This window comes from Schistocerca americana, chromosome 3, assembly GCF_021461395.2.
Source record: "Schistocerca americana isolate TAMUIC-IGC-003095 chromosome 3, iqSchAmer2.1, whole genome shotgun sequence".
NCBI classification, from domain to species: domain Eukaryota; kingdom Metazoa; phylum Arthropoda; class Insecta; order Orthoptera; family Acrididae; genus Schistocerca; species Schistocerca americana.
In genome coordinates, this window is record NC_060121.1 from 532,246,070 (window position 1) to 532,822,785 (window position 576,716).

Below are 576,716 nucleotides of genomic sequence, written 5' to 3' on the forward strand. Positions count from 1 at the left end.
TGCTAACGTAGTGCGCTGGTCAGCGAAGCCAATTGAAATGGCTGGTAGACAAATATTTTTTCCGATGAAGAGGCGTGCGTAACAAAGCGGAAGTGATACAAAGCTGTATCTATACACGGTTGCACATCTTTTAGTTTTTGAACGGTTCAATACATCGAAACTAGTTTTTCGGTAAATTATAGTAGGCAGAGCGGCCCGTGATTTTGTCCTGTCGGTTCTGCGATTAATTCTTGCATCAAGTGAGATATTGATGCAAATACTTTTTTTCTGTTAGGCGGAACGGTTTACTCGTACTTCTTTTACGACTTGAAGCTCAGTGAGCAAGGTTATGTAAAGTGTGCGCCACGAAAGGTTATGTATAGTGAAACGCGTAAATGCGACGTGCTATCAGCTGGAAGCCTTTAATGTATGGACGTAGTGCCTACCGAAGAACGGATGGGAATACTAAAAGAGCAGAAAAACGAAAACAACTGGTAATGCTTAGTATGAATGGGTGGCACATGTTTAAAAGCAGAACACACATTCAGTTGCAAAGACGGGTAACATTTTTTCTTAGCTGCATGACACATTTAATTGAAGTGGCAGCTGAGGAATAATGACTGGAAATATGAACAATATAAAAAGGCATCGGAATTTAATCGGGAAACCGAGTCAGCATGCGTCTTCTTTTTCTTTCTCCCTTCAAGGATCAGAATACGTCAAAATTTTGTTCCGGTGCTCATTTCATCCTAAGTCTACCCAAATCTCATTTTCCTCTCTGGAGCATCGTTTATTGCTAACTCCGAAGCTGGTTTCAGAAGTGGGAGTAGCACAAAGGACCATATGCATGCCACGGACGTATTTATAGGAAGGAACAATGAGTATACTCTTAAATTTGTCGGGGATTCTTATGTTTTAAAAAGCTTTTGACCCAGTTACAACATACACTGTATAAACATCCCTCTGGAATCAAAGTTTTGATTCAGTGTTAGAATAAGGAATACTGTGTACGTCAGTGCTACATTTACCAGTAGACTTTGTCAAGAGAGAGCGATATTCAGACTAGGAAAAGCTATCAGGCCTGGAAATACTGTTCTCAGAGGTTTTCTGATCATTAAACGAGGAAAAAGTTATATATTTTACTAGAGCATAGCCGGCCGTTGTGGCTGAGCGGTTCTAGGCGCTTCAGTCTGGAACCGCGCGACCGCTACGGTCGCAGGTTCGAATCCTGCCTCGGGCATGGATGTGTGTGTTGTCCTTAGGTTAGTTAGGTTTAAGTAGTTCTAAGTTCTAGGGGACTGATGACCTCAGATGTTAAGTCCCATAGCGCTCAGAGCCATTTGGTTCAAATGGCTCTGAGCACTATGGGACTCAACTGCTGAGGTCATTAGTCCCCTAGAACTTAGTACTAGTTAAACCTAACTAACCTAAGGACATCACACACATCCATGCCCGAGGCAGGATTCGAACCTGTGACCGTAGCGCAGAGCCATTTGAACCATTTTTTGAACTAGAGCATATCTGAACAACTTTTCGTTTTGATTCCTGATGGCATCTTACCGTTTGCCTCGGCTGTAGATCAAATTTAACAACAAATGGAAGAACTTAATGGAAAAATTGAAAGTAACACCTGAAAAACAACTGCAGTAACTCTAAAATAATGTACACTGCCTGACAAAAAAGTGAAGCACCCAAATGACTTGGTTGGATGTCAATGCAACTTCGTACTTATACACATCATTTGTAGATATTTAAATAATTAGGCTTGATATTCTCTGTGACAAGTAGAAACAACCACCAAAGTGCATTTGTGTTGTTCGTGTTTAGTGTTGTTCCTAGGGCTGGCTAGGTATATAATGACCATGAACAGCGTCATATTTAGCGTGATTTCCGTGAAAGGCACGGAGATGCTGCGTACTCTTAGGAGACAGCTTTATCAGCACCTGACAGATTTTTAAAGTGGCCTTACTGCGGGTCTACACTTGCCCCTGGTCGAATCATGCAATATCATGATTTGTGGGGCATTCCGACGTGACATTGGTTCGATGGACTGGTAGGAATGTGGGAGCAGGAATACTCGTAGACAAACTTCCGGTCGGCCACGTCTGACCTCCACTAGGAAGGAACGCCGAATTGAACACCAAGCAGAATGAAACGCCTTTATATCTGTGACTATCGACCGACGACAAGTAATGGACCACTTGCAACATCCTGTGTCATTCCGCACACTGGTTGGACTCAACCTGCAGCACCAGCAGCAGCAGTGGCATCACGCGTAGGTTGCAGTGAACGGCCCAGTACAAACGGCTGCTTGAATGGTGCATGACTGCGAAGCATGGACTGCGGATGAATGGCGCCGCATTGTGTATAGTGCTGAGTCGCGGTTCTTCACTACCCCGCATGGTCATATTCGGCGAGTACGTCGGCGAGCTGGCGTGAGATCCCATTCTCACAGTTATTTAGATAGGGTTGGCGGTGTTACTCCCGGCGTCAAGGTGTTTACTTATATATTTCAAAAAAAGGCTCTGAGCACTATGGGACTTAACATCGGAGGTCATCAGTCCCCTAGAACTTAGAACTACTTAACCCTAACCAACTTAAGGACATCACACACATCTATGCCCGAGGCAGGATTCGAACCTGCGACCGTAACAGTCACGCGGTTCCGGACTGAAACGCCTAGAACCGCTCGGTCACAGCGGCCGGCCATTTATTTATTTATTGCCAAATTATAGACCTGTTACCTAAAAAAACAGATCGTACAGCTTACAATTTTCGTTTTTCGTCTTTTTGCAGTTTTCTTTTCTTTTGTTTATTCTACAACATTAACAAAGAATAAAGTTTTGTTGCTTTTTAAGAAGAATATAAAAAGGTGATTGGATAGAGGAGAGATTTGTTAGTACCATCGCCGAATGTGACTGACGGTGAATACCTCGGAATGATTTCTTCGAGCCGTTGTCACACACACACGCACGCACACACAATTGGTTGTTAGTTTTTTTTAAATTTCCCTCACATATACCTACTTATGTGAAACAAAAGAAGATCTAGTAGTGTTTCACATTGCTGTACTCTTTACTTCCTCATAGCACGTCGTGTTTGTATACGTGATGAATAAGTGAACTTCGTTTCGTTCCGTAACAATGATTTAAACTTGAGAAAGCTAAGTAACATACGGAGTGCAAATGTACACACCAGATCAGTGATAAAAAGAATAAATTTCTTTTATTTTCGTCAATGATCACAAAACATTTGGTCCATCGTCACAATATATACACAAAATCAGCTTAGTATCGTCGCACGTATTTAAAACATGGCGTAAACCGGCGGAGTCATACTAACAATAGCGCTACTGTTGCTGCTATTATGGACGATAGGGCTGTTGTCAATATGACTCCGACGCCACTCTGGCCTAGTTTACACCATATTTTAAATATGTGCGACGATACTTAGCTGATGTGTATATTTTGTGATGATGTCATTATGGCTTTATTATATTACTAGGACGTGTTATAAAACAGAGCTGAAGGTTGTCATTACTGACCGAATTCGATAGTCTAAGGACCAAACATTTGTGGTCATTGACTAAAATAAAAGATATTTGTTTTGCACTTCCTGGATCACTCTTTTAATCAGCGTTCGTGTTACAACTTACTAAATCAGTGACATATATTTCGGCAAAACGCTATGGGACTTCTTCACGCAAAGTATGCTCTTACCAACGTTTCACAAATTACTGATGCTGTTTCCGTAAACCGAAACTTAAATTTTCGAAGTTATTACGTAGCTGAGTAGCCGCTGGAACTATCTTTATGAGCTATTTAAATTTGAGCTTGAACTCTTTTTCCTACTGCAAGGAACTTAGGTTTTAATTTGTATTGCTAGAAACTTTCTATTTTTCTCGAAAGATTTTCCTTCCCGGCGATAGTATACTATGCTTCTAATTCAGTCATACGACAGCTCGCTGTATATGAGACAGTAATAACGTAAGTATGGAATTAGTAACAAAACGTTCTTCTGAGAAGAGGAAAAATTGCTGTGGAGAAGTAATACCGATTTTTTTAAGGAAGTTAAATATTACTTTGGCGGGTTGCTTGGAGGAAACCGTTTCAAATTATTAACAGCTAGTGAGGAGCAGAGATGATCACCGACTCCATTGTTTTCATCTACATCTACATCTACGTCATTACTCTGCTAGTCCCAATAAAGTGCCTGGCAGACGGTTCAAGCTGTCTCTCTACCGTTCCACTGTCGAACGGCAGTCGGGAAAAACGAGCACTTAAATTTTTCTGTGCGAGCTCTGATTTCTCTTATTTTATTGTGATGATCAGTTCTCCCTATTTGGGTGGGTGCCAACAGAATGTTTTCGCAATCGGAGGAGAAAACTGGTGATTGAAATTTCATGAGAAGATCTCGTCGCACCGAAAAACGCCTTTGTTTTAATGATTGCCACTTAAATTCACGTATCATGTCTGTGGCACTATCTTCTCTATTTCGCGATTGTACAAAACGAGCCGCCCTTCTTTGAACTTTTCGATGTCATCCGTCAGCTCCACCTGATGCGGATGCCATACCGCACAGTAATGCTCCAGAATAAGGGCGGACAAATGTGGTGCAAGCAGTCTCTTTAGTAGGCCTGTTGCACCTTCTAAGTGTTCTGTCGATGAATCGCAGTCTTTGGTTTGCCCTACCCACAACATAATCTATATAATCGTTCCAATTTAGGTTATTTGTAATTGTAATCCCTAAGTATTTAGTTGAATTTACAGATTTGTGTGATTTATCGCGTAATAGAAATTTAGCGGATTTCTTTCAGTGCGTACTCATGTGAATAACTTCACACTTTTCTTTATTCATGGTCAATTGCCACTTTTCGCACCATATAGATATCTTATCTAAATTGTCTCCTATGTCGTTAATATACACTCCTGGAAATGGAAAAAAGAACACATTGACACCGGTGTGTCAGACCCACCATACTTGCTCCGGACACTGCGAGAGGGCTGTACAAGCAATGATCACACGCACGGCACAGCGGACACACCAGGAACCGTGGTGTTGGCCGTCGAATGGCGCTAGCTGCGCAGCATTTGTGCACCGCCGCCGTCAGTGTCAGCCAGTTTGCCGTGGCATACGGAGCTCCATCGCAGTCTTTAACACTGGTAGCATGCCGCGACAGCGTGGACGTGAACCGTATGTGCAGTTGACGGACTTTGAGCGAGGGCGTATAGTGGGCATGCGGGAGGCCGGGTGGACTTACCGCCGAATTGCTCAACACGTGGGGCATGAGGTCTCCACAGTACATCGATGTTGTCGCCAGTGGTCGGCGGAAGGTGCACGTGCCCGTCGACCTGGGACCGGACCGCAGCGACGCACGGATGCACGCCAAGACCGTAGGATCCTACGCAGTGCCGTAGGGGACCGCACCGCCACTTCCCAGCAAATTAGGGACACTGTTGCTCCTGGGGTATCGGCGAGGACCATTCGCAACCGTCTCCATGAAGCTGGGCTACGGTCCCGCACACCGTTAGGCCGTCTTCCGCTCACGTCCCAACATCGTGCAGCCCGCCTCCAGTGGTGTCGCGACAGGCGTGAATGGAGGGACGAATGGAGACGTGTCGTCTTCAGCGATGAGAGTCGCTTCTGCTTTGGTGCCAATGATGGTCGTATGCGTGTTTGGCGCCGTGCAGGTGAGCGCCACAATCAGGACTGCATACGACCGAGGCACACAGGGCCAACACCCGACATCATGGTGTGGGGAGCGATCTCCTACACTGGCCGTACATCACTGGTGATCGTCGAGCGGACACTGAATAGTGCACGGTACATCCAAACCGTCATCGAACCCATCGTTCTACCATTCCTAGACCGGCAAGGGAACTTGCTGTTCCAACAGGGCAATGCACGTCCGCATGTATCCCGTGCCACCCAACGTGCTCTAGAAGGTGTAAGTCAACTACCCTGGCCAGCAAGATCTCCGGATCTGTCCCCCATTGAGCATGTTTGGGACTGGATGAAGCGTCGTATCACGCGGTCTGCACGTCCAGCACGAACGCTGGTCCAACTGAGGCGCCAGATGGAAATGGCATGGCAAGCCGTTCCACAGGACTACATCCAGCATCTCTACGATCGTCTCCATGGGAGAATAGCAGCCTACATTGCTGCGAAAGGTGGATATACACTGTACTAGTGCCGACATTGTGCATGCTCTGTTGCCTGTGTCTATGTGCCTGTGGTTCTGTCAGTGTGATCATGTGATGTATCTGACCCCAGGAATGTGTCAATAAAGTTTCCTCTTCCTGGGACAATGAATTCACGGTGTTCTTATTTCAATTTCCAGGAGTGTAGATCAGGAACAATAGAAGGCCTATAACACTTCCTTGGGGAACGCCCGATATTACTTCTGTTTTACTCGGTGACTTTCCGTCTATTACTACGAACTGTGACCCTTCTGACAAGAAGACGCTTGTGAAGAACGATGGCAAAAGCCTTCTGGAAATCTAAAAATATGGAATCAATTAGATATCACCTGTCGATAGCATTCATTACTTCATGAGTATAAAGAGCTAGTTGTGTCTCACAAGAACGATGTTTTCTGAATCCGTGCTGACTATGTGTCAATAAATCGTTTTCCCCGAGGTAATCCATAACGATCGAACACAGTATATGTTCCAAAACCCTTCTGCAAATGGACGTTAGTGATATGGGCTTGTAATTCAGTGGATTTGGATATTGGTGTGAGAGCAATTTTACAGTCTTTAGTTACGGTTCTTTCTATGAGCAAGCGGTTGTATATAACTGCTAAATATGGAGCTATTGTATCAGCATTCTCCGAAAGGAACCTGACTGGTGTACAATCTGGACCGGAGGCCTTGCTTTTATTAAGTGATTTAAGATGCTTTGCTACACCGAGGATATCTACTTCTATGTCGCTCATTTTGGCAGCTGTTCTTGTTTGGAATTCAGGAATATTTACTTCGTGTTCTTTGGTGAAAGAGTTTCGGAAAACCGCGTTTCATAACTTTGCTTTGGTGGCACTGTCATCAGTGACTTCGAGCAGTGAAGGTATTGATTGCGTCTTGCCACCGAATACCGACACAGAGTTTCGTTGTGAAAATTATTAAAAGCATCTCGCATTGAGATACGTGCTATATTTCGAACTTCGGAAAAACTTTGCCAATCTTAGGGATTTTGTGTTCTTTTAAATTTGGCATGTTTTTTCGTTGCTTCTGCAACAGCGATCTGACCCGTTTTGTGTACCATGGGCATCAGTACCATCACTTATTAATTTTATGTGATATACATCTCTCAAGTGACGTCGATACTATATCTTTGAAATCATTCCACGTCTTTTCTACGCTTACGTGATCAGATCGGAAGGAGTGGAGTCTGTCTCTTAAAAAGTCGTTAAGAGCATTTTTATCAGCTTTTTTTAAATAGATGTACTTTGTGTTTCTTTTTGATGGTTTTGGGTGTTACGGTATTCAGCCTAACAGCAACTGCCATGTGGTCGCTAATCCCTGTATTCGTCATGATACTCGCTATTTGTCCAGGATTACTTGTCGCTAAGAGGTCAAGTATGCTTTCGCAACCATTTTAGCTTCGGGTGGGCTCATGAACTAGTTGTTCAAAATAATTTTCTGAGAACGCATTCAGTACAATTTCGGATGACGTTTTATGCCTGCCGCCGGCTTTAAATGAATAATTTTTCCAGCATATCGAGGGTAGATTGAAGTCACCACCGACTATAACTGTATGAGTGGGGTACCTATTTTAAATGAGACTCAAGTTTTCTTTGAACTGTTCGGCAACTATATCTACTGTGTCGGGGGGAGCGAGGGGGGGGGGGGGGGGGTCGGTAAAACGATCCAATTAATAGTTTAGTCCGATTGTCAAGTATAGCCTCTACCCATACGATTTCGCAGGTACTATCTACTCCAATTTCACTACAAGATAAAGTGCTTCTGACAGCAATAAATACTCCGCCACCAAGTGCATTTCATCTATCCTTTCTGAACACTGTTAGATCGTTTGGCTGGGGCTATTTCGCTGGAACTAATATCACTAGCTCTAGGCGTCAACTTCTGGTAACAGTTTTGTTCATAGTGCTCACATTTTCTCTGTCATTCGACGCTGCAGTCCTTTAATAATTTATCTTTTCACTGTATTTTTCTTAAATTTTAAGTTAATGTAATTTAGTTTTTCATGTGTCCACTTGTCACGTGTGCTGTGGACTGTGGAACATCTTTGTCAACAGTCAGCCTATTGTGACTCGTACTTTCTTCTCCTGCTTGTGGATAGACAAGTCATATTTTTTATATACCGTGTTAAGATCTCACTCCACATAATTTTTGCTTCATAACAACTAAAATTCCATCAACTGTCCTTTGTTTGTTACTGTAGTTTCGAGCCCATCATGTTGCGGTCATAAATGTATGCATCAACTACGATTTTACGAAGTAATTGTTTTCGTTTACCTTGCTACTTGTTGTTTGTGTAGCACCAGGCTAGGAGTTAGGTTTTATATTCAGAAAAAGGAGGCAAAATAGTTTACATCAAATAGATAAAGACGGCGCGGAAAAAGGAAGAATCGAATTACCACACAACGATTACTGTAAGCCGAGGTCAGTACGAGAAGCTCGAATCCTGAGGAGTTTTCATTACCTCTGTTTGACAGGTAGGGAGCCCCTTGCCATGGCGCGAAGTTGCTGATCAACAGACTCAGTGCAGGTTTCCTAGCCTAAACTGCTAACCTTTCCGCAGAGTCTCCTTAGATGGGGGCAGGACGTGTGACACAGCTGACGATCATCCGTCCGTCAGTTAGGAGCAATCAGCTAGATATCAAAAGCACTTATCACATTCATTTACTGTGAACAGTTACGCAGGTTTCACGGACGCAGGGTGCCAATGCGCGAAGAATGATGTCCATCCCAATTTACTCAGCGTTTTCCAGACCATAATTCCATTTGACTTTTGTAAGCTTCAGTCCGCTCTCGCTATGTTCTGACGGTTTTTATATCTGTCGCAAATTTCGTTGCAGGTAATCGGATATTGTTTGTTGGGGAAGGGGGTAAGATAAACAAGGGAACGTTAAGAGCCGTGACCGTTTGGATTGTACCGGTCAGACGTCCCTCTTTTGATTGCAGCCTAAGCTGATTATATCTCAGTTTGACAATTAGTAGGATGCACTCAGCTTATATTTAATTATTTTGACGAACTCTACATGTAGTTATAGTCGCTGTTTGCTGGACAACAATTAGACTATAACAATAGTGCAGTCTGCAGTCGCATCCATCATTACCTCTACAATGATATCCCTCTCAAGTTGGTGCCATTCTGATGATATCCCCACGAAATTTACTAAAGTTCACATCGGTCCTTGTACAGGAGAATTACTGGTTCTCATTATCCACAAGCGATTGTTAATCTTAAATTAGAACGCAACATCGTTAATGACATCGTTATCTTCCCGCTGATTTCTTTAATTAATATTCTTCCCCTCATAAAATTGACTGCTGTCGACGTTTATCTCATTTTTAATATCCGCTGGTATCCAACATCACGTTTCTCCCCTTACGACTCTGCCTACCTCATACCTCCCCTTGAGACATGACCCACAAGCTCACTCTCAAATACCCGACTACAAACTCACAACGTTCGAATCGAAAAACTCGCATTATGAGTGCGACAATGCATAACGAAAGTCCACCTCCAAAGATCTTGGGTTGCGGTGGATACGGTAGTAGTTCTCCTATTTCTTGCTTTAAAGTTTCCAATTGTGTGGATGATTAAGCAGTAAACGATCTAGCAAGCGTGTTTTACTACTGCCAACGTCCACTTTTCACCTCACAGCTAGTCACATTCTAAACACTTTGGTCAAGACAAAATAAAAAGGTCCGTTGCTCTCAATCTAGCAGGGTTCAGAAATAATGGCTGCTGGAGTTCTGTCAAAGTCTTCTAAGTATTCAGAGCGAATGTATCACGTTCTCTAGCACCAAATACACTACTGGCCACTAAAATTGCTACACCACGTAGATGACGTGCTACAGACGCGAAATTTAAGCAACAGGAAGAAGATGCTGTGATACGCAAATGATTAGCTTTTGAGAGCATTCACACAAGGTTGGCGCCGGTGGCGACACCTACAACGTTGTTTTCATACATAGGCAGCAGTTGACCGGCGTTGCCTGGTGAAACGTTGTAGTGATGCCTTGTGTAAGGAGGAGAAATGCGTACCATCACGTTTCCTATTTTGATAAATGTCGGATTGTAGCCTATCGCGATTGCGGGTTATCGTATCAGGACATTGCTGCTCGCGTTGGTCGAGATCCAATGACTGTTAGGAGAATATGGAATCGGTGGTTTCAGGAGGGTAATACGGAACACCGTGCTGGATCCCAACGGCCTCGTATCATTAGCAGTCGAGATGACAGGCATCTTATCCGCATGGCTGTAACGGATCCTGCAGCCACATTTCGATCCCTGAGTCAACAGATGGGGACGTTTGCAGGACAACAACCATCTGCACGAACAGTTCGAAGACGTTTGCAGCAGCATAGACTATCAGCTCGGAGATCATGGCTGCGGTTACCCTTGACGCTGCATCACAGACAGGAGCGCCTGCGATGGTGTACTCAACGACGAACCCGGGTGCACGAATGGCAAAACGTCATTTTTTCGGATGAATCCAGGTTCTGTTTACAGCATCATGATGGTCGCATCCGTGTTTGGCGACATCGTGGTGAACACGCATTGGAAGCGTGTATTCGCCATCGCCATACTGGCGTTATCACTTGGCGTGATGGTATGGGGTGCCATTGGTTACTCGTCTCTGTCACCACTTATTCACATTGACTGCACTTTGAACAGTGGACTTCACATTTCAGATGTGTTACAACCCGTGGCTCTACCCTTCATTCGATCCCAGCGAAATCTTACATTTCAGCAGGATGATTCCCGACCGCATGTTGCAGGTCCTATACGGGCCTTTCCGAATACAGAAAATGTTCGACTGCTGCCCTGGCCAGCACCTTCTCCAGATCTCTCACCAACTGAAAACGTCTGGTCAATGGTGGCCGAGCAACTGGCTCATCACAATACGCCAGTCACTACTCTTGATGAACTGTGGTATCGTGTTGAACCTGTGTGGGCAGGTGTACTTGTACACGCCATCCAAGCTCTGACTCAATGCCCAGGCGTATCAAGGCCGTTATTATGGCCAGGAGTGGTTATTCTGGGTACTGATTTCTCAGGATCTATGCACCCAAATTGCGTGAAAATGTAATCACATGTCAGTTGTAGCATAATATATTTGTCCAATGAATACCCGTTTATCATCTGCATTTCTACTTGGTGCAGCAATTTTAATGGCCAGTAGCGTAAAAGGAGTATAGAAGAGTGACGTACATTGGTAGATGTGTCATCGTCACGCTACGGGGACAATGGACTGCATATGTAAATGCAGGAGCAGGTACGGGAACAGGGAAGCAGCGGCGCCGGTGGCGGCGGCGTGTGGCCAGGGCGCTGGCGTGTCAGCTGCCGGCGGTCAGCGGCACACATCTGTCAGAGCTCCGCCGGCGCTGACTCCCTGCTGACCGCAGCCTGCGTCAGCGTTAGGTTACTGCCAGACCAGCGCCGCTGTTGCTGCCCGACGGACATAGCTCTTTACACCGTGTAAAAGACGGCAGACGCGTCTCTCGGTTTCCGTCTTAAGTGGAAAAAGATAAAAAGTCGCAGTACCTCAATTTGTAAGGAACTGAGCGTCTATTAGACGTAGGTATCGCACCACATCTCATTAATCTTCCTTCGTCCCATATAAGACATGCTTCTACGTAAATACGCGTGAGACTGGAATGTGCGAGAATGACTGTGCACAGACGTCCTCTTAACGGCGGTATCTAACTTCCGCATACACTGTGAAAAAAACTGAATAAAAGAATAACAAAAAGAAAAAATTCAAGTCATTCAGAAGCGGGCATTAACAACTGAAATTGTCAACAAACTATTGCGGTACATAAGTGCAACACAATTAAAGGAACACATCCTCGAAACGCCGTAATTGTCTCCCATTACGAGGCATACGTTTGAAATTTGGCTCAAAGTTGTCCACAGCATTCATCTGAAATTGTACCAAAACGTTGCGCCCTGCAACGTCACTCTCGGTCTCAGCGACGCTTCAAACAGCTACGAGTCGGCACTTTCCAAAATAGGAACAGAACATAAAATTCATGTGATCTGTAAGGTGGGTTAATGATGTCTGATTGTCATCAAATTTCACCACAACTGTGCTCAGTGCCATCTTGGACGTGACACACGATAGGTAGGTCGTCACACTGCCCACCTCTTACCCACACTTCACCCGCTGTTTTGACGCCTCTGTGAGGGTCAGAATCGCAACGCCCGGCACTGAAACAACCTGATTTTCTTATGGATGGCCAAGGAGAACACCGCCGCTCAGAAACGACGCCATAAAGGGCTCAGGGGATGGCATAAAAGGGCGTAAATGGAACCACATCTTTCCTAGGGGCGTTGATTCCCACACATTTCGCTGTCGGAAGCGACATTTCGCAGTCCAATGAGCAACAGGACGACATTCTTGACAACCTTTGATACTGCTGACGTCCCTTAAAGGTTTTGCCCTTCTCTAAGTACATTGTGAGAGTACATCCCCGTTGAGCGTGGTCGCACCACTCTGACGTGCAGCGCGTCTGTAATTTTTGCTCTCGTTTACAGCTCGGAACCAGTAGGGACCGTTCACAGCCATTCGATGAAACTGAAAAGAAAAAAAATGGTTCAAATGGCTCTGAGCACTATGGGACTCAACTTCTGAGGTCATTAGTCCTCTAGAACTTAGAACTAGTTAAACCTAACTAACCTAAGGACATCACAAACATCCATGCCCGAGGCAGGATTCGAACCTGCGACCGTAGCGGTCTTGCGGTTCCAGACTGCAGCGCCTTTAACCGCACGGCCACTTCGGCCGGCTGATGATGAAACTGAACGTGATTCGAAGCAGGAAGGATGCTTATGCATTTTCAGCGTTGGCATATTGTTGTAAAAAGTGAGGGAGAACATATTATTGATGCTTAAAGTCTCTGTTATGTGTATCTGTTATGATTATTAAACTTTCGGAGAAACGCTACGAACTTATGCGCCAATCCAGTATGTACGTTACACATCTCCTCCTAAACCACTGCATCGATTCCAGCCGGAAACAAGCACTGTGACAGTAAGAACTACCGGGTGCCAGGTTGAGATTCATTGGGAGAGTCCTTAGAAAATGTAGTCCATCAACAAAGGAGGTGGCTTACAAAACACTCGTTCGACTTATACTTGAGTATTGCTCATCAGTGTGGGATCCGTACCAGGTCGGGTTGACATAGGAGATAGGGAAGATCCAAAGAAGAGCGCCGCGTTTCGTCACAGGATTATTTGGTAAGCGTGATAGCGTTACGGAGATGTTTAGCAAACTCAAGTGGCAGACTCTGCAAGAGAGGCGCTCTGCATCGCGGTTTAGCTTTCTGTCCAGGTTTCGAGAGGGTGCGTTTCTGGATGAGGTATAGAATGTATTGCTTCCCCCTACTTATACCTCCCGAGGAGATCATGAATATTAAAATTAGAGGGATTCGAGCGCGCACGGAGGCTTTCCGGCAGTCGTTCTTCCCGCGAAGCATACGCGACTGGAACAGGAAAGGGAGGTAATGGCAGTGGCACGCAAAGTGCCCTCCACCACACACCGTTGGGTGGCTTGCGGAGTATAAATGTAAATGTATATGTAAATGTAGAAGGGATGACATAAAAGCATACTCTGGAACGTATGGATCAATTTCAACCAAATTTTATACACTAACGCGAAAAAATGCAACATTCTCAAGGACAAACCTGTTTTATTTTGACAAGTGAGGTGGCAGATAGTTCATATTGTTGTAGGAGATGATAACATAGCCAGACCAAATGAAGCACACACGTCACGGTAATGGGTGCTCAAACTGTCGTATCAATAATACAGTATAGCCCCCTTTGGCGGCGAATCAAACGATTACAAAGGTATTCAACTGCATCCTGCAATAGATTGTCCCTAGCATCCACCACCTTTTGTTTCAGTTAGTAAAAGCGTCTTACAAGTCCTGGAGAACTAGTTAATTCCCCCTTCATCGTGTCCAACATGTCGATTGGCGAGAGACCTAGTGATTTTGCTGGACAGGGCAGTTGCTGTACGTTACGAAGAACACATTGGGTCACAGAAGAAATGGAAATAGCTCAGGCTGGTAACAGCCTGTGCAAAGTAGCGTGCAGACGTTAATTCACCACGAGTTGTAACTGATGCCGCCCCACATTTTAAAGCCAGCGTTGGAACCTGTCTTGGGTGAGTGCACTGTAGAATACGCCGCTTACCAGGTCCCCACCATACACGTGTACGTCCACCACCTGCGTACAGACAGAACCTACTCTCGTCGCTGAAGACACCAAAGCGCCGTTTCACTCTCCAGTCGACACTTTCACGACACCAATCTAGCCATGCTTGGTGGTGTCATGGTGTCAATGATAGCCTGACCAGAGGCACACATAATCTTAATCCTGCTGCAAGCAGACAGTTCCCAGCGATCCCTGATGACTCAGTAGGTTCAACATGTAACGGATTTCGTCCCTGGATGCTGTTCGGTCTGCCACCGCTGCTCGCACAGTGGGTCGATCTTAAACTGCGTCTGTACGAGTACTATGCGGATGTCAAGAACCTGGTCTATTAGTGTGGGAATGTTCCACAGACCACTGCTGAGAGCTTCGTCACGCCACCGATACACTGCGCCTAACACGTATAGCAGTACGTCGAAACGTCCACTCAACTTCCTGCAGACCCACAACGCGACCCCGTTAAAATGGCTAAACCTGTCCAACAGGTGTACATGTTGGGATATGCTTGTGCACTAGCACATTTACTGCCTGCAGAGCGTCACAGACATCTACATCTACATCTACATTTATACTCCGCAAGCCACCCAACGGTGTGTGCCGGAGGGCACTTTACGTGCCACTGTCATTACCTCCCTTTCCTGTTCCAGTCGCGTATGGTTCGCGGGAAGAACGACTGTCTGAAAGCCTCCGTGCGCGCTCTAATCTCTCTAATTTTACATTCGTGATCTCCTCGGGAGGTATAAGTAGGGGTAAGCAATATATTCGATACCTCATCCAGAAACGCACCCTCTCGAAACCTGGCGAGCAAGCTACACCGCGATGCAGAGCGCCTCTCTTGCAGAGTATGCCACTTGAGTTTATTAAACATCTCCGTAACGCTATCACGGTTACCAAATAACCTTGTGACGAAACGCGGCGCTCTTCTTTGGATCTTCTCTATCTCCTCCGTCAAACCGATCTGGTACGGATCCCACACTGATGAGCAATACTCAAGTATAGGTCGAACGAGTGTTTTGTAAGCCACCTCCTTAGTTAGGTTTAAGTAGTTCTATGTTCTAGGGGACTGATGACCTCAGAAGTTAAGTCCCATAGTGCTCAGAGCCATTTGAATCATTTGTTGGATTTTTCGGACAGTATGTACAGATGACTTATTATTTGTGTAATTATTTGGATCAAAATATTGTAGGGGTAGTATACTCCTACCACCCCCAGGAGTGAGGATTGGTATGGGAAGCCATGAAATGTAAAAATATTCGATGACGCCAGACATTAGTATCGAATCCATAATTTACGGTATCGGTTGGATCGTTGGTGACAATCCCGAAGATGTTTCATAAACAGGGATGGGAGCAGGGAAGGGGAAAGAGAGGAAGATCTCTGTAACGATTCAAGTAATTTCTACCAGAGTTAGCAAATATTGTGGCAGGAAAACACCCACTGCACTTCTACGGAAGGGAGGGGTAGCGAAATTATAAGATCGTGTCGAATCTCCTTTTCCCCGGCGTAGTGCAGCAACTCGTCTTGGCGTGGAGTCAACAAGTCGTTGGAAGTCCCCTGCAGAAATTTTGAGCCACGCTGTTGTCAGTGCAGGATTTTGTGCACGAACTGACTTCCCGATTATGTCCCATACATGTTGAACGGGATTCAAGTCGGACGATCTGGGTGCCCAAATCATTCGCTCGAACTGTCCAGAATGTTCTTCAAACCGATCCCGAACACTGTGATCCGGTGAAATGGCGCATTGTCATCCATAAAATGTCCATCTTTTTTTGGAAACGTGAAGTCCATGAATGGCTGCAAATGGTCTCCAAGTAGCCGAACATAACCATTTCCAGTCAATGATCTGCTCATTTGGACCAAGGGACCCAATCCATTCCATTGTCGTTTTGTCATTTGGAGACAGTGAGTGGAGCTATGGACGTCAGAGAATCGAGTGCCAAGTGAAGAAATCGGAATACTTCCCACAAATTCTTCTGTTATGGGGCCACCACCAGCATACAGTCCCTTGTAGACAGCTTGAGTCCATGGGTTGGGGGGATGTGCATGCCACTCGAACCCTACCATGACCTCTTACCAACTGAAATCGGATCTCGTCTGCCAGCCCACGGCTTTCCAGTCGTCTATGGTCCAGCCGAGATGGTCACGAGAGGTGCTGTAATGATGTCGTGCTGTTAGCAAAGGCACTCGCATCGGTCGTCTGCTGTATTAGCCTATTAACGCCAATTTCACCACACTGTCCCAACGGATACGTACGTCGTTCTTCGCATATTGATTTATGCCGTTATTTCAGGCTTGTCTGTTAGCGCTAACAATTCTAAGCATACGCCACTGCTCTCGGTCGTCAAGTGAAGGCTGTCGGCTACTGCGCTGTCCGTGCTGAGAGATAACGCCTGAAATTTGATATTTTCGAAACATTCTTGACACTGTGGGTCTCTAAATATTGAATTCCCTAACGACTTCCCAAATGGAATGTCCCATGCGTCTAGCTCCAACTACCATTTCGCGTTCAGAGTCTGTTAATTCCCGTCGAGCGGCCATAATCACGTAGAAATCCTTCTTACATGGATCACCTGTGTGCAAATGACAGCTCCGCCAATGCACTGCCTTTTTTACCTTGTGTACGCGATACTACCGCCATCTGTATATGTGCATATTATGTAACCTCATCTACTCCACTGTGTTTCCATGACATTCATTAACGTACAGACGACATTATGTTAAGGTTCAAAACGAACGTATCTCGAAAAAGTAGTTAATATCTTTGTCGGATAAAAAAGTAAAAGAAAAAGCGTAATGCGTTTTAATTGGTCCGTAGTGCTTATTGCTGTAATGCTAGCCACAGCTTTTGCGTTTCAGTTTCAACCGGCTACGATGAGTTCTCCGAGCAGTAATCTCATAGTGAATAAAAAATTTTAATTATCGCAGGAGGCTTTTTTTTCAGCTGGTCCGGACGGCGGCAGAATTACGAATATATCAGTCAATCGGTGAAACAACAACAGGATGCAATAAGCGTGAGTACACAAAATCTGTCTCTCTGTCTGTCTGTCTCTCTCTCTCTCTCTCTCTCTCTCTCTCTCTCTCTTTATGTGAGTTTTAATGGTGCATTGGGGTGCGCTTCAGTTCTTGCAGGCAGGAAATTAAAAAACACCGCCAGACCTCGTCCGCTTCCTATGGGGGAGATACTGGTGGCAGCGGTTTATTTTCCGGCAGCATGGACTGTAAACTTTAAATCAGGGATGGCCTGGCTTCATAAGATAGACGGCCTTTCTCTCTCGACTGACCATGGACACCATGACTCGGTGATTACTACAGGTGCGCACAGAGTTTATTCCTATCCTGGCATACTGCTATATGTCACAGTACAATTCTACGATATTTCCGTTGGCAGGTGTAATCACAGTTTACACAGAAAAAAGCATGCTAATATCCACAGTACATTTGTTCTCAAGTGTAGAGCGTAATTTCTGACAAGAAAGAGTTTGGTTTTCATGACTCCGAGTGTGGCGCCATTAACAAAAATGCGGGAACATAGAGGAAAGTCACTTACGACTGATGTCTACCCATTAAAATACTCATCTCTCTTTGCTACACAAATATTAACTTGAACCCGCCATCTCTCAGATTACTTACAACACACGTTGTAATTACGAGAGGTAGCGTTTTTCTCATTTCTTCCATACAGTTGGAAAATTCACTTGTTCGTGTTAAGAAAAAATAGGTTTTTCTTTTAGCTGAAGGAAAAATCATCTTCACGTTTTCATTAAGTCGCTTTCTTTTCTGTTCGGTGCAAATTTTGCAACTGATTTTAAACTAACTGTTCGATAACATAGAGACTTCAACCTTTCAACATACCTCAGAACTGGATGACGAAGCGATATTAACTCGTTTTTCTTGTCTGGTGATTGGCGGAGAGCACTTTATATACCACTGCCAATTTTCCTTTTCCCTGTTTCCATCGCGACTGGTTCGCGGGAAGAACGGCTGTGATGCCTCCGTGTAAGGTCGAATCTCGCTAATTTTTCCCTTCACGGTGTTCTCGCGAGATTTACGTAGAATAAAGCAATTAAGCAATATATTGTGTGACTCAACTCTGTCGGAACAGGCCTCGGAAGACCCAACGGTACGGACCGGCCGCCGTGTCATCTTCAGCCCACAAGCGTCACTGATGCGGATATGGAGGGGCATGTGATCAGCACACCGCTCTCCCGGCCTTATGTCAGTGTACGAGACCGGAGCAGCCACTTCTGAATCAAGTAGATCCTTAGTTTGCCTCACGAGGGCTGAGTGCATCCCGCTTGCCAACAGCGCTCGGCAGACGGGATGGTCACCCATCCATGTGCTAGCCCAGCCCGACAGCGCATAACTCTGGTGATCTGACGGGAACCGTTGTTACCACTGCGGCAAGGCCGTTGGCTATTGTGTGACTCAGGTGAAGAGAAACTGAAATAAACGTATAATTTATCTCATGTCCGACTGGTCCCTACGGAGGTTCGAGTCCTCCCTCGGGCATGGGTGTCCGTGTGTTTGTCCTTAGGATAATTTAGGTTAAGTAGTGTGCAAACTTAGGGACTGATGACCTTAGCAGTTAAGTCCCGTAAGATTTTACACACATTTGAACATTTTTTATCTCATGTGTCTGTTGAAATCTCACCAAAATATTTGGAATCGACTGAAAATTTCACGCACACAAGACTAAAAAGCAGAAAATAATAGTAAAAATTAAAATCAGTTTTAATATACCGCTTTTTTAAACCGAATAAAAAGTATAAAACAGTTTCTCCTAGTCCACTGCACATTCCTAATTCTGAAAACTTATGACTGAATTTTTAATATCTATGACGATACATGTAAGATTAAAATGGAAAAACGTGGTGTCAAATGGTTCAAATGGCTCTGAGCACTATGGGACTTAACATCTGAGGGCATCAGTCCCCTAGAACTTAGAACTAATGAAACCTAACTAACTTAAGGACATCACACACATCCATGCCCGAGGCAGGATTCGAACCTGCGACCGTAGCGGTCGCCCGGCTCCAGACTGAAGCGCCTAGAACCGCTCGGCCACACCGGCCGGCTAAACGTGGTGTCTATGCAGTACATAATTGATGCACGGATTTTTCACCTCCTTACTATTATTTACTGCACGCACCCTACGTTTCTCGTTTTAGGTATTACAAGTATTTTCATAGCTTTTAAAAATTCGCAATCACACATTTTCGGGACTATATGTATGGGGTTCGGTGTCTTATGGGACTAGGAGAAATTACTTAATACTTTTTTGTCCAATTTAGAAACGAAACATATTAAATATTCGTTTTTATTTCAATATTTTCTTAAAATCCAAAGTTAGTTTGGAATTAATTCACAACAATAAAAGCGCGTTGAGCTGGTTACCGTATCACAATCCGTAAGGCTTCTAGCTTATATTTGTTATTCGAGAAAAGTGATGTAAGCTGCATTTTCATTCTATTTCCCATACTTCACGTGTGTATTCTGAATATTTTTCAAAGAGTAGTTTTCGGTGGTTAGTACGTTATGCCACAAAGGTTTCGAGTGCAAGCACTGTGATCTTTGTTTGCTAGTAGCATTGTCGTTACGTTAAGCATCCGAAACTAAGCTGGTGAGAGAGTCGGCTCTTGGCAGTGCTACTGAGCGGACTGAAATAGCCTGCAGAGCACGGAGATAGCGATACAGAGAAGGATGAATTGTTAACTATGATTTGGTAAAGGTTAATTGGACAAGTGAAAATTATGAGGTAAAGCTATTGCTGCATTGCTTGCTTGCGCGTAATTGTGATGTGTTTGAGAAACGGAAAGTTTCAGTTGAGTCTTTATATTTTTGGTTTGAGTTGCTTAGTTCACTATTCAGACGAGAGTAAGAAAAGTTGTCAGTTCACATGGCTTGCATTTTGAGGTTACTGATTTTACCACTCCATTACCGTTTTCAGAAATTAATCACGTCAGAGAAATATTTATTACAAAACAAATGGTTCAAATGGCTCTGAGCACTATGGGACTTAACATCTGTGGTCATCAGTCCCCTAGAACTTAGAACTACTTAAACCTAACTAACCTAAGGACATCACACACATCCATGTCCGAGGCAGGATTCGAACCTGTGACCGTAGCAGTCGCGTATTTATTACAGAAGATAAATTTTAGTAATTATGGTTGTAATACTCAGACAATGAGTTTCAGTTTCTGATATACAGATTTTTAAAGGTCAGTTACTTTCAATCATTTAGCAAATTCAAATTCCACCGCCGTCTTCTCAGGAAGGAATCTCATACTTTATGATTATTTGTGTCGCCGCACTGCACCTTGCAGAATACGGTAAGATCGAAGCATACGGTTCTTTGAATCGTTGCATGTCCTTGCTTTTCACTGCGCAACGCTTTTTCTTTCCTTTTGGCTCGCTTGCTGCTGCGCTGCATACAGTATTCATCACTTTCAGCAGTACCGAGTTTTCATTACCACAGGTATCCCATAAAAATTTGTTAAGGCGGTGTTAAAGCACTGTCAGGTTACAGTTAGATTATTTACAGCCAGCTTTGTTCTTCAATATTCATCTCAGGTTCATTATAGGTAAAGATTATTTCAAATTTCATTTCACATGCAGGGAGACTTATTATCACAGTGCAGTGTTACATTCACGTGTTTTGAAAATTTGCTTAGTAGAATTCAATACTTAAGATCACAGGAGATCTTAGCAGAAATGTTTCACTTATTTATTCTATCAAAATTCGGCTGGTACTTTATGTAACATTTTATTCTGTTAGCCTGTTTGTTGAAATTGTAAGTCACGTTTTGTGACGTGAGACTTGTAGTGCTACTCACTGTACTGCACAATACAGTTTCACACGACACCTTAATCAGTTCACAGTTTTTTTTCTAATTAGTATGACTGAAGTTTATCAAAATTCAGTTGCATGGTTTTGAGTTTTGGCGACTCATATATCAGACAGCGTTTCAGTGATTACATCACTTGCATTGTTTAGGATTACAAGACACATACACGACTTATAAAGAATAACAGTTCAGTTTACTCTAGTTTCAGTTCACAGGATTAAACGGAGAAAAGTTACAAATCACGATCGTCTTCGTTTTGTTCCAGATACACCAGAAAATCTTCACAAGTCATATAAAACATTGACGAAACAGCAGTTTCCTACAGTAAAGGGATCAAAAAAATGGCTCTGAGCACTATGGGACTCAACACCTTAGGTCATAAGTCCCCTAGAACTTAGAACTACTTAAACCTAACTAACCTAAGAACATCACACACACCCATGCCCGAGGCAGGATGCGAACCTGCGACCGTAGCAGTCCCGCGGTTCCGGACTGCAGCGCCAGAACCGCTAGACCACCGCGGCCGGCGTAAAGGGATCAGCACTGCGTGTGACCATGTACGGTTACCCAGTACTTAGCTAAAAGGCGTACGTAGTAGAATTACATTGATGTCACATAATATGTGCGACCCAGCGCTACACCTGTAGAACAACAAAGAGAACTGGTCTCATCGCAATAAGTTATATCAGAAGAAACGCTTATGCAGAAAAATATATAGTAATGTCGTCTATTCATGAAACATCCACCTATTGGACACGGGGATTTGTGTCGGACCTCCTCTACATCTACATCTACATACATACTCCGCAATCCACCATACGGTGCGTGGCGGAGGGTACCTCGTACCACAACTAGCAACTTCTCTCCCTGTTCCACTCCCAAACAGAACGAGGGAAAAATGACTGCCTATATGCCTCTGTACGAGCCCTAATCTCTTTTATCTTATCTTTGTGGTCTTTCCGCGAAATGTAAGTTGGCGGCTGTAAAATTGTACTGAAGTCAGCCTCCTATGCTGGTTCTCTAAATTTCCTCAGTAGGGATTCACGAAAAGAACGCCTCCTTTCCTCTAGAGACTCCCGCCCGAGTTCCTGAAGCATTTCCATAACACTCGCGTGATGATCAAACCTAGCACTAACAAATCTAGCAGCTCGCCTCTGAATTGCTTCTATGTCCTCCCTAATCCGACCTGATAGGGATCCCAAACGCTCGAGCAGTACTCAAGAATAGGTCGTATTAGAGTTTTATAAGCGGTCTCCTTTACAGATGAACCACATCTTCCCAGAATTCTACCAATGAAGCGAAGACGATTATCCACCTTCCCCACAACTGCCGTTATATGCTTGTCCCATTTCATATCGCTCTGCAATGTTACGTCTAAATATTTAATCGACGCTACTGCGTCAAGCGCTACACTACTAATGGAGTATTCAAACATTACTGGATTCTTTTTCCTATTAATCTGAATTAATTTACATTTATCTATATTTAGAGTTAGCTGCAATTCTTTACAGCAATCACAAATCCTGTCCAAGCCATCTTGTATCCTCCTACAGTCACTCAATGACGACACCTTCCCGTACACCACAGCATCATCAGCAAACAGCCGCACATTGCTACCCACCCCATTCAAAAGATCATTTATGTAGATAGAAAACAACAGCGGACCTACCACACTTCCCTGGGACACTCCAGATGATACCCTCACCTCCGATGAACACTCACCATCGAGGACAACGTACTGGGTTCTATTACTTAAGATGTCTTCGAGCCACTCCCATACTTGGGAACCAATCCCATATGCTCGTATCTTAGTTAGGAGTCTGCAGTGGGGCACCGAGTCAAACGCTTTCCGGAAGTCAAGGAATATGGCATCCGTCTGATACCCTTCATCCATGGTTCGCAAGATATCATGTGAAAAAAGGGCGAGTTGCGCTTCACAGGAGCGATGCTTTCTAAAGCCGTGCTGATGCATGGACAGCAACTTCTCTGTCTCAAAGAATTTCATTATATTCGAAGTGAGAATATATTCGATAATCCTGCGACAAACCGATGTTCAGGATTTTGGTCTGTAATTTTGAGGATCCATCCTTCTACCCTTCTACCCTTCTTATATACAGGCGTCACCTGCGCTTTTTTGCAGTCGCTCGGGACTTTACGTTGGGCAAGAGATTTGCGATAAATGCAAGCTAAGTAAGGAGCCAATGCAGTAGAGTACTCTCTGTAAAACCGTATTGGAATCCCATCAGAACCTGGCGATTTATTTATTTTCAACCCATTTAGCTGCTTCACAAACCCAGGGATGTCTATCACTATGTCCTCCATACGGGAATCTGTACGAGACTCAAACGGCGGTATGTTTGTACGATCCTCCTGCGTGAAAGATTTCTCAAATGCTAAATTTAAAATTTCAGCTTTCGTTTCCTTTAGGTGTGACTAATATAAGGGGCGATCAGAAAGTTTCCGTTAGAAGACTGTACAGTCCAGAATCGGTACGCCTATCAGGGAAAATTGCCGTGAGCATTGGATCAATCATCCTACGGACACAACTGGTTGAATGTACCCGTTTGGCCAAACACCGTGTCCTGCTGCGTGAAGAAGTCCGTAACTGCCTGTTGCACATCCTCTTCCGACAGGAAACGTCGCCCCTTCAAGCCCCTTTTTAAGGGACCGAAGGCGTGATTATAGTATGGGACGAGCTCAGGGCTGTAGGGTGGGTGCTCGAGTGTCTTCCGCCGGCTTTCGTTGCCTGTAACAATGCGCTCAAGGAACGTGTTGCCTCTTGGGCCGAATCGCGACCAGCACGGGACTTGGTGCACCGTTCTACAACGGCGGTTTTAGACAGACATGCTACCAATACGTTAGTTTTAAACTGCACCACTGCCTTAGAGACCTTAGTACTATTCTCTATTGATTTTCTTCTTTAATTATAGACAACTGCTTTTTGTAGATATACTATCTGATCAAAAGAATCCTATGCAGACGTCACAACAGGTGGACCGTTCAGTATAAAAGGAGATGGGAAGTACTGCTTACTGCTTTGCCAGCAGAGAAGCAGTAACAGCCGAACGAGTCGATCAGAAGAGCTCTGTGACTTCGAACGTGGACTAATCACTGGATTTCACCCGAGCAGCGAATCTACAAAGGGGGTTCAATACGTTTTGTACAGTCGTCTCTATTTTTTTTATTTTTTGCGGGAGGAGGATGAAATTTTTTGTAAACTTACTTCGAAAATTTAGCTATACATTGAGCCTACTCAATGTAGCCTTAATCGGCCTTGACGCATCTGGCCCAGCGTTCTTTCCACGATGTAAATGCACTTTGGTAAAATTCTGGGGATTGACTTTTGCATCATCGCTTGACACAGGAAGTAAGGTCTCTCTCACTATCAAATGTTTTACCGTGCAGGTGGTCCTTCAGACGGCCAAAGAGGTAAAAATCAGACGGAGCCAGGTCTGGACTGTAGGAAGAATGAGGAACGATTTTCCAACCCATTTTCCTGATTTTCTCCTGCGTCATAAGGGCTGTATGGGGTTTGGCATTGTCATGGTGTAGTCTAATGAGCTGACCCTGAAGCTGTGGTCAGTAGGTCTTGATGGCACATCGCAGCTTGTCCAGTGACAAACAGTAACAGTCTCGGTTAATTGTGGACCCAGATTCCAAAAAGTCAATGAAAATGACACCACACTGATCCCAGAAGAGGGAGGCCATCACCTTTCAGCCTGTTGTTCGTGAAAGTCTTGGTTTCTTCTTCCGAGGGGAACCCGGATGACGCCATTCCATGGATTGGGTTTTACTCTCAGGTTTGGACAAAAACTACCACGTTTCATCCTGGGTAATGACGCCGTCAAAACACTGTTTCCACTCCTCAGTAAAGCCTTCATGAGACCCTTGCATACATTCTTCCTCATCGTTTTCATTTCTCTTGTCAATCATCTAGGCACTCAACGTTCACAGATTTTTCTGTACCCTAGTGACTGTACCAGCGATACCACACTACCCAGTGACAAACGAGTCATTTCAGCAAGCTGTCGTGTCTTCACACATCTGTAATTTTCGATGATTTGATAAATTGTCTCCTGATTCATATCACTCACTGCTGTCGATGGTCTACCGCATCGTGGATTGTCCAGTAGAGAGAAATCACCTTCTTTAAACCTCTGCAACCACCGCTGGATACTGCTGCGATCCACTATGTCCTGCCCATAAACAGGCAGCATTTGCATCCCCTATCCCTTGCACTTTGGGCGGTTCACAGGGACCGCTATCTGCGAAAAATACAGCATGTTCACCGAATTCCTTCAAAAGGTAAACATCTAACCACGTTCGCTTTTCAGAGGCCACTGCGAGGGAAGTTGTTGTCTAAGCAGCCATAAAACTGAAGACCATTACGTTTAAACTGTTAGAAACAAGCACTTCTATTGGTGCACACTGTCATTTCCTGTCGAATTCCCGCATTCTCTGTTGGAACTCGCAGTTTCAGCCATCGTTGCCAGGTGAGAGTCCTTCTCTGAGAGAAATAGCCTAGTTTCAGTTCTTGTTGCTAGACTACGGAAGAGTAAGGACTTGGCGCTGTGAGATCATGGAGTAACGACTTGTTACCCGACAACTGATGAGATGAGCCTTACTGTCATATAGAGGGGTGTCTCCATTTTTGCTCTGAATACAGAGGGCGAATTGCATTCAGAATCTCCATCCGCAACCGCCGCTGCATTCACGCTACACAAGATAGGTAACATGGCTCATTGTTGGAAACACCAGTGCAGCAGGGATGCGATGATATTTAAACCCCTTCAGAGCCAAGTCCATTATTTTAACGCTTCGCAGTCAGCAAGTTGCTTTCAACATACATTTTGGTGATCTCAGTGGTATTCGTATCTATTTCTCTCTGTTCTTTGCGTAATCAACTAACCACTCCCGCAGTCACTGGTCGTATAGCGAAATACTCTCACAACTACGCTTTTATCGTGCCTATCCACCTGTGCCGAAGTCAGTTCGTTCAGTTATAATCCCTTGCCCAATTATTAAATGTTTATTCAGTATATTAGTGAAGAATTCATGTGTTGAAGTTTTACATTAATAAAATAATGCGAGCGGTTCTAGGCGCTTCAGTCTGGAACCGCGCGACCGCTACAGTCGCATGTTCGAATCCTGCCTCCGGCATGGATGTGTGTGATTCCGTTAGGTTAGTTAGGTTTAAGTAGTTCTGCGTTCTAGGGGACTGAAGACCTCGGATGTTAAGTCCCATAGTGCTCAGAGCCATTTCAGCCAATAATGTGACTGTTATGGTGATTGCTTCTTTCTGTTATAGTCAGATGATCTTTCGACTCATTAACATATCTATATGTACGATGTGGTACCCATATTTTTATGCTTGATTGGACAGCCACTATTTTGTCGTTTCTGTAAGAAGTTTCGGTTTGAGCAACACTGTCATTGCATGTCTATATATTTATTTCTCAACATAGACACCCTGGCGACGAATACGTTTCCCCCAACGACAGAACGGTTTGTTGATACCTTCGCTATAGAATGTTTGACTTTGTTGATGGAGCCACTACCTCACATCTGCTTGCACCGCTTCACGTTGTCAAACTGAAGTCGTCGAATCAGTTCAAGTTTTGGAAACAGTAAAAAATCAGATGGGGTCCAGTCGGGATTGGCTGGATCAAATGGCTCTGAGCACTACGGGACTTAACATCTTAGGTCATCAGTCCCCTAGAACTTAGAACTACCTAAACCTAACTAACCTAAGGACATCACACACATCAATGCCCGAGGCAGGATTCGAACCTGCGACCGTAGCAGTCCCGCGGTTCCGGACTGCAGCGCCTAGAACCGCACGGCCACCGCGCCAGTCAGGATTGTATGGAACATGGAGATGTTGAGGTGCTCGTGTGGGTCTAGCGTTGTCATGCTGAAGTAGACGGTGCTCCACGTGTGGACGAACTCTTCGAATTCGAAACTTGATTACATCACATTGTTTCTCACGGACCGGCTTAGTTATGTTACACACCGACATGTTGCAAACTTCAGTTCGGAGCTCTCCAGTGGCTGAAGGCAGCACATATGTAGACAAGAATAATAAAAACGTTGAATGGTAAGAACGTTTGTTTAACTTAAAAAGGTCTTACAGCATTGTGTACTGCGTAAAGTGAGGAAAAGTTCAGTGACAATAATTGTTTGTATGGGCATGGCAACACATCCTGTCAAAAAGCGGCATCTATGGAGACAGTGATTTGTGGGAAGTAAAATTCCCGAAAGGGACTTACCCACCCGGAGTCCCGGAACGCCCTTAATAGAACGTCAGCTTTTCCCCACATCCCGGATTCCATCGTCACTATCTTTTCTGGTTTCGACTCTTGAGGAAGAATGCGCTTTCATTCTCGCACAGATATTCAGACATCCCATTGAAAGTGACTCCAGCAGAGGCCAAGTTAGCATAAAGGTTAAAGGAGGACACACCACATATTAATGTGGATACTTTCGGTCAGACAGCGTTGCATTTCCCGTCTCCTACGTACTTTAGCCTTTAAGCGTCTCAGGCTTCCATACATCTCTTTTGATATTATATTTTTAAAAACATACTAGCTACCCTGGTTGCTATCCTAGTTGTCAGTCGCAAAGTCGATGTCAAGAAATTAATAATTTTTATTTTCTTTCTATGTCGCTGAGGTTTTACATTCAGAACCTAGTCGTTCAAACCAGCTACGCGTGGCGCTACGTAAATGCTGAATCGAGGGAACCAAGTCTGAGGGCAGTACAAAGCTCGTACCGAGGCACGAAATAGCCCAGCATCCCTTGAATAGCCAATCAGGAGGCGAGGGAGAGGCCATGTGGATGACTGTATCCTTTGTCTGCGGAGACGCTTCTGACTGACACCCTCTTGTGCATGGCTCAGGCAGTTTATCACTTTTTCTCTTGTATTCCAACTTTTCGTTTGCCTCTTTATCTCTTATAAAGTACGCTTGCACCTTTCTCTGCTACTCAGCTCGTGCTAAAATCTTTTAGCTTTCAGGCACCCTCCCCTATCGCCCATGTGACTAGCGTATGGTATTACCACATCCTTCCTCGTGGATCCCTTGGTAAACCTAAACAGCAATAAGCGCAGTCACTATTATCTGAGTATTTATGACATTTAATAGCTTCTGACAGCCTTCTGGCCCATTCCTCCCATATCTCACATGGGCGTCCTGTACATTACTAAATATTGAGGAAGTGTTCAGATTTTTCTTTAGTCCTCTTGCTATTACCAAACACAACATTAGAGTTTCTTGGCTTGGTTCAAATGGCTCGGAGCACTATGGGACTCAACATCTATGGCCGTCAGTCCCCTAGAACTTTAAACTACTTAAACCTAACTAACCTAAGGACATCACATAACACCCAGTCATCACGAGGCAGAGAAAATCCCTGACTCCGCCGGGAATCGAACCCTGGAACCCGGGCGTGGGAAGCGAGGACGCTACCGCACGACCACGAGCTGCGGACTAGAGTTTCTTCTTGAGTACCTTTTTCATAAGGTTGTGAGACTATAATACAGAAGTGCCACCCAAAATTATTTTTCAGTTTTGTATACAGCAAATATTATGTGATTATCTTTCCTAGAAACCTAAAATATCATTTTTAAATTGAAAATGAAATGTGTTTTTGTAACATATGTGAATTATTTCTGTAACATGATGTACTTTTATTGGGTTAACGCCGTTAGGGACGTTTGGGGAACTATAGTATTGTTTGTCAGTGAGTGATGTGAGGAAGGTAGCCACGGTGCGAGACACTGCAGACCTTACGAATGCCATCAGCTGTCTGCGGCGGGGGGCGAGTAACTATTTCAGGCGAGATTGACATATCTTAACTGTGCAGATAAAGGCGCGCGAGGTCTCGGAAGCACAGAACAAAGTTAAGACTTTTAGCGGCTACCTTTTCATTGACATATTAATTTTCCATGCCCCCTCCACGGAGCCGAGCTTTCGCGAAGTATGGCGGACAAGGCGACTAGTGTGACGTCATAAGTTCGTTGTGGGGCCCGGATTTCTCGTGCGCCCCAATTCAAGTAATATGACGGCATAGCGAGCGCTCAGTAGAAGGACTGCAGTATCAGACACGAGAGTGAGTGGACGAGCGAGTTGCGTGTACAGTGGTAAATCAACCCTATGTAATGTGAATTTGTGAACTGTGTGGCAGAAGGGGATGACAAATGTGGGCAGATGCACAAGTCTTCAGGAACATCAAAGTCCTGCCTCTATAAGTGGTCATTACAAACTGAAGTGTGCACACTACACAGGAGCAACAGGGGCATTGTCGAGGGTAGCATCTCAACACCAACGACGAACTGTAAGATTTATTTCCGTTCACGTTAGTGATTTCAAGTGAACTTTATTTCAATAGTAAGTGTTGTACATACGACTTCAGTTTTCCAGTCTGTGTCATTGTCACACACATAAGTTCCATATCCATTCCTGTCATTAAATATCCGAGTGTCGTTGCTTATAACCAAATCAACATTACTAAGAAAGAGTAATAATGCCAGTTTGTCTCCTTGTTGATCTGAAAGCATAAATGAAAGTGATTATTCAAGATGCCTCGGTAAATTAACTGTTCTGCTCTACAGTAATAATAATAATCAGAGGCAAAATTCATTCTTTTAAACTAAAATGAAGAAAAAGTAATATCTATTTAAATACCATATTACTGGCAAATCAACATTTACCTGAAACCACTAATTTTTACGCATTTCATTTTATGTCAATTGTCAAAGTACGTTATCTGTAGCACTGCGAATGTGGAAGGTCAAAAATTGTTTAGTTCAAAAATGTTCAAATGTGTGTGAAATCTTATGGGACTTAACTGCTAAGGTCATCGGTGTCTAAGCTTAGACACTACTTAAGCTAAGGGCAAACACACACACACACACACACACACACACACACACACACACACACACACGCACACACACACACACACACACACGTCCGAGGGAGGACTCGAACCTCCGCCGGGATCAGCCGCACGGTCCATGACTGCAGCGCCTCAGGCCGGTCGGCTAATCCAGCGCGGCAATTGTTTAGTCATCTGAGTAGTTTTCAGTTAGTTACAATATTACAATGTGTTTCGCTTGCAAATTCCAGAAACTTTGTGCATGTAAGTAAACGTTACTGTGAGGTTACGCAGAGATTATGTATTGATTTTATCAACGACTCAAAGTGATTGCTAATACTTTTTCATTTTTATTTTTTTCTGTGTTGTGTTGTCAAAAACATATATACGAACCTACTGTTGTCACAAGTGCACTTAAACAGATGCATGATCATTGCTGTTCTCATTATCGTTCAGTTACTGAACGGATATTGCCCAACTGTGCTGGTGACTGTGTTAATTACCTCTAAATTATTTCATTTGAGTTTGTTGTGGATTAATCGAGTTACGTGGTAGCCCTATTTGCTTTGTACATTAGTGTGTGATTGGATTGTTTTACACTCACTATTCGAAATTCGAATGAGCAGAGAATAGAAGTGGAATAAGTTGTTCGTTGGGAGGATTTGTTACACAGTTCTCCCCTCTAAAAGCTATGTTTTCTTCCGGAACGATTTCCTTGTCGAAATTTATTGTTTCTATCAGTAGAACATGATCACGGTCAAACTTTCACGTTAATCGATAGTTCAAAGTATCTCCTCAGTTATTCACTGGATTCTTATGTGTATTAATCCGGTCAGAGACTTAGAAGAATGATCTGTCAGATTTCATTCTCTCCTGTCTTCTGATGATAACACTTTCGTGTAAACACAGCTGAAATTACCTTCCAGTTACTGGACTGCTCACACTTTACAGTAACTCATGCAAAGCAAATCCGCCATAGTTAAGACACTGGAAGGACGTTTCTTGGGTGCAAATTCAGATCCCCAATCAGCCTTCTACGTGGTAGTGGTACGCAATACACCCTGTGCTACGTCTGGCGAAGTAGTGGTGTCAAGGATGGCGAAAAGACTAAAGTTTACGCTACGGTATTTTAATTTATGAAATAAATAATATATTTAACATGTGAGCGAATCCAGCAGCAGTGGTATTTTCATATTTCAAGGTAATATGTAGGCTCTTCAACAATACAGTGCGAATAAAAATGGTTCAAATGGCTCTGAGCACTATGGGACTTAACATCTGAGGTCATCAGTCCCGTAGGACTTAGAACTACTTAAACCTAACTAACCTAAGGACATCACACACACCCATGCCCGAGGCAGGATTTGAACCTGCGACCGTAGCAGTCGCGCGGTTCCGCACTACAGCGCCTAGAACCGCATGGCCACCGCGGCCGGCACAGTGCGAATAATTAGGTAATAAGTTTGTTAGTTATTATGAATATAAAAGTGAGGTCTGTGCCTAGGGATTTATGTTCGGGTTTTAAAGCCTGAGACGTCGCAGAGAAGGTTTGCTGTGAGTGCTGTGTCGCTGACGTTATCTGTGATCGAGGAGGAACTGGAAGCATCGTCCTCTGGAGCGGAGTCTCGGGAGAGTCTGCTGGAGTGAGTCGGCGAGCAGTCTGTGTACTGCGCCCGTGGAGGTGCAGCCGCTGACCGAAGAGGGCACCATCACGCTACACGTGAGTGCAGGCTGTCCATCTGCTCCTTTTTCCGCTGTTGTGTACGGATTACGGCGCCTTTGTGGATGCTACACCTATCACTTCATCTACATCTATATACGAGGGTTATTCGGACAGTAAGGAACAATCGGTCACGAAATGAAAACCACAGAGAAAATGCGATGAAGTTTTGCCCAAAGGTGTTGGGCAGTGTCTCTAGTATGCCCGAGGATCGCGTTACGTCGTTCTTTTTAGTTCTGAGCACACAGGGAGTACATAAGGATACCTAGAACAATAGTGTCTCCCGCCAAGTACGAGGGCCTGGTGAGAAATTTCGCCTGAAGCTATGCAGCCAACATTACATAACTGTCTTGCGTTTTCTTCTTCAATACAGTTCTCAGTCGCATTCTGCAGGGGTAATGAAGATGCTCCTCCATCGTTTTCAATCGGAAATGTGTGATTAGCCACAATATAGCCCGTAATTGTCTCCCTCTGAGTTTCATCTCTGCTCATATGAACCGCTGGCTACGAAGACAACATTTTGGCACAAACAACGAGCTGTAGGCCAGCGTAGAGAATTGGCGGAAAGCACTGGCGGCTGCCTTCTATAAAGAGGGTGTTGGAAAGTTGGTGCAACGCTACGACAAACGTCTAAGTCGGATCGACGACTGTGGAGATAAGTAGCTGGAAGTTGTAATTAACTGTTGCGAATAAAACAATTTTGATTTTCACTGTGGTTTCCATTTCGCGACCTATCGTTCCTTGCTTTCCTTATAGCCCTCGTACATACTCCACAGGGCACCTGCGGAATGTGGTGGAGGGTACCCCGCAGCACTACTAGTCATTTCCGTTCCTGTTCCACTCGCAAATAGAACGAGGGAAAACCAATTGCCTGTAAGCCTCCTAATGAGCCCAAATTTCACGTATCTTAATTTCGTGGTCCTTACGCGAAATTGGCAGAAGTAGAATCGTATTGCAGTCAGAATCAAACTCCGGTTCACTAAATTTTCTCATTTGTCTTCCTCGAAATGAACATGCCTTTCCCTCCAAGGATTTCCATATGAGTTCCCGAAGCATCTCTGCAGCACTTGCGTGTTGTTCGAACCTACCGGTAACAAATCTAGCAGCCCACCTTTGAATTGCCTCGTTGTTTTCCTTTAATATGGATCCCAAACACCCGAGAAGTGCTTGTCAATAGGTCTCACTAACGTCCCATGTGCGGCCTCCCTTTACAGGTGACCCACGCTGTCCCAAAATTCTCCCAGTAAGCCAAAGTCGACAATTCTCCTCCCTCCCATACCACAAATCTCACATGTTCGTTGCATTTCATATCGCTTTACAACGTTTCCAAAGATTACGTTTTTTTTAACTCATCCGCATAAACGTACATTTTTTACATTTACCTCTGGCTGAGATTCATCACACCGACCAGAAATTTTGTCTGAGTTATCTCGTATCCTTCTACTTCGACACATTACCGTGCACCAAAGCATCATCAGCAAACAACTGCAGACTGCTGCCCACCCTGTCCGCCAGATTATTTCTGTATACAGAAGGTAACAAAGGTCCTATCATACTTCCCTGGGCACTCCTGACGATACGCCTCACTTTCCGATATGAAGGGACGCGGAAGTGACGGGATTATGCTAGCGTGGTTCTCAGCCGTGTTGCAAGAGGGTAAACAGCTATCACGCCTGAATAGAAGGTGTTGTCTGTTTGCTGTGCTTCATCATTGTTCTGTTTTGGTAGAGCAATTTCGTCTGTTTCCTCTTTACTGCTGTGGTATAGTATAGCAGTGTGATGGGTATGTGAACTGTAGTTCATCAGTGTTTGAGTGCCGTTGTTTGGCAGACACTGCCGTTGATCAGTATGAGTGACGTTGTGTGGGATACCTTGTATTGGTGGTGTATGAGCAACGTTGATTTAACCTGTCATTGTGGTTTACTATGGCGTTGTCCTTTTCAGTAGTCTTTTCCGTCACGTTTGTGTCATGAATTGGACCGGTTTGACGTGGCCTGGTTCCATGATCTCTTGTTTCGTTGAACTGGTTATATTAGTCTATTGACTATAAGATAAGATAGAGGCTTGTTTTGAATGGCAAGATTCTTCCTAGTTTGTCCCCTGCTTAAAATTATGGTTCGCTTTTCTTATTGAGTACATATCTTTCACATCTGTTTCTTTTAAGTGATGTAGAGGAATGTGATATATGATTGAAAGTTTAATTTATGAAGGATGTCACCATTTCATTCCTTTTAAATACTTATTGCGCTAGTGGCACCGAGATTGTACAACAGATGGTGGAATATGCAGGGTGACAATTATTGAACTACATGAAAAACGTAAATTAAAAATTACTTACAAACTACGATGTGCACACACTTTATTCAACATGGAAACGTCACTACAGATATTGGGATTTCAGTTATGATATGTTCGATATGCGTGCATCATTAGCGATGATGTGGTGGAAACGAATAGCGAAATTCTGCATGACTCGCTGAAGTGTCGGACCATCGACGCTGTCGATGACCTCCTGAAAGTCTGTTTTCAGCTCGGAAATGCTTTTTTGGCTATTACTGTACACCTTGTCTTTAATATAGTCCTACAAAGAGGAGTCGCATGTGTTCACATCCGCAGAATATGGCGGCCAATCGAGGCCTGTGCCAGTGGCCTCTGGGTACCCCAGAGCCAGAATGCAGCCCGCAAAGTGCTTCTCCAGGGAATCAGACACTCTAATGCTTCGATGGGGTCGAATTCCGTCTTGCATGAACCACATCTTGTCGAAATCAGGGTCACTTTGGATAATGGAGATGAAATGATCTTCCAAAACCTTCATATACCGTTCACCAGTCACTGTGCCATCAAGGAATATGGCACCGATTATTCTGTGAATGGACACTGCATACCACACAGTCACCAATTGAAGATGAAGAGACTCCTCTATCGCGAAATGCGGATTCTCAGTCTCCCAGATACGCCAATTTTGGTTATTGAAAGTGGGTCTCGTCGCTAAACCAAACCATATTCATATCAAAGTCCTGTTCGTCAATCCTGTGGACAATAGTGTTGGCGAAACACAACCGGCGTTCCATGGCCCTGGGGCTTAATAGCTTGTGGGTTTCAATTTTGTATGGGAAGAGATGCAGGCCTTCAAGAGCAATGTATCGCAGTGTTTCCCGATTGATTCCCACCTGTTGTGCGGCTCGTCTGATCGATTTCCTGGGGCTGGTTTGAAACACAGCGCGTGTCTGCTCGATGTTTTCAGGCGTTTTCACCCTTTTCGGACGACCGACATTGCCAACAGTGTCACGACGAACATTACCCGTTCACTCAAACTTGCGAATCAAATTCTTGATTGTTAGCACAGTTGGGCTGGCTGTCTTCAGCATGAACTCGGTCACATACTTCCTTTGAACCGCAGCTGGGCTGTTATTGCTCGCATCGTAGGCCTTCATAAGCGCTATACGCTCAGGCACGCTGAACCGTGACATTTTCACATGCAAATGGCCTACAACAACAAGACACGTGTGCATCGGCATACTAATTCCCATCATGCGCCGCGGCCAACCGTGCTATTTGAACATCCTAACGCAAACCGTTCAGAAGCTATGACAATTTTATTTCATATAATTCAATAACTATCACCCTGTATGTGAGAGCTGTGGTTGCCACCATTTAACTCTGTTGAAGTTTAGTGCGATAATTGCGCTACTGTTTCGACAACGGTTCAATGTATGTGAAGCCTACTGATGTATGTTAGCTGTGTATGTTTTTATGGTTGCATGTAGAAGAATGTTTTTAAAACAAATGGAGGAAGAACTTGTAAATGTCAAGGAGAAAGATTTACTTTCCTTATTGGTAAATAAGATGAAATGCAAGTAGCTATTAAACTGTGCTATGATCGTTGCCCTTACCATTAAGTGCAATATTGGATTGCGTATTTATCAATAAAAGATGAATTATGTCCCGTAAAATCACCAGCACGTTCCACTTCCCATGCGCACATCCCTACCGCCACTTGCTACTAAAATACAGTCTTCAGCCTCGTAATCAGGAGAACAGGAATCTGAACTCGGTACCAAATGCGTTTCGAAATTCGTGTAGCCCTTCTCGAAACATCTTTTTTCCCCAACACTTTTCAAACACTGACTGATATGTGGTATTGTGGATCATAAAGAGCAGTGGCGAAAAGAAGACTCAAGGGCTGGGAGAAATGTGTTCGGTAAGAGCAAAGCTTCAGGATACTTCTTAGGTGTAATTTGTCTTGAAGATATATTGATCCTGTTCACACAAATTCCTACACAGATCTCATTAATTTTAATTGTTTTGCCTACTGTATCGTTTCCTTGGTGAGTTAATTCCTCTCTTTTTGTTAGTTTCTTTGTCTCCCTTTAACTCTATAACCATGTACACTGATATGCCATTTGTTGAAGGAGATGGAAATGTCATAGGGATAGTGCTTTGTTGACACACCAGCAGCTTGAACCAAGAGTCAGCTGCTCATACACTAATCGTACGAGATACCTGTCTATCTTTTCTAGCGTTATACGTTTTTCGGTAGCGACAAAGCCCGAATAATGTAGTTGTCGGAAAGGTTTTGAGAAGTGGATGTTTCTGTTAAAGAATATTATTTTCCTATAAAATCTGAAGAATTCTGAATAATTATTTCCTTATTATCTCTGTGTTATATGAGTAAAGCGAACTCTTGTTATTACTTCGCCGAAGTTGTTTACCTCCAAATTCTGTACCGCCCGCTTAGATATTCTGACACTGCGAAGTTCCTCCCAGAAACAGCTAGAGTAGCTGTGAGTGTTTACAATAAAAACAAGTGTAACATGAGGAAATTCTTACTACTATTTCAGCCGTAATAAGATACCTCTGCCATGTGCTGCATGTGAGATAGACATCTGACATAACTGTGTGAAACACAACAAGATTTATTTCGTTTGAGGCTTGTTTCCTTAAACGTTTCGGTAGCGTTATAGCATAAACAACATCTGCACTCTGTTAATTATCAGTCAAGAAGTTATAGCAGGAAAAATATTGGAGATGTTCACTGAAACTGCGACTTACTAAAATTTTGTTGCACAAGTTACACATGAATGCAGCTTACGCATATTCAGTGAGGCTACTACATTGCCACGGTACGGTAGGCTGAAAGAACCGTTGCTGCAGAGATGAAACTGGTTTGAGCAACTCCAACAGGAACGGGTAAACGGTCAAGGCTGTATTTGATCAAGGACTGTGATAAAAAATGCACACAAGTTTTTCATGCATTCGAACCTGCTAACACTCTGACGACGAAGCATTCCCACGAAACAGTCACCTACTTCTACACATTCTACGCGAGGGCGTGTGTTAATTTTTTTTTTGCGTGTGTGTGTGTGTATGTGTGTGTGTGTGTGGGGGGGGGGGGAGAGAGAGAGAGAGAGAGAGAGAGAGAGAACAACAGAAAGAAGAGCTAGATGGAGAGCGAGGAAGAACGTCAGACGAAACAAACAAAATTGATGGGCTCGCGGAGGAAGTATGTGTGAACATTGTATGCATTATTGCGACACAAAAAACTTGAATCGTAGTCACATAGTATGCAGTATCTTTAGCTATTTACATAATAAACTTAGTCTGACATTCCATAGGCATTAACTTGGTGAACGAGTAATTGATGGTACGAAATTACTAGAAAAAATATTGAAATTCACGTAAGGGGTCACGAGAGTACTTGCTTGGAGCGGTTCCGACAACCACAAATCCGAAACTACAGTGTTTTATGGAAATTTAAAGATTTATGTTCCCCTTCAGGAGTTTAACTTTTCGTTCTAATATAATTTCAATATAACAATTTCAAAATTGAACGGCCCATAATCTACTATTTCATACTCCTAACCCTTAACTAATAATGTCCAAGTGACGTGTGGTTTGTGTTCTACCATCACGTGTCAGATCGTAAGTAAATACGCACTTGCTCACGAATGGATTTCTGATATCTGAACCTAATTCCAAATGACAGTTCAAAACTGCTTCTAACTGACGAAAACTAATTTTACCAACAAGGTAGGAAACTTTTTCATCGAAGTGCAGTTTTGGGGATATTTCCGAAACCAACGACTAGCATACTTTTCTCGACCTTGGCTTATATGTCACCACAAATGTGACGAGACTTCTTTTTCACAAAAAGAAACATCAGTTTAGCGGTGTTTGCTCCCCCTTCCTCCCCCCCCCCCCCCCCCCCTGCAACTGAGATGATAAACGGGTATTCATTGGACAGATATATTGTACTAGAACTGACATGTGATTACATTTTCACGCAATTTGGGTGCATAGATCCTGAGAAATCAGTACCCAGAACAACCATCTCTGGCCGTAATAACGGCCTTGATACGCCTGGGCATTGAGTCAGAGCTTGGATGGCGTGTACAAGTACACCTGCCCACACAGGTTCAACACGATACCACAGTTCATCAAGAGTAGTGACTGGCGTATTGTGACGAGCCAGTTGCTCGGCCACCTTTGACCAGAAGTTTTCTATCTGGAGAATGTGCTGGCCAGTGCAGCAGTCGAACATTTTCTATATCCAGAAAGGCCCGTACAGGACCTGCAACATGCGGTCGTGCATTACCCTGCTGAAATGTAAGATTTCGCTGGGATCGAATGAAGGGTAGAGCCACGGGTTGTAACACATCTGAAATGTGAAGTCCACTGTTCAAGGTGCCGTCAATGTGAATAAGTGGTGACAGAGACGAGTAACCAATGGCACCCCATACCATCACGCCAGGTGATAACGCCAGTATGGCGATGACGAATACACGCTTCCAATGTGCATTCACCGCGATGTAGCCAAAGACGGATGCGACCATCACGATGCTGTAAACAGAACCAGGATTCATCTGAAAAAATGACGTTTTGCCATTCGTGCACCCAGGTTCGTCGTTGAGTACATCATCGCAGGCGCTCCTGTCTGTGATGCGCCGTCAAGGATAACCGCAGCCATGGTCTCCGAGCTGATACTCCATGCTGCTGCAAACGTCGTCGAACTGTTCGTGCAGATGGTTGTTGTCTTGCAATCGTCCCCATCTGTTGTCTCAGGGATCGAGACGCGGCTGCACGATCCGTTACAGCCATGCGGATAAGATGCCTGTCATCTCGACTGCTAGTGATACGAGGCCGTTGTTGTATTGCAAACGTCCCCATCTGTTGTCTCAGGGATCGAGACGTGGCTGCACGATCCGTTTCTGCCATGCGGATAAGATGCCTGTCATCTCGACTGCTAGTGATACGAGGCCGTTGGGATCCAGCACGGCGTTCCGTATTACCCTCCTGAACGCACCGATTCCATATTCTGCTAACAGTCGTTGGATCTCGACCAACGCGAGCAGCAATGTCGCTATACGATAAGCCGCAATCGCGATAGGCTACAATCCGACCTTTATCAAAGTCTGAAACGTGATGGTACGCATTTCTCCTCGTTACACGAGGCATCACAACAACGTTTCACTAGCCAGCACCGGTCAACTGATGTTTGTGTATGAGAAATCGGTTGGAAACTTTCCTCATGTCAGCACGCTGTAGGTGACGCCACCGGCGCCAACCTTGTGTGAATGCTCTGAAAAGCTAGTCATTTGCATATCACAGCATCTTCTTCCTGTCGGTTAAATTTCGCGTCTGTAGCACGTCATCTTCGTGGTGTAGCAATTTTAATTTCCAGTAGTGTATATATCGTTCGGGTAGATTTAACACATTATAAAGTTGTTACAGAGAAATTATATTCACGAGTATTTGTTTTTTATAACGTCTTTAAGTTACTGAAACGCTATCGTTTCAGCTACTGGTTCAAACAAGCACTGCATAAAGATATTAAATAACACATGACCAAGAAACAGGACGGCTAATGAATATAGTTCACAAATGTGAACTCGAGAAAAAAATATGCGGAGTTCACTGTCAAGGCAGATTGACAATATAAAATCACTGGAGAAAGTTCTGGGGCGGATATGGAACATTTGTAATGTGTCTCACATAATTAGACTATGACGGCAGTAATATTTCATAAGTAATTCAAGATATCGGTTGGATGTTATCGCGAAATGATAGTGTATTGATGCATGGAAATCGTATCCTCCTTTTATACGACAATACGTCCTTTAAAGGTTAAATGTTTAAAAGTTTAATTTCTGACAAAAGAGGGGCAGATATATAGCTTACAAGAAAAGGAAAATGTTAAATGTTTAAATTATAAGTTACAGCCTCTAATAATTTTACTGTAATTTGGAAACGATACCGTACTTATGGGCGCGATCGTTGTGTCACCAAACCCACCAGTCCCAACTAATTTAACAAGTTGAAATATACGTGACAGATTTTTGATTAGCGGAAAATTGTACGAAATGTACCTCCACTAAACAAAACGTAACGTGTTTTAAGCATCTCATTATTTCATCATAAAGTTACGCCAACAAAATATTACAGGACTTTCTCGTGTAGATGCTCGAATATGGAGAAGAACAAGACTAAGTCGTACATCGTTTTCTCATTTTTTAAAACATTAGTAACACGAAATTGCTGTAGATGGTAGGATTTGCACAAGAGGTAAACTTTCTGCAGCACAGTAAAGCCTTTGACGTTGAATCACAATGAATTGCTATAACATGTCGCAGGCCCAACTGATGTTATGGGCAAAATTATCCAAGAAGGTGCTAACTGCGAGGTCGAGTGTTGCCATCCCACCGTTCGATAAAGGTCTACAGCATAGAAGTCTCGTAGCAGCTTCGCGGCTAACGAGTGACCCCTCGGTACATAACGAGTTTATCTGGTTCCTTACCGTACTGCAACCCACAAGACCGATGTGACCTGGGGGTAGCGAAATAGCCCGAGCCGGGAAAACAATGTGCTATCACTAAATAACCAGAGCGGCCAGGACGCTCCTTGTTTGTGATTTTTCTTGTCTTTTGGTGAACTCTTGTATCCACTTCAACAAAAATTTCCGGGAAGTACAGTTCTAACCATATGGACGTCGTCTGCGAACGGGTCCTCGGCTCACAAAAAACACATTCTCCTAGTGGGTACACAGTCATAGCACGTCTGCCATCTTGGTGTGGCTGCAGATCATTAACCATTGGCCGCGGAATGCTATTGTATCGCCTACTTTCCACACGATATGTGCTGTCACCTCCTAGATAAGTACAGACACGGAATTTGAAACTATATGCAGTATTCGGGCTTTGCGAGATTTTCATATTTTCTCGCTTGCTACGCGCAAACTATTAATCCAAAAAACCAGAGAAAAGAGCCTTTTTGTAGGAAATTAAATGTAATTAAACTTTGCACTACGTTACGTTTTCAAAGGAGGACACGGCTTTCGAGTTTCTCAGGAAAAACGTACAAAAGTGACTTTCAAACGCACATCCACCATACACTCATCCCTTACCAGTCAGGATTTCTAGTATGTTGTTCGTGGCACTCCCTCCTACCGCTGTACAAATATTTCCTACTACACAAGCTGTTCCCGATGTTCGACCTTTTGTGCCTCTATTGACTGGGCTATTACGCCACTAGCGTAGTCAGCTATTTCGTTAACATTATTAATTTAAACGTCCCTTTAGGGTAATGAAAGCAAAACGTTTACGCTACAACTAACTGCGTTGAAAATTTGACCCAAACTTAACCCTACAGTTACAGCTACAGTTAGTAGCCAGAGGGAGTGACAAATAAAACCATATATTGTTCATTTTATGCTTTTAAAATTCACAAAACTCTTAGTTAAAAACATAAAACTCTTAGGTAAAATGTACACAAATGTGAGTTATGTTATATCCTAGCCAGTAATGCCACCCGAGCCCGCTGCCAAAAGGTTGGCAGCATCAAAGTCCGGACGCCGTCCGCATAAGCAGCGCCAGCGAGACAGGAAATCGCCGCAAGTCTGCGCGCGCCACCGCTGGCTTCTGGCTTCTTAAGCGCTGGAGTCGCGAGCGCTAGGACAGTTCTGTATTCGCCGCTCAGTTGTATACTCGCCACCTAATTGTGTACTTGCTAGTCAGTTGTGTGTTCATCGCAGCAGAGTTGTTGTTTGTCGTCAGCCGACGCTGACCTAGCCGCTCCGACTCGAACTAGACAGATCTCTGTAGACACGGTGTTCACTACTGTGTTTCTGTATCTCCGTTAATAAAGATAAGTACCGACTTTTATTTAATCAGAGTGTTTGGGTTTTCATCTTTCTGTTCACTGTTCCAGCGGACCGGTCGGCCCGCTATTAAAAGTGTGGCGGTGACTTCGTAAGCCGTTTCTACAGCGAATTGCTTGTCGCTACGAACGCCGCCACAAAAAGTTATACAATTTGTAAGTGCTCGAGTAAGCCGGTAACGTAATAGGCCGACCGGCGGAAAAAAAAGTGGGAAACAACTCGTGCAGCCGCAAATTTTTGTACAGTGGTAGGAGGCAGTGCCATGAAAAACATACTAAAAATTTCAACCAGTGGGGGCTGAGCGCGGGAGTGTGGGTGCGTTTAAAGGCACTTTTGTACGTTCTCCTTGAATAACTCGAAAACTACGACCTCTAGCGAAAATATATCCCTGTATAAAATTTAACAACATTATATTTCCTAACAAAAAGATCCCATTCATTTTTTTGTGTGTGACTGATAGTTTGCGCGTGGCTAGCGAGAGAATATGAAAATGTCGCGCGTGGTTTATATAACCAGCTATAACATTGACGGTTGCATAAAACGATATCGGTAGGTTCAGCTGAGTCACCCTGTATACAAAAGAGATTCCAAAGACAAATAACGCTAGGGTCAATATATTCACACTGAAAACGCAAAAATATTCCATAGTAAATGATAAATTCAGAGCCAACAGCGGTTCTGCCACTTCACTTTATCAGCAGTATTTAGCGTTGGTAATTATTACTATTAATTACCTGATTCTAAATGCAATAAATGATGTAATCACAGCTAGTTAATTTATTTTCCCGAAGAGGTCCTGGAAATAAGAAAAGTGATTTTACATTACGTTAGTGTAGCTCAAAAACAGTATTTTTTCAGACACGAATTCATTTTCAAAATTATACCTAACCTAGATGACATGAAAATATATAACGATGTGTGTGGGATGATCAGAATCTATCGAAGCGTTACTGCTTTATGGCAGTAGAGAAAAGACAAGTCCTGGAGTACAGTGGCCTTGTAGAGATCAGCTCAAGTTAGCGGCCCTGGCGGAAAAGTTTCTCGTGCCATTCGCGAGGTGCAACCGCTTGCTAGTAAAGAGTAATCTTTTTCTAGAAGTAATGAGGCCTCGGTGACGCAGAATGGCACTGAGTTAGTCGACAACCTCGAGCCGGAGGCTGAAATTCTGCCATCGTTAGGCAGCCCTTTGCGCTACCTTACTGTAAGTAATTAGAAGAAAGGACACATAATTTTGTTCTTCGAGATGCGGCTTCATTTTTTGGCTGCTGTGTCTCGATCAAGGAGCGTCTCTTTTTTATATGTAGTGCTACTTATCTACTAGGTGAATACAAATATTTCTAAAACCGTTGGAGACGTTAAAAGAATGGAAGACTTGATGGCAACAGTTTGGCTTAGATACTTCTACATTTGTTATGCCTATATGTGCTGCCAGTTCAAGTTTGCAGTTGTACGTGACCATTTTTCACTCAGAACGTCCACTAACATATTTCAGAGAATGATATCCAAATTCTCTTGATCCTGTAGTCATTCATTTCCCTTCTTTGTAATTTCTGATCTGGATTAGCATCGCCATTGGGTGTTTTCACTTCACTGTTTTTCTGCTTTTGGTAGGCGTTACGTAGGCCTGAAAGCTCACAGGTTGGATGGGCGAAGAAAATTAGCTGTTACAAAACTTTAATACTATCGTCCGCAGATATCAAGGCTGGCTTTAGCGTTTCCCCATCCCGGACTGCTGGAGGGAGCGGTACACATATTCCTTTTTTCAAGAAAACATGAAATTTCTCGCAGAAGCCCTTGAAGGGAAATAAAAGATCTCTAGACGTTTAACGGGATAGAAAAGAGTGGGAGATTGTTTACCGCTGTTTTTAATTGGTTGTAACTGGGAATCTCCACCCTCACTGGCGGCAGGTCCAGTTCCGGCAACAAGACTGCTGAGTTTAAGACGGCTCTTGAAGAAGATACTCCTTGGCAGATCGTTGGAGAGTCAGAAATTTGCTTTAGGTTTCTGTAAACTATACTTATTCTCAAGCTCCTGTAGAGTGTAAACACGTTCAGGTTAGGACAGGAAAGATAACGGATGAAACGAGCCTTGTTATAGTTGGAAAGATGTCTATACTTAAGCACTAAGTACAGAAGGAAGGCTGAAGTCACATCTTCCAGCCGCTGCCGTTGCCACACTATTTATTTACGCACTGCCCGATTGGTGAGATTGTGCATCGTTGAGGCCGCCGAAATAGTTTAGAAACATCTAACTCGCTCGCTTCAGGACACGAGTACGTCGTCTTAACGTCACGTATCCAGCTTGTTGCTTTCAATGTGCATTTTTGGGAGTCTAATGGTTTTCGCTCCTGTCCTGTCTACCCGTATACTTTATACATCTAATTGACAACCTACGCAGTCTCTAGCGATGTCCATGAAGTACTAACGTAAATGTATTTATCCTTCCTTCCTATCTCTGCCAAGGTTTGTATTCCCTTGTCGGATTATTAATGATTCTTTTTAAGAAGCCATTGGGTAACGTTCATGTTCAAAGTCAATTAATCTGTTTGTTATTGTGTACATTTGTTTCCATTCATAGCTAGAAGATTCCTACGAGATCACCGAGCGAGGAGGCGCAGTGGCTAGCACACTGGACTCGCATTCGGGAGGACATCGATTCAATCCCATTTCCGGCCATCCTGATTTAAGTTTTCCATGATTTCCCTAAATCGCTCCAGGGAAATGCGAGGATGGTTCCTTTGAGAGGGCACGACCGACTTCCTTCCCCATCCTTTCCTAATCCGATGAGACCGATGACCCCGCTGTCTGATCTCCCCAAGACAACCCAACCCACCCTACGAGACGATTTCAATAAGTAAAGCAAGACGTTTTTTTTCTCAAAGCAGATTCGTTTTTCGAGATTTCGACATCTCTTTTGGTTACAATACCCTAATTTTCAACATAATCTCCGTTCAATGCGAGGGCCATGTGCCACCTTACTGGGTAGCCTGTGTGCCCACATGCTACTCCTCTACTGATCGACGTCGTAGCCTAGGCCTTGCTACATCAATAACCTGCTCGTCATCCATGTTCTGCTCTCCACGAAGTACATCTTTCACTTGGCCAAACGGATGGAAGTCGGAAGTTACGAAATCCGGACCGTAGGGTGGATGAAGAAGAACACAATTCTGAGTAATCCAACTAGTGTGCGAGCTCTACCAACAGAGACGTCTGTTTGAGCAACGAGGTATTTTATTGTGATCCGTTGATAACCTCGCATGAGAGTGTCTCCACGTTCCAACACTTCAGGAGTCACAGCTGTGTGGGCTAGGCCGGTACGCGGGAGATCGGACAGCTTCGCGTGACTTTCTTGCGATGATGACAGACGGTTCATCCAATAACTCACCGTGCCTTTATTCACTGTAGAGGTACTGCAGGCGCTTATGATATCTGCGATGGCTTGGTTCATCGCAAGAAGAAACTCAGTGACAGCTCTCTGCTTGGAACGCACCACTGTAACAGACGCCATTTTGAAAGCTACGTATAGCGCCGCCACCAATCGGGACGTCATGGAACTATAGGGGCTGAAGCGGGAATATTCCACCACATCCCACAACAAATTCCGCATTTTTCAACCGAAATTTGCAGTGGAAAAAAAGTGCTGCATTTCTTACTAAATGCCCCTCGTTTGTGAGTAATTTTGTACCCACTTGTTTCATGCTTAAATTGTCCACCCCTAATGTTCATTGAAATAATACGTTTTCCGTTGTGTGATAATATCCTTCTTTTCAATTAATTTTCGTGATTACTTTGGGTGGGTCCTCATTCTGCTGGGCGCCAGAATTTGGCTTTATGCATCCTAGGGCAATGCTTCGACCACAACCAACACCCAGCACAGGATAAAAGCCAAGAGTCGCTTGACACCAACATACTGGCCACACACCCTAATGTGTGTGTCTTCCTGCCAATTTTCCATTTATGTCAAATCAATGACCTAAGCACATTATTGTTTTTAAGTCAGGTTTATGACGGGACGTTTTCTTTTTTTATTATTTTATCACTTCAGAGAACTGTAGTTTTGGCGTCGCGTATCAACTGGTAAGTGTCATCCTGTGGTAGCACCCATAGGTTGGTGGAGATTTGGTATAATTAATTATTCACAAGATCATTGATCATTTCAACCGATTGTGTTTGTATGGTTAGTTGAAATACATTAACAAAGAACGATCACGAGATTAACGTTACCGACGATTCCTCTGAAAGAGCAACCATTCAGATTAATCGAAAGGTAGTCACAAAAAATTAATCACATAGAAAATTTTGTGGGGAAGTTGAACGAAACACTGCATTCTTAAATGGCGGAACACTTAGAAGATTTAACAGATCTACTAAGGAGACTGCCTACGCTATGCATGTCTGTGCTCTTATAGTGCAGTACTGCGCCGTATGGGATCCTTATTAGATCAGAATAACAAAGGACACAGACTGTATTATTGCGAAGAAGGAAAGAGAGTGTCACGGATGTGGTGTTTGGGGTGGCAGTCATCACAACAAAGGCTTTTTCCGTAGGGGCGAGATCTTTTCATAAAATGTAAATGACCAACTTTGTTCTTCGAATGCCAAAATATTTTGTTGACTCCTATACAGGATGTCCTTGGAATGTTGAGACAAAATTCGAGGGTTTATAGAGGGTGTCTTGCGGAAAAAATTGAGGATACGAAGTGTCCGGAAACAATATCGAGCGACTCAACAGAGCGTCGAAATTGTAGGCGCTTAAGCGTACCACTGGGCCACATACCCATCCGGCAACAAACGTGCCTTTGTACACATTAGGAAAACTAACGGCAAATGGAAACCCGTGTGCGAAACTCCCTCTATAGCCTCTTGAAGTTTGTCGCAACATTTCTGGGACGCCTTGTGTACGTAGGGAGAAAGCTTCTTCTTTTTTCTTTCCCCTTCATCCCATACCTACAAGTGGTCGGCGTGATTAGTTATGGGATTTGGCAATGTTAGAGGACCGTCGGATGCCTTACCTGTGGCTACTGCTTTACCCTCCGAGACGGAATTTGCGTACCGCAGCTGCCTCCGTGTAGTGTTCTGCGTGTAGTGTTATCCATGTCAAAGTGTGCGAACGCTCCCGAAATGTTTGCGAGCTGTGTAACTGACGCGGACACCGGCCCAGTACTCAACTAGCGGGATGTGGAAAACGACTTAGAAACCACATCCACACTGCTCGCCACAGCGGCCCTCGTCGTTAATCCGCGGGGCGGATCGATTTGCGGCGGTGCGCCGACGTGAAAACAAGAGATAACACGCCAAAATGTAAGTGTTCATTTTTCCCACGTACTATTCGAAAGGGAAACAATGGAGTAATTGTGTGAAAGTGGTTCTATGAGGCCCCTGCCCAACAATACATTGTGAACTACGAAATAATCATGTAACCGTAGATGAACGTGCATCTGTTCGAGCCTACTTTCGGGATAAACAGCAATATCGTTACCTCGGAACCATAGGTGCAAGATGGGTGAGGATAGAAACACACTGTTTTGGCTGATAAATGCCAAGTAACTGGTGGATAAGGGAACTCTAGTAAAAATTGGATTTATTCTTAATGAATCTCAGTGTACATTCAGTGATATAAAACAAGTATGCAGACTTCTATTGAGTGTGGGAGAAACCACTGCACTTTATTGAATTATCATGGGAACATCGGTACTCTCAAGTGACTACGAAAACTGTTGACCTGTCTTCAACGGCTAGCTTCAGAAAATCACCTGCGAAGGCTCTTCCATTACTGCCAGTCCAATTAGTTCCGCAGGCACGCATTACTTTCAGGAGCGACAATAGAATTTGTCTCTGTTAACTTTCCTGGAAAGGTCAACTTTTTCCTAAGCCTGTGATTCACATTATCTTCGTCTTTTCCACGAACTTTGAACGATGTCGCTGAACTTCCTGTCCCACGAGGCAGAATCGCCCTTTCACGCAAGTGAGGGCCACGTGCCATCAAACGTCTGCCATACTGTTCCGTTATTTTCTTCATCCACACCAATGACTGTTTTAAATCTATATCTATGAATGTAGCTACAACATTAGCTTCTTAGTAAACACCCTGCTGTGTAGAATCCCAATGTCCATATCACTAGGAAATTAATTTTTTAATTGTTTTAATTGAGGTTAATTTCCGGGAACATTACTATACATTACCGGTCACTTATTTCGCATTCACTTGTATCACTCAGTTATGTTAACTACTTGCTGTTTCTTTGTAGTATTACATATGTAATAACACCGAGTCGGTAACTTAGTCCGCAAGTATCAATATCAATCGTTAAAATGTTCAAGCAGACTGTCCCAATGGATGGTGGTGTTCTCCGCTACACAACGAAGGCATCACTGACGAAAACGAAATGAGCCTACAAAACTCGCTGCAGAGCAGATATCAATCAGCAGTGTAAGATTTACTCTTCAATTCTTCTTTTATTTACGCAGTAGACGGTGCCAGCCGTAACGTGGGAGCAGCTAATGTCCTAGTTGGAGGGGCAAGTAAATTTATATATCCTCCACATTGCTTGCTTCCTCCTCCGTCGCTTCTCACTCACTTCCTCAAGCGGAAGTAATTGACAAAAACTGATAGCCGTCGGTCAAATAGCGTATATTTTGTTTCATCACCTGCTCGCCAACAGCACCCCTAGCGAAATAGCAACAAGAACTCCATGTTGGACATTAGCGAGCTGTGTAAGCGGTGGATAGCGACCGACGTCTGTTCGTAGGGCAGGGGTTTCTCTGTGATGCTACTTAGGCCAACTAACACTGTAAAAATGACGCAGTGTTTTGTAACGAAGGTGCCAGATTAAACAGACAAAATTACCGAACATTGCCTGTCCAAAGAGTTTGCTGAGCTGAGGGTGAATACAATGAAACACATTGTAACCATTAAAGATTATATTTATTATAGCTAATTACAGCTTTCAACAATTTTTTCTGCCATTAATGTTTTGGTAAAAGTCGCTGCATGTCGCAAACTTCAAGTTAGAACGAATGCACAGTTCTGCTTTCATAATATCGACACTCAATTAGTTTCTAGCGTCAGACCGTAAATGATTCATGTGGCTGAAGACCCTGTCCACATAGGAACAGCCGCATGGAACCGCCACAACACTTAATGATTTTTTTTGTTAGACATTTCTTTTCTATTTAAAAACCTTCTCCACGAAAACGAGATCGTGCGCGTAGAAGCTTGACTTCGCAGTTGCTTAAGATTTCTCATTAGTATATGGATCTCTCGGTATAAAATGTCTAAATTCGTGATGTGAATGGAGTTCTTATATTATTGAAATACTAAACATTTCAGTAAAAAACCGATCACCGGCAACCAAGTTTGTAACATTTCTGTCCCTGGAACAATAAGCTTCAGTTCTAGGCTTCACTCCCTAGCAGAGACACAATGCATTACTTGATGCGTAATGAGAGAAAGTTAGGTGAGGTGCGGGCAACCGATGTTACAATGAGCACAGCTTTCGTCAGAAATTGCACCAACGTAGTAGGCGTGTTCCTGATGTGTTCAGCTGCTCCAGCAGAATATGTAGGGACTGCCCTCGGACGAGCGCGCCAAATCTAAAATTTTCATTTATAAATCTTCATTTAAATACGATACAGATTTCGTTTGTAGTCGTGTGGAAAAATCTCTCAGTAATAAACTATCGTCCACTAAGTCCAGATTCCATTTTAATATCTTTTTTAATAACAGTTGGATAATGAGATGAGGACTAATCAGTTCAAGGATGTTTGGCTTCCCGCCGGATGGACGCCCAGCAGAATTGTCGGGCTGCCCACTTAAGTCTTGTTGTTAGGGAGAGGTCGCGCATATAGTTCTAGACAAGTGGTCGTACACGAGATGGGTTTCGGAGTGCTGAGAAGTCGCGACTCTGGGAGCAAAGCATAGAGGAACACAAGTTAGGCTGTTTAATGTGATTTGTGATCAATTTTACGATGTTTATAACGTGCAAGAATTATTATTATTATTATTATTATTTTGGAAATTTGTGGTAAGTTCCTGTGGGACCAAACTGGTAAGGTCATCGGTCCCTAGACTTACACACTACTTAATCTAACTTAAACTGACTTAGGCTAGGGACAACACACACACCCATGCCCGAGGAAGGACCCCAACCTCCAACGGGGGTAGCAGCACGAACTGTTGCAAGGCGTCCTAGACCGCACGGCTACCCCGCGCGGCGAAACAGTTATATTAGTGAAGTGCATGTATGGTTAGTTACGTCACGTGGGTACTTTGTAGACTTACGCATGTTACAAATTTTGTGGTAAGTTTATGGCTCTCCTGATGAAAGTACCTGCAAAAAAGCCGTTGGCCATGGTTTGGATTTTCATTTAACAGCAAAGTGAGCCTTAGTCAGTTGAGTAGCAAGCTATTTACAGCCTCACTACAGGATCAGAGGACTGAAGACGTAAGTGCTTGCTACTGTGCAGGACGCGGACGACACTTGAAGACGCCAGGTGGGTGAACCTTTCAAGAATATCAGTGTTTTGCTTTGATTCGACAAGACACAAGTAGAAACCTCACACGTCGTGCTAATCCAGAACGAATGGAAACAGCTGTGTGTGATGAGTGGTGGCGTACAGGAAGTGTACAAAATTATGGAAAAACAAAAACACAACGCATTACTACGACTAATACGGTGCAGGAAAACTGTGGGCATTCAAAGCAGCATTCAACCGTCTCGGAATGGGTGAATACAGGTTCTGTTTGGTTTTAAAGAGAATCTTATACAATTTTCCCATCAAAATAGTGGCAAGTTTACCTAACGATGGTGGACGTGGACAGCAATCACGCACCCTTCTCTCCAAAGTAGACCGCAAAAGGCTCAAGAATACTGAGATATAGTGACTACTGTGGCAGGAGATGTGCAAAAATTCAACCTCGTGCTCACAAACCCAGCCCTGGACCATGCGAGCTGTGTGAACAAGGGTCCTGTCTTCTTGGAACACAACATTACATTTGGGAACAAGCATAGGATGGAACTCATCAGCCAAAGTGGTCACATAATGCTTGGCAGTAATACGACCTTGCAGAGTAGCCTTGGAGTCCACGGAGTAACATAATATGCGTGCGCATGTTTCATTCATCGGATGTAAACTCGGCCAGAAGTTGGTTACAGCCTAAAACAAGACTCATCCGACCAAATTATCTCCTTCCATTGCTCCATTGCCTAGGTTTTATGGCTTCGGCAAGACGTTTCCCTGTTACAGGCATTTGAGTCACTGTCATTTGATTTTGGAATTCCAGATCGCAGTAAAATTGTATGCTTATGGAGGCTCCCTTATTGTTGTTTCAGTACCGACAGGGTTCGCGAGTGTGACATTCGGTCCTGCAGGGACTTTTGCAGCTGTCATTCTCTCCTTTTCCGTCACAATCCTCTTCAACGACTGTCCATCACTATCACTCAACACACAATTTCTGCACGTTGTGACTTAGCGGATGATGTTTTCCTGCTTTATCTATCTGCGGTACAGATCTTCGATACGGTGCCTCTTGACACGTCAAATATTTCGTCTACCTGGTTTGTGAACCACCACGTGCGAATTCACTTACCTCCGACGTAATGCGCTCAAAACTACGGAGAGCACTGTTCCAACCACGACTGAAACTAACAACGTATTAAGAACATTACACAGGTGCTGTGCGTGGCCAAATACACTGTGACGAACGTCATGGGATACGAGTATGCACATACACAGATGGCGGTAGTATCGAGTACAGAAGGTCTAAGAGTGCAGTGCATTAGCGGAGGCGACATTTGCATTCAGGTGATTCATCTGAAAAGGTTTCCGGCGTGATTATGGCCGCACGACAGGAATTAACAGGCTCTGAGCGCGGCATGGTAGTTCGAGCAATACGTATGTGGTATTACATTTCGAAAATCGTTAGGAAATTCAGTATTTCGAGATCCATAGAGTCAAGAGTGTGCTGAAAATACTACATTCCAGGAATTCACTTAACGACTGAGAGCAGCGACTTATGGTAGGTTGTCAGTGCTAACAGAGAAGCAACACTGCGTGAAATAGCCGCAGAAAGCAATGTGGGATGTACGACGAACGTATCCTTTAGGACAGTGCTGCGAAATTTGGCTTTAATGGGCTAAGGCAGCAGACGACTGACGCGGTTCCTTTATTAACAGCACGACGTTGCCTGCAACGTCTCCCCTGGACTCATGACCATATGGGTTCGACGCTAGGCGGTTGAAAAATCGTGGCCTGGTCAGATGATTCCAAATTTCAGTTGGTAAGAGCTGATGGTAGGGTTCAAGTGTGGCCCAGACCACAGGAAACTATGGCCCCAAGTTGTCAACAAGGCAATGTGCAAGCTAGTGGTGACTCCATAGTGGTGTTGGCTGTGTTTACATGGAATGGATTGGGTCCTTTGGTCCAATTGAATCGATCATTGACTGGAAATGGTTATGTTCGCTACTTGAGACCATTTGAAGAATTCATATTTCCAAAGAACGATGCAATTTTTGGTGGATGACAGTGCACCATGTCACCGGGCCACGGGAGACCGCGCTCGGTTTGAAGACCATTCTGGACTGCTGGAGTGGGTGATTTAGCTAACCAGATCGCCCGACATAAATTCCATCAAAAATTGTGGGACATAAACGACAGGTCAACTCTTGCACAAATCCTGCGCCAGCAACACTTTCGCCATTAGGGACGGCTGTAGAAGCAGTCTGGCACAATACTTCTGCACGGGACCTCCAATGATTTGTTGAGTCCATGCCGCGTGGAACTGCTGTATTACGCCGGGCAATATCATGAGGTATCTCATGACGTTTGTTACCTCAATGTGTAACAGCGCGATCTGCAGGCTTCGGTATCATCTGCATTTATGTTGAAGCAAGCACTTTTTCGTGGTGTTTCCACACTTTTGTCAAAGCCCTGTACTTCACTTTCATTTGCAGGAGTTTATTTTCAATGTTCGTCTGTGTTTTTGTTGTAAATGGATCTCTAGGCGCTATAGTCTGGAACCGTGCTACGGTCGTAAGTTCGAATCTTGCCTCGGGGATGGATGTGTGTGATGTCCTTAGGTTAGTTATGTTTAAGTAGTTCTAAGTTCTAGGGGACTGATGACCTTAGAAGTTAAAGTCCCATAGTGCTCAGAGCCATTTGAACCATTTTTTTTGAGGAACGAGATTTCTTCCTGCTGCGTACCAGGACACATGGGTGTTGCGGCGAACGAAAGAGCGGATGTAGCAACCAAGGAGGCGTGTAGCGATCCTCAGTTGTTTCAGCGCACTATCACCTCGCTGTTGAGGAACAGAGTTGTATGTCGATGGGAAGACGAGTGGCTAGAAGTCACTGCTAATACGCTGCGTGTAGTAAAGCCCACCTCCTTGCGGTCACCAAGACGGGATGAGTTCCTGCTCACTCGGCTTCGGATAGGGCACATTTCTCTGACGGATAGTTCCTTTTTCCGGAAAGAGGATCCTCCAATGTGTGTTTTGCTTGTGATGTACAGTTAAGTGTGCGCCACAGTTTACTTGAGTGTGTTTTATTTTCGGACTAGAAGGTGGCGGTAGATTTGCCGGCAGATCTGCTTTCTGTTTTATGTGACGTTGAAACGAGTGTGGCTAGGGTTTTAAAACTTCGTGTTGTGTCTGACCTGTTTGCAAAAATGTTAGGGAGATGTTCTTCATGTGTTATCAGGGTGACTGGCTCAGGCACATTTTTTGTAAGTGGTCAGCCAGTCACAATTCCCTGTGTTTTTTTTTTTTTTAGCTCTTGTGTGGTTTTGCTTCCCTTTTAATCCCACCAATAGCAACTTACACCCTTCTGCGTTGTATTAAGGCCTGCAAGATTGAGTGATTGTATGGGTCTACGCAAGTGAGCAGGGAGTGAGTGTTTGAGTGCCATTTTATAGGTTTTCTCCTCACTAAGCGATAGCAATTTTAGTCTTTTTATCCACATTTGTTTCTTTTATTTATAATTTTAATTAATATTGTTTTTATACTGGTTGCTGGTGACGAGGAAAGTTAGTTATTAGTATTTTATTTATGATCTCATTCATAAGCAGCCATATCACAGTCATCAGAGTCGCTCAAGAAAGTTATAATTAAGCTTTACTTGTTTAATCAGAATCGGACGATGACTCTCCTTGTCCGCAGTCTCGATGATTGGAAGCGATCTGCAATCCTGTGTAAATAAAATGTCTTGGTTTTCTTGCGTTGCGTAGTCAGTCGGGAAACCTCAGATCAAGCGGAAAGTCTGCTTTGATAGAGTTTAATTATCCGATGAAATAATGGAGCTCTTGGATCTAATAATTGCAGGTTCGTTTCCAATTCATCGGAAGTTCCGTTCTGATTACCAAAGAAACGACACCTCTGTGCAAATTTCCAATTAGAGAATACATATATAATGAAATTCCTTATACACCTTTGATGTAAATGCTCAGTATATATTTTCTTGAGTACCATACAACATATTTTCAATCTCTTTCTTCCGGTAATCTCGATAGCAAAATTACAATTATTCAATGCGGCTATTCGGCACGGAGAAGATCCTAGAAGTCCCCTCAATACACCAGAGAGAATATTACAAAGAGTAATTATGCGCTCATAGCATAGTAATAGTACTGTACTGCTTTGCGCATCGATTCTGCGAGTATATAGACGGTGAAGTAGGAGACGTAATTCACTCATAGAATTGTGCAGTGATAATTAGTAGAACATAAAGAGATATTACATAATATGTGTAGGGGCCTAACACACACACACACACACACACACACACACACACACACACACACACGTAAATTACAGTCACGTGTCGAGGACAATGTTTTTCTCGTAGGCAGAAGATACGTACATAAGTAGTGAGGAACTCGGGTAGATTTCCTGGTTGTTTCGTACTCCGTCTTTCTGTGTAGTCTTTTTTTTCGATAAGTTTTTGTTCTCCCTCTGTGCTTGGGCTCTTGCTACAGCCCTCGGCACTATCCTAGAGACAGGTAGCGCTAAAGTTTATATCTCTGGGCGGTAAAGAGGTAACAGCTGGGACAGAAGTTGGTCGGGTAGGTCGGGCGCGATTCATTCATGCCAGGCAGGTGGCAGGCTGGCTGCGTCAGAGCCGGGCGGGCGACGTCACGAGCGGCGATTGCTGCTGCGGCTGGTGTGGCTGGCAGCGTGGTGGGAGCGCCGCGGCGGCGGTGCCGGTGCCCTCAGCCGCTGGCTGGCAGTCTGCAGTCTGCAGATGGCGCGCGCCGGCAGCCCGTGGGAGCACGACGCACAGCTGTGGAGGAGCGCCCCGGCCGCCGGCATGTCGCCGCTGCTCCGCGCCCTGGCCGCCACCGTCGCCTTCGCAGCACTCGCAGCCCAGCTGGCCGGTGAGTCCCCTGCTGCGGCACAAGGCCTTCGGCCACTGGGGCGCTAACGACCGGGTGGTAATTGTCAGAGGCGCGGGAGAGCCGGAGGCGGCCAGGGAAAGACAAACAGAGGGCAGTAGACACTGGTGTGTGACTCGATCTCCATCAGGAAAATAAAACTGAAGATAATTTAAGGGGGTAGACCAGGGTGTTTCGTTTTGGGAACCAATATTCTTGTTTTTTTTTTAAACAAAATAACAAAGAAATTGCAAATTTAACTTCAGATCTTCATTGTACACCCTTAACATAGTATTCTGTATTTTGAAGTAAAAAACTTGCACCCAGAAGGCACTGCACAACATCAACGAAAGCCCTTCGTGGGAGCTCTGGAGACCATAATTTTCAAAGTAGAATAACATTTCAAATACTGCATTGGAACTGATGGTGTTGTTTAAAGTATAGGGATAACCAGAAAGTAACAACATATAGAAATATCAACATTTTTTCCTAACGACATCGATATTTATCGGCAGTATCTACGTTATCGATGTTACGATTAATCGCCATTAAACACTGATTATCGAAACCAATACTTTTCTTGCCTGTCTTTTCTTAACTCACAGGCGCTCTAGTTCTCATCGGGGGATTTCTTACCCATTCCAGCTACTACCAGTCCTTGCAGTCCAACAGTAAATGTCTTACAAAGGGCTTAATTTAATTTTACATTTAGTACTACAAAAGAGCTCCAGATTTGAACATGATCGTATTTATACTGCACATTCATGGAAGTATGTTACGTCATTACAGCCACTGCATATGACAGGTACGAGGAGCAAAACGAACACGTTCGGTGACAGTGCTGTGTGAAAATGGTGGAAATCACCACTCCCTTCTCCCAACTATAAGGCAGAATGTGCGCTCGCCTTATCCCCTGAGTGCTTTTAACAAGAAAATATAGATCATTGTAAAAGTAACGTGGACTCGGCATAAAAATCACACTGCTGTTTAATGGAAAATTGGCTGTTGTTGTCTGAAATGTTTATGATAAGTACAATATTTCACGCACAGAAAACGTACCAGAAGTGTTTCACTCCCCAGACTTCTCTCGTGTAGGTATGAACAAATAATATCTAAAAAAATCATGTTTCTATTCCGATAACGCCTATATCTACTATAAATATCGACACGATATACATCGACATTTGTAAAAATTTGCTCGCCCCTACTAAAGTAGCACTTAGGGATATGCAAAAAAATGGTTTTTAACAAAATGGCGGCACCCTGATATAAAAGTCAAGTTTCTCGACAAAAAATCGGTGTAAAAAGGTGCACCAAAAATCGAAATTAAAATAAATCGCAAAAATCCTACGTACTACAATACAAAAAACACCAACTCATATGTTTCCGAAAGGTATAATGTAATTGCAAGTATATTTCTTGAGTTATAGCTCCCGCCAACTAGAAAAATGTTTTGAAAAAAAAGCGTAGCAGCTTCTGTTTTTTAACAGTGAAACTGCTCAAAACTTAAATCGGCACCAACAGTTGGCCTTTTTTCGCTGATATAGAAACACTCTCATTTTGTCGAAATTATATCGATTAACATTCTTCCTCTTACCAATGGAAGCGTTTTTTGCACGACTGGTATTGCTTTTCGAACCTTTTCTATCCGTATAAATACGTTTCTTCGTCACTTTCAACCCCTCACGTTTTGCTTCGTATTAAAAAGAAGCGAAATGACATATCAAGCACGTGCTTGCAGATTGTTTACCAGAAACAAATCTTGTTACCAAGAGAAATCTCGTTGACAATAGTATTTTACTTGATGATAATGCCCTCTGTGAAGCTGGCCGAAACAAACAGGGCTCTTATTCCATCGGGAACTATTAAAGTGTTACATTGGTTGCATTCGAGCGCTCGGATGCGCCAGACGTCATGAATCGTGGTTTTAACATACTGAAACATTTATGGCACACTTTGTTCGAATGAATCTTAGAAAGAGACTCTCTGAGGAACACTTTAAGGTAATAAAAAATTAGGCTAAAAAATTCGATCCTATCGACCGCCTAAATTGCTGTGCGAGACCATTTCAGCCTTTCTATCAGTTTATCATACGACTGCATTCCCACGGTTCCGTCAGCGATGCAAAGATTAGACCGTAATATGCAGGAAACTAGAAACTAGTCCCCTTTTTCAAAGCAACCGTTCCTGGAAGGGGCTGCTACGAAAATCAGCGAGAACTTGCGCACAAGGGGAAATTACGGATTACTCTGCCCTCTTCGATTTGTTTCGTGGTTATACCATTGAAGATCAGTGCCTAGCATCAACATCTTTAAAGAGCATCGATAGTCAACATCCTTCCAAGAACGGTTGACAATATTGACTTGGAAGACATCTGGGCGCTGTTAAGTACAAAACATTTCGAAACTTCTCTAAGAATCGTCCTAGCATAATTATTAGCGTCACCAGAAAATTTTAGTTGACCAAACATTTCTTCTTAAATTCTGTATCTCTGTAATGTGAATAAACTGAAGGACGTCTTGATAATGACTACGTCTTGTCTCAAAATTTGTACAAGAGTACCACGTCGTACTACTATATATTTCAGCACAATAAAACACTTTTCTTAAGAAGCTTGCTTGCTTAGTGTTCCCAACTTGCAATTATGATATTGCTGGTTCGATTCCCGCAAGAAGCAATTTATTCTTTGCTTTTATTTGTATCCTGTATTTCTTATCAAAGTGAAATTTTAATTAAAAATTCTAAATTATAATTTTTAAGACAATAACAATTTATTCTTAATTACCAATCATACGAAAATGTGGGTATGCATAAAAGTTTAAATTCACGATAAAAATGCTGAATGTGTTGTTATTAAACAAAAGAAATTATATATATAATGAGACCATGTTTAATATTGTTTTTATATTTATTCGCAATCCCTAGTAATAACAAAGCATTTTATTCTCTATTTGAAGTTTCGCACCTTCGCACCAAATTTGAATTTATTGAGCATACTCGTATTTTCATGCGATTAGTAATTAAATCCTATGTAATTTCCATTGAATTTAATTTCAGTTTGATAATGAATGTAGATTACAAACCCAGGTGAAACAGAAGGCTGCGTCTACCGAGAACTGAACCAGTGACCTCGGGATTTCGTGAACTGACAGATTGTCGCAGATATAGAAGACTGCTTAAAGCTTAGATTTTTTTGAAGTCTTAACAGCGTTCGCAAATCTTCAAAGTCGGTTCTTCTTGGCGCTTTTGAGCAGTGCTTTGGAACATTGACGTCTGGATACTGAACATTTACTGCTGTAACTAGGAAGGAAGTCAAAGAGGTTAGAGAAATACACGAGGTCCTTTTACTAAACAAAGATGAAAATGACAGCCACGCTTCTACAACTCTTGTTTATTAGGAACTGCACCATCTTTAGAAGGGCTGAACTGAAGCCGTCTTTCTTGAGTCTTGAAGGGAAAATACACGAGTAACAAGTCGAAAGTCAACTATCAGGGTCCTGGAAAACACAAGCTTTTCTTGACTGGAAGTCTTTGAAGTCTTGTTCATCCGCCTTCCTTTGTATGCATTTCCTCCTTTCCTTTACATCGTGCGAGTGTTTCATCAAATGTGTTTAACGCATACGACTGTCACAATTGTGCCGTGCTATGTCGTGTTTCTGTTGACGATTAAGGCGGAGAAAAGGAAAAAAGGAAGATCAGAGTTTAACGTCCCGTCGAAAGCGAGGCAATTAAAGACAAAGTAAAAGCTCGGATTATAAAAGGATGGGGAAGAAAATAGGCCGTGTATTTTTCAAAGGAATCAACCCGGCATTTGCCAGGAACGTTTTAGGATAGTAACGGAAAACCTAAATCAGGGTGGCCGGGCGCTGATTTGAACAGTATGAAGAACGAATGGAGTGTAAACATTTACCAACGTGCAAGCCACACCTGGTGACCTCGACGTCTTACTTCTAACAGTGACATGAGACCCCAGAGTTCGAACCGAGTTCTTCGGGGTGAGCTCACCGCACTAGCCTGTGTACTTGACGGGAAAATCTGTAAGAGGGCAAGTAAATACTCAGTATACTTAAATGGCTCAATCGATAATCGACGTCTCTCAAAGACTAGAGAGCAATGTTTGAAATAAGTGCAACTATTAGATTTATGTAGTCCGTGACTTCTCTGAATAGTTTCAGGTCTGTGCCGGGATGATTTTGTGAACATACTTGTGTTGTTTCCTCCCCAATGTTTGCCCAATCCGGCAGGTTTTCTTTCTGTAAAGATCTCGTCATCAGTGAAACGTTAAATGCTAAGTTTTCAGTTGTTTTTCTTTTGCAGGCTGAGAGTGAACCTCATTTACCGCTTATTGCGAAAGAGGTGATACATAAATGACTATATTTTGGTATAATCCAATTTATATCTTAGAATCGATGCGTGTCGCTCTTACGTTAAACCGTGAACCCAAACGAAGCAAATTAGGACAGTTAAACATGAGTAATCAGCCTTATCCTTAATACTGAGTGGAGCGTACATACACAGAACTTGTTTAAAAATTGAGAGTAAGTCGGAAATCGATGCGTCCGGGACGAATCCTTACTCTGTATCCAATGTTCCACACACTTCGTTTTCCTTTCAGCGAACATACGTGGCAAACTAAACATCTTCTTTCGAGCCTGGACACAAAGGGGGAATGTTTGTGTTTCGCTATACCAGTTAGCCATGTAGAACTCAGTGGCCAAAGAAACGCCTTAGTCCAATGTAATGTACTTTTCACCATTACCAGAATACAAATGTCAGCTTCTACATAACTTCAAGGTTGACTATTTCTACCTGCGAAACCACAAACTACTATACGGTGACAATATCACTCTGAATCTGTCCAACAGTCTTCAGTGCAGACAACTTGTTTGTGAGGCAATGTCGTTCAAAGGCAGGAGACCCTTACAGTGCGACGGCACTAAGGCATATCACATCTCATGTTGATAACCGATTGTCATTTTTTTCTCGTGTATCAGGGCGGACAACAGTGTATGTGTGTGTACATGTGAGCACTGCATATGTTGTACTGCGATTTTGTAGTTATAGATGAATATCAGAGAAAAATAGAAAACTGAACGACAGGTGATGCCGGCGCTCAGCTTGTTTCAGTTCGAAAAAATCAAACCAGTTGGTAAGATGTGTTTACACATCTCCCGAAGAAATCATCGCCAGTGTTTACAGTCGTCACCTTAGGACGCACCGCGAGCGAACACAGCTGACTAAATAAGTCGGTATACAAAACAGCTTTTAAAGAACTACGTCTCCAATGCTGTTGCAAAATACGGATTGCGAATGCTGTCTGCAGTGCCGACGCGTAACTCCCCGACTTCTCAAACAAGAGCGACCCAACTTTATCGCCATAACTCAAGCTGATGAAGGAAAATACAGCGGGCAAACAGCTCGTTGACACTGGTTTTGAAATGTACTGCATGACACAGAGAAGTTCAGCGCAAACAGCCGGTACACTTTGCAGTCTTTAGGACACGATTAGAACTGTGACAGTTCGCTAATCCCATAGCAAATCAGAAGATTCACCGTGAAACACATTCTCGAGTTCGACGAAGTAAGTGTCTACTTAAGTTTCTATAGTAGGTATCTTTCCGCTATTGATGAACAAAATGGTTCAAATGGCTCTGAGCACTATGGGACTTAACATCTGTGGTCATCAGTCCCCTAGAACTTAGAACTACTTAAACCTAACTAACCTAAGGACATCACAAACATCGATGCCCGAGACAGGATTCGAACCTGCGACCGTAGCAGTCGTGCGGTTCCGGACTGAGCGCCTAGAACCGCTAGACCACCGCGGCCGGCTATTGATGAACACATCTGTTTCTTGTAACTAATCTACATTCTCATCTCTATTTACGTTTTCCGTTATTTACTTTCTTTAGTAACTAAGTGGAACTAATACACAACAGAGTTCATATGCACGCGAAGAGGAAATCAAATACCTTAGAAAAATTATACATCATTTACAAGAAATAGCGAAGAATCAGTCGTAATTGCAGATGAGTGTTTCGGAAGATGTGCCGACTGGAGACAAATTTGTATACGAATGCATAGTGTAATGTGGATTTTAAACCATTGGACGCGGCTGGAACCCCAAGAAAATTTTATCACGAGAAATTTGTGGTTAAATCGTGTCTTTCGTCATAGCCACCACAAAATGGATTAATATTAACCTGGTGTGATGTTCAGAATTTCGTCAGAAGGACTGAATGTTAGTCGTTTGGTAGTTGCATGTTATTTTGGGGAGACGATGTGAGGATTAATTGCTGTAAGTCATAAGACTAGGGTAGTATTCTGTGGATTACTGAATTAAGCGAGCAGACAATGACAGAAGTTGTAGAACATTTAGTACGCAAAAACAGTTACAAACAGTCGGGGTAAAGAAATTTACCACACTTTCTTTCATTAACTGGAGAATATTCTGATTGGGCATTTGATTATCTGATTATTCTTATCGTTCTTGGAGAGCGATTAGAGCAAATTCGTGCGGAAGGGGATTTGGACTAGTAGTAAGACTATGGTAAATTGAAGTCGCTAACATTTCACTGAAATGTACTATACTTTCCAATAGACTGAATAACAGCTTTAATTATGCTTTCGTTATGGCAATACTGAACCTTTGAGGAACTTATTGCTAGTCTACGTATAATCTTCTTACTATGTCAATATGACTGTTGCAACACATTTCAGCAGTGTTCGTTAGAGTGACTCTCTCGTGTATAGTGTCTATTGACACCAGTTTACGAAAAAGCCCCGAGTCGCAGACTTCTCATTCTAGTGGATGCCATCAAAACTATCTTCCACTTAGTAGTACGTCATGTAGACATGACTCAGCCTATACGGGACAAATTTTATGTGGTATGAGTATTCGCTTCATCTCCATTACGATGTATGGAGTCTCCTTTCTTAATTAGTGCGTAAACGTGATTCGAATTAAAACGTTTTGGTTACGAAGCAAGTCTGACGCAAACTCTAACTGGAAAAGAAGTTGAAACGAGTAAATAGAAATTCCATAAATTATCATCACGTATCCTCACTTCAAAAGTATTTTCATGAGCAATTAAACGATATAATTGGAATTTTCTTTTCTTATTAAGAAGCGTCTTTTTTCAACAAAGCAGTGCCGTTATTACAGCTAAAATTCTCACCTTTAGAAACATTGTAAATCGAAAATATCAAAATTTGCACATCAGGCTTTCGTACTAGCTGTCCCACACAGTGGAATAATATATATCTTATTTTTCTATCAGCGAATACTACATATTAAATCCAGACATTTCAGAGTTTACGGAAATATTTTCGCTAGCACAGGTACTGACGATTTTAACGGCACATCCTGGCTCGTAAACAAGTGTCCAGAAGCGTAGTCGCTATCGACACATTTCGTTGCGATTCATTTAACGTGTTTTTTATCGGGCTTGATACACACAGTAAAGTGAACGAAGACATCGGTTACCTCCTGATATCGTTTCGGACCTCCTCTGGCTGGCATAAAGCAGTAACTCGACGTGGCATGGACTCAACAAATCGTTGGAAGTCCCCTGCAGAAATACTGAGCCGTAACTGCGGAATTATTGTCGGTGCAGCATTTTGTGCACGAGTGACCTCCCCATTATGTCCCATAAATGTTTGACGGGATTTAAGTCGGGCGATCTGGGTGACCACGCCATCTGCATGGCCACATCATTCACTCGAATTGTCCAGAATGTTCTTCAAACCGGCGACATGGCGCCTTGTTGACAACTTAGGTCCGTGGCTTCGTGGGGTCTGTGCCAATGTCGAATCATATCAGCAGCTCTTACCAACTGAAATAGGGACTCGTCTGAACACGCCGCGGTTCCCCTGTCGTCTAGGGTCCAGCCGATATGGTCACGAGCTCAGGAGATGCGCTACAGGCGATAAGTGCTGTTAGCAAAGGTTGGTTGGGTGGTTGGTTTGGGGAAGGAGACCAGACAGCGTGGTCATCGGTCTCATCGGATTAGGGAAGGATTGGGAAGGAAGTCGGCCGTGCCCTGTCAGAGGAACCATCCCGGCATTTGCCTGGAGTGATTTAGGGAAATCACGGAAAACCTAAATCAGGATGGCCGGACGCGGGATTGAACCGTCGTCCTCCCGAATGCGAGTCCAGTGTCTAACCACTGCGCCATCCCGCTCGGTGTGTTAGCAAAGGCACTCGCGTCGGTCGTCTGCTACCATAGCCCATTAACGTCAAGTTTCGCCGCACAGTCGTGACGGATACGTTAGTCGTGCGGGCCACATTGATTTCTGTGGTTATCTCACGCAGTGATGGTTGTCTGTTAGTACTGACAACTCTACGCGAACGCTGCTGCTCTCAGTCGTTAAGTGAAGGCTGTCGGCCACTGCTTTGTCCGACCTGAGAGATACTGCCTAAAATTTGGTATTCTCGACATACTCCTGACTGTGGATCTCGGATACTGAATCCCCTTACGATTCCCGAAGTGGAATGTCCCATGCATCTAGCTCCAACTAACGTTCTGCGTTCAGAGTCTGTCAATTCCCATAGTGCGGCCGTAATCACGTCGGAAACCTTTTCACATGAACCACCTGAGTAAAGATGACAGCTCTGCCAACGCACTGCCCTTTTATACCTTGTGTACGCAATACTACGGCCATCTGTATACGTGCACATTGCCATCCCATGACAGAACACGTTTGGCGGACACAATGAAACTATAGCAAAGTGAAGAATCGTTTCCCAGCTTTGCTTCTAGCCGTTAGGTAATTATGCTGAAGATGTATTCTCGTGCAATATTTTCCAGTGATTCCCCCAGAGCCGTTTTCATTGTGCTTGTCAGACACGGTGATGTATATTCCTGGTAACCTGGTACATCGAAGAACAGCTCCGTCTGGTGCTAACACAAAGAGGCGCGTATTTTACAATGGAGCTGACGTTGCGTTGCACAATGGCATGTTGCGTTGTTACAACTTGCACGTGGCACACACTACTGTTGACGGACTCTGAGAACATTTATCGCAATGTCAGGGAAAAATGCGAGCTTCGGTAGCTAAGTATCCTACTAGTGCTTTATTTGCGTGTTTTGAGATTCTTGAATATACATCGTGCAGTAACATTAATGTGAACACGTTTCAAAAGCCTGCCGGCCGGTGTGGCCGTGCGGTTCTAAGCGCTTCAGTGTGGAACCGCGTGACCGCTACGGTCGCAGGTTCGAATCCTGCCTCGGGCATGGATGTGTGTGATGTCCTTAGGTTAGTTAGGTTTAAGCAGTTCTAAGTTCTAGGGGACTGATGACCTCAGTAGTTAAGTCCCATAGTGCTCAGAGCCATTTGAACCATTTGAACCATCAAAAGCCTGAATAACCAGCATTTTCAGCTGGACTGGTGGGAGACGTGCGAGAAGAGACTCCGTGAGGTTCTGGAAGGTACTGACAGAGGTGTGGAACCATTCTGACTCCAGTGCCGCTGCCAGCCGCGTTACATTTCTCCGCTGAGGATCCGCTGTGCGAACCGCCCGATCTAAGTTGTCCCAGAGATTCTCGATGGGATTTCAATCCTGAGAGTTCACTAGGCAGGGGAGTACGCTAAACTTATCCAGGTACTCTCCGAACCACGCACGTACATTGGGACCTGTATAACACCTTGCATTGTCCTGCTGGTAGATGCTATCGTGCTGAGGAAAACGAACTGCACGTGGGTATTGACATGGTCCCCAAGAATAGATGCATACTTATTGTGTTCATCCATTGTGCCTTCTAGAATTATGAGACCACTCAGGGAATGTTACGAACACATTCCTGAGACCATAACTCTGCCTTCTCCGGCCTGGAACCTTCCGACGACCATTGCAGGGTATTTGGTTTTTGTTCGATGGAGCATAAAACGAGGTTCATCTGTAAAGGCCACCTGTTCCCACACAGTGGATGTCCAGTTATGGTACTGGCGTGCAAATTCCAGCCTTATTCGCCAGTGAACAGCTGTCAGCGTGGATGCAAAAACAAGGTGCCTGCCGCGGAGCCCCCTAAATAGCAACGTTCGCTGAGCAGTCATTGAGTGGAGATCACTGGTAGTCCCTTGATTCATCTGGGCGGTCAGTTGCTCAACAGTTGCGCGTCTATACGCCCGTGCACATTTCCGTTGTTCATCTCTGTCATCTATGGCCCGTGGTGCACCACAGTTACCTTGGCGCAGGTTGTGGATAGCGCCATTTTGCCATTCACAATATATTTTAACCACGTGAATAGTTTACAAACTTAGCCTTTACAGAATGCTTTCGTACGAAGCCTGAAAGCCAATTATCATGCCCTTTTCCCCGCCATATAAGTCGTTACGTTTCTGTATTACGACAACGATTGCATTGTTGTCCGCGTCCCCGACGCGCTTTGCATACCCTCCACAGCTAGTGCATCCAGCTGCCGTCTGAGTGTGGTTAAATCACGTGATGTCGAACGTACGCCGTAGTCACATGAATATGACTGAACGGTGTACTATGTCTATACTAAAAACAGAGTGTACCATAATATGGAAAATTGACACAGGCGAGAGTACGCGATAGTAGAAATGAAAAGGTTCTAGTAAGCGTAGCTGAGCAGTCGAGCAGTTTGCGAGATGACTGCGAGTGTGTGGTTACTGGCCCCCGAATACTTCAATATGATACAAGGGACAATCATATGAAAACGAGACACTGGCAGAAAAGTAAGTAAACTGAAACTTCCTGGCAGATTAAAACTGTGTGCCGGACCGAGACTCGAACTCGGGACCTTTGCCTTTCGCGGGAAAGTGCTCTACTTGCCCGCGAAAGGGAAAGCTCCTGAGTTCGAGTCTCGGTCCAGCACACAGTTTTAATCTGCCAGGAAGTTTCTTATCAGCGCACACTCCGCTGCAGAGTGAAAATCTCATTCATTAAGTAAACTATTTATTATTTCAAAAGTAATCGTCATAACTGACAATACATCAGCGTCACTGTGAGACAAGACTGTCAGTGGCTCCATGGAAAAGCATTTGCGATTGCCTGCGGAAGCCTGATTTTACCCAGGCGTGCACCTCTTCGCCCGAAGCAAATCGACATCCACGAATGTGTTTTTCTCAGGGCTCCAAAAATACGGAAATCGCATGGGGAAAAGTATCTGGAACGTATGGAGGATGTGTAAGGGTTCCCCAGCGAAACTTCCGCAGCGTTGTCGAAACAGTTTTGAAAATATGTGGATCTGCTCACGTCCTCCATCCGTACACTCCCGATTTCTTGCTGTGTGATGTCCATATTGTCGGAGGAGGGGGGTATGGGGACTTGACAGGCTGCGTTACTCGGAAGTTACACAACTGAATACTGAAAACATACGTGAAACAACGACATTCTATACGACTTCCTATGTGAAAAATGTCTCTCCGTATGTCCTATTTATGCAAGTATAAATGCCTTTATCTTCTGTTATCTGCTTTTCCCAATAGCCTGTGAACATTTAGGAATTGTGGCAAAGATAGTGATTTACAATTACGTAGTGTCAGCAGAAATAAATCTCGGAGTAACTGCATCAGCGGTAACTTACCTTCTTGCTGAAATTTTTACACGAAACAGAAAGTTCTACTAGGGAACGCATGTGCAACGTAACACAAATGGAAGAACCACACCACCCCGTCAAGGTGCATAAGAATTCTAAAAAGGACGCAAATACAGGTGACGGAAATTGGTGATTCCAGTAGATTACACACAGAACTTCGCCGTAAAGAGTAGGAGTATCTGTGTTCCTTCCGACCAGTATTACAGTATCACGAAAGAGTTAATGTTACATAGCCCCTGGAAACTTCGAAATGACTGGTAAAAGCTACTTGTAAGCACAGAGAAAAATTCAGATTGCTACGAGTTCTCAATCAATCGTCGAATGTGAGAAAAAGATCTGATGTCCTGCATCGGAAGTCTACACGTGAAAGGCAATGGAAACTGTACACATTTACCTAACCTCATTATCAACACCGTTCGCTATCATACGAAATCTATTGCAATGCTTTCACCCTGTTGCGGTCGAACAGTTATAGCTAAGTTCGCCGGCCGAGTGTATCTACATTCATAGTCGACAAATGTTTGCAAAACCGTTTGCCACAGCTTGCTGTTCCAGGCGACGAACAAGGAAGAGCTGTCTTTGTCGAACAAAAATGAATTCTGCCGCCTAGCGATCTCATTCGCCAAAGCTGTTGAGAGCTGTTAGCCTGTGGTAAGACAGGGTCGCACTTACTCCTTTTGGCAAAGATGTACCACTTTTTCAGCAAGATCCGACGCGTGACGGAATATCTGTGATGAAACAAGTGACCTACGCCGAGCGTGGTGGAATTACGCGATGCATGAAGGACACTCGTTCCAGAAAGGCCGCCTTTCGATTTTCCAAGATAGCAGAGAACGGGTACATTAGAAAGCAAACCAGGCAATTCATCGCGCTAGCCAAAAATGCTCAAGTTAACCCAGACGGTGGGTGGGCGTCTAAATGCAATTGAAATGAAGTCCCTGATACGCCCTCCGTCGTCCCTCGAATTGTCTCAGAATGGTTTGAGAAACATTCCAAGGATGCTGATTTTTACTGAGTGTCATAGTGCAGTAGTAAGTTACTGGACTCGTAGTCTTTAAATCCCTTAAGGTTAATTCCGGCAGGATTTTTTTTGAAACGGCATGGCCGAATTCCCTATCTATTCCAAGACCGTGCTGTCACGTTATTAACGGGACGTCGAAACGTAAACCTCTGGCTTTATCTTCTTCACTTTTAGTTTATATGACTTTCCAGATCATAAGACCTCAATCCTGTTGGCTTAAGCTGCAACAAGAGGCCTGCGACTTTCATCTGAATAATACATACATTTTTTTTCAACATCTTTTTTCATCGCTTTATTTTGCCCCTAATTAAACAGTTGTTACGATGTTTATTTGTTTGGGTGTTTCGGGCCTAACCCATCATTAGAAGAACATATAAAAGGACTTAATACCTGGTATTTTGTCACATGAATACAAACTTAACAGTGAATGTTAACGTTGTTAACGATTATGTTAATTTTAAGTTTGTATTCATGTGACAAAATACCGTATATTAAGTCTCTCTATATGATTTGACGATAGGCTGTAGCCGAAACGCGTATACAAATAAACGTTTTCAGTAAGAAATTAAGTGTTGCTATTAGTGATCAAATGAAGCGATGAAAATAAAAGTGTGCGTCTTATTCAGTCCTATGGAGCACATCGCAACGGGCCTGAGGCCTAATCCGTGAGTGGTGTTAAAGTTTGAGCAAATTTGAAACGCCAGCGAGTCGTGTGGGCCCGGTCGCAGATCCGGTCTCCGTCAGTCGGACACGGCCGTGGATCAGGACGGCTCCACAGCGCTTGTGGTGTTTCGTGGAGACCATATCATCATGTGTCAACTCTTCCAGAGTGAAAACAGGCTCTATACTTGACTGGTTTAAGTCGTCAGTCCTTCGGCTGATACGATTCTGTCTTCCATATCCATCATTCTCTATAATCAAGTGTTGCACATTGTAGTCATTTTGATTTATGTTCCCCACGCGCTGTTCCCTCCAGCGCCAAACTCATTATTCGTGGATGCAGCAGCAGATGACCCGCCGAAGTGTCTCTTCTTCTGGTAAAGATCTTTCCTTATTTCGCACTTTTCTTCATTTCGTACTTTACATGTCCACTTAATTTGTAATACATTCTTCGTAGAATTCCCACATTTCACTTCCATACAATGGTGTGTTGCGGACGTACATTTTTAGGTAGTTTCTCCTCTACTTATAGTTTACGTAAGTGCTTTTACGTAGCAATCAGTTTTCGTTTGGTAGCTGTGATTGATTGTTTGCACTGCTTCCAAAATACTATAGAAACTGAATAAAAACGGACAGATTAAAACATGAGGAAATTATAATTTCTGTATCAGTGACCAATGGTATCAATTCGAAAGACATGAAAAGAAAATGACGCCATGGCTAGGATTACCTACTGTAGGCGGCTGACGTCCTCTAAACAGTTTCTAAATGGTGACAGCTCACGGGACGTGGACGTCGCACTCGACTTGGATGTGACACACGTGAGCAACAGCCCTCACGGCGAGTCCATTAGTAGTTAGTCCACAGCATTAGGAGGAACCTTCCGGGTGACGCACAGACGGACAGGAGAATTACTACACATCTTGCTTCGTCCATCGTTTACTGAGTCATCAGGACCTAATATTCCACCATCACACCATCGAAAATAGCTTTCCTTCGTCAGTTACAGCCATGAGCTCAAAAATTCCTGTCATTTATTTAACTTTACTCTTACAATGCAAATCTTCACTACATATGTGATGTTCTTTTAACTAAAGAGTTGTAATACCTCGAAACTACACATCGGATCAAAAAAGTTATAATTCCAATTTGTTTGTCTCGGAAAGGACATCCGATGATGCCACATTCGATCCCCAACCCCACCCCGTGCGTGGATGGTGGTGGGGGGAGGGGGGTGCGGGGCCAATTATGCAATCTTCAATGGAAATCACTGTTTTTTTATTGCAGATTACGATTACACGGCAAGATCTCACGTTTTGTCTGAAGCATTTTCTCGTTTCACTATAGATGGCGCTGTAGTCGGAAGAATAGAAATGGGCACACAATCGTAATTTACGAGATGATATTCAATGGCCCTTGAATATCCAACGGCAGTGGGACCCAACCTTCATGCGTCGTGGGTAGGACAGGCTAATATTTCATAACCTCTAATTGGAAACCCCACTCAAAACGTTGTATTCTTCCGATATATCGAACAGGGGACTAATCGACGCGCCACCGTGTCCGTGTAACGGACTACGACGTCTCATAACAGGCGACCAGACCTCACGTATCGCGCAGACGTACAAAACTGATGGGATCGTGTATACGACTGGAGATCACCTCTTCAGCGTCAGTTAACGCCTGAAGATGGTGTACTGAATCAGCGAAACTGGTAGGCAGGTGTTCAGTTTTATTACATATATTTTTAATTGCAGAGCTTTATGTTGCTGCTTCCTGTCGAACGCAGTGATTAGCACATAGGACTCGCATTTGGGGGGACGGCGGTTCAACTCTGTGTCTGGCCATCCAAATTTAGATTCTCCTCGATTTCCCTAAACGCTCCAAGCAACATGGTTCCTTCGAAAGGGTACGACCGATTTCCTTTCCCATCCTTGAAAACAATCCGAGTATGTGCTCCGTCTCAAATCACCTTGATAATGGCGGGACGTTGAATCCTACTTTTCCTTCCTTTCTTCTTCTCCTTTCTGTCTTCTGTCATCAGCTTCAGGACCACGAGACACTAAATGAGAGAATTGTATCCATTAATTTAAATATATTCAGAATATAGGTGGATTATCTTGTAGAACTCCCTCCGGAACCTGACTGTGGAAATTATTGTATACTTCAAGCATGGCCTTTTTCATGTATGCACGAACAGTACTAAGTTTTCTCCATCCGATTTCCTGTAGCCTCATTTGTACAGGTAATGTAATAGTCTCTGTCTTCGTGGCAATCTCCGAATGATTATTGATCATATGAAACCATTGTTAGCCTTTGCACTCTTTTATTCTTCAACATCAAAAATGTTTTGTTGATTCATTCACCCTTCATGTCGTTTATCTATTTTCGCATATCGCTCGCTGTTCAATTTCGATATCTCTCTGCAACAAGGGAAGTGTTTAGTTTCCACTGCGATCTTTGGAGTGATTATTGCAGCCAATGAAAGCCTAGGGCGCAGTGTTGTCACGCGATCGCGTTGTATTTAGAGGAGGGAAGGGGTAATTTCCAGTCAATTTGGCAGTTGTACGGAAGCAGTTATACTGAGGAATTCAGCCTCTTGTGAGATGAGCGCAGTCCTCTGTGGGCTTGCCATGTAGCGCAGGGCATGTTGTTATGAAGTAGCAGGAGTTGAGGAGTTGGCGCGTGTGAACAGCATGTTCTTGTGAGTTGGTGCGATCAGGCAGTGCTGAGCCGGAAGAGGCTGTTGCCACTCAGTTGCAGAGAAGGAATGCATGGCATTGGTATTGGTGTTGCGATATTAGTTTCTAGGTAGCAATCTATATCTTTGAACTGATTTTGACAAACACATGTTGCTTCTCTTTATGTATTACGCTCAGCGTTTCGAGGTAAGGTGTTGCTGCTTCCCTCTCCTTGCGGACTGGCGTGTATCTAGTGGCAGCGTGACTGATTAGATTTTCTAATGAACCACGTAACAGAGTGACAATTAAGCTGATCTCAGTATTCAGTACTGATTACGTTTGCGTTCAATATTTAACCATTGATCGGAAGTTTTTAAATAATTATTTTCATCCACCAAACAGATGGGAACAAGTTCTTTATTTTCTTAATATTGGCGATTCTGGAATCGAGCCAAATGTAATTGTATTAAGTTTAGCACATGCTACGTGCTGTATTAATTTATGCGAGGGTCTGATGTAGTAATTATTATATTAAACCGACCGTTTATTTGAATTTTCCAGTTTCTTCACCTTGATCGGACTAATACTCTCAGCTCACACTTTTTCTAAAGTAACAATAAAAATAAAAAAATATTTTACGTTTCATGTCGGTGTGGATTATAGCCTTTACTGCCTCAGTATGATGTTTATGAGGAGTCGTACGTTAGGGTCAGTTTTATAAAAGTAAGGTAAATCACACAAACGGACGATGAAGCCGTACAAGTTCTTATTCTTTTCAGGTGGTGTGGCGTTCTCAGTCCATGTATGAGTAACTGTATCTGTGAAATGTTATACATTTTAACTAACTCCTTAGAGTATCTTAGATAATCACCCAATAAATAAATTTACTGAAGTTCTTTCAATTACAATTGGTATAAATCTGTGGTTTGCTCCGCAGATTTCTGAGCATTGGCTGAAAAATAGTCCAGGTCGGTTTATTGTAAATGTTCCTTGATTTAGTCGCCCTGGTGTGGCATCAGTTAGGTTTTTTAGTCTCATTCACTACCTCACAAAAACAGTAAATCTGAAAAGACTATGTCGATCTGTATCCGTTGACGCCATATGCCATCTGGCAGATTTGCTGATAATCGTTTCAGAGTAGTAAGCCAACAGACACCGTAGTGGCGTAGCTACCAGAGCGCCACCTATGTATTCCCTGTAATAGGAAATGCTCACAGCCGGAAACCTCAGTATGATGCAAGCAGGTAACCCTGGCACGAAGACGTACTCATGCTTCCTACAAGTAACTCACCGAGTTGGAAAGGGGACAAAGTGTGGCCTTGGGAGTGGCGTGGTGGTCCTTTCGGAGAATTGGCACACAAGACGGGCGCGATGCATCAGTTCTGCAGTTATGCCTGTATCAGTGGTCAGGTTAACATTCTCACACCCGTAGATGAGTTTCTGGATGTCCACGCAGCACAGGTGCCTGCCAGCGTAGTCGTATTGTAAGGGCAGCAGAGGCAGATCGTAACACAGCACAGATAAGTGGGCTTGTGAGCCCAGACGTGTCAGCATGAACTGTTGCGAACCGATTATTGACAATGGGACTGGCGGCACACACACCTGTAGCCCGTGTTCCACTCCCACCACAGTATCGACGTGCACGGCTCGATTGGTGCCGTCAGAGGATCACTTGGACAATGAAATGGCGCGCCTTGGTCTTTAGTGACGAAAGCAGGTCGTGCCTGCATGGAAGTGATGTTAATTTGCGTGTACGATGTGGACCTGACGAGCACTGTCTTGTAGACTGTATTAATCCGAGATACAATGGCCTCACCTCAGGCCTTGGGGTCTAGGGTGCGATAAGCTACAACTCTCGTTCACCTTTGATGTTTCTATAGGGGACGCTAACCAGATCTCTTCTTCTGGCATTATTACAAGAGGAAGGTGACGTGTTGTTCCAACAGGACGATGCTCACTCACACACTATCCGTGAAACTCAGCGTGCTCTGCAAGACGTGCAGCAACTCTAGCCAGCACCATCTCCGGACTTGTCTCCTCGAGCACGTGTGGTATGAGTAGGAACTAGAAGTGACTCGTTCGACTCGTCAACCAGCGACTCTTGCAGAACAGTCAGCCTGCTTAACTGAAGGGTAAGATGCTTGCCTATCATGCAGCGGTCCCGGGTTTGATTTCCGGCCGGATTGGAGATTTTCTCCGCTCTTGGCCTGCGTACTGTGTTGTCCTAATCATCACTTCATCCTCATCAACGGCGTGCAAGTCACCCAATGCGGAGTCTACTGAGATGCATTCGGCGGCCGAATTTCTCCTTATGGGGCCTCCCTGCGAACAATGCCATCAACTGCATTGTCGCCAGTGGATGCTACACTACGTACTAATATGGGTGTTTCAAAATGGCTCGATACCCGGTATATAAGAACCGCTGGTGCTACTGATCTGTAAATTGATTGACGACTCCATAGAGTGCTGTGTGCACAACGACCATACACGTGAAATTAGAAGGAAGGTCAGCGTTGGCCATAATACTGATGGTTTATTGACAGCAAAATCGATTTTCAATAACATCGTGATCATCTTCAGTGCTGTAGTGTACAAATTAAACTCCTAGGCACTGGTGTTAAGTTATTATCAGTAACCAAAGCTATGAAACGATCACAATAACTCTGTAAATGTAACCATTTCATGTACCCCATATGCACTGTTGCAACAATACATCTTGAGTGAACTGGAAACCTCAAAAAGGGTGTAATATTTATTTATTTATTTTTTTGGCCGGATGTGTAGATAGGTCTATTTCCTTTTAAAGGACGCCATACAAACATTATACCAACGGTACAAACAACCCTTTTTCTTCCTCCGAGTGGATATATGGCGTAGTTACTTGTTCGTACACCAGTTTTGTTATTATTTCGTTCACGGTTTGCGTTTCTCAGCACACTACGAGCCACTAAGCGGAAGAGTGAGGCTGGACTGGCAGAGTAGCTTGGTAAGAGGAAACGTAACAGAGTACAGAATAACAAATGAGAAGTGAAGTACGCCCTGGCCAGAGGAGAGGTAACGGCAGACACTTGAGACGGCCGAGTAGAGCGCCGCGGCTGAGCTGTGCAGCAGAGATAAGCCAAAGCAAGGCCGGGCACGGAGAGCGGCGGCGGCAGGTCGGTCAGGAGTGGCGGGGCACTACTACTGGAGCAGCTGGCGCGTCGCAGAGGCGGAGACTTCTCACCTGGGAAGCAAGGGCTGCCTTACCCGATCTAACAACCATTTAGTTTTAATATTTTCTTTTTTTTTTAAGTCAACGCACTTACTCACTAGTTACCGTAAAGGGGTCTTACGGAAAGCCTGCAGAGTACTCGTCGAACTCTGACATAACTTCATTGCACTCTGGATGTCTGCAGTTCACAAATTTATATGCGGTATTAGAAGGAAGTTAGAAGATGGTAAACCTGGTGCATAAAGTGGTTGCAACAACTGTCCGTACCTTAAATCCACCAGCTTCTCTGACTGCTGTGCCTTCGTGCGAATTCCCGTTGTCCTGAAGAGAACAATTTATTTTGTTGCAAAACAGACCTGTTGTCGCGGTTGATCTAAACGTTTTCTGGAGAATTCGTCAGTTATTTTTTCCTTTTGCAAAGTAATCATTTACGGACCCTTTTATACCCCGGCAAACACTGACAACGTCCTGTTCATTAAATGAAATCGGCATCAACTTTTTTCTTGTAACTATACTATTCCACCTACTACTTAGCTGTTTACCTAGCACGTGGTAAGACAATGAACTCATCTTCGCTTGATACAAGTTTAGGTTTCTCGTAGTTTCCATAAATCGATAAAGGAAATTTCTGGGATGGTTGCTTCGAAAGGACATGGCCTATTTCCTTCGTCATCATTTCTTAATCCGAGCTTGTGTTGTGGTTCCGTCTCTAATGACCTCGTCGCCGACGAGAACAATGCGTTTCCTTCTTCATTTGTTGTTTCGTTTCTGCCTTAACGTTGATAAAATGATAATCACCATTACAAGTAAAACTACAATATCCGATGAGAAACAGCCGCACATCTGCGCGGCCCAGTCACTTCAATGTGACCACCGTCTACGTTTGGCGTCAACGTGCAGTAACCACTCACAGACGGCAGGAGGCAGCACTAGCAGTGGAGGGTATATAAAGCCGAAAACAGTGCAGTCGTAGTCATATTGCGGAAACAGAGCGATTTATCTGACAGCGGAAAGGGCGCGAGCATTCGATTTCGGGCCAAGAGTGGAAGCATATTCGAAACGACTAAATCTGTAAAGTGTTCCAACTTTGGCACGGACAGCAGCGGCAACGTATTGTGGCATGGAAGCAATGAGGCCTTGGTAGACCGCCGCATGAAATTGGCACCACATCTGAACGCACACGTCACCTAATTCCAGTAAATTCGGAGGATGAGCACTGGCGACATGTTCAATCGCATCCCAGATGTGTTCGATCGCATTCAGATCTGGCGAGTTGAGTTGCCAACACATCAACTGGAATTTGTCACTGTGTTTCTCAAACCACTCCAACACACTCGTGACATGGTGACATGGCGCATTATCTTGTTGAAAAATGCCACGGTGGTCGGGAAACACGATCGTCATGAACGGGTGTAGGTGATCTGCAACCAGTGTAGGATGCCTTGCACGAGCTCTGCTGGACCCATCGATGCCCTCGTGAATGTTCCACAGAGCATAATGAAGCTGCCATCAGCTTGTCTCCGCCTCGCAGTACACGTGTCAAGGTGCTGTTACCAAGGAAGATGACGGATTCCCGCTCTCCATCGGCGTGACGGGGAAGGTATCGAGATTCATCAGACTATGCACCTCTCTGCCACTGTGCCAGCGTCCAGTACCGATGGTCGCGTGCCCATTTCAATGGTAGTTGCCGAAGTTGTGGTGTTAACATTGGCACCAGAAGCAATTTATCGTACTTCCTGGCACCAGAATCAATTTATCGTACTTCCTGGCCTCCAAACTCCCCGAATTAAAACCCAGTCGAGATTCTGTGGGACAACTTCGATTGGACTGTTCGCACCGTGATCCTCAACCGGGGAGTCCAGCGCAGCTGGCCACGGCACTAGAGTCGGCATGGCTCCACATACCCGTCGGTATCTTCCAGGACCTCACTGACTCTCTTCTTGCGCATTTGGAAGTGGTCAGCGCTACAAAAGGTGGCTATTCAGGCTTTTGACAGTTGGTCACATTAATGTGACTGGACAGTGTATTAGTGGATATCAAATGGGATTTACCCACCCTTCTCCTTTATCATGGCTTGAACTACGTTGGGGACACTTTCAGTGAAGCTTTTCAGTGCATGTGGAGAAACGGTAGCCCATTCTTCGTCAACAGCCAAAACCAGAAAATACAGTAACGTTGGACGCTGAGGTCTGGAATCTCATCCAACAGGTGTTCAGATTGGTTCAAGTCGGGACTCTGGGCAGGCCAGTTCATCTCAGAAATGATAATCAATGATACGTGTGCGTTCAGCTGCCCCCGTGTAAACTGTTGTAGTTAAATGGAATAGATTCCTTACTAACCTTCAAGAACTTGAACCAATTTCCGTTGGTGATTTTCCAAAATAAATAATTTTATGGAGGTGAGGCATTCCAGTTTATCCGTTGTACGTAGCACACACGACTGCTTTAAAATGCGGCATAACATAAGTTTTTTTTCCAGTATAAATTTGCACTATTTTTGCAAATACTACTCGTTTGCGCAGCTACTACAAAATATTTTCTTTATTTTATCATTTTCCTGTTCAAACGTTTGTAACATTCTGTCGTGAGTAAAATTAGGAAATGCGATAGCTAACTTATTCTAAGTATTGAAGTTCCATGTGCATTGCTAGTTCAGCTAGAGACTATGCGTCCTCTGTGCCGCTGCCTGTTTATCCATGTCTTATTCTTGTTAATCCTATTCCAAAAATCAAACTCTTTCAACATAGCACTCAGATTGCGGCAAGGCGACTCGGCAAGTTGACGAACTTGCCCTCTATATAGGTCTGTGCATTTCAAAACAGCTGTAGTTGGTAATACAGATAATGGGTTCCAAGTTTGTGAGATCGAAGCGTATGCTCCCCTTCGGCTTTTCCTGCTCGTGAATCGTGTTTTCTGGTTACGGACCACGCCGGAACTGAAACGGCTCGTGCTCAGGGTGCAGCACTTGAAGGTTGACCTTCAGAAATTAAACTCAGACCCGCCCGCGCTAACTCACCGCTCCCTCGGTTCGGGGAGAATCGCTGGCCACGGTCGAATCCACCCGGCTGATTTTTAATAACCATGGCCGGTGGGAAGGTCAACCTCGATGTGGTTTTCAGGTGATTTCATACGTCGACTAGATGAATACCGGACCTCAGTTACACGATCTGAACACATTTTGAAAACGTTTTCACACTTTTGAGGTTCTTGAAAAGAGGTAGGACGGCCACATTCCTGGTGGTGTTTTGCTATTGCTGACTTAGTCTTCTGTCCCACTCGTATGTAACATTTATGCTCCGAAACGCGAATGCTAATGGGTCTCCCAGTTTCAGCAACATAGACTTCGCTGCATTCACACGGATGTTCGTAGACACTTGCAGTGTCGAGGAGCATTATCGGGATCTTTAGTGGTCCTCAACAAATCTCGGATCTTGCAACCACTCTGAAATGTAGGTCTCGTTCCTGCACGACGCAGAAACTTGCCTACACGGTCGCTGACACCTCTCATATAAGGTATGCGAACAACTGGAAGTGTATATTCTGCACCTTTATCTGTTTTGTCACGCTGTTCCACATAACCCATTGTAAGTCTCTATTTTTGTATAGATTTTCACGGAATATTGTCTTGAGCTCGTTCAGTTCCTACTGTATGTGGTTCGCGTCACTAATCCGGAAAGCTCCGGCTGTCAGCGTTCTTTTGCGCTGGATGGTGGTGCGAATCCGTGTGTAGGTATCTGTTGGTGGGCTTCGGCTTCGTGTAGACTTTATGGCATAGTTTGCCTTAGATGTTCAGTACACCTCCACATCTAACGCGTTGTTACCTCCCGATCAGCACCCGAGTAGCACAGGCAATAGCGTACCGTACAGCCACCCCTCCATAACAACCTGTTCAAGCTGTCCAATGACATCTCAGATATGTGACGTCGGTAGCCACCAGATAACAAAGTGACAGTTTATAAAGGAAGACATTCACCAGTATACAGTCGTGAAACACCCTGAAGACGACCGCAACAAGTCGTTCTAAACGTCAGCAATTTTGTTATTTTAGTAGTATACAAAGACGCGGCCCAATATCCAAAATTGTGATATCCAAAAATGATACCGGCCGTGGAAGCCAACGAGTTTATAAAAGGCCATTTTATTATTACAAAAAATGGTTCAAATGGCTCTGAGCACTATGGGACTCAACTTCTGAGGTCATCAGTCCCCTAGAACTTAGAACTACTTAAATCTAACTAACCTAAGGACATCACACACATCCATGCCCGAGGCAGGATTCGAACCTGCGACCGTAGCGGCCGCGCGGTTCCAGACTGTAGCGCCTAGAACCGCTCGGCCACCCCGGCCGGCTATTATTACATACCGAACGAGGTGGCGCAGTGGTTAGCACACTAGACTCGCATTCGGGAGCAAGACGGTTCAAACTGCGTCCGCCCATCCTGATTTAGGTTTTCCATGATTTCCCTAAAGCGCTTCAGGCAAATGCCGGGATGGTTCCTTTGAAAGGACACGGCCGACTTCCTTCCCTGTCCTCCCCTAACCCGGTGGTACCGATGACCTCGCTGTATGGTCCACTCCTCCCAAATTAACCAGTCTAACCAACTTATTATTAAATTTGAACAAAAGTAAACTACCTCAAAGTGAGCAACCACTATAATGGTTAACCGCGAATATCTCTAACTAGCCCCAGTCACTCCTGCTGATTATTACCTGAACACAGAGGTTTCGCAATTAAGCCAGTGGTACCTGTTGTTCAACTATACGAATGTTTCACGACCAACAAAACAATCCAGAAGCGTCCAGACCATCCCGTGGGTGGAAGTGGAATGTACATAACGGGAGTGAGAGGTGAAGTCAAGCCAAACGTTCTGACGACTTGGTAATGCAGCGCAACTAATGAGAAGTGAGAAGACAGAGGGGCTCATGCCTGACAAAGACTGGTTATGTAACTTGCAAATGAGACTTGCTCGTGACGCAGCACAAAAACAAGGAAAAGTTCCTTACGTATTATTTGCATTACATGCCACCGCAGCATTATGCTGCAGTTTGTTTCTCTTACTGAAAGCTGGAAGTGAACTTTTATGTAGCAGAGCTCACCACGTTCACGGTAACATGCAGACCAGGTGTTTCATACGTATATAGCTCCGCGGTGGTGATCTCAATCACTTGTTCTGCATTCCCACATACCTCGAGCAAGTAGAATTCGTTTAATTGAGTTTGCAGCTTTTCCTTCGGCTTCAAGTGATGCTAGTAACAGGTACATGTATTACAATATCTGTTTCATCTATTTGTCTGATCAGTCAACGTTACGTGCAGAGCTTTTCTCGTGATTTCACAATATAAAATATGACGATATTCGGTGATGATATAAGCAACAAAAGACTAGTTGGTCACAAAAAAACCAAGCGCAATATAAATAAAAATAAGGACATGGCAACTTATCACCGTAATTATAACGGCTCAAATATTTCCGAAAAATAAACCACTATGGTTCATACAAAAGTATCACTCGATTATAGGGTGCGAAATTTACTGCAATCGTATTATTTTATAAAATATTGTTTGTCTTCTTACGTAATTATATTGGTATTAACGCTCAAGCTTTCAGTGATTCCAAGCCTTGGTCGCTGCCAGATACTGACTGCCATAACTTCCACTGTGGTATTCTTTTAAAACTATTAATCGACCTGTAAATGGCACTCGTACATTACAGAGACGCTGCAGCACAACCAACGAATATGCCAGTGCAGTAGCCAGAGATTATACCTGTATCTCTCATAGACAGATGCTGACTGGGCTACTCCTTCCGTCAGAATGTAAAGAACTCGAAGTAGTTGTCGGTAGGTTTTTATGCTGAATTTTTAATAGTAAAAATGGCCTTAAAATACATAAATATATGTACTAGCGAATGCTAGGCATTTGCTAAGTATGTGTGGGAATTGGATGTATATCCTAATCTTCTTTTCCACCGTTTTCTGTCCATGTCCTTCTACTCCCTCTCTCTTTATCTCCTCCTCCCCCACTCTCTGGCCATCTTCGCCACCACACTTCTCTGTCTTTCTACTTCTCCTCATTTGTTTTGGTCTTGAACTTCATTTATTGTTATTGCAAAACTAGATTCCCTAGGAGAACTCTAGTCAGAATCTGATAAATACAAGTTATTTTCTGTGGAAACCGACTGCGAGGAAGAAAACAAAACAATACATTTCGGTGTATACAATTTATGTTAAAAAATATTATAATGAGAAAGAATATGTACGACAGAAACAATGTTTCTAATGATTTAAATGCCCTACTATCGTAGTTAAAACTGATTGCGGGAAAGAAAACAAAACCGTGTATAATCACAGTAGACCAAATCACACCATTAAATCTTTAACATTATATATATATATATATATATATATATATATATATATCTCAGATATCCATATATGTATTCAAGAAAAATATCAATAATGATATTATTATACAGAAAACTAGAAGACAAAATTAGTCATTTTACATATAATGGGAAAATAATGTTAACCATAAATCGATTGAAGGGAGTACAAGGCTTTCCACAGGTAGGAGAAAGTAACGCAAAGTTAACGTAGTCCGCCGTACAGTCTTATACATATCGTACACACTTTTGGGCCTTGGTGCACTCGATAAATGAGCTGTTTGTTGTTGGTGCTCGTGAATATACTGCTACGTATCCTCGCCGACGTCTTCAGACAAAAACATGTATCATTCTCTGGAGCTTCGCCTACGAGGGATAGGTTTCCTTTTTCCAGCATTACTGGAGGGAAGCCATCCACGGACTCGACCTATTCCAGCTAACGAGGAAGCCATTCGAGAATCTATACAGCAAGAAACTTAGTGAATTACAACTGATGCAGCAAGGAACATGTACGTCTGACAACCTGACAACATGTGGTCGCTCCCCTTGACACGTTGCACGATGAACGACTTCATGTCTATCATTATTTCTGAAAGTACCACCAGCTTCCCGAAGTCCGCTTTTTGCGTATGTAGATTTGTGAATATTTCGAACAATAGCATGAAGCCAATGATGACTTCATTATAAAAGTTTTTGGTACAACGGACCTGCTTTCATACGTGACGATATCTTCAATATGCACAACGCTCACTAATTGTACTTATGAAATTAAGCTATACGTCAGCCGAGACTGTGGATATCAGATCTGCTTTAGCATGAGCTCATGGACAGGAATATTGGGAGACAATGTTCTGAGTCCCTAGATGTTACCGAACTAGTTTACTGAACAAAAGTGACATGCATTCCCACGAACAGTTTGCCTGTATCACTATAAGATATTCCACTTCTTGTTCGGCTGAAGATGTGGTTTCAACGTGATGGGAGAAATATGCAGCGTTATTGAAGCAGAGTCTTTGCTGGAAAACAGATCGATTGTGGACGTTCTGTTTTGTAGTGTCCGCATTCACCTGAACTCATTCCATTGCATACCTTAATGTAAACGTGGAGGAGCACGTTTGTTGTGCTATGCCGATGAATGTGAAAGAACTGATAGAGCGCTTCTGTACTGCTACTGTAACTGTCAGTGGAACTGTGCTGCGAAAAGTTCAGGGAATATTGATACAGCGAGTCTCTAAATCTTTGGCGATGCATAGGGGTCGCTTTGAGGATTTGCTTTGGAGACTAAGGATGCTTTATCAAAGACATGCAATCACTGACTGCATATTTAAAACATTACGACTGGCTGCTCTGACTGAAAGCAATATGTATGTTTAATATTTCCATATATATATGTTATATAGGTTACATGTAATTTATTTTTTACTGATTATTACTCTTCATGAAGTATTCTGGCATTTTTGAACAATAATTGTCATGTTCGACGTTTAAAAGAAACAATAGCTGTAGATTTGCATAATTAAATAAAGTTATTATTAAGTCTAACTAAAGAATTATCCATAATGAAAACGTTGGTCTTCTGGCTGAGGAAACATGAAACCGCGTTCTTTCGTGAATTTGAAAAGTAATCCTCTGAAATATATTTCATGGTCGGTACATCCCACTGTTGTATACAGAAATTTAGATTCACCAAGGAAGTGTTACTGTATTATATGGTTGGACTACTGTCAAGGTAAAATTTCTAGCGAGTCAGACAACTGGAGATGTTGCCGGCCGGAGTGGCCGTGCGGTTCTAGGCACTACAGTCTGAAACCGCGTGACCGCTACGGTCGCAGGTTCGAATCCTGCCTTGGGCATGGGTGTGTGTGATGTCCTTAGGTTAGTTAGGTTTAAGTAGTTGTAAGTTCTAGGGGACTGATGACCGCAGCAGTTAAGTCCCCTAGTGCTCAGAGCCATTTGAACCATTTGAACTGGAGATGTTCCTACTATCACAGTATCATGATTATTGAAAGCGATTTTTTGGTGTTACATAAAGCAATCAAAACTATTAAAGTATTGTTGTTCCCTATTGTGTTTGCGGATGTTGTTCTCACTTACGTCATCTTAAATTTTACAAAACCTACTTTGTTTCATTTCGAAGATCCAAGATGACTACATAGTGTAAACTTTTCTGTTATCGCTTACCACACACGTACCTTACTTTCACGCTGTCCATCAACACAGATGCTTGACACCAATTACAAAGCATATGCAACACCCAAATATGTGTCAACGTGTGTGCCTTTCGATAAATGAAAGGCTCTGTGTTAATTAATTTACCTTTTTCTTAATGTGCCAAGCAATTCATCTACGTTTTAGCTGACTAATATAAGTACACTATGTGATCAAAAGTATCCGGACACCCCAAAATCATGCGTTTTTCATATTAGGTGCATTTTGCTGCCACCTACTGCCAGGTACTCCATATCAGCGATCTCAGTAGCCATTAGACATCGTGAGAGAGCAGAATGGGGCGCTCCGCGGAACTCCCGGACTTCGAACGTGGTCAGGTGACTGGGTGTCACTTGTGTAATATGTCTGTATGCGAGATTTCCACACTCCTAAACATCCCACTGTTTCCGCTGTGTTAGTGAAGTGGAAAAGTGAAGGGACGCGTACAAAACAAAAGAGTACCGGCCGACCTTGTCTGTTGACTGACAGAGACCGCCGACAGTTGAAGAGGGTCGTAATGTGTAATAGGCAGACGTCTATGCAGACCATCACACAGGAATTCCAAACTGCATCAGGATCCACTGCAATTACTATGACAGTTAGGCGGGAGGTGAGAAAACTTGGATTTCATGGTCGAGTGGCTGCTCATTAGCCACACATCACGCCGGTAGATGCCGAACGACACCTCGCTTGGTGTAAGGAGCGTAAACATTGGACGATTGAACAGTGTAAAAACTGTGTGGTGAGTGTTGAATCACGATACACAACGTGGCGATCCGATGGCAGGGTGTGTGTCAGTAAAATTCGGAGGCGTTTGTGTTATGGTGCTGTCGTGTTTTTCGTGGAAGGGGCTTGCACCCCTTGTTGCTTTGCGTCGCACTGTCACAGCACAGGCCTACATTGATGTTTGAAACACCCTCTTGCTTCCCACTGTTAAAGAGCAATTCGTGGATGGCAGTTGTATCCTTCAACACGACCCAGAACCTGTTAACAATGAGTGATGACTGGGTGTTGTCCTTAGGTTAGTCAGGTTTAAGCAGTTCTAAGTTCTAGGGGACTGATGACCATAGATGTTAAGTCCCATAGTGCTCAGAGCCATTTGAGCCATTTGAACCTGTTCACAATGCACGGCCTGTGTCTGAGTGGTTACACGACAATAACATCTCTGTAATGGACAGGCCTGAACAGAGTCCTGACGTGAATCCTGTAGAACATCTTTGGTATGTTTTGAAACGCCGATTTCGTGCCAGGCCTCACCGACCGACATCGATACATCTCTTTAGGGCAGCACTCCGTGAAGAATGGGTTGCCGTTCCCCAAGAAACCTTCCAGCACCTGACTGAACGTATGCCTGCGACAGTGGAAGCTGTCAGCAAGGCTAAGCGTGGGCCAACACCATACTGAATTTCAGCATTACCGAAGGAGGGCGCCACAAACCTTTAAATTTTCAGCCAGGTGTCCGGAGACTTTTGATCACATAGTGTAACTCCACTCTCCATCGATCGCGGGAAAACCTTTTCACCTTGCGAATATTTAGTCTGACAAAAATGTTGTTATTCGTTAAAGAAAAGTGAAAGAATAGTCGGTCGGTGGTGATTAGAGGGATGCTGAGATGTGAATGCTGTGTAGTACAGCCGTTGGTGTTCGCGTCGTACCAGGCCTTGAGTAACCGTACAACCAATTTCTGTTGCCAAATGTGTGTTATTAAACCAGCATTTCTTAAAAACATTTCACCGAGTACTATGTAGTACTCTTCAACACTCAGTCTTTTTTTTTTTCGAGTTTTAATTGCGAATAATACCAACAGCGCATTACGAAACAATTGTCATCATTACTTTCTACCGATGAAAGGTGCATTTCAGCTTATAGAATACTGACCTTGTTTTGTAAGATCCGTATCTCAAACCTCTGTTTGGTGAATAACAGAATAAACTGAACCGTTTAGTCGTTTCCGGAAGTGCAGAGGAAAACAGGCACATGGGCGACGCCTAGATATTGTTACCTTATTGAAATACAGAGGACAGTCAACAAAACCGTGTTATAATGTTCCACCTTTGTCACTGCCATCTCTCTTGCAAGATAAAGTTGGTCAGGTCCTCATGGGTTCTTATTCTCAAGAGTAGATAATACAATAAACATTGGTTTGTGGCGAGGGTCAAATTAATTGATCGGAATGTTTTGAGCTTCTGCAGTTCAATTCATTCATTTATCGTCTCAGGATTGAAAGTTCTGGTGTAGGTTCTTCCTTTATTGGTACACTGTCAGCATGCTGAAGTTTTTAAAGATCGAGTATTTGAGTTAAGTCCACATGATTAGACGTTGCGTGAATTGTCTTAAGTATTCCATAATAATCCATAGAAATGAATAATAGTTTTTTTTTTTTATAAGAAGAGAATGCCCCATTCGTTTATGTTTACAAATCATAAGCGTGCGTAGTACCAGATTTGTCATTTTCTGCGCTTTGAACTGATAAATAAGTTATCGTGTTATACTGCTGTATACCGTCTGTCTAGTCGTTTTGAATTGAGCTGCACAAGTGTCCGCTGGATTTGCTCTTTACCACCTCGGTTACTCCCCTTTAGAAGTCGTTAATTTGCCCAGTAGCCTTCGCACAACAGACAGCAGAAAATAGCGGTTTCATGTTCATCGCCGTAATAAAGATAAGAGACATGGGTTGGAGTTGTGTTACGGTAAAGTAAGAGTGATAACGAGTGTTCTGATCATACTTGTGATAATATTCTGAATTTGAACTAACAAGGTAACAAAGCAGTAATGAAAGATTTGTGACGGCGTGTAACAAGAAGTGAAATGGTGTTTTTAACGGCGTTTCCTGTGCGATATTGCGCGCGCTATTACATTCAGACTCGTTACAATCTGGAAAGAGTATAAATCTTTTATGTGAGAAACATCTGCTCTAACTTTGCACAGAACGTAACTGCTTTTCTCGAGCAATATCCCCTTCAAAGTACGCCACTACTGACGAGTGCCAGATAAGCACTGCAGAAGTGCCTCATGAGTTACGAGTCGATAAGAGCTCAGTCCAAACACGCGCACGTTAAATATTATGTTTTTAAATTGTGCAACTTTACAGCTGCCAGACTTCCGTCTTTTTCTGATTCATTCGGTATATTTCTTCACGAACCGCTCAGAATCGCTGTTCCACCCAGGCATCTGTGTTTCTTTCTGGTGGCTTGTGGTTTATAAGCGAAGGATAACAATACTTTTTCAGTTTTTTCGTTATGTTAGGCAGCCTACGCCCATAAAAACTTACTGAGAGTCTAGCGAGGAAATACTTGATTTCAAAATTAGTCTAAGTTTCTCGAAAATTAAGACTGGTAGACGACGGAAGAAAACGGTATCATTTTTGTGAAAGTTGTAAGAATTTTGTACAGAAGTTTCGAAATAGTTCGAAAAGCTACTAACAGATGGTGCTCTAATCAAATCAAAAGTGCCTGTAAATAGTGCGCTGCAAGTCACAGCGATCACTTCCACGACTGAAAAGTTAGAGGAGGCTAGCGTACCGAAGGAAGAGTTTTAAATCATATATTCCAGAGAACAACAACTTTTTTCTGGTACTGGGCTACCACAGGCTAGAAACAGTCGCACATCAACAAGGAATTGTTTTGAAAGATGTTTTAATGTTCCAAAAACACCCGAATCGAAAACCATTCGGTAGCTCTTGGCCAAATTCCAACGAACAGGCAGTGTGGCTGGTAATCAAGCGGGGAATGTTGTTCCCAGGCACACTGTAGTTACTCTTGAAAATGTCGCCATGGTTTCTGGAATTATTCAGCGAAATACAAGGATGTATTGCAGCAGAGACTAGTTTGAAGTGTTCCAGCAGGCAGAAAATACTAAGAGCCTACAAATCCAAAGTCAGCAGGCCATGTCTCTACGAGCGATACGACGGAGGGTTTACTTTGCGAACCAGATTCTGATAATTCTTGATAATGAAGGAATTTATGTTCGATGCATGTCATTCATAGATGAAGCAAACTACTACCTGAGCGCAGTCTTGAATTAATAAAACCGACGATTTTCGGGTACCGAAAATTCACATTCGTGTGAAGCGGAACCACTGTATTCTCCCCATGTTACTATTATGGCCCTTTTTTCATGTGAGAAACTGTCTCTAGTGAACGTTACGTTGCAATTTTGGAACAGTTAGTCGCCACACAGGCAGCTTTGGAGGATCTACTAGGTTGGTTGGTTTATGAAAGGAGACCAGACAGCGTGGTCATCGGTCTCATCAGATTAGGGGTGGGTGGGGAAGGAAGTCGGCCGTGCCCTTTGAGAGGAACCATCCCGGCATTTGCCTGGAGTGATTTAGGGAAATCACGGAAAACCTAAATCAGGGTGGCCGGACGCGGGATTGAACCGTCGTCCTCCCGAATGTGAGTCCAGTGTCTAACCACTGCGCCACCCCGCTCGGTTCTATTAGGTACCGAGTGGTTCATGCAAGACATGGCCACACCGCATCACATCGGTGTTTCGTTTTCTTCATGAATAGAGTCACTGCGTTAGGACTGCTTCAAATTTACTGCCGCGAGGATGAACTGGCCTCAATATTCGCTCGATCTGGCTCCTTGTGACTACTTTTTGTGGGGCACATTGAAAGACATTGTCTGCCGGAACCATCCCACCACGCTGGACGAGCTGTCTGGCGTCTGAATCCATTTCCGTTAAGACCCTACAGGACGTGACGGCAAATTTCACTGTTCATTTGCACCATCTCCGTACATGGAGTGGTGGACATTTCGAAAAGAATGTGATATGATTGCAGAGACTGCTTGTAGCAGACGGGTTTAGTTATGTACGCTCTTTTCGTGCTATTTCTATACTTCCATAAAACTTCCGTATAGTATTCTTACAGCTTTCACAATAAACATTTCTTTTGTTGCACTCGTCTATCGATCTTTTTTCGATGTATTTAATTTTGAAATCAGGGACTCCTTCGCAGGACACTCTGTATGTCCGTTTAGGTCTTGCTTTGTTTACTGGAAGCGTAGTTCTTGTAGAAAGATTACTGAGATATGGAGCAGTTCATCTCAGATGCAGGAATGGTTTTTGGCATGAATCCGAAATGATTCAGCTGGTCTCGTCTACGAGCTTATGTTACGTCAGGACGGAAACGGAGAACGATGTTACTACATTGCTTAGACAATGTAAATGTATGAACGGAAACACACCTATTAGTGTTGGTCAGCACGTTGCATTGCCCAGTCGTTTGCTATTCCGGAAACGAAGCCGTAACTGTTTTCTTCCTTCAGTTTACTTTTGTTGAGTAAGATATGTCTTTAGGTAGCAGGCACGCACCAGCTCTCTAATGACAATGGTGCGGCACAATGGACTAGTTTACACGTTTCAAGGGATAACTTTTGATGCCAAATTAGTAGCCGAATTCTCTCGTACATTTGACGCTGAGAAAGCACTCAGTTAGCCGAAATGAAGACCTTTAGGTCTGTGAACCCCCGCAGCTAGCGTGTAGTGCCGATCTCCTTTGTCTCCTTGGCTCAACCATCCGACATTTTGTCAGTAAAAAGTTATCACTAATGAGGGGTAGCGTCAGTTTAACTCAAATTTTCCTTGTTCGTGACTCACAAGTAATGACCTCATAGTCTAGAAATTAATGTTGGGAGACTGAACCAAATAATGAGAAGATTCAGAAGGAAGATTAGGATTTAGTATCTGGTCAACGAGGTCTTTTGAACAGATATGTTTTTCTTTACAGAAATACTGAATGTGCCAGGGATGAAATACATGGAGCGAAAGATTATTTGCATACAACTTGTACACAAATCAGACCGCACTTGTAAGAATCAAGAGACATGAAAGTGAAGCAATGGTCACGAAGGCAGTGAGACAGTGGTGTTGCCGGGCCCCAGTGTTACGTAATCTGTGTGTTGACCAATACATAAAGGAAACCTATCAGAAATCTAGAAGAAAAATTAAAGCTGATGGAGAAGAAATTAAAAATTTGAAGTCTGCCAATGACACTGTAATTCTGTAAGAGACGGTAAGGGCTTGGAAGGGCAAATGAGTGGATTGGATAGTGTCTCGAAAAGAGATTATGAGATGAAAAACAACAACAATAAATAAATGAATTAATTGATAAATTAAGAAAGGGTAATGGAATGTAGTCGAACTAAGGATACGGAGGTAGTTACATTAGGAAATAAGATACTAAAAGTAATGGGTGAGTTTTGATTTTTGGGCAACAGAGTAACTAACGATGGCCGAAAAAGCAGTGTGGCAGTAGCAAGAAAAGCATTTATGAAACAGAAATGTTTGTGTACACAGAATATAAAATTAGGAAAATGGTGGTGGTAAGGTGTGTCTTAGCTTGTAATGTGCCGCACAGTACGCAGCCAAGCGTAAAAGTTTTCCTTCATTTCACTGGTTTTTCTTTTTCTTTTTCTTCCCACCCTTTCAAGTTATATTGGACTAACACATTTTACGATTTAATTTAGTTAAACTAGTACTATGCTACAACACTTCCAGTAGTCACTGGACGAAACTGGAACTCTTGAGGCTGCTGTTTTAATGGAGCGTTCGACCTTGTGGGGAGCGAGGTCAGCGAGTGGCAAACTGGGCAAAATGAAATACGCGGCCGTTTGGTCACTGTGTTGCCGACTGTAAAAGCCCGAACCAGGCAAAATAGGAAACTGCTTATTCCAAAATGGAACGCACTACAAGCGTATGCAGAATGGACTTTCTGAAACACATTTCTCGTGCTCTTCATTCTTCAAAAAATAGAAGGAACGGACTGTGATATTCTGCCACAAACTTTGTGACAAGGTATCCTTTTATAAGAAAATCTAACAAGTTTTCCGTCAAGTTAGGGCTCAAGCTATGACTACTGCCGTCTCCTATTGCCTCCCTGCATCCCCATCCACTATCCCTTCCCTGCCATATTCCTATATTTTGTTCATCAGATATATTTCCCTTGGACATTTTTCCCTTGTACATTTTTTTCACTCCTTCACACGGAACCCACTTAACAAGGAGTCATAATAATAAGTAGTATATGCAACAGCTAATGTGGGAAAGGATGTAGAACAAAATAACGGTGGACAAGTAGTGCTCTCTACCCCGTCACTCTACGCTAATAGCCGTTGTACTGTGGAAGTGATGAGCACACACAGGGAAATACATTGGAAAAACTGTTACCAAGTAGTAAAAAGAAATTTACTTCCAGAGAACTTCTTTTTTAAATGTCTTGGTTCTTTCAGATTGTGAATCATATGTATTTTATGCCAGTTCTTCGAAATTCACTTAAGCGCTTGAGCTAATAGCTCTTCCTCCTAGAATCGGACGCCAAAGATTGAGCGACTCTGGAGTAACGCATCCAAACTGATTACAACAAAAGTCGAAGCAGAAGGCTATCTTATAATGCAAGATCAGACCCACTGGGAAAACGAAGGCTTGACCAACAGCAAACTGTTAGTCCGTCTTAGAATATGCACCGTAATACTTTTCTTTTAAAACCATTTTATTCGATGAGGGGACTCAGCAAAAACTATGACCGCCCTGAATACTTGCTTTGGTCGTCAGTTGAAGCTTTATGCTCTCCCTGTTTAACAAAATGTTCGAGTTTTTTATCGTCCGATTCAAATAATCACACTTCACTTCAGTTTTATAGTTTTTTCATGATATTTTTTCGCCAGTATATCATTTCAAACAACTTTTTTCTTGCGGCTAATTGCAGAGAACAATATACGATTTTCCGGCATTAAAATGTGTTGGTTTTTATGGTACGAAAATATTTCTAAAATACTGTTTTTAGAGGCATTTATTGGCTGATACCAATTAATGTTTAATTGAAACGACAAAGTTATCGTCACTGTCCATGCATGTGAACGTTTTTCAAAGTTCTCGGCAGTTCACACATGTTCAATCAAATCTTCTGATATTTCTTTGGTATTGACCGTCTTTAACTTTGTTTACTGTGTGAATACCGCGAATGTAGATTTTGCAGTTGACGTAAATCAATGCAAGGAAGTAACAGCAAATAAATATCATGAGAGATAAGATCAAGGAATACCTTCAAAGCATGAGAGTGGGGTGCTTGCCAATATCCTAGATCCCTGGCGGTAGTGACAATATGTAAGGGCTAAATTAATTGAAGTTTGTGTTGGGGAGGGCACTCAGTAGTTAGTGCAGCAATGTTGACCATCGTACTGCGGTGGTGTAATGGCTAGCATTTCTGCCGAGCAAGCAAGAAGACTCGGGTTCGAGTTCCGGCCGCAACACAAATTTTAATTCATTTCGTCTGCTTCGATCATTATGAGACAATGTGTTGGGGAAATATTTGTTTTCACTGCAGCCACCGCCACTTGGTCTGTAGTTCCATCTTGATGGAACCATAATTCGTTGGTTTTGAATCTTATCCTCCTTTATGATGGGCCCTCAAAATTCAGCAATATTGACCACGTACCACACTATTGATACATTTTACACGTCAGGCGATCACACGTTAGAAACGAAGAACACTATCCAGAGGCCTGATATTTCGTTGCGCGAAACGTAAAGTTTAGTTATTAGTAAACTGTTAATATAAATGTATTTGCACAGTAACAGTGAATAAATTACTTCTGCGTTATTGTATTTTTTCTACCAAACCGCTCATCCTATGTGACCACAAACACCGCTAACTCATGCATCTTGTATTCCCAATGAAGCTGTATCTCAATGCGCTGTCTTTCGTCCACTCTTGTACATCATTTTCATTGCCTATACGCCTAAGCCAGTTCCTCATACCGACAATGCCTCTTTCCTTATCCTTCCTACCCCCGGAAATGACAACGAAACCTTCAAATACATCTCAACGATTACCTACTGGTGCAACCAGTAGCTTTTGAATATCAGGTCTTCCAAGACGCAGGCAATAATTTCACCACGAACCACCTGATTACGATCTACAATCATCGTATCCGATTGAATAACACACGAAAATACCTCGCGCTAATCCTCGACCATAAACTAACAAGGAAACTGCACTTAATAATCATCCAACAAAAAGCCCACAACAGACTAGAAAAACTAAAAATCCTCTCCTACGCTAATGTGACGTGAAGTGCGGCTCCACCAAACTTACATAGTTTCTTCCAGATTATGGAACACCATGCAGACCGCTTCGTGTTTTATATCCGTCTGTCACCACATACTAGGGTCCAGTGTGAATTTATTAATTTCCCCACTCAACTATACAACATTGAACACAACTTCGGACTTCCTAAACTTCCTCGAACTTTACGCCAGTCACCCTATCGTTTCATTCCTATTAACCCTCGCTCTCTTCCACGCTTGTACCAACAGATCCACCAAATCTTACACCCCTATACTCCCCACATCCTGTCCAAACGGAACTCTAACCGCCTTCCCCACTTGATCGTGGAATCTCCCAATCCTTCCAGCTTTAGCAAAATACTCCTCTTCCCATCCACGTCAGTGTTCGGTCTCGCTCCTTTCGCCACTTTCTTCTCTCCGTTTCCAATGCTTCCTTTGGAATCTCCTTCGGCAAGTCTCTCACCCCGCGTCGTTTCCAAGACTAATTCCAACAACGCTGTTCATCTACTGCTGACTTCCAGAAACTCAGTCCAGTAAAGTGAAGTGCTCCCTTTTTTAAAGAATGGCCATCAGTTGTCTGTTTTAAAAAAAGATGACAATATTTTACTTTAATGCTTCAGTATTTATATCCTATTTTAATAGCTTTAAAAATATGTATGTATTTCACACTTAAAATTTTTTTAGTGACTGTATTTATACTTTTTATAAATACTTACAGCTATAGAGCGGTAATGTACCGCTGCCAGACCATCGTCGTTCTGACGGCTATAGAATGAAATAACAATGAAGGAAAAATAAGTATAAAGGATGCTTTCGCTTTAAGAAAGGCTTGACAGCAAAAAATGCAGTATTACACATTCCAATGCGTCTTGAATGTTAAACTGCATATTTAACAAACAGAATGCAAAGAGTTGTTCAGAAAAATTCAAACAACAATGGAGAAAGAAAAAAATTTAGTGACCTGAGAGAAACCATTGAGTCCACCAGGTTCAATTTTGGGGCCACTCCTATTCCTTATACGTCGGGATTTCAGAGTGTAAGTTATACATGCGTGGCTACGGAGTATCGCGTCTGTTGCGCGACTGGATTTGCGATTTCCTGTCAGAAGGCTTACGGTTCGCAGTAACTGACGGAAAGCCAACGAGTAAGAATAGTAATAACTGGTATTCCCCAAGGAAGTGTTATAGGCGCTCTGCTGTGCATGATCCATATAAACGATATTGTCCTACAATGAGGACGTTCACACCGTGGTTCTCGAATGGCTCCGTGATGAAAGATCAGATTACAATCGTGGAGAAATTGAACGAATGGTAGAACGTTCCGACTATTGTTTACAAAGCCTTGAAGTGCAGTGCTGAATTAAAAAAAAAAAAAAAAGACAACGTTACTTTGACCGTCGTAAAAATGTGTAACTTACTTTTTGAAGTCCCTGGCATATGTGGACTACCTTCTGCTTAACATTCTTCGAGCAGAATCATTGCTTTTATCAGACGTTACTAGTGTTGCAATACATACAATTACAGAGTAAACGACAAAAGAAATTGTTAACGATGTTTTACAGAAACTTATTAATTGATTCTCAGAAAATGGACTCCCGCTAAATTATAGGAACACGTTATATTCAGTTCTGTGCAACGGAAGGTGTACGTTGCAAGTGATTCTCTGACGTGGAGAGGTAGGCACATCAGCGTAATTCGTGGCCGATCCCATGAAAACAGTCAGAAGACTGATGACTGAAAGAAAACCGCTACGGTCGCAGGTTCGAATCCTGCCTCCGGCATGGATGTGTGTGATGTCCTTAGGTTAGTTAGGTTTATGTAGTTCTAAGTTCTAGGGGACTGATTACCTCAGCAGTTAAGTCCCATAGTGCTCGGAGCCATTTAAACCATTTGAACTGAAAGGAAACGACGTACCACAAATTTCTATGAAAACTTGAACAGGGAGAAGTATTTTACTGAGCTACTCATATAGTTAAGTTTAGCTACTATTGCGATTTGTATAATTAGTCTTGCAAACAAACGAATCAGCGACCTAAGATATTTTTCACTGTTCCACTCAACGTTATCTTATGCTATAATTTTCTGAGGTAGCTCATCACTTCGAAAGAAAGTACTGACTGCACAATTGCGAATAGTAAGAATATTGTGTGGTGTTCACTAGTAGTCATCTCGTAGTTCCTCTTCAAGGAGTCAGGCGGTATAACCGTATCTTCTCAGTATATATGCATTACTTACTAGTAAAATTCATCATAAAAAATCTACGACAGTTTGAAATGAACAGGGATGCTCATACCTACAACACCAGGAGATAAAAATGTCCCTTATTACCTATTATTAAAGTTGTCATTGGCTCAGAAAAGAGTTCAATAAACAACGACAAATAAATTTCACAACTATATAAAGTACCTGATATGCACAAAGGAAGTTTCAAATTTAACCTAAAATCATTTCTTCTGGGCAACTCGTTCTGTTCCAACGACGAATTTTCATTTGAAAACTAATAGCCTATAAAGAAATAATAACAAAAACCACACTTTTTACGCGTAGTTACATGAAGTAAGAAATCTATGTGAAATATATGAAATGTACCCACATTTGCGAATATGGACAACGATCAGGTGTATAATGGAATGGCGGCAATGAAAATTTGTGCAAGCCCGAGGCTCGAATACGGAATTTCCGCGTATCGCGAGCGGTGGCCTTGTCATTAGGCTGTGCGAGCATGATTCGCGGCTATACCCAAAGTTCCAAATTACGTCAACCATATGTCTACAACGTGCCCTCGTATAATCATTATGTATATTTCTGTACAGGAGAAACTTTAATTGAAAGTTGCTGGCTCGGTGTCGACGGTTAAATAAATTATTGGAATTCCTGTGTTGTTCAGGAGTAAATTGAAAACTTTCTTCGGACATGCATGCATGCATGCATGCGGCGACTACAGTCTTTATGAAATTCATAAACCATTGCATCGTACTTCTAAGTAACAAAGGAACTGCAGTATCGTATTTATCTGCCACCACCCAGGCAAGCGATTTTCAGTTAAAATGTCTCCACTGTGTGGTAAAATACTTAACGGAAGTACGAGTGCTGGTCGTAGATGCGTGGTTGACGACGTATGGAAGTCTGGGTCGGGTCGTGAGTTGTGCTCGGATACCCATTAGAATTTTTCATTGTCTTTGTTCCATTATACTGCTGGTGGTTGTCCACATCCGCAAATACGAATACATTTCATGTGTTTCATAACGGTTGTAGTCGCTGCAGTGCCTGTTCCTTCGGACACGCATACTTCTGAACAAACAGGCATTGCAATACTTTATCGTGTGAAATATATGCGTTCATTATGGTCAAAACTGTTCATGTATACGTATACTGTAATCTGAATCGTTCTACATCATTTGGATAAAAAATCGTTCAAACGATCTGCGGAGCACGAAACTAATTAACTATCTAGACGATATCATCGACCTCCCAATTCCTGAGTACTTACCATTTACAAACATGCACTCTGCTTTCGCTACACTGTATCGCGAGTACTGTATATGTAAGGCTGCAGTAGAAAGCGGTGATTAGCTAGCTGTAACGAGACACACTGACTGTTGCTATAATATAGCAGATACACTGAACAGCTAAAGAAACTGGTACACCTGTCTAATATCGTGTAGGCCCCCGCGAACACGCAGAACCGCCGAAGTACGACGTGGCATGGACTCGACTAATGTCTGAAGGAGTACTGGAGAGAATTGACACCGTGAATCCTGCATGGCTGTCCATAAATCCGTAAGAGTACGAGGGGGTTGAGATATCTTCTGAACACCACGTTGCTAGACATCCCAGATATGCTCAATAATGTTCATGCCTGGGGAGTTTGGTGGCCAGCGGAAATGATTAAACTCAGAGGAATGTTCCAGCAACCACTCTGTAGCAATTCTGGAGGTGTGGTGTGTCGCACTGTCCATTGCCCATGTCCATCGGAATCACAATTGACATGAATGAATGCCGGTAATCAGACAGGATGCTTACGTAGATGTCACCTGTCAGAGACGTATCTAGACGTATCAGGGGTCCTATATCACTCCAAATGACATGCTCCACACCATTACAGTGCCTCCACCAGATTGAACAGTCCCCTGCTGATATGCAGGGTCCATGGATTTTTAAGGTTGTCTCCATACCCGTACACGTCCATCCGCTCGATACAATTTGAAACGAGACTCGTCTGACCAGGCAACATGTTTCCAGTCATCAACAGTCCAATGTCGGTGTTCACGGGCCCAGGCGAGGCGTAAAGCTTTGTGTCATGGAATCATCAAGGGTACTCGAGCGTGCCTTCGGCTCCGAAAGCCCATATCGATGTTGTTTCGTTGTTGCATGATTCGCACGATGACACTTGTTGATGGCCCAGCATTGGAAACTGCAGCAATCTGCGGAAGGGTAGCAATTCTGTCACGTTGAACGATTCTCTTCGGTCGTCGTTGGTCTCGTTCTTGCAGGATCTTTTTCCGGCCCCAGCGATGTTGGAGATTTGATGTTTTACCGGATTTCTGATATTCACGGTACACTCGTGAAATAGTCGCGTGGGAAAATCCCCACTTCATCGCTATCTCGGAGATGCTGAATCCCATTGCTTAAATCTTCATAATCTGCCATTTTAGCAACAGTAACCGATCTAACATCTGCGCTAGACACTTGATGTGTTATACAGGCATTGCCGATCGCAACGCCGCGTTGCACCTGTTTACATATCTCTGGATTTGAATACGCATGCCTGTCCAGCGTCTCTGGCGCTTCAGTGTACTTGGGAAGGAGCTGGCTGTTGCCGCGACTCGCGAGAGCCTGCTCGGCGGCAAGTTTGGCCTCGCTCCGTCTCCAGCAGGTGTCTGGCGGAAATTCCCCGGCGGGCGATTGGCGCGCAGCCGGCTCCTGGCTCCTGGGAGACGGTATTACGATGACGACAACACTGCGATTATACCTCCTCCCCTGCCACCGGTAAAAACAGTGCACGCCCGTTCGAGTCGCCTCCTCTTTTAAGCGGCTTTAATCTCAGCCTTCCGTTAACGATAAATTCCATCCCGCGCCGTGGCGCGGCAATTTATAACGTGCACAATACAGACGGATCAGACCCACGCCGCCGTACCCAGCCCATCCGCAAACATCTCCGGCGATAAATTGCCACTCGCAAACAATTAATAACAGTCGCGGAGCTGCCGAGTGTTTGCACTCTCGCAGGATGCCCCGCTCGCCGCAAGCGATCATAATATTCCCGCTGTTTACCCGTGATCACTTTTCTCTGTAGTTAACAGTGCTAGAAACAGATTTACACGCGCAGTATTTCATGTCGGTCATCCCGTTTGCTGTTGCGAAGAATCAAGTAGTTCCACCCCAACTCTGACGTACCATGTTGTATCAGTAGGTGTCTGCACTTGTTCTAATGCTCTTTAGGTTAATGAACCTTGAATTCACTTTCCAAACTTTTTCTTAAGAATTTACTTTATTTACTAGCGATTCATCAAGAACATTAACACATTTAATCACACTATGTGAACGTGGAAGTAGTTGCCACTGGGTAACTGATGAAAACAAATCAAATTTCTTTCAACAAATGGAAATTTTATTCCTAAAAGCCTTTTTTTTTAGAAACAGATTTAAAATTATAATCAAAAATCACCCTTTAAATATCAAGTTACAATTTATTCAGAGGCAGAAAGAACAAAGTGTTGACTGTATGAGCTTTCTGGCTGAGAACCTTGCCGCTCCCTTTTGACACAGCCGTAGTCACGACCGCTCACAACAACCTCTGAAAGACTACACTGGTGCAAATCTGCAACACACCAAATTACTTTAAACTAAAAATTTTAACAACTCACACGAGCACATAAACTATGCACCCTCTAGGAGGGATGTAAATGGTACAAAACACTAACATTAAAAAATTAACTTGCCACCGAAGGTGCAACTTAATTAAAAAAAACAAACTCTTACGGTGGAAGGGTGGCAAATGACCATTTAAATAAAAACCCATGAAATGCAGTCTTACATAAAACATACAAGGTTGGCCAAACATGCTCTACATTACACATACACCGCCTCTCAAGATGATAGGCAAGATAAAAACATATTTAAGGATGTCGGCTGTTACACTTCAAGCAATAAATTCGTTAACACCGAATCCGACAAACATGACAGAGGCAGCTATTAACGTATGGCAGACCGACAGACAGACAGACAGACACTAACTGCCTAACAAATGCGAACGAGAGACAGACGAGCAAGCTGGGGACGACAGACTGACCAAGAAAACAAGTAGAATTTAACAAGTAAATGAAACAACATAGCACGAATCACTTAACTTCTAATAAACTGCGATGTCTGGCGAAGACCTGGCGCAGCACCCCCAAAACGCTCTCCCGAACCGCCCGCAGCCAGCCGCTTCAACGAACGCAAGAAGGCGCGCCTATCTCCCGTCTAACGGCGTCGCAACTCGCACCAGCCAGACCGATGTCGTGGGTTGACTCCTGTTGCTCTCGTGTCGGCCGCGAAGCCACTACCCCTCGATATACGTCGCGGCCCACTAGACTAACGTGGCGACCTCACATGTCGTCATCTTGTGTCTCAGTGCGCGACCGACCAACCGATCGATCCAACCGCCAATGAGCATTGCCTCAACAAACTCAAGCAAACTGGCGGCCAACACATACTAGCACTCCGGACAACAGACAGACATTGACTGCCTCATACTGACCCGGCTGACCAACTGATCCCATGGCGAGCTCAAAGCGCCCCTTAAATGCACGTAAACAGGCAACCTTTCCCCTCTCCCACCAGAGGGAGACACCAAAGCTGCGATTCCCACAGCGGCGCCACCGCCAGAAACGGAGGGCGACTGCTTCACAGTACATGCTGCGGCGCGCTCTTCAAAACAGCAATTTTTACGACGGCTCAGTTAACATTATGACTTCGTGCGATCGCCAACAATAGTCTCTTAGCTTAGTCGCAGGTTTCAGTTCGCTTTCCACTCTTGTGAAGTAAACTTGGCTAACAAGGGGACCTCGCCTACTCGTCACTAGTGACTTCGTCCAAACTTTTGAGACATGAAACGAAAGTGACAGAAGGTGGAGCTACAGATGGCCAATCATTTAGAAAACATAACACACTGGCGGAAAAAAAACCGCAGCTCCAAAAAGAGTTGTGCAACATAATCGAAAGTTGGTAGGCGTGTTTCTACATCTAAAAGATGATGTCTGTTCAGACTTCGCACCTGTCACTTAAGAGTGGCCCTAGTGTCGCCATTATGAGGATGCATTTCAGATTTGCTTTAAATACAAGTTGTAACGGTCGTGGGCGCCCACCGGAGTGGCTGAGCGGTTCTAGGCGCTACAGTCTGGAACCGCGCTACCGCTACGGTCGCAGGTTCGAATCCTGCCTCGGGCATGGGTGTGTGTGATGTCCTTGGGTTAGTTAGGTTTAAGTAGTTCTAAGTTCTAGGGGACTGATGACCTCAGAAGTTAAGTCCCATAGTGCTCAGAGCCATTTGAACCATTTGGTCGTGGGCGTTAGTTACCTTTGAGATTGGACGTGGTGAGTTGATGTTACTCAAGAATGCCTTTAAAACGACAAAGATTCCTTAATGAACACCTCACTGAACTTGAACGAGGTCATGTAATAGGGCTACGAAAAAATTTGTGTTCCTTCTGCGATACTTCAGAAAAACATGGCAGGAATATAGCCCTTGCACGTGATTGGTGGCAGAGGTGGTCACGAGAATGTACGGTCGCAACAAGACCGGGCTGCAGACAGCCACGTGGCACTACCGAGAGGGAAGGCCACCGTGTTCGGCATATGGCTCCGACGCAGCAGTTGGTACCACAGTAACACAACGAATTGTTACAAATCGGTCACTTTAAGGACATCTTTGAGCCAGACGCACTGTAGCGTGCATTCCACTGGCCCCAGACCACGGCTATTTGCGACTTCAGTGATATCAAGCGAGAGCTCATTTGGTTGGTTGGTTGGTTGGTTGGTTTGTGGGATTAAAGGGACCAGACTGCTATGGTCATCGGTCTCAGCTCATTTGGGAGCAGTGTGGAAGTCTGATGCGTTTTCTGATGGAAGCTGGTTCTGCCTTGGCGCCAGTGATGACCGTGTGTTGGAGGAGGCCTATTGAGGGACTGCAATCAACCTGTCTGCGTGCTAGACACATTGGACATACACCTGGAGTTACAGTCTGGGGTGCTATTTTGTACGACAGCAGGAGCGCTCTCGTAGTTATCCCGCGCACCCTGACTGTGAATTTGTACATTAGTTTGGTGATTCGACATGCTGTGCTGCCATTCATGAACAGCATTCCAGGGGGTGTTTCCCAACAGGATAACACTCGCCCACATACCATTGTTTTCACTCACCATATCTGTCTCCAATCAAGCACATACGGTACATCATTGGACGACAACTCCAGGTTCATCCATAAGCAGCATTAACTGTTCCTGTATTGACGGACCAAGTGAAATAGGCATGGACAGCCATCCCACAAACTGACATCCGGCACCCTTACAACAAATATATGCCCGTTTGCATGTTTGCATTAGAAATTCTGGTTGTTACACCGGCTATTAATGTACCAGCATTAGCCTGTGATCTTGCAATGTTAATCATTTAAATATGGTACCTAGACAAGTGTAATCCCGAAATTTCATTACTCTACGTTAGTTATTTTTTGCGGTTACGGTTTTTTTTCCGTCGGTGTATTTTTTGGCGCCGGTCGGGCGAGGCATGAATCATTTACGTTAGCATAGTTTCCAGCCAGCGTTTGACCCAGTGGATGGAGTACAGAACGGTAATCCAAGGGTCGTGGGGTCGAGTTTCCAAGAGGAAACTTATTTATTAATTATTTATTTTCAGATTTTACGTTACGCGGAAAGTCACCCTCCATTTGTTCATACTCCTCTCGATCATTGACTTCTTCTGACTCAATCAGCTTACCGTTGCACACAAACTTATACTCCCATAAAATTACCACTACTTCCTCTTGTATGTTACTCTCTATTTGAATGTAAAAAAGGAAGTTTAGAGTTTAGACCCCGTCGACACTGGGGTCATTAGCGACGACAGTGTGTGTTCTACGGCTATTACGGCGAATCTCTCTCATGTGAGCAGATCATTATCAGCGAAAAGATGTAAACTATAACTCAGCGCCGTTTTCAGTCGTTGCTTCGAAGTGTCGTTGTGAATATTATCATCGTTTTGCTCCTTATTATTCTCCTACCGATGTTGCAGGCGCATCAATATTTTTTCCTTACACTATCAGACATTTAAGTAGACGTGATACTATCCACAATTGTATCTCTGTGTACTTACAGTGTTGTCGACAATTCACGTTACCCCGTCGAGAGCTTGCAAGCGAACGACCTCCGCAGTCCTAACTACTGTATCATTGTCCCGAACGGCCGATGTGCAGTGTGCGCCTGGCTGAGTCTGCTCTAAATCGAAATGAAAGTAACGGAATGCGATGTCCTGTACGCTTTAATTAAACCCCTTCTTGGAAATTTATTTTTTGTATAGTCCTTCTGGACGGTGTCACTTCAGGCCAAGTTCCGACAATATCGGTGATGAGTGGTTCCCGTCCGCTTGTGAAACGTTATCCGATTGCACCACAGAAGAAGAGTGTTGTGTAATCGATTTTTGTTATGCAGACATACGTCAGAAGCTTATATACATAGGGAACTTTCAGCACAATACGGGGCAAATATTTTAGATCGACGAAATATTCAGAAGCAGCCAAGCGAGCGTGAAGGACGGGGATAGAGCAGGACGTAGAGCTACATCCACTACTGAAGCCGAAGCTGAGCAAGTCCGTTATGTTTTTGAAAAATCGACGAGTAACTGTTGGTGAAATGGCAAATCGAATCCACATTAGTCATGGCTCCGCCAAGATAACATAGTATCGTTTATTTTATTCAGGTGACTCAGGTAGTCTTATTTCCTTCCTCTGGTGCCTAGATTCCTTTAACTGTTAGATGTACTGAACTAATTTTCAGTCTAACTGTATGAGCCTTTCATTTATTAATGCATGCTGCCGTATGTTAGATTCCCATTTTCTATCAATACTTTCACTCCACTAGATGCTCTTTGCTCAGGCGCAGCTCCGTTGTATAATATAAGGTAATTTTCTAAATATTTAGTACCTTTCAACTTCTTTGTAGGGTTGCGTAGCTCTGTCGGCGAAAGCTGAACCCTTCTACCCAATCACAAGTTTTCTTTGATACCCCATATTATTATTCTTTCGTCAATAACCATTGGTGTGGTAGAAAGTAAAATGCTTCTCGGATGTCAAGAAATGTTCCATTCACTTTATTGGCTTGAGGATTTATAGCTTTCAATATGTCATATGAGAGAAGTGCAAGTTGGGTTTCACAAGCCGCGCGGGATTAGCCGAGCGGCCTAAGGCGCTGCAGTCACGGACTGTGCGGCTGGTCCCGGCGGAGGTTCGAGTCCTCCCTCGGGCATGGGTCTGTGAATTTGTCCTTAGGATACTTTAGGTTAAATAGTGTGTAAGCTTAGGGACTGATGACCTTAGCAGATAAGTCCCACACACGATTTCACACAAATTTTTTTTGTTTCACACGTTGACGTTTTCGCAAAATACGATGATTATTATGGAGGAAGTCATTCTATTTAACACATCTCATTAGGGTTGATCACGGAAAATGTTCCAGGATTCTACAAGAGATAGACGTCAATCAGACTGGACCGTAGTTTCGTGGAACACTTCAACTATCTTTCTTGTAGACGAGTGTGACTTGCGCTTTCTTCTAATCGCTGGGTATGTCTTGGTTAATATGGGGCCCTATTCATCTACAAATTCTGTGTAGAAATGGAGCCTTCAAGACTTGCTTAGTTTTAGCGATGTTAGCTGCTTCTCAACATCACTGATAGTAATACTAAGGGACTTGTAAAAGTAAGTTACACATTATTATCTCACGCCAAGTAACGTCTATTGAATGCTACACTACACCTCAGAGTGACGCAGATAGATGAATATTTTTCCAAAATAGTCACTAAGTCTTTGTCCACAACAGTAGGAAAATTCTACCAATCTAAAATGTCGAACCAAAACTCCCTCAACCCTCTAAACTGCCAGTTGTTATTTTATTTGAGCAACAAGTTTCTGTGTTACATCATCCAAGTGATTATCAAACGGATGGCGGTGTTAAGAAGAAATTAGCGGGTAACAGTCACCGAATGCTGGCCCCTATTTTGACTGGACCAGAGATGGGATTCTTCGTACACGTCGGTCAGGCGACCTGAAGATGGCGTAATGTAGCGCCGAAACTGGTTGCTCAAATAAAATAACAACTGGAAGGTTAGGAGGCTGAAGGTGTTTTGATTCGACACTTCATACTGAACAGACGAGATCCCGCAACTACTTGTATACAGATGTACTTAAAGAGACTCTACCAACCGCTCAGATCCTCGATGATCGAAATTCGCTCCTTGTGACGGAGTCACTAGAGAACCGCTGTGTGAACTTCCTAATCGTTGGAAAATTCTCTCCCCGCTAGACGCTCTTTGAGATTGCCGGTACATTATCGTCTGCTGTCGGTCTCGATGGCCTTTCTTGCCGCTCAGCATCATCGGTGTCTGTACATTGATTAAATTGCTGGCACAATTCCACAACCGCTGGAGATTGCGTATGGCCCATATACCGCCAGAATGTCACTGTGATTTGTATGCAATTTACATGTTCTGCAACACAGGAATTGCACTCAACGGTCTCAGCATAGGGCGAGATGTGTTACTTACTTTTTGAACTCCCTAGACACCTGTGTAACATGTCTTTCAAGGTACCCTCCTTAGTAAAGCTACATCCGAAATGGGAGTTCAGCTCTTCTGATTGTACTTCACTATCCTTTGTTTTAGCTCCTGTGTCATCGATGAGTGTCTCGACACTTTGGTGCCATTGATAACCTTGATACGTGACCAGAATTTGTTTGGGGTGTGTGGGAGGCCATTTGATGACACACTGCTACGGTAGTCATATTGTACAAACTCATAATTGAGTGCGATTTTTCATTTTTATTGTCTTACATCAGTAAGGATTACTTTTAAACGGAACGTTGAACGTATGCTGGCATTCCTACAATACAGATTATATAGTTTACATTTTTATAGTCGTATTAAACGAATGAAGGGCAGTGAAGTAGTACACTTTTGACATTCTCATGTCCGTCCAGCATAAAACGTCTAGTTGAAATTCCTCGCTACTGTAACAGTTTCACTGCGATTGCAAAGTTGTGGCACAGTGTTCAGTGATGGGCTACCACGGCGTAGAACTGTGGCTGGGTAGCGTCCGGGAACTATGCGTCATTGCAGGCGGAGGTCAACGCTCTCTGCGATTCGTGGGACAATGGGCTGCCCGTTGGTTTGCTCCGCACGCGGACTCCGCGTACCGCGTAGCTTCGCACGCCGCTCCACGCAGCGCGCGCTGCGTCAGGCCGGGTTTCGGCCGCCGCGCCACCGAGTCCCGGGCAGCGGAAATAATAACTGCGCTGTGGGCTCCTGTCGGAAGCCACTTACCGAACTGCCAGCGCAAATACACCCGTACAGGGCATGGCAATCTGTCGGGAGAGGCAACCGCGACCGACACACTGGCCGACCACGGGCACATAATCGAATTACGTAACTCGCCGCGAAGCAGTTGTGTTCAAGGTCACGTGTAGTGTCGGAAGTCCCCTGCGTACCAGTGCAAAGTACTTGCGGTCAATTAGCCCATCGCATTCAAGGCCAGTTTCATTGCACAGAATTCACTTGAAGTTACTCAGGAAAACGTTGCAACACGTAAGAAATGCAGTTCACGTCACTTTTGTTTAGTTTTTTCATTACTTATACATCTGTGTGTGTTTATGATTATGTACAAGGACACTACAGCAAAATAGTTTCCAATTTATCTCGGATGTATAATATACTCGCATTTGCCATCTTCACTGACTGGTTGGCGCATTCTCGTCTACACAACTCAAATCCACAACACGGCTATGAATTTTCGTTTGAACTGTTGGCTGTTGACTGCGTTACGGAATAAACTAGTATTACACCTCGCCGTTTTATAAATCTGCTTTTTACAGAACAGATTCATTCCTAAATTAAAAAAAAAACTTTTGAATCACCCCTTTGTTTGGAAACTAGTTGAGTACCGACGTTTTCCTTCGAACTGTTGACTTCGATACTGACTAAACTACTAACAAACTTAGGCGTTTTATAAATCGACTTTCTACAAAATCAATCACACATACATCAACAAAAATTTTCCGTCACCCATTTATTTCAAAACTAGGTGAGTACGATTCTGGGTACGCATTTACTAAAACCTATTTTAGTCGTTCCCCTCCTCCTCCCATCCCACTCTGTTCATCTTGTCCCCTCCCTGTCTCTGTCCTCCATCTCCAACCATGTCCCACACTCTGCGTACGTACTCCCGCCCCTGTCCATGTCCGCCTCCCTCTCACTCTCCATCTGTTCCTCCACCTCGCACTGCTCATCTGCTCCTCCCCCCTGTGTCCAGGTACTCCTTCCCAATCTTCCCATCTCCTGCTCCCTCCTCTCAATCCACCTCCTCCTCCTCTTTCCATTCTCTGTCCATCTTCTCCTCCCCTCTCTGCTTCTTTGCTCTCTGCCTGTCTCTTCCTTCCACCTCTGTACCCTCCTCCCCCCTCTCCATCTCCTTCTTACCCCTCATTATGTCCATTTACCCCCTCCTCATTCTCTCCATTTCCTCATCTCCCTCTCTCTGTCCATTTTCTTCTTTCCAATTTCTGTGTTCATCTCCTATACCTCTACATTCATTTCTCAGTCCATCTCCTCCCTCACCTCTTTCTGCCCATCTCCTCCTCTTCCCTTTCTCTGTCTGTCTCTTCTTTCCCCCTTGTTTCCCGACGTTATCACCCCCCAACCCAAAAGAAGGTTTCTTTCCAGGTAGTAAGTAATATGTGTACATAGTTTGGTTCAAATGGTTCTGACCACTATGGGACTTAACTTCTGAGGTCATCAGTCCCCTAGAACTTAGAACTACTTAAACCTAACCAACCTGAGGACATCACACACATCCATTCCCGAGGCAAGATTCGAACCTGCGACCGTAGCGGTCGCGCGGTTCCAGACTGTAGCGCCTAGAACCGCTCAGCCACCACGGCCGGCACATATTTTGGTTGAAATAGATCTTGTCCTTCAGGAGAAGATGTGAAACATACATACACATATACAGACATACATATACTTTTGTAATATGAATGGATTCATAATACAGAAAACAAAAACTGGCTGTGTGGCAAGCGTATTCATTCTTCTTAAAATGTGTCCACATCAGCAAGTCAAAAAAACAGAATTTGTGTAAGCCAAAATCCTGTTTTGCCTCTAGGGCTTTTCTCACAGCGTTTCCGAGCAACGTCAGTACACTGAGGTGACAAAACTCATGGGACACCTATTATCATGTCGGATCTCCTTTTTCCCGGCGCAGTGCAGCGGCTCGACGCGGCATGGATTCAGAAAGTCGTAGGAAGTCCATTGGAAAAATATTGAGCCATGCTGCCTCTATAGCCGTTCATAGCTGTGAAAGTGTTGCTGTTGCAAGATTTTGTGCACGAACTGACCTCTCAGCTCTGTCACATAAATGTGTGACGAGATTCACGTCGGGCGACGTGGATGACCAAATTATTCGCTCGAATTATCAAGAATGTTGTTCAAACCAATTGCAACCAATAGCGGCCCGGCGACATGCAACACTGTCATCCATAAAAATTCCATCGCTTTTTGCAGAAAATGGTCTGTAATTAGCCGAATATAGCCATTTCCAGTCAATGATCGGTTCAGTTGGACCAGAGGACCCAGCCCATTCCATGTAAAGACAGTTACACCATTATGGAGCCACCACCAGTTTGCAAATTGCCTTGGTAGCAACTTGGGCCCATTGCTTCGTGTGGTCTGCGCCATACTCGTTCCCTACCATCAGCTATTACCAACTAAAATTCCTGCTCATCTGACCAGGCCATGGTTTGCCAGTCGCCTAGGGTACAACTGACCCGTTCACGAGCCCAGGAGAGGCGCTGCTCGCCATGTCGTGCTGCTAGGAAAGGCAGTGGCGTCGCTCGTCTGCTTCCATAGCCCATTAACGTTAAATTTCGCCGCACTGTCCTAAAAGGTAAGTTCGTCGTCCGTCCCACATTGATTTGAGCGGTTATTTCACGCAGTGTTGCTTGTCTGTTAGCACTAACAACTCTACGCAAACGTCGCTGCTCTAGGTCGTTAAGCGAAGGCCGTCAGCCACTGCGTTGTCCGTGGTGAGAGGTAATTCCTGAGATTTGGTATTCTCGGCACACTATTGTCACTGTGGATCTCGGAATATTGTATTCCCTAATGCTTGCCGAAATGGAATGTCCCATACGCCTAGCTTCAACTACCATTCCGACTTCAAAGTCTAATAATTTCCGTCCTATTGCCGTAACCACGACGGAAACCTTTCCATATAAATCATTTGAGTACTAATGACAGCTTCGCCAATGCACTGCCCTTTTGTACCTTGTGTACGCGCGCCATCTTTGTATACGCATTTTGCTCTGCCATGACTTTTGTCACCTCACCGTATTAGCTGGAACGTCACCTTACTCGGAAGCAGGCTTGAATACGCAGAGGCATACCATCAATGACATAACAATACAAATTGTCCCACCCTTAAATGGCCATTATGAATAAGTCACGTCGACGTCCAAAAATAACTCGTTTCAATCTATCCCATACGTGTTCCATTGGGTTCACGTCCAGGGAACAGGCAACCATTCCATTCTGGTGACTATAGTATGGTGGAGGAGCGTGTTCGCGAGAACAGCACGTTGAGCACGTGAGGTATCATCCAGCGAGATTCAATTGTCACAAAAATGTTAAAGATACGGGCACACTATTGGTTGCAGTATCTCGTCCTGCAGAGTAGAGCAGTGAGATTGCCCTCAACAACAACGACAGGTGTTTGGTCGTTTTATGTAACCTCCCCCCCCCCCCCCCCCAGAACATCATTCCACCAGCCCCCACACTACCACATTATTGCACATATGGGACACACTGTTCGTGGATTTCGATATCACTGGGTTGTCTCCAAACACATAATCTGGGATTATCAGGGTACAAACACATCCGAGTTTTGTACGTAAACAACGTCCGACGTCAACCCTAGCTCTTCCATTCTCCATGATTTCGTGCCAATCAGTAACGAAGCCCACGGTGTTGTGGTGCACGATTTGGTGCTCGCCATGGTCATCGGAAATGGAGAATTGCATCGTACAGTCGTCTCCAAACGGTTTTATGCGATATATGACGTCCTGTAGCCTCTTCGAGCGTCAAATTCCGTTCTGGAGCACTCAGTCCTCTTTTCCTTTGACTTAAAAGTAGTAGATATCGATCATCCTGTGCACAAGGCGAACGTGGATGGCCTGTGCGGTCTAAGTGCTCAACACTAAATGTCAATCGGTGCCGATTCCACGTCCGCACAACATAACTTTGACTCCGATGTACACGTCGAGCAACTTCCCTGGGTGACAACCCTTCTGCACGAAACGTAATGATGGGGACCCAATCATAGTGCTTCTCTAATGGGTCCCTACTGCTACTTTTCTTTCAACTGATATTCTGAAATCCATTTGAGTGGCGCGCTCTACGTATTGGTTGCCCTCAGTACGAATATTTACAAACAATGTCAGGAGGTGACCTTCTGATCGGTAGAGGAACAGTCACAATAACGATACACCTTACAGGAACCCCCCCACCCTCCCCCCCTCCCACCCCCCCCCCACCCCCCACCACTCGTACTAAACTACCAGAAATGTCTCAGTTTAGTTTGTGATTCCGTAGATTGTGGTATAAGGGGGCGTACAGCATAACTGGCTACGCTTTCCCACCCGAGTTTCGCGTTAATTAACTAAGTCCGTCCTTGAACTGACTTGTGAGCCGCCACGTAGGAATTCTTCCTACCTGTTATGTGGAGGTGCTCTCATAGTTTCATGCACCCTTTGTAGAGCCGTAGCAGCGCCGTCGGTTTCTGAAGAGTGCAGTACTACATTCTATGTTTTACGTAATGAAGCGGGAAGAAGTTTCTTTTGTGCAAACAATTTTTACACGAGGTGTAAGTACGGTGAGATTATTTAAGTACCACCGTAAAATGAATGTAAGCTAACTATTAACGGCACGGGAGCGTGATCTACCGCATAGCTAGATGAAAAGGCATCCTACCGACGACTGCCGACTATCGTGCACAGTCTGTACTTTGAGCGTACTTCGGTATGGTTCGTATAAGATCGTACATCTTCGGTTACGCCACACTTATTCATTTATTTATTAACATCAACATTCGAGGCGTTGTAAAATTTCTGAAAGATAGTATTTATGACCCGTAGGCTCTTCCGACGTCTGAGTCACGAAAGTCAACTTTTGGTAGAAAATATTTATTAATAACAATTACTTGATTCGCGCCAGAATAAATTTACTTTTCCTGCGTACCTCTTTGCTGACGTCACGAGCGATTTATGCATCGGCACCTCGTCGCACTGGCTCTAAAAGCACTAAATATCCAACTGGCTGCGTGGAAACCTACCGTACGGTCCTTACTCCATAGGTACTGCAGCGTCTATGCGTTCACATATGTGAAATAGCAAAACTGGAAATAAAGTAAAAATCCACTATTATCAGCAAATAAGGGGTACCTTACAACCTTCTCGACATGTCAGGGTCATGTAAGATTTTTATTGATGTGTGTATATTCTTTCCGTCATGCCAGCGGGTGTGGATAAAGTAACATTTTCCGACGTGGAATACATGCTCCCATCGCTGCCATATGACTTTTATGTTTAATCAGTCACCGAACGTGCTTAAATACGTAGGAGTACAATCGAGACTGCCTTCTTCCGACAACACGGCATGGACACGTCATAATTTTTAGTGAGCTTTTGACCATACTGGCCAGAATTTTTGTTGAAACGAGATTATAAGTTTAATACTGACAAAAGTAAAACAAGTGTGAAGTAATGTAGTCGAATTAAATCACGCGATGTTGGCGGAACCATATTGCGAAAAGTGACACTAATAATAGTAGGTGAATATTGCTATTTAAGAAGCAAAATAATTGCTGATGGCCGAAGCAGAGAGGGTACAAAATGTAGACTTGCAGTACCAAGAAAAAATTTATGAAGAAGAGAATGTATTAAACTGAGTATAAATTTAAGCTTAGGAAGTATTTTCTGAACATATGTGTGGCATATAGCCTTGTACAATTGTAAAATGTGGACGATAAACATGTCAGATGAGATTAGAAACTTTTAAAAAGTGCTGCTACAGTTGAATGCCGAAGATCGTATAAGAAATGAAGGAGTGATGAATGGAATTGGGGAGGAAAGAAGGTAATGGTACAACTTGACTGAGAGAAGGGATCGATTTATACGACACATCCTGAGGAGTCAAGGAACAGTTAGTTTGGTAATGGGTATGTGGGATAAAAATTGAGGAGGGAGACCAAAGATTCATTACAGTAAGCTGCTTCAAATTGATGGAAGTTGCAGCAATTATGCAGAGACGAAAATGCTTCCGCAGGATACAGTAGCATCAAGAGCTGCACAAAACCAGTCTTCGGACTGAGAACACAACAACAACGGCCGGATGTATGAATAAATCGTATACTGCCATCACTATTCAAATGCGCAGGCATTAGTCCTGACTACTTATTGCAAGATACTAATGTCATCTCTAACCTGAATAATACTGTGAATTTATGAACACGAGGATGAAATAATGTCTTCCTAATTTCTTCAATCGTAAGAATTAAATGTTACAAGGAATGGTACGTAATTACACTGAACAAACATTCAGGTTTGATATGAATCCATCTCAAAGGCAATTCAGGCTATTTTCGATATCGGTGGTGAGTCTACACTACATGACACAATTTTCATTTTACACTTTCCAGTCACATTAATGTAACCACCTGCCAAAAGCCTGAATAACCTTTTGCAGGGCGTATTGCTGCGAGACGTACAGGAAGAGAGTCAGTGATGTTCTAGAAGTCACCGGTGGGGATACGGAGCCAGCCGACCCTAGTGCTGTGGCCAGCTACGCTGAGTTTCTCGGTTGAACACCACGAGCGAGCCAGTCCCACAGAAACTCGATTGGGTCGTCACGGGAGTACGATAAACTGCTCCTGATGTTCTTCGAACCACGCACGTGCACCACTAGCTGTGTGGAACATTGCATTGTGGTGCTGTAGGATGCCATCGTGCCGAGGAAAAACAAACTGCATGTAGTGGTGGACATGGTCCCCAAAGGTAGAAGCATGTTTCTGTTGATCAATTGTGTCCTCCAGAATGACGAGATCAGAAAGAAAATGTCACGAAAACAGTCGGCAAACCATAACGCTCTCTTCTCTGACCTGGACCCTTTACCGTCAGAGGCTTCACGGCACTCAAGACAACGGCCATCTGCCCGGACCGGAAAACATGATTCATGTGAAAAGACCACCTGTTGCCACTCTATGGTCGTCCAGTTGCGGTACTGGCATACGAATTCCAGCCTTCGTCGCCGATGAACAGCAGTCAGGTGCGTGAACCCGGCGCCTGCTGTGGAGGCCCATATACAGCAAAGTTCGCTGAACGGTCGTTGAGGAGATGCTGTTGGTGGCACTTTGTTCATCTGGTCGGTCAGTTGCTCAATAGTCTATTCGCCTGTACACATCTCACAGCCGTCCTTCATCCTTGTCGTCTGCAGTCCGTGGTACACCTCAACTGCCTCCGCATCAGTTTTGGATAGCGCCACTAAGTCATGCACGGTGTACTTTAAGTATAGCGGCACGTGAACACTTTTCAATCTTAGCCGTTTCGGAAATGCTTTCACCCTTGTCTCGAAAGCCAATGATCATGCCCTTTTGGTCGCAGGATGAATCACTGCGTACGCGCATTACGAAAATGACTGCATTACTTCAACCCCCTTGCACATGGGGCTTAGGGAAAGGCAGGATTCGGTGTGGACGGGGCCTTACTCAGTTACTGTTGGTTGCTCAGTTTTTTTTAAAATCACGTACACTTTATTTAGAACCATATGGCAAATGAGGCTGACAATAAGGAACAATTATCAAATTTGACACAATGTCTAATAAAAATTCTAAAGCAAATTGCACTCACGGCTGAAGGCCTTACTGACCAGAAATTCAAATTATTTGTCGGCTGATGGCCCCAATAGTAATAACTCAAAAACAATTTGGCAGCTGATGGCCTGGATAGCAAATTCTTAAAAACAGTTAAACTTCAACGAGAGATACTAAAATATTAAAAAAAAAACAATCATCAAAATTTTACTATTAAGAGACAATATCTAATTAAAAATTCTTATGACAACTTGCATTCACGGCTGAAGGCCTTATTGATCAGAAATTCTAATTACTTGTCGGCTGAAGGCCACAATAGTAATAACTCAAAATTAAATTAAAAAAAAAAAAAACCATCATCGCAATCTGATCAAACCAAGAGAGAAGTGGGCCTCAGACAGTGCTCCAAGGATCGACCTGGGGAAGGTCGCTCAACTTCGTAACCGATGAGACAGGGAGCCAAGAGTTGTATTCACTTAACCGATTGGCAACTCACATTAGTGACAGTTTAAACGCAGACCAATACTCTTGCAAAATCTACCTAACGTCTGATAACAAACAAACCGATGGAATAACCCAGGCAAGGCGGAACCGGCGGACAGCACTGCGTCTTCAGAATCCAGTGTTTAGAACACCCAGAAGCAGAAGGAACCACTACGAGCAAGGTAGTATAAAAGAACAAAATATCCGAACCACAATCAAGGAGGCTGCCGAACTACACGCCTTATCGGACAGCAGCGACAAGGCAAGGAAAGGTACACTGCTGTTAAAATACGCTAACCTCCAAGGCAGGTGACTGGGGCGTTAGCGGCCACTAGGCAGAAAAGTACCGCTGGTTGGACTTCCTCAATAAACACAAGAAATTCAATGATTAATAATAAGAAGTGGAGGACAGCTAATTAATATCGCCAACTCCAAACATTCCACTCGTTGCTCTTCGTCTCGCGACCCTGCGAGCAGCAACGAGCGAACAAACAGCGTGATCTCAAAATAGTGGAGGTTTCACTACTGGGTTGATTTTCACTCAAGTCAGGTGTTCTGGGTCCGGTGGACAATGAGGCTGTGGCCCTCGCAACTATGCTCCCTCGACCCAGCAGTGCCTGGGTGCTGCCAGCGGTCCCAGCACGTCCGCGCGCTGCCGGACCTCACTGCTCCTCCGTCCCAACCGAACTACCCAGCACACCCCGTCCCTCCAAACATAGTACCACCGTACTAAATATCGATAACTGCTGCTGCTGCTGCCACTCGCGGACAGACAACGCTAGCAAACGTAGTGGCGTCAGTAAACACAAGAAGAAAACCAGACGCCACTATCCCTATTACACGATGCCAACCTACCAACTGCATCAACGCGAGCCGCAACACGGCTCACCCCTCCTCCCCCTGACACGCCTTATACAACCACCACCGGTAGTGGTGTCGGCTGCCGTCTGTGAGTAGCTATTGCATGTTGACGTAGAATACAGGCAGTGTTCGCATTAATGTCACTAGTCCGCATATTTAGAGTAACTCCTGCATCTCCATGGGAAGGTCGATGTATTTTCTGCTTTATCAGTGGGATCTAAATCGTGCGGGCTAATGTTTAGCCGCGGAGGACGACGCGATAAAACAGAATCGTCGGTGCAGGATTAATTGTCCGGAGATAGCGGTGTTTTGTTTCCTGGTGTGGATGCTGCGGCTGGCACTGCGAGGGAGGGAGGACACCGGGCGAGATAAAGCGGCGCCAGATGCGGCCGATAGGGAATTACTCACGCGGCGCGCGGCGTTGGGGTACCTGTTGCTCCAGGTCCAGGGCCAGTCCACTCTGCAGTGTCCACTGCCGCCGCTCGCCTGCGCCCGGCGACATCACAGGTTTTGTGAGGCTGCCGCTTTTTGATGCGGTCTCTCTCTCTCTCTCTCTCTCTCTCTCTCTCTCTCTCTCTCTCTTTCTTAGCTGACAATCATTCCCAGTAGCGCAAGTAGAAACCGACCTGAAGGAAGTTCGAAATAGGTGCAGAAAATGAAGCACACAAAAAACTGTTTTTTAATCACCTAATATACTTATGTAGTCGAATTAAGTCGGGAGATGCTGAGGGAATTAGGTTGGGAACAAAATAACTGATGATGGTCGACGTAGAGAGGATATAAAATGTAGACTGGCGATGGCAAGGAAAGTGTTTCTGAAGAAGAGAAATTTGTTAACATCGAGTATAGATTTAAGTGTCAGAAAGTCGTTTCTGAAAGTATTTGTATGGAGTGTAGCCATGTATGGAAGTGAAGCATGGACGGTAAATAGTTTAGACAAGAAGAGAATGGAAGCTTTCGAAATGTGGTGTAAACAGAAGAATGCTGAAGATTAGATGGGTAGATCACATAACTAATGAGGAGGTGTTGAATACGATTGGGGATAAGAGAAGTTTATGGCACAACTTGACTAGAAGAAGGGATCGGTTGGTAGGACATGTTCTGAGGCATCAAGGGATCACCAATTTAGTATTGGAGGGCAGCGTGGAGGGTAGAAATCATAGAGGGAGACCAAGAGATAAATACACTAAGCAGATTCAGAAGGATGTCGGTTGCAGTAAGTACTGGGAGATGAAGGAGCTTGCACAGGATAGAGTAGCATGGAGAGCTGCATCAAACCAGTCTCAGGACTGAATACCACAACAACAACAACAACAACAATATACTATGCAATCTGCTACTCTACTCATTGGGAAAATTGCAACAACCAGAAGGAATGATCGGAGGATGTGTTGAGCAGTGGAACCGTAACAAGTAATTAATACTGAAGAGAGATGGCGTGCATGGAAGCCCAGCAGAGTCCTCAGTCGTGTGACCGGCCCGGCCAGTGTTACGCCACAATTAGCTGCTGCAGAGCCGTCAAAACGAAGTGGAGACGTGCAAGCAAGTGCCAGTATATGCATGGGTGGTGTCTGCTGATTCGCCTAGATGGGCGATGGATCCACCTTCTTCAATGCGGATGCACAAATACGTCCGACTTTTGCGGGCATGGAGCAAATGTACTGCGGATAGGGGGGCGCTCGGTGGGAATGTGGGTCGGCAGTGAGGCGTACCGAGATAGTCCGCGCAGTTGCGATAACACTGTGTCCCTGATGGCGCAGTGGTTAGCGGACCTACCTAGTAAGCAGCCCGGTTTCGAATCCCAGTTGGTACACATTTTCACTCGTCGCCGCTGATTCTGTGTAATGTCCCGATGCAGTTGATATCAGTAATCCTTTTCCTTTCCTTTCCCCCCTCTCCTATCTTCAATTTACTTGCAAAGAGTCATTATGTCTCTTTGATGCCATAGAGTGCGAACTCGCCGGCCGGAGTGGCCGAGCGGTTCTAGGCGCTCCAGTCTGCCACCGTGCGACCGCTACGGTCGCAGGTTCGAATCCTGCCTGGGGCATGTATATGTGTGATGTCCTTAGGTTAGTTAGGTCTAAGTAGTTCTAAGTTCTAGGGGACTGATGACCTCAGAAGTTAAGTCCCGTAGTGCTCAGAGCGATTTGAACCAAGTGAGAACTCAGCATGTGGGCTAGTTCGAACGGGGCAGAATGATGGGTCTTCAGGAAAAGGGTTTATTGTAACCTGACACTGAGGCTCGCACGGGGCACGCTGCTACGACAGTGATGCACGTTTGCTGCCTGTGGAAAGAGCGGGCACTGGAGCACACAATGTTGCCACAGGACGGGGCTACTGCCATCTCGTCCGCGTAGCCGTAACCGACAGAACAGCTTCATCCACAGTGTTGGCTCCACGTTGGAGCACTGCTCCGGGTGTCGACATGCACGCGCAGATGTTTCGACGCCGTCTACTGAGGCCCATTGGTAACGTAAGGACTGTTGTTACGTATGCCATTGCGTTGGCTTCGATTGGCCACAAACCAGGAACGCCTCAGACTGCACTACACACGTCGACGCCCTTACTCCGGCGCTGAGAGCAAAGTGTAGTTTCCGGACGAGTCCCATTTCAGCTGGCCCTACAGCGATGGCCGCGTACATGTAAGACCCCCACCGTCGCAGATGCAATCGGTTGGACTGCATTGTTGAGCAGAATGGCGGACAAAGGACAAATCTAATTGTTTGTGGCGCGTTGGGTTATAACATGCGAACTCACGTCCTTCCTATGGAGAGCAACGTGAACAGAAAACGCTACGTGAGGGATCTCTCTGAGTCCGTGACAGTACCTCTCCTGTAGGTACATCGACATGCCATATTTCAGCACGGCAATTTTAAGCCACATTTTCCGAGGAATATACAAGCCTTCTTCGAGAAACGACGGAGATCTGTGCTTCCCTGGCATGCATGCTTGCGTGATATATAGCCTGTTGAATATGTTTGGGATATGGTCGGTCAGCAACTTGTTCGTTCTGTTCCTCCTACAACCAGTCCTTCGTGGACGCGGTTACGGACCGCTAGGGATGGTGGTTATCGCAAAAACAACCGGTTTTCGTTTCTTCTTGTCTCCAGGTTAACCTGGCTATTAAAACCTCTCTTAATAACCGGTTTCTAAAACAACCATTTTAGTTCTATATCACTGTTACTTCCAGTCATAAACGTAGACTTCGAGAAAAGAGTGAAAAATTTTAATGAAGGGGGAGGAGTAGGACATCACTATCGATACGGGCTCGAGGCAGCAGCAGAAATCGATCTCATTGTGTCCAACACAGGTTGCGAAGGTGAAAGAGACGGGCGCGGCGACAGCGAGAAGTCGCATGTTGATGACTTGCATCGTCACTTTTGTAAGATATCATTTTTCCCTCTGAATCAATCACAAAATTAAAGGTTCAGTTACTATTCCTAGTTTACAGCACATCGATAAAATTATAGATATCTCTATCAAATTTACCTTCTTTCCAAAAAACATTGAGGATATTTACTACTTTGTCAACGGCCTTGCAGCACTGGTAACGTCGGTTCCCGTCAGATCACCGGAGTTAAGCGCTGTCGAGTATTGATAGCACTTGGATAGGTCACTGTCTGGGTCAGCCGAGTGCTCGTAGGCCATGCCACACGTCACGGGTACATTGTCTTTGAAACGCTCTTTCAATTGTCATGTCGTTTGTTTGTTGTAAGTTTCTAACTGTAGGTATTGTTATTAAAATATTGCTGATCGTTATCAGAGTTTCCATAATAGCTCAATATTTCGAAGCAATGGAAATTTTACGAATAAACGTTACTCGCTTATAAAACATATTTCATTTAAAATCTAAAAATTTGAGCACTATTGCTATGACTAATTGATATGTCAGTGTTTTGCGTGGTTATTAGTTAAAAATGAAAAAAAGACACGTCACAATCAAGATCAAACAAAATCCGAGAAATATCGGTTATTCAGAAATAAAATACCGTTATAGGTTTTAACTGGTCTGTTTTTACCACCCCTAGACCAGTTGGTAGTTTGTTCCCCAACAGCATATCCAGGCACTATTTGATTCCATGCCACGACGGCTACAAGCCCTGACTGCAGCTCATGGCAGCTTCACTACGTACTGAATTCTCACGCTCAGTATGCTTGTACAGTTCTCTAATTGTAATCATTTATGTATTATCTTCTCCCTAATTTGTGGAATAAATCTCTTCGTAATCTCATGCGTGTTTCTTGGTGTGTATTTTCACTAACAATAGTCTATTTCTTGCCGTAGAGACTAGCCAGGGTATTTCCAAAAGCGTCATCCAATTTCGCAAGTCCATATCTTCTAGATCATGGCTGTCCAACATACGGCCCGTGGGACACGAATAATCGGGCCCGCCATAGCCCGACGAAATTGTTTATGACCGACAAAGAACAAAAAGTCAGATTTTTGGAGAACGAAAAATGGTTGAATGATTTTGGTTTCTTGGTTGACATAACTAAATATCTTGCCGACCGAAATCTAAAATTCCAAGGTGAAAATTAGCTGTGTGTAGAAACGTATCGATATATTTAAGTATTTAGAAACACGCTTATCTTATTCGAAAAACACATAGGGGAAAGACAGTTGTGCATTTGGAGATCATGTCTTCGTGAAATCAAGAGAAACTGGATTTCGAAAAGTCGTATCTTTGCTGCCAAAAATAAGGAATAACTTTGAGGAAATATTCACACATTTTAAAAATCAAGAGCCCTACGTGAAAATGTTCCAAAATTCTTTTGAGGTTTAGACTGAAAACGCCATGTTACATCTACAAATGGAGTTGACTGAACTTTGAAAGTAATGAAAGCCTTAAAATAACCTACCATACTTTTCTCCAAAATGGACAGGTACAATTTTATAAAATTATATGTGACCCGATCAGTATCCTAACATATCCAAGTTACCACTTCAGCAGGCGTCCTTATTCGGAAGCACATACGTCTGCGAGCAGTTCTTTCTACGAATGAGAAATGTAAAATCTACAACGGGATCTTCGCCAGCAGGCGGCCAGGTGATCGAAATTCTCAGAATATCGACACCGAATATATCTCGAAATATCAAGGAACTCTGCAGAAAAAAGACTTGTTGTTTATATCATTAAGTTTTTGTACCGACCGTACTGAAACAATTTCGAAAGACGAAATTAGGAATTTTGGCTTTTGATGTGTCACCTTTCGTTTTGGTGCCAATAAGGTCACTAAATGATCGAATAGACAACTCTGATCCGTTTAATGACTTTAAGTGACCGTAAATTCTTTGATCTGACCTTTATTTCAACCTGGATCTTTCTCCTTGAGGCAATGTTCGTTGCACTGAAAGAATTAAATGAGTGTCAATGGGTAAGTGCAGATTGGGTGCCTACAATGAATAAGAATATCATTCGTAAGATCAAGGAATTAAAACATAAGTCAAACATTAAAACAAATGTTCACTGTGTCAGTGACGTTGCAAAATATTGTGAAATTCGTGCATCATATAGTATTTAGTGCTCTGAATATCATAAGTTGTGTTAGTGTGTTAATCAACTGTACCTCACTCATTGCATCGCTGAGGCACTGGTTAATCAGGTAACTGCATCTCGGCCCAGAGGACACGTGAGTTGCCCACGCACACATGTAGATTCCGTATGCTCTGGGAGTATCAGCATAATGTATTTCCCTGGAGGACACTCGGTAACTGGAGATGTGCGCTGCGGTGTTGTGTTACTGGCACGGCCTTAACCCCGAACGGGATTTGCTATTGATTTTTAGTCAGGCTCTTAATTTACTCCTACTCTTTAGTCTATTTCGCTAATGTTAAAAACTCTCCCTTAGTTCATGGACAGGAGTTCTTTCACATGCACTATTTAGACATCTTGAACCACACACCATGTATCAGTGGCGAAAGCAGATTATTGTTCGACTGCTACGGTGCTTCTCGCGCCAATAAAGTGACACGATACAGTTAGAACAGTATTTGATCATGTCTCTTATGAGATGACTTTAACGGTTTTTAAATTCATCCGTTATGGGTACGTCGTGTCCTGGAGGGTGCTGCAACGTTCTACTGTTTGCGACAGCACGACCGTGGTGCAGGAGCGTAAGAGATCATTTGACTATCAGGTAACTAAGAGGAAAGCTGATGAACATGCTTAACGTTCAAAATGGAACTAGTAAATAAATTTAAATTGTCTGATGCTCTGTTTCTTTGTTGTTGTGACATCTAATTATTATTTATTGTAAATAATGTACCCAGTTATTGATACATGATGGTATTAAGGTTCTCATTATTGTATGTGGTACACTTTATTATTGAACTTAAGTGGAAATTACGAGCCGTTATATTTTAGTACAAGTGAAATAAAGGCTACGGATATATATGTTATCTACAGTTAACACTAGTCTATCTTCTACTTTTCTTCGCTTTACGTTGTTCTCGCTTATCATCTTACGCAAGTATAATTCTTTACTATGTCTTCCAATAGCGCGGATGTCGACAAAGAAAAATCGCTTTGTAGGAAAATCAAACAGTGATGAAAGGAATTTAAAATTACGAGACCACGGTACAGACACATCATTTTTAAGTGACATACACCTAGTCTGAAACTAAAATACCTTAATACTACCGTTCAGTACATCTAGGCTATTTATTAACACTCGTACAGGAAAAAGTAAAGTAATGAAATGTGACATAACAAAGTGACGAAAAAATTGCAATCAAAGGTTGTTTTAAATTTTACAAAAAATGGAAAACAGAGAAACATATTTGGAAAGAGAAAGTGCCAACTCTTGCTTGCTCCTCTTCTCTAACAGCAAGCCCACTGCGGCGAACCGTTTGAGTTTGTAGTCTCGGGACGGAGACTGCGTGTCCTCTGCTGTAATCGAATATCAGCCAGATGTGACGGGATTTTGAAATCTGACATTGTATCGGATCATTAAGTAACTGAGAAGAAACGATTTTATGCTTTCAGTTTCTTTGATCCTTTATTTGGGCCTTTAATGATAAAGTTTGTAGAAGTAAGCCAGACATCAATCTGAAGGTCGATTAGAACGCCGCAGTATTTACTAGTCGTCGTCTCGTTGGAGATGATATGTCGTTGCATTCCTCCAACTTGGGAACTTAATGACCCAATCGGAAACTCAATGAGGATTTTTCACATGAAGAAAGACTCGAAGAACACAGGCCATGCAAAATTAAGAAAAAGCAGGATCAAAAGCGGAACGAATATCGAACTTTTACTTTTTCCTGTTACCAGGGTAGTTTTACTACCATCGATGGTATTTAGCAATATTTCTGTAGCAGATGTAATAATCATACTTCTGAGCGTCCACTAACTGCTTTGCTTCTGTTATAATAGATACAGCTGCCTGTGTTCTGGGCCTTGGACGAAATACATATGGGCAAAATAAAAACGAAACAACGGCAGCACATGAAAGCAGTTGTATTCCCGTAGTTCGCAAGCTGTACATTATATTTGCTCTTAGTCACAATATCGTTCACCAATGAACAGAATATGTTAAACAGTCCGTATATTTCATAGCTAGCCACAATTCAGTGCTAGATTCATGCGCAAAAATTGTCACAGAGGTGTAGCTTGTCTTCATTGCAGATAATACCGCTCGCTGCACCCAACGGTTGTCGCACCTCGGAAACGTTGTTGCCAGCAATGAAACCCGTGCCAGAAAACGTGACACACAGTGATGAGTGATCAGATTGGCTAGGAATGTTGGAGAGCGACTTGGAGGGTGTGCTGGATAGTATGAGAATCGTGTGCACGTGTCTCTCTAACGATGTAGTAACGTTGTAGGAATGGGTAATGAAGCAGTTCCGGACGTAGTCTGTCACTTTATTCTGTGACTTCACGCACTATAATGCGTGGAAAACCAAGAGATAACTGTTGTGATTAAAACGAGCGTAAGGCAGTAGAGAAGTCTTCCTCCTCTATTGTTGAACCGATATATCATAAAAAACGAATTAAACTTCAGGGTTGGAAGACATGAGTGACGAGATTCGCTGATGGCACTGCAATCCTCTGTGGAAGAGAGGATGACTTACAGGACCTGTTCAGCGAGCAGTCTAGTTAGAACAGAATATGGTATGAGAGTAAACCAAAGAAAGAAGGAAATGTTCGGTAGTAGCAGACATGAGAGCAGCAAAATACTTATCATAAAATTGGTGACGATGCAGTAGACGAAGTTAAAGGAAACTCCCATCATGAAGCAGAACACCGCATAAAGGGCGAAGCGTGGAGGGTGTAGAAACTGATTACAACAGGTAAAGAAACCGTTCTTCGTCAAAAGTAGTGTACTAGCTACAAAAGTATGTCTTAATTGGAGAAAGAAATTTTTACAAATGCTCGTCTGGACCACGGCACTATATGGAAATTAACACTGTGCAGCGGGAAAATCACAAAACAAAAGAATCGAGCATTTGAGATGTAGCTTCACAAAGGGATTCTTTAAACTAAGTGGATTGGTAGGGTTAGAAATGAAGTTCTCCACATAATTAACGAGAAAGGGAATAAGTGGAAAACACTGAATAGAAGATGGCGTATGATGGTAGGAAGGGCGTTAAGGTAACTGGGAAAGATATATGTTATTTTTCTTCGTGAAGTTTAGGCTCTTCCGTGCGTGTTTGTTAACAAACAAATATTGTTTTCGGAAGGGGTCCGCCTTGAGGCAAAACATATTTTTTTTTTCTTTTCTTCTGTTACCCAAACATGTTTCGCTGAAGTTTCAGCACCATCAGTGAGCTTCTATTTTTTTCTGTTAAAAGGAAAAACGATCTTTAGCATTTGTACACGTACAAATTCAAGTTACGTACAAATGTGAAAGGTCTACAAACTTTTGCATGTATACCTTGTTCTCACACGTCGCGGTTTTCCTGTTTCTTATTTTTTGCAGTACAGTTGTTTTCCTGTCACATTCTGTCTTCTGCAACCATATAGAACAGAATGTAGAAAGTTACTTTATATCGAAATTTTACGACTGGGACTGTTGTGGTTAGGCCTAACATCAATTACACCTATGTGGAAGAATTTGCGCGAGCGCGCATTCAGTTGTTGTCTTTTCATATTCTGTCATTTTCGGCCATATAGAACTTAATGTAGAGAAGTTATTTACCCCGAAATTTTACGGATGTGTTTTTGTGTGTGTGTGTGTGTGTGTGTGTGTGTGTGTGTGTGTGTGTCTCCCAATATGTTTCACTTACTTTCTCTGGTTAGCCGATTATCTTCACTACGAAATACTATTTAACATTCACCATCACTGTTTAACAAACTACGAAAACAAGATGCCGGAGAGTTAAACAATTGAATGTGTCGAATTAAGAACTCCCGTTCAGAACACATTCAGCTATTCAAGTGTCCGTCATCTTGTTTCCCTAGTTTGTGAAACAGTAACAGTGAAAATTAAATAGTGCATTTTTTTCACAGTGATGCTAATGGGGAAACGCACAGAGACACACAAGCGCTCACGTACGCGCACACACACGCACATGCGCACACACACACACACACACACACACACACACACACACACACACACACACACACACACACAAACACATCCGTAAAATTTCGGGGTAAATAACTTCTCTACATTAAGTTCTATATGGCCGAAAATGACAGAATATGAAAAGACAACAACTGAATGCAAACATAAAAAAAGACAAGAAAATCATAGCAGGTGATAAAGTCCGTACAGAAAAATCTTGACCGGTTTTCATATTTGTAAATTCTTTCTTAAAATCTCGAATTCATTTGTGTACGAACAGTAAAGAGCGTTGTTCCTGTTTAATAGAAAGAGAATAAAAGCCCACTGACGAATCCGGAACTTCAACGAAACATGTCTGGGTAAACGAAGAAAAGCTGGCCTCCCTCCAAAAACAAATTTATGTTATTTTGTTTAAACATATCAGAGTAATGTATTAAGAATTTTGTAAAGGTTAACAACCACCATTTCAGCCATTCTCGAAAATGTATTATTCATACCAAAGCAGTAGCAACCGCAGTGTACTTCGATTACGTTCTCACTACTGCTCCACCAAATCCTTTTAATTCTCTTATTGATTGAAAATGCTACACTGAACTGTATTACTTTAAGTAATCTGTGTAAGTGCGATTTGCTACACAAAAGCGTGATATTCATGTAGCTCTACGAGACGAACTGTTTAATAAATCCTTCGCCACATAAACTGATTGTCGCAGTGCACATTTTGTACATCACCTAAAACAGACTCGTAAATTGTGACTGTCAATTTGTGAAACACAAAGTCAGTTTTGTAGTCAAAATAAGACATGACATCAAACATTTTTCCGCATATCTAATTACTTTGAAATTGTCCTGTACTTTAGTAACTAATTTACGAACACCTTGAGAGAATTTCGGGCACGAGAACGCAGCTATCTTCTTAATCTTCTGTTGTAAGCTAACTATTTAGACTCCAATCTGTTAGTTAAGGTGCTCCATATTAATCACCGTAAAAAGTGCCAGCCGCGGTGGTCGAGCGGTACTAGGCGCTTCAGTTCGGAGCCGCGCGACTGATACGGTCGCAGGTTCGAATACTGCCTCGGGCGTGGATGTGTGTGATGTCCTTAGGTTAGTTAGGTTTAAGTAGCCCTAAGTTCTATGGGACTGATGACCTCAGATGATAAGTCCTATAGTGCTCAGAGCCATTTGAACCATCTGAACTGTAAAAAGTGTTCATGAATATTTACTCTTAACACAAACAGAGAAAATGTGCGAATACAAGAGTGTTGACTATGTACTCTTGTCTACATAGACGGATAGGCGTACACATTCAGTCGAGCGAGAGTCTCCAAGAGAAATTCTGCAGCAGTGGTCAAGGTGATACGTTTGTACACCTTCGTAATATGTATAGTCGTCATGCACTCATTCTTTACATTTATCGCTCTGTGTCCAGTCACCATCGAAATCAAATACACCCTTAGCAAACGTATTTTCTTCTGGAATCAGTTTTCCAATGAGTTATGATCAATTTCCTTTTTTAAGAACGAGGTTTTTTTTTCTATTCCGGAAGATCCGTCGGTTTTCCTTCTCTGTCTGGTCGTTTCGCTGGTGGATAGTAAGGAGTTGGTGGATTCTGTGACAGAGAGCAAAACATTGAGATGCACATGCAATGTTCGATAAACTTCTTTTACTTAACTTGAGCAACAACAAGTCTAGAGCAAAATCCAAATAAAGCCTGTGAGGTAGGCGGAGTCCAATAGCCACAATAGTAACAGTGGCTGAGTGACAACGCCTAGACTAGATAGACAGGGTGCATTAGCAGACTAGAAAAGAGATCGGCGCGGCGTCCTTTTAAGTCAGCTCTGTGGCGGCGATCGCAGCGTGGTGTCTCGGAGCCGGTTGCAGAATGGCGGCGAAGTCACGTGGATTACTGCCAACGTCTAGACGTGGAATGGCGCAACGTGGTATCGATGGCGCACAATACCACTTTCTCATCCTAATCCTTCTCTTCGGCTCCAGAGCATTCTTCAGTGATGAGTAGGAGAGGAATTCCACTCTTTAGGTCTTCTGCTTCCTTTCATCAACTAATCATCATCGTAGAGCGGATGCCAGAAATGAGCGTGTCCGCTTGCGGCAATGAGTCTTAGCAGTCCCGTAGAAACTGCTGGTTGGGTTTCCTTCGCTGGACCAGTCGCGTCAGTGGCTAGCCAATGGCAAATTTCCTCCAAGTTATGCCAACACAGAAAAACACAAAGTGTGCACCCTTAGACAGGGGTGACAGTGGCAGCACCATCGGAGGATCCTACCGACGACAGAGGAGCTTTCCGAATGAGCACGCTAGTACGCGGCAGATCCCAGCCCAGCCGATTTAAATGCTCCGACGTACAAACTTCGGATGACTGTCGGTGGAATTCAGATTATCTTGTTTTCTTCAGTCAGATCGGCCGACGTTCTCGCAAACAAAACATGATGTGTGAGAAAGAGTTTTTGGCATCCTGAACGTTCAAAAAATTGTTCAAATGTGTGTGAAATCTTATGGGACTTAACTGCTAAGGTCATCAGTCCCTAAGCTTACACACAACTTAACCTAAATTATCCTAAGGACAAACACACACACTCATGCCCGAGGGAGGTCTCGAACCTCCTCCGGGACCAGCCGCACAATGCATGACTGCAGCGCCTCAGACCGCACGGCTAATCCCGCGCAGCCATCCTGAACGTGATAAAGATAATAAATAACAATTATATGTCACGGAATCTGTGATCTGTAATCGCTACGTTATTAGAAAGCACAAATTTCGAACGACTTCCATGTTTTATAATAATTTGGTCAATACGTCTTCCATGGCCGTATTACTTGGTTTAGAAAGTACATAATGTTCTGCGTTGACTGTATAAATTATTTGCAATTCAAGCCAACGGCCTTGTTGTGGTATCTTCGATTCCCGTTAGATCGCCGAAGTTAAGCGCTGTCGGGCTGGGCTAGTACTTGGATGCGTGACCATCCGGTCTGCTGGGCGCTGTTGGCAAGCGGGGTGCACTCAGCTCTTGAGAGGCAAACTGAGGAGCTACTTGATTGAGCAGTAGCGGCTCCGTTCTCATAAATTTATGTACGGCCGGGAGAGCGGTGTGGTGACCACATGGCCCTCCGTATCCGCATCCATTGACGCGTGTAGTCCGAGGATGACACGGCGGCCGGTCGGTGCCGTTGATCCTTCATGGCCTGGACGGGCGAAGTCTTTTTTTATTGCAGTTCGGCCATTGGACCATTTCAAGTGACACTGCTAAAGTAATTACTTCAGCATACGCCAGACTATAAAAATCCTCATATACAGGGTGAGTCGCGTAAGACGTAACACCCCCCCCCCCCCCCACCCCTGCCATTATTCCGGGGGCGATTGCACGTATCGACAAGCGGTGTTCGGCGAATCATAGCGGATTATGGGGCACATACGTTGGTACATGCACAATAATCACAACGTTTATATTGACCGAGATAATGAGGCAAGTACACGATTTTTTAAATGAGGCGCTATACTTTTTTTACCATCATTCGAACGCTCTGATGTAACGCATCTTGCTATTGTGATTCAAACTTCGCTTAAAAGACGCTGGGAAATATTGTACAATTGAAGGTCGAGGCGGCCGGAAGCGGCTGCAGACTGTAAACACGCCTCGCGCGACCCGCAGGCCGAGTTGCCGTGCTCTATGCAGCATGCACGGCCTATGCTACGTAGGTACATCCTCATCCGCCCTCTTTTAAGCAAAGTTTGAATCACAATAGCAACATGCGTTACATCACTATACGCGTCTTTTCCAGAGCGTTCGAATGATGGTAAAAAAGGTATAGCGTTCCGTTTAAAAAAACATGTACTTGCCTCATTATCTAGGTCAATATAAACGTTGTGATTATTCTGCATGTACCAACGTATGTGCCCCATAGTCCGCTATGATTCGCCAGAAACCGCATGCCGATACGTGCAATCGCCCCCGGAATAATGAGGGTGTTACGTCTTACGCGACTCACCCTCTATATACCTGTTATCGCCAGAATTAATCCTTTCCATTTTAGGGTTACAGCAATTATTATGACTGTTTGCTGGCGTTTTAACTCCAGAAGGATTGTGGTGGTTTGCAAATTTGGTGTATGCGTTTCCACTTTTCAGTGCCTTAAGTGTTCAGAGCATCTTACTCTAAAATTTATGTATGCCTTTCACAAGTATGCTGAGTGACTGTCACTGAACGTTAAGCGAAATATGTCTGTTTTGCTGAGTGTCTGTAATCTTGTTTTTTACTGGTCGCCACCAGTCATGTTATATATCTGTAAAACTTGTCTCGTTATTTCAATAAGTGAGGAAAGAGAATCTAACCTTCTTGAGAGAACAGACTGTATCTAACCCACTTGATCCCCACCAAAAACCGACGGAGGAGATCGGACCCACTGCGACCGAACAGTCGGCCGATTTTATTAGGCGACCTCTGGCGACGGAGTCTGCTGACCGTTTTCGGTGCCACTGTGAAAGCAGCCGTGGGCAACGCATACTCGCGATCGAAGTTCCTTTATACACCTTTCCAGTAGGCAAGGGAATGTGAGCGCATGGCGAGATGATCGTATGTTCATTCCTCTTCTGAAAGTGTAATTCGGCGTGAGCACATTTATCGCGCATCTGTCTCACGACCAGCGTTTTCCACGGCGCCGCACACACGCCCCGCGGGTCCTGCTACTCTTTATCTGCCATCTCGCACAGAGAGCTGTGCCGTTTGCGATGGGATAGCACTTAATCACTCAGCGCGGGACCTGCTCGCGGCCCTTTGTGCCGGGTCGCGGATTTCAGCGCAGCTTGCGAAACTCGCCGTCGCACCTCTGAGAATCAGCCGCGGCCCGTCCTCCATTATGCACGCGTACGTAACGCGAGCGCCTGCCCGTACGGCAATGCGATTACCGAGCCTGCAATATTAAACACGCTTTGCTCCAACTCTGCGGCAAACAGCTCTGCAGTACTTGCAGATTTGCTCATCAGACATTCCCTATTGGAGGGCGGTCAGCACTCGCCGCAGGATCTGGCCGGTAAAGAGAAGTGCTCCAGATTGCTTCTCCGCTATTAAATGCGCCTGGGTACCTTAAACAGCCTAGGCGGGCACTGGATGTTACGCACAGGCGTTAACATTTCGTTCCATCGTGGCTCACATGATGGAATGAAATATTAAGGGCTGCGTATAAAATCCAGTTTCGTTTCGTAGTATTTGTCCATCTTCGGTTTTGTGGAACAAATCTCTTCTACTCCAAGCTCTCTGCTTTCAACATTTTGAGAAAAAGGAAAGTCAAGTAAATATTGTCTCTAAGGTACATACCTTAAAAACTATGAACACATCGTCCTCTTGGATACTATAAAACACATCTGTTCTACTGATAAAAATACCAACTTTTTCAACATATTCTCCGTTCTTTGCGACGGCTGTACACCACGTTACTGGAACGGCATATATGCCCACATGGAAGCACTGTGCTGGTTGAACTCAGAGAAAACGTTTCGCTGCATCAATAACCTCCTCATCATCCACGTACAGCTTCCCGCGGAATGTATCCTTCATTGACCAAACAGATAGAAGTCTGAAGGTGCGAAATCCAGGCTGTTGGGTGGATGAGTAAGAACAGTCCAATGAAGTTTTGTGAGCTCCTCTCGGGTGCAAAGGCTTATGAGAGACCGTGAAATTGTCATGGAGAAGAAGAAATTCGTCCGCATTTTTGTTGCTATGAACACGATGAACTCGTTTATTGAATTTCCTGAGGTAGCACAGTACACTTCAGAGTTAATCGTTGTGCCATGAGGGAGCACATAAAACAATAAACCCTTCACAATCCCAGAAGACCATCGCCATTACTTTACCGGCTTAGAGTGGGGCTTTGATCTTTTTCTTCGAAGGAGAGACGGTGTGTTACCACATCATGGATTGCCATTTTATTTCCGGTTCGATGTCATAATCTCATATTGCGTCGCCTGTGGTGATGTTTGACAAAAAATGGTCAGGCTGGTAATGGGCAAGTAAGTCCTCGCGGATGGCTCTTTATGGTCTTCCGTTAAACGGCGAGGAGCCCAGGTTCCAAAATGGTTCAGATGGCTCTGAGCACTATGGGACATAACATCTGATCGTCAGTCCCCCAGAAATTAAAACTACACTACTGGCCATTAAAATTGCTACACCAAGAAGAAATGCAGATCATAAACGGGTATTCATTGGACAAATATATTATACTACAACTGACATGTGATTACATTTACACGCAGTTTGGGAGCATAGATCCTGAGAAATCTGTACCAAGAACAACCACCTCTGGCCGTAATAACGGCCTAGATACGCCTGGGCATTGAGTCAAACAGAGCTTGGATGGAGTGTACAGGTACAGCTGCCCATGCAGCTTCAACACGATACCACAGTTCATCAAGAGTAGTGACTGGCGTATTGTAACGAGCCAGTTGCTCGGCCACCATTGACAAGACGTTTTCAGTTGGTGAGAGATCTGGAGAATGTGCTGGCCAGGCCAGCAGTCGAACATTTTCTGTATCCATAAAGGCCCCTACAGGACCTGCAACATGCGGTCGTGCATTAACCTGCTGAAATGTAGGGTTTCGCAGGGATCGAATGAAGGGTAGAGCCACGGGTCGTAACACATTTGATATGTAACGTCCACTGTTCAAAGTGCCGTCAATGGGAACAAGAGGTGACCGAGACGTGTAACCAATGGCACCCCATACCATCACGCCGGGTGATACGCCAATATGGCAATGACGAATAGACGCTTCCAATGTGCGTTCACCGCGATGTCACCAAACACGGATGCGACCATCATGATGCTGTAAACAGAGCTTGGAGTCTTCCGAAAAAATGGTTTTGCCATTCGTGCACCCAGGTTCGTCGTTGAGTACACCATCGCAGACGCTCCTGACTGTGATGCAGCGTCGAGGGTAACCGCAGCCATGGTCTCCGAGCTGATAGTCTATGTTGCTGCAAACGTCGTCGAACTGTTCGTGCAGATGGTTGTTGTCTTGCAAACGTCCCCATCTGTTGACTCAGGGATCGAGACGTGGCTGCACTATCCGTTACAGTCATGCGGATAAGATGCCTGTCATCTCGCCTGCTAGTGATACGAGGCCGTTAGGATCCAGCAAGGCGTTCCGTATTACCCCCCCGAACCCACCAATTCCATATTCTGCTAACAGTCATTGGATCTCGATCAACGCGAGCAGCAATGTCGCGATACGATAAACCGCGATCGCGATAGGCTACAAACCGACCTTTATCACAGTAGAAAACGTGATGGTACGCATTTCTCCTCCTTACACGAGGCATCACAACAAAGTTTCACCAGGCATCGCCGGTCAACTGCTGTATGTGTATGAGAAATCGGTTGGAAACTTTCCTCATGTGAGCACGTTGTAGGTGTCGCCACCGGCGCCAACCTTGTGTGAATGCTTTGAAAAGCTAATCATTTGCGTATCACAGCATCTTCTTCCTGTCGGTTAAATGTCGCGTCTGTAGCACGTCATCTTCGTGGTGTAGCAATTTTAATGGCCAGTAACCGAAAGGCATCACACACATCCATGCCCGAGGCAGGATTCGAACCTGCGACCGTAGTAGCAGCGCGGTTCCGGACTGAAGCCCCTAGAACTGCTCGGCCAGATCGGCCAGCGAAGAACCCAGGGGACACACACCTTTGAGTACCGCAACTGGTTAACGATTGCATCAGTACGACCAACAGAGACGTCCAGTCGAGCAGCGAGATATTTAACTGCAATCCGTCGATGACCCCGAACGAGAGTTTCTGCACATTTCAACATTGCAGGAGTTACGGCTGTGTGTGGCCGACCGGCACGGGTGAGATCGGACAGGTTTGCGTGACCTTGCGCTGATGACAGTCGCCTCGCCAACGACTCACAATGTTCTTGTTCACTGGCAGGTGTCCGTAGACATCCTGCAAGCGCCTATGAATATCTGAGATGCTCTGGTTTTGCTCCAAAATAAAATTAATGACAGCTCTCTGCTTGGAAGTTGGATCGCATCTCGATTACAGACGCCATTTTGAACGCTACATATAGGGCTTGAACAATATCGCTCAGAAACATTTGTCAGTAATGCCACAAAGTTACTCAAAAATTGCTCTCGCCATTTTCAGGAACAAATATACAAGAGAAATTGTCGAGTCTTTAGTTTATGTGAAGGAATTATTCGGGTTATCTGGGGTGGTAGGACCACGGTCATCTAATAAATTATTGGAGTCTTGTGGTGATCTTGTATTTCTTTCTCTCGCTTTCAGTTTCAGTGAGTAACATAAGATTTGTGACTTGAAACAGGTACATAATTCTAATTACAAAATGTTAATTAACATATATTATTGCAAAAGGCAAACAAATAAATTTGACTTGTTAAAACAACGGTCTATTCTTTTGAGCATTTTAGCGGGTTAGTTAAAATCGAAGACTCACAGGGTGGCGTAGAGGAACAAAATACGTATGACTGACCGGGTATCAGCGAGGTTGTTTTAGGGGACTGTGGCAGCCTGCATATAATTCCAGATATTTGTTAAATAATTTGAATAAAATTCTTTTCGGGGCGAGGCTGCGTCAATTTGAAACCAAAACCGCCGTTGAAATTGACGTTTGGAACTTCTTTCCAGCCGTCTTCTACGGGAGGCCATGAGGATCACTGCTGGTGTGACAGGCGAATCGTTCGTTTTAATAGTGGTTTTATTTTCAAAACGACCCGACCTAATGTCCAAAATACATTAAACGAATTCGCAGTTGCTAATAATTACAACCATCAGCTGAGAATGGAATGACAACAATGAAAATTTGTGCCGGACCGGGACTCGAACCCGGATTTCCCGCTTATTGCGAGCGATTGCCTTACCATTTATTTCTGTTCGTTACTTTGTTCGGTATTGTTCGTTTCGTTTGGTCTGGGCGGACGTCAAAAGACATCCGTTGAATGTAATCGTTGATTCCTTTACTCAGTTTTCATTTATTACAGAGGACAACCACTCCTCTGACCGAACACACTGAGATACGGTGCCGGCACCATTTGGCTATCCGTGTACGGCTCACGGCCAGACCCAAACATCCACATGTTATCAACCATGCGTCTGCGATCTGCACTCGTACATCCATTATGCATATTCCCTCACAGGACAGACATTGTACTTGAAAGTCGCTTGCCCGGTAACGGCAGATAAATACGATATTACAGTGCCTGTGTTATTCTGATTACGATGCAAAGTTCCTTTGGACATGCATGCATGAATTTTGTAATACCCGAAAGGGTGTTGTTTAAACTGACCCTGGGCGTGGAACCCTTCGTACCTAAATCATTTAACACGTTCGGCGTGGAGTGTCGGCTGTGCACATGATTGGTACTAGCGCTTCAAGGGCACAAGCGCGTTGTTTTGATTCAGGGCGACAGCACTTAACTACGTACTGATTCACGCGTGGACCGCCGGGACAGACGATCAGCCGTGACACACAGCAGCACACATTAGGAGCAACGTCACACGCAGAATGAGTTAGCCAGAACCTGGTGTCGTTCGCCAAGCTTCCTGTCCTGTCTCATCACTGTGCAGCTCGCACCAACAATATGATGAAAGAGTTGACTGAGGAACGGCGCACAGTGCAGTGAGTGTCAGTGGAACTAGAAAACTTCGCATGATGTTGAAAATTTTACATTTGCTACAAACTCTGACCTATGTTAATGTTCAGGAATTTCATTCGATGCTCTGCTTGCTTTGCTCTGCACTATACAGTGATTCATTTATCTGCTGCAGGTTTTCTTAGAAACGTATGACATCCTTTCCTTACTGTCGGATTTATGTGTTGACATCGACTGTATGTGGTGGTCCCATGAAATACATATGTATCGGTCCGCTGGAGCAGGCGACCAGAAATCAAAGTCACTTCCACGGACATGTGTAAAGTTTTGTCGCCTGTACTGGAGGAAGACCATATCGAATATCAGTCACAAGGAGTGGGTTCTTGTGTTGTTGTTTCATAAGCAGTTGGAGGCATCGTTTTTTGCTGTAACACATCGAAGCAGTATATGACTGCAGCTGTGTACACAGCCGTACATTTTCTTTTTCTACCATTACTTCGAATTCTGTGTCAGGTGCTAAACTGACATTAACATATTTCGATCCATTGGCTCTCACAGAAAGCTGGAGAGGCACTATTCCACCAGGCTGTGTTTAAAATATTGTATTGTCACTACTTTCGAGCATTGTCCACTCTGAAGTGCATTTTATATAGTAACCGATGTGGATACGAGTTGTCGATTCGTTAAGAAATCACGTGCCGTACATATTTGTGGACAGCACAGACGTCAACGGTCGTTTTCTTGTAATATTTACTACAAATCACACTATTCACACTTGTTCATGTGACTGTTACATGTGCATGACTGCGTGAGAAAACCTTTACCGCAAATTATTTTTTGAGGGAAACAGAACATCGCCATGCAGATCGTTGGTGTGGCGGTGAAGTGGATATCATTATCGGGAGGAGAACCTTTGGTAGCGCCAACCATCGCATAATGTCGTCGCTACGTCCCGGTAAAGGCAGCACCAGAAGTTGCCCGTGGAGACAACGATCAGGCCCAGCTATATCAGACGTCTGGCAGCAATGATTGACCTTCATCGCTTAAACTCAAGATCAAAGTCCTTAGCGACCTTCCAGCAGGCGTTGAAAACTCTCACGACATGTGTAGCAACAAACCCACGACAGCAGTATCTAATATACAGTATCTTGTATCACCAGGCATTCTTCAAAATTCGCCATAGTCTGTCCTTTCTTCCGATTGATGTGATCAGATCGTTTGTTAATAACTGCTATTGATATTCCGCTGTGCTAGTTTTTCTCAAACTTCACAAAAGAACCCCATAATTGCTAGTAACTCCACTCTGTATCGCTGCAAATAGTCATTGTTTTCAGAAAATGATTGCAATTGCATAATCAGAGAATTACGTATCTTTCCACCGAATCATGCACAACAAGTTGAATTTGTGTTGAGGATCAACTGCCAGTCGATACACCTAGTGTCGATTTTCTACACCTTTTCCCGCATTTCTCCACAGTTGTCTCGCACTGAGTCTTTGATATATGTAACAGCTCATCCGCTAATGGCTCCAGGAAGCTTACGAAATTTTCCAACATATCATGTGCACAGGGGGAAAACGATAACGGTTTACATCGTACCACGGTATATATAGAAAGTGGAGACGAACCATTTTGATACTTGCGGTCTATCAAGAAACACCTACAGCGCTTGCGCGTCACGCTTTGTGTTCAGTATTCTCTCACTCTCTTCCAGTAAACTATTACTTCTAGAGAAAATATTATTGGATTTTTTGCAGGAAATTTAATGGAGTATAATTCTGTACCGAGATACATTGCCGCTAGAGGGCGCGGTTTTCGAGACGCATCTTGTTACAAAACTAAACTACTTTGCGTTTTCTACACAAATCTCATATTCATTATTTCTCTAGGGATAATAGTTTGCACAAACAGAGCGAGAGAATACTGAAAATCTCTCACGGCTTACGTGAGCTGTTGCTTAGGTGGTTTTCGTGGGCCAGTTTCAGGTAATTTTCCCCCTTGACAGACCACAAGTAATATACATCAAATTGATCGTCTCGAATCCTTCACACCACTGTGATACGTTGTAAACAGTTATCATTTACACCCTGTATACAGAGTTTACACTACCAAAAATAACAGTAACATCTAAATAGCCCTAACAGCAGTGTGGTGTGATACAAGCTCAGTAGACCTGACGAGAAATTACAGAACAAAAATTTATTGAACGTGAGGATTTTTGTTCTGATACTGCGACAGTTTGAATGGCATTCCGGCCAGAATTTTTCACTACTTCAATGCTCCCTATATTTACTTCTACTTTAGTTGGTGTCTTTGGAGCGAACAGCACTAGGGGTTCGCGAACGTTTGGTGACATGTCGTACACTCTAGATCGCATTTAAGTGTGTGTTTCGGAGTGCATTTGACAACTTCTACTCTGCTTTATGTGATTAACGTTGGTCAAGGCTCGGCACAAGGGATTTCTGTCATAGAGAAATGGACGGAGAAACTGCACAAAACGGAACCCAGTTACTGCTTCTCGCAGTAATCTGTTGCTGGAGATAGTCTCTCAAGTTGTAACCGCCTCGTTACTCCATTTGTTGTTCGGCAAACACATTAAGGCCACATTACGTGCATTCACTGTGCTCATTCCGCTTTAATACGACAATTTAGGGCATCCGTTTGTCCTGTACCACCCCCTCTGGCCGTAATATGTTTACTTACCAAACGTTCTATGAACACATGTTGCTGTGAACAAAACTTTCGCAGTTTTCTCTCTTAACTATAGCGCTCGTACTCACTGAGTCTAAACATACGGTACGCTAACTTTTCTTCATGCATTACTTCGTCGATAAGTAGAGAAGTAGTTTTCCGGTTTCCTCGCTTTTAATAACTTTCCATCCTATATAATTGTCACTTTGTGGCGCTTTTAAAACTGTATAGCTTCAGTTTCAGTGACTCCGAGGAAAGGAATTCCGTTTATCTGAAGAGGTATCATTCGGAACGGGACAATTTTTCTAACAAGTTAACGGTGCCTTAAGGGCAGTTTAGCTTCTACTCTGAGGAAGCTCTCAGATAAATTGACGTTCGCTACGATACTGCTGACCTGTTTTCAACTAGAAATCATCCATAAGTTGATGCACTCGATTCACTTAAGGAGTTCCGAGCGAACTGAAATGGTCATAGCACCAGAGCGCAGTCAGTGCAGTTTTTACGACCTATGTTCCGTTGGTGGATTATCGACTTACAACTACAATGTTTTTGCTAACTATTCGAAACGGAACTACCGCAATCTTTTCTGTATTTAATTCAATAATATAACATTTTTTCATCATTTTTGTATGCCTCTGTCAAGTTCTAATACTAACGAATACCTAAGGCACTCACGTAAACGTCCACAGTTACCATTCTGGGTTAGATGGCCAGATACTTCTTAGAGTGATAAAGCAGAGCACGACGATAGTCATAATCAGACGCCTCCTGCTGTAGACACGCAGCTAGCTGACGAAATCCGGAATATTTTCTTCCTGATAGTGTACAGAGAGCGACAGTTAAAAGTACCACGTTTTTTATCTGGTGATGGTTATAATTAATTTGTTCATTTTTTAGGGTTTCATACCTCATTCGGTATAAACAGAAACTTTGTTGCCCGTCCTTGTGTCTGCCTGTCCGACTGTTCAGACCCCTTTTTCTCAGTAACGGGTCGACATCTCAAGTTTTCCGCTGAGGTAATAAAAGTAATGGGATACTTCCTGATATCGTGTCGAACCTCCTTCTGCGCGCCATACTGCAGAAATTTAACGTGCCATAGACACAACAAGTAAATTGAAGTCCCCTGCAGAAAAATTGAGGCATGCTGCCTCTATAGTCGTTCATAATTGCGAAAGCGTTGCCGGTGTAAGAGTTTGGCCTCTCGATTATGTCCGATACATGTTCGCTGGGATCCGTGTCGGGAGACCTGGGTTGCCATCTCATTCGCTCGAACTGTGCAGAGTGTTCTTCAAACTAGTCGCGAACTACAGTGACCCAAAGACTTGGCGCATTGTCAACCATAAAAATTCAATCGTTGTTTGGGATCAAGAAGCCCATGCATAGTTGCAAATAGATTCAAGAAAGCCAAACATAACCATTTCCACTCAATGATCGGCTCAGTAGGGCGAAAGGACCCAGTTTATGCCACGTAAACACAGAGCACACTAATATGGAGCCACTATCAGCTGGCACGCTGCCTTGTTAACGACTTAGATCTATGGCTTCGTGGGGGTTTGCGCCACACTCGAATCCTACTATCAGCTCCTACCAACTGAAATCGAGGCTCATCTGACCAGGCCACAGCTTACCAGTCTTGTAGGACCCAACAGATATGGTCACGAGCCCAGGAGACGCAGGTTTCCATAGCCCATTGACCGCAGATTTCGTCAAACGGATACGTTCTTCGTAGGTCCCACATCGATTTCTTCGGTTATTTCATGCAGTGTCACTTGTTTGTTAGCACTGATAACTCTTCGCAAACACCGCTGCCCTCGGTCGTTGAGCGAAGGTCGTCAGCCACTGCGTTGGCCGTGGTGAGAGGTAATGCTTGATATTTGGTATTCTGTGGAGACTTTTGACACTTTTGATTGTGGAATACCATATTCCCTAACGATTTCCGAAATTGAATGTTCCAGTCGTCTAGCTCCAGCTACCATTCCGCCTTGAGAGTGTGTTAATTCCCGCAGTGTGCAATAATCATGTCGGAAACATTTTCACATGAATCGCCTGAGAGCAAATGACAGCTCCGCCAATGCACTGCCTTTTATACACCGTGTACGCAATACTCCCACCATCTGTGTATGTGCATATCGCTATCCCGTGACTTAACCTCACTTAAGTGTATGTCACATACTAAACTCTACGGTCCCTTGAAGGTGTGAATAAGTCAAGATTCTAAGTCAATGCAATCAAAAGATACTACCATTTATGTCACATATTTTGAGACTCACTAGCGAATTCATCAAAACTTATACGATATTTCTCGTTGATCTAGAAACATAAAACCAGGGGCGAAGTAAGTTTTCACAGTCCAAGTAAACGAAAAAAGTGCTAAAATTGTTCATTCATAAATTGTTAATTTATAATCTATAAATTTATAAAGAAATATTTTCTTGCTATTTATATCCGTCTGTTGTCCGGCTAGAGTAATGAAGCTAAAATTTATGTCATATACTAAGTCTAACGTCCCCTGGCGGTTAAAGCATCTAAGATTGCAAGTTAATGCGATCAAAAGACACGGCCATGTATGGTACATATTTTGTTACCCGCAAATTCACACATCACAACTTGCACATAAAGTATTTATAAGCATGTCGGGCTTGGTTATCTGTCTGCAAAGCGCGTGCGTGGAAACGGAGATTTAGCGAGATCGAATCTCGGCCGGAAAACGGGATTTTCAGACTAGACTTCATGTCTCATCGATGTGGTTCGTTAAACTATAGGTCCCCTTTTCTGATTGGGTAACTGAGGTAGGTTAGGACACATACGTCGTCGAAACGGCGGCTGATGGAAAGACTTGCACCAGCCCGCTGAGCCACAAGAAATCATTATCATCTATACACATAACTTAAGTTTGTACGGAACCCTCACATCGCGAGTGCTACTCGGACTTGTCCGGTTTTGCTCACTTATGAGCACTGTTATGAACGCATCTTCTATGAAAGAAACGAATGGCACCCGCACCGTCGCCTTAAAAAATTATCTTCAAATTAAAAGTGAATTAATAAAGATTCTGTCTATTGCGCATGTCAAATCAAACTCCTTTCATCCGTCTAGTTTTCAAACTTATTTTATTTGGCAACCAGTTTCGGCGATTTACTATGCTATCTTCAGGCCCGTGACCGACGTGTACGAAGATTCCACCTCGGTTCTGGTTAAAACAGAGGCCAGCATTCGAATACTGGTATTAGTAGGTTTCTGGTTGCTAAAGCGATCACTTCATCGTGTCGGACCTCTTTTCGCCCGCCATAGTGCAGCAACCCAACGTGGTATAGACTCTACAAGTCACTGGAAGTCCCGTGCAGAAATATTGAGCCGTGCTTCCTCTATCGTCGTTCATAATTGCGGAACTGTTGTCGGTGCAAGTGTTTGTGCACGAACTGGCCTCTTTATTACGTCCCAGACATGTTTGCTGGGATCCGTGTCGGGCGACCTGGTCAGGAGCCCGAAGATGGCGTAATAAATAGCCGAAACTGGTAGCCAAATCAAATAAGTCTCGAAACTAGACGGCTGAAAGGTGTTTGATTTGACATCCTGTATCCGACACCCGAGTCCCGCAACCATCTCTGAAAAGATCGACGTACAGAGAACTGTCTATTAATTTCGCCCATTGCTGACGGAGAGAGACGTCTAAAATATAATAAAAAGAAATGCACACTAAAGACGGAAGAGCAATGGCGAAATATGTTTGAGCATTGAAAGAGAAGACAAAACTGCGCCTTGCAAGATAATAGTTCTTCACCAGTTATTACAATTTTTTAATTCTCCTTTGTAGTCTGATAAAGGCTGCCTGCAAAGTTGGTCGAAACGTCTGTATCTTTATCACACCTTTGCTTCACCTTTATTTTAATTTGTTTTCTGAGAACATTCCACATAACTCGACAAGTTCGAGAACATCGCAAAAATGAACTTTCAAACAAAACGGTAAAAAGTTAGTACTTCAAACTCACAAATATTCTAAAATGCTCAAAAATACTCTTACCTAGTCTTAAATCCAGTTTAGTATTCAGCAACGTCCTAATTTGACATCAAGTATTTTCAGTTATTACTGAGATCGTTTCAAAAATTGGAAGCCATTCGAAAACATACATAAATATTCGGTAACTTTAAAGAGAACTTCGAAATTTTCTAGAACATTTCAGAACATTCTAGAACATTGGCGAATTTTCGAAAACTTTAAAGAACAATTCAGGATAATCTACAACACTCTACACTATCCCAGAACATTCGAGAATATTTTAGGACACTCTAAAACATTCGTTGATATTCAAGAATATCTCGAATTTATAACCTTGAAACATACATTGATGTGAAAGACACGAAATATATTCCGGTGACCACTGCGATGTGATGGCGACCGCTTCAAACATTCATATCTTCCCGACGAGAACAGCTACTAACTTTATGTATGACTAGTATGCCGCCCAGCAGGCGTAACAAGGGTAGCGCCAGTCACAAAAACCAGTGATGGGTGAAGGGTGGGATTGGAGTATCGTGAACTTCTCCCTTACGTATGGTTTCGAAATGGAAAATAGCAAAAGCTTTGCAGGGATGTGTTGGGCAGTCTCTCTAGTAAATCCTTCGATTGGTCACGTCTCTCTTTTCAGTTCTGAACTCTCAGTGAGCTCATTAAGATGCCTAGATAATAATGTCTTCAGCAAAGTGTATACTGAGAGATTTCGCCTGTTTTCATGCACCAAGTAACATAATTGTCATGAATTAACTTCTATTCTCGGCCGGAGCAATGGAAACGCTCCTGCAGCCTTTTAGATGGGAAGTGTTGGATCACCGACCATACAGCCCCAGTTTGACTCCGTCTGATTTTCAACTCTGCTAACACGAACCGCTGACAATAAAGACAACATTTTGGTACAGATAACGAGCAGGAAAGCAGGATAGAGAATCTGTGGAAAGCACAGGCAGCTGCCTTCTATGACCAGGGCACTGGAAGGTTGGTACAACTATATGACAAATTACTAAGTCGGAGCTGCGGTTATACGAGTATAGAGAAGTAGCTGGAAGGTGTAACTAACTCTGTCAAATAAAACATTTATGATTTTCACTGTGGTTTTCTCTTCGCGATATATCGGACCTTAATAAACGAATATTCGTCTTATATCGCTGCACAGTTATATATGAGCATTTTTCCAGGCAAAGCAAGTAAATTTCGAGTTCCCTTTCCACCTAAATCATCAGCAACTTTAAGCATAATTTTATTCCGACTGTGCTGTATACACTATTTGATCAAAAGTATCTGTATACCTGGATGAAAATGACTTACAAGTTCGTAGCACCTACTATCGGTAATGCTGGAATTCAATATGGTTTTGGCCCACCCTTAGCCTTGATGGCAGCTTCCTCTCTAACAGGCATACGTCCAATTAGGTGCCGGAAGGTTTCTTGGGGAATTGCAGCCCATTCCTCACGGAGTGCTGCACTGAGGAGAGGTATCAATGTCGGTCGGTGAGGCCTGGCATGAATTCGGCGTCCCAAAACATGCCAAAGGTGTTCTATAGGATTCAGATCAGGACTCTGTGCAGGTCAGTCCATTACAGGGATGTTACTCCACCACAGGTCGTGCATTATGAACAGGTGCTCTATCGTGATGAGTGGTGCAATCGCGATCCCTGAATTCCTCTTCAACAGTGGGAAACAAGAAGGTGCTTAAAACATCAATGTAGGCCTGGGCTGTGATAGTGCCACCCAAAACAACAAGGGGTGCAAGCTCCCACCATTAACAACACGACCACACCATAACATCACCGCCTCCGAATTTTGCTGTTGGCACTACAAACACTGGAAGATGACGGCCATCGGATCGCCACATTGTGTACCGTGATTCGTCATTCCACACAACGTTTTTCCACTGTTCAGTCGTCCAACGTTTATGCTCCTTACACCAAGCGAGGCGCTCTTTGGCATTTGCCGGCGTGATGTGTGTCTTGTGAGCAGCCGCTCCATCATGAAATCCAAGTTTTCTTGCCTCCTGCCTAAATGTCACTACACTTGCAGTGGATCCTGATGCAGTTCAGAATTGATGTGTGATGGTCGGGATTGATATTTGCCTATTACACGTTAAGACCCTCTTTAATTGTCGGCGGTCTCTGTCAGTCAACAGACGAGGTCGGCCTGTGCGCTTTTGTGCTGTCCGTGTACCTTCACGTTTCCACTTTACTATCACATCAGAAACAGTGGACCTAGGGATGTTTAGGAGTATGCAAATCTCGCGTACAGACGTATGACGCAAGTGACACCCAGTCACCTGACCACTGTCGAAGTCCGTGAGACCCGTGGAGCGCCCCATTCTGCTCTCTCACGATGTCTAATGGCTACTGCGGTCACTGATATGGAGTACCTGGAAGTAGGTGGCAGCACAATGCACCTAATATGAAAAACGTATGTCCTTTGGAGTGTCCGGATACTTTTGATCACGTAGTGTAGATACACAAAGGAAAATTTAAATGGGCAGCAGTTTATACAATTTTGCTATTTAGTACAATTATGTAGGTATTTTTTCCTAGGTGCGCTCCTGGAAATATTTACTGTATAAGTCAGTAAAACGCTGCACTGCACTATCTGTTTTCTACTCGTTACTCCTGCTAGAGAATGGAAGCTCTCCTACTGAATTAAGCAAGAGGCTCTAGTAATGTGGGGCATTCTCCGGATATGTGTGACGGGAAGTGTATGGTCAGAATTCGACTCTTGCGCATGCTACACGAGCTGACGTTATAAGTGAAAGCATACTGCCCGTACTTGCATCACGTAGCCCGAGAACCGCTGTAAGTTATAAGTCACATACGAAATACCAAGAACTGATTTGAGGATACCTGGTACAATAATGGCAGGAACGAGAAGTTAGGAGCAAGGTGTCCTCGCGGCCTAGGGTCTTTCACAGTCACAATGTGCTGCTTCTCTGCTACGTGCTTCGTGGCGGTAATGATGCGGCGGCAGCAACTTACTTACACAGTAGGGAAACGGCAGCTGAACTCCGGAAAAGAAGAGTTTTAGCAGTGGTTTGGACTCGCCAACAGAGACTGCATCAGAAGAAATCTGATTCCAAGTGCGAGTTACAAGATATTCTTCGGTGGAAGAAATGAAAGACGAGATGCTGCAACAGTGGGAAGGATTTTTCGCTTTGGTGTAGAGGTCTCTCCGCCACCGCGGTTCTCAGACTAACGCTCACACCTCATTAAAATAAATCGACAAGCTAAAGGAAGCTAGATGACAAATATTGGTATTGTGAGACCCACCTTTATATCTCCTCTCTCATCTAAAAACAGCTTTTTTTCTGTTGGCTTTAGCGAATAAGTTTTCGAGAAATATTCAATCGCAAGAGACCGAGTACTGCAGTGAGAATAATTTTACGTATGTTTTTTCTTAGGTATAGCCGGAGAGTACAATGTAATGGATAGATAGTTTCACTCCTTTTTCTTGATATATAAAGTGCCTAACAAAAAATGTGAAGCACTCACAACACGTGGCCATATTTAGTGTAACTTCGTACACATACACAGCATCGGCGGATATGTAAGTGATTAGAGTTGCAATTCTCTGTGACAAGTATAACGGCCAACAGAGTGTGTTAGTGTTACTCGTTCTAACAGTCGAGGGGGGTACTGCCGGTCCGTAGTGTCCAACGGGCACAACATTTCGGCGATCAGATATGTCGCCATCGTCAGGTACGCCGACGAACTGAGCTCCTGAGGGCGGGATGCCATCTTAAATACCCCCCCTGTGATGCGCTCTCTCCGCGGTCCGCGCCCGCGGCCGCGCGTCTGTGTCTCTGAGACGCTGATGTCGACGTCTGTGGTGGCGTCGGTGTAATTGTCTCATCCGCCTTCGTCTCCAGTTCGTTTTCTTTGCTGAGCGTCTTTTTAATTAGACTCAATGCTGGCCCCGCGGAGAAGGCGCGAGGTCGAGGGCGTCTTGTCACGGTCCACGCGGCTCCCCCCGTCGGAGGTTCGAGTCCTCCCTCGGGCATAGGTGCGTGTGTGTTGCCCATAGAGTAAGTCAATTTAAGTTAGATTAAGCAGTGTGCAAGCTTAGGGACCGATGACCCCAGCAGTTTGGTCCCATAAGATCTTACCACAAATTTACAAAATTTTACTCAATGGTGGTTCCCGTGCCTTGCTGAGATTACAGCCGCAATCTCCGTTGATGAGTCCGTCCCTGGCACGAATTTCGATAGCCTCTCTAACGACGCTGTCCCAGTATTTAGATGTCTGTGCCAAGACCCTGGTATGCTGGTAGTCCATTTCGTGATTTTCGGACAAACAGTGCTCTGCGACCGCTGACTTGTTGGGGTACCTGAGTCGAGTGTGCCTCTGATGTTCTCGGCAACGAACTTCGATGGTGCGCACTGTCTGTCCAATACAAGTCCTCCCACACTGACACGGGATCTGGTATATGCCAGCCTTTCGCAAACCGAGATCGTCTTTGACACTTCCCCATAATGCTCGTGTTTTATTGGGTGGGCAAAAGAGAGTTTCTACTCGATGTTTCCTCAATATGCGTCCTATTTTCCCCGATAGTGCGCCAGTATACGGTATATAGGCAGTGGCTACCTCTTCCTCTGTGACTTCTTCCATCTCCACATGCTGTAGTATAGAGGTGGGGTGGAGAGCGCGTCTGATCTGCCATTCCGAGTACCCGTTTTTCTGGAATGCAGTTTTGAGGTGTCCCAGCCCATGGGGCAGACTCTCTGTGTCAGAGATGCTGCGCGTCCTGTGCATCAGTGTTTTTAGCCCGCCCTCAGGAACTCAGTTCGTCAGCGCACCTGACGATGGCGACATGTCTGACCGCGGAAATATTGTGCCCGTTGGACACTATGGACCGGCAGTACACCCGTGGACTGTTCGAGCAAGAAATACGCCGGGAAAAACTGAAGAAACACAGTGTTACTCGTGTTTAGTGTTGTTACCAGGCATGGTAGGATACATGATGGGCGTGAATGGATGGATGGGTAGGGTGGTTTTGGCGCACGACAAGAATATCGTTAGCACCAGGACGAAAATGGAGTGGCTGCAAAATAAGCAGGAGTAGAAAACAGCAACGAAAACTAAAAGTAAGAAAATTGCAGCACATCATGTGTCCACCTACCCTGTGGCACGATGACGAGGTATCATGTCAAAATTAAAAGTTAGGCTAAATCAGGAGACAGTGCTAGAAGAAGTTAAAACAACATATCATGAGGCCTGGGTGGCCGATCACAGGAAGAGAAAGGATGAGCCAGTCACTCTGGATCACAATAAAACCTCCAGCCTAAAAGCTGAGACCAGAGCTGGACACACGGACACATCTCAGAACGTTAAAACTTCGACCACAGTCACCTCGTTATCATCTAAAACAGAAGGCAGATAACTTCTCCCCCAAAATTCAATTCCGCTCTCTCATCACGACAGAGAATGCGCTCAGTTAAAACGTGTTGTAGAGTGATTTGCAAGCCACAGGTATCACAGAATAGTGGATCCTCCCACCAGAGTAGAAAGTCTTGTGTAAGGGGACAGTGCCCGATTTGGAGGCTTGAAAGAATCACTTCATCCCTCCTGAGCGACCGGCAAGATGAACGTCATGGCTGTGTACTTGACTTCACCAACCGCAGCTTACTGCTCCTCATGGCCAAACATTCCTCCTCCCACAACTGCAATGGGAATGAACAGTGTCAGATGTTGAGTGCAGTATACATATTTGTGGGGCATTCCTGTCGGACCGTTGTCCGAAGTCAGATTGCATTATAAGGGCAGACATGCTCTTCGTCGTTCTGACTAGCCACGTTTGACGACCACTAGGGTGGAGCACAGGCTGCTGATAAATGGCGTCGCATTATGTTCACGGCTGAAGCGCGGTCCTGACCTACTCCGGATGACCATCGTGCGCGAGTATGGCGGCAACCTGGTCTTTCATTGTTTTGGAGAGGCACAGAGGCGCCAGATTGTGAGGAGCCATCTGGTGTGACTTCAGGTCGCGGCTAGGAGTGATTGAGGGAACTCTGACGGCACAACGTTACGTCACGAACATTCTGCGTCCTCACGTGTCACCTCTCATGCAACGGTATCGTGGTGCCATTTTCGAATACGACAAAGCTGGTCCACACAGAGCACGTGTCTCTATTAGCTGTCTGGGTAATGCTGAGTTACACCTGTGGCCACCACAAAACCCTAGATCCGCACCTAACAAAAACTTGGACGTCACATTCATCCCAGTGCCAGTATGCAGGATGTCAATCAAAACACTTGTAATCGGGACGGAAAACGAAAGAAGACCAGTAAAGGCGTTTAGGAAAGCCACACATTGCTCTAATATTAGATCAATAGAGGGTACAGTGATTTGGCCTTGTCCTTCGATCTGATAGATCCCTTCCATACCGAGTCCTTCATTCTCAACCTATTGGAAGACGCTCAAGAGGACATCTAAGGGCGCGATGAATGGATCGAGCACTGAGAATCCCTACACAAGCGGAGCCGACAGAGCTGGAAAGTTAAGCTAGAGACAGGTAACGATAGACTTAACTGTCCTCATTAGAAATTTCCGTTGTAGTGACTGAATCACCTTTTTTATTGCGCTTTTTGCAATGTGTTCTTTTATAATTTTTTATAGTGTGCTGTTTTTCCCTTTCGAAGTGTGGTTATTTCTTTCGTTTTGTCTGTTGTAGGCGTTACAGGCGGGTTAATGCAATACATGAGGATGATGGTGAAAACGTGGCTACCTGCTAGCCATTTACGTAAATGAATGTTTTTTAAAATCTCAGTCTTCTACAAAATTTGGTAAATATATTACAGCCACAAACAGAACAATCTATTCAGAAAATTATATGTAGAGTCGAGTGTGTCATCAGAAAGAAATGATTTAAATTTTGTTTTTAAAACTCATTGTCTTCCAACAGTTTAGTTCGCAAGAGAGATGTTGAACTATTTTTATGCTTGTGAAATTTTCTCCTTTCAGTACAGGAGTAAAGGTTGATTGTGGCTAGTGGATCATTATGAATCTACTGTTTTGGAGATTGTGCCTGATTCTTCAAAACACCCTTCATAGAAGAGTAAATGTATTGCGGCGCTGTGTTTAACATGTCTAAAGTTTTAAACCATTGCCTGCATGAAGTTCGAAAACGAACATGTGATATTATCCTTACAGCACGCTTCTGTGCAATGAATTCTTTGTCCATATGTGCAATTGCTATAGGAAATTTGTTCCATTTGTTATTGATTGAAAGGATGCACATTAAACAATTTTCTGATGATTTTATCACCAAAATAAGCAATTACATATAGAGCAAATAACCCAGAACTGAAGCCACTGGGCCGGCCGGTGTGGCCGTACGGTTCTAGGCGCTTCAGTCTGGAACCGCGTGACCGCTACGGTCGCAGGTTCGAATCCTGCCTTGGGCATGGATGTGTGTGATGTCCTTAGGTTAGTTAGGTTTAAGTAGTTCTAAGTTCTAGGGGAATGATGACCACAGATGTTAAGTCCCATAGTGCTCAGAGCCATTTGAACCATTTGAAGCCATTGAGAAGATCTGTAATATGTTATTTAGAGCTCAAGTAGTGATCAAGATGCACACAAAACAATGTCCTTTCGTAAAGGAATGCCGTATTCGTGAAGGAGTGTCAGAATAGATACCAGTCACCTCTTGCTAGAAAAAAGAAAAAAAGAAGCAGCGATCGAAGACGTCACAGTACCAGCAGCGTAATTACAGTAAGTTTGTGTACTTGATACACTCTGGAGCAAAATCACTGCGTCACATTCAGCAAAGCAAAGGAAAGCGTTTTAACTCGTCTCGACGTGTGAACAAAGCAAAGGAAAGCGTTTTAACTCGTCTCGACGTGTGAAACATGTCCCGGCTAACAGTAACGTGGTTTCTAGAGGAGCAGTGGTCAGGGAATTCTACAAGTAGTTTACTTTCAGTGCACACATTTGATACGAGACAAGAAAGAGGGATGCAACGCTTCATCAGCATGATTTGCCGGAATTTGTGGACGGAGCCTCTGGAAGGACCGAAAGCGAATGCTGACGTCGTACGAGTACGCAACAACGGCCGTCATGTTTTGAAACTGTGGCTAGGTTTTGGAAGATGACCTGCCACTGTTTGAGTCATAAATCATCGACAGTGATGCACAGCGTGCAACTGGCTCGAGATAGCTTTGCTAACAATGACGGAAGATACAATAACGCCTTAGTTGATCACATGTGCAAATGTGAAGATGGCATGCATTTGTTAGTAGTCTATAGTTTGTCTTTTGTTTGCAGTACGCCTTTGTAGTCCTGCAGAGATTTCAGAAGCCAATTTTTATACTATTATGAATAGCGATTCTTCCAATTGACTGTCTTCCGCCTGCAGGGAGCGCAGAACAAGAAACAAAATTCGCAATTGTGTGTGGATTATGGCATTGCTTAATTTCGGACTAATGATGTGGGTGGCAACCACAGTTGGTCAGTACACGATCCTTTGTATCATTTAACACTGTTCTCCGTATTCTCCGAGGAACAAGAGCGAGTTTGTTCCATCAAATGCCATTTTTGAACAGCCTGTTTTGCAATGGGCAGTCAAATGAAATTGAGACAGATGGGACAAAGTTAGTAAATTATTTATTATTTCAAAAGTAATCGCCATAAGTGTTAATGCATTTATCTCAGTGAAACAAGACGGTCAGTGCCTTCATGAAAATTGTTTGTTGTTGCCTACGAAACCACAATTGTACCGAGGCGCACATCTCTTCGTCCGATGCAAATCGGCGGCCACGAACGTCTTTCTTAAGGCTCCAAAAATATGGAAATCGCATGGGGAGAGATCGGGAATGTATGAAAGATGTGTAAGGGTTAAAGGCTTCCAAGAGAAACTTCTGCAGCTTGTGGACGTGTTGTTTCGACTATGTTGCAGAAGTTTCTGTAGGAAGCCCTTGTACAGATTCCATGCTGTGCTAATTTCTCCCCATGCTATTTCGATCTTTTTGGAGCTCTGGAGACATTAGTGGCTGTCGAGTTACTCTGGAGGAGGGAGTGCACGCCTGAATGCAATCATTGCTCTTAGACAACCGCAAACATTTTCCCGTGAATGAAATGGGTGAATTTATTGACATTTATGGAGATTGCTTTTGAAACAATAAAAATTCACTTACTTATTTCACGTATGTCTCGTTTTCATTATTCTGCTCCTTGTAGTAACGTTTTTGTTCATATGTGTGTGAATTCCTAAGGGCCCCTAGACTTAACACAACTTAAACTAATTTATGCTAAGACCAACACACACACGCTTGCCCGAGGGAGGACTCGAACTTCCAGCGGGTTAATGTTTTTCCCCCCACACTTTGTTACTGGGTGACGTTCTGGGTGGGACATGTCGTAACGACGTGACATAGTGGTTGCCGTGCTCGCTGGACTAGTAACACGAGGGAGTCTGCCTGGAATATGCTTCGTACATGATTTGCAGTGTCACACGCCTCTTTTCTAGGTAAATACCACTCAATTTCTCTTTCGTCTGCTTCACTCTACGAACCAAACATTTACATAAGTTAATAGTCTGGAACGCTATATAGAAATCTGTGTCTGTCGTACTAACACTGTTTCAGAACGTTGACAAACGTCTGAGCTGATATTGTCACCTATTTTATTTTTGAAGGAATCTACAGTGGTATCTATTGGTAGGATTTGGTGTCAGAATTTTTTACGGATGTTTAGTAGATATGGAGAAGATAAACAGTCGTTTCTAGTGACTAATTTTGTAAAATAATGTTTAGTAGACTGAGAAAGGGCTTGCATCATTGTAAGGAAAATGAACGCGTGCCTTTTTCGTGTCAACTGCGTCAAATGCGTTTAATTTGAACGGATTCCATCAATACTTCCAGCTACAACTCGACTGTATTTCTCTTTTCTCTTTTTTCTCAGAAGGGTCCTCACGAGCCACGTATTATTGCCTTGCTCTTTCCCTCTTTCTCCTGCTAATGTCAACAGCTCCCCTCGTCAGATGGTCCACTCACGTCAGTCACCTGTTTCTCAACGACAAAGGCGCTGCCGTTCGTCTTGCCGTCGATTCCTTTTATTCACTCCGGCAAGGCTCGACAAGGGACGACATTGTCAAACAACAGCACAAAAGGAAGAAGGAAATTTCCAGCAAGCAGCTTTCTTTGTGTTGGATCGATCACCTTCTCTTATGCCTTCAGTGGCTCATACGACTTTTCCAAACTCCGGTATTCTCACTGCGTTTCGACAGAACAGGTTACGATATCCCAAGAGTAGCCTCAGATGAAAATAAACGCATCGTTACTTCTAAAATAAATTTCTTTCTAATTTACAACGGAACCGTTCTGATCGCAGGCTTGAGGGTGAAGAGCAAAGTGAGCATTACTGTTTTCAACAAAAAGTAATGTGAGTGAATGGAACAACTTTGGTTTCAAACAAGACGCAGTGCAAGCCGTCGACATTGTCAGTGTTGTGGAGATACTCTCACAAGGGGACCTTGCGGTCTCAGAAAGTTAATTCGGGGCGAGACTTCGCATGTTGGTAGTATAACTCAAGGCAGAGCACTCACAAAATTCTTATGTGGTCACAAGTAGCACTGCATCATACCTGATGTAGCTTTATTTAGGACAATGTTTGCCGATCCCCAAAGGGATAGCGAAGTCGATACCGACAGAAGTATGTGGTTATGTATGGCAAGGGCACGTATTCCGCGTCGCATCGAGAGCCTTAACTCTAAAAATGGGCGAAGGAGGCCTAAGCCTAATAGATATTTACAAAAAAAAACAACAGCTTTGTATTTAAAGAGAAATTTAGAGTGCACTGAAAACCATCCCGGCACCGTCACACTTGCACTGCTGAAAGCCTCGATCCGCCGACGAATGTCGCATCGATCAATCCTAAATTAAAACATGTGCTACAATTTTGCATCGAACTCAGGTAAATGCAGAGTATGAAATGGAACAAAACTGAGCAGAAATATCCGCATAAGAATTGGAAGACAGTCTGGAAAAACCTCGCGACATTGTTTTATCGAGTGTAGTGAAGAATTCCTGGTGCAATGTCGTCAATAATGTTGTAAGTACAAATGAGAGACTTAATGCTACTGGTTTATGCGACACAAATCTATGTTAAAAATGCCTAACTGTGGACACGCTCTCAGAGAGATTCACATGTGGTTGGTATTTAGATATATGGAAGGACATCAATAGAAAAATAGCTTTCTTAAAACGAATTGATAGTAAATATGTAGAAATCTCCGAGTTGTTGGTTCCAGATCAGGTAGCTTATCCCTGCATGGAAAACAACGCCACAATGTGGCTTTTCGGGAATTATGTCAATTACATTATTAACAAGAAAGGAGATAGCCTGCTGAAGTTCCTAACGTATATCGGAAAAGAGTATTTCCGCACACTCTCATTAAAAGATCACAAACTACAATTTGGAAATATGCTAAATATCGATTTCCAAAAGTGGGGTGTAGGATAAGCAACATGTAGCTGCTCAAGTTATTGTTGCGTAGAGTGTAGGGGCGATGGCAACAAGTAGGGGATAGCTGCTGAGGGCGAAGAAGTACGGTGGGGACTTCGTGTGCCCCGAGCCGCTACGGTAGCCGTGAGGGGCTTAGCAGGAATGTCATCCTTCACACGCTGGTCACGTGACACGGCAAGTAATTACAAACGAAAATGACAAAGTACTTTGAAAGAAGAGAAAACTCGAACTAAGACTTGAAGAATTTAGATGAATTGTGGACTATAGAGGCTCTGTAAGCATAAATCCATAGGTCGCTGATTCGAATCCGGCCCGTAAGAAATATTTTTACAGCCTACAACTGATACACAAGCTAACGTTTGTTCTTCGCGTGAGATTCCCCTTCACCGTATTGAATCTTCACCCGGGCGACCGTCAACGCAAGGAGGAGCCCGAAGCATTTACCTACCATGAGACGATTATGATTACTCAAAGAGACAAAATGAGTAATACATGAATGACTGAATATTAATACTGTAATTAGTTATATTTTGGCCACGATACAATTGATATGTCTGTTTTGCACTACTGAAAGTTTTATAATACGTGATATTATACTCTAATCTGCGCTGACAAATAAACCAACTTGACCAAAAAGAAAAATATTCGATTGCGTTCTAGATTGTCATTCGAACCTATCTGCACGCTGGTTTTATTCTGTTTTCTTATTTACTTAATTATTTTAAAAATTACAATAACTTTTAAATAAAGTTAATGACCTAAAGTATTATCAAGTAAATCACAAATAATTATATTTTGTTTATGAAATGGATATCAGAGGCTACTTAAAATGTGAAATACACTCGTCAAAAGTTTCTTTTTAAAACGCTGAATAATTTCAAATGCGTTTTTATGGACTTAGGTTAAAGTGTCAATTACTGTCATTAAAATGTTATTACAAAATTGAGCAATATTATATGTATGTATTATAATATAATTATTTATGATTTAATTAAAAAATGGTTCAAATGGCTCTGAGCACTATGGAACTTAACATCTATGGTCATCAGTCCCCTAGAACTTAGAACTACTTAAACCTAACTAACCTAAGGACAGCACACAACACCCAGCCATCACGAGGCAGAGAAAATCCCTGACCCCGCCGGGAATCGAACCCGGGAACCCGGGCGTGGGAAGCGAGAACGCTACCGCACGACCACGAGATGCGGGCTATGATTTAATTGATAATACTTTAGGTCATTAATTTTATGAAACAGTTATAATTTTTAAAACATAAAGATAATGAAACGGTAACGGCAGGTAGGTAGGATTGAACTCAGATTGGCCGCAATACTGTCTAGCACACTACTGACTGTGTTACTACACTTATCTGGCACTTTGTTATTCACGACCCGTACACGAGGTGTATAATCGTATAAGCTACGTTTAATACTTTAGATCCCTTTTTCTCGGAATTTTCTGGATGGTGCGCTCTAAGACTTCTGTGAATGGACGCCGTTGAGGTATATTACTAACCTGCAAAGTCCCATCGCAAATGAATTTCCGCGACTGGAAGATCCCATTGTCAGTGCAATACATGTAAAAAGAGAAATCAGGTAAGAAATCAAACGAAATGTGATTGCTCTTTGATAAACTACTGGAGACCTCGGTTTCCTTTTAACGAAATATCCCTGAACAAACGTACAAAATTTTGTTAGCTACTTAGCTAGTTACTTCCCCTTTCCGTGTTTTACGATTACATCTCGCTACGACACGGAACGAGTCAGTTTTACAATTACAGCACATCTTTAGTTTGAAAATTATAGCACAACTTCTAAGAGGGGAAATATGGCAACATGCTGACCATTTACATGATTTCTTAAGGATTGTTTTCATGCATTCAGTTATTTATGCTTAACTAAGTCTACTGTCTCTCTCTCCCTCTCTTAAACACGTGAGCGCGCCAACGCACAAGCGCCCCCCCCCCCCTTTCCCCCTCTACGCACACGCACACACACACACACACACACACACACACACACACACACACACCGCTGCACCATACATCCAGAAACTTGTCTGCGGACAAAAAGTAGTTGTCAAGCAGACGTTATTTCAGGCATCAATGATGAAGAGGGTCTGTTGAACATTTCATGTAAGAAAACGTTTTGTAGTAGTGGTGGTGCTTTCTGTTTTTGTGTGTTTTTATGATTAATGTGATTATCAAGAGAAGTCGAAAATAAGCTCTAACCTGGAAATAAAGCTTATATGGACCCCTGTCCAAACAAAACATTTTTTCCTCTACGTGGAAGGAATGTTTCCTGAAAATTTGGTCACACATTTTTGTTACACCCTATACGAAGAAGATTATCTTCCCTCGAATATCCAAGAAGCAGTTGTCTACGGAATTCGGGTTTGCCCTGTGTGTCATGGCTCAGAAAACACTGAAAACATCTCTGTCGTCGTTTGAAGCGTTGCAAGCGACATGTGAGCGTCTTCCGTCTTGCACTGTAGTGAGTGAGGATCCAGGAGCCCAGGACATAGCCAGAGGCGTGTCCACAGACGCGGTGTGGAAGACGTTCGAGTACTGGCACTTGCCGATGTGACGTCATTTAAGGCGAGTGGCCTTCTTCCGAACACCGAGCTGGAGAACATGCGCAGACGGCCGGCAGGGCCCTAAATAATTCATCGGGACGTGAGTTACGGGCGACGCGCCCCGCGCTGACTGGCAATTACGTGGGCCCTCGGCCGCCTCGCTTCTCTTTCCGCCCCGTTCTTGGGGCACTGGCTGGCGGCGCACGTAATTCATTGCCCGCGGCCATACGTCAGCCGGAGTGGCGCCCTGTCATAGCTCCGCGTCACGCGGCAACCGCCAACCACTGTCCTCCACAAATGGAAGGCGCCGCTGCACGTAAAAACGGCGGCAACGTGCCGCGGAAGAATGTTGCTGGAGGCACTCGGGCGAACGGCTAAACTGTGAGACAGATACGACACGATCAACGCCACAGAAGTAGAATTCAGATATGTAAAACAGACATCTGATTTCTACAAACTGTTTATTATGTACTGCAACCAGTCATACATTGGTCTTATTTTATCTTATTCAAAAAACACCGTTACCGGTTTCGAATTAATACGATTCATCGTCACACGGGTTACATTACTTCGTCAACACATATACAGGGTGTTCATTGTAACTGAAGTCATTGAAATATCTCGAAAACTACAAATCGGATCAAAAAAAGTTCGGAGGGAGAATCCAGTGATACCACTCTCGACCCTCCACTCCACCCCGTGCGTGGATGGATGGGGTAAATTTGAAATCTTCAATGGGACCCCCGTTTTTTATTGCAAAGTACGTTTCTACTGCGTAATCTACTTACAATTTGTCTGAAGCATTTTCTTCGTTAAGCCATGCATGGCTCTGTAATCGGAGGAATAGAAACAGCTATACAATCGTAATTTACGACGTGCTACTCAATGGCCCTTGAATATCCAACAGCACGTAGAACCCCACCTCCATGCTGCGATGGCAGGACAGGCCAGCATTTTATAACTTCTAATTGGAAATTTCATTCGCAACGTTGTATTCATCCGGCATATAGAACAGGGAACTAATCGACGCGTCATCGCGACCGTATAGCGAACTACGAGGTATTATAACAGGTAGTACACAGCGACCGGACCTCACGTGTCGGTTAATAGCAAGGTGTGTGATTTGCGAATGGGCGGGTCAAGTCAGCTCGAAACCGGTGACCACTACAGCAGGATTTTACATCAATGCAACTGGGAGGGATGATTATATATATTATGTGATCAGTGCACTATGCTACCATCTACTGCCAAGTACTCCATATTAGCGACCTCAGTAGTGATTAGACATCGAGAGAGAGAGCAGAATGGGGCGGAACTCACGGACTTTGAACGTTCAAATGGCTCTGAGCACTATGGGACTCAACATCTTAGGTCATAAGTCCCCTAGAACTTAGAACTACTTAAACCTAACTAACCTAAGGACATCACACACACCCATGCCCGAGGCAGAATTCGAACCTGCGACCGTAGCAGTCCCGCGGTTCCGGACTGCAGCGCCAGAACCGCTAGACCACCGCGGCCGGCCGACTTTGAACGTGGTCAGGTGATTGGGTCTCACTTGTTTCATAGGTCTGTACGTGACATTTCCACACTCCTAAACATCCCTATTTCCACTGTTTCCGATGTGATAGTGAAGTGGAAACGTGAAGGAACACATACAGCACGAAAGCGTGCAGGCCGACCTCGTCTGTTGACTGACACAGACAGCCAACAGTTGAAAAGGGTCGTAATGTGTAATAGGCAGAAGTGTATCCAGACCATCTCACAGGAATTCCAAACTGCATCAGGATCCACTGCAAGTACCATGACAGTTAGGCGGGAGGTGAGAAAACTTGGGTTTCATGGTCGAGCAGCTGCTCATAAGCCACACATCACGCCGGCAAATGCCAAACGACGCATCGCTTGGTGTAAGGAGCGTTAACATTGGACGATTGAACAGTGGAAAAACGATGTGTGGAGTGACGAATCACTGTACACAATGTTGTGATTCGATAGCACGGTATGGGTATGGTGAATGCCTGGTGAACGTCATCTGCCAGCGTGTGTAGTGTCAACAGTAAAATTCGGAGGCCGTTGTGTTATGATGTGGTCGTGTTTTTCTTGTAGGGGGCTTGCACCCGTTGTTGTTTTGCGTGGCACTATCACAGCACAGGCCTACATTGATGTTTTAAGCACCATTCGGGGATGGCGACTGCATCTTTCAACATGATTGAGCACCTGTTTAAAATGCACGGCCTGCGGCGGAGTGGTTACACGACAGTAACATTCCTGTAATGGACTGACCTGCACAGAGTCCTGATCTGAATCCTATAGAACACCTTTGGGATGTTTTGGAACGCCGAATTCTTGTCAGGCCTCACCGACCGACATCGATACCTCTCCTCAGTGCAGCACTCCGTGAAGAATGGGCTGCCATTCCCCAAGAAACCTTCCAGCAACTGATCGAACGTATAACTGCGAGAGTGGAATATGTCCTCAAGGCTAAGGGTGGGCCAACGTAATACTGAATTGAATTCCAGCATTACCGATGGACCGGCCGGAGTGGCATTGATGTGTGTGATGTCCTAAGGTTAGTCAGGTTTAAGTAGTTCTAAGTTCTAGGGGACTGATGACCTCAGATGTTAAGTCCCATAGTGCTCAGAGACATTTCAACCATTACCGATGGAGGGCGCCACGAACTTGTAAGTCATTTTCAACCAGGTGTCCGGATACTTTATGATATATATGTATATATCCTCATACGCTAACTGAAGTGTCTCAGATCCGCTATCGTTATCCTCCACTGACGGTGATACTAAAGTGCCTTGGAAGGATGTTGAAAATTAGGTGGTCTGTCAAGATAAGAATATTCTCTGAAGATCAGGCGATGGAAGAAATCTGTGGGAAACACTGACAGAAAGGAGCCACAGGTTGATAGGACATGTGCTTAGACATCAAGGCGTGACTGCCGTGATACGAGAGGGTAAAAACTGTTGGGAAAGAAAGGGATTTGAATTTATCCAGCAATTAATTGATGACGCTGGTGAAGAGGTTGGCACAGGAGACAAAGTAATGGTGGGCGGCTCAAACCAGTCAGAGAGGGGTTGATTGAAAAAACAAAAAATCACTAGTACATTTTTGAGTGAAAGCGGGTGCCCCACTTTTATTTTAACTGCTGTGGAGCCAACGTGTGTTGACACTTATTAGTATTTCACAAAAGAGGCCCAGAAAACAATACTTTTTAGGCAATTCCCACAATGTGTTGGTATCATGATCAGCAATTCAATATATTTTTGTAATCTGTTAATTAATGTTTCTATCAAAGTTGCTTCTAATATTTTATTAGTGACTAGTTTTGAACTTTTTCGTTCAGTCTCAAATGTTTGAAAATTTCGACTTTCGTATTTTATTCATAACACTGTATCTTCTAATACGGGTAATGGTTTGAGATTGAACGAAAATGTTTGAACTAGTCAATAATAAAAATATTACATGCAACTTTGACAGAAATAAATTAGAAATAAATTTTGGTCGTATGCTTCCAGGAAATTTAAATTAGGACAGTTCTTTCGGTTAATCGTCTTTCTATGGTTCTTCGTTTTCTTGTATGTGATATACGAGAAAATCACCCGCTGAAATGCCGGAATTAGACAGGAGCGCAGCTTGTGTTTGCTAAGAACGTCTTCAGATCCGTCCACTCGCGTGCTTAGTGCCAGACGTTTCATAAAGATTCTTTTGCACAAGAGTACACGTTGTGATTTCCGCGGTCCGAATTAATCCAACTAGAAGTTTTCATCTCCTGTCCGGAAATGTGTTTTTCCTCCTAGTTCGAGTAGCTAATTTCTTTGCATTGGGTGTTGAGCATCGTTCTTAAAACTGTTTATCCATACGTGAAAGGAACATTAAACTCCAGAAAGGAAAAATACGAATTGGAGGAGATTAATAAAGTGGGCTGTAATGTCAAGTGTTCGATTAACTGTTAAAACTGTTTCTGCTCAGGCATGTTATTTACTATTACTCACAAAGTTCTTCGACGTCTTTGATGCCCAGATACCACTTGCAATGTAAATGATAAGCAAGCAAAAATGTTGAGTTCTGAACACTCAAGGAAACAATTAGCAGATGGAACGTGTCGACTCACCCAAATGTTGCTCTGCTGATCTCTAAACCCCGGTTGATGGATCTGAAATCATGAAACAAAAAGCCATCAGGAACAATTTTTTTTTAATTCTGCGTATTTCTCTCTCAAAAAATAATTCAAATGTGTGCGTGCAGCAGTTTCAGGAAAAGGATGACAACTCCGTTGGCCAGTTTCTAGGGGTCACTAAGATGTGTAACATAGTCTATAGAATATATGCGGAATTGAGATTAGAATAATCAGTAGGGAGCAACAAAGCACAGCATCGGACTAGTCATATACTGTAAAAGAATAAACAAATCCTCACTATATAAAATACAGAATAGACACTACTGCCTGTTTCATGGCGTCAGTCCACATTTTCTTTGTGTGCACCGTGATTCTTGGTCCGTCTGGTTAGTACGTGCAAAGAATAAATAAATAAAAGTATGGAGATTTTACTAATATCCGACTGTCTTTTGGAAGGAGTCGAAAGTATTTCACTTATTATATTTTGGAGTCTGATATATACTCTTGATCGCTGAGGTGAATAAAGGTTATTGGTGATACTTTTGCACTGAACAGCATAGTAAGGAAATAATTCACAGTACCATTTTACGCCTGCCCACAGCCTACGTGTTCAATAAAATTATCTATTTGTTGTCTGCTGATAACGTTTTCATTCATAAATGGAGCATTGTTGTTGTGGTCTTCAGTCCTGAGACTGGTTTGATGCAGCTCTCCATGCTACTCTATCCTGTGCAAGCTTTTTCATCTCCCAGTACGTACTGCAGCCTACATCCTTCTGAATCTGCTTACTGTATTCATCTCTTGGTCTCTCTCTACGATTTTTACCCTCCACGCTGCCCTCCAATACTAAATTGGTGCTCCCTCGATGTCTCAGAACATGTCCTATCAACCGATCCCTTCTTCTAGTCAAGTTGTGCCACAAACTCCTCTTCTCCCAAATTCTATTTAGTACCTCCTCATTAGTTATGTGGTCTACCCATCTAATCTTCAGCATTCTTCTGTAGCTCCACATTTCGAAAGCTTCTATTCTCTTCATGTCCAAATTATTTACCGTCCACGTTTCACTTCCATACATGGCTACACTCCATCTGCATGAAATGAGCATCTGAAGTTACGTCGATGTAACGCGCCAACACTGGAAGGAACAGTAAGAATAAGTTGTGTTGCATGAGAACAAATGTCAACAACGCCTAGTGCCGATGACGACATTGACAGATGGGTTGGAGAGTACTACGTGCCTAACCACTTGGACATGTGTTGTTACTGTTTTTTCGTGGGGATCAATGGATTCAGGTAGATAGGAAGCCAAACAGTAGTGAGAACAGTTACCTGGATGACTGATTAGAAAGCCGACATGCTGGATGAGGTGGAAACAGTACCTGACCAACGATGTTATCAGCATCCCTTTCAGCGCGCGAGGTGGCACAGTGATTAGCACACTGGACTCGCACTGGGGAGAACTGACTTAGGTTAGCCGTGATTTACCTAATTCGCTTCAGGAAAATGGCTCGATGGTTCCTTTGAAAGGGCATGGCCGCTTTCCTTTCCCATCCTTCCCTAATCCGAGGTTGTGCTCTGTCTCTAATGATCTCATTGTGGACAGGACGTTAAACACTAATCTCCTCTTCCTCCTCCTCCCCTGCATTACGCTCTTCGTCGTGGTTCATACGACGATCTTCGTCCATGAGGAACCCATACGACGTAGACTTTATCATGTCTCACGATTTCCTTTAGCGAATCAGCTTAAGTCTAAAAGTGTTCCTTGATGTTACTTTACTTTGCTCGAATTAATTTCACACTTACCATTCATCAGCACGAATTTTATCTTTCTTAACACTTTGCCGTCCGCACGTCTCGTACATAATCGCTTGGCGCCGGCAGCGCTAGTTCGGATTACTTGGTTTTCGTAGGCCGCTTGTCACCTTTCAGTTGATGACAAGCTTCAAACACATTGACTTTGGCGCGCTTTAAATTTTCTGGAAATTCTCTATTTTGCCGTATCGTTCCACAAACACGAATGTTCTTTTCAAGTAACTTCTCTGCAAGTTCTACACATAATAATTATCCATGCAGAGGTGATGCCACTTTCCATCAGAAGGTGTCAGTAGTTCCAGCAATGTTTTTGCTAAAGGCTGTCCAGCGCCGGAATATATCTTGAATGAGGAAATGTATCCCGTACTCGAATCACACAGCATCCGAATGAGTATGCCGTATTTCGTAATTTTCGACGGATTGCAAACTTTAAAATTTAACCGACCATGCTACGGTATCATTCCTTCATAAGTTGAGATGTTTTGGTTTATATTAAACGTTTCTTTAAACTTTTTGGAAAAATAATCAATTACGAATTGCATTTTGACAATCCGGTCGGCATTATCCGGTTTATTGTTGCTGTCGGAAAAATGTAAAAATGATAATATTCGTCTGAATCGGTTGTGGGACATCGTTTTGCGAAATATCGGTGTATCTATCAACGGATTCGTTGACCAATAATCATCGATCCTTGCTTTTTTTTACAATTCCCATAATGATAGAAAGCCCAAACGATTTTCTAAGTTCGGGTCCCGTAACGTCGACAAAAGTGGCATTTTTTAAATCCAGTTTCCTTCTATTGCAATTTTGACTGTAGTACTTGATGGTTCCGTTGCTAATATATTCAACTAGATCGTTCGCAATACATAATTCTACGATATCCTCGACGCTCTGTGTATTTTTGACATATATGTTTGGACCCGAGGATCCTTCAAATTTATTATTGGTCCCCAGTAAGTGAAAATCTGACAACTCTGCACTGTCTTCTACGTCTGATTCCGCCGAATCAGTAGGGAACCGTAGCGTTCGCCGCATTCTTCTTGGACGTATTTCACTATCTTCCTACGATTCTGCTTCACTTTCATTTTATTGATATCCAGTGTCTTCATCCCAATCAGCCAAGTCATCCGGAATGTCAGACAAGACCTCCGCGCATTAATCGTAAACAATCCTATTGTCTCTTTCGTCTGCCATGATGAAAGGGCACAAGTACTTATAAAAACAAAAAACTTGATGACGTGTGTAACTTTTGTTACCTAAACGAAGCACCAACAGATGCAAAAGATACCGAAGTGCTGTCGCTGGCCACTGCGCGACACTATGCTCACGACACCACTGTGGTGTCGCCGGCCGTTGACCGCTATTTCACGCACTACACCACTGTGGTGTCGCCGGACGACACAGTGTTAAACACTGCCAGTTTTAGCGACATACACTCCTGGAAATTGAAATAAGAACACCGTGAATTCATTGTCCCAGGAAGGGGAAACTTTATTGACACATTCCTGGGGTCAAATACATCACATGATCACACTGACAGAACCACAGGCACATAGACACAGGCAACAGAGCATGCACAATGTCGGCACTAGTACAGCGTATATCCACCTTTCGCAGTAATGGAGGCTGCTATTCTCCCGTGGAGACGATCGTAGAGATGCTGGATGTAGTCCTGTGGAACGGCTTGCCATGCCATTTCCACCTGGCGCCTCAGTTGGACCAGCGTTCGTGCTGGAGGTGCAGACCGCGTGAGACGACGCTTCATCCAGTCCCAAACATGCTCAATGGGGGACAGATCCGGAGATCTTGCTGGCCAGGGTAGTTGACTTACACCTTCTAGAGCACATTGGGTGGCACGGGATTCATGCGGACGTGCATTGTCCTGTTGGAACAGCAAGTTCCCTTGCCGGTCTAGGAATGGTAGAACGATGGGTTCGATGACGGTTTGGATGTACCGTGCACTATTCAGTGTCCCCTCGACGATCACCAGTGGTGTCCAGCCAGTGTAGGAGATCGCTCCCCACACCATGATGCCGGGTTTTGGCCCTGTGTGCCTCGGTCGTATGCAGTCCTGATTGTGGCGCTCACCTGCACGGCACCAAACACGTATACGACCATCATTGGCACCAAGGCAGAAGCGACTCTCATCGCTGAAGATGACACGTCTCCATTCGTCCCTCCATTCACGCCTGTCGCGACACCACTGGAGGCGGGCTGCACGATGTTGGGGCGTGAGCGGAAGACGGCCTAACGGTGTGCGGGACCGTAGCCCAGCTTCATGGAGACGGTTGCGAATGGTCCTCGCCGATACCCCAGGAGCAACAGTGTCCCTAATTTGCTGGGAAGTGGCGGTGCGGTCCCCTACGGCACTGCGTAGGATCCTACGGTCTTGGCGTGCATCCGTGCGTCGCTGCGGTCCGGTCCCAGGTCGACGGGCACGTGCACCTTCCGCCGACCACTGGCGACAACATTGATGTACTGTGGAGACCTCACGCCCCACGTGTTGAGCAATTCGGAGGTACGTCCACCCGGCCTCCCGCATTCCCACTATACGCCCTCGCTCAAAGTCCGTCAACTGCACATACGGTTCACGTCCACGCTGTCGCGGCATGCTACCAGTGTTAAAGACTGCGATGGAGCTCCGTATGCCACGGCAAACTGGCTGACACTGACGGCGGCGGTGCACAAATGCTGCGCAGCTAGCGCCATTCGACGGCCAACACCGCGGTTCCTGGTGTGTCCGCTGTGCCGTGCGTGTGATCATTGCTTGTACAGCCCTCTCGCAGTGTCCGGAGCAAGTATGGTGGGTCTGACACACCGGTGTCAATGTGTTCTTTTTTCCATTTCCAGGAGTGTATTTGAGTTGTTGATTTCTTTATCCTGGCAAGATGCCTAACCAGGCATTCTACATATTTTATATTATATACGCTGGTGTGCAAAACTAAGGACGAAAGTAACTTTCGTATGATATCTCACCACCAAGTAACACAGTTCGACAAAACTTGGACAATACATAGACGCACCTGCTACAATATAGTACAGAAGGTAATTGAAAGACATGCGTAGTAAGACGAAGAGAAATCACACTTTTACTTAAAAACGATAATTACACTAAAGTCACTGTGATTTATGATGGTCCGCTGGACATTACAACACGGGGGACATGGTTCTTAATAGGGTGTGTGATCACCATGGACTACAGTGCATGCTCTGCAATGTGCTCCCATGCTGGCCACAAGCTTAGTAAGGAGTTCTTGTGAAAGGGCGTTCCATTCCTTCAGCACCGTGCTTAACAACTGCTGGATTGTCGTTAGTGCACGTGCCGTGCTGTAATACGTCTGCGCAACGTACCCCACTCGTGCTCGAAGGGACTCAAGTCGAGAGAACGGTCAAGCCAGTCCTTTCACTTCACTTTCCAAGAGGTCCTCCACCTGTCTAGTTCGATGCGGTCGCGCGCTGACAGAGACGAATGCACTCCTGAAAAACACACGTGGGGAAGGAGTGCAGTGTCACAGTAACGGTGACCAACGAGTGCACAGTGTAAAAAGATTTGGAGGTCAGTACGCCCATGCAACACTATGTGCAACACTGTGCCTGCCGACACCGTAATACCTGGACTACCAAACCGACCATGACTGAAGACAATTCTATTGGCAACGTTAATGCAGTAAGACAATGTTCCTGGGTGCATAACATGTTTTCTTTCTCCTCGTGTGAGAACAAGGCCAGTATTAGCGTCAATGATCGCTTTGGTTGTCCAGGTGTTTTAGTGTTGGGTGGCATAGTGTTGCATGGGGGCACTAACTTCTAAATATTTGAACACGGTACACTCCGTACTCCTTCTCCATGTTCGTCATTTCTGGGATCCCCTGACTTTATTTTTGTGGATGACAATGCGCTAGGCCGGCCGGAGTGGCCGAGCGGTTATAGGTGCTTCAGTTTGGAACCGCGCGACCGCTACGGTCGCAGGTTCGAATCCTGCCTCGGGCATGGATGTGTGTGATGTCCTTAGGTTAGTTAGGATTAAGTAGTTCTAAGTTCTAGGGGACTGATGACCTTAGAAGTTGAGTCCCATTGTGCTCAGAGCCATTTGAACCATTTTTGAAAAACCAGCGTTTGTGCCACGGTTGCAGCGGCCCTCTTCTGGGTCTAATGGTGCATTCTAGCTATGCAGTCTCCTTTATATTTTGTTGTTACTGTTCACTGCGCATGTCATTACGTCATAATTTTAAAGAGATAGTTAATCTCATCGGTCACTTAAGGAAGAAGGAGAGGGAATTTTATTTTAATAGGTTATTGCGGTGGAGGGAGAACGTACCCTCTGTTTTCTGTTGGCTCTTGTGTTATGTGCCTTGATTGGTAGTCATCGCCGAATGAGAAGTTGGCTGCTGTTTACCAAATGCTGGACGTCGGCCACACGGCGGCAGTTACTCGCCGGTAGTGCTCGTGCCTCGTGTTGACAGTGCAGTCTGTTGGGCTCTGATTGCTGGCAGCCAAGATGGGGCAAGCCTGAGTCCATCCTCCCCGTTAATGTTATAAGGGTGTTTAAGTACTTCAATGGCGTCTCTGATTTTGCGTTTCGTCGTAACCGGCTGCTTGGCCAACACAGGTTTCGCTGAATTTTATTTCTTTTCCGCAGTCCTGCTGATGTTCTGCCACTGCAGATTTGTTGTATTTCCATAGACGAATATAGCGCTCGTGTTCCCGAATACGCGTTGCTATTGGCTTACCAGTCTTGCCGATGTATGCCTCTCCACATTCGCATACCACCTTGTAAACGCCTGCAGTGTATAGTACATCCACCTTGTCCTTAGTGGAGCCTAGCTCGTCCTGGATCCTACGACCACTGTAGAAGACAGGCTGCACCTCAACGCGGCGAATGTGTGCCTATTCGGTCACTAACATTTTTCACATAAGGCAAGCCCACTGTTGGCTGCAATTTGCCTACTTCTTCCTTATCTTTCTTATTTGCGTTCGTCGACAAGGCTCTGTGGATCGACTTATGGCTGTAGCCATTGGCTAGAAACGCTGCGCGTAGCATCTTAAGGTCAGGTGCTATGTTTTGAGCATCACTTAGGCGCTGCGCACGGATTGCCGAAGAACGGATGACAGAGTTCTTCTGCACTGGGTGGTGGTAGCATTGGGCGTGCAGATACCTGTCTGTATGTGTAGGCTTGCGATACACTCTGTGCCCCAGTGTGCCCTCCGTTCTCCTGTATACGTCGACGTCTAGAAATTGAATTGCTCCATTCTTCTCTACTTCGAGCGTGAACTGTATCTTCCCGTGCATGTTGCTAAAATATTCGTGAAACTTGTGTAGCTCCGTTTCACCGTGAGGCCATATAGCGAACGTGTCGTCCACGTATCTGAACAAGCAACGTCCGTCTAAGCAATTATACTCCAAAGTTACTTTCGACGTTAAGTTTTGCACCCAGTGTACATTACCATAAGCATGTTGTGCTACAGAATGAAATTTTCACTCTGCAGCGGAGTGGGCGCTGATATGAAACTTCCTGGCAGGTTAAAACTGTGTACTGGACCGAGACTCGAACTCGGGAACCTTGCCTTTTGTGAGCAAGTGCATAACCAACTGAGCTACCCAAGCGCGACTCACGACCCGTCCCCATAGCTTTACTTCCGGCAGTACCTCGTCTCCTACCTTCGAAACTTCATAGAAGCTCTCCTGCGAACCTTGCAGAACTAACACTCCTGAAAGAAAGGATATTGCGGAGACATGGCTTAGCCACAGCCTGCCGTTTGTTTCCAGAAGGAAATTTTCGCTCTGCAGTGGTGTGTGCGCTGATACGAAACTTTCTGGCAGTTCGTAGAGAACTTAGCAGCGATAGGCAAAGGCCCCGAGTTCGACTCTCGGTCCGGCACACAGCTTTCATCTGCTGGGAAGTTTCATATCAGCGCACAATTCACTGCAGAGTGAAAATTTCACTCTGGAAACATACCTCAGGCTGTGGCTAAGCCAGATCTCTGTAATGTCTTTTCTTCCACGAGTGCTAGTTCTTCAAGGTTTGCAGGAGAGCTTCTGTGAAGTTTTGAAGGTAGGAGACGAGGTACTGTCGGAAGTAAATCTGTGAAGACTCGTGCTTGGGTAACTCAATTGGTAGAAAACTTTCCCGCGAGAGGCAAAGGTCCCGAGTTCGAGTCTCGCTCCGACACACAGTTTTAAACTGACGGGGAGTTTCATATTGTACTACATTTAGGAATTAAAATTTACGATATCACATACAAAATAAATAACACACACTTTATAGTTGTTTATCACAAGTACAACAACAAAAGGAAATTACGGGATGGTAGGTTTTAATTACAAGCACTGGTAGTAATGGGCATGAGAGAAAGAGATGGAAGAGGGAGAGTGAAAGAGATGGAAGGGGGAGAGTGAAAGAGATGGAAGAGGGGGGGGAGAGAGAGAGAGAGAGAGAGAGAGAGAGAGAGAGAGAGAGAGAGAGAGAGAGAGAGAGAGAGAAAGAGAGAGAGAGAGAAACGTGGAAATATAGTGAATATGAGGCAAAAGAAAATGGCTTGACTTATAGAGAAAGAAGCATAATTGGGAGAAGACAGCATCATTGGGTGCACATTTTGAGAAAAGAGAAATTTGGTCATGTACGTTAATCTTTGTGGAACCGTTCTGAGAGTGACCAAAGGAAGTACTTCACCATCTTGTTAAAACATGAACGAACGGGACACAAGGCAAGTAAAGTTGGGTATCTGTGTGCGTGGCACACGCACCTGTTGGAGTAAAACAGTAATATAACAAAAGACCTGGCAACTGTTCGCCAAAGCTAAATCGGATGCATATGCAGATGGAGTTTCGTTGCTATTGCGGTAGTTAATGGAATGCAGATTGATTTCAATCGAGTGCGCCCGTTTTGCCGGCGGCTGAAGTGTGTATTGCGTTCGTCGGATAGGGAGTGTGGGTTTGTATTTCTGGTTTCCCTGTCCGTGAAGTTGTTATCGAGCGGTTGGCGTGTCTGACCGACTTTCCTCTTACGCGAGCTCCTCTGGAAACAAAATCGTCTGCTCTGTAAATTATTGCGAATGAAAGTCGGTTTCTGTCTTCGCAACGTCGGAGAACGAACAGATCGAAATACTGATCCGTCAAACACCAGGCAGTGGTTTTGAGCAGATCGCAGGAGCCGTGATGAAATAAATGACGAGGCCCGCGGGGAAAGACGGCTGTGCCGCAACGCGTTGTGTCAGCGGTATGTACCCGCAGAGTATGTACGCGGAACTGCGGAGTCGCGCTGACGAAGCTGCAGCCAGGAACGGCAAACAGGTCGTCGCCCATAGCTGCGGTACGTTACGCAACGCCGCCGTTGCCCTGGTGGTGTCAGCTGTAATATAGTCAGCACTATATCAACAGCATGCTAAGGCTTCTGGGTCTTCCTGCAATGCACTACACGCCTTCGCAACAGAAACTGATGTCTCCTAGGAAAGAGCACTGTTATCATTGAAATATATATTATAACATTGGAAAGTCTTGGTTTCAGTGTCAGACCCTACAAAGTACGAGAAATTATTGGAATTAATGAAGCAAAATTTAAACGTCCCGTCGACTACGAAATCAATACAGACGGAGCAAAATCTCGAAGTAGCGAAGGATGGGTAAGGAAGTTGGCCATGCCCTTTACAAAGGAATCATCCCGGCATTTGCATGGAGTGATTTAGGGAAATCACAAAAAACACAGATTTTGGTGGCCGGACGGTGTTTGAACCGACGTCCTCTCGAATGCGGGTCCTGCTTGTTAACCACTGCGCCACGTCGTTCAGAAAGGTATTAGGAGGACGTCGACTAATTAGGTGTTTTCTTTCAAGTTTGGACCCCCTCCACCCCTTTGTGAGATGTGGTCGGACCGTAACCCTACTCCACGTGAGGTTTACCCCGTAGTCTGATAAAAGCAAGTAAATATGAATCATTTATATGTTTTTATTAAAATTAATGAAACTATGTTTGTATGTAATGTGTATTAAAAGGTGTTCTTAACATGTGATAAAAATACTATATTTTAAACGAGCCAGCCCTGAGTACTATTCGCGTGGACAGAACAGAGACAGACGGACAAAAAGGCTCCACAGAAATTGTGCTAGCCATTTTGGCGGATCCCCAGAAAATGACCTTTATTATATTATACACACTAAATGTAAAAAAATTTTATTACTTTGTAGGCGAAGCACGACATTGTTTGTACCTTCCTCTGAATCATATTATTACGTAGCTTTTCAATCTATTGATCAGCATGATCACAAAGAGAATTCTTGTCTGTGAACTTCAGCTTAGCATCCCTCCACAAACGTTTAACTTCTTGCTCGCATACTTGCTTTGACGTGTCGGTATGCTACTTATCATACTGTGCGTATTGTAAAAGTTCTGGTACGAATTCGTGTTGGACACAATAACATCAACTTTATATGCGTTGCAGAATACCGCTAATGACTCTCTGACGTGTGATTTCGACCAGCGGGGCAGAGAACCACCCAAATGAAATCCAACACTTGGGAGGCAGTTGTTTGAATTCGGGTAATCTTGGTCATGCACACGTGTGAAGGATCGGTTCAGGTCACAGAAGTCGTAAAGAGTGGGGGGCACTTTAATATTTTCTATGCGCGGAATTAATTGTTTAAAACAAAATGTTACCCGTTATAATAACGTATATTCTGTGAATTAAAAAATTGACGAGAGATCTTCATTTACTTCCTCCTCCCTCGCTAAACAACATTTCGTCAGATTTTTCCGGACACCTCCTACCCCCCCCCCCCCTCCTTCTCCTATTTTGATTTGACATAAGCAATGAACGTCAATTTAACGTCCAATAAAAATTGCAGTAGTACCTACTGATAGTGCGACAGTCTAGCTGAAAGATAAATAACTGATTCTTAATTTACGAAATATAAGGACGTGTGCTTCAAGAAAAAAAGAAGAAGTCGTCAAATTTTATTACGTTATAGACGACTCAAATTAGATTCAGTCTTATTATTGGAGTGTATAAGGATAATAGTGCGTGAGGATATGAAGCGGCACGATCGTATGGGCTCAGTGTTAGGTAAATCAAATGAGGAGCCAAAAAAAAAAAAAAAAAAAAAAAAAAGAAAAGAAAAGGTACACCTGCCTAGTATCGTGTGCGGCCTCCACGAGCACGCAAAACCCCCGCAGCACGACGTGGCATGGACTCAACTAATGTCTGAAGTAGTAGTAGAGGGAACTGACGCCATGAATCTTGCAGAATTGTTCTTCAATTCGTAAGAGTAAGAACGGGTGGAGATCTCTTCTGAACAGCACGTTGCAAGGCATCCCAGATGTGCTCAATAATGTTCATGTCTGGGGAGTTTGGTGGCCAGCGGAGGTGTTTAAACTCAGAGGAGAGTGTTCCCAGAGCCACTCTGTAGCAATTCTGGACGTGTGAGGTATCGCATTGTCCTACTGGAATTTCTCAAGTCCTTTGGAATGCAGAATGGACATGAATGGATGCAGATGATCCGACAGGATGCTTACGTACGTATCACCAGTCAGAGTCGTACCTAGATGTATCAGGGGTCCCGCATCAGTCCAACTGCACTCGCCCCACATCATTACAGAGCCTTCACCAGCTCGAACATCCCCTGCTAAGATGCAAGGTCCGTGGTTTCATTAGGTCGTCTCCATACCCGTACACGTCCGACCAGGGAACATGTTTCCAGTCATCAACAGTCCAACGTCGGTGTTAATGGGCTCAGGAGAGGCGTAAAGGGCATGGATGTGTGTGATGTCCTTAGGCTAGTTAGGATTACGTAGTTCTAAGTTCCAGGGGACTGATGACCAGAGCAGTTAAGTCCCATAGTGCTTAGAGCCATCTGAACCGAGGCGTAAAGCTTTGCGTCGTGCAGTCATCAAGGGAACACGAGTGGGCCTTCGGCTTCGACAGCCCATATCTATGATGTTTCGTTGAATGGTTCGCACGTTGACACTTGTTGATGGGCCAAAGTTTAAATCTGTAGCAATTTGCGGAAGGGTTGCACTTCTGTCACGTAGACAGATTCTCTTCAGACGTCGTTGGTCCAGTTCTTGCGGGATCTTTTTCTGGCCAGAGTGATGTCGGAGATTTGATATTTTATCGGATTCTTGATATTTACGATACATTCGTGATATGGAACAGGGTTGGGGGGATCAGATAGTGGCATCGAAAGTGCCCTCCGCCACACACTATTAGGTGGCTTGCGGAGTATGATGTAGATTTAGATGTAGGTGAAAATCCCCACTTCACCACTACCTCGGAGATGCTGTGGCCCATCGCTTGCTCGCCGACAAAACATCACATTCAAAGACGTTTAAATCTCGATACCCTCCCATTGTAGCAACAGTAATCTGACAACTGCGCCAGACACTTGTCTTATATAGGCATTGCCGACCGCAGCGCCGTATTCTGCCTGTCTACATATATCTGTATTTGAATGCGCATGCCTACACCAGTTTCTTTGGCGCTTCGTTGTAATTTGTTGGTAGGTTACTGGGTAACTGCGGTTTGTTAGAAAATAGATAAGAGAACGCCTTATGAAACTCACGTAGGTCCACACTGTAGTACTGCTGACGTTTCTGGTACGTATATGCTGAAGCACCAACTCTCGGAACTCTGATTTGACGAGTTTCAAATGTCACAACATTGACCTCTCACTTAGTCGATCAGGAAAAGTGTGCGGAGTTCTTGTGGATCGATCGTAATTGGTATTAAGTGACTTGGGATTAGTTCATCGAAAAGACTACAGCCTGATTTTTTTTTTACGAGCCTTTTTCTATTCGAGCTTCTGCTAGGTGCATAATAACCTTGTAGGTTGCGGAAAATTAGACCTTACTGTTTATGTAAAGTTGTGAATGGACGGAGATTAAATTAGCAGTATTTATTTGAGCACGACATTGGGCACTAAAAAAAAAAGGGTCGCGACAGTCAAGATGGCGTAACTCGTTTTGAGCGAACGCTGCCACTGAGCGGAACTCCTTAGCGTCGTTCGCCGTAGAAGGCGTAGCGTCCGCAGCAGGGCGGCAGCGGCGCAAGTTGGTAATTCGATCAAAGGCTCTGCCAAGAATCTGCACGTGCTTCGCTTCGCGCACCGGAGGGTTCCCTTCTCGTACCGGTGGGAAGCAGTCAAGCGCCGGAGCGGACACGCAGTCCACCACTGAAGTGTACGTTCATCGAGTCGTACATTCGCACTTTGTGCCGTGAGCTGTTGTTTAGTCACGATTCACATTTTTTATGATCTGCTGTTTTCGTCTAATGCTTCAAAATAAGTATGCAGCTGACTTCACACAGAACACCAACTACCATCTACAATTTGGATTTCTTTTTATTTCGTGAACGGTTCAAGATATCGAAACGATATTATTGGCAAACGAAAGTAGACTGAGGAGTATGTAATTTTGTTCTGTGGGCAATGCGCTTAACTCTGATATTAACGAGATACTGATGCAAGTACAAGAAGGTGCTGATAAGTGCATGTTTTTTCAATTAAAATTGGTGTAGATTACTTGTGATGCTCTGGCATTAAACCTCGTTCTTTGCATAAGATGTGATACAAATTGCATAGCGGTAATATTGTTTCCTTTTTTATTTTTCTGTGCAGGTTTGAACATGGTGCAAGAAAATAGAGAATCCACAGTGAAAGAGAGTTGTGTTCTGATTAAGTATTTACTAAATGTCATTCGTACTCCGATACCAACAATTGGGTCGGCAGCACGTGGTCTAGTGGCTAGCGCTGCTGCCTCTTGATCGCGGGTCCCGAGCTCGATTCCTGGCCGAGTTGGGGATTTTCTCCGCCCGGGGACCGGGTGTGAAAGGGGCGAGGCTGGACTGCGTAAAGATTGGGAATTAGTACGGGCGCTGATAACCGCGCAGTTGAGCGCACAACAAACCAAACATCATCATCATCATCACCAAGAATTGGGTTTCTGCATTTAAAACAGAGCATTTCAGCACTGAGGATGAAGAGCGCCCTGGAAGCTCAATTAAAGTCACAGTTCTGCATACGGTGGACGTTGTTTATTCCATGATCCTGGATGATCGAAGGATAACCGTTAAAAACATAGCCGAGACCCTGGGCATATCCTAAGAAGGTGTGGGTTTTATTATCCACGAGATCTTGGACATGAGAAAGTTCTCAGCCAACTGGATCGAAAATGTCTCAATGCAGACCAGAAGCGTGTACGAGTGGTTGCTTTACAGTCCACCGTGGTCCAAATTCGCCGAGATCCTGTGGGGTTTTTGGATCGTTTTCCCGAACATGCAGGTCAATCTGCCCATCTATCCATCACTGCTGGTAACCAAGAATGGTTACTTTACATTTTATTACGACGAAGAGATATATTGTGGTAGGTTTTCAATGATATTTTTGTAACGCTTGCGAAGTTTAAAATTTCTTGTTTAAAGGCAATAAAAGCTCAGTTGTACTTAATTTTACCAATCACTAACGAAATTACAAACCAGGAAGGAGTATTTACAACTTAAAAGATTTATTTAGTTGCTCGGATGTGTCACTGCACGATGTGCTTGCTTGGGGCTCCCGTGCACCGAATGATTGTAACGCAGAAACCTTGTCTGTAAGCTCCATGTACCACAGTTTTTCCAGGCAAGTATGTTACGGGCTCCGTTACTGGCTCCGTTACTGGCTATTGGGCTCTCTTTTCATATATTATCAATGTGCAATGTGTTTTTTAGATGGCCTCGGGCAAGTACAGAAAGGGCAGCAGCCTCAAAGGGTGCGGGGCAAAGTCAGGACATTCGGGGACCAAGCAGCAATCGGTATTGTAATTGTAAACTGTCGAAGCTGCATTTGTAAAGTACCGAAACTTCAAGCGCTGATAGAAGGCACCGAAGCTGAAACCGTTATAGGTACAGGAAACTGGCTGAAGCCAGAGATAAATTCTGCCGAAATTTTTACAAAGGCACAGACGGTGTTTAGAAAGGATAGATTGCATGCAACCGGTGGTGGCGTGTTTGTCGCTGTTAGTAGTAGTTTATCCTGTAGTGAAGTAGAAGTGGATAGTTCCTGTGAATTATTATGGGTGGGGGTTACTCTCAACAACCGAGCTAGGTTAATAATTGGCTCCTTTTACCGACCTCCCGACTCAGCAGCATTAGTGGCAGAACAATTGAGAGAAAATTTGGAATACATTTCACATAAATTTTCTCAGCATGTTATAGTCTTAGGTGGAGATTTCAATTTACCCGATATAGACTGGGACACTCAGATGTTTAGGACGGGTGGTAGGGACAGAGCATCGAGTGACATTATACTGAGTGCACTATCCGAAAATTACCTCGAGCAACTAAACAGAGAACCGACTCATGGAGATAACATCTTGGACCTACTGATAACAAACAGACCCGAACTTTTCGACTCTGTAAGTGCAGAACAGGGAATCGGTGATCATAAGGCCGTTGCAGCATCTCTGAATATGGAAGTTAATACGAATATAAAAAAGGGAGGAAGGTTTATCTGTTTAGCAAGAGTAATAGAAGGCAGATTTCAGACTACCTAACAGATCAAAACGAAAATTTCTGTTCCGACACTGACAATGTTGAGTGTTTATGGAAAAAGTTCAAGGCAATCGTAAAATGCTTTTTAGACAGGTACGTGCCGAGTAAAACTGTGAGGGACGGGAAAAACCCACCGTGGTTCAACAACAAAGTTAGGAAACTACTGCGAAAGCAACGAGAGCTTCATTCCAAGTTTAAACGCAGCCAAAACCTCTCAGACAAACAGAAGCTAAACGATGTCAAAGTTAGCGTAAGGAGGGCTAAGCGTGAAGCGTTCAGTGAATCGAAAAGTAAAATTCTATGTACCGACTTGACAGAAAATCCTAGAAAGTTCTGGTCTTACTTTAAATCAGTAAGTGGCTCGAAACAGCATATCCAGACACTCCGGGATGATGATGGCATTGAAACAGAGGATGACACGCGTAAAGCTGAAATACTAAACACCTTTTTCCAAAGCTGTTTCACAGAGGAAGACCGCACTGCAGTTCCTTCTCTAAATCCTCGTACAAACGAAAAAATGGCTGACATCGAAATAAGCGTCCAAGGAATAGAAAAGCAACTGGAATCACTCAACAGAGGAAAGTCCACTGGACCTGACTGGATACCAGTTCGATTCTACACAGAGTACGCGAAAGAACTTGCCCCCCTTCTAACAGCCGTGTACCGCAAGTCTCTAGAGGACCGGAAGGTTCCAAATGATTGGAAAAGAGCACAGGTAGTCCCAGTCTTCAAGAAGGGTCGTCGAGCAGATGCGCAAAACTATAGACATATATCTCTGACGTCGATCTGTTGTAGAATTTAGAACATGTTTTTTGCTCGAGTATCATGTCGTTTTTGGAAAACCAGAATCTACTCTGTAGGAATCAACATGGATTCCGGGAACAGCGATCGTGTGAGACCCAACTCGCTTTATTTGTTCATGAGACCCAGAAAATATTAGATACGGGCTCCCAGGTAGATGCTATTTTCCTTGACTTCCGGAAAGCGTTCAATACAGTTCCGCACTGTCGACTGATAAACAAAGTAAGAGCCTACGGAATATCAGACCAGCTGTGTGGCTGGATTGAAGAGTTTTTTGCAAACAGAACACAGCATGTTGTTATCAATGGAGAGACGTCTACAGACGTTAAAGTAACCTCTTGCGTGCCACAGGGGAGTGTTATGGGACCATTGCTTTTCACAATATATATAAATGACCTAGTAGATAGTGTCGGAAGTTCCATGCGGCTTTTCGCGGAATGATGCTGTGGTATACAGAGAAGTTGCAGCATTAGAAAATTGTAGCGAAATGCAGGAAGATCTGCAGTGGATAGGCACTTGGTGCAAGGAGTGGCAATTGACCCTTAACATAGACAAATGTAATGTATTGCGAATACATAGAAAGAAGGATCCTTTATTGTATGATTATATGATAGCGGAACAAACACTGGTAGCAGTTACTTCTGTAAAATATCTGGTAGTATGCGTGCGGAACGATTTGAAGTGGAATGGTCATATAAAATTAATTGTTGGTAAGGCGGGTACCAGGTTGAGATTCATTGGGAGAGTCCTTAGAAAATATAGTCCATCAACAAAGGAGGTGGCTTACAAAACACTCGTTCGACCTATACTTGAGTGTTGCTCATCAGTGTGGGATCCGTACCAGATCGAGTTGACGGAGGAGATAGAGAAGATCCAAAGAAGAGCGGCGCGTTTCGTCACAGGGTTATTTGGTAACCGCGATAGCGTTACGGAGATGTTTAGCAAACTCAAGTGGCAGAGAGGCGCTCTGCATCGCGGTGTAGCCCGCTCGCCAGGTTTCGAGAGGGTGCGTTTCTGGATGAGGTATCGAATATATTGCTTCCCCCTACTTATACCTCCCGAGGAAATCACGAATGTAAAATTAGAGAGATTCGAGCGCGCACGGAGGCTTTCAGACAGTCGTTCTTCCCGCGAACCATACGCGACTGAAACAGAAAAGGGAGGTAATGACAGTGGCTCGTTAAGTGCCCTCCGCCACACACCGTTGGGTGGTCTGCGGAGTATATATGTAGATGTAGATGTAAATTATTTCAGACTGCAAAAAGGCGACTTTATTGTACAGCTACAGCTCAGCATTGTAGTTTTACGAGGTAATGCAACCGCATTTTTTTTTTCTCTGCCGAAAACAATGCTACGAATGTGAAACGTTAAGTATGTATTATTTTAAGTCTCCTCAATGACCGCGGCAAGTTTCCGTCGTTTACGACAGATAGCGTAGCTGCAGAACAGTTTCAAAATGGCGTCTGTAGGTGATGTGCCTTACAAGCAACGTGGCGTCATTGAACTTCTCACTCCAGAGAAAGAAACTGGGGGGAATATTCACAGACGCTTGTGCAAAGTCTAAGGAGCATCTGCTGTCGACCAGAAGTACAGTTAGTCACTGGACACGGAGGGTGAGGTCATCAGATGGCGGTTCGGCGAAGTTCCACGATATGCAGCAGTCGCGGAGACCATTTACGGCTGTCACACCTGACATGTTGCAGCGAGCTGATGTTGTCATTCGCGAGGACAGATGCAGTACGACTCGGCAGTTGGCGCTGCATCTGTCAATCAGCAAAGGAAGTTCACACAGTGAAGCACAGGCTCCGCCACCAGGACAAGGATTGGTACCGACAGGGCATACACGCCCTTGTTTCGCGCTGGAGGAAGGCCGTAGAATGGGATATAGATTATGTGGAAAAATAGGGCGTGTGTCGATATAACACCATTCTTTCGTGTATGTAATTCTCATTTTGTTCAGTAAACAATTTTTGAAGAAAAAAAATGTGCTGCATTACTTTCTGGACAAGCGCCGTAGATAATGGTGTGTTTTGATAAATAAGGATTAACTAGCAAACTGACGCGGCTTCGCACGCGTAACAGTAAATGTCTAAGCCAGAACTACTTGTTTGACGCAACGGTAAGAAATTCTGCAAATTGACGTTCCTCCTGATTCAGTGTATCTATTAATGAAAGCCGTATCAAAATTAGCCTTCAGACAGAAAAAATGTGGTGGGGGACTTTAAATTACGTAAACACATGGCAGGAGCTGTGAGTTATTCAAAAGAAGGTTTATGTACGTATAATAGGCGTACGGTATGTATCATATCACCCCAAATAGACACTAACACTCGTGTGAATGTCAAATGATATATAGACTAGGTGCACTATACATCGGAAACAGGGAACAGGAAAGACTCAGGGCATTTGTCCATCTCCATAACCAAAAACTGAAATTGCGCCAGTGAGGCTCACTTCATCATTTGGGTCTTTTGGGGCACCTGCTATTTCCTTTGTCGAGAGGAGGAAAAAACAAAGATTTAGGATCTATTAATTGTAGGCCAAATGTATGGTGCCCCCTTATATCATTAAATGATGTCTTTCCTAGTGTGGAGCTAAGATATGTCTGAAACTTTTTCTTCCATTACGAACGGTGAGTTGACTCTAGCGATCCTCCGCACGTCTTTGTCCCATCGATCTGGTGGCATTCCTTGTGGATTTTCTCTGTCTCTTGGGCTGAATTCCAGCATTTCCTTTGTCCATCAGTTATCAAACCTTCTTGCAACGTGGCCGATCCATTGCCATTTGATGGTGGCTGTTCTCTCCAGTTTCTTTTTGGTCTTTCCTTGTAAATCTCATCATAGAGTTTTCCATGCCTCGCATCATACTAGGCTGGCAAGCATTTCGAAGACATTCAGTTAACTTCAGGTCAAACGTGGAAGTAAAACAGAGAAAAATAATTTATGATCTAGTGTGTCCTCCTTTTTACTTACGGCTGTGAGATCTGTCTGTCGGGGAAGATCCTAGACTGAATTTATTCCTGTCGTATTTGCGAGGTCAGTGCAGTAGCTGCGACAGTATCTTGAACTGAGAACTGTGAGCTACAGAAGTGCGTTCGACCAGTCATTTGTGAGCAGGTAGTGCCAACTATTCGACGTGTGGTTGTAATGTACAACGCTGTAGCGTCCCATATGGCAATGGAGCAACAAACTGAACACCCAAAATCAAGTATTCAAGTCATTATCCAGAATATTTTGAAGAAGAAAAAGGTGTAAGCAAATTTTGTCTCGCACACTTTGACTCCCGAACAAAAACAACGAAATATGGGTGCTAGGCGTCGCTTGTTTGAAATGTAAAATGCGGACATTTATTTTCTGAAAAAAAAAAATGGTTACAGGACGTGGTGTTGTCAATGAGAACCGACCACAAAACGTTAGATTGTAGAACGGGTCTCTGACGGTTCGCCAAGACCGACGAAGGTGCGAAAGCGACGCGCGAGTTGAACAACAAGCCAAAGAAAGACTTTTCTGATAATTTCACGTGGTTGTGGGAACGTTCTGTGCGTTGTACTCAAGCGGGGATGAGGTATAGAACGCCCTAAGGATTAAAACCGTCATATTAATTTTTCTCTTTCTTTTACTAGTCCAGTCGTGAAAATGTTTGGATAGGAGTCGCAGACTAAAGGTATACACAAGCAAATTCTTATAACGAAATAACTGGACATTTTATGTTGATGGATAAATACTCAATAGATGGACATTCTCCAAGATGTGATCCTCACAATGCACCTGAGTCGCATGGCGTATGTGCGTCAGTGACAGGGCACAACGTTCTCGAAATGTTCGCGAACTATGCAGTTCCATAGGTGCCACCAGTCGTCAGTTTCCATCAGGACGGTGCCCTACCCCTGTGTCATCGGTAGTTACCCAATTTCTTCATGAGACGTTTCCTGAGCGTTGGATCGGAAAGGGGCATCCCCTTTCCTGGCCCCCAGGATCTCCCGATCTGTCTCTGCTGTATTTCAGTGCATGGGGCTTTATCAAGGATATCGTTTACAGTGCAAGTATTCGAGATCGGGCAGATTTGGGACAACGGATCTACGCCCCAGTAGCGCCCATAACACCTGTCATGCACCGGCCGGTGTGGTCGAGCGGTTCTAGGGGCTACAGTCTGGAACCGCGCGACCGCTACGGTCGCAGGTTCGAATCCTGCCTCGGGCATGGATGTGTGTGATGTCCTTAGGATAGTTAAGTTTAAGTAATTCTAAGTTCTAGGGGTCTGATGACCTCAGAAGATAAGTCCCATAGTGGTCAGAGCCATTTTTTGAACCTGTCATGCTTACGAACGCGTGGCGAGAAGTATTGTGCCGTTGCGACATAGTCGAGCTACAAACGGTGCCCACACTGAACTGTTCCAACACGCATAAAAATGTTTAAGCTCCTGTGTACAACTTTGGTCAAACGAAGTTGTAAACGATAATAGGTACTGAAATTTGAATAAATATTAATGAATACCTCTAGCACGGACACCCTATATATTGTATTAAAACGCGAACTATAACAATAAGTTCCGCAGCAGCGGTTGAGAAGTTCTGGTGCATAGAAGTATCAGTCAGGGCGGGCTAGGGCATAACGCGGGTCGCTGCTGGGATCTTGGTTAGTTCTCGTGTTTTACTATCCCTGTTACTACATATCCATGAGAGGAATACCGCCTGGACTAATCTGGAACCTCTTTGTCGGATGTGCACGTGAAATACCGCTTTAAAAATAATGTTGTTTTTAATTGGAAACAAATCCATCCCAGCCGTCGACGCTGGGCGTCGCTTGAAAGACGTGATGAGCGGTATCTGTTTCGTGTGACTCCAGCTACACACCACAGAAATGAAATTGTGAAGATCTGCCGAAACACCTGAGAAAATGCGCCTGGTGGCTGTTACGATAGACGCCCGGTACGTTACATTTTTTAAATTTATTTTCACCTGTTATATCTCCTTTCCTTCTTATGAATCGAAGATTTATCTTCGTTTGTGTGATTGTGACTGATTTTTATCGTCTTATTTCTCAGAGGCATTGTGCTTCTTTTACAGTGTCTTGATGGATACCTTAAGGAAAGTTTATTTCCGAAAAGCAGCCCTGTATACATGAAAACAAACCGAGCCAAGGGAGCTCGCTGTTTTATATCATTTCCCTCCATACCTGTTATTAAATTTTTATTTACTCAGGCATGAAGCCATTTGTCCACAGTGATCAAAGCGGGTAGAGCTGTATGCGTGTAGTACTACAATGAAGCGCGAGGGGCACCGGTGGTATTAAAAATACATTTTATTTGTCAAAGCACATATTATATATTGTACGCTTCAGCTAGCCGACGCCTGCACAGTAATTACTATGTCGGCACAATGCACCCAACCGGAAAAACCGACATTAAATTCGGATCTGCACGTTAGAAACGCTGCACATGCCGTAAAAGGCGGCCGCCGACAGACATTAGGAAAATTACAGTATCGGAAATTCTGTGACCGGCGCGCAGCAGCCGGTAAATGAATTGAAACCGCCGTGGCGGCAAATTGCGCGCCTGTACAAAGGACAGACCTGCCGGGGCCGACAGGCGCCGCGGAAGCGGGCTACGCAATATGTGCGAGCAGGAGTGCGTGCTTGGGAGTGCGTGTCCTGGTGGGCGAGCCGTAGGGGAGACGAGGTAGGTAGCCGTATTACGCTCTACATAGCTTCATCTCAGAAGGGGCGCTTGTGCAAATAAAATCCGCACAATCTGTTATACGTAGGGACTTCACAAAGTAAGCTACACGTGTCCTCCAACGCTCAAGCCGTCGCTCACTGTCCATTTGGAGCGCTGCTGTCGCAGTGTGCAACTGAAATGAGCTGTGTGTGTGTGTGTGTGTGTTACCTCGCACGGAACGAGACAGCTAACGTTGACGTGGCCTTGGACGGGACATCAGGCCAGGATCTAACACGGAGTAGTGGTTGGGGGGGGGGGGGGGGGGGTGCAAACGGGTGTATCTGTCCCGGGCTACGATTTCAAGGCGCGCTAAATTCATATTCTTGAAGGAAAAACCGATTTTTACAAAGCACCTAGCATCCAGCGCATTTTAGTCTATGATTTTGAATATCATCCCTGTTGGTTTTTGAACACATACTAAGTTCATTTCCGAACGAATCGTAAGTTGACTTTCAATGTGTGTGTAGTGTATGTGATGTGTCTGCCAGGGGAATCCCCATCACATCAAGAAATAAAGAACTTGCCCGCAGAAATAAGGAGACGCGGCTCTACGAGCTGAGCCGAATAAACCCAAACAGATGAATATCAATGGCTGTCTTTTATGTGGTTGATTGGTTGTGCGAATTATAAGCATTTTTATAATTGTTATCAAAATCCGCAGATCCAGACTACCAGAGTGGGAACGAACTACTAACAGGCATATTTCTTTGTGTATCCAAGAAAATAAATTTTGACAGAAAATTTTTGCCTTATCGCAACACTACTAAGGGTCAGTTGTACAGTTCCCGATTAGCAGCTGCTTAAATTCTATTATCGGAATAGTGCGAAAAACGCGTATTACCAACGTGTAATAACACCCAACCGGAGAGTGAGCGCGGGATAACTAAACCGGTTCAAAAATGGTTCAAATGGCTCTGAGCACTACGGGACTTAACATCTATGGTCATCAGTCCCCCAGAACTTAGAACTACTTAAACCTAACTAACCTAAGGACAGCACACAACTAAACCGGTGAGTCTGGCAGGGTTAGTGGAATTAAATGGGGAACAAATTTTGACAATGGCAGGAATAGTTACAGAATTAGTGACGATAGGATTGTTTGTTGGAAGGAGAAAGGAGACGAAACGGGAATATCTCACAAATTACGTGGAAGAATATGACGATTCCAAATTTCTATAAAAATTTCGTGCTACCGTTACTTTTCGATCTCATACTTGAGAAACTGGAGCATATGAATGAAATGTGAAACTGTTTCCTACCGTAAAACTTTTTGCTCGTGATGGGCCTAATAGGCATTTGATATTGGTATTTCCCGAACTATATTCTGTCTTGTTTGTATATAAATGAGGTTGATATAAATAACCATTTGTGTCAAACCATCTGGATTATTTGGCATGTGTTAGAACTGCTGCAATATTAGAAAAGCCTATTTCGTTTTATCTAGCAGACAGCGATGAAATAGACGTACCGGTAATCAAATCGAGAAAACACAGTACTCTTGGGTACTATTTATTTTAATAGCTTTTTTGAGTATTAGACAATGACATTTTGATTTTTCATGTAGCAAAACGTTTGACGAACTTTGTCTTCCGCAGAAAGGAAGGCACGCCGTATGAAGGTGTAGGAAGATTAGAGAGAAAAAATGCTGGGGCCTAAGGATTGAAGAAATATGTACTGCCTTGCTTCTCTCTTGTCTTTACTGGTTCCGTGTTTCCTAGGTTTAATGTAATGTCACACAAAAGAGAAAGTTACTTGCCAATACGCAATAAAGAAACAGATTTTCTGAAGAATTCTTATTCTCTCAGTCACAAATAATCCCACCCAGTAATAAGTGTGATATTTTTTAAGAGGGGGTAGATGTCAGACTGGCCGACTGGGGGTAGGAGACGCAATTCCACAGAGCGAAATATAGTGTCGTGCGATAGAAGAGTGCAGTGTGAAGTAGTGCAGCACTGCACTTTGACACACTTAAGGCCAAATAACATGTCTTAAATTCCCTCAAACATTTATGTCTTATATATCGAACTCTTCATGAAGATGTGCTCTACAAAGGGAACATATTTTTTTAAAAATCGATTTCTTTTAAATTGTTGATGCCCTATCACAACTTCGAGTTTTGGGGGGTGGGAAGGGGGCACCTCCACCAAGCTTCCCCGGTTCAGGGATTTGCGCTCCCGGCGCTCTCCAGCGGCCGTTGTCGGCTTTATTTGGCTCGTAAATCACACAGTTTCTTTACGAAAACTGACGCACGTAAAACAGCTGCGTTAACTCTGTTAGAGATTGTCGAAGAGAGCGGAGAAAATCGCGAAGAAGATTCTGGACTCGTCGAGGCTTCGGACAGCAAATTGCTGGTAGAGGAACATTACGTAATCTTGTACAACGATCTGAGAAACGTAGTAGTAGAAATTATTCATTAACTCAATTGAATTTTCATCTCGTTTTCGGTTTTAAATTGAAAGTAGTTAAGGAATCGTGTATAATGTCAGTTTGCGCATGCTCAGTACCCTTGTTCTCGGTTTTGCAATGGCTACCGACACTCAGAAACAACGTATTTCATAACATAGATTGCAATATCGAGATTCGTTTCGTAGTTCCATTCGAATGAAAGGGAAGATCGGTAAGATACAAAAATGGGGCATTCCAAAACCCAGAGACAGGTATATAAATTTTAGAGAAAGTTTAATAATGGCAAAAACTTCCAGTGTGTAACTTGTGTTCACTTTATAACATAGACTGGCAATCACATTAAGATTTCTGGCGATTGGGCGAATATTTCAGTCATTAGCTTTTGCAACAAGAATTGCGGCAAGTACTTTATTTATAATAAATAACATCGACTTTTGAGATAATACTTCTAGTAAATGAATAAGTAAGACTCAGAATCTCTTAGAAAACAAAACAGGAAAAAAAAAGTTGGAAAGACGTGGATGTGAACTCTTTGTCTTTCCCTTCACAGCCCACAAGACTATCAACTTAGCTACGGTTTCAGTGTGGCTGCCAGACTCACGTATATGTTATACGCTGTCTGAAGAGAGGATCTACAACTGTCATTATTTGATCCTTAACAATGAAAGATCGTGTCAAAACGATTTTTTGATGGATCGTCATTGTACCGTAGCACTGAAACGGTATACTTACATAGCAAGCAAGTTACAACACTAAAAATATCGAATACAGGAAGCCCTTATCTACCGAAGTATAGTGATAGGTCACGTTACCGTAACAAATCGTAGCTAAAATTACGCGTTTCCTACAGATGATCAATTTTTTGATGCTTTGAAATAGCTCATATCCATACCAGGTACTCTGTTATAAAGGAAACCGGCCAAAAACATGGTTTAATTCACTTCAATATCGCGGCTCCTCATCTCTGCTTAGCGAAGAAAGACTTCGCAACTCACTGGCCAGGTTCCTCTTCCCGAGGCAACTGTCCGACATTCCAGATTCCCCATTTCATGCTACACAGTGTAGTGGAACGTGGAATCCCACGATGTGACGTCACCAGCTCGTCGTCCAAGTGCGTTTCCGTGTCCCGTGAGATGACGGCTTCAGAACACCGCGCAACAAGAGTGGCCCAAATGTTGCAGTTTCCTTGCAAACACAGTTCTGTCGTTTGACCGTGAACAGATGTGTCACAGTGTGCAACTGAAATAGCGCGACAACTGTAAAGTCACTCCAGATGTGAAGTACGTGGGACAGTATGATTATCGTGAGCAAAATGTCTAAATTGCACGCAGATAAACAGTAGGGGTATAGCGACCAAATGCAATGTCGCGACCCGCTGTAGTGAAATGCTGCCAGCAGTCAAGCCCTAGCCAGCCGCTGTGGGCGAGCGGTTCTAGGCGCTTCAGTCCGGAACCGCTCTGGTGCTACGGTCGCAGGTTCGAATCCTGCCTCGGGCATGGATGTGTGTGATGTCCTTAGGTTAGTTAGGTTTAAGTAGTTCTAAGTGAAGGGGACTGATGATATCAGATATTAAGACCCATAGTGCTTAGAGCCATTTGAACCATTTTTGAATCAACTCCTCACGGATGTGGGTGACGCTGATCAGGGAGATCAGACCTTGCACCTTCCGATTTCATCTTTTCGGGAAGCTCAAAGGAAATCTTGAGGGGAAAGAGATATTCCAACTATTGCGACGTTTACACGATGTTTTTCGAATGGCTTCGTAACCAAGGAGCGGGTTTCTGTCGTCTAGGAACTGAACTATTCTTAGAACGTTCCGATCATTATTTTACAGGTTGCTGGCGTCTGTGGTGAAAAGCGTGTTTCTGTGCCACTTTGAAGTGTAGTGAAGCTCTGAGTAAAAGTTATTGACCTGCGGTAGTAATGTGTACCTCCAAAAGGTACACCTCCCTCATGTTATTACCTATAGATGCTGTAAGTCATTGACGCTGTTGTGGTCTTCATTCCGAAGACTGGTTTCATGTACATTTCCACGCTAATCCTGGAAAGGTCATCTCTGTGTGATTACTATAGCCTCCATGCTACAGTCGAGCCGGCTTCCTTGCATAACGTCTCTCCCTCACCACCCCACCCCCTTCCCCAATCTAATTTTCAACATTCTTCTGTAGCACCACATCTCAATCTCATTGATTCTGTTCTTTTGCGGTTTTGTCACAGTCGAGTTTCACTGCTGTACAATGCTGCCAACTTAACATATATTCTTAAAAATTCTTTTCTCAAATTAAACCTGATGTCAGCCATGTGTTGCTTTACTTCCAAGGTAAGAATTCCTTCACATAATCTTGGCTTTAGACACCGTTGCTCACAAGCGACTTCTAATCAAATGGCGTACCTATGAGTATCGTTCCAGTTGTGTGATTCTTGAATTCCTGTCAGAAAGTCACGTTCATAACAACTGACGGGAAGTCTTTGAATAAAACAGAAGTAATATCTGGCGTTCCCCAAGGAAGTCTATAAGCCCTCTGCTGTTCCTGATGTTCAAAAACGATTCGGGAGAAAATCTGAGCAGCCCTTTTAGATTGTTTGCAAATAATGCTATGCTGTCATTTACAGTCTTGGAAAGTCATCAGATGATCAAAAAAACTGCAAAATGATTTAGACAAGATACCTGCATGGTTCGAAAAGTGGCAACTGACTCTAAATAATGAAACCTGTGAAGTCATCCACATTAACATTAAAAGGAATCCGCTAAATTTCGGTTATACGATAAATCTCACAAATCCAAAGGCTGTGAATTCAACAAAATACTTTGGGTTTATAATTAAGAATTACTGAAACTGGAACTATCACATACGTAATGTTATGGGGAAAGCGACCCATAGACTGCGATTTACTGGGAAACCAATTAGAAAATGTAACAGGTTCTACTAAAGAGACTGCTTACTCCACGCTTGTTCACCCTCTTCTTGAGTATTGCTGTGCGGTGTAGGATCAACATCATCACCCCCCCCCCCCCCCCCCGCCACCGTTCTTCCTGGCTGCCCTTGCTACCCTGTACAACATCCTCCTCACCACTGGCTTTTACCCTGACCTGTGGAAGACTTCCCATGTCCTGCTGTTCCCTATATCCAACAAACCCCCCTCTGACACCTATTCCTATCGTCCCATCTGCCTCACCTCCGTGTTCAGTAATGTCTTCCGCCGTATTCATCACCACGTCGTTCCCCTTGCCCAGTGTGGCTCCCAGCCCTCCTTCTCAGCCGACGGCCAACTCCTTAACCTTACCAATCTTATTTCCCTCCAACGTATCTCCTGTCGGTCCACTATCTTTGTTTCCCTCGACCTCCAGAACACCTACGACTGTCTCTGACATCCCAGGCTCCTCTTCAGACTCCAGACTTATGCTCTCCCTATCAGTTTCGTATGTCTCACTGCTTCCTTCCTCTCCCGTCATCCCTCATATGTCATTATCCACAATTCCAACTCCTGTACTTTCCATCTCACCACTGGCCCCAAGGCTCTGTCCTTTCCCCTCTCCTCTATCTCCTGTATACTGCTGATATGCCCAAATCTCCCCTGCCAGTTCATCTCTTCCAGTTTTCTGATGACACCACTTTCCTGGCCCTTTATCCTACCCTTCAACAGTCCCAACGTACCCTCCAAACCCAACTTGCCCAGTTCATCACTCAGTGCATCCAGTGGTTCTTTGTATCAACCCCTCCAAGACCCAGGCAAACATCTTGGCTTGCACCACCTACTCCTCCTGTCTCCATGATTTCTACCTAACCATTTATGGCCGTCCTATCCACCTCACTCTTACCCTCAAATACCTTGGCCTCACCCTTGAGTGGTACCTCACTTGGACTCCCCATCTCCTTATGATCCAACACAAAGCCCACAATAGACTCCTCCTCCTGAAACTCTTCTCCAGCTGGACAAGGGGACTGCATCCTTCCACCATCCTTCACACCTACAAGTCCTTGATCTGCCACATCCTTTGCTACACCAATATCACTTGGATATCCACCCCTCCCAGATTCTATAAAGCCCTCCAAATTTTGGAATGCTGTGCACTTACCTTGCCTTCCGTATTTGCCTTTGTCCCCCACACACGTCTTCTATGACCTCATCCCCTTCCTCACCTTCTTCTTTTCCTTGAACACATCTGCAGCCTGTCCATCATCCACTAACTTGATGCCCCCCACCCCAGGTGTCCCCTTTTGTCTCCATCCCCAGCCCATTGCCATGCCATTACCATTCTGTCCCAAACTCTCTCCACAACCTCCACCTCCTTTCCCAACTCAACTTCCAGCACCTACCCCTCCTGGATGATGAGCTTCACTCTGACATCTACTCCTTTTACCAACTCTAACCCCACTTTCCTCCCCCTACTCCTCAGGGCTCCCTCTCTCCTCCTCTTCGCTTCCCCAGAGTGGTTTCCTCCCTCTTATAGTCCCTCCCTTTCCTGTGCTCCTCTTCTGTGTCTCTGCACTGTCTCCTGCCTTGTCTTCCCTCTTCCTCTCCCATCCCGCCCATCTCCTGGCCTCCCTTTTCCTCTTCCTCCTGCCCTCCAGCCCCTCTCCGCACCTTCCTTCCCTCTTTTCCCCTCTTCATGGCCTCCAGTCCCTACCAGCAGTTTTTATTCATGGTGAGTGCTAAATCGTTTCCAGCGATTTCTTAAGTGTCTCGCTCTGTGTGATTTGTATACTGTGGCCGACTTTTAACTTGTGTTTGACTCCAGTGTATTTTAAGTGCCCCACGAATTGCCAGCTGTGTTCTTTTATGTCGACATTTTAACTGCCCTCAGTGCATGTCCCTGTGTTAGTGTATATTTTAACTTCCATTATCTCCATTTCTGTGTTTTTATATCCTCTTTTTTCTCACTTTTATGTATGAGTTCCCCCTTTTTGTATTTTTGTGAAGCCACTTGTCTGAAGAGTGGCGGGCTGCGCTGCTGCCAGTCCTCCCCTGCCCATATGGGGCAGGGGCATGAAATTAGAATAAAGGAAAAAAAACAGCAATTAATAGACTTTGACGGGAAATGGTAGTTGGAGCTAGACACAAGGCAAATTCCATTTAGGAAATCGTTAGGAAATTCAATACTTCAAGATCCACAGTGTTGATAGTACGCCGAGAACACCACATTCCAGGCATTATCTCTCATCACAGCTAATGCAGTGGCCGACAGCCTTCTCTTAAGTCGCGTTTGCGTAGTGTTGTCTGTGCTAACAGACAAGCACCACTGTGTGAAAGAACCACAGAAATATGAATGGGATGTACGACGAATGTATGATGTTAAAGAGCGAGTACCTTTGGTAACAGCACAGCATCACCTGCAACGCCTCTCCTCGTGAGCATACCGGTTGTATCCTAGGCGACTGGAAAACTATATACTGGTCAGATGAGTCGCGATTTTGGTTGATAAGAGATGATGGTAGGTTTCGAGACCCCATGAAGTGGTGGACCCAAGTTGTCAACAAGCCACCGTGCAAGCAGGTGGTTGCTCCATAGTGGTGTGGGATTTGTCTATGTGGAGTGGACTGGAGTCCATTAGCAGTCATTCATGGACTTCATATTCTGAAGCAACATCGGAATTCTTATAGATGTTCGTGACTGGTTTCAAAACATTTTGAACAATTCGAGTGAATGATTTGGCCAACCAAATGGCTCCGCATGAATCCCATCGAACATTTATGGGACATAATCGAGAGGTCAGTTCGTGCACAAAATCATTCACGGGCCACACATTTGCAGTTGTTAATGGCTGTAGAGGCAACATGGGTCTATATTTCTCCAGGGGACTTTCGACTCGTTGTGTCCAGTCCATGTCGAGCTGCTACACTACACTGAGCAAAAGGATATCTGACACGATATTAGGATTTTTGTGATTTCAGTGTACTTTTCGTTAAGACCTCTAAACATGCAGGTATCTGCTACACTGATAGCGGTAGTTCCTGCTATGCACAGCCTTTAATTTCTACCTGCTTCCTCGAAGACGACTGAAAATAACGTATCGTATCTGTTGGAAAGCCACTCTACACAGGTACCGGTGATTTGAAAACTACAGACGAACATTTCGATGTGCAGGGCTACTGTCTGCACGGGAGCACTGTCCCAGAAGAGAATTAAAGAGCATTAGAAACATAACTGGAGTAACTGGGAGGTGGCTGAATTGACGGTGGAGCTAATGTGGCAGGTGACGGCTGTCGCTCAAGACAGGCACGTTTGGCAGTTTAGGGCGCTCTGTCAGGCTCACAGGGAGAATGTAATGAACCGGCGTAACACGGCGCTAACCGCATCAGCGTCAGCGTTTTTAATTAACAGCGCGGCTGCACGCCCCGCGCCACCTGCCTCCCACCAGGGCGCAGTGTGGGGGCGGCGCACAGGAATGCGAAGCCGGCTACAGAGGGCGTCGCCCGGCCGCAGTCGCCCCCGCAGGCCGTGCAATTAATTAGGGGCGGCGGCGACACCTGCTGTGTTCTCACCTGGTAAACAACCTCGTCCCGCGCCGGGCTCCGTAAATCAGGAAAACGTCGCAAGGCGGCAACGGTTCACCAGATCGACGGTGGTGAAATGGCAGGTGCTTCACATCGTAGTCTTCACAGCCACAGTTAAATTTGATAGGTGTATTTTCTGTCATAAGGGATACGCTGAGGTGACAAAAATCGTGGGATGCGTCCTAATACCTTTTCGAACATTTTTTTACCCGGCATAGTGCAGCAGCAACCCGAAGTGGCATGAACTCAAAAAGTCGTCGGACGTCCCCTGCAGAAATATTGAGCTATTCTCCCTCTACAGCCGTCCATAATTGCGAAAGTCTTGCCAGTGCAGGATTTTGTGCACGAACTGACATCTCGATTATGTCCCATAAGTGTTCGATATGATTCATGTCGGCCGATCTGGGTGGCCAAATAATTCGTTCAAATTCTCCAGAATGTACTTCAAACCAATCACGAACAGTTGTGGTCCGGTGACATGGTGCACTATCAGCCATAGAAATTCCGTCGTTGTTTTGGAACATGAAGCCCATGAGTGGCTTCAAATAGTGTCCAAGTAGCCTAACATAACTGTTTAGAGTCAATGATCGGTTCAGTTGGACCAGAACACCCAGTCCATACCATGTAAACTCAGCCCACACCATTATTGAGCCTTATTGACTTCTTGGATCCATGGATTCTTGGGGTATGTCCCTCAGGACCCCAACCACCATCTCTTACCTACTGAAATCGAGATTCATCTGACCGGGCCATTGTTTTCCAGTGGTCTATGGTCCAACCTATGTGTTTAAGCCCATGAGAGGCGCTGCAGGCGATGTCGTGCTGTTAGCAAAGGCACTCACCCTTTATCGCCAAATTTCGCCGCACGTTCATAACGGATACGTTCGTTGTACGTCCCATATTGACTTCGGCAATTATTTCACACAGTATTGCTTGTTTTTTAGCGCTGACAAACCTACACAGCCGATGCTCTCGGTCGTTTGATTACCGTTGGCCACTACGTTGTCGGTGGTTAGAGGTAAGGCCTGACTCTGCGTGTCTCGGGATACTTCCGAAATGAAATGTCCCATGCGTCTAACTCCAACTACCATTTCGCGCTCAAAATCTGTTAATTCCCCGTCGTGCGGCTACAATCAAGTCGAAAATATTTCCACGTGAATCACCAGAGTACAAATGACAGTTTCGCCAATGCACTCTCCTTTGGTTCAAATGCCTCTGAGCACTATGGGACTTAACTTCTGAGGACGTCAGTCACCTAGAACTTAGAACTACTTAAACCTAACAAACCTAACGATATCACACAAATCCATGCCAGAGGCAGGATTCGAACCTGCGATCTTAGCGGTCGCGCGGCTCCAGACTGTAGCGCCTAGAACATCACGGCCACTCCGGCCGGCCCACTCTCCTTTAATAGCTTGCATAAGCGGTAGTACCGTCATCTGTACACTTGCTTATCCCTATCTCATGACTTTAGTTACCTCAGTTTATGAATTATTACGGCCCAATAGCCAAACTGTAAACGCGGTCTACCCATAAATAATGAAAAATTGCCACTGAACGCACAGAGGTACTTAAATATGGTCAACGGTAAAATAATTTGCATAGCTATGTACTGAAGCATAGAGCATTAGGGGATCATTCATCATATCCTATGCAAAAAATTATTCAATATACGAGGACTTACTGAAAACTGATGCCTACGAATTTCTTATGTGAAGAATCTCTTTAAACAAAACAAAAATTGTTAACATTCTACAATTTTATTCTTCATGTCTACATAGTTATTTCATAACATAGTCGTCTAGGCAACGAATACAATTCTCCCAACGAGATACCTGTTTCGTCCGCCACTGTAGTAGATTTGAATTTTTTGACGGAGCCACAATATCATCACCAATTGCTCCACTTCATCAGTAACAAAGTGAAGTCCTCGAAGCTGCTCTTTAAGTTCTGGAAGCAGATAAGATTCACATGGGGCCGATTAGGGACTGTATGGAGGACGATCGATGACAGTGAACCTGGTACGAGGGTTGCTGCAGATGTCGCAGCGCTTGGCGTGATGTGGCATTGTCATGCTGAAGGAGAACTCTTAGGATTCAAAACTCGATTACATCACGTTGTTTCTCGCGGACAGACACAATTACGTTACAGAGTCACACGCTACAAGTCGGAGCCGTCTAGCAGCAGAGGGCTGTAAATATGTAGCCATGAAGAGTAAAGTTGTAGAATCTTGATCTAATAATCTTTAACAATTTTCATACAAAAAACTGGAGAAATTACTTTACAGAACGGCCCCACATATACTTTCAGCTTATAGCCAAAGGCAGTGCCATGAGAACGTTCCCTCGTATCTGTAATTACTGAAACGCTTCATCAAACCAATAAGACCATGACGTAACTCAAGAGCAAAAACTGCACATGCTACTGCAAATGGAGAATGCCTCTATATCACATATTCCACGAAATACGAGGGTTGTCCAGAAAGTAATGCATCGCATTTCTTTACTTCAACAATTCTTTATTGAACGTAATGAGAATTACACACATGAAAGAATGGTGTTTTATTTACACAACCTATTTTTTCACGTCATCTCCATCCCGTTCTATGGCCTTCCTCCAGCGCGAAACAAAGATGCCCTGTTGGTACCAATCCTTGTCCTGGTGAATTCACTGTGTGAATCACCTCCTCATCGTCCTCAAAATGTCTGCCAACTACCGAGTCGTAATGCGTCTGTCCTCGCGATTGAGAACATCAGCTCGCTTCAACATGTCAGGTGTGCCAGCCGTGGATGGTCTCCCCGATCGCTGCAAATAGTGGAGCTCCACAGAACCGCCTTCTGATAACATCACCCTCTGTGCCCAGTGACTATCTGTGCTCCTAGTCGACAGCAGATGCTCCTTAGACGTTGCACAATCGTTTCTGAATATTCCCCACAGTTTCCCTCTTTGTAGTAAGAAATTCAGTAACGGCACGTTGCTTGTAACGTAGATCACCTGCAGACGCCAATTTGTAACTGTCATGCAGCTACGCTAATTGGCGCGCTCACTCAGGAGACTTCAGATAATACATACGCCACGTTTCACATTCGTTGCATTGTTTTTTCGGCTGAAAAAAAAGTGGTGCATTACTTTCTGGGCAACCCTCGTATATCACCATTCTACAAGGAAGTGGAATGTACAGGGTGTTGACAAATTATTTATACAACAGTAACCTGTAATTGTGAAAAAGATAAATAACTTACAGAAATTTCCCATCTGTAATCAGTTTCCTGCCGATTCCTACTAAGCAACTCTTGATGTATGATGGCAACTGCTTGTGTTATCTATTGTTGCAGTTCGTCAATATTTTCCGGAAGCGAGGAACAAACATTTTGGCCGGCCGGTGTGGCCGTGCGGTTAAAGGCGCTACAGTCTGGAACCGCGCGACCGCTACGGTCGCAGGTTCGAATCCTGCCTCGGGCATGGATGTGTGTGATGTCCTTAGGTTAGTTAGGTTTAAGTAGTTCTAAGCTCTAGGGGACTTATGACCACAGATGTTGAGTCCCATAGTGCTCAGAGCCATTTTGAACCATTTTTTGAACAAACATTTTGTCTTTAATGTAATCCCATAGACAAAAGTCCATTGGGGTTAAATCAGATGATCGTGGTGGCCAGGGCATTGTGCCACCACATCTAATCCAAGTCAGCACATTCCTATGGAGATATGCTTCAACTTCACGATGATAATGTTGTGGCGCTCCATTCTGCATACATACTGTAACATTAGGTATATTGAATTTTAAGGTCGCATGTCTCGTTGATTTACCATGACTATGAATGTAAGACCCTGACACGGCGTCCTATGTAATATACAGCCAGTTTCGGTGAAACGATTTTACCAGTTAATAACAGTTTCCCTGTGGTATTTAGTTAGTTCTGAACTCTGCTCTGCAGTAGCGGATTTGAATTCATGAAACCATAAACAACTCAGCTCACGCTCTGGACCGTTATACGACTCCGTGATGGCTGATGGAATAACTCATTTGCCCATGCCATCTTGTGGGAACGTCGGGGACCAGCAGTCTTAGGCTGGATGTTATACTGCATTCAGTGCTGTATCCAACATTTCTGTAAGCTGTTAACCCTTTTCACAATTGAAGATTACTTCTGTATAATGAATTTTTTAAACACACTGCGTGATCATCTGAATTCCAGAACAACGCCCAGTAACCTCCTGTTCTGCACTGTTCTGCATCTTGATCTCTCTCTCTCTCTCTCTCTCTCTCTCTCTCTCTCTCTCTCTCTCTCACACACACACACACACACACAGAGAGAGAGAGAGAGCATTAATGGGCTAAAATAGCACTGTGCGATGAATATTCTGACTGTTCATACACTGAATTATCATTGATGAAACAAAGGCTGTAGCGACAACATTGCTGTCCGTAAGATGGCATCATTCTAGCATGTAGCTATTTTATGTGCAATAATAAATGGATGACTTGGGTTGGGCAAAATAAATAAACAATTATTGGATTTATCTGATGTACTGTCTCAGACAGTTTATAAAAGCTACGTTGACTCTCAATACAGGTAACACAAAGATCTAGCAAAAACCGTGAAATAACATTCTCCAGATACCTCTTCCAGAAAAACAATAAACTATACATAATACTGAAAAAGATTATAAGATTTACTCTATAATGCAACGGATTGAGTAGATATTTCTCGACCGCATAAATCATCTTCTTCTAGTTTGCGAAAGACGAGCGACTTGTGAGCTTTTGTGGCGATAAGAGCGTGGATACTACTTCACATTATAGTTCACAATAAGTTCTGTATGGCGAATAATTGCAAAATAACTGTACGAATATTTAGATCACGCGACTGAAATGATACACACTTCGCCTATTAACCATCACGGCAAAGTAACTGTGAAGATCACACTCAAAATCTCCAACGTTGCAGAGCACCGAATCGCCTCACGCCGACGCTAGAACACAAAACAGACTGAAAAGCAAAGCGCATTCGAGTCTCTACAGACTCAAGCGCATCCCTCATTGGCTAACGATAGGGGTAGCTTGCCAAAGACGCAAACACACATCGTTGGTGTCACAGAGAGACGCCTCAAAGGGCCTGGCTCGCCTAATTGAAGCTGACCATACGATGTCTTTGCCGAATATTGCAAAGATCATCCGCAATTTTAGAAAGTAAAAACTGTGGACAAAATTAAAGTCTTATTTGGAAACTGACTTCAAAATTGTACTAGAGTTTGTCAAAATCGTAAAAACCAGAAAGAATGGTCCCAAATTATGTCTGGGAGCACGTGTAGAACAGTCTGCCAGCTATTCAGATTGGAGAGAAACAGCGCACACAGTCTAATGGTACCAATCTACAACGAAATGTTTACTGCAGTGGAACTTCATATGAGGCTACAAAACGCTTGCCTTTATTGGGAGCTGTGTAATCCAGCTAAATCCACGGCTAGAATTAGATCTCCCAACACCTCTCTCTTGTACTATCCAGATATAATCTGACAGCAAGTTAAATACCACGTAATCTGACGGCAAGTTAAATATCACGTAATCTGACAGCAAGTTAAATACCACGTAATTTGACAGCAAGTTAAATACCACGTTCAGTTCTTACTCGTATATAGATGGCCCTTACTGTTGACTGCCTAAATAGTTGTTCAATTTACTTGTCTGTATCATAAGCTGGCGTTCGTTGCATTAGAAAAAAAAATCTAACACAAAAACTGTGTAACACAGAATTGGATGACGTACACTGAAGGGGACTGATATACTGTACACTGCCACATTCTGTTATCAGATTATCACAAAGATTTCAAAAGTACTGAGTGCTACTTTATTTACTGAATCCACATAGGCACAGAAATCAACGTCATTATCTGAAACGTCCTGGAAGATTAAACCGTAACCTGTCTCACAACTCGAACCTGGAATCTCGTCTCTGGACAGTGTTCTTACTCTTATGATTATACGGCTTTTCAGGAAACTTGACAGAGGGTTTCGCATGGCTCGACCTCAAGCAATGCTATGCTGTGTGACGTATACATTTTCGGTGCCTACAGTGTCACGTCTTTCAGTGTCACACAAATTTTTATTTTTAAAGGGGATCACTTAAGACTATTTCCATGGGTTCGCCCCTCAAATTCCTCCCTCATATCACAAAATTGTCGTCTGATGTAGTACAAACTGAAAAAATAAATTCCCTTGAAAGCACAGTTTCGTATATAATTTCTATTCAAAACCTTACACCTGTGTCACAGAACGAATTCTACATCTAGAATACTTTACACAAGTTTAAGGGAAGAAATGCTTCCGATAATTATTACAGTATTTAAAGAACATCAAAATATGAACAGGCTGAAATGAACAAACAGTACATGAAACTTTGTCAATCAATTTAACTGTAAAAAGCTAAGGAGCATATTATTAACAAAATGAGAAATATGCAAAAGTGAAATGTCAAAATGAGCACTTCTCAATTGGGAGTAAATCAAAACAATCAGAATGGCTGAAAGAGAGCACAATAACGTGAGCCATAGACGAATAAGAGCTAAGCAACTAAGCAACTAAGAGAATAGGCAAGAATGAGATGCCAACAAAATGAGAGCTGGCTGAACTCCGTCGGCACTTATATACGGTTGCGCTTATATACGGCACCTTGCGGCCCGTACGCAGCACGCGCGCCTGCGACCGCAATGCACTCTTAGCGCTCGCGGCGGCGTCTAGCGGCTCGTACGCAAGATGTGCGATTGCTGACGCAGGTCGACCCTTAATCTATGATGTTACAGCTGCTACACTCAGATATCTGCTTTACATAACGCTAAAATAATGTTTCATTTACGATACTGTCGGTTCAACGAGCTAAGAAATCATTACAGAAGTTCTTTTCGAGTCATTCCCACATTCAGCTGAATGTACGAAAGCTCAGAATACAGTACACACTCGTTTGTAACGGCGGTGGTAATGCTCAGGGCGATAAGATTCACTTTGGATTTTCCCCAGCTGCTTCCTGAAGGGGAAAAAAAAAGGTGTGTGAAGCGACGGTGGTAATATGACGTTTTTATCGGTGTCTTACCCCTCCAAATCGACGGGAATTAATTCGCGATTTGACGCGCCCCTCCCCTTCCCAAAGCTATTATTTAAACATCGAATCCGGCGTGCCTCCACCCGCCAAAGGCTGGGGCATGGCCCATACCCCCGCCCCCTCCCCCACCCCCTCTCCACATTCACCTTGCAACCCCTCTCCTCCTATCAGCCCTCATTTGCATTCTAATAGCATTCGGTCTATTCGATTTGAAATTGAAATCAGCGTCTGCCGAACCGCTTTCGGCGCCGACAGGACGCCTTAGCGAATAGTTCCGCATCCGCTGCACGGCTGCACGGGGCTGTATACTATACTAGTAGACTTCGTCGTAGAGAGCCTGTCCGGGAATTTAAATAGCAACATCGTGTTGTTACACACGCGACGCAGTGCTCCGAATACTGAATACGAGAAGCGTATGTGCTGAGAGGTACAAGAGTCCACTACTGTGATCGCACGTGCGCAAGAATTACTCGACACCATTTTTTTTCTTCTTCACTAGAAATTTGTTTTTCCTTTTGTTGAGTGTTACACTACATTTGAAACAACATAACTGTAAATCGAAACAAAATATCTTTATCAGCATTCAGAGTAATCTAAGACACCACAATGCCTCTTTTTATGAATTTATGATAGTTGCCTGTATTCATCACTTCATAAAATTCACTTTCAGACTTCGGCTGATTGAAACAACAAATTACTGAAACCAGTCACATTTATTCTACTTCTCATAACGGATTTCGAAAGATTACACTTGCACCATGTGGTGGATTACGTCAGTTAATAAGGCATGGATGTACTGTATTTAGCAGGCCGGTGTGACCGAGCGGTTCTAGGCGCTTCAGTCTGGAACCGTGCGACCACCATGGTCGCAGGTTCGAATCCTGCCTCGGGTATGGATGCGTGTGATGTCCTTCGGTTAGTTAGGTTTAAGTAGTTCTAAATTCTCGGGGGCTGATGACCTTAGATGTTGAGTCCCATAGTGCTCAGAACCATTTGAACCATGTACTGTATTCAAATGGCTCTGAGCACTATGGAACTTAACTGCTGAGGTCATCAGTCCCCTAGAACTTAGAACTACTTCAACGTAACTAACCTAAGGACATCACACACATCCATGCCCGAGGCAGGATTCGAACCTGCGACCATAGCGGTCGCGCGGTTCCAGACTGTAGCGCATAGAACCGCTCGGCCACTCCGGCCGGTTGTACTGTATTATATTGCTTTGCAACGTGTCTATTTTAATTAACGTTCAAACCACCACTGGCAGATGTGACTGCAGATGCGCGTCAAATTGCGAAATTTCAAAAGGAGACGTGCTTACATTACATAGTTTTTTTTTTTACCTAGAGCTTAGTTGGTTTTATACGTTGTCTTCGTTGTCTACAGAGTATGATTGTTGTCTCCGGCTATTCCTATACGAAGAAATCTGAAACTTTCCAGGACTGTAAAGGGTCGATAGATTAATACTAAGTAATAAATATTCACAATTTTTTCGTATTCTTAAACACTTCAAACAACCGGTTGCCAAAAATAATTTCCATGTGCTGCCATGAGCTACAAACTCCATTTAGATACAAAACATGTCTACCCTTTACAGACGACATCGGAAGGGTCTCACCTACAACTATCCTTCCCGCCAAGTGACAGAAAACAGCAATGACATTTTTTGGTAAAGAATCTAATTATTTACATCGCTGTCAAAGATGTATTTAAATTACCTTATGTGTACGTAAAGATTAACAAAATGTACTGGAAATTCCGTAAACAACTTTATAAAATTTAGAATTACGTTTCTGTTCACAGCGAATGAAAGCAGTTTTGACTGCGTGAGTGAAAAGTAGTAATAACCTGAATACGAGAGGTGTCTTGAAAGTTAAGTTCCGGTCGGTAGCCACTGTGGTCCAACCACAGTGAAAATCCGATGAAGCTCTGCACTGATGTGTTGGGCAGTGTCTTCGGTGTGTCCGTCGACTGCTCCACGTTGTACCTTGCAGTTCTGAGCGTGCAGTGCGGGCTTGAAGATGGCTAGAAAATAGTGTTTCCCACCAAATGTGGTTGCGTGTTGAGATATTTCGCGTGATTTAATGCAACCCCACATAACTTAACTTTCATGCGTTTCCTTCTTCGTGACAATATTCTCGGGTTAAGTAGATACCGGAGTTGTCTATTCTGTGGAACATATCCGACAGTGCAGACACCACTCATACCTATAATAGACTTTTTCATCAGAGAATTGCACGATGGCTGTTTGATGAAAAAGTTTCTGTGTGGATGCACAATCAACGTCCGAACTCCTGTGGGAATCAGAAATCTGTGAGTAGGAGGAAAACGGGGCGGGGTAGTCGCGGTATGCCGAATGGAAAGTTGGGAATCTGGGTCTGACGGAAGGCGTGTCCGGACGGTCGAGGCGGTTAAAGTAAGTGTTTAGAGAAGCGGAGCATCCAGGTTCGACTCCCGGTCCGGCACAAGTTTTCCACTCTCGCCGTTGCACTGCCACAATGCCCTGTGCGGCTGGAAGCCATTATTTCCTCTCTATCTCTTTTCCATCCTGTTTGCTTTCCGTTCCTTTCATCTCAATTGCTCACGAATGTTATCGGCCGCACAGAGCAGGGGCAATGAAGAAAAAAATGGGTCAAATGGCTCTGAGCACTATGGGACTTAACATCTGAGGTCATCAGTCCCCTAGAACTTAGAACTACTTAAACCTAACTAACCTAAGTACATCACACACACATCCAAGCCCGAGGCAGGATTCGAACCTGCGACCGTAGCGGTCGTTCGGCTCCAGACTGTAGCGCCTAGAACCGCACGGCCACTCCGGCCGGCAGTAATGAAGAGTTCCTGCGGCGTTTTCGATGGGAAGTGTTCGATTACCCACCATACATCCCGGACGTGCCTCCCTCTATATTCATGTCTGCTCTCATAAAGTGCTAGCTGTTCCAAGATACATTTTTGGCACAGACAACGAGCTGCAGATCAGCCGACACAACTGGCGGAAAGCACAGACAGTTGCCTTCTATGAGGGTTGTATTGAACAGCTGGTACAACGCATCGACAAAAGTGTAAATCGGATCGGCAACAATGTAGAGAAGTAGCTGGAAGGTGTAGTTAACTGTTGCAGATAATGTATTTCTGATTCTCACCGTAGTTTCTATTTCCCGACCGATCGGAACTTGCTTTCTAGACAACCTTCGCACCATTCAGTGGCCGCAAGTTGATTTCCAGTCATACTTCTATCCACGTGCACTTTCTGTAACTTTAAGCAAGGAGCTACCGAGCTGAAGGGACATATAAATCATGATGTTGCTAATAGCAATGTAATTTTTTGGCTTCTACTGCTAGACAGTGTCACACATTTCCCATCGCCGTACGTATAATGCGTGCTGTCGTACCTCATTAACTAACATAAATCCACCTGTTAATGGAACACTAAAAAAAAAAAGAATGATTGCAGTAATTCATAATTTCAATTTATATTCATAACGGTCACGATCAAGGCTGTCCTAATATGTTCGCATTATAGAAATTTCAAGTTTTGGAATAGAAATTGTGCCACTTGTTACTTAAATGCCAAGGGGCATTAAGATAGCTTAGATAAAAAAAAAAAAAAAGAATTATGCGTCGAAACAATACCTTTAGGCTTGTTGCCTCTTTGCTGCAAGATTTATCACGAAAGTGTAAATATATTTGGACAGTTTGAATCTTTAAGTCCTTGTGCTCTTAACTAACCCCACGTTTCACTGGCATTTACCGTCGTTTAGACATTTGTTGTAGCCTGCAGTCACCTGCAGAGCTGTGCCTTCCCCTCATTAGAGAGGCTTATTACACAGGAAAGCCCATATTGCCTCATGGCGTGGGCACCGACAGTCGTGAACCACGACCGACTCGTGAAGCGGTGGGACTTCCTTTCTCGAGCGTATCTACAGATCGTGAGCGCAGACTTTCGCTCTCGTTCTCGCTGGAGTTACGCAACACGCTTTCCTTATTCAGGAACAATTATGGCACTCCGTGCACGTATTTGAGTTGTCGCTCAATGACATCATCTTCAAAAGTATAATAGAGCAGCATCAGTATTTCATTTATAAACATCTGGACGTATTTCGTGACAAACCTATAATCAACAGTTAGACTTGAAAATGTGCAGTATTTGCATACAGATGACACATTTCAAGTATATAATAACTGCTCGTTCTGCAAATTTTCACGTCTGACTGTTGACCTACATCTGCTGCACCTATACTCTGAAAGCGATCTTATGCTATGTGGCTGAGGATATACTGGTGCGGCACTAACAACCCCCCCCCCCCCCTCCTCCTCGTTCCTCCACGACTCCTGCTGTTTCTTACTTCAGTTATTCTTCAGTTGTGTCTGCGGGAAGAACGGTTGTTTGTATGTTTCAATACGAACTACAGTCTCTCTCATTTTACCTTCATGGTTGCTTCGTGAGAAAACTTTATGTTGTGTGAGTGTCTTAAGCGACGTACGCTCTCAGAATCTTAACTGTAAACCAGACGGTGATGCACTACTATCTCTTCTAGTGTCTACACAGGAACTGGTTAAGCGTTTCCGTGACGCTTCCGGTCTTACTAAACTAACTCACAGCGGCGGTGGTGGTGGTGGTGGTGGTTAGAGTTTAACGTCCCGTCGACAACGAGGTCATTAGAGACGGAGCGCAAGCTCGGGTTAGGGAAGGATTGGGAAGGAAATCGGCCATGCCCTTTCAAAGGAACCATCCCGGCATTTGCCTGAAGCGATTTAGGGAAATCACGGAAAACCTAAATCAGGATGGCTGGAGAAGGGATTGAACCGTCGTCCTCCCGAATGCGAGTCCAGTGTGCTAACCACTGCGCCACCTCGCTCGGTAACTCACAGCGAATTGCACTGCTCTTCTTTGGTTATTATCTACTCCCCCTATCAGTCCTACCTAGAACTAAGACGATCAAACGATAGTTTTTCAAGCTGTTTCATTCGTGGATGGACTTCGCTTCCAGATGAAGTTTCCAGTTAAGCTGTCTGACCACTACCTTTCTACCTTTTATGTGGCTAGTCCACCTTAAATCGTTCAATAATCGGTTGATAATAGGCTGAAGTAAATACGTTACTATCGAGACGATTCACTATGTCCGAACACAGTATATATTCCAAAACCCAACTGCAAATCGATATTGCTGATGTAGTCTGTAATTCAGCGGATCACTAATGTTTCGCATGACTTGTGCAACTTTCCAGTCTTTCGGTACGGATCTTTCGTTAAGCGAGCGGTTGTATACGATTGCTAAATATGGGGCTATTGTATCAGCATACTCAGAAAGGAAACTTACGAGTATGCAATCTGGACCGGAAGACTTGCCTTTGCTAAGAGCTTTAAGCTGATTCGCTCCACCGAGGATATTTACTTCTGATTTACTCATGTTGGCAGCTGTTCAAAATAGCTCTGAGCACTATGGGACTTAAAATCTGTGGTCTTCAGTCCCCTAGAATTTAGAACTACTTAAACCTAACTAACCGAAGTACATCACACACATCCATGCCCGAGGCAGGATTCGAACCTGCGACCGTAGCGGTCACGCGGTTCGAGACTGAAGCGCCTAGAAGCGCCTAGAACCGCACGGCCACAACGGCCGGCTTGGCAGCTGTTCCCGGTTCGAATTCTGGACTATTTATTTCGTCTTCTTCCGTGAAGGAATTTCGGAAATCTGTGTAACTCTGCTTTGGTGGGACTGTCATCATTAACATGACCATTGTTATGGAACAGTGAGGATACTGATTGAGTCTTGCCACTTTTGTACTTTAAATACGACCAGAATCTCTTTGGATTATCTGTCAGATTTCGAGCCAGAGATTCATTGTAAAAGCTATTAAAAACATCTCGCATTAAAGTCCGCTCTGAGTTTCGAGCTTCAGTTGAACATCGGTAGCCTTAGAGATTTTGCGTTGAGTCGGCTGGACATGTGAAACTATTTCATGTGATACCGATGCATACAACTGACTTCTTTGATTTTAAAGATACTGTTGAGACACTGTTCTCAGTGCAGGGGTGTAATATCTGAAAACGAGGTCTCATCAAAGTGTCTCATAGCGGCCTAAAATAGTTACACTAAAGTTTCTCTCTGAAACAGAAAAATGGAGAAATGTCAATGTATTCAAAAGAGGAAAGGCCACTGCTTATGTATTCGATGTAATACTTCATATGAAAAACCAGCCATGTGTATCAGACGGAAAATAAAAAGACTTGTAGACGATGTGATCATTTCTTCCTCAAAAGTATAAGAAGTTTTACAGTAGGCTGTGCAACGTCTGATCCCAAGAACTGAGCTGGGTAAAAGAAGCCAGTATTGAGAGTTTATTATTTTAATTTTACTTTTTGCTTGTACACTATTTCAGATATATGAAAAACGTTCTATGCTAACTAGAATTCTACTAGTTAAACCATTACTGCTCTATTTATGAACTTTTTATCACAAATAAAACATAGTGCTTCAGTATTAGTTACACTTAAAAACTCTGTTGGCAGTCAGAAGCAGTCAGTTCCATGGAATGGCACCTAGAACGTTCTTAATGAATTATTTATTTTTTATTGGCCTCACTGTTTGTTGCAGCAACGAGGTGAGCAGCATAATTCTGTGCTAACATAATAACTTCCCAATTTTTTAGATAAAAATAAGTTATGTACAAAATATGATACATTGTTTTTTGATCTGATAACGAATGTGGGATTTGGCACTTAGAACACTGACATCTCCACTCTTCAGACATCAAAATATAGAGACATGTTATGGATTCTATACTTAGGCAATACGACAATATGCTCCATAAATTAAAGCGAAATTTATGTAGTGGATTCTACACTTAATTTCTATAAGGTTAAGAGGAAAAAAATCAATAATAATTGTGTAATATTTCTTTATGTAACTGATTTTTAGTTGTCTACTTTATGGTATGTAGGGTTCGCCATATAGTGGTGAGTCAAATAGATACAAGACAAATGGAAAAGTAAGTAAACTGTTTATTATTCCATAGCTGTTAACCCTTATGTGGGTGATGGGATATGTATGTCCCTTAAGTAATACACAGTTTTGAGCGTTAAGACGTCTATATCTCATATCTGTTCAGTGCTTGCATGTAGCGTGATGCTTGCGGAACTCGGAGAAAAATACTACCTTAAGGTGGGTATACAGAAAGCTGTGAGCAATAAAACTGGTCGGTGTGTATTTATAGCGTGTCTGTTTCACAAAATCAGAGCAGTCACCATCTACTCCAGTCCAACAACGTCTGAAGTAAGTAATTGTGTTTTCTTATACATCATAGACATTGCTTTGAAACGCTACTGGACACTTGAGTGATTATTCTGGTTGGCACATAATTTGTATGCAGTAGGGCGCTTATGTGCTAGAAAACTTCGTAGAATGTAGAAACCTTTGGTGTGTGTGGAATGTGAAAGTCAAAACTTACGTTAAAAACTTGTGTGCGAGATTTCATGTTTTTCATTGTCAGGAGAATAAATGTGTTTGGTCCTGATTTGTTACACTTTATCCATAATTCCAATCGTAATAAAATCATTCTAAAATTAAAAATTTAACTGTGCAAGTCCTAGTTTCACATGAGACCATGTGCCCACTTAGTTCGTGGCATACACGTGTCTCTCCTCACCGATTTTCAAAATCGGTCAACTTAAAATTCTTTTGGTAGTGAAGGTGTGTTATTTATCACAAAGGAAGAGTTTTTGACCTTTTATTTTTCAAATAAATGCAAAATAAACTTTAAGTATGAAAGATTTAGTACATACTATGATTGTACTTAATGGTTCGTAGAGTTCGTCACGGGCCTACGGAACCATCGTTGTACACAGCCGTGCATCTCTTCACCCGAAGCAAATTTATGGCTACGGATGTCTTTCTTCAGGACTCCATAAACATGGAAATCTCATGGAGAGAGATCGGTACTATATGGAGCATGTGTAAGGGCATCGCAGCGCAATTTTTTCAGGCAAGACAACCTTGGCAATGTGTGGGCACGGATGAAGAGGTGCATGCCTGGATGCAATCGTGGTTCAATAGGCAACCACAATATTTTTCTGTCAAGGCACTGGCGTCTTGTCTCACAGTGGAATAAATGTATTAACAGTTATTCCGATTACCATTGAAATAATAAACAGTTATTTACTGTTTCTCCCAAGGGTTCTGTGTTAATCTGATGGCCTGTTACACACAGTCCAGTCACATTAATCTGACCACCGTCTATGTTCAACGTCAAGGCCTAATAATCCCTCAGAGATGGCAGATGGCAGCACTAGCAGTGGGGGTTACATAAAGCGTGTCGGGGGGATGCAGGAAACAGTACACTCGTTGTCGTGACGCGGAAACGGAGCGATTTTTCTGGCGTGCAAAGGGGCATGATCATTGGCATTAAGGCCGATGGAAGCAATTCCGAAACGGCTAATTCTGTAAACTCTTCTAGTGCCGCCGTGGTTAAGTATACCATGCATGGCAAACTGGCGCTATCAGAAACTGGCGCCGAGGCAACTACTGTACACCGTGCGCCATGGGTGACACTGGTGAACGACGACTGCAGTGATTTCTACAGGCGAATAGACTTGCGACTGTTGAGCAACTGACCGTCCAGATGAAGCAAAGGACTAACAACAGTATCCCCTCAACGACTGTTAAGCGAAAGTTCCTGCGTGTAAGCCTCCGCAGGAGCAGTGTGGTCCATGTACCCATGCTGACTACTGTTCATCAGTACTGTTCATCAGTACTGTTCAACGCTGGAATTTGCATGCCAATAACGCAACTCATGTCCATTTAGTGGCGATAGGTAGCCTTTTCAGATGAATCACGTTCCATGCTCCATCGTACACCGGTGGCATGTAAGGCGCAAAACGTCTGAAAGCGAACCCCTGCAGCCGTTAAGGTCTACGGTATTTTTTCGTGGCGTTCCCTGGGTGATCTCGTGATTTTGGGTGGCAGAATGTATCAACACGAGCATGCACCTATCCTTGGGGACCACGTACACCCTTATATGCAATCCTTTTTCTCCTCGGCACTACTGCATCTACCAGCATTAAGAGCAACGTGTTACACAGCTGACTGTGCGTGTGCATGGTTTGAAGAGAACATGGAGGAGTTTATGGAAATATACTTGCCACCAGACTCCTCGGATTAAAACCCAGTCGAAAATCTGTGGCACCACGTTATTCGGGATGTTGTCCTCGATGGTGAGTGTTCATCGGAGGTGAGGGTATCATCTGGAGTGCCCCAGGGAAGTGTGGTAGGTCCGCTGTTGTTTTCTATCTACATAAATGAACTTTTGCATAGGGTGGATAGCAATGTGCGGCTGTTTGATGATGATGCTGTGGTGTACGGGAAGGTGTCGTCGTTGAGTGACTGTAGGAGGATACAAGATGACTTGGACAGGATTTGTGATTGGTGTAAAGAATGGCAGCTAGCTCTAAATATAGATAAATGTAAATTAATGCAGATGAATAGGAAAAAGAGTCCCGTAATGTTTGAATACTCCTTTAGTAGTGTAGCGCTTGACACAGTCACGTCGATTAAATATTTGGGCGTAACATTGCAGAGCGATGTGAAGTGGGACAAGCATGTAATGGCAGTTGTGAGGAAGGCGGATAGTCGTGTTCGGTTCATTGGTAGAATTTTGGGAAGACGTGGTTCATCTATAAAGGAGACCGCTTATAAAACACTAATACGACCTATTCTTGAGTACTGCTCGAGCGTTTGGGATCCCTATCAGGTCGGATTGAGGGAGGACATAGAAGCAATTCAGAGGCGGGCTGCTAGATTTGTTACTGGTAGGTTTGATCATCACGCGAGTGTTACGGAAATGCTTCAAGAACTCGGGTGGGAGTCTCTGGAGGAAAGGAGGCGTTCTTTTCGTGAATCGCTGCTGAGGAGATTTACAGAACCAGCATAGGAGGCTGACTGCAGTACAATTTTATTGACGCCAACTTACATTTCACAGAAAGACCACAAAGATAAGATACAAGAGATTAGGGCTCGTACAGAGGCATATAGGCAGTCATTTTTCCCTCGTTCTGTTTGGGAGTGGAACAGGGAGAGAAGATGCTAGTTGTGATACGAGGCGCGTATGGTGCATTGCGGAGTATGTATGCAGATGTAGATGTAGATTTTCGCGCCACAGACCCTCAACCGTGAAACCTTGCGCAGCTGGCCCTGGTGCTGAGGTCTGCATGGTTCCACATCCCTGTCGGTACCTTCCAAAACCTCTCAGAGTCTCTTCCTGCTCGTCCGCGCTCCAAAAGGTGGTTATTCAGGCGTTTGACAGGTGGTCACATTAATGTGACACGACCGTGTCTTATGTACAAGGCAGGCCATAAAGTTCACTCAGAAAATAGATGAATGAAAAAGCAAATATTAGATTTTGTATTCGTTTTAGTAATATCGCGAGAAACCGACAAAAAAATGTGGAAGAAATGAAGACCGTACGCCGTACGGTGTCTCTCTTGCTGTGTGGAATGATAAGAAAATATTGGAGAAAGAAACCCAATCGGGACGAGTCAATCTCGGGGAGAAGATTGTGGTTGTAACACTAGCTTCGGAGGAAGGACGCGCTACGCCGGCCATCCGAGAGGCGCTCCGAAAGAGCGCGACCACGGCGACGGCGGCGGCGGCGGCGCATCGACCGCCAGTTTACGAGGCGGCCGCGGCGCGGCGCGGCGATAGCGGCCTCCTCAGCGTGGCGGCGGATACGGCCGAGATTAAAGGCAGGCGCGATGAGGCGTGAGCGGCGCCGGGCGCCGGGCGGCGGGGTGCGTGCCTTGCCGTGCCGCGCGGCGCTAAAGGCGGTCACCCGGGGCTGAGGCAGCCGGCGAGCCGGCCGCGCTCGTAAATCGGGAGGCGATGGCGGCGGCCGGCCCGAGACCCAGGGGACCATAAGCGGGGCAGGGCCTGCTGACGTCGCGATCCGCTCCTCTGGCAGATGGCTACTTGGAGGCCACAGCTTTACTGTGTCTATCCTCTAACTGAGCGTGAGCGACAGACGCGTCTCCAGGGTGGTTCAGGAGAAATGTCACGTACTTGTCGAGGTGATTATACATGTGAAAATAAACTGAAAAACTCCTATCAGCAAGTGTCCGAGTTTCGGTAATTAATGGAATTGGAGCGGGTTGAAGACTACACACATCCATAAATGATTATGAAGACAATTGTGAATACTACACTACTGGCCATTAAAACTGCTACACCAAGAAGAAATGCAGATGATACACGCGTATTCATTGGACAAATATATTATACTAGAACTGACATGTGATTACATTTTCACGCAATTTGGGTGCATAGATCCTGAGAAATTAGTACCCAGAACAACCACTTCTGGCCGTAATAACGGCCTTGATACGCCTGGGGATTGAGTCAAACAGAGCTTGGATGGCGTGTACAAGTGCAGCTGCCCATGCAGCTTCAACAAGATACCACAGTTCATCAAGAGTAGTGACTGGCGTATTGTGACGAGCCAGTTGCTCGGCCATCATTGACCAGGCGTTCTCAATTGGTGAGAGATCTAGAGAATGTGCTGGCCAGGGCAGCAGTCGAACATTTTCTGTATCCAGAAAGGCCCGCACAGGACCTGCAACATGCGGTCGTGCATTATCCTGCTGAAATGTAGCACATCGCAGGGATCGAATGAAGGTTAGAGCCACGCGTCGTAACACATCTGAAATGTAACGTCCACCGTTCAAAGCGCCGTCAGTGCGAACAAGAGGTGACCGAGACGTGTAACCAATGGCACCCCATACCATCACGCCGAGTGATACGCCAGTATGGCGATGACGAATACACGCTTCCAATGTGCGTTCGCCGCGATGTCGCCAAACACGGATGACACCATCACGATGCTGTAAACAGAACGTGGATTCATCCGAAAAAATGACGTTTTGCCATTCGTACACCCAGGTTCGTCGTTGAGTACACGATCGCAGGCGCTCCTGTCTGTGATGCAGCGTCAAGGGTAACCGCAACCATGGTCTTCGAGCTGATAGTCCATGCTGCTGCAAACGTCGTCGAACTGTTCGTGCAGATGGTTGTTGTCTTGCAAATGTCCCCATCCGTTACAGCCATGCGGATACGATGCCTGTCATATCGACTGCTAGTGATACGAGGCCGCTGGTATCCAGCACGGCGTTTCGAATTACCCTCCTGAACCCACCGATTCCATATTCTGATAACAGTCATTGGATCGCGACCAACGCGAGCAGCAATGTCGCGATACGATAAACCGCAATCGCGACAGGCTACAATCGGACCTTTATCAAAGTCGGAAACGCGATGGTACGCATTTTTCTCCCTTACTCGAGGCATCACAACAACGTTTCACCGGTTATCGCCGGTCAACAGCTGTTTATGTATGAGAAATCGGTTGGAAACCTTCCTCATGTCAGCACGTTGTAGGTGTCGCCACCGGCGCCAGCCTTGTGTGAATGCTCTGAAAAGCTAATCATTTGCATATCACAGCATCTTCTTCCTGTCCGTTAAATTTCGCGTCTGTAGCACGTCATCTTCGTGATGTAGCAATTTTAATGGCCAGTAGTGTACTTACAGAAGTGCTTTGTAGGCGCTGTGGTCTAAAGGATAATGGTGAGACAGATGACTGATCCATTCTTCAGGAGGCGTTGAGGAAGTCCCCAACCCATTTCAATGCGCGTCGGAGGGTGTGTTGTGCTGCACATCGAACCTCATCTCTGTGGGCTTTAACGTATGCAACAGCGTCTGGTGATGTGAGCGACATCTTATTCATGTAAATACACGTTCGTAGCGTACACATCCCCCCCTCAGTCGGTCCCATAAATAGAAGTCTAATTGGGATACGTCAGGTGATCAGGGAGGCGAGTAAATGGATTCGCCACGTCAATCCACTGTTGAGGAAATGTGTTTTTGAGATACTGGGATACTTGTCTGATACAGTCAATCGGTGATCCATCATGTTGCAGGTATATTTGGCATTATTACTCCAATTTCAAGTCTTCCAAAAGAGCTGGTAGGTCTTCTGTGCATATGTTGTGAGTGCCACGCGATTTGGCAGTCACACAGGCCCTATCACCAGGTTATCAGTCTCACCATACAATATGTTCACTGAGAACCTAACTTGGAATCTTGTTTCCTTAGTGTCATGATCCATGTAAGAGAACTGCGGATGTTCACGATACCACTCTGTGTAAATACAGCCTTATCTGTAAATAAAGTCCATTACACGACGTCTCTGTGTGCAGCCAACAATTCACAAAATGTTGTCTGTTTACTGAGTCAGTTGGATACAGATATTGCGCAGGTTGCACATGGAGTGGACACAAGCCCTCAAAATGTAACATACGCCGCACTCGCATTTGTGGAATAACGAGCTGACAGCTAATGCGTCGTGTACAGTTGGTGGGACTCCATTGTACCACAGCAATAATGTCTTTCCTTTCCTCAACTGACTGGACGGCTCCACATTATGATGTTATGTGTACACCAGATAGTGTTCTGGCTTCAAATAATGGGAAAAAACCTGGAAAATACCCTGGAACAGGGGGTTCCTCAATCAGGAAAATGTCTTTGGTATTCTATCACAGCCCCACAAGCGCTGCCACTACAGTACCGGTACATGTCTGCGTATTCTGCTTGGGTGAACGTATCCTACACGTTGGTATTCATGGACACAATGGACTTGCTCGGTTAATCAAAGCTCAAGCACGACACACACAGCCTTAGGACAGCTCACTGATCCAACTCAGGATTACTTTGCCTCGGTGCTACGTCATAGTGCTGCCATCTTTTGGAGAACCCCGATACTCTTACAGGATGGATCAGTCATCTGTTCCACCATTATTCTGTCCACCACAGCGCCTGCACAGCATTTCAGTAATTAATATTCACGCTTGTCTTCATATTCATTCATGGAAATGTGCAGTCTTCACCCCATTCCAGTTCCGTAATTATCGAAATTCGGACACATGTTCATAGGAATTTTTCGGTTTATCGTCACATTTAAAATTACCTCACAAATTTATGTGACGTTCCTCCCGAATCACCCAGTATACCGCTGACGTTGTAAACACCACTGCTGTTATGCTACAAGAATGTGGCGATAGTGATTGTAGAATCGATGAAAACTGCCTGATCTCTGATTCCTAATTAGCAGAAACGTTTAGCTGTAGTTGATAATTTACTGCTGTCTTCACTGCCGCCAGAGTGGAACCCCGTCTCGTCTCGTAGGTTTTCCTGATTGCTAGAGGAAACTTAGTCCGATTTACATTAGTTGTCACTTGACTTTTAAGGTTCATACATGCGGCATTGTCGCATAGAGTATTGTCTGCAGGCAGTCGCCACAGTGTATAGTTCTGCGGCGATAGAAAATGGCTTTAAAGCCTGTATCTTCCACAAAAGTCAAATAAAAAAATGTCGAATTCGCATACGATATAGACCTCTACGGTGTCTGTCAGCATGTCAGAAATAAATTCTTAATTTTCTATCAGGGAAAGAGTTAGAGTAATTTTGTTTTCAAACAGATTAAATTTTCACATTCATAAACATTTTCAGACGTATCACGTCATATCCCAAGAGCTATTCTTTCGTTGATTATCAAAATCCCTCTCTCGGCAATGAATCTTTTAAAATTTTCGTACTGCAGTATTTTTCGTATATATATACTCCTGGAAATGGAAAGAAGAACACATTGACACCGGTGTGTCAGACCCACCATACTTGCTCCGGACACTGCGAGAGGGCTGTACAAGCAATGATCACACGCACGGCACAGCGGACACACCAGGAACCGCGGTGTTGGCCGTCGAATGGCGCTAGCTGCGCAGCATTTGTGCACCGCCGCCGTCAGTGTCAGCCAGTTTGCCGTGGCATACGGAGCTCCATCGCAGTCTTTAACACTGGTAGCATGCCGCGACAGCGTGGACGTGTACCGTATGTGCAGTTGACGGACTTTGAGCGAGGGCGTATAGTGGGCATGCGGGAGGCCGGGTGGACGTACCGCCGAATTGCTCAACACGTGGGGCGTGAGGTCTCCACAGTACATCGATGTTGTCGCCAGTGGTCGGCGGAAGGTGCACGTGCCCGTCGACCTGGGACCGGACCGCAGCGACGCACGGATGCACGCCAAGACCGTAGGATCCTACGCAGTGCTGTAGGGGACCGCACCGCCACTTCCCAGCAAATTAGGGACACTGCTGCTCCTGGGGTATCGGCGAGGACCATTCGCAACCGTCTCCATGAAGCTGGGCTACGGTCCCGCACACCGTTAGGCCGTCTTCCGCTCAGGCCCCAACATCGTGCAGCCCGCCTCCAGTGGTGTCGCGGCAGGCGTGAATGGAGGGACGAATGGAGACGTGTCGTCTTCAGCGATGAGAGTCGCTTCTGCCTTGGTGCCAATGATGGTCGTATGCGTGTTTGGCGCCGTGCAGGTGAGCGCCACAATCAGGACTGCATACGACCGAGGCACACAGGGGCAACACCCGGCATCATGGTGTGGGGAGCGATCTCCTACACTGGCCGTACACCACTGGTGATCGCCGAGGGGACACTGAATAGTGCACGGTACATCCAAACCGTCATCGAACCCATCGTTCTACCATTCCTAGACCGGCAAGGGAACTTGCTGTTCCAACAGGACAATGCACGTCCGCATGTATCCCGTGCCACCCAACGTGCTCTAGAAGGTGTAAGTCAACTTCCCTGGCCAGCAAGATCTCCGGATCTGTCCCCCATTGAGCATGTTTGGGACTGGATGAAGCGTCGTCTCACGCGGTCTGCACGTCCAGCACGAACGCTGGTCCAACTGAGGCGCCAGGTGGAAATGGCATGGCAAGCCGTTCCACAGGACTACATCCAGCATCTCTACGATCGTCTCCATGGGAGAATAGCAGCCTGCATTGCTGCGAAAGGTGGATACACACTGTACTAGTGCCGACATTGTGCATGCTCTGTTGCCTGTGTCTATGTGCCTGTGGTTCTGTCAGTGTGATCATGTGATGTATCTGACCCCAGGAATGTGTCAATAAAGTTTCCCCTTCCTGGGACAATGAATTCACGGTGTTCTTATTTCAATTTCCAGGAGTGTATATATATATATATATATATATATATATATATATATATATATATATATATATATATATACACGAAAAATACTGCAGTACGAAAATTTTAAAAGATTCATTGCCGAGAGAGGGATTTTGATAATCAATATGTATATATATATATCTCTGAGAACGGCTTTTTTATAGAATTGTGTCGATATTTAACTCGTGACAAGTACGAAGTGTAAAGGCTCTATCTTGTACAAAAATTAGATAAAAATTCTAAAATTTACCTATAGTATCCCTCTCAATGGTATCTATAAGCACGTCAAAAGTCTTTTCTTAATGCTAATTACAGCCGGTGTTACGTAGGTTATTGAAATAGGAGAGATGATCGCGTCAGGGAAAGCTTACTTCTTATCGTTGCATATCTTCAGAACTGTTACAAACATGAAATAACATCTTGGTCTCTATGCAAAATGAAATGTATTTGAAATGCAGTCTAACTTAGCATAAAGAGATGATGGGAGTTGACTGAACAGTAATTCCTTAGTATCACAAGAGGAAAGAGAAGTTGATTGAAATAAAGACACAAACACAAAATTTAATGGAAGTAAGACATTCATTAAAGTGTACTATACACTACACACTAATCAGATAATGGTAAAACACCTCTTTAAGTGAGAGTCAGAGTCAGTGGAACCATCGGTCTCACTGCTCTTAGTGGCAGGTATTACCACGTCCTCGACGCACTATGGCAACACACCTTCGTTATTCCATGCTGCCTGTGTCTCTATTTTCACATGATCCACACCTTTTGCCATTCTTCTGGTGTCACCTTCTCTAATCCGTCCTTCAAAAGGCGTTCCACTTCAGTCAAATGGTTCAAATGGCTCTGAGCACTATGGGACTTAACTTCTAAGGTCATTAGTCCCCTAGAACTTAGAACTACTTAAACCTAACTAACCTAAGGACATCACACACATCCATGCCCGAGGCAGGATTCGAACCTGCGACCGTAGCGGTCGCGCGGTTTCAGAATGTAGCGCCTTTAACCGCTTGGCCACCCCGGCCGGCCCACTTCAGTCAACGTAATTTTTTTTTTGTGTAGCAATATGACGCCCTATTCTATCGCGTCAGTTCGTGTGTTCTTTGTGAGGGTATTTTGAAAGAGAGAGAGAGAGAGAGAGAGAGAGAGAGAGAGAGAGAGAGATGCAAGACACAACAGGGGAATTCCACAACATGAAGTCCGACAAATCTGATAAATACTTGTATATATTGTTAAAAAAAGAGAAACACAAAGAAACATTGAATTTCGAAATAGCCTGCTAATTACGACTATAACCACACACAGTTGATCAACCTACCCAGAAAGGTCTTGCTGAAGGACAAGACAAAACAAACACGTAGCTGCAACATAAACGAGCTTTTTGATAACTCGCTCAAGCCCCGATCAGAGGGGAGCACTGGGAGATTTGTCAAATGCCTAGGACTAACCATTAGGCAAGCCTACGGTGATCTCAAAATGGCAGGAAAAATTAGTCTGATACGTTTTAATGAATGACTAATTTCATCCACTTTCTGAATAAAAAATGGCTCTGAGCACTATGGTACTTAACTTCTGAGGTCATCAGTCCCCTACAACTTAGAAATACTTAAACCTAACTAACCTAAGGACATAACACACATCCATGCCCGAGGCAGGATTCGAACCTGCGACCGTAGCGGTCGCGCGGCTCCAGACTGTAGCGCCTAGAACCGCTCGGTCACTTTGGCCGGCGACTTTCTGAATATTATTCGGAGCGATCCATAATATAAATCAGACGATTCGTAAATCTGCGAAAGATCTAAATGTACCATTGGATATGCACATTGTATTTTATAGGGACGCTCTGTCGTTGTCAAGAAGGTTCAGCATGTCGGCAGTCGTTCCTACACTAAGCGTTGTGATCGGCTAGAGAAAAGTCTCTGCTCTATGGCGTCAGTCTGCTGTAGAATTATGAAACAGACTTTAAGTGACCCCTAGACTATCAATAATGTTGGGCAATAATATCATACAATATATTGACGGTTGGTTCCAGGCAGCGAAGTGATACTCGCGCCGCGTTTGCTCTTCTTTGATGGAAAAGAGGAGGTGTAAATGGAAGGAGGAGTGGTGTAAGAAGAAAGGAAGACTGGAACATGAAAATTACTGATTGGATGATAAGCAGGCAAATGATTATCGAACTTTCTGAAGGTGGACTCTCCCTGGTTTGTTGTAGGTTCAAATGGCTCTGAGCCCTATGGGACTTAACATCTGTGGTCATCAGTCCCCTAGAACTTAGAACTACTTAAACCTAACTAACCTAAGGACATCACACACAGTCATGCCCGAGGCAGGATTCGAACCTGCGACCGTAGCGGTCACGCGGTTCCAGACTGAAGCGCCTAGAACAGCACGGCCACACCAGCCGACCGTTTGTTATAGTTTTGCAAATGCTTACACCTATGAGTAACAAAAATGAACGATAGTTTGCGAGATAACATTCCTGCAAGTCGGCAGCTTCCTGTAAATCATTCGCAATGAAATTAACTTCCTTACTAACTGAAGCTTATCTGCATTCGAATATGTTCCGCTATACAGGGTGGATCAAGAAATTTTCGGAGGTGGTAATGTTGACCAAAACAAGAGAAATATGTCTAGTAAACATGGGCTCTAAAGTGCATACCTTAAGAGCTATGAACACTTCGATACTGCGAACACATCGCTTCCACTAAACAAGGGCTCATAGCTCCTAACTCACGCATTTTAGAGGCCATGTTTACTGGACATATTTTTTCTTGTTTTGGTCCATACTACCACTTCGTGAAGTTTGACGGTGGAGTTGTGGTTATCCCTGTAGATCAGCGCGAGCCACGGCACGCCAGACTAGACACGTGCAGCGTATGTGGGCCGAGGCCCGGCCTGTCACTTGGCTTTGCTCGGTCCTTCTGAGAAGAACCGGGAACAGCAAGACATTCCACTTAGCACTGCGGCGCGGCATCTTGCTGTTGGCACAACGCTCTGAGTTGTGAATCGTGCCGTCAGCGCTGTTTTACCTTCGCTATTTGTTCTTGGTGGGAAGGGCGTTCACAGGCCCAGAGGCTGTCTGCTCAAAAAGAAGCAGTCTCGCAATCTATCGCCATAATCCTTTAAAATGAATGGGAATGACAGAAGAGAGGGGTGAGAATTCTCAATTCACGTAAGTGAAGGGTACTGCTTATCTGTTGTGAGAAGACATTATAGTAACATGCAGAAAGAATTTAAACTTTTAGAGGACAATGAAAGAGCAAGAAATTACAATGATCGACAGATGGGATTCATTGTTCTGTATGTCAAGAAGCACTTGGTGTTAAATTTTCTGGTAAGGAGCACTGCAAGAAGTTGAGGGATAGTAAAATTTTTGAAGTCGCACCCATTATTCAGTTTTCAGTTCCAACAGTTTTCTATGAAAATGAAAGAAGAGTATGGAGATTTCATATATTACTGCAAAGTACGTTGGTTAAGTCACGGGGACTGCCTCGAACGGTTTTTCGATTTAAATCTCACTGCTGTTGGATTTATGAAGGAAAAAGAAGTGTAGGGACAAAGATTGTATCACCAGGAATGCACTGCAGACTTCACATTTTAAGTGGACTTGACCGCACACCGCTCGCACCGAGACACTGCAAGGTAACTCCTTCCTGATTACATGGAGACACATTTAAATAGAAAATCTGACAGAAAGAATCTACTTCCCTGGTGTGACTGGCGTTAAAGAAGGCGTGAGGTTTGAAGAATTCATTGTGGGTTTGCTAGAATTAGAACGATAGTTTTTTAAAGGTTTTGAGGACACTGTCAGTTTTACAACCGTTTTCAAGCTGTTTTCGAGACTAATCGCTGTTTCAGCTGAAAGCGCCTCTGTGGATATGCAAATGTAAGTGGCTGGTTGTATGCTGTTTCTTGTTTTACAACCTACCAAAATCGCTTTGCTTTTATCTCAAATTTTTAGTACTGCGACATTTTCGGTAAACAACATATCTTTCTAAATTGTTTTTCTTTTATAATAGTTTAGGAACTCTGTCTCACTTTATAATGGAATTGACAATATTTTATAGTTTAGGTCGACTTTCTTATACCTTACCTATTGTTATCCACTTGCTTTTATTAGGCGTTATTATCGACGTAGGTACTTTTGGAAATGACTACTCACAGTTAAGTTTAAATATTATACAGAAGTTAGAGAATATGGCACCTACAATGTTTTGCGTGCAAGCTATATCGTAATTGTGGTCTAATAATATGTTTGAAACCCCCTAAAATTTTGAACTAGATGTCTTTCGTAGATGTGTAGCCTGATGGGATTATCCATAGCAACTTCTGCTTTTATTAATTGGCAACAATGATCAGACAGTCAAAGGTCTTTTACATGTGCAACACAGTGTTCAGTTTCTATATTTGTAATGATATGATTGAATACTGAAGCTCATGATTTTGTTACCCTTATTGTAAAATTGACCAACTGTGACATGCTAAAACTGGGAAGAATGTGTATTTTATTACCGTTTTGATCCGTGATATTTGTGTTTGCACTTACGTCTCCACATTAGGTTATCTTGCTCTAAGGAATTAGGAAAAGGAGTTTACATTTCCACTAGATCATCGGTAGACGCAAAGGACGACTATTTTTCTTTTTTTTTGTAAATGTCAAATCTATTAATCCAATACCGGATATTTCAAACTATCTCGCATCACTGACTGTAATGGCTCTGAGCACTATGGGGCTTAACGTCTGAGATAATCAGTCCCCTAGAGCTTAGAACTACTTAAATCTAACTAAGGGCATCACACACATCCATGCCCGAGGCAGGATTCCAACCTGCGACCATAGCGGTCGCGCGGTCCCAGACTCAAGCGCCCAGAACCGCTCGGCCACACCGGCCGGCACATCACCGACTGTGGTAATGTCATCTCTGACTTCAAAATGCGTCCCCTTTTATGATACAATAAGAGCTTATCTCTACACCAGTGCCCGATGATGCGTATTATTGTACAGTTTTAAAACTAAATTTAAACTTCAAATCGCTATATATTATTTTTTGTTGACCACGTGTCGTCAGAGACCCACGCAGTATGCTTTCCCTAATCAGTACAACAAATCTCCCGTTCCCCGTCCTTTTCAGGTGTAGGCCCTGTTTTGTGAAACGCCATCAGTCAGTAGCGCCAACTGGCACCAGTGCAGCATGCCCAAATTCAGCGGTCGTAAGTACCCTCTTTATCCCTGTATTAACACATTTCACAGCACTACCAAATCATGGTCGATCATGACGCCGGAACAGCTCAACAAAGTGCACGTTGGTGCAACAAGTCTGAGAAGGTATCTTGTCCAGGACGCCACCTGTTTAATATGCCCAGTTCCTATTTAAACTATTTGCTGCCGTACCCACTATTACTGCCCCCTTCTTCGCTTGCGAAATCGATATCTAAAGGCCGTAAGTCCTTTGTCACTTGACTCAACCCTGCACTAGGTTTAAAATGGTGATAATTTAGCACACTAACCGTAGCTTTTCCTGCAATTGAGGTTCTACACCTCGCCCGTGGCTACTTCCCGGTAGCGGTGGTTTCTTCTTCCTGACATGTTTGACACTTCAAGGCTTCCTGAACACTGCTGGAATCTATTGCGTATTTCCTATGCCTTCTTCTAACTGATGTATCTCTTCACTTAACTGTGAGAAATGCTACAAATAAATGTTGAAATCTGTTTTTGTGTGCACAACGACTCTCTCTCACTTTTTTCTCCCCACCCTACCCTTCCCCCATTTTACCAGCTGCCAACTCTCAACCGACCTCCACTCCCATGTCTTCCGTAATCCTTAGCTGTTCTCTCCTTTCTTCCTTTAGCTGTCGCTGATGGGCATAGATTTTTCCATCCTGTTGCCGAATAAAATTATTTGTACTGCCTATTTTGTAGTTCGAGTCGAGAGGGCGTTCCTGCCACTCCCAATTACCTTCCCAGTACACTCCCCACATGAAATCATTTCCCACAAACTACACCTTAAATCCCATTTCTCACTATCCCACGACATTTTTGGAAGAAAGTATTAGTGAAATGAGAAATTGTTCGTACCGTAGATTATGTAAATGTGCGACAAGGTATAAAATTCACGTGTCCAATAACGTGGGCTCCATGTAAACAAATGGAAATAATACCGCTAATATTTTCATTTGCCGCCTTTCTTTTTACACGTTTTCATGCGATATGTTAGCAGAATGAATTTGTATTTACTTATTTTTAAAGATATTTGATGCAATAAGTCTATTTAACAACATTATTCTGAATTTATCGCTCGGTCAATTAAGCACATGCTGGGAGTACTGCAAACTCAAAGTAAACACGGGATAATTCGTAGAACGCACTGTAGAACGTCAACTCTTTACCTCTCTGTCAATCACAGCCATTAATTCGAGTATTTTATATAAAATATAATCAGGTCAGGGATTACTGGGAAACTTTTACTGAATTTATCAATCGGGAAAATTAGGCATAGATCGTGAGTATAGGAAGTTGAAAATAACAAGAGTTATTTCCTAAAAAACACTGTTTATGGTCAAAATATTACTTGTCTCACAACAAAAGACGCTAAAGACTGTCTTTGCTACAAGATATAATCAAATTAACAATTACAGCCTCTTAAATAACTTATAATTACACGCGACAAATGCCAGTGCATCTCACTTGTCGGCGATCTTGGAAAAGTTGCTTTCTGTGTAAGGCTAAATAGTAGGTAAAGCAGGTGGCAGACTTCAGTTCATTGGTAGGATACTGGGGAAATACATTCTACATGGAAATCGCTTACAAAACACTTGTGTGACCTAACCTAGCCGGCCGCAGTGGCCGAGCGGTTCTAGGCGCTTCAGTCTGGAACCACGCGGCTGCTACGTTCGGAGGTTCGAATCCTGCCTCGAGCATGGATGTGTGTGATGTCCTTAGGTTAGTTAGGTTTAAGTAGTTCTAAGTCTAGAGGACTGATGACCTCAGATGTTAAGTCCCATAGTGCTTAGAGCCATTTGAACCATTTGACCTAACCTAGAATACTGATCAAGTGCGTAGAAGCGATTCGAAAGCGGACTAACAGGGATACTGAATGTATACAAAAAATGGGCAGCGCGAATGGTCACAGGCTTCTTGGACCCAAGAGAAAGCATCAAGAAGATACTGAAGAAACCGGACTGGCAGAGCTTAAAGATAAATGCGGACTAGGCCTTGATAGCCTAGTCACAGAGCTTAAAGAAGTAGTTTCAGGCAATGCTTCTACAACCATACATCATTCTCCATGTTGCTCCCACTGTAGGGTTCTTGCAGCGTCGGCGGAAGCGTTTAAAAAATCATTGTCCTCGCGCTCAATGCGTGAATGGGTCGCGAAGAACCTTTTAGCAAACATTACAACAGGAAGTATCCTAGCCATGTATTTACGGTGCTTTACAGAGTATTGACGTAGATGTGTATACAGAGAGCGTGCAAGAGAAGCTCTCAGCTTCTTGTCGCATGGACAGGCAGTGGGCAAAATAATATAAACGCCTTGCAATTTATGTACCATATTTTACGGACTATGAGATGCTGCAGATTATAATGCGCACCTTAATATTTAAGCAATTTATAAAAAAGAATTTTTACCATTTTTATCATTAGATTGCAAAGCCAGAATAAAACAAAATTTTTAGATTATAAAACCGAACTGACCTTTAAAATACCTGAAAATCACCATCTGAAATTCCTTCTTCTTCTTCTTTCTCTTCTTCGTGATCGTTGTCCTCTTCATACATACAGGGTGACAGTTATTGAACCATATAAAATAAAATCGTCATAACTTCTGAACGGTTTGAGTTACGACGTTCAAACTGCACGGCTGGCCGTGGGGCGTGCTGGGAATTAGTATGGTCTGGTTTAGTGACGAAGCCCACTTTCGTTTGGATGGGTTCGTTAATAAGCAAAATTGGCGCATTTGGTGGACTGAGAATCCGCATTTCGCGATCGAGAAGCCTCTTCACCCTCAACGGGCGACCGTGTGGTGTGCAATGTACAGTCATGGAATAATGGGTGTGATATTCCTTGGTGGCACGGAGACAACCAAACGGTGCGTGAATGTTTTGGAAGATGATTTCATCTCCATTATCCAAAGTGACTCTGATTTCGACAAAGTGTGGTTCATGCAAGACTTTTCTCGAAGCCATCGAAGCAGGAGAGAGTTTGGCGTCCTGGAGGAGCACTCTGGGGACCACATTCTGTCTCTGGGGTACTCAGAGACCACTGGCATAGGCCTCGATAGGCCTCCATATTCTCCGGATCTGAACACATGCGACTTCTTTTTGTGGGGCTATATTAAAACAATGTCTACGGCAATAATCCCAAAACCATGCTGAGCATGTAAGGGGCCTTGGTTCGATTCCCGGCTGGATCGGAGATTTTCTCCTCTCGGAGACTGAGTGTAGTGTTATCTTCATCATATCATCATCCTCATCGTCACGCAAGTCGCCGAAGTTGCGTCACCTGGCAACAGGTCTACCCGACGACTGGTCCTAGCCCCACAACCTTTCATTTCCCGTGATAAACAATCATCCTAACACGGAAGCATCCAATTTCTAGTAGACACAAGTGCAGGGACGCAAAAGAATTGCGCAGTAACTGCCCTGGCTGCAGGAAGAACTCAGCGCAGCGTTGGTGCGAAACTCATCCATTCTTTTCATATATGAGGTGCATATGGGCCAACACCTTGTCAGTAAACCTATCCGTACTGCTGCGTATCGCTGTTAATGCACTACAAACACTGTCTCAGAAACCGGCATCGCCGCTGTCGACAGCAGGTACCGTGAGAGAATGGAACACATGTCTTTCCAAACAAGATATGCGGTGCACACTGTCAACGTTTGCAATGTTATGTGGATATTTTCAGTGCAGTACAGATGTAAATATAAATTTGGGTAAGAAATCATATGAAATCCAAGGCGTTCCAAGCTCAACATGTAAGAATAGTGTATATAAGAAAATGTCTGCAGCTTGTGTTCCAGTAGCTAGCGTTGCTGCCTCTAGATCATGGGGTCCCGGGTTCGATTCGCGGCCGGGTAGTGGATTTTCTCTGCCCGGGGACTGAGTGTTTGTGATGTCCTTCTCACCATTATCATTCGTGACAGTGGCTAGATTGGGCTGTGAAAACATTGGACTGTGCAAAACTTGAGACTTTGTACGGGCGTTGATGAACGCGCAGTTGAGCGCTCCACAAACCAAACATCATCGTCATCATCATACAAGAAAACATCAAAACTTCAAAGTGACCGGAGTCTTGTAACCCTAGAACACTGAAAGGGAGGAAAATGTTACACTGTTACTAAACCATTGTAAATTTTACTGCTTCATGTTTTATTCAGAGCACGACATAATTTATAGGTTATGCAATAATTAACTATAATTGTAAGATCTCCAGTAGTATGTCACATACAAAATAAGTACAAAATGTCCTATTTCAAACCCTACAGTGATGATACCAAATCGACGGGAATTGGTACCAATTGATATCGTAAATTTTACTAGGGTTTAATAATCTGACGTTAAGACTGTGTGACCGATCCTGTCGGGCCATTAGTACCGAACCGCCGGCGTACCAAATCGGCAGGAATTGGTGCCAATAGCAATCGTAAATTTTACGAGGGCTTAATAATCCTATCGGGCTATTAGTACCGACCCGCCGCCATGCCATTGTCTGCCGATGGTGTCATTTAGATGTGGTTTGGATTGGCAGTGGATCAGCTGAACGAATTCTCGGCCGTTGTCAGCTTCCTAGACCATGGAGCCGCTTCAACTAGTTCCTCATTTTGTATTATGAGTCTACTCCTTTCCAGTCCTCCCACAAAGAAAAAATCCCTGACAGTATTGAGAATCGAAACCGTGCCTTCCGCATAGCAGTGAGACACGCTGATCACTTTGCTACGAAAACAGACTGTATTTACTCAAAAACGGTTCAAATGGCTCTGAGGACTATGGGATTTAACATCTGAGGTCATAAGTCCCCTAGAACTTAGAACTACTTAAACCTAACCAACCTAAGGACATCACACACATCCATGCCCGAGGCAGGATTCGAACCTGCGACCGTAGCTGTCGCGCGGTTCCAGACTGAAGCGCCCAAAACCGCTCCGCCACCACGGCTGGCTGTGGTTCGGATTCCGTTAAACTGTGAATCCTATTGCAACTGGCTGGGTGGTTCTCACACACAGTTTGGAGGAAGAAAAAGTATCGTTTTATACAGCACACTACTCTGTACAGAAATACGGTATTCAAACCTACCATACAGATTTTTACTCCATCTTCCGATCTCTTTCGTTGTTTCAATACATATCAGTCTGTCTCTTTCCACATCCTGTAACATTATTTGTAGAAGATATCACTGCTTTGTTTCATTCAGTTTTTGCACCATCTGACAATATTTTTGGCAAAGTCTGAAAAAGGAAAATGGCGCGTCAGGGGAAATTGGGAACAGTAAGCTGATGTGCTGCCGTCCTCGAGTGTCAGTCTACGAAAACAGCAAGATACAGTTATGTTTGGTGAAGAAGTATTGCACAGATTACAGGAAGACTGTAATGTCAAAGCGTTGAGTTGTTCAGTATGACAAAACGTAGCGGAGGGAATCGATATACGTCTGAAAAATATTTTCTTCTACGTATAAAACGTTCCTTTTAGCCAACTAATCCGTTTGTGCTATCTCAGATTTCTTCCTCTACCCTTCGCTGCTGGTAATATCTGCACATGGTTCTGAAACAGAGTAAAAATTTCACAAAAGTAGAAACTAATATCAAATGGTTCAAATGGCTCTGAGCGCTATGGGACTTAACATCTTAGGTCATCAGTCCCCTAGAACTTAGAACTACTTAAACCTAACTAACCTAAGGACATCACACACATCCATGTCCGAGGCAGGATTCGAACCTGCAACCGTAGCAGTCCCGCGGTTCCGGACTGCAGCGCCTAGAACCGCACGGCCACCGCGGCCGGCGAAACTAATATCATTCTTCCATCTACGTCATTACTTATTGGAGCAGAATCGTTCTCATATCTATGGCCAGATGGTTTTGTTCAGTCTGCAAGTATCATGTAACGAAATAAATGTTATGTTTTGCAAACTTGTACTCAAACTATGTTAAATTTGCGCAGTTGCGTTAAAGAGCGCAGCTCCAGTTCCTCGTTGAAATAGGAGATGTGAACGGCTCGTGTTACAAACAAGCGGTAATGCAACTGTACGTGTTTCATGATTCGTGTGAAAGTTTTACAGCGCCTCTGACAAGTGTACGTATGTTTCGGTACTCGGGGTGTTAGGGCATCGAATGGAGCAGATTAGTATGCGAAACGTAAATTACACGCTGAAAACAATTATTCGCGGTCGATTACATCCTCCGTTAGACGCGTATATGACGATTCACAGTCATATGGATGAGGAGAAGTCTATTATGTTTCGAACATTGTCCGTATACCATGTTTCATTCAAGAACGAGATAGTGGACGAAATAATGGAAGCTATGAAATTTTTATGCATATTACGAGAACTTTACTCCCCAGAAACTTCACAAACACACGCGGAACAAAAAGAAATTAAGTAACTTCAAAACTATTGCTGCCTGTTGAAAGAAGTCTCCTCTTATTTATTCTTCACATTTACGAGTACATTATCCTCCTTACATACTGGTTGTGTAAATTTCATATCAATTCTTAGCAATAACCCTATACTATTTACACATTGTGATGTGCCAAGGTGTTCGACACTTGTCTTGAAATCGCTTACTGTGGTGTTAATTGTCTTTTTTGTTGGCATTTTCCTGCATTTATCAATTTTTAGCTACCGTTCATTACACACAGCGGAAATGTTGTCCGGGTTTCCTTATGATCATCCGACGGCGATTCTTTCCTATAGACAACAACACGGTCAGCGAGCAATAGTGCTGCTGATCCTATCTGATACATCGTTTATGTATTCTAAAAATATCGGGGTCCAGTTATACTTCCTTGAATAACATTCGATGTTGGGTTTGCTTTTGTGAAAGATTCGCTTTTCAGTATAAGATGAAAACTTCTATTAATCAAATGTTCATTGAGTCAATCACATTTCAGCGTTGATAATCACTATGATAGTTTCTTCATTAGTATCGACGACCTGGTTACATTGTCGAATGCCTTTCGAAAATCCAAGATGACGGAAATTACCCGTTCACCTGCATCTGTTCTTTGCAAAATGTCGTGTACGAAGAAAGCAAGATGTGCGTTTTCCATAATCCGTGGTGTTTGTTTAAGATATGCTTCATTTCCTCCAGTAACGTCATGCTGCAGGATCCTGCAACACACGGACATTTTTGATATTTTGTAATTTTGTTCGTTCGATCTTTTATCTTTATTGTAAACGGCAGTTACCTATGCTGTTTTCCAGTCAAGCGGAGCTATTCACTGCGCTAGAGATCTCATGTAGGCATACAGACCATATACAGTGAGGATAGCTTTAAATATCGTGTCTGACCTCCTTTTGCGAGACGCAGTGCAGCAACTCGACGTGGTATGGACTCAACAAATCGCACGAAGTCTCCTGCAGAAAAACTGAGCCACGCTCCATCTACAGCCGTCCATAATTGAGACAGTGTTGCTGGTGCAGGCATTTGTGCATGAACTGACTTCTCTATAACGTCCCATAACTGTTCGATGGGGTTCATGTCGGACGATCTGGGTGACCAGATCATTTACTCGAATTGTCCAGAACGTTCTTCAAGCCAGTCACAAACAATTGCGATCCGGAGATACGGTACATTCTCGTTGTATGGAAACATGAAATCCATGAATGACTCCAAATGTTCTACAAGTAACCAAACATAACCTTTTCCAATCGATGATCGGTTCAGTTTGATCAGAAGACCCAGTCCACTCCATGTAAACGCAACACACATCATTATGGAGCAACTACCGGCTTGCAAAGTGTGTTGTTGACAACTTGGGTCCATAGCTTTGAGGGTCTGCGCCACACTCGAACCCTACCATCACTTCTTAGCAACTATCGTGGCCCATCTGATCAGACCACGGCTTTCGATTCGTCTAGAGTCCAACCTACAGGACAGGAGCCGAGGAGAGGCGCTGCAGACGATGTGATGACAGCAAAGGTACTTGCGTCGGCCGACTGTTGCCATAACTCATTAACGCCAAATTTCGCCGCACTGTCGTAATTGATACGTTCGTCGTACGTCCTACATTGATTTCTATGGTTATTTCAAGCAGTGTTGCTTGTCTGTTAGCCCTAACAACGCAACCCAAACGCCATTACTGTTGGTCGTTAATGCCGTCGGCCACTGCATTGTCGGTGGCGAGGGGCAATGTCTTAATGAGGTATTCTCGGGAGACTATGGACACTGTTGAATTCCCTAACGATTTCCGAAATTGAGTGCCTCATGCATCTGTCGCCTGATAAACAAAGTAAGAGCCTACGGAATATCAGACCAGCTGTGTGGCTGGATTGAAGAGTTTTTAGCAAACAGAACACAGCATGTTGTTCTAAACGGAGAGATGTCTACAGACGTTAAAGTAAACTCTGGCGTGCCACAGGGGAGTGTTATGGGACTATTGCTTTTCACTATATATATAAATGACCTAGTAGATTGAGTCGGAAGTTCCATGCGGCATTTAGAGGATGATGCTGTAGTATACAGAGAAATTGAAGCGATAGTAATACAGGAAGATAAGCAGCGGACAGGCACTTGGTGCAGGGAGTGGCAACTGACCCTTAACATAGACAAATGTAATGTACTGCGATTACATAGAAAGAAGGATCCTTTATTGCATGATTACATGATAGCGGAACAAGCACTGGTAGCAGTTACTTCTGTAAAACATCTGGGAGTATGCGTACGGAACGATTTGAAGTGGACTGATCATATAAAATTAATTGTTGGTAAGGCGGGTGCCAGGTTGAGATTCATTGGGAGAGCCCTTAGAAAATGTAGTCCATCAACAAAGGAGGTGGCTTACAAAACACTCGTTCGACCTATACTTGAGTATTGCTCATCAGTGTGGGATCCGTACCAGGTCGGGTTGACGGAGGGGATAGAGAAGATCCAAAGAAGAGCGGCGCGTTTCGTCACAGGGTTATTTGGTAACCACGATAGCGTTACGGAGATGTTTACCAAACTCAAGTGGCAGACTCTGCAAGAGAGGCGCTCAGCATCGCGGTGTAGCTTGCTGTCCAGGTTTTGAGAGGGTGCGTTTCTGGATGAGGTATCGAATATATTACTTCCCCCTACTTATACCTCCCGAGGAGATCACGAATGTAAAATTAGAGAGATTCGAGCGCGCACGGGGACTTTCCGGCAGTCGTTCTTCCCGCGAACCACACGCGACTGGAACAGGAGAGGGAGGTAATGACAGTGGCACGTAAAGTGCCCTCCGACACACACCGTTGGGTGGTCTGCGGAGTATATATGTAGATGTAGATGTAGCTTCAACTACCATTCCATGTTCATAGTCCTGCTTCGCGCCATGCGGCAGTAATCAAGTCACCTGAACACAAATGACCGCTCCGGCAGTACACTGCTGTTTTATACCTTGTGTACGTGGTACCAACACCATCTGTTTATGTGCGTATCGCTATCCCATGACTTGCCACCTCAGTGTATATGAGGCGGTTGAGACAAGGATCATGAATTATGTCTCCGTAGATGAAGTGACGCCGTTCGCTACAGACAGCACACCAGGCGTGTCGCTTCCCAGTTAATAGGTTGGCACCAGACGTCCAGAATAATGCCGCCAGAGGCCGCCACACGGCAAACGTGGCAGCCAAATGTTGGCCGCTCCACGGACACGCCCTTCTCGGCTGGCGTAGGCAGGGCCGCTATCGAAGTGTTCAAAGGGTAGCCGCAAGCTGTCATCAGTCTTGTAATATCAGCCTGTGGGTACTCAGCGCCCCTCTGTCGCTACAGTTTAATATGGGCTTGTCTACGGACTGGGTCACTCTCTGAATGGCACTTTCGATTTGACTGTACTGGTAGTCTTCAACATACTGTCAAGTAAACGATTTTTACCTAACTGTTGTTGTGTTGTGTCAGAACAGTTAAATAATGTTTTAAGGACTTCATGATGTCTTCAGCTGCCATTCCTTTATTTCATGTACGATTGTACAATTTCTGCCTTAGGCAATTTTCAAGTATTTTATGGATGATTTTTTAGTAGTAAATTATGCCATGTGCGTCCTTGTTCCTATGACTCCATGGTCTGCTCATAAATTGGGGAGGTTTTACGCATTTTTAGAAGCGCGTTACTTTCCAACAGTTGTTGCAAAGCGCTTATATATGCAAGAACCGCTCGAAAGTAAAAGTAAAATAGCGTAAAACATCTGTAACTTATTTTATAAGCATAATCATTCAGAAAATTCATCGCAGCTAAAGACCCTACCGCACTGAAAATTATATTTATATATTGCTTTGCGATAGTAAGTAAATTTCGCAGCTTACTGACAGCATGAAATTACAGTTTACTTTTACCTCTGAAATTAAATTTTCCTGTGTCGAAGTTGCTCGTAGAAGAACTCCGCACACAGCTGATAAAATTAAAATTTTACCAGCTGTGAGCGGAGTTCTGCCTAACATCATGCCTTTCAATGGCTGTGGTTGTGCGGAGTGTAAAGTAGCTTGCTCGCAGTGGTTAGCATGAACGGCCCTGATCAAAGCGATCGTGATTTTCATGTTGCCGCGAATTGTTGATCGTCGTTTTCTTGGACGCTTTTCGCATCACGAGGCTGTGGTTAGCTTAGGACATAAGTTTAAATTCTGGGCTGCAAAACGCGTCATTTTCCACAGTTCAGTCACTGGTAATTTAAAATCAGCCGTTGATAGAGCATATCCCATTTCCGTCATACCACGCGGCAGCCTCTTCCAACAATTATCCGCGTTGCACGTTGAGGTGAGATGTATGCGAAGTTGCAATACTTTGTAAAAAAGTAACCTTGTAAAGGCCAAAGTTCTCAAGTCATCGTCATTTTCTCGGGCCTTGATACTATGGATTTCGCGACGTTAGTGTCGGAGGCTGGCCGGATGCCCTTCCTGTTGCCTTCCCATACCCCTCAGGACGGGATTAATGTACCCCAGCTGTCTCCATCTAGTGTCAGCCATGAAATAGTGCGAAAGTTTTTTGAAATGTCTGCGAGTCGTGTAACTGTGGGGACCAGCCCGGTATTCACCTAGTGGGATGTGGAAAACCGCCTAAAAACCACATCCTGGCTGGCTGGCACACCGGCACACCGTCGTTAATCTGCAGGGCGGATTCGAACCGGGGCCCGAGTACAGGAAGCAGCGCATTAGCACCCTCAACTAAACTGGATGGTAAAAGTTCCGAAGTCAATGGTAACTAAACTGGGCACAATTATTAAGGAATGTTATATGAATACACACATACGTTTTCATGGTTATTGGAATTACACGTTTTGAATTATAAGCAACTGTAATTTTTTCAGCAAAAAAAGTTAATGCAAATGTTACTCTTTTGAAAAATGTGACACAAGGAAACTAACGTATTTTTGTACAAAAGTTTGATATACCACTATACAAATATCCGTGGAGCAGAATATTAATATCTACTTTTGCTACATTTTTACATCTCTCAAAAAAATCTTAGGGATTTTCTGTTACATACGTGCCTTATTATTGTGGTGAATGAAAATTCCTTTCACAGTATGTTTCACCATAGTATTGGCTAACTGCATGCTAAATTTAAGTACTAAAATGTCAGTGGTTTGTGTCGAAAATATACATAAGGTTGTGAAAATGTAAGTTGCGGAAAACCTGAATCAAAGATTTGGCAGTGTTTGCAATAGGCCTTACCTTATCTGGGTGAACTAGTACAAGCGATATGCGTTCTTCTCTTTATTCTCAAGCAGTCTCTTCTTTGCTTCTCCTTTTATGTTAACTTGATTTACGAAATGAGGAACAATAACGTCCACTACTCCAGTTATCCTGTTATCGATTTCCTTCAGTATCGGTAGAGTGAAAAATCCTGGATGAAGTCCTATCCTCTTTAGGGTCCGTAGTCTGCCAAGACTGACGCAGTTAAAAACCAAACAGGCATCATCAGCGGCTGTGGAAACAAATGTTGCCGTGGGGCATGGTTTTACTATCGGAGAGTTGTAACTTTCGGTAGGATATAGAATTTTTCCATGGACACACTGTAGTAGACGTTTTGGATCTGCTAAACATTATGGCTGCATAACACTGGAAGAAAACACCGCAGGAATAAATAATTTGAGGAAACATTGAACAACAAAGCGGCGTGGCTCCGTGCAAGCTTCTCTTAGCTATTACATTTATCACATTCACGAGTGGAACTGTATGGTGATAATCAGGAATCGAAATGTATGTAATAATTGAAGACTGAATAAATTTTTTTCGCAGTTTGGTCGCTCTCGCGTACGCGCTCCTCCCCCTGCGCCATCTATCAGTATTTGTGAAGTGACCCACCCTGTTTCTGTGTCGAAGTTGGCAACACTGTAGCAACAAGTGACCGACGTTAACGGTCAAGTAGTTAGTAATTTTAAACGGACGATGGTAATAAATGGACGGTGCTCGGAGACGGTGTGGCCTTGGACTGGTCTGGTAGCGCGGGTGAGCGGCGGAGGAGCAGGTGAGTCGTGTCCTGTCCCCTGCGGGGAGGACGGCCCGCGCTCTTGCCTCGGCATAATTGCGGCGCCTGCGTCGTCGCCGTCGCCGGAGTTGCGCGCCTAATGAACTGCGCGCTCCATTACTGGCGTCGCGCCGCCGCCTGGTGAGTGGTGAGTGAGCTCCTTGGCGATTATTGCTGCCGCCGGCAATTACACTGTGGGGGAGGCGCAGGAGCCAGTCTGAGGGTGGGAAAGGCGGTCAGCTGACGATCCGTCGTCGCAGGGTGGCGATCCCCTATGCACACAGGCCAACGCACCAACCCTCATCCGCTGTTGATGTGGACCTCAGTCTTGAGAATGGTTTGATGCAGCTCTCCATGGTACTCTATCCTGTATAAGCTTCTTCATCTCCCAGTACCTACTGCAACCTGCATCCTTCTGAATCTGCTTAGTGTATTCATCTCTTGGTCTCCCTCTACGATTTTTACCCTCCACGCTGCCCTCCAATACTAAATTGGTGATCCCTTGATGCCTCAGAACATGTCCTACCAACCGGTCCCTTCTTCTTGTCAAGTTGTGCCACAAACTCCTCTTCACCCCAATTCTATTCAATACCTCCTCATTAGTTATGTGATCTACCCATTTAACCTTCAGCATTCTTCTGTAGCACCACATTTCGAAAGCTTCTATTCTCTTTTTGTCCAAACCATTTATCGTCCATGTTTCACTTCTATACATGGCTACACTCCATACAAATACTTTCAGAAACGATTTCCCGACACTTAAATCAATACTCGATGTTAACAAATTTCTTTTCTTCAGAAACGCTTTCCTTGCCATTGCCAGTCTACATTTTATATCCTCTCTACTTCGACCATCATCAGTTATTTTGATCCCCAAATAGCAAAACTTATTTACTACTTTAAGAGTCTCATTTCCTAATCTAATTCCCTCTGTATTACCCGACTTAATTCGACTACATTCCATTATCCTCGTTTTGCTTTTGTTGATGTTCATCTTATATCCTCCTTTCAAGACACTATCCATTCCGTTCAGCTGCTCTTACAGGTCCTTTGCTGTCTCTGACAGAATTACAATGTCATCGGCGAACCTCAAAATTTTTATTTCTTCTCCATGGATTTTAATAACCACTCCGAATTTTTCTTTTGTTTCCTTCATTGCTTGCTCAATATACAGATTGAATAACATCGGGGAGAGGCTACAACCCTGTCTCACTCCTTTCCCAACCACTGCTTCCCTTTCATGTCCATCGACTATTTTAACTGCCATCTGGTTTCTGTAGAATTTGTAAATAGCCTTTCGCTCCCTGTATTTTACCCCTCCCACCTTCAGAATTTGAAAGAGAGTATTTCAGTCAACATTGTCAAAACCTTTTTCTAAGTCTACAAATGCTAGAAACGTAGGTTTGCCTTTTCTTAATCTATCTTCTAAGATAAGTCGTAGGGTCAGTATTGCCTCGCGTGTTCCAACATTTCTACGGAATCCAAACTGATCATCCCCGAGTTCGGCTTCTACCAGTTTTTCCATTCGTCTGTAAAGAATTCGCGTTAGTATTTCGCAGCCGTGACTTATTAAACTGGTGGTTCGGTAATTTTCACATCTGTCAACACCTGCTTTGTTTTGGATTGGAATTATTATATTCCTCTTGAAGTCTGAGGGTATTTCGGCTGTCTAATACATCTTGCTCACCAGATGGTAGAGGTTTGTCAGGACTGGCTCTCCCAAGTCTGTCAGTAGTTTTAATGGAATGTTGTCTACTCCCGGGGCCTTGTTTCGACTCAGGTCTTTGAGTGCTCTGTCAAACTCTTCACGCAGTATCATATCTCCCATTTCATCTTCATCTACATCCTCTTCCATTTCCATAATATTGTCCTCTAGTACATCGTCCTTGTATTGACCCTCTATATAGTCCTTCCACCTTTCTGCATCCTCATCCTCATCCGGAGATTCAGTAAATCTGTCATAGACACGACGACTGGATTCAACTTTACAGTACAGAATGATTCGTAGGTGCCTCCAGGGTTACAGAGGTACCTAAGAATTACACAGACACAGAGAGCAATGACACACATCGGTTGACAGACCATCTCTCCGAGTTGCAGTTCGTCATACGCGCCGTGATGTAGTTGCAGAGCTCATCGCTAGGCGGCAGGCATGTCAGAACATATGCAGGGCGTCCCAGGAAATTTGCAACGAACTTCTAGGAGTTGCAGCTTATAGGAACCCGCTATCCAGAAACGTCATCCAGCGACGCAGCGGAGCATCGAAGTTATGGGCGCCGGCGCCTTGACATACGTTTCCACGAAGTAAGAATTTATTTCGCTGTTGATAGTCCTGTGTGGCCACACGTGTTGTCGCCTCGCTAGACAGTGGTGAGTGCTTTGGGGAATGGCTGGTAACTGCAGATATTGGGGTAACGCCACGAGAAGTCCAATGTCAGAGAGGCGAAAAGAACGGCCGCATGCACATGCGGAACACGATTAATTAAATCCCTCTAACAAACACTAGCTGTCTCTCTGTTACCGTGGTATGTGGGCCAATGTTGGCTGTAGCGTCGGCATCACCTGATTTGCCTACGGTTTGATCCCAATGGCCTGTTCCAGGGCTCCATAGTTCTGCTTTGGCAGAAGTCGATAGGAGGCGACCGACTTCGAGCCGCTTATGGCTGCTACCAACAATGACGACCTAAAAGTACAATACTCTTTTACAGTAGTCATTACGAAGTGATTGCCAGTAAGCACATGAGCAGTGGCAGCACTTGTGACAAAGGCGCGACTTTTTCTCCTGTACCGCCTTGTCCCCACTCGGCTGACGCGATTTGGGATTGAGTGGGCTGGGTTTACTTCCTCAGCTTCCCGTACACCCCTGAGATTTTGTTCAGAACGTCGTGAACGAACTATTCAAGCCCACTTCTCATGCCGTGTGTATTACCATTACCATCATCTTGTACCATGAAGAGTCACCTGTGCATCTCATATATGCTCTGCTGGCAACATGGTAGGCTTTCGAGGCTGGGGCCAGCTGTCAACAAATCCAAATTTTTATCATTGAATCGTGAGACACACATCAGACCTGCTAGCATAGAGTAATGTGTAGCACAAGCTTGCGGGACTGGGAGATTAGCTGTACCCTAATTGAAACCACACATCCAATTGAGGGGCTGAGAATACAAGTGGTACAAGTGACATTTCATATGAAACTGATCAAAGTGCACATTTGGTGAGCTAAAGTGTGGATCTCTTCAGAGAAAAAAGATGTAATATTCAATTCCTGCACGGTGCTGCACTCCGTGATTCTAAAGTGTAAGTTGGAAGAAAATTTCTGGACTGCGTTAAGAGTACAACTAGTACATGTGAAATGACGAATGAAAGGAGAATGGCTGCTATCTTTAATGAACTCTTGGGTATGTATTTTTTTGAAATTGCAGCGATGGTGTACCGTGTAAGAGTACTTACAGAATTATTTAATGTGTGTTTAAATAGGTCCTACGTAAAACAGTTGCCTGTCTGAAATGGTAGCTTGTCTTTGTGAATTAGCGTTCATACGACATGGCCTGAGTAAACTCAGAAAAAAGTGAGAAAACTTTCTTTGAATTAAAGCCATGGGTTCCAAAACACAGGACAAAGTTGCTAAAGATACTGAAGGAAACAAAATACACTGGAAGAGTATTATACGGATCCAAATTAGCAAAGAAACACCTCTAACAATGCGTTCCACTTATAAACTATACCGTGGTCTTGAGGTTATAGAAAAGAATTGTAGGACTCACAATATGGGTCGCCATCAATCCCCTTAGTTCTGTCTTTATATGAAGATGCCTTTAAAATAAAATTTAAGGAGTGGAAAAATCTTCAGGAGATAAAGAACATCTCTCCCATTAATTATGAGTTCTATAACAATACGTACCCCATTCCCAGAAAGGAGTTACCATGAGTGGAAGAAGGAGTGAAAAAAGAAGAGGACATGCTGAAAGAACGGCACGAGGAAAACTGGAAAGCGCACAACATAATGGTAGAGCATCACGGGTGTTGCCCCAGGAAGGATATTCTTAAACAGATACCACAGAAGGGAAAGATGTCGATTTTGTAGACAGTGGCTGCGAGGAGATAATGAAGAGTGACTGTGATTAATGTATCGTACATGTTAGAGCCTCAGCAACATATATTTCCTGTTGGTGTTTTTTATTTTGTTTGCTTTGATATATCAGTGTTGCATTAGTACTCACATTTCCTTGTTCTATAACGAACATAAATTGTACTATGTGTATCATACGTGTTTTACCTAAAATCTTCAAACTGAAGTACAATAAATAAAATGTGTTTGCAATTGCATCTTTTTTACTCTAAAAAGTTTCAAGGCAGAATGAGTGTAAGTACATTGACGGAAAAAATTGCAACACCTCAAAATAATTAATGTAGAATAATTAAATTTCGGGAATATGTTCGTCTAGGTAACATACTTAAGCGATTAACATTGCAGAATTAGAGGTTAATGAAGCGCGGGATAATCGGCTGCAAATGTGAAATCCTGGTTCATTCACAACAGGTGTAACCGCCAGAATGTTGAATGCAAGCATGCAAACTGGCGTGCATTGTGTTGTACAGGTGCCAAAAGGCAGTTTGTTGGGCTGAGTTCAATGCTTGTTGCACTTTGTCGGTCAATACAGGGATGGTTAATGCTGTTTGCGTATGACACTTGAGTGATCGTCCAGTGATGTCCCATATGTGCTCGATTGGTGACAGATCTGCTGATCGAGCAGGCCAAGGCAACATGTTGACACTCTATACGGCATGTTGGGTTACAACTTCATTAAGTGGGCAAGTTTTATCCTGTTGGAAAACACCCCCTGGAATGCTGTTAATGATGGCAGCACAACAGGTCGGATCACCAGAGCGACGTAGAGATTTGCAGTCAGGGTGCGTGGGATAACTACGAAATCACACCCGGACCATAACCTCAGGTGTAGGTCCAGTGTGAATGCATGCTAAAGGGCGTCTGGCTCGGAGCTGTCTTTGAAGTAACAGATTTGAAACAGCTTGTTGTGACACGGTGGCGCCAAGTGCTGATCACACTGCTAGTGTAGATGCAGTATGATGCACCAGAGTCACACGCTGAACACGATGGTCTTCCTTCTTGCTAGTGCGACGTGGCCATCTTGGTCCCAGTCTTCTTGCGATCATACATCCTCGTGAGCACCGCTGTCAGCAATCATGTACAGTGGCTACATTCCTTGAAACCTTTCTTGGATGTGGCAGAAGGAACATCCAGCTTCTCGTAGTCCTATTACACGACCTCTTTCAAACTCAGCGAGGACGCTGGTAATGGGGTCTTTGTCACCTTAAAGGCATCCTTCACTAATATCAACTCACCAAATCCAGTCTCAAAGGTAACTGACCCTCACGACCGTTATAGCATATATTTAAAGCAAGCGTGATTTGCGTCCTCATAGTGACCGTACGAGCGCCACTGTTATGCGACTGGCACGAAATTTGACTAGACATCACCTTGCAGGTGTAGAAACACGCCTACCAACTTTCGTTTATGTCAGACATATCCTTCTTTGTGTTGTAGTCTTTTTTCCGTCAGTGTATTTAATATGTTATATAAAATAATACAGGGGTACTACAATCTGTAACCATATCTACAACTATACAGACTAACTGAGGAGCAGATAAAATTATTTGATGTGTCAATAACAGCTCACATAATTTACAAATGACTTAACTGTCGGAGCTATTTACTCAGTTTGCTGAAGGGAGTACTTTATCACTTGTACCCTCAGCCCTTCAACTGCTGACTATGGGCTGGTGCACTGGCCAGCCTAACTGTGGTGTTTAGGCGGTTTCCCACGCTCTTCTAGGCAATTGTTGGGCTGGCAGCAAATTCGACCTCAGAGAGTATGATACTCAAACAGTTGAATTACGGTAGCACATGGAACAAAGTTTTCACTACTCACAGACAAATGGCTTACACCATTTCCCTCCCTTATGTTATCGTGATGACTGTGGCGTCAGGAAAGCCATCCAGTTCCATGGTTAAATGAAGAAAAGAAAATTTTGCAATTCCTGAAAAAGTGGACCTTGTATTGGATGGGATAAACGCTAGTAAAAAAGAATGAACGATACATGCATTGCTTTATAACATATCTGTACTTCACATATCTTCTGCTACTCTCCACAGAGTAAACATTAATCGTGATTTTTTTGTTTGAGAGGGCAGACTGCCTTGAGAAAGACTCAGTTTTTCTTCTATTACCCATGTAGGTCTCTCTGAAGTTTCAGCAGCATCAGTGCGCTCTATTATCGTTCTGATAAACAGGAAAAAATGTTCTTTACTGCTTGCACACAAATAAATTTGAGTTTTGGAGAAAGTATTTACAGATTTGAGAAACAAACCAAGTTTTGTGTATGTATACTGTGTTACCACATGCTGTGGTTTTCCTGACTTTTTTTTTAATTGCACTTATTTTTCTATTCTAGTTTGTCAACAGCAACCACATAGAACTTAATGTAGAAACGTCATTTACTTCAAAATTTTACAGATGGGACTGTTGTGATTAGGCCTAACGTTAATTCTATAATTATAATGATGTCTTAAAGAGCACGGCTAAATGTAAGTTTTTTCAGATTTATTCGACTTCAGTGCAGTAATCACGCCATAGTCACAGTAAATTACAGGAAGTTTACATGACTAGTTTCGGTGAAGCACAGTCACCATTATCAAATGCAACAAGTATGAAATAAGCTTGGTATTAATTATAAGAATCTGAAATACAAGTAACATCTAACCACAACACTTTCGTCATAGGAACAATACTGTGAATTTATCATGTTCAACTGAACGTCGATATGCAGTAATGGCAAAGAAGCAACATCATTGCAATTGATCGCTGTGAAGCCTCTATCTATATGTTAACGTCACATATGTTGGATTAGGGTTGGGGTTGTCCAGCTACTTGCATAACGAACCTGACAAGTTAAAATCTTGTTTAATTAATCTTAGAAAATCTGCTGTTATTTTGAAACATACATCGTCCGAGCGTGAGGTGGAACCATTAACTGAAGTATCAGAATGCACCTGCAAAAAATTAACAGTGGTCAATTTTTTAAAAAATAGTAAAATTTCCTAATAACACGATATGTGTATCTTCAGGTAAATAAATTCCCTTAGGTTGCGTACAGAACTGTACCATGATGAAGTTAATGAAATAACAACCTCCATGCATGAATACTGTATGTTATTATCTGTATATATAGTCTCCAAGCCAACTGGTCAACTATGAGATAAAAATCTGCCACCAGCATAATTTTATGTAGACGATTGTGTGTGTGGGTGTTTGTTGGGTGTGGGCGTGTTTATGGGTTGGTGTTGTCTGCTAGGGTTTTGGGAGAAGGAAACAGAAATCCACTGCACAGAACTGTGTTTTCGTATATTATTTGTTTTCCTTAACTATGGATTTGGCAACGGCCTTACTGCAGTGCATACACTGATTCTCGTCAGATCTCCGAAGTTAAGCACTGTCGGGCGTGGCCTGTACTTGGATGGGTGACCATCCGGGCCGCCATCCGGGCCGCCATGCGCTGTTGCCATTTTTCGGGGTGCACTCAGCCTCGTGACGCCAATTGAGCAGCTACTCGACCGGACAGTAGCGGCTCCGGTCAAACGCTAATGACCGGGAGAGCGGTGTGCTCACCATATGCGCCTCCTATCCACATCCACATCTGAGGATGACACGGCGGTCGGATGGTCCCAGTGGGCCACTAGAGGCCTGAAGACGGAGAGCTCTTTTTTAAACTATGGATTTATGAATTTGGCCGTTTTGTGGGGGACTGTTGCAGCATTTGAGAATTTCAACTAGGCATTGATGTCTGTTGGGCTGTTTCATGACCATAATGTGTTCACCAAATGTAGAATGAGAGTTGTTATTGTTTAGAACTTCCTGTGTTCTGTGTACCTGGTATTAAAGTTTTTCTTCTCTATCCTATATAAATTGATTTGCAGTCTTGGGATATCAGTGGTAATAGCACACGGGTTTTTGTCACCATCAGTACAGGTGCCTCTATTAGCGACAGCCTAAATGCATCAAGTGAATATCTCCGTCTGGCGCAAACGTCATTTAACGTCTGTGTCCCGATTTATTACGTATAAATAAAATTGACATCTGTGAAATAATTTTGAGTTTTCAATCTTCGACAGTTTGTTTCACTTCTGTCGTCACGGGAACGTCTGTGGTGGGACGGCGCGATCGGGGCCTGCTAATTGGCTTGGCTGCCGCGTGAACAGGAAGCCCTAATTAACACATGATACCGTGGAGGTTAGTGTCATCGCTGAAATCGCATCACTGGAGCAAAAAACACGGCACGCGCCAGGTTTATGCTCCACGTGCGAGCTTTTTATGGCTGTCTGGCCAAAAACAGTTTCAGGTGAACACACTGAGCCATGCAGAAATCGGAAGCTGCATTCTGAAATGTCGCGTCTGGCAAATGATGTCCCACCATCGGAAAGCTGTTTGTTTGAGCGTAAATTTTAGTCGCAGTCGAATCGTGCGAATATTTTTGGTAGCTGGCTGGAAATTTTATTGTTAACTTCCATTTCACTAACAATGGAAGTTTTCGGTCAGAGCTTCCGTTGGACATTTGAACATTTTCGCACTTGTAGTGGTAATCAAGAGACGTCTCAACTGACAGAAAAACTAGCTATTTACATTGATGAGAATTTAAATTGAAAAAGGGACACATTGGAGCATTTAAATAACACAATCCAACTGTATTTGAATTTCGTCTAATTGTGAGTCATGGACAGAAAGACATCATTTAGTTGACGTGTACTGCTTGTGTGCGTTCTGTAATGTCTGAAGTAATTATGTTTTTAGGTAACTAATATCTAAAGAAAAAGTTTTTAATGCACAAAGCCGTATCGTCAGAAAAATTATCCGCTGCTCAACCATTCTGATCTTCAAGAGCACTGTTTAACGAGTTAGATATTTTAATTACAACATCATAATAACGGATTTTATTTTGAAACTCGTTGTAAACGCACTTTCGAAGGAATATAGATGTTCATAGCTATAATACCGATATAAACCCTACCATTTTATTCTCATGAAAATGCGGGACACCTGAAACGGCTGTTGTCGCCTGATCAATAATTTCTGAAATACTGTGTTAACAGAACGTTATGGTGACAGAAAAATGATACTGAATAAATGAACATTGCATCGGAACAATGTTTATTAATACACTAAACGACGTGCACTTAACAAATCCTTCGCATTACTAGAATTTTTTTTCACCTGAAATGAGCTGCTTATGCTAACAGTCTATCATACAAGACTGCACATGAAATTCTTAGATTATACTTGAAAATCATTGCATTGACAATTGTACTATCGTTTTGTTATATGATCAATAATGATTCATTTTTAATGATTCCTGCGTTCGATTCCTGGAAGCAGAGAGTAAGTTCTACAATTTTAGGTAGACTAGGATTTTACTTTTGTGCTTTTCTCTCTAACGCTTTAAATATTTCACCACATCTGTTATGCACTTCTTCCTTGGAATCGTTCTAGTAATATAATTTTTCAACTACAATCGTTTTGCAGAGAAAAGAGTGCAGAGAAGAGAGGAGTACTACGTGGGGAGAACAGTTGAAGACCTATAAATCGAAGGATCAAGGAGAAGAGAAAGACCGAAACTGAGATGGAAAGACAAGGTAGCAGGGGAGCTACGGGAGAAAGGATGGCTCAGAGAAGGAGCACTGGATAGGCATTTATGGAAGAGAAGGATCCAGCAAAGCAACGCCGATCCCATATGACGTGGGAAAAGGCTAAGATGATGATGATGATGATGAATCGTTTTGACAATACAGTATTCGTCAAACAGTTCCGCACTATAAATTTTTACACTGCTTACTTTTTGAATCAATGGTATACTTGATTCTACGTAACTTCAATATAATTTGTTTTCCAAACTGGTCCAACAAAATGAATTATAATTTGAAAACTGCTTTCCCCATGAAACCATATACTCAAGTGTTACATTGTAGAATGAATGGGCATTGGAATAAAACATACACTGAGCAGCTTGATAACCGTCATGCAATTGCTTAAGCATAGATGTAACTTTAAAATTAACAAAATTGTTTCCTTTCCTACTTTTTATCTTTGTTATGAGTAAGGTATTGTCTCCGAAAGGCAAGCATTCCTCTTTTCAATTTCTCGAATACTTGTTCTAGAAAGTCTGACTATGACGAAATCACAACCGTAATTAAAATTTCTCAATGTTGAATTTCAAAGATAAAGGACAACCTGATGCAAAGTGGAAAAAATGATTTTAGAGCAGGATATAAATTCAAAATTCTTTCAAGAGCAGGAAGCAATGTTAGTCATCTTCTGCTGCTGAAAGCTGAGAATTGACGATTACTGACATTTGCAAAATCACAGAAGTCTTTCAGTTTTTTCACCCATACAATACAAACATAAGAATACTTCTAAATTTGACGAATGGTATTCTCTTTATCAGGTGACAGCTTCCCAACGGCTGTTTTCACAATATTGTGGATGATATGCGCCATGTAACCAGTACCTATAAGATAATTCCTACTAAGGGTTTACCGAGCGAGGTGGCGCAGTGGTTAGCACACTGGACTCGCATTCGGGAGGACGACGCTTCAATCCCGCGTCCGGCAGTCAAGATTTAGGTTTTCCGTGATTTCCCTAAATCGCTTCAAGCAAATGCCGGGATTGTTCCTTTGAAAGGGCACAGCCGATATCCTTCCCGTCATTCCCTAATCAGAGCTTGTGCTTCGTCTCTAACGACCTCGTTGTCGGCGGGACGTTAAACGCTACTCTCCTCCTCCCCCACCAAGGGCTACTTGTAGTTTATCAAAAGCATATTCTCTACCACTTCCGTTTATTCCACCAAACATAATGTTGATACTGTCAGCAGATAAACACACTTGATTCTAGGCAGTGGTCATGCGTAACTGACATGAAGATTTTAGGTATTAGATTAAAAGTTTCTTTTTTAATATAAGTTAATGCCAATATTTTTTGATGCACCCCCATTTCTGAAATGAAGTATTTTACTAATACTAGAAAAAACTTTGTTGATTTGTGATTACTGGTATAAATTGGTAAACGTACAAAACCTAAATGGTCCAGATCTTACTAAAGAAGTTTTTTTGCATCAAGGAGTTAATACGTTATTGAAAATTGCTTCAGCTTTTGTGCAGTCCTTGGAACTGTAGCTATGGTTACGACACAGGATATGGTATGCGAAAGTTCCCTCGGCTGCACAAAATGTAGTCTCATTTCCTGGAATTCCACAAATTAGACTTTTGCTATTTACCCATTTTATCTTGAAAAAAAAAAATAGAACTCATAACTGTAACGTGTGTTGTTCTCACCATATTGAATCGAGTTTAAATAAAAGTCTCATAGCATTTACGATGAAGTACCAGGTTACTGCTCATCGATAATGTTATCTGTTTCGTTATCACAGTTAATGTAAAAACTGTGTGTGCCTGAATATCGAGGATTTGACTTCATTATAGCCCTTTAATAAAGTATGTTTATGCTGGCGATGTTTTACATTTTTAAAAGTGTTTTTCATAGGAACAGCATTGGCAGTATTTCGTAAGATGTTTGAAACAATCTTATCCACTATTATTTTGGTGAAGAAGTCATTGATTTTAGAAGTTGTTGCAACAGCAGTAGAAGAAACCAGCTTATGTTTGTTTGATTTGTCGTGGTGAACAATACCACAGTTCCCACAACGTGCAGTCGAAAATGTGGTATTGCAAATTATCCAGAGAACTTCGTAACTGGCTTCTGTCTCATCGAGAAAAGGACGTTTCTTCTGTAAGTTAGAAGAAATGCTGCATTTGCATTTAGGCATAACAACTTAGTTAATGCAAATAACGACACACCACATCAATGCCAAAACTAGACTAAGCAAACGTCGCCTGTCTTCATTGTTCACATATGGCACTAAACGAGGACAATAGGTAAGATAAGCTCCCATCCAGCCTTTCCCACAACAAGAAATGGTAGAAATAGTTCGGTTTTTAAAACAGGAAAACGGTGTCAAGAAAATATGAGACCCATTCGCACCCCAACAAAAATTCTGGGAAAGCAAGACGAGAAAAGGGACTTCTATTTTTTACGAGACGAATGATAGGAAATTATCTCTATTACTATTCATGAAATCAAGAATAGTTCAAAATATGATTAATAATGCTGCTGCCTAGATATATCATAATATAAAAGGAAAACCTAAATTTTATAACAAAACTAAAATGTTCCTTCTGGATATTTTCCTAAATATCATGTAAGAGTTGTTTTCAAAACTTGTATCTCAAGTAAAACAATATATTTTCACTTCTGTTATTAAACTACAAATTTTTTCGTGGTTACAAGTAAGCTGGTGAGGTCAACTGGTATACATTTTTGGTTTGTTTACATTTCTTTCAGTGTCATACACCAATTGTTAGTTTTGTTTGTAGAGTTGTGTCAAATCAAGAGGTAACTCGAGTTTTGAAGAACTACCTTTGTTGTCATAAATAGGTGCCGAAGGACAGAAAACCGTTACGAAGCGTCTATTGTTGTATGAGGCAGTATCTGGAGCAGCGTACTAACAGGAATTCTAGTTACTGCTATACAGCTACATTTAAAAGGGAAAACCACCTCTGCTGAACAAGTGTTGTCTTGGACACTGGGTATGAATGATGTACACAATCTGTCCCGGAAGGAATGTACAGCATTCTCTGCGAATTTCGTGCAATACATCTAGTATCTACATTTGATCTATTCAGAAAATTTGTTTTAACCGTTTTCTTGGGAATATTTTTTACTCGGATGACTGCTCCGGAAATGCGAAAGATATTTTAGAGGGGAGAATGGCTACTGTGGAATACTGCCCATATCATATGTGGCCTCTAATTTTCCAAGAACATGGCCATGTGCACCAGTTCACAGCGCAATGGAAACAAGAATATTGATATTTGTGAAACAGAGAGAACGGCTATCTAACAGAAACGAAACGACACAATGGCATAAAAATACAGTGGCATAAAAATACAGTGGCATAAAAATACAGTTATGAACAGACAGTTCGTGTGTAGCGTATTGTATACAGAGAAGGGAGTACGAATGGTCACAGCTTTGTGTGACCTGTGGGAGAATGTTAGAGTGATTCCGGAGAAACTGAACTGGCAGACTCTTGAAAATAGATGTAAAATACCTCGAGGAAGTCCAGTAATAAAGATTCAGGAAACGGCTTTAAATGATGACTCTTTGAATGTACTACAATCCCCACGTATTGCTCACATAGGGATCGTGAGGATAAGATTACAAAAAATTACTGCACGCACAGAGGGATTCAAACAATCATTTCCCCACTCTACATATGTGAATGGAATGGGAAGAATCCCTAATAACTGGTACAATGGAACGCATCCTCTGCACTTTACGGCGGTTTGCAGAGTACGGATGTAGATATAGATGTAGTGTTTATTTTATCTTACTGTGAGGTGTGTAAAATTTTAGTTATACATGCGATGCATGCAGACAATGTACTGCTTTTCCATGTTAGTTTTACAAGTACTTGACAATGTCAAATAGTCGAAATTAGCTATTCGCACAATTAAATAAAAATCACGTTACAGCCTACTATGAACCATGTTTACCTTTGTTAAATGTAAAAAGAGACGAATCTGTTTTCGGTGACAAAAGCTACAACTTATTCATAACGAACATGTATGTAATTGCAGCTTACTCCACTCAAAACAGTACACATAAACACAATATTTCATGCATGAGAAGCATGTATATCTGCTGCTGTAACATCGCAGCCCCGGGAATTTTATGAGACATTCACCGCCTTGTGTCACAGTGGGACAAGTGTCTCAACAGCCAGGGTCGATACTTCTAACATACAGGTACTGGTTTCTGTAATTATGCCCCCGGCCCGTTTCTCTTTTAGTTATTACCAATTTTTATTGCGCTATATATGCTGTCTTCTGTAAAAAAAGAAAAAGTTATAAGTAAATATAAAAGACACTATTCGCACTTACCTGATACCGTATTCAAAAGTGTCTCTCAGTGACCGCTTGGAGCGCTGCTGTTGCAATGTGTAACAGAAATGAGCAAGAGTGTCGTGGCTGTATGTGTTAGAGCCACTGCACAAGAAGCCACTGAGAAGCACTTCTCGGTGGCGCTTCCTCTGGCAAACCACTGATTTAAATGGCGTCCTCCCTGCGTGCAGAGCCACCGGGCTTCTGTGGCGCTCAGTGATGGGGTATCGTCATCGGTGGCGCAGAAGAGCCATTGGGACACCGCCAGCGGAACATTGCTTCCAACAGCGGCCTTCACACGACGCCGCTTACCAACCGGCCACGCGGCGGGTAACGCCGCCATGTTTGCAGTCGGCTCATAAGGTATTGGGGTTGCCGCCCACTGTTATTAGGTAGTACGGACGTGTAGGTCATACTGTTCGTTAGAGATGGAAGTCAATATAGAAGATTTCATGTCATTGCATGTTGTGCATCCTGTATCGACGGTGCAAGCATCTTCTAGATTTAGCGTCATCATTCAAGAAAATACCAGACCTCTCCAATTGTACGAGACTGGAACTATTAAAGCAGCGCCATGTGGAAGAATTGGGCAGTTCCTATCTGAATAATGATCTGATAGGACGATTCTCTCTAAACGTAATACGAGCGGTGAATGCAAGTAAGTAATATTTTAAGTGTTTACTGCAGGTATATAGGGCGTGAACCGCATAGTGATGCCTGATTCAATGACTAGAATGTTATTGGCAACTGTTTCCGTGTAATAAAATTACCATAGCTTACGAAAATGCCTAAGGATGGAAAGAGAAGTGTCACTTTTCGGATGATTACACGAAAGAGTTGTCTTTTGTCAAGAAAGGACGTACGGGTCAGGAAGCGTTGTGAGAGATTTGTAGCTGTTTCATCTCAGTAGCTCACGGAGACGAGGAAGATGTGAGGAATCACATTTCTACGAAGACTCATACACACAGATTTGCGATCTCATCGACATCAAAATCTATTTCTACATTCATAATTAAAGACGATACCCAGTAACACTTACTCGTTGCTTCTGCAGAACTGACAACAGCTTATTAAGTTACCGAGCACCATTAGTCCCTCAGTTCCCTTGACTGTACCGTAAAACTGAACGCCGCAATGCATCCGGACTCTAAAGTCGCCGTCAAGCAGTCTACAGCCAGTGCCAAAGCCACAGTGATTGTTGAAAATGTTCTCGCCTCACACTCCGTGTCCGAATACGTAAAAAAAAACTGCAAGAAGTTTCATTTTCCGGCATAGTCACCGATGCATCGAACCACAAGGCCTAAAAGATGTTTCCTTTAGTAGTTCAGCACTTTACTGAAACTGACGGAATCAAGCAGAAGCTGTTGAAGTTTGATTTGCTGAATAACGAAACATCTGAGAGAATTGCCAAATTTTATCTAGACACTCGAAGACAACTGCAGATTCCTTTACACACATTAATCGATTTTTGTGGAGACAATACCATTACCAACTTCGGAGGGCTTCATCGACGCGGCCAGCGGAATGTGTTTCACCAAATTAAACAAGAACTAGGAAAAAAATTCGAAGGAATTGGATGCCCTGCTCATATTCTCCACAATACTACTTCAAACGCTGCTCGAGTATTAACTGTCGACAGTGAAATAAATGGTTCAAATGGCTCTGAGCACTCTGGGACTTAACATCTATGGTCACCAGTCCCCCAGAACTCAGAACAGCTTAAACCTAACTAACCTAAGGACATCACAGTGAAATAACTGTCATGACATTTTTAAAATTTTTCAATACACAATTTAAGCACAGGGAACCTGAAAGAGTTCTGTTTGTATGTTCATGTCGATCGTCAGCCTTTCTGTCTCACTCAAAACAAAGATGGCTGTCATTAGCTACCGCATTTGAGAGAATTCTTAAGCTCTGGGTCCCATTAAAATAATTATTTGAAGCGGAAGAATGTCACCTGAAATAGTATCAAATTTATTAGAAGTCCTATTAGTGAAGTTTACTTCATGTTTCTGCACTCATACTTACGTCTGTTTGAAAAAAAAAATATAAAAAGCGTGGAGAAGCACAAAGTCTCGATAATTGAAATAAGAAATATACTAATCTATACTCAAAGACGTCTGAATGAAAGGAGGACTGACAATTTTATTGGCATGCAAATTAAGATGATTTTGAACAAATTAAATATGACCACGTTAACCAAGGAATAATTAATGAAATATGAGGAAGAGACAATGGCTTTCTATGTCATACCATTTAGTTACTTACGAAATGGGCTAATTCTTTTAATATTAAATATCAAGTATTTAATTGGATGACGGTATCTGAAATCCCCAGCTTGGGTAATGATTGAAAACACTATTATATACCTGACTAAAAATGGTGTGAAGATTTTAGGTCCCGGCGGAGGTTCGAATCCTCCCTCGGGCATGGGTGTGTGTGTTTGTCCTTAGGATAATTTATGTTAAGTAGTGTGTAAGCTTAGGGCCTGATGACCTTAGCAGATAAGTCCCAAAAGATTTCACGCACATGTTATTTGATTTTAGGCGACAGTTGTTTCCAGGAAAATATTTATCTGAAGTGCTTTTGAACAACTAATCGTGAGTTGGAAGAATGGCAGTCTAAACACTCCGTAGAAGAAAACTGGATTTACTTTCGTAAGGAAACAGAAAATCTTGAACGCAAGTGCCAACTGCTAAAATTATGCGAGTATTTGTTTTCCATTCCCGCACACAACGCCACTGTGGAAAAGAGTCTGTTCGTCGGTTCCGGCCCAGTGGACTGATGAAACAAATCGACTGCTGCCAGGGACTGTGGAATCAGTGTTCCAGTATCAGATTAACTGCAAGCTGACTTGCATGGAGTTTTATAAATACGTAGAAGGAAAAAAGCCACTGAAAAGGGTGAAATCTTCCGAATAATATGGTGTACCAACTACTTCTGCCACACAGGTCCCATGTAATTGTGTTCTAAATAAAAAGTAATTATATTAAACAAATTTTTTACTCAGTCCTACACCACCATCGCACATCTAAGAGTGCCCCGAAGAGGTCCCAGCTACAGATGGCAAACCTAGGTCTGTTGACATTTCATGTAACCCGAAAGTATTCAGTGTGTGTTCAAATATCTATCTGCCTTGATCACGAACAAAATTGCGCAACACACGGCGGGTCTTAATAAAATGTTTGGCAAATTCTGCAGATACATTCAAAGGTCGATGAAATATACTGTACTCTTTAGCAAGAATAGCAACAGTACATTCGACATATGTCTCTGTCCTACATATACCATATCTAAAAACTCCTTGAAAAAAAATGCGTCCCTAAAGGCAGTAAGAAATATGACATACCGAAACCTTAATCAATAATCGTCCACGATTACAATATGAATGTAATGGCAGCCTACATACATCCGCCTGTTTTGAGGAAATTTCCTTGTTAATTAACTTTTTATGAGGTAATGAATTCTTGCGCACATATCAATCTGGCGATCTTTTATTTGTTCCAGTTTCAGTGACCGTGAGTCTGTGGGAATCACACATAGCCAGCAATATGGAGAAAAAGTTTTTTTGTTGTTGTAATAAAGCGACCCACAGTCATCTGGCTTGATGACACGTGTCTGTTTACCTTCTGTACCCGACACGCGGTTCGGTAAATTGGCTGCCTTTTTAGTAAACCTTTAACTGTTGTTCCTTCTAAGAGTGGTGACACCCAGGATTTACTTTTAAATTGCCTCTCTTTGATTTCCTCATTCAGTAGGATTAGTAACAGAGAGGCATCTTGCTGTCATCAGACTCCATAACGGAACCGATGCGCGACTTCACGGCCACAGCGCCACATCCAAGCTGCGCAGCATGACGACAAAAGAGTCGCTTCTCATTCGAGTGGAGCAGCGCCACGTCTCGCAGCCGCGCGAGAAGGCTCTGAGAGCTGCAGTAAAACGCTTCCCGGTGGTCGCGTGTGAAGGGGCCTTACGCCGTCCTCACACGGGACAAGGCAGCTAACGTTGACGTGGACGTGGACGCGGTCGGAACATCCGACCTCACGAGATACAGCGTCGTCGGCACACGGGACAACTTGTTTAACGTCATTTGTGCGCTCAGCGCTCTCCAGCGGCCGTTGTCGGATTTGTTCGGCTCGGAAGCCACAGTTTCATTAAGAAAACAGACGCGTGCACTAACTGCACTAACTCGTTAGCGATTATCAAAGACGAGCGGAGGAAATTGAGAAGAAGATTCAGGACTTGTCGATGAACTGAAGAGTGAATTGGTGGTAGAGGAACAGTACGTATTGCTGTATGAGATTTTCACTCTGCAGCGGAGTGTGCGCTGATATGAAACTTCCTGGACCGAGACTCGAACTCGGGACCTTTTCCTTTCACGGGCAAGTGTTCTACCAGAGTTTCGGTCCGGCACACAGTTTTAATCTGCCAGGAAGTTTCAGTACGTAATGCTGTACAAGGATGTGAGATACAAACCAGTAGACGTTTTTCGTCAACTTAATTGAATTTGCACCCCTTCTTCCGTTTTAACCTGAATAAAGTTAATGTATAGCGTCTAATGTCAGTTTACGCATGCATAATAGAGATATTCTCGATACTGCATTGACTACCGGCGCTTTGAAATAATGTACTTCATCACATAGATTTAAAGATAGGGATTCGTTTCGTAATTTCATGCGAATGGAAAAGCAGATTTCTTTCGGAGCTGCTCACCATCATTGGGAAAAAAAAATTACCGGCAAGATACAAATATGATACAAACCCAGAGATAGGTACATATATCTTACAGCAAGTTTCATAATAGCAAAACCTTCCAGTAAGTAAGCTGTGTTTACTTTTAGACAGACTGGCAGTCATGATGAGATATCTGTTCTGCTAACTTACATTCCCCGTAGATGGGCAGCATTTCTACCTTCTCTTTGTTGGTGTACATTCTACTCACAGAACTCTTCAACTGACGATGGTTGCCGGAATCACGGGTGCGCATTCTACTTATGTTTACATTTGTCCTGTGTCAACATCAGCACGTGGATGTGTTCCATTACCTGCACTACTGGGAGAATGGTTCAAATTACTCTGAGCACTATGGGACTTAACTGCTGTAGTCATCAGTCCCCTAGAACTTATAACTACTTAAACCTAACTAACCTAAGGACATCACACACATTCATGCTCGAGGCAGGATTCGAACCTGCGACCGTAGCGGTCACGCGGATCCAGACTGTAGCGCCTAGAACCAAATGGTTCTGAGCACTATGGGACTCAACATCTTAGGTTATAAGTCCCCTAGAACTTAGATCTACTTAAACCTAAGTAACCTAAGGACATCACACACACCCATGCCCGAGGCAGGATTCGAACCTGCGACCGTAGCAGTCCCGCGGTTCCGGACTGCAGCGCCAGAACCGCTAGACCACCGCGGCCGGCCACGCCTAGAACCGCTCGGCCACTCTGGCCGGCGCGATGGGAGATTCAACGTCAATGTTGTGTTGTTGTGTTATGTAATTAATAACGTTGTGTTTCAGTGAATGGTACACTGTGATCCATTTTTGAATAGGTCTTTAGGAGAGGAAATGAACTGCCGATTACAAAATACAGGGTGCCATTTAAAAAAGTCATACCGCTGTTCATATCTTTGTAAAAAACAAAGCTACAACGAAGGCAATCATGCTCATTGATGTCGCTCTGACGGCTAAAGGACATTTGCTTGAAACATTCTGTAATTTGCATCTGGACAAACACTTATTTAGGGTGGTCAAGATAAATGGAACACCCTGTTTTGTAGCCACTTTTGAAATAATACAGCTATTAAAAGAATAAGAAACACCTCTAACCTTCAAGGAAGCAGAATTTGAGAAAAAAAATATTTAAAAGGAGGTATACTCGAAACTGCTACCATTTTATAGACCAGTGACGAAGCTCACAAGGCTATCAGCTGCGCTACAGCTTCGGTGCAGCAGACCAACTTCCTTCTATGGGCCGGCCGCGGTGGCCGAGCGGTTCTAGGCGCTTCAGTCCGGAACCGCGCGACTGCTACGGTAGCAGGTTCGAATCCTGCCTCGGGCATAGATGTGTGTGATGTCCTTAGGTTAGTTAGGTTTAAGTAGTTCTAAGTTCTAGGGGACTGATGACCTGAGGTGTTAAGTGCCATAGTGCTCAGAGCCATTTCCTTCTATGGAATAGACCGTTTGTACAAATGCCATTGTTTGATATTTAAATACAGATGCGAACTGTGCTAGAAAGACGCGCTTTTGATAAATCACAATTGTACCGTAGCACTGAAATGGTATACCTTCATCGTACGTATGTGTAACCTACCGATATGTAGATTCCTGTCTTTTTATTATAACAAATCGTAGCTAAAACTATGTGTTTTCGAGAGATCCAAAATTTTCTGATACTTTGAAACTAATGTTGACCATATTACGTTCTCTATGAGACAGAAAACCCACCAAATGAGATGTTTAACGCCATAGAATGTGGAAGCTCGTCTGTTCTGCTTGTGACGTGATGCGATGTGTATTTGTTGTTGGTTGTGTTCCTCTCCTCGAGCACATGCATAAAAAGCCAGATTCTTTATTCCTGGCTCCGCAGTGCAGTGAAACGTGGATTTCCTCGCTGTGACGTCACCAGTTTCTTGTTAACGTGCGTTTCCACGTTGCGTGAGAGGGCGGTGTATGAGACTACAATGATATTCTTTGTCCTACCACTTACTCGATAATGGCAAAACACGGAAGTTTGAGCTTTGAGGGTCTTCCGGGCACTGCGAGACCCTCAGAGTGGTCGGCGAAACTGGTACAACAGACGGGGACGTAACTGTAGGCCGCCGGCGGCGGCGTGCGGTCAGCTGTTTGACTCGCCACGCCCGGCCCGCGGTGCTGTGCGGTGAGGACCGGCAAAACGGCTGCGCAAATTAATTATTCAGCAGAGCGCGGCAGAGCTGCCCTGCGGTGCGTTTGTAGCGCTGGTGGCTGCCGGAGCCCTCGGCGCGCGCTGCTCAGTTTTCATTATTCCCCTTTGCGATTGATGTCGCGCCGCCCGAATCGTGCGCATGTCTTTTTTGCACTTTTTCCTCGTGTATCGTTTCGGGTTCAGTGCTGAGCGTCAACTTGACATTTTATGCGCATACATTGCTACCCGTCAAAAAAAGCGCCACATTTGAACTGTCCTTTTTTTATTTGTACCCCGTCCTCTTAACAACATCTGACAAAATCACATCGACAAATCGAACGTATCGGTGCTCGAACTGACCCACTCAAGTAGCTTTGAGTACGAAAATTTCATTTGCTCTAAATATAAAAGCCTTCTTTGAAGGACCACTGTGTACCAGCCGTTTGAATAACCAAAAAATGTTAACGTGCCACCTGATGCAGGTTATACCAGCGCTGTAAAGGAAGCAGATGGCGAATTTCATAAAACTTCACTGATTTCACATTAATGTGTTTTCAGATTTCATTTTATCATCCAACCGCTTGCACAGCTGCAAGCTTACATCCTCTGCAAACCACTGAAGTACATGGATGGGAGTATTTGGCGTGATACACGTTTTATGGTGTCTTGCTGTCAAAGCCTGTCTAGAGAGCCTGAAGAATAACTGTCTAAATGCGTCAGCGCAGGCTATGACTACACTGTCCAGTCACATTATGGCGACCACGTGTCAGAAGCCTGAGTAACCACCTTTTGCAGATCGGGCCACTGTGAGAGGAAAAGAGTCACTGAGGTTCTGGAAGGTACCTACAAGGATCTGGAGCCATTCCGACTCCCGTGCCGTGGCCAGCTGCGATAGGTTTCTCAGTTGAGGATCCGTGCCGCTAACAGCCCGATCGAGGTGGCCCACAGATTCTAGATTAGGTTTAAATCCCGTAATACTGGTGTCCAGGGGAGTACGGTTAACTGATCCTGGTGCACTTCGAACCACGCACGTACACTGCGAGCTGTGTGAAACGTTGCATTGTCCTGCTGGTAGATATCGTGCCGAGGAAAAACAAACAACATGTACGGGAGGGCATGTCCCCAAGCATAGCTGCATAATTGTATTTATCTACTGTGCCATCCAAAATTACGGGACCACCCAGGAAATGCCACGGAAACATTTTTCAACTCGTAATGCTCCATCTTCCGGCCTGGACACTACCGACGATTGTTGCAGGGTATTTGCTTTCAGATATGTCACACTGTACACGTCAACGACCATCTGTCTACAGGAGAGTGGAAGACCACGTATAGCACCGACCGAGGTGGCGTAGTGGTTAGCATACTGGACTCGAGTTCGAGAGGACGACGGTTCAAACCCGCGTCCGGCAATCCTGATTTAGGTTTTCCGTGATTTCCCTAAATCGCTTCAGGCAAAGGCCGGGATGGTTTCTTTGAAAGGGGGTAGGTCGATTTCGTTCCTCATCCTTCCCTATCCCGACGGGACCGATCACCTTGCTGTTTGGTCCTCTCTCTTGCAGCTACTTAACGGGCGTCCATTTCCAGTATTGGTGTGCAAATAACTGAACGGTCGTTGAGTAAACACTGTTGCTGGCCCCTTGGTTCTTTAGGCGGTCAGTTGTTCATCTGTTGCAGTTTCATTTACCTTTATATGTCTCTGCAGCTGTTGTTCATATATATCAACTACTGCCCGTGGTGCTTCACAGCTTCCTAAATGCACTGGTTTACCATGCACGGTACTCATTACCCACGGCGGTACGCGAAGTGTTTACAAAATCATCGGTTTCGGAAATGCTTCCACCTTTGACCCGAAAGCTAGTGATCATAAAAGCTAGTCCAGACTGTATACTAATTAGGTTCCTTTCCGAGTATGCTGATGCGTTAGCTCCATACTTATCATATACCACCTTTAGCTCGAGTACCCAAAAATTGGAAAGTTGCACGGGTCACACCAATATTCAAGAAAGGTTGTAGGAGTAATCCAATAAATTACAGGACCATATCTTTAACGTCGATATGCAGCAGCATTTTGGAACATATGTTGTGTTCGAACGTTATGAATTACCACGAAGGAAATGGTCTATTAACACACAGTCAACATGGGTTTAGAAAACATCGCTCCTGTGAAACACAACTAGCTCTTTATTCACATGAAGTGCTGAGTGCTATTGACAAGGGATTTCAGATCGATTCCGTGTTTCTGGATTTCCGGAAGGCTGTTGACACTCTGCCACACAAGCGGCTCGTAGTTAAATTGCGTGCTTACGGAATGAAGTCTCAGTTATGTGACTGGATTTGTGATTTCCTGTCAGAGAGGTCACAGTACGTGGTAATTGACGGAAAGTTATCGAGTAAAACGGAAGTGATTTCTGGCGTTCCCCAAGGTAGTGTTATAGGCCCTTTGCTCTTACTTAACTATATAAACGATTTGGGAGACAATCTGAGAGGCCGTCTTCGATTGTTTGCAAATGACGCTGTCGTTTATCGAATAATAAAGTTATCATAAGACCAAAACAAACTGTAAAACGTTTAAAAAGAAATATCTGAATGGTGCGAAAAGTGGCAGTTGACACTAAATAATGAAAAGTGTGAAGTCATCCACATGAATGCTAAAAGGAACTTGTTAAACTTCGGTTACACGTTAAATCTGTCTAATCTAAAAGCGGTAAATTCAACTAAATACGTAGGTATTACAATTACAAACAACATAAATTGGAAGGAACACACAGAAAATTTTGTGGGGAAGGCTAAGCAAAGCTTGCGTTTTATTGGCAGGACACTTAGAAAATGTAACAGACCTACTACGGAGACTCCCTACACTACGCTTGTGTGCCCTCTTTTAGAATACTGCTGTGCGGTGTGGGATCCTTAACGGATAGGACTGACGGAGTGGATCGAAAAAGTTCAAAGAAAGGAAGCACGTTTTACACTATCGCAAACCATGGGAGAGAATGTCACAGAAATGATACAGGATTTGGGCTGGACATCATTAAAAGAAAGGCGTTTTTCGTGGCGACGGAATCTTCTCACGAAATACCAATAACCAACTTTCTCCTCCGAATTAGAAAATATTTTGTTGAGACTGACCTACATAGGGAGGAACGATCACCACGATAAAATAAGGGAAATCAGAGCTCGTACGGAAAGATATAGACGTTCATTCTTTCCGCACGCCCCGGTCCACAGAATGCCAGTTTTGCTTTCCTTGATGACGACTTACTCAGAAATAAGAAAATATGAATTGGAACAATATACTGAGAACTTTGACAAAATTACTGTCAGTGACAGATAATTTAAAAAAAAGATACGATATAAATAGATTTTCATCAAAGACATAAATTTAATGACAGGCCAAATATCTGATTCATAAAACGATCTTGTAACAGCCATGCACAAATATACAGAATTAAATTAGATAATAGTAACGCAACGTCTTATAACATAAGTAAAAATTATATACACAACCAAAAATTGTACTGATAAAATCTTGACTGTATCTAGATACCGCTTGAGAAAGAGCCATCGCCCAAACGTGCCAGTGGTAAATAAAACACAAAACAGCAGTTCAGGTTGAATATTAATGCAACAGTATGCATTCCATATATCTGTTCAATTCGAGTTTGTTCTCTTTCTAACGCCCCTGCCCCCTCCGTTGTGTCCAAACAGTGGGTGGCAGATTGTACATTGGAACATGGGAAACTAGGTACTGGCGGAAATAAAGTCGTGAGGACGGGTTGTGAATTGTGCTTGCTTGGGTAACTCAGTTGGACGCCGGCACCGTAGCTCAGCGCGCAATAAATAATAAAAAAAAATGGATCAACGATGAACTTGAAAGGGTGCCATGTGACGTCTTCCCCGACCAAACTCAATGGACGATAAAGAACAAAATAAGGCAAGGGTCCTGAAGTCGTGTGTCGGTCCAGCATACAGTTTTAATACGGAACTCCGTGCAGACTGGAAATTACATTTAAGGTTTTAAACTGATTGGTCCAAACTTCCAAGCGGCAGCAACTGCGCTGGGGTTTTGGAGAGAAAACTTGCAAGTAGCAAATGATTTCCAGAATGAAAGTCCACGCTGCAGCGGAATGTGCGCCGATATGCAATTTCCTGGCAGATTAAAGCTCTATCCCCGACCAAGATTTGAAATCGGGACCTTTACCTTTTGTGGGTACCTGCTCCAGAGGCTGAGCTACCGTGTCTTCGCAGCTTCACTTTCGCCAGTACTCATCACCTACCCTCCGAACTTCACAGAAGTTCTCCTGCGAAACTTGCAAGACTAAGAACTCCTGGAAGAAAAGATACTAAGGAGACGTGGCTTAGCCAAGGCAAGGCTCTGATTTCGAATCTCGGTCCGGCACACAGTTTTAATCTGCCAGGTAGTTCCACCAAGGGATTTATTTGGCATCTTAATCAGCGTCAACTTTGAATGGCAATCGCCTTTGTCCCTACTTACAGGGAGCCCCAGTTCATGTAGATGGTTCAAATGGCTCTGAGCACTATGGGACTCAACTGCTGAGGTCAGTAGTCCCCTAGAACTTAGAACTAGTTAAACCTAACTAACCTAAGGACATCACAAACATCCATGCCCGAGGCAGGATTCGAACCTGCGACCGTAGCGGTCTTGCGGTTCCAGACTGCAGCGCCTTTAACCGCACGGCCACTTCGGCCGGCTAGTTCATGTAGAGAGAAGAATGAGGAAAGTGGAGACGGTATCACACATCAATGAAACGGGTTAACGATGAAGAATGAGATTTACGTATTCTATCAGAATTCACAATCATACAGCAGAGAGTGTCCTTCACTGATATTCTGATTTTACTTACATACATGGGAGACATTAGAGACATCGACCAGAAAGTACAGAAATCAACACATTAAATTACAAAATACCATAAATGCCACTTGCGCTACTAATATGCTAGAAAGAGTTGAATACAAGTGATAACCCTAAAATGTTATGTATATAGAGACAGCTGAACCCTCGAGATAACTATCGAGGCGATGAAGGAAGGTGGTGTCGGCGACTTCTTACGTCATTCCGAGCGAAAATGGTGATGCCTGTCACGAGCGACATTACTACCTTCTGCTCAACGAAGTGAATAGCTAAACTGTAACCCGACAGTGCCATGACGAAGCAGAGCGCGTTCTCCTCGGAGTCTTCCTGTTTGAACGGTTAGTCCGAAGAGAAGCTGGTAAGAAGTGAGGCTGAGCTGGCCTGAGAGCAGCGGGAGCTTACAACCTCAAACAAATACGCCCAGTAGTCCAGTAGTAAGGGTTGACAGTACAGTGACCAAGGACTACGTGCAGGGACTTGAACAACAGAAAACGTTTTTATGATTAAGAACCTTTTTATTTCACTATCTCATTAATCAATCAACACGCTCCAGACACATTAACGTGACCACCGCATATGTTCGACGTCAACGTCGAATAACCACAAACAGACGTCAGTGGAGAATATATAAAGCGTGTCCGGGACATGTGGAAAATGTGCAGTCGTCGTCGCACTGCAGGAACGGAGCGATTTATTTGGCGTCCAAAACGGCATCTACATCTACATGGATACTCTGCAAATCACATTTAAGTGCCTGGCAGAGGGTTCAGCTAACCACCTTCACGATTCTCTATTATTCCAATCTCGTGGAATGCTAGAGCCCTTAATCGGGTAGGCACGTTAGAAAAATAGTATGGCAGGATGAAAAGGGACTTCCGGTCAGGTGAGCACAGGATTATAAATACAAAATCAGATGGGAGTAATACAAGAGTATGTCTAATAATGAATAAGAAAGTAGGAATGCAGGTAAGCCGCTATGAACAGTGTAGCGAACGCATTAATGTAGCCAACACAGACACTAAGTCCACATCCACCACAGTAGTACAGATTTATACGCTCCGCAGGTGATGAAGAGGTAGAAGAAATGTATGATGACATAAACAAAATTACTGAGCTAGTTAAGGACGACGAAAAATTAATTGTTATGGGTGGGTGGAATTCGGTATTAGGAAAGGAAGAGAAGGAAAATAGTAGCTGAAAATAGTAGGGGAAGCTACCTGGTAGAATTTTGCACAGAGCACAATTTAATCATCGCTAACGTTTGGTTTAAGAATCATGAAAGAAAGTTGTATACGTAGAAGAGACCTGGATACATTGAAAGATTTCATATTGATTATATAACGGTAAGACGGAGATTTCGTAAGCGGATTTTAAAATGTAAGACATTTTGAATGCCACATGTGGAGTCAGACTGTACAGTAAAGCTCAAGAAATTGCGAAAAAGTAGGAAATTAAGGAGACGGGTGTTAGATAAATTGAAAGAACCACTTTGTTGAGAGTCTATGAGCGAGCATTAGCCAACAATTGACTACAACAGGAGAAAGGAATACCGTAGAAAACGACTGGATAGCTTTCACAGATAAAATAGTGGAAGCCAGAGAGGAACAAATATGTAGAAACACAAGACCTAATAGAAATCCTTGGACATCATTGGATATTTTTAATTTAATTGATGAAAGAAGAAAATTTGAAAATACAGAAAATGAAGCAGACGAAAGGGAATAGAAACGATTAAGAAACGAAACTTTCGTGAAGTGTTGGAGGAGAAATTTAAGGTTATAGAAGCATGTATCACTAGGGGAAAGATATGTATCTCTAGGGGAAATACAGATAACTCCTATACGAAAATTAGAGTTCTTTGGAAGAGAAGATGCTGTATGAACGTCAAGAGTTCAGATGAAAAATCAGTACTAAGCAAAAAAGGGAAAACTGTAACGTGGAACGAGATTATAAAAAGGGTATGTAAGAGAAATAAAATTCAAGGCAATATTATAGAAAGGAAAGAGGGTGTAGATGAAGATGAGACGGAAGATACGACACTGCCAGAAGAATATGACAGAGCACTGACAGACCTAAGAAGAAACAGGTCGCCTGGAATAGCCCAGTGGGCGACATTCCCTCACAACAGCTGGTAAAATGGTTCAAATGGCCCTGAGCACTATGGGACTTAACATCTGTGGTCATCAGTCCCCTAGAACTTAGAACTACTTAAACCTAACTAACCTAAGGACATCACACACATCTATGCCCGAGGCAGGATTCGAACCTGCGACCGTAGCGGTCACGCGGTTCCAGACTGAAGCGCCTAGAACCGCACGGCCACACCGGCCGGCAAACAGCTGGTATCCTTGGGATATACAGCCATGACAAAACTTAGCACTTGGTGCTGAAGACGTATGAGACAGGCGAAATACTATCAGAGTTTAAGAACAACTTAATTCCAATTACGAATAAAACAAATGCTGACGAGTGTGACGGGTGTGAATGTGATCGAACTGTCAACTTAATAAGTCAAGGTTGCAAGATACTAACACGAATACTTTACAGAAGAATTGAAAAACTGGTGGAAGCCGACCTCGGGGAAGATAAGTTTGGATTCCGGAGGAATGTTGGAACACGCGAGAAAATACTGACCCTGCGACTCCTCACAGAAGACTTCCAAGAGTAAGAATTGGAAGAGAGGCTTTAGAAGTGATAGAGAGATTTACCTATTTGGGAAACAGAATCCCAAGGGATAGTAGTGGCCCGAAGGAAATTGTGAGCACAATACAAGGTGCCAAAATTGCACTTAATTTGAGAAAGAACTTTTTCACCAGTAAGGACATCAATATATAAATAGGGAAGCCGATAATGAGAGCACCTGTTTTGAATGATATCCTATACGGGTGGAAAACAAGAGAGAGGACTGCCAGAAGACCTTGAGATTTGAGACTGCACAGGCTTGATAAGGATCAGCTGGAGAGAGAGTTATATCTGTGAAAAGGTGCAGGGAAACATATCTCTCTGACAAACTCTTAGGACCTACTTTAAGTCACAATCACATCATTCGAACAATAGCGGAAGAAGTTGTTGAGGGAAGCAATCACCAGTTTAGCGACGAGCACGTGTGTAATACGGGCAGCATTTTATGAATGATGTTTGTGCGCTTCGTATGTGGGAATGAACAGGAAGATAGTTAGTTAATTAGTTACGTGTTCCATTGATCAATAGCACGGATAAACCGTTATGATGTTGAACGTGTCAAATGCACAAGAAATCCGCACAGGAAACAAGTTCTTTTTTTTTTTTTACATTATAGTGTTATACCTAATTATTTCTATTATCTATCCCATTCCCTTAAATGGCACAAAATGCATATATTATATCTCCAGATTTATTTACTCATATTCAAGAAAACATCTATGGTATAGAAGGCAGGCAGGCAGGAGAGTGGAAAGGTGCTCTGCTGCAAACCAACCTCAGGGTTGAACACTAAAGTAAGAGACTTTTCAAGTCTTTAACTTACGACGTAAGAACTCCATCGTTTTTTTCTGTTTGCAGTTACTGCAATCACATGCCTGAAAATATCGATTAGTGAAGTATGCAGCATTTCCAATATTTCATTGATGTATAATCATGATTTCTTTCAAAAAAAGTCGGCCAGGAATTTCATTTCAAATATTGAGTTTAATTATTTTATTCAGACGGAAGAAGGAAACGACTATAAATTGTTCTTCTCGTCTGGAAGGAAAGACGAACAGGAAATTGCGTTTCCTCCTCTCCTCATCCTAACTTTTGACATTTGCCTTAGCGAATTCATAAAGAATGCACATTGTACTTCAGCTTCATCTGCTTCCACGGAGTAATGTGTTAATCGTTTGTCTTTAAGCCCCATACCTAATCTCTGTCTCGAAATGTGTCCGATCGAGTTCAAATTGCCACAATATAAATTTCGAAAGAAATCTCTAGTCGTGTTCATATTTTGTTAATTTGTAGGTAGCGACTAAGAAAATAGACTTTAACAAAAACATTGTTCCGCTGAACTAGAACCTTTTACATCTACATCATACTCCGCAAGCCACCTAATGGTGTGTGGTGGAGGGTACTTTCGGTACCACTATCTGATCCTTCCAACCATGTTCCACTAGCGAATAGTGCGTAGGAAGAATGATTGTCGGTAATCTTACGAATTGGCTCTAATGTCTCGAATTTTCTCCTCGTGGTCAATACGCGAATACGCGAGATGTATGTGGGCGGGGGGGAGTAATATGTTGTGTTACTCCTCCTGAAAAGTGCTGTCCCGAAGTTTCGATAGTACATATTTCCGTGATGCACAACGTCTTGTGAGGGGTCCATTTGTGCGTCGAGCCCGACTTTGTATTATAATTTCATGAAAAATGGCATGAAATGGTTATCACATGTAGAAGAGATTGTATCTTTGACACCACTGAAGCAAAGATCTTTTTTGGCAAAATCGATTGTAAGTAGGAGCGCGTGGAGAGCAGAGGCAGTTTCCGTTGCACTCAAAGTTAGGATGTAAGACTTAAAGCTAGTGGCTAGCTGTGCAAATTTGTTGGCCTATGGACACAGCATAGTACAGTTTTGTAGGGTAATGAAATTTTGTATATTTAGTTTTAAGTATGCAGCAACGCAATGTGGGTTTTGCTAATTCTGACAATACCGACCCTTGAATGTAGGAACCAAGTATCTTCCATCAGATGTAATGTATAGGTGGATTAGGTATACCCGATTTGTAATATTATGTGTGTTTTGTAATCCTGATACAGAGAAGTTAAATTTTGGAATTTATTTTGTCAAACGATGTTAGACCTTTCGTCATGTAACAATCCAAGTATTGTTCATTACGTCAGTAAGTGAGAATTAAAGAACAGCTGAGAAGTTCACTGATTTTGAAGTTAATGTAAAATGTTTCATATTAGATTTTGTGAAGGAGAGACTTTATTTTGAACATACTTTTCAAACTGAAGCATTCGGTCTTAGCATACACCGTTATAAGTACCTCATACTCTTGCATGTCGTGTTTGTTTAAATCCAGTGAGCCTTGTTTAACAGAAATGATTTTTCAATCAGTCTGAAAAATATTAATGTGTCAGAAACAGAAAAGTATTAATGTTTGTAACAGTTTCAATGCGGGCACCACTGCACAGCGCTGAGCCAATATCCAAAGTTATCACTGAACATTTGCATGGTTATTCATTTATCAACTAATCTACTGACATTATTTGTGTGAATCTATTTTACAGCCGGCATTGAACTTCGCTGTGCCAAGGTTGAATGTTTTCTATGCCTACTGTGGAGAGAACAGAATACCAAGAGTACATCCATTAACAAACACGAATAATGCATTATTAAAGAACGTTACGGCCTCTCTTGTAACGTCTGCCAGAACCTTCCTCTTCCACCACTGTGTCATCCAGTTAGCTGGTCTGTAGAGTATAAATCATGAGATGCATGAAACATAACTAAACAAAAAAAACTATTTTTTAACATCTGAGGTCCAGGTGTGAACAAAGGTGAAACATCAAAAATTCATGTGGATTTCTAGCTCGGGCATGAGTTTGGGTTTTAAATGTGCTGCCAACATGTGCATGTATAATAAGCAGATACAGATCGTGATATGAAAACCTGAGCGAATATAAACTTGATGAATGCATTCCATTATGACATGAATGCTTCAATGAAATAATGGATGTAATCTGAAAGCCAATTACAAAAATACTTCCTTTACTGTAGTCCACATTTCTCCCTCCTAGTGAAATGGGCAAATTGCCACAGACGGATCTCCCTTACAACTTTTACGTCTTTTTTCCGATCTCCAGCTATTTAGACAGGACTTACAATTTTCTCATAATTATGAAGTATTTTTTAATAATGTGTAAAAAAAGCAATCATCGTATCGGTAAGAAATGACAGTAAGACGGAGCTTGTTGCTGAGCTGATTATGGTTGTGACTGACACTCAATGGTGCTGAAATTTCTGTTTGGCTTCCTTGTTACGATAGTTAACAGTTGCAGCAGATGTGGTCAAGTCCGTGTCTCGGTGATGCAGAGAAAATATATTGTGATGCAACCGGATGTTAACCAGCAGACAATGAGTTTGCATGATAAACACGTGCATGTCTTTGGGGAGGTGGAGTGTTTTTTTTCCCGCAGAATGGGAAGAGAGGAGGGGAATTCTATACCTAGTTTCCGTAGCAGGCTTCTTAAAAGGATGTGGGCTGTTCCATTTAGAGGCAACAGGAAAAGAAACTGGCGATGTCATTATTAAAGTAATCAACTCGTCAAACACCTAAAAGGAGATAATGAAAATTCCAGAATGTCTAACCAGAACGGCTGGGTGCAAGTGTGTCATATACGAATCCAATGTTCTCACCCTCCGTGGCAACTCGCTCAGTGAGTGAAGTAGTGAAACATTGGCGCAGAGAGAGGTATTCAGGAACAGAAAACGTCTTTCTGGAAAGGAAAATGCTATGAGAAGGAGAACAGGGCAATGCAGAAGGAGGAATATCCAAGGAGCTATCCAAAAAGTTTTCGTTCAAAGGTCGTACAGACCAGAACCGGTTTGCCAATGCGGCAAAATCGCCGTGAGCACTGAAGTAAACATCCTAGCGACGCACCAGGTTCAAGATACTCGTTTGGCTCAACATGGTGTACTTCTGCCTGAAGAACGGCGTACCTGCTTGCTGCGCATCCTCGTCCGATAGGATCGTCCACCCTTCAAGGCTTCTTTTTTTCTTCTTAAGGAATGAAGCCTGATCATCTCATTTGGGGACATTAGGACTATAGGGCGGATGCCTCCCACTTGAGGCGGCCTAACATCTGCGTTACGACATTTATGATACGGGGACGTGCGTTATCGTGAAGCAGCCGCATCCATTCTCGAAGTTTGTCACAACTCCACGATGGTTGTTTTCCGCAGACATATTGTTCTATATACTTTCTCCGTTCTCTGATGAATGTGTACCGGTGTTTCTCCTGTTTGGACATTTGGAAAAAGCGTTGCCATAGCTCATGTTTCCGCATTTACCGCACGCACGACGGCTGGATACGGGCGCCATTCTGATCCCTCGCGTGTACATCGCTACTTATACAGGGTGTTTCCGTAATAGCGTCCATAAATGTAGCGGGACATAGAGAATACACCACTGAACAATTTGAGGTAGAGAACGTGGGATCAGAGTAACCAGCATAGGGAGATATGGAAGTAAACTTGTCTTCCGCTTTGTCTAATATTACAGTTTTCTGGTGTATTTAACTAACATGCGCACACGTTTGCACGTACTGTGCTGTTTATTTACATGTACATAATTAATTTCCTGCGAGTAAACTGGAAGGACGAGGCTGATTACTAGCAAATCATGAGGCTGGTTCGCCGGGCGCTGTGGCCGAGCGGTTGTAGGCGCCTCAGTCCAGAATCGCGCTGCTGCTACGCTCGCAGGTTCGAATCCTGCCTCGGGCATGAATGTGTGTGATGTCCTTAGGTTAGTTAGGTTTAAGTAGTTCTAAGTTCTAGGGGACTTATGACCACAGCAGTTGAGTCCCATAGTGCTCAGAGCCAGCCAGCCAGCTATTAGTTCCCTAAGTTGGCTTCTCCGGCCCCAGGTCCCCTACATCAAACTGATCAGTGGAGCATCCTCTATGTCGTGTTAAATTATTCCACGCTCTTAGGGAAACACCTTGTATATCCGCATCAGAGTGGCGCTACGTTTTACATACGCAATGCCTTCAGACGGAAATTTTTTGATCGCCCTTAATAAAAACGGACGAATTTGATGTATTCTTCAGTTAGTAGCACATATCGCTTGTTAAACCTTCTCTGTCTTGTGTTTGAATAAAAAAAACCGTGTTTTGCCATTTAAAATCATTTCGCTCATTGCTTTTAGCTTGCTAAGAAGTTATGTCAATAAAGCAGCTGACGTTCTCTAATGTCAGAAATCGATGTAGTGGTGGATGTTCGGGAAACGTCTTGGTGTTTCGGTACGCATCTTTGGGAGAAATAGTGAATTTTTGGTAGAGAACAAAGAATGAAAAGTAATTTAATATTGTACAAACCAGTATACATTCTCTAGAAAAATCGGGATAGAAAAATTGTAATTATTGGTAAAATTCGTAAATAACTTAACGGCGTCGAACGTTCAAAGAAAGAAAAGTGAAAAATAAAATCTACTAACAATTACTTAAATAGCTAAATTCGCTCCAAGAGTTTCTTTGTATCCTAGACATTTCTGAACATCGAAATTTGCTTTACTTGATTCTAGACTAGTAACCGACCTCCGATCTAGAATTCCAGCGTAGCAGTAACAATTTTTTTAAGTATCTGGTCATACACGCAGTTCATATTAGTGATATATTTTGTTTTAACACACACACACACACACACACACACACACACACACACACACACACACACACACACACACACACACACCTTCATAATCATCATCAACATCATCGACGACGACGGTAACTGGAACATAATACTTGAAGATATTTATAATTTTCCATTTCAAAGTCACTCAAATAGTGTTTTAATTAATATTGTAAACTATCTGTTCTCAAATAATTGCGTCCACATATCTGATCCATTGCTAGCTTGGTGTGTACCGGTATACATATAATCAGTCGAAAGATCGGGAAAAATGTGAAGAAACGGAAAAAGAAATGATCGTCGGGAAAACTGACTCATCATACAGAAAAGTCAAAAGAACCTTCGATTAAATTAAAAGCAAGGGCGGTAACATTAAGAATACAGAAAAAATTCCACTGTTCAACGTAGAGGAAAAAGCAAACAGGAGGAAAGAGTACAATGAAGGCGTGAGGTTGTACCACTTGTCTGATGACTTATAAGAAAGACATAGATTCAGTATTAAAGGCAGGATTTAAAAGTGCTCTGGAAGACTTGAGATCAAATAAACCAGAATGAGTAGAATTATAAAATCACTGAGAGACATGGCAACCGCATGACTTTTCAAATAGGTGAAGGGGGGCTATTAGACTGGCGACTTACGGTCAGGCATTCGTTAAACTATCATACACACAGTTCCAAAGACAGCAAGGACAGATAGGAGCAAAACTATTGAATAATCATCTTAACATCTCATAGATTGAAGCTGCTGATGAGAATAATATGTAGAAGAATCGAAAAGAAAATTGAGGATGTGTTAGATGGTCATCAGTTTGGCTTTAAAAAAGGTATAGGCACCGAAGAGGCAGTTTTGATGTGCCCTTGATAATGGATGAAAGACTGGAGAAAAATGAAGATATGCTCATAGGAACAGTCGAACTAGAAAAAGCGTTCGCCAATATGGAGTGGTGCAAGACATTTAAAATTTTGAAAAAGACAGGAGTGAGCTACAGGGTAAGATGGGTGATATAAAATATGTACAAGGACCAAGAGGGAACAATAAGATTGGAAGACCAAAAACGAAGTGCTAGAATTAAAGATGTTGTAAGATACGGATGCAGCATTTTGCCTCTACTTCAATCCACACATCGGAGAAGCAATGACGGAAATAAATGAGAGGTTCAAGAGTGGGATTAACATTGAGAGTGAAAGGATATCAATGGTAAGATTCGCTGGTGGCATTGCTGTCCTCGTAAAAGTGAAGAAAATTCACTGGATCTATTCAACGGAGCGAACACTCTAATGGGTTTAAAACATATTGTGAGAGGAAACCGGAAAACGACAAAAGTAATGAGAAGTACTAGAAATGAGAGTAGGGAAAAACTTAATATCAGAATTGGTTATCACAAAGTAGATGATAAGGGATCTGCTACTTTGGAAGTAAAAAAACCCGTGACGGACAATTAGAGAACCACGCATAAATCAGACTACCACTGGCGAAGAGGGCATTCCTGACCAATGGAAGCGCAAAGAATTGTATGATAGTGAATCATGGACAGCGGAAACACGGAACAGAAGAGAATCGATGCGTTTAAGATGCGGTGTTACAGAAGGATGTTGAAAATCAGGTGGACTTATAAGGAATTAGGAAGTGCTTTGCATTACAGAATGACAGAACGTGTGTTGAGACAGCAAGGATGAACTCCTATGATGCTAGAGCGCGCTGCCGAGAGTGAAAACTGTAAGCACTGCGTTTCATTCGCAGTGAAGCGTAAATCTAATGTCAGGTAGTCGCATGTTGATGTTACTGGTTACTCTATTAGCTACATCATTTACAGTACGTTCCGCGACTTTCACAACAACACTTGCGTCATCTACAAAGATAATATTTTTTGATAAAGCAGACAGTCTTGGTTACAAAACTGGATTTTTAAAATTCTATTTGTCCTCCAATGACGCATATCGCCTTATACTAAGTATCTTTAGACTGGTTGGCAAAATACGGTGTTAAGCACATAGGACGGTGCGCATACAAATGTCCCAGTAGGGAGCCGCCTTGGTCAGAATTTGACAGTTGTACTCGCGGCATCCTATATGCTTAACACCGTATCCTGTCAGCCTGAAGATGCCTTGGAAAAGGCGAAACGCGTCGTTGCGGGACAAAATTAAAAATCCAGTTTTGCAACCAAGACTGCCTGTTCTTTCGTATTGTTACTAGTGAATGCTGTATCACAGCGCCATGGATTCTAAAAAAGTAATATTTCTTTAATCAACTGTTACGTTTAATGGCAGATCACTGAGATGTGTCAAGAAAATCAATGGGCCCAGAACGGAACCATGTGTCACTTCCACCTGTAGGTGACCTCCGTCACACTCAAATGCCTTCCCTGTTTGTCGACACTGCAACCTACCTTCTACTTCCTACTTTCCAGATATGAAGTGAGCCGTTGATGGCCAAACGATGCCTTGCGTTTTCTAGACGATAAAATGCTTTACGTTCCTTTAAAGATTTCCTTATGTTTCTATAGTTCAAGAAATGGATGAGAAAGCAATAATGAAAATAGTGACATTCCAGAATCAATGTCACGTCATGGGTATAAACCCGTTCAGTTTGTGAAGGAAGAAAAGACGCCTATAGACACAGTATTAACAACGGAAGCTGACCTTCTGTTGAAGCACTGCTGGCTGCCACGAGAATGACCTGTGCATTATACACGCTTCTGCCTGCAGTTATCTCCCAAGATCGTTAAGCAAGAGTAGCCGCAGTGATACATGTAAGAGACACCGCGTGCTCAAAATAATTTATTCTGGCGATGAAGCGCGAACATCTGGTATATGGCGCTCGTCATGGGGAGACGAGCAGAGGTAAGGGAGAACTGTGGAGTGCGGGATGAAAATGAGGGAGAAGAGGAGTACTGGAAGACGGCTCACGTCTTCTCCCGTCTCCTCGCCTCGCGCAGCCCCAGGAAAGCAGCGCCAAGTTGGCAGCGGTTCTGCAACTCGTCCGCCTCCGGAAATAAACTGCGCCCGAGCGTTCCAGTTGACCCTGCGCAGCCAGACTGCCGAAACGTGTTTATCCTGCAGCGAGCCCCGAGACGAGCAGGTGCTTGCCGCTACAGCGCAACATACCTTCGTCTGTGCTACAGCGTAGCACCAGTTCTGAATAACTTTTCCAGAAAAACCTAAGTTGCGTGCGACGCAAGTTAGAGGATATTTATTTATTTCTGTGGTCACTATATCAGCAGATGCTTTGTAGCTTTTATAAAAGCAGATGCTTTACAGATGCAGCGATAGTCAGCTGCTCAGCCACTAACGCACTGCCTCTGCGTCAGCGTAAGGCAATAGCTATTACTGGGACATTTATGTTTCAAGTTGTAAACGTAAAGACGTATCAGAGCGGGAAAAAGGAGCGATCGATGTTTGTTTGTCTCCATGGACACACCGTGTGTGATGTTGCTGGATTTGTTGGTGTTTCGCGCAGTACTGTTTAACGTTTATACAAGTAGGGGTGTAACACACATGGCCACGAAACACGACGTCAGAATTGTGGTCGGAATAACATCCTGGTTGAGAGAGACACATGACGCGCCTCACGACTTGTGAATCAAGATCACTCCCAAAACCCAACAGGAACTGCAGCCGGCAGTGAATGAAGGTCTATTCCTACTTATTAGCGACAGAACATTGCGACAGGAACTGCATGCTATGAACGTTTGGAGTCGGTCATCTCGTAAGAGGCCATTCTTCACGTAGGCACATGATAGTTTATAGGGCAGGATGAATAAATGACTGGTTTTCTGAACACTCCCCCGCCCCCCCCCCCCCCCCACACACACACCTTATTACATTTCGTTTGGCATGCAAAATGACCTGATCTGAACCCCATAGAAAATCTGTGTGACATGATGAAACAACGGGTAAAACGCCGACATCAGCATCCTCACAGTGTGGCGAAATTGCGCATCAGTTCCCCAGTGAGTGGCTTAACCTGGATGCGACGTACCTCGCACAACCTTGTGGACTCTCTTGCTTACCGAATCCAGGTGGTTATCAAGTCCAGGGCCGAAATTATATGCTATTAAAAGATGCTTGTAATGATTTCTGGAGAGGTTACTAATTTTTTCTACAGTGACCTTATTTCAATCTGACATTGCCACTGCCAAAAGTGAGTAAGACTGGACAGCGTGTTGGCAATTTTATGTTTCCCGAACAACCGACCTAACAATGTACACGTACTGTGTTGAGAAGGTCGTTGATTATCTGGGCGTGGCTGGCGTTAAGCATATTGATGCCTCACGGCTTGCCTTATGTCCAGTGGGACGTTTCCCAGAATTTTCAGCTTCTTATCTGTTAGGAACTGTAGATACTTGTAGCTGTTTGGAGTCGCATTAGTAAAGCAGTTCTTGAGAAGATTACACCACACATTAGCAGACCAAGATCGTTTGCTCACTTCTTTAAGTCGGCGTGAATTATGAGTCGATCAGTAAAAAACCTTCGTTCCAAATACCGATATGCCCGATTTGCCCGTGGGTTGTAATTAATTCTTTATCAATAAACAAACCTTCCTTAGAATTTCCCCATCATTTTACAGTTTCCGTGGCACTATTCGAAAAGCAGCTATCGATTTTGAAAGTCATTGCCATAACGCAACACCAGCAGAAGTCTCCGATGGAGACTTTTCCTGTCCTGCGCCGAGCATTAAGTCCGCGCCAGCAAGTTTAAAAGAGCGAGGCCGTCCGTCTTGCAACAGTTTCACATGCCTGTTGTCTTAACCTAAATGTCGACACGCCGCGCTCACTGGCCTCTGGCGTCTAATGCAGTGTCCCACCACGCCTTCTCACAAATTTTATTCTTAACCCGGTGGCGGCGTTACAAAATGATTGAAAGCAAGGATGTAGGAGGTGTGTCAGACCATCGCTAGACTGTTGCAATTCAATGGTTCACACATGTTTTGTCACTGAAGTCCATCGAAGGATCTTCTCATTCTGACAGGAAAAAGGCATGTAGTTAGATATTTAAAAAAAAAATTGATTCCATAATTCGGCAACTCTAAACATTAAAAATTCCTGACAAACATAAGAAAATTCGCCACATTCTCCGCCTGTAACTCAACAGAAACTGTACCTCGATATATTTACCCGATCTGGCCTCTTTTAGCTCCCTCACACTGCATAGCCGTCCACGATGAAAATGATGGCAGCGTAGTGAGCCACAAAACGGCGCTCTACCGTCTACATCAGTGTCAGGTGCATGGCAGAGGGCACCATTTGTGAGGTGTTCATGCCGTTCAGTTGTCGTGAGGAGTTCGGAAATAATGATCGCTTAAACATCTCTGAGCTTGCTGTAATGTCTAATCTTGGCTATACGATACCTAGAGGAGCGATACATACGCGGTTGCACTACATTCATGGAGTCATCGTTTAGAGCCAGTTCTTGAAAATTTGTTAGCAGACTTCCTCTATGTAGTTTCCGTGTACAAGAGTCTGCCACTTCAGTTTTTTCAGTATCTATGTAAGACTTTCAAACAAACCTGTGACCATTCGTGGTGCCCGTCTCTGTATACGTCTCTGTTAGCCACATTTGGCCGGCCGGTGTGGCCGTGCGGATCTAAGCGCGTCAGTTTGGAACCGCGTGACCGCTACGGTCACAGGTTCGAATCCTGCCTCGGGCATGGATGTGTGTGATGTCCTTAGGTTAGTTAGGTTTAAGTAGTTCTAAGTTCTAGGGGACTGATGACCTCAGTAGTTAAGTCCCATAATGCTCAGAGCCATTTGAACCATATTTGGTACGGGTAGCACACACTTTAGTAACATTCTACGATGTCACAAGCATTATATTGGAGTTCTACCAATTTATCGAAGCCTGCTACCTACTGATCTACCACTGAACCTACTTGATTGTTCCATTTCATATTCCTGCATATTGTTTCGTACTTGATCGATTCCAGTTGTGATTCTATGACACTGCAGTCATACGAAGAGCATATTTTACATTTGTGAACATCTAAAGCACGATGACAATCTTTGCGCCACTTTGAAATCTTATTAAAAAAAATGGCTCAAAGCACTATGCGGTTCTAGGCGCTTCAGTCTGGAACCGCGTGACCGCTACGGTCGCAGGTTCGAATCCTGCCTCGGGCATGGATGTGTGTGATGTCTTTAGGTTAGTTAGGTTTAATTAGTCCCAAGTTCTAGGCGACTGATGACCTCAGAAGTTAAGTCGCATAGTGCTCAGAGCCATTTGAACCATTCCCTGCAAGGATTCCCGTCAAAGTTCATGGAAGGTCGGTAGTTTTAATCGAACCATCGGTAACAAACCATGCAATCCGTCTCTGAATTTCTTCTACGACTCCTTTAATGCAACCTGTTGGGGGTCCCATACATTCGAGCAGTCCTTAAGGATGGATCGCACATGTTTTATACGCGATCTTGTTTGTAGTGAGCTACACTTCCCTAAAACTCTTCTTACAAAACCGGGGTCGACTGTCCGACTTCTCTAATACCGAACTTTAGAACTCGTCTCATTTCATATTGCTTTGCAACGTTACTCCTAGATATTTAATCTGCATTTAATCTGCAAAGTCTGATCACTATTAATATTTTCTGTAATATAATTAATCCAGATCCAACACGCTCTCTTGGGCACATCTGAAGTTACTTCCACGTCTATCGACGACCCTACAGTCAAAGAACATGCTGCGTCGTCCTTACCAAGAAATCCTCAACCGAGTCACATTTTTTTCTATGACAAAACATACCACCATACTTTAGATAATTAGCGTAGGTGTGATACTGAGTCAAATGCTTTTCGGGATTCAAGAGGTACTATCTACCTGACTGCATTATCCAAGGATTTCACGATGTCAAGTAGAATATCGCGTGTCAGGGTTCCATGGTCGATGTTTTCAGAACCCAGGCTTGTTGGTATGGAATAGGGCTATTCTGCTTGAGATAGCTTATTACATCTGATCCCGGAATACGTTGTAAGACTCTTGAAAAGAAGGATGTCTACGGTATTTTTGTGGATCACTTAAACTACTTTTTGTGGTCTGGTGTGACCTGTACTTTCTTCCGACCAATGAGCAAGGTTTTCTTCTGTAGGGATCTGAAGTATATTACAGTTAAAAAAAGGAATAACTCAGCTAAAAAAATGTTTGGAATACTCTCACACAAGAAATAGTGCAGCGTTGATTACTGGAGTTTTCAATATAGATGATAAACTAGCTGCTGCCTGCGGATGCGCTCACAGGTCAACAGGTTTGTTATAATGAGTGATGTTGAGTAAACAGACTAGTAATTTATAAATATATGTGTATATAGTGGTGTAGAGAGGTATGTGTAAAAACGTGTGCAGTGGCAGCGTGTAGACGCATAACGAATGATTTTCTAATATTTTGCTGTGTGTCGAATCTGAAACAATGCATTATATTTAAAAAATGCCTCGATTCATTACAGTCGTACAGAAGTAGGGTTTTTAGGGGTTCCTTTGGCTCACCTAGTACTGGATGTGAGATTTTGCCACCAGACCAAACATGACACCGTTACTCCTTAAATTTCATTGCATTATAGTGCCTACATTTTTTGTCAGCCCCCTGGGATAGCTAATTTATGATTAACATAGTCAATTAATAAAACATGATCAAATTCAGTCTCACCAAAAGTCTCCCACTTTCCGCATGTAAAGATACGACGTCACTCTGCATCTTGTACAGCCTCTAAATGACGCCTCGTTGAGAGTCCTAAAGCGTCTCGGAGGCTTGAACAGGCGCATGACCCTCAGCTCCTAACAACCGACGGGTTTGTGACTGTTCTACTGTCTCTGCAGCTCTTAAGGCCGTCTGATTTTCTGCGTCCAAGTTCGACGGACCTAAGATTGCTTCGAGATTTATTGGATCCGAGTAACTTTCGAAGCTTGAGCTCTCTTAGAACTATGTGCTAAATCAGACTTAGGTTTGCAAGGCTTAAATTACTATAGATCTCGGGCTTACCGTCAGAATTTATTGCTTTATCTCTCCAAAAACTCCTCAGCTACGCCAAATAGCGTAGGAAGACAATATCATAAACCACGCGCACAGTAACATTGGGACACTGGACTCGCATTCGGGAGGACGACGTTTCAATCCCGTCTCCGGCCATCCTGATTTAGGTTTTCCGTGATTTCCCTAAATCGCTTCAGGCAAATGCCGGGATGGTTCCTTTGAAAGGGCACGGCCGATTTCCTTCCCCATCCTTCCCTCACCCGAGCTTGCGCTCCGTCTCTAATGAGCACGTTGTCGACGGGACGTTAAACACTAATATCCTCCTCCTCCAGTAACATTGGATTTGCACTGTCATGGAATAATCTACAACACCAAGAGTCTTCAGCGCCGTCTGTATCCCACTCACGTATGGGTTGCTGAAAAAAGTTAGTAATACTCGTAAGTATAGGACTTTCTAAAGTGGCGTATGATCTTCCTCGACGTTCAAGTTGTCTCCATGCTAAATTTCATCAGAATCGGTTCAGCGGCAGAGTCGTGAAACGTAACGGACAGAGTTACTATCGCGTTTGTAATATAGATGTTTGGATTGTTATGGATTAAACATGTTGATGGTTGTAGAAGCGTTTTATTCTAGCTGTTACCCGCGGCTGCACTCGCGTATCGCTAAAATGAAATGAAATGTTCGTATGACTGTATTGGCCATAAGACCTCGGTGAGAATATTTGGGAGCTTCGTACCAGTCTTTTTATTTGACGATGGCTTTGGCATTGATAATGACATAAAATGAGGACAATACACACATCCTGTCGCGAGCGGAAAAACCCGACCCGATCAGGAGTCGAACCCTTGACCCCATGATCAGGTGTCAGTAATTCTACCCGCATTACCACGAGCTATTCGAGCAGATTTGAATGCTACAAAGAATTTATAAGACACACGACGCTTCGCGGCTCAATACGACTGGCTTGTGACTGATATTAATATGTAAATATTTATTGAGCACGTAGAGCTTTGTATAGGCATTATATTGATTATATTGAATCGTATTATACAAAACATGTCAAAAAACAGAAGTATTTTCCCCATATGATAAAGCTGGAAAGTCAAAGAGTGAATAGCTCTTTCACAGAGTAATTATTGTTCCAAGCTTCAAATCAATAAATATGTTTTACTATGCACTTTCTGAAATAGCCTACGTTCTTCTCTAGCACTCTGCGTATCTCCATACGAAATTTCATCAAAATCTGTTCGACGGTTTAGTCGTGAAAGCGTAACAGACAGAATTACTTTCGCATTTATAATATTAGTATGGATTTATTTAAATATGCTGCATTGTAATTAACATTGCCTGGCATTATAACAGTTTCCAAACTGGCATCAGTTCATGGCTGCTGTAAACGTCAAGTTTTCTTACTTTACTGTTGGTATCAGTAAAAAGATGTTCGCCATTCATAAATCAAGAGCGTTCATGACTCATATGTTGAAACAGTTTCAGTGAAAGAACAACCAATTTTACGAACATCAGACTGCTAACGGTAAAAAGATGAAATAAAGTTCTTGAACATGTGATAATGAGATTCATTTGCCAAAACCAAATTTCACAATCACTAGTAGACATGGGAATACTTTTCACTGCATTGGCAAGAGGAAGGAAGGAAAGAAGGCATTTTGTTCTCCGTCACATAGTCCCGAAATCTTCTAAGTATCCCTCTCTCTGGAAGACCAAAATGACGAAGCAAAGTTTTCATACTTGTTTCACCATACGTCATTAGAGGTTTTTCAGTCGAAGTCGATGAGTTCAGCAGTTATGCACTATCAGAGGTAGCAGTATCCTCTGTCTGCAGAAGACGGTTCTTAATTCGTTGTTTTAGACAATGATAAAATCCGCTGGGCTCAAGACGTTTGATTTTTGATCCCCTTTCTTGTGCAATTCCTCTGAAGTTCAGCTATTCTATTGCTTTTAGACCTTCACGGCTCAGTTCCCTTTCTTCGAACATCAATAGCTGATTTCTGATTCTCCATTGGACAGAATGCAGAGTGATGTTTCGTGACTGTAATTCAAGACTTCGATCTATTGATTTTTGAAGTGTTGACGTTTACATTTTCACTTTTACCATCCACTCCCGACTTTTCACTCTTACAAGAATTTTTGGCAAGTTTTAGCTTTTTAAATGCAGGAGAACAAGTACAATAGTTCGTTATTTTGCTGCTCATCTTACCTTAACCTCTAGACTAATTTGTAACGAAAGGAAAGACACACCCTGCAATCACGCATACAACCAACAAGAAGGGAAAAGTATGCCATGTATCGGCTCACTCTTAGAACAAGAAATCTGACTCACTGAATAGCTGCCAGCGATTCATTAGTCGATAACGGTTGCCTGCTGCTTCGAAATTTTCGAAACAGTTACATATATCGCTTTTCCCACCAAAAACTGCTTTGGCGTATTGCAATTACCAACATTAAAAAATGAAATAAATCCGAAGTTTATCCGCGACAAACTTTTAAGTTCTCAACATCATAAAGACATTACTTTGTGGACAGAAAAGTTTAGGGATACGCGTCTCCCGGTGTTCTCCCAGAAAAATAGCACTGTTAATATATTTTAAGTGTAATAAATGAAAAGCACCAGTTTGCTTTTGTTCTACAATATTACTTTTATTGCTAACCGGTTTTCGGCTTACAAGGCCATCTTCAGACATAATATTGTAGAACAAAAGCAAACTGGTGCTTTTCCATTTATTATTATAATGTTGTTCTACCAAGAACCGACGGAAGATTCTGTTAATATTTTAAGTGTCTTTACAGTGGTACGAGAGTTACATTGGGACAATACTCCGGGATTTCCATCTGAAAAGCAACACTTCAAAACATTACGCCTCAGCGGTTGTGTGAGAACCGACGTCGTGCTGTCGCTAGTAACCCCTGCTTGGATACCGAGAGGACAGAAGCACCCTGCGCAAGAGGTAGTTAGCGTCATTTCTACGTCTCGTCGCAAGAGAGAGCGACCGCGCTGTTTACCCGGACTTGGGTCGGCCGCGTAGCCGAGTAAACAGCGGTAATCACCCGTTCAAGGCCCGCGGACGTCAAGGTCGCCGAGCAGTGGCGCACATCATGTTCAGAGGTGAAGCTGCACAAGTTACGTTTGCGAACCGCTGGAGAGCGGGGCCGGAGGGGTGGGAGGTGGGGGGAAGGGGGAGGGGGAGGGGGAGGGTGCAGGACCAGAGGAGAATAAGTCTTCTACGAGGCGAAGATGACACGGAGAATCGCACTATAATTATAAGACTTGAAGAACCAGACTGAGATACAATGGGAGAATCCTGAGGCAGTCCACCCACGAAGGAGGTAGCTTACGGAACCCACATTCAAGCGATACTAACTACTGCTCGAGAGCCTTGGAGCCTTACCAGATAGAACTAACTTATCAAATAAAGAAAATCCTAAGAAGAGCAGTACGTTTCATAACCGATTTCTTACAAGGGAAACTCCCCATCGCACCCCAGTCAGATTTAGTTATAAGTTGGCACAGTGGACAGGCCTTGAAAAACTGAACACAGATCAATCGAGAAAACAGGTTCAAAATGGCTCTGAGCACTATGGGACTCAACTGCTGAGGTCATTAGTCGCCTAGAACTTAGAACTAGTTAAACCTAACTAACCTAAGGACATCACAAACATCCATGCCCGAGGCAGGATTCGAACCTGCGACCGTAGCGGTCTTGCGGTTCCAGATTGCAGCGCCTTTAACCGCACGGCCACTTCGGCCGGCGAGAAAACAGGAAGAAGTTGTGTGGAGCTATGAAAAAACTAAGCAAAATATACAAACTGAGTAGTCCATGTGCCAGATAGGCAACATCTAGGAGAGTGCGAACTCAGGAGCACCGTGGTCCCGTGGTTAGCGTGAGCAACTGCGGAACGAGAGGTCCTTGATTCAAGTCTTCCCTCGAGTGAAAAGTTTACTTTCTTAATTTTTTGCAAAGTTATGATCTGTCCGTTCGTTCATTGACGTCTCTGTTCACTGTAAAAAGTTTAGTGTCTGTGTTTTGCGACCGCACCGCAAAACCGTGCGAATAGTAGCCGAAAGGACGTGCCTCTCCAATGGAAACCGAAAACATTTGATTGCAAGGTCATAGGAAAACACATCTGATATATTCTATGCGACACTGATGACGGCATGTGCGTCACATGACAGGAATATGTTGTCGACCCACCTATCTTCTACACTTGGTGAATGGGTAAAAAGATTCTTCTACCTTGCGCGATTTAGGTTTTCTTGTGGATGTGATAATCACTCCCAAAAAAGTGTGAAAACATAAGAGTTTGTCACATAAACTGCAACATATGGATGCAACAGTTTCACAGTCGCACAGTTTTGCCTGTGCTCTGTCAAAACATATGTTTTTAACGTTTTCAAATTTTTCCGTGTGTAGACCGACAAATACTGCATATGTCCAAGCAAATCTGAACATGTCCTGGAATTTTGGAGAGCGAAGTTGATTATGTGTGAGTGCCTGAACTTTGATAATTGTCTGAAAATAAAAAATTAAAATTTTCGCTCGAAGGAAGACTTGAACTAAGAATCTCTCGCTCCGCAGCTGCTCACGCTAACCACGGGACCATGGCGCTCCTTAGTTCAGACTGTCCCAGATGTTGCATATCATGCGCATGGATTACTCAGTTTGTATATTTTGCTTAATTTTTCAGAGTTCTACACAACTTCTTCCTGTTTTCTCGATTGATCTGTGTTCAGTTTTTCAAGGCCTATCCACTGTGCCAACTTACACTCCTGGAAATGGAAAAAAGAACACATTGACACCGGTGTGTCAGACCAACCATACTTGTTCCGGACACTGCGAGAGGGCTGTACAAGCAATGATCACACGCACGGCACAGCGGACACACCATGAACCGCGGTGTTGGCCGTCGAATGGCGCTAGCTGCGCAGCATTTGTGCACCGCCGCCGTCAGTGTCAGCCAGTTTGCCGTGGCATACGGAGCTCCATCGCAGTCTTTAACACTGGTAGCATGCCGCGACAGCGTGGACGTGAACCGTATGTGCAGCTGACGGACTTTGAGCGAGGGCGTATAGTGGGCATGCGGGAGGCCGGGTGGACGTACCGCCGAATTGCTCAACACATGGGGCGTGAGGTCTCCACAGTACATCGATGTTGTCGCCAGTGGTCGGCGGAAGGTGCACGTGCCCGTCGACCTGGGACCGACCGCAGCGACGCACGGATGCACGTCAAGACCGTAGGATCCTACGCAGTGCCGTAGGGGACCGCACCGCCACTTCCCAGCAAATTAGGGACACTGTTGCTCCTGGGGTATCGGCGAGGACCATTCGCAACCGTCTCCACACACCGCAACCGTCCGCACACTGTTAGGCCGTCTTCCGCTCACGCCCCAACATCGTGCAGCCCGCCTCCAGTGGTGTCGCGACAGGCGTGAATGGAGGGACGAATGGAGACGTGTCGTCTTCAGCGATGAGAGTCGCTTCTGCCTTGGTGCCAATGATGGTCGTATGCGTGTTTGGCGCCGTGCAGGTGAGCGCCACAATCAGGACTGCATACGACCGAGGCACACAGGGCCAACACCCGGCATCATGGTGTGGGGAGCGATCTCCTACACTGGCCGTACACCACTGGTGATCGTCGAGGGGACACTGAATAGTGCACGGTACATCCAAACCGTCATCGAACCCATCGTTCTACCATTCCTAGACCGGCAATGGAACTTGCTGTTCCAACAGGACAATCCACGTTCGCATGTATCCCGTGCCACCCAACGTGCTCTAGAAGGTTTAAGTCAACTACCCTGGCCAGCAAGATCTCCGGATCTGTCCCCCATTGAGCATGTTTGGGACTGGATGAAGCGCCGTCTCACGCGGTCTGCACGTCCAGCACGAATGCTGGTCCAACTGAGGCGCCAGGTGGAAATGGCATGGCAAACCGTTCCACAGGACTACATCCAGCATCTCTACGATGGTCTCCATGGGAGAATAGCAGCCTGCATTGCTGCGAAAGGTGGATATACACTGTACTAGTGCCGACATTGTGCATGCTCTGTTAACTGTGTCTATGTGCCTGTGGTTCTGTCAGTGTGATCATGTGATGTATCTGACCCCAGGAATGTGTCAACAAAGTTTCCCCTTCCTGGGACAATGAATTCATGGTGTTCTTATTTCAATTTCCAGGAGTGTATAACTAATTCTGAGGGGGGGGTGCGATGGGGAGGTTCCCTTGTCAGCAAGCGTGGAACACTCACGAAGACGCTCAGCCAGTCTCAGTGGCAGACGCTGCAAGAGAAGCATTGTGTTTTGGCTCTGTACAAGCACTGACGGTCCTGTCACTCGAAGCTTCTGCGTGAGTACACTTTCCATACGCGTTCAAGGAGCTGCAAGGACGTTCCAGCGAAATGTGTCAAGAAATTAGCATATACAGAGCCGGCACATTCTACCGCATCCTGTTGGCTTCAAGAGTCTACACTCGTGGAAAGCAGTAATCATCGTAATTTTTTCATATCTGAATCCTCGCGAAGAATTTAATGCACTTACTCCGTTCAGGTGTCTTCAATACTAGCTTAAAAGCTTGCATTCGTTTTACGATATTCCATTGGCCCATCAAGAATATTTGCTGTGGTTCTCTGTATGACGACCTGACCTGTTCAACATGCTTTTGACAGCACATTTTCAGCGGCCGGAGTTGCCGTGCGGTTCTAGGCGCTACAGTCTGGAACCGAGCGACTGGTTCGGTCGCAGGTTGGAATCCTGCCTCGGGCATGGATGTGTGCGATGTCCTTAAGTTAGCAAGGTTTAATTAGTTCTAAGTTCTAGGCGACTGATGACCTCAGAAGTTCAGTCGCATAGTGCTCAGAGCCATTTGAACCATTTTTTGAACAACACATTTTCAATCCATTCATCCATAAACAAATAATCTCAAATATCAATGAAAATATCGCACTTGAGGCTGATTCTACTTGAAGGTTACTGAAACACGAGAAAGAAAAATCTCGGAAAACTTTTTATTTAATCACAAGAGATCTATCGTGTTGCAGAAGAAAGCACAGACTTTAGGCGACGGAAACCACATTTTTACACTGGCTCAAACAGAATGCATTGCAGGCTCACATAGAAAATACTTAACTTATCCTTATCGATGAAGAACAACAGCCTGCTAACGGAAGTTCCTGGAGACCCGAAAGGAACTGGAATTCAGGAAGAAAGCATACAAGACAGAATAAAATTTAGACACCTAACTCACAAAGACAAAATTTGCAAGAAGTCTATTCGACAATATTCTGGGTGGCCAATAGACTGATTAAAAAAAAAAAAAAAAAAATAGAAAGGCACCAACAGAAAAAGAAGAAAAATAATACAAAATAAGTTCAAACGCAAGTTGGGCGTAACGAATAAAAAAATCTCCACGGCTTTCTAACACATAAAAATAAATATTTAACAGCCTATCTACATATATACTCCGCAAGCCAACGTACGTCGTATACGGAGGGTACCTTGTGCCATTACTTTCCTGTTGTAGTAACAAATGAAGGGAGGAAAAAACGAGTGCCTACATCCCTCCGTACGAACCCAAATTTCTATCTTCGTGATCCTTACGAGGAATGCATGTTGGCGGCAGTAGAATCGTTCTACAGTCAGCTTCAAATGCCGTTCTCTAAATTTTATCGACAGTGTTCCTCGAAAAGAACGTCTCCTTCACTCCAGGGATTCCCATTTCAGTTCCCGAGGCATCTTCGTAATAGTCGCGAGTTGATCGAATCTACGGGTAACAAATTTCCAGGTTGCCGCTGAACTGCTTCGACGTCTTGCTTTATCACAATCTCGTAAGAATCCCAAACACCTGAGCAGTATTCAAGAATGGGTTGAACCAGTGTTATATACGCGGTCTCCTTTATGGATGAGCTACACTTTCCTAAAATTCTTCCCACAATCCATAGCCGACTATTCGTCTTCCATAATACTGAACTTTCGTAATCGTTTCATTTCATAACGCTCTGCAACGTTATGCATACGTATTTAACGACGTGACTGTGTTAAGTAGCATAGTATTTGAACATTACAGCACTGTTCGTCCTATTCAGCTTACATCTACATTACATAAGACGAGGAATCTCTGTTTTCTCTATCTTAATACGCCATATGTCACACAAACCACTTCGCCGTTGTCGACATTGTTCATTGTGTCCACCTAAAACTTTCGAGAATACTCTTATGACGAACTTGATAACTAACACTAGCGTGGTTTCACAAAATGTAACCGAACGAGGTGGTGCAGTGGTTGCCACACTGGACTCGTATTCAGGAGGACGACGGTTCAGACGCTCGTCCGACCATCCAGATTTAGGCTTTCCACGATTTCCCTAACTCGCTCCAGGCAAATGCAGAGATGGCTCCTTCGAAAGGGCGCGGCCGGTTCCCTTCGACCTAGACACAATCCGAGCTTGTGCTCTGTCTCTCGTGACCTCGATGTCAACGGGATGTTAAACCCAATCTTCATTCCTTCCTTCGGAAGCGTACTACGCTTTCACAGATATTTATCACAGCTACGAATCTAGTTCCGTTGTTCTGGAGCTTAAAACGGGTCACAGTGGCAGGATAGATGTGCGTCTGCGGCCGTTCCAGGCCGTTATCCTCACATTTTATCATATTGGCAAACCGAATTTGCATGCCAGACTCTCTTGCTTAATTTACTTTCCAATTCAGTCTCAATCGTCTACTTTTCACCTGTATTGTGAGTTAGTTCCACGAATGTTTAGGGATTAGCGTGTAGCAATGTAGGTAGCCCACCCCTGTAATATTTCATTCTTGTGGTAGTTCTTTTTTTTTCATTAAATGCATCTGGTCTTGACTAGGGGAACTCCTTTTCGCTCAGGTGAAAGAAGGAGGAAATTTCACACGATCGGTCACTCAGAAGGCAGCTCCTGTGCTAGCAAGCCGAACGGACAGTCAGGCGAGCCTTTCAGGGATTATCCTCCAGGCTCAGCATCTGCAGACAACGAGCGGTGGAATTCAAGAAACTGGAAATTTGTGGTAAGGTCTTATGGGACCAAACTCCTGAGGTAATCCGTCCCTAAACTTACGCACTACTTAACCTAACTGAAACTAACTTACGCTAAGGACAACAGACACACCCATGCCCGAGGGAGGACTCGAACCTCTGACGGGTGGAGCCGCGTGGACCGTGACAGGACGCCCTAGACCCCGTGGCTACCCCGCGCGGCGGAATGCAAGACTGGTGTCCTCTACAGCAGAACAGGAAACTACTAGTGAAATGGGTGACAACTCTGTCTGTTACTAATCTTCTGGTGGAGTCCTCAGCTGTCCACTTACCGTTATCCTGCTACGTGTGGTCTCCAGACATGTTTGATCAAGCAAAATCTACATCTCCAGATTTCCTAAGTTTGCCCTTTCCAGTGGGAACGCTGTGCGAAGCAGAACAAATTTTTCAAACTTTCCGACAAAAAATTGTGTACATGGGAACGGGACGTTTCCCATTTCTTTATTCACGTATCTCATTGGCGGATACATCTTTAAATTTATGGTGGGAGCTAGGGAATGGACTCCAACGTCCGGCAATCCTGATTTAGGTTTTCCATGATTTCCCAAAATCGCTCCAGGCAAATGCTGGGGTGGTTCCTTTGAAAGGGCACGGCCGACTTCATTCCCCATCCTTCCCTAATTCGATGAGACCCATGACCTCGCTGTTTGGTCTCTTTCCACAACCAACCAACCAACTTCTACGTCCCTGACTGGAAGAGCAATTACGCCTTTCCTTGGATTGGCTAGGAAAGACTGTGCCGGTTGCCTTTCCTAAGTGTGAAGGAAGGCTACCAAAAATTGAGAAATGCATTCGTAGTCCTATTCGGATGTGTATGGGTATTCGATTTCGAACTTCTGTTTTGTGATGCTAATCTGGACTCTATGCTTGTGCGCTTTTATCTTGATTCCGGCCCTATTCAAATGGTTCAAAGGGCTCTGAGCACTATGGGACTTAACATCTGAGGTCATCAGTCCACTAGAACTTAGAACTACTTAAACCTAACTAACCTAGGGACATAACACACATCCATGCCCGAGGCAAGATTCGAACCTGCGACCGTAGCAGTCGCGCGGTTCTGGACTAAAGCGCCTAGAACCGCTCGGCCTCAACGGCCGGCCGCTGGTGCATTCCAACGTAGAATATTAGTGGCCGGCTCGGCCCTGTGCCAAGTCTTCGAAGTTATATGATGATATGGAATTTACCGAATTAAGTCTCAGTCACTGTTATCTTATTTATTTTGTGATAAATACATTTCTGAGAGTTACGCTACCAGCGTTATTGTTCTCTTATTCATTAATTATTAAACCTGCTCCTGGATTACCCTTATTTGCTGTTGTACTTATAACTATGTAATTACCTGACCGAAAGTCATGCCGGCCTGGATGGCCGAGCGGTTCTAGGCGCTTCGGTCTGGATCCGCGTGAACGCTACGGTCGCAGGTTCGAATCCTGCCTCGGGCATGGATGTGTGTGATGTCCTTAGGTTAGTTAGGTTTAAGTAGGTCTAAGTTGTAGTGGACTGATGACCACAGATGTTAAGTCCCATAATGCTCAGAGCCATTTGAACCATTTTTCCTAATTGGATCTACGCGCTTCACGCATTGGTATGCAAGTCTTTCTGCAATGTAATTCTTGCTTCAAAAGGGATATTTCCGTTAACCACTCGTGTTTGTTTCGCTATCGAGTTGACTCATTGGAGCTGAACCACCTGGTGATGTTTCTTTTTGATTCTTTCTTTATTCATTGATCTGTTGTATGCTCTATTCCAATCATACTTAGCTTGTGTAATTTTATCATTTTGCAGTCACGACTGAAAGCATAATTCGTGTCCTTTATATGTCAGGGCACCATCCCAACCGTAATTGTCCAGCATCATGCTGGTGGCGACCCTAACAAGCACGCGTTTTCTTTTCATTGTTCTATTTTATTTTAATTAAGTAAATTAATTCTCAGAATGTTTTATAACCTCGACGTGTATGTTCATGAGTAATCGTTACACGTTTTTGAATAAATATTCTTTTATTAGACTAAACTCTTATCATTCATGAAACCGGAAAGTGAATTATTCAAGTGATAGGCCCACATCCTCCAACCATAAACAATAGGCAACGCCCCCGACGAGTTCAAGAACTTATCAGATAACGTTTCCCGGTATGGGCGGCAGCTGACTTTTCAAGTAGCCTATTATCATCATGGAGTAATGTATCATTTTACATGATCTAGGGCGATAGATTCAGCATGAGTCAAATCCGCGTAACTACGGAGCGCCTGATGAGCAGGAGGTTGTGCTCACAGCACAACTGGCTTCTAGCATGCAATGTGCCCTTTTTTCTGCGGCAGAAACTCCTGCTTAATTCCACCGAAAGGGTACCGACTACAGTGAAACTTTGACAAATAGATCCGGTCAACGAACTCTACGCAGTAAAATTGGCGGCCGTAACAGACTGGCACGTGATTTTAACATGGAGGTGCAACACAGTAGAGCGACGCTAAGCGATCGTCAGCGGCTCGTTAAGGAGGCGTGGAGTTGACGGCGGCGGCTGCGGCTGCGGCGGGGGCAGCGGCGGCAGTTGCGGGTGACGGCGGTGTCTAATAACCTGCGCCAGGGCCGGAGGGCGGGGGGCGGGCGCCGCGACGGCCCACAAGCGAGCCCAGGCCAGCCAGACGCAGGGGTGGGGGCGGGCGGCGGCGCCAGTAATCGCTCGGCTCGGCTCGCCGGCGCGAATTACCTCCGCAGCGCCAGCCGGCCGGCGCGCACTCTACGACCTCCAGGCGACCCGGCCGGCAGACTGTAACCCCTCGTCCCCGGGCCGTCTAGACTCCGTTACACCCCAGTAGGCCACGGATGCCGCCGACTGCGAGTGCGTGGCGCAGCGCGGGGCGGGGCGTCTCGCAGGCACGCCCCACTCGCAGGGTCCAGATGTTCGTTAGAGAAGGCAAGGCTGTACACGGAAGAGGCAATACCTACGCAGGTTGATAAAACTGAAATTCTACCCACCTCTCATTCCGAAATTAGGAAAATAATAAACTCATCCTTAATTTAAAATGTCGCCTGGGATTGATGGCGTTTCCAACAGACTACGGAAAGCTTGTTTCTAAGAGATAAGGAAGATTCTTAGCCACATGCGTAATAGCTCACTGACTCAGGGAATTTTTCCTGATAGACTGAAACATGCTGCTGTCAAACCAGCAACTAACGCCAGTCTCACTTCTGACAGCTTTTTTCCAAAATTCTTGAAAAGATGGTGTATTCAAGAATGGCTTCACATATTTCTAAATATAACATACTTACAAATATAAATTTAATTTTCAGAGTGGCTTTTCCTCAGAAAATACTATAAATGCTTTCATTGATCAAATATTAAATGCTGTGAATAGCCGAACATCACTGTTGGGATTTTTTGTGACCTCTCAAAGGCTTTTTATTGTGTAAGTGGTGGAGCTATTCTAGATAAGCTCATTATTGTGGTACGAGTGAGACAGTGCACAAATTGTTTAATTTGCAATTTAATGGAAGAGTGCAGAAGGTTGAAATAAATAAACACATCAAAAAATTTTTTGCATCACCCCCGTTCCCAGAATCCCCGAAGATAGACGTTGGCTGTGGATACTGTATCACAGACACATTCCCTTTGACTGTTCAGAGATGTCAGTAACCCGCTCAAAGATGTAAGCAACCATGCATGAGCAGCGCCTATTAGAGGGAGAGGGTTCGACAGCCGATCCGTTCTAGTCATTCCACCAGGAAGGAGGCACATGGCTCGTGTTGTCTGTAGTTCAACCATGCCTAGACGTTCCATACCGCGGTTCGATCGCGTCCGCATTGTTACTTTGTGCCAGGAAGGGCTCTCAACAAGGAAACTGTCCAGGCGGACAGAACCAAAGCGATGTTGTTCGGACATGGAGGGGATACAGAGAGACAGGAACTGTCGATGACATGCCCCGCTGAGGGCACCCAAGGGCTACTACTGCAGTGGATGAGCGCTACCTACAAATTATGGCTCGGAGGAACCCTGACAGCAACGCCGCCATGTTGAATAATGATTTTCGTGCAGCCAAAGGATGTCGTGTTACGATCCAAATTGTACGCAATAGGCTACATGATGCGCAACTTCACTCCCGACGCCAATGGCGAGGTCCATCTTTGCAACCACGACACCATGCAACGCGGTACAGATAGGCCCAACAACATGCCGAATGGACCGCTCAGGATTGGCATCCCGTTCTCTTCACCGATGAGTTTCGCGTATGACTTCAACCAGACAATCGTCGGAGACGTTTTTGGAGGAAACCCGGTTAGGCTGAATGCGTTAGACACGCCGTACAGCGAGTGCAGCAAGGTGGAGGTTCCCCGATGTTTTGGGGTGGCATTATTTGGGCCGACGTACGCCACTGGTGGTCATGGAAGGTGCCGTAACGGCTGTACGATACGTGAATGCCATCCTCCGACCGATAGTGCAACCATATCGGCAGCGTATTTGCGAGGCATTCGTCTTAATGGACGTCAATTCACACCCCCAGTGTGCACATCTTGTGAATGACTTCCTTCAGGATAACGACATCGCTCGACTAGAGTGGGCGGACATGAACCCTATCGAACATGCCTGGGATAGATTGGAAAGGACTGTTTATGGACGACGTAACCACCAACCACTCTGAGGGATCTACGCCGAATCGCCGTTGAGTAGTGGGACAATCTGGACCAACAGTGCTTTGATGAACTTGTGGATAGTATGCCACGACGTATAAAGACAAGTATCAATGCAAGAGGACATGCTACTGGGTATCAGAGGTACGGGTGTGTACAGCAATCTGGATTACCACCTCTGAAGGTCTCGCTGTATGGCGGTACAACACGCAATGTGTGGTTTTCATGACAAATATTGGGCGGAAATGATGTGTATGTTGATCTATATTCCAGTTTTCTGTGCAGGTTCCGGAACTGTCGGAACCGAGGTGATGCAAAACTTATTGTTGATGTGTGTAATTCACATTATGCGCAAAAATCATCATATTCCTCTCACTGGGGAGGTATCAGTTACTGAGTCCGACAGGGTTCAATCTTGGGTCCCTTATTGTGCTTAATACATATGAATAGACTTGCCATTTTATATTCACGAAGATGCAAAGATAGTTATTTGTGCACATAGGTTTTGAGAATGCAGTCGAGCGTTGTCATGCTATAAAATCACCTTTTCATATCTATCGCTATATTGTGGCCGCTTGTCTTTCAGTGATTGTCTCAAACGCGTCAACTACTTTCACTAACGATCTGCTGCGATTGTTTCCGTCAGTTTCAGTACCTTCGGAAACCTTCTATCTTCCACCGTCTTGCCGGCCCTCGATGTCAAAACCACCGTTCTTGAAGCGTTGAACGAATTCTCTGTATGCTCTTTCATTAATAGGTGCCTCACTATAGGTCTCACCCGACATTTTATGAGCATCAGCCACACGTTTCTTCATATTAAAAGCAGAAAATAAAAGCTTGCGAGAACTTGGCTCGTAAACTGACATATTCAATCGAGAATAATTTGTGATGTAATCACGAATCGACTTATGTTTTGATGGCATTGTTTAAAAATGTCTAAGCTTATTGTACGACACTTAGGGTCTACCACCTGGACCACCTCATGCCGCTACTGCCATCTATTACAAAACTGCGGAAGCAAAGTTGTTGACCTAGTAATTGAGGCGAAACTAGGTTCCGAACACGTATTCACCTAGTCAGATATGGCATACCACCTAAAAACCACATCCCGGCTGGTCTGCACACCGGCTCTCATCGTTAATCCACCAGATGGATCCGACCCAGGGTAGACGCGCCTTCACGAATCCGGACAGTGGCGTGCCAACGTACGCAACGATCCGGGCTGGTCGGGTGCTGTGGCCGAGACGTTCTAGGCGCTTCAGTCCGGAACAGCGCTGATCCTACGGTTGCAGGTTCGAATCCTGCCTCGGGCATGGATGTGTGTGATGTTCTTAGGTTAGTTAGGTTTAAAGAGTTCTAAGTCTAGGGGACTGATGACCTCAGATGTTAAGTTCCATAGTGCTTAGAGCCATTTGAACCATTTGATCAGGGCTGCATAAAGCAACTAATGAGCATTACTCGCTTTGGTTGACCACATTACAAACATCTGCCGAAACGCGAGAGAAAATGTGCTTGATGACTCTTACGAGAGATATCTAGTATGTTGTTTTGTGGTCTTCAGTAGAAAGACCGCTTACATGTGACCCTCCACGTTAGTCTGTCTTGTGCAATCCTCTTCAGCTTCGCGTAACTAAGGTTATAACACTACAGTCCGCTACTGATATACCATAACCTCAAAGCTGGAGGCAGTTCGTATAATGAAATTATTATTCAAGTAATTATAGTATGAAGAAGCAGAGCAGTGTTACCCTCTGAAAGGATTTTAGTTGTGTTGACCGTGTTGTACCTAACGGAGGTGGCTTATCGGAAGTGAAAGTCAGAATTACGTAAATATTTAAACAGTACCAAACAATATTTTACCTATCTACACTGTTCAAAGAATAAGGGAAACGGTCGCGAACCTAATAAGGCGTAAGAATGAGTAACATTCTTGTTCAAGAAACTGAAAATAAGTAACTTCAATGGGCAATCACAGCCTATACTTTGTCACACGAGAGTGCAATGAACTCTAGCACCTGCATATGTTCACGTTAAAGTGCTAACAGTTATAAGAGAACATGGCTATTTGCATAGTGGTAACAGAAAATGACATATACTTTTGCCTTCAAGGCTTGGTCAAACTAAATGGTTTCAGTAATATTACTATTACAGTGCACTTTATAATCAAAATTTGGACGTCGGTTCAATATTAGTTTTCAAACATATTCATATCTGACTTGAAATATGGATATGGTGCACAGCAAAATTAGTTATTGTGCATAGATTAAGTCTTTCACTACTAAACACCTTTTTACTTAGAACGAAAATTAAATGGAATTCACTAACAGATTACTTCTCACTGTCTTTTGAATAAAGATGTTACTGTTTTCATAGATAGTTGTCTTTCTATTAATCGTTATGTAGCATGAGCACAATAGACAAACTGTGGATCCTGTTAGGACTTTAATATGCACTTTTAATACGCAAGAGGAACCCAATATTGTTCAGAATTTGACTTGAATAGCAAGAGGAATTGAAACTTTCTATAATTAAGTAAGTAAATTTGTGCATTTGAACTACTTTCAATGGAGGGGGGCCCTTAATCTTGAGCACTGTAGCAGAGCAAACTAAACACACTTTTAGTACATCAGTGAAACAAGCACTTAGCAAGGATGAACATATACGAGGGCAGTTCAATAAGTAATGCAACACATTTTTTTTCTCGGCCAATTTTGGTTGAAAAAACCGGAAATTTTTTGTGGAATATTTTCAAACATTCCCGCTTCGTCTCGTATAGTTTCATTGACTTCCGACAGGTGGCAGCGCTGTACGGAGCTGTTAAAATGGCGTCTGTAACGGATGTGCGTTGCAAACAACGGGCAGTGATCGAGTTTCTTTTGGCGGAAAACCAGGGCATCTCAGATATTCATAGGCGCTTGCAGAATGTCTACTGTGATCTGGCAGTGGACAAAAGCACGGTGAGTCGTTGGGCAAAGCGTGTGTCATCATCGCCGCAAGGTCAAGCAAGACTGTCTGATCTCCCGCGTGCGGGCCGGCCGTGCACAGCTGTGACTCCTGCAATGGCGGAGCGTGCGAACACACTCGTTCGAGATGATCGACGGATCACCATCAAACAACTCAGTGCTCAACTTGACATCTCTGTTGGTAGTGCTGTCACAATTGTTCACCAGTTGGATATTCAAAGGTTTGTTCCCGCTGGGTCCCTCGTTGTCTAACCGAACACCATAAAGAGCAAAGGAGAACCATCTGTGCGGAATTGCTTGCTCGTCATGTGGCTAAGGGTGACAATTTCTTGTCAAAGATTGTTACAGGCGATGAAACATGGGTTCATCACTTCGAACCTGAAACAAAACGGCAATAAATGGAGTGGCGCCACACCCACTCCCCTACCAAGAAAAAGTTTAAAGCCATACCCTCAGCCGGTAAAGTCATGGTTACAGTCTTCTGGGACGCTGAAGGGGTTATTCTGTTCGACGTCCTTCTCCATGGCCAAACGATCAACTCTGAAGTGTATTGTGCTACTCTTCAGAAATTGAAGAATCGATTTCAGCGTGTTCGTAGGCACAAAAATCTGAACGAACTTCTCCATCTTCATGACAACGCAAGACCTCACACAAGTCTTCGCAACCAAGAGGAGGTCACAAAACTTCAGTGGACTGTTCTTCCTCATGCACCCTACAGCCCCGATCTCGCACCGTCGGATTTCCATATGTTTGGTCCAATGAAGGACGCAATCCGTGGGAGGCATTACGCGGATGATGAAGTTATTGATGCAGTACGACGTTGGCTCCGACATAGACCAGTGGAATGGTACCGTGCAGGCATACAGGCCCTCATTTCAAGGTGGCGTAAGGCCGTAGCATTGAATGGAGATTACGTTGAAAAATAGTGTTGTGTAGCTAAAAGATTGGGGAATAACCTGGTGTATTTCAATGCTGAATAAAACAACCCCTGTTTCAGAAAAAAAATGTGTTGCATTACTTATTGAACTGCCCTCGTAACTCTCAACAGTTGCAGTTCTGAACTTTTACTGCATTGAAACACAAAATTGAGATATTTGTAAGTTCCTTCCAACAAACAAGATTAAATTTAGTACACTCTATTGCCACATTAATTTTAATATGCTTTCAATGAAGGACAGTCGGTAATCACTTTAGCATGAGAAGGACCTTAAGTGGTTGTGTGACTAGGGATAAAAAATCAAGGCAGGTATACGAGTTCAAGTATAGGTTACCTTATATTTGCGCACACTAAAACATCCAATGAGCTGATCCTTCACTGTACATTACTATAGTGTTCCATTACAACGAATGTGCAATGTGGTGGCGATTGCATGTTGGTAGGTGGAGGTAGAATTGCTGGACTCTGTCATTTCTTGGTCTCGATGATAGATACCAACTACAGAATAGTTCCAGATCTTTATCCATCCATCCGAGGCATTGGAAAGCGTCTGGAAAAGCTTGTCTCGGAACCAGCACATTACACAACTTTTACACGAGCGGTTGATAGTTTGGTAGCTCATTCCCAACTGACCCTTGGTTCCACCTTTTCAACCTAGGCCAACCACAATTTGCGCGCGCTACACAGTTCGGTTCCCGAGGGGAATCACAACACCTTTTACATACAAAATAACTAAGAACCCTAAGCGAATGTCAGCAGTTTACTTAACAGTAAACAAACATTTTAAATAAAACAGAACATTTGCATATATTTGTAGGTCTACACAAAATTATTTAAATAAAATTATTTAATTTTAAAGATAACCAAAGAGATTATGTGAGGAAGACAAAACATATAACTTGATCATATTGTACATATTACAAGGATTACACTCCCTACAGTCTAAAAGACATCAAAGTTTTTAACAGAAAAGAATAAACACTCTCATGGTATCGATTCAATCCAACAACATTTACAGTTTGTGAAGTAGCCACGAAATGGTCCGCGGAGCAGACTGTAGTTACCAAATGTCCCCCAGCTGGCTCCGCTTCATCTCGTTTTCGCCGCGGCGGGATGAACCTGGAAGGCCCTCTCAGAATTAGCGGGTGGCGCGGTACTGGAGGTACTTCGCGGCGCCGACGCATTTGAGTTTCCTGTCGGCGGCGGCGCCTGTGCCGGCCTGTTTACCCGCAACCGACAGATTAAAGCGTCCACCGCTGCTACTCGCAGATGCGGTCGCCGATCGTTACGGTCCGCTACCGCTGGCGGAAGGCGCCTGCCCCGAGGTGCATTACCCAAAATTAAACCACCGCCTGCAAGAGTTTCCTGCTAAGGGATATGCTTGTTGTGGTTTCCCTGCAAAAGCACGATACCTCTACGCAGTTCTCGGACACTGCTGATCGCATTTGTCAGTCACGCGTCCTGTCATGTTGCGTTTCATTCAATAGGTTTACACACCGTCTCTCAAGGAAATTAAAGAACCCAGAAGAAAAAGAAGCGGGGTCAGACATCGCAGGTTGAGAGTGAGTGAGATGTTATTCCAGTGGTTACAAAATCGAGTGAAATTTACATAGAACTTGACAGTACGAGCGGACTTATCAGTATGACGTTGCACCCACTCTGGCCCGGATGCATTCACTGATTCGGCTGGTAAGGCTGTCATGAAGCAACTGTATCCTCCCCTGTGGCAAGATGGCCTACAGATATTGTAATTTGTTCTTGATATCCTGGACATACTAGTACTGGGATGGACTTGACTTCCGAGGTGGTGTCACACTTGGTCTTTTGGAGACAGGTGTGAGGATCTCTCTGGACACGGGAGTAACTCAACACCACACAGGCAGTAAGAACGACCATGCTCCTATTGAAAAATGACTCTACGATACAGTTGCACGAGAGGTGAGACATGAAGATGTACCGCTGTACCATAAATGTTCCCTCAATCACTACGAGCCACAGCCTGAAGATACCCGATGACTCCCCACAATATGGAGGTCTGGTAAAACCGCTGTGCCTCCCCAATACATTGGAAAAATAGGGCCTCTACGCCGGTTGCCGCCATAGACGCCGACGATGGTCAGCCGCGGTAGTGTAGAACCGTGATTCATCGCTGGTCACAATGCGACGCCGTTCATCAGCACTCCATGTTTCACGACCAGTGCAACACTCCAAACGAATTCGTTTGTGTGGTAGTATTAATGGCAGCCTACACGTGGCACGCTAATTTTAGAATCTGGCTGCTGCTGGTATCTGATCAATGTTGTGGCATCGTGCAGAACGTTGCAGGGAGCCCATTACTTGTTCTCGGACGGCAGACGCAGATGTGAAGGGGATGTTCTTGGTGCACAATACGGCGATCCTCCCTTTTGCTGGTCAGACGTTGTCGATCGGAAGATTGACAACGAGTATAATTGCTCTTACGTTCCCATGCAATCCAACATTGGGCTACTCTCACATCCGAACGTCCCACGAATATGCATATTGAACGATTAGATCACCCGGTCAAATACTAACACACAGAGGCCTGTCAGGTGCTGATAATGCTGTCTCACACGGGTAAGCGGCATCTCCGCTTTCTTCATAGTGAACACTCAGCATCTAATGGTGTTCTTACCCCATATATACCGCACCACGCCTGGTAACAACGCTAGACACAAACAACACGCGTGCAATCTGGTGACATTCTGTGGAAAAAACTTTAACGATTTATATACTGGCGGTTGTTCGTGTACGATGTTACATTCATAGCCGATCATGTCCTGTGGATGCATTACAAATCACAAAGTCCAAATCCGTCCGATAAGACTGACCTAGTTTGCACAGAATTCATATTTCCTTATCACTCATAAGATCGGAGAAAATAATCTATCTTATATGTCATTTGTGCTGATCGTCAGTAGAACAATGAAACTTTTTTTTTCTAATCTCTGGAATACGTGTATGAATTACACTCACGGCCGTATCGCCTGGGAGACACATACCCTTGTTTTTTCGTCTGCTCCTTTTCTTTTCGTTATGTGATTGTCAACGAACATTAATAGCAAGTGGGAATTGATAATTCGGCCAACTAAAGTACCTAACGATCTACTGAAATCTAATCTCCTGGGGATAGCGATGAAGAAAGTCATCGAAAACTCGAGACTGATATATCTGACGTGCCAAGAACTCCGTGATGCATTTATCCAAGTAAAACTATGATGATGATGATTGGTTTGTGGGGCGCTTAACTGCGCGGTCATCAGCGCCCGTACACAGTCCCAATTTTTACACAATCCAATCTAGCCACTGTTAATAATAGTGATGAAATGATAATGTCAAACACGCAGTCCCCGGGCAGAGAAAATCCCCAACCATGGCGGGAATCGAACCCGGGATCCGTGATCCAGAGGCAGCAACGCTAGCCACTAGACCACGTGCTGCAGCCTAGTAAAGCTGTATTAGACAACAGCAGTTATTATAACGAAAGGTGTTTGTAAAGGTACACGCAGGGAAATCACTCGTAATACAGTTAGCGTATCGTAACGTTTAGTGAAACTGTGGCATCCAGGCTTACTGAGAACCAGTCCTTCTTAATGTTGATTTCAAGGGCACTGTTGGGACTTGAACTACTGTGCTGATACGTCAGACGATGGTCTATTCACAACAAGCGATGTACAGCTTATGCAAGCACCGCTGTAAATAACGTCGGACGTGTTTACACAGAGCCTACTGAGGTGACACAGGTGCACTGACAGACGCTGTGGTGACGTAAGATGTCGAGTATAGGCACGTGCTGGCCGTTTCTCTGTACGAGACGGAGGTAGCTTGAATTCTGGAAGAACATCTTTGTCGGCAGCTATCGTGAATAAAGTAACGCGTTATTGTCAGTGACCAGTACAGGCAGTATGTCACGAAAGTTCAAAATGAGACAATCGGAGCGTCAGGGCAACCGAATAGAAAATACAAGAGAATAAGATCTTTAAATTTTGCTGTTGCAATTCATTTCGAAGTTTCATAGCTCGTTAAAAGGAAAAACGTTATCGAAGTTACCGTTAGAGACTACCAGATACACAGCTGTGTTGAGGTCTTTAGTTCCGAGACTGGTCTGATTCAGAGCTCCACACTAGTCTATCTTGGGCAAGCCACTTCACCTCTGCACAATTACTGCAACACTCATTCATTTGAACTTGCTCACTCTATTTAAGTCTTGATGTCGCTCTAAAATCTCCTCTCCTTCCCGCAACCCCTAGACTCCGCCATTCTATTATCAAGATCACCATTCCTTGATGCCCGAGGACGCGTCCTGTCAACTGATCCCTTCTTTGTGCCACAGATTTCTTCTTTCACTAATTCGATTTTGTATCTCCTCATATTCAGTCTATCCATCTATTCTTCAATATTCTTCTGTAGGACAACGTTTAAAAATTTACTACTCTGTTCGTATCCAAACTGTTTGTGTCCATGTTTAGCCGGCCGAAGTGGCCGTGCGGTTAAAGGCGCTGCAGTCTGGAACCGCAAGACCGCTACGGTCGCAGGTTCGAATCCTGCCTCGGGCATGGATGTTTGTGATGTCCTTAGGTAAGTTAGGTTTAACTAGTTCTACGTTATAGGGGACTAATGACCTCAGCAGTTGAATCCCATAGTGCTCAGAGCCATATGAACCATATGTGTCCATGTTTCACTTTTATGCAAGGCTGCACTACAGCAAAATAATAGAGAAACTTACTATGACTTAAATTGATGTTAGATGTTAAAATACTTCTATTTCCAGAAATTCTTCACTGGTTATTGTCTGTCTACTCTCTACTTCGACCATCACCAGCCATTACGATCCCGAAACAGCAAAAAAAAAAAAAAAAAAAAAAAAAAAAAAAAAAAAAAAAAAAAAAAAAAATGGTTCAAATGGCTCTGAGCACTATGGGACTCATCATCTGTGGTCATCAGTCCCCTAGAACTTAGAACTACTTAAACCTAACTAACCTAAGGACATCACACTCATCCATGCCCGAGGCAGGATTCGAACCTGCGACCGTAGCGGTCACGCGGTTCCAGACTGACGCGCCTAGAAACAGAAAAACTCATCTACTACTTTTAGTGTCTAATTTCATCATCTAGTACCTCTTGAATTACTGTAACAAGACTAGGCGATAAATTATCCTGTTTCTCTGCACACATTTGGACGAATACTCTTGAAGAAAATTGGTTCTGGTGTGACAAAATTAATCACTCAGTGTCTGGACACATCTGTCCAACCTCATAAATCGAAGCGAGAGAATTTGATCGTTTGATCTTACCTGTGGCAACAGTGTCGACAAGATATTCAGCGTTGATCAACGTTGTACACATAGCATGGTGATTAGGTGGCTCGTAGTCAAGACGAATAAAATGGAAAGCTTTCCTCCAGTACCAGTATTGTGTCTCTGGCATTGATGACGACTCTTCTGAATCATAAACAGCTCTAGCGATGACTTCGTCTACGCCTCTGCCAGTAATTGTAGGAGTGCCCGATGAAAGTGATGATGTGGCCTTCGAGAAACTAGATTGATTATCAGGTGAGGTCCCAGACAATAGCAGACATCGACGTTTCATTTGTTTTCTCAGAAGCGGTCCTCGAAATTGTTGCTACTCTCTGCAAAGTATCCGGAACCACGAGTTTGACAGAAAGAGACTACACGTCTGAAGGTGATCCTGTAGACGAGTAGTCACTGCAGTGTGATGTATGGCTCCGCCGTACTTACAAGTCGCTTCTATTTTCGATTATCCTTGTATTGTACAATTACCACACTTCCAAAAGGGTAAGCATGCTGAGGAATGCTTATGTGTCCTCAGCTTCTAAAAGATTCAACGGTTCTGGTTCCAAGGGAATCTAGTAAGATCCGGATTGCATACGTGAACAAAGCGATCGATATGAGGTAACGCCTAATAAGTATGCAACACACCTAACGTACAGGTAACTCGGGTGGGATTTTATTTGTCCAAGTTTACGAGGGAAACTACCGTAGTCTACACTTACTTATTATAGTCTACAGTAGCCTACGGTAGGTTTACAACTCTGGTTTCCGCCTCTGGTAGCTGAGTGGTCAGCGTGACGGAATGTCAATCCAAAGGGCCCGGGTTCGATTCCCGGCTGGGTTGGAGATTTTCTCCGCTCAGGGACTGGGTGTTGTGTTGTCCCAATCATCATCATTTCATTCCCATCGACGCGCAAGTCGCCGAAGTGGCGTTAAATCGAAAGACTTGCACCAGGCGTACGGTCTACCCGACGGGAGGCCCTCGTCACACATTTCCATTTTTACAACTCTGGTAGTGCAACGTAGTCAAGACGGAGGAACATCTTCGTCGACACTGTGTATGCACTTATAAAAAAAAACTAAGTACCCAAAGAGTGGTGGCGTGAGGAAACAGTTTCAGTGAGAAAAACGGCGTAGTTCAACAAAGAAATCAGCGAATACAGAACATATCAGGCGAAGAAAAAATATGTAGATTCACTGATATAACGATGAACCAAGACGAAAGCGTAAACTTTCCAACATAATTGCTAAAGTAGTTCAACATCCCGGTATCGCTTGGGAAAAAGTTCTTATAAATAAAAATACAAAAGCGGAAATATTTACCGGAAAAGGAAAAGGCAAAGCAAACATGTATCCATATCACAAGCTCCACTCATTTTACCTAACTTACCAAACAGCTTTAAAAATGTTCCAAATTCCGCTAAGATTAGCGTGTAGTACGAATATAAATAAAACATTAGGAATGAACCCAAAATAGTTGTGCTGCACGGACAACTATGCGTAACGTGTTCACATGTTGGAATGCCACAGAACGTATTCGCCTTTGCATCCTAAAGTAAAACACTAAATGTAACATATAACAATATGCAATGAATGAGTGAGATGTTGCAGAAATGAGATGATTAATTCAACTCTTATCTGTTTTTACCTACTGTGATTCCTGCTTGGTTTCTCGCCTTCATCGAGAAGTGCCGTCTGATAGCACCTCTTTGGTGTTTTTCTTCATTAGACACTGATATTTGTAGTCTAAGTTTTCGTTGCTCTGCAGAACTATGATTTCTTGCGTTTTACACAACACTCTTTAACGCACACCATTTTTTGCTGTTTATTTTTATACTTGAGTTTATTGTGTTTATTGTGTTTTTTAGTGTTACCACCATAAATCCCGGGTTCGATTCCCGGCGGGGTCAGGGATTTTCTCTGCCTCGTGATGACTGGGTGTTGTGTGCTGTCCTTGGGTTAGTTAGGTTTAAATAGTTCTAAGTTCTAGGGGACTGATGACCATAGATGTTGAGTCCCATAGTGCTCAGAGCCATTTGAACCATTTTTTTGAACCACCATAACATTGTCACTAACTACTATGTCTTTGATTGATACTGTTTCCTTTTTTTAGTTAACTGTATGTGTGTTAATCTATTTAATTACGTTGTTGTGTATTTACACAGTGTGTAAGAGCAATGAAGGAATAGTGAATGAGCGTATGGCATTGGTGGCCGGGAGACCCCTCGGGGGGCGGTTCGGCCGCCGCTCCACAAGTTCTTAACGCCACTTCGGCGACTTGCGAGTAGTGACGGTGTGCGAAAAGGTGTGCTGTGTAAAACGCAAGACATGAATATTTCTGCAGAGCAACGAAAACTTAGACTACAAGTATCAGTGACTAATGAAGAAAAACACCAAAGACATGCTAGCAGATGGAATTTCTATATGTAGGCGAGAAACCAAGCAGAAATCACAGTGAGTAAAAGCAGAAATATTGTTAACGAACTGTTTTTCGATCTTAAAAACAAATCAAATTTCAAATATCTTTAATTACAGACCACTGAAGATGCTTTACCTCAATGAAGCGAAACGCGCCTGGTAAAAGCAAAACAAAAAACACGCGTTTTTACGAATAATATGGCCACACAAATGAAGAATCTATTTATGCATTCAGAGATATTTTTGCAGTGGTATAGGATTTGACATTTTAATAAAATGAGAATAGATACCTCAAATACCGGGTGTACGTAAAGTTCGGGAATACCATCAATTATTTATTGCACTGAAGTAAACGTTGTCAAGATGTCATACATATTGCACATTGCACTTTATGTACACCCTATATACATAAACATAGCTTATACATGTTTTTATGAAGATAAGACAAGTGATCAGCCGTGACCTTCATGAAGGAATCATCCTTGCGTCTGCCTGAAAAGAATTAAGAAAACTAAAGGAAACCTTAATCAGGATGGTTAGACAGAAAAAAATTCCAACCTCCCCAATATGAAGTCAGTTTCGTAACAACTGCACTGCCTCACTCAGTTGGTCCTTATTGTACAGTGTTCGTTTGATCATAGACAGCTTGCATCAAATAACTTATAATGTGAAACATAGTTTGCACTGCATCGCTTCTCACGCTACGGACTCCCACTGGAGGGTTCAGGACCATAAACATGCTGTTACGCTACTTGCAAGTCTCCATGTCCTTCCTTCAGTCCGTTTGAAACGCTGAGATGGTGACCCCCCCCCCCTTCCCCCGAGGAGATGTTGAGTTCATGAGAATGACATTACTGTCATTACTAAGGAAAAATGGTATTCAGACCTCTTTCTACAATCAAAAGAAAGTAAAAGACTTTTTCGGCCGGCGTCTATGAAATGACGTGTGGCTACGGCAAAGTGTACATAGGCGAAACGGGAAGAACCGTTAAAGAATGTATTAATAAACACGAATCCCACAAGCGGCTGAGGCAGAGTATGAAATGGGCGGTAGAGGAATATCACGAGAACTGTGGCCTTTACATCGATTTCAATAACATACGTGTGCTGGCTAAGAAAACTTACATTTATGAAAGAAAAGTCTGAGAAGCCATTGAAATTTATATGAATGCATGTAACTTCAATAGATGGGACGGGTATAGGCTTCCTGCATTGTGGCTCCCCGCCATCAAGGAAGTGAATACGCGGCCGCGGCGTCCGAACGATACAAACAACTTCCTCGAAACCATTTCTACGGCCAATAATATTTTGGACAAACATTTCCCCTCTCATGTTCGCCAGTTTCGCTTGCAGTTAATGGTGTGGTCCTACCAATAGCAGTAGGAGGGATTTTAACGGTGTACTGAAAACTAAGCCCACTGAAATTTGCGCCCAGTGAAATCTACGCCCAAAAAGGGTCGAAGAAGGGTCCACTAATCCCCTTCCTGGCAGGTAGAGGTGGTGAGGGATTACACAGAGGCTTCCTAGATCGTATTTTCAAGCCGTACTATACAGAAGGCTGCGATTATTAAGATTAATGTTAATAGTGCATCGATAGCTTTCTACAAGAAATCGATACGCGTAGCAAGACCATGGAACACGTACCAGATGCTGTTTCAGATCCTAGTCATTTGACTGAAACTTCAGGAACGAAACTTCTACGATTATACAATGAAAAATTCAGTTGATATTTGTCATGATATTTCTGAAGACGATATTCGCGCACAAATTTCACGACTAAAAAGGTTTTTCCGAAGCTGTTCCCAACTTCAATTTCGTGCTAAGATTTTTCTTAACTTTGTGTGTTTCGATAGCGTTATGCAAGATAATTCTTTTTTCAGATGTCAAATTAATTAAGAATTATCTTGGGCCACTATCAGTCAAGCACTACTGTCTAGTTTAGCAGTTATTCAATAAAATATTATGTAACTAAAGATATCGATACTGATGAGGCAATTTTAAAATTTGCAGCCGAAAACGAAGGAAGAAGTTCTAAGCTACGTGCTATTCACCTTTCACTAAGGAGATTTTCGGTTACTTGTTCAGCTTCCTTAATAATTAGTTAGACTGATTAAAAATGCGTTCTACCTATTCGTTTTCATACATAAAAACTGTTTGCGAAGTATATTTTATGTTTTCGTGAGGTTGGCAATTTAGAGAGGGGGTGATGACAAAATAAAAGTTTGCATCGAATACCAAACTACCTAGCTACGCCAATGCGTAAACAATGAACAGCAGTCCGAATCAGAGTAAAATAATGGATGGGTAGGTAACCAAAAAATGGATTCTTTCTACATTTCTGTAGAAATTCGAAACTGATCACAATAAATATCGCCGAGACGATCAATAACATTTAAATTGTGCATGTGTCTTATCTTTACATCATTAAAGTATGCGTATGTGCCTTGGAACCTTTATAAAGTGAATGAGAAGTTCACTCACAGAGACAAAGTTTACTTTCCAATGATATGTTTAATTTTAGGTCAGTATATCTTCATTTATCGTCACAACAACCTACCGAAAACAAATTTTTCGTTTGATATTTTACATCGCGTCAACTGTTGTTAACGTTAGAGATTTAGCTTCCGCTGGGATCAGTGGTCATGGAAGAGGTTAGGAAGCAGCCATGGCCTCCATAAGGAACGATCTCATAATTTGCCTTGAATGATCTGAGAAACCACGGCCACGGCCATAGAATTAAGCTCCGGTTTGTCAAAATATTCAGATTTTCATCACACTTTATTCGGGCTTCGGTCTGGCTGAATGGCAAAAGTAAATTATTGTTATTTAGCCGTGTTTAAAATCAGGTTATAAGCGTCAGCAATAGGCTCTATCTTTTTAAATTTTTTTACTTCTAAGTTGCTATTTTCAGTTTGTACATTTTGCTGACAAAATTACGTCAGGTTTTTATCGATAAGAGATAACGTTCAAGCAAACCTTGATCTGACCATCCTCTGCCTTCTTTTCTTACCAGTGTTTCCAACCTTTCATTACGTTTCTTGTAGACTGTTTTTCTTTCGTTTACCTTCCATACTCAGCTCTGCCCTCATTAAAGCGCGCACACAATTTTCTGCTGTCTTTTCATACGCCTAATTACGTCATTGATTTTAGGATTTGGTTTAGCAAGCATTTTATTAATTTATACAGCGTTGGTCGTTCGCTGGTACCTTTTGTAGCTCAAATGGCTCTGAGCACTATGCGACTTAACTTCTGAGGTCATCATCGCCTAGAACTTGGAACTAATTAAACCTAACTAACCTAAGGACATCACACACATCCATGCCCGAGGCAGGATTCGAACCTGCGACCGTAGCGTTCACGTACCTTTTGTAGCAACTCCAAAGATTGATAAGGTTTTCTTCATTATCCAACCGTCTACCTACAAAGTAATAAAAAAAAAAAAGAGAAAGCCTGAGGATTTCCGGTGCCTGTGAACGTATCTCGAGCAAACCATCACCATCATCTTCAGGCCGTAGAAAAGCCAACACAACACACGTGCGAATTTGTAGTCTCATTTCTTCATTTTTCTTGTATTCATGAGTAAATCCTACTTCTTGCACTTTTCTCCACAGAGGCTTTTTCAAGTGGAAATAACAACCATGCACATCGGCTATCGGTAGTACAACTTCAATCGCAAAAATCGCTGCTGATTCGAGATCTACGGTCACGTTTGCAGCTTTCCATTGTGAAATATTTTCCACCGGATTTCGTAAGTGACGAATGTATGTCTCGTTTCTTTTGTTTGGTTATGATACAAAGGCTACTGGACAGATGTTTGTCTCATTATTTGTTCTCCCAAAGTGGGGGTGAATGGTGTATAACTGCGAAAACTGTTTGGTAAAGCACTTGAACGTACCATCCATAGAAATGTCTTGTTTACTTCTTAGGGCCTCTATCCCTGCTCTTCCGTTAAAAACTATTTTCCTTTCCCCTTGAAACGTCCCCATTTGAACAATTGTACAAGACTGTGCTTAAACTGACACACAATATTTTTAGCGCAACGCAATCTGACTTTCAGAAATCCCTACAAAAGAATGGCCCTGACTAACATTAAACTATACCTTTCACAAATCACTTACATCACAAAAATCTTCGCTACTCAAGCTACTGCAATACAGCGAGCGCCACTACTGCCAGCTAAATAAAAGATTCAAACTACGGAAGGCACTAACTACTGATAGGGATAGTTAGCAAATGAAAGATATTAATAGAGAACAAACAATGTATTTACCTTAATAGTCATAATATATATAGCAGTTCATGACAAATTACAAAACTCCGCCGTCTCTCTCCCCACATCCACCACTGCTGGCGGCTCACCTCCAACTGCGCAACGCTACGCGCTGTTCACATCCAGCTGCCGCTGCCCAACACTACAATGGCAGACAACAATGCAAACTACCCACAGACTGCACACAGCACAGCCAGTGATTTTTCATATTGAGCGCTACGTAACGTTGCCAATAAGAAAACATAAACAGCCTACTTACACCCTAATTTGTCTTCGCTTAACAGAAAACTGCTGCCACCATTCATTGCTAACAGTTCTGCTTTGAAGTCAATTTCTTCTCTTGTATGCGGATCTCTTTCATTTCCCTGTGCTTTTGCCGCTAGTATTATAAAGTTCCCTTCGTTACTTGCTACTCTGGAATTTCAGTGACAAAATCATACTGTGGGTTATGTAGGGAGCTCTGCTCCTCTGAATATATTTTGAAAATAGAAGTCTCTTCCTCTTGTGCCCTTGTCTTTAGTTCAAAGTCTTCCTTACTTCCAACTGAGCATCAACCGGAGCTCCTCACTGATGCTCGAGTGAAAGAAGTACTGTCGAATACTTGTTGTTAAGTATTCCTTAGCAGTGGTTTGCTTTCTGTCTTGAACAGCGCCACGTCTTCTTTCGTTCTCATCACTATGTGTGAATAACCGTCATAGTGACAACGTGGCTCACCGCGAATGGTCGTTGAAACTTCCTTATCGGAACTATTGTGACGGAAATACGCAAATCGCATGATGTCAACTCTGCAACAGCTACAGCGGTAATAAGGCTGTTTTTGTGCAGACAGTTGGATACCATGGCAGAGGAGAATTATCGGGGCTCAGTTCGGCCTTTTGTGGGGAGCAGGTAGTTTAACAGTAATTACGACGGTTCGGTCGCAGGTACTCCGTGATACGAAGGGAGCAGGTACTGGGCGCAGATTTCACTGTCCGATTTGGTGCAAATAACTCTAGGTCCAGTTTTCATGCATTCATTTTAACCAATAACTCTTCTCCAGCATAAGTCCGGGAAAAATCTCTTTCTAACCAATGACGTTGTCCCACCAATGGTAGCCACAGGAGTTTTAGCCAGTAACCCCCTTCTTCGGCATTAGCGCGGGAAAACTTCTCTTACTATCCAATGACGATGGATCACCAATGGTAGCCCAAGGTTTTTTTACCTAATAATCCCACTTCTCCAGCACAAGTGCTGTAAACTCCCCTTTATAAGAGAAGGCGACACTGCTCTCTGACAATGTTCAATCTACAGTGGACAATAAAAGATTCTGAAAAAGACCCTAGGAGAGGGGTTGAAACACCGATTGTTCGAAGGAATACGGTGCGGCTTAACAACCAGAAGACTTTAACTTCAGTTAACTTCATACTGTCGTGCTCTGCAAATCTTGGTACATGACTTCCTTGTAAAAGGTCTACGCTTTCATAATGTGTTGTAATGAGACAAGGTGTTGTAGTTGTCCCCTTTCGTTAGTATCCCATACTGTGAATATCCTAAGTAGTCTTTAGTTGAGTAGTATTCCCTACTTATGACGTATGTTCCAGCTGCCTTTTCAAACATGTATTTTAGGAATTTCTTTCATCTCCTTGGGCAATTTATCAAAGAGTAGTATTTTATCCCCTGATAGAGAATTCTGTTGAGTTTTTTCCTTGTTTCGCCTTTGTAATTGTAAGTTCAGACTGGCTCTTGTTCCATGAGTACACTTAAAAATGTTAGTGAAATTCCTAGTAACGTTTTCCCTGAAGTGTGCAACAGATTGACAGGTGTACTCACTTGGCGCCTTAAGGATGTCAAATTTTCCAATTAGTTTTTATAACGAGCCCGGTTACTACTTTAAGGATTATTTTCACAGTCCTTTACCGCAGTTTAGAAATTTCTCCAAGTATTGTGCGTTAGATAAATAAAAAAACGGAGCACTGTCTATGTCAGACCATTTTCTGAGCAATGTCACGCGATGCTGCTTTAGCTGGTGGTGTAGATGTTCTAATCTACCAGTATGTCAGGTCTCTTGCAACGGAACAGAGCTACATTTACTTTTCTGTAACGAGTCATCTGTAACAGTAACGACTTGATATCGATAATATCGATGTTTGGCTGTGTGAAACCGATAACGAAGACTGTTCTTTAGTTAGTGTGCGCCTAACAGCTTACTGAAGTATAACTTTGTCATATATACAATTATTTTTATGCACGCAGATGGTCAATATTTGTTCTCTTCTTGAGGAAAAAATAATTTACGGTACAGAACAGGGTATGTTCTTCAACAACTAGGGGAACCGCAACGATTTTCGGACTGCCAAGCGTTTCTCCCGTTTTTGTGCATCGGGACGCCTTTTCTTTGGCTGATGTCTGCAGCCCACAGATGGCGACGGACATAGCAGTTACTGGGTATTACTGGAGTGTACTTCAAGTAACGTTGTCCATCTCCTCTTCTCCCATCTCTCCATCCATTTCCTCCCCCCCCCCCCCCCCTATCACTGTGTCTACTTCCTCCTACCTGCTACCTGCGCTCATCTTCTCCTTCCCCCTCACTGTCTGTTGACCTCTTGCTCCCCCCATCCTGTCTGCACGTTATCACTCTCACCTCAATAACAGGCTGGTGGTTCACACCCCACAGTATTTCTTTCCAGATCTTAACTAATACGTGTACCAAATTCGGCTGAAATTATTCCAGGTGCTTAGGCTGAGCTTTTCATCCGTTGCTTTGCTCGCGAATGCACATGTCAAATGCATTTCACATATATTCAGTATATTTCATATGTATTTTTGCACTCATTTCACTTGTATCTCCAGCAATTTCGCCTTGCAGTTTCATTTTCACGTAACTCAATGTTTATGACGTCGCATTCCCTGACCATGTGTCGTACGATGATATAATTTTGCATGTACAATCAGTGGTATATGTCGATACTGCTGCAAAATGTGTCGCGAATACAGTTAGTGGTAAAGAAGTAATAAAGCACCATGCTTCATGCGGCAGTTGTACTGCATGAACAGTGGAAATGTAGTAAGTGATTATTTTGTGGGGGTTGTCAGCTAGAAAAAAAGTCTCTTAAAGTTTTGAAATTATCTTTAAATTTTGTTGCAGGCCACTAAGTGCTGTCATTCTTAAATACTGGATGAATAAAGTGTGGATATTATCGGGTCGTGGGCTACACTCATTTTTTATCCCCATCCCGACCCCTTTGAGGGGTAAGTGGTTCTTACTATGACAGCGATTCATTCCCGAGAGCGTCATAAATGTACCAAGTTTGGTTGAAATGGATCCAGTGGTTTAGGAAGAGCTGTGGGACATACATACCTATAAACGCACATCCATTTTTGTAAGATGTGCATAATTACAGAAGAAAAATGCTCAAGGTGAGTTTGTACTCGTTCCTGGTCCAGTACTGGCACTGTGGTTTAGAGGGAAATACTGCGTGACAGCACTGCCCCCCGCCCCCCATAAACGAAGTAAATACACTACTGGCCATTAAAATTGCTACACCACGAAGATGACGTGCTACAGACGGGAAATTTAATCGAGAGGAAGAAGATGCTGTGATATGCAAATGATTAGCTTTTCAGAGCATTCACACAAGGTTGGCGCCGGTTGCGACACCTACAACGTGCTGACATGGGGAAAAATTGCAACCGATCGTGCAGCCACGTCTCGATCCCTGACTAAACAGATGGGGACGTTTGCAAGACAACAACCTTCTGCACGAACAGTTCGACGACGTTTGCAGCAGCATGGACTATCAGCTCGGAGACCAGGGCTGCGGTTACCCTAACGCTACATCGCAGACAGGAGCGCCTGCGATGGTGTACTCAACAACGAACCTGGGTGCGCGGATGGCAAAACGTAATTTTTTCGGATGAATCAGGGTTCTCCTTAAAGCATCATATTGCAGGTCCTATAAGGGCCTTTCTGGACACAGAAAATGGTCGACTACTGCCCTGGCCAGCACATTCTCCAGATCTCTCACTAACTGAAAACGTCTGGTCAATGATGGCCGAGCAACTGGCTCGTCACAATACGCCAAGCACTACTGTTGATGAACTGTGGTATCGTGTTGAAGCTGCATGGGCAGCTGTACCTGTACATGCCATGCAAGCTCTGTTTGACTCGATGCCCAGGCATATCAACGCAGTTGTTACGGCCAGAGGTGGTTGTTCTGGGTATTGATTTCTCAGGATCTATGCACCCAAATTGCGTGAAAATGTAATCACACGTCAGTTATAGTATAATATATTTGTCCAATGAATACCCGTTTATCATCTGCATTTCTTCTTGGTGTAGCAATTTTAATTGCCAGTAGTGTAACTATAGCCTTTGTAACAGTCAAGGAGGTTTAAACACAGTCAACATTTGCTAGAAAATTCAGTTCCAGCTATGCAGTTCTCAAAGGTGTCGAAGTGTAATTTTAAGTAATCTTTTGGGGTGCACAGTTTACAATACGGTAATAGCTCGAGGTTGTAACAAGCTCCCGCAAATTAGGAGGCGCTACTAGCCGCTCGTAAAGGAGACGATAAGACTTCGCAACATGTAGAGGAAACAGTGTACAGTGTCGCCACAGAGTGTTCCCGGACAGCCCCTCTCTACGAGGTGGTGTTATTTCGCTGCTCGCCTCACGCCGCACGCCGCCTGCCAGCCTCCACGGGCCACTACGCCACGCCGCCGCCGGCGCCGGCCCTCGACTTCTCCAGAGCAAAGAGTGCAGCGCAAGCAATTACGCGAGTGGCTGGAGCCAGCCGGCTGCTGGCCGAGCGGCACTCTGCTCGACGTTTAGACAAGGCCGCCTAATGCCGCCTCTCGGTTTTTACTTCTCAGCGCGAAACGGCCACCTTCTCCATTGACGAGGAAAGCGTTTTTGCCGCCCCACTCCGACGCTCGTCAAATTTCCTTCCTCCCTCTTTTAGCGCCCTACACTTTTCCCAGGTTATTCTCCCCCGCACTTCCCTTGTTGCAGAGTTTATATAGCCCGTTATTTCCCGCAGATACACTGCTGCGGCTTCGTGATAAGGTCTTCGTGGTTATCGGTAGGCGACTCGGTGGACAATGGATCAGTGCTTTCCGTTGTTTCGCTTCAAGTAGACCTCTCTACCATCCTTCAAATGTTAGCGTACTAACAACTGTTGACACTACCTACCGCTAACACATAGTGCTTGATATCATAACTGGGCAAACTTGCAAACCTTCACTTTTGTCAGAAAAGATAATTATTCCAGAATGAAATTTTCACTCTAAAGTGTGTTCTTTCTTCACTGTACTGTACAGATCGTTCGAAATTGCCAATTGGCATGTGACTTCTTTTACATGATATTTACTACAACAATACGACTAAAGCCGTTTGTCACTTGGAAGTGAGCTAAAGCTCTAAACTGGCCAGCAGCGCCAAATAAAATGCTTACTTTAACGTAACAGCCTGCTGGAAATAATAATTATTTTGAAACTTCTTGGCAGATTAAACCTGTGTGTCACAGACCGAGACTCGAACTCGGGATCTTTGTCATTCGAGGGCAAGTGCTCTGTGAAGTTTGGAAGGTAGGAGACGAGGTACTGGCGGAATTGAAGCGGTTTGGACGGGTCGTGAGTCGTGCTTGGGTAGCTCGGATGATAGAGCACGTGCCCGCGAACGGCAAAGGTCCCGAGTTCGAGTCTCAGTCCGGCACACACTTTTAATCTGGCAGAAAGTTTCAAGATAATTATTATTTCCAGCGGGCTGTTACGTTAAAGTAAGTATGTTATTTGGCGCTACTGGCCAGTTTAGAGCTTTAGCTCACTTCCAAGTGACAAGCGGCTTTAGTCGTATACTTGTAGTAAATATCCTGTAAAAGAAGTCACATGCCATGATGTGTACCAAACCAAGACCATAGCGCCCAGTAACGTGGGCTCTAAAATGCATACTTTAACAGCTATCGGCACTTGTTCTTTTTCGCTACTGTGAAACACATCCCTTCTACTGTAAGCTCTTGGCAATTTCGAAAGATCTGTACAGTGCAGTGAAGAAAGAACACATTCCTCTGTTATTGGCAATGGATACAGCATACGTGTGTTAGTGCTCTTACTGTAAAAAGTACTCACAGTTTTGGGTGAAAGAAATGCATGCATTAGTTTTAATGTAACCAGTCTGTGTTTCGATAAGTTTGTTTAATGCTTTCACACTGTACTTTTGCCACTCCACTTACCACCTTAATGGAAACACGGGAAATGCCAGACATGATTTTCTGCTATGCTCTGGCAAATGGAAGTAACCGTCAAGCCAACATCCTGTATGCTGCAAAACATCCAGAACGAATGGTTTCATCTGCAAAATTATAAGTTATTCTACAGTGTAAAAGCGTTCCACAAACTTTAGTTTTTATTAGTTGTTAAATATTTCTCCAGTTATTCATTAGTTAATGTAACTGTTTTTGCGTGAGAAAAATGTAATACTTTCCTCTTAACCAATCTGCATGTCATCATTTTTCTATCTGTAACATCTTTTGTGTAAATAGTTCTGTGTACGTCGCACGTAACTTTATCTGTGTTTGCGATCTTCAGTTGTCACCTGAAGATAGCCGAATAAGCTGAGAGCCAGATCTTGATCACATCAATATAATACTGCAGAACATTAGGAAGTGTTCCGCATTTAACATGATTACAATCTTCTGACAAGCACCGGTGGAAAATTCAATTAATGTTATTCCAAAAACTTATAAAAGCACAAACTGGTTCCATTAGAACTATTGTATGCGCTGCACTTACCGAGAACTGTGAATACGGTTTACAGTAACAGCGCTAAGGTGTATTTACGGCATGCTGTATCCATGGAGAATAACGGAGGAATTTGTCCTTATTTGTTACTGCATTTTGTTGGTCGCTCCTAATTGCAACGAGCCTGCCGTAGAAGCGATGTGTTTTACAGTAGCGAAAATGAACAAACGTTCATAGCTCTTAAAGTATGGATTTTAGAGCCCATGTTTATACATTTTTGCGGCCCATACTACCACTTCCCAACGTGTGGAACACCTCTGTATACATGGGTTATGCATGTTTATTCCGATACAAACAACTTTCTGGGGAGGCCAACTACAGCGCAGAGACATAGTGAGTCACAACACTCAATAAAGATCCAAGTAATTATAAACAACAACAATTACATAGTCAAAAATGATGAGGTTTTCCCAAAAGCTACATAGCTGTGTGAAGGTGCTTTATTCGCATCTACCGGTTTCACGTCAGTACAGAGGCATCTTAAGGTTTCTTTGTCAAGAAGACAAACCACTGTGTGAAATTTTTGAAATGGTCGAAATACAGAAACATAGTGCTGACATTCAACATAACCGCTAAATAGCGTCAGACGCTATGCTTTATGAAGGGGAAGCTCCGCTCCTAGCCTGCCGCATGATCTCATCGGGAGCGAATAGGATTTAACATACGATGATAATGAAAGTGAGGACTTAAAATATCAATCTAGTTACAAACAAAATACGATACGAAAGATTACATGAATGTAAGTTGGCCGTAGTAATAATTACTTTACATCTGCAGAAGATAAATAAAGATGTGTATGAAGAACCAATACAATTATTTGTGAGAATGTCAAACTGCTTTCTACGGGCATTGCGTGAAATATTAAACTGAGGTGTAGACACAAAGTAAGCACAGAGACGACAGCCGTTGCCATGGCGACGGTATCGAGGAACATCTCGATGAACAGCGTCAATGGCGGGGAATTTGGTGCGCCAGAGATGTAACGGCGTAAGGACGCCTTGGGTCAACCTGGAGAAAGGGCTCAAGGTTGTTCACGCACGTCTGTAGTTATCTTTTGCAAAACGTAAAATACGAGGGCTATTCCAAAAGTAAGGTCCGATTGATTGCCAAATTGAAACCACAGTGAACATCAGAAATGTTTTACTTGTAACAATTAGCTACACCTTTCAGCTACTTCTCTACGTAGTCGCCGTTCTGACTTAGACTTTTGTCATAGCGTTGTACCAACTTTTCAATAGCCTCATCATAGAAGGCAGCCGCCAGTGCTTTCTGCCAATTCTCCACGCTGGCCTACACCTCGTTGTCTGTGTCAAAATGTTGTCGTCAAAGACAGCGGTTCATGTGACCAGAGATGAAACTCAGGGGGAGACAATTGCGGACTGTATTGTGGGTAATCTAACATTTCCATTTGAAAACAATGCAGGAGCATCTTCATTGCCCCTGCAGAATGCGGCTGAGAATTGTCGTGAAGACGAAACAGCACGACAGTTATGTAATGTTGGCTGCATAGCTGCAGGCGAAATTTCTCACCAGGCCCTCGTACTTGGCGGCAGACACTATTTTCTAGACATCTTTACGCACTCACTGCGAGCTCAGAAATGAGAAGAGCGACGTGATGCTAACTGGGGTTATACTAGAGACACTACCCAACACATCTGTGCAAAGCTTTATCGGATTTTCATAGTCGTTTCCATTTCGCGACCGATCGGACCTTACTTTTGGAATAACCCTCGTAATTGTTACTACAGACATCTTACATTTATGTAACCTTTCATTTATTTTAGTCGTATCTAGGCTGATATTTTAAGTTCTCACGTACGTTCTCATCGTACGTTAAATATTATTCGCCACCAATGGGATAATTGCAGCAGGCCAGGGTGGAGCTTCGCCTTCATAACGCATGGTGATTTGACGCTATTTATCAATTATCAAAGATCTCTTCCGACACTTTTCAGTGCTTCGCTCGTCGTCTCTGTTCACCATCTAGTGGTATAAAAACCTTTCTGTTTAATTCTGATCACGTATCCATATTTTATTGTGTGGATGGTTTGTATAATTTTGGTACCTGTTACCCTTCAAAGAAAATTATTCATTTTATTTAGGAGACATGGTCTGATGATGTTGATTTACTAGTAAATATGATAGAAACAGGTTACCACTGACATGCGATTCTCAATTTTCAGTAAAAACTTGCGACAAATAGAGATTATTATTTTAAATTATCTAATCAAATCTATGCTTGTCCCAATACTGTTAAAAAAAAGTCTTCTACAGAAACCCTGGAGATTACTTATGAATTGCCATATGTGAAGTTGGTCGATGTACGGAGGACATAAAATGTGGACTGGCAATAGTAAGAAACTAATTTCTGAAAAGAGAAATACTTAAAATACAAAACTCGTCTTCAGAAACTTGTCTAAAGGTATTATCTGGAGTGTAGCCTTGTATGGAAGGGAAACCATGGGCAATAAGTACGAGGACGCACATAAAAGTAACTCCTACGATTTTTTTTTATGCGGAACTGTTACAGCTTTCAAATAAAACAAACTTTATTAGCATTCTACATCTTTGTTCTTCATGTACACTTATTTATTTGGCAACATATTCAACTTGGTGTCGATCACATTACTCCAAACAAGAGATCAGTTTGCTGATACCGTCACTGTAGAATGTTTTTGACTTTATTGACGGAGCCACACTCTCACCTCTACTTGAACTCCTTAACCACTATCACAGTGAAGTCCTCGAAAATGTTCTTTTTCTGGAAACAAATGTAAATCGGATGGGGCCAACTTCGACGGAAGATGTTCGATAAAAGTGAGCCCAACGCGTCGTATTCTCGCTGATGACGCAGCGTTCGTCTGTGGTCTGACATTTTCATCCTCTTCGAATTCGAAACTCGATTACAGCACGTTTCTTGCCTATCGACATAGTCAAGCTATACACCGCCATGTTAAGCGCTGCATTTCAGAGCACTCTAGCGGCAGAGGGCTGCAAATATGTAGACACAAAGAATGAAGATGTAAACCATTAATAACGTTTGTTTTATTTAAGCAAGCGCCTAGGAGTTTTCACACAAAAAATTTGAAGACATTACTTTGCAGCACACCCTCGTAGTATAAAAAGAAGGAATTTGAAAAGTGGTGCTGCAGAAGATTGCTGAAGATTAGATGGATAGATTAGATGGATAGATTAGATGAGTAACGACGAGGTATTGAATCGAAGTTGAGAGAAAACAAAATTATGACACATCTTGTCTAAAAAGACTGATAGAACACATCCCGAAGCATCAAGTTTGACGATTGGATTAAAAATTTTAGAGGGAGAACGAAGGAAGTTGTAGTAGATGTACGTTGCGATAAGTTTGCAAAGATTGTAGCACAGGACAGACTATCACAGTGTGTTCTAGCAAACAAATATTCCGAACAAAAACCACCAAAACACAATTAGGGTAAAATACACTCCTGGAAATTGAAATAAGAACACCGTGAATTCATTGTGCCAGGAAGGGGAAACTTTATTGACACATTCCTGGGGTCAGATACATCACATGATCACACTGACAGAACCACAGGCACATAGACACAGGCAACAGAGCATGCACAATGTCGGCACTAGTACAGTGTATATCCACCTTTCGCAGCAATGCAGGCTGCTATTCTCCCATGGAGACGATCGTAGAGATGCTGGATGTAGTCCTGTGGAACGGCTTGCCATGCCATTTCCACCTGGCGCCTCAGTTGGACCAGCGTTCGTGCTGGACGTGCAGACCGCGTGAGACGACGCTTCATCCAGTCCCAAACATGCTCACTGGGGGACAGATCCGGAGATCTTGCTGGCCGGGGTAGTTGACTTACACCTTCTAGAGCACGTTGGGTGGCACGGGATACATGCGGACGTGCATTGTCCTGTTGGAACAGCAAGTTCCTTTGCCGGTCTAGGAATGGTAGAACGATGGGTTCGATGACGGTTTGGATGTACCGTGCACTATTCAGTGTCCCCTCGACGATCACCAGTGGTGTACGGCCAGTGTAGGAGATCGCTCCCCACACCATGATGCCGGGTGTTGGCCCTGTGTGCCTCGGTCGTATGCAGTCCTGATTGTGGCGCTCACCTGCACGGCGCCAAACACGCGTACGACCATCATTGGCACCAAGGCAGAAGCGACTCTCATCGCTGAAGACGACACGTCTCCATTCGTCCCTCCATTCACGCCTGTCGCGACACCACTGGAGGCGGGCTGCACGATGTTGGGGCGTGAGCGGAAGACGGCCTAACGGTGTGCGGGACCGTAGCCCAGCTTCATGGAGACGATTGCGAATGGTCCTCGCCGATACCCCAGGAGCAACAGTGTCCCTAATTTGCTGGGAAGTGGCGGTGCGGTCCCCTACGGCACTGCGTAGGATCCTACGGTCTTGGCGTGCATCCGTGCGTCGCTGCGGTCCGGTCCCAGGTCGACGGGCACGTGCACCTTCCGCCGACCACTGGCGACAACATCGATGTACTGTGGAGACCTCACGCCCCACGTGTTGAGCAATTCGGCGGTACGTCCACCCGGCCTCCCGCATGCCCACTATACGCCCTCGCTCAAAGTCCGTCAGCTGCACATACGGTTCACGTCCACGCTGTCGCGGCATGCTACCAGTGTTAAAGACTGCGATGGAGCTCCGTATGCCACGGCAAACTGGCTGACACTGACGGCGGCGGTGCACAAATGCTGCGCAGCTAGCGCCATTCGACGGCCAACACCGCGGTTCCTGGTGTGTCCGCTGTGCTGTGCGTGTGATCATTGCTTGTACAGCCCTCTCGCAGTGTCCGGAGCAAGTATGGTGGGTCTGACACACCGGTGTCAATGTGTTCTTTTTTCCATTTCCAGGAGTGTAGTTTCAACGAAAATATTATCATTACTAGTTGTGAAATAATCGTTTTAATCATAGATATTTGTTTTGTATTCTACTGAACACTGTAGCAAGCAATGTGCTGGTAAGTTTTGCAACTTTTTCGCTGTTATCGCTTCTTTTGCTGAAAGCTGTGTTTCCTTTGTTGACAGCCGCTGGACCTGTGACGACGACCTCTATCACAGAGTTCGTGGGCAGCGAGTTCATTGAGCTGTCTGAGGACGACGACGTGCAGTTCCATCTGTACACGAGGTCAGTACCTCCCCAAAGACGCCCGGCGCCAAGTAGGCCTGTCACCTGTTGATCTGATAAAGGAGATTATGTGGTACCTGACTCTGGATAGGATAAGCACTGTCTTAAAGAGCTCGCTTACTTTGAATTGCTTACATTCACATGCTAATCGGATAAAGCAGCTTGCCGAAATTAATTAGGAGACAGATAAACCTGTATCTCGAAGCAGAATCTGTATGACTCGCCGCTTCGGTATTCGAACAAAGTGCGGACAACATCAAAATACTGGTCTCATTTCCTCTGTAAAAAGTGCCTCATAATTACTTTAAAGTAGCAATGGTGATTCCATTTTTTCTTAGCCAAGATTTTGTCGGTAAAATTAAAATCTCCGCTGATCTGAAAGTTTTTTTTACATTGATACACCTCGGTTCACTACTGTTGCTCAACATTAAGGTGTAAACAATAATTGGCAAAAGTGTTGGAAATATGCTAGATACTAACTAGGGTGCTAAGAAATAGCATACAAGTACTTCCAAAGCAAGATATCCAGATCATTGAAATCTTGGGAGCTTAATTTTTTTACAGTGAATCCTTACAAATACCACTAGCCAATTTCAGTTTGTAGAGGAAATTTTAAGTGCGTTCTGTGGAATGGTTATGCAAGTGGAACACGTATCATATTTAATTGTGGGTAAGCGATTGATGTTTCGATTGGATTCTAATTCTGCCGAAGACAGCTGGCAATTGCTTTGCAGGCTGAAACTCTTTGCGTCTGACAAGAGAAATAAAGAAGAATTTCGAATTCCTCTCTGGCTTCCTCACCAGAATGACTTTCTTCAGTCTACGGACCATGTTCAATAGTGTTATCACGAGACTCTTTATCATCCACAGTCTTTTCAATCAGTGTCAAATGCACGGTAAGTTCTAATAGTACCAAGCGCCTTATGGACGTCGGTAGGCAGCAAGCAGCACACGGCTGTTAGTCCAGTAGCCTATGCGTTGGAAATAAAACACTCACTGCCGAACATCACTGGTCTCGCCGGAAATAGACATTTCACTCTTATTAGATTCAGGTTGTCACTAAACAACTTTATATTAGAAAAACATGCGACAACTACAACCCCCCCCCCCCCCTTCCATATACCAGTGCGTATTACTGCTTTCGTGACGGTGAGGTGCGCCGACTCCGGATCGAACCCACCCGGCGGATCAACGACGAGCATCGGCCTGGGGGTGGTTTTTAGGCAGTTTCTCACATCCCAATAGGTGACTACCGGGCTGATACGCAAGAACCGCCTCAGTTATATAATTCACAAACGTTTAGAAAGCTTTCGTACCCTTCCACATGAATCACACTACGCGCAGACGGTTGTGGTACACACATTCCGCACAGGGGAAGCGGAGAGAGTAACGGGGAGGCGACAGGAAGGGAATGCGGCCACACTTAAAAATTAACCGTTCAATATCTGTTAACAACCACGCCGACACTAGCAGATGCAGGACAAAGGAAAAGAAGAAAAAGATTGTTAAGGCAGCTGCAGTACTAAGATAAGTTGTAATTCGTAAACACTACAAGATACATACTAAGCGAAATCATTAGCAACGTTATTCGATTCTAGTAAGAAAAGAAATACAAATAAGCTAAATAAATTTTCTGTTTCTGAAATTTCGTGAACCAAGTATAGTGTATGGAGTTACTGTTCTCAAATCACATGAAATGTTTTTGGAGGTTTTTACAGAATTTTTTTTCGAGCCGCAGCTATGTTCTTACAGAAGCCTTATCCAAAAATAAAATCTACTGAATTCAGTCATATACTGATAAGATTTCTACTGACGTACATGCTAAACGTAGAGGGATGTAAGGCTCACAAATATCGATAAGGCGTGTATCTTTCGTAATAAAATTACAGTTTTCATGCCACAGTTATTTCGAAGCAATAATACGGGGGTAACGAAATGAAAACATTACGTCGATTATTGTAACGCAAGTGCGAGATTCGATTCTTTCTTAGCGTACAGGAAATCTAGAAACTAATAGTTTAGCTGTTAATGTTTTTGTCACAGAAAGACTACTCCAAAGTGTTAAGTCCCTTTTAAGGTTAAGGTAACAAAGGACATAGTGATTATAAAAGGAAAATAGGGAAAATAATCATTTGTTTGTTAAATCGATTTACTTATAACTTAACGAAATGTACAGTGAAAATTCTCTGCTACGGACTTTACAGAGATTCCTAGAATATAAATGTAGATATACTGTCATGGCGGCAAGTTTCCAGGAATCAGAAATATAACAGATGAAACGTATTAGTAGATTCGAAAAAAAATCAAAAGAAATTTAATTTGACAGAAATCAAAAATTTACCGCCGAGTGGTCAGTACTAAACGGTTAATACAACTGTAGTACACTATGAAATTACAGTAGTACTGAAAAAAAATATTCAGCGCTCCTCCATTGCTGAAAATATCCAGTACTTACAAGTAATTTTCCTCTTTCAGTATTAGTCCAGAGAGTAAATATCACACCACTGATTAAATTACTGTACTGTCGTTGCTAGCGCCTCTGTGAATTAGGAAGAGCTGCCAAAACCACTTGAGCAGACTTTAATTATTGTTTTCAGGAAAAAGGAAGATGCGCCCATGTTAATGAGTTACGAGACATACATCCCTAAACGTGTGGATTCCTTTCGTGTTGCTAACAAAAGTTTTTCGCATGCAAACTAGCTTGCACACAGAAGTTTGTAGGAACACTTCTATGACACATATATTCATCTTTGGCACAGATCATAGCAATGCACGGAACACTCGCGGAAACTTAGTATCCCAAAGACGATGCGTCGCTTGCACGCTTAATGCTTTTGAAGAGGGAGGATTTTAAGTATACACTGTGAGGAATTCTTTCCTCTGCAACCGATAATTTTGGATGTAGCACTTCTGTTAGGGAGAAAACTTCGAATTGCTAACAGATTTAATTAGACACACATTTACCTTCCACAAAAATTTTATGTGACGTATTAGTTTCAGTCTCTGACATTCTATTTTGCTAGTTGCCGTTTTGGGGAAAAATTGGGAATCTGACTAATTGACTCTTCCGTGGTTGTTGCCAGAATATTTTATATGCTGAGTGGCAAAACAAACGACACTGGTGTAATTGTAGAATAATACACCAGTGTGTTGCGTTTTATCATTCAAGATTCACCTACTTTGCTTCATATTATCGGCGGATGACTCTTCACTGCAACATTTCAAAATGGCCTTGTGATTATAAAGATTTAATGAGGACTTCGCTTTCTAATAAACGACGCTTCATAAGAACATTGATTTGATGCCGCTTGACATCTGATTCTCAGTTTACAACTCTGTGACCCCTGTAAGACGCAATGATAAAACAGCTGTGGGTAGGCCTTGCGCCTGCCCATCCAGCAGTCGACGTTGCATCCGAGGGAGGCAGTTGCATAGTTCGTAGGGGCCAGCCTTCCCGCAGACGGGCGCATCTGGGGCACGATCTGCCTAGCCAACAGACGGCATCCGAAGCCCGGATAAGGTGCCCACAGACGTATTCCCCTCCGCAGGCCATGTGACTGAAAGCAGTGCCTACGGTACTTTTGTGCCCGGGCTGTGTTTAGTCCGTCGTTCGAGCCACGACGAGCACTTCACTCAGAGTGGACTTCCTCGGCCAGACATCGCTCTTAACATTAATAACATTATTAAGTTCCAAGCTCTGGCCATAAAGGGCACGTTTCTTGACCCTGTAACCGGTACTACTCTGTCAAATACACTATGTGACCAAAAGTATCCGGACACCTGGCTGAAAATGACTTACAAGTTCGTGGCGCCTTCCATCGGTAACGCTGGAATTCTGTGCGGTGTTGGCCAACCCTTAGCGTTGATGACAGCTTCCACTCTCGCAGGCATACGTTCAATCAGGTGCCGGAAGGTTTCGTGGGGAATGAAGTCCATTCTTCACGGAGTGCTGCACTGAGGAGAGGTAACGATGTCGGTCGGTGAGGCCTGGCACGAAGTCGGCGTTCCAAAACATCCTAGAGGTGTTCTATGGATTCAGGTCAGGACTCTGTGCAGGCCAGTCCATTACAGGGGTGTTATTGATGTGTAACCACTCCGCCACAGGCCGTGCATTATGAACAGGTGCTCGATCGTGTTGAAAGATGCAGTCACTATCTCCGAATTGCTCTTCAACAGTGGGAAGCAAGAAGGTGTTCAAAACATCAATGTAGGCCTGTGCTGTGATAGTGCCACGCAAAACAACAAGGGTTGCAAGCCCCCTCCATGAAAAACACGACGGAACCATAACACCATCGCCTCCGAATTTTACTGTTGGCACTACAAACGCTGGCAGATGACGTTCGCCGGACATTCGCCATACCCACACCCTGCCATCGGATCGCCACATTGTGTACCGTGATTCGCCACTCCGTATAACGTTTTTCTAATGTTCATTAGTCCAATGTTTACGCTCCCTACACTAAGCAAGGCGTCGTTTGGCAGTTACCGGCGTGATGTGAGGCTTAGGAGCAGCCGCTCGACTATGAAGTCCAAGTTTTTTCACCTCCCGCCTAATTGTCATAGTACTTGCAGTGGATCCTGATGCAGTTTGTAATTCCTGTGTGATGGTCTGGATAGATGTCTGCCTGTTACACATTACGACCATCTTAAACTGTCGGCGGTGTCTTTCAGTTAACAGATGGGGTCGGCCTGTACGCCTATGTGCCGTACGTGACAATTCACGTTTCCACTTCACTATCAGGTCGGAAACGGTGGACCTAGGGATGTTTAGCAGTGTGGAAATCTCGCTTACAGACGTATGACACAAGTGACACCCAATCACCTGACCACGTTCGAAGGCCGTAATTTCTGCGGTGCGCCCTATACTGCCCTATCACGTTGTCTAATGACTACTGAGGTCGCTGATATGGAGTGCCTGGCAGTAGGTGGCAGCGCAATGCACCTAATATGAAAATCGTATGTTTTTGGGATGGCCGGATATTTTGATTACATAATGTAGCTCCTCAGTTTGCCTCAGGCGGCTGAGTGTACCTCACTGTAGTCCTCCCAGCAAGGATAAATATCCCTGGCAGTAGCGGAAACTGGGCAGGGGCCCTCCACATGGCAGTTACGAGCGCTGGCCGCTCAGACACAGAGACGGACACATTAATAGCGAATTCATTAAAAGTCAGAAAGAAGAACACTTGATTTATACATTCAGCTAATATGTTGGTCATTTTTAAAAGCAAATTTTCGATAAATGTTTTTCTGGATTCCGAATATATTCGACATTCGTTTTATGACTTGATATTTTTGAAAATATGGGAAACTGTTATATCTATATTTAAGAATATATTGTCGGCTCTCGATAAAGCGACGGAAGATATCGATGTATCGACGGAAGAAGTATCGGCGTTCCGACCCATTAAAATATCGACCAGATTTTCTTTACTTCACGTCAATGGTGACCAGTTTTTGTCATCAGTCTATAGGTTTCGCTCTATAATGACCATCTTCAGATCTGTTTTATAAAAACTTGTCATGGTATACCGGAAGACAGTATATTAGGACATGTTTTTGTAAATTAGATCTGAAGATGGTCATTATATACCGAAACCGGTAGTCTGATGACATAAAAATTTGTGACCGTAGACGTGAAGTAAAGGAAATTTATTCTGTTTCCGGGTCACTGTTCAATTCGCGCACATGTCGCAGCTTGGGAAAAATAACGGCTTCACACTGTAAATATATTGCCGGTTTTGGAGAGGTATATTTAAGTATCGATTTATTATTAGATATTCTGTACGTCAACAAATTCTCTGTCTGCCTATCCCCTTTAGAGCAAGAAGTGATAGGAAAACTATGCAAGTTTACGCTCGGCGATAACCGCTTTGCAAACTGTATGTAGGTGGCACAATAAAAGGTGTCCGATGGGTCCGTCACTCGGTTTTATCACATATCGGCTTTGTCAGGAACACATCATGTCGACTTCCCTGTTTTTTCATTTCTGTCACTAGGAGCTGTGTCAGCACTTAGTGGTGGAGCTGAAGCTTGGAGTTTCTGTTTGTAGCGTGAAATGCTGATTACGTCACCATTTCCCCTCATACGTCTCCGCCCACGGCAGAGACCAAACCTGTCATTTAGATTTGTGTTTAACATTTTCAACAATTGTTGTTGAAGACTGCCAATGTGAAAAAATAGCAAACTAGCTGCGTTAAAATTTTGTTTTTTAACGCCACTGGTGTGCTATTTTTACACATCGGAAAACTTGTAATTCCATTCACATCGCGACTCCCCAGTGCAATCGCACTTCTTCTTTTGTGCCACCCATACTTGCTTCACACAGTCAAAGGGAAAGATTTTACGTGATGAAAGTTCAAGAAGTAATAAGTCTCCTTCACACAGTGAAAGTAAAATTATGTTCTACTTCAGTTTCAAAAGAACAACTTCAAACATGTACCAAAAATTTTGAAAAAATATAATATAAAATAAAAATATTGGCATTCGATATTGCCATTTTTATATCGACGTATCGATGTGGCGAAGGACAGAGTGTCACCGATACATATGAAACGTCCCCTTTGAACAATTGTACATGACTGTGCTTAAACTGATACGCAATTTTTTTTGCGCAACGCAATCTGACTTTCGAAAATCCCCACAAAAGAATGGCCCTGACTAAGATTAACCTATACGTTTCACAAATCACTTACCTCACAAAAATCTTGGTTACTCGAACTACTGCAATACAGCGAGCACCACTACTGCCAGCTAAATAAAAGATTCAAACTACGGAAGGCACTAACTACTGATAGGGATAGTTAGCAAATGAAAGATATTAATAGAGAACAAACAATGTATTTACCTTAATAGTCATAATATATATAGCAGTTCATCACAAATTACAAAACTCCGCCGTCTCTCTCCCCACATCCACCACTGCTGGCGGCTCACCTCCAACTGCCGCTGCGCTGTTCACATCCAGCTGCCGCTGCCCAACACTACAATGGCAGACAACAATGCAAACTACCCACAGACTGCACACAGCACAGCCAGCGATTTTTATACACAGGTGGCGTTACCAATAAAAAACATAAACAGCCTACTTACACATATAGATATTTTTTGCAAAGAGTATCGATTTATCGATATTTTATTGACAGCCCTAGTTCGAATGAAAAGTACCGCTCCACTATGTTTGATGCAACCAGTAAGAGGAAAAGCACTCAGTCGCAAATAATGTTTATAGCATATCCAGATTTCGGACATTGTGTGACCGTCCTCAGTGCTATAGGACATGTAAACAATCAGTTACAATAAGATAACATGCATGTCTTATTGAATGCACAGTTGTATAACCCTTAAATGTGAGTCGATGAAAAAATACATACCAATAAGACATGAAAACCACTTAAATCTGTACCGGGTGATCAAAAAGTCAGTATAACTTTGAAAACTTAATAAACCACGGAATAAAGTAGATATAGAGGTAAAAATTGACACACATTCTTGGAATGACATAGGGTTTTATTAGAAGAAGAAGAAAAAAAAAAACAAAGTTCACAAAATGTCCAACAGATGGCGCTGGACTGCTACCGTGACGGGTGAGAGGTACGCCGATATGTTACAGAATCGCATCATCCCTAGCCTGCCTGATAAACACCTGCTCGAACTTACGATGTTTATGCAGGATGGCGCTCCACCCCATATTGCTAGACGCGTGAAAGATCTCTTCCGCGCGTCGTTTGGTGATGATCGTGTGCTCAGCCGCCACTTTCGTCATGCTTGGCCTCCCAGGTCCCCAGACATCAGTCCGTGCGATTATTGGCTTCGGGGTTACCTGGAGTCGCAAGTGTATCGTGATCGACCGACATCTCTAGGGATGCTGGAAGACAACATCCGACGCAAATGCCTCACCGTAACTCCGGACATGCTTTACAGTGCTTTTCACAACTTTATTCCTCGACTACAGCTATTGTTGAGGAATGATGGTGGACATATTGAGCATTTCCTGTAAAGAACATCATCGTTGCTTTGTCTTACCTTGCTATGCTAATTATTGCTATTCTGATCAGATGAAGCGCCATCTGTCGGACATGTTTTGAACTTTTGTATTTTTTTGGTTATAATAAAACCTCATGTCATTCCAAGAATGTGTGTCAATTTGTACCTCTCTACCTACATTATTCCGTGATCTATTCAGTTTTCAAATTTATACTGACTTTTTGATCATCCGGTACATCGTTCCAAGTGAACTACTCATATCAAAGGTTGATTTCACACTGATGCCGTTACAGTTACAGTTACAACACAACTGGCTTCATTTTACTATAGAGCCATGTTTAAACTGAGGTGACGAAAGTCGTGGGATACCTCACAATATCGTGTCGGACCTCGTTTTCCCCGGCGTACTGCAGCAACTCGACGTGGCATGGACTCAACAAGTCGTTGGAAGTCCCCTGAAGAAAGATTGAGCCATGCTGCCTCTATAGCCGTCCATAATTGCAAAAGTGTTGCCGGTGCAAGAGTTTGTGCACGAACTGACCTCTCGATTATGCCCCATACATGTTCGCTGGGATCCGCTTCGGGTGATCATTCGCTCGAACTATTCAGACTGTTCTTCAAACCAATCGCGAACAATTGTGGACCAGTGACATGGCTCGTTGTCATACGTAAAGATGAATAACCTCTTCGTTTGGGGCCACGAAGTCCATGAATGGCTGCAAATAATCATTTCCAGTCAATTATCGGTTCAGCTGGACTGGAAGATCCAGTAAATTCCATGTGAACACAGTGCACAACATTGTGGAGCCACCGCCAGCTGGCACAGTGCATTGTTGGCAACTTGGGTCCATGGCCTTCGTGAGGTCTGCGGCACACTCCAATCACATGGACCCTACCATCAGTTCTCGGTAACTGAAATCGGGAATCATCTGACCATGCCGGAGTTACGAGTCGTCTAGGGTCCAACCAATACGATCACGAGCCAGGAGAGGCGCTGCAGTCGAAGACGCACTGTTAGGAAAGGCACTCGCGTCGGTCGGCCGTTGCCATAGCCCATTAACGGAAAAAATCGCCGCACTGTCCTAAGGGATACGTTCGTCGTGAGTCCCTCATTGATTTTTGCGGTGATTTAATGCAGTGTTGCTTGTCTGTTAGCACTGACAACTCTACGCAAACGTCACTGCTGTCGGCCGTTAAGTGAAGGCATCGGCCCGTGCGTTGTCCGTGGTGAGAGGTAATGGTTGAAGTATTGATGCTCTCGGCAATCTCTTGACACTGTGAATCTCGGTATTTTGAATTCCCTGACGATTTGCGAAATGGAATGCCCCGTGCGACTAGCCCCAACTACCATTTCGCGTTCAAAGACTGTTAATTCCCGGCGTGTAGCTACACTCACGTCGGAAATATTGTCACGTGAATCACCTGAGTACAAATGACAGCTACACAACTGACTGCACTTTTATATCTTGTGCACGCGATAGTATCGCCATCTGTACTGACCCCATGCATTACCTTTACTTTACAATTCATAAGTTTCATCACTGTATTTGTTATTTTGTTCTTTTAAAACAGTAACGTATGTAAAACAAATAAGTTGGTTTTTAACTAAAAATAGTGAGTAATGCTTTACATTTATAGATGGTGTTAATTATGTGAAGTAACCGATGACATTGGTTACTGCCGCACGGTTACAACTCCACATAGTTTAAAAATTAGCAAACATTATGTTCAAAATACCTTATTTAAGAAATTTTTTAGTTAAATCTGTGTTACCTACTAAGCACAGCTGAAAGGAATTGGAAGACACAGTGGTGTCGTAGATTATCGTTCCAACAGCTGTGGGTTAAAAGGACCAAAAATCTTTCTTATATAAAGTGTTCTTTCCCGTAAGTTTCACGTAGAAAAGCCAATAAACTTGTAGTAATTTGTGAATACATTATTTTTGCCTACAGAAATTTTGTACTCACAAGCGATGTAGAAGGTGCGTTATAGGTCGTTCATGTTGTTACAGCCGGCCGGGGTGGCCGAGCGGTTCTAGTCGCTACAGTCTGGAACCACGCGACTGCTACGGTCACAGGTTCGAATCCTGCCTCGGGCATGGATGTGTGTGATGTTCTTAGGTTAGTTAGGTTTAAGTGGTTCTACGTTCTAGGGGACCGCTGACACCAGAAGTTAAGTCCCATAGTGCTCAGAGCCATTTTAGTGTTGTTGCATTTGATGTGTACACTAGCTCACAAATTCCTCTTCAACCTTCTTTCTCTCAACTTGTAACGTTTCAGCTCATTAAAGGTTAGAGTTAGCTACTCTGTCGCTCTTATCGAACAATAAGTCGGTGAACAAGGCTTATGAATACCGAACCTATATCACGAAACGGTACAGCGCACGCTCTGAAAGAACTTCAGTCGGTCGTACGGTGCGGTACTGGTTTACAAAATTGAACGGAACTGTGAGAGCGAAACAAGTTTTCTAATTATGTTGACCTGCGTATTCCAAGTCTTACTTTCTATGGACGTTGTACGAAAAAGAATTTTACAACAGTAGGGAAAAACGCCAGATTATTCGGAAACTCGACGAACTACGGTTCAGAAATTCTGAAATGCACCGGCTGCTCGATTTATCGGTATTTAATTCCGAGCTCACGCTCCAACGGGTAAGCTGTCCGCACGCGGATGCCGGATGGATGGCTTTAAATCACGATCGGTGCTTAAAACGGTCCGCTTTGCTGCAGTGGCCGAGTTCTGCCAATAAACACGGCGAGCCCCTCGAGAGCTGTGCCCGGCGGCAGGCCGGGGCGGCGGGGGTGGCGGGAACCAACGGCGGCCGCGGTTCACGTAGCTTAGCGTAGCAGCCGCACCCTTTGACGGGGAGGGACGGGGCTGGGCCGTTCATTTTTACCTGTGTACCTGCCAATCTCGCAGTCCGTTCTACGAGCGCGCTTCTAGTTCATAGGCACGGATGCGATTTTCAAGAAGCAGCTAAGCAGGTGATGTTCCATAGAAGAACTCATCCATACTTGTATCATAAAAACAGATATATATTTCACATTTCCCGAAAACTACTGGACCGATTTCAACCAAAATTGATTCACATAACACTACCTGTTTGGAAAAAATCACTGTGGGGGTACGGATCACCTATAAATCAAAGGGACGGCGTCGTTTGTGAAAAGAAGTGTTGCCCACAACACGCGAATACCCATACTTTAGTCAACCAGTGTTTGAGAATCAGTGCACTCAGTGACTTGCAACGAACTTTGCACACAATTTCAAGACCCTTAGGAAACTTTCTTGTTGACAATCAGCACAAAATGGAGCAAGGAAAAAGAGTTTACCACTTACCAATTCTTTTCTTTTCCTGTAGTAAAACTGCCGCATAAAGAATGAAGTTTCAATTTATTACCTTTTTACTACTATATGTATTCGCGACACGTTTTGCAGACAGCACTTGTATATACCAATTAATGTATCAGTGAATTTATATCGTTGTAGGAGATATGGTTCAGGAGGTATGACACCATAAACACAAAGATGTGGAAGAAGTGCCGCATCATGCAGAACGTTTACATGTATCATTGTACGACACACAGTTTAGGTGATATGCCCAAAAAACAGCCGCATCATGCTTGACATTATTACTTTTTCACAATGTATTTCGCAGACAGTAGTTATACACCCTACTGGACATACTTGCAAAATTATATTACTGCACGGCAGATAGTTCAGGGGATACGACTTCAAAAGCATTGAACTGTGTGGAAGTGAAGCTGCACGGCGAAATTTATGTGAAGTATATTTGACATACGTGTAAGCGGGCGAAGTCATGCGTAAAAAGCTTATCCTAAACCCCCGAAGCGATTCGACCAAATTTGGTACACATTTTAGTTGAGATCCGGAAAGACATACTGTGGGAGTAAGAACTACCAGTCTCCTATCGGAATGAACGTTCGAACGAGGAGAGCAAAGAAGGAATGAGGAGAGCGACACAAATAGGGTGGAGGAGGAGACTGATCGAAAGAGTGGGAGGGGGGAACGGACAGAGAGCGGAGAGGAGATAGAGAAAGAAAAGAGGATGATATGGTGGTGGAAGGGGGGGGGGGGAAGAGGTAGGTAGAGAGAGAGGGTGTGATGAGATGAAAAGAGAGAGGGGAAGCAGGAAATAAACAGAGAATAGGAAGAGAGGGACAGACAGAGAGACAGGAGGAAATTGACAGAGAGTGGGGGGGGGGGGGGAGGGGGTTTGAAGTTAGTTTTCCATTTAATCTCCCCGTCACAAGCGTGCAAAGTAATTGGGAGTGATTATGTTCGGGGGTTGTATTTTTTAGTGTGCTCGACATCTAGATTTCAGCGCCCACGTGAAATTACTGAGACACTATCTGATTAAAACGGTATTCAATGCAGAAAACTTTCCACTGAAACAGCTGGCCGGGGTGGCCGAGCGGTTCTAGGCGCTACAGTCTGGAACCGCGTGACCGCTACGGTCGCAGGTTCGAATCCTGCCTCGGGCACGGATGTGTGTGATGTCCTTAGGTTTAAGTAGTTCTAAGTTCTAGAGGACTGATGATCTCAGAAGTTAAATCCCATAGTGCTCAGAGCCATTTGAACCATATTTTTTTTCCACTGAAATATATAATATACTCCTAGCCATTAAATCTGCAGTTTCCTGCAGGCAACAGCGTGTAACAACGATAAATCGCTATGACGTGTGCGACCTCATTCGATTTTTTAGTTTTCGTTCGTTTTATTTGCTGCCATTTACAAATGACCTGCCACCTATAGCGCGATTAAAATTACTTGATAGGTGACGCCTGGCGCTTGCCGCTACAGTGTTTCCACATCCGTTGCCGACGAAAGCTCTGTTATAGGCGACACACAAACACGGCGGGTCACTTCACACATGCTGTTACCATGTAACGCAGAGCAATGTTAGAAGCGGCTGCTGCGAGGTATGACGGGAACGGAAGATGCTTTGTCGGCAGCTAATTTTAAGTGACCAATGAACCAACTGCAGTACACGACGCCTTTTCTAGCTCTGAATTCAACTCATTTCCTAACCTAAGCACAGCCTTGTGATGTGCGACGTGCCCGAGGGAACGGCGATCATTAATCTGCGCCAGCACTAAAATCATTATAGCTTTATTCCCAGCGTTTAAGACTAACTTACAGACGCAAACTCAATACAGAAAAATTTCAGCTTCAGCGGTAAAAGAAAACTGTAATTTCTCACTGTCATCGGTTACCTGAAACTATCCTCATACTGGCTACAAGAGCTGCCGCGTTACTAACCTACCTGTGAGCCATCCTGGGTGGCACTTGGTTACAGATTATAGGCGAAACAAGCACACTCCAAACGAAAAAGATAATGATAGGAAGAAAAGTAAGTGCAAATAACGAAGTCAATACGATCAAAATGACGCGAGAAAGAATTGCAAACAAAAAAATTATTACATTAAAACAGTTAAGTGAACAAAAATAATAATCAAAGTCTTTTGCCGGCCGAGCGGTTCTAGGCGCTTCAGTCCGGAACCGCGCTGCTGCTACGGTCGCAGGTTCGAATCCTGCCTCGGGCATGGATGTGTTAGTTAGGTTAGTTTGATTTAAGTAGTTCTTAGTCTAGGGGACTGATGACCTCAGATGTTAATTCCCATAGTGCTCAGAGCCATCTGAACCAAAGTCTTTTGATTAGATTTAGAAAAATAAAAAATATCACTGTACATGACGAGATTCGAGCCTATGATCTTCCACAAATGAGGTTTATAATGTACTCACTGCGTTACACCATTACGCTGAGGAAGATTATTGTATTTATGACTCTGGTGATCCAGTCGCAACGACTGAGTGCAGCCTTCAAAAATTTGGTTTCATGCAATGTCGTGCGGAGCTTATCTGATGTAAGCCGATTTCTATGATCAAAACAACTATAAATGTGACGCTGAATCGCCTATGTGCTGAAGAATCCAGTAGTGTTTGGTTAGTGCTGTGTATGAAAAGTTTTCTGTCTGTGTGTGTGTGTGTGTGTGTGTGTGTGTGTGTGTGTGTGTGTGTGTGCTGTTTCTGATGTGGTAATCAAATGTGATGAAACACGAAATAGATGGACCAAATCAAGGATTCGCGATCCAAACACACGAAGAAAGAAAGCCGGAGAAGTAATTGGATATGAACTAATAGTAGTGGCAGTTTCGCAACGGCGAACGATTCGGGTGTGACGTTGAACACTCTGAAGGAAAACAGTCATAACGCATGAAGTGTCAACCATCGGTCTGTGGTGACTAAGACAAGTCGTGTTTTTACAATATCAAACTGTGCATATACATAGTACGAAGCTCTTATTATTCTAACAAAGTTTTAATAATGTTACAGCTTCAAGTGCTACTAAACTTAAACCTAAATTGGAAGCGTAGCTACCTAAAATTAGCAATTAATGTATTATGAAGGCAGATAAATAGTGAACATGGTGTAGAGATTAGATTTGTGGAATACCAACGCCGATGCTGTCGAGAAGGCTCTTGGCAGCATTTGTTTTATTGCTGATACTTGATTTATTTGCGTGGGGCCGTAGTCCAGGGCATAATTCTCTGCCTAACGTTTCGTATTCCACTGTTTGAGACACGACTTAGAAAACAGTTACAGTCTCAAACAAGCTCAGTGAATCCAACTCAAAAATGGTTCAAATGGCTCTGAGGACTATGGGACTTAACTTCTGAAGTCATCAGTCGCCTAGAACTTAGAACTACTTAAACCTAACTAACCTACGGACATCATACACATCCATGCCCGAGGCAGGATTCGAACCTGCGACCGTAGCCGTCTCGTGGTTCCAGACTGTAGCGCCTAGAACCGTACGGCCACTCCGGCCGGCAGTGAATCGAACTGTTTATACGTATCCACGCAACAGTCGGCTCATGGCGTCATCAGATCGGTGACTAGATCGTGGAGTCGCTCAGATCTTTGTTACGCGGCTTGAAGTGGGAAAGAATTGGCGCCGTTTCTTTTATTTAGACCTATGGCCCTGAAACTTATCTAACAAACGGAGGACTGAAAGAAACTGTGGAGAACAAACCGACTTTTCGCATCTACACTGGGCGTCACATGAAAGACCAAACGAACAATATTTATTTGGCTGACTGCAGCTACACACAGCAAAAATTACATTGTAAATATCTGCCGAAACACCAGATAGAATGCATCTGACGAGATTTACGCGCAAATCCGGTAAATGTGTACTGACGGGAAGAAATCACAGCACCAAGAAGAAGTTGTGCGACATAAACAAAAGTTGGGGTTTCTAAATGGAACGTCAGTGTCCATGGATTGTAAACGTGCGGTGAGGGATAGTGAACTACCAGTTCATAGGCCCGTTTTTCACAGACGGAACACTGAATATGCATAAGCATCGCAGCCTCCTAACAGACCATCTTCCACAGATGCTAGAAGAAGTTCCTCTGCAGACTAGGAGGAACCTGTGGTACCAACATGACGGCTGTCAACCCCATAGTGCAGGAAGAACTACAGCCTGTCAACACGAATTGTTTCCAAATCGTTGGATTGGGCACAGACGACCTGTACTTTGGCCGGTCCATTCCTCGGTTTTGACATCTGTAAACCCTTTTCTGTGAGGTAAGCTGAAAGACGCTGTCTACAAGGACGTGTTAACTATACCCGATGATATGCAACGCGTATTACTGCTACCTGCCAGGACATTTCTGCTGAAATGCTAGCACGTGTGCAGCAGTTTTCCCATACAACACTGGAAGCGTGTATAACCTCTGACGATGGTCATTTTGAATATAACTTGTGATGGTCAGTTGTATCGTTACTGGTCATAATCCATATAACTACGTATGCAGTTGTGTTGTTCTTTAGTGTGCGCTAGCAGAGGCATTGAACTAGTGTCAGTATAGGAACTTTTCAAAATACGATATCTCGTAAACGATTCGGACTAGAACCCTAGAACAAACACCATTGACATCCTAATTTACGCTACTTTTAATGTGTTAATGTCAATAGGCATTGTTCCGTTTAAAAAGTGTATGTTTGCACAAACATTACACTTTCTAAGTATTATCACAGTCTGTTGATTGGCTAACAATATCAGCACCTGACTAACAATCCATTGTATGAAAGCTGCACATCAGTAGCAGTTTCCATTTCCGCAATATTTGCCGTGCAAGTTTTAGCTGATTCATACTGTTTACCATATGGGTGCCCAACTTTTTTGGAATGACTGTGCGCTGCAGGTTTTGCGTTGTTACTAGTGTTAGTATCACGACTAGGCTTCAGTCGCTGGTAGTGGTACGGCGACGGAAGACTGAAACGCAAGCGTCAGTGTGCATTACAGCCGCAGACAGTTAACATGGGTCATTACAAGGGGAGCAGGGCTTTACTCGAGGACTGTTTCATCAAAACAGCAGCAATAGTACTGATAATATTCTTCTCAGGTATGCAGCCGGATCATAACGTCTTCATGGCACAATATTTCCGCGGTCCAACTGGCCGCCATCTTCAGGTGAGAGCGCTGGTGCACGATCTCGCCGGCGAGATCGTGCACCAGCACTCTCACCTGAAGGTGGCGGCCAGTTGGACCGCAGAAATATTGTGCCATGAAGACGTTATGATCCGGCTGCATACCCGAGAAGAATATTATCAATTATTACGCCGGGAAAGCCTTCGTAGTCACAGCAATAGTACTGCTGCTCTAAGCGTGTATCGACGCATTGAAGAAATACCGAGAGGTACTCTTTTCGCACTGGAGTTGAACAACATAATTCGGAAGTTCAAATTAAGGGCGATTTGGGAACTGCTCCTGGGAGAGGCCGATGGCCAGCTGCGCCACAAATTGTTGAAGACCTTTCTGTTTCTATGGATGGGAATGCTGGACGTAATGCGCACACGTTGGAGGTTGAAAATGATCATAGCGAGGGAGGTCGCGAGCATTGCACCTGAGATGTTGTGGGTAGCGGTAGAACAATCTCTAGTACGGTTCAATGTTGTCGTGGGTGCAGGTGGTCGTCACTCCAAGCAACGTTTGCGACCTGGAACGTAAACATGGTATGCAATTAACAAACCTTACCCTCATACGTGGAAGTTAAAATTTGGTCTTTGTATTGTATTGTGTTGTATGTTAACAGGGGGCCTAGAAACGACGGAGAGGCTCCGTCCCAGCCACATCCGCAGTCGTTCACAACCCCACGACGACTACCGCAGTGCACTCTCCGCCGCCCCACACCGAACCACTCTTTCCAGGTTATTGTGCGGTTCGGCCCCCAGGGAACGTTTCACACCAGAAGAGTGTAACCCCTATGTTTGCGTGGTGGAGTAATAGTGGTGCACGCGTACGTGGAGAACTTGCTTGCGCAGCAATCGCCGACATCGTGTAGTCGAGGCGGTATAAGGGTAACCAGCCTGCATTCGCCGAAGCAGATGGAAAACCGCCTAAAAACCATCCACAGACTGGCCGGCTCACCGGACCCCGACACAAGTCCGCCGGACTGATTCGTGCTGGGGACCAAGCGCTCCCTCCTAATCTGGAGAGGGCAAATTTGGTCTTACAATGGTTATTGATTATTTCTGTTCCGCATGTCCCTAAAAATGTTCCCATGATGTTTCAATGTCCTACGACCACTTGTTTTTGATGAGGTTCCTCGCAAGTATCGAAAGTTTAATAATAACCACCCTATACCTATATCAGATGCGAAACATCTCAAATATTAAAAATACCGATGGTTTCTATGTTTTGTAGACAGTGTAATTTCTCACAAAAAACGGATGTGTGATTTGACGAAGTTCACATGAATTGTGCACTTGTTTCTACTGTGAGACGGACTGGGGTAGCTTCTTTTTCCAACATTAATTCTAGTACCGTCGTCCTGGGTCCTCACGATTTTATGTGCAAGTCTGACGAGTGAGCGATCTCTTTTCTTCGACAGCTCGGAAGGTCTTCTTATGTACGATGCATGAAGCCTGGTAGACAGACAGCAACACGTTTCGACCGCCACAGTTTGAATCTCGACCTGCTTGTTGTTTCGCCACAATGTAGTCTGTGGTACGCTAGGGCTGCGTTGAAAGGTAGCAAGCGAGTGAGTGGTCAGTTCGCAGCAGTCCCGCGCCCTCGTATTTGACAACAGGAGCAGAGTTTCACGGTTCACAGCATTGGTCAGTCTCTCTGCACTCGGCGAATACCCGTCGCGGGTGAAAGAGAAGCCCCTTTGTAAGCACGGATAATGCGCTACCTGCGTCCTGCTATCGCCGGGACCTCATCTGGCCAGTGGCAAGCTCTCTCTTTGTCGCACGCTGACTTCCCACCTCAGAGGCTCCATTGTACAAGCTACCACCCGGAGCTCCAAATTCTGTCACTTCTATTGTGGACTTTCAGATGCCCTATAGTAACTGTTACAATTATCTAAATCGTTTCTGATCAATACCTGCACTACAATATTTCATCCATAAAGTGCGAGGATATTTAAAAAAAACTTCAGCTTCCTTGTGAAAGGAAATTGTAATTTATGTGACAGCTTGTAAACGAGTGTTGTCGTGCGGAAGTCACGCTGTAAGTCAGGATACCAGGTACGTTGTACTGAATTTCCCTTTTTAGATCTTAAAACGTTTCGCTGTACCATGTGGAAATGATAGATGTGACACGTTTCACGAACTGAAGCAGCGGTACGCCTTTCTTGCCAGAAACGTCAGTGTCGAACTTCCTTCGAAGAATACGTAGATCTTTTAACAAATTCATTACGTTAATATTACAAAATTGTCCATCTTTAACTAACAGACTGCCACAGGCCATCAGGCAGCACGATATGACATCTGATGTGTATGACATCGTATGTATCGAGCAGCCGTGTGATGTCACTTTTAAGACGGTTTGTGTCTGAAAAGAAAGTGGGACAAAAGTGTGGGCACAATCAATCTGATGTTGTACGGACATAATCGTTATACATAAACAATTAATAATACAGGGCGTGATCGAAAAGTTTCAGTTTGAGGGCGTTGCTGTAGCTTATATGTAACTTAGCATAACTCTGACGAGGGTATATAAGCACCGACATGTGCGCAAGGCATTCGTGCTTTTCCGACGGGAAAGCGGTAAATGCGGAAGCGTGAGCTATGGAAATTTTAATATCAAATACGTCCAAACATGAGCAAAGTGCTGTTATTCTTTTCTTGGCTGCCAGAGAACAATCACCGGTAGACATGTTTTTTAGAATGAAGAATGTTTATGGGACAGCATTTTTGTCGAAGCCCAGGAAACTGCATCATGATAACGCATGTCCCCACATTGCAAATGTCGTAACGTAAAAGTTATGCCAACTCAAGCGGCAGACACTCGAGAATGCTTATATCTACGCGTGCGATTACCACGACTTCGGTCCCTTAAAAAAGGCCTTGAAGGGTCAACGATGTTTGTGAGACGAGCATAAGTAGTAGGCAGTTACGGAGTTCTTCACGCAGCAGGACACGGTGTTGTAGCACTCGCGAATCTCCAATAGGTGCGTCGCCTCAATGTTCACTGCAATTTTGCCTGATTGGTATACAGATTCCGGACTGCACAGTCTTAGAACGGAAACTTTCTGATCGCCCCTTATAATGAACATTCTATGAGCTACATTTTGCTTTGCAGCTGGAAAATGCATAGCCGAATTGCGTTTTGAGACCCGAGGACGGTCTGAATCTGGCCCGAAATCGATTGTCTTCAATAAATATAAGATGATACAGCTGTGTATTGTAACTAGTGATTCCTGCACAAAATATTCCACGATTTCGTCTAGCTCCCCTCCTCTCCACAAAATTGTTAAACATATAGGCCTTTTGGTCAGTCAGGAAACAGGAACAAAAAATAGATGTTGTCACTGGCCATTCCTCTGTTCTTGCTTCAACACTTCTGTCGGGTGCTGCCCCCTGGCAAGACTTCGAGAACCCAGCGTGCTACCACCCTCATGGCGAAATTTGTCGTCAGACTCACCTTGTCAGCTGCGACCGACACACATAGAAGGATTACGGAGGGCCCATCAATACCAGGCTGAAGAAAAACCCCTTTCCCCAGTGAACCGGACACGGGTCCAGGTGACTACAGTACTGGACGGCCAGTATTAATGGGCGGCTAGGAAGTGATCAGTTACACTGTCATCTTTCTTCGACATACCCTCAGTCAGCATTATGTACTCATTAGACTGTTCGTTCCATTCTTCTTCACTTTCACTGAGGATAGAGATGTCTTCAGGAGAATCTTATCACTGATATTCTTCCGTCTTGAATTTTAATCCTACTTCTGAATCTTTCTTACTTTCTCTTATTACCTCATCGATGTGCAAACTAAATAGTATGGTCGAAAGAGTGCATCCTCGCCTTACAGCCTTTTTAATCTGTGAAAATAGCTCTTGATTTTCCATGATCATTGTTCCCTCTTAGTTTCTATAAATCTTGTATAGTACCAAACTTTCCCTGCCAACGGCCTTGCCGCAGTGGTAACACCGGTTCCCGTCAGATCACCGAAGTTAAGCGCTGTCGGGCTGGGCTAGCACTTGGATGGGCAGACCATCCGGTCTGCCGAGCGCTGTTGGCAATCGGGGTGTACTCAGCTCTTGTGAGGCAAACTGAGGAGCTACTTGACTGAGAAGTAGCGGCTCCGGTCTCGTAAACTGACATACGGCCGGGAGAGCGGTGTGCTGACCACATGACCTCCATATCCGCTTCCAGTAACCGCTGTGGGCCGAGGATGAAAAGGCGGTCGGTAAGTACCTTTGGGTCTTCATGGCCTGTTCGGGAAGAGTTTAGTTTAAACTTTCCCTACTGCTCCTATTTTTTTCAGAATTTACAATATTTTGCACCATTTCACACTGCGAACGCTTTCTTTTTAGATCGACGAGTCCTATGAACATGTCTTGATTGATTGAAGAGGATTATGAATGTTTTAATTTTTGTTAAGTCTTGAGTGTATTATCAAAAACAACGCCAGAACCAGAGATATGAAGATTGAGGATCTTGCTCGCTCGTACTCATTCGAGGAGGCCGCACTTGGACGTGGCGTATTCGAGTAAGGATGCTAGGAGTGGGCAGGCTGTTGTCGAACAAAGTGCTGTGGTGTGCGGAGGGCAGAGGCAGCCCAGTGTGGGCGCGCTCTCCACTCTGACGTTGTCGCTGAGGTCACCAGGCTCTGTGTGCCTGCAGGCTGGCGACGCTTCTGGTACATTCCCACCACCTAACGCAAATACAGTCGTATCATTTAAGCAATGCAGTGCGCGTACTGTCCTGCGTCTACAACAAACAAAATATGGAAACAGTTAAAAGTCTCGCAGACCACGTCAGTTGTTGCGTAAAATCGCCACGTCACGTAATTGTTGCATACTATCGCAGCCACCAATATGTATAGTCAGTTTGAACGATATTAAAACTTTTTCAGGTATACATTCATCATTTTTCCGTACCTTTTCTGCGTTTACAAATAATCTTCTCTCTAGTAAGTCATGATAAGAGTAATCTCAGCATTTAAAATATCTTCTGTTTTGATAGCTACTATTTTTTTCGTTTTGTAATTAACCAGAAAATTACATAATAGTAAGGGTATAAACTCTGGCTACTGCGTATGGTCTAAATGTTCCCAAAGACAGATTTTGGTCCATTCTGTTAGTATGACTAACCTGTGGCGTTCCCATTCTACAATTCCGAGGCCAAAGCAAAAATACATCCCCCAGGCGAAAACAAGGAATTGACCGAAGCAAATATCATTAAGGCCATTCGAGAAATCAGTAATAAAACTATATGGACCCTGAAGACTGCTAAAATAACTTTCCACTATCGATCATACATGCATTTAGCAAATCTGAAGTTTCTTCTACAAAATTAATTTCACAAAACATTGGAAGGGAATTTTTATTATCTGTATAGTTGGCCGCCGGCCAGTGTGGCCGAGCTGTTCTAGGCGCTTCAGTCTGGAACCGCGCGACTGCTACGGTCGCAGATTAGAAACCTGCCTCGGGCATGGATGTGTGTGATGTCCTTAGGTTACTTAGGTTTAAGTAGTTCTAAGTTCTAGGGGACTGATGACCTCAGAAGTTAAGTCCCATAGTGCCCAGAGCCATTTGAACCATTTTTTTTATAGTTGGCCAACAAATAAGTTTCTATCTCCTTCACTCATTGGAGAAAGTGTATAGCTTCAGAAGTGCTGACCTATGTCAAATAGCTTACCAGTTAGCGAAAACAGAAAGTCTACAACAGCCGTTTAAGAAGGGAGAACCAAGAAGAACTTGGCTAGATCTAGTTTTGTAACGTTATAAGAAATGGAGTAGAATTAATTTTGTTTATGATACAGAGTGCGGTATATTACAAGAGCGTAATAGATGTTTCTCCAGTGCAATTAGTCATCGCCGAGGAAAGTTCGTTTATATTTGTAGTTCTCTGAAGGTGGACTATTAAAATCACACGAGAGCCTGACATAGACCAACACTGATTCGTTTCTCTCCTGCAGTGGTTGACACTATGCTAAACCCTCGCGAAATCCATCGGCTTATGATCACGGCACTGACACCCTACAATAACCCGTGTTTACTTGTGAAAGCCGGCCGGTGTGGCCGGGCGGGTCTAGGCGCTTCAGTCTGGAGCCGAGCGACCGCTACGGTCGCAGGTTCGAATCCTGCCTCGGACATGGATGTGTGTGATGTCCTTAGGTTAGTTAAGTTTAAGTAGTTCTAAGTTGTAGGGGACTGATGACCTCAGATGTTAAGTCTCATAGTGCTCAGAGCCATTTGAACCATTTACTTGTGAAAGAAGACAGACACCAGTGTCACTACCATTTCAAATTCTCTTTTCTTCTTTTAGATATATTTCACTCACAGTAATGTACGAGTATGATCTAAAAGGTAGTGGTCGGTAAACTTCCCACGATCATACGTTTTCAAAGCAAAATGTGTAAATCAAGTGCACGTGCCTGATAGGTGGAGTCATTACACAATGGCTGTTATGCATTATGGAAAGGTAAGTAGTTTATTAAGAAGCCACGATTTCACATTACTATATGTAAAAAAAACAGATTTTTTTAGCCATACACTTTCGTCAAAGTTGATTGAGAAACTTGATGGAACTAAAAAGTTACGCAAAATGAAAATAATTTTTTTTTTTTTTTTTTTTTTGCATAGGGAAAGTAAAGCTTTGATGTAAAAGTAAGTTCATAAATGATGTTTCATAGTCTTACGTACCTGAAAGTGTTTTTAGAGCGTGAAAATTGAAGAAGTTGTTATCTTCCTTTCCCAGAGTGGAAAATTTGAAATTTTGTGGTAGCTTCCTATGGAACCAACTGTTGAGGTCATCAGTGCCTAGACTTACACACTACTTACTCTAACTTAAAATAACTTACGCTAAGGACAACACACACACACACACACACACACACACACACACACACACACATACCCATGGCCGAGGGCGGATTCGAACCTCCGACGGGGGGGAGGGGGGGGGGGAGAGCCGCGCGGCGACCGCGGCAAGTCGCCCCAGACCGCGTGGCTGCCCCGCGGCGCCACAGAATAGAGTGTTGTGTTATTCGAGCATCGGATAGTCGAAACAGCGTGACGGAAGTCGGCAGCAGTTTCCCCAAGGGTGGAAAGCGACTACACTGACATCCGCTGGACTTTAATATAACTTCGTGCATTAAAAATTCGAGGGAGTATACACGCCAGATGCGGACTTCTGGTCAGAAATGCCTGTCTGGTGCCGTTATCTTTCCTAACGTCAAACTGAACATAATCTACGAGATCCTCCATTTACTTTTCTTGCCAACAATTTTGAAACATGAGCTATTAACAGAGTGAGATTTTCACTCTACAGCGGAGTGTGCGCTGATATGAAACTTCCTGGCAGATTAAAACTGTGTGCCCGACCGAGACTCGAACTCGGGAGAGTGAAAATCTCACTCTGGAAACATCCCCCAGGCTGTGGCTAAGCCATGTCTCCGCTATATCCTTTCTTTCAGGAGTGCTAGTTCTGCAAGGTTCGCAGGAGAGCTTCTGTAAAGTTTGGAAGGTAGGAGACGAGATACTGGCAGAAGTAAAGCTGTGAGTACCGGGCGTGAGTCGTGCTTCGGTAGCTCAGATGGTAGAGCACTTGCCCGCGAAAGGCAAAGGTCCCGAGTTCGAGTCTCGGTCGGGCGCACAGTTTTAATCTGCCAGGAAATTTCATGAGCTATTAAGTTCTGAGGTGGCTGTGACCCAGAAAAGTTGCACATAGAAACCAAGAAGACAAATAACTCTACACACTTCATTAGTAATAGAATTAATACAGACAATGCAATAGCCAAACGGGCTACTACTGGGTTAGCCGCCGGAAAACATAAAACATACTTCTGATGTAATATGCACTGTTACTGCCCGGTAAAAATGGTTCAAATGGCTCTGAACACTATGGGACTTCTGAGGTCATCAGTCTCCTAGAACTTAGAACTACTTAAACCTAACTAACCTAAGGACACGACACACATCCATGCCCGAGGCAGGATTCGAACCTGCGACCGTTGCAATCGCGAGGTTCCAGACTGTAGCGCCTAGAACCGCTCGGCAACTCTGGCCGGCCACTGTCCGGTAGTTTTGTTCAAAAATGTTCACATGTGTGTGAATTCCTAAGAGACCAAACTGCTGAGATCATCGGTCCCTGGACTCACACACTACTTAAACTAACTTATGCTAAGAACAACACACACCCATACCAGAGGGAGAACTCGATCCTCCGGCAGGAGGTGCCGCGCAGTCCGTGACATTGCGCATCTAACCGCGCGGCCACCCCGCGCGACAGTTTTGTTTATCGATAATACTTCTCAATTAGGTGTTCGTAATGGAACAGTCACTCTGAGTCTTAGTGTAATGTCTATGTGCAGACTAGCCACAAGTCGAACTCCCATCCTCCATTCACAATGAAGTCTATTATAGTTTAGTCCTCAGAGCCCACAGTCAACAAGGCGAGCGCTCGTGGTTGACCGAATGGCGGGTTATGAGGATTATACTGGTGAAGATGGAGAACTAGTCCGAGGCTGGAGTCCTCAGAGACCTACGGTCGACGAGGAAAGGCTGATAGGTTCGTTGGTTGGGACTGTCTGGTTCGGTGGCTGGGACTGAACTGCTGCTACTGCGACTGGTTCGGTAGAAAAGACCGAACTGGCTAGCTACGGCCATGTGTTGACATAAATACGGTAACTGTGGATGGATACGGCACTGCCCACTTGCGGCTACGTGATCCAGCGGATGCGAGTAGCGCCGTAATTGTCTCACGTGCTACTGGCGATGACACCGCTGCCTCTTGGCGATGTGACGCTGCTGGTCGCAGTCGCAGATGCCACAATTTCTACGAGTATGTCAATAACTTGTTGCTGTTCTTGTTCAGCACTGTTGTGCTTGGTTATCAGTGACGTAGTGCCGGAAGGTCTGCGTTACTTCTGTTGCTACGCAGACTGTTTCGAGCGCTCCCGAGGCCGACGAGAATGATAGGCCGCGGCGCGTACGTCACGAAGGTAGGCTTGAACTCGTTCGCTGTCTCAGCTCAGCAGACAAAATGCGTTTCTAAACCTCTCAACTCACACCTGGACGTGTACCTACTAACAAGAATTGCATCTGCTACTGGAATCTGCTATTATGAAGTCTTACTGATTAACAGTACTACAACAAAATTTAAGTTCAATTCTCGACATAAATGGTATAACGGCTTGTTTGTAACATTTAGTCTCTTCTGCTTAACAGTCCTCATTTAAGGAAAGATGTGGTGCCTTATGCAGCTGATGATCATTTTGACAGGATTTTAATTTTATTGTTCCCCAGTACAGCCGTAACGAATTATTAGTACGCCTATGCACTTTCTATCATGTTAGGACTAATAACAATAAAATTCCATAATAATGGATTTCAGGAGAATATGCAAGTCTCGTTTGAACATACACACTCAGTTACGAGTTAACAGGCACAGAAACGCAGTTTTTCTGCAGAGTTGAGCGAGTGAGCGAGCGAACTCGGCCTACCTTCGTGACGTAGGCGCCGCGGCCTGTCTTTCTCGCAGGCCTCGGTGCGTTCCACAATGACGCGGCTTCAACAGGCTCACGGTTCGGCAAAACGCAGAAACGACATGTATTGCTGGCAGCCTATCTGTCTGGCTACAGCAGTAGTTTTAGAGCTTATTTGCCCTTGCCAACTGCCTTCCCGGTCTGGTAACACAGGTTTCCGTCAGATCACCGAAGCTAACAGCTGTTGCGCTTGGCTCGTACTTGGATCGGTCACCGTCCAGGTCTGCCGAGCGCTATTGGCAAGCGGGGTGCACTCAGCCATTGTGAGGCAAATTGAGCAGATATTAGATTGAGAGGTACGGGCTCCGGTCATGGAAGCTGACAACTGACGGCAGAGAGGTGTGCTGACCACGTAGCCCTCCATATCCGCATCCTGTGACGCCTATCGGCTGAGTATGAAATGACGGTCGGTAGGTGTGTCTTCCAAGCGTCTTTGGACGGAATTATGTGCCCTTGCTATCTTTGGTATGAAACAGTTAATACATTTTGGCAATCACAGACTAGTCGTTTGACAATATGAAAAATGCATAGGTAGTTCTACAATTTTCGGTGGCAGTTTACTGGTTTACGTCGTAAATATCTACCAGCTGGCTCTGCAGATTCCAGTTTAATCCCATTGTTCATATGCGGAACACTGCATGTCATGATCTGCAAAGATGTCACAGACACAATTCATTTGTTTACTGTAGGAGGAAAGGGACAACCGAACCTACTATGTATTCCAAGATGTTACCGATACGTATGATGGATATTATTTCAATTAAAAAAAAAAGGTTATGTGGTCCAGAAATATTCAGACAGTAGAGTAGTTAATGAGATCTTTGCACAGACTATGAAGACTGTCTGTTACTCGATAGATAAATTTAAAAATTACCATTCTACCACTGGAAATCTGACATGTTATTCTCATCTGGTCAGCATTTTCTCTGATAATATGTTCGACATACTCAGCCGACAGGCGTCACAGGATGCGGATATGGACGGCTGCGTGGTCAGCGCACCTCTTTGGTGTGACATCATAAGCGAGTGACTGCGTGTGAGATCGCTCTCTAAGTTTTCATATATTTTTAGGTTTCAGATACATATTTTAACGGTTTTTGTGATAATATTTACTATATAAGTGACGTATTAGTGGTTTCTTCATTCACCTCTGCCTTTCTTGTGTTGTGACCTGATATTTGTGAGTGTTTCGTATCGAGCAACTTAACCTCTTGCCTGTGTTTACATTCCGCGCTGACCAGTTGCAGCTGTAGCGGCGAATCGAAAGCTAAGTACTAATTAATTGTTTGTTTATAGTGGTTTATTTAGGAACTTTAGTAGTCTTCAACCGGTGTTCTTGGTGTTTTCTGGTGAAATAATTTCAGAAGAACCTATTGGGAACTGTTTTCAGCTTCGTTACTGTGTCATTAGACGTTTGATTCTCTTTCTGTATTAGTCTTTTGTTATATTCACATTTACACTGTTAATAATAGTAGCTACTTCCCTTGTAGAGTAAGTTTGTGATTCTTGTAGTCAGGTTTTTAACATCATCTTATTGAAGTAGCGGAACTTAGAAAAAGTAAAATTTTACCACGAGTGAGAAGTGTGGGCTTTGCCGTAGGTTCGTGAGTAGTGGATTGCGGTGTGAGACTTGTTCGAAGTATTTTCACTGGGGGGAATGCAGTGGGGAAGCCAGTGGGCATTCTGGTGGGATCCTCTCCTGGAACTGCAGGTTATGTAGCAAGAGTAAGTTGATAGAGGAGCAGGGGCGTAAGATCTGTGCCCTTCAGGTGCAGTTGAAAGACGCACAGGAGGAACTAGATAGGATGAGGAGGGAGAAGGGGGTTGGGGAATGGGAGCTGGCTGTTGGCAAGAGATCTGCTAGGAGAAGAAGATTTTCAGTTAGTTTTACTATTGGTGTTTACAATAGATATGACCAACTGTCAGAGTCTAGTGGAGAGGAATCTCTAGTAGCTGTAGATGTAGGAAGTATGCAGCAGACCTCAGTAGTTACTGTGCCTAGAACAATTGCAAAATCGAAGAGGAAGAAGAAGGTTCTGCTGTTAGGTAGTTCTCATGGCAGAGGTGTAGGCCAGCAGTTGCAGGAAGTGCTGGGGAGTGAGTACCAGGTCACCAGCATTGTGAAGCCTAATGCAGGGTTGGCTCAGGTGACTGTTAACATATGGGGGTTATGTAGGGATTTAACTAAAGAGGATCAGGTAGTGATTGTGGGTGGGGCTGGTAATAGTATTGATAGGGATGGGGAGTATAACATAGATGGTGACCTGGAAAAGATAGCCACTCAGACTGGAAACATGAATGTGCATTTCGTGGAACTGTTTCAGCGTCACGATCGGCCTCATCTTAATACAGCCGTCAGGCGTAATAACTGAGACTTGGGGGTGCGCTGATGACAGAAAGCATGGGTCACATTTCAGTGGTGTCGGTGGAGTCCATCAGCAGGACGGGTTTCACTAGACATGGCCTGCACCTCAACAGGTATGGCAAGGGGAGGTTGGCAAAGCTTATAGGTGACAGCATAGGTGGGGTTGGTGGGATCACTCATGGGAAAATTTCTGCAGTAGTGGGTGTTAGAGCTGCACCTTTTTTAGATTGAAGTCAGCTGATAGGTATTCCTGCTTAAGGGAAGTATCTCTAACAAGGGAATCACTTTTGACAAAGCTTAGGTATCCGAGTAATGAGGGAATTAGTAAATTTCATCAAAATATACAAGGTATTAGAGATAAAGTTAGTGAACTGCTTATAGATGTTGACTCTGAAATTATTGGTATATTTGAACACTTCTTAAATAAGGAGATAATTCAGAGACTTCCTTTACCAGGATACAGGTTGGCTGGCAGCTTTTCGAGGAGCTTTTTGCGGTGTGGGGGAGTAGCCATTTATGCGAAAAACGGCATTCCTTTTGAATCAATTGATGTTTTAAAGTACTGCACTGAAAAGGTGTTTGAACGTTGTGCAGGTGTGGTTAAATTTAACGGAGCTAAACTTCTAACTGTTGTTATTTATAGATCCCCAGACGGGCCGGCCGAAGTGGCCGTGCGGTTAAAGGCGCTGCAGTCTGGAACCGCAAGACCGCTACGGTCGCAGGTTCGAATCCTGCCTCGGGCATGGATGCTTGTGATGTCCTTAGGTTAGTTAGGTTTAACTAATTCTAAGTTCTAGGGGACTAATGACCTTAGCAGTTGAGTCCCATAGTACTCAGAGCCATTTGAACCAAGATCCCCAGACTCCGATTTCACAACATTTTTGCTAAAGCTAGAGGAGGTTCTTGGTTCACTTTATAGGAAATACAAAAAGTTAGTTATATGTGGTGACTTCAATATTAATTGTATAAGTGATTGTGCAAGGAAGAGGATGCTGGTAGACCTCTTTAATTCATATAATCTTATGCAAATCGTGTTCTTTCCAACGAGAGTGCAAGGGTACAGTAGAACAACCATAGACAACATTTTTGTTCATTCCTCATTACTAGAAGGGCATTCTGTTAGCAAAAAGGTGAATGGCCTTTCAGATCATGATGCACAAATTTTAACTTTAAAAGATTTTTGTGCTGCAACACGTGTGAAATATAGTCATCAGCTGTTCAGGAAAGCTGATCCAGTTGCTGTAGAGACCTTTGTAAGCCTTATAAAGGAACAAGAGTGGCAAGATGTTTATAGCGCTGATACAATAGACGATAAATATAATGCTTTTCTCAAGACTTTTCTCATGCTCTTTGAAAGTTGCTTTCCGTGAGAACGTTTAAAACAGGGTACTAACACAAACAGGCAGCCTGGGTGGCTGACTAGAGGGATAAGAATATCTTGTGCAACAAAGTGGCAATTATATCAAAACGTTAGAAACAGTCAAAATCTAAATGCAGCAGCCCATTACAAACAATATTCTATGGTGCTTAAAAATGTTATTAGGAAGGCAAAAAGTATGTGGTATGCAGATAGAATAGCTAAGTCTCAGGATAAAATTAAATCCATATGGTCAGTCGTAAAGGAAGTTGCTGGTCTGCAGAGACAGGTCGAGGATATAGAATCAGTGCGTAGTGGGAATGTCCATGTTACTGATAAGTCGCATATATGTACAGTATTTAATAATCACTCTCTGAATATAGCAGGTGAACTAAATAGAAACCTAGTCCCAACAGGGAATCATATAGCGCTCTTAGAAAAAAGTGTTCCGAGACTGTTACCTGAAATGCTCCTCCGTGATACAAGAGGGAGATTGAGTTAATAATTAAATCACTAAAGACCAAGAACTCTCATGGATATGACGGGGTATCTAGCAGAATATTGAAGTATTGTTCTATGTATGTTAGCCCAGTTCTCAGCCATATCTGTAACTTTTCCTTTAGGAGTGGTCGGTTTCCTGACCGATTAAAGTACTCGGTAGTGAAGCCATTTTTTAAAAAGGGAGACATTGATAATGTTGTCAATTTTAGACCTATTTCTATGCCATCGGTGTTTGCTAAAGTTATCGAGAAGGTTGTATATACAAGGTTACTGGAGCATTTAAATTCACATAATTTGCTGTCAAATGTGCAGTTTGGTTTTAGAAATGGTTTAACAACTGAAAATGCTATATTCTCTTTTCTCTGTGAGGTTTTGGACGGATTAAATAAAAGGTTGCGAACGCTAGGTGTTTTGTTTGATTTAACGAAGGCTTTTGACTGTGTTGACCACAAAATATTACTGCAGAAGTTGGACCTTCATGGAGTAAGGGGAGTAGCTTACAATTGGTTCGCCTCTTACTTTAAGAACAGGAAGCAGAGGGTAATTCTCCGCAATATTGAGAGTGGTAGTGATGTTCAGTCCCAATGGGGCACTGTTAAGTGGGGCGTTCCCCAAGGGTCGGTGCTGGGGCCACTGCTGTTTCTTATTTATATAAATGATATGCCTTCTAGTATTACAGGTGATTCAAAAATATTTCTGTTTGCTGATGACACCAGCTTGATAGTGAAGGATCTTGTGTGTAATATTGAAACAGTAACAAATAATGTAGTTCATGAAATAAGTTCGTGGCTTGTGGAAAATAATCTGATGCTAAATCACAGTAAGACTCAGTTTTTACAGTTTCTAACTCACAATTCAACAAGAACCGATATTTTGATCAGACAGAATGGGCATATTATAAGCGAGACGGAACAGTTCAAGTTCCTAGGCGTTCGGATAGATAGTAAGCTGTTGTGGAAAGCCCATGTCCAGGATCTTGTTCAGAGGCTAAATGCTGCTTTATTTACCATTAGAACAGTATCTCAAATAAGTGACACTTCAACACGTAAAGTAGTCTACTTCGCATATTTTCATACGCTTATGTCGTATGGTATTATTTTTTGGGGTAATTCTTCTGATTCAAAAAAGGTATTTTTGGCTCAAAAACGGGCTGTTCGAGCTATATGCGGTGTAAGTTCGAGAACCTCTTGTCGACCCCTATTCAAAAATCTGGGAATTCCGACATTGCCCTCTCAGTATATATTTTCTTTAATGTCGTTTGTTGTTAGCAATATTAGCCTATTCCCAAGAGTTAGCAGCTTTCACTCAGTTAATACTAGGCAGAAATCAAATCTGCATGTAGAATGCACTTCCTTGACTCTTGTGCAGAAAGGAGTGCAGTATTCTGCTGCATCCATTTTCAATAAGCTACCACAAGAACTCAAAAATCTTAGCAGTAGCCCAAACACTTTTAAGTCTAAACTGAAGAGTTTCTTCATGGCTCACTCCTTCTATTCTGTCGAGGAGCTCCTGGAAGAGCTAAAAAATTAAGCAAATTCCAGTGTTACATTCTTGATTTTCTTTATTTAAACCAACGACTTGTCGCCTGAATATGTTTCTTACATTTCATTTTATCTGTTTCTAATATCGTGTTATAATTTCATGTATTGACTCGTTCCATGACCATGGAGACTTATCCTTAATTTGGTCCCACGGAACAATAAATAAATAAAAAAATAAAAAAATAAATAAACAGTATTCTTAAAATTTGGTATACCAGTCCATTACAATACGATTTCTAAGTTGGTCGAGAGGATAAGCTGGTTCAAATGGCTCTGAGCACTATGGGACTTAACATCTGTGGTCGTCAGTCCCCTAGAACTTAGAACTACTTAAACCTAGCTAACCTAAGGACATCACACACATCCATGCCCGAGGCAGGATTCGAACCTGCGACCGTAGCAGTCGCGCGGTTCCGGACTGAGCGCCTAGAGAGGATAAGCATTCCATGTGAACTAACGTACAGTAGATTTAATGGAGCATTGGATATGAAGGAGCCCAGTATAGCAAAACAGTGTTTCGCAGCTTGTTACAGGTGCAACTTCACCTAGAGAAGCATGCCGCCGTGGCCGAGCGGTTCTAGGCACTTCAGCCCGGAACCACGCGAATGCTACGGTCGCAGGTTCGAATCCTGCCTCGGTCATGGATGTGTGTGATGTCCTTAGGTTAGTTAGGTTTAAGTAGTTCTACGTTCTAGGGGACTGATGACCTGAGATGTTAAGTCCCATAGTGGTCAGAGCCATTTGAACGATTTTCACCGAGAGAAGTGGAAACAGTGTCGCGTGGGGTAGCCGTGCGGTCTGTGGCGCCTTGTCATGGTTCGCGCGGCTCCTCACGTTGGAGGTTTGAGTCCTCCGTCGGCCATGGGCGTGTGTGTTGTCCTTAGAGTAAGTTTATTTCAGTTAGATTAAGTAGTGTGTAAGCCTAGGGACCGAAGACCTCAGCAGTTTGGTCCCATGGTACCCAACCACAAATTTCCAAAATTTCGGAGTGAACATAGTTTTGTCATCGACAGATGTTGTTGTTGAATACTTTTTGGGGGGAACAGGGTATTATTAAGGAAACGGTTAAAAAGTAGCTCGTCCTTGATATGAAACATTACTGTACCATACACGTGTGAGTTGAAGCACAAGTGGGGACTATCGTTTGTTGTTGTTGATGTCTTCAATCCGAAAACTGTTTTGAAGCAGCCGCCCACGCTGGCCTATACTGTGCATGACTCTTCATCTCTGTTTATGTACTTCAGCCTACATCCCTTTGGATTGGCTTATTGCAATTAAGTCGTGGTCTCCCTCTACAATTTTTACCCCGCCCTCTCCCCTCTCGCTCCCCCCCTCCCAACACACACACACACACACACACACACACACACACACACACACATACCCTTTCTTTCATTACTAGATTCAAGATCTCTTGACGTCTCATAATGTATCTTATCTCCTGAGCACTGCTTTTAGCCAAATTGTGACACAAATATCTGTTCTCGCCAATTCGGCTCAGTACCTCCTTGATCCACCCATCCAACATTATTCTGTAACGACACATTTCAGAAGCTTCTAATCTCTTCTTGTCTGTACTGCTTATGCTCACAACGTGGAAAGAGCCCAGCAAAGTGCTCTTCCGCTTAGATAAAGCTGTTTCATCATCTGTTTGGTATTCCAAAACAAACAGGAGGTCGGCATCGAAATATCTCACTGCTTTCTTTACTTCATACTGTTAGCTTCCAATATACTGAAAAAATGGCTTGGAGGGAGTAATTTATCATTAAATGATGAAGAGGTTATCTGCGCTTCAACGGGTGTTACGAGGTGCAGGAAACAATTTGTTTCTGTAGAGCTGAAATATTTTGTATGTGCTGCGCCAAATGCAAATTATTGTAAGAAATATATGTTTATATATAGGGTGTGTTGTAAGAGTGATCAGGCGCATTTTCTCTCGTGTTTCGGCAGATATCTGCAATTTCATTTTTGCAATGTGTAGCTGAAGTCAGCCCAAACATGTACTGCTCATCACATGTCTCATGCGATGCCAAGCGTCGTCGGACAGCGTCAATTTGTTTCCCGTAACAAACAAAATGATTTTTAAAATAGAATTTTACACGCTCCTAAATTCGTCTGATGCTGCATTTATTTTATCGGGATGTAATAACAGACACTGTGAAATACGAAGAGCAATTGGTACTGCAGCAACGACTGAGCAGCGCTTCTGCATGTACGTAGCAGTCAGCGTCAATTATTTGCTTGACGTATTCCAATCTCTGTTTTCCTCTACAGTTTTTGCCCTCTACAGCTCCCTCTAGTACCATTGAAATCATTCCCTCATGTCTTAGCAGATGTCCTATCATCCTGTCCCTTCTCCTTATCAGTGTTTTCCACATATTCCTTTCCTCTCCGATTCTGCGTAGAACCTCCTCATTCCTTACCTTATCAGTCCACCTAATTTTCAACGTTCGTCTATAGCACCACATCTCAAATGCTTCGATTCTCTTCTGTTCCGGTTTTCCCACAGTCCATGTTTCACTACCATACAATGCTGTACTCCATACATACATCATCAGAGATTTCTTCCTCAAATTAAGGCCGGTATTTGATATTAATAGACTTCTCTTGGCCAGAAATGCCTTTTTTGCCATAGCGAGTCTGCTTGCGATGTCCTCCTTGCTCCGTCCGTCATTGGTTATTTTACTGCCTAGGTAGCAGAATTCCTTAACTTCATTGACTTCGTGACCATCAATCGTGATGTTAAGTTTCTCGCTGTTCTCATTTCTACTGCTTCTCATTACCTTCGTCTTTCTCCGATTTACTCTCAAACCATACTGTGTACTCATTAGACTGTTCATTCCATTCAGCAGATCATTTAATTCTTCTTCACTTTCACTCAGGATAGCAATGTCATCAGCGAATCGTATCATTGATATCCTTTCACCTTGTATTTTAATTCCACTCCTGAACCTGTCTTTTATTTCCATCATTGCTTCCTCGATGTACAGATTGAAGAGTAGGGGCGAAAGGCTACAGCCTTGTCTTACACTCTTCTTAATACGAACACTTTGTTCTTGATCGTCCACTCTTATTATTCCCTCTTGGTTGTTGTACATATTGTATATGACCCGTCTCTCCCTATAGCTTACCCCTACTTTTTTCAGAATCTCGAACAGCTTGCACCATTTTATATTGTCGAACGCTTTTTCCAGGTCGACAAATCCTATGAAAGTGTCTTGATTTTTCTTTAGCCTTGCTTCCATTATTAGCCGTAACGTCAGAATTGCCTCTCTCGTCCCTTTACTTTTCCTAAAGCCAAACTGATCGTCACCTAGCGCATTCTCAATTTTCTTTTCCATTCTTCTGTATATTATTCTTGTAAGCAGCTTCGATCCATGAGCTGTTAAGCTGATTGTGCGATAATTCTCGCACTTGTCAGCTCTTGCCGTCTTCGGAATTGTGTGGATGATGCTTTTCCGAAAGTCAGATGGTATATCGCCAGACTCATAAATTCTACACACCAACGTGAATAGTCGTTTTGTTGCCACTTCCCCCAATGATTTTAGAAATTCTGATGGAATGTTACCTATCCCTTCTGCCTTATTTGGCCGTAAGTCCTCCAAAGCTCTTTTAAATTCCGATTCTAATACTGGATCCCCTATCTCTTCTAAATCGACTCCTGTTTCTTCTTCTATCACATCAGACAAATCTTCACCCTCATAGAGGCTTTCAATGTATTCTTTCCACCTATCTGCTCTCTCCTCTGCATTTAACAGTGGAATTCCCGTTGCACTCTTAATGTTACCACCGTTGCTTTTAACGTCACCAAAGGTTGTTTTGACTTTCCTGTATGCTGAGTCTGTCCTTCCGACAATCATATCTTTTTCGACGTCTTCACATTTTTCCTGCAGCCATTTCGTCTTAGCTTTCCTGCACTTGCTATTTACTTCATTCCTCAGCGACTTGTATTTCTGTATTCCTGATTTTCTCGGAACATGTTTGTACTTCCTCCTTTCATCAATCAACTGAAGTATTTCTTCTGCTACCCATGGTTTCTTCGCAGCTACCTTCTTTGTACCTATGTTTTCCTTCCCAACTTCTGTGATGGCCCTTTTTAGAGATGTCCATTCCTCTTCAACTGTACTGCCTACTGCGCTATTCCTTTTTGCTGTATCTATAGCGTTAGAGAACTTCAAACGTATCTCGTCATTCCTTAGTACTTTTGTATCCCACTTCTTTGCGTATTGATTCTTCCTGACGAATGTCTTGAACTTCAGCCTACTCTTCATCACTACTATATTGTGATCTGAGTCTATATCTGCTCCTGGGTACGCCTTACAATCCAGTATCTGATTTCGGAATCTCAGTCTGACCATGATGTAATCTAATTGAAATCTTCCCGTATCTCCCGGCCTTTTCCAAGTATACCTCCTCCTCTTGTGATTCTTGAACATGGTATTCGCTATTACTAGCTGAAACTTGTTACAGAACTCAATTAGTTTTTCTCCTCTTTCATTCCTTGTCCCAAGCCCATATTCTCCTGTAACCTTTTCTTCTGCTCCTTCCCCTACAACTGCATTCCAGTCGCCCATGACTATTAGATTTTCGTCCCCCTTTACATACTGCATTACCCTTTCAATATCCTCATACACTTTCTCTATCTGTTCATCTTCAGCTTGCGACGTCGGCATGTATACCTGAACTATCGTTGTCGGTGTTGGTCTGCTGTCGATTCTGATTAGAACAACCCAGTCACTGAACTGTTCACAGTAACACACCCTCTGCCCTACCTTCCTATTCATAACGAATCCTACACCTGTTATAACATTTTCTGCTGCTGTTGATATTACCCGATACTCATCTGACCAGAAATCCTTGTCTTCCTTCCACTTCACTTCACTGACCCCTACTATATCTAGATTGAGCCTTTGCATTTCCCTTTTCAGATTTTCTAGTTTCCCTACCACATTCAAGCTTCTGACATTCCACGCCCCGACTCGTAGAACGTTATCCTTTCGTTGATTATTCAATCTTTTTCTCATGGTAACCTCCCCCTTGGCAGTCCTCTCCCGGAGATCCGAATGGGGGACTATTCCGGAATCTTTTGCCAATGGAGAGATCATCATGACACTTCTTCAACTACAGGCCACATGTCCTGTGGATACACGTTACGTGTCTTTAATGCAGTGGTTTCCATTGCCTTCTGCATCCTCATGTCGTTGATCACTGCTGATTCTTCCGCCTTTAGGAGCAATTTCCCACCCCTAGGACAAGAGAGTGCCCTGAACCTTTATCCGCTCCTCCGCCTTCTTTAACAAGGCCGTTGACAGAATGAGGCTGACTTCTTATGCCGGAAGTCTTCGGCCGCCAATGCTGATTATTTATCAAAATTTAGGCAGTGGCGGGGATCTAACCCGGGACCGAAGACGTTTTGATTATGAATCAAAAACGCTACCCCTAGACCTCGGGTGCGCATTAGGAGTCATTTAAAATGTAATAATCACATAAAGTTGATCGTCGGTAAAGCAGATGCCAGACTGAGATTCATTGGAAGAATCCTAAGGAAATGCAATCCGAAAACAAAGGAAGTAGGTTACAGTACGCTTGTTCTTCCACTGCTTGAATACTGCTCAGCAGTGGGGGATCCGTACCAGATAGGGTTGATAGAAGAGATAGAGAAGATCCAACAGGGAGCAGCGCGCTTCGTTACAGGATCATTTAGTAATCGCGAAAGCGTTACGGAGATGATAGATAAACTCCAGTGGAAGACTCTGCAGGAGAGAGTAGCTCGGAACGGGCTTTTGTTAAAGTTTCGAGAACATACCTTCACCGAGGAGTCAAGCAGTATGTTTCTCCCTCCTACGTATATCTCGCGAAGAGACCATGAGGATAAAATCATAGAGTTTAGAGCCTACACAGAGGCATACCGACAATCCTTTTCCACGAACAATACGAGACTGGAATAGAAGGGAGAACCTATAGAGGTACTGAAGGTACCCTCGGCCACACACCGTCAGATGTCTTGCGGAGTATGGATATAGATGTAGATGTAGAATTCGTGGCGGGGCGCATGAAACGAGTCAGAAGACTGATGACTCAAGAACGAACCGCTGCATCTGAGACTAGCAGACACAATGAACATTCTGAATTATTTGTTATACATATTCCTCTGTCAATTTCCCCTACAATTTTTGCCGTCTCTGACTCTCTGTAGCAGCAGGCATGTTTTCCCTGATATTTTAACACATACCGGTGCCCTGAGGGTATTTCGCCTGTCTTAGACATCTTGTATACCAGGTGGAGTAGTTTTGTCTTGGCTCCCTCTCCCAAATATATCAGTAGTTCAGACGAAACGCCGTCTGCTCCAGTTTAGTCTTTCAGTGCCCTCTCATGCTCCTCCGGCAGCATCGTATCTCCCATCTCATCATCGGACCATTCAGCGCAACTACAGGCCCTCGGGAAAAATAGAGTTTTAAGTTCCTGTTTGGTTTACTCCGTTCCTATATCACTATAATGCCTGCCACCGTCAACAAACCAGTAAACGCTCCCCATGCATGGAGTGCCGTGCCTGGAAAGCAGAGGCACTCACGCCTGCGTGTGCAGCTGGGGCTACGGCGCCAGCGTGTGCGCGTCGGCCTCGCTGCTAACTGCCGGTTGAGCAGGCCGTTAGCCGGCGACACGGAAGGCTCGCCATATCGTCATCATTAGGCGGCGCAGGGTCGCTTATGGCGGTCATTCCAGAGAGACAGCGGAGGCGGGGTTGGCGGGGGTGGCTTGGGCGGGCGGCGGTAGCAGCCGTCCGTCCCAGCGGCCTAGCGTCCCAGCAGCAGGCCTGCAGCGACGCTGGGGGCGGCGCCAAATGCGACGAGTGGTGGCAATATCCTCAATGCGTCCTCCATTTCTGGACGCTCCCACTCGAAGGACAGTGTGTCTTCCAGATTACTTCAAGCGAAGTTCAATAAGTGATGCAACACTTTTTTTCTGAAAGCAAGTTGTTTTTATTCACGATTCGTGTACGCCACATTATTCCCCAGTCTTTTCGCTATAAAACCTTTCTTTTCAGTATAATCTCTGTTCAATGCGACGGCCTTACATCGCCATAGTGGGAGGGCCTGTATTCCCGCCTGGAACCACCACTGTACTGATGACGTCTGAGCGAACGTCTTGTTGCATCAATAACCTCCCCATCAACCACGTAGTTCTTGCCGCGGAATGCATCCTTCACTGGGCCAAACAGATGGAAGTCGGGAAGTGCGAGATCCGGGTTGTAGGACGGATGAGCATCCAATGATGTATTGTGATCCTTCTCAGGTGTGCAGAATTGTGTGACGGTTTCCGTTGTCATGGAAAAGGAGGAGTTCTTTTGCATTTTTTGTGGCGACGAACACGCTGAAGCAGTTTCTTCAGCTTCATTTGCGTAGCGGAGTACATTTCAGAGTTGATCGTTGCACCGTGATGGAGTACATTAAACAGAACAACCCCTTAGAGTCCCAGACGCCCGTCGCTATGACTTTACCTGCTGAGGGTCTGGATTTGAAGTTTTTCTTCGGAGGGGAGGTGATGTGGGGCCACTCCATGGATTGCCGTCTTGTATCCGGTTCGAAGTGATGAACCTATGTTTCATCGCATGTGATGATGTTTGACAAAAAATTATCACGATCAGTCTCGCAACGCGCAAGCATTGCCGCACAGATCGACCTCCGTTGCACTTTTTGGTCTTCTGTTCGTCGGTGAAGAACCCAGTGCTCACACATCTCTGAGTACGCCAGCTAGTGGACAATTGTATCAGCACTATCGACAGGGACATCAATATGGGCAGCGACATGTTTCTTCCTGATCCGTCGATCACCTCGATTGAGAGTGTCCGCACGTCCCAGCACTGCATGAGTCACAGGAGTGTGCATGCAGCTGGCACGCGGTTGATCGGACAGGTTTGCGCGACCTTATTGCGAAGATGACAGACGGCTCGCCCATAGACTTAACGCACTTTTGTTCAATGCCAGGTCTTAATAGCCACTCTATAAGTATCTATGAAGATTTTCGATGCTCTGATTTTCCGCCAAAAGAAACTCAGTGACAGTTCTCTGTTTGGAAATCACCTCCGTCACAGTCACCTCTGTGAGGCTATGTATAGCGCTGCCACGTATCAGAACTTCATGAAAGTATAGGGCCTACAGAGGGAATATTCGAGTTCGACCCAAAACAGACTCAATGTTTTCTTAACCGCAATTGGCTGAGTAAAAATGTGTTGCATCACATATTGAACACCCCTTGTAATGACTAACATTACTGCTACCACAGCTAGAATTTACTTCTCTATTCGGCTTTTGAGCTTTTGGCTGTATTACGATCAAAGACGTTTATACTGCTTGATCACCTGATTTCGATGACGTGCCAATTTTTCAGTACTTGCTCATATCCTCGTAATTCTACGCTGTCATGCTGTGTGGATGTATGCGTTGCAGATTTGTTGTTCACATATACGACAACATGCTGAAAAGTAATGCCTCCGAGTTTTTTACGTGAAAACTCTTAAAGCCTTTTAAGTAAAACAAACGTTATTAACATTCTACGTCTTTGTTGACCAAAAACTGGTAACTGTAGTTCAAATGGCTCTGAGCACTATGGGACTTAACTTCTGAGGTCATCAGTCCCCTAGAACTTAGAACTACTTAAATCTAACTAACCTAAGGACATCACACACATCCATTCCCGAGGCAGGATTCGATGCTGCGATCGTAGCGGTCGCGCGGTTCCAGACTGTAGCGCCTAGAACCGTTCGACCACTCCGGCCGGTGGTAACTGTAGCTGCGCTTGCATATCAGTAGTTCTGCTATGATAAGCGGTGATGAGTAAGTAAGCATTATACATGCAATAACGTCAGCTGCCCTCATGTGTCTGCCTGTTTGGGTACACGGTGTTGCTGCTGAGTGGTGCACGCGGGCGAGCGAAGAGGAAGGGCGCGGATCTGTGCACCATGCTACTGAAGCAGCTACACGCTGTACGCGTACATTATGCAACAAATTTAATAATTTTTATCATGGTTTATGTGCGCCGAAGTAAAAGAACGTGTTTCATCCCCCCCCCCCCCCCCCCCCTTAACGCTTATAAGTGTCGAGTTCTTTCTTTTGCTTTCTGAAGTAGCGTATATTCTTCCTCAGCGTTCAGGCTGTCTCAATACCGAATTTCATCGAAACTGATTCAGCAGTTTTGTCACGAAAACATAACAGAGTTACTTTCGCATGTGTTATGGTATGCTAAGGAAGTATGGATTGAAGACATTGAGAATAATAGAAGCATTGTATTCATTATGTTGAATCGTATTGTGTTCAACAAGTCAATCAACAAAAGCATTTTCACAAATACGATAAATTTCAAATGTCAGAAAATGGATACTTTTTCCCAATATTTTCCGTAATTTGCATAATTTTCTTCAAACAAATAAATATCTTGTACTATGCGCTATCTAGAGTATCCTGTGTTCTGTCTCCACGTTCAAGCTAGTTCCATAGAAAACGTCATCGAAGTTGGTTATCGGTTTAGTCGTGGGAAGATTACAGACGAACACACTTTCGTATTTATAAAACTTTAAATTAGGATATATTTTTTCCTTGGTACGAACTTGATGAAATAAAGTCTGTGCGTTGTCCTAAGTTACCTCATGAAAATTCACCTGGTAGATTTGGAGATTAGCGAAACATGACGTTTTTGCAGTTTTATTATTAGTAAAGATGTCTACATATTTATGTTGAAACCGAGTCACCCTGGCGACGAACACATATCCCCAATGAGAGAGACCAGGTTGTTGACACCGTCACGGTATAAGATTCGGCTTTGTTGACGGAGCCACAAGCTCACTTCTGCTTGCACCGTTTCATCTTTGTGAATCAGAAGTCCACGAACGTGTTCTTTAGACTTCGGAAGCAGATGAGAATCGGATGGGGCCAATTCGGCACACTGTGGAGTGTGATCGATGACAGTGAAGACAAGGCGTGGGACCAAGCGCGGTGGCGCAGTAATTACCACACTGGACTCGTATTCGGGAGGACGACGGCCATCCGTATTCAGGTTGCCCGCGATTTTGCTACATCGCTTCAGGAAAATAGGGGATGGTACCCTTGAAAGGGCACGCCCGATGTACTCGCCCATTCTGCTCCATCTCTAATGACTTCGATGTCGATGAGACGTTAAACCCAATCTTCCTCCCTTTTCTTCCTTCCAATGCACGGGATAGTTGCAGATGTCGCAGAGCTAGTATTTGGTCTGGCGTTGTCATGCTGAAGAAGGGGGTGCTGCATTTGTGGACGGACTCGAAGCTCGACTACAGCGCGCTGTTTCCCACACCACGACATAGTTACGGTACGCTCCGGCATGTCACGTGCTACAATTCGGAGCTCTCTACCGGTGGAGGGCTGCACATAAAATATTCGGAGACTTTACTTTTCAGCATAACCATTGGCGTACTAGGTTCTAACGAGAAGAACGTTTCAAACTCATCAGCGATTTTAATAACACTAATGTCAAAGTGTAAATCCGAAATCTGGCAGTAGAAAATGCATCCATATCTGTGGCAGACTGAAACTACGTGCCAGGCGCCGGCCAGAGTGGCCGAGGAATCCTGCTTCGGACATGGATGTGTGTGATGTCCTTAGGTTAGTTAGGTTTAAGTAGTTCTAAGTTCTAGGGGACTGATGACCTCAGATGTTAAGTCCCATAGTGCTCAGAGCCATATGAACCATTATGTGCAGGCTAGAACTCGAAACGGGAGCTTTGACTTTGCTACATCGTTACTAACTGAACTATCCATTCACGACGCGCGTCTCTACCCTCACAGCCTTTACCAGTATTGCCCTCATACTGCTAAACTGTCTTTTATTAGGTTCAGTTGTGGCTAAGTCACTTCTCTGCGATAAACATCATCTGAAGGGAAGTATCTGGACAGCTATTATTAGACATTAATACGGGATATTTGAAACTTCCTCTTTTATGACAGCTTGCACTGACCTGGGAGCGCTTTCAGTGAGGTGTCTGACTGCCTGTGCAGGGATGACACCCAATTATGCCACAACAGCCGAAATCAGAGAACGCTGTGATATAGGACTCTGGCGTCGGGAGCGAAATTGACGTTCTCTTATCCGGAAAGTGTTCCACTGTGTTCAGATATAGACTCTGGTCAGGCCAGTCCGTTTCAAGAATGTTAATGTCCATAAACCATTGGCTGCTTTATGACAGGATACATTGTCATACAGATAAAAATATTCATCCTCTCAGAATTGTTCCTCTACAGTACACAGTACACAATGCTGTAAATTTTGTGTTGGTATCTGTCCACATTTGTCCGCTGCTCGTGGTCTCGCGGTAGCGTTCTCGCTTCCCGAGCACGGGGTCCCGGGTTTGATTCCCGGCGGGGTCAGGGATTTTTCCTGCCTCGAGATGACTGGGTGTTGTTGTGTCGTCTTCATCATCATCATCATTCATCCCCATCACGGTCGGAGGAAGGCAATGGCAAACCACCTCCACTAGGACCTTGCCTAGTAAAACGGTGCGGGTGTCCCGCGTCGTTCCCCTACGCTCTGTAAAGAAGCATGGGACATCGTTTCCATTTCCATTTCACCTTTCCACATTTAGCATATTCTTAAGTACAGTGATACCACACACGAATCACCAAAAACACGCCCATTCCGTAAAACCACCTCCTCCGTACCTCACTATTGGCACTGCACATGACGGCAAGTGACGTTCTGCAGTCATTCGCCAAACTCAGAGGCTTGCATCGGGTTGCCACAAGGATCTGAGTGATTCCTCATTCCGAATCACTCGATTTCAGTTATCTACAGTGCAGTGTCGTCGCTGTTCACAGCCCCTCAAACATCGCTTAGGATTGAATACAGAAATGTGTGACATACGAGGAGCAGCTTGGCCATTTTACATTCCTCTCTTAAATCTCTGTGCACAGTCAATGTGGTAGCTGAACTGACGGTAGCACATTACAGCCCACGAGAGATTCCTTCCGCTGATTTCACGCTACGTTTTACAACCAATCTTCGCAATGCTCAACGGTCCCCGGTCGTCTGTACGTGAGGTCTGGTCGTTCCTTCTTGTTTCCAGTTCACACTAACATCACCACCAGTCGGCTTGGGTGGCTGTAGAAGAGTTGAAATGTCCCTTTTGCCTATGCTACTCAGTAGACGTCTAATGACCAGTCCACGTCGAAGCCACGGAACTCTGGCGGCCGACCCAGTTTGCTGTCACTATGAGGGACGATCAAAAACTTTCCGTTCAAAGACCGTAGAGTCCAAAATCGGTGTACTAATCAGGCAAGATCGCAATGAGCACTGAGGCAATCAATTCTCAGACGCACAACTTAAAGACATCAGTTTGGTGAAAGACCGTGCCCTGCTGCGTGAAAAACTCAGTAGCTGCCCGTTGCACATCCTCGCCCGACAGGAGTTGCCGGCCGTTACAGGCTTTTCTTAGCGGACTGAAGGGATGACAATCGCATGGGGAGGCGACTATAAGGCGGGTGCTCGAGTGTCTCCCACTTGAGTTGACGTAGCTTCTGTTTTACGATATTTGCGATATGCGGACGTACGTTACCGTGAAGTAGCAGAACCCCGTCTCGCAGTAATCAGTGCGTCACATTTCCAACTGGCTTTCAAATTTCTATGAACGAGAGGATTGTGGATGACACTACCGCATCGTCGCCGCTTTCGTCTCCGGTCCCCAGTGCCGGCATCAGCTTTCGTCGCCTGCAACGCACGCACGTTGCTGGGACACTAATGGCACACTGACGCCCTTGCCTAAACGTCGGTGCTTGTATACACGTGTCGGGGGCCGTACTACGCTGCGCGTACGCTACAGAAACCCTCTCGAACGGATACTTTTTGGTCGCCCCTTATACAAAGCACTGTCAGCGTTAAATCTTCCAAATTTTAGACTTGAAAAGTAAGACGTCCAGTAGTTTATTGATTTACAAGGTAAGTATTCTGCACGGGATTCAGGGTGTGGGTGAAGCACGTGTCACTAAGGAAAGGAATAGCGCAGAGGAAGCATGTATGACAACTATTGTTCGCAGAAGAGATTTTGTGAAGTCTGGAAGGTAGGAGACGAGGTACTGGCAGAATTGAAGCTATGAGGACGGGTCGTGAGTCGTGCTTGGGTAGCTCAGATGGAGCCGGCACGGTAGCTCAGCGTGTTCGGTCAGAGAGCTGTTCAAGGATCAACAACGAACTTGAACGGATGTCATGTGACGTCCGCAACGACCAAACACAACGATCAAAAACGAACAAAATAAAACCAAATAAAACAAAAGATGGTAGAGCAGTTGCCCGTGAAAGGCAAAGGTCCCGAGCTCAAGTCCCGGTCCGGCACACAGTTTTAATCTGCCATGAAGTTTCAACTATTGTATAGTCTCACTGTGGATAGTTATTGTTTTTTTCTGAAGAGGAGTTGTAGGTAGTACTCGCAACCCACTGAGAATTGTTTCATCATTCAATACAAAAAAGGTGTTAAAGATAACCAGTACCGATTGTCTCACTCGTAGTCACGTTAATGTGAAAATGGCTCATATGGCTCTAAGCACTTTAGGACTTGACATCTGAGGTCATCTAGGGTAGAACTTAGAACTACTTAAACCTAACTAAGGACATCACACACACCCATGCTGGAGGCAGGATGCGAACCTGCGACTGTAGCAGCAGGGCGGTTCCGGACTGAAGCGACTAGAACCGCTCGGCCACAGCGGACGGCACGTTAATGTGACCACCCGTCAAAAGCCTGAATAAGCACATTTCTGAGCGCGTACCGCTACGAGGTGTGCGGGAAGCGAGCCAGTGAGGTTCTCGAAGGTGCCGACGGGGATATGACCAGCTCTGCTAGGTTTCTCGGTCGAGGATACACGGCGCCAACACCACGTTCGAGGTGGTTCCACAGATTCTCTATTGAGCTTAAATCTGGGGGGTTTAGTGACCAGGGGAGTGAGGTAAACTCGCCCTGGTGTTCTTCGAGTCACACACGTATACAGCGAGTTATATGACACGTTGCATTGCCTGCTGGTGGACGTCATTGTGCTGAGGAGAAACAAACAAAATGTATTGGTGTGTATGATCCCCAAGGACAAATGCTCACTTGAGTTGTTTCATTGTGCCTTTCAGAGTGACGAGAGCATTGCTTTTAGACGTTTCACACCATACACGTCAACGGCCGTCTGCCCGACAGAGCATAAAACGTGGTCCATCCGAAACGGCCACCTGCCACCGCTCAGTGGACGTCCAGTTGAGGTACTGGTTTGCAAATTCCAGCCTTGTCACCGAAGAGCAGCAGTCAGCATGGGTGTACGAACCAGGCGCCTGCTGCAGAGGCCCATGCGCAGCAACGTTCGCCGAACGGTCGTTGAGTAGACATCGTTGGTAGCCCCTTGATCCGTCTGGGCGGTTACTCCACAGTTGCACGATTATTCGCCCGTATTAACCTCCGCAGTCGCCGTTCAGCCCTGTCATCTATGGCTCATGGGTCTATGGCTCACGGTGCTGTACAGTCCTCCCGACGGCGGTTTTAGATAGTGCCGTCCGTGGTATCTTGAACCATAGCGGCACGCGAACAGCTTACAAACGTAGCCGTTTAGGAAATAATTCCACCCATGACCCAAAACGCAAAAACCAAAAACCAATGATAACATCCTTTTTGACGTGAGGTAAATCGCTGTGTTCCCGCATTAGCACTGTTATCCACGCGCTCCCGATACGCTTTATTCAGGGTGATTTAGGAGGAATGTCACATAATTTTTGAGGTGGTTCTACATGTGGATATAAACCGAAAATGTCCTTTGATAATGTATGCGATATTCGATCTTTACGGGCGTGGAGTGGGTTGAAGACTACAGCATCCACGAATGATTATGAAGACAACTGTGGATATTATTTACCGAAATGCTGTGTAGGCACTGTGATGGACAGAATAACGGTGGGCCAGATGACTGATCCATTCTACAAGAAGTGCTCTAAATGTCCCCCATCCATCTCAATACACTTGACAATGCGTTGGGGGAGGGGTGTTGTGTTGCACATGAAAAATCATCTCGGCAGGCTTTCATGCGGGCATCAGCGTCGGTGATGCGAGCGACAAGTTCTTCACATGAATCGAACTTCATAACGTACACATACCCTTTTAACCAGCCCTATGAACAGAGGACTTATGGGGTTAGATCGGATGATCTGGAAGGTCAGTTATGGGTCCTCCACGCCCAATCCACCGTCAAGGAAATGTGTTATTCAGATAGTGGGATACTTGTCTGGTACAGTGAATCGGTGATCCATCACGTTGCGGGTACGTTTGCCGTCGTTGCTCTAGTGTCACGTCTTCCAAAAGTGCGCATGGCCTGAAGACTGCTCACTCACTTAACCCAGGATTGCACACTGGGTACGCAAGCAGCTGTTGGCTTGGTGCCAAGTTACAGCGCTGCCATCTGTTCGAGAACCCCCAATCCTTTTGTAAAATGGATCAGTCATCTGTCCGACCATTATCCTGTACACTATAGCACCTACACAGCATTGCAGTAAGTAATATTCACACTTGTCTGTAGATTCATTCACAGATGTGTGTAGCCTTGAACCCGCTCCAATTCTGTAACGATCGAAAATCTTAGTCATTACCATAGGAATTTTTCGCTTTATTTTCACATGTAGAATCATCTCACAAATTGTGTAACATTTCTCGTGAATTATCCTGCGTGCCCTGCACCGCGTGTGCTACCTGTTGCCGTCTGTGAGTGCAGTTCGAAGTTGAACGTAGGCTGTGGTCACATATATGTGACTGGACCGTGTAACACATCTAAAAGAACTAAGTACCACTTATCTTTCGTCTGTTCAAAAATAAAGGTGTTGAGACAAAATTCTTTTTCATTCTAGATAGTTGGATACTTATGTTGATTATGGTTCACCTATATCCGATTACTGTCTGGGGTAATGGTCCCAGAAAGGTTGGGAGACACTGGTCAGTACAAATGAAAGCGGAAACTTGGGGCACTGTTTTGCATTCGCATTGAATCGTGATGGCGATAACACCGTAGTAAGAGGCATTTTGCGTACTCCCTTGCAACCTGTGCAATTTAGTCACAAGTGTGCAGCGTGATTTTCGTAGAGAATGGCGCACTGCATCTCCTCGTTGCCTCAGCGATGGAATGGCCGTAAGAGGTGTGCAGCTCTTGCGTTACACCACTGGCGTCCAAGGTCGCTTGCTGTCATGGTAACTTATTTTTTTCTGTGTGTAGGTTTACGAAACACGCCGGCTATGTGACTCTCGTTGCAATAACTTTACATGAACGGCGACGTTGCTGTGAATGCAGAAACTCCAGGTACGCAGGACTGTGGAACGAATTGGACTTTCATTTGCACGCTTGTCGTGCGTCCTGTGGAGATACTGAACATTTGTGAAGGATTAAAGAGAATTTTCACCCTAAACGCAATCCTATACCCCACAGTGACAGGTGCATGTGTGTGGAAAAAATACCATGCTAAAATCGGATGGTTCTTTTGAAAATGAAACTTTATAGCCCTATGCGTAAGTTAAAGTTTACTCTCCGTTTCTGTCTTCTCTCAAGTGGAATATATGGTCTTATAAACTCAGATTGGTGTTTTTGAAGCATCCCGTAGTACAAGACGTATTTGGATGGTAAGAGTCGCTTCCTCACACTCCTTATTCTAAATCTCTGCAAAATAAGCTGCACTCGTGACCTGTAAGGGCTGAAGAGTACGACTGGTATACTTTTACAACGCTCAAACCGTCTTATAAAGCATACCGCAACATCTTCCCAGTATGCTACCAATTAGCATTTAGTCAACACTACAAAGTGCTTCGGCTTTTGAGCTGCCCTCCGACAATCGTTTCTTCGCAGAAAAACAACTAACCACTGTCGATGTACATCGGCAGATAACCTGTGTGTGTAGCGATGGCTGTATGCGAATCGAAATTAGGGTGATAGCTGGGCCTATCATTCGATCCCTGAGACAAAACATGGAAGAAACCTGGTGGAAGTGTCCCAAAAAAGGTAAAGGTCACTTATCCGACAGAGAAAGATATGGCACCCATATTTAGGGACTACCGGGGCGTCTTACTCGTTCAACACCTGATGCGGAACAACACAATGAATGCAGAGAGGTGTCTTAATGTCTAGAGGAATCTGCGAACTGCCATCAAAAGAAAACGTCTTAGTTACTTACTTCATGACAATGCTCGGCGTCATGCAGCTCGAATAATCCACGCGTAGCTCGGAAGATATAGCTGGAAAATGTTCCTGCATCCTCATTATTCACCAGGTCTTGTCCCAAGTGATTTTCACGTGTTCTCCCAACTCATATGTCATCTTGGGGGTAAACACTTAACACCGATGATGAAGTCGCATCAGCGTGAATAGCTGGCTACGAGCACTGGACCAGACCTGGTGCAACAATGGTTTGGAAAAACTTGTGTCACGTAACCAAAAATGCATCGAAAAACATGACAGCCCTGTACAAAAGTAACAGAACCAATGTCAATAAAATTGTCTCAAAATGATAAATTATGTGTAACTTACTATAAAATGGAGAATGCACTAATGCAGCGTCATTTCTTGATTGCAATACAGTTCTGTCTTCCATCTTGGCTTTTATAGAATCACTGTTATTTACACGATCAGCTGATTTCAGCTGTTAACCATTTTCAAGTACGCACTGTAATATTGTTAAATTCTCATCATCGTCCTTTGTAGGTTGAAGCAAATGCAGGTCTGTTACAGTGAACAGAGGCAAGAACAACATCCTATACTCGTCACCGCTTTAAAATTACTATTGCCAAGGTGACATACGTACATGAACATAGAGCTAACAACGCTATGTTTGTGTAAACCTACAAGAAAGGATATCGCGGAGAAACGAGTGAGTCTCAACCTAGAGGATTCTTTCCACATTAAAAAAAGAAAATCTGGGAAGTAGGAGAGTGGCGCTGGTAAGAGAAATGCCGTGCGGGCGAGAGGGACGGAGTCATGAGTTGTGCATAGGAAGTTCAGTCGCGAAGAATGCTGCACGCGAAAGGTGTCTCCGATTCGAATCAAGATCCGACACACCGTTTCAATGTACCATATAGTTTGAATTTAGCATCTATTGATTCACACCGAATTTAGTCCGCACTTATCAAAGCACGAATTTCGATCAATCCAGAAAGGTACTGGCCCGTCTTGAGGAGAGGCACATGTTAGTTCCCTTGTCTCTCATCCTGATGTAGAAGTGCTACAATTGTAGCAAGTCTATTTTTCCTGAAGATGGAGGTTTTGTGCCTCTGCTGGTGAAGTTTCCAGCATCGTCGACTTAAATGGGAAGCACGAGGACAAGTAGGTGATTCGAGCTCGTTGCGTTCTGTTTCCGTCAGAATAATTTGATATACACTGCCTGGAAAAAAAATCTGAAGTACCCAGAAAGTAACCAGAAAACCGGGTCTGACGTCAACCTAATTTCCTACACGCACACATATCATCGGTGGGTATGTAAATATTTCGATTTGCAACTCTGTGTGACAGATACAACAGTCAGAAGAGTTCATTGGTGGTGTTCCTGAATAGTGTTGGTACCGGGCCACGTAAAGTATCTAAGAGCGTAATCATCGTCAGATAATGAGAGGTAAGTGCGGAGAACACGGGGATGCCGCGAAATCCTGTGAGACAGTGTTATCAGCAAATGACGTAGTTTGAAAAGAACCTTACTGTATGTCTCCATTTCGCCGGCAGGTCGAATCGCGTATTATACAGTTGTGTAGGGACGATTAGAGTGTGACAGTGGCCCGGTGCTGGACTGCGTGGGAACCTGAGGAGAAGCACACTCGCAGTCAAGACTCCAGTTGACCGTGTCTGACCATTGCAAAGAAGCGTTGCCGTTTGTGCACCAATCATACACCAAGTCTTCAACATTGCCCCTGCCTTATGAGAACAAGTAATAGACTGCTTGCAAAATTTTGAGTACTCCCTCTCCATTGGTTGGAGAATAGCAGCAGGCTGCCGTTGATACCACAACACAAAATGCTGCATTTGGAGTGGTGTCGTGATCGGGAAGTGTGGTCTACTGATGAATGTCGTCGCATTGTGTTCAGTGATTCAACAGTTCTGCGCTGTCCAGAATGGTTCAAATGGTTCTAAGCAGTATGGGACTTAACATATGAGGTCATCAGTCCCCCAGACTTAGAACTATTTAAACCTAACTAACCTAAGGACATCACACACATCCATTCCCGAAGCAGGATTCGAAGCTGCGACCGTAGCAGCAGCGCCTAGAATCCCTCGGACACAGCGACAGGCTGTCCTGAATAACTGGCGTCGGTGAGCATAGGGCGACCGTGAGAGAGGTACTACTGTTCCAGCATTTTGAAGAGACACGCCATGATAAACAGCCTGGCATTACGGCGTGGTGAGACGAGTAGTATGGCTTCAGACGACGGCTGGTAGCCATTAATGGAACTCGGGCGGCGCAACGGTGCTTCACGGACATCCAGAGTATTCATATCTTATTTCTCATGCAAAGGTATTCGACAGAACAATACTCGTCCACACATGACTCTTGTCCGTATGGACTGTCTACGTGATGTTGAGGTACTTCACTGCCCAGCAAGATCCACAGACCTGTCTCCCATAGAACTTGTGAGGGATCACCCGTGGCGTCAACTCCGTTCCATTGCCAAATTCGAGATGTCGAGGACGGGCACAACAGTTGTGGGCTAGTTTCCCTCAGGAGAGGATACAACGGCTTTACGACACCTCTCAAAGCGAATCAGCGCATGCATCCAGGCCAGAGTGAGCTCAAAGCCATGCTGATAAGCGGGCTCATACTGTCAAGTTCTTTGCGAGTTTGATTCGATTTTGTAATCACTGCAATAACATCACATTCCCTCTCCTTTCATCTGATTTCCTCCTCCCCTTCTCGGTGCTTCAGTTCTTTTTCCCAGGTGGTGTATTTCCGCACAGTTCTCGTCAGGAAGTGTTGTGGTTATGTGTGCGTCAGGCGGATTCCAAACGCGGAACAGGAGCTAACGTTTACGATTTATCTTTGATCACATGGGACTAGAATGTCCAATTTCATACAGTGGATTTCCCGTAAAAATTGCTCCCTGCATCGTTCGTTCAACAAGGTCTCCCACTTCTGCTACTGTGTTGATTCTTCCTCGCTACTGGCCAAACTGCCGTCAAGATTTAACTTTACTCCCTTTCTAGCTCTAAATGTAGAAAATGTAAGTTAATCCGGATGAGTGGGAGAAACAAACCGGTAATGTTTGGATACAGCATTACTATTGTACTGCTTGACACAGTCACGTCTTTTAAATATCTGGGCGTAACGTTGCAAAGCGGTATGAAAAAGAACGAGCATGCGAGGACTATGGGAGGAAAGGTGAATGGTCGACTTCGGTGTACTGAGAGAATTCTAGGAACGGGTGTTTCACATGTAAAGGAGACCGCATACAAGATGCTGGTGCGACCTATTCTTGAGCACTGCTCGAGTGTTTGGGATCCGTACCACGTCGGATTAAAGGAAGACATCAGAGCAATTGAGAGGCGGGCTGCTAGATTTCTTACTGATAGGTACGAACAACACGCAGGCGTTATGGAGATGCTTGGGGAACTCAAATGGGAATCCATGGAGGGAAGGCGACGTTCTTTTCGAGAAACACACTTGAGAAAATTAAAATTTAGAGAACGGGCGTTTGAAGCTGACTGCAGAACAATTCTTTTGCCTCCAACATTTACTGCACCTGAGGACCACGAAGGTAAGATACGAGAGATTAGGGCTCATACGGAGGGATATAGACAGTCGTCTCTTCCTCGTTCTGTTTGGGAGTGGAGCAAGAAATGAAATGACTATTAGTGGTACGAGGTAACCTCCGCCATGTGCCGTAAGGTGATTGCGGGTGGGGGGGGGGGGGCGAAGCGAGAGAACACTGGAACAGTTGGACGTATCGATCTTCGAAAAATTTAGACGTAAGTTCAGTTAAATACGACTCGCTTTGGGTCCGTGATGTCATAGTCGATCCACTTACAGATGACATTTATGTAGCGAACGGTTAGTACGTACACTGGCATCGTTAGGCTGGCAGATTAAAAAAAAAGTCTTGTAATGGTCCGATCGTCCTATCTATGATTTCTGAAACGCCCTCACTTTCTGTCCGGTAAGCTGGGCAAAAACAGCAGAGAGTAAAGTTATTACCGCTTTAGTGATTTGTGATGTTTATTTCTGACAGAGAAAGTGTGCTACAAATGGTGGAGGAAGGGCGGCACGGGGAAGACCTACAAGAGCAAAAACTCAAACGTGCCGTTTGTATTAAAGCACGCATTTCGTGCTCCAGCTGAGAGTAACGACTTCATTATCATAGATAACGAACCGTTTTTCCCGAGCCTCATGGACCTGTAGTGGACGTCGTTACACGAAATGGCCGTTTTTATTGTTTGTTACGGTGTTAATGCAACGCTGCAGCGCATTTCCTTAATTTTGCGCTCCTAATGAGGGTGCGAAAGCGGTAATAAAGTCACCCCAAAAGAGGAGCTGCCGGGAGCACCACGCACCACACACACTTTACCCGGCTGCGCCCTTAATAGGTGTAATGTTACCCGAAGAAAGCTAAGTTGTGCTCGGATTAAGGCGGCCTTCCGGTCTCTTAAATCGTGCGAAAACGGCGAAAGTACGTAGCTACCGGTGTACCTCTGAAGTGTTAATGTAGGTCGCGCTGAATGCGGACACTTCGTTTTTAATGCAGCAGCTACGCCGATCACAGTTGCTTCTTTTTCTTATCGATAAAGTAAATCCTCTAGTCACTTCTTAAAATATATTTTGCTGGAATTGGTTCCCCCGTCATACTGCGAACCTTTTATTCGCCACCGTTAATGGAACTGTTTTCGTTTTAACGGTCGTGTGGACATGAGAGAAATAAGAAGCTTAGACGGAGGCGCTTAATAGTGCTAAGAACTGTTTACCATTACTCAGGCTTAAAGCAAATAGTTGTATCTGAAAGTGCACATACAATGAAAAATTACTCGCTGTACATTTGTTAGAGCCAGATGCAATTTCAAAATGTTTTACGCGTTTGTTTATCTTTCCAGTAACCAGCAACACTCAAATGAAGCATATGAGGAAATAAGCTACTTAAAAGTCGCACTCCGTTTTCTTTTACCTCACTTTTCAAAGAAAACTTCTCCTTTCGTAGCTTGCATGTTGTTTCTAGTGCAGTTACTGAAGTTTCAGAAGTTTATGTCAAATTTATACAATCTCCCGAATGTAACTGATGCTCCTCACTGCAGCAACACGTACTTGGTTCGTTTCCATCGTTGGCTTCGTCTTACAGATACGTGTAATCGGAACGCTAACCTAACCAGTTTATGAAGACATGTTTTCAGTTTATGCAATGAGCTTAAGATAAGCATTGCTTAAGTTTTCCTACTACTGCAGAAACTACATTGAAACTATATCCAATTTGATGTTGGTATTAATATAGAGTCCAACAGGAATCTGCTTAGGTATACTACGTAACATGAAATTTTATGACGACACATGGGTCAGGATAGGAAATGAGAAGAAAATAATACAGTAAATAATTTTTTCGGATAATCATATAAAACGGGAGTTTAAGCTGTTGGTTGTAGGTTAATATGTATTCAATGAGATGCTACAGAATTTTCGGCATTATTGAGAGAGTTTGTGACGGAGTTCCCTATCTGTTATTCTACACTGGGTAGCAAGAGTCATAAAATTCCCTGTCTCATTAACACAGTGTGCTCGACAGGGAGTCAAACCCACTCACTACGTATGTCTCTTGAAATCTACATATTTTTACTTGCATTGTTCACATTTCACCTCGATATTGTACTTAAACATATTACTTTTGTTCAAGGCAAAATCAACAAGTGAATTACCTACACCAGCATCTACATCTACCTACATACTCCACAAGCCACCGTACGGTGCATGGCGAAGAGTACCTTACACTGTTACAAGTCATTTCCTTTCCTGTTCCACTCGCAGACAAAGTGAGTGAAAAACGACACTCTGTTACCTCCGTACGAGCCATATTTTTTTCTTATTTTATCTTCATGGTCCTTACACGAAAGCATACTTAAAGAAGACAAATTATGAGAAAAATCAAACTTAGAAATAAGATAACCCAAATATTTGGCGGTCGTAGAATTGTCGGAACTCCGCTGTGGTGGCAACTTTTGACGTTTATGTGAATGCGTGATGTCAGACACCACGCGAGATCCGCAGCTGCAATACATTTTTATGTAATTTGATGGTGGAGGTGGGAGAACGGAAAAGAAACGGGAGGGAAGGAACTATGAAAATGTGTGCCGGAATAGGATTTGAATCCAGGATCTCCTACTTACAAGGCACCGCCATAAGCACACAGTGTTTATTTCAGTTGCGCGAATTACGTCGGCGCTTCTCCCAGCCGACCCACATTCCTACCTAGATTCATCTATCCGCAGTGTAGACACAGTCGGTACTTTGAGACGTCGAACATAATTGTACATCTGCACTGAAGGTGGTGCGTTCATTACCCATCGAGGCGAATAAATTATATGAATGCGTGGTCTCTGTCCTTTCGTGACGATGGGCAATGATTCTGCCACCTTCAGTGCAGGTGCACATTTAATTTCGGCCTCCAGCTGGAATCTCAAAGAAGCGAGCATGGAGGACATGGACGGGTACTGTGGACAGGTGGCGCTACGTGGCGCCGAAATGGTCCGCGCAATTGTAACAAACACTGTCTGAGTGGCGCAGTGGTTAACACAACTACCTCGTAACCAGGAGATTCCGAGTTCAAATCCCAGTCCGGTACACATTTTCGCTCTTCGCCGCTGATTCCGTGTACAGTTCCAATGCAGCTAACACCAGTAGACCCTTTCCTTTCCATGCTACCCCCCCTACCCCTCCCCAGCCTCCACCACGTTAGATTTACATAAAATTTCGATGTTTAACTGCCCGTAATGATCCTCCACAGCAAGGAGGGGTCATCCACGGCTTACTGAGGGTCGGCCTGGTAGATTTTCACGTGGTGTTCATTCTGGTCCTGTGTTGAATCAGCAGCCTGGGGACGAACTTGGCAGCAACACGGCGCATGTGGAGGATTGCCTGTACTTCTTCGTACGACATACCGATAATGGCAACAATGTTGAGGATTGTTCTCCGACGATTCTAATGCTCCAGTTCAAATCCTTGTTGGTGTACAGGGTGGTTTAACTAAACTTTCGTTACTTGAGAAGTACCCCACGAAAAAAGAGTGATCGTAGGACTTCGAAATTTTGTGAAAATATTTGTAAGGACACGCGGAACGGAAATAAGGAGTAAACTATTAAAAGTAACATATTTTAATATACACACGAGAGGGTAACATCTGTTAATTGATTGCAACTTTTACGTTCCTGGCTACAAACGTTGCTCAGTGTGACGACCATCTGTATCCACGACAGCCTGGAGCCGCACTAAAGTTACATTTCACAATTTTTCGTAACAATTTCAGAGCGATTGTCCATGGAATGTTCAGCTATAAAAATATTCCTTCGACGGAAGACACACCACACGTTCTTATAACTGACAAGTCTGGCTGGGCAATGGATCCACTATCTTCATTGCGTATGCACGAAAGGCGTACGACCTCCTGTGGGGATCTCTGAGTAGCGAACGGGAATATAATGGACAGCGATTGCGAATAGGTGGCGGTCGGTGGGAATGTGGATCGGCCGTGAGGCGTGCCGAGGTAGTCCGTGCAGTGGCGATAACTCTGTGTCCCGGACGGTGCAGTGGCTACCGCTCTTGTCTGGTAAGCAGGAGATCCCGGGTTGGAATCCCGGTCCGGCACACATTTTCGCTCGACGCCGCTGATTCCCGCTTAAGGTCCCGCTGCAGCAGACAGCAGTGATCTCCCTTCCATTTACATAGAATCTTCAGCTGTAGTGGCACAGCTCGCGTACTGCTTGATGATCGCACTTTGCGTCCTGCGTTCTCAGCCATGGTAACGGTAAATTCGTCTACAGTTTGTGCCGCAATTGGTTGCCGGCGTACCCAAGGAGCAATTCCGAAATCGCCAGATAATTGGAATTTACGAATCCTGTTCCTCAAACCCGGTGCTGAAAGAGCACTGTCAGTATTTCCTTAACGCCTCGATGATGATGATGATGATGATGATGATATTTGGCTTGTGGGACGCTCAACTGCATGGTCATCAGCGCCCAGCGCCTTACGCCTCGATACTCGCGAAGAGCCGCAGCATTATTGTTGTTGTTTTGATAAAACACCTTTACGAGTAAACTTCTTCTCATATTGTCCAAACGTGTGTTGACTGTTTGCAACTGTTATACTGGTGCTTGTGTTTCAACCCTGCTTCGCCGTGCCAGAGTCGGCTCCCAACGGCAAATAACGACAGTATCACTAGTAACAACGCAAATCCTGCACGCATAGTCTGAACGTCATTTCTATGAATTTGGGTGCACATACTGTAAATAGTTTTCCGTTTACACTGCCTCGAGCAGGGGAAGTTTAATTATAGCCAACCTGTATTACAGTGGTAGTCTGGAAACGTTTTGTCACCCCATCTCTCATAACATTTCTTCCTGTGGTGCTCCATAATGCCCAAGAGGGGTGACATTAGCTAATTGCTAAATTATGAAATAAACTGTTCGTTCCAGAATAAAACAACAACCTAAGCAGGATAATGGCTTACACCAAGAAATTCACAGTATTTTCCTCTACTGTTACAATCCTCCGCGTGTGACCTTTAGAGAACGACCCCAGGACGCTTCACTCGGCATGTTGGCTCTGTTTCCTATATCCGCTTTCCCGCACTTAACAGTGAATACAGGTTGCTAAACAAATGCCTGAAAGTTTCCACTCTATCCACTAAAATATTTGCGAGGATACGAATTCAAAATTACAATAGGACTCATATTAGCAGTAAAATACTTCTAAACTAACTATATTAAATGTTTGATTTAAAAATTTCAGTTAGATACAGAATAATAGCATATGTTGGTTTGGCACACACACAGACAGATTTACGACTAAACAATCACGGCTTAGTATGGTGTGCTGATAAATTTCGGGCAAAAATCTTACAGTACCCTCACACAGAAAACTTCTTGAGAGACTAGAACATTGTTATAAACTCGTCTTGCAGAATGTAATGGCCTCAAACTTTCTCCGCTGTCTTCCTTGACATTTCGGGTGATCTGCATTGTTTTCTTCTCCAGGTCACACCCTCGCGGCTACCTGCGGCTGGAGGCTGTCGAGCAGACGGACTACGACCCCCGGCGGCGCACAGTGCTCATGGCGCACGGGTACCTGGGCTCCGGCACTACCGAGACCGTCATGATGATGCGAGACGGTAAGGGGGCGAAGCGTTCGCGGCCGCAAACTGCTCGCCTCACAAATGACGCGACACGCACAGCTTCCTCTCAAGTGACGCAAGAGTGTGAAAGGTCTCTCTCAACAAATTTACACTGTTTCATTTTCTCTTTCAGTTAGAGACCTTCTTTCGTTTGTAACTTCATGTTTCAAATCAATATTGTCGCTCTGGTTAGGATGCTGCAGCAAATCGCTTGGAATTTTTTCTACACCACTGGTCTCCTGAAGCCGTTGCATGGCTTCTGAGGCAGCAACTTTACTTGGCATGCTCGCCGACAATACTAGTCATTCGCGCGTAACAGCGTGCGCTTGTAATTACTTATACGCCACGATCCCTGGACAGTCGTTTCTTTGCGAAGAACTCCCGTCAAAGTCTAAAGTATCACAACTAGCAAAATTATTTCGTAGTTCTCATTTAGCTATTCTTGGCAAACCAAGAAAGTTAAAACAAATGGAAAACTTAATAATAAAATCAGTCTGTATTTTCTTTATAGTGTTTTTAATATGCCAGTATACATTGACTGAAGGAAAAGCGCAACATCAAATGGCTCTGAGCACTATGGGACTCAACTGCTGAGGTCATTAGTCCCCTAGAACTTAGAACTAATTAAACCTAACTAACCTAAGGACATCACAAACATCCATGCCCGAGGCAGGATTCGAACCTGCGACCGTAGCGGTCTTGCGGTTCCAGACTGCAGCGCCTTTAACCGCACGGCCACTTCGGCCGGCAGCGCAACATCAAGAAGGAATTGGGCGACATACACGAAAGTTGATAGGTGCGTATCTACATCTAAAAGATGGTGTCTATTACAAATTCACGCTAGTCACCAAAGAATGACACCAGTATCGTCACTATGAGGATGCCATTCAAGATTGCTTGAAGCACATGTTGTTCCTGTCTTGAGCGTTACAGGGCATTCTTGTTTGCAGTTGGTGAACATACATGAAGCGCCAAAGAAACTGGGATTGAGCGTGGTGAACTGATGTTAGTTAAGAATGCCTTTAAGGCGGCAAAGATACCATTACCAACACAACACTCAGTTTGAACGAGGTCGTGTAATAGGGCTACGAGAAGCCGGATGTTTCTTCTGCGATATCGCAGAAAGAATTGGCAGGAATGTAGACACTGTAAATTATTAATGGCAGCGGTGGTCACGAGAACGTACAGTCGCAAGAAAACCGGGTTCCGGACGGCCACGTGGCACTGCCGAGAGGGAAGACCAGCGTATCGGCGTATGGCTCTGGAGCATCGTTCTGCATCTGCAGCAGCAGTTTGAGCAGCAGTTGGCACCACAGTGACGCGACAAACTGATACAAATCAGTTACTTCCAGGGCAGCTCCGAACGTGACACCCTGTAGCGTGTATTCCAGAGACCACAAATACTGCCATTTGCGACTTCAGTAGTGTCGATCGAGGGCATGTTGGCCTGTTGTGTTTTCTTATGAAAGCTGGTTCTGCCCCGGTGCCAGTGATGGTCGTGTGTTGGTTAGGAGGAGGACAGTTGATGGCCTGCAGCCAGTCTGTCTGCGTGCTACACACATTGGACCTACACCTGGAGTTATGGTCTGGCGTGCGATTTCGTATGACAGCAGGAGCACTCCCATTGTTATCCGACGCAACCTGACTGCAAATTTGTACATCAGATTGGTAATTCAACTTCTTGTGCAGCCATTCCAGAACAGCATTCCAGGGGGTGCTTCCCTATAACATAAAGTTCGTCCACAAACCACTGTTGTAATCCAGTACCTTCTACGGAGTGTCGACATGTTGCCTCAGCCTGCTGGATGGTAAGATCTGCCTCCATCCAGCACATGTGGCACATCATGGGACGACAACTTAGCGGCACCCACAAACAGCAGTTACTGTCACTGTATTGACCGACCAAGTGCAAGTGGCAAGGAAACCATCCGACACACTGACACCTGACATCTGTACAACTGAATGCATGCACGATTGTATGCTTGCATTAAACATTCTGGAGATTACACATTTGTAATGGCATATCTTGAGCTTACATTAACCTGTGATCTATCAATGTTAATTACTTAAGTATGTTACCTAGAGAAATGTATTCCCAAACTTCCATTACTTTTTATTAATCATTTTTGCCGTTGCGATTTTTTACGACGGTGCACATTTTCAGGTCCCAGCGTCGTTATCAGGGCTTCTGCTCTTATATAAGGACCTTCATTGCGTTGTCAACATGGCAGACACAAGTATTTGCGGAAGTTACAGGGCATTCCTGTTTGCAGTTGGTGAATATACACTGAAGCGCCAAAGAAACTGGTTAAGGCATGCCTATTTAAATACAGATATACACTATGTAATTAAAAGTATCCGGAAACCTATCTGAAAATGACTTACAAGTTCGTGGCGCCGTCCATCCCTAATGCTGGAATTCAGTATGGTATTGGCCCACCCTTAACCGTGATGACAGTTTCCACTCTCACAGGCATACGTTCAATCAGGTACTGGAAGGTATCTTGGGGAATGGCTGTCCATTCTTCACGGAGTGCTGCACTGAGGAGAGGTATCGATGTCGGTCGGCGAGACCTGGCACGAATTCGGTGTTCCGAAACATCCCAAAAGTGTTCTATAGAATTCTGGTCAGGACTCTGTGCAGGCCAGTCTATTACAAGGGTGTTATTGTCATGTAACCACTCCACCACAGGCCGTGCATTAAAAACAGGTGCTCGATCGTGTTGAAAGATGCAATCGCCATCCCCGAATTGCTCTTCAACAGTGGGAATCAGGAAGGCGGTTAAAACATCAATGCAGGCCTGTGCTGTGATAGTGCCACGCAAAAAAAAAACAAGGGGGTGCAAGCCCCTAGATGGAAAACATGACCACACCATAACACCACCGCCTCCGAATTTTACTGTTGGCACTACATACGCTGGCAGATGGCGTTCACCGGGCATTCGCCATACCCACACCCTGCCATCGGATCGTCACACTGTGTACCCTGATTCGTCACTCCACACAACGTTTTTCCACTGTTCAATCATCCAATGTTTACGCTCCTTACACCAAACGAGGCGTCGTTCGGCATTCACCGGTGTGATCTGTGGCTTATGAGCAGCCGCTCGACCATGAAATTTAAGTTTTCTCACCTCACGCCTGTCATAGAACTTGTAGTGGATCCTGATGCAGTTTGGAATTCCTGTGTGTTGGTCTGGATAGATGTCTGCCTATTACACATTACGATCCTCTTCAACTGTCGGCGGTCTCTGTCAGTCAACAAACGAGGTCAGCCTGTATGCTTATTCAGTGTTCGTGCCCCTTCACTTTTCCACTTCACTATCACATCGGAAACAGTGGACGTAGGGATGTTTAGAAGTATGGAACTCTCCCGTACAGATGTATGACACAAGTGACACCCAATCACCAGACCACGATCGAAGTCCGTGAGTTCCGCGGAGCGCCTCATTCTGCTCTCTCACGATGTCTAATGACTACTGAGGTCGCTGATATGGAGTACCTGGCAGTAGGTGGCAGCACAGTGCACCTGATATGAAAAACGTATGTTTTCCGCGGTGGCCGAATACTTTTGATCACATAGTGTATGTAAACAGGCTGAATAGGGCGCTGCGGTCGGCAACGCCTATATAAGACAACAAGTGTCTGGCGTAGTTATTAGATCGGCTACTGCTGCTACAATGGCAGGTTATCAAGATTTAAATGAGTCTTGTCAGTCATCGCACCATTATTTATATATGAAACAATGTGGAAATAATATGTTAGAAACCATTTTTTTAGCTCAAAACAGATGGAGTCAATGAGGTTGCGATTTTTCTCCTTCATAGTCTATGCTCGAATTTCACGTAATTTTTTTGTGTGATCTCTACATCATTGATTCATTTCTAATTATTACGTGTCATGTTTCTAAACAGACTATTATAATGTTGATCTTAAACAAACTGCTATCAGATAATACATCCAGTCAAAAAGTAAATATCAGATTTTCCACTTTGCATATTGCCTAAAACCATAATTGTGAGCTTACTGTACCCTTATCATCATCTTCCTACATGTTATACATTTTAATGTTAGAAAAACGTCTTTTATGGGGTCCTCTCCCAGTTTCTTCTGACACCTTGAAGTTAGTTTGTTACGCTAAAAATTGAGCCATCCTTTTCTAACTGACATTTTACAATCTCACTTATGATATCATTATGTGTAAATCTCTCAGTGATTTGTTTGTATTCAAAGACCTTCTCTTATGAGATTTACTGTCGATTTCATTTGATTTTTACTGCATTAAAAACGTATTTTTCGAGATTTGTAAAAGTATGGTCTAAAATGAAACAACTAACGACCTTACATAAAAAAAGAACTGAATGTTTCGGTTACTGTTGAAGAGTGATTTTGATGTACATAATGAAAAGGCCTCGATCTCCATTTGATCTTCTCCATATCTTCTTTTAATACGTTCCGATAAGGGTTCCAGTTTGATGAACAATACGCAAGAATCAGTCTAAGAAATGTTTTTTAATTCACTGCTTTCACGAACGAATCGTATTTACTTGAAGTTCTTCCAATGAATTCCCGTCTGGCACCTGCTTTTCCTACAATTAATACTGTGAGGTTGTTCTACTTTAGGTCACTAAGGACGGTTATTTCCCAATACTTTACCGTTCTTAGCGTTTCCAATGATTTCTCACTAGTAGCACAGTTTAACATTAAACTGGCATATTCGCCCGGTTACGTGCAATACGTTACATTTGTTTACGTTCTGAATTCACTGCCAGTCTCTACTTCATTCATCAATCTTTCGCTGGCCGACCTGCGTTTTACGCCGTCTTCTGGCATTGGAAACCTTTTTACAGACATCATCATCGTCGTCTGCGAACAGTAACTGCCCTATGACGCTCTCTTGAAGTACTCCCGAAGAAATCTTAGTTGATTTCATTCTGTTAAGAAAAACGCACTGAATTCTGTTTTCTAGAAAGTATTAAATCCACCAACAAAATGGATGCGATACTCCGTAAACTCGTATCTTCTTCACTACACTACACTGCGGAACTAATGGAATCCCTTAGAAAAGTTAAGGAACATGACGTCAACATAGGCGTCGTCGCCTAGGAGCTTCTGGATTTCACGGACAAACAGAGAGAGCTGGGATGGTAAGAGTCCTGTTCCATGTTGATTTTTAAATATGAGATTTTCGTTCCTAGAAATATTACAATACCTGAGTATAGAACATGTTCCATAACTCTGCGACCGATTGACTTCAACGATATTGTTGTGGTTTTCAGTGCGAAGAATGGTTTGATGGAGCTCCCCATGCTACTTTTTCCTGCGCAACCCTCTTCATCTCCGGATATTACTGCAGTTTACCTCCTTTTGAATCTGCTTACTTTATTTATCTCTTGGTATCCCTCTACAATATTTAACCCCCCCCCCCCCCCCCACACACACACAGACATTTCCCTTCAAAACTAGATTGGTGATCCCTTGATCTCTCAGAACGTATCCAGTCAACCAATTCCTTCTTTTAGTAAGGTTGTGCCACAAATTTATTTTCTCCTCAATTTCAATGAGTACCTCTTCATTAGTCACGTAATATACCCAAAGAATCTACTCCATTCTACTGAAGCACCACATTCAAAAGCTCCTATTTACTTCTTGTCTGAACTGTTCATCGTCCATGTTTCACTTCCATGCATGGCTATACTCCAGACAAATACCTTTAGAAAAAGACTTCCTATCGCTTAAATCAGTATTCCTTCTTAACAACTTTCTCTTCTTCACAATTTTCTTCTTGCCATCTCGAGTCTACATTTTATATCCTCTCCGCTCGACTGTATTCAGTTATTTTTTCTGCCCAAATAGCAAAACTCATTTACTACTTTCAGTGTCTCGTTGCCTTATCCAATTCCCTCAGCATACACACCAGCTGTTGCAGAACGTTGTACCGACCACAAGAGATATATTAAACAAAGGGAGCTCGACAAGTCGGCCATAGCTGAGCATTGCCTGCAAAACGGACACAAAATACAGTTTATATCGGGATTCCGTTATAAAAGAGGCCGCTCAGATTAGAATGAATAGCAACAATTATAACAGGGACCAGGGTAACACACTGAGTAAGGCATGGTGGCGGGCTTTGGGTGTCGAAAGGAAGCAATGAAGGATACTTAACGCTTGTAGGGAGGCGGGAGCGGCGGTTTCAATCGTGGCGCCGCCCTCTCGCGCCACCAGATGTCACTCGGTACCGCAGCGGGCCGGAGCTGCTATGAGCTGCCCAACTCGCTTTCCGCGCACTCGCCGTTTCGGCCCTCCCTGATTGGTGCCAGGGGCCGTTATCATGGGTATATAAGAGGAAAAACGGGCCGGCCCCGGAATTCAGTGGGTTTACTCGTGAAGATGATGTGGAGACAGCCATCGAAAGCTCGAGAATTTTATTGGAATTGACGTGGCTTGCAAAACGAGAAGATTTCATACAGACATATCGTCGCGAAAGACTTCGTGGACACAAAAGACAGGATGGTAGGACATCTGCTACGACATCACGAAATAACTTCCATGGTACTAGAGAGAGCTGTAGGGGGTAAAAACTGTAGAGAAAAACTCAGATTGGAATGTTGTGTTGCTGCGGTAGTTTTCAGTCCGAAGACTGGTTTGATGCAGCCCTCCATGCTAATCTATGCTGTGCGAGCCTCTTCATCTCCGAATAACTACTGCAACCTACATCCTTCTGAATCTGTTTGCAACATTCGCCTCTTGGTCTCACTCTATTATTTTTACCGCCCCCCGCCCCCCCCCCCCCCACCACATACACTTTCTCCAATACTAAATTGTCGATCCCATGATGTGTCTCAGAATGTGTTCTATCCACCGACCCCTTCTTTTGGTCAAGTTGTTCCATAAATATCTTGTCTTTCCGCTCCTATTCAGTACTTCCTCATTAGTTACGTGGTCGACCCATCAAACCTTCAACATTCGTCTGTAGCACCACATTTCTAAAGCTTTTATTCTCTTTTTAAAGGGTGACAATTATTGAAATATATGAAAAAGACGTAAATTAGTTACAAACTACGGCGTGCACACACTTTATTCAACATTTAAACGTCACTGCAGATATTCGGATTTAGGTTATGACATGTTTGATATGCCTGGCATCATTGGCCATTATGTGGCACAGACGAATAGCGAAATTCTGCATGTCTCGCTGAAGTGTCGGAACATCAATGCTGTCTATGACCCCCTGAATGGCTCTTTTCAGCTCAGGACTGATTTTATAGTTTTTTCTGCACATCTTGTGTTTAAAACAGCCCCACAAAATAGAGTCACATGTGTTCAGATCGGGAGAATATGGCGGTCAATCGAGGCCCATGCCAGGGGCCTCTGGGTACCCCAGAGCCAGAATGCGGTCCCTAAAGTGCTCCTCCTGGACATCAAACACTCTCCTGCTTCGATGGGGTCGAGTTGCATCTTGCGTGAACCACATCTTATCGAAATCAGGGTCAATTTGGATAATGGGGATGAAATCATCTTCCAAAACCATCACGTACTGTTCAACAGTCACCATGCCATCAACGAATATCGCACCGGTATACCGTGACTGGACACTGCACGTCACAGTGTCAGTCGTTGAGGCTTAGGAGACTTCTCGATCGCAAAATGCGGGTTCCCTGTCTCCCAAATACGCCAATTATGCTTACTGAAGATCCCATCCAAATGAAAGTGGGCTTCGTCGCTAAACCATAGTAATTCCCATCATGCCTCGCGGCCAACCATGTAGTTTGAACGTCCTAACGAAAACCGTTCAGAAGTTATGAAGATTTTGTTTCATGTAGTTCAATAATTGTCAACCTGTATGTAAACTGTTTATCGTCGTTGTTTCGCTTCCACACATGGCTACACTCCTGACAAATATCTTTAGAATAGACTTTCTAACACTTACATCTGTGTTGGATGTTAACAAATTTCTTTTTTTCAGAAATTCTTTTCTTGCCTTTACCAGTCTACATTTTATATCCTGTCTAGTTCGGCCATCATCAGTTATTTCGCTGCCCAAATAGCAAACCTTACTATTTTAAGTGTCGTGTTTTCTAATCTGATTCTCTTAGCATCATCTTATTTAATTCTACTGCATTCCATTGTCCTTGTTTTGCTTTTGTTGATGTTCATCTTATATCCTGCTTTCAAGACACATTGTATTCAACAGCTTTTCGGAGTCCTTTGCTGTCTTTGACAGATTACAATGTCATAGGTAAACCTCAGAGTTATCATTTCTTATCCCTGAACTTTAATTTCTATTCCCAATTTTTCTTTGGTTTCCTTTACTGCTTGTTCAATGTACGTATTAAACAACATCGGGGAAAGTCCATGAAATCGGGAGACTTATAACTCGACAAGAAAAATATTTCTTTTTGAAGTCTGAGGGTATTCCACCTATCTCATACATCTTTCACTCCATATGGGACAATTTTTTCATTGTTTGCTTTGCCGGGGGTGTCTGCAGTTCTGACGGGATGTCGTCTATTCTCGGAGCCTTGTTTCGACTTAGGTCTTCTAGTGTACTGTCAGAATCTTCTCGCGGTATCATATCTCCCATTTCATCTTCATCTACGTCCTGTTCCATTTTTATAATATTGACTTCAAGTGCAGCTCTTTTGTATAGACCCTCCATTTTACCCGTCCACCTCTCAGCTTTCCCTTCTTTTCTTAGGACTGGTTTCCCATCTGAGCTCTTGATATTCATGCAGCTGTTTCTCGTTTCTCCAAAGGCCTCTTTAGTTTTCCTATAGGCGGAATCTATCTTTCCCGCCGGCCGAAGTGGCCGTGCGGTTAAAGGCGCTGCAGTCTGGAACCGCAAGACCGTTACGGTCGCAGGTTCGAATCCTGCCTCGGGCATGGATGTTTGTGGTGTCCTTAGGTTAGTTAGGTTTAACTAGGTCTAAGTTCTAGGGGACTAATGACCTCAGCAGTTGAGTCCCATAGTGCTCAGAGCCATTTTTTTTTCTATCTTTCCCCTAGTGAAATATGCTTCTACATTTTATATCCTGTCTAGTTCGGCCATCATCAGTTATATTCTTACATTTGTCCTCCTGTCATTCCTTCTGAGCCATTTTGCCTTTCTGCCAAACTTATTTTTTAAACGTTTGTGTTCCCTCTCGCCTGCCTCATTGGCATTTTCATATTTTCCCCTGTCATCAGTTAAATTCAGTATCTCCTGTATTATCCAAGGGTTTCTACTAGGCCTTGTGTTTTTACCTACTTGATCCTCTGCTGCCATCACTGATTCCATCTCTCAGGGCTACCGATTTATCTTCTACTGTGTGCCTTTCCCCTACTCTAGTGGATCGTTGCGAAATGCTCCCTCTGGAACTTTCAAGAACCTCTGGTTTTTTCACCTTATCCAAGTTCCATCTGCTTGATTTCGTGCCTTTTTGCAGTTTCTTTAGTTTCAATCTGCAGTTCATAATCAATCAACTATGGTCAGAGGCTATGCCGTCCCCTGGAAATGTCTTGCAAGGTAAAATCTGGTTCCGAAATCCCTGTCTCACTGTTATAGAATCGATCAGACATTCTGGCGTCTCCAGGTCTCTTCCACGTATACAGCCTTCTTTCATTACCGGGTTGCTACCTCTGTTATTGCATTCCACGTTTGAAATTACTTGTAATTTTTCCTTCTCTTCCTGTTCCTACTATCGAATTCTAGTCCCCATTACAACTAAATTTTCGTCTTCCTAAGCAATCTGAATAATTTCTTTTATCTCATTATACATTTCTTCAATCTCTTCGTCATCTGTGGAACTAGTTGGCATATAAAATTGTACTACTGTGGTATATGCTGGCTTTACGTCTATCTTGGCTACAATGACTCGTTCACTATGCTCTTCACGGTAGGTTTCTTAATTATTGAACCTACTCCTGCGTTACTCCTATTTAATTTCTTTTAGCCCTGTATTCACTTGACCAGAAGTCCTGTTTCTCTTGGCACAGATCTTCGCTAAAATCTACCGTACCATTAACCTATCCATTTCTCTTTTCAAATTTTCTAGCATACCTGCCCGATTAAGGGATCTAACATTCCATGCTCCGATTCGTAGAACGCCACCAGTTTTGTTTTTCCAGATGACAATATATACCTATAATTATCTGAAACGATCCTGATTAGTACTTTTTTTCAATCCCCTGGTACTCTTCGTTGCTTCAGCGACCTGCGATAAACTTTTGCTAGAAGGGGACCAAAAGTTTCACAATATATCTTAGAATCAAATACGATCCAGGTGCCTTTATTCTGTTAAGCAGTGTTTGTTGATTTTTTGTTTCGCGATCACGTACCTCAAAATTTTCCATATCGCCGCTCGTGCTGTCAATAATTTTGCAAAAACGAACTGTGTATTTCAGGAGTCTTTCTGTCATCTTTCGCTTTGGTGCCAGTATCGTCACTGAGCTACACAATCGATGAGTTCATTTCACTTACTGGCATCACGTAGGCATTAAGGTACTAGGATTTTTATCAGATCAGCTGGAAAAATTTTACTTTCGAATTCGCTGCCGCGTTTCGAGTTTCTCTCCTTAATCTCAATTTGGCTTCTTTCAGCTGTTATTTGTCAGCTAGGCTTCGACTTTGCGTAAATCTGTGACGAAGCTCTCTTCGCCTTCGTAGTAACTGTATTATACGCCTATTGAGCAACTCTGAGAACTTCTCATACATTAAAACCTTGATCATGTTTTACTGGTCTAAGGAATATTGTAAATTGCTTTTGATATTTAGCCATTTATGCTACACATATTGATCTTCAGAGCGAAATATTAGATGTAGACTACTCAGATAGTCTACAATTTGTGCCCTGTTCTCTTGTGAAGTAAAACAATTATCCTGTCTATCTTAACAGTCCATGTAACGGCTGCAGCCGTAGGTAGTGTAACAGCTCAGTAATCACTAATATCCTGCTCTCCGTCAAATGACTCACAGCGAATCGGTTTTCAGACTATCTGGTCGAAGTAATTTTCAGTCAACACATGAAGCACAACACGACTCTCTCTGCCTGGCATGAGTCTCCCTTTCTACTGAAGTTTCCTCATATCACACTAACATAATCAGGAAATTTTATGGCGACGTTCTCCAAGTTTTCTCTGAAGCATTCTGCCATCACGGTTCCTCAGACAAGTACTCTACGAAAGCATTCAATTACTATATTTGAGCCACCTTTCACGCTTACCTTCATCTAGATGTCTCAAATTCGTTTTCAGTAATAACTCCACAAGATAGCGCCGAGATCCTTGCGGCAATAAATACCTCGTCACAACTGGCGTCTAGACTATCATTGCGAAACATATTACAGTATGAATTTAGAATTTCGATAATATTCATGTCCGGTGTCACCATAATCACATATACGAATATAATTTTATAAGCGAATATTAAAAACAGTTGGTAAATCTCACATGCCTGTCCGGACAACTTTCTTTAATGTAACTGAGCATGTCAGCCTGTCGTATATACAGAAAGAGTATGTTGTGTCTCTGTAAGGCATTCATAAAACAATTTATACTATACGATGTATATCCTACCACGTAACTTTTCCATATCAAAATTAACAAATGCTTTGTCAACACTATTGAATGCTGAATGAGTAGAATAAATCAATCAAAGCTTAATGTTCATCACGTGACATCAACTGCCTAAAGCTTCTCGCTATGGTGTGAGAGTACACTTTGTGTACGGGGTTTGTGTTTTCCGTGATACTTGAAAATATTTACCAAAACCTAACTTCCAGTCGATCTTGCAGCGGGGAACTGGTGGAGTGGAGAAACGTTTCGCAGTATTCTGTGTTGTTATCGTGTATCTGGTGACAGCTGGAGTGCAGCGCTTGTACTGTAAGAAACGATAGCAATACGGCCGTCCTTTCAGTTCTGCCGTCGACCGCCTACCGTGAAAGACTTCGCAGCGAATACTTCCTCTCTGACAGGAAGCCGTATTCATTACTCATCTGAATGCGGAACTGTATGCTGCCGAGATACTTTATAGTGTCTGCTATTACTAGCAGGAGAGCCCGAGGAGCTTTAGAAGAGCGAGTTCCTGGAATATCTATCAGATTTATGCGCAAGTTCCAGAGATGCGGGTGTACGTAGACGCTGCAGCTTTGCAAGTACCCGAAATCCAATACCGAGGTCTCCCGCGAGTTTCTTTCCTTCCTTCCCCTAAATTAATGTGGTTTCTCAACTACGTAGGACATAGACTGTCCCAGATAACAAACATATAACGAAACGACAGCCACTGAACGCTGTCAAAAGTGTCTCTCCTCATTACTCAACCATTAAAATATTTAGATGATCGCGCACGAGTATAACGTGCACATAAAAAATAGACTGATGAGTGGATGTTGTGGCAAACACCACTAGAATGTAACTGCACTAGTACACGTATTTCTTGGAGCTCATGCTGCTACCTATTTAGGCAAATATTGCTTATCCGTTTTCGGAATGGATTTTCACAACATTAGGGAAAGATCAAGCGCTCGAAATACATAAAATAGATTTGACAGTAACGCCTGATAAGTGACTTTTGCATGGTTTTAGCTGAGTTAATTTAAGGTAGTTCCGACTGTTGCGAAAGTGTATCATTATACAAACTACCGCACGCGTGCCAGAAGAAGTTGCAGCAGCTTGTGATCACTTCAGCTAGCGTTACACACTGAACTACGAGCATTGGCTGACTCATTACACTGATGATGAAACGTCCAATGCTTGTCGTTAGAACTTTTTTTACTCGCGATGCGCATACCGATAGGACAATTTCCTGCTACGGCGTCACTCGGCCCCCTCTGGTAACACAGATCTAACGGAAGCAAAGAAACGAAGAAAATAACTGTAGGTATTGAACAGTCACAGAAACAAAGATTAGCGAGTAGAATGAGATATTTCCTACCTGTTACAAGTAGCGTGTTATATCTTGTCATATTTCTCTTACTGCGTCGCAGGTTTATCGGCTGACTTCCCCGTTCTCAATTTGTTTTCGGTGCTTACTCCATTTAGTTTAAGAGAAATTTCCTTCCTCATGCAATACTACATAGCAAAAACGTTTATGTCCTGACAGGTACTCTTAATGAGTATGGATTCCAGAGACACAAAATTGACATCTTTATCCTTAGTCTGCTGCGTGACGCATGTTCGACCTAATATTGACATTTGTTTATAAAAAATGAGGATATCTGTCAAATACTTGTTTCCTTCCTTGTAATTTCTGGATGAGAAGTACATCTGGGCTTATATCTGTCATTGTACATGATTTGTTTGAATAACATATCGAAACAAGAAAATATGTCTCTGAGCACTATAATACTTAACATCTGAGGTCATTAGTCCCCTAGAACTTAGAACTACTTAAACCTAACTAACCTAAGGACATCACACACATCCATGCCCGAGGCAGGATTCGAACCTGCGACCGTAGCGGTCGCGCAGTTCCAGACTGAAGCGCCTAGAACCGCTCGGCCACACCGGCCGGCATCTAAACAAGATACGCGGTTAAAATGACGAGGTTAGTACAAGTAACTTTCGTTTCCATACTAAAAATACTTTACACACGACAGATTTGTATTTATGTGCACTATTATTCGTCAAGAAAGGTTTATACCTAGGGAAAATATTAGGTGTCTCATGATCAGAATTGTAAATTTATAGCTCCTATCAAAGCCAAATTTCTAGTCGTGTGCGTCAGTTTCGTTCCAAACTGTGCTATTATCCCGCCTTGGGCCACGGGGTACGTTTTAAAAATGGATTCTGAAATCTTATTTGACGACAACAGTAAGTCTTCAAAAAATGAATAAATAAATCGAATAATAATAATAATAATAAGTAATAATAATGACAATATAGAATGGAGCGGGTGCATGTTGTTTTGTCCTTGACAGGGATTGAAGGATTTTATTGTGATCAATTTAGCTGTGCTGTACGCTATGTTAACAAGATTACGTTCTGAGTTTAAGATAAAAATTATTCTCTTTTTAAACCGTTCTGTACAGCGAAAGGCAGTTAAGAAACTGTGCAGTGCAAAGAGCAATTAGAATGCTCGTCTATAATCTCTAAACGAAACAGGAACCATCTTTTCCTTACCCAATATAACTACAACTGCATAAACACAAATTAAACGATGACCCTACATTTTAAGAACTACATTGCATCGCGTAGTAGAGACTTAATTATAATCAAACGAGAAATTTCTCAGGCAGTTTCTTCATTAACTTCAGAACAAATAAAGGCAAGGCAGGCATTCCGTCTTCAGGCCACAAGTGGCCCGTCGGGACCATCCGAACGCCGTGTCATCTTCAATTGAGGATGCGGATAGGAGGGGCGTGTGGTCAGCACACCGCTCTCCCGGTCGTTGTGATGGTTTTCTTTGACCGGAGCCGCTACTATTCGGTCGAGTAGCTCCTCAATTGGCATCACGAGGCTGAGTGCACCCCGAAAAATGGCAACAGCGCAGGGCGGCTCGATGGTCACCCATCCACGTGCCGACCACGCCCGACAGCGCTTAACTTCGGTGATCTCACGGGAACCGGTGTATCCACTGCGGGAAGGCCGTTGCCCAGAACAAATAAAAGCAGTCCCATATTGACGCAAGTTTTTCTCCCTGACTCTTGAACGATAGTGAGAACTATAGGAACGCAGTTCACGCAAGCGTACACCTATATTTGCGTGCTCGTTGTCCGCACATCAACGAGCTTCTAATGCAACAGGAATAGTAACGTTCCGTGGTTCCGTTTCCGACACGCACAGCTTGCGCCGAATTCTGAAGTCTTCGACCAGGGCGAGTCACGCAAGCTGTTTGAACAATGTTGGTCAGAGAGCTGCCAGACCTGCAACTTTTCGTTCTGTCGTAGCAATGCTTATCAATAATGCAACTGTCCCATTTTCTGTTCTGCGATGCGTGCGCTGGATTCATTTTTTGCCCGCCTCACTTGTTCCAATCTTGAAAGGGTAGAAAGCTTTGGAGGCGTTCTCACTGCATTCCATTGTGCATACTGGGAACTTCGATTCGCAGCTGTAGTTTCATATTTTGTTATGCGGCCGATTCTGTTTTGTCTTGCCGCCTGGGTGCTTCAGCAGACGGAAAACGTGTCGTATATGCATCCGGCAATTGCGAAGAGTGCAGCGGATTGCATACAGTTCAGGGACCGTCTGTGTGTCTTGTCGTCATGTCCCATTACCTTACCTATTATCGCGGGATATTGTGAGAGACGGGTAGCTAACAATTGACGGAGAATAGACATTTTAAAGCTCCACATAAATTCGTTTAGACTGGGTAAATAACAACATCAGCTGCATCATTTGTTAACCAAGTGTTCGACTGTGAAATTCGAAGCGCATTGCATTAGAAGGAAGTTGCGTCACTACGACTAGATGGATGATAAGTTTGAACTAATCGGGAACAAGTAATGCACATTAGTGATTGGCGTGTTCTCTCGGGAAGGATGACAAAAGAAAAGTGACTTTAAAAAAAATACAAGAATTACTCCATGCCACATAAAAATAACAGGCAATCTGACAGGGAGAAATGAATTAAATAGAAGTGAGACGATGTTAGCTTTCAAGTTTTCTCTGCTTGAATGATCAACAGCGTGCTTCCGGGAGTTCTGCTAAGTTTTTGTTTCCATTTTATCGGCAAAATTTCGACGATATAAAACGCACCATCTCTCAGCTTTACCCATTTGTGGTGGATGTCGTGCCCCGCGAGATCTTAGTAAACTGAGTGCCGGACTTCAAGCCTTGATTAAATTGAAGCCTCCGTTCCTATTTACTATGTTTTGTCACACCTTCATTTCGATAGACTACTTAATTATGCTGTCCAAAAACTTGACGTTCGCACCACGATAGTCGTCTCATCGTATTGCTTTATAATGTTAAAGATGATCAAGCCTCAGGTGTGTATCGCATACCAAGCGAATGTCGCATGTTTTTCGTGGGGCAGGCTATCGGAAAGATGAACAGAAATGCAAAAACCATTAGTTACACAACCGACTGAAACAGTCGTTGCGCCACTATAGGAGGATACAAGATGACTTATACTGATGAGCCAAAACATTATAACCACCTGCTTAATAGCTTGTTTCTCCAACTTTGGAACTAAATACATCACTGATTCTGGATCTCAGGGATCCGACAGTTTGTTGGTAAGTTTGTAGAGGTATGTGGCATTAGATACCTACATACAGGTCATGAGATTTGTGTAAATAACGAGCACCCGATAGCGATCCACGTGGGTTGCATAGGATTTACACCAGGTGACTTTTGAACTCCGAGATATCAATGTGAGTTCATTGTAATGCTCCTAAAACAACTGTAGCACAGTTCTGGCCCCGAGACACGGACAATTATACTGCTGAAAGACGACATCGCCGTCGAGGATGACATCAAGCACGAAGAGGTGCAGCCGGCCACTGTGGCCGAGCGGTTCTAGGCGCTTCAGTCTGCAACCGCGCTACCGCTACGGTCACAGGTTTCGAATCCTGCCTCGGGCATGGATGTGTGTGATGTCCTTAGGTTGGTTAGGTATAAGTAGTTGTAAGTTCTAGGGGACTGATGACCTCAGATGTTAAGTCCCATAGTGCTCAGAGCCATTTGAATCATTTTTGAAGCGGTGCAGGTGTCTTGCAGCTGTCAGCGTGTCATCGATTACTACGACAGGTTCCAGCAAGTATCGGAGAACGTCTCCCATATCATGATACTGCTTACATCAGCCTGCGTCCGTGACGCGCGGCATGTTTCGAGCCGCTGTTCACATCGATGACGGCGTTCGTGGAGACGACCGTCGACATAGTGTAGCAAAAATGTGATTAACTCAAAGAGCCGACACGTTTCCGCTGATAGATAGTCGAATTCCGATGGTCTCGTGTCCCCCTCAGTCGTAATAGACGATGGCCAACATGTGAACACCTATGGGTTGTGTGCTGCGGAGCTCCACGTTCAACTATGTACGATGAACGGTGTGCTCCGAAACACTTGTGCGTGCACCAGCAATGTGCTCTTTCAGCAGAGATGCCACAAATCAACGTCGAACCTACTTCACAGTACAGACAAGCCTCCAAACCCCACGTTCTGTGAAGAGCCGTGGACGTCCAAACATTTCTCGCCTATTGGTAATTTCACTGTCCTTTTACCTCTTTTCGTATATGCTCACGGCAGTGACGCGAGAAAATTCGCCCAGCTTCGTCGTTTTCGAGATACTCGTTCGCATGCTGTGCGTTGTAATTACCTGCCCTTTGTCACAGTCAGTAATCTCAACGTATTTCCTCATTTGCAGCCCATATCTTTGCTAGGGCGTATCGCCGTCCGTGTCTGCTCCGCTTATGTACCTATGTTACCGCGTCACGTGCCCGGAACGCCACCAGGCGGCTTCCAACGTCACAGCGGTCATAATGTTTTGGTTTATTAGTGTACAAGGACAGGTCCCTAGTGGTGGGATCGATTTTTTGACGCCATCTATACGGTGATGTTGGTTAAGATCCTAGGTATCCCAACCCCCAGCGATTGATCCTGCTGGACACTCATTTTTATTTCTATCACTTTTCACGTAATTGTAATCATCGTATCAATTGTTTCATCTGCTCCCATTTTTCTTCCTGTCGTTTTTTGTCCACTTTGAATCATTGTTCGTGTAGTTTTATCTATTTTTATGGATTAACTTCAGTGTAATTTGTTCCGTTTTACTATCCTGTACTTTTGTCCATATTATTTCCGTTCCTCAGTTTCTTTTAATTTCGTTTTATTTATAATCCCGTCCTTCGTTTGAATCTTCATGTACATAACTTTGTCCGTAATGGAATAAGAACTTTTTAAGTGACTGTGTGACGATTGCCATCCAAGAAAATGTGTATCTTGTAACGAAAAATACATTTTTAATACCATTGCGCAGTCAATATAAATAGAGTACTTCGTCTTCTGCTTTAACCAATATGTGGGCAATTTCAAATGTTTAAATATTGTTATAGATACATAAAAAGAATTAAATTCAATTCCATAGAGATTCCAAGTTGAAAAAGAATGATAAGAAGATAAAATAAGAGCAATTGGAAAAGTTACTACGGTGATTAAAATGAGGTGACAAAGGAATAGAAATGAAAAAATTACCTTTAACCCAATTAACTGAATAAAACTAATGTTCAAAGGCATTTCCATAAACCTTTAAAAATAAAAAATAAATGCAAACCACCTTTTGTGATTCGAACCCACAAAAATTTTGCATTAGAGGCCTGTGCCTTAACCGTGACACTTCGCAGCCAGTTTGTTGTACATTTTTTTTTTTTAAGCTGTAAAGATTGTCGTGAACTTCCGAATTTTTTTCACCGATTACTCACAAACGAAGGCCCACCAGAGTGAATGGTTGGAGGGTGTGATATTTGGGATCTTAACTTACATCACTATGTAGATGATTAACTTCTCATGGTTGAGGTTCACAGTCCTGTAGAATTTTTTCAAGGACATCATATTCGCCGTTGAATGTAGATATTTTTATTTCACTGCAAAAGATTCTGCTTTGGCACATGTGAGACTTAAATGTCTAAAACAGACCTTTTCGTTGTAAAAATGCAGTAACATCAGAGCAGTGTGAAGCTCCGTATGTCGTGGAATGATGTAAATTGCTTGAAATGTTACGGGTATTAACATCATTCCCGTAAATCTTTACAGCTTGATGACGTAAACATTGGGTAAATTTCATGTAATTTACATCATTTCATGACGTAGGGAGCTTCACATTGGTCTGATGTTATTGTATTTTTACAGGGAAAAGGCCTATTATAGACCATGACATGTGTACATGTCGGAGGATTCTAAAGCCTGGCACGTGCCGAAGCAAAATCTTTTGCAGTACTACTTGAAAATGGTCCGAAGGCACAAATTGCAATAATGAAATAATTTGTACAGTCAACGGCAAAAATGATGTACTTTAAAAAAAACCATTCAGAGGTTTTCAAAAAGTTCATCCCACCACTAGGGCCGGCCGGTGTGGCCGAGCGGTTCTAGGCGCTACAGTCTGGAACCGCGCGACCGCTACGGTCGCAGGTTCGAATCCTGCCTCGGGCATGGATGTGTGATGTCCTTAGGTTAGTTAGGCTTAAGGAGTTCTAAATTATAGGGGACTAATGACCTCAGAAGTTAAGTCACATAGTGCTCAGAGCCATTTGAGCCACCCCCTGGGGACCTCTCCTTGTTAGATAAAATTTCTAGTATGTGTCTTCTCGGTACCTTTTGTGCTGACATATCTGAATAAAACGTTCTCTGTGTTCAAGCCGCGTCTGTTCGAATTGACGCTGCTTGAAAACTGAGAGGATTTTATTCTAGTAGGCGTGATGAGAGGCAGATAGCTCTAAATATAGAGAAACATGAGTTAATGCGGATGAGTACGAAAACTAAACTCGTAATGCTTGGATACAGCATTAATAGTGTTCTCCTTAATACATTCACCACATTTAAATATCGGGAGAAATTTTGCGTAGCGATATGATATGGAACGAGCATTTGAGGATTGCGGTAGGGAAGGCAATTAGTCGACTTCGGTTTATTGGGAAAATTTTAAGAAATTGTGGTTCAGCTGCTAAGGAGACAGCATAGAGATCGCTAGTGCGACCTGGCCTTCATAACTAGTCGAGAGTCTGGGATCCTCAACAGGTCAGTTTGAAGGAACGTATCGAAGCAGTTCAGAGCCGGGCAGCTAGATTTGTTGCCGGAAGGTTCGAATAACACTTAAGTATAAGGAGATGCTTCGAGAACTGAAATGGGAATACCTGGAGGGAAAGCGCCGTTATTTGCGCAGAAGACTGCTGAGAGAGTTTAGAGAACAGGCATTTGAAACTAACTGCATTCACTGTCGCCAATATACATTTCGCGTAAGGATTTCGAAGATAAGATACGACAAATTAGGGCTCAGACGGAGACATATAGACAGTCTATTTTTCCTCGCTGAATTGCCGAGTGGAACAGGAAAGGAAATGCCTAGTAGTGGTACAGGTACCCTCCACCACACATCCTGCTGTCGCTTGCGGAGTTTGTATGTAGAAACAACCAAGCAAATCAGTTGTCACCACGCATTGCCTCGAATATTACCATGAAATGAAATACCGTGAGATCAGTGTAGTAGCGCAAACGCCAGGATTCTAGAATGGCACAATTAAGGAGTGTATAGAAATGGAAATACGAGGAAAGCTAATACACAGGGACGGAGGGATTGAAATGAGTTTACTAAAATCTCGCCTGGAAGTCATGTTTCACTGTAGTTACAGTATCATCTATGGTTTTCTTATTTTTTCTATTAAATAAGAAAATAATCGCTCTTTACTATCTATTCATTTAGAAATTTCGTTTTGAAGGAAAATGTTCACAAATTTGCAAACAAAGTTTCCTATACGGCTGTTGCAAGGTAGGCTGTGCTGAAACATAAGTGCAAAGAAAATATCATATAGGTTCCTCCGTTTCCGAGGTAAATAGCATTGAAGGTAGTTAATCGGGCCGTCGAGCTCGCCACAAATTGAAACGCCACGCCAAAGACGCTCTATTCAAAGGTGTTCTTCGTTCGGTTTTCTAAGACCAAACAACAGAGTGATACAAAAACTGGTCATGGGACTGTAGTAGGGATTGAACCCGATCTAAAAGCTGAGCAGTCTCGTGCACTATCATCTACGCTACGAGAACAACTGACACTGAATGTATCTGGCGGGTGGCTTGAGTATACGCTCTCAACAGTCTGATTGACTAACTTCAATGTTAATTAACTCGAAAGTGGTGCAATGTATAAAATTTTTCCTAACAATTATTTTTCATCACAACCTAACCTGTAGCACCCTTATAAACTTTCTGACTGTTATGAGCACCCTGTGTATAAACTTGTCTGTCTGCATGACACTTTATTCCTTAAAATGGTTAATGGGTTTCAGCAAACCGCCATCGTCAGAGCAAAACATTAAAGAATGAGTACAGCATATTGCGTCAAACAGTACTTGATCGTACTGACGTGGGTATACACTTATTCTCGGTACGATCATGTACTATTTGACGTAATACGATCTGCTCATCCTTTAAGTTTTTGAAAAGACAATGGTAGTTTGGTGAAACGATTTATCTATTTGAAGGAAAAAAGTGTGATCCAAATAGTCAGCTTTTGTAAGTGCATAATGGCCGAAAATCTGTATAAAGGTTTCCTATCTTCCATTATCTTCATAATTAATGCCCTCCATACACTCCCATCTTCCAAGATGACAACAGCTGTGTTCACATGGTTTCACGCATACATTCCTAGTTTGAAGGACACTCACGCACTGTATCGTACCTCGGCAGGTCCGCTAAATATGTTTGGGATTATTGTTAAGTGATATCTATACGGGATTTAATGAGCGGCTTCAGCTGGGTATGGCGCACCAGAAGAAACTTTTGGACGAGCTTCCTCGTCCGACTGTGGCAGATATCTAGACGAGATGTTGCACGTTGTTAACAAGGTTACTTCATGGGGTGACTAACTTTCGTTCGGCGTCCTCATCTCAAGGTTGCGTTAGAAGCCGAGAAGATCGTATTAGAGGAGGAGAAACAGATGTATTCGTTCGCAGCAGAAATTGGTGACCGAATGAATTGATCCAAGGCCGAAATACGACGGACCACCCACATATTAGAGCTTAAGAAAGCCAGCAAGCGTTCTTTAGTTACTTCGCCACACGCCATTGGGTGGCTTGCGGAGTATAAATGTAGATGTAGATGTAGAATCGTGAATTAGGTTAAAACCTCTGCTACAGTGGAAGAAGGGTCACACACACACACACACACACACACACACACACACACACACACACACACACACACGCACGCACACCAACAAAATTCAACGATCAGTACTGAGAATATGAAGCACCAGTTGTCAAATATGGGATATATTTACCACAATATATTTCGTGACTACTTCATCTCGTTGTCAACTGCTATAAAACGGGGAAACAAATCTATAAATCGCTAAGCTATACACTCTAACAACCATGTAAATATCTATATTGATCTGCACTATAACATATTATAAAGTTTCTGTGCCATTAGGCGTTGTCGGAAGTAAGAAGACAGCAGCAAACATATATTGTCAAACATAAAACTCTTTCATGGACTTCTCTTGTTGGCTTATTATAATCTTGCAAGGCTAAGTCGTAAAATAAAGCCAGATGCCTACACAAACCAAAGATCATAGTATCCTGTAAGCCAGGAGATGACAGAAACACCCAAAAGGCATTTCTGGGCCCACTTTAGCGGTGTTCTTCTTGAGAAGGAGCAACCATCTTTTTCTACTTAGCGGTGTTAGGGTCTGATCTGTCCTGTAGGTTATTCTACACGATCCATTCACTTTAACGTGACCACCACCTATGTTCGACGTCATCGTGCAATAACCGCAGCTTGCAGGTGGCAGCACTAGCTGTTGAGGGTACATAAAAATGGCGGGGGGGGGGGGGGGGGACGCGAGAAACGGTGCAGTCGTTGTCATAAAGCGGAAACAGAGCGAGTCATCTGACGTCCAAATGGTCATAATGATTGGCTTTCAGCCCAAGAGTGGAAGAATTTCCAAAACGGATAAAATTATAAAATGTCCGCGTGCCTCCGTAGTTAAAGTATACCGTGCACGGCAAAATGGCGCTATCCAAAACCACCGCTGAGGCGAATGTGAAGCATGATGGGCCATAGATGACAAAGATGAACGACGGCTGCGTAGATGTAGATGGACGAAGAGACTTGCAACTGTTGAGCAACTCACCGCGCACAGGTGAAGCAAGGGGCTACCAGCAGTGTCTCCTCAACGACCGTTCAGTGAACGTTGCTGTGTATGAGCCTCGGCAGCGGGCGCCTGCTCTGTGCAACCATGCTGACTGCTGTTTATACACGACTAGGGCAGAAATTTACATCCCAGTACCACAACCGAACGTCCACTGAGTGGCGACAGGTGGCCCTTTTCTGATGAATCCCGTTTCACGCACCATCGAACTAATGGCCTTTGGCATATACAGCCCTGCACCAATCGTTGGAGAGATCCAAGCCGGAAGAGGGAGCACTATGGTCTAGTAAATGTTTTCGTGGGGTTCTTTGCGTAATATCGTCACTGTGGAAGGGGCAATGGATCAATAAAAGCATTCATCTATCCTTGGGGAGCAGGTCCGCTCCTACTTGAAGTTTGTTTTCCTTGGCGCGATGATGTCTACTAGCAGTACAACGCAGCGAGTCACACAGATCGCAGTATACGGGCGTGGTTCGGAGAGCAGCAGCATGAGTTAAGCGTACTCCCCTGGCCACCAGACCCCACGGATTTGAACCCAATCGAGAATTTGTGGAGCCTCTTCAATAGGGCTTTTCGCGCCATGAATCCTCAGCCGTGAAACCCACTGCAGCTGGCCACAGGCCTGGACTCGTTGTGGCTCCACATACCTGGCGGTACCATTCAGAACCTCACTGATTCTCTTCCTACACTTCTAGTAGCGGTATGCGCTGCAAAATTTGGTTATTCAGGCTTCTGATAGGTGGCCACATTAATGTGAAGCACACATTGCAAATTAAGTGACGTACTGGTTTTTAAGAATTGCTGGGAATTGCGGTATTGTTCAAAGATTTCATATAAACAGTTGGGACTGTGATGCATGCGTTACAGGAAATCATTATCTTTGGTTTGTATAGATATCTGGCTTTAGTGTCTTTTGAAAATATTGTACGCCGATATGAGACGTTAATGTAAGAGTTTTATGTTTGACATTGTGTGTTTGCTGCCGACTTTTTACGTTTGACGGTGCCTGGTGATATAGATACTTTAAGGTATGTTGTAGTGCAAGACAATACAGATATTTACATGGTTTTCAGTATGTGTGGCACTGCGGTGTATTCATTTGTTTTCTTCTTTTATACCACTTGATAATGAGATAACGTAGTGCCGACATATGTTGTGGTAAATGGTTGATTGGCTGTTTTTGGGGAAGGAGACCAGACAGCGAGGTCATCGGTCTCATCGGATTAGGGAAGGATGGGGAAGGAAGTCGGCCGTGCCCTTTGATAGGAACCATCCCGGCATTTGCCTGGAGCGATTTAGGGAAATCACGGAAAACCTAAATCAGGATGGCCGGACGCGGGATTGAACCGTCGTCCTCCCGAATGCGAGTCCAGTGTCTAACCACTGCGCCACCTCGCTCGGTTGTTGTGGTAAATACATCACACATTTGGTAACTGGTGCTTAATATTCTCAGTACTGATGCACGAGACAAGTGTACGATGAGTTGACAACAGATAAAATGTAGCGAATATAGTAAGTTAATTAGGTTAGTTAATTTACCTATTACGATTGGTGTCGAAATCTACGAAAAAATAATTACGTTTATCCAGAGTGCTTCTGTGTGGTAAATGGGACCAGAAGATAGCATCCTGGATGTCAGAGAAAGAAGGACCGCACGACTTCCTCTGAATGTTCAACACTAGGAAAGCAGAATTTTGAGCGTATACCGGATTACCACTGCGATACCAGCGGAGAACGACAGCGCTGCGTTGGCGAATTACGGTCGTTCCAGCCTACGTGTCACCAACCCACAAGTAAGTGCTCGCTGGGCTAGACAGAAGACCACGATCCACCACAAACGTCAGACCGTAAACTTTTAAATACCGTCGCGAAATGGCAAAATTTGTGAACGATAATCTCTAGTTCAAGTACCGCTAGTAACTCAACTGGTTTACGGGCTACTTACAAAGTAGAAGCGGAGTGTTAGCTATGGCAGACGTAGAAAAATTTACCATCCGCTGCACCAGCGGCGGTGCTTTCTCCGGAACACTGGTGATAACGTCTGGCGCTCTCTGTGTTCCTCTTCACACCCGCGAGGGGTTAATAACGGCGGAGAGCTGAGCCATTCTGCAGCGACGAAATTCATAACAGGAAACCGCTCATAGGCAGGGTCGGGCTGATGACGTCCTTGTTCCGTGTTCACGCATAAATGAGCCCTCCCTAAACTCCTCCCATTAAAGTCGCGGCTATAATCGTTCGAACCGAGATAACAGCAGCTTCCGCCTAATGTTGCCTGTGCTTTTCTCCACCGTTAACAATACTTTCCTCAGACTGCTAGCTTTCACCTTGTCTGCTGTTCGCGCTTCCACAGTTTGACAGTGTTTCTTGTGAGTGCGCTTCAGTCCGGAACCGCGCGCCTGCCACGCTCGCAGGTTCGAATCCTACCACGGGGATGGATGTGTGTGATGTCCTTAGATTAGTCAGGTTTAAGTAGTTCTACCTCTAGGGGCCTGATGACCTCAGATGTTAAGTCACATAGTACTTAGAGCCATTGAACCATTTTCTTGTGAGTCATCTGCTGTGACAGTTTGAAAGCACACCAAAAAATAAAAATTTGCCAGGTGCGTGTAGACTTGCTCACTGAGGTTTCCATACAAACTTAATTATGTATTTGGACTGTCCATCCACTCCGAGATTCGAGAATCTCACGATTTTCACCTATTATTGACACTGACGCTGACAAGATAACGGTTCCAGGGATTCCAAGCCATTCGAGAATGATCTGTTATCACGTCTGAAGGCCGATAACTAATGACAAAAAGTTTTTTCGTGTGATATAATTACAAACTAACAATTTTCGGATTTTTTAGTTCGGTTGTACTGTGTTACCTTGCTTCTTGTCAGACTTCCCGATCGTAAGCGTGTGGAAACTGTAGGCTTTGGTGACTGATACGATATTCCAGTGCCTGTTTTCCTCAGAAGTACGATGAAATATTCCTTCGGATACGCATACACGTACGCGTGCAGGTTGTAGACACATGGATCACAAGATATGGAAGCTTGGGTCTGGCCTTGAGTCGTGCTGGGATACACTAATGGTAAGACGACCGCTAGCGATAAGCGGGAAATCGGGGTTCGAGTCCCGGGCTGGTACAGATATTCATTGTCGTCATTGGATTATACAGTTGATGATTGACGATATTATCAACTACGAAAAAATGCCATGTGTCTGATGAGTGAGTTTGCGAGTGTCAAATTATGTGACATATTGGTTCAAATGGCTCTGAGCACTATGGGACTTAACATCTGTGGTCATCAGTCCCCTAGAACTTAGAACTACTTAAACCTAACTAACCTAAGGACATCACACACATCCATGCCCGAGGCAGGATTCGAACCTGCGACCGTAGCAGTCGCGCGGTTCCGGACTGAGCGCCTAGAACCGCTAGACCACCGCGGCCGGCTATGTGACATAAATGGCCGCAACTTTTGACTGCATTGACTCAAAGGCCTCACTGTTTTCCAACGCCACGGGATAGTAGACCTTAATATGTCACACATTTCAACTTGATACGTGAACCTGTTCTTGAGGAAAAGGGTTTTGAACAGTAGAACAGTCAGACAGATGAAAAACAAAGCGATCCTGTAAGGGTTCCGTTTATACTGGTGAGAAACGGAATCCTAAGAACGTCATCTAGACAAGAGCTAGTGTTACACGGTATTAGCACTACGTTTCATGGGGATGACTAGCGGCCTCAATTCAAGAAAGAGAGTTCACAACTTTTTTCAGGCATACCAAATCCAGATGAACCCACTCATAGGTGATGAGGTCACGTAGGACTACCAAACTGTGTGGATGCTGATTGATGTGCTTCATTCTCAGAGCCAAATAGTCCCAAAAGTATTCTACGATATTCAAATCGGATGATTTAGCGATCCAATCAAGATGCAATGGAGTACAGAGTGTTCGTCAAAACAGGGACGTTTGCTTGCTGCTCTTCTGAGACACATTTTGTCATACTGGAGGACGGGAGTGTTCACATTGTAACTGTAAAGGTGTAGCAGGAAGGGCAACATTTGGCCACCGAGAATGTCGAAATACTCATTCTAGTTCATAGGTAGGCTCTAGTTATGCTATGAAAATGTCACAGACCCACATGTATCCTGAAATACCCCTTTCATAGTAGTTGTACAGAAAACGTAATCACTATTACATTATTAATGAGTGAGCGAAAAGTTCGGTGAACTAAAAGTCATGAAATAGCGATATTAACATATACAGGTGGCCGCAGTATCGCGTAAACAAGGTATAAAAGGCCAATGCATAGGCGGAACTGTCATTTGTACTCAGGTGATTCATGTGAAAGGATTTACGGAGTCATCGAGAATTAACAGACTCTGAACGCAGAATGGCAGCTGGAGCTAGACGCATGGGACATTCCATTTCGGAAATAGTTAGCAAATTCATTATTCGGAGAACCTCAGTGTCAAGCAATATCAAGAGTATGCTGCGAATAGCGAATTTCACGAATTACCTCTCATTATCGAGAACGACCGAGAGTAGCAGCATTTGTGTATAGTTGTCAGTGCTAACAGACAAGCAAATATCAGTAACCGCTGAAATAAATTTGGGACTGACGACGGACGTATCCGATAGGACAATGTCGTGAAATTGGGCATTAATGGGCTACAGTGGCAGACGGGTGACGAGATAGCCTTTGATCGGATGCAGCGTGTCATCTGGGCTCGTGATCATATCGGTTGGACCCTAGACGACTGGAAAACCATGGCCCGGCCAGATGAGCACCGATTTAGGTTGGTAAGAGCTGATGGCAGTCTTCGAGTGTGGCGCATGCCGCACGAAGCCATGGACCCAAATTGTCAACAAGGCGCTGTGCAAGCTGGTCGTGGTTCCATAGCGGGGTGGGCTGTATTTACATGGAACGTATTGGAACCTCTGGTCCAGGTAACCGATCATTCACTGTAAATGGTTATGTTCGGCTACTTGTAGACCCATTTGCTTCAACCAACGATGGAGTATTTATTGATGGCAATGCTCCATGTCACCGGGACAGTTGTTCGCGATCGGTTAGAAGAAATTCTGGACAGCTGGAGCAAATGATTTGGCCATCCACATAGCCGACATGAATTTCATCGAACATTAATCGGAAATAATCCAGAGATCAATTCATGCACAAAATTCGTGAACTGTCAACACTTTCTCAGTTCTGGACGGCTGTAGAGGCACCATGGCCCGGTATTTTTGCTGCGGACTTCCTCCGACTTGTTGAGTCCTTGCCACTCGTGGTGCTGCACTATGCCGGGCAAAAGTAGGTTCGACAGCATATGACGAGGTATCCCATGAATTTTGTCATTTCAGTGTACTTACGTATTAAGTGTCCAGTATATCGGTTTGTTCCCTATCATGCTGTAAACACATTTTCACACGCTTCCGTCTTTTTCTTGACATATTTTTGAGTATGTCCGGTTCGATTCTGCGAAATGCATCCTCAACAGCACCACACAGTTCTCCTTTTATAACCTCACTATATGCAGATTCATGCGCCTTAATGACTCCACATAACGAGTTGTTAGGTGTGGTGAGGTCAGGACTCCTTGGTGGCCATTTCAAGGGAGCTGTGATGTTGCTAATGAACCACGACCGTTCTGGAAAGTGTTCATTTATGAACTCGCGCACTGCAAGAGCGTAGTTCAAATTGGTTCAAATGGCTCTAAGCACTATGGGACTTAACTTCTGAGGTCATCAGTCCCCTAGACTTAGAACTACTTAAACCTAACTAACCTAAGGACATCACACACACACCCATGCCCGAGGCAGGATCGAACCTGTGACCGTAGCAGCAGCGCAGTTCCGGACTGAAGCGCCTAGAGCCGCTCGGCCACAGAAGGGCGTAGTGAGGAGGCACTGCATCTTGCTGTTACCATATACGTTCAGTAAGGCCCTTTCCTTCAAGCTCAAGTGTTAACCATGTTTGTAAAATGTTAAATAATTTACACCAGTCATAATCCCTTCAAAAAAGATCGGTCCAAACAGACGTTATGACGTCATCGCTGCCCACATCACTACGTGAGTTTGGTTCCTTTGTAACTCGACGGTGTACTGGGGATTCTCTTTCGCCCAAACGACAATATTTCTAGCACGTGAGCTGCGATAAATGGCAGGTTCATCTGAAAATATCACCTTGGCACGATTTTCTGCATCCATAAACTAAGTTAACAAAGTACGGGACGCTAATACATGCTCGTTCCGTGCGGTACCCTGTAACTCGTTACGAAAGTGGTTCGAAAAGTTCTGACCTTAATATCTTTTTCACGTGATCCGGCATTGTTGTCCTCAGTGCAATCGAAGCAGAGACTCCCCTACATCTCTCTTCGTGTGTCTTCTTCCTCTCACTCTGCGGCCTGTCTTTAACGCTGCCAAAAGCAAAAGCACGTCTTTCCCAATCCAGAAGTGTTACCTTTAGAGGTGGAGCTTTATCAAATCTCTCTTGAAGTGCTCTCATAATATGTCTTATTGTCTGCCGCGTGTATTGCCGTTCGCGCAACCACACACTTACCACTACGCTCTCTACAATAGTGTAACTACGATCGCTCACATATTCCATGGCTACGAATTAAAACTCGACTGCGACAGTGAAAACGCGTAAATATGAATTCCAATAATTGATAGGAAGTAACATAGCTACCAATCTGCGTAATAATATTTCATACTAAACAGGGGTTATTGGGGTACGGGGACTTCTCGCCCGCTCTGTGCTATGGCTTTGATACGATTTATTAGCTGTGGCCATGTTAAAGTCTATTTGTTCTACCCATAGGTTATAAATGAATAATTACTTTAGAAAGAATACTTACATCTGTACCCCGGACGTTAACTTACGATGTGTAGCGGAGGTTGCCCAGTGAAGGAATTTACTTCTGGTATCACCATCGTTTTTCCCTTTCCTTTCCATTTTCGAATGGCCAGTGGAGGAGAAACATCATAGATAGAGACCGTATGATATCTAATATCACCGATTTTCTCTCATAAACACCAATTTCGTAAGGGTTTATTCGCTGGGAGATCCCAAGGGGTTATTCATCCGCCTATCGCTCCGCTCACATAGGCTCCTTTCAATGCAGATATGTCATAGTTGTGTCGAATGTGTATTTGTGGAGTGTATGTTAGTGAAATGGATCGTGTGTTGTGTGGTGTTAGGTTTGTGTCGCATGATGATGACGAAGAGATGGGAGAGGGTGAAACCTGATGCTGGCACATAGCCTGCTCCTCTCCATAGCAACAAGGACCCGCCAAGCTTAACGTCCCCATCCGACTGACGGATCACCATCAACAGAGTTACAGCCCTCACTTGATGAGACACTGCTGTTTAAAAGCATCATTGGACTCGACCCCGTGACCCATTTCAAAAGAGGCAAAACTGCGATTCGTGGGGCCACACTACATGCGTCCAGTAAAACTGCTGTTCCGTTGCTGTGTTGTTTGTCCCACTCTTGAAGATGTGCGTCTTTAATAGCCACTGTTGGCAATGGCCTCTTTCAAGATACCCGACTCCAAATGTCCACTGTGTGCAGTTCCCTTCGTATACTTTGTTCGGACGCTAGTTGAGATGAACATGGATTCACTGTTGTTCCATTCAGATTAGGAACCGATTGTCAATGACAAGGTGTAGCACTCGTCTTCGCTTCCTGTCGGTTAGGATATATTTAAGATCACTGCTATCACGCCGTGTTATGTCGCTCAAGTGGTACAATATTCCTTGACGACACGTTGGACAGTCCGCGTTGGTACACCAACAAATCGGGGAACTTCATTCACGAAGTACTCTTTGGCATGTACTATACAAGTTCGAGGGCTATTCCTTTAAGGTCCGATAGTTCGCGGAATGAAAACGACAGTGAAAATCTAATTGGGCTTTGCACAAATATGTTGAGCACTCTCTCTAGTATGGCCGTCGATCGCGTCACGTCGTCGTTTTCAGTTCTGAGTGCACAGTGAGCACTTAAATGTGTCTAGAAAATGGTGTCTCCAGCCAAGTATGAGGTGCCTCCTGAGAGATTTCGCCCGACTTCATGCAGCCTACATAACGTAACCGTCAAGCATTTCTTTCTCCGTGTCAATTATCGGCCACACACTGCAGGGGCACTGAAAGCGCTTCTGCAGCGATGTAGATGGGTAGTGTTTAATCACCCACAGTTCAGCACGGATTTGGCTGTCCTTGAGTTTCATCTCTGCTCACATGAATCGCTTGCTATGAAGACAACATATTGGCACGGACAATGAGCTACACACCAGCCTTCTGTGACAGGGGTATTGATATGTTGGTTCAATGCTACGACAAACGTCTTAAATAGGAGAGTCGACTGTGCAGAAAAATAACTGGATGGTGTATCTAATGGCTGCAAATAATTTTTTTAAATTTAATTGTGGTTTTCATTTCGCGACCGATCGAACCTTAACATACGAACAGCCCTCATACGATGGCACCTTTCTGTCACCTCTTGTCTTCTCGCACATGTTCCATACAATCGACTAGCACATACACCACCCCACTGCCATGACTTACGTTACCGGTGGAGCTTAACATGACTGCCTACTACAGATCTCCACCCCATACAGCGCTCTATGGCTGTCAGCGTGCTCTTTTAAGGCGGCGACTGATTATTATTCCGTTGGTCTACTCGTAATTATAATTGATTATTTTTAGACTTAAATTTTTCCTGTTCATTATAGTGACATTCAAGTGATAACGAAACAACTCTGTTTTATAAAACTGATCAAGTCAATTAGTATTTTTTGGAAACCATAAAACCTCATACGCTTTCGATCAAGGTTTCCTGGAGGCTACCTGTGTTTTAAGGCAAACGATTGGATTGCTAATCGCTTTTCAAATATCCGAAGTTATTAGCCCGCTCTGCCGTGCACAAAGTAGCTTGGATTTGGCTGAAAAGAACCGTAGCTTATAAGAGCCCGCCTTGCCCAGAGTGTGTAAAAACTGGCGCTTCATAGTTTTAGTTTATTAAAAGTACGAATTATATAAATAGAGAAACTGACTGTATCATGTAATGATTTGTGGAAAGCAAGCTTGCCTGACCTTTCCGAAAGATGGCCTATGTCTTAACCAGCGTCCCACCTCGCTCGTTACTAGACAAATATGCAAGTTTTCCCATGCTACGTGAATGTCCATTGTACAGAGCGTTTGGGAATTCCTGCTACAGACTTCTAACACTCGAAGAGGGCAGTGAGTATATAATATTTTGATGGGAACCCATGTCCGGTAACGTACCCTTTCCGTTCTAGGACGGTTTCAGTTCAGATGATTAACTTGAGAAACTGAATGAAGCGTGAGCAGTGCAATTATTAGGTAACAGGTCGAACGGAAACCTAACGAAACTTCCATTTACCACATTTTCTCAATGCCTTTGGTTCTCCGAAACAGTAAACATGATTCGGTACACGTTATCGGAATACAAAAATGGTTCAAATGGCTCTGAGCACTATGGGACTCAACATCTGAGGCCATCAGTCCCCTAGAACTTAGAACTACTTAAACCTAGCTAACCTAAGGACATCACACATATCCATGCCCGAGGCAAGATTCGAACCTGCGACCGTAGCAGTCACGCGGTTCCGGACTGAAGCGCCTAGAGCCGCACGGCCACCGCGGCCGGCTATCGGAATACATAGACCTGCTGCTTCTGTATGGCGAAGGTAATGGAAGAGGTGCTAGTTTGCTGTGTCACGAACATTTTTCGCAACGTAGCACGCCATCGCGAAAACTTTTTGCCCAAGTCACGCAACAGCTCCGAGAAAACAGGTGTTTCAGCTTCAGGAAGCAGCACTGTGGTGCTGCACGGCAACGCCGCATGTCCGAATTCTCGTTGCAGGGCAGACGTTAAGTGACGTCAGGTGACCATAGGACGTAGTGCACGTCATCATGTCTACCCTATTGCATACCAAGGCAAGACGTTCTGAGACTTTTCTCTTTCCATTAGCAGATGTGGACACATTACACATCTGAACAACGACACGTTTCCACACATGGTTTCCTATTCAAAACATTATGTACTCACTCCCCTCTACAAATCCTAGAAGTTCGAAACGGGAATTTCCAAACATCCCGTATTTGAAACCCATTACTGTATATATACCAACAAAACTTACTGCGCGTACGAGCTCATTATCTTTTACGATTCATACCAGCAAATATTTCTAATCGATAGCTGCTGGTAGTACTTTGGTGTTATTAAATCGAATTGCATAGTTTTGTCTGCGGAATTTGGAAGCTGCTGAAACTAAAACGCTGAATGTTTTAAATTCAGCACTTGGTCTAAAACGGAAAATAACTGTGGCAAATGTGGGGACTTAGGCTTTCAGTTTATAACAGTTTCTGCATCATTGTGTAGTGTTTATGTCTCAGCAGAAACTGATAGTCGGGAAATCAAAACATTTAGCACAGTTTAGCTTAGTTTTGAAAGTACATTCACTGAAAACAACAACACGCATTACGTTAACGTCTTTGCCAATGTTCCATAACGTCGTTAAAAATAGTTCACATCATTTAAATAAAGATAGCTACATAGATAAAATGATACCAGTGTCAACTACACGGTGTAATAATCAACTCTTTCCATATTTTCACTCGTCATAAATCGTCCTTCGGTGGCAGAAACAGTTTACGAAACGATACGTGTGAGTTTGTGTCTTGTTGGACACCATCTATGGTGAATAGGTGATGCGTTTTGGCTGGCCTCCATAAGGAAGTCCATATTGTGATTTCATGTCTATAGCTAGGTGAATAATTTTGTTACCACATAATCAGCTATAGTGACTGGTTGGTAAAAATCGGACATTCCGCTTTGATTATTATGCTACCGTTGTGATAATTCTGCTGCACTACATACCAAAATACCACCGCAGCCTCACAAACGTGTGTGCCGCTGCTCCGAAACATTTTGGTACGATTTCAGCTTACGATTTGTTAAAACTGTTCGATGTGATACGATAACTATTTTAATTTCCCGGCTGATAAATTTTGACTAGGTCACCGTTAGATTGGAAATTCTCAGTGTGTATGGAACGAGGATTAAATTTAATCCAAAGTGGGGTAGAGTGATGTAATGTAAGAAACTGGGGATGGGTAATCCGTTGCCTACGTCACTGGCAGAATTTTCAGTGTATATTTTTTGTAGACGCACGTCAAAGGACGTATTGGTACCGGAGATTGGATGTCTGGAGTTCATCAACGATTCGCAGTGGAGATTTGATGCAGGCAATATGCAAGCAACCAATCTAAACTCTCCCCTAACTGCAGAACGTGGTCAGATGCCGCTGGCAGGGCAGGGTAATATCGCTGTATTGCAGACACAGCTTATTGTATTCCCATTGTAAGTGCTAACTTTGTTGTTATTCGTAGATGGAACAACATACACAACATGTTCTTCAAATTTTGAAAAGCTGAATGTTATCGGGAATCTAATGTGTTTTCCGTATGTTTCTTGGGCCACGGAAAACTAAAAATTAAAATGAGAGTTAAATTTATTCATTTACTCTCATTCTGAAGATAACGGCTCTTATTTTATATACCTTACAAAAATAAAAAAATGGAATATTAAATACTGTAACAACGTTCCTTTTTGGTCTTGCTCTAGCACTGTGTGGCAGGAACCTACCTTTGTACTATACTCAACATCAGATAAGATGGCTAGACTCCATCCCATTGGTCCTCCAGAGAAATGTCCTAGTGAAAGCACTCACCAAGTTCATTGCTTGCGTCGCTGCAGTTTTACGGGACGAAATTCAGGTATTGTTGCAAAAAAAGGCATTTCAGTGAATGTGTCATTGCAGTCGTTCATAGCACGACACCCACAAATTTTCTGTCACAAAGATTCCCTAAAGTCAAGCGAAACATTTTTAAAGCAGCTGTCATGTAGTTTCCTCCTCTTACTTTGGCATTAATTCATATTATATGTCTTTAAATAGCTGTTTGTCCTGTGGACTCATAGACACACGTACATTCACTTTTACGAAACTGAGCCTGTAGAACGTTTGACATAAGAGAATGAATGCAGAGTCATTTATGTGTCAATCTTTCTCGAAATTCTTCGCAAGCTCTAATTTTGTAAGCAGATACGGAAGCACAGATTTGCCTGGCACCACCAATGTTTGACATACAAGATTTTTATTTCAAGATTTACTAACTGTCTCTTCCAGTAAGTTTTCTGTGACTAGAACGGCTTTGCCACTCGCCTAGGAAACAACAGTGATCGGTGTGAATGGATCGCAGTTCTCATAATTTGTCAATGACTTTAAAATACCCACAAATTTATCATTGCTGTAGAGCTTAGTCTACTTCTAGCAGGATATTTATAATATTTCCATCTTTTCATTTTGTGTTGGTAGCATACACCATAGTAACAGAAGATAATTTATTTCCAGTGAATAAAAGTATTACTTTAAGATTTGTCTTTGAAGAGTCACTGACCAGTCGCCGTTGCTCGCGATAGTATATCGTATTATTGCTTCCATCAGACCACATGTGTCCTCGAAGTATTTTGCCAATAACGGACTCCTCCATTTCATTAGTTCCATTGCAAAATATGGACATTTTCACGTATTTGTGTATTACTTACATGTGTCGGTCTATGATGACGAAATTCTGTCTTATTTTTACGAAAATCTAGTTTCCTCATGAGTGTCCCCTGGCGAATCTAGGCTGACATACTTGTAGAAAAGTCTACATTTCTCTAATAAAACGACTTTTCATCTTCAGATGAGGATTTATTAAAGCTCTCAGAGACATTTTCTGGAGATTCACGAACAAGAATTCTTTGCCATTAGATACAGGGCAAACTGCAGAACGTATTTTATGACACACAATTCTCGGACTTTGCTTCATGGAGACTGATTCGCTTGAGAAGGAAACCGTATAGAACCATACATAAATAACATTAGGATGGTTGATGGACTACTTCACAGAGCATCGGCCGTCCAAATGGCATACGACGTCATTCCAAATGGCATACGACGTCGTTTTCCACTCATTCACGCACTGAGTTAGACACCAAACGCATGGTACCAATGGTTTCCCCTGGTCCTTATCTCACAGCGTAAACACTTCCTCGAATGAAATGTCACAATTTCAAATGAAGCAAAAATGTTTTGCATTACTTACATTTACTAATCATTTTAGTACGTGCCTATTGGCAGTAGAGTTTGAAGTCGTTGGATGCAACTTCATCGAAAGTTGCTATGTTGGAACCATAACTGTGAAAAAAATATATGTTAAATCTTGCAAAAAAAGTAAAACAGTAATTGGGCACTGTTAACAACGCCATTTATTAAGAACAAATAAAACCGTTTCTGTTTTCCAATTCACCTGTTCATTGTCAGACTGCTGCTCACTTAAAATCTCAACGACAGTATAAAGCAAAGCTGTTAAACGTGAATGGCCGTCGGTTCGAAACCGGTAACGACGTTGTTTGTTCCTAATAAACAGCATTATTAAAAGTGGGTGACTGCTGCTTTTGCTGTTTAGTAAGAATTAACCTGTAATTACCCCTCCCCTATAGCTTACCCCTGTCAGCTGAAGGGAGAGACGGGTAATATACAATGTGTAAAAGAGCCAAGAGGGAATAATAAGGACGGACGACCAAGAATATGTTCAAATGTGTGTGAAATCTTATGGGATTTAACTGATAAGGTCATCAGTCCCTAAGCTTACACACTACTTAACGTAAATTATCCTAAACACACACACCCAAGCCCGAGGGAGGACTCGAACCTCCGCCGGGACCAGGACGCCCAAGAACGAGTGCTCGGATTACAAACAGTGAAAGACGAGGATGTTTAATCTCTACAACGAAGAAGCAGTGATAGAAATAAAAGAAAGTTCAGGAGTGGAATTAAAATTCAAGGTGCAAGGATATCAATGATACGATTCACTGATGACAGTGTTATCGTGAGTGAAAATGAAGAAGAATTACATGATATGCTGACTGGAATGAAAAGCATAATCAGTGCAGAGTATGGATTGGGAGTAAATCGAAGAAAGACGAAAGTAATAAGTAGTAACGGAAATGAGAACACCGAAAAACTTAACATCAGGACTGACGGTCACGAAGTAGATGAAGTTAAGGACTTCTCTACCTAGATGGACCATAGATGGACGGAGCGAGGAGAACATCAAAAGCCGACTAGCACTGGCAAAATGGGCATTCCTGGTCATGAAAAGTCCATTAGCACCAAACGTAAGCCTTAATTTGAGGAAAAACTTCTGAGACATTACGTCTGATGTACAGCATTGTATGGTAGTGAAACATGGACTGTAGGAAAACTGGAACAGAAGAGAATCGAAACATTTGAGATGTTGTGCTACAGACGATTGTTGAAGATTTGGTTGACTGATAAGGTAAGGAATAAGGAGATTTTGCGCAGAACAGAGGAAGTCAATATGTGGAAAACACTGATAAGGAGAAGGGACAGGACTATAGGACATCTGCTAAGACATGAGGGAATGACTTCCATGGTACTTGAGGGAGCAGTAGAGGGCAAAATATGTAGAGGAAGACAGAGATTGGAATACATCCATCCAATAACTGAGGACGTAGGTTACAAGTGCTACTCTGAGATAAAGAGGTTGGCACAGTAGAGGAATTCATGACGGGCCGCATGAAGCGAGTCAGAAGAGCGAAGCGACGATCTCCCTCCCCCCCCGTCCCTCCCCCCCCCCAAAAAAAACCCGTAATCGGAGACATATCATTATCCTGCTTCCCAATCCACCCTGCTAGGCTTTCCCTGAGCGCCGGAACTTGGCAGCTGCGAGTCAGCAGCAGTTATTATCTCTCGTTTCAAGTTTGCTTAAAATATCAGTATGCTACGATTCCCTCAGAGTATTAATTTATAGGAAGGACCATGCAAAAGATCTCATCCAATTTTGCCTCGCAGAGGGTTGCTTTTTAGTATCATGATGGCACGTACACACACACCTCCAAGTTGTGCTCCACATTTTAGTATGTAGTCACTATAAAGCTGGTAAAATCTTATGCCCGCGAAAATCAAAGGTCCTAGATTCGAAACCGAGACCGGCATGCAGTTTTAATCTGCTACGACATTTCAAATCAGTGCATACTTCGCTGCAAAGTGACAATGCAGTCATTTTATTTATCTAATTAGTACTGTGAAGGTACATGTTCTGGGCAACATGATGTGCTATACAACGCTACAACTTACAATGGTTTCAGATTGTTTCTGACCACACTATATAGCTTGTATCTCAAAATGAGGGAGATGTGTCATACAACATTTTAAACTTCTAGAGTCCTGTCAAACGACTACACAATGCTTAAATTAATTGGAGAACAATAAATATTTTAGCAGTTTTGTAGTGGCCATTCGTAATTATGTCGAGATACGTATTTGTTAGTAGCCAGCAGTCTGAGGAGGACCGTTGCTACGTCTGAAGTCATTCATCTGTTTGTGTTAACAGTTTCGTTAACATTACGTCAGGCGGTGCCAACGAGAAATCCAAAATACGGTGTGTGGACAAAACCACTTGGTCCATAATTGTACAGAAGGTGCAGTGGGGAATGGAACAGGGGCAGCAGTGGGCCTAGCTGTGAACGGCCGCCGAGCGGTAACGGAGGTACAGTTCGGTAGCTAAAGCCTACGAGTGAATGCCCGTCTCCTGTAACTTGTAAGCTACCGCTAGTTACCCTGCATACGATTGCATCCATAAGTTATGCCAGTATGACCAATACTTCGACAAATACAAACGCTCGAATTCAGCTGTTTCTCATTAGAGCACCAAATAAGAAATAGCCATCTAAACAAAGAATTAACAAAAACGAAACAAGTCCGATTACACGCTGCTAGAAGTAATTCGTAAAAAAGGGTAAAAATGTGGCTTAGCAGACAACATCGGGTACTATTATACTGATGACGTAACACACAGAACAAGTGTCACGAGGAAATTCAATCAACTGACATTTTCGTAAATTGTAATACTCTCAAGCACATTTCTAATCAGATTTTTGCTTCATCGTTTGCTCTTCCGACATGAATTTAATGATATTGCATACAATAACAAGAGCCATCACCTATGATGAACAAAGACGGTGGTACAATGGTGTTACTAAAGTTGTAACAACAGAAACACAAGAAATACGCGACAGGCAAATTAAGTGACCACTCCTTCGGATCAATAGGATAAATTCGCGCAACACACAAGACGAGAATGCGTATCCGCACCGGTGTCACGCCAATCTACGTGAGCTGTACTGCATATGATCAACTTCTGCAAAGACTGTGCTCGAACATTATGAATTTCTTCGAGGGTAACGATCTGTCGACACACAATCAGGATGGATTCAGAAAGTATCGTTGATGTAAAACACGAGTAGCTGTTTACTGGAACGAAGTAATGAGTGCTGTGGACAGGCCATCTCAAATTAATTGCATATTCCTCCATTTCCAGAAGACTTTTGACACCGTTCCTCACAAGAGTCTGAAGGTGTGTGGAAGAACCCTCTGCAACGCTCTTCAGTGTGAACTGCGAAGTCGTGATATAGATGTAGGTGTAGATTACTCTGGATACTAGTCCAGATTTTCCATGCTATTGTTTTCATCTCGAACCCATTTCCAACGATGTACAAGTGTCCAGTGTAACTGCATCTTTGACATCCCAGGGAGCAATACTTTTGACGCGGTGAACTTGTAGCAGCTGCGCCTCGCTGTTGCAGCCGTGCTGGAGGCGGCGGACGTGCACTTCGTGGCAGTGCACTGGGGGCGGCTGGCGGACGGCGACTACCGCGACGCGGCCTCCAATACGACGGTGGTGGCCGAGAGGGTGGCAGCCCTGTTGGACGCGCTCATCGCGGGGCTGGGCGCGCGCGATGCAGACTTCCACCTGCTGGGCTTCAGCCTGGGCGCGCAGGTCATGGGGCAGGTGGGACACGCCATGACGGCTGGCCGCGTCCACAGGATCACCGGTGAGTACTGCAGCGGGCGTGCCAACTGTCCAGTCGTGCCAGACGCTCTGCTTTGTCTAATACAGTGGTTCTTAACCTATGGGGTAATTACCCCTTGAAGCATAAAATGTAATTTTCTAAGGGGTAATAACAAATTCAATAGCGAATTTGAACAGTTCTCGAGTATCCGACCGGGTAGCGTCGTAATTTCTCCACAATATTTCGGCAGACATTCACGCTGCCATTTACAGGTGGTTCCTGACGAATGCTGTGCTGTTGCTCTCGGCCCCTATATATACTGGCCGTTACCCCCTCCACCGTTCCTCTCCTGGTGTCTTCGGTGCGGCCGGCGCGACGGCTACTGGAGGTGGTGGGGGAAGCGGCTCCTGCGTCTGAACTGGGGTCTGCAGTCTCCTCGATGTCTGGGACCGCATCTTTCTCTCCAGGCTGAGTGCAGTGTTCCTAGCGTGACTAAGTTGAAGGCCGCTGTCTTTATTAATTAGATCGTCCTGTAGTCGGATTTCGATGGCCTCTTTAGTAACGCAGTCCCAGAAGTAGGAGATTGACAGAGTATTTTTGGTTTTTCATAGTAAAAAAATTGGTTCAAATGGCTCTGAGCACTATGGGACTTAACATCTCAGGTCATCAGTCCCCTACAACTTACAACTACTTAAACCTAACTAACCTAAGGACATCACACACATCCATGCCCGAGGCAGGATTCGAACCTGCGACCGTAGCAGTCCCGCGGTTACGGACTGAAGCGCTTAGAACCGCACGGCCACCGCGGCCGGCTTTTCATAGTCCATAGTATGGCTAGTCTTTGTACAATGGTCAGCCACGGCTGATTTAGTGGCCTGGCGTAATTCGGTATGGCGCTTGCGTTCGCGGCACCTTTCTTCTACAGTGCGGAGTGTCTCCCAAATGTATGATTTTCCGCACTGACAGGGAATTTGATAAACGCCTTGTTTTCGAAGGCCTAGGTCATCTTTCACTGAACCCAGTAGAGTCAAGGTTTTTACCAGGGTTAGGAATACACATTTCATATTGCGTTTCCCCAGGATTCTACCGATTCTTCTTGAGGTGTTTCCGACAAACGGAATGCACACCAATGACTTGCGTCCTTCTGTTTCTTCTTCTTGTTCTCTTGGCGCAGTCTGTCTGAATGCGTGTCTTATTTGAATCAGGTTGTACCCATTTTTCCGAAATGTTGTCTCGAGGAGCTGCAGTTCTGCTGGAAAGCTCTCCTGATCGCAAATCGATCGTGCCCTGTGAACAAAACGCCTTCACGCTGGGAGTTGGGGTGGCAACTGAAGGTATTTAGGTACAAGTCGGCGTGTGTAGGTTTTCTGTATACACTGTGCCCCAGCAAGAAGATGACAGCGTGTACGTGTGCCGAAATATTATGCAGAAATTACGACGCTACCGGGTCGGATACCCGAGAACTGTTCAAATTGGAAATATGCCGGGATAACTTCAGATCGCAAATTCAGTAGCGTTAAACTTTACGGAATGTATGTCTGTTTCGTAGAGGAGCTACAATGCCTATTCATTTCTCACGCATATCTCGTTTTAACTCTTGATGCTTACAGATGGCGCATAACGTTAGATATTTTATCCTTTCTCTAACTGCTTTTATGTTTATTTTACTACTATCACATTTTTCCATTTTCATTGCCATTACTTGCCACTATATGTTTTACTTTAATATTACCTATTGTATGTATTTCCAAACATATAAACGCTGCCTACTGGAACTTCCGTCCTCTTCGTCCGCAGCCGGCCGAAGTGGCCGTGCGGTTAAAGACGCTGCAGTCTGGAACCGCAAGACCGCTACGGTCGCAAGTTCGAATCCTGCCTCGGGCATGGATGTTTGTGATGTCCTTAGGTTAGTTAGGTTTAACTAGTTCTAAGATCTAGGGGACTAATGACCTCAGCAGTTGAGTCCCATAGTGCTCAGAGCCATTTGAACCATTTTTTTCTTCGTCCGCATCCTGTCAGTGTAACATAGCGTGCACGTATCTTGTTATGCATCCACGACTACCAGAATGTGTGCTGCGATATGTATGTTTTAAGTTTACATGTATGGCCATATCTTAGCATTGCTGGATGCCTTCGCCGAAAGCAAGAATCGTCGTCATTTTTACGGTTTCAATTCGAATTTGGCTTTTCGTTCCCAGTTTCTGGCAGTTTAACAAGATTTTGGCTGTTTATGACTGATGCCTTATCCGCAGTTGCCAAAAGGAAGTCGTCCTCCTTTCTGTTTTTTTTTCCTATAGCATTTAAGAATTCTTTACCATCTTCTTATGCTAGCTAGGATTATCTATTTCTTTGATTGGCGACTCCATGGAGTGCTGTGTGCACAACGACCATATATGTTAAATTAAAAGGAAGGTCAACGTTGGGCGTAATATTGATGTTTTATTGATGGCAGAATCGATTTTAGATCACATAGTGATCATATTCAGTGATGTACAAATTAGTGTCTGAGTTTAATTCGTACAGCACTGAAGATGATCACCATGTGATCGAAAATCGATTCTGCTATCAATAAAACATCAATATTACGGCCAACGCTGACCTTCCTTTTCATCTATCTATTTCTATTTATTTTTTCCATTGTAGAAATTCTGAAGATGCCTCAAAAAGGCAAAACCCATAAATAAATCTTCTGCTGTCATTCGCAACCGATGCTGTTTATCTTACTGACAATATAAAAACTCATATACAGCCAAGTTGTCCAAATGCGTCCTTGATTGTAAAAAAAGATGTAAGTTGCATTATTTTTGTGTACTACTGACAATTAAAGTTGAAATAGCATGAAAGCGACACGCAAGAAACTTCAAACTGGCATGAAGGGTACAACACGTTTCGATACGCAAATCAGTGGAACTGCAAAAAGTAGCAATGAATAATGCCATGTACATTCTGTGTATAGCTAAAGTCCATACAGTGGCATTTTTATTCGGAAATCGAACGGGAATGATTGCTGTTTGTGATACGATCGAGTTACGCCTCGTATATGAAGAAACGTCTGCTAGCATGTGTCCGAATTCCTCAGTGGCCTATTGAAACTGCAGTTTATTGTTTGGTGTATTAGTGCTCGTGCTGGTCGTCAATCCACGACCGTTACACGATTATGGTTAATGGGTTCAGGAGGACCGTGCTCGACGCCACGCAGGCTCTCAGTGGCCTCAACCGCCTACAATCCTCGAGGGAGGACGTGTTGTTCGCTTTGTGTGCGCAGGATCGTACGGCCGGGTCACGTCCTGGGGACTGAAAATGGCCTCATTAGCAGTAAGAGTAGTGCCGACCCGGACAGGACGACGGCGCCTGCAGCACCACCGACTGCCAGTTCGGCGACCATTTTGCAGAGAGAGGCGCGCTGTTATGCTGGTGCGCTCTGATTCAACACCGGACGCAGCAGTAGCAGCAGGACTTCTTTTGGGACGAGTCCCAGCTCTGGCTACACCATCGTGTTAGGCATATCAGTATGTGGCGTTTCCGAACAGAACGAACGTTATCAACTTGTATTCGTCTTCATAATACACGGCCTAGCACTTGGAGTAATGATATGGAGTGCCGTTCGAAATACATGTATCAGTTTTTATTTGAGATGTGACATATGACCACGCAAGAGAAGTGCGACCATTTAATAGACATGTAAATTTTTTACACACTGCTTTCATGGTTACTGCAGAAAAATTTGTCACTTGAAGTTCAGCAACTCATCTATACTGACGCTCTTCGAGTAAACTCTTCTTCAGAATATCTGAAGAAAGTATACAAAGTTAATGAGGAGCACAGCTTTCTTTAAATTAATAAAATTGACAAAACTTTATAAGAACATAAATTAAAATGAACATATCAGTGGAGGTAGGGAGTATGATATGGATAATATGGCGTCATCTATAAGTATCTAGCATCAGAGTACAACTGAGTAACAAAACATGACATTACGTACAAGGTAACAAACACGGCCACCGGGTGGCGTGAATACCAGCTCAACGTAGCGATGGACGCGTTCGACAAGCCAAACATAGGTGAAAAAATAGTTAAAAACAAAGAATGTTATTCAACAAAGACGGTAAAGACGGTAAGATACATCGTAATAATATAGCAAAACCAAGAGTAATACAATAAAAATAAAAACGAAATCTAAGGTAAAGGATAGGCTTGGCGGAGAAAACAGATAAAAACTAGGTGGCACATTAGTCATATGACGTACTACATAAAGAAGGCAATACATATGCATTACATTTCACAAAAGATGGAATATCATTAAGCTGCACTGCTAACATAGAGTAGAATTTTCGTCTATATAATGTGGCACAACTTGACAAAAAGAAGGGACCGGTTAGTAGGACATGTTCTGAGGCATCAAGGGATCACAAATTTAGCATTGGAGGGCAGTGTGGAGGGTAGAGGGAGACCAAGAGATGAATACACTAAGCAGATTCAGAAGGATGTGGGTTGCAGTAAGTACTGGGAGATGAAGAAGCTTGCACAGGGTAGGGTAGCATGGAGAGCTGCATCAAACTAGTCTCAGGACTGAAGACCACAACAACAACATCTGTGACTTCTCAGTTTATCATTCAGTGAGAGGTACATGTGGAAGAGTAACCAGATCTCATCAGAATATAAGACGAAGCGTGTCACAGCAGGTGGTCTGACCGAGCTTACACGAAGGAAGGAAAAATTGAAGATCAGGGTTTAACATCCCGTCGAGGAAGAGGTCATTGGAGATGGAGAACAAGCTGCAACTGAGGAAGGAAATCGGTCACCTTGAAAGGAAATTTCCCGGTATTTACATTAGGTGTTTTAGGGAAACCACAGAAAATCTAAATGTGTATGGCCGGCAGAGTATACGAACCGCTTTCCTCACAAATCCGAGACCAGAGTGCGCCACTGTGCTCGATGTCTGGACCATAAGAGGTTTACCACGGAGAGACGGTGGCGCCGGAGTTTGTCCCACTTCTTCAAATCAAACAGACACGGCAATTTTAGAAAACTCTTGCTTGAGGCACTTACTGACTGTCCATGCCATACGGCAGTTGCTGCGGCTTCGAAAATTGTCGTGGTGGCGGGCATGGAAGGTAAGTGTAAAGCAGACTCACGATGAAAAACTTTGTAGACACCCACGCAGCTTCTTCTTGTGGAGAGGTAGGAAAATAAGCAGAAAGAAAATTGGTTTAGGCAGCTGCTGTCAGTTCTTGAGTTGGATATTACGGGCCTCGCCGCGAGTCCTCCGCCGTCGGTAGGACGCGAGTGCCGCCGTTTGCTTTGCGGCGACCTTCCCACTCACAGTGAAAGAAAAATGGGGCGCTGTTCTGCAGAAACCTAACAGTTACAGAGAAAGCGGAAACACCGTTGCGTTATTTATATATTCTGTCTTTGAAACGAGTCTCGAAATATTTGCATGCTTTCAGCAGCAATGCACACCTTAGGCCTTATTGCTCTAGCAGTAGGTAAGTAATGAGTAATTACGATAGAATAAAAGAATTACGTCTTTACCCCCAAACTGCCTTACAGTGAATTGCGGGGATACTTCAGGTACAGCTGTCGCTGTCCATTCACGGATCCTGCAGGTGGCAACACTGGCAGTGGAGGGTATAGACAGCGTGTCTGGATAGCGTGAAAAACTGTGCAGTCCTTGTCATAAAACAGAAACGGAGCGATTTATCTTACGTCCAAAAGTACGTGACCACCGACTTTCGGGTCATGGGTGGAAGAATTTCCGAAACGACAAAGTCTGCGAACTGTTCGCGTGCCGCCGTGGTGAAGGTACAACAAGCATGGCAAAAGTGGCGCTATCCAAAAGGCACCGAGGAAACTTTGGCGCACAACAGGCCATAGATGACAGAGATGTACGATGCCTACGGAGATGTGTACGAGCGAACAGAAGTGCAACTGTTGAACAACTGACCGTCCAGATGAACTACGGGGCTACCAACAGTGTCTCTTCAATTACCGTTCTGCAAAATTTATTACCTATCGGTCTCCGCAGCAAGCCCCTGGTTCATGCAGCGATGCTAAGTGCTGTTCATCGGCTACGAAAGCATGAATTTGCACGCCAGTACCGCTACTGGACGTGCACTGAGTGGCATCAGATGACCTTTTCAGATGGGTCAAATTTCATGCTCCATCGGACGGACGGCCGGCCGTTGACGTGTACGGTGTGAAACGTCGGAAACCAAACAAGGAGGGTGCGTTAAGGTCTCGGGAATGTTATCATGGCACTCCCTGGATGCTCTCGTCATTCTGGAGGGCAAACTGGATCAACACGAGTATGTATCTATCCTTAGGGACCATGTCGACCCCTGCACGTAGTTTTTACTTTCTCGGCGCGATGGCATCCACCAGCAGGACAATGGATCACGTCTCACGATTTGCAGTGTATGTGAGAGGTTCAAAGAGCACAAGGATAAGTTTACCGTACTCTCCTGGGCACCAGACATCCTGTATTTAAAGCCAATCGAGAATCTGTGGGACTACCTCGATCGGGCTGTTTGTGCCATGGATGCTCAATCGAGAAACCTAGCGCAGCTGCTACGGTCGCAGGTTCGAATCCTGCCTCGGGCATGGATGTGTGTGATGTCCTTAGGTTAGTTAGGTTTAAGTAGTTCTAAGTTCTAGGGGACTGATGACCACAGCTGTTAAGTCCCATAGTGCTCAGAGCCATTTGAACCATTTTGAACCTAGCGCAGCTGGACACTGCGCTGCAGTCGGTACCTTCCAGAATCTCACTGACTATTTACCTTCACGTCTCGCAGCGGACCGCGCTGAAAAAGTTGTTTATCCAGAGTTTTTACAGGTGGCGAAATTACTATGACTGGGAAGTGTATTAGCCGGCCGGGGTGGCCGAGCGTTTCTAGGCGTTACAGTCTGGAACCGCGCGACCGCTACGGTCGCAAGTTAGAATACTGCCTCGGGCATTGATGTGTGTGATGTCCTTAGTTTGGTTAGGTTTAAGTAGTTCTAAGTTCTAGGGGACTGATGACCTCAGTAGTTAAGTCCCATAGTGCTCAGAGCCATTTGAACCAATTTTTTTTAGGAAGTGTATTACACTTCGTTCGGCACGCGACCGTAGTATTCAGTTTACCACTCGCCTACCATTGGAATGTTTTCTACGACCGACTGTTCGCGACCGACCACATCTATAGACTCCAATTTAGCAAATGGGGAGCCGCCGCTGGCTTGAAAAGCAGCAGCTGTAAAATTTACTGCTGAGAACAGAAATGCTTAACCGCGCCTTGTCGTACCCCACAGAGATTTTGTTTTCATATCTGTCAAAATGCAGCAACAGCGACGTCAAAAGCGGGATATGGCATACGAAAAGGACCTTTTGTAATGTCTACCTCGCCTAACAGATTCCATTAGTAAGGTTAGACGGGGGTGTTACTCGGTATTATCACGATGTGTCCTGAGGGTGGCAAGGTTTTTGTTCCATGTGTTTTCTACAGAGTTTAAAACTTTCTGAAGACGATTTTAATGTGTTGTCAAGAAGGCTGACCCATCGAAGCGAAATTCATATTTTCCTGAGGTACTGTTTTAAACTTGACGCTGAACTGTGTAGGCTGATTTTGCTAATGGGAAAACTGCAGGCAACTATCACTGAGAAAATAAGGATGTCACAGAGATATACGGCGGGAAATGCATTCCAATGTAGGTGCGCTCACTTGAAGCTGGAGACGGGGTGTTGGTTTCAGTGATTGAAAGCACACATGGCAACACACCAGGCAAGTGACAATGTTCTGCCTGTTCTAGTGCTTTAGCGGTACGGTGGTAATGACCATCGGTACCGATTCGGCGACATTGCCTGCGTATTGATTACTGGCGACTGCCTTGTAGGACCAGTCATCCTTTCGCACCACCTCACAAGCCAGGCATAATATAAACTTACCGCAGGTGACCCTGCCTTCCCTGCTTGCGTGAACGAAAGGTGCCTACCAAATTATGAAGCTGCAGTTCGCTTCCACGATCCGAGCGGAGGCATCTTGACATCTGTCACAACCACACATTGAGAATGAACCGGTGCTGAGTATGCCGATGCAATAGCTCCGTACTTAATCATATACAACCGGTCGCTGGACGAAAGATCCGTACCCAAAGACTACAAAGCTGCACAGGTCACACCAATATTCAAGAAAAGTAGTAGGAGTAATCCACTAAATCACATGCCCACATCATTAACATTGATATGCAGCAGGATTTTGGAGCATATATTGTGTTCGAACATTATGAATTACCTCGAAGAAAACGGTGTATTGACACACAGTCTACATGGATTTAGAAAACATCGTTCTGGTGAAACACAACTAGCTCTTTATTCACATGAAGTGTTGAGTGCTATTGACAAGGGATTTCAGATCGATTCCATGTTTTTGGATTTCCGGAAGGCTTTCGACACTGTACCACACAAGCGGCTCGTAGTGAAATTGCGTGCTTATGCAATATCGTCTCAGTTATGTGACTGGATTCGTGATTTCCTGTCAGAGAGATCACAGTTCGTAGTAACAGACGGGACGTCATCAAGTAAAACAGAAGGGATTTATGGCGTTCCTCACGGTAGTGTTATAGGCCCTTTGCTGTTCCTGTGATTTGAGTGACAATCTGAGCTAGCGTCTTAGATTTTCTGCAGATGACGCTGTCGTTTATCGACTAATAAAGTCATCAGAAGATCGAAACAAAGTGCAAAACTATTTGGAAAAGGTATCTGTATGGTGCGAAAATTGGCAGTTGACCCTAAATAATGAAAAGAGTGAGTACCTAGAAATTACAATTACGAACAACTTAAATTGGAAGGAACACATAGGAAACGTTGTGGGGAAGGCTAACCAAAGACTGCGTTTTATTGGAAGGACACTTAGAAAATGTAACAGACCTACTAAGGAGACTGCCTACACCGCTTGTCAGTCCTCTTTTAGAATACTGCTGTGCGGACAGGGATGATTACCACATAGGATTGACGGAGTACACCGAAAAAGTTCAAAGAAGTGCAGCACGTTTTGTATTATCGCGAATAGGGAAGAGAGCGTCACTGAAAATATACAGGGTTTGGCATTTTTCTTTGCGGCGAAACCTTCTCACGATATTCCAATCACCAACTTTCTCCTCCGAATGCGAAAATATTTTTTGTACACCAACCTACGCAGAGAGAAACGATCACCATGTTAAAATAAGGGAAGTCAGAGCTCATACGGAAAGATATAGGTGTTCGTTCCTTCCACGCGCTATACGAGATTGGAATAATAGAGAGTTATGAAGATGGTTCGATGAACCCTCTGCCTGTCAGTTACATGTGATCTGTAGAGTATCGATGTAGATGTAGATGTAGATGTGCTGAGGTTCCTCTCCCGCCGTACCGCCAAAACACTGGTACGGACAGAACAGCACCTTTTGCCTGGTGAGAGCTCGTCTGTACTTTCAGTCATTGAAAACTACACAGTCAAAGCTCTTTATTTCCATCTTCACCTTGTAGCGCCGGAAATGCATATCCTCCTATTTCCATCTATTGTACTATTATTTTTTTCCTTGTTTTGTTACCTCAAGATATGACATTTCTGTCTCTTTATATATTGTAATTGTTTTACTGTTTGTATATATATATATTTATGCACTTATGTCGATGTATAATTGGTTTGTTTCGTAAATATTATTTGTATTTTTACGCTGGGTCTTGCCTAGGGAAAACTGCTATCGAACGATTACATCGATGGGTCGTGTGAAGAATCAAAGTGTGTAGGATCTTTGGTAGTGTTAACTCTGCCGCGTGGAGCGCGGGCAGAGCAGAGGAGTCTGGCGGGAGTAGCGAGTGGAGCAGGTGTGTTGTGTGTAGCTCCCGCGGGTTGCCGCGCTTTCGGGGTTTGGCAGCATGTACGAGGCCTGTTCAGAAAGTAAGCTCCGATTGATTGCCAAATTTAAACCACAGTGAACATCAGAAATGTTTTACTTGTAACAATTAGCTACACCTTTCAGCTACTTCTCTACGTAGTCGCCGTTCTGACTTAGACTTTTGTCATAGTGTTGTACCAACTTTTCAATAGCCTCATCATAGAAGGCAGCAGCCAGTGATTTCCGCCAATTCTCCACGCTGGCCTACACCTCGTTGTCTGTGTCAAAATGTTGTCTTCAAAGACAGCGGTTCATGTGGCCAGAGATGAAACTCAGGGGGAGACAATTGCGGACTGTATTGTGGGTAATCTCACATTTCCATTTGAAAACGATGCAGGAGCATCTTCATTGCCCCTGCAGAATGCGGCTGAGAATTGTCTTGAAGAAGAAACAGCACGACAGTTATGTAATGTTAGCTGCATAGCTTCAGGCGAAATTTCTCACCAGGCCCTCGTACTTGGCGGCAGACACTATTTTCTAGACATCTTTACGCACTCACTGCGAGCTCAGAAATGAGAAGAGCGACGTGATGCTAACTGGGGTTATACTAGAGACACTACCCAACACATCTGTGCAAAGCTTTATCGGATTTTCATAGTCGTTTCCATTTCGCGACCGATCGGAGCTTACTTTCTGAACGGCCCTTGTAATTGCGCTCGACTTGCGATAATAGTTTCTGACATGGTGTCGCGGACGGGAAGCATTAGCTGGCGCACATCAAGAGCCCGTTTCGTCTGGTGAGCGTGTTGAGAAGAAGGCGCGCCAACATCCAGCTTCTGCAACAGCGACGGCCGACAATGAGTCACTGTCGCCACCTCCTCGATCGACGGCTTCAAACCTTCAATCAACCAACAAGGAAGACTGGAAGCACGTAAAGTATTAGAACTGTATGGCAGACCTCAGCTTTTCAAATTGTTCCATTTGCCTCGCAAAATTACAGCAACTTAGCATGAACCTTTGTTGCTCATTGTCCCAATTGCATTACCAAGCAGGGTCCCTTCCTTTTCCGAAATCAACCCGAGTGTCGTTGAAATTCAGATGTCAGCATTAAAGTACAATCATTCCATTTCACTGCTTTAATTTCAAAGTTCAGTTTAAGTATTCATAGCTGGCTGCAATATTTAGATTACGCAAGCACAAATTAAGAGTGCGAGTTTAGTTACCGTATTTTAGCTTACCTGTGACTGCAGCTCAGCTTGGTACGTACTAAATCTTACTATTGTTAATTGTTCAGAATAATTTAATTCAAGTTCAAAGCTAAATCTCTTATTTCTAAATTGCGTAGATTCAAGTAGCTTTTGAAATGATTGTTGAGGTAGTCCAAGACTAACCGTATTTTACTGAATTTCGATGTGCTTAAGAAAGAAAGCTTCTTATTAATTTCAGTCACTAAATTAACTTTCAGTTTTCCAGTTTTATTAATTATTTTGCTAAATTAAGTCAGAGTGCAGCGAAAGTTATTACTTCTGACAAACTTTCAGTTTTCACACTACACGTGTCAACCTTCAGTTGCCACGCTTCTAGTGCTAATTATATGTGTAATTACCTTTCTTTTTCAGTTACTATAGTAATTGTCCTTAGGACTGGCGACCGTAATTTCCCCCAAATCTGAAATATCTAATTACCGCTAGTTAATTGTTAACGTAACGGCCGCACATTTACTTTCTTCATTAACTTTACCCCTTTTCAAAATTAATTTCCACCAGTTTCATTTGTATTTTTCGTTTCATTTAGATGTAACCCTTTCCTCCCTCTTTACCGACAGATTAACTTCGGTGACGATTGCTTTTTCCCAAATTTCCATTAGGTACATGCGGTTTAATTTTTCACTGTCATTAAGGTCGATAAGTGAGGGGGAGGTTACAACCTCCTTTGGAACGCATTTCCGGCCACATATCCATATGATCTCCTGTGCTCCTCGCCTTCTTCGGGTAGTTTCCTTCAGGCAGAGTTCTTAAGGGCAGTATACGCCGACGTCTCTCGTTCGTTTCTGCGTTCAAAGAAGTGATCTGCCTTGGTTGTGGTTCAGTCATGAGGTACCAACTTTATCATGTGACCTCGTTCTTTGGGCGACACTACATTTTTTCTCCACCCTTCGTAGGTAACTAGTGCTGCTAGTGCTATTGACAGTAGACGTTTCATTGTCCTGCTTTGTCCGAGCGCAAAGGACGGCTATGGCATGCACGAGTGTGATGTGTGGGTGCCAACATACGGCCCACACGGGAGCAGTGAGCGCGGCGGCCCCTGCGGGCCAGCGTGCCCGCGGCGCACAGTGTTGTGAGGCGCGCCCCATGTTGCAGCGCTGGACCCGGCCAAGCCGCTGTTCGACTCGCGGCCCCTGCAGCAGCGGCTGGACTCGGCCGACGCCGAGCTGGTGGTGGTGCTGCACACGGCGGGCGGCATCGCCGCCTTCGCGGAGCCGCTGGGCCACCTCGACTTCTACCCCAACGGCGGCGTCTCCCCGCAGCCGGCCTGCGTCCGCGAGAACTTCCCTCGTAAGTAGCCTCGCACGTACATAGGGTCACTGACTATGATCAAATTTCGCTCGTTTCTAGTGAAAGTATCATTGATAAGATTGTTCTAAATTAATTATTCAGCAAACCTGCATCTGACTGCGTCTGTGAACTTCTTTCTTGCACTCCTCCATTTTGCCAGAAATACAACATGTATTTGACTCAGCAATAAAATTTAAGAGAACAATGCCGTTTGTGCAATGGCATTAAGATGGTACTGGAAAACTAACTTTTGGCCCTGATGTTTACTTGGTTCTTTCATTGGTGGGTAACTTTACTCTACTACTCATTTTCATATTCAATTCAATTAAAGAATTTGGATTTTGATTCAGGCTGTTAGAAACACAATGTTGATCTCAATATATATAAATTGTAAAAATTTTAAGTCATACACAAAACCTACCATAGCACGAAACACTCTTACAAAATTTTACCAAACGCTTACTGTGTCAAACCTTGGACATACAAATCCTAACACTGAATATTATCTAACAAAACCAATTTGAAATCATTATATATCTTCTCTCATTTACGTGCTAAGGTTTGGTCTGGGGCAGCGAACGCGACCTACCTCACGTCTGCTTCCTCCAGGCACCTAGCTAGGACTCCTCGGTTTTTTTATTGCGCGCGCCCAGCTCTCTTAACCATCAAAGACTCGTTCCACCTTGCGGTTGGCAGCTACCGACTATTTTCTGGAACTACCCTGATCAAACCTCAAGCACATACCTTTCATAACCTCCTGGTCCCCTGGACCAGAATTTTGTGGGGGGATCTGTGCAGTTAGCATAGATTTCCCCACGAAATTCGTAAAAAAATACAATGTAAGATACAATACAAAGCATATACAACCACTTTGCGGTTGGCAACTACCATCTATTTTCTGGAGCTACCCTGGTCAAACTTTAGCACACACCATTCACTAGTACATACAAGGGAAGTGCGTCACTTCGAACGCTCAGTACCGCATGAAAATGTGCTTGGGGTACAACTAGCTCAAAAAAAAAAAAAAGAGCTGCGGTACCAACCATTCGCATACAAAACTGCGCGTCTTCACACTTGGATGAACAGATTTCTACGAATAGGGGCTCATTGGAATAATGTTCCTTAGTTACAGCCTTATAATTTCCCCTTTTATTTGTGTGTTCATCTATATACCTGCTCTTTTAAGCGTTGTGAAGGCTTCTTTTATTGCTCTCGACAGTCCTACAATGATGTTAAAATCATATGCGTGTGCCAGCAGATACGAGTAATCTGTTTTTTCAGGATAGTACACCTTGTATTGATTGATGCCTCCATCTCTTGAAACCTTTAGCAAGTCCATGTTAAACAGAAGGCTGGATAGTGAATTTCCTTGTCTTATTCCAGTGTTACAACATATTCTGTGTCGCAAATACAGTGTACATTATTCAAAGCATGCATATTACGGTATGATGTCTGTGCTATATGACCATGAATGAATCGATAAATAAATGTTTATTTCATCACGATTCGCTATTATTCTTCGATTACACCTCGCCACGAATGCTCCATAGTGATAATAATTATTATTGTTCCTTTCCGAAGAAATACATGTGCTTGACATAGGGTTAGAAAAAGTAAGTAACTCGAATGCAGTATGGGCCGACTTCTAGTCTGTCGCCACGAGAGACATTTCAATGATCGCGTATACAAAGTCTAACGAGAGAAACTTTGGTAAGATGAAGCAGCAAAATATGGATAAAATATTGCTGAAAACACTCCGAAAACAACAAAATATTGCCAACTTCTTGATGCCTACTTCTTAAGGCGGTATAAACTTTACACGAGAAGGATCGTTGATTTTGTGTGATGACAAACTGAAATACCCCAAACAAAAAGCTACAAAATCGTAATTTCATCATCAGAATTAATTTTGTGCTTTACAATCAACTTCCTGCACCGAAGTACAGCCCCGTGTTCCAATATTCTTGGCAAAATGCAGATTATGACACTGACGTACCAATATCATCGTTTGAAAATGTAATTAGTGTGGTGTTTGATACTGGACTGCTTGAATGCAGAAGCGATAATGAATGTGAAAAAAATTGCTTAGTCAGATGTGTATATTTTTCTGTTTCACTTTGCTTAGATTCCTTAATTAAAATCCCAAACGTCGGCCGCGGTGGCCGAGCGGTTCTAGGCGCTTCAGTCCGGAATCGCGCTGCTGCTACGGTCGCAGGTTCGAATCCTGCCTCGGGCTTGGATGTGCGTGATGTCCTTAGGTTGGTTAGGTTTAAGTAGTTCTAAGTCTAGGCGACTTATGACGTCAGGTGTTAAGTCCCATAGTGCTCAGAGCCATTTGATTTTTGAAAATCTCAAACCCGTACTTCCACTGAAAAGGTGTGCAGAAAAAGTTTGTTGCTCAAACACTGTGGGTAGACAGTTATGACTTTGCAAAACGTGTCATTTTGTTCCTATTATTCCGAAGTTTTGTTTCTCCGAGTTACCACGTTCCTCTCTTAGCCCTTGAATAGGTGATCTTCAAATGTCTCTCGTGGTAAGAGCCGCAGTTTTACATTCGAGTGGCTAGTACCACTACTTTTGTGATGCGCAATTTATATTCTAAGCACATTTTTGTGCGCTGCTGAGTGTTTGAGGTCACGCATTTCCCTCTGTAGCTGTAACAAAGGCAGCTCTAATACGATGCATTCCTCAAGCTTTTCGGAGAACGCAGCAGGGGTGTAGAAAGCATCGCTCGTGCGAAACTCAGCTTGTGCCTTTGTCACATAATGGATATCCTGAAAACCACGACGGAAGGCAACAGGAAGAGTCAATATTCCTAGATCTTCGGAAAGCGCTTGACACTGCGCCGCACAGCAGACTATTAACGAAGACCCGAACATGACAGATTATGTTCCAGTTATGTGAGTGGCTCGAAGATTTCTTAAGCAAAAGAACGCAGTGCGTTGCCCTCACAGAAAACGTTCATCAAAGATAAGGATATCATCAGGAGTGCTCCGGGGAAGTGTGATAGGATCACTCCTATTTTGTGTACACGTAAATCATTGAAAGACAGAGTAGCAGAAATTTGTTGCTGGTTTATGATGATTCTGTGGTGAACGGAAAGTGTCGTTGTTACGTGGCTGTAGGACAATACAAGGTGACAGACAGAATTTCTAGTTTGTGTAAAGAATGGCAGTTTTGTATAAATGCAGGAAATTGTAAGTTAATACAGATGAGTACGCAAGAAAAGTCCTATATCATACGAATACAGCATCAATAGTGCGCTGCTTGACGCAGTCGGGTCGATTAATGTGCAGGCATGACGTTACAAAGCTGCATGAAATGGAACGAGCACTTAAGAACGGTAGTAGGCAAGTTCAATGGTCGACTTAAGTTTATTGGGAGTGTTTTACTAAAGTGTAGCGCATCTATAAAGGAAACTGCCTACAGAATACTACTGCGACCCGTTCTTGAGTACTGCTCGAGCTTGTGGAATCCTCACCGGGTCGGATTAAAGGAAGACGTCGAAGCAGTTCAGAGGCGTGCTGCTAGATAGATTCGATCAGCACACAACTATTATGGTGATGCTTCATGGACTCAAAAGGGAATCTCTGGAGGCAAGGCGACTTTCTCCTCGCGAGGAAATATTGAGAAAATTTGAGGGTGACTTTTGGAACGATTCTACCGCCACCGACGCCCATTTCGCGTGAGAACCAAGAAGTTAGGTGTAGATAAATTACGGGCAGCCATATAGGCAGTGTTTTCCCCTCTCTTTATTTGCGAATGGAACAGGAAATGAAATGACTGGTAGCGGTACAAGGTAACCTCCACCATGCACCAAGCGGTGCCTTGCGAAGTATGTACGTAGATGCAGATACAGATGTGCTACATTCGAGTTACACAATTTTCTGTGTTCTCTAATCATGTAGAATAAAGTGACTCATGTTTCTTCGGCAAGCATCAATAATAATAATAATAATGTGGTACATTCGTGGCCAGGTTTACTCAGGAATCGTAACGAAATGAACATTTAGTCATCCATCATCATTATCGGTGGCACAACATGGCTTGGTAACTTAGTTGTTCTTTGTCAGACTATTCCATTCTTTCCTGTTTAGTGCCGATATCCTCGACTTCTGAATTATAATGCTCCTTCTGTCCTGTCTAAAGCATCGTCTCATTTTAGTCTTTATATTACAACCGACCTGGTTCCTTCATGCACTTAATTGTACAATGTATCCGAGAAGGAATGGTCAATATTCAGGGATACGACAGGATCGATCATCAGAAGCATAAAAGTCGAGTAAACATGGGTTCCAACACGCATACCTGGAGAGCTGAGAGAACTTTTTTATCTTCGATACTGTGAAACAAATCTCTTTTCGCTGTAAGTTTTTTGCTTTCCGTATTTTAATAACGGACAGTGTGGACCAAAACAAGACAAAATTGTCTAGTAAGAATGTGCTCTAAAATGCAGACCTTAAGAGGTATGAGTACTTGTTCATCTTCGCTAATGTGAAGCACATCTCTTCTAATGAACAAATGCTCATAGCTCTTAATGTATGCGTTTTAGGCCATGGCCACTAGCCTTTTTTCTGTCACATCCCTGAATATTGGCCATTCCCCTGGGACACCCTGTATAATTCATAGTTGAATGTCATCCTCAGATATAATTTTCTTCAATTGGTCCGATTTTTCTCTCAAGATATGTCTTTCAAATCGAATTTCGTTAGTGTCCAGGATACAGGACAGTATATTAGCTGCGGCCTCACCAAAACTTTGTACATCATAATTCTAATTTTCCTGAACAGCAACTGACATTTATAAGGTTTACTGAGGCCGTGGTAGCCCCTGTTAGCGGACAATCTTGGATTTCGAGCTGACATCTTTCTAGTTAGTGAAACTATGCAAAATGTCAATGAATCAATTTCTACGAATAGGGATTCATTGGGATAACATCTCTTAGTTACATTCGTAAAAGTTTTCTTTTTATTTGTGTATTCATCTACATAACTGCTCTTTTAAGGATTGTGAAGGCTACCTTTATTGTTCTTGGCAGTCTTGCAGTTATGTTAATATCATCTGCGTGTGCCAGCTGCTAATATGATTTATACAGGATACTACACCTTGTATAGGTTCCTGCATCTCTTAAAACCCTTAGGAAGACTATGTTAACATAAGGCTGAATAGTGAATTTCCTTGCCTTACACCACTCATTGTGGTCACAGGACTTTATAACATATTCTGTGTCGCAAATAGAGTGTACATACTACATTTGCATCTTCATGGATACTCTGAAAATCATATTTAATTGCCTGGTAGAGGGTTTCTCGAACTATCTTCACAATAATTCACTATTATTGCATTCTCGAGCAGCGCGCGCAATAAACGAACACCTGCTGTATATCTTTCCGTGCGAGCTTTGATTTCCCTTATTTTATTATGATGATCATTCCTCCCGATGTAGGCTGGTGTCAACAAAATATTTTCGCATTCAGAGGAGAAAGTTGGTGATTGAGCTTTCGTGAGAAGGTTCCTTCGCAACGAAAAACGCTTTTGTTTTAATGATGTTCACCTAAAATACTGTATCATGTCCGTAACACTCTCTCTCGTATTTCGCGATAGTATAAAACGTGCTACCCTCCTCGATGTACTCCGTTAATCCTATCTGGTAAGGACCCCAGACCGCGCAGCCGTACTCCAAAAGAGGACGGACAAGCGTAACGTAGGCAGTCTGCTTAGTAGACCTGTCACATTTTCTAAGTATTCTGCCAATAAAAGGCAGTCTTTCGCTTGACTTCCCCACAACATTTTATTTGTGTTCTTTCCAGTTTAAATTGTTCGTAATTGTAATTCCTAGGTATTTAGTTGAATTTACGGCCTTTAGATTAGACTGATTTACCATGTAACCGAAGTTTAACGGATTCCTTTGATCACTCATGTGGATGACTTCACGCTTTGCCTGCCAAATCTTTTCTAAATCGTTTTGCAATTTATTTTGATCTTATGATTACTTTACTAGTTGGTAAGCGACAAAATTATCTGCAAACAACCCAAAAAGGCTGCACAGATTGTCTCCTAAACCGTTTATATAGATAAGAAACAGCAGAGGGCCTGTAACACTACCTTGTGGAAGGCCAGAAATCACTTCTGTTTTATTCAAAGCATGTATACTCCGGTATGATATCTGTCCCATTTTCCCATGAATGAATCGATTCATCATGATTCGTTATTACACCTCGATTCATCTCGCCACGAATGCTCCACAGTGATAATCATTATGATTGTCCCACACCGAAGAGATATGATTCGTTGAAATGTTACATGTGTTTGATGTAAGGTTAGAAAAAGTGGAAATAAAATTACGTAACTCGAATACAGTACGGGCCGCCTTCTAGTCTGCCACCTTAGACTGTTGCCTGACGGGCTCGTAAGCCTTTGAGTCCCGATTTCTCAGAAGTTCTTGAGAAGCACTTCTTAGAACGGAAGCCCATCATGTTGGCGATTTGATTGATATTTAATTAAGAAGCACTTCATCCAGAGCCGAACTCGTTGCCGCGCGCCTTATTTTTTGAGTGGGTAAAATTTAAACGAAACTGCTTATTAGTCTACTTGAGATCAAAACTTCATTAATGGGAGGGTTCCATTTATTTACAGGAAGAGGCAATAATCGCATTATTCATTCTTAGTAAGGAGTGGATGTCTTATGAAAAGCGGGTTTGCTTCAGCAAATAGCTAATCTGCATATTCATTGGTTCGCAATTTTGCGTTCCTGAGTCGTTATGGTTGACGCGATAGTGTCAAGAAGCTGATTTGCTGTTTTCCAAAATCGTTTAACTCAGAAGCTTTCCTCGCTTTGTAAGCACGGAGTACCTGTTTTATAAACTTAAAGAAGGTCGCAAAAATTCGTAATTTATTGCAGTAAATGTAGATTTCGACTATAACTTAGTCAACATCGATGCATTACCAAAGAGTGACATAAGTTCCAACGTGTCTGAGCATAAACATATGACAAAATGACGCTATGCTACATAAGGGCTAGCATTATTTTGTCATGTGTCTATGCTCATCTTTACATGCTAGGTAAAGGCTAGTGTCATTTTGTCATATGTTTATGCTCAGACACATTGGGACCTTTATCACTCTTTGGTAATGCAGGGATGATGACTATGTTATAGTTGAAATCTAGATCTGCCGCAGTAAATTACGGATTTTTGCGACTGACTGCTTTCCTTCTTTGAAATTAAATACTCAACGGTCGCTGCGCACATAGGCATCCATTGGATTCCAACTTAATTAAAGTACCCATTAAATGATTTTCGGCAAGCGTCAGCTACCTTCCTTGTGACCTATGTATGCATACTGCAACGATCCAGCGGTGGTTATTAACTGACAAACCGAAGCGTGGCTCGGCCTTTCCGGAAACTAACTCCTTCACGTTACTGAGCAGAGCCACATTCCAGTTCAGAGTAGTGCACATTGTTATCTCGCAGTGCACGCAATGAAAACAATCATGGAGAAATCTTTGTGGAAAGCCGCGACGATTTTCTGTTAACATCACAAAATTTATTGATGATGAGGAGGAGAAGGAAACGAGGCTGCTCGAGGAAAATGTGTCGAAACGCACACGCAAAGTATTCAAGTTGGGCAAGTCGATTTTATACAGCAGCTAAGACACGATGTTGAGCGGGGTGCTTCTGAGATTTAAACTGGTTCGTCAGAGGGGTTTGTCTATATTCTAGTTTCGCTGCTAAGTTGTTGAGCCAGACACCACCGTGGAACTTACTGCCATTCTTGATGGATGATGAGTTTCCTTCATCTGCTGCGGTCTTCGGCGAGCTTCTCTCATTTGTCGCAGTCAATGTTAGATGCGTTCATATCAAGCTTGACGGAATCTTTAAAGCGCAAAGCAGGTCTTCCAGGGTGTCTCTTGGCGTCAGTTGTCTCACGAAGCAGTGTGCGGCGAGGAAGACGGAGAGTCCACACGACGTAAGTGTCACAGCCACCGCAGTGGACGTTCCTTGACAGTGATAATGTTTTCAGTGTTTGGACCACAGTCATTTAATAATGTATCAATGATATTTCCACCATTTGACCGTACAACTTTTTTATTTTAAATTACTATCATGATTTCGGTCCTAAGCCATTATCAAGTACAGCAATACACAGCCTTTACGAACACATCTTTGCACAAATAGAATAAAAAATACAAGATGTGATTGTAAATGATGCATTAAACCAACAAACAGTTGGTATATGATGGTGCTGAGTCTCCTTGTCTTGTCAAAACATACGGTGAAGGCATGAAAAAGTGCCGGCCGCTGCGGTCAAGCGGTTCTGGGCGCTTCAGTCCGGAACCGCGCTGCTGCTAAGGTCGCAGGTTCGAATCCTGCCTCGGGCATGGATGTGTGTTATGTCTTTAGGTTAGTTAGGTTTAAGTAGTTCTAAGTCTAGGGGACTGATGACCTTAGATGTTAAGTTCCACAGTGCTTAGAGCCATTTGAACCATTAAGAAGTCACGCTGGTGGGATCTCAGTTAACGTTCATCGATAATGTGTCAGATGGTCCGGTTCGGTCCTCCGAAGTCAGAGCTTGTTGCGGACTGTTCTTAATCCACTTATTGCAGGTTGTACACACACACTCCGTGTCCTGTTTGGATGCGATTTATGTTCTTCCACTCAATCAGCGGCAGTTAAAAGCCATCGGGCCTCTGCAGAGGGTCAACAAGATTTCGTACTTCAGATGGAGCATTCACACTCCAGGTTTCACACCATTTGCTGTCAGTGGTGAAGTTGCTATCAAAATGCTATTGGGCCAGTCGCGGGGGTGGATTTCTGAAACTGAGTCGGTTTGTTGTCAATCCGGGAATATATTCATGGATAAAAGTTGAAGATTATTCAATATTTTGGAATCTTATTTCATTGGGCTTTCTGTCTTCGTAACATAGGAGGGGCTGTGTGGCTGTGCTTTAGAAGCTAGTACAGCAGAGTAGTGCTTATGTTCTAGGAAAGGCTTCTCATGATGGTCTTGAGCTGAGTGTCTATCCTATTTATGTGAGTGGTGTTCAACCACACCGGAGCACAATATTCGGCAGCAGAAATCATTATTCCGAGAGCAGAAGTTCGAAGCCTATCTGGTGATGCTCCCCGTTTAGTACTGCAGAGATTTTTGGATAAGGTTGTTTCGGAGGTCTATTTTCCAAGAACCTCTTCACGAAATACATTCCTGTGGGGCAGTGTTCTATAACAGCCATTCCAAGATAATTTCCGTGATCGTGATAGGAAAGCACTGCGTTGTTCATACGGTCATCCAGTTTATAGTCTGCTGCTGCGTCGTTTAACTGGAGACTGCTGATTTCGGTTCTAGGAAGACTGGGCATGGTTGTTCACATGGTGAAATATATATATATATATATAACTTGTTGAGATCATCAGTATTACTCAAGAGCCAATCTGAATGAACACGAGGAAAATATTTGGAAAAAATCTTATAAAGGAGCTGAGGAAGGTAGAATAAGGCAGCTGGTACCCCACATTCCAATCAGAGCCTTTTAAACAGGAGCATATTCGCATTTTCTAAGCTCCAAAAGAATATTTTTCCACCGGTCCCCTTCTTCTCCCTGCTACAGCAGAGCATGTCACTCATATGAAAATAACTACAAGGGTCAATAAGATTTGTGTAATTTGCTTATGTGAAATGGAAAGAAGTCAAAACTAATTTTACGCGCACAAAAATTTCGCATGTGCTTCAGTACTACAACATGGGATCCCCAGAAATGTTCTTATGATAAAGGAGACATTTAACAGCATATTTCTCAATGCTAAGTCACTTTTAAACTACTTTTCGCCTCACACCGGATGTTACGTGGGTATTTTACGTGAACAAATAGAGTAACATTCAACCTCTGTATCTCTAAAACGCGTAAAAGTATCCAGAAAATTTTCAAGGCTGTTCCAGATTGGGATCTTACGAACATAGCGGAATAATTTCAGGCTTTTGCTGTGCGTAGCCGTCTTACAATCGGCGATTCGGTTTTTGAATCCAAGAACCATGTTTTTGTGATGTTTTTCGATAATGGATAAGGTTTTTTGAAAACGTGGAGGTGGCGCTTCAAGACAAATGCCTAGAGAATATATCGTTAGAATTTGATCTATGTGCTGCGGTTAGTTATTTAGATATCCACTGCTGATGGCAAAATATGGTGAAAATGGATTTTGTCGGATTTTCTGAGGAACTGGCCATGAACTGAATGGTACCTTCGTAAGCCCCTTAAACGCACCGTAGACCACATCTAATGCAGAAAAAACCAACTGATTTGCTCCTTTTGCCAAAGCTGAAGGAAGTGTGTAATTTTATAACTTTGACCATGTACTGCAGGATAATTACAATAAGACGGTACGTCTGTGGGTTTTACAAATGGCTCCTAGCCCAAGGGCTATCCAAAGCACTTGACCCCACCTTTTTCGTTGTTATGCACGGCGTTTTGGAACATGTGTAACGATACTTACAAGTAAACACCAAGTTCGAACTTCTTGTAGTAAGGAATTTTACGTAAAAGCTGGCAATGAAACTATAGTCTTATTAAAACTGTTAATTGACGTCAGTCACTTGCAGCAAAGTGTTGCCATAATGGCTGTCGAACATCACTCGTTTGTAGGCGACACTCAAATACGGTGGCTCACTTCAAAATTGTTGTTACTTAGAAGGTGGTGTAAAGCGGAGGAAAGTTGGAAGCGGCGGCCGTGAGGTGTGACCAGAGTTCGAGATGCTCTGTCAACAGCTGATTTAAGTGATACATAACTTAACTGCGGCAGACGACGTATTTCGCAACCCTCAATTTAAATTTATGTCCAAACACAACCATACCCTCGTGAGTGCAATGTATCCGAGAAGTCAACAATCTTCGGCAGAACTATTAATCACGCTAGCTTGGTTCACGGTGATTGTAGCTAATCTGTACGAGAAAACTCGGCACAGTGAAATTTCATTTTCAAAATTAAAAGCCAAGTATAATTTCCCGCTTTCATTGGTTACCTGAAACAGTCTTCACACTGGCTACACGAGCTGTCGCATTACCAACCAATGACAAGGACGCCCATACCCCTTGCTCTCAGGGGGGGAAAATATAGTGTAGCTGAATGTCTCTTTTTTTTCCTTCAAGATAATGATTTAAAAGTCAGTATTACCCAGGTTTTCGTAGGGTTGAAACTGGAACATTTTTGTAGGTACTTACAAGCTGCTATTCATCTTCCAATATATGATAAACATCCTACACCCCCAAGTCTTGGCTTCTCCCCGGCCCTGCAAACTATCAAGAAAGAATGCCAGACAGTTAATTCGACGTGCACTGACCAAATGTTGCAGCAGTCTGGCAACGACGAAAACTTTTGGCGTGACGTTGAGCGCTCTGATTGGAGGAAACCTGCTCCAGTGCGGTACATGTCAGCTAACAATTAATTTTAATCAGGCTTTAGAGAAAAATTCTTCTGTATGAGTGAGTTGAATATAAAAGGTGTCAGATAGATTAGTCGTCATATATGCAAATGAGACTAGATGGATTTTAAAAAGAGCGTTCTACATGAAGCATCAAAAATAACGCGGCCAGTGGTTTATTCAGACAAACGTGGATTCGTACACTGTGCAGAAATATTGTCATAGTATACGAGGAGTATTGTCAAAGTACAGTCAGTGTTTAATTGTTGTGCTGGTCAGGGTGCTGGCGTATGGACGTGAAGCGCCTGACAGCGTACCGCTTATACCCGTGTTCCTGCCTCCGCTCTCTGTTTATCGGGCGCAAACACTCTGCCGCTGACACCCTGACCAGGCCTTCAATACGCTTTGCGAATAATACAATGTTTGGACTGGGCAATATTCACTGCAGGGTTCCTGACAGTGGTGGGGGCTTAGGACTCATCGAAAATCCTAGTACTGACGAATTTCTAGCGCTGCACGTGCCAACGCCCTTCAATACGATGTTTTCTAGTTATTAGGCACTCGTTGATCGCTTAATATATTTCTTTGTTCTTTACACCGTTTCGGCTACTGCCACCATGAGATCAAAACTTACAATTTCCAAAACAATGTTCAGTGTCAGTATTAAAAGTTTAGACACTGAATCTTGTTTTGCAGTTTCTAAATATTGATCTGATAATGCCAGTAGCCAAACAGTCGTAATAAATAAAGAAATATATTAAGCAATCTAAATGGTTTCACTCTCAATGATCTCGGACCTATACAGGAAATGTATTTCTTTTATTAACGTTCAGCCACGCAATCAATTTCAGAGCGAGGTCATATTGAGCGGGAGATACACTGTGCAAATTGCGGTCGTCCGTCAGTCAAACTGCCTTGTACAAATAGCACGTACACCGGCCACGAGGAAGTCAAATGTCACGATGCGACCTTTGTTTCCAGCCGTCCATCAGCGCCAACTTAAAAGTTAATGGCGAAAATTTGCGGGGAGTCGGCCGAGCGACTGCTATAAACGGACGCCGGAATAGCCGTAGCAATTAGTTTCCGGCACCTACCGATTAACACGAAACTCCACAGCCGTGTCTCGTAAACGACGGGAGCTTTATGTGAAGGCGAATAATAAATTAAATCGAATTTACGACGTCATTTATCGACTTCCCAGCACAGGAAATCTTCACACCAGACTCACGACTACTTCTATTACAATGCGCTCTTCTTTTCTTCCTTTTACTATTAGGGACTTGAACAGCGGCGCGCACAGAGCAAGGGGCTGGGGACAGCAGCTGCAGCTGTCCCCCCCTCCCTCCCTTCCACCCACATAGTGAAAAAGAAAGAACTTCGCAAACAGAACTCATATCCTGTCTTGCAGACAGACAGACAAGACGTCTCAGCTTGACGAAAATTGTTTGTTACGGAATTCGACCTCCCTCCTGCAAGAGCTGGCTGGTTACAATTAAGGTGCAGCTACTCGAGAAAGTCCATTGTGGGCTTTAATATTATCTTATGGCAGTGAAACTCGGTGGATATGCTGACGCGATGATGCGCTATTGCGGGACCGACTTACTCTGGAAAAAATTAGTTGCACTTTTGACCACCAAGTGCAAATCTGGAGCTGTGAATGCTAAAAGACGTGTAGAAATGTCCCCATATGTAATGAATTAGGAACGGGACGTGGACGGACAGGGCTATACAAGTGTGCAAGACATTATGTTGATTTTGTTATTAACTATCTTGCTTGAGAACTGGTTTCCACACAGTCGTGCTCTTTTAAAACGGGAACCACACGCTGTGTAGCAAGGCCTCGATAACTTGCGGACATTTCTGTACACCTGACAGGCACTGTAGGTGCATTATCTTCAAAGAAGAACGGACCAAGAATAAAGATGCTTGCGAGTCCATACCACACTTTGGTTTATGGCGACTCTAGTGGTTCTGTTTGCGTAACACGTGGTTCAACAGTTGTGTGTGTTCAATGCTCCCTGTACTGCAAGATGTGCCTCATCACTCCAGAGAATATTGTCCGGCCACATGTCATCAACTTCGAGCCGTGCCAGGAAACGAAGAGCAAATTCAGAACGTTGCTGCGAGTCATAAGGTTTCAGTTGCCACACCGTTTGGATCTTGTACGGCTATCATTGTAATATTGACCGCAAACATTCAGTACTGTTGATCATGAGATGGACAATTCTCGTGACACTGCACGAACACTGATCACAACCCAGATGACATGCAGCATGGTCAGTTACAACATCAGCAACCTCGTCAATAACTTCTGACGGAATATGGCGCCTTCCTCTTACAGTGGCCACACATAGCTCAGCCGTGTTTCCATATTTCATTATGACCTCCTTTGAAACCGTTTAATGTCATTGGGCCGCTCCTTAGACCTCGCTGTCGGGGATACTCTCTCTATGCTACACTGTAATGCTGCCGTTCCCATACAGCAGTTTCACTGACGGGGCACGGTCTCTCTTCTCGACAGCCATACTGTTCACTCACATTAAGGTTTGTCAAATGACAGCGCGAATGTCATACCATCACACAAACAGTTACAGCGCCAGATTTGCACCTGGTGGCCAAAACTGAACTAATTTTTTCCAGCGTAAATCGGTTTCTCATTAAGGCATTAGCATATCTACCACGTTTCGCTGCCATACAATAATTACAGTCCACATTGCAGCTCCGTGACTAGGTGTCCTTTATTTATAAGCACCCGGTATATACGACCTGGCGAACGTTCATGGACTCCAATAATCACTAGGAGTAAGGAGCAGAGGTCAAGAATACTAGACATACAAACGGAGAACTTGACGCAAGATAACAGTTAATGTTGTCCTTTAAGGTCCTATGAAAGCGATATGCCCTGGCTGGGCATTCTCACTCCTCAAATCCATCCAGTTACCGGACATGTGATAAGGATTACAAATCCCATCCAAACTTCACAGCCTACCATACACATAGAAGGGGCTCCGAGTCACCTCTTCGTTAGCATCGCTGGGGCCCAGTCAGACTATCTAACGTAGATCTCGCTCCTCTGTTGAGCCTTTCAAACACTCTTTCTCTCCGTCTTCTTATTTCGTTGCGAGGCATGGATCCTCTGGTCCAGGGATAAACCGCATATTGATGCATTTTGGATTTGGTGCTGGCATTGGATGCTGCACACAAAATGCACCGAAAGCAGAACAGATGTGTCCTTTATTTAGCAACTAAATACTTCCAGGCGCCTTTATTCTCGTGTCAAACAAAAAATTATCCAGTTCTTTGGCCATATTGTGAAAAGATATGGAGGCAATCTAGAGCAAATAATCATGGAAGGGAAGATCGAGGACAAGAGACCGAGGGAAGGAGCAGTGACAAGTGAATGGATCATATCAAAAAAGGTTTCCGGTCTACCTCTTGAGTAGCCTGCAAGAAAAGCTGGTAACAATCCGGGATGGAGACGCTTGGATGATGGGGTCACGCCGCTCAGCAATGAGCAGAACGACTTTTTATGATGAGTAGGCAACTGTGATCGCAACATCCGCATTTTGGAAGTCTTCAAATATTGACTTAATAAATTTTGTCTCGGAAAAACAGACGTATTAGGGAGTTCCGGAGTAGTGCCTCGTTTCATATGACTGCTTTCACCGGAATCGTTTCTTTGGCTGGGTTTTCTGAGCGTGAGATCTATTCACGTTCCCACAGCTCCCGTATGAGCACCTGCGTGTTTCAAGCCAGCTGCCGCAAATGTGGTTCCATAGAAAATCCCAAAGTCGAAAGTCTCACAGGAAACATTCGATGTTGCACTCGAGAACCTTATAAGAAACTGTTAGACCGGAAAAGCCTCTAATGCTGTGTTATTTTATTCAGTGAAGAGAATTGGTGGTGACTGATTTGGATTTATCTAATGAAGTACACTGCGTCACATACGATTAAAAAGTGAACCATCAGAGGAGATTGTAACGGAATCCAATGTCACAGATTGAGAGGGTATGTCGTGTTATTTCAGTGTTTACAAAATCGAGTCAGATGTACAAAGACATTGACAGTATGGGCCTACTTATCAGTATGACGTTGCACCCCATCCCCCCCTACAGCCTGAATGCATGCACTGACTGTTGAGAAGTGTGTCATGAATCCGTAGTATCCTCTCCCGATGCAAGCCGGTCCACATCTGTTTTAGCTGATCCTTGACATTGTGGATACTGGAACAGGGTTGGAGTTCATGTCCGATCTGGTCCCACACATGTTCTGTCGGGGACAGATCTGGGAATTTTGCAGACCACAGGAGTACCTCAAGACCACACAGTTAATTTAGAGACACAGATACCATGTATGAACGAGGACTGTCCTGTTGAAAAGTGGCACCAAAATATTCTCACATGAGAAGTAACACATGTCCGTAATATATCGTTGTGCCATTCTTGTTCCCTCAATCACTTATCAACTTTATCTCGACGCCATAGCCTCTCCTAAATTTTGGAAAAATGAGACTTCTGCCCATATCATTGAGTGAGTTAACGTTTGATAGAGTTTGGAAGGGGCCTCGTTATGGATCTCCATTTGGTCGGATGTCGTGTCAAATACAGATTTGTGGGACATTAGGATGTAACAGCGTCTCGATGTTGGATTGCATGGGGAGGAGAGGGCAGGCATATTCGTCATCAAAGTCACGGTCGAGCATATCTGACACCCAAAAGGGAGGCTCGCCACATTGTGCACCTTTTACAACGATTATACTGCATTTCATGTATCATATATGCATGGGACAAACACACTGTGCGTGAAAGAACATCGAACACCAGTGATACACCCGCCTTCTACAGCCCAAAAAATCTGCAATGGCTGAATACCGTGCTTCCACTGGCCATACCATGGATTACAGGAAAGTCAAGATAGTGCTCACAGCTTCATCCCATCGCGATTCAGTGGTCAAGGATAGTGTTGAAATACAATTACCAGACAATTTATGATAGTGTGAAGAGGATTTTCAGCTAGAAAAATCGTAGAAGCTCCTCATTTCACATCTGAGCCTCCATTACCTGGCATTCCAATACACGTCACCCAAATAATCAATCATATGGTTTTGTAAGCACTGTTGGTTTATTGACTCTATGCCTGTTTTGCTTTACTTTTGGTAGGTTGAAATCTATGAACCTACACATTTTTGTGTCGAGTGGTTTAAATTCTTCCAGCGACCCACATCGAAGATGGGTGTAAACTTATCAGCCGAAAGTTCCGATGCACCTTCGAAAGATGGTGGAATATTATATCCGTCGGAAAAAGTTCCTTGCCTGTTTGATTAAATGTCATGATTTTCTTTGGTCTCAGGTTGCTCTACAAAGTTAATTTCAGTCACGTGAGTCGTACTTATAGAGGTGACTTTAACAACGTTATTGACTTTTGTCTAGTCTCAGCATGAAGTGAACAGGCCGACAGACTGCTCATTAATTAACTGTTACACGGATGTCGGGAGATTTAACCAAGCCTCACGGGGTACCTAACAAGAGGTTTCCAGACCGTGAATATACCTCTCGGTCGGTTTTCGTTCGCTTCGGAACACGCTTCTCCCAAATTACCAAGGTGAGCGTGCAGATGAGCTCGCCCGATGCGAATACAGCGAAGGAGGACGGAGTTCTCTTCGCAGCTCGGCCTGGGGAGAGAGGTACTGGGGCATCCACGGCCTGAGACAGGCGTGCTTATCCTTTGAAGCGGGCCCTAATGTGCTGCAGAGACGAGGGGTGCGACTGCTGAGTTTCCCTGGCTGCTGGCGAAGGACAAAAGCGCCTTCACCGCCGACTGAACGCCGGGGCTCTCGGATAAACCTCACCAGAGCCGGCGCGCGCACCACCCAGCAACGCCCTGTAGCAGCGTTCCTCAACCGTCATGTCGCGAATACCTGTCAGGGATGTCGCGAGATATTTTATGTCTCCCGATCTGCAAAAGGTAAAATGCGAGGGGTGGCTATAAAATGATGCTGTCACAGTGTAAGTACGCACGCGCCAAGTATGAACGATAAGTGGCAAAGGCGTTTGAAGCCTTCTCAATCGAATGCGACATCTCTGGTGCCTGAAAACAAATCACTGTGGCTGTGGGCTTCCTCTGAAAACAAATCAGTGTGGCCGTGGCCTTCCTTTGTGCAAGAGCTGCTATTTTATTTATTTCAAGTTTCTGCTACCAGTCACTTTTTATTTTATGCTTAATCCAACATAATGCAACGCGTTTCGAACATGTTTTGTTCATCTTCAGGCGTTTATACATACATACATACATAGAGAAATGTTACTTAAAAATAAACAGTCTTAAACTAGATCAATCTAGAACACTTAGTCCATTGTTTTATACTGTAGCTGCTGGCGTGCATTTGAGTGGAAGGAGGGGGGGGGGGGGGGCAGTGTTTGGCCAGAAATCGAAATCAGTGATGTCTTCCGCTTGTTTTTCTTCTTTGTGGTTGAATATGTGTATCACAGCCTGTATAGGATGCAGATAGACTTGCTTCAGTTATGTGGGTCACGAAAATAGTGTGAAAGGCTTTTATATGACAGTTGATCACTTACAATTTCATAATCTTGCTGCTTCACTCGCATCACTGGTGTAATGGCGGAGCTGTTGATTGACATTACATTATAGCACATTATAATGGCAATCAGTGACATAATTATAATGTACAATAGTGTAATGTCAATCAACAGCTCCGCCATTACACCAGTGATGGGAGTGAAGCAGCAAGATTATGAAATTGTAAGTGATGAACTGTCATATAAAAGCCTTTCACACTATTTTTGTAACACATAGCTGATGCAAATATATCTGCATCCTATACAGGCTGTGATATACATAGTCAGCCACAATGAACAAAACCAGCAGAAGACATCACATCCTTCCACCCAAATGCCACACCAGTAGCTACAGTATAAAACAAAGGACAAAGTGTTCTAGATTAATCTAGTTTAAGACTGTTTATTTTTAAGTAACATTTCTCTATGTATGTATGTATAAACGCCTGAAGATGAACAAAACACGTTCGAAACGCGTTGCGTTATGTTAGATTAAGCATAAAATAAAAAGTGGCTGGTACCAGAAACTTGAAATAAATAATTATCCCACACAGTCACGGTTCACAAACATATCCATTATGGCTGAAAATAAAGTTACTATTTTGTTTTGCCGGAAAAATTGTATGTGTAATTATAGAGCAACGAATTGTCATGAAGTTCCAAGCGAAACGTGGGAAAACTGCAACTGAAACCTATCTGTTACTAAGAGAAGTGTGTGGCCAAGACTGTTTACCACGTACGCTACTTTTTGAGTCGTTCAAGTGTTTTCAAGAAGGTCGAGAAGACGCTGATGACGACTCACGATCGGGACGTCCTTCAACATCAAAAACGGATGAAAATATCGAAAAAGCAAGTAATCTGATTCGAACTGACCGCTGGCTGAGTATTCCATCAATTGCTGAAATTGTAGCAATTGACAAAGAATGCTTAAGGCACATTTTATATTACCAATTTGACATGAGAAAAGTGCGTACGAAACTGATGCTGAAAATTCTCACTATAGGACAAAAAGAAACTCGTGAAAATGTCTGGACTGATACTCTGAATACCACAGAAAACGATTCTAATTTTTGGAAAGAGTGATAACATGTGATGAATCTTAATTTGTCGTGAAGGGATGAATTTCTTTTTTCTATATTCATGGAGTTGTTCATCTTTACCGGGTTCCTGGTGGTCAAATGTTAATTATAATTATCGTCACTATCTTGAGGTTCTTGATCAAGGCTGTGAGAAAATAAGACAAAAAGACCTGAATTGTAGAATAAGTCGTGGGTTCCGAATCAAGATAACGCACCGTCTCATACCGCATTGTCTATTAAGAGGTTTCTAGAGAGGTACAGCATTCTAGTGTTAGGTCACCCACCTTACGTGCCTCGCCTACCACCACGTCCCTTTATCTGTTCTCCTAGGTTAGATCTGTTTTAAAAGGAACAAAATTTCAGTCCGTTGAAGCAGTGAAAGTGATAACGGCACTCGTCATCAAGGAGCTCACAGAGGAAGACTTCCAGCACTGTTTCCAGCAATGGAAAATTCACTTGGAGCGTTGCATCATAGAGCAGTTTATTGAGGGTGACAACTATATGTGTGTGTTTCTCAAATAACATGTTTTAAAGGCATAGTCCGGTTATTTCACAGACAGACCTCGCATGCAGAAAATTTGTCGCCAAATAGTTTCTTGCAGTAATAAACTTTTATCTCACAGTCGTTCCATAATTTAAGAAGTATTGTATGTACTTTTTGTACTTGCCGTTTTGCATTTAGGGAAAAAAATCACTTGTAGGGATCTGCTGAAAGTTTTAAATGTACGTTGGTGTGCCCCAAAGGACAAAGGGTTGAGAAACACGGCCATGTAGAACCGAACAGTGCATGCTACACTAAAATCCGAAATACATTTCGACGCTGATTATGGTATTCGATCACACAGAATGCGCAGCGTAAGACCCTATCGGTAGCGACAGTCTCCCACGACTGTCTTCCACTGCTTGACAATTGCTAAGGAAAAGAGGCATTGTAGGACAGGAATAAGTGGAGGCCATTACATACGTAACAGAGGTGGACAAATTTCGCCACATGGGAAAGGAGGATATCACACATAAATAACGTCCATTTTGACACAGGTCATACCGTCAGCATAAAAATCGATATAGGACTCTGAGTGAGGAATATGTCCTTCTCGGGCACTGATGCACATTTTGCACCTGTTATTCATGATGGCTACCAAACTGTTGAGGAGCCCTTGGGGGATATTGTCCCACTTTTCTCTAAAGTCGGGTTTTAGTTTCTGCACGGTTCGAAGAGGGCTTGCTCATAGAGAAACACGTCTGCCAAGAGTTTTCCGGCCATGTTCTTTAGCGATTAGGTCCAGGGAGTACGCAGGCCATTACATACGTCCAATAACTTTACTTCCCAGTGTGTGCGATACCTCAGCGATCCAATATCGGTGGGCATTGTCAGTCATAAACAGAAAGTCGGGACTTACCGCACTCCTAAATAGATTGGCATGATCAAGAATAATTTCACTGCAGTATAGCTGTCCTGCCACCATGCCTCGCGCAAAGAGTGCAGCGGTGTTCGGCTGTAGTGTGTAATGCCTACGCACACCCTAACGCCTATGCCAAACCGATGAAGTACATGTTCTGTTGTGTGCTCCCCTCTGTCTCTCACGACACTAACTGGTGGCCAGAATCGCTTGCCACACTGAACCGGGATTCGTCGGAGATTATCATTCTAGACCACTGTTTCTAACCCCAACGTACATGCTCCCTCCAGCATTGAACTGTTTCCCAACGATGGCGTGGATGAAGTGGAATGCGTTCAACAGGCTTCCGAGCATACAAACCAGTCTGATTTAAACGCTGCGAAATGGTTCTCGCAGAGACAAGTGTACCGGTAACGGCTGGGCTGGAAGGTCTGCAGGAATCTACCTACAAGTTAAACGCCTGTTCCTTCTCGCCACTTGGGCTACGTATCGATCTTCTTGCGGTGTGGTTGCCCGTCTGCAACCACAGTATGCTTTTGCATGACATTTTCACCGCCAGCGACCTTTGTTAATCGTGAGATGACATTTTTGGACACACTCATTATTGTCGCGGCAGTAGTGACAATTTGACAAGTTTCGAGCCGTCCAACAGCCCGTCCACGATCGGAAGCACTCAAATGACGTCTTGTAGACATGTTGCCATACCACACGGAATGTCTCACTAATCGGCTCCACAACAACCTCCATCAAACATCGTAGTGTATGAACTGTCGAATGCATGCAGAGCGTTCGTGGACAGGCTTCGCTGCAATTAATACGTCCCGCTCTCTGCACTTTCTTTTACTGTCAATGGCCAAGTGTTCCGTAGCAATTTTCTGTTGTTCTGCAGCAAGTGTCAGTTGTTCCTGGACAATTATCAAGCAGTGTATTTCTGGCTGTTGATGCCGTTCGTGGGATTGTTACGTGTCAGTCCAGTATACGTTTCATTGTAGTGCACTGTTATGACTGCAGCTGTGCTTGTGTAAGATGCCATATGAAATCCAGGAGAGGGTAGCTATAGTCTGATGATTCGTTCTTAGTCGTTTGAAGAAACACGTCAAGCGTTCGTAGAAAAACTTCCGAATAATAGTGCCCCATCGGAGAGTAGCGTACACGATTTAGTTCAGAAATGGCCTACAACAGGTTCGGTTTCAAGTGAAAAACGAAATACAAAGCCTTAAGCATTCCAAAGGCCACTACAGATACTGGAAGATAATTACTATTAATTCAAAAACATCACCAAACAAATTGTCTAAACAATCTGGCGTGGCGTTCATGAATTAAAATTGAAACCATACCGAGTGCAACAACTGGACATGACAGACGCATCGAAACAGAACCCGAGGCCGAAACGAGCTGATTATGGCAAATGGCCTCTCGAAAACCTTGTTGGTGGACATGTAGACCCGATAAACGAGGGCGTGCTAAAAAGTAATGCCTCCCAATTTTTTCATGTGAGAGCTATTAAAGCTTTTAAAATAAAACAAACTTTATTAATATTCCACACCTTTATTGTTCATGTCAACATATTTATTTCTGAACACAGTCGCCTTATAGACAACACGTTTCTTCCAACGGTGACCAGTTTATTGATAGACGAAAACAGGATGGGGACAAGCCTGGACTGTATGGAAGATGATCGATGAGAGTGAACCGAAGGCGTCAGATCGTTGCTGGTGTCGCAGCGCTCTTGTGTGGTCCGGCATTGTTATGCTGAAGTAGGACTGCACCATATGTTAACGAACTCATCGAATTCGTGCTTTCAGTGTCTCACTACCTACGTAGTTACGTTACATTACGAGATTATACACACTGCAATTAGTAGCCCTTTAGCGTCAGAAGAGTTCACTACTTAAAGAGGATAGTGTATGCATACAATCCCCACAATATTGATGAACAGAAGGTCAAAATTCAACGAGAAGTCAATGCGACTACCAACAACGTTTTGCACCACACGGCTCTAAGTCTGATTGCTCGAGCATAGAAGCGTATCGATTCAAAATGGCTCTGAGCACTACGGGACTTAACATCTGAGGTCATCAGTCCCCTAGAACTTAGAACTACTTAAGCATAACTAACCTAAGGACATCGCACACATCCATGCCTGAGGCAGGATTCGAACCTGCGACCGTAGCGGTCCCGCGGTTCCAGACTGAAGCGCCTAGAACCACTCTGCCACAACGGCCGGCGCGTATCGATTCCCAGAACCATCATTTGAACACCTTTTATGACAATAACGCCAATAATTGTAAAGTTTAAATTACGTATCATTCACAAAATTTCTTTGCACCATAAGCTATTGAGGATGACTCAGCTGCCTCTACAGATGGTGTTTTATCCAACCCACAATGTTATATCAAGCCTTCCAAAACCACTTTCTCGCTACGAGCAAACTACTAGTCTAACAGAAAAATGAACAGAACCTTTTCGTAATAAATTTCATGTAGTTAAAGTTTGTATTGGGATACATGTCCGCTACAGGCCGTAGTTTTCGAGTTGCAACGCACCCCCACTCCGACGCTCAGCCGTCACCTGTCAGGATTTCTAGAATATTGTCCATGGCTCTCCTACAACTGTACAAAAATTGCCGGCTACACGAATATTCCCCAAATTCGTCTCTATTGACAACTCTATTACGCCACCAACATAGCCCGCTATTCCGTTGGCATCATTAATTAAACGTACCCATGAGGGTAATGAAAGAAAAACAACTTGCGGGAGCGTTACGGTAAAACTAATTACATTAACAATTCGATCCAAACTTAACCCTTACAATAACAGTAATTCTTTAGTTTATGGCGATAAAAGTAAAAAAAAAGTTGAGTAAAATTTACATAAAAGTGAAATTTACAATTTGTAAGTGCTCGACTAATCCGATGGCGTAATAAGACATTCAGTGATGACCAAAAAAGTTAGAATGTGTGACATGATTTTTGTACAGTGTTAGGATGGAGTGTTACGAACTACATACTAGAAATCCTAACCGGTGGGGCCTGAGTGTGGAAGGGAACTGTAGCTACTTTTGAAGGTCATTTTTGTACTTTTTTCTTGAATAACTCGAAAACCGCGGTCTCTAGCGAAAACGTGTCCCGTTACAAAATTTAATTACATTAAATTTCCTACAATGATGTCCTGTTCATTCTTTCTGTAAGATTAACACTGTAGCGAGAGAGAGAATATGAAAATCTAGCTGGCAGTTTTTGAAGGCCAGATATAACACTAAGGGTTGCATAAAATGGCACTGGTAGGAGCAGTTGAACCGCCTTGTAGGGTTGTTCGATCCCCCACGGGGCGTCTCTCCAAGTGGTGGATAGGAGAAAGACTATTAGACATGGGTGGTATTTGGAAAATGAAATAAGCGGGATGGACCAAACACTAACACAGGCGTAAACCCACTATTGTTCCGCATCCAGCGGATATTGGTCAGTTTCTATTCGCCAAGTTGGTGTGGCTGGTAGAAATACGTTTTGATCTCAACAGTCAAGTGTTTAATATATGTGACCTCCTACAGACGTAACCACAACGAACCTCAACTTTAAAAATCATGACTGAACAACAGGAAAAACATCGACTACCCCAGGTCCCGTAAATGTGTTGGACGTCCCCTGTCACCGGCTTCTGGGAGACCGGGAACACGATAAAAAGGAAAAGAGTCACAGCTTCTCAAAACCTCTTCGCAAACACTATTTGGCACACTTAACACAAGTACGCTGGTCAAACTACGCAAACTTAAACAGCTTACAGATATACTAGAAAAATTTCACGACAAAATACAAGAGACGCCTTTCACGGACGAAAATCACTTCGAGACAGAAAACTACTGAATATACAAAGGAAAACCTGCTGACAGAAGAGGATCACCGACAATGTTTGGCACAGTGATTTGCAGTACGATAATCAGTTATAGTGAAAATCCTAGTTTTCAATTCAATGAAAGAAAAACCTTCACAATAACGTTCCTGTAAGGAAACAAAAGATACACACTCATCAACGCGCGTACACCGACAAACGGTTACAACAGAAAGTAACTACAAGAAGACGAAGGCTTTTGGGAAGACATGGAAGAAATAACAAATAAATTACCACCAAGGTACTTGTGAACAGGCCATTGAACGTTGAATCCAGGCATGGAACAAGTTTAGCAATAACAGAACAACAGAAACACGGCAGTATTTCTAGAAAGTCTAGAAAAAATCCTCGAAAGTTATTAGAAAAGTGAAAAGTCATACGACAAAACTAGAGTAAAGACTTCAAGAGAAATAACATGAGAAATTTATACAGAATATTTAAGGAAAATATAAAGAGTTATCAGCCTCAAAATACCTGCTTGAAAAGAATTGATGGACCTCTGGAAACAAATACCCCTATAGGAAACTGCAAACTTAAAAAAAAAAAAACGCTTTGATGACTTCGAGAAGCCTAAACAAAAACTACACTTCACGAAAAAGTACCAATCCAGATTCTAAACCCCTTATAATAACAGAGGTAGAGGAGATTATAAAACAGCTAGATGACAACAGAGCCCCGGGAGAAGACGGCATTATCTCCGAGCTCTGGAAACGCAAAGACCAAACCATCACAAAGGAAATTCATAAAATTCTCACAGAAATATTGATTTTAGAGAAAATTCCACAAGAATGGAAACGTGCGTTGATTCACCCCTTCCACAGAATGGGCGACAAGAGAGACTCCAATAATTACACAGGTATCTCATTGTTGCAGGCACATACAAGATTGTATCCAAGGCATTCTTCAACAGACTAGACCTTAACCTGATACAAAAGTAGGTGAATACTAAGCAGGTTTCAGGAAAGAAAGATCCTGTATTGAAACTGCTAACATTCCTGAATGTCAGGCAGAGGAGCAACGCTGTAGCCACATTCGTGGATTTTAAGAAGGCCTTTGACTCCACTGACGAATGTTCAAATGTGTGTGAATTCCTAAGGGACCAAACTGCTTAGGTCATCGGTCCCTACACTTACACACTACTTAAACTAACTTATGCTAAGAACAACAAAGACACCGATGCCCGGGGAAGGACTCGAACCGCCGGCGGGAACTCCATTGACAGATAGACTCTCTTTGACACACTAGAAGAGTATGGAATACGCAGAAAAAACTGGGGTACATAACAGTGACAGACACCACGCCCAAAATAAAATTGGTGGGTGAAATCTCAGAATTACTCGAGGTATATACTGGAGTCGGTCCAAGAGATACTCTCTCATCTCTTATAGTCAACATGGTCTTGGACCAAATTATCAGACAATGGGAAAAGGAAGTAAAGGGCTTTCAGTTAGGAAGAAAACGCGCATATAAGCCAAGCATAAGATGTCCGGCGTTCTCAGATGACCTGGAAATTCTCAGAAACAATAGATACGAAGCACAAGAAGTACAGGAGTCATACATGAGTCTCTGCCAAAACTGATCCGCAGATATCATGTGAGGAAATGCAGTACATGGAAAGAACACACAAACCATGGACACAAGTAAGGAAAGGTTAACACAGTGGAAAAATTCAAGTATCTAGGGGAATATCTACAAATAGGAAGATCAAGTAAGACATCCGAAATAGAACGAACAGAAAAACTTCAGGAAGCGTGCAAACTGACATGGAAGCACTACAATAAAAGAAACATTTAACGACAGACCAAACTCAGATACTACAATGTAGTTGTACTACGAAAAGCATTTATGCAACAAAAACGACCACAGTGGGAGCATCAGACATCACTGAGACAGAAAAAAATAGAACGTTAAGTCCTCAGGAAAATTTTTGGAGCAGTACACAGAGATGGTATACGGATGAAGAGACCAACAGAGGAGTTATACGAACACACAGACAGACTCACAGGCGTGATCAGAAAACGTCGACTAACATCCTGAGGACACATACATAGAACAAAGACGATTTTTGATGTACTAATAGATCAAAAACCAAAAATAGGAAAAGAACTAATTGGTATCAAGAAATATATGAGGACCTAAAACAAGCAGGAGTCAGTAGGAAAATGATGAATGAAAGGGACCAATTCAAAAATAAATTTATGAACTTGAAATTTAAAGTCAAAGAAAAGAAGAAAACAGGGAATATATGGACAGAGCGAAGGAAATAGGAACACCGTCAAAGAATGAAGAGCTTTTAAGGAATGAAACAGAAGAGGGAAACGAGAAACATTTAATTACGAGAAGGTTTTGTGGAAATTAAGCCACCTTCAATTCATAAAAAAGAAGAAATAACAGATTTACAATACTTGCAATTACAGAAGAATAAGTTTAGTGTTAAAGGCAGAAAAAATATCTCATCTACGTAGAATTTAAAAAGCTGCCGTGAACGACTGAATATGATCTACATGGAGACCAATTTGGATTCATGTAAAAATGAGGACTAGGGGAGTATTTATGTAGTACGATTCCTGAATAGTTGGAGACCAAAGGTAAGCAGATACACACACACTACTTTAATTGACTTAGAAAATGCATGTCCTAGCAACGATTAGTAATAAAACCTATTCTGAATATTGAAAATGCTGCGTTTTGGCAGACGAGAAAAAGGAACCATGAACCATTTGTGACAATTTCTACATAAAAATTCAAAAAATAGAAAGACCGCAGGCAACTTTGAAAAATTTCCATTTATGAATGAAAAAGTTTTTTCAAAAGTGCATTGCTCTTTGAACGTAGTGTATATACTTTTCTCACATAAATGACCTCCGCTTAGATTCAGTTAGTTGGAAAGCTCATTGTTGTGTCATTTGTAATCGGCTATTGCATTTCATTAGTAACCAACACAACACTCATGGAATACTTGTGGCCCATAAATATAGAGGAAAGGAATTATACTTCGTTGTTCATCGAATATTAATTTAACGCTTTCCATTAGACAGGTCGTTCTTCAAGTGAAAAACTTTCGGTGCCAACTTACCAAGTTCTCTGCAACGCAGAATCTGAAAAAAAAAGAATTTAATTAGGATATTGTGTCTAGAGAGTTGCCGAAAAAACAACGCACTGAATTAAAAATATTGTTAATCAGAGAGATTACAAAATCAGTAACAAATTACATTTTATTCTTTTACAGCTGTCAGATACTTCCGCAATAACTCTGCACAAAGTGCACTTTATTTGAGTAATATATTATATTGAGAAGCAAGGCAGTTATATTCTGTAGAATTTCTTCTAATCAGACATAATTTTTAAGATATTTATTGTTTTCGGGTTTTTAACGAGGGCATAAAACGGGGAAAGCTTATGGTAAGAGGTAAGGCAGAGTTAGGGAGGTCACCTCAGAGCCAGTACAAACAGTTGATTGTTCTTATTTAAGAAAAAAGAGTGCTCGATATGGCTGGGATATTCCATCTGGGGTCGCTCGGCTGTCGGGTGCAAGCCTTACTACTGACGCCACTTCGGCGTCTTGTGCGTCTTTGTGATGAACGTGAGATGAAATAATTAGGGCGATACGAACAGTCAGTCCCCAAATGCTGAAAATCTCCGACCCAACCGGTAAGCGAACCTGGAAGCCCACAATCCTTAAGACCTACTGATATTCTCCCAAAATGCTACAAAGCACTTCGCTCTCCTCTACACTAAAAGTAATCCGTTGAAGTCATTTATGCTCTACAACTACACTCCTGGAAATGGAAAAAAGAACACATTGACACCGGTGTGTCAGACCCACCATACTTGCTCCGGACACTGCGAGAGGGCTGTACAAGGAATGATCACACGCACGGCACAGCGGACACACCAGGAACCGCGGTGTTGGCCGTCGAATGGCGCTAGCTGCGCAGCATTTGTGCACCGCCGCCGTCAGTGTCAGCCAGTTTGCCGTGGCATACGGAGCTCCATCGCAGTCTTTAACACTGGTAGCATGCCGCGACAGCGTGGACGTGAACCGTATGTGCAATTGACGGACTTTGAGCGAGGGCGTATAGTGGGCATGCGGGAGGCCGGGTGGACGTACCGCCGAATTGCTCAACACGTGGGGCGTGAGGTCTCCACAGTACATCGATGTTGTCGCCAGTGGTCGGCGGAAGGTGCACGTGCCCGTCGACCTGGGACCGGACCGCAGCGACGCACGGATGCACGCCAAGACCGTAGGATCCTACGCAGTGCCGTAGGGGACCGCACCGCCACTTCCCAGCAAATTAGGGACACTGTTGCTCCTGGGGTATCGGCGAGGACCATTCGCAACCGTCTCCATGAAGCTGGGCTACGGTCCCGCACACCGTTAGGCCGTCTTCCGCTCACGCCCCAACATCGTGCAGCCCGCCTCCAGTGGTGTCGCGACAGGCGTGAATGGAGGGACGAATGGAGACGTGTCGTCTTCAGCGATGAGAGTCACTTCTGCCTTGGTGCCAATGATGGTCGTATGCGTGTTTGGCGCCGTGCAGGTGAGCGCCACAATCAGGACTGCATACGACCGAGGCACACAGGGCCTACACCCGGCATCATGGTGTGGGGAGCGATCTCCTACACTGGCCGTACTCCACTGGTGCTCGTCGCGGGGACACTGAATAGTGCACGGTACATCCAAACCGTCATCGAACCCATCGTTCTACCATTCCTAGACCGGCAAGGGAACTTGCTGTTCCAACAGGACAATGCACGTCCGCATGTATCCCGTGCCACCCAACGTGCTCTAGAAGGTGTAAGTCAACTACCCTGGCCAGCAAGATCTCCGGATCTGTCCCCCATTGAGCATGTTTGGGACTTGATGAAGCGTCGTCTCACGCAGTCTGCACGTCCAGCACGAACGCTGGTCCAACTGAGGCGCCAGGTGGAAATGGCATGGCAAGCCGTTCCACAGGACTACATCCAGCATCTCTACGATCGTCTCCATGGGAGAATAGCAGCCTGCATTGCTGCGAAAGGTGGATATACACTGTACTAGTGCCGACATTGTGCATGCTCTGTTGCCTGTGTCTATGTGCCTGTGGTTGTGTGATCATGTGATGTATCTGACCCCAGGAATGTGTCAATAAAGTTTCCCCTTCCTGGGACAATGAATTCACGGTGTTCTTATTTCAATTTCCAGGAGTGTATTATCGTGGTTTGCTCAGAAAATACACGTCTGCGCTCGGTAATGTCCCATCACGGATTCTTTCTTTACACTGGCCGAAACCCACACGAATTCCCGAAAACACTGCTAACGTCATTCGACAGTAGTTTTAAGTAGGGCAGTGGGTAGCGCAGCTATTCTCTTTTTATTGTTCAACACAGATGACTCATGCCATTTCTCTGAAGTCCAATTCGAAGGCTCTTCCAGTGCAGAAAAAGGTATACAGTCGCATTATAAAAATCTACGCCGCTCTCATAAATCTGCAGCTACGAAAGTTAAAAATTACAGTTTCCCACTCTGTACGTTATAACTTAACTAAAACCACAACTCGATATCGGGACTCGTTCTGGATATATGGAGACGACATTTCTTAGGTGCCTCGACCTGTATAAAGGGCATGCACAAGCCGACTACTTTAGTACCTCCGTTTTAAGAAAATCTAGTTTTTCACGCATTTCAATGCTTATGACGTCCTATTTCCTGAGCTAGGGGTCTTACAATGGTATAATTTTGCAGATAAATTCAGTTATATGTGCTTATACTGTCTGCAAAATGCGTTCCAAATACCGTTGGTAGTAAAGAAGTAATAAATTGAAACATCATGCCTGATACTGTAATTGTACTGCATGAAGAGCGAAAATGTAGCAAGCGATAAATTTAATTTTTATTTCTTTATTTAGTCGAGGAGTGCCAATGAGAAAAAGTTTCGAAAAGGTTTGAAATTATGGGTGAACGTTGTTGGCAGTAGCCGAGTGCTCTCGTTATGAAGAAACTGGGTGAATATAGTCTGGGTAATTTGTGCGCCGTGAGTTGCACTGCTTCAAAATATGTACACAGTTTGCAATTTTTATACTTGCGGTACTGTGTTGAAACCTTAACGTAAGATTATACCTGTTAATGTGTAGATTACGGCAGCATTTTAAATTCTTAATTTCGGTCAGTAATTATGCGAAATATTGCTCCTGGTAAGAATCTAGTGTGCGGACGGCTTGGACACTTGTGGCTAGCAGCTCGGTGTGTTGCAGTGGTGTGCTCGCACATGATGGCGCCCTCGTACCTGGCGGAGGCGGTGCGCCGGCCAGGCGCTTTCGTGGGCTCTCGCTGCACCTCCTGGGATGACTTCTCCAGCGGACGCTGCGAGGGGCAGGACGGAATCGCGCTGGGGCTCTTCCAGAACTACTCGTGAGTGATACAGTGCTGTTTACTTCGTGTGGACACCAGTATTTGTAAAAATATAAACTTGAATTTCTTGCATTTTTATTTTTATTTATTTATTTTTTCAGTCATCTGTTTTCTTATTGGTTTGATGTGTCGTGCTGCGAATTCCTCTCCTGTGCTAGCCTTGTCATCTCAGAGTAGCATTTACAACGTAAGTCGTCGATTGTTAGCTGGACGCCTCCGATCTCTGAGTTCCTCTACAGTTTTTAACCTCTACAGCTCCCTCTGGTACCATGGTGCTTATCTCCTGACGCATTAACAGATGGCCTATCATCCTATCCCTCATTATTGTCCATGGTTTCCATATATTCCTTTCCTCACCGATTCTTCAGAGAACCTCCTCATTCCTTACCTTAGCAGTCCACCAAATTTTCGACATTCTTCTGTGCCATCACATCTCAGATGCTTAGATTCTCTTTTTTCTGGTTTTCTGAACAGTCCTTGTTACTCTACCATGCAATACTGTACTCCAAACGTACGTTATCAGAAATTTCCTCCTCAAGTTGAGACCTGTGTCTGCAGACTTCTATTGACAAGGAACGCCCTTTTTCCCAGTCCCATTCTCCTTTTATGTCCCGTTTTCTCCAGCCATCATCAGTTATTTTGCTTCCTAGGTAGCAGAATTCCTTGACATCGTCTTCGTTGTGATCTCTGATTCTGATGGCAAGTTTCTCGCTGTTTTCATTTCTGCTACTTCTCATTACTTTTCTCTTTCTTTGATTTATTCTAAATCCATATTCTGCACTCATTAAACTTCATTCCGTTCAACACATCCTGTAATTCTTCTTCACTTTCACTGAGAATAACAATATCATCAGCGAATCTTGTCCTTGATATACTTGCGTCATTGCTTCTTCGAGGTATAGACTGAACAGTAGGGGCGAAAGACTACATCCCTGTATTACACCCTTTTTAATCCGAGCGCTTCGTTCTTGGTCTTCCTGTCTTATTGTTACCCCGTGGTTCTTGTGCATTCTTGAATTATCAAACTAATATATTTGAAAATTAAATTTTCTTAAACTGCTGCTGCAACAACTTCACATTCCAGAAAGAGTAAAAGAGTAGTTTCCTAAGCTGTTGTCATTTCCTATGTGTGATACTCTTTTTTCCTTTCGTCACTCACTGATATCTCGTCTCTCGTTGTTGCACAGTGGACTTGCTCTTATCCTCATGATTTTGGGAGGAATAGGTTTCAAACTTCTGTCAGGTGATCCTGACTCGAGGCTACCGTTCTTCCCGGAAATCGCCGCAACGTAAGGACATGTAGTTCCTCAGCCGAAGCCATTTTTGTCTAATCCGCGATAATACTACATTTATAATTACCTCTACACAGAGTGAATATTAAAACTTACTTTCATTTCCGCTCTTTTCTACATTTCCTTAATTCTCCGTTTACAACTTTGATCCATAACATTTATTGGCTTCGTGATGACTGGGCGTTGTGTTTTTGTAGTTTTTTGTACAACTTGCAGCCAATAAATGTAGTAGCTTGAGGTGGTAAGAAAAGCCATATCTGGTACACGTGATGGTACGAACGTTCAGAAATGATGGAATGAGAAAAATTTTCAGTTTCACGTAAGGAGCCCTCGTCAGGAAAAGAGGTTTTGCTGTACAATTTAATAATTGATTTATTATGTCTTTACGAGACGAGGAAATAATTTTCTGACAAGAAATCTAGCAATGTATTTATTTATTTATACATGGTTCATCTTACAATGATGTAGGATTTATCATCATAGCTCAACGTAAATAAATACCTCCAAAACACACATACACACAAAATATATGCAGCAAGTATTGTTTTATGAGGACAGGCAGTCGACCATGGCCTCGATGAAGGAGCCATCTTGGGACTTGCCTGAAATAAATGAGGTAAACCACGGAAAACCTAAATGAGTATGTCCGGACAGAGCAAACTCTATAGTCCCGAAGATGAAGTCAGTGTCTAAACAACAGCACCGCCTCTTTCAGTTGGTCGGTACTATACTATATTCTTTGATACCTGAATACATACAATTTGCTCCAGATAACTTTATACTGTAAACGTCGTTTTGCTGTTCATCTCTGCACGCATCAAAGACATCCACTGGTGAATCCAGAACCATGAACATACGATGATGTTCGACCAGCAACGCGGTGTTTTACCGAATACAAGAGAACTGTATGTGACGATGCCATGTCAGTAAGTAAACATACTGAACAACTGTAGCTAGTGTAGCACCTTTTTCACGTTACACAGACGAATACAGTTACTGAAGTAATGTGGCAACTTGAATTTCAATCATCGTCAGCAAACCAATGGTAAATTGGAGTAATTTTCGGTTTTGCTTATAATTTTCGAGTCGGACCCCGGTTACCTTCATGAAATTTGTTCACTTGCCTCTCCTTTGTCCCTAGAACACCATACCTTCATTATAGAAACACCTGTAAATCTAGAACTTAATACTTAAATCATCTTCATCTATTAGACAAATGAACGAAAGTTTAGTATTTTTCCTTTTCTGGAGTTCAAAAAGGTAGTAAACTAGTACTAATCATCATGTAATCAACCATTTTCAAGAGTTAAGTGACATTTTGGTTGTCTGGAAACCTGCTTTTGAGTCCGATGCTACTTCTTAGGCAAATATTAAGTTAACACTAGTGTTGGTATTGTACTGTAATTAATTGATTTTCCGTTCTACAGTGACCTTTATGGCTTATACTTCTTTAAGACGTTGCTGTTTAGTTTAATGACCATTTGCGCTTGCACTCACTATCGATATAGCGCTTCCTTTTGTAATAAATATTTCCTTAATATGAGGAAAAGGAATAGATGCATACAATTTGTCTTCTTCTGTAAACTCTTTGAATGTATATACATTGCATGACACGTTACGTGCGATTCCGTGACGTAAACTACATCTGCCAGACTCAAATTTTTAAAGGAGTGAACGGATATTTGTTATTAAATTGGAATTTATCGAATTAAGCCTCAGTCAGTGTTATCTTCTTTATTTTGTGATAAATACATTTCTCAGAGTTACGCTACCAGCATTATTGTTCCTTTATTTGTTATTAGACCTGCTCCTGGACTACCATTATTTGCTGTTGGCACTTATAACTATGTAATCACCTGACCGAAATTCATCTTCCTCATATCACCGAACTTCAACAATTCCTCCTAGATCTAACTTCAAACTCTCAATTTCCTTATTTACATTTTGCAGCCCGCAAACCCGATTAAGGAACTCACATTCCACGCTCAGACCCGTAGAAAGCCAGTTTTGTTTTTATGATGGCGACATGCTCTGGAATAGTGCAACCGAAGGTCCTAATGGAGGATATTTTACCTCCAGAATATTTGACTCAAGTAGATGCCATCACCATTTAAGCACACAGTTGAGCTGCATGCCGTCGTGAAAAATAACGGCTGTAGTTTACCCTTGCTTTCAGCCGCTTGCAGTAACGACAAAGTAATGCCATATTGGTTGATGTTACAAGGCCAGATCAATCAGTCATCCATACTGTAGCCCCTGCAACTACTGAAAAACGTGCTGCTCCTCTTCAAGAACCACACGTTTGTCTGGCTTCTGCAGAGGTATCCCTCCGTTGCGGTTGCACGTGTTGTACGGTTATCTTTATGTAAGTAAATGAGGTACACAAATACCCCGTTTCGCCAAGGGCCATATTTCATCGAAGAGCATAATGAACGCATTATTGTTGTTCTAACACGAAGCAAATGCGCATCACAGTAGTACAAGTTTGTATGGCAGCTAGCAGAGCAGATAATGAAAGAATTGGAAAAACGTAGTATGAGATGCAAGAAATTATTCAAGTCGTTTAGAGAGAGCAAAGTTTAATTTTGATTCGTTACTGGAATTCGATATTAGAAAAATCGAGAAGGGAAAATAGAGGGTGAATCTGGAGAGGAGGAAGGGAGTGAAAGAGCAAGCCGCTTGGTAGAATGTCGCACAGAGCATAATTTAATCGTCGTAAAAACTTGGCTTAAGAACCACGACAGAAGGCAATCACTGACGGAAACTAGAAAAAGGAATACACTAGAAGACGAATGGGCACCATTGAGAAATGAAATAGTGAAGGCAATAGAGGATCAACTATGTAAAAAGACAAGCCCTAATAGATATTCTTATCATAGGCGATGCTGTCTTTAATTGATGAAAGGAGAAAATATAAAAATGCAGGAAATGAAGGAGGCAAAAGGAGTAAAGTTGTCTAAAACATGAGATTGATATAAAGTTCAAAATCGCTAAGCAGGAATGGCTAGAAGACAGTTACAAAGCTATAGGAAAATTTATAACTAGGGAATAGATAGATGCTGCGTATAGTAAAATTGAAGAGGTTCTTGGAGAAAACAGAAGCAGCTGTGCGGATTTCACCAGTTCAGATGGCAAGCCTGTAGGGTATGGTCAAATTTTCAGGAAACACTCGTAAAACGTAGAGCATGAAAATATGTTTGATGGCCCTGGGCCCAGAAACACTTTATTTTCATGTTAGAGCTCATTTTCCAAGGCTCTTAACATATTATTTATGTGTAACAAACAGAAACACAATGTATCAGCACCACATGAAACATTTTCCTAAGCGAAACGTTCATTGTTGAATGAAGTAGTCGGAGAAGTGTACTTGTGCAAGAAAATCAGTTGTTGATAGTGTCTGCACACGCTATTCATGGCATGGATACAGCAAGTTCTCTTGCTACATTCTACAGACAGTCATGTGATCAACATTATTTGTTTCAGCTAATTGCTGACCGCAAATGCTGCGGATTGCTAATGTTTATTTACGTCAGAGACAGCAAAGGGCTTGAAAGAACAGTTGAGAGGAACAGAAAGCGTCTTGAAAGAAGTATAAGAGATGAACATCAAAAAACGAAAGATAAGATTGATACACTGTAGTCGAATTATATTAGGCGACGCCGAGGAAATTCGATTAGGAACTGGGGCATTAAAAGTAGTAGATGATTTTAAAATTTCGGCATCAAAATAGCTCGTGATAGCCGAAGTAGAGAGGATGTAATGGCAAGAAAAGCGCTGCTGAAGAACAGAAATTTGTTAATACCGGTATGAAACGTCCCCTTTGAACAATTATACACGACTGTCCTTAAACTGACACACAATATTTTGTTAGCGCAACGCAATCTGACTTTCAAAATTCCCTACAAAAGAATGGCCCTGACTAACATTGAACTATACCTTTCACAAATCACTTACCTCACAAAAATCTTCGCTGCTCAAGCTACTGCAATACAGCGAGCGCCACTACTGCCAGCTAAATAAAAGATTCAAACTATGGAAGGCACTAACTACTGATAGGGATAGTTAGCAAATGAAAGATATTAATAGAGAACAAACAATGTATTTACCTTGATATCATCATATATAAATATGGCAGTTCATGACAAATTTCAAAACTCCGCCATCTCTCTCCCCACATCCACCACTGCTGGCGGCTCACCTCCAACTGCGCAACGCTACGTGCTGTTCACATCCAGCTGCCGCTGCCCAACACTACAATGGCAGACAACAATGCAAACTAGCCACAGACTGCACACAGGTGGCGTTACCAATAAAAAAACCTAAACAGCCTACTTACACAGGAAATATATTTGCTTGAAGCGTAGCCTTGTGTGGAAGTGAAACATGGACGACAAGAAGTTTAGACAAGGAGAGAAAAGAAGCTACGGCAGATTGATGAAGATTAGATGGATAGATAATGAAACTAATCAGGAAATACTGACTATAGTTGGGATGAAAAAAAAAAAATGGGGAACAACTTGAATAAAAAATGAAATCGGTCGGTAGGACACATTTTGAGACATCAAAGAGTCATCACTGCAGTATTTGCAGGAGGTAGGGTGGAGGGAGTAATTGTAGAGGGAGACCAAGAGCTGTATACAGAAAGTTGGATCACAAGGACTTAGGTTATAGTTGCAGTTGTTATTCGGAGACTTGCACAGGATAGAGTAGCATGGAGAGTTGCATCAAACCAGTCTTCGGACTGAAGAACGCAACAAGTAAAAAGTTCTCTGAAACCTTAATGGTTTGTAAATTTATAGAACTGCTTTCTGACGTCTGCGCTATCCCGATTTATTGGCTGGCAGACCTCTCCCTGGGGTTTTCCTGCCACAGAGTGGTTCCGCGAGCTTTCCACTCCACGGAAGGTGTACATGCGCCAAGAACACTGTAGAACAGTCTGTAAAGAAGCTTTTTTTCCATGTACCGAATAGCCTAATCAATTCCGACAAGTGCGTTAGCGAAATCATGCCTTCTCTACGTAACGTTTTGTGTATGTCTGAGATATATCAGATCCGGAGCTCTTTGCTATGGTTACTATCGCAATTTGATAAAGAAATACGTTAACAAATAAATAGTTTCATTTCGTCAACTTAGAAGTAGCCTGATCTTTTTGAATCACATTTACGTGTAGTCTTTTATTTCTTATTATTATAAAGGACGATCAAAAAGATTCAGTTCGAAGGCCGTACCGTCCAAAATCCGTGTGCCAGTCAGGCAAAATCGCCATGAACATTGAGGCAATCATCCCACCAACGGACAAACTTGAAGATACGCGTCTAGTAAGACACAGCGTCCTGCTGTGTGAAAAAGTCCGTAACTGCCTGCTGCACATCCTCGTCCGACAGGAAACGTCGGCCGTTCAAGGTCTTTTTTGATACCGATGGGGACACAATCGCATGGGGAGAGATCAGAACTGTAGGGTACGTGCTCGAGTGTCTCCCAATTGAGTTAGAGAATCTTCTGCGTTACGACATTTGTGATATGAGTATGTCCGTTATCACGAAACAGCAGAACCCCTCGGTGTACAATTCCGCAACAGTGTTTGTCAACAGACATGTTTTCCCATACACATTCTTCGTTCTCCGATGGACGTCTGTCGTGTTTGCCCTTTGCCAGCCAGGAAAAGAATAACAGCACGTTGGTCCTGTTTGGTTGCATTCGGTAATAACGTCGCCGTAGTTCACGTTTCCGCATTTACCGCACGCACATCGTATAGTCACGAATGCCACACTAATCATTTCTATACGTAGCGGTGCTTATATACAGTATCGACGTCGCGCTACGTTGCATACACGCTGCAGCAACGCTCTCAAACGAAAACTTTCTGATCGCCCCTTATATTAACAGCGATTTAATTTCCTCAAAATAATGAAACGTAACTCTGCAATAAGAAATGAGAAAGCAGGAGGTGAGGCATTTGTTCAATACTATCGCGTAGTCGCTATGCAACATATAGGCCATAATGCTCCAGGAACGGAAGCAAAGAATAAGAAGACAAAACTGCCCCTCCACGACTTGAACGTCAGAGATAGAGCAGCAGTTAGTGTGGGCAAAAGCAGCATAGACAAAAATCGACTCTATCCTTTTGGTTGGAACCTCCTTGGTGGTCGCCTTAAGCGACATAATGGAAACCACAAAATGGTTAAAATGGCTCTGAGCACTGTGGGACCTGAGGTCATCAATCCCCTAGACTTAGAACTACTTAGACTTAACTAACCTAAGGATATCACACGCATCCATGCCCGGGGCAGGATTCTAACCTCCGACCGTAGCAGCAGCGCGGTTCCGGACTAAAGCGCCTATAACCTCTCGGCCACAGCGGCCGGCTGGAAACCACAGAAAAAGAAAAAAAAATATGAATGATCCATAGCCTTCCAGAATGCGAATCCAGCTAGTTTGCTTGGTGATTCCTGCCAACCGCTGTAGCCGAGCGGTTCTAGGCGCTTCAGTCCGGAACCGCGCTGCTGCTAAGGTCGCAGGTTCGAATCCTGCCTCGGGCATTGATTGTGTGATGTCCTTAGGTTAGTTAGGTTTAAGTAGTTCTTAGTGGACTGAAGACCTCAGATGTTAAGACCCATAGTGCTTAGAGCCAACTGCACCAATTGTTTCCTGAACCTGAATTTGGATTTGTAATACGTCGTTAGGTATTGAGACGCAAATATGTGGGATATTTAGGACACGTTACAATATTCTAGTTATTTGAAGAGGAGTGGAGCAAGGATTCATCTGAGAGAAGGTAAGCAAGGTAGAATGGATATCGGTAAAGAATTTTGTGTCATCTTCATCTTGGGAAGGATGACGTCTACGAAATATTTGATGGTCGGGGAGGATGGAAGTATTGTTTGTTTGTCGATATTAATGGGATCCTCACATATCGCGACTTATTATCCTTCCGCTCACTCTTGTTCCCACCCAACAGCTAGGTAACTGCACGTAGTAAGGCAAATGAGCAACATTTTTAGCATCAGCACTGTATGCCCGCAGGACGTTCGGCTCGTTCTACCTGCGCACGGCGGAGCAGTCTCCGTACGGCCTAGGGGAGGCGGGCGCGAGGCCATCACAGCCTATGCTGGACCCGGACAACTCACTGGAGGCGGAAGGTGCCGCGCAGCGGCGCGAGGGGCGCATGCGTGACCTGGAGAACACGCTGCCTCCGGCTGGAGGCTCTGGCGCCGTGGCCCCGTGGGAGGCGCTGTTGCTGCTACTGGCTGCCACCAGCGTTGCCATGGCAACCACGTGACCTGCGCGGCCAGGTGTGCTCGTCCACCTACGTGCCGGATAGCGGCAGTGTGGTGAACTTCCGAGCAGAACTGGCTGCAACCATGTCGCTGCCAGTGAGACTCGCGAAACAAGCTCTTTGAACAGTGTGCCCGCGTCAAATATTTACGCTCGGTGTGCGTTTTTATGTGGCTGTGAGGACTTGGGTTTCTTATAATAGACGCTCCTTGATAAATTATTCAGACGTTACTATATTATAAAATCATAAATATAGTGAGCCGTTAAGTGAAAATAAAAAAGTATTATTCGCAATAGAAAAAAAACTGAATTGTTTACTGTTTCATCTTTTGACATTGCAGAACATTACATAGAGCCCATCTGTAAAGTAAGTCTCATATTTACCTCATAAACATTAGTTTTACGTTTACTGGAAGCCTTTAAGGTTCTAATACATAACTATTTCATGTTTACATCTACATGACTACTCTGTAGTTCACACTTAATTGCCTGGAAGAGGTTTCAACGAATCACCTTAAAACTATTTCTCTATCATTACACACTCAAATAGTGTGAAGGAAAAACGAACACTTAAATCTTTCCTTGCGAGGAAAAAGTTGGTGATTGGAATTTCGTTAAAAGGTCTCTCAGCAACGAAAAACGCCTTTGAAACTTCCTGGCAGATTAAAATTATATGCCAGGGATCTTTGCTTTTCGCGGGCAAGTGCTCTACCGACTGAGCTACCCAAGGACGACTCAGGACCTCTGCTCACGGCTTCAATTCTGCCAGTACCTCGTCTCCTACCTTCCATTCTGGAAAAACGCCTTTGTTTTAATGATTGACACCCCAAATCTCAACCATATCCGTGACACTCTGTCCCATATTTCGCGACAGTACAAAAAGAGCTGCCCTTCTTTTGACTTTTTCGATGTCCTCCGCCAATCCTATCCCGTAAGGATCCCATACTGTATTACAATACTCTATCAGAGGGAGGATAAGGTAGTATAGGAAGTCTCTTTGATGGATTTCTTGCATCTTCTAAGTGTTCTGGTAATAAAATGCAGTCTTTCGTTCGCTATACCCACAAAATTATGTATATGATCGTTCTAATTTAGAATGATCGTAACTGTAATTCATAGCCCATAATTAATAGACTTCAGATTTATGCGATTTATCGTGTAACCGAAATTTATCGGATTCCTTTTAGTATTTTTGTGAGTAATATCGCACTTTTCTCCATTTAGAGTCAGATTTCACTTTTCACACCCACAGACAACTTTTCTAAATTATTTTTCTTATTGGTTTTGCTCTTCTGATGACTTTACTGGATGACAAATTACAATATCGTCCGCAAACCGCCTAAGAAAGCTGCTCAGATAGTCTCCTAAATCATCAATATAGGCCTATAACAATTCCTTAGGGAGCGTTGGATATTACTTCTGTTTTACTCAATGACTTTCCGTCAGTTGCAAGGAACTATGGCTTTTGTGAACGGAATTCACGAATCCGGTCGCACAACAGAGACGATATTACACAGACACGCAGTTACATTAGAAGCCGCTTGTGATGAGGGATACCAAAAGGCCTTCTGGAAATTTAGAAATGTGGAATCTGTTTGATGTCTCCTCTCGACAGCACTCGTTATTTCATGAGGATAATGAGCTATTTGTGTTGCACAATAGCGACATGATGTGAATACGTGCTGATAATGCGTCAATAGAGTGTTTTTTCGCCTTAATTGATAATGTTCAGACATAGAATATGTTACAAAATCCTACTGAAAATTGACATTCTATGACTCTGTAATACGACAGATTACTCTTACTTTTTTTTTCTTGGGTATTGGTATGAATTGTGCAACTTTCCAGTCTTTAAGTGCGGATGTTTCCTAGAGAGAGCGGTTGTACATGAGTGCTAAGTATACAGCTACTGTACCAGCATACTCTGAAAGGAGCCAAACTGAAATACTATCTGGACAATAAGCCTTGTCTTCCATAAGTAATTTAAGCTGCTTCACTACAATGAGGAGTCTATATCTAAGTTACTCATGTTTGCAGCTGTTTTTGATTATAATAATGAAATATTTACTTCGTCATCTTTGGTGAAGGAATTTCGGAAAGCTGCATTTAGTAACTGCGCTTTTGTGGCCCTGTCATTAGTAACAATACCATCGCTATCGCGCATTGAAGATATAGATTGTGTGCTGCAGCTGGTGTGCTTTATATACGATGAGAATGCCTTCGAATTGCTGGAAACAATCTTAATTGTTAATGGTAACAATGACCACACAGTACAAAACACAGACATCTGGCTGAAATCACGTGTCAAAAGTAATGAAATCCTAAATGCCGATAGGAATGAATATCGCAGAGATAGATAGGACGTTGGTTCAAAAATGGTTCAAATGGCTCTGAGCACTCTGGGACCTAACATCTGAGGTCATCAGTCATCTAGAACTTAGAACTACTTAAATCTAACTAACCTGAGGACATCACACACATCCATGCCCGAGGCAGGATTGGAACCTGCGACCGTAGCTGTAGCGCGGTTCCTGACTGAAGCGCTTAGAACCGCTCGGCCACAGCGGCCGGCTGAATGCTAGTGGTGGTGTTTATTTTATAGCAACAAAAAATACAACATCTAATGAGGTTAGTAGGACTTCGAATGCGAAGCAATTAGGGCGAAGACAAGTATTAAATGTGAGTCAAACATAGGATGCTTTTATAGACCCACTGCCTCAGCAGCAGTAGTGGCATATCATCAGAGGGGAAACCTGAAGAATATTTTGCTTGAATTTGCTAGTCATGTTATAGTTTTAGTTGGAGATTCTAACTTGTCAGCTATTGATTGTAGACTAAAGTTATTAGGACGAGTACTAGAAACAGAGAAATTGTTCTAAGTGCTTTATCCGAGAACTACTGTGAGCAGTTCATCAGAAAACTGGCTTGTGAAATAACATCATAGACCTGTTGGTGATAAACACAACCGAAATTATCGACTGAGTCAGCGTTAACAGCGATCAACGGTCATAAGACTGTTAGATCATCACTGAATAACGCTGTAAATCGAAATACAAGGAAAGGTAGGAACATCTTATTGCTTAGGAAGAGTGAAACGCCGTCGTCCGACAGAAAACTGCTATGAAAGCAAAGAGAGCTCCACTGCAAATTTAAACGTAGCCAAAGATTCACAGGCAAACAAAAATTAAATGAAACCAAGATTACCTTAAAGAGAGCTACGTGTGAAGCTTTCAACAAATTTGAAAGAAATATTCTGTTTACAGACTTGCCAGAAACTTTCAATATCTTTTGGTCCTATCTTATATCAGTGACCATAACTGCATTGAAAGAGGGAATGACACAAAAAAGGTCGAAATCCGAAACGTCTTTTTCAAAACCTGTTTCACAGGGGAAGACCGCGCCGTAGTGCTCTTTTAAAACATCGCACGTACGAAAAAAAAAACCGGCTAATGCCGAAATAAGGAAACGTAGGAAAGGACATTCGACCTGACGCAATACGAATACGATTCCGCATAGAGTATTCAGAAGAACTTGCCCTTCTAGAAGAAGTATACCGTAGGTCTCTGGAGAAATGAAGTTTTCCTTAGAAAAAAGAACTGCTTGTTTCCGTTTTTAAGAAGGGTTGCCGAACAGACGCACAAAACTACAGTCCTATTTCTCTCACGTCGGTTAGATGCAGAATTTTGTAACATTATTTTATGATTGCCTCTAATGATGTTTCTGGAGGCTGAAAATCTTCTCCGTAGGAACCAACAAGAATTCCGAAAGTAATGATTGTGTGAAACCCAGCTCACCCTGTTCGTCCACGAGATCCCTGAAAAACGCAGCAGATAGAGGCATTCATGTAGATACCTTTCTCCTTAACTTCCACAAGGCATTCGGTACAGTTCCCTACTGCCTCCTGATGAACAAAATACGAGCGTACGGAATATCATACCAGCTGTGTGACTGGAATGAAGAGTTCTTAGCAAACAGAGCACAGCATGTCATTCTGAACGGAGAGAAGTCTTCAGACGTAAAAGTAGTTTCGGGCGTGTTATATGACCATTACTTTTCACGATGTAAATGTATAACCTAGTAGATAATGTTGGAAGTTCCATGAGGTTTCTTACGGATGTTTCTGTTTCATACGGAGAAGTAACGTGGCTAGAAAAATATAGCGAAATGCAGAAAGGCCTGCATGAGATTGACGTTTGATGCAGAGAGTAGCAGCTGGCTCTCAACAGAAATCTAACGTATTTCGGATACTGTTTATTGTACAATTACGCAACTGCTGAACAATCACTGGATGTATTTCCTTCCATAAAATATCTGCGACTATGTGTAAAGCGTCCTGAGAAATTTGAGATGGGACTACATAAAATTCATCGCAAGTAACTCAGATGCTAGATTGAGATCTATTGGAAAAATCGTCAGCAAATGTAGTCAACCAACGAAGGAAGAAGCTTACAAAACACTGGTTCGATCAGTATTTGAATATTGCTCGTCTTTATGGGATCCACGTCAGATATAACTGATCGAGGGAATAGAGAAGATCGAAAGAAGAGCAGCGCATTCGTCACAAAGATGGTCAACCAACTCCAGTGGCATACGGTGCAAGACAGGCGTACTACATCACGTTATGGTCCATTGGAGGAGGAATTCTTCCCGATGAGTTTATTATTCGTAGTTGATAACTGATTTTTCCTGACAACGGAAGGAAGTGTGAGAGCTTAATCGAATTAAAAAAGTTAGGAACTGAGTATACGCAAGTTGGATGCATCCATTTCTATACAGCCGTTAGTGATAAGGTGCTGCTTTCGTCACCTATTCCCTGCTTGATGAGAAAGCTGCACGTGACGTTGAGTGAACTATTTTGATATTCACTGAGAAGAAGTTACTCTCTACAGTAGCGATTTTAGGGAAAAAGGTTCATAGGTGATAAGTGATGCCAATAAAACTGTACCTACAACGCTGATTGGCGACAGTGAATAGATCGTACGATGATGTGATAGTCTGTTGCTCTTGTTTATCGCCTACAAAATGAGGCGACTGTCTGCTGTGAAGGTATTAAATCGTCTATAGAAAAGTGTAAGCGTAAGGTGTATTGACACGGATAGCTATAGTGTGGTACAGCTATTTTCTGTGTTGGCTGTAAAGGTGTTGACACTGTTCACCTACTGTTGAATAAGTGTTTCAACGGCAGAAATTAAATTCTAGTTATAATCTGGCTGACCACGAGTGCTGCTAAAGAATCTTCGTCGTTTGGCTTCAACGATCAGAAGCAGCTAGATAGTCTCCACCCATTCCAGCACTGTCTCCCCATATGTATGGTCAAATTCATATTCCCAGATGGTGCTGTGAGTCGCTGTGAGTAAACGCTACTTTTTAAATGTCTTTTTATTTCTAGGTTTTCTGTTACTGAGGTCTAAATTAGAATGAGTACTAAATTATATCCTTACATACTTTTAACGTTAGTTCCAACAACTACCCCCAACAAATGTCATGTAAAAATTCTGATAACGTAGAGAATAAAACAAAAGATATTGACAGCTTTGAGAAGGAGGAGGAATATCTAATTAATTTCCCCTGCTCTTAATTAATGGTGTTTCAAGTGGTTTCTACAGTTTTGGTTACAGCGTCGTACTTCTGCCATCTGTCAATGATTGGGACTCGACAACATTGTAGGATATGTCTCGCAGTACTGTGATAAGCGAGTTACTTTCTGGAGTCACAAAGAGGAATCCTGCTGAATTCAATTGGCTTTTCCTCAGTATCTGAATTAAATATTCTGGACGATTTTCACTTATGGTGTGTCGTCTATCAAGCGTGTGATTTTAGTCAACGGGGTCATTCTACACAGAAACTACAACTAATTTCGACTTTTCGTTGTGGGTTATCTGTCTTAGCCGTCACTAGCACAATGCGGGAGCACTGACTGCAATAGTTGCTCGCAAGGTCTGTGGCAACTGAGTGGTACCAAGGTTACGGCGGTTCTAGCGTCCAGTATCACAGGAGATCAGCTTTTTATCTCTTATTTAAGACAGCTACCGCCGCTGGGCTTCCTGAATGTGACGAATAATTCATGTCAAAACGATCTCACATGAAGCGACAGAACTATTTTCTGATGTGATTTCATCGATAGCACTCGCGCCATACGAGCCACAAACGTCTGAGCTTCTTCCACTTCCTTCACCCCTCTGTTCGATTCAAAGAGAAAAAAACGTCACAACTTTAAATTTTTTCCGTTTAACGTTCCATTTTGTAACCCCATAAACAACGCTACCTTCAAAAATATGCAACGTGCAAGATGTCATCTCAAGAATAATAATAGAACCTGAAATAAGAAATGACAATAGATAAATGGACTTATAGCAACCTGCGTACCAACATGCGAAACAGAACTGCCACGAATTTATGCAGCTACCTCGTTTCTCGGGGAAAATTGTGCCCGCAGTTGTAGATTACGTACTTAGCATTCCCCACGTCATATACTGCGTGAGTTCTGATTACAACGTTGTACATTCAGTTTACTGATAGTATCTTACCCTGAAAACCAAACTACAGTATTCAGTAAGCTTATGTTTGGCAGAGTGAATGCAGAAAACATCCTCTGTTGGTTATAGGCTCAAAGCACAATGTGTTGCGATCACATGGGGCTGACGCTAAATAGCGTCAGGCAGCTGTAGAGCCGTCGAGCAGAAATTGTCATCAGGAGAGGCAGCTACGAGCTCTTTCGTGAAATGTGTTTCTGACGTTTGCCTATTGCTGGCGGGGTAGAAAATGAAGTACACTGTATATGAGCTTCCAATAGATTAATACTGTTTATTAATCTGCTGGAAAATCTGGTTCAGTAGCTCAGCTTTTTTTCTGCTCTGCGCGACGTTTACCTCGAACAGGTGGTGCAGCAGAGTAGCTCAAGTGAATGACAACACTTTTTGTGGAAACTGATTTGTCTTACAGTGTTAGCTGTTTGTGTAGATCGCTGTTATGCGATTTTATTTCGCTGATTACAAAACCAAGTCGAAGGTACGTATTGGGTAGCCAAGGTAGATAGGTAATGGCATTTCGACATAACAAGGAGATAAAAGTATTGAACAGGCTACATATCACCCACAGAATCAGTGTGTCAGAATTCTCATTAAGTGCAGCACATCTGCTAATTCGGAATAAATCATTTCATTATTGTTAAATCTGGGACAAATTGATGTCGGAATCTATCTCTCAAAAAATTCGTGACAGAGCTACAAAAATCGTGAGTGCCCGGACAAAAACGTGACTAATGGTCACCTTAGTTAAATGTTATAGGGTATATCTTAAGTCGTCAGCGAATAGTTTCTGTGGTAACAGAAAGTAAAAACTGTAAAGGGTGACAGAGACTAAATAATATATCCAACAAATGATTTAGGATGCTGAGTGTCAATGCTACTGTTAAATGAAGAAGTTGTCAGAGCAGAGAAAATCTGGACTGGACGCATCAGACCAGTCAGAAGATTGGTATAAAAAAGTGGCGTGAGTATCTGAAAATGAAATTCTGAATTTCGAAACTGTTTATGCTGTATGAGAGGAGGAAATAAGTAGCATCTCGAAAGAACTACACAATGAAGTTTATTCAGCTGCGGACTCAACACCTGAATTTAACCGAGATGATGAAAAACAAACAGAGAACAGAGAGAAGTACTGCGTTGTGTTCATAAAGACGGGCAGCGTTATCCTGTAGGTCAGAAATGTGCCAGAGACGTAACGGATTGCTGGTCTGCGTGACTGGAATCCGATACACAGTGTGCCATAATTTATGAGATCCGCCCGCTGTCAGGGCTCGCAATGCTGGACACGGTAGGCATCTGCTATTGTGACGACAGACGCCAACGTCTCCTCATTGGATACCTGAAACGGCAACGTGGCGAACGAAAAATCAAGCGGTAGAGTTGTGTAATAGTGCTCGCAGCTTCTTTTTCCGCTACTACACATTTACAAATTATGACACAAATATCGGTAATTAAAGAAATATAGTTTACATCGGCGACTGTGTTATTCAGACTTCTAACATAGTTCTAGGTGTATCAAAACAACATTTCTTGTGAATTCACGCAACTTTTGTCAGAAACGTAAAGAGACCAAGGGTGATTGCTCATTTGGTTTGGTAGAGACGACTTCGTCAAAGAAATTAATCTCAGTAGACAACCACTAGTGGTACTCCCCTGTTAGACATGTCGGAGGAATACAACGTTGCGAATTGAGTTTCCAATTAGATGTTATGAAATAATATCCTGTCCTACTCTCGATGCATGGAGAAGGGGTCCCACGTGCCATTGGATAGTCAAGGGCCATTGAGCAGCAAGACGTAATTTACGATTGTGTACCCATTTATATTCCTCCGATTACTGCGCCATCTGTGGCGAAACGAAGGAAATGCTTCAGGCAAAACGTATGTAGATTTGGCAGTAGGATCGAAATCTGTAATAGAAGACGGGGTTTCCCACTCAAGATATAAAAGTTGCACCCCCCCCCCCCCCCACCTTTCCCCGCCACCTACCCACGGGGTGCATTGGCGGGTCGATGTCCCCCTCCGAGGCAAACGAATTGGAATTATAACTTCGTTTGATCTGATGTATAGTTTTCGAGTTATTTCAGTGTCTACAGTTGAAATAAACACACTGTATATCTATCTTTACATTTAGAGCTTACCCACGTTGAATGACCTTATCGCTGTTTACGATAGCATTCTATAAACCTGGCAATCTTCTTCTTCTTGCACACTCACACAGAAATCGCTTTTCGATGTTGGATGTTCACACATGACCATTCTGTTTAAAAAAAGAGTCTCGAGCTGCCTCCACCACCAATTTCTTCTATTATGCCTTTTGATGCCATTGTATTGCTCCCGTGTATGGGAAATGGTACAATGTCTCTAGAATGTCTAGTCTTCTCCGTGTTAAAGTAGGGATATGTGGCGTTACCGTTCTCTCCGACATCAGCTGGTAGAGAAAATAATCGTCTCCGAACTATTCCTCCACTGCGCAGGGTATACAATTTCATATAATGTGTTCGCATTCTCCCACATTTAGCGCTCTATTAAGCACGAAAAACACCCCCGTAACGTAACACCACCTTCTCCGTATTTCATTGTAGGCACTACACATGATGGCAGGTAACGTTCTGTAGATATTCGCCAAACCCAAACCCACCATCGGATTTCGACAGGTTGTAGCGAATTCATCACTCCAAATTACTAATTTCGAATCATCCACTGACCAATGGCGTCTCTCTTCAAGTCGCCACAAGCGTCGCATATTGCTGGCTACAGAAATGTGTAGCTTATAAGGATCTGCTCGACCAGTGTGAGCCTATTCCTTCGAGCTCCCTGCGCACAGTCAGTAAGGTGATGGATTGCTGGTAGCGCGTTTGGAACTCGCCAGTGATTCCTACCGCTGATTTTATGCGATATTTTGCAACTACTCCGCAATGGTAGACGATCCTTATCCGTTAGTTCATGTAGTCTATGAGGTCTTTGCCCAGCTCTTGCTGATCCTCAGCGTTTTCACTTTACAGTCACACCACAACAGTCGATCTGGGCAGCTTTAGTAAGGTTTAAATGCTCCTGATGCACTTGTTACTCAGGACATCCAACGATTATTCACCGATCTGTAACACGAAAACTTTCTGAAAGCATACAGTGTGCGTGGTGCTGCCATAATGGCTGTCCAATAAACAGAACCTACCACAAATTCGGGTTACCTACGAAATTACAACCTTCCGGATAATAATCCTAGATCGGAGAATTCGTTGACTAAAAAGTTGTAAGACTTAATTGTTCAGTTTCTACAATTAGATGAATTTCTCTTGTGCAACGAATACCACCAATAGATCGCCTACATGGGGGACTATTGAATCGAAGGGAGGAACTTAATTTCCACATTCACCATCTGTGTAATGTAAGTGCTCAAAATAACGAAATTCTTCAAAAGTTCCTGGCTGTTACATCTGAATTTCAGTTGAAGCCACGCAGTGGCGGTAGCATACCAGTTCCATCCTTTTTCGGGGAACTGGCGCCCAAATAAGGGACCTACCTTGAGAGTCAAGTAAACTGAGCCAATCACTGTGGCGAGACAGCACCTGCTAATCGTTTCTTGCCTTTGTCATGTTGATTAAGGTGATTTATTTGTTAGCTGCGGACAGATACTATAGTGCGACGTCTAGGTATACGAACAGCATAGAGAGGCACTCCCCAGCCCCTGTCGGTTGCCGATGTTGCACGAGTACATCGCAGATAGTGGGTGGGCGACAATTACCGCCATTCTGATACGCAAGCGTTGACTTCCACCACTTCGGAAGCAGCCTTGTGTTAAGACTGGCCGCTTTTGTCAGCATGCTCACAATAGGTGACGTACAACTGCGGTAGTTGCTTAGGGCGATCACGTCGTTTTTCATTGCGAGAATACTTCCTCACAACTCTCCCGATCGCCATGTGTCCGGTTCCCGTCGTTAAAACATAGTACGCAACTCATAGCTAGAAGTCCTCACTTCCTTGATTCATTGCAATTAGACCTTCCTCGTCCTGTCTAGGGCCTTGACCTATTCTCGTTGAGTTTGACGCAGTTTTTTAAATGTAATTCCTTGTTCTACAGCAAGGGAGCATCTTTGCAAGTCGTCCAGAATTGTGGATCCTTTCTATAAAATTATGTACTGCCGGAAAAAAAAATTAGTACAATTGGAAAGACGACATCGACTTTGATCCGAGTACGGCATATGTCACTTGAGGGCTAGAAGATGTACTGAAAATGCTTTCGTCGTTGTCTGAAAACATATAGCGTAGTGGTATAGATATCAGAGCTGCTAGTTCACAGCCAGATTGTTCAGTATGGTGCAGAAGTGTGAAACAAGCAGGCTGCCATGCCGCAGAGACGCACTCGTGCTTCCTACAGCCAAGTGAACGAGTTTGACAGGGATCAAATTGTGACGTTTCGAAGGGCGGGATGGCCGTTTCGGAGAACCGCCACACAAGTGGAGGTGCCGGATCAGTTGCGCAATTATGCTGGTATCAGCGGTCACGGGAATAATCTCACATCTGTAGACGAGATTATGGACGTCCACGCAGCAGAAGTGCCCTCCAGGACCGATGTATTGTAAGAGCAATAGTGTCAGATCGTGCAGCTACAACAGCACATAAATGAGGGCTTGTGAGCCCTGTGACAACACGAACTGCTGCGAACTGATTGTTAACAGTGGGACTACAAGCACATGCACCTCTACCCTGTCTTCCACTCACGCCATAGCATCGACGTGCACGGTGCGACTAGTGCCACAGAGGGTGACTTGGAAGATGGAATGGCGCACCATGGTATTCAGCGATGAAAACAGATTCCGCCCATATGCAAGTGATGGTCATTTGCTCGTACGACGTAGGCCTGCCGGGTGCTGTCTTGTACAGTGTTTTCGTCCACTGTGCAATGTGCAGTGGCACCACCACAGGTCTTATGGTCTGGGTTGCGATAAGCTACAACGCTACGACGCGCACCAGTAATCTTCAGTCTCGTACTCACCTGAAGATAGCTGCATGTTTGTTAGCCGAAATATCGTGCCAAGATGTCAACGTGATCCGGCTGCAAGCCCAAAATATGATGGACCAATCAATACGCCGGGGAAACTACAACGCTCTTTCTCCTTTGGTGTTTCTGGAGGGGACAATAACCGGCGTTAGCTATGCGCATAATGTTGTTAGACTCATTTTTTCTCTGTGTAACAGGGAGGTAGTGTGTTGCTCCAACAGGGTACTGCTAGCCCACACACTGCCCGAGAAACTCAATGTGCTCTGCGAGACGTGCACGAACTTCCCTGGCCTGCGTGATCTCTGCACTTGTCTCCAATCGAGCACGTGTGGTATATGATGGGACGACAAGTGACTCGTGCGACTCGTCAGCCAACTCTTACAGACTTACATGAACAGGTCGAGCGGTATGGTATAATGTATCCCAGGACAGTATTCGCCATCTGTACGATCGGCTGTACGTCAGAGTCAGCGCCTGCACCGCTGCCCGTAGAGTTTACACCACATACTAATATGGATGTCTCAGCATGGGTTGATATCTGGTACCTCACAGTAGCTTGTGCTACGTATCCGTAAATGTAATCATTTGATATACTCCATATGCGCTGTTGCAACGATAAACATTTAGTGGATTGGAAACATCTAAATGGGTACATCAAGTTTTTCCAGCAGTATATCCCATTATTCCATTATTCTGCAACTTTCCCGTTGTCCCTTTTTCTTTCATTTAAACTGAACTCACTGGACAAAAGTTATTCACCCTTAGAGAAACGGTCTGATTTCTTACTGTCTGATTCCTTCCCTGGAGCTAATAACCGCCTGGATTCAGTTAGGAAGTGAGTGCACGATGTTGAGCAGGAACGTCACATCTATTTTAATTCATTCGCTGAGGATTCAATTGCGTATTTCCACCAAATCGCGGGGACGCTGGTGTCGACGTTTTATCTGTTGTACGAAAATGTCCCACAGTTTTGCTATGAGATTTAAGTCAGGTGTTTTTGCAGTCTATTCGAGATGGTGGGGGAGTGTTCAGAAAAGCAGTTACATATTCCTCGAGCGCGATGAACTTTGATGTTGCCTTTATATGGCTGTGTCAGCGATGTCGTATTGCGAGGTGACGGACTCCAAATGTTCACTGCATGCGATTCTCGTCGCAATGCTCTCGCGCTAACAGGTGGAGATCGACCTTCATAAGTTCTTGCAGCAACTACTGTCGAGTTTGGGAGCGATTTTGGCTTACAAGGCGTGAAACGTCTCCCCGGCCCCTCTCAGTCAGGTTTTTTTTTTTTTTTTTTTCCCCACCAGAATTCTGACGTCATGTTTCGTGGCCACGTGTGGTATACCACTGCTTGTAGACACGTTGACAGTCTACCACAAAACACCAATAAATGCAACAACCTCAAACATCATATGGCCATGGGCTCAGTCAAACGCCCTTTTTTCCACTCTTTCATTCTTCTTATGTATCCCTGCTTAGTGTAATGCCTGTAATGCCCCTTGAAACATAAATATCACATTGATCGCTACGGCCTTAAGCTCACGTAGAGGCAGTGTGCGTGTGGTTGAGCACGTGTTTCGATCGCTGCACCTTTTGTAAAGCTTAACGATTCATCTGTGTGTGCACTGATGTGACTAATTTTTTGTCGAGTGAGCTTATGAATTAGTTGATGAAAAGCCTGCGATGTGAAGCCGTCTTCACTGGCCAGGGATATAAGATTAGTAGGTATGTACTATCTGATAGGAAAACGGCGACTGGCAGTGATTTCTCCAACTTCATTCATATCGTTCATCAAATATAGAGCAATTTCTGCAGTTCGCCATCAGTGAGCTCTCCTGATGGGTCAACTGTCTTCTTCCCGACAGTAAAATACCCCCGCCTTTTCTGAAGGGGGCGTGCTGAAAAATGATGCCCTCGAAGTCTTTAAACGAAAACTCTTAAAGCTATTTAAACAAAATAAAAGTTATTAACATTCTAGTTCTTTATTCTGCCTGTTTGCATCTTTATACAACAACATAGTCACCCTGGCGACAAATACATTTTTCCCAACGAGAGACTAGTTTATTGATATCCTCACTCTACAATCCATGACTTTTTTGATGGAGCTACAAACTCACCTCTAACTGTACCACTTCATCACTATCAAAGTGAAGTCCTCGAAGGTGTTCTTTAAGTTCTGGAAACAGATGGAAATCTGACGGGGTAAAGTCGGGACTGTATGGAGGATGTCTGATGACAGTCAGTGGGTGGAAACAGATGGAAATCTGACGGGGTAAAGTCGGGACTGTATGGAGGATGTCTGATGACAGTCAATCCAAGACGTTTGATTGTTGCAGATATCACAGCGCTCGTGTGTAATCTGGTATTATCATGCTGAAGAAGAGAGTGCTCCATTTATGGACGAACTCTTCGAAGTCTAAAATGGATTACATTTCTCTGTTTCTCATGCACCTACATACCAGGTGGCTATAATTAAAGTGCAGCTACACACGGAGGTCCAGTGTGGTGTGTGATTACCGTACACCAGCGAAAACAGGTACATATGCATTAATGTGGAACCGACTTACGCTGAAAAAATCAGTTTGTTTTCAGCACCAGGTGTTAATTTGGCACTGTACGCAGTTTGTATGGCCATGTGTCATTTACATTGTCATTTGACAAGTCATAACGTGAGTGAGCAGTATCGCTATCGAGAAGAGAGGCCGTGCGCTGTTAGTGAAACCGTTTTATGTGAACTGCAGCAATTACAGTCTCATGTGTACATATTTCCAGCCCTCTGACGCTAGAGGGCTCCGAATTCTGGCGTGTAATTTGCCGGTGTGTAACGTAACTACTAGTGTGTTATAATTAAAGTGCAGCTACCCTCGGAGGTCCAGTGTGGGCTTTAATTATCGTATGGCAGCGAAACTAGGCACATATGCATTAAAGCGGAGCAGATTTGCACTGAAAAAAATAGTTCGTTTTCGCCACCAGGTGCAAATCTGGCGCTATGACTGCAAGAAATACTTCAAGAAATGTTTCTATATGTAGTGGACTAGGAACCGGACTTGGGCAGAAAAGGTCAAAGAAGTGAGAAATCCATAATGTTGATTTCTTACACAATTTTTTCATCCGTAAAAGGCGCGAGCAACAGTTGCTCACAGCAGTTCCAGTGAAATCTGAGCAACATGTACCTGTTTATTGGCCTTCAGATGACGGAGAGACCGAAGGTGTTCCTGGTAAACGCTTTCATTTAGATATCTCCAGAACTAAATGTCCCATAGACTCGCATCAGATGATCCTGCAGGCCGTGCATTTTCAAAAACCTCTGGAGATAGCACGTTCGTGGAAAGTTACATTAGCAGGTCTTTCACAGAGCCAGCGACATGAGGTGTCGCCTCACCTTTCATGAAGCAGTGATTTCCACATGGTTGTACTCTTACTAAGGAGGAATTACGTGCTGTACAGGGAGGTCTCGATAACGTGCAGACATGACGGTACACGTGACATGAATGCTTGGTGCATTCCTTTCAAAGGAGAACCGACCGAGAATAAAGTTGCTTGTGAATCCACACAACACAGCCACCTAAGGCGAGTGCAATGGCTCACGTGAACAGCACTTGGTTCAACAGCACCCCAAACTCAGCAGTTCTGTGTATTCACTGCACCCTTTAGTGTAAAATGTGCGTCATCACTCCATAGAACTTCGCCCGGTCACATGTCATCAATTTCGATTCGGGCCAGAAAACAGCGAGCAATTGCAGGACGTTGCTGCGAATCATGGGGTTTCAGTTGCTGCACCGTCTGGATCTTGTACAAAACAAAAGTTGAAGAATTGTTGAGCATGGGATGGACAGTTCTTGTGCCGCTGCACGACCACCAACACTGCCTGGGGCACGGGCTGCATGGTCAGCTACAGCAACAGCAATGTCGTCTATAGCTTCCACAGGAATGGGTCAAACTAAGTCTTCGAGGTGCCACACCAAGTTCAGCCGTGTCTTCGAATTTCATTACCATCTTCCTTAAACCACTTTATGGTATGAGGCCACTTCTCAGATATTTTAGTCGGCGACACCCTCTCAGTGCAGCACTGTATTTGCTGCCGTTCACTTAAAACCGTTTCACTAACAGCGCACGGCCTCTCCTCTCGATAGCGATGCTGTTCACTCACGTTATGGCATGTCAAACGACAGCGTGGAAATCACGTAGCCATACTACCAGTATACAGCGGCAGATGGCCGTGGCGAAAATTGGAACTAATTTTTTTTCAATAGCTTATCGGTTCCGCATTAGTGCATTAGCATATGTACATAGTTTCACTGTTATACGATAATTAGAGCCCACTCTGTACCTCCATGAGTAAGCTCCGTTCATCATAACAATAAACCTCATGTAAGCATTATACTATTCTCATTGTATTTCGTTTAACGTGGAGCGGAAGCCAAGCTGTCTTGAGTAGCATCATGTACGAAAGTGAGGGTACGTTTTATCACGTGCGTTACGCCTACATCGAGTCAGCGATGATACGGGGCAACAGCTTTATCGACGCATTTAACTTGGACAGCACTGGCCACGCAAGTGATCCATCTAACTTGCAGTGATGTGAGCAGTTGCAGTAAAGACGTAAAAAGAGACAAGTAGAGAACGTCATTTAATTTTTAAACAGAAGGAAATTACATATGGTAAAACACAGGCGATACCCTTCTTAGGTGACCTGACGGAATACTGAGACAGTATTGTATTTAAAAACAAGAGTGATGAAAATTTCTGACTTTAGCAAGGGTAAACTTTCTGCACGAGCTATGCGTGGCGTCAAAGCGCATTACTAATCTCTCATATAGTTAAATATCGAATCCGCTGAAGGTTTTGCAGTCTGTCGTCTGGTAACCTCCGAGATTCTTCCAAATAGGACTCCGAGGAACACATTTCAGTACTGAAACGTTGATAACGAGGCGATCAGCAACAGAACCCCAATCAAAAAGTTCATATTTCCTCCTCCTCTTTGATAACGTGCTGTTCTGCATTTCGCCGTTGTTCGGCTGTAACGTGTCACAAAGCTTCGAGCATTAGTTCCAGCTTAAATGTTTTGTTATTTCTCGCAGCAAACCCCTTGACTAGGCTATAGCTCAGCTCTGTTTGGTTCAGATAGCAGTGGCACAGTGACAAATGTAAAAATTTAGCATTTGTACACTGTGCTCCACGCCGTGAAAATTGTTTTCATTGTTCCTACGACGCTTATCGCTCTAACTCGTGTGAGACCGAATCAGTCCTGCAAAACAAAGACAAAAAAATGGCTCTGAGCACTATGGGACTCAACTGCTGTGGTCATAAGTCCCCTAGAACTTAGAACTACTTAAACCCAACTAACCTAAGGACAGCACACAACACCCAGCCATCACGAGGCAGAGAAAATCCCTGACCCCGCCGGGAATCGAACCCGGGAACCCGGGCGTGGGAAGCGAGAACGCTACCGCACGACCACGAGACGCGGGACCCTGCAGAACAGTGGGCATATTCAAATGAAGAGTATCTGATTTTTCATTTTTCTTCAAAAAGATTGAGTCTGTAATGTTTTCTTAACTTCAGCAATCTTTAACAATATTTTACAAAATATGGATGTTTAAGACTTTTATATTCCCAACAAAAACCAGAATATTGCATGCAATATGTAATTAGGAACTATAAGATGTGTATTTCTCTTAAAAAAATGATCGTTATGTATGAATTAACATATATTTGATGAATTTCATATTTAAATGATCTAGCTATTCAAACCGAAAAGGATTGTAGACCACAGCGAAGTTCTAAGTCGCATTACTAAGCATACATGATTACCATTCTATGACACTACCGATTACGACACACATTAATCCACATACGGCCTCCCAATTAGTACGTAGTGTTTCTGGAAATCCGTCACAGATGATTTTTCTGTGTAAGCTTGTGAAAAACATTAAGAACAACTCGTTTCTCCTCATTAACGTTGTTCCGCGTGCATATTTCACTACGAAGCAGGAAGCAGTGTCATCCATTTTCACAGTACGTATCAACAGCGAGACCATCAGAGCACAGGCAGCACTTAGGGAGATTGTGACTGAACATGATGTTTGAAATAAAAAAATTACGTAGCTTAAGTGTCATTAAAAAAAGACGTTGATGGTTTTTGATACATCAGAACGTCTTACAGTTTCATTTACAGTGACATGTAACAAGGTATCTAATACGAGGGTGAGTCAAATGGAAACCTTAAATTTGTAATAACAAATCGAAATTTCGCACGGTTATCCTGTAAGTTGGTAAGCGTGCTACAAACAGCGTGCAGAATGGCCTGTAGGTGGCAGCATAGTGCAGATGCACACATACCGTCGCAGTATCAGAATAAAGATGGCCGCCCCACTTGCGACTTGACCAGGGAAGAACAGCATTCTGTTACTCGGTTTCTGCGTAGTGAAGCTGTGAAGGTTCAGTACGGTGACGCATGTTTGTCACACCAGCAAGTCTACGAATGGAGTAGGAAGTTCGCAAATGGCGTGACTTCAGTGGAAGATGCTTCTCATCCACGTCAGACGCTACGAGTTGTGACTCAACAGAACATTGCAGCAGTTGAAGCCACAGTGAAGGAAAACCGCCGAGTGGCACTGAATGACATTGCAGCATGTTTACAGGTTAGACATGGGTCAACGCACCACACTGTGCATGACGTGCTTCAGTTTCACAAAGTGTCTGCAAGATGGATGCCACGGCAGCTGACTCCTGACATGAGAGAACGACGTGTTGATCCTTGTGAAGGACTACTTCGGCGTTTTGAACGAGAAGGTGATGGCTTCTTTCCAAGAATCGTTACTGGGGACGAAACCTGTGTTCACTTCCACCAAGCGGAAACGAAGAGAGCGAGCAAGAAATGGCGTCACCCCTCATCACCAAAACCAAAGAAGTTTCGAACAGAACCGTCAGCGGGGAAGGTTATGCTGACTCTCTTTTGGGACGAAAAAGGAGTATTTTGGAGCATTACATGCCTAGAGGGACCACTGTCACCAGTGCATCATACACAGATCTCTTAAAAAGTCATCTGCGGTCTGCAATCAAATCAAAGCGACGTGGATTGCTGTCAGCAGGTGAACTTTTGCAACACGACAACGCAAGGCCCACAGTGCCCGTACGACAGTTGCAACAATCACATACCTGCATTTTGAGTGTCTTTCTCATCCACCGTATCGCCAGACCTTTCCCCAAGTGAATTCCATATGTTTGGACCACTCAAAGACGCCATGGGAGGAAAGAAGTTCCGTTCTGATGAAGAAGTACGCCACGCGGTGCATGAGTGGTTGCGCGGACTACCAAAATAATTTTTTTCTAAAGGAATTTATGCACTTTGTAAGCCCCGGAAGACTTGCTTTGAGCGTGGGGGAGATTATGTTGAAATATGATACGGCTTTGTACCACTTCTGCACTATAAATAATATTTAAAAAAATATTTAACGTTTTCATTTGACTCACCCTCGTATATAAGTTGGACCTAATTCCAGGAGCGAAGCAACACCATTGTACGAGAGTTACGGCTGCTGACGAATCATCTCGTTTATGTTTGTTTACATCAGATTTATTCTTACGATGAAGGAAGTAAAACGTTTTAATTATAAGGAAGCAGTAGTTACGCTACACACCGGTAGGTTACACGGTAGAGTTCGGAGCCCTGTAGCGTCAGAGGGCTGCAAGTATGTAGACGCGAAGAATAAAGATGAATGTTGATAACGTTTGTTTTATTTAAAAAGTGTTAAGATTTTTGAGGTAATAAATTCGGAGGCTTTACTTTTCTCGTATATTGGCTGGTATGGCTCACGCGACATCTAGTGGAGTGAGGATATTTTTGATCAGACAGTGTACACGTGTCTACGGTGGAAACCACGTGGTACGTCGCAACCGCAGTGGGTGTGGGTGAGTGATGAGCGCCGGAGGAGAGTCTCGCTGTGCTGCGGTTAGCACGGCGTCCGCGCAGCGCGTGGCGGGGCCGCGCATGGCGCGCTATGCGCTCGCCGTGGCTGGCTCGCCGGCGCTGATTAATAGTGGCGGATTACGTACTGAGGGTAGGAGGGGGAGGGGGAGGTGGCTAATGATGCGCGCCTGCCACGGCGCCCGAGGCGCGCCCGTCGGCGGGATCCCGCCCAGGGGCAGGGCTGGCGCCGCCCGGGGCTCTGCCTCTGGTCTGCCCACCACCGCCTCATCTCCACAGCGCCAGTTCCTTCCCTACCGCCCCTTGTCTTGTTTACAAGATGTTTGGTGGAGCAAGCTACAAGGAGCGTTTTTAATGTAATTAACATTTTAAAATAAAATAAAAAACAAGTCCATATTACGACTTATTTTTAGGTTTCCGTGCCTCACCCTTAAAAGATCGATTTGTTGCTCTTTCGTCTGTCTGCCTGTCTGTCTGTCTGTCTGCCGGCTATTAAGAGCCCGTGTTCTCAGGAACGGATTGACGTTTCAGATTCAAATTTGTGCCACGTGCTAAGGTCTATGGTCTCTAGGCACTGTAAAAATTTTATGCTTCTCAGTCAATAAAATCAAAAGATGTGGCGATTTATGTTATGTATTGCGACACCTCTAAACTCACTCATCAATATCTATAGGGGTGCTCCCCATTAATCTAGAACCGAGCAAGGTGGTGCAGTGGTTAGCACACTGGACTCGCATTCGGGAGGACGACGGTTCAATCCCGCGTCAGGCCATCCTGATTTAGGTTTTCCGTGATTTCCCTAAATCACTCCAGGCAAATACCGGGATGGTTCCTTTGAAAGGGCACGGCCGACTTCTTTCCGCGTCCTTCCCTAATCCGATGAGACCGATGACCTCGCTGTCTAGTCTCTTCCCTCAAAACAACCCAACCCCCAACCGTTAACCTAGAATCATACAATTTTACAAGAAGCAATATTTCACAATACAAGTAAAAGGAAAAAATCCGATAATTGTTAATTTCTTATTACATCCACCGAAAAAATATTTTTTGTCGATTTTTATCCGTCTACCTGCTGTCTGTCGGCCTGCAAAGAACCTCTTTCCCTCTAACAGTGTGGCTTATCAATTTTAAATTTATGTCCCCTGTGGCCCCATGACGGTGTACAAAATTTAAGCTGGTAATTCAATGCAATCAAAAGTTTCAGTCATCCGTGTCACATATTTTGATGCTCTCAAATTCACTCATCAAGACTTGTCATTGATCTAGAATCGTGACATTCGGCAAGAAGCAATGCTTCAAAGTACAACTAAAGTAAAAAGTTTGGCGGTAGTGGATCTTCATGTTAGCATGACTTGCTTCACTCCTTTGTATTGAGGTCATACTGATACACCCAAGACTTGTCCATGGTCACTAGGTGGCTAAAGAAGTCATCTAGACAGGCCTGTCACACATTCAACGTTTTAACCGTCGTAGGCTTTCACCTTCATTATTTTAATGGACCACGCATATAAATTACATTACTGGCCAGCTTCAGCTTTAGGCCGTTTTAAAATATCTGCAATATACTATCGAAAGTACAGTAAATGGGTAAGACGCATTGCTGAAAAACATTATTGTGTGTTAGAAATGTTTAAATTACGTACATGACATTAGCGATATCTGTGTCACATTTGAAAAACTAGTTTCGTGTTATCTGTTAGAAACACTTGTCCCCACACATACAGACGTACAACGTTACAAGTACGGTGCTGCACATACGAGCCAGCTTACAAGCACAAATAGAACAACACGTCATGTAACAAAAATACCTTACTGACAGCTAGCTTACTACTCCTCACACATCCGTTTAACAGCATACCGTGTACTTGTACACACTCATACATAACGTAACAACTAATCACGGAAAACGTGTGTGTGTGTGTGTGTGTGAATTCCTAAGGGACCAAACTACTGAGTTCATCGGTCCTTAGACTTACACACTACGTAAAATAACTTATCTAAGAACAACACACACACCCATGCCCGAGGGAGGACTCGAACCTCCAGCGAGAGGGGCCGCACAAACTGTGGGCTCTGAGCACTATGCGACTTATCTTCTGAGGGCATCAGTCGCCTAGAACTTAGAACTAATTAAACCTAACTAACCTAAGAACATCACACACATCCATGCACGAGGCAGGATTCGAACCTGCGACCGTAGCGGTCGCTCGGCTCCAGACTGTAGCGCCTAGAACCGCACAGCCACTCCAGCCGGCCACAATCTGTGACATGGCACCTCAAACCGCATGGCCACTCCACGCGGCACGAAAAACCTGCTTCATCCAAAGATTGTGCCAAAACTTGTCATTTTGCAGCGACAAAGTTACCGCCAGAGCGAGCTATAGTCATATAATTACTGTCTTCTGTACGTGTCATTAGTTCTTATTACATTTCTTAGATAATGGGCTTTGACATCAGTTGTTTGGTTATTACTTACAACCATTATATGAATAATCAAACATTTATATTGCTGCAAGGATGCTACAAGGTCTTATTAAATCTTTTTAAAAACAATTTCTCTGTTTTGCCATTATCAAGAAAAAGAGATAGCCCTGTTGTCATTAGACAAATCATAAAATGAAGCAACATTATTGTCTATGCCGCTGTAGTAAAAGAGCCCTTAGAGTTGATTAAAATCCTATGTCACACCGCTCTGTCAACTCTTGAAATTATTTACAATACTGTTAAAATACAAGCAGAGCGCGGAGAAAAAATATATTACAGACAATACAGGGTTATTACAAATGATTGAAGCGATTTCACAGCTCTACAATAACTTTATTATTTGAGATATTTTCACAATGCTTTACACACACATACAAATGTTCGATATGTGCCCCTTTAGTGATTCGGCAGACATCAAGCCAATAATCAAGTTCCTCCCACACTCGGCGCAGCATGTCCCCATCAATGAGTTCGAAAGCATCGTTGATTCGAGCTCGCAGTTCTGGCACGTTTCTTGGTAGAGGAGGTTTAAACACTGAATCTTTCACATAACCCCACAGAAAGAAATCGCATGGGGTTAAGTCGGGAGAGCGTGGAGGCCATGACATGAATTGTTGATCATGATCTCCACCACGACCGATCCATCGGTTTTCCAATCTCCTGTTTAAGAAATGCTTCTGCTTTAGCCTTTTCCGTAAGATTTTCCAAACCGTCGGCTGTGGTACGTTTAGCTCCCTGCTTGCTTTATTCGTCGACTTCCGCGGGCTACGCATGAAACTTGCCCCCACGCGGTCAACCGTTTCTTCGCTGACTGCAGGCCGACCCGTTGATTTCCCCTTACAGAGGCATCCAGAAGCTTTAAACCGCGCATACCATTGCCGAATGGAGTTAGCAGTTGGTGGATATTTGTTGAACTTCGTCCTGAAGTGTCGTTGCACTGTTATGATTGACTGATGTGAGTGCATTTCAAGCACGACATACGCTTTCTCGGCTCCTGTCGCCATTTTGTCTCACTGCGCTCTCGAGCGCTCTGGCGGCAGAAACCTGAAGTGCGGCTTCAGCCGAACAAAACTTTATGAGTTTTTCTACGTATCTGTAGTGTGTCGTGACCATATGTCAATGAATGGAGCTACAGTGAATTTATGAAATCGCTTCAATCATTTGTAATAGCCCTGTATATTGACGAGAATAGATTTTTTTTCATAGTAGCATACAAGAGAGAAACTGCATGTGAACACAGTTAAACAGGATGCATAAGATTTTCAAATTCAGAGTGGAATTAGGCTCGGTAAAGCGTATCAGCTTCCTTGATCTAAAAACACAAAATAGTAATTTGAAATATAAGTTTCGAGTTTATAGAAAGCCTACAACAAAAGATACTATGTTTAACACCTACTCCTGTTAGCCGGCTTCTCATAAAAAGCGTTCTTCCATTCCATGTAAGATCGCTTTAGGAGCCTTCCGTTAGAAAAAGACGAAATTCATAAAGAACTAAGAATATTAGAAACCATAGCTACAAATAACGGTTACGATTAAAACATAATTAACAAAATGTATAAGAAGTAGCTGAAAGCGATACAGTTAATAGAAAATGATGAAATCACGCTATATAGAGAAGTAAAAAGAGAAAAGTTGAAGTACACTGTCATGCTATATATCGTAACGATTTCAGATAAAGAAATGCGTGTGTATCGTAAGAATAACGTTCATATTAGTTTCCGTATGGACAACGCGTTGAATGACATCATCCTTCACAAACAGAATAAACTGTCTTTCAATAATTTACAAAATATTGCAGTGATTGCGATAAATTTTACAATGACAAAACTTAGAGATATTTTAGCACACGATTTACAGACAAAGTGAAGGTAATCCATCAACGTTTAGTATGCATCTTGAGAGAAAGCAACCACTACGCATTAGACGTAAACTAAACATTAAATAATTTACATAGAACAGATAAGGTCAAAAGCATGGATACCTTGGTGGATACTGAGATATAAAAGCACCTCATAAAGCAGCCAGTACAAAGTGACTGTCCTTATCATCATGAAATCTGGTTGGTGGCTGCAGAGCAGCATCGTATATACGAATACAGTGGTAAATTTATCTCTGAAAAATGACAGGCCTTAGCATGCTCTTTGAATGAAACACTTTTTCTGCGATTGGTAACAATTATGTTTATATATGAGTTCATAAAAGTACACAGTATACTGTTAAACAAATATGTAAGGACTAGTAAGATAGTTCTCAGTAGGGGTTTTACCTACATGACATGTTGTACAAGATGTACTGATAAGTTGATTGGTATGTGCAAGACCATATTTGTAATTTGTAACTTTTGACAGAAATATGTGTGGAAACAAGTCCAAGCCCCTATACAAAAATTGTTTACACGTACACACACACGAACACACACACGAACACACACACACACACACACACACACACACACACACACACACACACACACACACACACGAAAGCGCGCGCGCTCGCCTGCGCGTGCCCGCACATCTTTGGTATTATACTGCAGATATCTGAAAATGGCCTAGGGCCGAAATTGGTAAGTAATGGAATTTATATGTTGCATTAAAGGAATAAAACAGACAGCCTAGGCTGATTAAAATGAGACCGTTATTTAGACGATACACTGTGGCTATGGACCGTTACTTGAAGAGTTTCCGCTTCTGCCTTGAGCGGCGGACTTCTTGAATAGGTGTGAGCTGTTATGAAACGCAGAGGGCGGAGACCTTGATCGTGTTCAAAATGTGCTGCAAGATGCTTAAAACTGACCCATGTCTGTTTATCACTTTTTCCACTATCGACTCCATAGCGACGCGCCAGTCATCGAATGCCAGGGCCTGGATTTTTCTTGCTATTCAGGTGTTATTTATGCAGACATGGTCCAATCCTTCGTTTTCCACCATTCAGACTTCCGCTGACTCATTATGGATAGTTACTCGACGAATGCAGGAATCTAATTACCGACGATAGATCGCCTTCTCAGTGTCCTATGCGATTTTCTTTTGACTCCTCTGAGAGAGATATCTCTCTGTGAGATATATCTCAATACCTAACGGGATTGAAAATACGTACCACCAAACACACAAAAACTTAATTACGTAACTTAGTTTTTGAGAGTTAAAAGCTAAAACTTTTTAAATATTTCGCTGGTAAAGGCGTAATGTAGAACATTCCACCGACGTAGTAGCACCACTTCTACGATCGACGGAAATACATTGAAAGAAAAAAAAATCGCAACACCAAGAAGGAGTTGTGCAACATAAACGTAAGTTGGAGGTCGTGTCTCTACATCTGAAAGACGATGTCTGTTCAGATTTCACGCCAGTCACATAAGAATGGCTCTAGTAGCACTACCGTGAGGATGCAAATCAGGTATGCCTTAAATATGTTCGGTAGCGATCGTGAGGGTTAGTTGTCTTTGAGGTTGGACGTGGTAAGTTGATACTATCAACAGTGCCTTTAAGACCACAAAGATGCCATTATCAACACCCTTCTGAGTTTGAATGAGTTAGTGTAATAAGCTTACGAGAAGCTGGATGCTCCTTTTGTGATACTGCAGAAAGACTTGGCAAGAATGTAGCCACTGTGCATGACTGCTGACAGCGGTGGCCACCGGAACGTAGAGGCACTAGAAGACCGGACTCCGGACGGTCACTGGGCACTACCGACAGGGCAAACCATCATGTTCGGCGTATTGTTCTGGTGTATCGTACTGCATCTGCAGCAGCAATTTGGGCAGATGTTGGCACCACAGTGACACAACGAACCGTTACGAATCAGTTGCTTCAAAGACAGCTCTGAGCCAAATGTCCTGTAGCGTGCATTCAACTGACACCCAAGCCACCGCCATTTGCGACTTCAGAGGTGTCAAGCGAGAGCTCATTGGAGGGCAGGGTGGTGATCTGTTGTGTTTGCTGGTGAAAGCTGGTTGAACCACTGTGCCAGTCGTGATCGTGTGTTGGTTAGAAGGAGGCCAGTCGAGGGCCTACAACGAATCTGTGTCATAGACACACTGCATCCAGACTAGGAGTTATGACCTGGAGTGAAATTTTAAATGACAGCAGGAGCACTTTCGTTCTTATACCAAGAACCCTGACTGCAAGTTTGCACGACAGTCTGGTGATTCGAATTGTTATTCAGCCATTCATGAACAAATTCCAGGGTGTGTTTCCAGCAAGATAACGCTCGTCCACATATCGCTGTTGTTACCCATCATGCTCTACAGTGTGTCGACATGTTGCCTTGGTCTGCTCGATCACCAGGTCTGTCTCCAACCGATTACATATGATACATTATTGGACGACAACTCCAGCGTCATCCACAAACAGCACGAACCGTTCTTCTATAGACCGACCTAGTGCAACAGGCATGGAACTCCGTCCCACAAACTGACATTCGGCTCCTGTACAATACAATTCGTGTACGTCTATGTGCCTGCACGCAACATTCTGGTTGTTACGACGGTTATTAATATACCACAATTTCACATTTACGACTCATTCTCTCGCGCTTACGTTAGCCTGTGATCTTGCAATGTTAATCACTTAAATATGTTACCTACAGAAATGTATTCACAAAATTTCATTACACTGCATTAATTACTTTTTTGTGTTGAAATTTTTTTCCGTCAGTGTAATTGGGCAAAATTAATGAGCTTCCCCGGAGTACATAACGTAGTCTTAGTTATCTGTGCGAAGGACGACGAAAGGAAGCTAAACCTTACTCACGTCTATTATTTCAGATGAGTTTAATCTCAAATGAGTATATTTGACCATACAAATTCACTCATAATATTATTTCGCGATACATTAGACGGAATTATGTAGCAAAAAATTCATTTAAAACCAGGATTTTTTTCGTAGTTTACGCACTGGTTTGAATGGTGTACCACCCTCATCATCATCATTTAAGACTGATTATGCCTTTCAGCGTTCAGTCTGGAGCATAGCCTCCTTATAAAATTCCTCCATGATCCCCTATTCAGTGCTAACATTGGTGCTTCTTCTGATGTTAAACCTGTTACTTCAAAATCATTTTTAACCGAGTCCAGGTACCTTCTCCTTGGTCTGCCCCGACTCCTACTACCCTCTACTGCTGAACCCATGAGTCTCTTGGGTAACCTTGCTTCTCCCATGCGTGTAACATGACCCCACCATCTAAGCCCGTTCGCCCTGACTGCTACATCTATAGAGTTCATTCCCAGTTTTTCTTTGATTTCCTCATTGTGGACACCCTCCTGCCATTGTTCCCATCTACTAGTACCTGCAATCATCCTAGCTACTTTCATATCCGTAACCTCAACCTTGTTGATAAGGTAACCTGAATCTACCCAGCTTTCGCTCCCATACAACAAAGTTGGTCGAAAGATTGAACGGTGCACAGATAACTTAGTCTTGGTACTGACTTCCTTCTTGCAGAAGAGAGTAGATCGTAGCTGAGCGCTCACTGCATTAGCTTTGCTACACCTCGCTTCCAGTTCTTTCACTATGTTGCCATCCTGTGAGAATATGCATCCTAAGTACTTGAAACCGTCCACCTGTTCTAACTTTGTTCCTCCTATTTGGCACTCAATCTGTTTATATTTCTTTCCCACTGACATTACTTTCGTTTTGGAGATGCTAATCTTCATACCATAGTCCTTACATTTCTGATCTAGCTCTGAAATATTACTTTGCAAACTTTCAATCGAATCTGCCATCACCACTAAGTCATCCGCATATGCAAGACTGCTTATTTTGTGTTCACATATCTTAATCTCACCCAGCCAGTCTATTGCTTTCAAGATATGATCCATAAATAATATGAACAACTGTGGAGACAGGTTGCAGCCTTGTCTTACCACTGAAACTACTCTGAACCATGAACTCAATTTACCGTCAACTCTAACTGCTGCCTGACTATCCATGTAAAGACCTTTAATTGCTTGCAAAAGTTTGCCTCTTATTCCATAATCTCGTAGAACAGACAATAACTTCCTCCTAGGAACCCGGTCATATGCCTTTTCTAGATCTATAAAGCATAGATATAATTCCCTGTTCCACTCATAACACTTCTCCATTATTTGCCGTAAGCTAATGATCTGGTAATGACAACCTCCAAGAAGCCTAAACCCACACTGATTTTCATCCAATTGGTCCTCAACTAATACTCGCACTCTCCTTTCAACAATACCTGAGAAGATTTTACCCACAACGCTGATTAAAGAGATACCTCTGTAGTTGTTACAATCTTTTCTGTTTCCATGTTTAAAGATAAGTGTGATTACTGCTTTTGTCCAGTCTGATGGAACCTGTCCCGACTCCCAGGCCATTTCAATTATCCTGTGTAGCCATTTAAGACCTGACATTCTACAGTATTTGACGAGTTCCGACTTAATTTCATCCACCCCAGTTGCTTTATTGCACTGCAATCTATTGACCGTTTTCTCCACTTCCTCAAATGTGATCCTATTTCCATCATCATTCCTATCCCATTCTATCTCGAAATATGAAACATTACTGATCGTATTTTCACCTACATTGAGCAACTCTTCAAAATATTCCCTCCATCTGCCCAACGCATCCACAGGATTCACCAGCAGTTTTCCTGACCTGTCCAAAATACTTGTCATTTCCTTCTTACCTCCCTTTCGAAGACTGCTAATTACAATCCAGAATGGTTTTTAAGCAGCTTGAACCATAGTCTCCAACCTGTTTCCAAAGTCTTTCCAAGATATCTTCTTGGATGCTGCAATTATCTGTTTGCCTTTGTTTCTTTCTTCAACATAACTTTATCTGTCTACCTGAGTTCTAGTATGTAGCCATTTCTGATACGCCTTATTTTTCCTTTTACAGGCTGCCCTGACCGTGTCATTCCACCAAGCTGTTTGCTTCATCCTACTTTTACACACTACTGTTCCAAGACATTCTTTAGCCACTTCTAGTACTGTGTCCCTGTACCTTGTCCATTCGTTTTCCAATGACTGTAATTGACTACATTCAACTAACTGGTACCTTTCTGAGATCTCTGTTATGTACTTGTGCCTGATTTCCTTATCCTGAAGTTTCTCCACTCTTATCCTCCTACATATGGACCTGACCTCCTGCACTTTCGGCCTCACAATCCCAATTTCACTGCAGATTAAATAGTCATCAGTGTCATCAAAGAATCCCCTGAATACCCGTGTGCCCCTCACAGCCTTCCTGAATTCCTGATCTGTTATTATATAGTCAATGACAGATCTGGTTCCCCTGGCTTCCCAAGTATACCGGTTAATTTTCTTATGTTTAGAAACGGAGTTTGTGATTACTAAGCCCATACTGGCACAGAAATCCAAGAGTTGTTTCCCGTTCCTGTTGGCCTCCATATCCTCTCCAAATTTACCCATAACCTTTTCATACCCTTCTGTTCGATTTCCAATCCTGGCATTAAAATCACCTATGAGCAGAACACTGTCCTTGTCCTTTACTCTAACAACTACATCACTGAGTGCCTCATAAAAACTACCCATCTTATCTTGATCTGTCCCTTCACAATGCGAATATACTGACACAATCCTAACTTTCTTGCTAGACACTGTCAAATCTATCCACATCAGTCGTTCGTTTACATACCTTATTGCAACTAAGCTGGGTTCCATTTCTTTCCTGATGTAAAGCCCTACACCCCACTGTGCTATTCCTGCTTTGACTCCTGACAGGTAGACCTTGTATTCTCCCACTTCCTCTTCTTTCTCACCACTTACCCGAATGTCAGTAACAGCTAAAACGTCCAGCCCCATCTTACTTGCAGCCTCTGCCAGCTCTACCTTCTTCCCAGAGTAGCCCCCCCCCCTGCCCCATGAGATACTTAAATTTCTCAGATGTAATAATCTTTGTGAGATAAAAGATTCTTGGTCTATTTATGGACCTAGGGCGAATGTGATTGAAACGAAGTGGAAAGACAGTTCGTACTCATATAGTGTTAGTTGTATCGATTTCCACAAGTGCAGTTTATTAAAATCACATAATGCGCCCCATTCACCTCCAGAAACTTCAGCCTAAAATATTTTTGTCTTTCGTTTTAATATCAGTGATATGTCAATAATCTTCATCACGAGCTCAATATTTATGCAAGACGACCCAGAACACACTCGACTAACTGATCGAGACATGAGACCAATGATGTCTCCAGATATTAATAGACAAATGGAGGGACAGTCCTGCATATTTGATTATTGTAGGTATTGTAATCTGTGGATATCATCAGCGATTTGACATTCAGTGCTGGATAGAGCTATCCATCAAAGTTCTCCATTCATCCAGCCTTCAGCGAGACATGTCCATGCTGTTCCTGGATGGTTTCTGAAGTCATCTACACACTCCACCTTGATTTAGGTCTTCGATTCGGGCTCTTTCAACCTGTGTGGACCGATCGAGGAACTTCTTAGGTCCATCTACCATCTATTCTGAAGGGTACATCTCGTGCAAATTTTCATTTCATTTTTATCAGACCACGATTACGTCTTGATGTCTCGCCTAGTAATTTCCAAAATGAAGGGTGGTCATAGTTAAACGTTCGCTACTTGAGCTAGTCTAGACGGAAAACTACTCGCCGTATGTGTTTCCAGCGTTATATGAGTTATGTTCATTCCGTGTTTTGCAGGATTTGCGTTGTTAGTAGCGTTTGTGTCATAACTTGCCGATAGGCACTGGAAGTGTAACGGTGCCGTAGGGTTGCTCTTCACTATCGACGCATTAAAGGAATATAGAGAGATCCTCTTTCCGCACCGGGGTTGAATAACATGATTCAGAAGTTCAAGTTACTGGCTATTTGGGAATTGCCCTTGGGAGACAAAGAGGTCCAACTGCGCTACAAATTGTTGAAGTTACTGGTTGCCATGGCTGGGAATACAGGAAGCAATGTTCTTCAGGTAGTGCATAAGCTGTGTCACAACGGCTGAACATTCCATGGTCCACCGTTCTTTTGGGCAGCAAAAGAGCAATCTCTGGTTCCAGGCTGACGGGATGCAGGTTGTCGTCACATTGAACAACGTTTGTAATCTGGGGCGGAAACATGGTATCCAATTAACAAGTGCTACTTCTCATCAGGAAATTAAAATGTTTTTCTTTCAGTGCTTTATTCGTTATTTTTCTGCCGCGTGTCCTTACAAACGTTTCCACAAAGATTCATTGCCCTGTGATCACTCGTTTGTCATAGGGGCCATCTCATGTAGCGAAAGTTTAATTATGAGGATCCTGTACGTCTCCCTTGTACTCGCTAAGTAGCTTCCCGTTTTAGAATGATTTTCTCACTTTGTGTCCAGATGTCACTGGCATAAACCAAAAATAGAATACCAATTGTTATTTTTTTATGTCAGACATACCGTAGGCTTATTACGGAGAATCCGTAGGCTTATTACAGAGAAATCTATGATAGCTATGGACATCGATAACGTCAGTTGCACGACACTGCCATGGGCGGTGTAAAGGTGTATCATTAACGCCGGCTAAGCAAAAAAGACAAAAATCAAACTCCTTAATGACTGCACGAACCGCGGCAAAGCAGAGCTAACGCCATAGGTGCGCTGCACACGCCGGGTAAGTAATCGACTTCACTCACTGTACTCACGAACAAATTTCTTTCACACACACTATGGTCGGAACGGCATAAGAATATTCCTCACCCTCATAGCGATATTGCCAGCTTTTATCTGCCAAGCGAGGCGCTAACGGCTTCAGGCGAAAACAGTAGCCGTCTACTGTGCTGTGACAACACTGAGACGTTGCCATAGTGACGTTTACAAAATAGCCTTGCGTTATAGGTAGGGCCGTGCAACTGCCAGGGAGCAACTTACACCGACTTACTGGCTTTCATTTTTTGTCCAGGACTTACTGTCCCAGAGTTAAATTAAGAACAGTTCCCATAACATGAATATGACCAAAATTTATTTGAGATTTCCTTTGGTGTATGCATGGCAAATGTCGGACCTGGAAACAGCTTCGCCACATACTGTTTGACAGGGTTTCCTGGAGGATTTCCTTGGAAGTTGCATGGAGAATATTGGACGTGGAAACAACTTCGCCACGTACTGCTATGCCTACTCTTTAAGTATCGTTGCTGACGTAGCGGGGTTGAACGGTCGCCAGTCTCTCTTACACCTGCGAGACAGGGTTAAATTGCTGTAACAAGTCAGTTTTTTCCAAAAGATCATCACAAGAAAATATCACCTGCAAGACCTGATATTTTAAGGGTAAAAAATTGCACTTGCAAGGCATCAGCCCCAGTAATCGAGAACATGCAAAAATTTGGGACATGTATGTGACTGTACGCTGCTATGATCTTCTGAAAGTAGACAGTTTAAGAACATGCGCACACTCAGGTTGTTCGCTCTGCCTCATTGCAGCCCCTTAATGGCCGAACGCCAAGTACTGTACCGTGGAACGAGTAAGAGGTCTGTGACATTGTTACAACATGGTGTGTTAATTGTGTTGAAGTGCACGGTTTCTAGTCTGTGGTGTTGCGTTGAACATTTCTATGTCGCAATTCACAAATGCATTGTATGTGAATGAAATTAACTAACATAGCTGTTGCGGTGTTTTCTTTGGATATTAAAGCTGGGGCTCTTAAAGTGAAGTACAATTGCAGGAGATGCAGTATTCTTGCACATGAATGGTAAGGTTAAATTGTAAATTGTAAATCGAAAATCATTATCATCATTTGATAATAGTTCTTCAGTTGCTTCAGTTGATTAATTCTGATTTTGAGGCCTATACATAGCTGCAGAATATCAATACGAGAAAATCGTTAAAATAATTTGAACATTTGTTTTTGCGTGAGGTTGACATATTATGTAATCATATTACTTATTTTTTCGCATAGAATAACACGTGTTCTCGAACAGGACTTCAAAATACACTCCTGGAAATGGAAAAAAGAACACATTGACACCGCCGTGTCAGACCCACCATACTTGCTCCGGACACTGCGAGAGGGCTGTACAAGCAATGATCACACGCACGGCACAGCGGACACACCAGGAACGGCGGTGTTGGCCGTCGAATGGCGCTAGCTGCGCAGCATTTGTGCACCGCCACCGTCAGTGTCAGCCAGTTTGCCGTGGCATACGGAGCTCCATCGCAGTCTTTAACACTGGTAGCATGCCGCGACAGCGTGGACGTGAACCGTATGTGCAGTTGACGGACTTTGAGCGAGGGCGTATAGTGGGCATGCGGGAGGCCGGGTGGACGTACCGCCGAATTGCTCAACACGTGGGGCGTGAGGTCTCCACAGTACATCGATGTTGTCGCCAGTGGTCGGCGGAAGGTGCACGTGCCCGTCGACCTGGGACCGGACCGCAGCGACGCACGGATGCACGCCAAGACCGTAGGATCCTACGCAGTGCCGTAGGGGACCGCACCGCCACTTCCCATCAAATTAGGGACACTGTTGCTCCTGGGGTATCGGCGAGGACCATTCGCAACCGTCTCCATGAAGCTGGGCTACGGTCCCGCACACCGTTAGACCGTCTTGCGCTCACGCCCCAACATCGTGCAGCCCGCCTCCGGTGGTATCGCGACAGGCGTGAATGGAGGGACGAATGGAGACGTGTCGTCTTCAGCGATGAGAGTCGCTTCTGCCTTGGTGCCAATGATGGTCGTATGCGTGTTTGGCGCCGTGCAGGTGAGCGCCACAATCAGGACTGCATACGACCGAGGCACACAGGGCCAACACCCGGCATCATGGCGTGGGGAGCGATCTCCTACACTGGCCGTACACCACTGGTGATCGTCGAGGGGACACTGAATAGTGCACGGTACATCCAAACCGTCATCGAACCCATCGTTCTACCATTCCTAGACCGGCAAGGGAACTTGCTGTTCCAACAGGACAATGCACGTCCGCATGTATCCCGTGCCACCCAACGTGCTCTAGAAGGTGTAAGTCAACTACCCTGGCCAGCAAGATCTCCGTATCTGTCCCCCATTGAGCATGTTTGGGACTGGATGAAGCGTCGTCTCACGCGGTCTGCACGTCCAGCACGAACGCTGGTCCTACTGAGGCGCCAGGTGGAAATGGCATGGCAAGCCGTTCCACAGGACTACATCCAGCATCTCTACGATCGTCTCCACGGGAGAATAGCAGCCTGCATTGCTGCGAAAGGTGGATATACACTGTACTAGTGCCGACTTTGTGCATGCTCTGTTGCCTGTGTCTATGTGCCTGTGGTTCTGTCAGTGTGATCATGTGATGTATCTGACCCCAGGAATGTGTCAATAAAGTTTCCCCTTCCTGGGACAATGAATTCACGGTGTTATTATTTCAATTTCCAGGAGTGTATGTTGGACAAACGTGTCCATCAAGCGCCTCCTCTTCCCTCGCCATCAATGTTCCGCGATTAAGAGCACTCTGGTTATCACTCCGCGATGCAGTGCTTTGCGCTCTGGCATCAGGCGGCTGCATTGGGGTGGAGCGAGCGACAAACAGTCGGTGGCGTGTGAAACATAAAAGCTGTACTTTCAGAAGTACTTAACTGCCTAATGTCAGAATTCCGGCTGACATTTTCTTGCCGGATCGATTGCAGAGGTTGGTGTCTTCCAAATTCGCAATTTTGTCCTTAAAATGTTATGTCAAGTTGGTGATACTTCAGTGTCATATCCGACAGGTAGGTATCACCAATACGAAGGCGTAACAGAACTGCTCGGATAACTCAAATGGAAATCCTCTGAAGAAAGGAGATGTAGTTCTCGCGAAATTCTCGTGGGAAAATTTAGAGAACCTGTGAGCAAAGGCAACTTTATCAGCATTATACTGCGGCTAACGTGTATCTCTCGTAGGGATCATGAGAGTAAGACAGATCAGGGCCCGTACAGAAGCGTATAGTGACTTTTTCCTCACTATAAACGCGAAAGTAATGTGAAGGAAAATTAATAATGTTTGTTCGATACACTCTTCACCATGCGCTGGGCAGTGGCTTGCAGTGTAAATGAAAAACCCGAAGAAGTGTAGTAGGCTCGTGCACCGTCGGTTCTGCACAAAATTCACTACATTCAGGAGGCAAAAGTCATGGCATACATCCTAATGCCTTAAATTTGTTTGTTGACGCTGTGGATATCGGAATACTGAATTCCCTAATGGGCTCCAAAATGAGATGTCCCATGCGTCTAGCTCCAACTACCATTCCACGTTCAAAGTCTTCTAATTCCCGTCGTGCGGCCAGAATCACGTTGGAAAGCTTTCCACATGAATCGCCTGAGTCCAAATGACAGCTCCGCCAACACACTGCCCTTTTATATCTTGTGTACACGATGTATGTGCATATCGCTATACCATGACTTTTGTCACCTCGGTGTTTGTGTGTGTGTATATATAGATGGTTCATCCATCACAGGAACCGAGAATCTGGACGATATTTGTCTGTTATCGATGTCGATACTAGCAAGATACACGTCTCCCCGTCACTGAGAAAATGGGTTCCGAACGGACGGTCAGACAGATAGCTGGGTAACAAACGATATATTTTTGTGCGATATAATTAAAAATTAGCGTTTTTGGTTTTTTCCTTTGTTTCTACCGCCAAATCATGCTGTTTTGCAAATGTCTTGATTTTAGGTCAGCGAAAGTATCCTATACAATTGGGTTAGTGAGTTTGCGAGTATGCGCTATGCGACATAAATGCCTGTATCTTGTCATTTGATTGACTTAGAAGCTTGATTGTTTCACACCGCCAAGGGACTGTAGACCCTAGAATTTGACGTAAATATGAAGTTGGTATGCAATCTGTTCGTAAGAAAAAGCGATCTTAACTGACAGACGGACAGACAGTCGGATAACAAATGACAAAAAGAATATCTTTTCATGTGATATAATTACAAATTAACAATTTTCGAAATTTTTCCTTTGCCTGTTCTGTCAAATCTTACTTCTTACCAAATTTCACGATTATAGCTCAACGGGAAATACAATATTGGTCTTGATGAGTGAGTCTGCTTCTATCAAAATATGTGACTTAAACGGCAGTATGTTCTGACTGAATCGATTTAGAAGCTAAAGTTCATTACACCGCCAAGAGACAATAGACCTCAGTATGTAACATAAATTTCAACTTGATACGTCGACCTACACCTGAAAAGACGGGTTCTAACGGTCGGATGGACGTACACAGATAGACGGACAGATAGATAACAAAGCAATCTTATAAGGGTTCCGTTTTCACCGATTAAGGTACGAAACCCTAATAACAAATTAATGCAGTGTTGTAACACTAGTTCAAATACTCAGTGAAACTGTTTCGGAAACAGTGGGTAAAATCTCTAATTTAGAGGCTGAGACAGAAAGCACAGCTTTCGTTCCGGTTGGTCACTCGACAAGTACGCGGAAATGCAGGTGAAACAGTTGTAGCGGGCGTCATGACGTCATACTTCTCTCTCTGCAATCCCTCCCTCCCTCCCTCCCTCCCTCCCGCTCTCTCTCTCTCTCTCTCTCTCTCTCTCTCTCTCTCTCACACACACACACACACACACACACACACACACACACCTGTGTAAAGTCTCACTACAAACACCTAACAAGCGTCTTATCGCTCATCCGTTCGTTTCTCATATCATAATCTCGAACTGTTCATCAAAAATTATAGACCTCTACATCACTTTCCACGAGTTTCAGTTTCGCTCTCTCGTGGGTTCCACGATTTTAATACGTTAGATAATTCTAAGCAGCAGTTTTATACAAACAATATACTTTATAAAACCTTGGCAGCACTATTGAAAAAGTGATGCACACTTCTCAATAGCTTTTCATGGTAATTTCAGTCCTTGTTGTAAACATCCGATTTGTTAAAACTGAAAGACATGACGGCATTTAACCACGATATTCCTACTGACTGTTATATCACTCTCGAAAATGTACGATAAATTGCAGACACTGATACCCATCTCCATTACCACATATATAAAGAATGAAGTAACTATTAATATGAAAGAGTTCAAGAATTACTGATACAAATTGAAACTATGCTGACAAACTGGATTGGTCTCATCGTATCTATCAAACAGAACGTCTGAAATAACGCTGTGGAGCGTTATTCGTTATGCAATATTACCCTGATTTGAAACTCACAATATCTTTAAACTTTAACTCCAGATGTTTCTAAGCTAGAAAAAAATTTGAGTTCTAATGTTCGTTTTTCAGTACTAAGTGATATACCTTCTTTTCTACATTGACCTTAAACTCTGCCTGCTAAATGAATAGTCTTTTCATTACTAGGTAAATATTCATGATGAACCTCCACATGACCGCTCCCGTTTCGCAACTTGGCGATACTTCAGTTTTTAGTTATTTTAACTATCAAACATGTAAGATTTAAAGTAATTCAGTTGTAAGTAAATTGATACTCATTAGCACTGAACATTACTGTTAATAGAGTTTTCTGTCACAGCATATATCTCGCTAACAATATTTTCTTTTATTGGTTAGACGTACATACAATAAATGCGAAAAATTTTCATTTGGGTCATAGTTTTATGGCACTGTGAACGGCATCGAAAATATGAACTAAATAGCCCTGTAAATTGAAAACTTGTGCCATTTCCGCTCTGTGGTGGGCTGAACTTTGGCGGAACTGTGCAACAGGTTTCCTTTATATTTTCTGTACAGCCAGAGAAACTTCTCGCTTCACTGCATATACGTCCGCTAGCCCAAATAAAACCATATTAATTATTGCTTACAGATTAGTCAATTTCTACCAAAAGCGCCATAGAGCAAATTACATGGAAGACTGACGCTTTATTAAGACAAAATCGCATAAAAGAAAATGTGAGCATTTCCTAATTGGTGGTCTGTGCACCGCGCACGCAGCGCACGCCATGTACATCTTTCTGCTTTGTCCGTCTGTGTACTACCTCAATTTTTATAGAATTTATGTAATGGTTGCTATACAGTTCTCCTGCGTTGGATGCTGTACGTAATTTGTAGCATTACTTTGCACGGGTGCTCATAACAGTAAATATTTTAAGCGCGAAGCTAACTCAAGTAAAAGTATAATGTTCGTTCTGGTCTTTTTTCTACTCGAAGTCGTACAGATACTAGCTACTGTCGGCTGTATGGTTCAGCCAATGGTTATGATGCCACTGCTGCTACTACTACTACTACTACTACTAATAATAATAATAATAATAATAACAGTAATGGAGAAAATGGATATTCTTTGGGCTTCAGCGTCTTGTTAGTTACTATGCGTAACAAAATACCGAGAATGAGTGCGGTTAAATTTGTAAAATGGAAATGTGTCGCTTAAAAAATAGAAGACCCACAGAAATACTAACACACAACATTTAATGGTTCGAGTCAACTCCTAAGAGTCTAAAAAAAAACAGTGTAAATGCTGAAAGATAAGAGACTAAAATATAGTAGGAAATGCATGTGGCTATACAAAATATCGACGAGCTAGCCACACTGTGCACAGTAAAACGTTCACCCTAACAGTTTACGTAGAAATATGACAATTTTCAAAACTATAAAAGGCGTATCTATGTATAAGAGAACAACGTCCAATAAGGCAATGATTCAGTCCAAATACTACGATGGGAAAGTTAGTTTCAGCGACGCAGTGCATTCTGCATCACTCCGCATCTTATTCCCAACGGCTCATGAAATTCTGACTCAACTACGACGAAATATCTCACAACGCATTAGCAGATTGCCGTACAGAGCGTTTTCGACAAGTTTCCTTGGCGACTGTACAAGCTAGCTCGGCTCTCTGGACCGCAGCGAGACCTGATAGTACTATGCTAAAACATTAAAAAGTTCGATTACATGCGATTTGTGTGCTTCAAAATTTTAGATGAATCGGTCACACGTGGAACTGACTGGTTCGCTTATACTTGACGTAAAGATTCAAAAGTTTATGTCCAGCATACTCTTGAACTGGTGGGGATTGTAATACCAGTGAGATGAACATAAAAACAGAAAACGGAAACATCCTAAGACATGTGTTGTGTACAGAAAATATAGGTTTCTCTTTGATGGGGAGGAAATAACCAATAACTGCTCTTTGAGACGCTTGGAATGCGCTGAAAATGAGAAAGTAATGAAATTTACGAACAGGATAAGTGTTGCATAAGCTTGAAATACAAAATACGAGTGAAAGACATAATAAACTCCTATAATAAAAAAAAATATTAGTAACCGTTTTACCTCCATTGCTGTGCACGTGACTCTTGAAATATGTGGAAAGTCGCTTCTTCGTAATCGTTTGTAGGAGCATATTAGAAATGTTTAATATTCAGTCTGCGATATTTTCTTATATCAAAAATACACTAATTTCATTTGTATCCCTTATATGGTCTAACAGAGGCAATGGAATTTTTGCGTCGGTGAAGGAATGTTGTCAAGTATAAAGCAACAAAAGAAGTTTAGTATGCACTATCGTATATTCCGTCAAAATATGCATTTTATGTTAACTTTTCTCCAAAACTAATTATATTTTCAAGTGTTACAACAAGCAAGTTGTACAGTTTTTCGAAAATAAGTTATTTTTCTGTTTATTTTTCCAAGGAGAAAAGCAGAAACGAGAGGAGAGAGAAAAAAATAATAGTACAGTCTATATTCCATTTCATTTCATGCTGCTACCCCCGCTTTTGATACGACACTGTCTTTTCGCGAAGAAATTTTAGGACATGCTCCTAGTTTTGGTGATCTGTGACAAGTATCTATCGAGACAGCCTATTACAATAAATCCAAGTATTTAACGAATCAAGAAATGGCTACTACTGATTTGTCTTTGTAATATAGACAAGCCAATTTCCGAGTTTTCAGTATACTTGAAGGTGAACGTTCTGATTACTTACAAACTCATTATACCTCAATAAAGTTTCTAGCCCTTCAAGGACACCCGTAAAGAAGAATCAGACAAAGACAGAAGTAAATGATACTCACCTGAAGTACGACGACTAACAGTGATTTCGACTTGTAAATTTAGTAATTTGACACCCGAAAACTTAGCGAAGACATATGCCAGACACCGGGTGAGATCTAAACCAAACGTTTAATGCGGTTAGGTTGTGAGAAAGACAATTCATTTCTACATCTACATGGATACACTGCAAATCACATTTAAGTGACTGGCAGAGGGTTCATCGAACCACCTTCACAATTTTCTATTATTCCAATCTCGTATAGCTCTGATTTCCCTTATTTTATCGTGGTGATCGTTCCGCCCTATGTAGATCGGTGTCAACAAAATATTTTCGCATTTTGAGAAGAAAGTTGGTGATTGGAATTTAGTGAGCAGATTCCGTTGCAACGGCAAACGCCGTTCTTTTAATAATTTCCAGCCCAAATCCTGTATCATTTCTGTGACACTCTCTCCCATATTTCGCGATAATACAAAACGTGTTATTTTTCTTTGAACTTTTTCGATGTACTGCGTCAGTCTTATCTGGTAAGGATCCCACACCGCACAGCAGTGTTCTAAAAGAGGACGGACAAGCGTGCCGGCCGGAGTGGGCGAGCGGTTCTAGGCGCTTCAGTCTGGAACCGCGCGACCGCTACGGTTGCTGGTTCGAATCCTGCCTCGGGCATGGATGTGTATGATGTCCTTAGGTTAGTTAGGTTTAAGTGGTTCTAAGTTCTAGGGGACTGATGACCTCAGATGTTAAGTCCCATAGTGCTCAGAGCCATTTGAACTATTTGAACGGACAAGCGTAGTGTAGGCAGGCTCCTTAACAGGTCTGTTACATTTTATGACGACTGTATTCCGAACGTAGTGAAGCAGATAACTGAATGAAACTATGAATTTGCGTCCCTTCAGTGACAACGCTAATGTAAAGAGGCGAACCCACGTGGATATCGCCAACCGCTCCTCGTGCAGATACATGAGCGCAAGCCCCAAGAGTTCAGCCTAGTGCTCATAATTTGTCACCTGCGAAGCCAATTAGCGACTAGAGTGATATACATAGCTCCTTTTTCATATAATTTAATTATTACTCCCCGAAAAACTCAGTCTCCAGGTAAGCCTTCAGAATACACGAGGTGGCAACTCGAAACCATATTCCGCTCATGATCTGTTCCAGAACATGATTGCAACAGCGAAAAGTGCCGATAGGACGAGGACAACCTGACTGCATCACAATCATGAATATGTCTGATTTCTATGAGTGGTCATCAAGGACGCCAGGGTACGAATTACTGAATGTCTTGTGTTAATTTTAATTATATTCTCAAGCTGTATAACGCAAAGTGTCGTGAATATTGTATGGTTACTAGCTTACTTTTTGATATCCAATGAAAGTGTTTGATGTGTGTTGGTACACTGAATACTCATCAAACAAAAGTCTTCAACAGTCGATATGTTACGCCACAAAGGTTCGAGTACAGCCAGTGTGCTCTTTGGTTGTCAGTAGCATCGTCGTTGCCAGTAGCATTCACTGAGAAGTAAGTGAGCGTGTCGGGCACTGATAACACTGTTGTGCGGACTGGAAATCCAGCAGAACATAGAGATGCAAACGTAGAGGATGGCGCTTTTTGGAAATATAGTATTGATTTGCGAACTGTGTAGGCTTTTAGGTTATGCTGTCGCTGCATCGCTTGTTCACGAGTAATTTATTATGAGTTTGAGAACGACAATTACTTCGCAATTTTCTCTTTATTGGTCCGAGTCAGTTTCATGGTATAGGTGAGATTCACTTGGCTTGCACTCAGAGTCATAGATGAACCACTCCTTTACCATTCTGGTAAGTAATTTCATGGGAGAGTAATATTTTTAGTAAGAAGTAAGTTTCGTAAAGATTATTGTAACTGTGAACGAAAGAGTTTCACAAAATAGTCTTGAAATGCTATTCTCTTACAATCATTTAGTAAGTCGAAATTTTACCACCGTCTTCACAAGAAAATTTTGTTTTGTAATTGTGTGTCGGCACATTGCAATTCGCGGAACACAGTGGTTGAAACTGAAGAATGATCTTCTTAGTGTAGCTGCAAGTCCTTCCACTGCACTTGCACAAGACTTTCTTTTCTTTAGCTGGTTTGCTGCTGCGCTATATTTTAATGTTCACCACTTTTGAGCCGTAATGACGTACATTGGCTCAAGTAAGTCATGAAAATTAGTTAGGATCTGTTCAACGTTATAGTCAGGAGACAACAATACATTTAAAATGGAGTATTGCATTTCAAGACTATTATCAGCTTCAGCTTAGGTAAAGTTCAGTTCAGTTTTGATTTCATTGTCAGACAGTCTTACAGTGCAGTGTTACATTTGGGTGTGCATTACTTAATTCTTGAAATTTTATTTGGTCAGTTTACGTTCATAAATTTGTAGAAAGTTTTCACAGAAGCATTTTGAACATTTATTTTCCACTAACGAAGGTCTGTCTCTACAGCTTGATGATATTGCCGTGTTTCTCCAGGACGTTGATTGAGCCACAATTTTCTCAATATAAAAGAAAAGGCATCTTACTTCAGGGGAAGCCCCCACCTGCTTTGAAAACTCAACTGTGCGACCGATTTCAGGCTGTGTCCTTCATTACGAAAAAAGAACCACAGTATCCATTCGGTATGGATTCTCGTACCATAACTGTATCCCATCGGTTCAGTTACGTAATTTTTCGTTGGATGATGACGAGGAAAGTCCGAAATCTGTCGACTATTAAAGTTTTTACAATAGCTGAGAGATGTTCTTGTAGTGAGGTGTAGTTCCAGAAATTGAGGCATATTGTGGAACATCAAATTTTAAAAATATTTTCCTAACATTCTGCGACGCTATGCATGCAATGGTTGTCCAACAAAACAAAAATATCTAGGCAGAATGTTGTGTAATCTGACAATGGTGACATCTTCAATAAGTTTTCAACTTTTCTGGAAGTTTAGACTGCAGTTTTGTGACTGTTCTCTAAGTCGATTGTAGTTGCGCTACAGATTCCTCAATGGTAGCGTTCTTGACATATGTCGGATACCATGCGTGAAATTCATCGTTTTCCCTCATGACCTCATCATTGCTGCAGTCCGCGCACGGCAGGTCATAGAGGTGCCACTGATGACTGATGTGCCGAAAGGAACTTCGAAAGCAGAGGTGCGTCAAGGCTAGCCGAATAACTGGAATGGATCATACAATGCAGAGTTCCAAGTCTGGTATTAGCGTCCTTAAAACAAAATTCACCACGGATGGAATGGAGCAGCATACAGCCCGAAAAAACCACGATCAACCAGAGTGGTCTCTCCTGCAGCATTTCAGCGAATTTTTCTGCATGTTGGGCCATAAAACAGATGGGAGGTATATGGGTATAAATATGGCGGTTTTGGGATTTCAAATATAGAACATGTAGCGTCCATCAACATAAGAACTTTACATTCTGGAGGCAACGTTAAACTGTGATGGGTGTTTTTCTCCATTTCCCCAAGCCAATGGAAAGCACTCTTCATCTGTTTGGTTCAAAACCCAATGACGGAGAATACGTTCCTTCATTTCCCGATAACAAGGAGAATGGGTTCTCTCATCAGGATAACGCTACTTCCCACATGGTCTAAAGTGTCAAAAATGGTTAAACGAGCGTGACCAAGAGTTGAAAACAGTTCTATGGCTTCGTCTCCCCAGTCTTAAGCAAAGTGAGCATCTGTGACATCATCTGTTTCGCTCCATCAAACGCAGTGTTGAAAGCACTGATTCACAGTGGGAGTTCGAATTCTTGTGTTTCTGTCCAGATGTGGGCTATCGGTTTTTATAGGTTCTCTTATATAATTTACAGCTAGCTACGTGACACATCATTAGAAAAAGTCACAGCCTATTTCTTGCCCCATGCTTGTCGAGTCCGGGCGTGTGCTTCGTCTCTAGTGATCTTCCTGTAAACAGAACGTTAATCCCTAAGATTTCTCTCCTTACCAAACCCAGTTCAACGGTTGTGTGAAGAGTAGTAGTCAGTACGGCTCCACGCATCGATTACGTGTAGTTGCTATTCATGCTGCAAACAGCAGCCTCTTTGGATGCCAGCTGGCGATTGTAATAAAGTAATAATAATAATAATAATAATAATAGGAATAGGCCTCCGGTATGTTCTGCCAGTCGTAAAAGGCGACGAAAAGAACAAACCACTAATAGGGCTAACCCCCCTTTTAGTGTGATTAGTTGGTTCAGGACAGAACTAAAGAAGCCTCGGACAAGCGCCGTCATGGACGGGGACGACGCTTGAACCCTATGCCCGTCCACAATGGTAACGACACTGCTAGCCAACTGGAAAATGATTTAAATCCAAATAGAGGTGTTTTGCAGGATATGCTTCCTGCAACCACCCTAGAAGGAAAACAAAGACAGAGGATGAGATGGTCAGATGAAGTTAATCGACACCTCATGTTCTGTTATTACCAAGCAACAAATCTAGGAACCAACACAACTGGATACAGATCACAAGTGTACACAACATTTATTACCAGATACCCAGAATTAAAATTTTTAACAGAACAACGACTAGCTGATCAGATCTGTGTAATAATCAAAAATAACAGGATACCCCAGTCAGAATTAGAAAACATCAAACAACAAGTACAGCAGATACTGGAATAAAATAATGTGCAATCAGAAAAAGAGGAAAATACAGTAATGGACTCAAACATCCCAGAGCAAACAAACAAAAAACAACACGCATCAACTAAAAAATCAGAGGAAAACGAAATCTTAAGACAGCCACCAGAACAAGCACAAATAGAACACGAAGTAACACACATGTTAGATATAGAAGAAAAATTCCAGCTGGGATATATAGAATACAAAGACACAAATACAGACATTAGACCATTCTTGCATAGACCGCCAAATAACCCACGAGTCGAAACAACAATAAAAACTATCAACACAATCATACACAACAAAATAAATGAAAACACAACTATGGAAGAGTTACAACTACTGGTTTATATAGGAGCACTCACTACACTAAATATACACACTAGGCAGAGATCAGAACCAACCAACACACAGAAGAAACCCACAAAACCAGCATGGCAACACAGGCTATGGATCAGAATAGAAAAACTGAGAAAAGATATCGGACAGCTAACACAATTTATAAGAAATGAAATGTCAGAAAAAAAAACGAAAAAGGTTAGGTAAAATCTCACAACAAGAAGCGATAGAGCAATTAGATGAAAAGAAGCAGAAATTACAAGCATTGGCCAAACGACTTAGAAGATACAAAAAAAGTGAAAATAGAAGAAACAAAACCGAACATTCAACACAAACCAAAAGAAATTTTACCAGACAATAGATAACACACACATTAAAATAGACAATCCACCAAACATAACAGACATGGAACACTTCTGGAGCAACATATGGTCAAACCCAGTACAACATAACAGACATGCATGGTGGATACATAGCAGATACAGACACATATAAGATGATACCACAAATGCCTGAAGTGATAATTTTACAACATGAAGTCACCCAAGCAGTTAATTCTACTCACAATTGGAAAGCCCCTGGAGAAGATAAAATAGCAAATTTCTGGCTAAAGAAGTTCACCTCAACACATTCACATATAACTAAATTGTTTAACAGTTACATTGCAGACCCATACACATTCCCTGATACACTTACACATGGAATAACTTATCTGAAACCTAAAGATCAAGCAGACACAGCAAACCCAGCAAAATATCGCCCCATAACATGCCTACCAACAATATACAAAATATCAACTTCGGTCATTACACAGAAATTAATAACACATACAACACAGAACAAAATTATAAATGAAGAACAAAAAGGCTGTTGCAAAGGAGCACAAGGATGTAAAGAGCAACTGATAATAGATGCAGAGGTGACATATCAAGCTAAAACTAAACAAAGGTCGCTACACTACACATACATTGATTACCAAAAAGCTTTTGATAGTGTACCCCACTCATGGTTACTACAAATATTGGAAATATACAAAGTAAATCCTAAATTGATACAGTTCCTAAACATAGTAATGAAAAATTGGAAAACTACACTTAATATCCAAACAAATTCAAATAATATCACATCACAGCCAATACAGTTTAAGCCTGGAATATAACAAGGAGACTCATTAAGTCCTTTCTGGTTCTGCCTTGCTCTGAACCTACTATCCAACATGCTAAATAATACAAATTATGGACACAATATAACTGGAACATACCCACACAAAATCACACATTTGCTATACATGGATGATCTAAAACTACTGGCAGCAACAAATCAACAACTTAACCAATTACTAAAGATAACAGAAGTATTCAGCAATGATATAAATATGGCTTTTGGAACAGACAAATGTAAGAAAAATAGCATAGTCAAGGGAAAACACACTAAACAAGAGCATTACATATTGGATAACCACAGCGACTGCATAGAAGCGATGGAAAAAACAGATGCCTATAAACATCTAGGATACAGACAAAAAATAGGAATAGATAATACAAATATTATAGAAGAACTAAAAGAAAAATACAGACAAAGACTAACAAAAATACTGAAAACAGAATTGACAGCAAGAAACAAGACAAAAGCTATAAATACTTATGCTATACCAATATTGACCTACTCATTTGGAGTAGTTAAACGGAGTAACACAGACCTAGAAGCACTCAATACACTTACACTATCACAATACCACAAATATAGAATACATCACATACATTCAGCAACAGAAAGATTCACATTAAGCAGGAAGGAAGGAGGAAGGGGATTTATCGACATAAAAAACCTACAATTTAAGAAAATTCTTTATAGAACGAGCAGAAACTAGCAAAATACACAAAGCAACCACTCATATAAATACATCGGCTACACCACTGCAATTTCATAAACACTTCTACAACCCTTTAGATCACATAACATCAACAGATACGAAGAAAGAAAATTGGAAAATGAAAACACTACATGGCAAGCACCCATATCATCTAACACAGCCACACATCGATCAAGACGCATCCAACAAATGGCTAAGAAAAGGCAATATATACAGTGAGACGGAAGGATTCATGATTGCAATACAGGATCAAACAATAAACACCAGATATTACAGCAAGCATATTATTAAAGACCCTAATACCACAACAGATAAATGCAGACTTTGCAAACAAGAAATAGAGAACAGTAGATCACATCACAAGCGGATGTACAATACTAGCAAATACAGAATACCCCAGAAGACATGACAATGTAGCAAAAATAATACATCAACAACTTGCCTTACAACATAAACTTATAAGACAACACGTTCCCACATACAAGTATGCACCACAAAATGTACTGGAGAATGATGAATACAAATTATACTGGAACAGAACCATTATAACAGATAAAACAACACCACATAACAAACCTGACATTATACTCACCAATAAAAAGAAGAAATTGACACAACTAATCGAAATATCCATACCCAATACAACAAATATACAGAAGAAAATACGAGAAAAAATTGAAAAATACATCCAACTGGCTGAGGAAATCAAGGACACGTGGCATCAGGATAAAGTTGACATTATACCAATTATACTATCAACTACAGGAGTCATACCACACAATATCCACCAGTACATCAACGAAATACAGCTACACCCAAACTTATATATACAACTACAGAAATCTGTAATTATTGATACATGCTCAATTACCCGAAAGTTCCTAAATGCAATGTAACATATACCGTACAGTTAAAAGGAAGTTACGCTTGATCAACGTCCGCGTCACCTTCCATTTTTAACTAGACATAACGTCTGAGACAGGAAAGAGAAATAATAATAATACCGTGTACTGAGAGGTAACTGCCCTGAAGACCACTGGCAGCGTGGAAGTGTCCAACTGGATCTGTTGTAATTGTTTCTCGTTGGTCAAGAACGAAACTACGACCTACAGTACTGGACGAGCATCGCTCCAAGCTAGTTTTGCGACACTTTTAGTCTGCGTGCTTCGTGCAGTGTTGAGATACTCTGTCATGTCTCCTTTGCCCAGTTGTGTTTCCTGTCTATGTAGTGCTCGCTACTGATACCTTTGACAGTGGATAATTTATCGAATGAGTAAACACTTGTTTGTCCATTCGCGTATCTGGGAGCAGGGTAGCTGTATTTATTTGGCACTGAAATTCTATCGAGGTTGCCCATTAGATACTTATTCTCCTTCATAGTTAAATACGTTCAAGAGCTTTGCAGTAATAACGAAACTGCAAGGGGTCAATCGTTGCTCTGTAGGACGACTGTTGATACAGTGCATTTGGTGATATCGAACAGACAGTTTAAACTGCGTCTTGAGCGAATCTTTATGATGTCCAACGGTGCTATGTAGGTTACGGAGATCAGGCCGTACGGTTTCTAAGGCTTCGCTGTCTCATTCTGTGACCTGGATATTGTGCAAAAACATGTAGATGGATGAGAATATGATTATTTTGAGATAAGGGAACACTACTCCTAGCGGTGCGAGATCTTGAATGAACAATGACAAACGTGTTTGTAAACTGTGGGCGTTTCATGACAACGATGGCTTACGAAGTGGCAGAGCTTTTCGTAGCGACACCCATCAGTTAATCATTACAGCCTTCTGTGAAACAGAAAAAGGAACCCAATCTGTCTTTAGCATGGTATACCACAGCCTACCATGTCAATGGCCATGAATCTATATTCTGTAGCTTTTTTCAGTAGTAAGTCCTGCATGTTGTAATTTTGATTGCAGTTGTTCCAGGCATTTTAGAGTTAAACTTACTTTGACTTCCCAGATCCTGTCCACCCACAACCTCGGCCTTGTGGATATCTTCCCCTCACGTTACGTTTTCCCAGATATTATGTAATAAATGCACCACATTTGGCTGAAATTACTCTGGGTTTCCGGAATTATGTTGGAACCTACAGGTATATGTATTCTTGGACGGGCTTACAAGAGTTTTATTCAGTGAACGCGTCGACTGCAGCTCTATGAAACGAACAAGACAATGTAAAAGTGAACCATCACATGCTGAAAGAAAGAAGAAGTGATACGTAGTACACGATATACATCACTTAGACGTCCATAGAACTCTAGCGCTTTATCTGAGCGCTGGTCGGACAGTGTAATCTATGGTAAATGCTGACAGCTGAATCAATGGCGAGTTATCATCTACTGTAAAAAATTTCGGTATTCGAGAGAGTTGGTTTTGTTTGTTGTTAATATCTGAAGCACTCTTGTAGTTTCATTGTATATGTTAAGAATCACACTAATTAGTGCTTGCACACATTTTATTTACATAAATGAACAGCAGAGGACCGATAAACGGTTGAGAACGGCGTTATACGGGACTGGAGTTCAGTAGCAGCATGTATTTTAAATTGTGTGTAATGTGCTGCTACACACACACAAAGACAGAGAGAGAGAGAGAGAGAGAGAGAGAGAGACGCGTGTACACAATCAAAACTACTCTATTATATTCCTTAACACCTGTGATGTATTTTCTTCGAACGTGGTTCCACGAGTAAGGTAAAAAGAACTCTGAATTAGATTCCCTATTTAGACTGAGTGGACGGTCATAGTTTTGAAACTCCTGCAGTAGATACAAGTAGCTGTGTCGCGCTTCGAAATGCAGTTACACAAAATGGAGACGTTGGCTGATTTATGGTTGCCGATGAAGTAACAAGTATAAGAAGCCTAAAGATTTCTACGCTTAAAGGTCACCTCCATAGCTACAATTTATCCCTGACTAGTGGAAGTTTAGGGTGAGATAGGAATATCACGAAATCTCCTGTCATTTCAGTGGCAGGAATTTGATAACAGCACGCCGGCATGGCAATCAGTTAACGAAATGTCAAAGTATTGAAATTAAAAAACGCAACAGAGTTATAAATTAATTATTTTCTGCATCTAATCTGTTGAAAAAATTCTAAAATGTCTGTAAAATACGTCAGTAGCGCGAAAAATGCGGTGTTTGGATAGGTAGTTGAAGGGTAGTCAAATTTTTAGACCACACTATCGTCCTGCCGCCAATATATTGCTGTATCGTTGAAACGCTCCATAGTTATAAATTAATTACTTTTACACATCTCAGATATTGAAAAAAATTCCAAAATTCCTGCAAAATACGAGAGCAGCGCGAAAAAATGCCATATTTACATTTATGGTTGAGTTTAATGCACGAAAGATGCTGTTTTATGTCACAACATTGCAGAAAAACGTCTGCAGTGTAAGCGAAAGCACAATTTAACTTCCACACATACCCATATACACCAAAATAGTGCCCAAAACTTTCCTTCTACGATGGAACGTCAGTAGGACAGCAAGAGAAATTTTGGAAAAAGTCGGCAAGGAGCTTCTAGAAACGATTTCAGGGAAATAAAAACATCCCATGGCTATACCATATAGAGGTCGCCGACGTTAAAATGTGTGTAATAGTGGAAGAGCTGCTTGGAATATTGCAGCATCTTAATGTATATGACTATTATCTTCTGGATTTAGACATAAGATTTTGCCTGGATTTTTGAGGAAGTGGAGATTTGCAACTACCTAATGTCAAACTACAACTTCTACATGGAAGGAGACTGTTAAAGAAACAGCAATGTGACGGTGGACAATGATAAGACAGTTTAAACAGACTTCTTAACTTGGATTATCTACAATTATAGAGATGCACAATAAATTTATATGGCAAATAACAAGTTTAGTAGTAAATAAAGTTATTGTTAAAACCACCTTACATATTGTTTGGACTCGACAACTCACTCCAACTGCCATCTCGTGGCATCTTCCAAACTTGCAGGTCAGACTGTCCAGTATAGTCTGATCCCTGTCGGGAGACCTACGTGCAGAAGTGGATCTCAGTTCCTTTGTGCGCTCAGGTTAAGATTAGCGCCGTTGTAGCGGCCGAGCAGGTAGCTTTGAGACCTCGCAGCGGACGGGCGTGTATGTCTCTCAGCTAAGCCAGGAACCGCAGTTGCCGCACTGCCTGCGCACGTTGTAAGGTTTATTACAGTTAACATTTATACCAGATATTGTGTTCTAATTAATTATTGTGAGTGGAAATAAGGGGAGAACAGTGAGTCCTCTCGCACTATACACTCAACTCCAATGTACCACCACGGGAGGCAGAGACCATGAGTACATTGTTTGGTCCTCCGGGCCAGATACAGTGACCAGGCGGAATTTACGTGCTCGCGGATTTAATTTCCGGTATTTGTGAACTTTAAGAAAACCACGTGCGTGCTGCGCACATTATCAGTTTCGTTGGTGACGGCTATCGAGTGTCCAAAGGCCTGTTCGAGACTTCAACAATAACAGCCTTAACAATGGTTATCGGGGACATATTTATGAACATTTAATGTGTCTCGAACTCAAATGCGAGAAGCAAACAAACGTGTCGGTGCCAGCGTCATCGGTGGCGTCACCTCCTGTTCCCGCCTAGTGCCGCTGGAGTCTGTCGTGCCAGCTGCCAGTGGCCATGACACCGCTGCAGTTCCTGTCTGTACTGCCTCGTATTGCCGCTGAAACCTGATAAGTGCTACTGTTGGCTTCCTGCTATCATCTTCCCAATCCTAAAATGGAGCCCTCAGAGAAAACGAAATTAGCCAAGCAGAGAGGTGTGGCAAAGGCCGGTCTCTCGCGCTTAGCGAGCTTTGTGCGGTCTGCAGACACTGCCAGCATCGAAATGATGGAATCAAAATTAAGCCGATTGACTCGGATTCAGCCTGATTTTGAGTCGTCTCAAACACGGCTGGGAACTGAAGACGGATCTGCAGATCATAGTAAGGACAGGGCAGAATTCGAGGATTCGTGGGACTTTGTTGAATTCGCTCTCAAGGGTTGAGTGAAGAGGTACATCCAGCTTTCTCAGCCTCTGCGCTCGAATCTGTCGGGCAGTGTCAGCTCTTTGAAACTATACGCTATTAACTTGCCAAATTTTGAAGGCGACTACCTTAAGTGGTCGTCATATAGGACACATTTTTGAGTTTCATTATGAATATCAGTTCAATTGATGATGTTCAGAAACTTCATTACCTTAATTCGTCTTCGCGAGGTGAAGAAAAGACCTATTGAAATATATACCTGCCACAGCAGGAAACCTATCGGTAGTGTGGGGACTTATTACGCAGAGGGATAATAACCCAAAAATAATTGCAGCCAGACATGCTAAGGCTTCGCTGTCCCTACCTACAGTCGGCCATGGGCAGTGAGCGATTATAGGCAGCTAATTAATCATGTATGTAGCATTTGAAAGCCTTAGAAGCTCTCAAACCTGATGTTCCACTTCATGTAGTTATTCTTTTGGAAGATATTCTGTCTAGTATGCGACCCAGGTAAAGATGTCTGGGTCGACATTCACCGCATTAAATCAACTGATAGATTTATTTGGAAGCAAAATGTCAGCCCCTTGAGTTCATCAAGTTCAGGGATAGCACCTCAAGTGACCCACAAGGAAATTCCAGTAATTCAAATCAGCTGGCTAATGCTGATACTTAGGAGTCATGTAATTTTTGAAATGAACTTCATGCTATTACTAAATGGAAGGGTTTTCAATCACTAAATATCGACGAGCGGCGAACATAAGTGACAAAAGATAAGCTTTGATTTTTGTGCATCCGCTCTGGTCATTTCTCGACTAAATGCCAGATTTCTCCTTGTAAGACCTGTCAGGGAACGCACAACATACTGTTCTACAAGCCTGCTGATCCAAGGAATGGGCAGAATAGTGAATCAGGAGGCCATTCCTTGGTCCATCAAGCTACGAAGGGGAAAGCAAACATCCATTTTAATGTTTTGTTGGCAACAGCTGTCGTCAACATTAAGGACAGCATGGGTAGACAGCAGGTTTGCAGAGCTCTGCTAGATAGTGCGAGTAAGCCATCCTTCATATATAAGAGCCTGGCAGAGAAATTAAAACTGAAACACAGTAAACATTCGTTTCCAGTGAAAGGCATAAACAATGCCTTTGCAGCCTCAGTGTCTTACACCTGTAGTGTTGAACTGTTATCTAGGCTCAACGACTTTCATGTTAGAACCACTTGTGCTATCGTGGACCATATCACCAGTGACCTACCAGCAAGCAAGATAGACACAAGGCCCTGTAGTGTACCCTGTTATCTTCTGCTCGATGGTCCAGAATTCAACAAGCCACCCATAGTAGATTTAATTCTTGGTGCTGAGGTTTTCTATGATGTTGTTTGTAAGGAAAGGCTGGTGAAACCAAGTCATCCTTCACTGGTCGAAACAAAATTTGGTTGGATTATGACTGATAGGATGCCTTCAGCTGCATGCAACATGCCTCGTTCTGCAGTGGTCTCGTGCTTTGTTAGAGGTGACAATTTAGATGCCAAACTGCAAAGGTTTTGGGAGAGAGGAATTATCTACAAAAACGACGAGTAAGCAGGATAAAATATATGAGGCTCACTTTCAGTGCCACATGGCATGAGAGGAAGAAAGGAGGTTTGTGGTTCGACTGCCAGTGAAACTTGAGTGTAAATCCTTAGGTGAATCACGACAACAAGCCTCTCGGAGACTGGGGAATCTTGAGAGGAGATTTGAAAGGCAGCCGAATCTACAGGCGGAAGATGCTACATTCACGCTTGAATATGTTAACTGGGACAGATGGAGGTCTCTAATTCTCAAGGTATTATTGGTCCTAGGTGTTACCTTCCACAGCATGCTGTCTTCAAGGAATGCAGCTCCACTACTAAGTTGACGGTAGTATTTGATGGCTCTGCTGCCACTTCTAATGGAGTGTCTCTCAATGAGTACTTGATGGTTGGTCCCACTGTCCAGCCAGATTTATTTTCCTTTATTGTAAAATTTCGCTTCTTTAATGTGGCTGTCAGCTGACATAGCAAAAATGTATCGCCAAGCGTCTCTCCATCCTGATGATAGGACCTTCCAGAGAATTCTGTGGGGGGAATCACCGCTTGAACTGATGCAAGAATATAGACTGTGTACACTCACTTAGGGAACTGCTCCTGCAGTCTTTCTTGCTGCTAAATGTCTTCAACACTTGGCTTTTTACGTGGATCAGCTATGGAAGCTGAAGCTCAGGAACTTAAAACCCAGCTGACTCAACTACTTGCATCTGGGAAGTTTCCACTGAGGAAATGGTGTTCCAATAGTCACAAGGTCATGGAAAAAAATTTCTGTGCTGGACAGAGAAATCTCTTTGCCTTGTCATCTTACTGGTGAACAAGCCATTAAAACGTTAGGAATATTACAGCACCCTGGCTCTGATACATTCCAGTGCCATGTGCAGTTGAAGAGTCAATCATCAATCTATGACCCACTGAGGCTTCTAGGTCCAGCTGTCGTAAGACGTAAATTATTCTTGCAGCACTTGTGGCAACTAAGCCTTGATTGGGATGAAATTCTTCCATCCAATCTGATTGATGAATGGAATGCTGTTTGTGTGCAACTGTCTCTCCTAAGTGGTATTTTGATTAGCAGAAAGATCATTCCTTGACCCCAGTATGTTAAATTAGAATATCATTGTCTTTGTCATGCTTCACAGTTGGCACATGGTGAGTGTGTGTACATCTGATATGTTCTTCCCAATAACAATGTATTAGTCTCATTGGTTGCAGCCAAATCTCGGGTTATCCCTGTAAAACAACAGTCTCTCTCAAGACTGAGATTATGTGGTACTCTGCTTCTTCTTTGATTCATTCACAAGCTGTCCAATGCGTTAGACATCATGGGCAGCGGCGACATTAATTTGTGGACGGACTCCACAATATTTCTTTGTTGGTTGCAGCGTAGTCCTGGTCACTGGAAAACTTCTGTTGCCAACAGAGTCTCTGAAATTGAGGAACTTAGTTCAGTTGCCAACTGGACACATGTCAAATCAGAGGATAACACTGCTGATCACTTATCACATGGTATTAATCCAGCTGCTTTGAGTTCACTTGTTCTGTGGTGGTCTGGCCCATCATGGCTATCCACTTATTACCTTGGCTGCAACGCCTGTACTTCACTTAGTGTAGAAGATACCCCCAATAGGTACAAGTATCTTTGGTGTCAGTCATTAAACTTGATGATGGACTCTTGTGTAAATATTCATCATTCAAGAAAAACAGAGTTTTGGCCTATGCACTGAGGTTTGCTAATAGTACTAGGGTTCAGCAATCAGACAGGATAACTGGACCACTCACTCCAAAGGAATGCCAAAACACTATCAAAAGGGCCTTTGGCAAAGCTCGACATAGTGAATATGGTAATGACATCACTTTGTTGAAGGCCAGTTCCCCTATTCCACATAATAGCAAATTAAGGGATTTGCACCTATTTGTTGATGCTGAAGGAGTTTTCCGAGTGGGAGGGAGATTAACGAATGCTGATGTACCACATGATGAGCACCATCTTATTATCGTACCGCCTAAGCATTATTTGACAAAAATTCTCATAATATATGAACATGAAAATCTGTTGCACACTGTATCACAGCTTTTGTTGGCTATGTTTCATAGGAAGTTTCGGATCTGCAACGAACGTAACACAGTCAAAGGAGTTATCAGGAAACGTTTAAAATGCTGTAGGCTTAAGTCCAAACAGCAGTTCAACTCAAGGTTCAGCTATCTGCAGCTAGAATAAATCAGTCTCGTCCATTCCAACACTGTGGAGTAGATTATGCGGGCCTTATTGCTGTAAGGCATGGTGGAAGACGGAGTAAGGTTTCCACCAATGCTTATATTGCTTTATTCATTTGGATAGCAACCAAGGCCATCCACTTTGAATTAGTTAGTGACTTGGTAATAAGTTCATTTTTGGCCTCTCTCAGGAGATTCATTGCAAGAAGAGGGAAATTTTCTCACATGTACAGTGACAATGGGACCACATTTCTATGTGCAAACAGTGAACTTAAAGGGTTTTTTCTCTAATGATGCTACTATTGAAGGAGTGGTGAATTTTTCTACCTCAGAGGGAATCAGTTGGAGGTTCACTCCACCTCGTGCACCTCACTTTAGTGGATTCTGGGAGGCAGGAATCAAATGTATGAAGTCCCATCTCAAATGCGTCATCAGCAATGCGGTACTGACATTTGAAGAACTGACCATGGTGTTAATTCAGGTAGAAGCATGCTTGAATTCAAGGCCATTGTGTCTTCTCTCTGATGACTTAGATTTTCCTGCCACTCTCACTGCTGGTCTTTTCCTAATCGGACAGCCCCTTTGTGCTCATCCTGAACACTCTGTCCTTGAGGTTGCTGCCAACAGGTTGCACAAATGGCAACTTGTACATCAGTTGCATCAGTCCTTTTGGAAGAGGTGGTCCATAGAATACATACACGATCTGCTCCAATGCAGAGAATGGGCATCAGAAGCAGCATGGCAATCCCAGATCGGCGACCATGTGCTGGTCAAAGAGGATAACTTGCTTCCTTTAGTGTGGAGGCTGGGTGTCATTGACCAGCTGTTTCCAGGTCCTGGTAAGTGTGTGCCTGTGGTGACAGTGAGAACTGCTAATGGGCAGATTAAGAGGCCTGTAGCAAGATTGTGTCCCCTGCCTAAGCAGTGAATCATTTAAGTGTTCCCTCAGATCTGTGTGATGGTACGTGATAAAGGCTCACTACCAAATTGCCATTTACAGAAACAACCTCTTAATTCATAAGAAGCTGTGGATGTTTTCTTGTGGACTGACTGCTGTTAGTACTGACTTTCATGTTTTTATGCAGTATGCGGTATGATATAACAAATACGCCGGGAGAAACTGAAGAATCACATCATATACCTTTACGGGGAGGAGATATATCGCAGCATGAAGAAAATTGACAAGCTGCGCCACCGAAGATGCCGTTTGCTGAGTGCTCTTGCATTCCTGAAGAGATGTCGCACCGAGCAGATTGTGCCGAACTTTGCTTAGGTCACGCATCACATCGATTTTGCAACAGCCAAGAGAAGTAAGAGACGGGCCAGTCTTGCCTTGGTACGTGAGAGGGTGCACTTTACTCGCCGCAGCCTTGAATACAACTCCCAGGAATTATTTAAACTTCATCTTAAACTGGCCAATCAGTTTAATTCGTGGACCTGGGACTGGGTGGATGATGTTACCTGGACGACAGCCGATTCTGCACATAAAAAGGCCACTGGACGTCAGATTTCAAAATTCTCATGTGTCTCGGATAAACCATCGCTGGAGGCACCATGCAAGACGATCATCAATCTCACTGACATGGAGCTGTCTCATGAGGCGGTTTCGGTTCTGGAGAAGGGACTCAACTTTGCTCCCACCCTTAGGTTCACGCCGGTCGCCGACATCGTCAGTGCAGTGGAACAGGTTGCAACGCGATTACCACCTGAAGCAGCAGAAGAAGTGCGTCGGGAAACCCGCCGGGCTCTGACCAGAACTAAACGTACGAAGACTAACATTACCAGTAGAGAGAGGGCGCCATTCGGGACCTAATAGAGTGCTCTGAGATTGTTATCTTACCTGCTGACGAAGGCAATGCCACTGTTGTTCATTCCCGTAAGGACTACATTGAGAACATGCAGCGCCTGCTAGATGACGACTCCTATAGGAAGATCAACGCTGACCTCACGAAGAGTGTGGAGAACAAGACCAGCGCTCTACTGAAGGACGCGAATCTGCCAGAGGGGGACGCCAAGAAATTGTCACCTCAAGGACATGTACCACCAAGACTTTATGGACTCCCTAAGGTCCACAAAGAGGGGATACCTATGCGCCCCATTGTCAGCAACATTAGGGCACCTACTTACTTGCTGGCAAAATATCTGGCTGAATTACTTAGCCCCTATGTAGGTAAATGCCCTCACCATATCCGTAATTCCGTGGATTTCGTGAAACGTCTCGACAACTTCAGACTGAAAGACACTGATATCATAGTGAGCTTCGACGTGGTTTCACTATTCACCGGGGTGCCTTACGAGAGTCAGTCGAGCTTATTGGGCAGAAATTTGACGAGAAGACCACCGAACTCTTTAGGCATGTCTTGACCTCAACGTATTTTCTGTTTAGTGGGGAATACTATGAGCAAACGGATGGAGTCGCAATGGGCAGCCCACTTTCGTCGGTGGTCGCGAATTTGTACATGGAGCACTTCGAGGAGGAAGCCTTGGCGTCATCCAATTGGAAACCTACTTGTTTCTTCCGTTATGTAGATGACACATGCGTCATCTGGCCCCATGGTGGGGAAAAGCTCCCAGATTTCCTTACACACCTAAACTCCATACATTCAAACGTCAAATTCATTATGGAGACCGAAGCAGAAGGAAGATTACCATTCCTGGACGTCATGGTCAAGAGAAGAGCTGATGGTACCCTGAGCCACGGTGTGTACAGGAAGAAAACACACACACTGACCTGTACCTGCATGCAGACAGCTGCCACCACCCTTCTCAGAGGAATGGAGTACTAAAAAACCTAGTACACAGGGCGCACAGCATCTCAGACGCAGAGAATCTGCCCAGGAATTGGAACCCCTCAAAACCGCGTTCCGAAAAAACGGGTACTCGGAATGGCAGATCAGACGCGCTCTCCGTCCCACCACCACAGCACAACCTGTGGAGACAAGAGACACCAGGGAAGATCTTATCAACTGCCTTTATTCCGTAGAATGGCGCACTATCGGGGAAAATCGGCCGTATATTAAAACCGTCTTCTGCCCGCCAACTAAAACACGGGCATTACTGGGAAGTGTGAAAGATGACCTCGGTTTGAGGAAGGCCGGTATGTACCAAATTCCCTGTGAGTGTCGGAAGACTATATCGGACAAGCAGTACGCACCATCGAAGATCGTTGCCGAGAACATCAAAGGCACACATCCAAATAAGTCGGCGGTAGCAGAGCACTGTTTGTCCGAGAAACATGAGATGGATTATGAGCGTACCAAGATCCTGGCTCAGACCTCTAAATATTGGGGCAGCGTTATAAGGGAGGCTATCGAAATTCTCACCAGGGAAGATCTTATCAACCGAGATTGCGGCTACAATCTCAGCAAGGCTTGAGACCCGGCATTGTAAGTAATTAAGAAGACTCTCAGCAAGAAGTACGTACTGGTGACCAGGGCAGACGTAGCAAGCACATCGACGCTACGACAGATTCCGACGCCCACGTCTTCGCGACCGCCGGCGCGCGGGCGCGGACGGCGAAGAGAGCGGCCCCCGGGGGGAGGGGATTTAAATCGGCCGCCCGCTCTCAGGAGTTCAGTTCGTCAGCGCACCTGACGATGGCGACATGTCTGATCGCCGAAATATTGTGCCCGTTGAACACTATGAACCGGCAGTATACCCGTGGACTGTTCGAGCATGATATTAATACTTTATTGTTTTATGTCCTACATGTTAGTACTCATCGTGTTTCAGACGCAGTTTGACAGTGGCGTTTTGGTGATATGGGCATCGCAAATGTTAATTTATTCATGTTTTATGTGCTTTGATATTGCGTCTAGCTATATTTTTATTGTCTTCCTTGTTTTGGTTTTGTTGTTTGTTAAAATTATAGTTGTTTGTAAAATGAGAAAACTCATTTTAGAGCGGGAGTATGTTTGGACTCTGCAACTCAGTCCAACTGCCATCTGGTGGCAGCTTCCAAACTGTGCAGGTGAGACTGTTCAGTATAGTCTGCTCTCTGTCGGAAGACCTTGCAACCTACGTGCAGAAGTGGACCTCCCAGTCCTTTGTGCACACAGGTAAGATTAGCGCCATTGTAATGGCCAAGCAGGTAGCTTCGAGACCCCATAACGGACGGGCATGTATGTCTCTCAGCTAAGCCAGGAGATGCACTTGACATGCTGCCTGTGGGCATTGTAAGGTTTATTACACTAAACACTTATACCAGATATTGTGTTCTGTCCAATTATTGTGAGTGGAAATAAGGGGAAGACAGTGAGTCATCTAGCACTATTCACTCAAACTGAAATGTACTAACATTGGAGCAAGAGCCTGTACGTACACATATTTTATATTGTGTCCAGACACACAACTACAAGAAAATTTTCCGTCTTCCTTGGCTTGGGAGCATAGTATTACCAGGATAGAGGGTAAAACATACAATTACAAATGGATCCTGTGTTTGACCCCAAGTAAGACTGTTTAAGTGCATTAGACTCTGGCAAACTGTATTTACAATGCGCTCCACAGTACTCTGTGCCAGTTGTGTCCATGTGGCGTCAGTTAACTAACAACTTACGCAACAGCTGCTGTGCGATGTTCACGACGGCCTGCTGTTAGACCACAGCAGTAATAAGAATATCTGAAAATTGACTGGTGTGCAGATAATCCTTTCTGACACTCAGTACAGAGAAAAGCTTATAAATGACCCACTTTTGGCATGCAGTTTTAATTACCTACTTATAAACAATGTGGAGTTTCTTTACAGTGACTCCAACAAAGCCAAGATAATTACTGCACAGATGTGCTATATTAAAGCAGGAGAAACATATTTCTCTCAATCCAGGACATTGTTCTCCACAGTAATGTCAGATATGGATATCGCCGAATTCGGACTGGTTGCCACAAACAATATTATCCCACAAGTGCTAAGAAAAAGAATAAATGAATGGCACAGACTTATACTATTGCAGTTGCACATCTACTCACCCTTACAATCTCCACTGGCATCCTTTACCCCTGCCTACTAGGCCCATGGTGCACCACAATTGCCTCAGCGCCAGTTTTGGATAGCGCCATTCTGCCATGCACGATGCACTTTAATTATGGAGGCATGTGAACAGTTTACAAACATAGCTATTTGCGAAATGCTTCTACCCTTGGTCCGAATGTGGTGTCACCGCCAGACACCACACTTGCTAGGTGGTAGCCTTTAAATCGGCCGCGGTCCGTTAGTATACGTCGGACCCGCGTGTCGCCACTATCAGTGATTGCAGACCGAGCTCCGCCACACGGCAGGCCAAGAGAGACTTCCTAGCACTCGCCCCAGTTGTACAACTGACTTTGCTAGCGATGGTTCACTGACAAAATACGCTCTCATTTGCCGAGACGATAGTTAGCATAGCCTTCAGCTACGTCATTTGCTACGACCTAGCAAGGCGCCATTATCAGTTGCTATTGATCTTGTGATGCATGTACCGTCAGACCGACGTTCACCATTAATGGATTAAAGTTAAGTATTCCACCAGCTACGTCCGTTTTTCTAAATTCTAATTTCCTTGTCCTGTTCCAGACCTCACGCCAGCCTGCGTGAGCTAAAACGCGTGCCTTTCGGCTTCCTCTATTAATAGGGTGTTGACTCTCCTGCCAACCCACAACACCGAAAGCCATTTATCATGCCATTTTGGACCAGATAAATCGTTCCATTTCAGCATTAAAATTAAAACAACATTGCACTGTTTTCCGCGTTCCCTCCTCCCCCCATCTCCCCCAACACGTTTTATATACCCTACACTTCTGTTGCTGCCACCTGCCATCAGCGAGTGCCTATTGCACGTTGACGTCCAAGGCAGGCAGTGGTCACCTAAATGTGACCAAACCGTGTATGTAACTATTCAAGGGCTTACTAGATCGATTGAAACGAATATAGTTGCATTTAAACACGGCGTTATTTCCCTTCAGTGGTTGATGTTACACTCGTTTACGATTCATTGACACACTAATCCTGTGAGTACTAGTAATTGAAAACACTGTATCGGATGGGCTAAGAGTCATGAAGGGATTATGACAGTGAATAACTTATTTATTTGTTCTTTTCTCCTTTCTTTTGTTTCAGATTCTGTCAGAAGAAAGATGGGAGACTGCCTATAAAAAGTGTGACAATTGTAAAAAAAATTAAACTCGTCGGCGATCTCACACAATATTATAGAAATTAAATGAAATATGTCCTTTCCCTTATCCTTATCAAAAATACGTATCAAAACTAATTAATAAAGCTATTTCAACAGCCACATGGAAGATACTCTGTGTGAGCGTTGACTTTGGTCGTTACGCAACCTGCTTATCGGTCTGTGTTTACAAACATGACAAGCCAAATGAGATGGGCTTTAGGGTAACGGAAACCAATATGCCAAGCACGACTGCCAATTGCAGACTGTGAAGTGCTCTGTGTGGTGTGGCATGACGTCAGAAACGACCATGCGAGCATACTTCTTTGAAGATGCTGAAGTTAATGCAGTGACAGCGACTGGTGATCGATATCGAAACATGGTTATGACTGCTGTGCGTCCTGAATTAGAGAACATGCCTGAGATGTGGTTTCAGCAAGTTAGGGCTACAGCACACACGTTAAAGGCCTTTTCGCGCATTGTATGGTCTCGAGAAAATCTAACAAGGGGAGGCCGCCAATTGTGAAATTCAGATTCGATTCATACTGCGCATAATAAAATCTCATGGCCAGAGGTGTAATGTGGCAAAACACCAAGATGCACTTCTCAGCCGTTGTCGAGAAAATCGACAGTTAAAAGAAACCGTTGTGATGAAATACTCTGTACGATTAATAATTTTGTACAGCGTCGTGGCGCAGCGGTAAGCGCTCGGGTTCGTAATCCTAAAATCGCCGGATCGAATCTCGCGCCATGCAAATTTTTTTTTATTATTAGTTTTTTGTAATTCAAACATTAATGAATTGCTTATGCACGTTGGTGAAGGCGGATCGCTCTCCAGTTGTACCGCCTCCATTTTTCCGTTTGTTTAACAGTGTGTACCAAAGCTCTCCCGTCCGGACTGATTTTCGACGATGTTATAAGTTGCGTTAGGGACCGCATCTACCTTCTTTCGAAGTTAGCAGGCAACTACGCTGTTATGCGGCGGCTCGTTTCGGCCCATTCAACATCTGTCGTTCAAGTGTAACGAGCGAGTAACGGAGTTTACATTTCATACCTGACACAGCAAATTTGTGTTCGTGGGGTCTCTATTCTAATTCGAACGTTTGACTTACGCTATACGTAATCGCTTCGGAATATCGTTTCTACGTCTTCCGTTAACTATACGTGGTTAACATTATGAAGACAATTAATAACATTTGTGAAATACAACTTTGTTTGCGGAAAACATAATGATGTTCGAAGTCGCCAGTTTTTCCACGACAAACGACTTTCAACAACTTATTATATGCATAATTGTTGCAACTGATTACCGGGAATCAGTGCGGACGTGAAAGCTTTGGTACACCCTGTTAAACAAACGGAAAAATGGAAGCTGTACAATTGGAGAGCGATCCGCCTTCACCAAGATGCATAAGCAATTCATTAATAGTATATATATATATATATATATATATATATATATATATATATATATATATTACAAAAAACTAATAATAAAAAAAGTTGCATGGCGCGAGATTCGATCCGGCGACCTTCAGATTACGAACCCCAGCGCTTACCGCTGCGCCACGACGCTGTAGAAAACTATCAATCGTAGAGAGTATTTCACCGCAACGGTTACTTTTAACTGTCGATTTTAACGACAACGGCTGAGAAGTGCATTTTGGTGCTTTGCCACATTACACCTCTGGCCATGAGCTTTTATTATGCGCAGTATGAATCGAATCTGAATTTCACAATTGGCGGCCTCCCCTTGTAAGATAATCTTCGCCTTCTCCTTGATTATTTTCTTTTGAGCTGTCTGACGGATGAAGACTATGTTAACAAACAACGAACAATACAGAAACTCTAGTGCTATTTTCGTGCACAAGTACAGGCACTCAGACCAGAAGTGTTGTTGACCCCTAGCATGAGTGATGTTACTTAGAGCACACGTCTATGAGGCCTATAATGGCGAACACCTACTTGAGATTATATTCCACAAATAAGTGTAAACAGTCTCTCGTTCCTGGCCTCTAAGTCTGTGATATATCAGGAGAATCTAATGATAAGTAAAAACGTTCTCAGAGTTACAATCCCTTCGTGACTTTTGCCGCACCCTGTAGATCTCCTACAATTTAGGAAGTATTTGGTGTTAATATCTTAGGTGACTCGCCAGTATATAGAAATTAAGACATCTGCTATGGAATACTGTATTATGTTATCAATCATATCTAAATGAAAACGAAAAAGGCGACATTCTTTTGATCAGTGTGATAATTTCAAATTTGTTTATAGTGAAGATACATGGAATAGAAGGGAGTGAGGTTCAGATATGACAAATGTTAGTCAAATATATAGTCATGATGACCGACTTGAGTTGCAAGGGTTGAATTTCGACTTTTTCACTTCCATCGTGTGGTTGGGTATTGTTTTTAACAAACACAGCAGCTCCGTTATGTCTACAGTAAACTTCTGGTTGCGATGAGTATGAACTTGGTTTTCTCATATATACCTTTCTTTATTGGTAAGCACTTTTGTGTGATGAAAATGTTTTCACGTCCAAGAGATATAAGAGAAAAGGAAATATCATATGTGTTTATTACCTCTTTTCAGAGAAAAGAAGTAAAACTTGTATTCTCATTTTGGTATTTACCTAGTAATTGGAAATTTTATAGCTATAGCTAGTGCAGTACAAGGTGCATTTATTCATTGTTGTGAAGAAAGCAGTCAGGATGTGCTGCTTTAAACCACTGGTAACATCACAATCCGAAATCTTGCTACTGACATGCTTCCAACTTTTTGATTTTTAGAGTTCCTTTTATACTGAGTACAAGGCACAGTGGAAAATGTACATGTGGCTAGGATGAATGGGAAGTGATTTGGTGAGGAATGTTAATTAAAATCTTTTTAAATTGGGCTACGTATTTGCGTAGTTTCAGTTATAAGATGCAGCAGTATCAGAATTATATCATTAAACGAGAATTCAGCTGCTGTCTAACAAAATAATACGCTATAGATTATACGGCATGATGTCCACGTGGAGAAGTAATGTTCATGTTCGATAAATAATTCTATCAGCACCCCTTAGCTTAAAAACGAGAATTTTTGAAGATGTGGATTATTAACGAAAAAGTAAGTGCTTTAAATGTTTCGAAGAGGAACCGTTGGTTTTAACTAGCCCTGTATGTAATAATGTATTGTATTTCAGGTTTAGGTGACTGTATCTACTAGATAAGACAGAATCAGAGCCTGTGATAAGCATTATACTGACCGAGGTTGCGCAGAGGTTAGCGCATTGGACTCGCATTTGGGAGGATGATGCTTCCAATCCTTGTCTGTCCATTTAGATATAGATTTTCCGCGATTTCACTAAATCTCTCAGACAAATTCCGGAATGATTCCCTTGAAAAGTCAGAGAAGAATTCATCCCCCATCCTTGACACAAACGCCAGTTCATGCTCGGGCTGTGATGACATCATTGTTGTTCAAACACAACCACCCATCCCTCGTTCCAAACCCGTCTACATTTTTAACCCACAAATCACCCGATGGCATGTGGCTGAGAGTTCTTCTTGTCTACTATTATTTCCGCCCATTCTCGATATGTTTGCAGATGTTGCATGTTAAGTATGAGTGTCAGTCATTTTGCGTAATGCATATGGGAGGAGTTAATATGTTGCGTAGCCATCACTAGAACATGTACTTTCGAAGTTTTAACAATAACACTCAACATGGTACACAATCCTTCTCTTCATTAGCATTTCCGTTACACTCTGGTTATTACTAATCTCTCCTTTCGATCACTTATTAATTATTAATCCTACCCAGTAAGGGTTCAAACACAAACAAGCAATGCTGAAGTTGGTCCTAGAAAGATTTTGTAAGCTACTTCTTCCATGAGTGAATTACACTCCCGTGGGATTCTTCCAGCGAATTTCAGCCTGGCATCTGCTTTTCCATTTGGGTATTTTTATTTGGTCGTCCCACGTTAGGTGACAACTGACACACATTTCTTACTGTTACTAATGGTTCGACCTTAATGGTACAATCAGACAATAATAGGTCCTTGTTCTGATTTACGCGTAGTATGCAGCGTTTATTTACAGTGAGGATCAATTATCTGTCTCAGACCTGCCAAGGTAACCAAGAGCACTAATGCGCTGCTTCCTGGACTCAGGTAGGCGCGCCAGCAGCGGATTGAATCCGCCCGGCGGATTGACGATGGGGGTCGGTATGCCAGCAAGCCTGGATGTGGTTTTTAGGTGGTTTTCCACATCACAGTGGATGAATACTGGGCTAGTCCCCACGTTCTGTCTCAGTTTCACGACTTGCAGACATTTGAAAACACGTTGGCATTATTCCATGGCTTACACTAGACGCAGACAGCTGGGGTGCACTAATTCAGTCCTGCGGGGTTTGAGGTGGCGGCAGGAATGGCATATGCCAACTTAATAGTCTACAGGCCGACCCCGCATTGCTGTTGGAATAATGCCTCGAAACAGAAAGAAATCAATTATGTGTCTCAAAATTACATGTTGCTCTTTTTCTCATTTCGCTGTAATTCCCTGGATGCAAATGAAAGGGGATTCTCCATGATGCTGTCTGCAGATGATGCTATTACCGTATATGGTGTGCAAAAATTAACGATGACAATAAATTTCGCATGCTGTGTCACTGCAAATAACACAGCTCGTTGAAAATTGGACCATGCATGGAAAAATCTTCTACAGTATAGCATTGTAGGTAACTGAATGAAATGGCAGTGAGACGAACAGAAACGACCATTCTAATCACAGACAACAATTATACTCAAGTCACCGAGGTTCGTTGTGGTCCACTGTACATTGCAATCAGATGGACAAGGTTCATATTGAAGTGCGTGATCACCACAAAGAACAATACATGCGTTGCAACCATGCTGATCACAAGGTTGATAATGAGTTTTTGTGGTGGGCCGTTCCATTCTTCCACCAGTGCGGTTAACAACTGCTGGATGGTTCTTTGTGCATGTGCTCGTGCTGCAGTATGTCTCTACAACGTGACGTGCACGTGCTCAATGGTATTTAAATGGGGTGAAGAGGTAGGCTAGCTCATTCTACGAATATCGTCTCACTCCAACAGCTCCTCCACCTGCATGGTTCGATGCGGTTGCAATTTGTCATCCATGAAAATTATATCAGGCCCCAATGCACCTCTGAAGAGGCACATGGGAAAGGAGTACAGTGAGAAAATAGCGTTGTCTGGTGAGTGTACCATGTTCAAAGGTTTGGAGTTCAGCATGGCCAGGCAATGTATTTGTTCCCCACATCATAACACCTTAGATCTGTTAGATCCCTCTCTCATCTTTTTAATTTTTAAAGCTGTACATTCGCTTTTGCTACTTATTAAATGTTGGGGAACACAACCAACTTCACTTTAGGTTTGCATGTTCGATAAACGATAATATGGGTTCGCACTTCTCATTTCCTTCCTAATCTAACTAAAATGAAAATCCAATCTTACAACAGACAACAACAAAAAGAGCATCAGAATATGCTAGCGTGTGTCTCTCTACTTGCACATTGACCGAGACGTGTACCTTCTGTGATTAAAAGTCGATTAAGGTTGGTTTCCACCACTGATTTCAGTGTGAACAGAACAGAAACAACTACAGGCACCCCTGTAATTAGCCTACTTTAATAGAATCTAGACAGACAGTTCTGTACTGCTCTAAAGAGATTAATGGAAAAGCAAGTCAGATCATATTGAAATACCAGTTTTTCGTTTGTGTGAGGTAATGTTCGGCTGGCCAAGTGTCACACATGAGTTGCGTGCCTCTCCGGCAAGGAGGTCTGTTGTGCCTTGCGGGCTATACAGCGGAACCGCTACCCAGGGAAGCCTGGTAGGTGTTCGTCGTGGTCCGTTCTCAGTGGTATGCATCGGGGAGGACACTTCAGTGATTAACAGCGAAGACACGCCTATTGCGAGAGTGGTAGTTCCAATCGAGAAAAGACATCTGAGAAACTGGTGATCATTTACCACCTCCTCCCTCCCGCTCTCCCCCAAACGACATGCTGGCGCCAATCGATATCTTACAGCCCTTAACAGCCGTACCAACGCCAAAGGTATTTACCAAAACTGTGGGGGAAGTATATTTGGAAAAGGCTGGGAGATACGAGAAAATTTCAGTTACAATACATCATGATCATGCAGAGATACCGAAATAAGAGACTGTATTCCAAGGCATACTCTAGATCATTATAGACTGAGACCACAAATAAGTAATGATGAACAGTAGGCTGAAGCTTAGGAGACTAGTCTGGAAGAATCAATATGGAAAGAGGTTGAATACGGAAATACTAAGGAATTAAGAGATTCCCTTGAAGTTCTCTGGGGCTGCAGTTACGGCAATAACAAATAAGTCAATAGGCAGTTCAGCTGAAGAGGATTGAACAACTCTAGAAAGGGTAATTACAGAAGTGAAAAGAAAAGCATAGGCTCAAGGAAGGTAATTAAGAGGAAACCATTGGTAACACATGAAATACTTCAGTTGATAGACGATATTAGGAAGTACACAAGTGTGCAGGGAAATTCAGGAATATAGAAGTACAAGTCATTTAGTCGTAAAATAAATAGGAAGTACAGGGAGCTATAGTAAATGACTGTGTGAAAAGTGCAAGGAAATCGGAAAAGAAATGATTGTCGGAAGGACTGGCTCAGCGTATAGAAAATTCAAACCAACCTTCGTTGAAATTAAAGGCAAGACCGGTAATGTTAAGAGTGTAATGGGAATCCCACTCTTAAATTCAGAGGAGAGAACGGGTAGGTGGAAAGAGTATGTTCAAGGCCTCTGTGAAGAGGAGGACTTTTCTGATGAACGGATAGAAGAAGAAATAGGAGTCGATAGGGGAGAGGTAGGAGATCAACTATTAGAATCAAAATTCAAAAGACCTTTTGAAGGCTTAAAAGATGAAATAAGGCAGAAGGGATCAACAACATTCTGTCGGAATTTTTAAAATCATGTGTGAGACTGGCGACATGACATCAGACTTTTGCAAAAACATCACCCACACAATTCCAAATACTGCGAGACCCGACGGGTGTGAGAGTTATCGCATGATGAGTTTAACAACACAGAAGATGCTGACCAGAATAATACACAGAAGAAAAGAAAGGAAAACTAAGCGTCCATTAGATGATAAGTTTGGCTTTAGGAAAGGTAAATGAAATTTCTGAGAATGTATGTCTGGAGCACAACATTGTATCGTAGTGAAACATGGACTGTGGGAAAGCCAGAACAGAACATAATAGAAGCATTTGAGATTAATTCTACAGAAGCATTTGGTGAACTGGCAAGATAAGGAATGAGGAATCGGCGTGCAGGGCATTGTATGGAAAATATTGACTAGAAGAAGGGACAGGATGATACGATATCTGTTTCGATATTCGAGAATAACTTTCATGGTACTACAACGCGCTGTAGAGGGGAAAAACAGTAATGGGAGGCAGAGACTGGAACACATTCAGCAAGTAATTGAGGACTAGATTGCAAGTCATGTTTCCTAATTTTAGCATTTCAAATCTTTCGCTATTCAGGAAGCAACGTTTGTTATATTGAATCTTGATTTACCATGACTCGCTCGTTAACCTCCCCGGTGCACGTATTAACTCTGGTACATGTGTAACCTTTCCTTAATACCATAGGTAACAAAATTATTTCTGCTACATCATTTGAAGTCGATTCAGTCGTGATCTCTGGAAGTAACACCTTTTTTTATGCTGTTTTTCTCAGTACCTGGTGGACATATTAAATGTACGTTATTTGTAACTAAGGCAGATTAATACTTCCTGAATTGCCTGTTATTTTTGAACGAAGGCGTTTGCCATGTTTAGCTTTTCCCATGTGGGTAGAACTTTGTAAAATAGATAAGTAGTAATTGGAATTTTCTTGATATTATTTTCGTAGTTATTTAATTCCATGTGACTTGAAAATAAAATAGCCAAGGCCGCCAGCCATATGTATTTGTGAGGGACATTTGTTTCTTTCGACAGTTTCGTGCTACAAATTTTGCTCTAAAAACAGACAGTTTCCCCTCAGCATAAAGGATGTAGGGTATATACCCGTACACTGTACTAATCATTGGTGCTCAGGCACCTGGTGACGCTAGTGTTAAATCATTAGCAGAATGTAACGGCAGTAGCTTGCATATTCTCTCTCCACATATTCGTTATTAATAGTAGACTACATTCTTTTAGCTCAGCTTGCCAGGATGCTTAGTTTCTCCGCACATATTGTTAGTTCAGACAGGTTTCAATCTGGACTACAAAAATTATCATACGCGACAATGTTCCCGGGTGTATAACATATTCCAACCTCTAGCCAAATGATATTATGTCCGCATTGTCGAAGATGATAGTTTTGGTGGTCCATGTCTTGTGGTGTGGGCAGGTATAATGTTGCATGGGCCAAACCTTAGAACACAATACACTCAACATAAGCGTTATTATGACACAATACTCCTTCCCCATGTGCGACTTTTCAGGCTTGCAATCGGCCCCGACATCATTTTTAGAGATGAAAATGCGCGACCGATCGAACTGCACAGTTGGAGGAGCTCTTGGAACGAGAGGATATTCGGCGATTGTATTGGTTTGCCCGTAGCTCCTACTTAAATCCCATATAGCACACGTGGGATGCACTGGGATGACGTACTGCAGCACTTGCACATGTACCAACAACCATCCAACAGTTGTCTAACGCGCTAGTGGAGAAATGGAACAGCGTACTACGAGAATTCCTGAACGACCTCTCGCTCTGATTTGTATGGGACGAGATGTCTACTTATACTGCGAGACCTGAATTCTCTTGGTTTACTACATACAGTATTTCAAGCTGTCTGCAAAATGCGGCATTCATTTCTAAAGACGGCCGGGGTGGCCGAGAGGTTCTAGGCGCTACAGTCTGCAACCACGCGACCGCTACGGTCGCAGATTAGAATCCTGCCTCGGGCATGGATGTGTGTGATGTCCTTAGGTTAGTTAGGTTTAAGTAGTTCTAAGTTCTAGGGGACTGATGACGTCAGAAGTCCCATAGTGCTCAGAGCCATTTGAACCATTTTTTCATTTCTAAAAGCGAAATGAGGTAGGTATCAGAGTCAACAACTCTAAATTCCATGAATATGTGCTTCGATCTGCCAAATTATGTTCGTCGGACGACCAATAATATTCTCTCAAGACTGTTTCTGGCCTCTAATCTTCGGTGACAGTCCTTGATCGGCTTAAGACTCAATTCAGTTTATACACTCCTGGAAATGGAAAAAAGAACACATTGACACCGGTGTGTCAGACCCACCATACTTGCTCCGGACACTGCGAGAGGGCTGTACAAGCAATGATCACACGCACGGCACAGCGGACACACCAGGAACCGCGGTGTTGGCCGTCGAATGGCGCTAGCTGCGCAGCATTTGTGCACCGCCGCCGTCAGTGTCAGCCAGTTTGCCGTGGCATACGGAGCTCCATCGCAGTCTTTAACACTGGTAGCATGCCGCGACAGCGTGGACGTAAACCGTATGTGCAGTTGACGGACTTTGAGCGAGGGCGTATAGTGGGCATGTGGGAGGCCGGGTGGACGTACCGCCGAATTGCTCAACACGTGGGGCGTGAGGTCTCCACAGTACATCGATGTTGTCGCCAGTGGTCGGCGGAAGGTGCACGTGCCCGTCGACCTGGGACCGGACCGCAGTGACACACGGATGCACGCCTAGACCGTAGGATCCTACGCAGTGCCGTAGGGGACCGCACCGCCATTTCCCAGCAAATTAGGGACACTGTTGCTCCTGGGGTATCGGCGAGGACCATTCGCAACCGTCTCCATGAAGCTGGGCTACGGTCCCGCACACCGTTAGGCCGTCTTCCGCTCACGCCCCAACATCGTGCAGCCCGCCTCCAGTGATGTCGCGACAGGCGTGAATGGAGGGACGAATGGAGACGTGTCGTCTTCAGCGATGAGAGTCGCTTCTGCCTTGGTGCCAATGATGGTCGTATGCGTGTTTGGCGCCGTGCAGGTGAGCGCCACAATCAGGACTGCATACGACCGAGGCACACAGGGCCAACACCCGGCATCATGGTGTGGGGAGCGATCTCCTACACTGGCCGTGCACCACTGGTGATCGTCGAGGGGACACTGAATAGTGCACGGTACATCCAAACCGTCATCGAACCCATCGTTCTATCATTCCTAGACCGGCAAGGGAACTTGCTGTTCCAACAGGACAATGCACGTCCGCATGTATCCCGTGCCACCCAACGTGCTCTAGAAGGTGTAAGTCAACTACCCTGGCCAGCAAGATCTCCGGATATGTCCCCCATTGAGCATGTTTGGGACTGGATGAAGCGTCGTCTCACGCGGTCTGCACGTCCAGCACGAACGCTGGTCCAACTGAGGCGCCAGGTGGAAATGGCATGGCAAGCCGTTCCACAGGACTACATCCAGCATCTCTACGATCGTCTCTATGGGAGAATAGCAGCCTGCATTGCTGCGAAAGGTGGATATACACTGTACTAGTGCTGACATTGTGCATGCTCTGTTGCCTGTGTCTATGTGCCTGTGGTTCTGTCAGTGTGATCATGTGATGTATCTGACCCCAGGAATGTGTCAATAAAGTTTCCCCTTCCTGGGACAATGAATTCACGGTGTTCTTATTTCAATTTCCAGGAGTGTATTACTGGAGCAAACCAACCGTTAAAATATCACTGAAACAATTTATCAACTCCATCAGAGAAATTTTCTTGAATGATTGGCGCTTATTCAGTGTCCCTTCCCATTGGTTCTTACCCCCTTTTCCTGTCTGCTTATGAAACCGCGAGTTCCTATACGTCGAAGTTGGTGCTACATCATTACGGATTCCTCTCACCATCCTCCGAGTTAAGTCACGGAAATTATTCCGAGAGGATGCCAAATTCAATAAACTTAAAGGAGTGCTTCGTCGTACAAATTATACTGCAGTACAAAAGTAATACATTAGTCGATCAAGCAGTTCACTAACGCCTTTGAAGGCACAAGAGACCTGTAAAGTATTGTAGGATTTGGCAGCGTACTACACTCTGTATTCAGTCGGTTATTTAGAAAATATAATCTGCTCTAAAAATGTACAGTTCTGCCACTGATATTTCCCAATTCTAAGATTTACCTCGCGCTCCTTTTAATTTACTTGTATCAATATTATCTGAAACTGGTCCACTGCTCGATTTCTGTCACCGCGTCCGTAATTGTATACATTTCACAGTCACAAATTCCCGTTGAAAGTATGATGTCACTTTTGACTAGAGAAACAGTTTCGAAATACTGACGATTGTGGGCGAGTCTAGTGGAGTTAATTGTCTGCTGTAAGGGTGACCAAAAGGTTTGCGTTCGAAGGCGGTAAAGCCCAGAATCGGTATGTCAACCAGGCAAAACCGACGTGAACATTGAGACTATCATCCCACCGATGCACCAGGTCGAAAATACCCGTTTCGAAAAAGGCCTTGCATTAAGAACTCCTTAATTGCCAGCTGCACGTTCTCATCCGACAGGAACTGTCGACCCTTCAAGGCTTTTTTAAGGAACACGCCTGATAATCGCATGGGGAGAGATCAAAGCTACAGCAGCTCGTGGTCTACTGGCTAGCGTTGCTACCTCTGGATCACGCGGTCCTGGGCTCGATTCCCGGCCGGGTTGGAGATTTTCTCTGCCCAGGTATTGAGTGTTTGTGTTGTCCACATCATTTTATCATCATCATCATCATCATCATCATCATCATCATCATCATTCGTGACAGTGGCTCGATTCGACTGTGTAAAATTTGAACTGCGTAAAAATTGGGACATTGTACGAGCTCTGATGACCAAGCAGTTGAGCGCCCTATAAACCAATCATCATCACCAGGACGGGCCCTCGAGTGTCTGACGAATATCTGCGTTACGACATTTACTATATGGTGATGTGTCTTATCAAGGAGTAGCAGCGCCCTTGTTACACCAGTAGTGCATTGTAGAAACCTCTTGCCTTGAACTCTGAAACGCATCAGCTGCTTCAAGCAAACAGCCATAGATGAGGGGGCCTCCCATATCGACCAGCGTCTAGTATCTAATCGGGACCAGCACGAAAGTTGGCGCACCATTCCACAACGGTGGTTTTCGGCAGACGTGCTGCCCCATACATTTCACTCATTCTCCGACGGAAGTCTACCGGCGTTTTTTCTTCGGCAGCCAAGAAAACAGTGTCACGTTGGTCCTGTTTGGATGTATTTGGTAATAACGTCGTCGTACTTCACGTTTCCTCATTTACCAAACGCATGTCGGAAAGACATGAATTCCACACTAATTCCTTGCCTACTTGTCGGTGCTTATGTACCAGCATCGGAGTAGTGCTATGCTGCATATACGTTACAGCAACACCGTCAAAGGGAAACACTTTTTGATTGTCCCTCATGTTACGGAACTTCAAAGCATTGTCGATTGTACGACAGAGAGTAATACTCCCGTCAGAAACAGGCACAAAATCAGAACTGCCCGTCAAAGTGCGATGGTATCTGACAGTCATTCTATAGAGGTATGCTGCCTGTGTTTTTCTTGAACAGAGGTCCTAGTACTCCAGCAAAAAAAAAAAAAAAAAAATGCTACACTTCAGAATCGTTGTCGCGTCGACATTCTAGTTCACTATATCACGATTTCCCAACTAAGGGCCGGCCGCGGTGGTCTCGCGGTTCTAGGCGCTGAGTCCGGAACCGGGCGACTGCTACGGTCGCAGGTTCGAATCCTGCCTCGGGCATGGATGTGTGTGATGTCCTTAGGTTAGTTAGGTTTAAGTAATTCTTAGTTCTAGGGGACTGATGACCACAGATGTTAAGTCCCATAGTGCTCAGAGCCATTTGAACCATTTGACCCCAACTAAGGCACATGAAGAGAAAATTGACAAATCTAACACACTTTCACAGACGTCAGCCCAGTGGAACAGTATAAAATGTAAGAAATTACGGACGCATCGAAGGAATTTCCAAGAAAAAAGGAGGGGGGGGGGGCAACGGAGGGAAAACTAGGTCACGAGAGACCGGTAAAGGAGAGTAGTTATGTTCCTTTGAATGAAAATATCCCGGCATTTACCTTAAATGGTTTTTGTAGAATCACATTGAGCTTTAATCTGAGTATTTGACAGGAATTAGAGCCGCTGACTTCTCCATGGCGACTCCATTGTCTTCCCACTGCGCCCCCTCCTTTCCTTGAGTGTAAAATTTCGCGTTCGAGAGATCTTACGTAATAAAGCTTCCACTGAATGCCTTTTACATCAGTGTTTATCACAGAAACTATATCTTTTGTATTTACGTCCTAAATTTGTTCTGTGACTCTCAATCAACAGTCGGAAAAAAATCAAACGAGTGTAATGTACAGTCATTGTGAAGATGTCCTACTGTCATAGTTGATATAAAACGTTTAACAAATTTTAACACGAATGTTATTTGTGTCAAAATGACCAGCGGCCATGGTAATATAAGTGTAAAGTATAACCAGCGGGGGTTTCAAGTTTCGTACGGTAATTTTACACTTTACGTATTGGCCTGCATTTTCATATTTTAATTGGGAATGAAACTTCGACATTGCAGTATAAAATGGAAATGAGCGTTTGGCGTCATTGGCCGGGAGGCCCCTTGCGGGGCAGGTCTGGCCTTCTTGGTGCAGGTCTTATTACATTCGACGCCACAATTGCCGACCTGCGCGCCGGATGGGGATGAAACGATGATGACAACACAACACCCAGTCCCTGAGCGGAGAAAATCTCCGACCCAGCCGAGAATCGAACCCGGCCCGTAGGACGGCAATCCGTCACGTTGACCACTCAGATATGCTTCTTATTTTATTTTTTTAAATCTCATTTTGTTCTTTTTTGTTCGTTGCATCTGCTCGGGGCGGACGTCGTAAGGCGTCCTTTTAAGTTCGTTGTTGATCGATTAACTCAGTTTTATTTTTATTACAGAGGGCAGCTAACCCTCTGACCGACTACGCTGAGATACCGTGCCGGCGTTTTGATGTCAGCTATCGAGGCGTACATTCCAGTATAAGACTGGCAAGTGACATCTTGGCTGCAACTGTGCAGCACAACATCTTTACCGAAGTCTGCTTCGATGTCGGCACGAGGGGCGTTCAATAAGTAATGCCAAACAGTTGTTTTTCTGAAATTAGGTTGGTTTTATTCAGAACGAGGGAAGGAAGACTGGATTTAGCGTTCCATCGCCATCGAGGTCATTAGAGACGGTGTACAAGTTCGGAGGGCGTCAAGGGTGGGGAAAGAAATCGGCCGCGTCCTTTCACAGTAACCATCCCTGCATTTGCCCGGAGCGATGTCGGGAAATCATCGAAAACCTAAATCTGGGTGGCCGGACGCGTGGTTGAACCGTCTTTTACCCGAATGCGAGTCTAGTGTGCTAACCTCTGCGCCAACTCCCTGGGTGGTTTCATTCAGGATTGCAGTACACCACATTATTCCCCACTCTTTTGGCTACAAAACCCTATTTTTCATCAGAATCTCCGTTAAAAGCGCGACCCTAGACGGCCTTACTGGGAGGGCCTGTATGCCCACATGCTACCACTCTATCGGTCGACGTGGGGGCCAACGCCTTGCTGTATAAATAACTTCCCCATCATCCACGTACTGCTTCCTGCGGAGCAACTCCTTCATTGAGCCAATCACGTTACTATTCGTGATCTTCTGTTAGGCAGCGAGGAACACAGCGGGAACATACTTCGGAGTACCCCATCTGGCGAACAAGTTTGTCAGCATTGCCAACATAGACGTCGCAGCAAGGTGTTTCATTGTGATCCGTCCATCACCTCGAATGAGTGACCGCCTGTTTCAACACTGCAGGAGGCACAGCTGTGTGCTACTGGCCGGCGTGTAGGAGATCAGACAGGTTTGCGCGACCTTGTTGACGAGATGTTGATAGACGTTGTTATTATTGTCATTATTATTATTATTATTGCGATTGTTACTATTAGTGGCAGCAGCAGTAGTACAAGTACTGCCAGTACTAACTATATTAGCTCATAGTATTATTTACTTGCACTGTCCCTATACACTGACGAGCCAACACATTATGACCAACTGCTTAACAGATTATTGAATCATCTTTGTAACGCAATATATAATCGATTCTACAGTTGGTTGGTAGATTTGTGGAGGTACGTAGCACCAGGCGTCTACGCACGAGTCATGTAATTCCCGTAAATAACTGACCGCTGATATGTGCACGTGGTGTTGGCTCTCGGCAGCGAGTCAGAAGGAAACCACCGGATTCACATCAGGAGAATTTTGTGGCCAAGACATTAACAAGATTTCACCATCATGCTCCTCTAACTACTGCAGCAAGATCCTGACTTCGAGACACAGACAATTATATGGCTGAAAGTATAAGAAATACGTTACTTTTCTAGAATGAAATTTTCACTCTACAGCGGAGTGTGCGCTGATATGAAACTTCCTGGCAGATTAAAACTGTGTGCCGGACCGATACTCGAACTCGGGACCTTTGCAATTCGCGGGCAAGTGCTCTACCAACTGAGCTACCCAAGCACGACTCACGCCCCGTCCTCACAGCTTTACTTCTGCCAGTATTTCTGAGTTTGCTTGGGTAGCTCAGTTGGTAGAGCACTTGCCCGCGAAAGGCAAAGGTCCCGAGTTCGAGTCTCGGTCCGGCACACAGTTTTAATCTGCCAGGAAGTTTCATATCAGCGCACACTCCGCTGTAGAGTGAAAATTTCATTCTAGAAACATCCCCCAGGCTGTGGCTAAGCCATGTCTCCGCAATATCCTTTCTTTCAGGAGTGCTAGTTCTGCAAGGTTCGCAGGAGAGCTTCTGTAAAGTTTGGAAGGTAGGAGACGAGGTACTGGTAGAAGTAAAGCTGTGAGGACGGGGCGTGAGTCGTGCTTGGGTAGCTCAGTTGGTAGAGCACTTGCCCGCGAAAGGCAGAGGTTGCGAGCTCGAGTCTCGGTCCGGCACACATTTTTAATCTGTCAGGAAGTTACGTTACTTTTGTTTATTTTGCGGATCAAATTCAAATGGTTCAAATGGCTCTGAGCACTATGGCACTGAACATCTGTGGTCATCAGTCCTCTAGAACTTAGAACTACTTAAACCTAACTAACCAAAGGACATCACACACATTCATGCCCGAGGCAGGATTCGAACCTGCGACCGTAGCAGTCGCGCGGTTCCGGACTGAGCGCCTAGAACCGCTAGACCACCGCGGCCGGCATTTTGAGGATCAACTGCCGCCCTTTTCACCAGGTGTACTACAGGCCTTCCTGCATTACGCTACAATATTTTAGCGCCGCGACTTCTCTGCGCCCAACAGCATCATCCACGAAAAGCCTCTTGGACCTTCCGACATTATCTAGTAGGTCATTTAAAAAGATTGTTGTACCCCGGGGCGCACCCGAATCTACTTCTACGTCTGAACGCTTCTCTTCGTTGAGAATAACATGCTGTGTGTTAGAAACTCTTCAGTCCAGTCACACAGTTGGTGTGATATTCCATTAAAATGGGTCAAATGGTTCAAATGGCTCTGAGCAGTATGGGAATTAACATCTGAGGTCATCAGTCCCCCAGAACGTAGAATTACTTAAACCTAACTAACCTAAGGGCATGACACATATCCATGCTCGAGGCAGGATTCGAACCTGCGACCGTAGCGGCCGCGCGGTTACAGGCTGCTTAGAACCACTCGGTCACAGCGGCCGGCTGATATTCCGTACGGTAGTATTTTGTTCATTAGGCGGCAATGCGGAATTTTATCGAACGCCTTTTCGAAGAAAAAAGAAACTACGTCTACCTGAGCGCCTGTATCTAATGCTTTCTGGATTTCGTGGACGAAGAGAGTGAGCTGCGTTTCATAAGACCGTTGGTTTTGGGACTCACGTTGGTTTCTACAGACGAGCTTTTCGATCTCCCGAAATGTCACTCTGCACGAGAGTAAAACATGTTCCAGTGCTGTATAGCTATCCGACGTTAGAGATGTGGGCCCATAGTTTTGAGCGTCTGTTCGCCGACTCTTCTTTGAAACCGGAATAACTTGCGCTTTTTTCCAATCAGCAGCAGCATTTCGCTCCTACAAAGAGCTACGGTAAACAGTTGCTCGTAGAGGAGCACGTTCTTCTGCATACTCTTTGTAGAATCGTATTGGTATCCCGTTAGATCCAATCTTAAGTAAGGAAAGTGGAAAGCCTCGATCCAATCTTAAGTAAGGAAAGTGGAAAGCCTCGAGTCATTAATAGGACAGAGAAAATGCAATGAGTCTACAAAGAAGATTACTAACAAGACACGCGTGGGACCCATCCTGGATCAATGCGGAGGTGTATGGGACCCATACCAAACAGGAGCAACAGATGATATTAAAAATGTAAAAGGACTGTCCGTATGTTGGTTTCATCGATAAAGAACGTCACGCTTTGATAAATTACTTACAACGCTTGAAGACCCAGTATGAAAAGAGGAATCTAGGAATATATTACATCCCTCACCTATCACTCCCGTACTGACCGCGAAGATAGGAGTAGGGTGGTTACAGAACGCAGTGAGGCGTTTACGCAGTCGTTCATCCCGCAGTCTATAAGCGAGTGTGACAGGAAGAATACCTCTTACATTTTACAGTGCCTGTCAGCCTGATTCTGAGACTACAGTGTAGATGCAGACACGTGCAGCATGATCAGCACGGCGGTCGACGGTACAAAGCCTTTGCAGGAGCTCTGCACTACCGGGTCAAAGGCCAGAAGGAGCCGTGCCCCTCAATGCATTGACAATAGCCCAGGCACGCAGCGGAGCATGTCCGCGGGGTCCGTAATGCGATGTACGCGGAACAGCCACTAATGAACGCAAATGGGCCGCGAAGGCAAGGCGGCCGTCTGACTGCTGGTCCCACTCAGCGGCCATCGCGTGCTCCGCCGGCCGCGTCCCCTGCTTAGCCTGTATGAACGCCAGACCTGTCTCCGGGCACGTGCAGAAAGCTGGCGAAGTGCAAAACAAAACAAACCAAACTCTCCATCAATGTCTTTTATAGCCAGTATTTTCTTATCTTCCAGTGGGTTATTGTTATTATCGTATGGTACTATAGAACTTGCACGTACCTCGTCAGTCCAAAGAATTTCGAGAGTGTACAGCACTCCGCTTGTGACAATAACAATGTTTACCCCGGAGTGTGGTTGTAACATACAAATCGCACATGTGAAGGCTGTGGTTGGAGATGCGCACATTGCAAAAGTTCTCTGGAGAACTCCTACTTGTTATCTTACGAAGACATTCCTCTCGAAGCAGATGACAGCAGCAGATCGTGGCCTCGTTGAGATGTGACGCTGTTAATCTAAAATTGTAGGAAGCGACGAGCTAAAGTGCCTCATGCGTTTTGAGGGATGCCACATTCAAGAAAGGTAGTAATCCACTAAATTACAGGCCCATATCGTTTACGTCGACATGCAGCCGGATTCTGGAACACATACTGTGTTCGAATATCATGAATTACCTCGAAGAAAACGGTCTTTTGAGGGATTTCAAATGGATTCCGTATTTCTGGATTTCCCGAAGGCTTTTGACACTGTACCACACAAGCGGCATGCAGTGAAATTGCGTGCTTATGGAATATCGTCTCAGTTTTGTGACTGGATTCGTGATTTCCTGTCAGAGGGGTCACAGTTTGTAGTAATTGACGGAAAGTCATCGAGTAAAACGGAAGTGATTTCTGGCGTCGTCCAAGGTAGTGTTATACGTCCTTTGCTATTCCTTATCTATATAAATGATTTGGGAGACAATCTGAGCAGCCGTCTTATGTTGTCTGCAGATGACGCTGTCGTTTATGAACTAGTAATGTCATCAGAAGATCAAAACAAATTGTAAAACTATTTAGAAAAGATATCTGTATGGTGCCAAAGGCCGGTTGGAGTGGCCGAGCGGTTGTAGGCGCTATAGTCTGGAACCGCGAAACGGTCGCAGGTTCGAATCCTGCCTCGGGCATGTGTGTGTGTGTGTGTGTGTGTGTGTGTGTGTGTGTGTGTGTGTGTGTGTGTGTGTTGTCCTTAGGTTAGTAGGATTAAGTAGTTTTAAGTTCTAAGGGACTGATGACCCTGCCAGTTAAGTCCCATAGTGGTCAGAGCCATTTGAACCATTTCTTGTGTCAAAATTGACCGTAAATAACTGAAAGTGTGAGGTCATCAACATGAGTGCTAAAAGGAATCAGTTAAACTTCGGTTACACGATAAATCAGTCAAATCTAAAGGCCGTAAATTCAACTAAATACCTAGGAATTACAATTACGAACAACTTAAATTGGAAGGAGCACACAAAACGTTGTTGGGAGGGCTAACCAAAGACTGCGTTTTATTGGCAGGACACTTAAAAAATGTAACAGATCTACTAAAGAGACTGCCTACACTACGCTTATCTGTCCTCTTTTAGAATACTGCTTGACGGAGTGCATCGAGAAATTTCAAAGAAAGGCAGCACGTTTTGTATTATCGTGAAATAGGAGAGAAGGTGTTACCGAAATCATTAAAACAAGGGCATCTATCGTTGCGGCGGAATCTTCTCACGAAATTCCAACCATTAAGTTTCTCCTCCCAATGTGAAAATATTTTGTTGACGCCGACTTACGTTGGGAGAAACGATAAGCATGATTAAATAAGGGAAAACAGACTCTCACGGAAAGATTTAGGCGTTCGTTCTTCCCGCGCGCTATACGAGATTGGAATAATAGAGAATTGTGAAGGTGGTTCGACGAACCTTCTGCCAGTCACTTAAATGTGATTTGCAGAGTATCCTAGTAGAGCTAGATGTAGATGTCTCTATGTCTTGCCACAGCACCACGTTCAAGCAAAATTACATCTCCACTCCTTGATAACAGTCACACATTAAGCTAATAACGCCTAACCACACTTTACAGTAATAGGATCGTCCGTGGCGATACTTAATTCAAATCTTATTTTGCGCAATTTTGGCCATCACGCGCGCCTAAGATTATGACACGTTTAATATTGTGATTTTCCTAACGATTCGACGCTGCCATCACCATAGTGACCATTTTACTTTGTCCGTTCTCCCGTTATTCTCTTTAATGAACAATTAATACTGTTTTACAGTAACTGACAGAAACTATCACTGACACGACCGTCCACTGTGGTCCCCACTACCAGACTGACGCTTCCAGCAAAGAAAACAGAGTTCTACTGGCTCCACCATTTTAGCCAAACACAGCACAGAAAATTTTGTGCTACTATCTACGCTGAAGCCTTGCTTAGCCAATAGCAAGTGAGGACGTTATTCCCAGATGGATGACGCCATGCTAAGTCAGAAAAATACCAGGGTGGAATCTCCACGTGTCGTCCTGCACAGACTATTTGCCTTGTGACATATTGCACTACATTATGAATACTTGGTGCCCATTTTACCGTGAGTGTTACATATGGATTGACAGAAAATAGAGAAACTGTAAGATAGTGGTTTTAATGCTTCAGGTTTGCTACCTAGTCCTCCCCTCCCCCCCCCCCCCCCCCCCTTCCCCATTCCAGCACTTGAATGCAACATACACAACATTCATACAACGATTTGAAACTGCAGAAAGTCCTTCTCTCGCAAGTCACATTAACTTGAATATCGGTTATATAGAAAAAGCGTTGTCGGCGTTTTTCATATCAATCAATCCGCCGGAGGCGTCAAGGTGTCGTTTGGTAGGTTTGGGATCAATGTATACCGAACAAACTTTGCACATTCTTTCCTCTTCTACAAAGAACACTGGAGAACGTCTTGAACACTTGATTTAGAGACGTTCGTCTAATGCGATTCGTGACACGACAACGTGGAGACACCATTGTTACACGTCAACTGCCTACTCACAGCTGAATGCACTGGTGGAATGCACATCTGTCGTTTACAGTTGTTAGTTTAAGCAGTCACCGTAGTTATTGCAATGACGCCGCTTATACGCCAGGAACGAAATCAGTCTGCGAAGATTTTGAATGGACAAAAAAAAATGGTTCTGAGCACTATGGGACTTAACTGCTGTGGTCATCAGTCCCGTAGAACTTAGAACTACTTAAACCTAACTAACCTAAGGACATCACACACATCCAAGCCCGAGGCAGGATTTGAACCTGCGACCGTAGCGGTCACGCGGTTCCAGACTGTAGCGCATAGAACCGCACGGCCACTCCGGCCGGCTTTTGAATGGACAGGACGCTCGTATAGATAAATGCTAATAACTGAAAATAATATGGATACAACAAATTCCTCTGCAAAAAATGAGAATCACGCAAATTTACGCAACACTGTGTCAGTACCTTCAGCTGAGAAAGCTGATATCGATGGCTGCAGTAAAGATTGCGGGGCATTAATCTCGGGGCGTTACAGACTGACGTTATGTGATAAATTGTTCTTCTATTCTCAGAACATTAGTGGCCCTGCTTGCCTTCCTTGAGGCATATTCCATTTTATTTTATTTTCTGTTGAAGATTTACTACTGTTGGAACTGTATTTCTGTTGCCATTAAAGGATAACATGCGATAGTGGAAAAAAATGGTTCAAATGGCTCTGAGCACTATGGGACTTAACAGCTGCGGTCATCAGTCCCCTAGAACTTAGAACTACTTAAACCTAACTAACCTAAGGACATCACACACATCCATGCCCGAGGCAGGATTCGAACCTGCGACCGTAGCGGTCGCTCGGCTCCAGACTGTAGCGCCTAGAACCGCACGGCCACTCTGGCCGGCATTCTTAAATTAAGTTTTAGCTATTATTAAATTAGGCTCTGTGCAAAATTCTACCATGCAGCCTCATCTTTCATTCTTTTCCCCCAGTCCATATTCACCTACTATTTTTCCTTGTCTGCTTTTTCGTACTATTGAATTCCAGTCCCCCATCACAATTAGATTTTCGTCTCGCTTAACTATGTGAACAATTTCTTTTATCTTGTCATACATTTCTTCAAACGCTTCTTCATCTGCTAAGCCTGTTGGAATTTAACCTAGTACTAATGTCGTGGCTGTTGGCTTTCTGTCTATCTTGGCTCCAATAATGCGTTCACTATGCTGTTAATAGCAGCTTATCCGCATTCCTATTCTCTTATTCACTATTAAACCTACACCTGCGTTACACCTATTTCATTTTGTATTTATAACCCTGTACTCATCTGACCAGAAGTCCTGTTCTTCCTGCCATCGAACTTCACTAATTCCCACTATACCTAATTTCAACCTACCAATTTTCCTTTTTAAATTTTCTAACCTAATTGCCCGATTAGGGGATCCAAAATTCCACCCAACAATCCGCAGAGTGCTAGTTTTGTTTCTCTTGATACTGACATCCTCCTAGGAAGTGGTCTCCTGGAGAGACGGATCGGGGACTATTTTACCTCCGGAATGTTTTACCCAAGAGCATGCCACGATCATTTAACCATACAGTAGAACTGTAGGCCGTCGGGAAAAATTGCGGCTGTAGTTTCCCTTAACTTTCAGCTGTCCGCAGTACCCACACAGCAAGACCATTTTTCTTGATGTTACAAGGCCAGATCAGTCAATTATCCAGACCTTCGCCTCTGCAACTACTGAAAAGGGCTGCTGCCTCCCTTCAGAAACCACACGTTTGTCTGGCCTCTCAAGAAATATCCCTCTGTTGTGGTTGTACCTACGGTACGGCTATCTGTATCGCTCAGGTACGCAAGCTGCTCCACCGACGGCAAGATCCGTGTTTCATGGGGGTAATTTTCCTTAAACTAAGATTTTTGCATTTCCAAAATCTGTGCTGAGACAAAGCGAGGATACCGGAGATCTAGTGAACAGCTGTTGTCTGCTGAATTGCAAGAAAGGAGACCGAAAACTGTTTTAATTGTAGCTGGGTACGAAGCATATGTGCAGAAAAAATTAACTCTAAGTTTAAGACAAATAGCCAAAATAATTGTAACCGAGGACCGGAGTGGTTCTAGATTAGGAGAAAAACAATGGATAATATATTGAGTAATAAAAGAAAAGAATTTAATAATGAGACACACATAGCTTTAATCGACAATATCAGTGCATTTGGCAGATTAAACAGAACAAACATCTGGTAGTATTATAAGAAAATAGAATCCTGTGACACTTGAAATAGGTCATATGAATCTCATAAAATGTTCAAATGTGCGTGAATTCCCAAGGGACAAAACTGCTGAGGTCATCGGACCATAGACTTACACGCTACTTAAACTAACTTATGTTAAGAACAACACGCATAAACACCCATGCCCGAGGGAGGACTCGTACCTCCGGCGGGAGGGGGCGCGCAATCCGTGACGGGGCGCCTCAAACCGCGCAGCCACGCCGCGCGGCAAAAACAAGCTTATAAAATGAAACTCAATTTTCAGTAAAAATAGGTAACAAGATAAAAATGGGATTTATCTAATCAAGGAGTTAAACAAGACTGCAGCAAGTTTCATTCAGTTGACGTATAACTGAGACGATTAAAGCGTGCATTGACGACCGAAAAACAACAAAGAGAAAGTAGATAAAGGCCATAATATAAAAGTATTAATGTATGCTGACGAACAGACTAATAACAAATAGTGACAGAAAACAAAATCGTCGAACAAAAATGTTTCAAATGGCTCTGAGCACTATGGGACTCAACTGCTGAGGTCATTAGTCCCCTAGAACTTAGAACTAGTTAAACCTAACTAACCTAAGGACATCACAAACATCCATGCCCGAGGCAGGATTCGAACCTGCGACCGTAGCGGTCTTGCGGTTCCAGACTGCAGCGCCTTTAACCGCACGGCCACTTCGGCCGGCTAATCGTCGAACAAGTAAGTCGCTTAAAGTATTTGGTTTCCAACACGTCTTTGAACATGATAACACTATAAAGAATAAAACAGAATAAATTCATGGTATCTGTGGAATAGTAAAAAGAACATTAAACAAAAAGACAACTAAAGAAACGCAACTGACCTTCTATAATACGATGTATGCTCCACAGCTACTCTACGTATACGAGGCTTTGTTAGCAAGTAATAAGACACAAATTGCATAGTGACGTCAGAAATGAAATTCCTCAGATCAGTTAAGGTATGTAAACAAAAAGATAGTTTAAGAAACAAAGATATTAGAAATAAGCTTACAATATTTGCAATAACAGAAAAATCGACATATATAAGCAGAAATGGAAGGAAAATTAAACAGAATGCTACAATGCAGGTATCAGGTACCTCAAAAAAGTTCTGGGATATATGTCCAAAGGGGAAATGGATATACGTCGGCGGAGGAAGCGATGGAGCTAAGAAGTCGAAATCAAAACAGGTTCCTCGTACCTAATCCATGAACGTAGATGGTAATGGTGATGGGGTAGGGGTGGGGTAGGGCAAGAGGGTTGGATGCGAAGAGATCATAAAACGATGAAGCCATCTGGTGAGCAATGGAGATGCTTCTGCTGCAAAGGGTATTGTTTATGGGGAACATAGGTTTCAATTTAAAAGTCATGTCATTTGCCTTCTTAAGAAGGTAAAATAGTAGTCAAGATTCTGTGGCATAGCGTTTAGTGCTGCAGAGTACTGAAATGGAGACGGCGGACTGAATTATTTCTTATGAACAGAGGTGTCCTCAGAGGGGAATAGTCGTCTTCTACCAGCTGAATAGCGTCTTCAAACTCTTTGATCTATTAACAAAGGTAATGGAACTCTCATGAGTTATTACGTCACTTAACTTCGCAGATCGAGTAACAGTAGAGAGGGTGCCGTGGTGCAGCTGGTGAGACGTGACGTGGCGCATCATCTTGCGTTGCCATCGGCGAGGCGTGCGAGAGCTCTGAAGAGCCCCACGGGACGTGAGGCGTAATATCGTTAATGGGCGTCTGACAAGTCGCTTCGCTTCAATGGGGCGGCTAATTGTGGCGCCGAGTTTGGAGCGTCCGCCGCGAGTCTTCTGGGGAGTGAAAGAGCTTCAGACTTGGCCCAAGTGGGCGCGGGTTACTTGCACAACTGCGGAGTGATTACGCCGAAAGGCAGGGACGGTGGAGATCGGATCTCCATGTCCTGCGGCATTTGAAATTCGCTGTATACTACCAGGACTCAAAAGAGGGATGTAATATTCTAAATTTAGAGCGAAATGAATGCCCTGTGGATGACGTCTCTTGAGACGTGCCACTTTATGAAATATAGTCGACTTTACAGATCTTTCCGCGGCTACTACACACTGAAATGGCAGGAACTTTGATACGGGGGTAGTTAAGTTCTGAGTCTGTAAAATGTCGACAGGTAACCTGTTTTATTCTGATCCAACGCCTTTAAATTATACAGGCAATAATAAAAGATAACGTTGCAGAAATCAGCAATAATTAAAGTGATACGGAGCTATTCAGTCACTATTCAATTTTTGACAGAATCTCAAATAGCATAAGAAATTGAAACTTTGCTGCAGAGGTACTCAGAAAACTTATCAATTATTTTGACGACTTGCAAAACAGGCGTTACGATAACATTCATTTTAAAAACATTTCAAACATTTACAAAATGTTTAGATTCCGAAATCTTTGACTCAGACAATCTTTTAAATTCAGTAATGAAAAATGTGAGGAAAGTTCACAAGTTATAAAACAGCCCATAACGGAAGGACGAAACACAAACGCATTTGATTCATAGACTCAAAACAGAACTCAGGGAACTGAAGTTGAACGCGTTAGTCAACATAATATTAACGAGTTGAGTTAACCTTACCCATCACAAAGGTAACTGATACAGTTCAGACTGTAAAACACAAACAGGATACACTTAGCAATTATACAACCGAAATAAATCACAGATTGGGCACGGATCTTTGACTGCTGGTATGTCGACAAGTGAATATGAGTATACCGTCATTTTCAAGACACAAATGGAACGAGAGATCGCAACGCTTGGCAACTTTTACCCTCTGTGGGCGAGGCAACGGCAACCACGAACCAGAAGATGGCGAGTGCAGAAAGACATCACACATCGTAAGCAACTAGCGCCACCACACAATACATGGTCAAAAAAAAAAAAAAAAAAAAGTCATTCCATTTGATGCGCCAGCGATCGATTTTTTCATATTTTTCACACAGTCATAACCAGTTTCGGTCTGTAAAGGTCATATTCAAATGCTACAACAGAGGTAAGAGAAGTTTATACGAAGACCTGAAGCAAGGACAAAATATTTTCACTCGATCTACTTGCGAGCTAAGTATAGCGCTGTTAGCATTCAATATTGGTACTTGTTTCAGGCCTTAATAAAAGCTTTACTTTTCTCCACTGTAGCGTCTGAAGAAGGCCACTGTAGGCCGAAACCGGTTACGATTGTCTTTTAAATTATCTCAGAAAATTGCTGAGAGAGCTAGAACAGAAGCATGTCGTGTTTTGACTAGAGCATATTTTCTCGAGAGTAATGTTATGGCAGCAGTAAGGTCTATGTAGCGTTCTTTAGATTAAATTCTGATTTTGTTATGTTACATGGGGACAACGGCAATGCAAGGATTGTGGTGGACAAGAGGAATTAATACGATGCGCTGCCTACTATCTGGTCCAGCGTATCACAGATCGGTGGTGACGCCTAAAAAAAAAAAAAAAAAATGCTGAGGGGAAGATCAACGTCTGCTGAAGGAAAAGCTGCTTGTTGTAAGATACAATCCAGAGTTTTAAGCCTACTGTGCTACCCCTTCTGATTTATACAGCTTCCGAAGATCTTTAAGGAAGGGGTTCCTCTTACAAGGAAACGTCACGAACTTGATCTCTTATTAAAAAATGGACACTTGCAAGATGTCAGCCCCAGCAATAGACCTACTTGAAAATATGGACAATTATTCTGGTAGTCCACAGTTAAGAGCTTCTGAATATAGAGCTTTCAAACATTCCTAAGCACCAACAGTCATTATTTCCGTCCCACTGCAGCCGCTTAATGCCCGAGCTCGAACTACTGTACGGCTGAGTGAGTGAAGAGACACGTGTTCACGTTCGTGAATCAACAGGCAATAGCGCTCTGTTCATTGAGCCCTTGTCCGTTGCTTCTAACCTGTAGGTGGTATCAGAGAGTTCTTTGCTTTAAATAGTTTTATGTTGCGATTCATGAAATTAGTGTAAGTTAATGAGATGAATAAATCAGTAAAGAAGAAGTGTAGTGTTATTTGACTATTAACATTGCTGTTTTACGTCATTTTCTCTGGACTGAAAAGCTGACACTATTAAAAACCCCTGGAGTACATTAGCAAGAGTTTCTCTATGCATGACTGGAATGATAAAATTGTAAATCTAAAATCATTAACTACAGTTAATAATAATTGCTCAGCTGCTAAGGCTTATTTATTTCGATTTGGAGATAAAAACCCCGTGGGAACAGCACATATACCAGATGTGCTGACAAAACCAGAGAAGAACCAATCCAATGTGGAAATATACTAGACAGGCTGACATATAGAACTAATATTTAGAAATGGCTTATAGGAAGAACACAAAGAGGCAGAAAAGAAGAAGAAATTCTGCGAAGAACAGAGACCGAAGATAAGCCAGGACAAGAAATGTTACTTTCTAAACTGAGGAGAAGGGAAGTCTGGTCCTAAGTGGGCCTAAGTAGGCATATCTATGCATGAGGTTGACAAGATACCAAGTTTTTTCGTGTAAAACAACGATTCTGGAACATCATTTCAAAACGCTTTCGGCAGATGTTATCTCCTACCCCCTAATATTTCCTCGCCAACGACACCCTGCAAATAGGACATTGGTTGTCATTCCATTGCACAGTAATTCGCGCTCGGGCACTGCACAGCTACAGAGGTGTGGAGCCAGTTACAAGCAACCGTTGCACGCGAAGTTTAAGAGATATTTATTCACATGGTCATAGCCGCGGGCTATCAGAATGATGGCGGGATCGATTTCTGGGGCTCATATCTTGTTATTGTGCTTTATTCTCCTTAAAATATATGATGAAGTTGGCGTTGTTTCTTTGTAAGACTTCAGTAACATAGACACTCCGACTTGCTGTACAGCAAAACACTACACTGCCGCGACTACTAGTAGGTCAGTGTGTACATCACGTTACGAACTCAGCAGATTTTGTACGTCTATTAGAGGGACTGTGTTTGAATGTAGTAAGCATTGATGCCATTTTTGTCTTCAGTCTTTTAGTTCCTATGTTGGGTTAATTACCGTTAACTGGGGTGCTGAGTTAACAAAACTGTTTAGACAACTGTCGAGTTCCACTTACTTTTATGTACTATGAGCAGACAGTTGGAATTGCAATGCTGAGACATTCGTCGCCTCTTGACATTTTCTTAATGGAAGTTTGCGAGGAATGTGCCTTGGAGTCGGTGCCGTTGGAACCAATGTGCTTTCTTAGTTATGTAGACAGTATGTTTGTTATTTGACCTCGTGGCAGCGCCAATTTACACTGCATTTAGAACATCTCAGTCTAAGCCATACGAATATCCATTTCACTATAGAAGTGGAAAACGATGTCTGCCTTCTGTTCCTTGATGTGCTGGTCAGAAAAAAGTCGTTTAAAGCAAGGCAATTCACACTAATTTGTATATTCAGTTTGACAGTTGTCACAGCTGTATTAAGGTATAGTTCATACCGTGATTAATAGGACCTATGTTGTCTCAGACCCTGAAAGTTTTTCAGTTACATCAGATCACTTTATTGATACCTTTCGCCAGAAGGACAGAGTTAGAACAAATAAGACGCGCCTTGCGCTGTCTGCCGACCATTAGCAGGTTGACAAATAAATGATTACAATTTCAGGAATACTGCAGAAAAATTGGATGATTTATTCAAGAGAAATAGCTTCACAAATCGAGAAAGTCAATATCGCGCTGGTCCACCTCTGGCCCTTACGCAAACAGTTATTCAGTTTGGAATTAATTCAGAGTTGTTGGATGTCCTCCTGAGAGGTACCATGCCAAATGTTTTGCAACGGGCATGTTTCTTTTTAATTTTTATTTCTTCTTGGGTCATCAATCTTCAGACTAGTTTGATGCGGCCCGTCGCGAATTGCTCTCCTGGACCAACCTCTTTATACCAGAGTAGCACTTGCAACCTATGTCCTCAATTATTTGGTGGATGTATTCCAATCTCTGTCTTCTTCTACTGCTGTTACCCTCTACAGCTCCCTCTGTTACCATGGATATTGTTCTGTGATGTCTTAACAGATATCCCACCATCCTGTGCCTTTTTCCTGTCATTCTTTTCTATATATTCCTTTCCTCCTCATTTCTTTTCAGTCCACCTAATTTTTAACATTCTTCTGTAGTATCACATCTCAAATGCTTCGAGTCTCTTCTGTTCCGGTTTTCCCACAGTCTATGTTCCACTAATGCAATACTGTGCTCCTAACGCACATTCTCAGAAATTTCTTCTCAAATTAAGGTCTATGTCTGATACTAGTAGATTTCTCTTGGGCATGAATGCCAGAGTTTTTATGTCCTCTTGCTCCATTCCTGCCTAGGTCGCAGAGTTCCTTAACTTCATCTGCCTCGTGATCACCAGTCCTCAACTTAAGTTACTCGCTGTTTACATTTCTGCTGCTTCTCATTATTTTCGTCTTTCTTCGATTTAATCTCACTCCATATTCCGTATTCATTTGACCATTCATCCCCTAATTCTTGCCGCGCGTGATTAGCCGAGCGGTCTAGGCGCTGCAGTCATGGACTGTGCGGCTGGTCTCGGCGGAGGTTCGAGTTCTCTCTCGGGCATGGGTGAGTGTGTTTGTCCTTCGGATAATTTAGGTTAAGTAGTGTGTAAGCTTAGGGACTGATGACCTTAGCAGTTAAGTCCCATAAGATTTGCCGGCCGAAGTGGCCGCGCGGTTCTAGGCGCTGCAGTCTGGAACCGCGAGACCGCTACGGTCGCAGGTTCGAATCCTGCCTCGGGCATTGATGTGTGTGACGTCCTTAGGTTAGTTACATTTAACTATTTCTAAGTTCTAGGGGACTAATGACTTCAGAAGTTGAGTCCCAATAGTGCTCAGAGCCATTTCAAGGAACCCACAAGATTTCACACACATTTGAACATTTTCCCCTAATTCTTCTTCATTTTCACAGAGAATAGCAGTGTCGTCAGTAAATCTTATCATCGATATCCTTTCACCTTGAATTTTAATTCCACTGTTGAATCTTTATTTTATTTCTGTCATTGCTTCTTAGGTGTATAGATTGAAGAGAAAGGACGAAAGACTACATCCCTGTCTTACATTCATTTTAATCCGTGGACTGCGTTCTTGGTCTTCCACTCTTATTGTTCCCTCTTGGGTCTTGTCCATATTGTATATTAGCCGTCTTTCGACATAGTTTACCCCAATTTTTCCCGGAATTTCTCACAGCTTGCTCCATTTGACATCGTCGAACACTTTTCCCAGGTCGACACCCTATGAACGTGCCTTGATATTTCTCCAGTCTTGGTTCCATTACCAGCCGCAACGCGTTAGATCGTTAAAATCCCGAGCTGCTTGCAGGGCCCTCCCCGTAATGCTACAAACGCTCTGAATCGGGGAGCGGTTGCAGCGACCTTGCTGGCCAAAATGGGGTATGGCAAGCACGAAGGCAAGCAGTAGAAACTTTCGATGTGTGCGGGCGGGCATTATCTTACTGAAATGTAAACCCAGGATGGCTTGCCATGATGGGTAACGAGATGGGACGTACAATATTGTCGACGTAGCGTCATGATATAAGGGTGCCGTCGGTGACAACCACAGGTGTACTGCTGTGAAAAGAAATGGCAGCGCAGACCGTTGCTCCCGGTTATTAGGCTGTATGGCGGGCAGCAGTCAGGCTGGCATGCAGCTTCTCTCCGAGGTGTCTCAGGACGTGTCTTCGGCTTGAAATCTGGTTGTTTGGAGCATAATTGTCTTTTGTGATGAGTCCCGTTTCGAAATGAGCTCCAATGACCAGCAAAGACATGTCTTTATACTCTCTGGACAGCGGTGGATACTTCTTCTTCTTCTTCTTGCGTTACGGCCTCTGTAGGACCACGGGTAGCCCCTTCGCGGACTGCATTTTCCTCTTCTTCTCCCAGAACCTCTTCACTCTTTCTCTTCTTCTCTCCCGCTCTTCTTCCGAGATCTTCGGTGTCCGTTTCTTCTGTCGGCTCCACTGGTGACACTCTAAGCTTTTCCTGTATTCTTCTCTGTCATTGATCTCCGGCATATTGGTCGGTGTATATTTGTTTCTCCAATTTTCCTTTCCTTCGACCTTGATCACCAATTCCAACCAGTCCTTCCGAATTTCAACAACCCACTTGGTTCCTGTGTTTCCCCTTGTCCTCCCTGTTGTTTCCCACACTCTTTTCGTCATTCTGTCCATACTCATCCTAACTACATGTCCAGCAAACCTTGCCCTTTTGAATCTGATTTCCCCGGATATTGTTCTCATGTTCCGGTACAATTCTTCCCTAGGTCTTCGCATCCACCTCTCTGCACCTCTTTTGGGACCTAGTATTTTTCTCGGTATTTTTCTCTCTTCTTTCTTTAGTTGTTCCGCCCCATTTCTTCCTAGTGTCATCGTCTCAGCAGCATATAATACTGCATTCCTCACCGTTGCCTTGTAGTGGCTTATCTTTGCCTCTGCGGATATATTCTTTTTATTGTATCTCTCTCTCGTCATGCAGAAGGCTGACATCTTCTTTATCATCTCTGTTATTCCCTCCATGCTCTTATTCCTTCCTATTATAAATTCTCCCAGGTACTTAAAGTTGTCCACCATTTGCACAGTGCCTTCCGGTGTTTCCCAGTCTGCAGTGGTATTTAATGTCTTTGTCTTGTTATAGGCGATCCTCAGTCCCACCTTTCTGGCTACCTTATTTAAGTTGTCGAGTTGTGTCTTTGCGTCTTCTTCCCTCTCACTTACTATTGCTATGTGATCTGCAAAGGCTAGAGAGTCCACTTGAGCCCTGTTGTCCTTTTTGTCCCCCAAATGGGTCTTTGGTATCCCCATTTCCTCGTTTATTGCTCTCCACTGCCTGATCACTTCGTGCAGTGCTATACTGAACAGCAATGGGACAATTCATCTCCCTGTTTAACACCAGTCTTGATCTCAAATTCTTCTGACAGTGCTCCTCTGAATCTCACCCTTGCGTTTGTGTCTATCAGAATTTCTTTCATGAGTTCTTGTGTAGTTCCATCAAGTCCTCTGTTCTTCAAGATCCTAACAAGAGTCTGTCTGTCGATGGAGTCATATGCCTTTGTGAAGTCCACGAAGGTTATTGTTTCTTAAGGCCAGAGATGGGATACCAATATTATAGTTGCCCGCCATACGGAACAGGAACCAGGAGTGTTGTGTTCGTGTGCTGTTTCACCCCATAGCAGGATCACTTTGGTTGTCATCCACTGCATGCTTTCAGCAGAGCGGTAGGTCTATATTCCACGCGTCGTTATGTTGCCCTTTGTGTCAATCCATTGTGGGTTTACATTTCAAAAAGATCATGCCCCTCCACCACATGACGAGAGTTTCTATTGCTTGTCTTTGTGCTTGCCTAAAACTATCTTGACCAGCAAGGTCACCGGATCTCTGCACAATTGAGAGCATTTGGAGCATTACGGAAGGGACTTGATACTAAATCGGGATTTTGACGATCTAATGCTCCAATTGGACAGAATTTGGCACGATGCCCCTCAGGAGGTCATCCAGCTACTCTATCAATAAATACCAAGCCGAATAACTCGTTGCATAATGGTCAGAGGTGAAACAACGAGTTAATGACATTTTTAAAATTTTAATAATTTATTTGTTTGTACATGTACATCAAACCAATTGATTTCCGTCCCATTCGGATAATTACTTCGAGGTGCGTCGTTTTTCTTGTCTCAGAGTGTAACACACAGTGATTTTTAGATTACTCTTCCAGGTTCTTGGTTGACGTAGCCGACCTTGACAATGAGTGGGCGTTAAACTTGGAAAATAATAATTTAATCATATTGTTGGACTTTTTTAATACAGGTCTTTCGCTCTTAGGTGTAAACCTTTTTTTCGTAGTCTACCTCAGGATTTGTTAAATGCTGACAGTTTCCTGTTGGTCATAGTACAGAAGTATATCCTTACACATTTTCTTGTTTCTTAGTAAGTTATCAGTCAAGTCAGAGACCAGCCCGAACAGCAGTACGTGTTAAAGTGCGGCAAATGTCGGGATGGTTCCTTCGAAAGGGCGCGGCCGACTTCCTTCCTCATCCTTCCATAATCCGATTTGGCCGATGACTTCACTGTTTGGCCCATTCCTCCAAATCAACTAACCAACCGTGCCGAAGTGCCGCTTCCGGGACATGCAGGTGCGCCGGCTCCGGATCGAATTCACCCGGGGAATTAACGATAAGTGTCTGTGTACCGGCCAGCATGGATGTCTTTTTCAGGCTGTTTCCGACACCGACTAGGTGAATGTCGGGGAATACCGGGCTGTTACCCAAGTCCGCCTCAGTTACACGATTCGTAAACATTTGGAAAAAAAATTCCACACTAATTCATGTATCGCACGTATAGCACTACACACAGACAATTGCGGTTCAGGGGTGGTGAGAGGAAGATCATCCGGCCACGTCTTAAATTAACCATGCAATATCTACTTCAGTCCATCTCCATAGCCGTGCGGTCAACAGGCCGTCATGCGGGAAGCCAGGTTCGGTTCACGGTGCTGCCAGAGATTTTTCCTTGGTGGGAGGACTGCCTCGTGATGGTAGTTGAGGAGATAGATGGCTGAGAGGTAGCGGCTCCAAGGTCGAAACTTCAACAACGGCCAGGAGTGTGGTGTGCTGATCCAATGCCCCTCCATACCGCATCCGACGTTGAATGACTGAGGGTGACACGGCGGTCGGTCGACTAACACGTGGTCTTTAGGGCCTGATCACGTGGTTTCCTCTAAAGGCACAAGGAAAGGTGAAGAAGAAGTAATCTGTCAGGTCATATCTAAGGCCATTACAGAAAGTGATAACTTTGCCTGTCTATAATTTGGTCTGACATATAAACCTGATAGTGGCACTAATCTGAGGCGATGCACATTGGACTGGAGAGCTGCATCTTTGTACTTCGTGAGTGCTGAGAGTCTGCAGAGGAAACAGTATCAGTAGGTGTTGCTTTTCCCTAAATGCTAAATGAGAGTAACGTCTATATTAAGCTATAAGGGATTAATTATAATTCAAGTTTTTCTCATTTTATCCTCATAATTTACCTTCAAAACGTAGGTGCAATGCAAGATTCTTTCCTTCGAGAAAATGGCGCCTGAATCTGGTGTGAAAATGACAGTATGGAATCCTTCTTCTAAACCAGCCGCTAAAATCTTCGATCGTAAAATACATTTTATTTCACTCTCGTTGGTTTGAACCTCAAAAATAAGTCATGCAAAGATTTTCGCTAGTTCGGCACTATTTCACTCTTGGCACATTGAGGTATCACTGTAATGACTAAGTCTATGGAAATATTTTCGCCTACAACTGTAATGAACACAGCTCAGATCAACAACAAATTGACCGTACACTTTTGGAGACTGTCATATAAACCATATAAGCTTTGACGAACCAAAGTTTGCAGGTATATAATTGCTCAGTTCTGAACCACGGTGGCCGTACTTTTAGGCGTTGCTGTATAGCACATGTCTGCATGAATAACCACGAACCCCTAGATGTGGGCAAATTCGTTCATATTAGACATATAGTTCATTTTTATTCGGTCACCATACATTTTTCTATCTAATTGTGTAATAATGTGCATCTGTATCAGAGATTTGTAGATTTTAAGACGATCTTATTTTAAAATAAGCTGTGCCAGTATTATTGCAATTTCCGCTTTTGTGTCATTTTAAAGCTTCTATAAGAACATAATACAAATTATTAAGAAAGCCATAACATCAGAATAATATTATGTGTTACAAATTTGCTGTTTTTTAACATTCATACACATACAGGATTTGATTTTAAATTATGGCACAGAAGAAGTTAAAATCAACGTTTTGTAGGACAGTGCCACTTTTGATGGTAATATAGTCAATGGTTGTTATCAGTGACATGGACAGATTTGTAATTTATATGCAGATTGCAGTCAACGTGCAGCAGAGTGTCACTAGTCAGCTGTACATTATCGATCCTTATCCCTTTTATGTAGTGTAATCTTGAATGGAGCATCACAACGGGTTAAAAATTTGTACTTGAAGTACATTATAGTGAAAGTCTAAAAATTTTTTTAGAATTTATTGATTTTGTCTGTAAGTCTACGTTTGTGCCGAATGCTTGCGGGATCTCTATTGTTCAATATAAATCGTCAAATCTAAACACTTTCAGCTGTCTAAATTTCCAGTTTTATTGTACTTCTGCTACAAGTTTCAGCGTTACACTACACCATCTTCCTGCCCCCTGACCGATGTGTAAGAAGAATCCCACCTCTGTTACATTCAAAATGACTACCAGCATACCAGCAGACTGTTACGCAGTCTACAGGTGATGATTGAAGGCTGATTCGGTATAGTAGCTAACGAGGAAAGCAAACCTGGATCTGCCTGCTCAGCTTTTTCTTACGCAGTGAAGGAGGTGTTATACGCGCTTCCTGATTGCGTTTCCTGACAAGGAAAAACGCACGAGAATATCGTGACTCTGTGATAGGACTACAGGAATGGTGCATCCCATTGTCATGAAGCGATTCTGCACTCATGATACGTAGAGCAAACACAGCCGCGACAGAAAAATTACACCACGGTAGAAGGTACACGTCATGCACACTTTCAGTAATCAATGTTTAGTAACCTCGAATAGGGAAAACTGTCATTCGGCGTTTGTTGGATGGCCTAGATGTTTTAGCCTTACGAACATTAATTTTAATCGAAATTTCGTTGAAAATCGCTTTACTAGACGGAAAGATTGTTCGATCAAGGAGTAGATGTCTTATTGTACTCCTATAAACAGTGTATTGCATCAAAAACAGCTGTGCCTCCGATTTAAGACAAATGTAAAAGTTCTAAATGTGTCCTGGAGTACTGAAGCAATTAAACAACAGTCTAAAGAAACATCCTTTTATTTTCTTGTAAATCAATAGAATTTTGTTCCCCATGGGCTGAATGGTGGTGAAAGTAACATCGTCACTACATGTTGGCGTTCAGTGGTATGCTCCATAAAATCGTAAGAAGAACTGCAGTAGTGAAATACTACCCGATTTCCTAAATCTCTATCGAGACTCTTTCAAATTCTACTACATCGAAACGACGTATGACGAGGTCTCTCGTCGATCGGTTGCACACGTCACACACTCTCTATAGTAGTATCCTGCAATTCGTTATACAATGAAAAACCTTCTCTATTTGACGCTCTGTGTTTGCTGAATACTTCGATGGCGGGTAATGTGTGACAAATGTTTTCAGAGTGAGGAAGCAAATCATCGACAGTTCCAAAACGACTTTCTTGTCGGGTTCCACACTAACATCCGCACACTTAAGTAGTATGCAGTAATGAAGAGGAATACACAGACAATGAAAGAACTTTCACAAAGCGTATACTTAGATCTATACTGCTACCATGCAACAAGAGAGCTGAATATATCCACGTTCACGCACTGATGCACACACACATAAAGTTACAAAATCAGTAACGAGTGTTCGTTATCAACGCAGTGTACTACAGACTGAATTAAAAGTACCGGCTTTCAGAAGAAAGTGTTGTGTTTGCAGAGAGTTGGCTAGCGCTGTGCAGAGGGTAAATATAGCCAGCGTGAAAGCGATGCATTTGGGTCACGGCGCGCAAAAGCGTCATTAAGCGAACGGTCGTTTCTCACACGTAGTGCAGCGGTAGCTCGAAGGCTCTTAAGAGTATTGGAAAAGGGGAAACTGGATGTTTCGCCACAGACGGAAGGTTCTCGATTAAAGTCGCATGTGTTATGAGACGTTCATTACGTTATTGAAGAGGGTGTGAGAGCCGTATTACCCAATATTAATTCTATATAAGCGCTCCAAACTTTGTACAGTATTCGTGTTTTTCTGAACTTCCATGATAAGCACAACAGAAAATTCGACTGACACTATCAAATCTAAATGATCTTGCTTAGGTGCGACATTATTGTTCACATACTTTAAATTGTTTACTTTGTATCCCTTCCTCTCAGTAGTTTGCTAGTGGATCGCCACGGTTTCCAAAAAAAAAAAAAAAAGTTCAAATGTGTGTGAAATCTTATGGGACTTAACTGCTAAGGTCATCAGTCCCTAAGCTTACACACTACTTAACCTAAATTATCCTAAGGACAATCACACACAACCATGCCCGAGAGAGGACTCGAACCTCCGCCGGGACCAGCCGCACACCACGGTTTCCACTGGTGCTCCAGTTCTTCCATCTCGCAAAGAGGCTGCATCATGTATAGACGTCCAATGAAGTGTTTTCACAAACGTCGTTCTTTACCAAGCCCAGGGCACATATCTGGTTTGCAAGAAATTTCACTTCGGATGTTCAAATGTGTGTGAATTCCTAAGGGACCAAACTGCTGAAGTCATCGGTCCCTAGACTTACACACTACTTAAACTAACTTATGCTAGTAACAACACACACACCCATGCCCGAGGGAGGACTCGAACCTCCGGCAGGATGGGCCGCGCATTGCGTGACATGGCGCCTCAAACCGCGCGCCCACTCCGCGTGGCTAATTTCATTTTATGCTCCACCATCAGAGAAGTTAAGCCGAAACGTCAAGGAACCAACGCTAAAAGTACAGACAATACTGACACACTTCCTTTCTTTGCGGAAAGAGAACTCTTTTTACTTAATAATAACGATAAACAAACCTGTTTCTAAATTCCTCCTTCAGAAATACACTCTTAGGCTGTTTCTTAGTTGAGTTAATCATCATTACTATTTCATTACACGAAATACCCAATAAAGGCAATTCCACTGAACGTGATATAAAATGCCACATTCTCAGTGCTAGCCTTCCAGCTCCCCTACCACATTCACAGACTATAAGGGACTCGGAACATGGTTCATCGTTTTCTCTTTCTTCTTAAACAGTAACTCTGTAGATCCTATATACCATAGTCCCAGGAGACATTTCATTTCGTCTTCTCTCTCTGCATGGTGCAAACACAATCACTTTAATCTACACTAGAACTACCTAAGCCCCTAACCACTTCCAAATATAGTTCCAACATTCAACGCTCAACCAGTGTTACAATGAATGTTTTTCTCACTTTCTGCTACTGATTTATGCATTCACTCAGTAAATGAACATAACCAACACATCGAATCCTCGAGTGCCAGTATATGTGTCTGTGATGATAGCGATCATTTATTTATATTAAAAAACTGAAAACTCGCCTCGATTGCGAAAAAAGCACCTAGTGTTAAGTGTTAACCCGGGTTTCGGCGTAGATAACTACACCTTCTTCAGAACAACAATAAAAACCACGAGTGTGTAGTTATCTACGCTGAAGCCTGGGTTAACACTCAAAACTAGGTGCTTTTTTCGCAATCGAGGCGGATTTTTAGTTTTCTAATATATTAACCAACGATTGCTGACGCGCTGCGATGTTGAAGGTTCTTGATCATTTATTCCTTGTGTGCAGGCAGATGTTTGTGTTAAATGGTCGATGTCTCACTGAGTAGCTTAAGTGCACTGCACAATTCACTTGGTAATAGTAGTGAAGTATAATATGTGATTGTTTTTTTTGGAAAAGGCACATTATCGAGACACAATTGGTCTGTTAAAGGTGTGAAGAATCACGGCTTTTTCGTCGGCAGCCGTACATATGCGATATAAACTGATGCGAAAAAAAAATCTCAGCACCCAGAAGGAGTTGTGTAACGTAAAATAAAGTTGTTAGGCGCGTTTCTACATCTGAAAGGTGACGTTGCGGAAAGGTGGCGCTAGTAGCGTCACTAGGATGATGCAGATTAAGTTTTCTTTAAACACACACTGTAACGATCGTCAGCGTTAGTCACCTTTCAGACTGGACAAGATGAGCTGATGTCAGTCAAAATGCCTTTAAGGCAACAAAGACGCCGTTATCAGCAACTCACTGAATTTGAACGTGGTCGTGTAATAGGGCTATGAGAATCTGGATGTTCCTTCAGCGATATTGCACTAAGACTCGACAGGAATGCAGCCACAGTATATGAATGCTGGCAGCGGTGGTCGTGAGAATGTACAGTCGCAAGAACACCTGTCTCCGGTCCGGTCAACCACGTGGCACTACTGAGAGGAAAGATAACTGTGTTCGGCGTATGGCTATGGTGCATCGTACTGCATCTACACCAGCAATTCGAGCAGCAGTTGGCACCACAATGACTCAACGAACTGTTACAGATCGGTTTCGTCAAAGACAGCTCCGAGCCAGACGCTCTGTGGCGTGCATTTCATTGCCCCGAAACCATAGCCATTTGGAGGACAGAGTGGAGGGCCGTTGTGTTTTCCGATGAAAGTTGGTTCTGTCTCGGTGCCAGTGGTGCCTATGTGTTAGAAGGAGGCCAGTTGAGGACTTAAACCCAACCTGTATGCGTTCTAGACACACTGGAGTTATGATCTGGGGTGTGATTTCGTGTATCAGCAGGTGCACTATCGCGATTATCACACGCACTCTGACTGTAAATTTGTACGTCAATCTGGTGATTGTAACTGTCATGCTGGTATTCATGAACGGCATTCAGGGGGTGTTTTCCAACAGGGTAAAGTTCGCCCGCATTCCGTTGTTGTAACCCAACATGCTCTACAGCACGTCGATATGTTGCCTTGGCCTACTCCGTCACCAGATCTGTCTCCATTGAAGCACACATTGGACGACAATTGGAGCGTCACCCATGAACAGCATTAATCATCCGTGTATTGACCGACCAAGTGTAACAGGCACGGGACCCCATCCCACAGCCGGCCGGTGTGGGCGAGCGGTTCCACACACGACGCCATATGATATGCGGAAACTAGTGTTCAGTGGGGTTGGGGTTCGACACATTTGTAATGTGTCGTGTACACTCTTTGTCTGGAGTATATATGGAACGGGTAAGGAGTGCAGGATGTAACTTAATTAAAGAAAGAAGCGCCGAAGCCGGCCGGGGTGGCCGAGCGGTTCTAGGCGCTTCAGTCTGGAACCGCGCGACCGCTACGGTCGCAGGTTCGAATTCTGCCTCGGGAATGGATGTGTGTGATGTCCTTAGGTTAGTTAGGTTTAAGTAGCTCTAAGTTATAGGGGACTGATGACCACAGATGTTAAGTCCCATAGTGCTCAGAGCCATTTGAACCATTTCTGAACCCATCCCACAACCTGAACATCAGTATACATGCGCGTTTGCATGCTTGCATTCAATATGCTTGTGGTTACATCGGTTGTTAATATACCATCATTTCACATTTGCAATAACATATCTCGCGCTTACACCAGCCTGCGATCATGTAATGTTAATTACTTAAATATGTTACCTAGACAAATGTATTCCCGAAATTGCCTTACTCTACATTAACTACTTTTCGGTAATGTGATTTTTCCGTCAGTGTATTTCGTGCAGGGGTTAGTACAAAGAAATGTCTCAAAATATTTTAAAATTACCACCACCATGGCCCAAGCCTAAACAAATATCGCTTGCGCATCTGAAAATAGTTCATCATCAGAGATTAAACAGATCTATCATATTTGTTGTTGTTGTGTTCTTCAGTCCTGAGACTGGTTTGATGTAGCTCTCCATGCTACTCTATCCTGTGCAAGCTGCTTCATCTCCCAGTACCTACTGCAACCTACATCCTTCTGAATCTGCTTAGTGTATTCACCTCTTGGTCTCCCTCTACAATTTTTACCCTCCACGCTGCCTTCCAATACTAAATTGGTGATCCCTTGATTCCTCAGAACATGTCCTACCAACCGATCCCTTCTTCTAGTCAAATTGTTCCACAAATTTCTCTTCTCCCCAGTTCTATCAATACCTCCTCATAAGTTACGTGGTCTACCCATGTAATCTTTAGCATTCTTTTGTAGCACCACATTTCGAAAGCTTCTATTCTCTTCTTGTCCAAACTATATATCGCCCATGTTTCACTTCCATACATGGCTACACTCCATACAAATACTTTCAGAAACGACTTCCTGACACTTAAATCTATACTCGATGTTGACAAATTTCTCCTATCATACTTACAAATCAATAAATCAGCACAAATTGTTATCATCAGAACAAAAAAAAGTATATGAAATAATCGAATAACTTGATTAAGGGCTTTAGGTTGGCTTGGGCTGCGTGGTGATTCGTTATATGTCACCTTATGCACCAAACACTTAAATAAATTGTCATTTGAAAACATCTTTTATATACAATGAATGTTTCTTACTGAATATTCGGTCGCAGTTTAAATATTATTAATCAGAATCCAGTTAGTCTGTGCCCTGAATCCGTGTGCCTTCTTCCTCCAACTTGGCTCAGACTTCGCCCTCCTACAGACTGCAGACAAAGCCGTTGAAAATTAACTTCTCGTTCTCATTCACTCCACCACATAATTAACAGATACAAGTGACCTCCTTATACTATCTTCAAAATTACAACTCAATACATGATAAATGAAGACAGCTATCAGCTCGTGTACTGCCTCCCTCTATTGTTTACATAAAGGTCTGAAATTGAACTTGATAATTAACAATTACAATACGTATATTATCTTTGACATTTCGCGTTCTTACATTTCATGGAGGTCTTTCTTTCCGCACCGGCCTCTCCATGGAACTCCTTTCTCCACCTCTGCAGGTAGCATCGTCTGACTGCTACCCACTTTTGTACAGTCAGAGGACCGTTAGCTCTGGTGTCAGCATCTATGACTTAAAACACCTCCCAACAGTGCGGTGCTCACCACTTATCCCCTACTCTCAGTCACCAACATCTTTTCTCTGACGTTTGTATTTAAGGACGTGATACCTCTCATACGATACAGCAGTCATGATCAACGCAGCAACGAAATATCAGCCAGCGTGCTTTATGCAGAAGAAAACGAGGACACACAAATCTCTTTGTGAGTAGTAACTTTTGTTCGTTGCGTTTGTAGCAGAGTGCTCTTAATGACTTTAACTGGTGTAATAACTAATGAGAAATTTTCATTTTCTGTATACTGAAAAATATCGAGTTATCAAAGAGTTGTACAAAAGGGACAAGTTGCCATTGATTGGTTACCAATGACTGTGAAGAAAACTCAATCACGAATAGTTGTAAAGTGTGAAAATTCTGAAAAGTCGTAAAAGATATTTCACTAGAAACAGTGGCATGTGTGAGAAATAGGACAAAAGCGTGAAAATTAGTACCATTGGCATTGATGCTCGCACGGTTAAAAAAGTGCAACACTAGAAAAAATTAGAAATAGTGGGAATGTGAGGAAGAAAAGAAAGAAAATTTCGTTATCGAGACTCGCCCCCGTGATCTCTTGGGTACAAACACAAGGACAAGTGGGCTAGGGCAAGGGATCCACGTAATGATACCTCATGTTGCACCTTCAGTTCAACATTACTTCCAGACATTCCCTACCTTAACAGTACTAACAAAATGGTACAAAGGTGATATTAACGACTTATTTCCAAGAACAGGCGAGGGAGCAAATTACACTTCCTTATTGCTTATTTATTATACATGATGAATTACTTAAAATTTGCACAGCAAATATTGCCGAAATGGAGTGTGTTAGCCAATAAACAGATTGTAATAATACTTAGGAAATGCTATTTTTATGCAAACGCACACACAAATGTAAAAATGCTTATTAACATTAACAAACTAAAAACTAGGGTAAATTAGAATGTCAGTGCAGTTTGTAGCGGTATTCTAGTGCCAATCGTTTACGATATATCGTATTTTGAAAAGTTTAAACAGTGACACAATAAATGGTTCAAATGGCTCTGAGAACTATGGGACTTAACATCTGAGGTCATCAGTCCCCTAGAACTGAGAACTACTTATACCTAACTAACCTACGGACATCACACACATCCATACCCGAGGCAGGATCCGAATCTGCGACCGTAGCGGTCGCGCGGTCCAGACTGAGCGCCTAGAACCGCTAGGTCAGCCGGCCAGCACAGTTACACATGTTTGTGCCACACAACTTGCGTAGTTGCTAGGTACGAAGTTGTTATGTTTGCTTCCAGTGTCCTTGTGTGTTTCTTGAGCGCAGTGTGACTTGCAATCAGTTAGTGTGTGACATCCCAAGCAGTAAATCGTGAGTGGGTGATGTGATTTAGTAATGCAGAAAAAGCCGACATCCTCGTGGTGCGGCGAGTGTAGGAGGAATGCAGTTCGTTCTTCTACGGTGTATGCTGCAAGACATCCCAGCTGACGTCTACCATCTCGGCAATTATTTATCAAGCAGTTCAACCAGTTACGTAAAGGTGGTAGTGAAACACATAGACAATGCAATAGAAGGAAATAGATGACAACAGAAGAGGGGAAATTAATGTTCTTGCTGCTATTGCAGTCGATACGCACATTAGCTCTCGCGCAATCGCAGGAGGAAGTAGCATGAGTCAGAGAAGTACACTACCCATTCTCCGTCGACATAGGTTCCATTTCTACCACATCTCTCTCCATCAAGAGCTGTTAACTTCTGTACGTGGGGATTACGACAGCATACTCCAGATGTATCATGCATCTTTTTTAGTGATGAAGCCACATTTATCAATCATGGCGTGGTAATCGCCGAATCGTTCGCTGTTGCTCCATTGACCATCCCCGTTGGCTTCTTCAGGTGAAACGTCGGCGTCCATGGAGTGAAACATGTGGTACGGGATAGTGAACTATCAGCTCATGTGCCCGTTTGTCATAGACGGACCACTGAACGCGCACAAGTATTGCAGCCTCGTAACAGACCATCTTCCACGGATGCTAGACGTTCCTCTGCCGGCTAGGAGGAACCTGTGATACCAACATTACGGTTGTCCGGCCCACAGCGCACGAAGTACCACAGCATGTCTTCACGAATTATTTCCAAATCGTTGGACTAGACGCATAGTACCTGTAGCTTGGCCGGACGCTTCGCCTGTAGACTCCTTTCTGTGGGGAAAGCTGAAAAACGTTATCTAGAAGGCCGTACGAACTACACCGGATGATATGCAACGACGTATTACCGCAGCCTGCTCGGACATCTGCGCTGAAACGCCAGCACGTGTGCAGCAGCAGTTTCAACCAGACTGGAAGCGCGTATTTTGCCGCTGCAGGTGGTCAGTTTTGAACACAACGTGTGATGGCCAGTTCTCTCGTTACTGGTCAGAATCCACAAACGAGTGTATGCACTTGTGTTGTTCTTTAGTGTATCCTACCACAGGTACCGTATAAGAGCTGGTGTGGGAAGTTTTCAAAATACGACTGTCTCTTTAAAGAATCCTGCAACAAAAACCATTGACATTCTAATTTACCCTCATTGTAGTCTGTTAATGTCAATAGGTGTTGTTCCATTAAAAAATGTGTATGGTTGCAAAAAAATACACTTTCTTAGTATTATTACACTCTTTTGATTGGCTAACAATACGAACCCCTGACTACCAATCCATTCCGTGAAAACCGCATATCAATAGTATTTCCCGTTTCGGAAATATTTGCTGTGCAAGTTTTAGGTAATTCACCTAATGTAACGATCATATACGGGCCACGTAGCTAGTTACAGGTTGTAAGGAGTGCAGGATGTAACTTAATTCAAGAAAGAAGTGCCGAAGCCGGCCGGTGTGGTCGAGAGGATCTAGGCGCTTCAGTCTGGAATCGCGCTACCGCTACGGTCGCAGGTTCGAATCCTGCCTCTGGCATGGATGTGTTTGATGACCTTAGGTTAGTTACGTTTCAGTAGTTCTACGTTCGAGGGGACTGATGACCTCAGATGTTACGTCCCATAGCGCTCGGAGCCATTTGAACCGCCATTTGATGCACAAATCGTTTCTAGATTTTCGTAACAAATCAGTTTTAAGTATTTCAAATTATCTTCGGTGATTTGTGTCAGCTTAGAAGGCTTAGGTCCAAGTGCAAAGAGCCAGGTTGAACAATACAGACGCTGTGTGCTTCCATTATTAGAACAGCAACCCAATAGTAGTAGATGCATGGATATAGCAGCATCGTACAGCATTAACAAATGAAGGAAACTGGACAGGCCTGCGATTCGTCTCGATATACGGTTTTAATATAAGGGGCCATCAAATGGAGACGGGGACAGATGGGGGAAAAAGTTAGTAAACTGTTTACTATTTCAAAAGTAATCGTGATTACTGTTAATATGTTAATACTAGTGAAACAGCAGATGGTCAGTGCCTTCATGGTAAAATTTTTGCTGTAGCATACAAAACCAAACCGTGAACCTCCTCACCCGAAGTGAATCGACGGCCACGGATGCCTCTACCATGGCTCCAAACGTATGTAAATCGCATGGGTAATGATCGGGACTCTGCCGGCCAGGGTGGCCGAGCGGTTCTAGGCGCTACAGTCTGGAACCGCGCGACCGCTACTGTCGCAGGTTCGAATCCTGCCTCTGGCATGGATGTGTGTGATGTCCTTTAGGTTAGTTAGGTTTAAGTAGTTCTAAGTCTAGGGGACTGATGACCTCAGCAGTCAGGTCCCATAGTGCTCAGAGCCATTTGAACCATTTTTTGATCGGGACTCTACGGAGGATGTCTAAGGGCTTCCGAGCGAAACTTCTGCAGTGTAGTGGAAACAACAGGCACGCCACCTCTAGGAAAGTGAAGATGACATTTTTCTATGACTACAAGGGCCACTGCCCATTGAATTCCTGGAACACAACGCCATAATCACTGCACAGCGGTGTAGGGACACACTAAAAATGCTGAAGCGCCATCACGTCCAAATGCTGCACGGCATCATTCTGTTGCAGGATAATGCCCGCCCACCTGTTGCCAAGATTGTTTCGACAGCGCTGCAGTTTCGCTGGAGAGCCCTTACACACCCTGCACACAGTCCTGATCTCTCTCTCCCATGCGACTCCAATATATTTGAAGCCCTGAAGAAAGACTTTCGTGGACATCGCTTTTCTTTGGATGAAGAGATGCTCCCGTGGGCGCAATCATTGTTGCGTAGGCTGTCGCATACATTTCTCCATGAAGGCGTCGACCGTCTTGACTCAACGCGGGATGAATGTATTAACAGTTACGGCTATTACTTTTGAAATAACAAACAATTACTTACAGTTTTTCCATGTGTCTCGTTTTGCATTTGACTGCATCTCATTCAGTGTGACCCAGGAGGAAAGTTATATGCTTTGGGCGGTGATAGTATTAGCGATTCCGAACTACGAGCTTCGTATGGATACACGCGCTATTCCGAATGGTTTCCTACGTAGAACATACTTAATGTACGTTGTTATATGTTTTCTGTAATATTCGAATAATGTCATTGTTTACAATGTACCATAGTAGCGTAGGGAAAACTGAGACGAAAAATTTAATACGGGACACTTGTGGCCTATCAAGTCGGGAAAATACCACACATTGGCCTACAAAATATATGTAAACGACAGCGCATGCGCGTGGCTCGAGATTTTCAATATTCTCGCGCCTACTAGAAGTCCTAGTGAAAAAATGAATAGGACCTTTTTGGTAGGAAAATGAACGTAGTTACATTTTTTCCTGTGGCACGTTTTCTATGGTGGGGTGCAGTTTTCGAGCTTTCAATAAAATCGTATAAAAGTGGTACTAAATGTGTTACATCTCGGAAACCGTTCGGAATAGGACATAGGTTCATATGAAGTTTTTTGTACAGGCCGGCCGGTGTGGCCGAGCGGTTCTAGGCGCTACAGTCTGGAACCACGCGACCGCTACTGTCGCAGGTTCGAATCCTGCCTCGGGCATGGATGTGTGTGATGTCCTTTAGGTTAGTTAGGTTTAAGTAGTTCTAAGTTCTAGGGGACTGATGACCTCAGAAGTTAAGTCCCATAGTGCTCAGAGCCATTTAAACCATTTTTTTTTTTTTTTGTGCAGAATCATTGATATTATCACAACTCTTAAGGATGTACTCTTCCTCCTGACTCATCTTCTATTGTGGCAAGATGCATAAATAATACAATTTTTTGACAGAAGCCAATAACCGTGTGTGCGTTACACAGCCGACAAATAGAACGGCCTCCTGTAGGCGTGCGTTAATAAACGCGTATTCACGACTGTTATAAGCTTCTCGGAGGAGCACTGAATACATGCGGGCAATTACAAAAAACGAGATATGAGAGAGTAAGAAAAAAGCAGAGGAAGTCTTCCACGTCCCAAGGGTGAACGACGTGAATGTAAGGTGACAGCGGCCCCGGGGTCGTGCTGCGCGGCGCCCGGTGAACAACTTTCTGTTTTTTTTACGGCGCAGCAGCTGCTTCGACAAGTGCCCTGTTTGCTGTCGCGAACGAGAAACTCCTGTTGGTGTCCGCGACACGGTGAAAAAAAACAGTATACGCGGGGTCCTCGGGCACTCCTGGCTATTGCCGACATTTTACGACGGTAGAGGAGGGTGAAAGATTTAATCAACTGGAAAATACAATGAGGGAGAGTTTTTAATTAAAACTCTGCGACGAGGTGGACGGTGCGGGGGCGGAGGAGGCGGCTTGTCGCGTCTTGGGGGACAGCTGTGGGAGACGCGCCCCCACGCCACACGCCGGTGGCTGCGGGACCGCTCATCACGGCCCGACGTCCCACCAGTCCTCCGCCTGGGGCAGCCGCAGGCGCGGGCATACACACACACACACACACACACACACACACACACACACACACAGATCGACTAGGCAACTACTCAGCTAAGTGGCAGATGTCTCAGGGCTCCGTTCTTGGTCCACCGCTTTTCTTGGTAAGTGTGAATGATTTACTGTTAAATACCACATGTTGTAATATTTCTGGCATATTCAGCCATCATATTAGGCTCCAGGAAGGTATTCCCAGGGCAGTGGAGATGCAAGAAGCATAAAGAGTGTGGTGAGGTACCGGTGACAGATGTTAGATTCGGTGCCATTCCCGTGAGAAAGACCGCCTGCATGATGCTGCTGCTCTGTGATTGGCTGCTGTGTTCGGCGGTAGGGTGCCAAAACGTTAAACTTTAGTTGCTATTATTAGTTAAACCTGCCATCCAAATTACTTCATTTTATAAATAAACGTCTCTCAACAGCCAGGTATCAATCGGTCATTTCAAAATTAAAATCAAAGTATTACTAAAACAAAAGACTGACGATATTACTGCCGATTCACTTCGATGGCGTTCGTGTCACGCCTTGCTGACGCGAAGTGTCTCGGGCAGTCCGGCTCTCCAGTTCTGACCGTTCCAGTAGACAGAAATGTTGTCTGTTATAGCAGTATTTGTTTCATACAATTTTATTTACTACAGTTCTGACCGTCGCTAGGTACAGACATGTCTGTAATAGTAGTATTTGATTCATGTAATTTTATTCTCCAGTTATGACGGTTCCAGTAGACAGAAATGTTGTCTGTGGCAGGATGTATTTCATGTTATTTTAGCCAGATATATAATGACGATGGAAAGACATGTTCACTACGTTGTGATCAAGAATAGTTTCTCGTGTCTATATAAATAAAAACGCGAGTGGCATCCCAAATGAGTTACAATTTATTCGTAGCAGCAGTTCCTTGCGAAGTTAATTTCTGCCCCAAGAAAAAGAATCCACGATCTGCGTGCTGTTTTCTGCGCTGGGGACATCATCATCATCATCATGAAGACAGCAGGTTAGTGAAGTGCACAAGAACTTACGTATTCCACACAGGGCAGTGGAAACAACTAGGCACCTCACGTCTACTGCATGCGCAGTAAATGTGCTCAGTGACACGTCATGCAGAGGAGGTAAAGAAGGATGAAAGCATTAACACTATCTCACTTTTATTCCTTTTTCTTGCCGTAATGTATTTCAAAAATGTTTTTGTTACCATGCGACAAAATTGTAACACACACACACACACACACACACACACACACACACACACACAGATACACACTCTTACTCAGCTAAGTGGCGAATGTCACAGGGCTCCGTTCACGGTCCATTGCTTTTCTTCAAATGAGTGGGTAGGTAGCCGCTAAATATGACTGGCGGTCCAGCAATGTTTATGTGGCCACGTGACGGGCGTGTGGTTCTGAAAGATGTGAAGTATAAGGTAAATATTTTATAGAACAGGGTAGTGTAACGAGCTCTCTCGGTTTTCTCGATGTGACTAATTAATGGTGAGCTTCCGTGTGTACTCCTTTGTTGTTGTTTCCATTTTATGCACGATATCTCGGCGACCGACAAAACCGTCTTCTTCTGGTGCTGCGAATTTTGCTGTTATGTGCATCATTCGTTGCGCGTGGACTATCATGTACACAAGGCAAAAAAGACAGTGGAGTGGCGGAGCTGTCATTTGTACGAGGGTTGCCCAGAAAGTAATGCACCGCATTTTTCTTTTTGCTTCAAGTAGTCTTTATTGAACATAACGAGGAATACACAAACGAAAGAGTGGTGTTTTATCTACACACCCTATTTTTCCACTTAATCTCTATACCGTTCTATGGCCCACCTCCTGTGCGAAACTTATGCGTGTACGCCCTGTCGGTACCAGTCCCTGTCCTGGTGGTCGAGCCAGTGGTTCACTCTGTTAATCACCTCCTCATCGTCCTCAGAATGTCTTCCACGAATAGCATCCTTTAACAGCCCCAACAAGTGGAAGTGCGAGGGGGCTAGGTCAGGTGTGTTAGGTGTGAGAGCCGTGGATGGTCTCCCCGATCGCTGCAAATCGTGGAGCTCCGCCGAACCGCCTTCTGATAACCTCACCCTCCGTGACAAGCGACTAATTGTACTTCTGTCGACAGCAGATGCGACATAAACTTTGCACAAGCGTGTGTGAGTATTCCATGCAGTTTCTTTCTCTTCAGTGAGAAATTTAATGACGACACGTTGCTTGTAACGTACACCACTTACAAATTCCATTTAGAAACTGCCCTGCAGCTACACTACCTGTCGGAAGTGACAAACTTGGTAGGCTCACTCAGGAGACTTCAAATAATATGTAAGTAACGTCTCGCATTCGTAGCATTGTTTTCAGCTGAGAAAAAAGTGCGGTGCATCAATTTCTGGTAACCCTCGTACTTAGGTGTTTCATGTGAAAGGGTTTATCACGTGGTTATGACAGCACGACGGGAACGTACACACTTCGAATGCGTAATGGTAGCTGGAGCTAGACGCATGGAGAATTCGATTTCGGAAATCATTAGGGAATACCATATTTCATCATCCTCAGTGTTAGAGCGTGCCAAGAATAACAAATTTCAGGCATTACCACTCACACTGACATCCCAGTGGCCAATGGCCTTCACTTAACGACCGATACCAGCGGCGTAGGCGTAGAATTGTCACTCCTAACAATCAAGCACCTCCGCGTGAAATAACCGCAGAAATCAATGTAGGACGTACGACGAACGTATCCGTTAGATCAATGCCGTGATATTTGATGATAATGGACCATGGCAAGTGATGACCGACGTAAGTGCCTTTGCTAAGAGCACGTCGTCTGTAGCGCCTCTCCTGCGCTCGTGACCATATCGGTTGGACTGCAGAAGACTGCGAAACCGTTGCCTGGTCAGATGTGTCCCGATTTCTGCTGGTAAGAGCAGAAGGGAAGGTTTGAGTTTTCCGCAGACCCTACGAAGCCATGAACCCAATTTGTCAACAAGGCACTGTGCAAGCTGGTGGTGATTTCGTACTGGTCTGGACTGTGTTTAAATTGAATGGACTGGGTTTTCTGGTTGAACCAAACCCATCATTGACTGTGAATGGCTATGTTCGGCTACTTGGAGACCATTTGCAGCCACACATGGACTTCATGTTCCCAAACCAAGATGAAATTTTTATGGTTGGCAAAGCGCCATGTCACAGTGCCACAGTTGTTCACGACTGGTTTGAAGAACATTCATGACAGCTGGAGCGAATGATGTGGCCACCCAGATCGGCCGAATGCATCACATCGAACATTTATGGGACACAATTGAGAGGACCAGTTGTGCAAAAAATCCTGCACCGGCAACACTTCCACAATTATGGACAGCTTTACAGACAGCATGGCTCAGTATTTTCGCAGAGTACTTCTAACGACTTGTTGAGTCCATGTCGTATCGAGCTGCAGCATTACGGCGGGCAAACGTACGTCCGACACTATCTTAGGAGATATCTCATGACCTTTGTCATATCATTGTGTTGCTGGTTTCGCGCTTTTATTGACAGCCGAGTTCGATTCCGAGTCTCGTCCATGGCTCAATAGCTAAGTAATAAGTTCAGTACTTCGCATATCTTATTAAATGTATATCTACGGTTCCTGTGTTACAACAGTTTCGAACGGGAACTAATTTTATTCTCTCTTTGAAGCAGTTTCTCGTACAAGAGAGTTTATCACAAAATTACTATTAAAATGCTACTGATTTCTTTCTATCTTTTTGGATAGTAGGTGTGCTGAAAATCGTATACGTTTCATGTCCTTCATCTCAATAAAACTACTTTCCTGTAATTTTTTCTAGGCAAATGCAGCAAATTTTAAAAATATGTACATAGACTAAAAATGAACAGTTATTAAAAATATTACTTAAATGAATAATATTGACATAAAATGTTCAAATGTGTGTGAAATCTTATGGGACATAACTGCTAAGATCATCAGTCCCTAAGATTACACACTACTTAACCTAAATTATCCTAATGTCAAACACACACACCCATGCCCGAAGAAGGATTCGAACCTCTGCCGGGATCAGCCGCACAGTCCATGACTGCAGCTCCTTAGACTATTGACAAAAATATTGCATGCAATCAATTAAATCTTTATTTGGAACAGGAACCACAGCCTTGATAAACTATCTTGACTTGGCTGTATGATACTGTTTGTGCTGAACCGAATGTCATGACTACGACTCTCAATTCCTGCCAACCACGGACTGCCCATGAACTTGTGTGAGTGTAACCAATACGTTTGTCTTCCTCGGGTTGTCCATTTTGCTTCAGGATGGCTGCAGAGCCGAAACATCGCACTTCACACAGCAAAAATAAAATGGAAATGAAAAAGAGACGAAGTAGAAAAATTTACTTCCTTCACTGTTGTATCTTCGTAGTAAATACATTAGAAACTGTAAACTTTCTAAAAAAATTGAAAGTAGAACAACACCTGTATCTCTTTGTTTACAGCAGTTATTGTACATTTGTTGTGGAATTCTATGTACAGGGCTGGACAAAAATATGGAAAGACCGCGAGAAATGCATGCTTGGACATAAATGCTGATGCTAGCCAAGCCTTCAGGTGAGGCTGCTGTATTTAACCACGAACAACACCTGTGAAATGTCCTCAATACGTTTCAGGTGTCAGTCGTGGCCAGAACAGCGTTCTGTTTACAGGTGAGACCATTATGTCAGAGATAAGTGCTTTCGAACGTGAGCAAATTCTTTTTGTTCGTATGGTGATTACTTCCGTAATACAGGTAGCAGAATTTTTTGGTTTTTGAAGAGGCACCGTATCTAAGGTTTATACCGCACACGGGAGAAGCCGAAAAACATCATCCACTAAGTCACAGCACGGACGAAAGAGTGTGCTAAGCGACGGTGACAGGCGGTCATCGAAGCGGATTGCTGCGAAAAGTAAGAGGATGACAGCGCAAAAGTCACTCCAAAACTGAATGTCGCACTAGCGGACGCTGTACGCACTAAGACAACACGAATGAAGCT

The 576,716-nt window shown here is 43.5% G+C and overlaps 1 protein-coding gene and 2 pseudogenes across 1 annotated transcript; 2 read left to right on the forward strand and 1 right to left on the reverse strand.

Annotated features, from left to right (window-relative positions):
- Positions 1–37,280: 37,280 nt before the first annotated feature.
- On the forward strand, positions 37,281–462,789 carry LOC124606203 (pancreatic triacylglycerol lipase-like). The gene is made up of 9 exons (XM_047138172.1): positions 37,281–37,339; positions 43,085–43,190; positions 55,076–55,358; positions 312,807–312,906; positions 370,911–371,044; positions 410,562–410,810; positions 422,984–423,178; positions 453,767–453,923; positions 462,239–462,789. Exons 1-9 carry the CDS (start codon positions 37,281–37,283, stop codon positions 462,492–462,494), a joined length of 1,539 nt encoding a protein of 512 aa, XP_046994128.1. The 3' UTR covers positions 462,495–462,789.
- Positions 333,329–333,447, forward strand: LOC124608097 (annotated as a pseudogene).
- Positions 385,501–385,617, reverse strand: LOC124608165 (annotated as a pseudogene).
- Positions 462,790–576,716: the final 113,927 nt, after the last annotated feature.

Excerpts from the sequence above, each read along its gene's own strand:
- LOC124606203 (XM_047138172.1), top strand. The coding sequence starts at position 37,281 with ATGGAGAGCGAGGAAGAACGTCAGACGAAACAAACAAAATTGATGGGC. Across the intron at positions 43,191-55,075 it reads GCCCTTTGCGCTACCTTACT|GCAGGTGGCAGGCTGGCTGC; the intron begins GTAAGTAATTAG and ends CATTCATGCCAG. Across the intron at positions 371,045-410,561 it reads CGTCATGATGATGCGAGACG|CCGTGCTGGAGGCGGCGGAC; the intron begins GTAAGGGGGCGA and ends TCGCTGTTGCAG.